The sequence below is a fragment of the Halictus rubicundus genome, chromosome 3 (genome assembly GCF_050948215.1).
Source record: "Halictus rubicundus isolate RS-2024b chromosome 3, iyHalRubi1_principal, whole genome shotgun sequence".
Classification (NCBI taxonomy): domain Eukaryota; kingdom Metazoa; phylum Arthropoda; class Insecta; order Hymenoptera; family Halictidae; genus Halictus; species Halictus rubicundus.
Window position 1 is genome coordinate 11,280,776 of NC_135151.1, and position 576,716 is coordinate 11,857,491.

The window sequence follows — 576,716 nt, forward strand, 5'->3', positions numbered from 1 at the left end:
AGAACAACGCCGAATCGCATTCAGTCTCGGTAGTAACACGAAGAAATTGTAGGAAAAAAATGGATGAAATATCGAGCATTAATTAATATATATATATATATATATATATATATATATATATATATATATATATATATATATATGTATATGTACGTTGCTATGTATAGAGGCTTTCGGACCCACAGAACGTGTGTCCCTTCTATTATTATATTATCATTACTATGATTAATTGAGATTCAATCGCCACTCGCAGAAGTTTGAATCAAACGAGACGGTATGGGGGTGTTGTCTAGTTACGAGAAACCGACCAGTACACTTCATCCACGCGACACTGTATTTTCCCACACGGCGCGAGCAGGAAAACCAATTTTTTTACTAACCAGATTTTTCTACTGACTCTCACGACTACTGCTGCTGGTATCGCATGTTCGGGGAACGAACATGAACGATAGGACGTTGCTCTGCTCTCTCTCTCTCGTGTGCACGTTACGACCACGGAAAACAGGGAATAAAAAGACAGGGGGAAACAAAAACTTGTTGATGTGAGGGTACGTGAGAGCAACCGGCGATATTCCGTTTCCGTAAAGTCGCTGCGACTCTCACGAGCAGATACGCGACGAAGTCGAGAGCGAGCCCGAAAGGTTGCGGATTCGAAAACGCGAGACGATCGCGCGAGTTTCCCTTAACCGGGGACGAGAGATCGACGAGCTATCTGTCCCTCTCGATCACCAACAATGTTCGCATGCGGGTCTTCCTCGCCCCTCGGGGACCGGTAAATATTTTTCTAGAATTATGTGACGAAGAATCCTTCAATTCAATCATCAAATCGCTCTCCTCGTCGAGCACTTTCTTTCCTGGTTGATACGTAAAGGGGAAATTCGTGGCGCTCGCTCGTTTTACAGACTTTCGGTCGCGCGGTCCGCCGCGCGACACTTAGCTGTAACAGTGGCTAGGCGCCCATATCACGTACTGTATATGTAATTAGATTATCGATATAGTTTTAATGTTACAATGATACATTGTGCATCTACGAGATGAACAAGAAATGATGAAAATAGAAAATATTAGATATTCTACTGCAAGACATAAAGAAAAAAAATTATATATAAATATATATATATATACATATAGCTAGTATAAAGTGTATAAATCACAGAGAGGGAAGAATTCCGTGTGAGTGCGATCGGGTGAGTGAGAATACGTCATGATCATTGCGTCAGTAACTGACGTTATATGTTTTGTCATGAAATACACTGGTTTTTGAATAAATATCTATTTGAATTACGAACATCGATACTTAATGGTGTGCGTGCGGCTTATGAATGTACTTTTTTTTTCATACACGAACTTTTGTCCTATTACATTTTTGTCTGAATGTTTTTGCACGCCCGATAGATCTTTACTTTTTCTTTCATTATATATATATATATATATTAATTTTTAGACACCCACTGTACCTTAAACTGTGTAAAAACTGAATATTGTTTTTTAACATTCATGGGGTTATTCGTTATTTTAATAAAAGCTAGATATATTGATAAACTGTGAGACGCTAAGTCACCTACTAACAATGTAGACATCAAAATTACTATATTTTATATACTATTAAGCATACATTAATATAAAGATTATTATCATACTCGCCGTACTTGTTCTATATCCCTTGGAAACAAATTACAATATAAATATAGTACGTACTTTTTTACATGAAAAGACTGTATAGTCAAGGCTGCACCGCTTGTACCCCATAATGTAATTGAAAAAACATTGAGAATGTGGACATCTTATGCTCCCTATTCTTATTGCAAAACGCTCTTCATTAAGTACAAATAATCCGCATAAAAAACCCTACAATCATAATCATCTTTTTTCTAAGAGATGAAACTCTAGACATGTTCAAACTTATACCTTTCTTTAGCAATCTTAATAAATTAGGTAAATCATTTTCGTTCTAAATGCATCAAGTCTGCAGTCCATTAACAACAGATGTCCACAGTAATCGTGTAACCTGTATTCTGTATGGGCAGCTACCACGACAGTCGACAAACATCGGATCCCTGGCAAGAAGAGCTTTTTCTCAAAAGAAGAAACTCTAGACGCGCGTAAAAGTTTCTTTTTCTCTACAATAATCTTTCGAACACATTCGATATAAATTTTTTCAATTTTTCTCCTGCTTGAAATCATACCAAAACATTTTTACAGTCAATGTAGAAAGTGTGTGGTCCGGTCATAAAAGATATCCAACGTAATCGTATAATACATATGTCCCACGTGGACAGTTATTATGACCGTGAAGGAGTCTGGGATCTCCATGGGAAACGGGTTGCAGAGATTCTCGTCGGTGCAAAAAATCGATCATTCGGTTTCGGTGGAAAAAAGCGACGACATGCTCGATATATCGTTTACCGCGATGCAAAGCACGTGCCGCGTTCGCTCGGTTCATAGGCGCCGCGAATAGACCGAATGATATTGCATGATTACAGAGGAAGCCGGCTGGTGTGCGCACGCGTCCCCTCGGGTTGCTCGTGTGCTGTGCCGTGTGCGTGAAAGTACGGTGTCGGTGGTGGGGATCGAGGGCGGGTGAGGGAGCAGGGGTGGGGGCAGAGGGGTGGAGCAGCCGCCGTCTGATGACACCTGTAGCTCGACCCCCACGATCAGTTCAGCCGCGACCGTCCACGCGCCGTCTTGTTACGACGTTTTTGCACGGCTACCACTCTAACCGATACGTGTACACGTTCACGCACATCCACACATACAGACGGACAAACACTCGGCGATAGCCACACTCACTCGCACCTCCTTCTACACATGCACATACGACACACCGACCAAAGTGTACCGTCGACGGTTCTAGTTCACGTGTATGTGAACGAAACAGCAGCCAGCGCACACGTGCAGAAGGCTGATTTTTACCCTTTGCCCGCGTGACAAGAACCCGTCGTGCGCATCTGCCATTATTGTGAGCGGAACTGTCATCGTGCCCCCGGTAGTGTTCGACCACTAGGAGGGGAAGAGGAACGGAAGGGACGACGGTTCACGCGAGTATGTACCACGGACACGACACCGTGCTTCACTAGACAGATCGACATTTCGCGAGTATTCTTTCTCCCCATATCGACCAGCCTTCCGTTCACGTACGCCGTTGACAACTACCGCCAGCTCCCTCTACCCGTCTCGGCCAAAGCTTTTACGCTTACGTTTGATTCCCCGGAGCTGATAGATGCTCGATACTATAATATATGTAGATCTCCTAAGAACAAGGTCGCCGATGTGGAGCGATACTTTCTAAGACAATGAGCCTGGCTCGTCCGTGACACTCCGGTTCGAAAACGAACATACTCGTGATCGGTGAGTTAAGAAAAAACGTATCGGCTGTCGCGCACCGTTCACAGTACCCGAAGCCGATTCCTGTGCGAACGGTCTCGGGTAGAATAATACATTATCCGCGACATCTGAGCAATTATTGACATTGATAACGCGGGCCGCGTTGCCGCGAAAGTCCCCCCCACCCCCCCCCCCCCCAACCGCCCCTTCCCGCGGAGAGATACGATCGAAGTGAACGCTCGCAAATAACGGTGGTCGGTTTTCTTGGGTAGTGTTTCTTGGCACGATCTTGCGTACGACCTTATTCCTAGGGAATGATCGGTGGTGTTGCGACTGTGCGCAAGAAAACAGAACGTGGCCCGTATGCCCGGCAATGCGAGACGAACGCCGCCGCCGCCGCCGCCGCGGAGGGGCATGTGTCTCGCGCGTGTTCACCGAGTCTCTCTCTCTCTCTCTCTCGGCTCTCTCTCTCCCGTTCTCTCTCTCTCTCTCTAGCAGCACACGGAAGCGCGAGAGATTCCAGAAATTGTGCTGGTGCTCCGTGTGTATTCCCGTCGTGCGCGCGACAGTGAAGTGTGCACGGCAACTACGTAATCGCGTAGCGTTTCCATGCGAGACTTGCTGCGCGTTCGGAAATATCGGCAGGAATTTAATTGGCGAGCCTCTCCGTAAGTATCGAAAGTTACCGCCGCGCCGATGACTTTTGTTTATGCTAGCAGTGTCGTCGCGGTTTCGTCAACAGAAATATTCGACGTTTCGCAACAACCATCGCCGCCACGCTTATGGCTAATACAAATATTTAGTTTCCTGCGCGCGACCACGCGCGTCAATGTTAAGGCCGGTTCCCATTTTCACGTATGTATTTCGAAGTACGGGTCCATTACAAAATTTCGAATTCACCGGCGGGAGAGACCGAGGGAGTTTAATCCCTTGCAGTACTATTCATTTTATGGTTATAGTGATTAGAAATTCTTCACCGTTTAGAATTTCATAGAAGAAAAGAAAGGGATTTATCGTATGCCTATGTTTTCTCTAAAGGCTATACATCGACTGCAACAGCATAGATTTTTATTTCAGTTTAAAGGAAATTAATGACGTACATATTTATTAGACTCTGTTCAGAATCTTCATCACGATTCTGAGTCGATATTGTAGGGCATAGGTTCAGAATTCGAAATGGTTTACCATGTTGATTGCAGGTAGTGTTCGATCATATCATTTGACCTTCGCAAAGTGGTTTTTGACGATTTTACGTCAGTCGTGGTTAGATCTATTCGAATTCTTACGTATTCAACTTTCTTTACATATTTTTTTCGGGTCAACATGGATCCTAAAATGATTTGTACTGGCTGCTAGAAAACTAGAATTTAGATGGAATGCTTGTATCCGTGGGTCCAAGTGGACCCAAGACCCAGTATAATGCCACGAAAAATCAAAGGCAGTATTGACCATAAAAGTTCCCATCCCTTACCAGGCAACACCATGGCGGGTCTGCGCAGACGTTCAAAAAACGAGCGGAAAATTAGATAGGACAATCGGTTGCGTCTAAATACACATTTTCCCGTCAATTGCCGAAGCCAAATCTCGCTCAATACATACCGAGCCTGAAAAATAGCTCGTGTCGTTCACGGCGCTATATCTTCATTACTCTTTCTGTTTTGGCCTCTCCGTCTCCCTCGGTCTCTTTCTCTGGTCGCTCGGTAAATAAGACGCGTGCTGTATCTACGCGTATCAAGTGTACATGTGTAGGATAAATAAGCGAAATCGTGTTGCACGTACCACGGCCTTTGCCGAGTATTGGTGATCACACATCTTAGACGGGGATCCGACAAATATAGATACTCGGGATGGCAGTGTGCGCGGGACCACTCGCACACCAGGTAGAATAGCGTAGAAAAGGAGGTGAAGGGGACAGAGCGACGGCGGAGGAAATAGCGTGGACAGATACAATTTGTGCTGAACGGAATCGCCGGATTTTAAGTAGACGCTGCGCCACAGACCGAAAATTAATTCTGAAATCTAATTTTAAAAAGCCGAAATTTAATAATAAATGGCACCATGAATCAGCAGAAATCTGCCATAAATTTATCTAGAAATAGAAAGTGGTTTGCTACTGTGATTTTTCTTTTACATCTACAACTATTAGAATTTTATAACAGTTTGGAGTATTCGTTGTAAGCTTGAGTCGGTATTATAGGTCAAGTGTTTCGTCAGCCCCTCGGTCCTTCTCTCGCGAGGTTGCATGAGAAATTTTTTTTCTCGCCGTTAACAAAATGAAAATACATCTAGTTGTTCGTTGTCGCCGATTCGGCTGCGTTGTGTGTGCAGCCGAATGAATAATAAGGATCCGAGACGCTGGCGGACGACGCGTCATGTATACGGTTACACGATGAAGCAAATGATGGCATATTTGTCGGCTGTGTCGTTGGGTGATGCGCCTGTATCGGTGTAATCGTGTTTGCATCGTTCGCCGGCTGGTAGGGATGGATAAGTAGAGTTAGGAGGATCAGACCGGTGGGGGAAACAGTGTGGACAGGTTGCGTTCGTGCTAAGCCGAGTCTCGTCGCCTCTCGCATTCCGAGACGCGGATTCCGGAGCGGTTTTCTTTTAAGAAAGACAGAGGCTGTCGGAGGAGGAGGGATCGTGCGTCAGAGCGAGACGGAGAAAGAGAACGAAAGAGAAGTGGAACGCTTACGGTACCGATTTTCCAGCGAGCGTTCGAGTCTACGCGTTCCTCTTTTTTCTCTCTCCCCTCTTCCTTCGTCCACTTCTTCTTCTTCTTCTTCTTCTTCTTTCCTTGTTTCGTTACAGACCGGATAGTCTGGTCGGCCAGGGCGCCTTTTTCCACTTCGAACAGCGCCGTGAACAAATACACAAGCCATAAGGGTAGAACGATCGTTGCACCTACAGCTGCTTATCGACTGCGTCACGATCCCACTTAGCGTACGTCCTTGAATCACGTAACGCTTTTACTCCTCGACTTTTCGCCTCGTTACCCATCCCTCGAAAGCGTCTTCGTTCGCAGATACCGAACCAGGATCATTTTCCCCTTCCGATCGTTCGATCTTCACTCAAATTCACGGTCTGCTCCCAAGATGGGAATAAATTTAACTTCGTATGAAAGTGAAGAACAATATTGTTAAAATATTGTACGGCCACATATTAATCCGGACAGTGCCGGATTAAGACCTTTAGAGGCCCTAAGCACTTAAAAGTTTTTGAAGTCTCATTTCAATTGTATCAAAATGTGCAGTATTTTCTCGATATATGTCCCCAACACGGGTCTACCCAGGGATATTTATCGGCTAGAAGATACTATTCTTTGATACCCACTTTGATATAATCCACGGCATTGGGGATAGTTCTAGGACTTTTATCGGCTAGATATTTGGGACATATATCAATCAATGTGGCCAACGGTATTCAGGACGTCAGCACCTGATAATAATCGGCGTACAATGTATTTGTTTTTTTTTTTTAAATGTTGAATGTTCAAAGTCGAATGGAATTTTCTTCGAACATTTTGGCGGTTGTGACGCTGGGATGTCGGAGGAGCAGCGAGGTCGATTTGTTCGTCGACGGACCGCTGAAAAATGTTAGCGACTCGGCGAGTAGGTCATTTGCCCTTGTTATGCCGGATACTTTCGACTTGGGCTGCCGGCGAGAACGGTACATCGGTTCGTAAAAGGATCGCTGGCTGTTTGCATGTTCCTACCGAGCCGAGTACGCTATTATTACGATTTAACGTTCGACGTGTGGCAACACTAATTCCACACGGTGCTGGAGATTTTCGTGAAATTTCAGGGGTCATGAGCGTTATTTGATTGACATACGGCAGAACCTCACGTACGCCAACTAAGTGGGACGCTGACATTGATTTTTCGATAGAAAATAACAGTAACGAAACAGTCGTAAAATAAACGGTCGAAGAAATTTTTGTCCATTTTTTTTATTACACCAGAATCGCCGAACATCGAACGTGACTAATTGCGTTATAATAATTATAACTTTATTGTAATATGTACTCGAATAAAGAAATTTGTTTAAAAATTTCTATAATTCTAAAAGAATTAATTGCTCTGATCCGTTCGGTGAGTCTAGCGTTAAACGTACATTGCATTATAGATTACAATACCGGTTAAAATAAGTAAATCGAATGCTTCCATTATTTTTACGCGCGTTCGGCTAACAGTCCCAGAAGCCTCGGTGAAAGTGCACAGATGAGATAGAGCCTACGAGAGAAAGGAGTAATTATAGCTTATGACACACTACTACAACGGCTAATTTTTTTCCTCGGAGAACACATTCATTTACGTCTCTTTCTTTCCTTTAATCGTGGATTATTTCGAACAATCTTCCACGAAACTTCATCGTTTACAATTTCCACCGCGTTGCTTCTTGGCACGGTTTACAACGCCGCGTCACTCGCTTGGAATTTTGAAAATCAAGAGCTTCTCGCGTTACAATAACCTCCTGGGAATACGAAATTTCACTCTCTGCTTTCTTTCTACTATCACTAGTTATTTGAATTATTAATTCAATCTATTTCTTTTTAAATATCTCATTTAAGCATTACAGCAATCGTGGATAGGGATCGTCTACCCACGGTTGCCATAACCTTCTGAGAATACAAAATTTTTTTCTCCTTTTTTTTCTACGTAGCTATTGCAATCATTGTCTAAATCAGAGGCGTCTGCCCGTATGAGCAATGATTTTCTTGCCCTGGGCATACACAGAACGGCGGGCACGAAGCCACGCCCCTGCGGGCAAGGCAGCATGTATTTGCAAATGTGTATTTGCATAACGTGGCAAGTTACAGCTGTGCTACGGCCTACCCCCACTCCGCTATGTCACTTGCCCGTAGCTTTGCCCGCGGGCATCGGCGGGCGTGTTGAGCAGCTCTGGTCCGAATTATTGTTCAATCTATTTCTCTTTAAACATTTAATTCAATAAATGGCAACAATCGTTGACAGATCGATGAGCATCGACCCATTAACGATAAATGTTTTTCGTGCTCGTTCACCCGCGGCTGCCAAAAAAGCAGCGCTCGCGTCACGGATTTACATTGACAGGTCAATGGTCGCGCCATCTTGGAATCGGCGGACCAATCGCGCGATCGGATGGGTAACACGTGGATCCTCGAAGTACGCGACTTGTGTAGTTTGCAAACGGTAAACCGAACGCGCGGTGCACTCCGTTGTTCCTGCGTTCTCACCCGGGTTCCCTTAGTTTATAAATAAACAACGCGCTCGATCGACTCACCTGGCACGTTCCGCTTTCAACCGTGACACTTATCTCAACGTGTTTCTGCGCCTGGAAGACGGGTCTCGGGCCCCGTTCGATCCCAGCTGATCCCCACCGATGATTCCATCCCATTTCGGTCTATGATGGACAACTATCACATATCGACACTACGTTTATTCTCATCGAGTATAACCCCTTGGCTACCGGCGAGGCTAAACGCGTAGAGAACAAAAATGAAATCTGTGCTAGGTGCTTTTCACTGTACGCTTCATTCTACTTAGGGTAAGGTACCCAATTACTGTGCCTATATTAATTGTACTTATTTTTAAAGCATAATGAATATTGAAAAGGAGATATTGAATTTTTTTCATTAAAATCAGTTAATTGAAGTTATTATATGGTTATTATATTTAAAATGTATAAATCTGTAGAAAGGATTCTTTACAATTGCAATGTACAACATGTATCGCATTCTATCGCTATCGATGACTATTGCAACCGTAACAGCATCGTCCGGTGGTCAGGAAAATTCATGAGAATAGACTGCAACGTTTTCCGAGGACTTTCACTCGAGCTGGATTTTGGCGCCAATCGCATTCACTGTTGTCGACCGTCCACAGAGAATGTGAAAGGCCGACGAAGAAGCACTTTCCCAGAAGAATCCGTTCCTATAACGTAAATCGTATTCGAACACCGACCACCGACCACTTAATTCCCCGTAGTGACATTTGCAGCAGAAAGTCTTTTCTGCCGGTATGCACCGCCAGATGGCGATCGACATTACGCTTGAGCGTACACCGTAGGCTCTCGAGTGGATCATTTTAATTCCCAAGAGCCAGTCTGAAAAGTAATAATGTATAATATTTATGTAGTGCGTGAGGAAAAGTGTGATGGATCCACGGGAATAATGAGTGTTGCGCAAAGGAATAATTATAATCGAGTGCGAGGCGGCTATGGAAAGTTTGGCGGGCAATTTTTCGAGAGAACGGCACCGCGCATGCGCGCAGGGGTTGGCGGGACGGGTTGTTGATAGTCGTCCATGGTTGGCATTAGTGTTCGCACGTGTCGGGGGAGCTCCGCGTCGGCAGACAACGAGTCGGATTAAATTCCTGATTGAACGTGAACTGTGTATTCATAATTAATCGTCACTTGCATATTGCATCGGTCGTAGAGATCCATCAATTTTTGTGAAGTTTCCTTCGTGAGTGTGAATTGTGAACCGCAATATGGCTTAGAATCTGGTTTTACCATTTACACCTGCCTCCACAGTTAGGCCAAATGTGCCTATTCAGTAGTCAGTCTTCCTGAAAATGAATTGGCTTGAAAACAAGAGACATCCGAACTATAAAATTGCATGGCTATGCAATGTATGGCTTCGTGTCTCCATATAAACAATTTAAAAAATATATGAAGAATGAATAACCAGTGGCGACTCTGAGGTGTCACTAAAAATTACTACATCATTGTAAAAAATATTTTTTACATTATTAAATTTGTTCGTATTGTATGAACTACATATTGTATGAAATAAATTGCAGAGTAAATTTTTTAATTTGTACATTTTTCAGAGAATTAAGCCATTTAACTTGTTTGCTCGAATATCAATCGAGAGGCGTACATTTCGCGAAAAAGTGAAATTCAGTTCACACAGTGGGGTGATTGTAGGGGGCAGGAAGGTCTGGATATGGTGTGGATTAAAAAATTCGTTAATATCAAATATATGATTGCGATGGTATACGATTGACCGGTAGGTCGAACAACAATCCAGGTCGAATAAAAAGTAAGGCGGAATAACAGTTCAGGGGCGTGTATCTTGACAAAAAGCGAAGTTCAACGCACTGCGGGGACATTGTAGGGGGAGTAAGGCTGACACGGTGTGGGTAAAACGAGAATTTCTGCCTTCAGGTGTCGAGGGGTGCAGGATCACGGATGACGCCTGATGATCGTTGCCGCCGCGGCTGAGCTAGTTGCCGGAGGAAAATGAGAAACAAACCCGCCGTCTAGATAATTGCCGGGAGTCGGCCGTGTAAGACGTATTAGCGACTTGTTGACAGTGCTTGGTTGGCCGTTATCTGCGCGCGGATGGTTCCTCTTCGGCGAGATGCTCTCGTCATGACTGACGGTACGACCGTGTCGAGGATCTAACGCGGACCTGTAGTTTCGGGTTTCGCGAGTGTCGGGGGCCATTTTCTAACCGATTCGAAAAGCCGAGTTCTCTTCTTGTTCCGTCAGGGAAACGATGAGTCGCGCACAGCAACCTAGCAAAACCGTGTAGCCATATACCGCGGGTACGGTGAATGGAAAGTTAACAGATCACGCGACAGTGATGCAGTGCCGTAGTGTCAGTGCCCAGTGCCACGTGCCTATTGCTTGGATTACTTGAAGATGCCGTCGTCCGGTGGATACTATGACGACAGGAATCCTCTGCTCAAGGGCACCTTATCAAGGTGAGTCCTCCATGCTTTCTACGTTTACGCAATCTAGGAACCCACCGAGTTCCCAGAGATCTCTGGCGTGGATCTCTTGAACTTAACATTTTTTCATTTTTTCGATTATTGATATTGTGGACTTTGGTCATCTTTTGTAGATCACGACTGAGGTTTTTGTTTGACATTTTTGCAGGCCACCTTGAACAACTAATCTTCTAAGAATTAAACTGCAGATTCTACATCGATTGTGTGGAGCAGAAATTAACAATAGAACTGCCTAGTGCATTTATGGTTTTGAACATTTTCTAAAAATGCTAGAATATAAAATTTGACAGAACATTGGACGATTTTTATTTATTTCAGATCTACACTGGCTACTGCCACTCGGGTTAACATTTTCTTTGATTCTACTTTCGTATTTGACTACAAATATTGAAGATTGCATGAACATCAGCAGCGCAAAAATTCGTGCCCGAGTCCTTGTTGTGTTTCAATACGAAATCTAGCAGGAACTTTTGCAATTACTTAGTATGTTGTTTGACTGCATACAGGGTGTTTCGTTTAACTGGAAACGCTGGAATATCTTACGAGGGATTGATGTTATCAACAACATGTTCTTACAAAAGTTACTTGACATAAATGGGGACTTCACGTGGAATGAATAAGTTTTCTGTAAATGCAGTGGCGGGGGAGATATTAAAATAAAGTTGATATTTTTTAATGGAACCCTGCTTTTTTTATTCATCACTTGATGGCGATTGTTGAGACGAATCCAATGATGTGCAACATCATTTCATTTTGTACAGTACATTGTAATAAAAGTTGATCCGAAGGAGTTAGCAAACACGGAACGCTATGAATAAGTATACTTTTAAACCGCCTTTTCGTTTTTCTGAAGGCACCTTTTACGAACTCGATGTTTGTTTATACTGTACACTGAGGTCATTTGGTACTGTCGATGGATACAGCGACGCAGGGTTTAGCTAGCGATTTGCGTGAAACTAACACTTTCGGATCTAATTTTATTTCAATTACTGTTTTTATTTGTACTGTACGAAACGATATGATGTTGCACATTCGTCTCAATAATCGCCACCATGTGACGAATAAAAAGACACAGTTTTCCACTTAAAAATCCATTTACAGAAAATTTATTCATTCCACATGATGTCCCCCTTTATCTCAAATAACTTTTCTGAGAACATTTTTTTATGACATCCAGTGAACGTTTCCAGTTGAACGGAACACCCTGCATCATTTCACTCACACATTTCTGTCGTATATACATAAAATCCGCAGTCTACTAACGATCTTTGATTTACTGTGGGAAAATTGTTTCGTTGTTCGTTTATCTACTTAAACATGTTCCATCTAATTGGTCTCAAATATCCAGCTTATCGTTGGCGATAGGAAAGAATGTCGGAAGGAAATGTGATTAGGTTTAAAGGGCCAAATGTTATGGTAGGGAGAGGATTTTTCTCAAGGTCATCAATGTTATTAATGGGACCTGTACATTTGTATTGCTTGCTTTTAATAGCGAGGATCAAGATTAATTCATCGACCTATAGTGCTGTGACCTCCATATGACCTTGTGATTAATTCTTTGTTTACTATAGTGTTTGCTTGTCACTTATGGCGCTCGAGATAAGTGGGACGCTTCCTAGAAAAATCGCTATCATTATCTAACTGTAATAGCATCCCATTATATTCAATGTTCGAACTTACAATTAGTGATTGATAAGCAAGGGTTCAGGTGTTGAATAAGTCCTTTTCTGCTTCGACAACCGACGCGTAGGTTGGACACATTGCAATATGTCGAGGGTTCCGATATTTAGGAAACTGCCTGGGTTATGGAGACAAATTTTGGAATTGGTCGCCAAACTATCGTTTCTGGTGGGACTGGTAAAACGCCCGAGAATATACGATTCCCGTTGCGATTCCCCGAAAAAGTAACGACCGGCGAAGGATCGTTGATAACGAGCGAAGGAAAGTGTGACACCAGAGATTCATTTTAGCCGATTACCCGACCAGTCGGTTGATCTCCTTGGTGCCTAACCGGTCTTCGGGTTCGCTTCTGTTTTTAAATACGTCGGCCTCCGCTCCTCGAGAGAGCACCACACGCTCTCTCTCTCTCTCTCTCTCTCTCTCTCTCGAGCGGGAGAGCGAGCGAGAGAGAGAGAGAGAGAACCGTGGAGCCTCTGTCGCTCGAATCGAATCGAATAATTCGTCGATTATCTCTCGAACGAAGTAACTCGTTCCACCACTATTCTCGCAAACGTTAATGGACCCCGTCGGGTCTACGGGCTTAAACCGGGTGATACGTTCGTGTTTGCAAATAGACTTTCTTTTCTACTTTCTTGGCGAACCGCTTTGCCACTTTCTTGTCGGTAATTAGCACCATGTCTACCGGGCGTTAAAACTGACTGTTTTTCATTACAAAAAATAAATTCTAAAAATAATTCTAAATTCTAAATAAATTCTAAATTATGCGTTGTACAAAAAAGTTATTTCTACAGATGTTACATAGTATCAAGAAGGACACGATGTGGTGTACATACTTGATTTCTTTACAAGTGGAGACGTTCAGGAGATTTATACATCAATTTCGATTTTTTAAATGGAACCGTATATTTGTGCAGACTTTGTTACTAGCCTAGGGGTGTAAAGGCTTTTTATACGAATTCCTGGTTTGGTGGGTTGTTTAAAAAAAATTGCGTCTCGTTGGCCAGAAATTTTCAATATGTTGAGAGGTTGTTATAAAAGTAGAGTCCACAGAATAAACAAACGCGATAAAATCATGGTTGAACGCTGTGTGCAGATCGAACTTTCTGGCTCGCGCAGAACGCATTGCGCGAAATGCACCGTCAGCGTTTCCCTCGCTTCGGATATTGGTTAGGGTAATACGATTACAGGTTCATTGTTTAGTCAATCGATACACCTTAACGAAGAAATGAGAACCTTTATCCATTACGAGATTGGAGGGGAAACATCCGACACGTGGGGTACTCGTGGCATTGAACGATGCACTTGCAATAATTTCGCGGTAGCGTTGCTGAAACAAAGGAATCATTTAGCGAAAGCCGACGAAAAACCAACGAGGGCTTAACAATCACATTATTTTATATACACGATGTACACAAAACGAGCGAAAGATGTACATTTTTGCGGAAGTTGTACATCCTTTTGCTACATTCTTGTGCAACATCTTTGCAATTTGATATCACACACATTTACGTCATAAGTGCGTGAAATCCACAGTTCAATAACTAGTCTGCAGATCTTTGCGCAAAATACAGAATTTCTGCATCGATTGCAAGAAAAAGGAGCCGCATAGCCATTTATCTTTCTTTTCTTCACAATTTTAATAAGTAGCCTGCGGATGTTTGAGCGAGATAAAAGTTTTAATGTTTCAATTGCAAGATACGGGAGCCAGATACACATTTAATTTTGTCTTTAATAATTTTCGTTTTCAATTATCAATTTTAAAGTGCACCAACCCATTCTCGTTATGAATGCATAAAATCCATTAGTAAGGTAATATATAATCGCATTCTCAAAATTGCCTGACATCTTCACTTTTCTATTTCACCTACCTTGCATTTTTCTTGTAAATGCGCAAAATCCGCTAATAACCTCTGACTCCCCTTTCCCAAAAAATTTACTTTCACTGCAAATAATTTCTCCAAGAAGCTTCTATAAAAATTAACCCGATCAATTGATCAAAGGGTGTAAGGACTTGTCTAGAATTTCGTGTTACAAGAATGTCAGCGACATTCTTCTCGTTTCTCCGACGAACAAAGAAAGAGGAAGACCGAACACCCCATCGGTTTCTTTCTCGACGAGCGACGGCATTCTCGTTCCAAAAGTGTGTCCTAACGGTACATACAAGCCGAATCGCGTCGCGTCATCCTGATTCCCGGTAAATCGTCGAGGAATCGGCGTGTACGTACAAAATCTTGGTACGTAAAATCGCCGATTTTCCTGAACTCGAGCCAGCAACTTTCCACCTCGCTCGATCGGCGAGCAAATGTAAATTATCTGGGTATTGTCTCGCGCGAACGCTGATAACTCGCATCGTTAACCGCCATAATGCTCGGGCTTCAACGCGGATCGCGTTTTTGTTATTTTGTTTCGGCACCGGTGGTTTTTAACCGGTGGACAATCGTAGAGCGCGACATAAAAGAATTTATCTCGATTAGTTTCGGAAAAAAACGCGAGTAATCGACTTCGGGACAATCGACACTCTTTCAGCGAAACTCTTTCTCACAGCAGACTTGCATCATTGCCATTGTTTCGCTTTTTTTATTAGCGATTTTATGTCGCGTTTACTGTGGGGTAATCGGCGTCTGATTGCTTCGTTCATTTCTCGATCGTTCATGATCGAGACGGCGACATGGATTTGCGTGGGCACTTTTTATTTTTACAAAACAATTTTGACAATTTTTATATATGACATATATGGCAATTTTCGTAGCACGTGTTTGAGTAAAGAAAATTGGATGATCACCCATGGAAGTAACTTTATAATTTCAATGATTGTGAAACGAAAAATATGAAACCGGTCAGATGACCGGCAGCGGTGGGTTTAGTGTTGGTACGCACGTTTCTGACCTTTCGACGAAGAGATCCTCTCTATCGCGCGCACTATCCGAGCCACAAAATCAACTGAAAGAAGGCCGGCCGAGTTAAAACGTAAACGGTTTTGTTGGTTTTTGGGAAGCAAGGTATTTACTTATTTAGAAAGAATAAAAAAAAACACAGATATGATCATGAACGATATTTGATCGATGTTTCCTCTACTAAGGCTAGGCTTTTACTGAACGACTTCGGCAGCTCGTCGATACGTTGGAGAAAAATAAAACATCTGAATGGGACACGTCGGCGGACCAAAAAGAAGCGCGGCTCTGTCTTTGATTCGATACCTAAAGACACCGCGAGATACAATGTAACGAGATACATATACAACAGTTAATGGAACCGTATTATAGATATAATTTCTGTACAAATATCTATAGGTTTCCGCCAGTTTGCAAACATCGAGTCTCTGGAGCACCTAGCAACGCTAGTAAAGCGTGCATCGCTCAGCTATTAAACTCTGCGCGTCGAGGCAAGATAGTTAATGGACGAACGCAGTTCAGCGAACCGTGTCACGAGCCAGGTACCCAGAATATCGTAATTGGTCGACGCGTAGCTAGCCTAAACGAACGACGCGTGCACAGGCCCGCTCCAATTATTCCGTGCCGGTGTTCCGCGCAGTTCGTTCAGTCGAAAACGGCAGGAATCATTTGTTCGACTCTGACAACGTTTAAATTCAGTGGTCCCCGTAAAGGGATCCCGTGGAACTTACCTCGTATTCTTATTTTCGATGCTGCGTTCGAGCGAATCTTTAGGATTTTTTCCCGGAATAACTATCGAACCTTTTGCATCGGGAATTTTCGGACATATATTTACTGGCGTTTCAAGTACACGTGTGATTTTTTCAAGTGAAAATAATAAAAATCACACGAGCCATGTATTTTTTGCATGTTTTGAAAAATATGGGCTTCCTAGTGATCGGAAACAAACAAGTTGTAGTTATGGGACGAACTAGAGCAAATCAAAAATTTTTAAATCAAATGACCGATTTTTAAAAATATTTTCCGGCCTTTAGCACGATCAAACAAATAAGAAAAAAATTGATGGATTTTAAATATTTTAATTTGCGCGATAACAGGGTTTTTGCCGAAGATTCTCTTAAAATTGCAAGTCGATCGGTCAACCGTTTAAAAAAAAAAGTGGTTTCGAGAATAACGCGTTTGGAAATTCATTGTTCGGACGCCTATCACTGTGCTGATTTTACGAATACAGACAAATCCTTTTGCACACGTATTTTACAACACTTGTGATTTTTCGAAGACGAAAAACCAAAGTGACGCACCCAGACGGCCGGTTAGGTGGAAGCGTGACGGGCGCATCAGCTGACAATGACCTAAAAACCGATAGGTATCGGTAGGAGCCGGTGTTTCCGCATCGGCAGCCAATCAGGCCGATTAGGCGAGCAAAACTCGCGGCAGAGTCGATAGCTGCTGACGCAGAGATGCTCTCTTTTTTCCCCGGAACGACCCAGAAATCGGTCGAGCACCACCGATCTACCGGTTTCCTTGGTTCTATGGTAAAGGAGGATGATTCCGAGCAGATAGGAGACGCCACGGAATTCTTGCTCCGTCGATGAAAGTCAAACGAGCACGCAACAAGTTGAGATTAGGTCGGCGTCCTTGGCCTCGCGCCGTGCAACGCTGAAATTCGTGGATCGAGGCAACGAGTATAGAGTTTTGATCGAGATGAGTGTCGTAATTGGGAATGTGGGACAGGGTCGCCCGTACAAAAATTCTCCGTGTCTCTTTCGTGTCGTGGCAATTCCCCTTTCCGTTTCGCGATTCGTGAAATCCCCGTGGAAAATCGATTTCGCCCGAATCGCGTCGTAGGCGCTCGATCCATGGAAAAATTGAATGACCCCGATACTTTGAATCTAGAGGGCTGTGAACCAAGCTTCGGTTCTCTAACCGCTTGCCCTGCAATATCTAGTCATACTCGTGGCGAAGATTCTGAACAGACATAAATTTTCTCCTTTTTTAAAGAAATTACGAATTGCAAAAAAGTTCTGGTCAATGAAACCGTAAAATAAATCGTGGTGCAAGGGGTTAACTCTTGGACGCCTTTGACCATTTTGTGGCAGTTGTAGCAGGACTCTTAAAATTATTATACATAAATTTTTTTGTGTATTAGATCAGTGCAAAAGTTCGTGTCCGATTTCGTATTAAAATACAACAACGACACGAGCTTTTGCACTGATCAAATATTTTTTGTACTAACTTCTTCGAGATAAGGTTTATTCTTTTGTTAGACTTGGCAGCGAGTCGTTTAAACTTGCTGCTAACAAATTTACCATTCTATTGAACATTCATCTATTTTATATTCCTACATACTTGAAAATGCTTTTGGTTCTTCTCTCATCGTTTACAATCTAATTTGATGCACTTTCTAAAATATGAAACTACAACATATCTCTTCCTCAAGCAAGGCAATTAGAAATCCATAAATGTATCCGTATACGGGTACCGAATAACCTAGGCATCACTTCTCTGCATCATTCTGACACTTAAATGGTGATTAAATATATTTAAACGGCAGCGCACACTGAAAACACTGTGCTGATTACTTGTTCTTGATTGGCGTCAGCTTTAAGCACATTCCTATCGAATATTTCATCTATTTTCCGTTCCCAATTACTTCAGAATGTATGATTTTTCTCCTCGGCATTAAATCTGAACGATAAATTCGTCTCTGTCTCAAGATCTTCGTTCATAAAATATAAGATGAAAGAAATACACACTAACTACGGTTTCGCTAATGTTTTTCTCGTATGCTGTGCTCGTTCAGTTGAACAACACTAGTCAGAGTAATTAAAACACAATCAAGATAAAATGATTGGGGGTGAAAAATTCAGTATTGGAACCAGGATCAAGAATTTTGGATTAAGATCAGGAGAAAAAATTCTGGATTGAAACCAGGATAAAGAATTTAGGATTGAAATCAGGAGAAAAAATTCTGGATTGAAACCAGGATAAAGAATTTAGGATTGAAATCCGGAGAAAAAATTCTGGATTCTAACCAGGATTAAAATCGGGACAAGAGATTCAAGATTAAAATCAGGACAAGAAATTCGGGATTAAAACTAGGACGGAAAAATCAAGATAAAATCATGATAAAATTCAGGATAAAATTCAGGATAAAATTTCAAATCATGTTTTTTGGTGAAAAAACGAACTCTCCGTGTAATCGAACACTTCATCGGGTTTCCTAAAACGCGGGGCTCCGAATAAAACGCAACATGCCAAATGGAATGAACGAACCATCATCCACCGATCATGGGATAACCATGTTTGGCAAGCTTGCTAGAATCGACTCGGTTTCGCTTCTTTGCCCGGGATATCTGTTCGGTAGTTTTATCTCGTTGCTCTCGGTGTTTTCGAGGCGATACGGTGTTCGGATTCGAGTGGTACATCATCGGTCTCTTCGTTCCGTTGCAATCATCTGAGTCCCCTCCTCCGATGGTGCCTCCCCCCCCTCTCTGTTTGTTCTTGTTTCCATGCGGTAGCCATTTTTTCGCGTTCCACTGACGTAACTCATTCCATTCAACTTTCTACAAACAACGCGCTCTCGATACACCTCGTATTCGCGATTTCGCTGACTAGTTTGTAAACACTGCGCCACTGTCGACCTCGCGCGAGTATCGTTTTTTGAACGACGAGAATACAATTTCGCGATAAGGACGTCGTGTGCGCGCAGGAATATCGTTGCCAGAGTGTCGCCGAGAACACGACACAGAGAAACAGAGACGACGACAACTCGGTGTTTAGAAACGAGAAGCATAGAGAGGCTCCGGTTGTTTGAGTGCCCGGTCCCTTACGCGCGAGTCTTCGTCAACGCTGGTCAACACGGAGCTGAGTGAAATTTAAGAGGGTAAACCGAGCTGGAGCACCTGGACACGCTAAATGATTGTCTCGTCTCCGCTGTTCCGTTCTGTTCTGCTTCAGTATTATTTATTTCTTGCTCTGTTACATTCTTACATCCTCTGACATTTTGTTTGATTTTTATTTCGCTTCTGTTCCAGTTCATTTTGATATTTTTACGGTATTCTATTTCGTTTCTATATTGACCTGTTCACAGGGAAATAATAGCGCGATGCAAATGTTTTTATTTACCTTTAAGCTGTGTCCACACTGAAGCAACGGGAAGGACCGAAGCATCTAAAATTGAAAATAAACTGTGACGACACGTGCGTGACGCCGGAAAGCAAACTTAATTCCCCTTTGATTCTCAGGGGCGAAAACATCCCCTAAAGCGGTCCTGCACGCTTCGTCACTGTTCCACGCTCCTCAGAACCACTGATAGTTACGAACACTCGTAAGCATGACGATCTAAGTAAGTTTGACGAGCCATTAGAATTACAATTGACCTCTCGAAAAACTCTAATGGCTTTAAAGTCCCCCAAGGTCTTAAAATTCTCATTTCCCATGCGAGACACGTAGCAAAGACAACGAATAGATCCGGCCACAGTCGTCCGAAGCTCCGTTAGCCCGAAACGAAGATTTAGGCAGAAACACACAGCGGTCAGATTTTTATCGGGCGAAAACCCTAACTCGATGGTAGATTTCTCGGCGCAGGAACACGGCCGAGAAGCAAATCGTGACGCGAAGTGAAAGTTGCTCTAAGCACCGGCAACAATGCCCAATGACAGTAATCGTTCTGCGACGATCTCGAAACCGTCTCCTCCTGGATTTCCGTATACAATTTTTCTTTTTTCTTTTTCTTTCTTCTTTGTACAGCGAGAAACAGAACGAAGAAGAACTGTTTCGGCGAAGTTCAAATTCGACGTTGCCCGCCGAGTCCGCCGAGCTAGAGCTGGTCGGCCGATTGCTCGGTTTACCGTGCGTATTTTTAACGAGCGACACAGTGATGCAACATTTTCCTCGCGAAATGGTGTGTCCCACTGGCTCGTTCAATCGCTTCATAGCCGCCGATTCATTCAGGTTCCGCGTCCTCCTCTTTCGCGTTTCTAGGATCCGTTTAAGTAGAAAGCTGACCGACGAGTTTCGTCGGGGCTTATACCAGTTTATCAACCGGACAATGTTACAACTACGGTGCGTTTAATTAACCCTTAGCACTCGCGTGGCGACTATAAGGCGTCGCTAAAAATTGCTGCATCATTATTCGAAATATTTTTTACACTATTTTAATTTGTTTGTATCCAATAGACCACTAAACATTTCGGTATTGCACGAGTAAATTGCACCATTTTCGTATGTGTAACATAAACAAATATATACAGGGTGTTCAGTTGAAAATCCAGCCGAATATCTCGAAACGTATGAAAGATATTAGAAAAGTGTAAAACACTTGTCCAAGGATTTTGAAGGGGAAAGAGGAGGGCGGTTTCAGTTTTTGATTTGGGTGGCGTTTTCAGGGTCATTTGAAGGCCAACTTTGTTTTTTCAAATGGAAACCTATATTTTTGTTATGGGATCTCATTGTACGTAAAAAGACCAGCAATTTTCGCTGGATACTTCTTTTTCTCCGCGCACTAGTTTTGGAGATATTTAAAGAGAAGTAGAGCGAGCCATATTATTGTGTAAAATTGTACACAGTTGTACTAGCATGTAACGTTCGAAAATAAAATTGTCCTCTATTGATCTCTTGTTTATGTTGTCTGTCTTTCAATATAAGATTGTACTATTTAGTGTATTCTTTAGAAGAATTAGTTGGACACGTGTTTTACACTTTTTAAGTATCTTTCATACTTTTCGAGGTATTCGGCCGGAAAGTTTTCAAATGAACACCCTGTATATAAGGGAAATATTCTAAGTCGGAAGAAATGTTTCGTTTTGGAGTTAACACTAACCTACCACGGCCAAACTGACCGGTTTCCTATGTCACAATTGTCGGAATTATAAAAACGTTTCCATAGGAAATTACTAAATTGACTTCTTTGTTTAAGCACATATTATAATAAAAATCGTACAAAACTTAAATAAATTGAATCTTCTCCCTTCTATACGACGTTTCACTTTTACATTTTTTGTGCTTGGTAGGTTTAGTGTTAAAATAGCTTCGAGTGCAAAGGGTTAAGAATTGGAGACTGTTCCACCTTACGCGTTTGCTCAACAAATTTCATTTATTTAAATCTGACCCGCCCAACTCGAGCCTCGACAACACTTGACGAAAATATATAATTTCACGAATTGCGAGAGGAAAAAGTCTGAAATCCGCCATTTTGGCTCGCTGGTTCTGTTAATAATCGCGCCAGTCATCGTGTTCACCATTTGACTGGGAATATCGGCAGTATGTCAATATTTTCCCACCGATCCAAACAGTCTGCTCTCTTTTTCGCATAAACTGCGCGCGTTTATAAACCGAGTGCATTCTGCTCTCACGGCAGAATGAACGGCCTCGGCGACTATCTGCAAAAATCGAGCGGAAGTCCAAGCCACTGAAAATCAGAGCGGAGCAAAGCGGAGTCAAGCGTGGTCGAGCGGAATCGCGAGAGCTCGTTAATTCCGGCGGGTGGCATTACCGGGCCGCCTCGGGCCGCGGGTATCGGCGATAATGCGCTCGCGTGCGCAACACACGGGAATCTATAGGCGTCGCGGCGCGGAGACGCGCGTAAATGAAGCGAGGCGCGAACAAGGGTGTCCACGCGGACCGAACAATCAAACAAACGGGACCGTGTGCCCGGCTTTTGATGCCCCCAGCAAGCTGTTAACTCTCCTCCCAGACTATCGCGCCTCTTCCCTTTTGAAACGACGCGTGTTTTCGCGGAACGAGTGCCCCCATTGTTCCCGGTAATTTCAATACGTTTCCGCCGCACTCGTTTCGCACGCTCTTGCGAGTCCGGGAGAACAAGATCCGAACATATCGAAGACGAATAATTTGTTTTTTTACCATTTAATCTGCCGTCACTGATCAATACGCATTTACAGCAAAAATAGGCGAGTGCAATTTCGAACAGTGGTAAGATTAAAGGAATTTGAGAATATTTGAGAATTTGTAATAAAATGATTTTCCTTGTTTATTATTTTTAACGTTGCTTTTGTTGAACAGTTTTTTGTTACGTAATTTCTCGGATGAAAAGTAGCTTGGAACCAGTGGCGAGTAAGCTCGAAATACTTCCGGACCGTTGAGGGTTAATAAAACTGAAGAGAGAAATAAATTCAGATTTGGTTCGCACGTCTTGCAATTAACCCTAAATCTACCAGCACTGATCAAAATGACCGGCTCCAGATTTTTTATTTTACAATTATTGAAGTTATGAAGACGTTTTCGTGGGAAATGATTTAACAAATTGGTTCAAACGACCTGACCTTTTTTGAGCACTTAGAGGAATTGGTTTTCCAAATGATGTGCAAAACAGATTTTGAAAAAGTTGCAATTGGTAAGAATTACATGGGAAAATAAAAATGGCACTTTTTACAACTTCTTTATTTGAGCCTGTAATGCAAATTTCAAATATGCGTTTTGTAGATCTGTGTTAATTAAACAGATACTGAAAATTTCATCGAAATCGATTAATACACACGCGAGCTACAAATAATTAAAAGTGGTGAAAATCGTTTTCACGACTTTTGGTCAGTTTCTGCTTAAAATCCACAGATTCTAATATCAAATTTTCATTACAGTCTGACATAAACAATTTTTGGAAAGTGCCTTTTTCATTTACTCTTATAACTCCTAGCAATTGCAAATTTAAATGCTTCTTAGTGAACGCATAGTTCAGTAATTGTATTTTTCTAATCGGTGGAAGTTTCGATGCTCACCAAATTTTTCCCGCGTTTAATAGATACGTGGAAACGAGAGTACTTCTAAATTCAGTCAATAATTTGTTGTCGAAATGCCAACAATGTTGTCTCACTGTTTCGCCAACGGTGCAGCCAGCTCTACAAGGGTGTCGATACGGGATCGGGTTTCATTGGAATTACCGACTCGGTTTTGACCGTTTAATTTGCGTCGGCGTTTACCGCGGACAACGTTAATTGACAACAGAGCCCTCTTCCCGTGGTTGCACTTTTGTCATCGAAAAGGTCGTAGTATTTATGTACATTACGCAATTATCGTTACACGTTGCTCGTGATGCACACGATTGCGGCGTTGAACGTCTGTCCATCCTGCAAATAAATATTTTCCGAAACTGCAAATACTGTGGAAGCTGCAATTTTCGTTATCTCTAAACGTTAAATGGTCGTCATATGTGTAATTGACACGGATCTACAAAGAATCCTTTTTAATTTTTCAATATAAGCCTACATCAACAAGGTGTCAAATACATCCTTTAGTGTTTCCTCTGCAATTCCGAGTTGCAATTTTTTCAAAACTTTTTTCCGCGTTATGTGATACGCCAATTGTTCTAGCTTCCCCAAAAAAAAAAAAATCCAAGTGTCTGGTCCAATATTAAAAAAGTCCTGGTCTTTTTAAGAGTGTCCGAATATGAACGGGGGTCAAAATGCGTTGAAATTCCATTAAAAATCACCCAAAAAAATTACAAATGATCTGAAACTCAATACAGCGAATTCTCGATGTGTGTCAACACCATATAACAGAGTCATACCCGAGCCGTGTTATGTTTACCCTCACAGTGGCCCTTCACGGGGTATACCCCCGGGGTAGTGGGGATAATTTCGTGACGTTTATCATCCAGGCCTTGGCGACATATATAGAGAAATCACTGTATCACTGTCTTCGTCGCGAGCTATCCAAAGAGAAGGGTTCAGTTTCGTTCGCGATTGGTTCCCACGCAGAAATTATACTCTCGAACCTCTAAAACGGTTGCGGACCGCTTTGCGACGTGTTCGATCGTTCGTCCCACGCGTCCAGCGTCCTCTGCTCTCCGCTCACAGCTTCCCTCGGCTTCGTAGGGCTCGGTTTAGCGCGAGAATTCCTCTCTGATAGCCGGCTCTGCCGGGTATCGAACGGTGTGGGACGTGGAATACGAGCGAGATAATGAGAAACCACGGGGGAGAAAGCATGGGCGAAGGCCGAAGGGCGAAGGGTGGCACGCGTGGCGGTGGTAGGGTGAAAAGGTCGGGTCGCGAAGGGTGGAGAAGATAGCGGTGCACTTTTATTTTGATTATCGCGCAGCCGTAGGGCGTCGTCGCACCGAGGAAGAGAGTCGGAACCCGTGTGTGGGCTTTGCTCTCTTTCTCTCTCCGACGCAAACCGAATCGAAGTAATTGCTTTAATAGGTGTAATTAATTAGTCCGCCGATAACTCGTACACCTTGACCCCGGGGGAGGAGCGATTCGTCGCGCGAAAGCGACAGGAAACATTGAATTCTTTCTCTTCTTCCGACTCTTTCTCTTCGCAGGCATTTTTACATAAACATGCGCAAATGAGACCCGACATGGCAACTGGGAGTTAGGCGAATGGTGGAAGGGGCAAGCCTGTCCTCTCACTTGATTCGATTCCGCGAGCTACGTATCTACCCGGTTGAGTATTGCCATGATTCTTGCAATTTAGGCTTCTTTCAGCAGCAGCTTCTGCGGAGATACTGATTGCGTACGGTTGCGACGTGATCTGCTTAGCAGTGTAGTGTCAACGATGGTATTGTAATTAGTAGGCTGTGGATCTTTATGCAGAATAAAAATTGCCTGTATTAATTGCAAGACGCAGGAGCTAAATATAAGTTGAAAGTAATGTATCGATGTTATGGAGTTATATTAATCCTTCATCTGTTTTAAATTACACCAAATTTGATCGTGAATGCATAAAATCCGCAGTCTAGTTTAATCAAGTCATTTTTGTGTTAGTATCAGGCTTTTGGATTTTTAGAGAGCCAAAAGACAGAGTTTTGTTAAACAGAAGTTTCTTAGATGAGAGATACAAATGTTCTATTGTGTTTTCCCGAAGCTAGTGAGGGCAACAAGTGCTCTTTGCCGTCAGAGCGCAATTGCCCCAGGAGTCAAGCTTCGAAGCGAATAACATCAAAGGAAGGAAATAATCACTCAATTCTGCGAGATTATCTATCCTGCTTTGCACAGAGCGCTTCAATGGGCGTGGTTTTGTCCCTCTCCCCCACTAAAATGCTCTGAGTAGGCGTGGTCTCGTTTCTCTCTCAGTATACGGCGCTGCGGGAGGTGGAGGGGCGTGGCTTCTTGGCTCCCAACTTCTACAGAGCTCCGACAACAAGTAAGCTTGAGTAGCCTAATTTTAATGCGTACGTTGAACCACCATCTACCATCTTGAGAAAGAAAAATACTCACTGGCAATCCTGTTAATCGATTATGAGTGGACTGCGGATTTTATGGACTTACGAGGTTATGGGTAAACAAAGCACAAGTACCGCGGACAAAGAGTGATTGATATGTGTTGCCTCATAAAAATTATCAGACTGAATTTATTATATGTACCCTATTAATACGTTCGTCGCCGCGTCACCCATATGTGGGTGACGGAATTATTTGTGCAGGTTTGAAAACGAATTTTTACGTTGATATATTCATTGTACTAAACTTGATGTTCCGTCCGATACGGAACACCGTACTTGGGGGTTCCCCGTGAGGGTGCATGGGGCACCGTACGGAGGTTACTGCTTCCGCATGTCCGAGGGGTACCGCAATAAACCGCCGCTACGGGCCGAATTGGGGTTATTTTAAGTTATAGTTAAGGCCTGCAAAATCATATTTCGAACCGTCCCTAGAACTCTCCGAAGGCCAACATGTGCAAACCATATTTCCTTTACCTGCTGACTACCCCTATACACCCCGCTTCTCCTTTCCAACCATATATATTTGCCTCCACTTCCTTAAAGACGAGAGAAACACACTAACCGCGACGCTGAAAACAACGAAACTGTATCTCGCTGCTTCTGTAAAAATACAACACAATTCAAACCTCCATCGACTCGTTCCACTCAAGTTCTTACAGTCCACTTAACATACAATTCGATAGGATTTCTACCGCAGAAATTCCTCCGCGTCGTTCGATCGTCGCTAAATTAATTGTCGACGCCGCGACGTACATACACTTGATTAGGATCTGTAACATGCAAAAAAGTTGGAGGATTACTCAGTATCATACATTTAATTTTTTGCAATTTTTATTTCATTAAATAACTTACTTTGATTTTATGACACTTTTGGGTTTCTAGTTGGGCGTTCAAAGTGTTAAAGATGTTTATTCAATAATTTTCCACCGATGCAACGTTACAATTTCGATAATAGCAAAATTAGAATTGTAACACCGGTAACTTGAGTTAATGTTGATGGAGTCTAATCGTTGATATTATATCAATTGTCGGTGAATGGACGGGTGCAGATGCTAGTGCTAGTTTTGTAGTTTTCACCCCGTATTTCTGCAAACGATTGCGTGTCGATTCGCACTCGTAGTCAATCGAGTATCGCTGGTACACGGTCGATAGCCACTCGATCGTGGCTCGCGCGAGAGTTCTCGAGTATCAATTTCCACGCGGAATCGGGGAAAGCTGGTGGTGCCGATTGTCTTCGGGGCGGGACGTTGATATATTAGTAATTTGCGGCTGGTTGCACGCACACGTGTCGTCGCGATAGGCGTCGAGAAGGCGTCGGAACACAGCGTCGGAGCAGCGTCGGCGTGAAGCCGAGGATCGAAACGGGGGTCGAGGGACGAGAGAAGAAGACGGCCAGTGGCGCCGTGCTTCTTTTCTCATTATCTTAACCACAGGGTTCCAGCGACGCGCACGGCTCTCTCTCTCTTGGTACAGTAACCTGTTTCTTCCAGGTGCTTTGTCTCCCCTATTAATGAATTCTCGTTACCGGTCGGGGTAACGCGACCGACGGCCCACCGTCTACGACTCTATTCGATCGGGAACCTCCTCAAGGTCCCCATGCTTCGTCCAGCGTTTTTAATTCTCACACTGAAGATTCAACCATTTTCTGTATTTAGATACAGTACAATGATTTATCTTTGTGATCACTGTTAAGTGGAAACCTTTTGATGGACGAGGATTTTTCAAAATAACATCACAATGAATTGCCGATTTTTCGGCGCGATGTCGAATTTTTATTTAAATGGTCCTATCACAAAGTGTGATCTTCTAGCTTCAATTTGAGCCTTTAAAAGTTTAAAAATTCCTGTGGGAAAATATATTAAAATTGACCTAAACTTATCCTTTCAGTTGCAATAATTTTCCGCCAAGTTGGCGGTCGGGATTTTTAATTTTTACAACGGGGTATCGAATTTTCTTTTGAACCGAAATGGACCTGTCGTAAAGTACGTTCTTTTACCTTTAATATGGCCCTTCAAAAGTTTAAAAATTCCTAAGGGAACACATATTAAAATTGACCTAAACTTATCCTTTCAGTTGCAATAATTTTCCTCCAAGTTGGCGGTCGGGATTTTTAATTTTTACAACGGGGTATCGAATTTTCTTTTGAACCGAAATGGACCTGTCGTAAAGTACGTTCTTTTACCTTTAATATGGCCCTTCAAAAGTTTAAAAATTCCTGCGGGAACACATATTAAAATTGACCTAAACTTATCCTTTCAGTTGCAATAATTTTCCTCTAAGTCGGCGGTCGGGATTTTTAATTTTTACAACGGGGTATCGAATTTTCTTTTGAACCGAAATGGACCTGTCGTAAAGTACGTTCTTTTACCTTTAATATGGCCCTTCAAAAGTTTAAAAATTCCTGTGGGAACATATTTTAAAATTGACCTAAACTTACCCCTTCAATTGCAGTCATTTCCCTCTAAGTTGGTGGTCGGGATTTTTAATTTTTACAACGGGGTATCGAATTTTGTTTGGAAACAAAAGGACCTATCATAAAGTACGTTCTTCCGCCGTTAATTTGAGCCCTCGCCAGTTCAAAAACCTCCTACTGGAAGTTATTTGAATACATCCTTAACGTACTGGAATTAAAACTGACTTACGGTACATTGGTCATCCATATTGCCCTGAAAAAATTGTTGTTTACTATAATCATCTCTCTTCTTCCGAGGTCTTCATATTGTCGTTTCACACTAGTTAGAAAATGGCTTCCTAGCTGTTTATGCTTATAGCACTCGTTATCATTGACTGCAAGAAACTAATGGCCATTTTATGTAAAATCATCTTTACCGGTATGCAGGTCATGGGGCTGAGAACTTGTTGGAATTTTTTCAGCTGGTTGACGATGTCCTTTCTACCCTAAAGTCGACTGTTGCTTCATGTTACCATATTTAAGACCTTAAAGGGAATCATAAATATAAGGTATAAGATTCTCACAATTGTCCAATTTTATTCCATCAGCACGAGAACTAATTCACCCCCCTTCAACTTTTATGAACCCTTATTTAAAAATCTGCGAACTTTATCAATCCTAGACACTCTCATACTTTGAAGAAAAAAGAAGATTCTACTAACTTGAACAACGAAGTAATTCAGTTTGAACTTCAGACCGGTTGAAGTCGTCTAACTCCGCCGTTCCTCGGGATTTAAATCGTCATCTACTTTCAGGCTAATAAACAAGTCGGTCCAAAAATGAAATAAAATAGATTCTGCACATAAAACGATTAAATACATTCGAACAAAGTGTTATAAACAATCTAATTGGCTATTGTGAGAGATCTAGTCTGTCGAGCTACTAGATTGATACGAGGATTTTTACGTTCTAGAGGAAACACTGTAGATTGATCTCGGTTAGGCAGATTCACTGAACAACTGAGTCGACAGGCCGCAATCTTATCTGAAGAGTCACACTGTCAAGGCGAAAGGTTAACCGATCGAATGCACATCAGTTTCCACTGTTACAACGGATTCTCGATTTTCTCCACGAATCGACCCGGTTCTCTCTCTCTCTCTCTCTCTCTCTCTCTCTCTCTCTCTCTCTCTCTTCTTCTCTCAAGGATCGAGAAGCGGTAATTTTTGCGAGTTTATCTGCGAGGAATCGAGGGAATCGTGGCGGCTCGATGCGCTCACGGACACCGTTGATAATTTCGTCGAAGAGAAAGGCCGCGGAGGCGCTTTCGCCAGCTGTTCGCTCGCAGTTCGCTCCGCTGTAACGGGTCGTGGAATGTAGCGAAGAATGTAGCGATACTCTCTTTAAAAATAGAGAGCCTCCGCTGTATCCTCTCCGCTGCTCGCCGATCGTTCGACTTTGGACGTGCGATAACGCTCGATAATGAACGCGCGAGCGATAGCTACTTTGTGATAAATCACGGGGAGGGCTGCTGCGACATGGTGACAATGGGGATAATGCTTTCGGATCTCTTTCGGACGCTGTCTACACCAAGTTATTAGCTTCTCCTGTCCATTACAAATTTATTTCATCAGTTTCTGACCAGAGATTCCTCGCGATTCACTAATTGTAGCAGGAGAAAATTTAAATCGCTTGCTTTCATTTATTTAAGAAAAATTATGTTCTGGGCTGTAATACTTCGGCGACCTTTTGACGTAATTAGCTCATTTTTCCATATCAAAATCTATTTCATTATGCGCTGACAAGAGAATCTTCGCATTTTCACTAATTGTAGCAGCAGAAAATTTAAATCACTTGCTTTCATTTATTTTAAAAAAATTATATTCTCGGCTGTAATATTTCATGCAACTTTTTGACGTTATCAGCTCATTTTTCAATATAAAAATTTATTTATTTTCTAGCAGAAGGATTCTCGCATTTCTGTAATTCTAGTAAATCTAGTTAAGGAAATTGAAAATAGTTGGTTTTCACCAATTTCTCGGAACTCGTATCAACAACATGAAACGACATACCCTAATGTGGTTTTACAATGTAACGACGGGCGGTCGGTGATATTTAATTCATCTGCATTGTTCGACAGCCCCGCTGCAACTTTCTAGATTAAATTAGGTCAAAGTTGCAACGGCGATCAAAAAATGCATCTACTCGGAACTAGATCGAAGCACACACAACACACTAAACCGCAAATCCTCGTGACAATGCACACGATTAACAATGTAGAACAGATTCAACGAGTAGACCTTAATCGTTCGAATTTAATGTAATTTTCATAGCGGATGAAACCGCAGATAAACACAGTGGAGAACAGTGTCAAGAAATGCACTAATTGAAATGCAGTAACTTTCGAATGAGCTATCGATTTGGATTTCTCGATTTGTCAACGTGAGTTCGAATTTTCTTTCGAATTGAAATTGATCTGTCATAAAGTGCAATCTCTTGCGCTTCAATTTTATATCAGAAAGTTTGAAAATTCCTGTGGGAATATAATTAAAAAATTCATTTGAAATGACCGCTCAGAATACAGTAATTTGGACCATGCATTTCTTCTTCTCCATACCGAAAAAGGATTTCGAATTTTCCTTCAAATCATAATGAACCCACCAGAAAGTGCAATTCTTCAGCTTTAATTTGAGCCCATAAAAGTTTGAAAATTCCATCTGGAAGACATTCTAAAATTCATTTAAAGTGACTACTCAAAATACAGTAACTTCGATCGTGTTATAGATGAGGATATTCCTCTCACTTTTTCTCAATTTTGAAAAATGGGGAAAAATTTGAAAAATCAGGATCTTTTAGTTTTAATTTGAGCTCTCGGAAGTTCGAAAATTTTATTCGGAAATCATTTTAAAATTCATTTGAGGTCACCGCTTAAAATGTCGTAATTTTTGTAGTGATTTCTCAATTTAGAAAAAAGATTTCGAATTTTTCCCGAACGCAAAATGCACCTATCACAAACTGCGGTTTTCGAGCATCGATTTGAGCTCTCAAAAGTTTGAAAATTCCTACGGGAACAAATTTTAAAATCGTCTTGAATGTACCCCTTAAAATCCAGTAATTTCGTCCGTGCTATAGACAGGGATTTCTCAACTTTTCAAAATGATTTCGAATTTTCCTTAAGACCAAATTGAACCCATCAGAAAGTGCGTTCTTCCACCTTCAATTCGAGCGTTCAAAATTTCCAAAATTCCATATGCAAGTCGAAAATTCATTCGAAGTCGCCGCTTCGGCGATCAGACCTTGATCGCCCGAATTTCGCCACAATGTTCATAGCGGATGAATTCTAAAATAAACGAATTACATAGCGAACAACGTCGACAGTACAGAAATTCGTTATCTAAATTCTGACGGATAGTTCGTTAATGACGCGGGGTTATTTGAGTAGTTCGTTTTTTCCAGAGAGAAAGGGAGAGAGGAAATCGTTCTCAAACAAAGAGGCGTTAACTTTCCGCGAAGTTGTCGGAGTACGTGCGGCCGCAGTTCCATCGAACGGAATAATATTTCTGTACACAAAGTTAATACAAAGTGATCCAGCGAGATTTTACCCGGCTGCATTCTGTTTGCTTCGAAAACCATGGCCAAGAGAGAGAGAGAGAGAGAGGGAGAGAGAGATAGAGATCGATAGGCGCAGCATACTTTGCAAAGCTAATAGCTTTGTGTAATCAATGGAAACAGTTATATATACCTTTGATACAAGCAGTTAATACCGCGTACCACGGGCCGCGTAATTGAATTTTAAACGCGTGACGCGCGAGCACGTGAGACCCGCGGAAAAATAATATATCAGAGGATTTCGACGAGCGAGAAAGGCTTCGGTTTCTACGTGTTGCGTTCGTGGAAACTTCTCGGAGGAATTCGAAGGCTCGCCACGATCGGAGATTATTCGAAACGAATCGTCGTACAATGAGATTTCGTAAGAAAACTAACCCGAGACTATCGACGAACGAGTATTTTAATTTCCCGTCGCGTCGGTAAATTAATAACCGCGCTCGCAATCGCACGTGTGTGACGCGCACGCTCCCGTCATTGAAACTATCGTTATCCGACCGCGAACGTTTCTGCAAATTTACATTTTCCTACATTTATTCACAGAAACTTGAATAAACCGGCGCGCTCCATTCTTTTTACTGGAAGATTAAAAAATGATTTCGAGGAGCCCCTAGTGTCCGTGGAAACGTACATTTTCGAATAAATACGTTGACGTGTGTTGCTTCGGTTGAAAAATTATTTCGAAGCGAGAATTTGCATTTTTATGGGCACTGGAAAATTTTCTTGCGACGGAGACCGTCTTTGGTTTAACACTCTACTTACCGGCGGCCTAATAAAATGTTTCTTAAATTATAAAATCGTGGCAACAATCGACGCATGCTTATCAAAACATACTCTATAAAAAAATATATATAATTCGTGTAATTTTGATTATTTTTGCATAAAAAAAAGTAACTCGGATAATTCGAATGTGTATAAATATGTGTGCAAAATTGTAGTGGCAAAAGCTTAACACAGTTCTTCTGTAAAAGATTGCTAAAAATTGGTGAGACGTCGATAGTACAATTTTGGACTAGAGTCAGTGGGTACAATTCTATGGCGATTTTTGGTCTTTGATTTTAGAAAGACTATTAGAAAATTGCTGGTAAGTAAATGTTCAAAACTGTTCGAGAAGGGTTCGCAGAGATAAAATTGGCGCCCGGTTAAAGTTCGCCTAGAAAGTGGAGTTGGAGCAGCGGAGTAGTTTGAGAACCCAAGACAGATTTCCTCTAATCGGAGCAGCAGCTCGGTTGGCGGAGTCAAAGTCGCGAGCAAACCCATTAAGAGGGAATTTCAGATTGTTTCGAGAAGCAGGAGTCGGTCGTTGCGCCAACGCCCACGTAACCATGTCGTTCTGTCTGCGAATCGTCCCCACCGATCCATTCTCGACGCTTTCCTTGACGCGTTAGCGGACAGCCTTGTGCTCCGAGCCGTCTAACTGCAGCTACAGTTCGATTATATTCGAAAGCAATTCGCACGAATTTCCGTCGAATCCGACACCTTCGACCTGCAGACCATCAATCTCCTTTGTCCAATTTTGGTTCAATTTCTACGTCTCGCATATTTATTTTAATCGCGAATCGTCCGACTAACTGGCATCCTAAAGTTTATGCACGTTCACGCACGTTCCCATTTTCGGAAGCTTAGAGATTTAACGTGACCAGTAAATTCTTAGCCTTTTTTTAGACCCCAAATTTTTAGAAATTCCGTCTGGAAAACATTTTAAAATCCATTCGAATGTACTCCTTTAAATTCAGGAATTTCGTCCTCGCTGTGGGCATGGATTTCTCAATTTTGGAAAAGGATTTCAAATTTTCTTCCACATCAAAATGCACCTATCACAGAGTGCGGCCTTCAAGCTTTAATTTGAGCCCTCAAACGTAGGAAAATTCCAACGGGAACACATTTCGAAATTGACTTGTATGTACCCCTTCAAATGCAGTAATTTCGTCCGTGCTGTAGATATGGATTTTTTAATTTTGGAAAAGGATTTCGAATTCTTTTCCACATCAAAGTGCACCTGTCACAGAGTGCGGTCTTCGAGCTTTAATTTGAGCTCTCGAAAGTCCGAAAAGTCCTACGGGAACAGATTCAAAAATTGACTTGAATGCACCCTTTAAACTCCAGTCATTTCGTCCGTGCTATAGATAGGGATTTCTCAATTTTGAAAAAAGATTTCGAATTTTGCCCGAATTGAAAATGCACCTATTACAAAGTGCGGTCTTCCAGCTTTAACGTGAGCCCTGAAACTTTGGAAAATTCCTACGGGAACACATTTTAAAATCGATCTGAAGTTACCCCCTCAAGTACACTCATTTTCCTCTAGCAGTTGGAATTTCTGATTTCATCGACATGATATCGATGTATTCTTCAAACAAAGATTATCACAGAGTATGATGTTCTACCTTTAATTAAAGTCCTCAGAAGTTTAAAAATTCCATAGGTAACACCCACGATTCGAGTTAACCCAGACCCGCACACCATTGGCCATCAATTTCTTCGATGACGAATCACACCGAGCGAGCGATCTCGAACAAAGTTGTCGAACTCTGGTGATAAATCGCGAACGCGTGGGTCTCGAAGCCCGTCATTATTTCCCCGGTTGATTCTTCTCGTCTCGTTACGAGCAAACGATAGCGATCAAATTGTCGCGCGACAGAGAGAGAGTACACATATACGTATCGCGTGGCCTCTCTCGCCCTCTTCTTCTTGTTCCCGTTTCGTTCTTCCCGAGTTGTAACGAGGAGAACACGAACTCAAAGTCCCTCGGTTACGATCCCTAACTCGATGAATATGAACTTGACTGTCGGAGCAGCAGGATCTCTGAATACGAACTTCTCTCTCGATGAAGAACAACTGTAGCGACTTCCCGGGCCCGAGTGAACTGGCAAACGATACCCTCGTTAGGCACAGTCGAGTGCATTAAGGCTCTCCAGATTCGAACACGGGCTCCATTATCTTCGCAATCATCCAGGTGTCTCGCCTGAACCTTTCCCTAATCTGTGATCGCTAGACTAGGCGCGTTTATAGATTAATTTCGGGAAACTGGCGCTCACCGAAATATCGGTTCCCTGTGCCGACAGACTCACCGAGTCACTACAGTGAATTCTCATTACGAGTCAGTGCCAACCTTACAATTTGGAGTCAGTGGAACTACCCACACCACCGCGGTGAGGGACCGAAGTTCGAGAGCCGACTCTCGAGCTACGTGCAACATTCTATCGGAGAAAGACATTTTCTCAGTCTTCTTGTCACTATCGTTTAGTAGTCATAGGCTTTCATGACTTGTAGACGGATATGACTCTTAGGTTTCCAGCGTGCCCTGTGTATTTCAAATGCGACTCTCGGCGACAACCTCAGATTTCGTTCAAGAGTCAGTCACTAGAACGGCGCAACTGACTCTTAACGAGAATTCACTGTACAGATTAAATCTTGCGATCTGTTACTGAAAGAGTAAAATCAACGTAATTCCAAATTATTTTGTATGAATTTCTGGAGCCCTATATTTCAATATTAAATGATTAAATCACCAGTCTGCAATCTGTTGCTCAAACACTGAAATTAACGATACCCTAAATGCCTCGATTCAAGTTTCTAATGCTCTTCTAGATTTAATGAAAAGTTGGGACGCATTTCCGGAGATTGAGTGTTGAGTTTGGAATCAGTTTCTGTAAATTCAGTAAGAACGTTGAGCTTTTAAATTCTTGATCCACAAAGCTTTGAACGTTCTGATCCAAGCGTAAAGCGTTAGAAAAGACGAATATAGAATACTCGAAATTCGAAAAATTAATAATCAAAACACTGGAAGGTTATAATTAGACCGCGAATTTTTAGGCTGCACGGAATTTTGCGTGTTGCTCGAGGTTCTTGCGAGCTGCAGCACGAAGATGCACAGCCGACCAGTGTAAAGATTTAGTCTTCCTCAGGAATGGTGAAGACATATGGGACACGAGAGGCTCAAGGAAGCACGCGGTGGTAAAACAGTAAATCTCGAGCTTCGATCTGGAGACATCGTCGTGCTAGATCGTATAAATCGCCAGAACTCGTCCGTTGCCAGCAGTGTCTTAATCCGGGGACCCGAGTTAGGCACCGAATCAATAGTAGCTTCTAGACGCATCGTTTGCCATATCATCGGACCTCCCCTAATCGAATTCGAACCTGGACATACTGAACTGTTTAACACGTTCGCGGACGTAAATGCTATAGCATTCATTTTCATAGTTATGCAAAATGACGTGAATGCTATAGCATTCAAATTTTAAAGCCAATTTTTATTCATTTAATTTTATACAACCTTAAGTTTTTGTAATTAATATACATTTAAAATTGAAATTTGTTTTTGTAATTAATATACATTTCATTTGTCATTACTAACGACAGTTAACTTATTATTATTGTTTATTTCTAATCAGATTTCGGATAGTACAACTAGTTTCAAGAAAAATTGCCTGTCTATTTTTGCAGCTCACTGAAAGTTTTACTGTCCGTGAACACATATTTTGCTTTTGGTATTTAGTTTTTATTTAACTCCTGTTCGTTGCGAAGATCCGCAGTCTAGACATACAATTAATCTGTTTAAAAAAGGAAACGTAACCGAGCAACTTAAAATTAATAAGGAAAATAGCTAAAAATAAGGGGAAAAAATAGGAAAACTAGTTCAAAATTGCTCGGAAATTCCCAGAGAACAGGGAATTCCTAGAAAAAAGAGAACACAATGAGCTGATCAAAATTAGTAGAGAAAATAGGAACAATAAGCAAAAATAGGAAAAATAGAAAAACCAGCACAAAATTGCGAGGAAATTTCTAGAGAACAGGGGAGTTCCTAGAAAAAAGAAAGCACAATGATCTAGTCAAAATTAATAAACAAATTAGCCAAAAATAGGAACAATAAGCAAAAACAGGAAAAATAGGAAAACTAGCCGAAAATTGCTAGGAAATTCCACTAAAAAGAGAACCTAACGAACTAGTGGAAATTACTAAGGAAAGTAGCCAACAGTAGGAATACGAGGAAAAATAGCGAAAAATGGGGAAACCAGCTTAGAATTGCTAAGAAAATCCACTAAAGGTCTTAATCGCACTATACAAGCACAATGCTTCCTGGGACGTAGCAGGTTTGCAGAGAGCAATAATGGCGACTCCCGTTTCATTCACAGGCAGCTACTAACCAGTAGCGAGACACGTCTGCAGGACGTCTCTATTATATGATTAGACGATTATGAGGTCGTCTAAGCGTGCTCATAACCGGAGAAATCTGTACCACATTCTTCCGCAGAAAGTATCCACGGTAGAGACGTTGCCGGTCGCATCAGCCTGGCTTCGAGAGGCCTCGTGCTCGAGGTATCGAATCTCGAACGAAGCTGTCCCGCAGTGCGGTGGTGAACGTCTTGTTTCGACTCGTTCTCGATTCTTCCGCCGTGTTTATTCGCGTTCCATCTAGCGGACCAGGCGGGAGGCGCTCTGTCCACTGTGCTTACGGGCTACTTGAAAAAATCATTTGCATCTTCGATCGTCCTCCAATTCCCCAAGAAGAATTCTGGTAATCCCTACGGGCCCTTTAATCCCCTTAACCGGCGACTCTAGTTGATCTAGTTGGCTCGTCGTTGATTTAAGCTTCGGTGAAAAAGATTGAGAAGTAAATGGAAAATGGTGGAAGGAGCAGGATAGTCGGGAAAACTGCTGGGACAAGGCGCATAAGCCTGGAAATAGGTTAGTGGCTCACGCTGCATAGGCTGGAGATCGGTGCTGGGCCAAGATTTGTGTCAGTAGTCCTTGCAGGGGGCTGCAACTGCTTGTCGATTATGTGTTCCAGGGTGTACAAGTTCAATCTTAGGATTACGATCATTTTGGAGAATGTGCAGGTCTCTAGACGATCTGTGGAAGGTGATGGAGCAGGTTTTATTAGAATTAGGGTTGGATTATTGATTAGATGCTGCGAGAAATTGGCGTAGGGAGCTTAATTTTGGTGTATTAAAATTATAGAGCCTGTAGAGAGTCCTAGAAGCAGGCAAGATTACAGATTTTATTAGAGACACGGTATCTAATCAGTTAGACCTCTCATAGTCTTCCTACAAACTTAGAATTGATCTGATTAGTGAAATTGTTTGGGCATGGTAAGCACAATTTTGAGTGGACAATTTGTGGAGAGTCTATGCCAATATTTGAGATCTATGACAATCTTTCTAGTGCGGTCTTACGCACCGAGACAATCTTATTGACTCTGAGAAATATCTCAAAATTACAAAACGTCAGATTACTGGATACGATATGTTTTTATGCATTATTGTTCGCTTCAAAAAATTTGAAGACAGCTAAGGAATCTATCAAAAAGTTTCAATCATTTAGAAATTATTGTAATGCCTATGGCAATTCTAGGGTTCGCAGAATGCTGCAAAAGTCGATAAGACAATTTTTACTGGAGTCAGCGGACACAATTTAGAGTACATAACAATTTTAGGCTTGAAATCTTGCTCAGCCAATTGAACGCCTAATTGGTCGTAAAATGAATGTTTTTTTTCCCCGGTTCTGAACTACATATATCTCGGACACATCGGTTCAAGCTCTCGTTATCTGGCAACGTTTATAACCGGCGCGAGCCATTTTACAGACGCAGACTAGGCCCCAACACTTTCACCGGCGGATTTCTAACGCGCCGCTCGATCTTTCGCATCGTTCACACGCACGCACGCACGCGCGCACGCACGCACGCACGCACACGTACTCACACAACGGCAACCTCGAAAACGTATGCGCGAGCTTGCGAAAGTTTATTTGGCGATGGCTCGACCGAGAAAGACGAAATCCGAAATGGTCTCGATTAGACCGGTTTCGATCGCACGACTAATCGGCCGCCGACCGATTGTTCGATCGGCATTCGCCGGGACCGTTGATGGGGTTATGGTTAACCCATTGCGGTCGCGTTCATGTTAATTGGATAATAGAGTCGGCTAATAGGGGACTCGGCCTCTCGAATATTCTTGGAATATTCGGATAACAATCTCGCGACTCATTCCAACATTCAATTTTTTAATTGCTTGACACGTGAACGAGTTCTTCTAGCGGTTCAAAATTGCTTCCCTAGGAAAAATTGATCCTTCGTACTAATCAATTAAGCTTCCATTAGACGAAACTTTGTGGAATTGATGCGATAAACATTTTTCTGTTGGATCATATTTATTTTTCTGTTCACCAATTCTGCAAATTAACCCCTCGCCCTACAATATCGAGACTCGTGATGAAGATTCTGAGCAGAGTCTAATAAATATGTATGTTATTAATTTCGTTTAAATAAAATTCTATGTTGTTGTAGTCGATACATATTTTTTGGAGAAAACATAGGCATACGATAAATATAAACTGTCTTTGTTTTTTCTATGAAATTCTGAACGATGAAGAATTTCTAATCATTATAATAAAAAAATAAATAGAAGTGCAACGAGTCAAAGACCGCGAATCAACACTAAACCTATCATTACCGATCAGGAGACCGTTTCCAAATTTTCTATTTTATAATCATCGAATTTATAGAGATGCTGCGATCCACGCTTCATTATGAAGCGTATTGTAATGAACATCGTAGAAAATCGAACTAAATTTTGTCATTTTCATGAGACCAATGCGAGCCATTTTTAGCGCTCGGTAAGTACAGCGTTAAAAATAGGTATTGTGGATTTTTTTCCCATTGTAAAAGACGAGTTATTTTTGCGCAACACAGAAGAGGCGAATGTGGTTTCGCGTGACGGCGAGAAGAAAGGAGATACCGATCGTATCATTTACCTTTTAAAATCGCAGACTTTTTCGTACCGCCGAAAATAACGCGGATATTTCTGTCGACGTTGGCTGACTCACCCGGCGATGGCCCACGGCTTTAGAAACATTTGTGACGCTTAAATATTAAACCAACTGTACACCTCCGCCAAGGTGAACGCCGGACAATGAGACTGTTTTCCCTGTAATCCATTTGACTCTCCAATTAGCAGATCCGCCTAGTCATTTGATTAACTAATCAATCCTGTGAGCTAACCGCTGAATCTAATACCCTGTCTTCGAGATCCTGAAACGACGGCGAGGGCTACCGTTCTGCAAAATCAAAATTGTCAGAGACGAGGGCCAAATAAAAAATTTAATTCTCTCTTTCATCATTTCCATCAGGATCAAGGTATCGATACTCTCAAGTTCCTTTTTATATGTAGAAATGCAAAAGAGATCCAGTCTCACGATTATGGAGCGGATTTTATGCATTTATGGCAAAAATGGGTAGCTGTAATGCGAAAGCGTACAAAGGTTAAACGCACTGAACAGTATCGATGCTTTGTTTTCAGTTGTTTGGAGTTATGAAGAAAGAAAAGAAAATTCCTGCTTGGTTCCTTGCTGCAATTGGTCTAGACAATTTTTATTTTGCACAAAGATCCGCAGCCGAACGATTACTTGTTTCGTCTCTTAAGGGCCCGGGATAGTCACGTGACTTTTTCATTAATAATTTCCATTCACAGCCTTCACAGGTCTTAATCTGACCTCTTTAAAATATTCTTATACATATAAGGACGAAAACTTGAGACGCGTAAAACCATTTTTGGACGGTAATGTAGTCGCTCTACCTTATCGCGAATCTACGAAGACCGGGCCCCTAAGAATTATAACTCGGTTGGAAATGACAAAAACGGGGCTCCTAAGTTTTTCTATTACCGTTACCGTTTTGCATGTCGCTCTACTCGTGTTTTCCACGAATGCATAAAGATCCTAATGATCGATGACTAGCTGCAACAGAAGGGCAAAGGTTGTGAAGAGTATGAAGGGTTAAAGAGATCGGCGATTTCGGAGCGATTCGCCTCGAGTACGGATTACACGAACAGCGAAATTTCATCGTTCCGACGAGCACACCGAGTCAGTTGGCTCGGTTTCGTTCGCGGTGAAAGTTTGAGTGTCGAGGTGCATGGCCTCGTTCCCCGGTCTGTTATCGACGCGATGTGAACGCCCCCTAATGCAAGACAGTAGCGTTGCGCTTCGGCCACGAGTGGAGCAGCGTTTCGTGTCCAGGAGGAGGAGGAGGTGGAGAAACAGGAGGCGGCGATACGACCAACAGGAGGACCGTAGAGGGGGAAAAACGACGACCAGCTATACCTCGATAGAGACACGCGTCCACCGCCTAAGCCTCCTTGAACCCGATCGGCGGCCGCTTTTGTCCTTCCATCGCTCGATTTCCGCTTCGCTCTCGGAAAAACCAGAAAACGACCCTCGAAATGCAGCCTGCAAGCCTCTTAATCATTCGTGAGGAAACACAAAGTACACTGTACGAGTTTCAAAATGGCGCCGGAGAAGGTCCGACATCCGACGCTAAAACGTTAATATTGTACGACTGCATGATCACTGGACTGCGGATTTGATGCATGTATGACAAAAATCGTGTAGATTCAATTTAAATCAGCAAAAACTTTAAGAGAACTTAAAAATACTATGGTATTATTTTGAACCTATTAAACATATTAACCCGTTGCACTACTATTTATTTTGTGATTGTAATGATTAGAAATTCTTGGTCGTTCAGGATTTCATAGAAAAAACAAGGACGTTTATATTTATTGTATGCCTATGTTTCCTCCAAAGGACTCTGTTCAGAATCTTCATCACGAGTCTGACTTGATATCGTAGGACAAGGGGTTAAGAAAGAAAATCAATTTTTATGTCACTCCGGTTTCTTACGAATCAGGTAGAAAATGTTTATTTTGCATAAAAATCCGCTGCCTAATGATCACTGTCGGTCGAGTCTGTATTTACTATCGTCGAGCGGGGAAAAAGGTAATAAAATCCTGCGTATCTTCACTGTTTGTTCCGCACCATCAAATCGGCTTCCCTTCGTGGCTACCCTAAACTTAGGGGATAGGGAGTTTCCGTAGCAGTTTCGCCACGTTTAACCCTCGGAAGACAACCGTTTCTGACGATCTCATTCTTGTTCGAGTAAATCCGGACATTTATTTCTCAATTTCTGTACGCACATCTTCGAGTGTAACCACTATTCTCAGATGCATCGACCATTTATTACGTGCATTAAAAATAGTTTATAACTTGACTCACACCCTAGACGTTTGACATAAAATTTAATCGCTCTCTGCTTCGTCGGAGACATGCTGACAGAGAATAACAAGCTTTTTTTAAATTGAAAAATTCACTGTAAACAAACGGCTCCACAAAAGTTAACAAAATCAACGTGGAGTGTAGCTAAGACTTCATATTAATTAATCCTAGCGCTGGTCAAACGAAGATCATGCTACTAGCCTAGCTTCAGGTTAAACATTCTGATAGTGTTTCAAATCGCTGGCTGTGTTAACGATCAAAAACTTTCTGAATTGAAAAATTCTCTGTAAACAAACGACTCGATAAAAGTTAACAAAATTAACATGCAGGGTAGCTAAGACTTCGTACTAATTAATCCTAGTGTTGGTTAGCCGAAGATCATGCTACCAGCCTCCCCGCACCTCAGACATTCAGACAGTGTCTCAACCTTCCGACTCTGACTCTGATCGAAAACCTTCCAGATTGAAAAATTCACAATAATCAAACGACTGCACAGAAGTCCGCAAAATTAATACAGAAGGTAATTAATACTCCATACTAATTAATCCCACTATCCAAACAAAGTTTCCTCTTCTATCGCATCGAGAAAAAAATTTATTCTGCGTACCTACATGATGCTATTGTACCTACATGAGAATTGCGTTCGTCGTCGTGGATCCTGCGAGCTGCAAGGAAAGGCCTCGGAAGAGGAAAGGAAAGGAAAGGAGCGGAGAGAGGAGAGGAGAGGAGAGGGAGGATAAACAGCGTCGCGGAGGACGGCTAAGCCAGAAGAGAGAAAGTCGATTCCTCCGTTTAGCATTCCCTTTCGCGCGGCGCGAGACGAAGTCACGGCAGTCCAATAAATTCTTCAGGAAAGTTTGAAAAATAGAGGACGCTCGCTGAATGGACTGTCGGCGAGAGGCTAGTTATTCAGCAGTCTCGTCGGTGGGAGAGAGGATCCTCTCTGTCTAGCTGTTCTCATCCGTCTGTTTCTGCCGGCGCGTGAGAAAATCTTCGCCCCCGAGTCCTGCTGCTGCTGCTTCTTCTTCTTCCTCTTCTTCTTCCTCTGCCTTTTCTTCTTTTCCTTAACGCTGGAAATATCACGGATCAGATCGTCCTGCGAGAGATCAATCCACCTACGCCACTGCAAAAAAATGCGTCTGAAAAGGTTAGCAGGGTATACTCCTTTCTGATCTACTCCTTGTACCGATCTCTGGATCCAGGGATTTAGCAACGGCTTGCCCGAGGAATCAGCTTCGCTGACGAACATATCGTACGTGACGAATGTACTACGTACTCACGTAAATGCATAAAATCGTCTGGTGATCAATTTTCAATGTATGAAAACTGATTTTATCAGATATCCGCCTGACTGAGAAATAGCAAAAATTTAATGTGACTAGACATTGGCACAAAAACTGATTCTTTCGATGCAAAGTCTTCAGTGCGTACGAGTGGCTCTAATAATCCGATCGGCCCAGAGAACTGTCTCAATTTTTTTCCGCTTTTCAACTCGCACAAAGCCCCATCCGCACCCGCGACTGTTCGGAAACAAAGGGAAAGCTCTAGAAGATATCTCCGAAAATAAAGGTGCAAGATCGCGGAGGGCGCGCTGTGGCGTTTCTAAACATAGCGACGTCGCGAGAAATTAGATTTCCTCGGCGTATTGGTCCCGTCGGCAGCCCGTATTTCAGGCAGCTAATAAAGCCGGCTAACCACACGGAAATCGTTCGGGGATCGTTGGGAGCGCAGTTGTTAGCGACAATCGGGCATCGATCCGACAACGGTGGCAGATAGGGGCAGATGGCTCGACGCCCCGACGCTCGGCGACGCTTCGACGACGCTTCGACGAACGTCTGTCTCGGGGATGGGGCCTCTCCCTCCTTCTCTTTCTCTGCGGAAGTTGCAGGAAGGGACAGAAAAACGGGGAACGAGAAACACGCCCAACAACCGAACGAAACCTCGTTCGAGACGTGGAGAAAGGACAGGAAGAGCGCGGACGCACTCTCCTGCAGAGAGTTCTAAAAATTGCCCGTGGCCGACGCGTGCACGCGTTACCCTCGCCAAACTCGGCTGGAATTCCTCTAAAAACGACGACCATCCTCCAGCCACGGCAAAAGGCTCGCAATTGATCCGAACCGAAGAATTTTTGCTCGTCCCGCCGCAATTTTCTGAAACATTCTCAAGGCGAATTATTAGAGCTAGTTCAAGAAACTGTTTGAAGACCACAATTTGAGAATATTGACGCATCAAAGATTTTTTACGTGGTCCCTGTTTCTTGCAATTGATATAGAGAATGTCTATTTTGCATAAGGATCCACAGTCTAGTCGTAATAAAAATAATCAAGTATAACTTATCGAAGAGTTAACCCTTAGCACTCGAATGGCGACTATAAGGCGCCACTAAAAATTGCTGTATCATTATTCAAAATATTTTTTACATTATTAAATTTGTATGTATTTAATAAATTACTAAACACTTCATTATTGTACGAGTAAATTGCACCATTTTCGCATGTATAGCATGAAAAAATATATATAGAAGGGAAATATTCTAGGTCGGAAGAAATGTTTCGTTTTGGAGTTAAAATGGCTTCGAGTGCAAAGGGTTAAGAGACTGCAATTGAAATTTGAAATTTGAACGTTCCGCGCAACAAGTGAAAATATCAATTATCTTTGGGGGCCGGTGACGATTTCTTGCGCGCATTTCGAGTCCCGCTACCAATCGGTTAATCTTATCAGGGATCGAGGAGAGCGGGGTAAAAGCTTCGGAGAAAACCGTCGCGTCGCCAGCCGCGAACCAGTGAACCCACGGAAACCGTAAAAAATCAGATTCAAGGTCTTTCGAAGGGAGCGGAAGACCCGTTATTGTCTTACCATTTTATGTCCGTCCGCTTCCTGATATCGATCGGTCGAAATTACGACGTCATCGAATCTCTCATTCCACTTTGCCCGAGTCTTCAGCAGTCGACGATCGAACACAGAGAACTTCTCCGGTCGACTTGCTTTTAACTGCTCTGGGAAAGTCGTATCTGGATTTTATGCATTTACGAGCGGAATAGGCCATATCATTTCCAGTAGTACGTAACATTAAAAGTGTAGATCCATTGCTCATGCATTATTCAAATTAAAACTACCTGACAAACGAAGTCCGCAGTCTACTGATCACTCATGATAAACAGCTTCTCGCTCGAACACAGTTAAATCCATCACACAAAATTCCTGCTCGAACATCGAAAAAGCAGTTGCTCGCAACAATCAAAACCAGGGAACTAAAATCAAGCATGAATCGCAGAGTATCCGGATTCCGAGCGAATTATACTTTTGCTTAACACATTGTTTGCGAAACATTTCGCGCGCGGCCTTGAGCCATTTTTAGAAATCGCTGTAACTGTAAGATAACGCTATAAATAACAAAAGTAGTATGTCAATATAACAAGTATGTGTGCTGTGGAACTGTCACAGAGACGATGGTAACACAATCAACTGTTATAACCAAAAAGAAAAAAAGTCATGGAATAGCAAGTATTTCGTCAACTAAAATCGTATTGGTTACAAATAAGGACTATAAGTAACCGAAAATTTGTTCTCCTGTTGGTAAATGTTATCGTTGAGGGAAATTCATTTCGATCACTTATAACAGTTGTCAGTGATCGAAATGAACTTCTCTCATCGATAACAGTTATCGAGGAGGATTCAATTTTTTGGACACTAATAACCGTTATTTGCAACCAAAAAGTATAAAAATCGATATTTTTTAATCATTTTGTTCTCCGAATTTTTTACTTTATATTTTGTGTAGATTAATCAACTTTTTATTAACGATTTTTATCGTAGAAAATTTTAGAACAACTGTTATTTTTAGTCCCTGAACATAATCCGTCGTTAATAAACCCGACTTCAACCAGCAGACAATGAAAAATGGATTTTTATGTGTCCCGACAACAATGTGTTAATTAGGCCAGAATCCAATTTTCACGATCCGTGCGCTTCCGTTTCTAAACGAGCGAAACGTCCGTAGGATTCAATCTCTAATAATCGGCCGGCTCCGTAAGTGAATCCTCGACATGTCGAATTAGCATAAACATCCGCTGGTAATCGTACAATCAAAAGAAACAAAACAAAACAAAAAAAAAAGAACGAGAACGAGTCGAAAAGAACGGAAGATCAAAATTGCAGGGAGAGTGATCGGTCTGGATTTTTTACAATTGAATTAGCCGGGGATCGATCTTCGAGAAGGTCTAATATCGCGAGACCACGCGTCGGTTCGCGTGTCGCGGCTCAATCGAGCATGTCCGACCTCTCTGTTGGATCCGTTGGATCTCTTGGATCGTTTGTCGAGAACATGAAATCGATGCTCGAGGTGAACCGAGAGTCGATCGTCGTCGGCCAGGATCCCGTGGATCTCGAGGATCGGGAGGACGCAACCTCGCATTAGCGATGATTTCGGCCGGGACGATCATTAAAGGCGCGGTTCGTGCTGGTTCGCGGTTATGCTATTCGATCGCATGCGACACGTACCGGTTTTAGGACTCGTCCCGGCGCGTTTTAAATGCATTTAAATCGACGCGCCGATCGAAACGAACAGGTTACCCACGGTTTTGCCTGAAAAATCCCGAAGTTATAGTTTGCGAGAGAGAATTTCCGCTGGCATGGTCTTTACGACATTATGCTAGACCCGGCTGCACCGCGCCGCCGCGATCGTTCGGCGTTATTATAGTTTCTTGCTCAACGGCCGTTTGCGATTACGCCATTATAATCGCGGCTCGCCGACGACCGCCTTTTTCGACGTGCAATTAGCGGACTCCGAAACTCCCGAGCTAGCTCGCAATCCGCATGAAATGCCGCGCGTAATTTCACGATTCGCCGATGGAACGAGGAAGAGAGACCTGTGGCGGCTCGAAAGATGGCGTACTGTGTCGGAGTTGTCCTAGGGATTAGGTCATTCCGTCAATCGCGCCATTTCTTGTCGCCTTTTATATGCGCAAACGGTCTTTGTTTGTTTGCGACACATTTTTATTGAAACTTTTCCTCGTGCCTTTTAATGCATCGTTTTTCGACGATGATATTGTCACTTTGAAAGTCTGGCGTCCATGGCCGAGAACCATGCCTGAGGACTTTTTAATGGATCCTTTATTAACCCCTTGCACTACTATTTATTTTGTGATTATAAGGATTAGACATTCTTGATCGTTCAATATTTCATAGAAAAAAAAAAAGATAGTTTACATTTATCGTATGCCTATGATTTCTCCAAAGGATGTATATCAACTACAACAAAATAGAATTTTATTTAAAGGAAATTAATAACATACGTATTTATTAGACTCTGTTCAGAATCTTCATTACGAGTCTGACTCGATATTGTAGGATAAGGGGTTAATTGCATCAGCAACTTCAGTCCTAAAACGCGTTACACTCAGTCCCGTGATCTAATCATTTTTTTTATTCTATTGCGTACAATTTTCGAGCCTCCGAACACTTAAAAATATACTGCGGATTTTATTTTTAAAGTTCAACGGTACCCACACATTTTTCCCAATTTATTAACACTTTATCTACTAGGAATGTTCTAATAGTCTCTCTGAAACCAAAGATCAACACTTGAGAATTTCTCAACAAATATTTAGAATCGATGTAACGTACCAACTTCTTTTGAGATTATTATTTAAAAGAAGAATTATTCAGTTTCTTTTACATATATCTCAGTCGTTAATTAACAGGCTTCCGGTATTATCTTGAAATGTTCCAAGAAATAAACGCTCTTCAATTTTTATTTTAAAGGTTCACAGCCTAGTTACATGTAAAGCTACAATTAATTACCGACTATAAATTCTTCGGTAGGAGTTTCACAGGTTTGTGGAGGTATTCAGGTGTCTTCGTAGGTGAAAACGAGAAGCACCTCGGCTGGATCGCGGATTTAGTGACGTCAGGGCTAGAAGAGTTCCGTTAGATCTCTCCGAGCGGGGAATTGTGGGAATCGTCCGGTTGCTGAGACACGAGCCTATCTTCGAGATGAGGATAGTCTGTTTATTCGCTCCTCGATGGTCTGCCTATGCCCACCTTTCGTCTATTTGGTCCATGTTGTTGATCCTGTTGCGTACTCTGAGCCTGACTATGGTAGAACGTCTACATGTGTAACCTTGACGCACGTGTAACAGACCACCATGATTGTCCACTTGCCTCTCTATAGCCTGCCTACGCTCATCTGCCTGTCCACGTGGTCGTTGCAGGGGATTTTCGTCCTGGATGAGGTAGAATGGAAGATAGAACCTCCATCTTTACAACTTTGAAACATGTTAACCCCTTGCCCTACAATATCGGAACAGAGTCTAGTAAATATGTATGTTATTAATTTCCTTTAAATAAAATTCTGCTTTGTTGTAGTTGATATACATCCTTTGTAGAAAACATCTTTTCTTTCGATGAAATTCTGAACGATGAAGAACTTCCAATCATTATAATCACAAAATAAATAGTAGTGTGAGGGGTTAAGATGTGAAGACTATCATTATAGTCTCTTGTTATTCTGAGGCCTACCTACGTTCCGTTTCCGTCTGTTTTCTCCAGCTGGTGATTTTATTGATTATTCTTATCTTGGACGGTATAGAACTTTTATTTAAAATTGTTTGCAATCTTGACAGTTGCTACAGCGTCAAGACTGTCATTATATATAGTCTTCTCTCTTGTTTTATCCCAGGCCTACCTACGCTCAGTTTCCATTTGCTTAATCTATCCCGTCGATTTTATTGATTACTCTCGTCCTGGGTCCACCGAAGCACCTATTGCTATCTTGTTACCTTAGAGATATCCATCGACAAGATAATCCGCTCTCACCTGTCCCTCAATTGCCTGCCCACGCTCGGCTTTCGTCGATTTGGTCCCCGCTGTTCATTCTCGTCGCAGTAGACAGACGTTGCAGATCCTTCGAAGATAAAAGTTGCAACCTTGTTGCATGTCGGCACCTCATTTCCCAGCGATTTTTCTCCCGGTCTTACACATTGTCTCTGAATTGTTCTTAACTCTCAACGTTGTTACGGCTCTACCCGATGTGGGAACCTTTCAATTCTCTACCCTGTGTGTCTGTCGGGTCTAATGCTAACGCAGAACTGTTCCAACGATCATTTTCACCGAACAAGATGCTCTTGATCTCACGGCGTGTTTTCAACGAGCGTTCCTATTAAATCACTTTGTCGTATCACTTTGGGTCATATTCAACAGGTTGTTTCATCGGCTCTGCGATCAGTTAGTCGCTCTTTAAATAAATCATCGATATCAAGAACGTTCGAAGCGTATCCTGGTCAACAGCGTTAATCTTACAGTGTTAACAGCGACGCGTGGGATACGTCTAAACCGCGTGAAAGGCCCCGCCCATAGAAAACACTTATCTGCACAAGGAACACCAGCGCGAACTGATTCCTGGTTTCACCTTCTCACGCTGTTGCAACAAAATCTATATTTGACACAGCTAGATCGGTCTACGATAATCAGCCCAACCCAACAGACCCAGCACTCGCGCGGACCCCACACAATGTGGCACGTTGTGTCTTCCGTATCTACTTTGTCCTGCAATCTCGATACCGATAGAACCACCTTTTCCATGGATTCCATGTCTCACGGACTCATCTTATCTATTAGACGCCTAGGTCAAGCTTGCGAAACAGTGCTCCTTCCCCTGAAAACGCTTTGGAATTCCTGTAGGGGCGGAGCTACGAGCCAAATGTCCCCGGAAGCATAAGAAATAAAGTCTGTTCGGTATAGGTGACAATAGACGTCCTGTGCATAGTGCTTTCTCTTCGTAGAATACCTTAAGTTGCGGCTCATTCGGTGAGGTACTGTATATAAGCAAGCTAGAGTGGTTGAGGAGGCGTGGCCTCGTCGCTACGCCCTCATAAAATCCCCTAAACGACAGTAACTTCATCGTGGTGCTTTCAACAAGCATGGCTTCAATGATCTGTTTGTTGAATGTACTCGACGGTGCCTCATCTTCGCGGAGTAGTTTAAGTGGACGTAGATTCATCGTGATGCTCTAAATGAGCATGTTTTCAATGATCCGTTTGTTCAAAATACTTGAGAAGGCGTGGTCTTGTTGCTCCATCCTTACAGAGTGCTCCGAGGGGCGTGTCTTTATCGCTCTGTCTACGCAAAGTGCTTTGAGAGGCGTGGCTTCGTTTCTAATGCCTTGCAAAGTGCTTTAAGGAGGCGTGGCTTCGCATGTAATGCCTTAAAAAGTACTTTAAGGAGGCGTGGCTTCGCATATAACGCCTTTCAAAGTGCTTTAAGGAGGCGTGGCTTCGCATCTAATGCCTTACAAAGTACTTTGCGGAGGCGTGGCTTCGCATCTAATGCCTTAGAAAGTACTTTGAGGAGGCGTAGCTTCGTTTCTAATGCCCTGCAAAGTACTTTAAGGAGGCGTAGATTCGTTTCTAATGCCTTGAAAAGTGTTTAAGGAGGCGTGGCTTCGCATCTAATGCCTTACAAAGTACTTTGAGGAGGCGTGGATTCGCATCTAATGCCTTACAAAGTACTTTAAGAAGGCGTGGTTTCGTTTCTATTGCCTTGCAAAGTACTTTAAGGAGGCGTGGCTTGGAGTCGCTCTTTGTGCAGAGTATTCCAAGGGGGCATGGCTCCGACGCTCCGTCTGTATAGAGTGAGAGAGGTGTTATTGTTGTTTTATGCATTCAGAGCGCTTTGAGAGGCGTGGCTTCGTCGCTCCTGCTGGAAAGAGAGTCTAGCCAAGTTCAGAGTGTCAACCCAAGTTCAGAATGAACTAGAGGAGAGTCTACCGAAGTGCAAAGCGAAGCAGACGCGAGTCCACCCAACTTCAACCGGAAGTGGATAGCCATACATCTAAATCCGATATACAGATCCCAGGGTTCTCGCGTGGTTGGTCGATCCAGGTCAAGTGCGCGAAAACGTTTGAGTTTCGTTGCTCCTATCGATACGTTTCGCATGTTCGGTTGCGTAACAAGCTTAAGAAACGGACAATCGACGTCGTCGCGTGTCCATTGTCCGTTGTCCGTTTCGGCAAGCCGACGAAGAAGGAAGCACGTTGCCGACACGCGGACCAGATAGCCGCCGACACGTTTTCGTTTATCCGGGGCTTATCTCCGGCGGCGCTCGGACAAGTGTCTTATCGTCTGAGCGTTATTTCCATAGACAAGACCTCGGTGCCTTCTCTGATCGGTCTATCCTGGTTGGGGAACTGGTCTCTCGGCTACCCGGCACGACGATAATCAGCGATACATAGCTGAGAGAGAGAGAGGTGGGAGGGAGAGGGAGAGAGAGAGAGACTGTACTTCTCTGGTGGGATATTTTCGTCACGTAACGCGGACGCGAGAGAAATTGTAGATCGGGCCTGTCGCGATGTTTCGGGGGATAATTCGCTTCCCAGCCGCAGGTGTTGCATCATCGGGGATCGAGGATCCACAGGGGACTCCTCGATCCGTGATGAAACGCCTCGATTACAGGCGAATCAACCAGGCGGACGCCATTGCTCCCGTTTCAGGTCCTTCATTGACTAGATTAATTGGGAAAATTGCGAGGTGTTCTGAAAATAATCAGGATAAGATTGTGTGTATTTTATACGGCATTGTACGGGGTATAACGTTGTTTAATTGTGACCAACGTCTTCTTAAACGAGACGAGTGATATCAGAAATATTTTGCTTAATGGGTGGGCTCAAATTATTGTAAGTTTGGGAATTTATTATAGACAATGCTTTGGAGCAATCGTTTTGAGATTGTAGGGACATTTTACTACTCTATTGAGGTGACTTACCAAATTTTTGTTTCTTAAAAATTGTTATAAATAATGTCCCTGTAGCAGTTTATATCCACTAGATCATTCAAGAACGAGGAAGCTTGATGCAAACAGCTGAGAATTAATGAATTTATTGAAAACAATCTACTGAACCGATCTATTTCAAATTGTAGGGCCATTTTTTCAGTCCAGAATTGCTATAAACAATGCCGTTGCAGTGGCTCATCTTCTGCCCATCCTTTAGAAAACTTAATTCACAAATGAATGGCTCTCCTTTTTGTAATACAATGGGAATCAATGTGGAATTGTATCGAATGTAGACATGAGCTGCTTATCTCGATAATTTTGGAGTAGCGTTACAGTTTGGTCGACTACGAATCTAGGAGCATCCTCCCCGGTTATCATCGAGAATGGCTGGTGCGTGTCGCTCGGAGCTGGTTTAGGGGATGCTGGAGGACACTCGAGAGAATCAATTTCATTTCGGCCGATGCGAGGGCGTCTTGTAACCGTGGGCGTGCGAGTGAATGGCCCGCGATAACGCGGTTCTGGTAATCTTGTTTCCTATTTCATTCACGGGGCGGTTTCGATTGCTTGATACCTCCGGTGTCGATACGCCGAATCGAGGACCCACGATCGAACTGGCTACGGCGAACCATCGACACGCGCCGACCCCCCTTACCATTGTATCCCGGAGTCTGAGAAACTACCCCTAAATAATTCAACATCACCAAGCTGAGTCTCGTTCCTAATACAGAGAATCAAATTCCATAAGAAACTACTGTCTATCATAATTATATTGCAACTAGACGAACACATAGTATTCACCAACCCTCGTCTATAGACTGCGAATTTTATGCATGTATAATCAAAATAGATAGGACAATTTAGAACTGCTCCTGTATTGTTTTCAATCTATTAAATCTATTAAGAGGAGTAATGAAGTTTTATTTTGCTTGCTGCTATCGAGACAGAGAATTTTTATTTTGCATGACGATCCGCAGTCTACTCGTCTTCAATCAGATTCCGAAACTCTTCAATGAAACGATAATTGGCTTCGAATAAATCGAACTATTTCAAGCACTCGATCCCGGACAGCAACCATAAAAAGCTCACCATGGAAGATTGTCTCTATCAGGATCCGCCCACACGAGGAACACGTTATTTCCATTACCAATTTTTCCGTTCTCTATCGCGGCGTTATAGTCCCATTAGCACCAACAAGGATAAATACAGCGCTTGATACGAGGATCGGGATAAACGAGTCGGCCGGAGTTAGAGCACTATACGTTCGACCAGGAAACAAGCACGAATAGACATAGGGAGATCTTGACGTTAGGCGATCACCCCCGATGAATATTTGCTCCATTCATCGGAGCATTTAATCCGACCCTAAATATGCATGTACCGTCGGTGGATGAACGTCGAGAGAATATTTTTCTCTCTTTCTCTTTAGAGAGAGAGGGTAGTAAAATGTGGAGGCGGCGTTGGCGGTGGCGGCGACGAAACAATTGGTAAAAGAGGAGAGGAGAGCGTCGTCTGGAGAGGGAGACAGAAGGCGAAGGACGTGATTTGATAACACAGCATCGATCCAGGTTCTCAGGATGCTTCCACCCTTCTCTCTGCCCCTCTCCTCCTCGTTCTCATCCACCCCCCGCAGTCTTCCTGTTTTCTACCCCTCCACGGTTTCTACGATTCTGGTTGCTGCAACCAGAACTGTATATACCAGTTCTATGGGGAATAACTCCTGCCAGTACCCATAGCTGCTGGCTTCACGGGATTTTTCCTCGAAATTCACCGTTTTGCAGATCATGTTCACCTTTTGCGAACCAAATTCACCCCTTCGCTGACCAAATTCGCTCACTTGCAAATCAAAGAATTCTTGAGATTATAATACTTCTTCCTTGGAGTTATCATATTTGGAGGGAGACTGATAACTTGGAAGTTATCATATTTGGAGGGAGACATAAGTCTGTGTTGGTGAAGGTTATCTCAAGGTCATATTTTTCGAGATCTCACGAACGCTAATGTTTTTTAAATAGAATTATATGATGTTCTGTTTACATTTTGATCGAGTATTTGTAAACAAATACAATGAGCTATTACGAGGGTCGTTCAAGGTCACTTAAGGGCAACTGCAATGGGAAATAGGATGGGTCGTTAAAACAGCTCCGAGTGTAAAGGTCTATGAACGTGTCATCTAAATTCTAGTTTTCCAGCATATTCGTATCATCAACTACTTAATTTAGGCCCAACCAGATCACCGTTGATTTTCAAGAAGAACATTGAAAATATGTGAAATAGAATTACTGATGGAAAATTTGGGTTTTGGAGAAATTGTTAACAGCAGTCCAGCAAGGATTAAGCGTCGCTAACTATGGCACTGATATTCCCAATCCTCTCTAAACTGAGGGGTTGAAGCCTGTGACCTGATCTGCCAAAAATACCCTAAGCTGTTTAGCTCCCGTTACCACCCACGACCCTTTTCTTCGGTCCCTCGACCTGCAACGTGTCGAGAGGTTCTTCACTGCGGAACACCGGAAGATTGCGCTAATATTGTAGAAACGGTGGAAGAGGAGGGGAGGGGGTTATTCTGGAACGGTCGGGGGTGGTTGCTAGATTGTGGGCGGAATAGTTCTGCGGCACCCCTTACCGAGAACTACCCCTAACGCGTTCCTCTCGCTACCGGCGCGGAGCGCGTCTCGTTGCGAAACCGTTTGTCGCGCTTCGTGTCTGGGCTGCTGATAGCCTGCGAGGAACAATATCCCCTTACCGGTACAAGATGTCAGAAGGAGCCACCTAACGGCTTTGATCATTTCACTGGGCCGTGTGCTTCGGAATAATAGCCTGACGAGCGTTTGTCTCGCGTTTAACCGGCCTGGAAAAATGTTTGCAATAGTACAATGATCTAGCACGGAAAAATTGCACTTCGGATATATTCTTGCGACGTTCCATCTCGAGTAGACTGCAGAAGAGTTTAATAAATAGACTGCGGACTTTTATGTAAGTTTATGGATCTTTATGTTCATCACTGAACTGCGGATTTTATGCATTCGCGAGAAAGATGAGTTGGCGCAATTATTTATGCATATTTTTTATTCAGTTTCGGATGTTCTTGCGACGTTCTATGTCGAGTAGACTGCAGACGAGTTTAATAAATAGACTGCGGACTTTTATGTAAGTTTATGGATCTTTATGTTCATCACTGAACTGCGGATTTTATGCATTCGCGAGAAAGATGAGTTGGCGCAATTATTTATGCATATTTTTTGATTTAGTTTCGGATGTTCTTGCGACGTTCTATCTCGGGTAGACTGCAGAAGAGTTTAATAAATAGACTGCGGACTTTTATGTATTTTTGTGGATCTTTATGTTGATCACTGAACGGCAGATGTTATGCATTCGCGAGAAAGATGAGTTGGCGCAATTATTTATGCATATTATTTATTTAGTTCGCAAGACATTTGTGTGCTATTTTCATCTTGTTGAAATGATTAAAGAAACTATGACAATTTCATTTGGCTTCCGTTTCTTACAATGGATGCACGCAATTCTTATTTTGCTAAATTGCACTTTGCTAAATGTTTTAATGTAATAAAAATCGAGTGAGAATAGTTGAGTAAATAATTATAGTAAGTTATTAAGAAATATAATTTAGTAAATAAATGTACAGATAAAATATGCTGACACTTCGAATCCTGCGTCTCCGATAATTGGCACAATGGAATTGTTTGTCCAATGCAGTTCGCGGCCATAACCGGTGGCTTAGCGCAGTGTATCGCTCGCGCAGGTTGCTGCGCTTTGTTTACGCGCCGCACAATGGTCCGAGAGCTCGCTTTTTGTGGCCAAAACTATTGTAACGTTATTTCAAGATTTAATGTTATATTATTATAGGTCGTTGGATTCGTTTCGATGCCAGTTAGAATATTACGAAGTAAAAAATATATGTTAACGTTTAAAAAAATGAGTAACGTTTATGAAAAGAAATTTTTCTTTAATTTTTTTATATTGAAATTTATAGGAAAGTAAATACTGATCAACTTTCGTTGGAAACATTTTTTTGTCAGATCATCGGAAATATTTTTAAAAAATCGTGAAAAAGTATAAAAATTTACATGTGTACATGTTGAAGGTCTGAACTTTCTTAGGCATTTTTTTCTAAAACTCTACTTAAAGTTTACATTGTACGTAACTTTATATTCTTCGTATATGGATTAAAACATGCATATATTACCATTAAATAAATGAAATATACATTTTCACGCATATGAAATTATAGCACAAATTTGCATTTTAGCATTGCGTAAGGAATAATTCAACTGTTTAATTGCAACTCCAATTTCATAGTTTTGCAGTTGATCTGCTCGGAAAGATGTCTGAAAGATCTAACTTTTTGAATTTCGAGGTTTTAAAGGGTTCTTATTTGGGAGAAAAAAAATGTTATAGAAATTTGAGAGTCGAAAAATTGAATTTTGGACACAATCGCCGGTTAGGCGAGTGAAAGTTCCAGACGCGACTCGACGCGTCGGTCCCGCTCGCAAAAGCGATTTCGCGCGAGTAAATTGCACGTGCTCTCGAGAGCTCCCGCGAGTACACGCGAACAAAAACGTGTTTGAAAGTTTCCAACAAGCGACGGACTCATTTGTGTACGCTAACGTCGGCTGAATCGCTTTCGGCCGTAGGTATAACGAACCATTGATAGGACCGAGCGACCTTGAAGTTACTTTAAAAAGTAATTAGAACAGGTTTTATTCCAGAGAAAGAAAAAGGAAACTCTCCGTCCGGAGATTCTGAACGGGAACAATTAATGGAACGAAGAAGCAGTATATAATTAGATCGTCAACTCATTAGGGTGATTAGCAACCACTTAATTTGCATACAGAAAACAATGCGAGTTTCCTGAATTACAGAAGTACATAAATTAATTTCTAGATCTTCATGAAAAATGAATGCTTTAAGGCAAATAAACGGTTATGACGAATAAAAATTTCGATCAATCAATACACTTATGTCCTTAACACTTTTTACGTGTCTACTGCTTTAAATTGTACGCGCGCATTTTTCTCATAAATACATAAAATCTATTAGTTTCGCCTCGACTAGAGTTGCGAAAGTTTGAACAAATCTAGTGGCTCTATCGAGACATTAAATCAACGTCAAAACGATAATTAATGAATAATGCGGAGCTAAACGTTTTCCGCGTTGTTCGCACCATTCGCTCGCGCGTGTTGGAAATAAATCGGAACAATGGGAACGCACGATAAAGCTCGAATCACACCGTCGCGCAACTTCGTACAAAATGCTCGATGCTCGGAGATACCGCGTCGGGCGTTCGCAAAAAGAAACATTTATACCCGCGGCAACTTTCGATGTCACGAAAGAAATTTTCCCAGTCATAAATTACATTGTTATCGCGATAAATTTCTTCGTGTAAGTCGCGCGGCATTTCCATAGATATATTGGAGCACGCGAATTCGCTGGACGCGTTCGACCAACAGCGTTTCACCGACTCTTAACCTCTTTGAGGACGAGTTAACTCAACGGTGGTGCTGCTTGCCTTTCACTGATTTCTTCTGCCTGTTTCGCTACCGATTGCTGCTATACCGTTGCCTAACAAAACAAATACAACCTGTTTCAATAGACCAACAATCGTACGCTCTACGGCCATAAATCACCGGACACTTGAATATTTGCTAAAAATTGCCAATACTGAAACTGTGACATCTTCGTGAAAGAAAATCGCACGACAGTCCACCTGGGCTCATTTTAAAGCGTGAAACTTCTGCTTTCAGAATCTCGCCTTGATTCCTTTTTTCATGGCACTTGTGCATCAGGAAGTAAAGGATAGAAGGAACATAGATTGTGTTGTACGATTTTGAAGACCAGAGTCTAATAAATATGTATGTTATTAATTTCCTTTAAACCGAAATAAAATTCTATTTTGTTGTTGTATATATCCTTTGGAGAAATCATAGGCATACGATCAACATAAACTATTTTTTTTTTCTATGAAATTCTGAACGACGAAGAATTTCTAATCATTATATTCACAAAATGAATAGTTAGTGCAAGGGGTTAAAACAATTGATTGATCGTTTCTCTAAAAAAAAATATTATTGCACCAGGATTTTGTCCAAATCGACTCCGAAGAATTTAGTCACTTAAAAATTACAGTCGAACGAACTTCTTTGCCAAAAAATGCAAGTTTTGCAACGAAGGATCTGCGAACCGGCGTTTCAGCTCGGGTAATTTGTTTCCGAAGTAACTCCGACCTTCGGCTGTTTATAAATCCACCATAAACCTTCACCCTCCCCGGCTACTTATGTTTCACGTCTTCCAGCTCTTCTTTCTCTCTGGTTCCATAGCGGCGCGTGCTCGCCGCGAGCTGGTCCCGAGTTGCAAAACAATTCGCAATGCCCGGAGCTCGTTCTTTTTATACTTCATCGCCGGAGAATCTCCGTACTCTCTTCTCTCGTTACTCTTCGCTCGCAAGCCTGTGACGCGAACGCGTTGTACGTACGTGTGTATATTCTGCGAGCGCGATTTGAATAATCGATAAAACATACAATTTTTATGCGCCCTTTCGGCCCCGCGAACCGAGTGCATCGCGAATGCATCTCGCAGGTTCCTGCCGCGGCCGTGACGCGCTTATGCGAGGTCAGTTACCAGCTGTCGGTAAACACTTGGTAAACAAACGCGAGAGACCGTCGAACGCTAAAGACGCTGAGCTCTCGAGAGCTGTACGGTCGGTTCTTTGGCTTTGGGAGATGAGAAGTCCGAAACCAAAAACTTTTTTTGTGGTCTTCAGACATTCGCGAGGGTACCCTGAAAATTTCAAATGTTTATGTTTGTTGGTTTTTCTTTAAAAAATTGTCAAAGTCATACGATTTTCCGAGCGTTAATTCTGTCTGGACTTTTTTTTTTAATTTATGAGCAGGTTGAAACAGTGACCTAGAGGTCTGAAAAATTTTGTCGATGTTCCTCGAAGATTGATAAAAGTATCCACAAAGTTTAAAATTTGTGCGTTCAATGGTTCTGTTTGAAAAAATTGTCAATGCCATGACTATTTTCTGACCGTTAATTCTGTCTCGATTTTTTCTTTAACTTATGACCAGACTACAAAAATTGACCTAGAGGTCTGAAAAATTTTGTCGATGTTCCTCGATGGTTGACAAATACACCCGCGAAGTTTCTAATTAATTGCTGCGCTAGTTTCTTCGTAAAAATTCTCGAATCATCGTATTCCTCATCAGCATCCAATTCGTTTTAATCCTTTCGCATTCATAAACGTAGGAAGCAATAAAAATAATGAACCAGTCGTCACCTAAATGAAATATCGAGTATGTCAATACGCTGTACCTCGGATAGCCATTCGAAAAAGGCAATACCTAACAGCAAAAGCTACAATCGAGTTTTTAAACACTTTTTACTGAAACCTGTAACCTGCTCAAAGCGAATTTGAAGCGATTTGTTTTTTGCGCAAATGCCTATCGTAGATCGTAATGAAATAATGATTGATCGCGTCGCAGCATCTGCGTCAGGTTTTGATGAAGTCTTTTATCGAGCGAGATACGGGAGATCGCATTAATTCCAGTTTTCCTCGTGTCGCTAATAATCGATAAATTATTCGATTGACGCGTCCGCCTTGGTGACCGCGTCAGTTGAAATTTTTCGCGCTTAGAGGACACTGATTCTCGATCGGTTTCGCATGCAAATCGATTGCGGAACGTCCCCTTCCTAAGCAGGTGTCAGGCTTTAATCTCTTTCTTCTCCCGTTCGACGACCGCGACCTTCTCGTCCTATTTCATTCTCCTCGTTCTCGTTTTTTCTCCATTAACTTCCCAATCAACGTTGACGCCGCGTGCGGCTCGTAATCCTACGAAAGAAGCAAGCTTGCGAGAGAGAGAGAGAGAGAGAGAGAGAGAACGAGAGAGACAGACTGAGAGGGTGAGAGGGAGAGAATGTCCAGGTCGTTACCAAGTCCGCGGCGAAACGTTCTTATTACTAAACTCCCATAACTGCGACCGGATAACTACGTGCATTCGAAGAAGTTAAAGACGGGTCCGAGTAGATTGTTGCCTCGCGTTGTGTTAACCTGTTAACCTGGCCGGGCCGAGTTATCTCGTTAATTGTATTCCGTCCGTATTCCATTTACACTTTTTCTTCGTTCGATTTATCTGCCGGCAAATTTTGCGGCATAATTTAGACTTTGTGTTATGGGCTGGATCGCTTCGAATGACTTTTATTTACTCGACGCCGGAGAGTGGCTCGCCGGTTTATGCCGCAGAAAAGAAAAATACAATAATGCGACGGGCCGTTGCCGTGCTGCTGGTTCTCAACTTCGTTCTGTGGAAGTTCAGTCGTTCTCTTCAACTTCGTCGGCATACACGCCGAAATGTTTTCTACATTTTCCATTTCCATTTTCCAGTGCCTGTACACTCTTCGTTAAGTCTCAAAGGGTAAACAATTGAATGAAGAATGTTAATGAGGTGTATCAACGTGAACCACTTATTTTCTATTTCCTACATCTCAATATTTTATCTCGCACAGTGTGCTCGTGTCTTCATTAAATCTCAAAGGGTGAACAATCGAGGGAAGAATGTTGATGAGGGTGTTCTGTCACATACGTTTGAAAGATACACAGACCGCAGTCGATTACCGGACACAAAATACCGGCGACCACGCATATGTGACGCGGTGGCAAACGCATCAACCTAGAACCACCATACGACGGGTCCACGGACGGTCGCAGTAATTGTCCACCCCTCTGCAATCATTCCGGGCTCATAACATTTGCGCGGTCACACTGGAGCGGGCAAGTATTCCGAGCATCGGTGTCCTCGTAGTCATTCGACCCCAGAAGAAGAAGCTAGCCGCCCCGCGTAGTAGAATTAGACCGAACCCGTTATGCAGCTAGCCAAAAGTCCTCCTCTTCACTCGGAAGCTGTTGCAGTAACAACTGTGGGCGGGGGTTGTGAAATTCTCGAGTCTCCGAGAGGATTGTTTCGACTTCTCAGACGTGGGGACGAACAAAAATTGCCTTGTGGAGCTGTGCAGTGGAAATGTAGAAATCAAGAGCCGCGAAACCACGCCCATTAAAGCAGCATACGTAAAAGGAAAGATTAACTTGGGGTTTTGGGGTATTCCGAAAAGAGGGAGCAAAGAAACCACGCCCTCGGGTCAATTGATATAGTGGGAGCGACGAGACCACGCCTTTAGGACGCTTTATATAGTGAGGGCAATTAAACCACGCCTCTCAGGGCACTCTACAAAGAGGAATCAGGGAAATTGCGATTTTTGGAGCACTCTACGTTGAGAGAGCAAGATAACCACGCCCTCAAGGCAATGGATACAGTGGGAGCGACGAGACCACGCCTTTAGGACGCTTTATATAGTGAGGGCAATTAAACCACGCCTCTCAGGGCACTCTACAAAGAGGAATCAGGGAAATTGCGATTTTTGGAGCACTCTACGTTGAGAGAGCAAGATAACCACGCCCTGAAGGCAATGGATACAGTGGGAGCGACGAGACCACGCCTTTGGGAGGCTTTATATAGTGAGGGCAATTAAACCACGCCTCTCAGGGTACTCTACAAAGAGGAATCAGGGAAATTGCGATTTTTGGAGCACTCTACGTTGAGAGAGCAAGATAACCACGCCCTGAAGGCAATGGATACAGTGGGAGCGACGAGACCACGCCTTTAGGACGCTTTATATAGTGAGGGCAATTAAACCACGCCTCTCAGGGCACTCTACAAAGAGGAATCAGGGAAATTGCGATTTTTGGAGCACTCTACGTTGAGAGAGCAAGATAACCACGCCCTGAAGGCAATGGATACAGTGGGAGCGACGAGACCACGCCTTTAGGACGCTTTATATAGTGAGGGCAATTAAACCACGCCTCTCAGGGCACTCTACAAAGAGGAATCAGGGAAATTGCGATTTTTGGAGCACTCTACGTTGAGAGAGCAAGATAACCACGCCCTGAAGGCAATGAATATAGTGGGAGCTACGAGACCACGCCTTTAGGACGCTTTATATAGTGAGGGCAATTAAACCACGCCTCTCAGGGCACTCTACAAAGAGGAATCAGGGAAATTGCGATTTTTGGAGCACTCTACGTTGAGAGAGCAAGATAACCACGCCCTGAAGGCAATGAATATAGTGGGAGCTACGAGACCACGCCTTTAGGACGCTTTATATAGTGAGGGCAATTAAACCACGCCTCTCAGGGCACTCTACAAAGAGGAATCAGGGAAATTGCGATTTTTGGAGCACTCTACGTTGAGAGAGCAAGATAACCACGCCCTCAAGGCAATGAATATAGTGGGAGCGACGAGACCACGCCTTTAGAACGCTTTATATAGTAAGGGCAATTAAACCACGCCTCTCAGGGCATTCTACAAAGAGGAATCAGGGAAATTGCGATTTTTGGAGCACTCTACGTTGAGAGAGCAAGATAACCACGCCCTCAAGGCAATGGATACAGTGGGAGCGACGAGACCACGTCTTTAGGACGCTTTATATAGTGAGGGCAATTAAACCACGCCTCTCAGGGCACTCTACAAAGAGGAATCAGGGAAATTGCGATTTTTGGAGCACTCTACATTGAGAGAGCACACACAGTTATTTATAATTTCACGCCCCTCGGGTCACTCTAGACGAAAAGGGAGCAATGCAATCTTCGAATCTCGAAGATCCGAGGGTCCCTTCTTGCCACAACGTGGCAAAAGCGTGGCCCTCGGGGGCACTACACTATCCTCCCAGGGCAAAGATCGCTCCCTATCCCATCTCCATCGTTGTCATCCCGCTATTTTTCTATTTTTAATGTGTTTATCGAGCTCCGAGGAGGAACACACAGCCGAATCTGTTCGGCACGAGGAACGGAACAAGATGTAACACATTTAGAAGGGAAATGGGCCGGAATCGGAAGGGAGGGTCTTTCTTATAAGTGGCGCACGTAGAGGCGAGATTTTCGGATGGCACGTAAATAACGCGCATACCGGCACCGGGAGCAAAGGTCCCGGCCACGACAGATTGACGAATCGATTTCTCTGCGGCAGAGTCGTTCCACAAGCCTCGACGATGCTCGTCGTCCCTTCCTCGTTCCCTTCTTTCTTCGGGTTCGCCGTCTCGCTTTCTTGAAAGCCGACAACCGTGTAACAGAAAGAGACGCTCGAAATCTTTTCCGTTAACCTCTAAAGGAAGGTTTCAGAGGTGGGTGCGTCGAACAGAGAGAACCTGGGCTTGTCCACCAGCTTGTACAAAAGCCGTTTACGATTTATAGTTGGAGCTTATAGCCCGGCTAGTTGGACGACTTGGTTTGAACGATAATCTAACGCGCGCCAGATTATCGTACGACGTGTTGTGCCGAAATATGGCTCTCGTAAAATTCGCACGATTCACGGTGCACGATGCAGGATGTCGGTGTCGCGACACCTTGCCACCGCTTTTCTCTGCAACTTCAGCTTTGGGAAAAGAGGAATTAGGCTCGTGCCTCTTCATTTGAACTTGTTTTCACTCTGGGATGTAGAAGCTCGTCTTCTGTCATGCTAAATTTTCTTTTGTATAATCAATTCTGTAAGAGCTTCTTCTTTCGGTACATTCCAGCACAGTTGCCATTAAATATTCTTGTTGAATACAAATTCTTGTTAAATTATTCTATTTATTCTCGTAACGCAGAGACCTCATGTTCAATCTAACAATTCAGCAAGTAATATTGCAGTTATGAACAACGGTCCGTTTCTGACGATTAAGATTAAAAAGATCGCAACACAGGATCGCGAAACGATCGTTCGGCAAATTCATCGGACAGGATCGTTCTATACTTGACTGCACCCAACAGATGGTTACTCAGCGTCGACCGAACAGTTTCGATGGTTCGCAACAGCCGTTCATGGAATAATAAAATGGTCACGCCTGTATGGGCCCCGTTTAGGCTACCCAGATCGTTTCGATAGTGAAGTGGGAGAGAGAGAGAGAGAAAGAGAGTCTGTGCTGTGTATGCACCGATATATATTTAGCTTGTGCGGCATTTCTCGACCCACATACTCATCGGGAGGCAGAATGTCTCGTATGCGTGGGGTCATCACGCCGTTCGCCGCGACAAAGACTCGTCCTCTCGCTCTCTCTCTCCTCTCCTCTCTTCGTGCTCTTTTTCTTTCTCGCCCCGTTCCTCGCCCATCTTCCTCGTCTTCGGCGTCGACGACTCCCGTGAAAGGGCCGCGGCGTGTAACCTCGATTTTTAAGAGCTTCCATTTGCCTGATTCCTTCTTCTTCTTCGGTCTTCTTTCTTTTTCCGCACCGCCCTTTTTTTCCTGGCTCCCTACGTTCTCGTTGGGCCTCTTTCTCTCTCTCTCTCTCTCTCTCTCTCTCTCTCTCTTCCCCTCCGGTTCGTTTTCTTTTTCGACGCACCCGGGACCTCTGGCCGGTAACTGAAACGTTTATGTCAGTTGTAAGTGAATTATGCGCCGGTCCGCGCCTGGCTCTCCGCCGTTATGGTTACTCGGATTTTCGGCTCGTGAGTAATAGTCCCGCTGGATGCGCCCGCGAGGTTACATATGCTCGCCGTGTCGATGGTGCATTGTACTCTAATAGTTTCGCGCGGGTAGTCGAAAAACGCGAATTTGTTGGAAAAGTTCGCGTTCAACACAATTTTATGGTTCCCCACTATTTTTCTGAATATCGTTTTTCAAGGTCGCTTGTACAGCGAGGATCACGCACAGGGCCTACCGAAGAATTTTCTTTTACAGAGCCTCTCGAATTTAGAAATCGAGCTGCACGAGTTAAAATAATCGATGCAATTTTACATTTAACCAAGTACCATCTTTAGAAAATTTTGATGTCCCGAGTGATCTTAAAAGATATCGGAGTTTTACAAGAAAAGTATTTTTAATGAAAAGAAAGCGACGTAAACGGACAAACTTTCAACGAAGGCGAACTTCCGTGGTGTTTATTTGTTAGACACGCAAGGGACAAGTTTCTTTTCTTCGGCGGAACTTTAATGTTCCTCAAGATCGTTCGGAAACAAGTCCAACAACCCACTAAGCAGTCATATTCTCAAAACGAGAAATACAGCAATATCGTCGCACTTGGGAAAATAAAGCAGAATCGGGAGGGTTTCTTTTTGTGTTGTTGAGCAAGCAAAGTGTCACCAATCCCTATTGCCTGACTTCTTATAAAGTTCTCTGCTTTCATAAGAAATCCGAGAAAATCCTCGAGGCGGGCTGAAAACGTCGTTGGGGTACGGAACTCCATTTCCCATGGTATTGGTCAGCCGTAAAAGCAAAATGGCGCAAAATCGACTAGAAAACGAATTATACTTATTCTTGTTTATTTAAGGATACTTCTTAGTTATTTTGTTCGTGCGAGTAAGCAAGGAGAATTGGGTATACACATGTGAAATATTTGCTAATAGATTTCTCGTATGTTAGAATTGGATGCACGATGAAGTGGTCAATTCCTTAACCTGAAGTAGCTAGGGAATTGAAAGTAAAAACATTTATCTAGTTGAAATCTAGTTACATTTACAGTGAAAGAATCTGACAAAATCTGGAAAACGCGATGAAAAGACACATTACGCTTCTACTTGAGGAACGTACCAAAATGATCGTATATTACTCATGAAAAAGCACTCAATGCCGAACTATACTCCTCAATGGTAATTAAATGTTCGAATAAATTTCAGTGGCGAGAATTTATAGCGATTCGTTTTCTTGCAACATTCCCTTGAGCTTTCAGTCTGGGATCGAAAATGTTAACAGGTTTTAAAATAACCTGTGTGTTACTGTTACGCAATATTGTGTGCGGTATGTGTCGCTAATGTTCGATTGTTGCGAAACAGGGGCAGCAACGTCATGGTAATGACTGGACTGCGGATTTTATGCATTTATAACAAAATTGTGTACAAGCACAAAATAGCAAAATCGTGAAAAGAATTTAGGAATATTGTTATCTCATTTTCAACCTATTTAAGCTGCTAAGAAATAAAATAAATGTCTATAATATTCCATTCTGTTGGACAATTGAGGTGGACAATTTTTATTTTGCATCAAGATCCACAGTCTAGTCATTGCTAGACTATTTTATGCGTTTATGGTAAAAATGGAGAAGCGCGACATAACACTGCAAAGACATTAGACGAATTTAAGAACGTTGCTGTATTATTTTATGTACAATACATTACTGAAAGAACAAGTATATTTTGATCTTCCACTGCATACAGTCGAATAAAATTTTCATTTTGCATAAGAATCTGCAGTCTGGGAATGGCGAATCAAGAAACGCACTTGTTGAAAAGAGTGCAACTTCAACCCCTTTACTAAAAATTGCATGAAGAATAGCAATTTCTCTGATTTTCTTTTTCTCATATCAATGTCCTTTTTGAAAAGATTGCAACTTCAACCCCTTTACTAAAAGTTACAGGAAGAATAGCAATTTCTCTGATTTTCTTTTTTTTTCATATTAATGTCCTTTTTGAAAAGAGTGCAACTTCAACCCCTTTACTAAAAGTTATAGGAAGAATAGCAATTTCTCTAATTTTCTTTTTTTTCATATTAATGTCCTTTTTGAAAAGAATGCAACTTCAACCCCTTTACTAAAAATTGCAGGCAGAATAGCAATTTCTCTGATTTTCTTCTTTCACATCAATGTCCTCTTTCAAAAGAGTGCAACTTCAACCCTTTTACTAAAAGTTGCAGGAAGAATAGCAATTTTTCTGATTCTCTTTTTTCACATCAATGTACTTTCCGCAAAGAGTGCAATTTTAACCTCTTCACTAAACGTGGCAGGGAAAACAGCAATCTCTCTCACTTTCAATTTAACTCTTAAAAGAAAAAAAAGAACGAAAAATTAGACTGCAATTGGAAGCTCTGATGCTTTCGGACAAAAGCTTGATATAAGTGGCTTCGAAGTAAATGCTGATGGTCGAGGCGACTCTGCACGCGGAAGTAAGGAAGTGTCGGCTGACGTATCGGTTTGTTTCGGTTTTATTAATCTTGTTACTTTGCCGGTCGGCTGGGTACGAAAGCACTGTGTCGTGCGTCTTTGCATAGAATCCGTACAGCGGCGCGAAACTTTCAACGATCTCATCGATTTCCGAGCCGGGCACAGTGCACACGGTCACGCACAGATGCACAAAACGAATCAAGGGGGTCACAGGAACGATAATGCGCCGATACTGCGCATTGATTTAGCCGGCCGAGTTCCCCCAGCCCGTCGACAATGACTCATGGTTACACTCTTTTCTCGAGTGCGAATCCTCGTGAACGCATCCGCGCGAAGAAACGCGGCGAATTTATACGACCGGCTCTCCCGACCACACGTTCCCTTAAAATGCAGTCCCAAGTGAACAAAAATGAACTACAGTGAATTCTCGATATATGTCAACAACACGGGTCTTGCCAGCGACATATATCGTACAGGAGACATATCCCGAGCCGTGTTATGTTTACACTCCTCGGTGTCCGAGGCCTCTCGAGCTTCGGGCCCCGCACGGGGTATACTCCGCGGTAGTGGGGATAGTTTCGCGACGCTTATCATCCAGGCCTTCGCGACATATATAGAGAAATTACTGTAGTTAGTTGCCATTCATATTTAATTCCTCATGATTTCTTTTGTGACTACAATCACTATTAGACTGTGGATCATTAGTGTGCCACATCTTTGTTTTTTTTTTTATTTTGATTTGTTACATCTTGATCGAGTCTTAACAATTTTCATCGAGTCTATACAAGTCGAGCCTATTTCACTGATCAATTTTCTACAAACATTTTGACCTCTTACCCGGAAATCAAATGTGACCTCGCAACCAACGAAGGAAATTATTCCATTTCATGTGCCCGCGATAGTTATTGTGGAATCGGGTTTTCCTGGACAAAGATAGAGACGTGAATACATTATACAGTGTCCCATGATCGTTAGTAATGGATCTATGGTCGGTCGCCGCAGAAAGTCGCCGTCGAAATGTTCAGGTCTGTACGAGCCTTTATGTTTACACTCCTCGGCCTCCGAGACCTTTCACGGGGTACACCTCGCGGTACTGGGGATAATTCCGCGACGTTTATCATCGAGGCCTGGGCGACATATATAGAGAAATCATTCTATTCGTCAAGTATATTCACTAGCTTCTAAAAATGAGATACCGTTTTATGTATTACTCGTTTCTGACTTTGCCTGTTACCAAAATGAAAGGGAACCATCGAGACACAGTACACAAATATTTTGTATCCCAAAAAATTGCAAGACCATTCACAGAATTATTAATTGATTCCCGTGCAGCGGACATAAAAATGGAAGAATTCTATTAGAGAATATTGCAAATATATTCTGTATTCCAAAAAATTGGAAGATCGATCACGGAATTATTAATTGACCAATTTTTAAATGGAAGAAATCTGTTAAAAAATATTGCAAAAATATTTTATGGGTTCCTATGGGTTCCGCATTCCAAAATTTCCTCTCGGGTTAATAAGAAATTCGATCCTAATACTCTATTTGCATAAAATAGTGTTTAATAAAATAACATTCATACACAGGCTCGAATAAAACTGTACAGTATACGTGTCAGTAATTAGAACGATTTTTTAACATTCCTTTCGAACGCAAAGAAGTCCTGAAGAACCGCTCGCATACACCAAATTTACAATTTAATTGCTGCACGGTATACTGAACAGCAATTTCGCAGGTTTCTCGATGGGGGTTCCAAGTCGAATCGCGAATAGCAACGCGAAACTGAAAGAAAAAGATCAATTGTGGGTTAAAGCCCGTAACGAGCATGCTCGCGGTACTTTTTCCGGCGTCTGGGGGCGCTCATTACATTGTGGTATCGCTAATTGCGGGCATGTATCATTCGATCTCTCGAACGGTGTCCATCGTCGATGGAAAAAAAGCCAGGGAAGCGTCAGGACCTGAAACGAGCGTGCAAACCGCGAGAGAAAAAGAAAGAGAGAGAGAGAGAGAGAGAAAAGGGGGAGAGGGGGGAAGAGAAGAAGCATGCTTCATAAATTCATGGCCACGGACCCGGCGCGTTCTGTCGGAGGAAAAGGTGGCTCTCTCTCGGTGCTTGGCTCCTTTAATTGGTTTCCTACGCATCTGGGCTTGTAGTCGGCGGCAATAAACCGGTATCAAAGATTTATCGGCGGATCGGGCCGAGTCGAAGCGTTAAAGCCCGAGAAGCCGCGCGCACGCTCCTCGCGGGGATTAAATTGATTCCGGCGACGACGCGGCCAACGAAACCGCACCAACCGCGCATCGTTCGATTATCGACAGAGTGAACGACACTGTTCGATTTCTCGTTCGATCCTTCCTCGACTGGATCGCGACCAAATATCGCTTCGTTACGAAAACTTTTGGAGAACGAGCCTAATTAGGACCTGCGCGCAGCTGCCCCTGGGTCAAACCATGAGAATCCTTTCATTTTGCCGATCTTCTGCTTCTGTTTCTTCTTCGAAATTATTATCGCATTTTTTATTAACTCTTTGCACTCGAAACTATTTTAACGCCAAAACGAAACGTTTCTTCCGACCTAGAATATTTCCCTTCTATATATATATATATTTTTTTTTTATGTTATACATACGAAAATGGTGGAATTTACTCGTACAATACTGAAGTGTTTAGTAATTTATTAAATGCAAAAAAATTGAATAATGTAACAAATATTTTGAATAATGCCATAGCAATTTTTAGTGACGCCTTATAATCGCCATTCGAATGCCAAGGGTTAATTGTTTTGTCTTCTATAATTTTCTCAAAGAGTTTGCTTATTTATGAATGAACCTGCGTACTCGTTTTGTAAATGTAACGTCGTTCGAAGGTGTGAACGAAGAATATTTGAAGCGGTGGAAGTATTTTCTTCGCCGTTTTGGCCAACGAAGAGCTAAATTTTGGTTCTAGGTGACTGAGTGCCCGTGTGGGTTTTTCAGCCAGCCCTCTAGTCGCGTAATTCGCGGTTAGGGCTATAAATCGTGTTAAATGGAGCGATCGCCTAATGCTCGCAACTCTACACGCGCGGGCCTCGCGTGCGCTGGATTGTTTCGTTTCATCGAATCGATAGTAGCGAGCGCAGCCTATTAATTCTAAATTGAATATTTGCTAAGTCCACGGGAAAAAAGACAACGTCAATTTTCTCAGATTTTGAGTTTAAACTACTCTTTGCGCTCTCTAATGGTACGCTGCGTTTGCGAATGTAAGTCTTGAGAAAAATGTGTGCAGTAGCTGTTGGAGATTCTCCGGTGAACAACGGTGTGAAATTACATATTGGGAAATCAGTTTTCCTCTCACCGGGAATGTTAAATCTTTACGTTCCTCCTTTTTTCCCATGAACCCTTCATTTGTAATCCTCCAGGAATCTCTCTGTTCACTTTTCTCGGCGCTTTCGCGCGTAATCGGCCGCCATTGTGCGGTTAATTGATTCTTCGTGTTGCGCCGCTGCCACCGATAACGGCATTAATGATGTTAATGATATCTTTATCGCGCGTGGCGAAAAAAATTCCGGAACGGAGTATGCCACTATTTATATTCGTTGATACGAACTCTAGTATACTCGAATTTATCGCGTCGGTTTTAATTCATTTCTAAACGTGGACAAATAATTGCGTGACGGCTATTATCGAAGCACTGGAACGACTGTTAAACTTGCCTACTAATTATGAAAAGTCGTGAACTAGCCGATGTCTGTATCATCACCGGGTGTCACGGGATGGGTAACCGGATTCCTCTATATATGTCGCCAAGGCCTGGATGATAAACGTCGCGAAATTATCCCCACTACCGCGGGTTCCGAGAAGGGAGTAAGAGAGTCGCGAAGGCAAAGTCTCCGTACGTAACGTAATTAACGTTAATCTAGTTAATTCCTTTGGAAAATTACAATTACCATATCGGTAACAGAGTACATACAAAGCAGTAAATAATTTGATTCGGCAACAGCATACCAACGTTATACTACGATTAGATTGTAGTAAGCTATATGTTTAATAGACTGAAAGTTTTATGCATTTGTGACAAAAACAAGTTGGTGCAGTTTGAAACAGTAGGATTAAAAAAATTCGAAGATATCCGTGTACTATTTTCAAAGAGAGAAGCTTTTCGATTTACCGTAGATAATTTGTATTCTGCTTAAAGGTCCGCAGTGTAATTAAAAATTAGATATGCCAATACTTCTCTGTCCTTAAGAATACAATATTATCGTAGAGAAAACAATGAACGCACAAGAGATTGCGAAAGAGGAACAAAACGACGCTGGAACGGAGAAGAAAAAATGAACGATATTGAAAGTACAATAATGGCAGCGTTTAAAAGATAAAGAAGTATTCTCCTGTGGTGTTCTTCCGTTCCGCTACTCAAAACAGCTTTCAACGGTGCTCGAGAGTCAATGATCATTTTATGTAGCGTTAACTAAGTATTATTTCGGCTTACCAGTGATAAACTATAGTTCCGGACTAAACCCTCACCCGAGATGCACGTAATTCCCGGTGCATCTGTTGCATCAAACATTCATCTTTATTTACCGAATAAATGCAGTCTACACTCGCTCCCGAGACCGCCTCGCTTATCGCAAATTATACGCCAAACAGAAATTACAGTTCTGTATTCGCGGAATGATTGCTTCGCGTCTACCTTTCTTGTTTCCTTCTTTTTTTTTTCTTTCTCGATTATCTGGAATTATTTTGTCAGGCGGAGGATAATTTATTATTTCGCGGGCCCGTGTGTACCTGTCGTTGTAGATTAGATTAAATTGATAATAAACAACAGCATATTTTGTACAATCAAATTCTGCTCTCCTTCTTTTTCCACAAATTTGTCTGTAAAATGTCTATTTCCTACGCACGTGTACAATCCAATTTTAATTTGTACCAATTTATAGGCTAAAACTAAATAAAATGAACAAATTCTTTAAAAAGCACATTCTGTTCTCTCTTGTTTCTTAAAAATTGCTATCACAAAGATTTCTATTTCCTACTCATGTCTATAGCCTACTTTCAATTTGCATCAATTTGTAGATTTAAATCAAGCTACACTCCCCTATTGCGAAAAGAAAGCCAACAAATCCTCAACAAGATAAATCGAACTCTGCTCACCTCCTCTACAAATTGATACTTGAAGCCACGATTTTCCGCAGACGTCTGCAATCTAGTATCAATTTGTGCTCAGGGAATGCATAAAATTGCAGTCAATGCAACACTATCCTGCTTGTTTCGCAGCCTCGAGGCAAGGGGCTAATAGGCGGCGATCCTCCGATAAATAAACAAACGGAAAGGTCTTTCTATCGTCTCTCGATAGGCGTTATAAAGACTCCGGGTTTCACGAGGCAAAGGAAATAAAAAGCCACGGTGTCCGGTTTAGCGATGCGCGGGTTGCAACGCGCTGGCATGATCGCGCCAGAAGAGGGAGAGAGAGAGAGACTCCATCAAGGCCACGGTAATCCTTTCCCGTGATAAATACAATTGCCTTCCCGGAATCGCGATAGAGCGAGCGAAGCGAGCGGAGTTCGCTCGCGACAAACTTAATTCGTTCGTAGGATAACGAGAGCGGATCGTAATAACGGAGGTAACCGCGAGCTAATCACGGTAATCTTCTGATAAGTCGTGTTGCAGCGATCGACTGTGTTGTGGACGGTCCATTAATATCGGCGATATCTGGCCCGGCGGAAAGTGTCGGTAGATATACAACGGAAAATAGACTCGTGTGAGTTATGGCACGGGATCGTGTAGAAGGGATGGGAGAAGTAAAAAAATTTATGAGGTGGAGAGAAAAGAGGAACAGGATTGTGCTCACAATTCTGTTGCGTGACCTACGAAGTACCCACATTCGGCTTTACAGTGTAATTGCACCGTTTAGTGTGGGCGGAGCCAAAGATTGCCCTCTGGAGCATTGTCCTGGGCACCGTTGAGATCGAGGGCATCGAAGTCACGCCCCCTCGTAGCGCTCCGAGCACAAATATTAATTAAACTGTGCTGTCTTAGTGAATTGTAGGGAAAGGGCCATTTGATCACGCCCCGTGAGGCTCTCTACTTTGAGGAAGCTGGAAAACCGCGCATCTTCAAGGCACTACAGAGAAAAACACCAATGAAACGACGCGTCGCGACGCCTCTTGAGCTGCTTTGTGTAGAAGAAGAAACGAAGTTATGCACCTTTAGAGCATTTTAAATAGCAAAGACAATGGAATCGTGGCCGTTGAGGCACTCTACATAGAGGGGGTAATGAAACCACGCCCATCGGATCATTTTCGATCGGAGGGGAACTGAAACCACGCCCTTTGATGGCACTCTACAAAGAGGATCAAAGAAACTACGTCTCTCGAGATACTTTATGCAGGAAGAACGGTAGAACTAGTCTACTTGAGACATACTTCTCACAAGTAGTAATTGAACCACGCCCCTCGAGACATGCTGCGTGGAGGGAGCAACGAAGCCACGCCCTCCTAGTGCACTTTACAAAGACAACGAAACTACGTTTGTCAGAATACTTTATACAGAAAGAACAATGACGCTACGTTCCCCAGGACATTCTACACAGAAAGAGCGACGAAACCACGCCCCCCTGAAACTGCTCTCCACACCAACAGTCACAAAACCACGCCCTCATGGTCCACTATAAAGAGAAATAGCAAGATAGACAGTCTTTTATTATTATTCATTCAGGTTAACCTCTCAACTTCGAGAGCTTGTTTGTTTCGTAATGCAATTTGCTCCAAAGTATTGCTCCCAGGGGCAACCTAAAATGCCCGGAAAAATGCACTTCAAACGCAATTCTTGGCGCCATTCTCCAGCGATTTTCATCGATTTCACCGCGAAAGAATCACTGAAAGCGCACACTCGTTTGGAAAAACGCGCGCCCAAGCCAAGGGGGAACACCGCAAACGAATGTTTGCAATTACTCGAGCGATAAATACCGATTTACGAGCGCCGGAGAGCCTCGGAGAGCTGTGATTGAAGTGACTCATAGATTACACTAAAGTTTAAGTGCCGGCACTCTTGGTCTTCATACAAATCCCAACGATAATACGCGACGCGTATCCAGTAGTAGGTAGCAGCGAGGTGCAAGTAAAACGTAACATTGATGCGCCATTAACGAGTCCGACGAGGAATAACCGTGTAATCACCTCCGGCCAGCGTGATTCGTTGCAAATCGCGCATGCAAATCATGGTCGAACCTGCTGCACGGTTTTTTTCGAGGCTTCGAGAGACCCCGGCGTGTCCGGTGGAGTTAACAGGTTGGCGTCGGATTTCTTTCTCGACCCGTCCAATTTCGTTCCGTTGCCAATCAGTAATTAAGCTAGCAGTTCTCTTCTAATAATTTTAATAAGTCGTATGTAATGTAAAAGTGTTATTAAATACATTCGTTTCTGTCATGAATGCATGAAATCCGCCGTCGTCTACTCGTGAAACCTGCAAGCCTCCCGTCGCAGCTACCATTTGAAAACCGTTCTGGTGATAATAAAATTAGAGTAAAAATGTCCGCAATAGCCCCTACTGTCTCCAATAGCCCCAGAAGACGATCCCATGAAAACCGGTTCACGGAGAATGGCGCACCGTCCACCTCTAAACAGAGCTCAGGGATGTGTAAGAGCATCTTCGTGAAAGATGCCGATAATCCCGGGGTAAAAACCGGTGTCACGGAGTTCGCATCCCCTAAATCGGTTGGAATCGGCTCGCGCCAAGCCGGCCCCAACCCCTCGGACGAGGCCGCTCCATTAATTTGTCCGTTACGCGAAACGGAGTAATATCGATAGTATCTGGAGGGTTGGCGAACGGGGTGGTAGCGGAGGAGGGTTAGCGGTTAGGGTGGTCGAGGGCAGAGGCGAGGGGTGGAAACAGCGCGGATTCATGGGTTACGCTAGCTCTCGGGGTTCTGACGTCACGTCGCTTGTACGCAAGTTTACTACCACCACCGTTGCCACCACCACCCCCGCTGGCAGCGTCGGCGTGTTACTACTTCCACTAGTACTACCACTAGGGATGGGATCAAGTTCACCTGTGTTTACGGATCCGAGACAATTTTAGAGTCAATTTTAATCAGCAAGTTTCGCTCCGTCGATTCCGAACCTGTTCGAAAGCTGCACGGCTTCGATCAGCCTAAGCGATATATGTAACTCGATATTTAGTACACGTTAATATCGAGCCTGGCTCGGTATACGTAAGATCGAAAAGGGTCGATGTGAAAATGCTTGTTATTCTACTTCGCGTTATTCTCTTTGCGATTTTGGTCAAGACTGTGCATCTAATTCCTGAAGAACCAAATAAATCATTGAAACATGTGTTATCTAATACACCAACGGATAGGTATTCTCGTTGCTGTGAAGAAGGCAGTTGGGACGACACGGGGGTAAAAGGAGACCCCACCTGTTCATCATTTTATACGCTGACATTGTCACTCCGATCGATAGCAAAATTACGCGTACCTACTGACTAGACCGCGGGTCTTTGTGCAAAATAAAAATTTTCTTCAGCAACTACAAGGTACTGGAACCAAATTAAAATTGGTTTGTTCCTTTAATATTTTTAACAGACTAATGTGTCCGTACCCTTTTCATGTCTCTACTGTTCAAAATTGCAGTAACCTATTTGTATAACCAATCAGACTCGCATTCCTCCTAGCTGCCTTCTTTATAGCAACAAACATCGCCATCACCACCCGTTTCTCATGTCTCCCAGAATTCAAAAGACTCCCTCCGGTACACAATCTAATTGTCTCAAGAAAACGTTTCGGATATTTGAAAAAATCCTCGTCCGCAAAGTTCTCAACGAACGACTCCACAAAAGAACCACAGACTTCGCCTAAACGAATCAAGCAAATGCTTGCAAGGTGCTCAACGCCATCGCTGCCGCCACCGCTACAATGGCCGCCGGTGGATCCGCGGGTCGGCGCGACATCATGCTAGAGGGTGTGCGGGGGTGTGTTTGCTGCACCAACACCGTCGACGGTTGCACCCCTCCTTGCTCCAGGTTCCTCTCTCTCTCTTTCTCTCTCTCTCTCTCTCTCTCTCTCTCTCTCTCTTGGTGTCGGTATCGCGAGAAAGCGTGTGCCTATCGCTGTCGCTACCATTACGATTGCCAGTGTTTGCGTCACTCGCACCATTCTATTACCACCACTGGCGTGACTGCGCCTAGTCTCCTCGTAACCTCCTCCGCCAGCGAAGACATCGGCTACGACGACGACGACGACGACTACCAACAACGACCGAAGACTATGACGGTCTCCTATACGCGCTACCGCGTTGCATTACTGACGGAGGCACACCACCACCACGGAGGTCCTCGACAGATGGCTGGAAACGTGTGCAGGGCTGTGAATAAGACAGAGAAAAATCAGTTGCGCGGGCTGTTCGAGGGGTACGAGGATGTTGAAGGGGTGGGTAGACAGAGAGACGGAGAAACTGTTGAAGATGGACTGAGAAACTATAGAAGATAGAAAGAGAAAGAGGGGGGGGGTTGCAGCAGAGTCGAACGTCTCCGGTAGTCTCCTCCTTTTTCGGCCAGATAGTCTCCTTCTTTCCTTCTTTTCTTTCTGCGGGCGCGATCAGCCGTCTACCCTCTTCTATCTTCTTTCATCCTCTTCCGCGATGACTGTTGTCCTCGTTGCACTGGCAGGTGCTCGCCGAATTACCGCAGAAGCCTCCCCCAAGAGGGAAAAAGACGAAAAGCGAGCAGGGGCCGAGCGAGAAAGCGGCAACGAGAGAGCCGATACCTAATCCTCCCTTCGTTGGCCCACCCTCGGCAGGAAATCAATAGAGAGGGACTCTAGCCCTCCCTCTGTACCCTCTCCTGCTCGCTGCACCCCTTCGGCCCGTTTCTCTCTTTCTTCTTCGTCCCCGTTCACGTCGAGGCCTCTCCGTTCCGTTTCGTTCGTTCCTTCCTTCCTTCCTTCCTTCCTTCTTTTTTCCATGGGAAGCGTCGTCCTTTTTCCGACCGGCACGACGAACTTTCGAAACCGGACTGCCTCTTGTTTGCACCCTCTACTCTCTGACCCCCCCCCCCGTTCCGTCTCACTCTCCCGTCCCTCCGTTTCGTCTCGCTTCTCCTATAGCGACGATACCACGCGCCGATCGCGTCCTCTAATCTCCCGCGAGGAACCTGCTAATTGCCGTGATTCGTCGCTTCTTCTGATACCCATTCGCGGGCCACTACGAAATTATTGCACGGGGAGGGGGATGATCGGCGGTGAATTTGCGATCATTCTGTGCGCGATGATTTGGGGCTGTTGGTGAGCTGAGGATCTTCGGGGGAAATGTTGTTGAGATTGATTGGAGGAAGGTTGAAATTTATTTGCTTTTCTTGTTTGTTGGTTTGAAGCGGTTCGAGTGTTTGAGACGGTTTTAGTGAAAGGTGATCGCGATTTTTTATATTCGTTCCTGTGCAAATTTTGGAATGTTTGAAGGCTTGAATTGAAAGTGGAAGGTGGTTCTTCCATAAAATTTATGTAACCTGTTGGTTAGCTCAGTTAGAATTGATTCGATTTTAAGGGGATTCTTCGAGTCAAGTCTAGAATGTATTCCCCTTGGAATTTTTAGACGTCTGATGGATTAAATGAAAGGCGAAAGATGCCACTTGATAAGAGCACTCATATCTTGAAAAAAGTACGAGACCGTATCGGAAAATCGGTACGGCCAAAATTGATTCGATTTTAGCCGGTTTCCTCGAGTCAATTTTGAGAATATGTTCCAGTATGCATTTTTAAACTTCTGAGGGCTTAAATTAAAGATAAAAGATCGCTCTTTATGGTAGGATGGTTTTCCATTTAAAAAGAAGTTCGGTATCATGTCTCAAAATTGGAATGGACAAGACTTTGAGGAGTGATTTTAAGCCAATTCCCGTAGGAATTTTTGAACTTTTGTGGGCTGGAAGTAAAGGTGGCGCTTTGTGATAAGGGTAGATACGCAAAATAAAAATTTTCTGTTTTGACAATCTGGAATAAACTTGCGCTAAACAGTTGCGTGTTGCATCAAGTGAATTTAAATAGCATGTTGTGGTTTAAAGAACCGGATTTAAATTCTAAGGCGAGGATTTTAAAAACTGCGCCATCCCCTAACATCAACCGGTTCTCTACCTCTGTCTCTGGACCCTGAAAAGTTGTTTGTGGGTCTGAACGGACCCAAGCATTGTACGACGAGGGTTAAACAGAAACAACCGCGTGCCGCGGACGACAATGGATCGATGTCCGAGGCTGTTTCACTCGCTGAACGCGACCCTTGAAATAAAATTGAAGACTTTGGGACAAAAATGCATGCAAATAGCCTTATTTTAGTAAAATTGCGCTCGTTGAAGTCTTGCGTATTTTTATAAATCGCTGATTATTCGGTACAAGGATCAAACGATCTTCGAAATCCAAAAGTCTGAGAAGCTCTCTAGGTTGTCTGAACCTTGCAGCAAGGTGTTCTAACTGTTAATGACCGAAATTGTGCTGGAAAATTTGCAAATTTAACTGTTTCTTCTTAAAAAATAAATCTCGACCACGAACTCGGTATTTATTCGATGCTTTGCCATTGAAAGACTTGTCCTAAAGGAATTTTATTTTTCTTGGGAGTATGTTCAACTTTTCTCGAGGCTGCTTTGTATATTTTTGTTCCATCCTGTATTCATCTCTTTAGCCATCCTACACACTGGCATTTTCCACGTTCGTTCGTTGTCCGGATGACTTCTTTATAGTCGAGAGAAATATGGAAAATTAATACACCAGCGTTAAAAAATATTTGATCGCCTGCTACAGCATTCACGGTTTACGGGAGAGAAAACAAAAGGCAATGCGGTCCATTGTCTTACGATTGTTGTTTCGCCATTTCTCTGCGATTGCATGCATTACTCTCGAATATGTAAAAGCCGAAGCTTCTCTCTCTCTCTCTCTCTCTCTCTCTCTCTCTCTCTCTATTCTTTACTGCAAAAGCTCCATTATTCCAGAAACGAGTGTTTAAACATTTTTCATTGGTAATTCTCTTGTAGCTCACCATTAAATGTATTATAACATTGTTTTAATAATTAAAAACCTATTACAAGCAAACCGTCTACAAACAATTAAACTTATGTCTTGCAATTTAGAATCGTTAAAGATGACTTGAAAATTCAGCCACCGAAGCAGTCAAACAGGCTCTTCAAACATTTTTCTACATCGGTAGACAATTCATTAAAAAAGGATTGCAGGTTTCTTACAATTAACGCAGTTTATTTTAATGGATCTCTCCACTTCTTTTGATACAGAGAATGAATTTCCGAGTAAGTCTACTTCCTCTGAATGTCTAAATAAATCCAAAACAAGAATGAAAAAAATAGTCAGAGACTCCACTATAAAATGTAACTTCATACAATTCTCTGGAACGGTGCCAATTCATCGTCGCAACGTTAAATCCAGAAGCAGAAAAATACAAATGGAAAAGGAGAATTTGACAAGCATATTTGAATCGATCATGTACCGATAAAAATGAATTTTCAACCTCGCGCAAAGTTTAGTGTCATCCACACGTGACTGACGTGGCAGTTAACATGTTAAATACAATAAAAAAATAATTGACGATAGGGTCATCATCTCTCATACTTCCTCGCGATGCAAATGGGTTAAAGCAGAAGCACGAGGCGTTATTAACAGCTGGACTCGCCTGGCGATCGCAGCGCTAATTGCGAAACGTTCTTGAGAAGCGTCGAGAGTAGAATGCAGGTGCCGGCAAGTATGAAACGAGGAAGTATGGTGGAATTTTCAGGCGTGGGCGTTGGAAATCGGGATTCCGTTAACGGTGTAGCCCGGTGTATCGAGTCGAGGACACGGGGACTGATAGGGGAGAACACGAGGGATTGGAGGCGGGTCCGAGTGACGTAGCGGAAGTCGTGCGTCACCGGTGACGTAGAGGCGACGTCCGAAGCGAGAGGAGGATACGTCCGAAAGAGGCCATTGACGAGGGAGGACTTGTTGCACGTCCTTTTCTACGTGTGTTACGGTGTATCTCTTGATCCTGACGCTCCGGACCAACACGACGGACGTCAATCGAGCGCCGACAGAATCGAAGAGAGCTTGTGTCATGTTCACACGATCAGTTTCACAAACGGCCGAAAACCCGCCGAAAATCTTTACAATTGCTGCTCTCTCCTAGCGCAAGGCGCTTTGGCGCTACGGACTTGTTGCTCGCCTGTTCCACTATTCTTCTCTTTCTCTTTCACTCTTTGAAAGTCTACCTACCTCTCTCTCTCTTTCTTTCTATTTAGCTACCGACCTTGTTGCCGCACCAGAAGAGCGCAGTTACATTTATAGGAAAGCTGATTTCACTCTAGGGAATTTGTTCCCTTTTATTATAAAATATTACGGACCTCTAACTGAAAGCAGACAGGTTCTCTGGACGTAGGGTTCGATGACCGTGGTCATTTTGGGGCTCGCATGAATTTTCAGAACAATCTAAAAAAGTTCTCCTTGCTACCCACTTAAATAGTACAACGTTAAACTCGTGCAAGTCAACTGTTCATGCAAGTCTAGCTTGTGTAAAGAGTCGTTTTGCCATTCCTACGCCAGGTGTATTGATACAAGCGCTTATCTTTCGACGAACCAGCTCTGCCACGTCGATTCCCATGCATCTTCTTGCTACAGGCGGACTCTGCTTCGTGCATGTTCTGGGACAAACCTCTCCAAACTTGTTCAAGCTTCACCTATACTTCTCCAATACATATTCAAGCTTCTCCAAGCTTCATCAAGCTTCCTATATTTCTTCAAGACTTGTTCAACCTGTCACAAACTTGTCAAACTTCTTAAAGCTTCTCCAAACTTATTCAAGCTTGTCCAATTTTCTCCAAACTTGTTGAAGCTTCTTCGTGCATCTCCAAACCCGCCCAGTTTATCCATGCTTCTTCAAGTTTTTCCAAGCTTGTTCAAACTTCTACAAGCTTCTCCAATTTTCTCCAAACTCGTTGAAGCACCATCGTGTTTTTCCAAGTTCGTCCAGTTTGTCCATGCGTCTTCAAGTTTTTCCAAACTTGTTCAAACTTCTTCAAGCTTCTCCAATTTTCTCCAAACTTATTGAAGCTTCGTCGTGCTTCTCCAAGCCCGTCCAGTTTGTCCATGGGTCTTCAAGTTTTCCAAACTTGGTCAAACTTCAAGCTTCTCCAATTTTCTCCAAACATATTGAAGCTTCGTCGTGCTTCTCCAAGCCCGTCCAGTTTGTCCATGCGTCTTCAAGTATCTCCTAACTTGTTCAAGCTGCTACAGGCTTTTCCATGCTTCTTGGTGCCTCTTCAAGCTTCTCCTTTCACCATCTTCATGACTAAAACTGTCCCACCCCCGACTCTCGACCTAACCCGATCTCGCACATCGAACATTGCGTACTTGTTGCACGCTCGCTTCCACCTACGCGTCGATGTGCCAGGACCACCCCAGTCAGCTCCGATAATTGGTGCTCCTGGCAACGAGGTGTTCTTACGCGTTCACTGCTGAAAAAGACCCAGCTAGCTGCGCGTAAGATGGGGCGGAAGTAGCGTGGACTTGTTGCGCGGCTACTCGCGCATGTGTGCCTCTGCTCTGTCACGATAAGCTCACGAAAGGAGATCTAGTTGGTTCATATTTGAACACTTATGCTCGTCCAGTTGTTTTAATCATTACGATCACCAGACCGAACATCATAATCTTATATTGCATTGTAAGCACAAAATTTTCTACGTTAATTGCAAGGAATACAACCTAAATGACATTTCTTCTTTTAATAACGTTAGTAATTCGAGAATAGTATAACAGCATTCTTGAAATCTTGTAATTTCTACATAGTTTTGTATTGTACACCCTCATAAATGTATAAAATCCGCAGTCTACAAACGACCAAAATAAATTTAAAAAAAAAACAAATTCAAAAATAAAGGCTTTGAATCTCTCAGCAACATGTTCTAACAATTTCTTTTGCGATTGTTATTTAAAAGGTGATAACTTGAAAATGTTCGAAGCACTCCTATTCAGCTGCCTCAATCACTAATCATCAAATACGAAGACTATAAATTCAAGGATTGTCTGCGAGCTCTTAATTAAAAAATTCAAGACCCACCCTAAATTTCCCTAATCCTCCGATCATCTCCAAGGACAGTGTTCCACCACGACACGGTAGATCGAGTCGAAACCAAGAACTGTTTCCTGTCCAGTTGGCTTTTTATCCGTTCGATCGATAACTCGCAAGATTATTCGTATCAGATCGTCGCTATCACATCGTTTCCATCCCCTCCCCCTTCCTTTATTCGCGCTGGCATTCGTACGCAATTATTCGTCGACACCAAGGAACGAGGAGGAACATAACCGACCCGTCTCTCCGCTTAGGCAGATCTCGCGATAGTCTACTGTGCCGATCCCCTTTTCCGTCGACGTCGCTGAACAAAAGGGGGCGAAGGAGAGCACGGTGGCGGATTATGCAAATGAAATCGACGGGTCATCGACGCCGTGTTCCGAGCAAATTACTAATTTACAGGCCGAAAGGAATTGACTTAATTGAGATATCCGGGCGAGCAGGGTGGACGCCGTGAAGCAGCTGTTCTGGGGTCGATCTTTTAAATTTTGCAACTCCGGAGTAGTTAGGGGATGGAGGGCGATGCAAATGTCTGTGGGGTGACCTGGTGATTCGATTTTCAAAATTGTTTCGGCTTTGAGGGGATTCTTCGAAGCCTTAGCCATGATTCTGCAAACACTTTAAGTTTCTTCAAGCTTCTCCAAGTTTATTCAAGTTTATTCAAGCTTTTCCAAACTTATGCAAGCTCCTCCAAGCTTCTCCAAACTTCTGAAAGCTCATCAAAGCTTCCCCAAGTTTGTTCAAGCTCTACCAAACTTATGCAAGCTCCCCTAAGCTTCTCAAAGCTTCTTCAAGCTTCTCCAAAAATTCTGCAAGCTCCTCCAAGCTCCTACAAGCTCCTACAAGCTTCTCAAAGCTTCTTCAAGCTTCCCCAAACTTGTGCAAGCTTCTCCAACTTTGTTCAAGCTCCTACAAGCTTCTCAAAGCTTCTTCAAGCTTCTCCAAACTTGTGCAAGCTTCTCCAAGTTTGTTCAAGCTCCTACAAGCTTCTCAAAGCTTCTTCAAGCTTCTCCAAACTTGTGCAAGCTTCTCCAAACTTCTCTAAGTTTGTTCAAGCTCCTCCAAGCTCCTCCAAGCTTTTCAAAGTTTTCTTCAAGCCTCTAAAGACTTTTGCAAGCTTCTCCAAGCTTCTTCAAATTAGTTCAAGCTTCTCCAAACTTATGCAAGCACCTCCAAGCTTCTCAAAGCTTCTTCAAGCTTCTCCAAACTTATGCAAGCACCTCCAAGCTTCTCAAAGCTTCTTCAAGCTTCTCCAAACTTATTCAAACTTCTCGGAGCTTGTCGGATCGTTTTGGATGAAACGAAAAACGATATTCTCACCTTTCATTGCAAACGAAGAGATGCACACCAAATGCGAAAAGTCTGAATTCGCCTTTAGTAGATCGAATGCAAAACCGAAGGCGAGGACTAGCGAACGAGCAACAATGTAGTCAGAATTGCAAGACTAGAGTGTTATCTAGCAAAAACTGGTGGCGTTAGTTTTTGCTCTCGGTATCCTAATCGACAGGCTCGTGTTCGATTGTGAGTGGACGGTGAAATTCCTCGCCGCAAAGCGTAATGATTTTCGACACTCGAGTCTAGGATGATATCCATCTGCTTTCCGCCGCAAAACAGAACTAGACCGCAGTGTTGGTGTTTCCTGTTTTTCAGCTGTTATGCGGTCGCGAAGTATTTCCTGTGTGGCCAAGAGTAATCAGAAATTTCGATGCTCGGCAGCCGAGCTCGTTACGCTTGCTGTTAGTTAATAAAGAGAAAGAAAGAGACAGGGAGAGGGAGAGAGAGAGAGTGAGAGAGAGAGAGAGACCTCGTGGATTCGCGAGGATTTAACGAACGCTAATCTTACTCTTTAGAAAAAGACATGCTCCGGCGCACGCGCTCAAACATCGCATGAGTTAGCGCGGTGGTGCATCGGGTTTTCCTGAATTGGCTTCACCTTCAGCCGACGCCGACGTGGGCGAGGAATGTTTAACATTCCGCGATAAATAATGCTCAGCTGTCAGGAGCGGTTCTTTTCCGCGTGCGTTGAAATTCGTCGAGGATTTTTGCTCGGGCAGACTGTGTTCAAATTAATAAGCTGTTCACAGGGCATAGCAATTATTACTAGATTCACAGAGTAATAAAAGTACTGACTGTTGCGTGTTGCCTTGTAAAAATGACAAGATTGCATTTATTTAGCGCTTGTATAGTGAAATTTACTCAATTGTTTCGCATGGAAATGTCTTGATAATTTCAACAATTATAAAGTAGGAAACAAATCATTTGACTGTGGAAAATTGAGGGCTAGGTGACTTTACAATTTTGTTACCATTTAACACTAATTGTAACGAGCACTACAAGCAACTAGTATTATAATAATAGAATTTATTTAGAATTTTAACCAACGTTTCACGTACGTTTAGTATTAATTCTTAGCGAGAACAATGCTGGATTATCGATTAATTCTGTACGATCGACGTTGCAAAATTTTTCATAGCTTTCTCTAAATTCTAGTCAGTACTGCATGAAAGCGTATCAGCGCTAATAGAATATAATATATAAATGACATAATAAGTAAATAAGATGGTTTGGCTTTGTGTAATCAATGTTAAAATATTCCTTGGAGTTAGTATAGCGTACAGAGCAAGTTCGTGGAAGGTTAAAATAAATTTCTGGTGGTTAGATTCGTCGACGTTTCCCAGGCACGCAGGCACATGGGTCGTACGTTCGACTATCCGGATAATTAAGTAACAGCTCGGTACGATAACGATTAATATTCATTATTCGGTGCAGCTAACATTATCTGGCGCAGCCTCACACTCGTCACGTAAAGTCGCGCGGCTGTGCATTCGAATTACGTGCCTGGGGACACTTTATATTCAATGAATTGCCGTTTCTTCTTTCCCGGGTAATACTTTGGGAAAACAGACGTTTCGAAGGGTAGAGGATTCCGTAGGCTTCTCCAATGCAGCTGTATTGAAACAGTGACTTTGAAAATAACAATACAATTGGTCTGTGCGCAATTTTAATTTCTCGAAACATGTCGTCGAACAGAATTAATGCGTTAGTTCATTTATGAATGAATGTTCATAGACATTTCATCGATTTCTTCTGTGATAAACTACGGATATTGTTGCATTAATTTTTTAGCAAGCTAACCTTTCAAACTTTCAAATAATAAAATTGTTTGTAAATTAATATCCAGTTGATGACCATAATAAGCAAATTTATCGCTGTTTATTGTTATTTACTTTTATTGTCAGAGCGAACATAGAAAAATTGATTTGACGTTAACATAAACCTGAACGTATGCAGAACTAGTGTTCACATTATGGAGGTAGTTTTTTTTATACATGTTCTAAAAATTTCAATGAAATATCAATTTCATATTTGACAAACGTTTTCTCTAAAAACATCAATATCACTTGCTAGGATTGCATTAAAATTATTTGTAAATATTATAATCCGTTTATTCAACCATCAGACTCATCGTTATAGAAAATCCATTAGCTTTTTGAATTAAACGTACCACTCCAATTGTCCCGAACAGTTGATACATTCAGCAAAAGTCACAGATAGAGGAGAGAACGCTATATCGTTTTCAATACTTCGCACAGTACCAAAAATCTCCATTTTCAAATTTTGTATATCATCGTACCCATTGATCGAAACACTTTTCTCGACTCGCTCGGTAAAGCGGTGCGTCGAGCCGGTTTCAAACTCCCGCCGGCAGATGTCGGGGCGTTCCCAGGTGCGCTCGACCAATGAGCACGCGTCTGTTCCCCCCCGTCCGCCGGGACGATTGGCGCTCCGTCGGTGTCACGAACGGCGATCGCAATATGGCTTCCGCCACCGCCAGCAAGTGAGAGTACCTCTGTGACGGTGACATCGAAACATGGTGGCGTATTTACTGGTGCGCGGGTGTTCGCGCGCGTGATCTCGCCGCCGTACGCGTCCCCTTTGTTCTTTCTGTTGGTCGGTGTACTATTCGCTCGAAGAAAAACAGTGCGTGCTCGGAGCGCAGCAAAACAATCTCGCCTGAGAGATAGAGAAAGAGAGAAAGACAGCGAGCGAGAGGGGGTACGTGTATGCGTGTACGGTGTGTTCTCTGTGATCGAAGCGAGACGGACTGCACGCACGAGTCACACGTTCGACAAGGACACGAGATCGGAGAACAGCGCAGAGCTACAGCAGCTATTCGGTACTGTGCGGAATCGTGACACGAAACTGCATCGTTCACCGGGGATCCTCCGTGATTTGTTCTGTTCGGATAGCGTGTAACGATCGGTCATCGACGAACAAGAAGTCATAGTTAGGGAAAAATCGGTGGGACAGTTCGGCGCGTTGCGCGCGGCTCGGTACACACGCCGAGAGCGTGGCTCTGTCGGTGTGCGTTACGTTCCCCGTGCACGCCGTGTTTCTCTCTGTGGCCGTGTACGTGCGTCGTCTCGTTACCGTAGTAGACGTCGCCTGTGTGTATATATATATATATGTATGCGTGCGTATATGTATATACGCGTGCATCGTGTCTCTCCCACTCTATCGCTCCGTTTCCGCGTGTGCGGTATCTGTGTGTGTCCCGCGGGTTGCGGGATACTCTTGCGGAGTATTGAAGGAGGATGGACAGACGGTGAGCCAGGCGGGCAAGAATGAGAAAAAGAGTACAGAGGCGCACGGTGCTGTGTGGATCGACGAGCACGACGACGTAACGGCGAGAACAGCAGGCGAGACAGAGAGTGAGTGAGCCAGGCGACGTTGCCAGAGTTAGTTTTCCTTCTCGTATTCAGCCGCGCACCGTCGTCGCACAGCACGTACCTCTTCGCGGTGTACATGTACACTGTTGTGTTCGAGAACGGGTGTGCAACGTGCGAGTGAGAGATGGATATAGACATGTGTGTGCATTAGCGTCGATCAGAGATAGGGAACGGTAAAACGGAGTTGATCGCGCGAAATACAATCTGGGGGAATTCTTTTCTACATCGATTGTTGGGATCGTTCGATTTCGGATCTCGAGATAGGCGCGTGTTGTGCCCTTTGAACGGCGATTCGTCGATGCCATGAGACGAACCCCGATGACGTACGACAGGGACACGTGACACGTCGAGTTTGGCCGATCGACTAGCCATGAAGAAGCCACGGTGAGTTGTTTTAGATTTTTCTTTCTTTTCGAAATAAAATCGACATCTATTTCCGCCCACGTTGCGTCCCGCGGGACCATCTTAGCGTTTGATCGCTGATTTGACTCGGTGCGACCAATGGCGGACGGGCTGGGCTGTTTGAACGCGCGCGGGATTGTTTGAATACTCGGGCCCTTTCCCTTTGGCTTTTAAATTTGGCACGTGCTCTTGTTGACAAGTAGTAGGGTTCTTGTGGATTTCTGTTCAGTTGTGTACATTTGTGTCATTGATTTATTTCGGTGGTATTAAAAATACGCACCGATGCTGTCAGATTTGGGGATTATAATTTTAGCGAACGTGTCAACAATTTTATTGTTGCAGAATCGTTGATGTAGGAGTTAAATTATTTTATCTGAATGGTGCAGATTAGGAAACTGTTTTCCCCTAAAACTGAGTGTGCTAACTGGGAAAACAACTATAGCTAGACTGCGGATCCTTATGCAGAATACAAATTTTCTGCATTAATTGCAAGAAGTAGAAAACAAATATGATGCTCTTTTGGTCTGTAATAGTTCGAATAGGTTGAAAGCATTTCTATATTCTTTCAATCTTCCTATCGGTTTAAATTTCATCTATTCAATTTTGTCATAAATGCATAAAATCCGCAGTTTAATAATAGCGCATAGGGTTAATTGGGACGTTACCAAAAATAAATAGTTAACACAATGTTGTGCAAAAATTCTGATTAAAATAATTATATAGAATAGTTAAATATCAATTACGACAGAATAGAATTTTATTTCTGAAAGAAAGGGATAATGTACACGTGGGTTTAATTGAAATGAGATTAATTGGAACAATTCTCTGTAACCATTTCAGGAGCTGGAATCGATAGGAGTTTTTAAGGCCTAGTTTGAATATTGAAAGATGAAGGGAGAGGGATTAATATTTCTCGATAATGTCCGGCAGGAAATATTTTGTTTTCTCGCCCCGACAATCATGCCCCATAGAGGGTGAAGGCTGTATGGGGTTTGTTGGTCGGGAATATAGGGGTTGGTGGCAGTGCCAATAAATCGGGTGTCAGCGAACTGTTCAGCCCAGGGGGATTTTGACTCGGGGCTACGCCACTGAATGCAGAAACGGGTACACGACGTGGTGGTGAAATGACGCGATTATGGGGGGATGAGTCAGAAGATTGACGCCTTGTTTATCGATCTTGACGCTTGCTCAACGCTCGTCACCGCATCAATATTGTGACGATTGTTATTTGGTCGAAAAGTCGATCATAATAATTTTTGGTAATTTGCGAGGTCGCTAAAGTTTTGTAACTTGAGAGCTGAGCGAATCTGGTGACAAATCCCTAGGAAACAGCTGTTTACAAAATATATATCCGTTCATCTATTGATTAGTATCACTCTATTGATGTTGTAATCATTTTTGTTCAGTCGGAGGGTTGTTGATTTTTGTAATTTCAGAGTCCTGCAGGGTCCCTAGGGTTTTAGCGATTCGAGAGCTAGAGAATTCTAGGGACAAATCTCTATCGCAACTGTATATCAAATTTGTAATGCTTTGTCTACTGGGCATTATCACTGTATCAATATTTTAATGGTTTTTGTTCAGTCGGAGGGTTGTTTAATTTTGTAATTTTGGAGACCTGCAGGGTCCCTAGGGTTTTAGTGATTTGAGAGCTGGGGAATCTAAGGACGTACCCGTAGGAAGCAGCTGTTCAGTATAAATGTTGGGATGTATAGAATTCCATCTATCTGAAACGATTAGCGCGATAGAAAACATAGAGCTCAGATAATGCTGCAATCTCTAGTTCTCGGAGATTCCTCGGTCTTACAATGTTGCGAACCGCGATAAGACGAAAGAATTCGTTGAATCGTTTACGTAATCGGCGTCTGTTGTTTATCGGTATCAGCACACACGTTGATAAATTCACACCGAGCGATTCCTTCTCTCTGCAACCTACGGGATGTCTATTTTTAGCGGTGCATCTACAAGTCCTACTTAATTATCTGTTCGTTATTGCCGCAAATCATGCGAGACTGAACGATGCGCATTCTGTTCTCTGTCATTGTCTATCGCTCGCTACTCTTGTATACTTGATAGCAACACATTTAACCGTTGGATCCAGAAATTAATGTGATCGTTACCTGCAGTCGGTCAATATAAATCATTGCACTAACTAGAAGTGGTTGAGGACTCGTTGAAAGCCCACTGAGGCTTCAGAGATCTGCTAGGAGTCCTGAGGAGACCTTAGAGTCCCTTGAAAAAACAAATTTAGGACCACAGCGGATCTAGGGATTTTCTAGTTAGAGGATCCCTTCAGGGAAATCATAGTCTTTTGGGGAAACTGCCTTGAAGAACGTTCAGCAAAGACTCAAGAGAGCACCATTTAGGACCTTTCCGCAAAGGACTTTGAACAGAGTCCTCCGTAGGATCCCAAAGGAGTTCAAAATAACTTCTCAAAGGCTCCTCAAGGATTCAAGAGATCTTCCGAAGGATTTTCCAAGGATCCTAATATTGAGAACCCCATTTAGGACCTTTCTTCACAGTATTCTCTAACCTTAATAACTTCCAACAGAGTCCTTCGTAGGGTCCCAATGGATTTGCATCAGAGAATTCTTTTAACAATTTCAATAACTTCCAAGAGTGTCCGTTATAGGTCCTCAAATGACTTCAGAATAATTTTTCAGGATCTTAGAGGTCCTCAAAAGGATTTCCCAAGGATCCCAAGACCGAGAATCCCATTTAGGACCTTTCCTTACCGAAGATGTCCAAGGATCTCAAAAGTTATTGAAGGAGAAAAACTCCTCAAGGATCCTACAGATCCTAGGAATGATTTCCTAAAGACCCCAAGGGTCCAGTCTCCCGGAACTATATTTTTTCCGCAAACTATTTCAGAATCGCCTAACGATTCCATCGAATTTTTCGCAAAATTTCGTCGTTTAATAAATTAAAAATAATATATCGATTAAATTCTTTTCCACCAACTCGTTTTTATCATAAATGCGTAAAGACCCGCAGTTAGTCACCGGCGACGACAAAGCGTGCTTTATGGATCCCGTTGGATTCGAAAGTCGTGAAAGAATTATTGATTGCGCCTGTGATCGCGAATTCTTCGAGTTCGCCCAAGAGGGCAACTCGGCCGATCGAAATCGCGGAAAGTTGCGATGCTCGCGATGGAATCGCAATTATTCTTATAGTTGCCCGGAGGCAATTTAAACCGCTACGATCCATACACAGAGCGTTATCGTGCGCGTGGAATTGGCTGGTCGGGGTTTCCGGTTTCCCTGGAGCGTGGTTCGGCCGGGCCCGTTAACGAGGCATCTCTCTAATTAGGATCTTAAACAGCGAAACTATTTGTCCCGGCCGTCGCTCGCTTGACACCGTGATCACGTAGAAGCTCGTGATACCGCACTGTCGACCGATTCGAAATCAATTATTACTTGTTAGCTGCGAGAGCCAGAACAGTACGTGCCAGACCGGACGACGACGACGACGACGACGACGAGTTCTTCTCGCGGTCCCACGTTTTCCTGGACACACTCGCGAGAGCTATTCTACCGGGAAGACGGGCACGGTCAGAAATTTCAATTGTCCCTGCACAGACAGCAACACTACCCTCGAGGATTCTTCCCTCTGTCTCGGACTGCGAGCAGCGACTTTATCTTTATTAGCGCTTTTACTGCCGGGACTCTTTGCTCCTATCGCCACGGTCGCTGACAAGTCTTTCGTATTTGTAATCGACCGTGTTTAACGCGACTTGGCGACCATAAAAATGTAAATCAAACGTAGGGAGCGATTTGTTTGATACAACAGAAACTGATAAGTACACTGCGGATCTTTATGTAAAATTGTATGTGGCAGGTGTCGAATGCACATCGTCCATTCCCAACGTTATTGTTAAACGAAATCTCAAGGTCATCCGAATTTTTTAAAATGGTTTATTATGTGTTTTTATTATTATTAACGGTATAACCATACCGTTTCAATGATTCAGTCTCGAGACAGTCGTTTCTGAAAGTGTCAAAATCTTATCTTCCAGACACAAACATCTCGAGATCAAAATAATTGTAACAATATGGTCGTTATATTCGTGGAAGTCGTCTTTTCACGCTCTACAAGAATGTCAATGTAAAACATACGATCGCATTAATAAAGATACCGGCGACCTTGAAATCGGACAGAAAGGGAAAGTTGTGTAACAAAAATTCAAGTATCTCGATAAACTATTTTCGACACGTTAGAATCATTAGCGAGGAAAATGAATGTTTACCTAGCTTCTGTAGCCTGCGATCGATGCTCAACAATTTTCTTTCACGCAGAGATCCGCAGTCTATTAATCACGGCAGAAATAGACCCCGGTTATTGAAATCGCCTGAGCGAGTTTAAACATCATCGTCAGCGGTCCCCGTGGCAGATCCGTCTTTAAAAGGCTGCAATCTCGAAGTTGAACCTAGTAGGTCGCCGGAATGATCAGCAGCCGGAGCACCGTCGTAAATTACGCCGTGCTAACGATCCCCTAACCGTCCCTTAAATTCTGCATCATCTCCGGGCTCTCTTTATCCGTGATTTAGTCGCAAGCGAAGGAGGCGCGAACGGCCGGCCATGAAATTAAACTAGAGATACGAAACACCATACAATAGAGAAGAAACGAAAGAGAAAGAGAGCGGGGGTGGGAGAGAAATGATATTGCGGGACGGTAAGGAGGGAAAGAGTAACAGTGTCGCCTTCGGGGATCCTCGGGGATTGAATTAGATCGCGGCCTCGATAGAACGGAATTTGCGATAATGGGACGTGGGATTTTATAGACACCAGAGAAAGAGAGAGAGAAACTGTGTGGTCGCCGATAGCAGAAGCCGGATCGACTCTAAACACGTACGAGGAACCGGGCCCACTCCTCTCCTCTCCTCTCCTCTCCTCTCACGCAGCTCGCGGGGTGAATAAGCAATAAAATCAAGCGCGGAACGGTGCTCGTTTTCTGCATACTTTATGTCCCCTGCGCCGGCCCGCTAGGCATTTGCCGCATACTTCAACTGTTCCGGTGGTATTGCATGAGTTTTAGATCGCTGTCCGGACACGATGCGCTGTAGGTACTCGCGTTTCATCGTTCCAGCCACCCCCCGGTGCATCGGTTTTTTAAATCGGCGCGGGAAATTCGAATTTTCGCGCCCGGGAGCGCGGACCTATTGCTTCGGACTCTACGCCGCACTGTATTAGACGCCGGCAGCTTTAAAAATGTTGGTAGCTTTTGCGCACTGGTTTTTCCGTTTGTGTACTGTTGCAATATTATCACGTCGGATTATGCAAAATTTATTAATTATTATTATTAAATATGATTATTATTTATTTATTTGTTTGTTTGTCTTTTTTCTTTGCTGATGACAAATTTACGGCAGTTATTTATTTTATTTATTTTACATAATGTAATAGATTAAATGTATTTTATTTTATTTTATTATATTGTATTTATGGCGAGCGGTATGGCGAGCGTTATAGTTGATTTGTTATATTTTATTTTATTTTGATATATTGTTATTATTTTATATTTTTAGGTGCGTTTTTTTTTTAGGTTATTATGCGTATGATATTGAAAAGCGACAGTAGCTCTCTCTCTCTCTCTCTATCGGTGTAACTAGGGGTATGCGATGTTGCGAGTGGAAGGAGATGAGATGTAATAGGATTGTAACCCTGAGGGGAACAATAAATGAATATATATATTATTAAATATGATTGTCACAATACCAGTAACACTGAATATATCGATTTATTCGTTCTTGTCGAGCATATGATAGGAATGGTGTTTGTCCTATCATAAAGCACAGCGTTAGTGAATAAGGAACTTTCTTTAATATAAAAACTTGATATATATAACAGATATGTCCTGCTTAAACCGACTCTTGCGTCGAACTTATTACACGTACCAGGTATGTACGATTCTTTTATCGAACTGAACTTTGGGTGGACGCGCAGCTAACGTCTTCCCCACTCTCGTCTCGTGTCGATCGTAATTTTTCCTCCGATCGTCATTTCGACGTATGACGCACACTCCATTAGGCTTTTCATAAGTTGTTACATTGTAACAGCCAAAGCGACGCCGCGTCTACGCCCCGACATTCCCGGATTTTACTCACAATGTGACTACATTATTTCAACAGTTCTGAAATGAACTAAAGTATAGAGTAAGGTGCAAACATTGTTAACAAGTAAAAATAACAAGTCTAATAATAATAGTTAATAACGCTGGCCGTTTTCACGAATGAAATAAGCAAGATTTGTAAGAAACCCTGAAACCCCTCGCGGTAGCCAAGAAAATCGTGCGATTGCAAACGGATGGGAACAGGGCCCGGATCGAATGGCAACGCTGTTATGCGTGCCCCCCGAGAGCCAGCAAACTCACCCTTCGTCCCCCATCTCTTTCTCGCTGCGATCGTTTCCTCTATTCGCCTCGTCACCTGCCTTTTCTAAACGCTACGCCACGACCGTTCTCGTTCTCCGTCTCTCTCTCTCTCTCTCTCTCTCTCTCTCTCTCTCTCTCTCTCTCTCTCTCTCTCTCTCTCTCTCCCCCTCTCTATGTTTCGCGCTCGTGTCCGTGTCCGTCTTCGTCCCACGGAATTCCCTCTCCTGCGCCCCCTCCCTTCCCCCACCGCGCCGGCGACAATGCCATGCCACGATAATTGTTTTCGCTCGGCGTGCCCGTCTACCGTTAACGGGGAATCATGGCATCCACGGGCACGCAGCCATAGAACGGTTTCGGACCCCGGGAATTTCTGCTACAGGATCGAAATCGAGTGACCACCATCCAACGAACTATGCGCTTTGTCGCGGTCAGCTTGATCCACTCAAAATATGAAGCAGCCATTTCTTTTTCTTACTCATTGTTACGTGGGCGTCAGAACCACCAATTAACACTGGATTGATTTATCTAGTATCAATTATTACCAAATTGATCGACGGATATTGTGACGTTAGCAATAGAATGTGATAGGGGGATTACTATACCACAGATGTCCCGATGCGAAACATAAAAATCTAATTTCGATAAAGAAGACGAAATATCTCAGTCAGTCTGGTTGAAAAGGTGAAGTAGCAAGCTGTAATAAACATGTTCGAAATGATACTGTTAACGAGGCTTATAGCACGAATTTCTATTGTAATTCTATGAAAGCGGTTACATGTTGTTCGCTTATGTCCACAGAGATAGAGATCCATAATACACAACGATTGCGTCATGGGCGAATTCGTCTCTAACGAATGGTCTCCCTTTTGTCTTGTATGTTAGCAGCTTCTACGATTTCGTTACTGGACGGCGCATTGTATGTGGATGATGATCGCGGATTTTTATGCGAGATAAAAGTTATAGACAATTTAAAATTTAAGAAACTATAAATTAAAATTTAAGAAAGTATAAATTTTAAGAAACAGGAACCATGTAGAAATCTCCTTCCTTCTCTAATGATTTCAATAAACTATATATTCTTCAATTCTTTCAATCTTTCTATTCAACAAGAAAAACATTTAACCCTACAACGAAACAGGAAATTAAAATAGTTTTATTTGGCATTGAATTTACTAATTGAAACCGACTGGTATCACAAGATTCGCCATTTTCATTAAAAATTAGTTCTTCAAGGTTAAAATCCACCTTGAAGACCCAATAAATTTCTGGACAATCAAAATATTGTGCTAGAGGTCAGTACATCGGATCAGCACGAACAGTATTAACTTTTCAAAGTTGACACGGAGAAGCTGAAACGTTCGAATTTCTAGCACAGCTGGTTTTCAACTGTAATTTCTCCACTGAAGTTCCGCACAGCGAACCGGGAACGGAAGGTTCAGTTTTGTTAAGAGGGACGTTTATTGCGCGACCCAGTCCAAGCGGTACAAAGTATGTATTACTATAGAGAGCAAACTGTCCGGCCCAAGACCGTTGCCCCAACAGGTAGTCAGAGCCCTTACTTTGAAGATTTTCAATTAGCTAGCACGAGAGTCAGCGAAATTCAGCTTCCTTTTCCGTTTTCCCGGCCAATGGAGACTGCACTCTTGGATTGCATACTGCACACGGATTTCGAATTTGAACGAGACGTTGGCGTTTGCCGCTGGATACCGACCAAACATTGCGACGGGGATGAGAGAGGTCCAACAGTGGCCATGGGGGACCACTCGATTCAGCTCGGGCTCCATCCCCGACATAATGGAATAGTCAATGATCTGGAATCTCTCGTCGCATTAACCCTTTCGGTGCTCGAGGTGTCTATAGTTGCCGGAGCGACGAGACCTGACTATATCCTCGAGCTTCTTGCTCCGGGACGGTCTGCGTAATTGCTAGTCAAATTTTCATTCTGTTAGATGTTCACATTCATTCCCCTTCTTCTGTATCTGTGGATCTGCTAGCATTTGAAATTCATCGGTAGGGGATTCGTCTTTCTCAAAAATTGGAAATTTCTTCGAGAAAGCGGTTTACGATGAGAAGGAGTAGGTGCAATTTCAGACGGTAAACATTTTAGGGGAATTTAGGAGCATCGATAAATTATTTCTAAGTTGCTAAATGAACAAGACATTTAAAGCAACTAGTAAAACACAGGAATTCATTGCGGAATTCCAAGATAATTTGAAGAAAATCAAAACAGTACAAATTCAGTTATACCTCACAGACCTAATCACTAGGCTGCGGATCTCCGTACGAAATAAAAAAATTCCCAGTCAATTGTGTGAAGCATAAATTAAAACTGTATTTGTCTTTTAATAATTTTAATAAGTCGAAAATAATGCAATCGTATTCTTAAATTTCACCAGTATTGTCACAGTTGTGTATTATCCTAAGTTTATATAAATATAACCAAATACAATTACACTGTTTACCCTATATATGTCGACAAGTCCTCGATGATAAACGCAGCGGAACTATCCCCACTCCCGCGGGGTATACCCCGTAAGCGTAAGGTCGCGTGGATCAAGGAGTAGTATCTCCTGGCCGATATATGTCGCTGGTTAGACCCGTGTTTTGGACATATATGGAGTAAACACTTCATTGGATTTAAATGCATAAAATCCGCAGTCTACTAATCAGCAAGAAAGATTGAAGAGCAATGGCGAATTGTGGAAATGACGAGTGAATTTCCCCATAACTTTTTGCAATTTTGACCCATTTATGGACTCGGTCCGAAACATTCGCGTCAAGAGAATGCATCTTGTGCGGGCACATAGAGGATCCGAGGATCTCCTCGATCATCGGTGCCGCGAACGCGGAAGCGGGTTCGCGCGGCAAGATTTAAAACGTCATCGCGATCGAGGGAACGTTGTCGCGAACTGCCGCGTAATTGACCGCCACGACGTCTTATCGATTTCTTGAGGGATAAGCAACAACGCCTACGACTTTATTGTCGGAGCCCCGCGCGTCGTAAATACCTCGCGAACGATCGTGAAATTGCCGTCGAGCGATTACGTTCCTCCCTGGTTCTTCGGGCTGGTTGGATCTCGATAGGAGATCGTCGATGAGAAAGAGGGATCGAGAAAGAAGGATCAAGGGGGAGAGGTGGGAAGGGGTGCGAGCATTGAAAGTCCAGTTGTAGGTGGATTGATGTTTATCGCGGCGATTCTCAGCTACTTGATAGGCTAATCGTGCCCGGGTAATTAATACGTTCGTTAATAGAGCTGTCCGACGGTGAACGATATTGATAATATACCTGTTGCCCGGAAAAATTATGGCTCCCGTAACGATGATTAGGCCCGCGAGCCTTCTGTGCAGCACGCCGCTGACTACCGAGGCAGATTTACGAGGTAGAACCCGGTTTCCAGTCTCTTCGTAGCTCGCGTCTCCATGCCGCGATGCTCGAGTTCTTAATCCTTTTGCTATAGTGTGTGCATAATTCCTGCGGGGGCCGATTCTCGTTCCGGAGGAACGTATAAACACGTAAATCGCTACTAGGATGGTGAGCTGGCGTGGGTGGGACTCGCGGCGTTATGGGATTTTCAAGTGTGTCGGTCTGTGGACTGAGATTTGACTTGTGAGTTTCGAGCTGGGTCGAGGAATCACGCTGAGCTAGTTTGCGAAATGAGCTGGCTGTTTGAAAAGTGACTCCCAATTGAGTTTGATGTGTTTGAGCTGATTGAAATGAGCACAAGGATCGACAGTCTATCTCAAACGTTGCGTCTTCAAACATTGAGTTGGTTTAGGTATACGAACAGAATTATGTTTTCAAATCGAGTTGTGTCTTCAAACATAGGAGAGGGCTTGAAACTAACTCAAGTCTTGCAGTTGGTTTAGGTGTACGACCAGAATTATGTCTTGAAATCGAGTTGTGTCTTCAAACGTTGGAGAGGGCTTGAAACTAACTCAAGTCTTGCAGTTGGTTTAGGTGTACGACCAGAACCGAGTTGCTTCTTGAAGCATTGAGTTAGAGGTATCAAACCAATTGAAATCTCCAAGTTGATTCAGGCACACGAACGAAATAATGTCTTTCGATTGGATCAGAAAATTGGGTTAGATCTACAAAGTCGGTAGCATCACGAAGTTGGATTGAGTCATCAAACGAAGTTATATGTTCAAACAGTGCCTTCAAACTACACAGAATCTTCGCGCCGACAAGGTTCTCTAAACAGAGAGCTACACGTTCCGAACTAGATCTTAGAACTAATTTAGAGTCTCCAAACTGGGTTGAGTACACAAATCGTATCTCTGAACCGTGATTCTCAACTATCCCTTTGCAGCATCTATACCGATATTCACAACATACTCGAAAAAGATTGTAATATCTACAGCTACTCCCATCTCGGAGATACTAAACGGTTCTCCTAAATCGTGAACGGCCTCTAAAGGTGCGAATACGCTAACTTAATTTTTCGCGAGAGCAACTTGCAGAAGCGTGTACACTTGTTTGCAAATATAAATAGGCCGAGGATTTCATTTATTTGCGACAAAAGTACGCGAAACACGAAACGTTAGGAAAATAAATGGGATTTAAGAGTATCGGTACATTGTCGTAAACTTATCAAAATGATTAAGGACACAATTTTTGATTTGCCTCCAGTACCTCGAGAATGACGTAGAAAATTTTCTAATATTTTCTAGTAAGTCTAATTATAAATGTATTGTTTCGCTCTCTGGGAGCACACGAGTTCAACTGGTCGCCGAAGGCGTTTTTGCACAAAATTTTGCAAGTTGCTTGCCACCAGTGTGATCGCACCTTTAACGATCTCGACGAAGTCGGAAGAGGAATGGATCGCAGCCAACTTTGTAGTACACTCGGCGGATAAATGAACGTGTCCGTTTCTTGACAATGACCATCCAAGGTTAGCCGAGCTCCGTTTATAGTTCCCTTTGTCCCGAAACAAGTGACCAGGTGGTTTCCGAGTGACGAGATTTCAATTTCCCGAAGGGAAATTCGTTCCTTTGCACGAGTGTTCTCTACGATGGTCCACGTGACATCCGCAAGACACTGTCTCGCATTCGACGGCTGTCACAGTCATTAATAAACGCAGCGGGGAACAGGTGATAATCGGATCGTTTGCAGGCACGTGTCCCCGTCGGATCTACGATCCTTTGTGCCGTTCTCCGAGACATTGATTCACCGGGAGAAAATCCCGCTCGGCGCCGTTTACTTATCCGTGTCTGTTTCGACAGACTCGCGACAGCTCTCTCTCTCTCTCACTCTCTCTCTCCCCATTCCTGTTTCTCGATTTTCCTCCGGTTTTCTCTGCACAGCCTCCGAGACCCCCGATCACTCGACGATAAAGGCTGTAGCTGACAAGCCGTTTTGATAAAGCCAGTCCAGGACTATCCAGGCGTTGTTGTCCTCCGTCGTTTGCAATCTCAGAAGCTCAAAGCTACCATTACCTTGCCCACCGCCTTCCCATGCCGTCTGCCGCTATACTTTGCCGCATCATGCTCTTCACCCGGATACGTGGCCATCCAGACGATGCTATGGCGATGGTTTCTATCGGATGTTCACCGGAAATCTTCAGATTTACCTACCCCGCGTCAGGGTAGAATGCCGGCACATACGTGTACATTTAATTTTAGTTTAACGTTCAATCCTCAACGCGAACAGACAGAATCGCGCGAGAAATTGTTGAAAGCGCGAACAGGCAATCGGTAACGCGATTTCGGAGCGGAGAGAGACGACGAGCGTTGAGAAGATACGAGTTTTCCCAACCTGCATGCTGTTTCCGCGCGAACGGAGCAATTCCGTTGAAATACCGGGACGAGGACTATGCGGGGGTGTGTGCACGATGGTCGTGCTTGTGAACCGTGAATCTATAATGGAATCGTGGCGGCCTGGCCGGACTATTTCTCTCCCCTTTTCCGGCCAGCCAACGAAAGACAGGGGTAGAACGCCGAAGAACGGGGACCGAGGGGCGCAGACACGGAAGATGAAAGGTTGAAGACGCGTCGTAGCTTCTGTCTTGTATCGATTCCGCGGTGCATTACGCCGCGACGACGATTACGATGTTTTATTTATCCGAACCAGCCGCTGAACGGCTATACCCTCTGTAGGCGGATGGAGAGAGCTTCGTACTGCTTCACATTTTTTCGTTCGCTATTGTGCAAATGTGTTTCCGTAAGGATTACTATATAGTCGCTCGGATTTTAAGGAATTGGGTCGAGCATGAGGTGCGTCGACTGCATTTTAAATCCTGAGAATGAGTCTCTAGTTTGGTGCATTCGTGGAGTTTGAATTTCGTTGGGGTTGTGAATGCTAGGGGTTGACAGAGGGCGAGGATGTCTAGGTTGATGAATTTGAGTAGTTTCGTTGAGATTTGTAAAATGATAGAGCTTGGAGAACGAGAACGAGTGTCTAAGTTGATGTACTTGAGGAGCTTGAATTTTGTTGGGGTTGAAAAGGGTTCCTTAGTTTCAGCATCGATCGTGAGGGATTTGTTTTTGGATGCTTTCGCAGAATATTGTAACTCTCCTACTTTGAGAACCCAACGCAATTGCAACTGACCTTTGACTTTCGGAACAGTCCAGTTCTTAACTCGCGAAGTGTCTGCTCGCTCTTGAATCGATCAGAATATTGCACAGGGGTTAAAGACACTAAAGAGACATTCGACATAAATGTTTAAAGTATAGGTACGCGTGTAGTCGTCCCATCGTTCTATTATCTAAAATCTAAATTCGGCGTCGCAGACTTAATACGACGATTATTTATGTCAGACTCTAACGCGCACTGATCGTATCGCGCAACGCTTCTTCTCCATTCGTATCGTCTCATCATCCAGATTGCCGGCGATCGTAGCTCCGAAAGCTTAACAGATCCGCAGGAAGACACCGTTCATTGACCTCTCTCCTATCGGAATCCGATAGCCTCGAGGGTATTATAATGAGCCGAATAACGACGCTTCCAAAAACCAGCCACTGCTCGTCGACGATTTACGACCGCCTCGATCGTCGCAGGTTGCCAGCTTCCTTCTCTTTTCTTTTTCTTCCTTCTCTTTTTCGTTCGTTCGTTTTTTTTTTTTTGGTTCGATGAGCGAGGAAAAGCTGAGAATCCCTTTCACGCGAATTAGGAAATCAAACGGTTCCAATCGACTACACGCTGCTCTAAAAGAGACGCGAAAGTCGTAAAAGCCGGTCCTTTCTTTTGGTTGCTCGATAACTCTTCTTTTTGGGGCTCTAGAGTGAGAAACTGGCACTCTTTGTCCTGAGCGCGCTTTGAATTGACTTGGAAAGGATTGGTTCAAGGCAAATGAAGTCAAAAAGTGAGATAGCAGACTGTCAACTCTCTCTCTCACTCTCTCTCTACGGAGTATGCTCTAAAAGGGCGTGGCTTCGTTGTTACTATGTAATGCGGTTTGGAGGCGTGGTTTCATTGCTTGGTCTATAGTGTGTTTTAGGGGCGCGGTTTCGTTACTGCCTCAATTCACACTATTAATAAACATAGTATCATAAGTTCTCTCCGCTGAGAGAGCTATTTGAGCAGAGATCTTTCCATAGAGTGCTGTAAGTAGGCGTGGTTTTATTACCCGCGTCGTTTAGAGCGCTCTGGAGGCGTGGCCTAGTTGCTTCCGCAATCTAGAGTGTTGGAAAACATAGTATCATTGTATCCTCTGCAAAGAAAGTCTTCGAGGGTCTTGAATTCCGTGATCTTTGTATATAGAGCGCTCTAAATAGGCGTGGATTCTTTCATGGAGGCGTGGCCTAGTAGCTCTCACAACCTAAATTGTCGATAAACGCAATATCCACATTCCCTCTGCTCAGAGGGTCTCCGATGTCCTGAATTACTTGATCTCGGTCAACATACAGGTCCCAGGAAGCTTCTCTCGAGTTAGACGGAGCCACCACAGGGCCCCAAATGGCAACTCTAGCTCCCGACAGCCCCAGAAGCAGTGATCTGCTCGCGCAGTTATCGAGCGACAACTGCAGTTGCCATTCTGGTCCCCAGGGATCGAAAAAGAGCCGCGTGGTAGGGTAAACGCGTAGGTAGACAGTTCGTTAGGCGTGGGTGGGTTGGCCGGGAGAGCAGGTTCCGGTGGTGGGCTCAGGTTGAAGGTCAATACGCCGAGAACCCGTAACCTTTGAGTTCGAGTTCGGGGTGAAAGGTCGGCCGCAACCCGCGGGGTTGGTGTGCACCACGTGGTTTATCCTTCGTCGGCCGTTTTCCACCGACGAATTGTACCGTGCCGGTTCTCCACCCACCCACGCCCCCCTCCTTGGGATCGATATCACTCGATCTGATCGGCACCCCTTTATCTCTGCCAACCGCTTGTCTCAGATTTTGGGAGGAATCGTGGCAGCGATCGTAATCATCTTGTCATTGTCGGCGCTGATAAACACGGTTCCAAGTCGCAGACAGCTCACTATAATACGGAGCAATGATTATGATTAGACTGCAAAGTTTATGCATTTTTAACAGAAATGAGTTGGTGCAATTTTAGAGACTCTAAAATTTCAATTTTCTAAGATTATTCAAGAAAGAAAACTCTGTCTTGCGGCTCATGCACGCAATTTTTATTTCGCACCAAGATCCACAGTATAATGATTAGACTGTGAAGTTTATGAGTTTATAATAAAAGTAGATAGGGGAAATGTGAAACTGTAAATACATTGGAAGAATCGAATGATGTTACATGGTTTAAAAGGATTAGAAGGGGGAATGCATTTTTATTTAACCTCTGTTTATGACGATCGACTTGGACAATTTTTATTTTGTGCAAAGATTTGCTGACACATTTTCGTTACTTTCATAAAGTAATGTAATGTAGTCGTTCTTAATGGTCCGTAAACTTAGTGTTCAGAGAATTTAAAAATATATAGTATAGGTCCTTGAAATCGACACGACTATATGTTTGCATACGTAATGAAAGTTTGCACCGGACAAATGTCGCGAGTCATCGGCGAGCCACGTGGCACGGAACGTGTCCTCCACTCGGCGATCTATAGATCCTGGCTGTGCGAGGGGCGCGTGTTTTTACGGGCAGGCCGCGCGAGGATCGTTGGAATACATCCACCGTTTAATGACGCTCCAACCCTCCTCCTGGATAGCCGCGTTTTTGACGACTTCATAAACCGCGATATCTAAGACCCTTACAGGTCTTTACTTTTAAATAGGAGCTTTATGCGAGTTGACGTTCTTGTAAATCATCCTACTAAATCCTGAATTATGGCTGAATTTACGTCGCTGATATAGACATTCCTCACGGAGGAAATACGGACAAACATTTTACATCGAACGTTTGCAAAATGCAAAGAGTCAGAAAGACGAAGAGAACAAGAGATCAAATAGGACACGTTTGAAACTCTCCGTTATTTATTAGAACAATGAAAAGCGTCACTAGAAATTGCGCTACTAAATTCGCTAATATTATATTTAACAAACTGCTCATTGTGGTTGTTTTGAATAGTGTATTTTCTCAGGATGTATTAGATGGAGAAGTAAATACATGAAATAAAGTGTCATATACCAATAAGTGGGGCACTCATTGTGGTTGTTTTGATTATTATATATTTAACAAACTGTTAGAAATGCAAGTGAACAGTAAAGCAAGAAAAACAGTAGAAACATATAAAGAACTTAATACCATTGCGGTACTTTTTAAAAGTGTATACAATTAAGTAAAAAAAGAAACAAATGTAGCTACTCTGTCTAACAATTTATTTTTATTTATTATCTTATTTAAAAATCCGCAGTCTCGAAACGAAATAGAAAACGATCATACAGAAATACTCGGAAGGAACGTCGTTGTTAAAACACCTTCGGTAGCAGAGGGTCAAAGGGTCAGTCCGGGGAAAGGGTTAATAATCGCAGACTATGGCCGCAGTCGATTTTCACTGTCAGTTTGTCACTCTCGGCGTGCGAATTTCACAAAGGAGAGTCTCGCCGAGGAAAAAGGAAAATAGCGCGGGCGATCCCCGCCCGTGCTAATAGAAAAACCGGATTTTCCGTAGCTCGGTATCGGAAAATTGGCCGCTTCCGGGGTGAAATAAAAGCAGGCCGGGCCCTTTGCTTTAATAAACAACCGATCCAGAACGGGGCGAGCGACAGACGGGGACGCGCTCGGTTAATCGACGAGGAGAGAGATTGCTTGGAAAATATTTCGAGCGTGCACCGGCTGCTGAAGCCTGCCCTCTCTTCTCTCTCTCTCTCTCTTTCTCTCTCTCTCTCTCTCTCTCTCTCTCTCTTCGCTCCTCTCTTCCGTCCTCTCGTTGTCCGGGGATAGAGAGGGTGGCTAGACACTCGGGTTCTCGAGGTGTCCTCCGCGATTTCACGATTATAGAGAATCCGCCCCCTTCTCCGTGTCGGGCAACGGTACTCCTGGCAACCGGAGGTAAACGAACTGGGATAAGGTGTCTCCGTGAAACCTTAGAAAACGCGGAAGACCCCCACCGGCGTAACCTTGTCTAACGATCGACGATCAAGGATGTAGATCGTCCTCCACGCCGACCGACTGCGAACACAATCGCGGCTGAACCGTGCGAGGTCTTATAAGATAATAAAAATTGTCTATTTCAATCGCGAGATACAGAGCAGCACTGTACACATTTATTTCATGTGTTTTCTTCTTGATCATATCGATCAGTAAAAATAGCACGGCAGCGTTGGTTCAAGATCTTTGATTGGTTTTACATTTAGTCGTAGTTATTCATTATTAGATTGCGAACTTTCCTGCAAAATAAAAGCTACATGGATTCTTTGAATGTCTTTATTGTTGTGCATTTGATCGATTCATTTTTGTTACGAATTCAACAAATCCGCAGTGTATTTGTTAGACATCATTTAACAGAGCCTATCGTGCTTGGAAATAGAGATACTAAATAACAATGGAAATATAATTTCTATCTTTCTTCGAACTTCACAGTTCCCATTAGAACAAAGAGTGACGTCGAATGTAAACACATCGAATCGAACAATTTTTATCAGAACATTCCACAGACTTTGATTGCTGTCCCCAGTGTTGCTAAGTAGACAGTATCGGTGTTCATCCACCCCAGATTGCGAGTCGAACCAGCTGATTATTTAGAATCGGCGATTCCTTTGAGGATGTCGCTATGATAAAGCCGACTCCGACGGGATTTTCCTCTGCGATTTTCCCCAGTTGCGGGGGTGAGTCCCACCCCGGTACCCCCCGCGTGACAAGTCTCGTTATCCTTTTGTGCACAGTAGGCGGCTGTCTCGTGCAACGCGATGCATAATGTTTTAATTGGAGCCGGCGCGGCTGTTTAATTCGAGGCGCAATTGATACTCGCGGAACGGTTCGGTTGCGACGCGCATCCCGTTCCGTCAATATTACGTTCTGGGGAAAAGAGACTGCAAGGAAGCCCTTCCTCTCCCTTCCGATTCTTTTTTCGTTCATCAGCGCCTAAACTTCAGCTATTCGTTTACTAGAAAGTCAATTTTTTCTTCATTTTCATATTCGTTCAATTTATATTTCTGAGTGTCCTCTGCACATCAGCAGCCATTCGTTTGTCAAGACAATTTTCTCCTCCATTTTGTCTTCCACACCTAAAATCTGTTTATCCATTTTCTGAAAATACAATTTTTCTTCATTTCAAGATTTCTTGAATTCGTATTTCCAAATGTTCCCAGAACATAACATTTAACTATTCACGATCTTGAGTAACATAATGTGAGAATAAAAATTGCACTTTTAATAAAGTATAAGCTCATCGAACGTCATCGATTCTTCCCAGTCATAATTCTCGACGCTTGAAGAAATTGAAATTGAAATTACAAGTATGAAAGCCCGTAATTCATTTAATTTCATTCAGAGTTGTGCTAATGCAATTACACAATTGAACTAGATTGTATTTCAATTATATAGTAATTCACTACGTCGTGACTGAATTACATAGTTCGAACCTTTCAATTAATTCAGTTACTAATTATTTTAATCAGATGTGTAATTGAAATACAATATAATTAAAATATAAATTTTTATAAATATAGCTATAAATTATAGCCCAGAACTTTGAAGAAGTGCAATATCTTTTTGTTTTAATAATTGTATATAATAATTGTTTATAAGTATTTTATAATTGTACTCGAATTGCAGTTATGAATTGCATTGTAATTTAATTGAAGAAAGATCTGAATTATAAATGACAATACGACTGAATTACAATGTAATCCAATTACTTTGTAATTATAATTCCCGGAGTAATTCAATTGTAATTCTGCACAACTCTGATTTCATTTTACTCTCTCCGCACCCTCCAAAAGTATTTCGAAGAACCCGAAGATTAGCTAATCCGCTAGCAGCCATCGAGAATGTGAATCCGCTGGCTCCAGCGACGTCGATACAACAATTATATTTAATTGTGGGATCCCGGCATTCGCCTAAGCGCGTCTAGGGAATTCCACGAATGCCACCGGCGGTAATTGGAAACTGTTCCAGCGTTCTTCAGTGATCCGCGAACGTCTTCGGGCCAGATTTCATATCGTCGGATCGATTTTTCCATCCCGGAAGCCTCGGTTTCTTTCCTCGAACCGTCGAACTTTCCCGTAGAATGTTTGATCCGTTCCTAATTGAAAATTAACCGAGAGAGAGTGAGAGAGAGAGAGAGAGAGGGGGAGAGGGAATCCCTCGGGGAAACTTCTAATTCGCGTTGTCACGCGATCACCTTCTCTATTTTCGCGGCTGAAAGTTCAAGGTCGTATTTCGATTCTCGAGAGATTGATAAATCGCGCGATACCGTGCCTAATTACGATAATATTTATAAGCCGAGGCTCCGGTAATTAACCAATGATCGTGGCGCGCGTAGCGTGCGTAGAAGTATCGCGTGTAATTGAATTTATCAATTGTTTCGTTCAATCGGGTTTCCATTAGCGAATCCTGAAACCGTTTCCATAATTGATAGAACGATTCCGTTTAATTACCGCGTTTAAATATCCAGAGCCAGGGCCAGAGCTTTAAGTAATTTTTTATCGATCGCGACGGTACAGAGCCCCGGGGATATCCTTCGCGGGTTTGCGAAATTAATGACGCATTCTGCGGATTATCGTCCCCGCGAATTACCGCGTAACCAGACCGCCGCCGTGGACTTTAAGCGACCATAAAGCGTGCCGAACGATTCTACTATATCCAGTACCCCCTTTGCGTCGCGCTGCGAGATGCTCTATTCTGTATAGGTTGATAGCTTCACCGTTGTCGTTGGCTCCGTTTTGTAGTCGCGAAAAATCGCTGCGAGACTGCAACGAGAGAAAAATATAAAACTAGTGCAACAAATATTGTAGACGATAATAATTTACAATTCTAAAATACTGAGAAGGAAAATTACATTTTTTTTTTTTTGGAATATCAGTGTATTAAATTTATCTTGAATTATCGGAGACAAAACGACAATTTTATTTGATGCCTGTTTCTTATCATTGATGCAGACAATTTTTATTTTTCTTAAAGATTCGCAGTCTATGAGCTTTGTCGAACAATTCTCTCCCATTTCTCGTAGTGTTAAATTGTGTAAAAATTTCAGCTTCGACCAGTTGTTTCCTCGCCCAAGAATCAGGAGAACCCTAAGGGTATTGTAGTTAACCACTTGAGCCTCGGAACTCGATATCACATATCATTATCTTCGCATAACACTCCAGATCGTACCGCATCTTCAGCAGGAAGACAGTATGAATTTTCGGGGGAAGGGGAGGGGGGGTAGCATGCTCGCAGAGGGCGCGTTAGGTAGGCTCTAAGGGTCGGCTCTAATAGGAATAAGGGTGGCAAAGGGACCTTTCCTTTTCGAAATAAAGAGAGGGGATTTTCTCCGGAAACGGGGGCCGCAGGCGCAACAGTTTGGCCATATAGAGTAACTTCTATCTTGTTGCCGGTGGTTCCTCTCTCTTTTCGGATACCCTCGATCGACTCCCCGGACGCGAGAGGATACGGGCAAGAGGATATGGCAAAAACGAGCAATAAAAAGCGGTTTAGGGCCCGTGTAGCAGGCCGAGCAAAAATACACGTTGTCTCGCGCGCATATACGAGCGCGCGATCGCCCGTGTCCGAACCTGTTTGCCTCGCTCGAATTAACGATACTTTCAACGAGACACTCAATCCGCACGGTTAATAGCCGCCGCCTTAATTGCGGCAGCGCGAGCAATTAGATAACTCCGAATCTCCGTTTAATACACTCGCGCGAAAAATCCTGTGCTCCACAAAATGTTTCCTTACATTATAATCCAAGTATTCGTACATCACGATGACCGATTTTGATAAAATTTTCAGAACGTATATAGGGTGTCTCACCTAAACTCGAGCATCTGAAATATCTCTAAGATCACATGAAGGTCATAATATTACAGGTCGTTGAATTCGTCTTGACCTCAGCTATCATATAGCGATAATAAGAATGTATCATTTTATTTAAAAAAACTCCGATGACCTTGAAATCTCAAAAAATATAACCTTCAATACAAGTCCGGACGAAATGGTAGCGAAAAGCAATCTTTAAAATTTTCTCCACGATTCTGACCAATTGCGATTGTTTCAAAAAAATTATTTTACGTCAGCTAGGAAACTAATCGTAACATCTCGAAAAATTTGCAGTCGTTTGGTCCGATCTTGAGAATGCTCTCGTCTTTTTAAAAGTGCCCGAAGATCACTGCGACCGACTGTACGTTTTAGAAGAATTTGAAAGACAGACACAGCTCGGCGAAAAGTCCATCGAGCACAACGATTATTGTTTCACGTTCCGATCGCAAGTCGGGTAAACGTCAAAGCGCAAGGATCAAAGCACTGTTACCCCTGTAACAGTTATGAGTGAAACGTGCCGCGGAACACGCACAATTGCTCGAGACAGAGCTGTCCTGTTTTGCGAGCAAATCCCACCGAAACCCGGAAGGCATTTGCGAGGCATTAATCACCACCGTAAACGAACGAAAGCCGTGACTAAGGCCGAGAGTAATCGAGACTAACTTGCCGGGGCATGGGAGGGTGGCGCGGCTAACAACGTTGTTTCCGATCAACGCGAGAATTTGACTTTACGAGTAAGGTTTCCGGGTAATTCCGTTTTCCGAGCATAAACCTCCTACGGAAAAATGGGGACCCAAGTGTCATAGGGTTTCGAAGAGTACGAGGGGGTTGCTCGGTCGAGGGTTCGGATCGTATAGCACTTTCGTTCAACGAACGAAGCTGCAAATCGTCCCTTTGCGAAGGGGGAAACCGACAGTAACATCAACTACCAAAATTTGGAAAAGAGAGACAAAGGGAAGACTGGAGATTCTTCGAAAATCGAAAATTTTCATTGAAAATCAAACGAATTTACTGAATGAAACCAAATATGGAAAGAGAAAATTTATCATGCTGGTTACTCCTTCGACCCTTCTACAATAAAAATATTTCAGAACATTGATGCATCGGTTACAGCTTGTTCACATTATTAAATAAGAAAAGAACCTGGCTCCTCTTACTGGTAATTGCGGCAAATAATTTTTATTTTGCACAAAAATCCGCAGAAGAATCGAATTCCGTGTCGACGTAAAAGAGATTGAAAATTGGGTGAAAATGCATTGTTCCTGGGCAAAAGGCTTTTGTGATGAAAGAAACGTTGATCAAACTGAAAAATATCTCCATCATCGGACTAGAAACAAGTTTCGTGTAACTTGAAATGATTTTGAAAAATATTCTAGCAGCAAGAGGAAGCGTACATTTTCAGACCACGTTCTCAGGGTTAATTCCTGCATTGTTAATTGTCCCCGGTCAAAAGACTCTCCCAATCGGGAACAATGATCGGTCGACCGTCGAGAGAATTGTTTACATATTACCTGAGAAAAGCGGACAATACCTGTGTGGTCTCTACCTGGTCGCTCGGATCAGCCCTCGATTTCCGGTTTCAGGTAACAAGGGAACACGACGACACCTTCGTAGCGAAGTTAGGCGAAACAAGTCCTCGGGAATCGCGCCGGATATTTGTCTCTCGGAATCGATACACGCGATTCTCTCCCTCTATTCGCATAATCGGAAGGATATAATAACAGGGTTGGGTGAGAGAGAGAGAGAGAGAGAGAGAGAGAGAGAGAGAGAAAAGGAGGACTCGTTTCCCTCGCGTATTCGCTATAATGGCGTCGTTTCCTTCCGACGCGATGTTGGAATCTGCTTTGACTCTCCCTTGCCCTCGATGCCTTCTTACTCATTGTTGTTACGTTTCCGAGGTATCTCCCCTAATCGAGGCTACCTATGTTACTGGCTGAAGAAATTTCGGGCATTGTTGCTCTCCGACAATGTCTTCCTATTTTTTACTTGTCCCGAATTTATTGTGTTCGTCGGTCGCAGTCTATGTTCCATTTACATCGTACCCAATCTCTGAAATTATTTACGATGCCGAGAACTGTTCCAAACAAAATTTGAACGGTACCGAGACGGGCATAATTTGATGTTAATAATTTTTTGTAGGTGGAGGCGTAGAGGACATGTGAAGGTCAACTTAATTTTTTTGTTTAAATGGAACCTTATAGTTCTTAATGCATTGATCGATGCGGCTCGTCATTCCCTGTAAACAATTATTAACCTATTTATACCGATGAATCGTTAGTTTTGTAGATATTTTAACTTTTATTACAAGGGAACAGTCAATTCCAATGTGGCATCTATTTTAAGGAGGTAAACATTATGAAACCATTGTGAAATTATTGTAAAATATTTAAAAATTGTTAACTGTGGTAATCTATGGTTGTTGTCAAGGCATCAAGGTATGTTGAAACATACATGCGAGGAATACCTCGCGCATTGTGAAACCGGCAACACTTACAGTAATTCTTAATAAATTATATTCTGTAAAACCCTCCGCTTATCCAAAGTCCAAGTAAATTGAATCAATTCTATTTTTACCACACAACGCACACTAGCCAATTTTAATGCTCGGTATAGATTCACCGTTGAAAATGCGAACGGAAGAGAATATCCGATTTTCGAAAAATCGAGCGTCGAGTTGTAATTTCGTGGGCGAGGTTCGTGCTCACCGTACGATCCCATGAAACAGCATCTCGAGCGAGTTTGGAGCGATGGCCGCGTTTAAGATCCCGGGGTTGTCACGTGACTTTTTAATTAATAATTTCCATTCACAGCCTTCAGACACACACTCAAGATCCGTCTTGGTCTTGATCCGACGGGTCTTAAGTCTGTGACTAAATTTGTCACATTTTTTGGTCTGTATTATCGATATTATGAATTCTGACGCCAGAAACGTGCTCCAAGTTTTTGGCTTTATTTCGCAACAGAATCAAGACAAAATATAGCTCAATTTGTAGCTGGAGATATTTTCTAGTGCGCGCTGGTCTCGAATTCAAAACTCATCCAATGGCATAAAAATGCTTCGATTCCACGGCATGCACATCGTCAATTTTTGGCCTACTTCTAACGCTTATATTACCAAATATCTGCATAATCTCAACAGCTCCCGACCAGCGCGCACTAGATTGAACCTTTCTCTTTCGAATGAGCCCTTCACCAGCGACAAAATATTCTTATTTAAGGACGAAAAGTTGAAGCACGTAAAACCATTTTTTGACGGTAATGTAGTTACCCTACCTTATCGCGAATCTAGGAAGACCGGACCCTTGATCCGACGAGGAATCGCGACGATCGTTTTCGCGACACGAGAGACGAAGGAAGCAGGAATCGAGGAGCGAGCAGGAAGCTTGGTAGAGGGGGAAGCGGTAGTGGAAAAAGAAGGGGAAGAATATCGCGGTACACGACGTTTACATGATTTCGCATCGGCGGAGCTTGGAGAGCGGCGAAACGCGGTTTTATGAACTCGTTCCGCTTGCACTTGGCGATATTACGTTACAAGACGAGACCGTACAGAGAGAAAGAGGGGGGAGAGCGAGAGAGAGAGAGAGAGATAGAGAGAAGTAAGAAGCAGCGACGGAATGGGAGAGGGTTAACGTCCGGCCGGCCGGCTCGTTCATTCAAAGCGGCGAGAGATCGTATCGCCTCGAAATTTTTCGGAAGGGCTGCAGCTCCGACGTTTTACGCTTCGGTGGACGATGATGCTCGTTTTCGGTTTCCGTCGATGATTCACGGTGCATCAGGTATAGTCTCCTTGTGAACGATGGCTTTTATTGTCGGCCCACGTTCCCTCGAGATTGGGTGGTCCCTGCTCGAGCGAGCATCTTAATTCCGGTGTAGGGACATCGAAGCACAAAATTAACACTAAACCTACAGGGCCATATCGGTAACCGAGATACAGGCAGTCTCATAAATGATGGCAACACACATTAATTAAATCAGGATTACTCTAGACTAATTTATTCATAGAATTATGCCAATAGATTTATCCAGAATCGATCGTCTTTGAAACGAACAACAAATTGCAGTTCGCAACCCCATCATCGAGACCCATCTTTCATCTCCTGTTTGTGCACGATAACAGGGACCATAACTGTTATAAACAAGAAGAAAGAAGTCATGGAATAACAAGTATTTCATCGACTAAAGTCGTATTGGTTGCAAACAAGGATTATAAGTAACTGAAAATTTGATCTCTTGTTGGTAAATGTTATCGTTGAGAGAAATTCATTTCGACTACTTATAAAAGTTATTAATGAGAGAAATTCATTTCGATCGCTCGTATCAGTTATTGATGAAGAAAATTTGTAATAGTTATTATTGAATAGTACAACTTTGAAATGGTAGAATGCTACAATCTAAATTTAATGTGACAAACAAGAGCTTTTCCAAATTTTCACCTGACAAATTACACCGCAAATCATCTTACGTTAATTTTAGAGCAGAAAGAGTTCATTTAACCTGGGTTGCGGGCACAGGGTGAATTATGCACGTTACGAAAGACAATTCTATAGTCATTCACATCAGCGTTTTTTCAAGAGAACAGATTGGGTAACACTTGAACGCCGTTTGAAATGATTTCGGCCAATACGAAATGAATTGAACATTTAATTCGAGGATTGTACCTCCTTTCGTTTCTCACACGATTCCGAACTGCCATAAAGCACGATTCCAAAGGAAAGCACAGAAAATAGAGCAAAACGTTTCAGCTGCTCTTCTGTAGCAGGGCTTTTCACCTGTATAACGGTGTTACCTCAGACATTTACATCCAGTGTAACAAGAGCCGAGTCCCGAAGCAAAGAGCGCATTATTTCGCGGCACAATAAGGCCAACAACCATACTCTAACATTACGCCTGAAAACGGAAACGCCACAAATTAAATCGCGAATCTACCACATTTCTACGTACACTATATCTAACTCTCATCCGTACGCTTCGATACAAAGTTTCCCCTCTTTAGGTATAATGGTTAATGCGCACCTTCGACGACCGTGTCTTTTTCTCTAATTTTGCAAAGTGGATGAATATTGCACGGATCATTAAATTACCGTGAGCAACGCGAAGACATTGAGATCGCGATTAGAGCGACTTACGCGCACGTTATCATCACGCGGTGATCTTTTTATTGATTCAACGACATGATTATACCGGGAAGATTCCAGGATATCGTCGATCGAATAGGGTGAAGACGTAACGATACATCAAACGGGCGCGGTTCGCCGTTTATCTCTTTCTGCAAGAAAAAACAGACCCACGGGTTAATGGAACGGTTACGGAATCGTTGACTATACTCTCTGTAATCATGTTAGGGGGACAATTACAGGGGCGGGACTGTGCATCGACAATTATCCTTTCGTCATCGTCGGGGGCCGGGGAGAGAACACCTGATTTCGTTTCGAGCGCGATCTTTTGTCGCGATTTCGACTTTCTAAAACGAACGTGGTTCGTGCATTCTACAGGGTGTCACAGAAACGTTATACTTGTTTGTAATGAGTGATTCCGAAGGTTATTTGAAGTAACTTTTTCCGTTGCGGAAATGTTCTCAGCGACTTCATTAACGAGCTATTAATGAAAAACACTCGGCAGCAGGTCACGCTGAGCGTGGCGTTGGCATTGGCCGAGCCGGAATCCGTCCGGTGCAGCCGCGCTGTGATTGGTCTGCGTTGTTTGTTAATAACAAAGCCGAGGACAATATTTTAGCAAAGGAACAAGTTACTTCAAATAACCTTACGATTCGCCCCATTCAAGGAAATACATTTTTGGGACACCCCGTATAATGCGGACTCTATATTACAGTGAATTCGCGATATATGTCAACAACACGCGTCTTGCCAACGTCGTTTATCGTCGAGGAGACATACTCGAGCTTCGCGGCCTCTTGCGGGGTATACCCCGCGGTAGTGTGTATAATTCCGCGACGTTTATCGTCCAGGCCTTGGCGACATATATAGAGGAATCACTGTACTTACTTAGTATAGATTTTATATTCGCCTCGAATCTCTGGAGACTTGGGATCTTACGATTCTGCTGTTTCGTAGTCAGAAATTGTTAGAGTTAGACTTTTGGTCTTTCTACTGTTTCAAATTGTATTTATGGATTTATGACAAAAATGCTGGTTAAAATACTGGTCGTGTTGTTTTCAACTCAAGGAATTTTATGGTCGACACAAATAATATTTATGTAGCATAAAAATCCGCAGTCGCGAATTCGTAAAATTCGCAATCCAGCAATGTGGATCAGTCGCGTTCAACAGCTCTGGTGTTAAATAATTCCACGACACGTGAGATTTCTCACTTAGCGCACTTAACCATAAAACGAGAGGCTCGTGCCGCGAAAATGATATCCATTCGATAACGCGTGAGCTGTGCGTGAGCCGATCTAGCGATAGCCACCGACGACGCTTATAAATAACCGTGCAGAAAGAAAAGCTTAGGGGCTGGTAACGATGGATCGAGCACGCTTCCAACTTGGGGTGCGTGAATTCCGCGAATTTCACCCTCTGGCGTCGTTATAGCCTCGTATACCATACCGAAATTTGTTGAGTCTCGGTAATGGAACGTAAGCGATAGCTTCTTGAACATTTTACTCGATCACGAACGGGGAAAGATATTTACTTGCCCTTCGCATTGGGAATACCAACTTGAACTATTATAACAAACAATAACCGTAAATTCAATTTCGCAAATTTTCTCCATAAATGTGGGAAATCGGAAGGTCTGAAAAATATCTTGTCTTCGTTATTCCTCACCCCTCCACCCCTGAAATTCTCCATTAACATTTCGAATGCCAACCTAGCTCAACAACACCATTGAATGTACTGAATGAAATAAAAATTGAAATGTTGTGATTTGTGATGCTGAGAGTGCTCTTCCAACAGTCTTGCATTTAGCAAAAATTAATTTATAGTGTCGTGAATTCGCGATACATGTCGCCGATGTCTCGATGATAAGTGTCGCGGAATTATCCCCACTATCGCGGGGTATTCCCCGTGAGGGGTCACGAAGCTTGAGAGTCCTCGGTCGCCGAGGACTGCAACATAATACAAAGAATAGTAGGATCTCGTCGACAGCCATTGTCGCTGTGACTAATAAAATATAGGACGAACGTATTTACACTTCTCGGCGGCGAGCATCGCTGTCCTTTTCTACGTTCGGCGCGGATGAAAGAGTAGTGACCCCTGTCGAATTAACGACATCAAGACCCGAGTTGCTGACATATATCGCGAATTCACTGTACTTCTATCCGAAGAAAATATAAATAACAGTATAAAAGGAATTGATTCTAGTCGATTCTTAGCTCGTCCAGCGTCCTGGCTTTTCGTTAACCAATTTGTGGAACGATAGGGGATGCAGAGGATAGCGGGGGCTCGGCTTCGGTAACCAACTACAGCAATTAGAACTATGTCCTCTCAGAGTACCGGCATCATGGTTACATATGTACAGCCGGTGCTGTCCCCAGGGTAATCAGAGACGCCGGGAGTTCGACCGGTGCTGCCTTCGAGCTGATCCTGTCTCTACTTGTGTTATGATCCGCTATGATCTACAATCTACGATATTATCGTTAAGAAAATGTACTTGCAGTTGATAGCTGTTGTGTAATATCTCTCTGACTCTCGTGTCGGCGACTACAAGCGAGAGATAGTTTATCGTTAATGCGGGGCTGTTCGATGTTGCCGTAAACGTGCTGATACAATTGACGCAATAAACTCCGTTGGAGAGACAAAGCGTTTCATTTTACACTTGCCAAATGATTGTTTGACAATCGCGAAACGGTCTATTTGCCCTAATCGGGATTCATCTCGACTGATTTGCGCTAGCGAGCAGACAAATTCTTCCGCGTTTCGAAATTTCAATCTAACTTTTCGAGACTCCTCGAAACCGGTCGAGCACGTTCGAGAGACTTTCGACACGCTCGATCACTGTCGAGGCTCTCGAAGAGTTTCTGTCGAGCGAATCGCCGATTCATCCAAGCCGATAAACGATCGCTTACCGGTTAGGTTACGCGGTTTTCGCCCGGTGACAAACGCGTGCTTCCTCTGCCCGGTGGTTGATACAGGGGCCCCCTTCTCGTCTTGCAGTTTTCCTCTCTCCTTCTCGCGTTCTCCGACCACCTACTCTCTTCTTTTTCCTCTTTCGCCGAGCTGCCATCGCTCGTTCCGCGCCGTTTCGTGCCATGCTACTTTAGCTTCGCCAGGCCCAGAAGATACAGAAGTCGACGCCGACGAGGATGACAAAGCGTGTCAGCGAAATTCCGGCCGCTTATCGCGTTCAGGCGAACTCCGCGACGTAATCGGAGCAGCTGCGGAAAGGAACCGTATCTGACTAACCGTGCGCGAGGTTTACAGCCTTTAAACACGAAAAGCGCAGAAAATACACCTGCTTAGTCTCTTATGGCCTCTATGCAGGTGCTATCCGAACAGTCGAATAATGAAATTTCTGATAGGTTTGATCGGCAACCCCTTGCAATTGTTTAATCCGACGATCGTCTAGCCGCAAGCAATTTCCAGTACGAAATTTTTGAAACGTTCCTTGCAAAATTTACGAACTCGTTAGCTCGCGTATCTATTCCCGTGGCCAATTTGCATCTACTTTTGTAACTAATTTTCCACTATCATTTCGCTATCTTTACAATAAGTACCTCGTAAATACAGGGTATCTGACCGAACTCGAGCATCTAAAATATCTCGCTTGTTTTTTATGATAGAAAATTTGTAGAGGAAAAAAAAATTGTATGTGTTTTTGAATTTTTCGTACTCAAGGTCGCGTGAAGGTTATAATATTACAGGTCGTTGGATTCGTCTTGACCTCGGCTATCATATCGCGATGATAAAAATATATCATTACATTTAAAAAAACTCCGATGACCTTGATATCTCAAAAAATATAACCTTGAAAAAATTTTTTTTTGCCTTAATATTTGCCACTCTGAACCAACTGTTTTCCCCTGAAATTGTCTTCTATCATAAATAACAAGCGAGATACTTTAGTTGGTCGAGTTAGGTGAGACACCCTGTATACCTTGTAAATAGCAACTTATCGGTTAACTTTCAGCTACCTGGTAGTTATTTTTTAAACTACCACTTGACTATCTTTTGGCTTTTTGTAGCTATGTTTTAGCTAGTCTTTAGCTACCTTCTGGTTAAACTAACTCTTTAACTATTTTTATTTTATATCCCTTACTTATTCTCTTGGCCACCTTGTAGCTACCTGTTGGCTACCAGCCAACTATTTTCTAGCTATTTTTTTAGCTGCCTTTAGACTATGTTTTGGTTATTGTGGAATTCTGTTTTGATTATCGCTTGGATATTTTCTAGTTGTTTTCACTATCTCTCGGCTATTTTATAGCTGTTTTCACTTTCTTTTGGCTATTATTATATTATTTACTATCTCATAGCTATTTTGCGACTATTCTTCGACTATCTTTAGACTATAGATTCTCTACCTTGTAGTGGCTCGTTGGCCATCTTCCAGCTACCCTTTAGATACAATTTATTTTCTTTTTGGTTTACTTTCGGCTACCTTGTAGCTATTTTTTGACTGTGCTTCCAGTTATCCTTTAGCTATTTGTTAGTCACCTTTCGACTATCTCTTGGCTATTTTTTATTACAACTAAATTTCAGCATCCTTTTAGCTATCATTCAACTATCTTTCGGCTTTCTTTTGGATAGATCGTAGCTATTTTTGTGACCATACTGCAGCATGGATCGTATCAATGGACCATATTCCAGCTATCATTTAGCTACTTTCTGTCTACCTCGAATCTACATTTTTTTACTATTCTTCCATCTTCCACGATTATGCTATTCATCAAGTACGTCGATAGTACAGTAAAGTACCCTAACAAATTCAAGAGGTTTGCTCCTCCAACACATTGTCCAAAATAAATTCCCTAAAATAATCTTGCGACGTTCGCATCGGACTCAGCCGCCTAACACTAAACCGACCACACTCAAACGACCGGTTTTCTGTTCCACAATTATTAGTATTATAAAAACGGTTTCATAGGAAATGCTTCATAAGAATTGACATCTTTCCTTAATCAAACGTTACAATGAAAAACCGTGCAAAGTTCAAGCAAACTCACTCTTCTCACTTCTATAATGCGTTTTCGTGTTTTATATGTTTTGTGCTTGGTAGGTTCAGTGTTGAAAGGATTGGTCAGATTCTTGGTGAATTTAAAAAAATTAATTCTCAACCAATCAAGCTGTAGATCCAGCTCGCCCCTCGAGGAGATCTCACCCCTTTTGCAGCCGGTCGCACAAAGCAAGAACGTCTTTGAACGTGGCGGAAAAGCTTCGGTCGGTCCGGTCTGAAGGAACTCTTGTGCCGCGGCGTTGAAAACGAAAGACGTGGCAGGGCGAGGCAAAGCGAGGCGTTGCGAGGCAAGATCGAGACCGAAACGCGGCTTCTTTCGCGCCTGTTGGCGACTAGCGAAAGATCTCTCGCGGTTTGCAAAATACTCGGCTCGGCTCGGCTCGGCTCGGCTCGGCAAGGGTTAGTATCCTGAGAAGTGACTTGCGACGATATCACGAGACCGTTCAAAGCGGTCCGGCTACGCTTTGATGAAATTCAGGGAACGGTGTGTGTTCACGGTTCAAAGGGAAACCGTGGGCCCTCGGATAATAACGAACCTGAATGAAGATGGCCCGTGAGAACCGGCCACGGAGGTGGCATACGGCAAAGGGAACGAACCAACCACCACCATCGGCATCGGCATCATAGCCGCCGTTGCCTTTTTTCTCGCGTCAGCCCATTTCCTGTCTGTTGCCATCCTTCCTCTCGAACGGAGGATATGGAATCTCTCTCGATGACCTACTCCATGGTCGTTTCTCTCCCTCCCTCCCTTCCCTCTTCCACTTTATCTCCATTCTTCGTCCGCGAGAAGAAACTTATACACGTCAGTGTGTATCGCCCTTCGCTTATCGATCGAAGACGCACATGTGATGGGGAACATTTTGGGCATTCGCTTAAAAAATATCTCGGCAACTATTTTCACCCCAAAGTTGCACTCTTTCATTCAGGATTCAATTCCCCTCAACCACGAGATTAAAATTCACATTTTACGATAAAGAAACTAGAAATGACCTTATGTCATTGAAATGACCTTATCTCTTGAAACTATTCTTGAAACAGTACAACTTTCGTCTCAACCATTCTTTCATATACCAAACAGTTCACATGTAATTTAGGTGGCACGCTTTGCTGAATCGCCCTGTACCACAGTGTCGCATTAAGACCTTTAGAGGCCCTAAGCACTCAAGAGATGTTGAGGCCCCCTTACACAGGATCACTTCAACGCGTATGTGACTGGATATGTGACGTCACATTACTACGGAGAGGGGAATACGCTGCTTTGTACGCTTCCCTCTCCACCATCCGATTCCCCTCTCGCTACTCTCTGCACGTGGCACATATCAGTGGCACAAGGGGATGCGTGACGTCACATTATTCCCACTACGAGGAGAATCGAGCCACGTTTACTGGTAGAGGGGGAAGCATTTCGAGGGGAGTACTCACCAGTGACCAGTGACCAAACTGGGAAAATTGAGGGGTGTACAGTTACCCTCTCTCTGCCAGTACCGGATTAATCATGTGATGTAATGACACATGCGCGAAACGCGTCACGATGCTCGCCGCTGGAAAATGAGGGAACAGCGTCGGAAGGGGGAGGGTACACTGCTGGTAACGCTGTCCAACACCGATCATTCCCGCGATGCTTCGAGGGTGGGGCCGCGAATCTTTGTGCCTTCTCCTCCCGATCGAAGAATTCCTCTTAAGCTGAAACCTATGTGGAAGAGCAGCGGCCGGAAGTGTTCCCATTCGCGTGCGAAGCTGATATCGTGGCGGGTAGGGGGACGTCGATGGAATCTCGTGGCCGCGGAACAAAACACGAGTTACCGGATGAACCAGCCGGGCAACGGTTGTTCCAGGATGAGTCCCGTTGCGACGGACGGCACGGCAAACAGAAAAGACGACACCGCAAAACTCGGGAGCCGAGATGAGTCGAGTCGTTCGGGGCGCGAACTGGAAAAGTGAAAATTGCTCGACCTGGACAGCGGACCTCTCTGGATTAGCTTCTTTCGCGAGATTGGAATTCGGGGGTGGAGAATGGGGGCGGCAATTCGGAAGCTGGGTGATCGAGCTGGACAAAGAGGGGCGTGGAAGAGAGTTAAGGGTTGGCTGGAAGCTGGCCAGAAGGTAGCTAAAGGGTACGGGGCAGAATGTAGCCACGGTAGTAGGAGATTGTGGAAGAATAGTGAAAAAATAGACTCAAGGTATACGCTAAAAAGTAAATAGAAAATGGCCGAGGAATAGGCAAAATGTAGCTAAAGACAGAGAAAGCTAAAAGAAAGCTGAAATGTAGTTACATATGTTCCTAGAGCGGCTTTATGTTCGTCCACAAGATCATTTTGAGGGAGGAGGACTAACCTAGTCGGCTGAGAATTAATGAATTTTTTGGGAATTTAGTCTATACAATGCATTGAACCAATCTTTTTGAAACGATAGGCATATACTACTACAGTATAAGGGTAACTAACAAAATTTTCTCGCTCAGAAAGAACTATGAATAATGTCCCTGTAGCCGCTTATGTTCAGTCGCATCAACAAAATCTTTTTAAGAGGGAACTAATTTAGACGGCTGAGAATTAATGAATTTTGGGGAATTTAGTCTGTACAATGCATTGAACCAATCTTTTTGAAACGATAGGCATATACTACTACAGTATAAAGGTAACTAACAAAATTTTCTCGCTCGGAAAGAGCTATGAATAATGTCCCTGTAGCCACTTATGTTCAGTCGCACCAACAAAATCTTTTTAAGAGGGAACTAATTTAGACGGCTGAGAATTAATGAATTTTTGGGAATTTAGTCTAAACAACGTGTTGAACCAATCTTTTTGAAATCATAGGTATGCTTCGCTATACTATTGGGGTGCCTAAACAAATTTTTTTCTCGCTCGGAAAGAGCTATGAATAATGTCCCTGTAGCCACTTATGTTCAGTCGCACCAACAAAATCTTTTTAAGAGGGAACTAATTTAGACGGCTGAGAATTAATGAATTTTTGGGAATTTAGTCTAAACAACGTGTTGAACCAATCTTTTTGAAATCATAGGTATGCTTCGCTATACTATTGGGGTGCCTAAACAAATTTTTTTCCCGGTCGGGAAGGGCTATAAATAATGTTCGTAGGCCAGCCTGTGTTCGGGCACATCAAGAAAATCTTTTGAAGGGTGGGGGACTGAAACAGAAACGCAACTCCCTTCCTCTTTCTCTGTCTTATCTGGGCCAATGGAACGCAACCCCGAAGCCGAAGCCACGGAAATGTCCTCAGACAGATATCTCGCGCGAACTAATTGGTAAACTTCCCGTAATTGCACGCCGGCCTTTCTTATCTTCTGTTTTTGACCGGCGCCGTTCCCGCGGATTCGTCGCGTACTTTTCGCAAAGTCTCCGGGGAAAGAAAGATCTGCTTGTGAAACGCTGTCGCCATTTGTAGCTAAGGCTTTAGCAGTATTTATGGCAAGAGAGATCAACGAGATAAATCGAAAACTTTTTGAGTTTAGCCTTGCTCGATAAATTACCCCGAGTTTCAGCAATATTTGCTGTTACTGTATCGTAAATGTGTTAATTAGAAACTGGTGTAAAAGATAGTAAACGGAAGACAGTATCGAGTAGACAAGGTTTTACAATTCCCAAAAATTATACTCTAGTAGGAACATTCGTTAAACTGTGAATTATCTTAGCAGCTGGAAAATCAAATAAAACCTTCGCGAAACAAAGATAAATGAAAGTAATATTTGTGCATTTATGACAAAAATTAACAAGTTAAATACGAAACTTTAAAAGATGTTAAAAGAGTTTAACAAGTGGGTACATAATTTCGGTTTCTTATAATCGCCTCAGACAATTTTTGTGTCGCATAAAAAAATCCGCAGCCGTATTCAACTAAACTTTTCATCGCAGTATTTTTTGAAAATCTTTTCATTTAATGCGTAACATTCTCTCAACGAATACATTTCGAGTATGTCGGTTCTTTTTCAAACAAAGCTTTACAAACTCTGTTGCATTGCCTCGACGAACATAATAACTCGAGGAAGGAAGCAATCGCGAGAACAAGTTGATTAGTATATTGACTGAACCGCACACTCTGTTAACACGATTAACACGTCGGAATTGCGAGACGTACGATTTCAGTTTGTACAATGGAAAATTTTCCCGTCCCGTGCGTGTACTTATGTTAATTCGTCAAAGTAATGACAGACAATCTGTTTGCCCGTTCATCTGTACGACAAGAAGGATGGAACCATGCGTTTTCCTTCCATAATGTATTCTCCCCTGATAAACATAGTACATCGTCATCGATCAGCTCGGCTAATTTTAATGTTCATTTATTTTATCATTCTAATTATAAGTGACTGATCTAACTGACCAGATACTATTATACAGTTTCTGGTCCAGCTCGTCTAAATTCAAGGTCGCTAGCCGAAGAAATCTTGGTCGGAAGGAAACGTGGAGCGACCGTCGGCGTCGAGCCGGCAGCTTAAAAATAGTCCTCTGACTAACATCTAGGTTTCGACGACTATTATTATCCCGAAACTCTCCCCCGAGATCGACGACGGATCACAGGAAAGAAGTCTCCGTTCGAGAGATCAGCGAAAAACGTGTTTTACGGGCATGGTTCCCGGGGTGAAAGTGGCTTCGAGAGGGAAAGTGATTTCTTGCTTGAATTTTTTCCTCCTTTTTTCGAGGATGCTGCACCCGGCCCGCTGGCTTTCGTCTGTTCTTGCTCGTTATCCGGGATCGTTTCCCGTCGAACGTCCTGTTGTCCCGATGGGACACCGTTGTTTCGCGTTCGATTCACCTCGAGCAGCAGACTAGATACGCCCCTGAGCAGACCGGGCCCCGATTTCGCTGATGTCAGCGCCGGTCCACACACGCCTTTGCTCGAATTTCGCGTTCTTCAGCTGTAGACCATGGACAATGCTGCGCGAAAACGGTAACCATTATTGTTTTCCCCGGGTTCTGTAGATTTGTACGTTTTCGGACGATCACAGGTTCGTTTACGCTCGAGGCATAAAAATATGCGTCGAAGTGGAACATCGTTGAATATCGTGAGATATATTGGGCCGCTTAAAATTCATTTTATCATCCCGATAAAAATCAGAGCCAATCGAGAGCCGAGCAATCAAGCCATCAACAGTCGGCATCCATCAACCTGGCAAACGACCGTGTCGCCTAAGTCCCTCAGCGATTCGACTACAGCCAATCGAACGAACCGGTTAATCCTCTGGTCGGTCTTCGATCCCGACCTAGGACGTCAGGGACCGCGTTGTTCTTCGTCCAGGCGACTCGAATCTGAACAAGAAAAAGAACACAGCGAAAGGAACAACCGATGTGTACCGTTTGTTTGTGTCTTTTCCCAATCCCCGTCCGCCATCGGTGTACTCTCCTTTCCCCGGATTCGAGTTCCGACGATTTATTTACCCTCGAGCGACGGCTACCAAGTTATTCGACCGGGGTCTCCATTTTCTATCGATCAACCAGCCGCTTATTTGTATTATCGGCGGCTTATGGCTGTTCGAGAACGCCACGGCCGACTTCTCCGAGCTACTGAACCTTGCTCCTTCGCTTATCGAAACCGATACCGCGGCTGTGTGTTGATCGTCCTGTCATTAACCAGATAGCAGACGCGTGGAACATAAAGAGAAGTGTAAATAGGAAACGTAGAAAAGTCGTCGATCCTGTTTCTCGCGCCGTTTATGGCTGTCGTCGGTTACTATTCGAGAGCTGATGGCCCGATGAAATCCGTTTCGCTAATCTTATGGGAACCCGTGGGCGCTTTATGGGTCACTGGTTATTCTCTGCACGGTGATTTCGAGTTGATAGGATTTTTGTAATTGTGCTGGGCTCTTCTTTTAATGTTACCGTGCTTGAGATTCTGTGCAAACGTGTTAATAAATGGAATCGCTAATTTCATTATTCTCAGATTAACTTTTTCGTAAAGATTATGAAACGGAGCTTTTTCTTTATTATGAAATGGAGCGACACATGGAAATTGAGTTCTTCATGTTCAAATTTTATGAATTCAAGCGATCCTGTAGGGGTTAAACAATTTTTTCCCCCTTTTTCTTATGAAAAAGCGAGGGACTCTTTTATTATTTATTTATCACAAACTGAATAGAACCTTTGAAGAAATATAGACTGATGTACAATCTCTGCGAACTTGCGTTCAGATTTTAAAGTTTGGAAACGAAACTTGATAGTCCAAGGTTGTATAATTTAAAGAAGTTAAAGTAAAAATAATAATATACAGTGAAAATTCTTTTGACCCTACGGATTTGTATTGCAAAATAAAAATTGTATTAATTTCGAAATGTATTTCTTGTCTTAATAATTTTCTAGGGTTCAAAACAGTGAAAGCGTATTCTTAAATTCTGTAAATGTTTTTACTTCACATGTTTGCGGTCAATTTATTCATTTTGTCATAAATGCATAAAATCGATTTACGCACAATACTTACACTGATAATTACACTTACATTCTTATAAGGGGCTGCTTCAAAATCAAAGTTACTCACGTCCACCAAAAAATCTCAAAAGTCGCAATCTTTCTACTTCAACACCTCCCGAATCCAAAGAAAAAAAAAATTAAAAAAAAAACCAGCGATTTTCAGTTTACCCGATCACCAGAAAAATTCGCGAGAAAAACTCGTTGGCGCGTACAGCGCAGAAAAACGGATGTTAAAAGTTACCCGCACTTTCCGCGTCAAATCGCACTGTGGCCGAAGCGGAAAGCGTTTCCCCGGGGGGTAATAAACGTTACCGCAAATAATGACGTTACGTTAAAATAATACACGTGTTATTATCTACCGATTGCGCGGCACAACAAGCCCCCGGTGCGTCCATTGAAAACGCACCCGACACCCGTTTTTTGTGACCATAATTAAATTTCTCAAGTTTCATGTTTTGAACAAATTTTTATACACAATTGATAGCTCTTCAATATCCAAAATATCAACTGTTTCCGATCATTTTGTGTGCGGGGACGCGTCACTTCGAATAAAAAATTCAGAAAGTGCGAGAAAAGTTTTCAACAAATACGTAGAAGTGTTAGGGACTTGTTCCGTGCGAAAGACAATTACGAAAAGCAACGCAGAAATCTCAAGCGCAACTACCTGCAACATTTGTCCAATTTTTCATACCAGAAGTACTACAGCTACATTTTTACAATTTTCAGTTATTATTTGGTTTCGAATCATTTTGATTCTATCTATGTTAGTTACATTAATGGTATTTTTATTGAAAGTCACTTTCCAGTCCACTAGGCACAGTTAGCACAATGTTCTCAACATTCTCAAACGATCCGGCAAAGAAATGTTTCCCAGCAAAAGTTGATCGGTATTCTCTTTTCTACAAATGCCAATAAAAAAAATTTTCAAAAAATTTTGTTTCCCATAAGAAATGGAGGTTACCACGATTTTTGTCAAATGTTAATATACACTTTTGACTTGATAATATTCCAGCCAGTATCGAGTCGAATTGAGCAACCTACTACACTGTAACCTTAAACCTTCAAATACCGCTAAAATAATTTTGGCGACAAAAAACGTGTTTCCAGTCCACTGTGGCGTGGCCCGAGCGGCTTCCTTTTTTGCGTGGCGGAACACGGGAGGCCGCGAGAGACCGTTTCCCGTAAACGGGCAAATAAACAAACAAATAAACGATTTAAAGCTACGTGTTCCCGATCGAGCCACAGGCGACGGAAGAGCTAGAATAGAATTGTGCAAAACGAAAGAGAGAGAGAGAAAGAGAGAGTGATAGCCCGCATATTGCGTTTAAATCGCTTTGACGGTCGGAAATGCGCGCGCTCTGCCGCGTTTAACTAATTTTCCAGACAAAGGCCGGTTACATCGGTTTCGGGGGTGGGGGTGGGGGGTGCCAAGCCGGTTTTCGGCAGAAAATTGGCATATTAATTTCCGATACGTTTCACGGCACAAAAGCCACGCGCTCCGTGCGCACGCGCGCACGAGCGGAAGAGAGAGGGAGAGAGAGGGTATGCCTTTATGGGGATTTTTGCCGATGCAAGCCCCCTCACCCTCGCGCGTTCTAAAACGTTTTGTCCATACCCTCTAGCGAATGTGTACACTTCCACCACACCCGGCCTGCTCGACGCGAGGACACGCGCCGCGGGCATACCGCTTTAAAATAATATTCCGGAACCCGGGGATTACCAGTTTAATTTAATCCGACGCGATGACCGCTTTCTCACTTCCCTCCCGCCGCCGTGTAAACGGGCCAATAATGGCCGGGTAATTAACGAAAGAAGCTGCGCCGGGATCTGCGATATCGGGAAACCCATCGCACCTCCATGGCCACCATGGACTACCCCGTAATCTACTCACCGCGTTCTTCCAACCCCTTGCACTACGACTTATTTTACGGTTATCGTGACATCGGTGCAGCTTTGTCGTTCATAATGTATGTTCACTGTACGCCTATTTCTTAGGGCTGTACACCGACAGTAATTAAATAGAATTTTATTTCGGTTTGAAAGAAATTAATAACATATTTAATGGGTAGATAATTAACACTGAGTTTGTCCGAGCACTAAAAGTGAATATTTTCCATTACTTTATAAAAATAACGAGAATTTGTCTATACAAATGTTTAGCCATTTTTTAAAATAATATATATATACACCGAAAGAAAGAAATTTGTTGAATAATTCCTGATGGATGCATATTTACAATCTTAATAATCGTGAATTCAAAATATTAGAGTCCGCCATTTCGACGAGTCCTGCGAGTCTAGTGTTAACAGGGAAATGATCTATTTGTATTTTTTATTTTTTACTGTTTATCCTTGCCAGAAATTGTTGTGAGGTTTGGATTATAGTATTTTCGAAAAATGTTGTTGGGATCAGTGGAAATGGTTTAGAATGTTTGAACTTGACCTGGTCGATAGTGGAAGTCCTCGATGAATCCTGTGAAAGCGCTGCCATTTTGTGTATTTGTGGGAAGCACTCGTTTTAACTAAATTATGAGGTTTATTCGTTTCAAAATTGTATTGTAGATTTTCTATTTATTTCTGTGCTTTCCCAAAAATAATTAAAAGGGGGAATATTGATGGTTTTATCGGATTTTGTTTAGCTCTAGATTCGTTAGGGGGTTGATTCATTTGTGACACAATGATACTATGAAATTAACATTTAATTGTTTAATCTAGCAATGGAGGGGTGGTTTAGCAAAATTTGTCATCTATGGCTTTCCCAAATTTGTTTACTTAACCCTCCGAGTACTGTGCCGGAGTCATTTTTTATCCGCGGTAGTGGGGATAAGTCCGCGACGTTTATCATACAGGCCTTGGCGACGTATATAGAGAAATCACTGTATTTCCTTATGTATATCTACATCGGAAACGAAAACGCTACACGGAATATGCATATAATGAAAATTCAAACATCAATGTGTTCGTGTAATGCTTTCGATGACCTCTAGTCCCGAGGGAATGTCAACATGGTATATACCTGTTTATCAGGTATATACCTGAGCGAACCTCGAGGAACCGTGACTGCGTCCGGATTAGTGAAATTTCGGTGTGAGTCAGAAATGACCCTGGCACAGTACTCCATGTCCCACTACTCGGAGGGTTAAACCGTCCCTATCAAACAGCGCAAAGACAGCCATATAAATCCCAAACCCTCCAATACACATTAAATAAAGATACGTTTCACACAACGCTTTCACGCGACAATGCATGCACAATGCTTTCTCATAAAATATGAAAAAAAAAACAGTACGTCGGGAAAGAGTATAAACAACGTAATGATACACATTGAAACCACAAACCACTCCAATACATTTCAAATAGAGCCATAAAGGGGTAGTTCTGCGAAATTGTAGTCATGCTAAACTTTCAAAGTCATAGTTACCTCACAAACAGTTTAACAAACAACTGGACAACTTAAAAGCAATGCAAAAGGTGGTAGTTTATCAAAACCGCTGTCACGAAAACACCTCTCCAAAAATTATTGTCGACTTGAAAACATATATTGGAACCTCAGACCCTGTAATACACGTCGCATAACGACACGAGGGGGTAGTTTAGCAAAATTGCTGTCATGCAAGACTTTCGCAGGGTTGTTTACCTAAAAGACACGCCTTACAAACACTTCGCCAAAAATACTAGCAACTTAAAAACACAGATTGAAACCTCAAACAGTACAATATGCATCGAATAACGACACAGCGGTGGTAGTTTGTCAACATCGCTGTCATACAAAGCTTTCCCAGGGTTGTTTACCCAAAAGATAGCTCACCAGCTCCTCAAAAATACCAACGATTTAAAAACACATATCGAAATTACGAGTCCTCCAAATCAGGTCGAATAACGACAAAAGGGGGTAGTTTATCAAATTCCGTAGTCATCATTGTTATAGACACATCAACTCAAAGACGTTTCTCTAGTACATCACCAACCAACAAACCAAAAAGAGACTGCAATCTCTACGATTCCTCTCGCTGAAATCAAACCACCCCAATCTCAGAAAAATGCAACAGACCCAAAACAGGGTGCAACGTTTGCAATTCTTCTTCCTCAAACTCGATCGTTGCGATCTCAGCAACCTAACAGCTCCAAAAGGAGGTGCGCAATGCGCAGTCCTCTCATGTTCGATGTGACAGTATCGTGGAAGGGCTAATTTATTACACCGTAGTGCCCACGCTAATTTTAGGTACGTCCTACAGCAGTGAAAGGTCAAGTAATCGTCAAAACGTTTCAAAGTCTGCGTTTTCTTACTATTATTTTAAACAATTCGTTTTGAGTGGAGGCTGAAACAAGGCACATTGATCCTATTAGGAGCGGGCTAATTAATGACAACCGTCCACGTCGCCAGACTCTGCAACAACGACAGGCCAAGAAACAACCATCGTCGAAACGTTTCAAAGCCATTAACGTTTCCTACATTATTTTCAAGTAATCTGTTTCGAGGAAGGCTGACTATTGGGCCGAAACGAGACGTTTAGGCTCAGTCAGTGGCCTCCCGCGTGACGGTAGTCAGTCGACAAGAGCGATTATGATGCCGGTTGGCGCGGTGGCAATGCGCCTGGCGGTTTCCGCGCGAGGCGGCGTGTCGGTCGACCGAAGAGGAGGAATAGTATCGTAGGAATAGGCGGCGGAGAGGAGTAGGAGGTGGAGAGTAGGTTGCGCGCGCGGCCATTTTGATAATCTCCCACTCCTCTGTCTTTCTCTCTCTCTCTCTCTTCCTCTCTTTCTGTCAACCCTTCCCCATCGCACTCTCCCTTCCTCGAGCCGACCTCTCCTTCTCTCTCTCTTAAACGCGCTCACGGAATTACCTACACAAGCTCGGGCAGCACGCTTCTCTCATACATCAAGAGAGAGAGAGAGAGAAAGAGAGAGGGGAGAGAGAGCGCGCGAGAGAAAAATAGTAAAGAGAGAGAAAGAGAGAGAATCGAAGGGGTGGAAGATGGGGGATGGTTCGCGGAGGATCGGGTGCGTGCTTCTTTTTTCCGCAGCTTTTGCGGGAAAAGAGCGTGTGCGGTCGCTAGTGTCGCGATTTCCTCTCTCTCTCTCTCTCTCTCTCTTCCTCCGTCTCTCTCACTTCCTCGTTCTCTCTCCTCTCTCACATACACGGGACCAATACTCACCCGTGTCCTACTAGACACGCACACCAGTTTCCCAGCTCGCTCGCTCCTTCGACGTAGCGTCGCGGTTGCATGTGTGCTGTATCTCCGCTCGCGCCTGGTCTGTCTCTCTCGATCGGCTCTCCCTCTCCTCGTCTCGACCGGAAGGTGCCAGTTTCTCGTCGACGATCGTCTCGTGCACACTCCGTCTCGTCGTCGTCGTTGTCGTCGTCGTCGTCGTCGTCGCCGCTTTCTCGCGTAGACGCGTCTCCGTCTCTCTTGTCACGTCTAACCCGTTGTTCGTCGACGTTCATAAAAATTCGTACAGAAATTCGCGAGTGCCTCGACGAGACCCGTCATCTTCGATCTGTGTCAAGCCAGTGTCAATCGAATCAGTGTGTGTGTACCTGTGCGTGCGCCACCTTCCCGATCGGGTAAACAAAGAATGCTGCCGCGAGACTCGCCGCCTCGTAACGATTCTCCACGACTCCGTTCCCATTGTCCCTGCCGATCAACCAGGGACCCTAGATCGCTGGGGTCTCCTCTCCAACCCCTAAATCCTTCCCCTTCCCCAACCCTCGAACCCCCCACTGGCCGCTAGAGTCCCCTAACCGGTCGTCCGGCTCGTTTACCTAAGGTCTATCGCCTAACTTCGATCGGCATTTACTCGTGAACGCGACTCGCGAATCGGCCGGCAAGTGGATAGGTGTTTCGACGGCTCCGAGAAGTGTGTATTATTTACCGGCGCTGTGTTTCCTAGCGTCCCGCGTCTGTTTTTTCTTTGTTTTCGATAGTGAGTCACCGTTGACAAACACGAGCGGAGCGCGCGCTTCTGGATTAGCCGCTCCCCTCGTGCGCGATCGCCTACCCCCGAAAGAATGAGAGTGGTTTTGCGCGCGAACTACGCGTCGCCATCGGCGAATCCACCGATTCTGATTGTTCTCAGTGTCACCGGCGAGCAAAGTTCTAGTGAGCACCTTCGACGAAAATTATTCTCGGATACGCGTTGTCAACGGCCGCTGCCAGCCCGCTCTTGAACGATCGGTGAGTTTCGAGTGTTTGTCAGCTCGATTGCTTTATAGACGAGCGTGCTCCAATTCGTTTTTCCGACCGAGCACGTGGGAACCTTTCTTGTGGGAAGTGATCGCGATGGGGGCTGACGGAGACTCGTGACAATGATTTTCTCGGCATTGTTGCGGTTTTGTGGGAGCTTATGCCGATTTTTCGCGGGGCTTCTTGCGCAGCATGCGTTTCGACAGACACGTTGATGGGTAGATGCGAAGCCTGTGGGTTTTCGCAGAGCTAGGTTTGTTGTGGGACTTGGAAATTGTGAAATACAGTGTTTGCCTCGAGGGGGTGTTGTCCTTGGTCAGAGATTAAAATTATCTTGTGTGTTGCAGCTGATTTTCAACCCCTGACAATAGTTTCTGGAGAGATTAGGATTTTGTCTGTGGGGGGTGATTTTGGAAAGAGATTTTGAGCCTAAGATGATTCATGAATGCACCTTTTGAGGTTTAGAAGTTTCTTCGGATTTAAAACTTGCACCAAGTATCCTCTTCTGAAGTGAATTTCCGTTATCGTTTAGGAAGAAAAATCAATAAATTGGAGGTGTGTGTTAAGTGTTTTTCGAAAGCTGATGCTTATTTTGTATATAGGATTTGTTGTTGTGGGGGGTGGTTTTACTTGTACTCTTCTTGAAATGTGCAGAATTTTCCGTCCTATTTGCAACAAAGAAAATGTACAACACGTGTTGTTTTCTTCCCTGGACAGTTGTATTCGTAGATAAAAATAGTCGTGTAGATCAGAGCTGTCAGCCATTTTTAAATCCTTAACAAGCTTGTTTTTCCTTGGAACCGAAAGCTTAAGCAAATTTGTTTTGCTCGACGCGGATAAATATTCATTGATTTAAGGAATTCAATGGAGTCATCGATTCCTCGTGTCGGCGGTAGACGGTTCAGGAAACAAATCCTTCGCGAGTTTGTTTAAACGTGGAAGCGGGAGCATTGAACAATACGGTGGTCGTGTATTTTAATTTTCTCCTCGTCGGTGAATGGTTCGTGTGATTAATGGCTTCTTATAGCTTGTAACCCCATCTTCGCGGTCTGTTTACAATCCCTTGGATATAATATTGTGATTAGGATGAATGACACGTGTTGAATATTGTTTTGACTTGCACATTAGTTAACGCTAGTGGAAGGATTCAATTGTAAATCGTTCTTGTCGAGTCAGGAAGCTTTACAACTTACAAGCAATTGCTTCAATTTATCGAATGTAAGTTCTGCATCTTAAGGAAATTTCAATAGTTAGTTTATTATTATTATCCCATATAATTGCACTGGAAATTGATAATAGTTTCAAAAATATGCCCAAAATTTATTTACTTTTGACCCCAAGGGAACCTATTACATTCGACAGAATTTACACTTCAAGAAGTGACTCACGCGTTGACCGACACGTCAGTGATACCTAAATGACGTAATTACTTGTCAAGCTTTGATAAACTTATATTTTTCAAGATTAATTTATTAATCCTATGAAATAAAAGATCAACGATTTGTCACATGAGACCGTACGGTGACACAATTTTTTTATCAAATTTCAAAATCAATTTTTGACACACAATAAATCTTGCCTACTCTATAGTATTAAATAAATTGTTCCGTGTGACTTTTATGAACACTGACAGTGAACCTGTTAAACCAGTAATGGCTGTGGTAAATCTAGTCTTCACTTTTGCTTCCCATTAAAACAACTTGCTGTATGTTTATGATTTGATGAACTATGGATTTTATGGCCATTTTATGTACTGTAACGACGAGTGGGTAAAATTTAAATCGGTAGAAAAATTTACGAAATCATTGCATTATCGATGAGGTTCAAACAACTTTGCATCTGTTAAAGTATCAACGAAAGGGGACAAATAAATGTTGGAATTCCCATTAAAACAAATTCCAAGAAGTTTTGCTAATGTTTCAACTTTCTCCTTGCTTCCGAAGATAAAATTAAACAATCACGCGACCAAATGTCAAAATTATTCAGGAATATAATATTTAAGCATCCGGAGAAACCGCACACGTAACAGCGCACAATGTAAAGATGAAAAGTCCCAATCACGGTTTGATCTCTCAATTACCCAAAATCACAGGACACAAGGGTTGAACGGGGAATGTGGTTGGCAGCCCTACAGGGGTTTTATTTCATCCACTCGGCGGTGCTCGAAATTAGATTGCACAGGGTTCGAATACCTCGGACAGGAATCTGGCTAGAGAGATAGTCGATCGCTGTCCGCGGTCGGCTAGGGAATTCTCGGCTGGTAACACTGGAGGCGGTCACGGTGTTTACACGGGTTCTCGGAGACCGTCGACTCTAAAACTAGATTCCTCTCGGTATAAATACCGGAGCCAACATCGTAAACGCTTGGAACAAGCTTCCACGCTGTTCGAATACTCCTTTACAATTCAGCCGGAATTATCAACGGTCCTTCGCGAATAAAAATCGGCGAAAGATGTCGCCGATCTGGTCGCCATGTTTTGCTTCCGGGTCGAAAAGTCGTGTTCGGCCTATGTGTATATCTTGCTTGTTTACGCGACACGTGATTTTTCCGTGTGTTTCTCTCCGTCTTTCTCTCTCGAGAGAGACAGAGAAGACGAAACTGTTGACGATGAGATTCCTCGGCCGCAATAGTAACTTTCGGGACGCAGCACTCTGCCAAACGCTGATTCACGTGCTTACTCATAAGACCTGACGAATAACATGTTGTTATTGCTATTTTTATTTTCGTAAATGGGTAACGAACCCTCTAGCACAGTTCACCCAAAAGACTCTGCGACTTGTATCGAATTATGTTACGGCTTTTATACATTTATGTAAAACATGGGTTTGCACGATTTGAAACATGCGTTCAAATTATTAACACAAATGTGTGTGATGATCACGGTCCTCGTAGTTTACTAAACATAGTGAATAATTATTATTATTTTGGTAAATGGGTAACGTACCCTCCAGCACAAAATGAAAACACTCTGCAATTAAACTTGTAGAAGCCGTGGCAAACTATTCGCAATTAATTGTCCTCTAGAATTTCCGTTTCTTGATCGATGCAGGCTTGTCTACATTATTAACGTTTAATCTTTAACGGCGTTGTAACAGGAGGGCTATTAATAAATTTTCCGATAACACTGCGGTCTCTGCGAGAAGCTCGATAATTTTCGTTGATGTAATAATCTGTTAGGTTGTACTATGTTACTCAACAGAGAGTCTGTCAGATTGTGAAAGAAATTCCTGTCACTGAATTGTTAAGATTCATTAACAAGTTCTTAGTTGTTCCGCGATTTTTCGAGGACCGTTGCGCAACTGTTGGTTAGCAGAATGTTAGGCGCAAGAAGTTATGCAGGTTCGAACCATTAATTGTTCGATAGTCGGTTGATGCAACTCTTCGAAGATTTATGTATGTAGCTAATCGATGATTAATCGCACTGCGCCTCGAACGCTACAAAATTGATCTTGATTCACTAATTCCGCGAATGTTCGATATTGAATAAACGAATTAACTTGTTGCAGTTGTGGAGGTCCACTTAATCCGTGTACGAAATTAAATTTCCCGAATAAAGTTTTATGAATAGCTCCCCGCGAATTTACAAACAAACGCTTTGCCGTTATGAATTTTAACCAGGAACATTCATAAAGTAATAACTTAACAACGTCAGCCGATGTTCATTTCGAAAGAGCACAGTGTAAACAAACAGACACGAGGTCGTCAAGGATTCTCTTTCCCTTTTAATATTCTCAAACAAAGTGACTTTTTAATTGCGAGTGCTCTTGAAGATGTAACGCAGGAAACAATGATTGTCGAAACAACAATTGTGTCGCAACAGATGTAAATATTACGTGAGCTATACTAGCAGGAGTACTATGACACAATGTGATGGAAGAACTTCGTTGCTTTTATACTAGAACTATACTAAGCTGACAAAATGGCAAATTCCAAATGGTTTACACAATTATTGAAATTATAAATTAATTCACTTCTTCGAACGTGCACATTATAATAAAAATTGCTAAAAATTTGCATAAACGTGTTCTTGCCATCTTCATAGAGTAATGCATAATTTTAATGCTAAATAGCCATGGGCGACGGGATTGTTTATGACTTAAAAGTAGATTTATTTTAGTACCCTGACATTCTCAATTTGAATACGACCATTAAACAATTTGCTTTGACCTGGTGCAATTTTTTAGGAAACTGGCAGTCAAAGCGTTAATGAGTCGAAAGCAATCCTCGGCAGTTTTTATTTTTTATTTTCCAAATGTTTATACCGTTTTGACCTATTCTTGTCCATCATAAAATCTTAAAATCCGCAGTTAGGTAATAAAATCCATTGATTCCGTCAATAGAACAGCCAGGTATCGGTTCCGTGCTATTCTGCTAATTGCAAGGGTGAGCTGCAGGTTAGAGTCATTAAGAAAAGGGTCGCCGGTTTTCTCGGTGACTCGATGATTGTTCACGGTGGCCAGTTTCGGCCTCGAGGATACGGGTCATTTACTATGTCCTTCGAGACGACGAACTCGTCGATCGATCTATGTACGCTCTGCTACCAACTTGAACACGATCGGGAAAAACCGCTCTTACCGAGAAACACGGAAACAATACAATGCTCGGCTTGGAAACAATATACGTCATCGAGGCACGGAGTGCGCCTCGTGGTCGTCTCAGATAATTTTTATCAAGAACGTGCACGCGCGCTCGGCAACCAGAGTCTCTTTCTGAATATTTATCGCGCTCTTGAATATTTATCGCTGTGCTGGACATCGATTCGATATTTCACGCTGCCTTGACAAATATAAAAACAATTCTCCAAACACTGCATCAGAGTTTTATGAAAAATGTATTCAATTGTACTTGTCCTTTAAATGGCTTTTCTTCCCGTTTTGTTGCAGTAAGAATTTTAAGGAACTATGCTCGATTGTTGTTATTATAATCCGTGTCAAGATGTTATTATACTTAGGCTAATTAATTCGAAAACGTAATGTGACCACGTGTAAGCATTTTTTAACTTTTATTCCTGAAGGGTTAAACATTGATTGACAATCTCAAAGAAACAATGCTGTCGAATACTTCCTCGCAAGCTTACGACCTCGATTCTTAAAAAATAGTAAATATTTGCAAATAGATTTTTATTGCTACCAGGGGGGCTCTATTCAAATTTATGCTACACGCGCTTTAGCAAAACCGAGTATCGAGTACACTAATCGATCGATTATGTTCTCAAAGTCCCTGTGTACAAGGTTAAAGGTGAAAGAAAAAAAAGTTATCGGAACCTTAATGACCGTGCGTCTCGTGCAATTAACGCGGAGGAAAATACATCTAATTGATGAGATATAAACGACCGAGCACACAGAGAGACCATATTTCACCCCCGGTGTTGTAATCTCGCGGAGCGTACGTGCGCATTGATGAAAATTGATTTTATCAAGTGCAGTCTTTGTTACAAAACCATCGACTATAATAGGGATAGTTAGTAACCGTAAACGGAGAATTTATTTCCCGTGTCTAATCTGACGCAATACTGTTCCACCGGTGTGTACTGTATACATATTCAATTTTCACTGTACACACGGGATGAACGCGTAATTAATTTCCCTTCTGGCAAATTATTAATTGCGGAGTAACGCCGAGGCGTGCGCAACTATGGAAAAGAAATCGGATTGAAATCTCTCTGTTTTGGTGCGAAGCACGCGAGAATCCACAATGTTGAAACCGGTAAGAAACGAGTGAGAAACGATTTCCTCTTTCTTTTCTAGAAATGTCGCGTGACAATTAGAGAAACAAGTCCCTCGACACTTTGATTATTTTCACATGGAAAGAATCACCCTCCAAATACCGTTAAACGTGTCTGCAAAATCCCAATGCGGAAGGTTGAATAGTTTTTCCGGAAAAAATTCCGAAAAATTAACTTTGCAGCTCTTAACTAGACCGGTTAAAATAAGTATAATTCTTGTGGAATTGTTGGGGACGATGGTTGCTCGACGGTCAACGTGTTAAGGAAGTGTGTTATACTAATCGGTTTGCGCGCCTGTTGAGGGATTTCCTTTTCGGTGTCGTTCGCGACGTTCCAATTTTCGCCAGGTAAATTTTGGCCAGGGGCGAGTCAGAAGGTGAGAGAGAGGGGAGGAGACAAAAATTTTACGGTCGTCACAATTCGTCATCCGGTCTCTCTGACGCGAAAACGGTCTCTCTCTCTCTTTCTCTCTTTCTCTCTCTCTCCCTCTCTCCCTCTCTCTCTCGCGCGTTTCTCGCTTCGTTCCGGCGAGCGTTCCGTTCCACTCTCGCGCTCTCTTCGCTCCTCTCCTCTCCGCTTTACTTGCCGTCGCCGTCGAGCCGAGCGCTAACTTCGGATTACGTAAGTGACAGAGAGCGCTGCTACCAAAGAGCCTTGGTTTCCTTTTAAAAATGGCCGTCCACTGGCCCGAGAAACATCATCTCGTGTCGAAAACATCGGCCGTTCTGCGTCGCAGAACAAGCGACACGATGCGATGCCGCGTTTCGCTCGCGTACACGCGCCGCACGATCTGACCTAACAGCTTCGTAGCTTCTGCTCCCTGGGTCTGTATACTACGACGATCACACCGAACTTTGGAAATTTTCAGTAGTTTACTTGGCAATTTTGAAAAAATTGCAGATTCGACAGTGTCTGTCGGAGGATTTATATATGAACGCTGGGGCAACAATGATTTTATTATTTACGGTTCGATAGGCGCATTGTTGGGCTTTTATATAAGTAGAGGAGGATCTGCAGACACGTTCTCTTATTTTTGTAAATTATTTTTGGAACATCGGGACGATAGACACATTTGCTTCAACGATTAGATGACTCTTTACGGCGAGGATGAAGTAGAAACGTCTCTGAAGCGAGAAAATTACTGTTTCAGGTGTCTAATAGTTCGCGTGGTCGAATAAGGATTTTCGTACATGTTTCTGTTTTTGTAAATTATTTTGTGAACATCAGAACGAGACATTTTTATTTGGTCGATTAGAAGAATTCATTATGGTCAATTTGTAATGCCCCTTACGATGAACATAAAGTAGACATTAATGCTTGTCCATAAAAATGTATTTTAATGTTTCACAAGCTCTATCAGATATTTTAGAAATTCGGTGATTTCGTGAATATGTAAAAATTCATTTCAGCTCGGTGTGAAAGTGGTTATCAAAGCGGTGTTTTTGTGTATCCGAGCACGGGCGTGCACACCGGCGTAGGTCAACCACGTAGACAGTTGTGTAAACCGTGTCAAAATACCCAAGCAGAGTACTGTTATTAGTAGCCATTAGGTCAATGCATTGTTGGCAGCGGAAGTCTTTCCTGGTTGTGTAACGCGAAACGCAGGAAAGAATATTCTTGGAGGCGACCGAAACCAGGAAACTTTTCTAACGCGTCGTTGTATTGAAACACCACCGGGATCTTTCTCATCTGAATATGAATCATCCGAAACGGTAACTGTCATCGACAGTCATCGCCAACCTACGTCACTACTCTCGAAACTGAGACTGGAAAAGAAACAAACATCAATTCTTTCGGAGCAGCTTCGATAATTTCTATACAAATTACGCGGTAATTAACCGATTAAATAGCGATGTATCGATGATGCGTTTCGATTTGCATTGTAACGACCGCAACAGTCCACTGTAATGATTTATGCGTTAATGATGAATCAAAGTAGGCGTAATTCCAGACAATAGTAGCATAATTAAAAGAATGTAAGAATCACGGTAAACTGTATTCGATTTGTTAAAGTGATTGCAGAAGGAAATTTCGGCTTCAGCGTTCGAGGCAGAAAATGGTTATTTTGCATAACGATGCACAATCTGTTGATCCGATGGACGTTGCGCAACGTTACAGAAATTGCATTTTGCCAATCAGCCGACAATTAGACTGGAAATCTTCATGCAAGGACAAAATTACCCGGAGTCATTTATCTGCAGTCTATTTATTAGATAAATATAATTTCAATAATTTTATAAATTTATTAGATTCTGTTCAGAATCTTCATCGCATGTATGACTCGATACTGTAGGGCAAGGGGTTAAGAGGTTAATAATTTCGCGAAGGAAAAAGTTGCTTAAAATGATCTCATTTTCGCGACACCCTGTGGATACTCTTCAATTCTTTTAATGCCTCTACCATTTGAAATTATACCCACCCATTTCAGCCATAAACGCACGAAATCTGTAGTCTAGTAATTGCCGAAGCATCATTTCGAGTTCATCGTTGAAATCGGTGGTTGCAGATTGTTCTAGAAAAATTCCATCGCGAGTATTATTCAAGAACCGAGCGATTCCTCTTCCGGTTCTGTTCCGACAAGCACAGAGAAATGCTCAAAGGAACGGAGCATCGAGTTTATGGTAAAATTCCGAGCGAAAGTAATAAAGAGGAAGCTCTTGGATTCGTCTTTATGGTTCTCTTCGGGTTCATAGTATCGTCGAGAAGCTTCGTCGTGTCCGAGTGTAACAACATCGTATTTTGTACCGAGATTAGAGCCGCGATAGCCGCCGATAATAGGCTTAATCGGTGATAACGAGCGGTCGAGCCTCGATAAAATTCGCCTCGGAGCGTCGCCGTTCACCGATGCTGATAACAACAATAATAACTCGTTATTATTTCACGCGTTCACTGCGCCAAGTTTCAATTTCCTTTCGGAAAAACGACAGCCTTTTTTTAACGATCCATCTCGAAAAATTTATCGGAAGCGCGTCAATGGCTCTGCGAAAGAGTAATTAAACAGCAGCTTGGAGAAATCGTCTTTCAAGACATAATGTCTAGAAAAGTTATCTTGCGTTATTGAGTCTGATTTTTATCAATAGACTGTAGATCTTCATGCGAAATAAAATATTCTACATCGATTGTGAGAAGCAAGACTAGAGTAAAAATTTAATTCAAATAGTTATAACTACTGTTTTATACTTCACATAATTTCTTCACAAACGCATAGAAATCCATGATTATTAAATTGTAAATTCGAAACCTTTTTTTTTATCTAGTTTCCCACAAATGACACGAACAATTTTTATTTTGCACCAAGATTCGCAGTGTGCCCATCCGGAACGCTGCAGAAAAGTCATAAATGCGTAGAAAATCTGCAATCTATTTATTAATCCATGGTTGCTAAATTGTAGATGCAAAACATTTTTGTCCAATTTCTCGCAATTGACACGAACAATTTTTATTTTGCACTAAGATTCGCAGTGTGCCCATCCAGAACGTTGCAAAAAGGTGCAAAGAGTACAAAGAACGTTCTACCTAATGAATTGTCCCCTGCTGAACATCAATTCGTAGACTGTGAATCTGAAACTTTTCTGCGCTGTTTATCACAATCGCTAGCAGTGTTCATTTTGCACAAACACATCCGCGGTCTATTAATAACGCGTCGGAATTAATGAGGTTCGAGCATCGGCAACAGCGATGCGCAGAGCGAAAACGTCAAAACAAAAATTGTAGCAAGTAGATCTGGAACGTAGTCGCAAATATATTAGGTCGTCCCATAAGTTGGTGACGTTTACTCTTGTACCATTTAAATTCTGAAAATAAAATATGTAATTACCCATTCATTCCACAATCTCTTCCGAACTTTTTGGCAAAGATATCATACGGTCACTATAAAATTTCTGCGGTTTTTCATTAACACGTTAACTGCCACGTCAGTCATATATGACTGACAATGATTTTCGACTGGGTTTAGAAATTCATTTTTATTATGAGATATCCAGATGAACCGAATTTTATTGCAGTCTTTCGAATTCAAAAGGGTTAAGGCAGCTTCCCCTATGATACATTTTAAATTTCTAGTTGTGGTTTCGTTAAATAAACTACTCTGATTTTGTAAGAATCTCGGGGGTTGATATTTGGCACTTAACGTGCTAAAATACTTTTCAATGGTGAGTAATATAAACATATCCACGGCACGAACTTATGGAACGACCTGATAGTTTCGTGTTCTCGAGAAAATCGACTTCGGAGGCGCTCGCGTTACGCGGACGTTCGTGTTCGCAGTAAGTAGAAAGGGCGAGTGATGAACAGACACGTTTGCCGAGACCTGTTCCACATCACGCATGGTCCGCTGACGTTCTTGTTCGGTCTTCTGGATAAACGGAGCTTATGCCAACAAATCCCTCCCCCATTCCTTTTTAAGTAAATTTTGCCTGAGGAACACGAATGAAATGAATAAAATGAATCATAAATGAAAATTGTCTGTTACACATTCTGAAAAAGAGGGTTAAACCGTTGCAGTACTATTTATTTTGTGATTATAATGATTAGAAATTCTTCATCGTTCAGAATTTCATGGAAAACAGAGATAGTTTATATTTATTGTATGCCTAAAGGATATATTTTATTTCGTTTTAAAGAAAATTAATAACACACATATTTATTAGTATTTTTGCAGACTTTTCAAGAAACAGAATGAAATAAAATCCTACTTTTCATGGGACAGCCTCCGTTCTATCGAATTTTATGTTACAACATTTTTTACAAATTTTCATAAGCCGTAAATGCATAAAGATCCGCAGTCTATTTACTAGATTCTGTTCAGAATCTTCATCACGAGGCTGACTCGATATTGCAGGGCAAGGAGTTAATAATTGAGCAAGTGTTTGCAACGTTCAGCAAGATAGGAGACGTCGAAGATGCGTGTAAATCGTAGAACGTACGTGTTGACGTAAATGAGAACGCGTATAAACAACGCAACGGGATGGAAAAAAGCACCAGGCTCTTTTCGCGTGCGAATTTGTCGCGTGTTCGCCATGACCGCGGTGCCTAAACGAGCGTAAAGCAGCTTCGATAAACGATCGACGACGACGGGCACCGATCGACGAAATCGTACGCGAGACCGTGGCGAAGCGGGGAAACCAGACACGCGAACGATCGGGCGAAAACCGTGACGCAAATTTCCCCACTTCTCGCCTGCTTCCTCCGCAACGTTTACGCGATTCCACTAACCGTACACAAGGGAATGACGGACAAGGGGACGGACGTTCGAATGAAACGATCATTGAGAAATCTTCGATCACGCGAAACGTCATTCTCGAGTCTGAATTCGTCAGTGACGCGTCACTGGGTCCCGTGACACCTGCGAATCTACATGCGACGTAACAGTTTTCTACGTCACCGAAACACAGGGATCGAAGTGAAATATTCTTCTAATCGTTCTAATAAATTTATAATAATGTAACTGGTATTATGAAACTTATCTGATTTTTACCGATCCATCTTCTGCCAATTTATTATTAAATTCGTCTAGCATTTTATTCGTCAAGTAGATATTTCTTTCTCTCTCGAACAATTTTGATCAGTCGAACATACTATAATTTGATTATTTTTACAGTTTTTGTTCGTCTAGTACCTCGCAATCTTTCTAAACGAATGGAAACATGGTACATTGATTATAAATCAAGCTTAGTGGCTTTACTCGACGGTACTAGTAAATGTCAAAGTATTATTATCTCAAGAAATATATTAAGATGCATTATAAATTGCTCGACCGATTAATACTAACAGATCTTCTCCCCGTTAAACGTTCAATTTCAAAAGATTCATTCAAGTACAATTAATTTGAAAAACATTTTCGAACAAATTGTAGCTCTTTACTACGCCTTAGTTTATCGAGAATGGTTTCCTTAAACCAATATTATTATTACTCACAGTTCAATCGCTTGAAACGGTCCAATAGTCGTCTCAAACATTAAATTTTAACGAACACAGTCCAATACTATCTACTGGAAGACTATTTAAAAAAAAAGTTAACGTTAATAAACGGCGCAACACACAAAAATGCTGCGCGCACACCAACTTCTAAATTCACTGGAAACATTTTTTCGAATTGAATCACTTTACCAAAAATCGCGTTGGTTTATCAACTTCCCCGAATTCCCAAACGGAAATTACTATTACGAGCAGCTGTTAAATACCGGATGTTAAACTCGCAGGACGGCCGATCGAACGGTCTTTAACGTTTCCTGGAACGATTATTATCTTCTGCTGGAGGTTGTCAAATATTCTAGGAAGATTCCGGAGAGCCTCTCGTTTTCTTTTTACGTTCAACGTTGCGTAATCGTTATCGACAGTGGATAAGAAAGGCGCATCTCTCTCTCTCTCTCTCTCTCTCTCTCTCTCTCTCTCTCTGATGAACTCGAATTTCCGAGTAGAGAAGCCTAGACGACAAGAAAAATCGCGCTCGAAGACTGGCGGCCGTTCGTTCTTGAACTTTGACCGAGTTACGACAGTCTGACGGGGTCGGATCGACTAATTCGAAAAGTTTTTTCTGTCCACTAGTTCCTTCTTTTTTTTTTCGTTTGTTTTGTTTCTCCACTTCGTCGATGTGTCTCTCCTCCTCTTTGAGTCCTGGATAAACAAAGCCGGAGAACGGCCGGCGCACGGAATTACTTTGAACAAGCTAAACGGAATCTGTTTTCTATCGGACGGGACTCGAACATGATCCATAGTAAACCGGTCTCAAAGAGACCGCCGCTCATTTTCGCGCCCGGTTCGTGCGAGCGCATGCTTCTAAACGAACGAGGTGAAAGTTTTGAACGAGAACCTCTTTGACGACAAGCACTGTTCTCAAGTGGCTCCTTTTTCGAGTATGTACTATCGAAGATTGCTCGCACCGATTGATCACTTTGGCCATTTAGCGTCGCGTACCGCCGCGGAGTTTGAGAGAGACGTAATAATTAGACCGCGCGTTTTTACGCACAATGAAAATTGTGTTGATCGCGAGAATTCCCCGTGCACATTTATTCCTTTTTATTAACACTTTGAACGCCGAACTGGAAACCCCAAAAATTCCATAAAATCAAAGTAAGTTATTTAATGAAATAAAAATTGAAAAAAATTAAATGTATCATACTGAGTAGTCCTCCAACTTTCTTGTATGTTACAGATCCTAATAAAATTTTAAAACCTGCGTAAAATTCATTTTAAAACCGGCACAAATAATTCCGTCACCCACATATGGGAGGCACTCAAGGTGTTAATCATTTTATTGTGTTCGCGGTAGGGTTGTGCGAGAATTCGAAATATCGGGAACACAACATTTTTTCGGGATCGGGACGGGTATCTGAAAAATGTCGGGATCCTTGAAGGAGTCGGGATTCCCGAAAATTCTGAGAATCCACTAGCCATTTATATTGGTTTTAATGAATACATTCATGGTTTCGGAGAGTCATATAAACAAACGTGTGATTGTGCATTTACATATTTTGTACGCTACGACGCAGCACTGCGGAGTAGTTCGAGGAACGGTGGCCAGGTTCTCGAAATTTTCGGGAACCCGACCCGTCCCGACTCATCCCGTTGTTGTCGGGTTCTCGCACACCCCTAGTTGACAGCAGTATTCTGAAATTCCTTGAATGCTTTTACTGTTTCAACTTTGATAAAAAATACGCGAAATCCATAGTCTAATAATGACGTAAACAGCACAAAAATATTTGCTCAATCGTTTCCTGTAAAAGCGTTTTCGTAATCTGAACAATTCTGAATATTGTTCCGCCATTTACTACTTTTGAAAATGATTACAAGAGGAAATACATTTTCAATGGATTCCCAATAATTGATGTCGGAAATTTTTCTTTTGCATAGGGAAATGGAAAATTTTATAGCAGAACAATATAAAGAACGTGAGTTTAGCGTTTGCTTGTTCTGCTTCCCCAACCAGACGTTTGCGCAGAAAAATCCGCCTTTGAACTGTTGCGGCAGAAAAATCAGCAATCTTACCATAGCAAGTGGGTAGCAGAAACATTAATTAATGAATTTGTCCCGCGAAATCCGTAATATCCGCAGCGGTATAACGAGGGTCTAGATTAAACTGTCCACCGTGTTCTGATTTATCCGCGATGCCATTCTTTCGCGGAGAACGCTGTTCGAAACAGGCAGTATAACGAATTCGCGGGCATGGTTCGCAATGGGCTAAGGGAAAAGCAAGAAGTTTCGTTCTCGCGAAGAGGAGGGGCCGGGCGAGAGGAAAAGAGGGATTCGCAATTAATTGTGTCTATTCTCGGGGATATACGATCCGCTAGATAATTCCCGTCAGTTCCAAGAGTTTAGCGTCCCTTAATCACTGTTTTCATATTTACTTGGAGCCGCGCCATTAATTTAGGTCAGCCCCGGAATATTCGCCGAATTCTGGCAATTTCTCTGTAAAACCGCCTCCGCGATATCGACCGGACGTGCTACGACGTTCCGGGTAGTAAAATTCGCGGATGCTCCGAGAATGATGGAAAGAGAAGTATTTCGCCGAAGCAACCGGAGAGAGCGACGTTTCTTTACGACGACCGATCGATTTCCGTTATATTTATCGAATTAATAATGCACACCGGGAATTTTCGCAGTCGTCGCTACACTTTAGGAAACGTTCGCCCCGTTCCGAAGGCCGTAAAGCCAATATTATACTCTTTAATATTTAACGTGCTACCGAGCTATACCCATAATATTTGAATATCGCGCCGGGAAACGACAACCTACTTAAATCTTGCACGATGGGGACCACGTCTCCCGCTTGTCTGCGCAGTTGATACCTTTTTTTAAATGGCTGCTACCTGGCTGCGCTCAAGGTCGTCCAAGGTCAATCGAGATATCACGCGTAAAATTGCACAAAGTTAACCAATACTTTTCGTTGGGGAAAAATTCAGCAAAATATTCAGCAAACACAATACGCACAATACTAAATTCTTTACAGAGACTTTTTAAACAATTTTGTTGGTCGCGTTGTTCTGGAGTCTGTTGCGGTGTCCTTCTCTGCTGGTCTAATTAGATAAAATAATTCCGAGATTATTAATCACTAGACTGCGGATTTTATGCATTCATGGCAAAAATGAGTCGATCAAAATGTAAACTAAACTGTAAAGATTATTTTCAATTTACTAAAATTCTTAAGAGAACAAGCGAATTTCTGTGTAACACTTGTTTCTCGCAGTTTCATTCAAGCAGCGTTTTCATTCACGGCGCGGAGCCTGGGTCCGTTTTGACCCGGAGTAGAAAAATCGTCATTTAATTGCTAGAGTCCAGACGATTTTATTTTGGACCAACGTCGTTCGGTATTTCCTGTAACAGCGAACTCTCGAGATTCGGAAAATTCGCCATTTCGTTCGAACGAACGGAATTTCCGTAGAGTTTGTCGAACGTTTACAGCGAACACGGGGCAGAGAAATGGTGGAAGCATAATGCATCTGTTGAAGCGACGATTCCGTCTGCCGAGTTAGCAGTCGGTGGCAGCAGCCTCTGTCAATCCGTTCAAGGAGATTAGCGTTGCACGAGCGTCGAACGAAACGCGGCTTTCGAAGGTTGTGTCGTACAGCGAAACGATGTCAGTGTGTCAGTGTCAATGGAACCGAGTCATTGGGTTTGTCGATTGTGATTCAACGGGAAGATGGTATCGCGGTTTAGCTTGCGCGCCGTCGCCGTTCTCGTCTTTCGCGAATCTTGCTCTCCTTAGCACATTCTGCCTCGACCATTCCATTCGACGATCCTCGGATGAAATTTTAGTTCGTGTCGCATAGCAACCGCTCAAAAGTTCTCTTATAACGCAATCTCTGTGACGCGAAGGTCGTGATCGATACACTGCGAATTTCATTCTGACCATTTTCGGTAAACAGAATTTAAAATAGCATAGAAACATTTCACATTAACTCGTATTTTCTATTATCGAAATTGTAGCGTCTTTGTTGCAGAAAATCGAAATAAATATATCGAGAATATAAACACATTCATATCGTGTATTTATTGAAGAACAGAAATTTATTCTCGTGCACGATTTTCTTGAAATCGGCGCAGAACATTTTTATTCTGCAGTGAGATCCGTAGTGGAGTGATCAAGAATGATTAATTTAGGGACATTTCGCTCTAGTAGAATCCATTTATTGACTCGAGGTGTTTAATGAACAACTTGTCCATTAACTCGCGTTCTCTGCAGTAATGGTGTTTGCATCGTGTTAAAAATATTAGCTCTCCTAGAGACACGAATTCACATATTTGCCGAGTAAACTGATCTTTCTGCAAACTTGCACTTTCACAACACATTTCGTACAAAGTAAGCTAGTAGAAAAATGTCTCACGTCGAACATTCCTCGATGGTGGAAAATTATGAAATTACTGTCACTGTATAAATGCCCAAGGATGTAGTGTTTAGTTGATTACGGAGCTGGATAGCGTCCCGGCAACGTTAAGCCAGTTTAGGGTTGCAGACTGGAGCACTTTAGCATTTACACCGTATTTCCATTGAAAATAAATAGGGCGCAAACCACCAGCAGGGATGGACAAGCCGGACAGATCGCACACAGTTTCCTGACAGAATCTGTCGACTCGGCTAAAGCAATCAACCCTTAACTAGCAAACTTCTTATCTACCCGTTGGTATACAGAGTGGTTCGTAAATGGTGAGCAAAACTTTCGGAATAGATTCCTAATGCTTAGAGAGGAAAAGAAAGTTATATCCACATAAGACCGGAAAAGATTAATTTCCGAGTTATTACAGTTTTTGTGCCACAATTCTCGTCACATCGTCTTAAAGGTCCGTTTACGAACTAATCATTTCCCGACCTATGTTGATATATCATTTACGAAACAGCCTGTATACAAAAATTGGATACACTGTCATCGTTGTTCCAGGTGCGATTATTTTATTCAATTTGTTCGAGTAAGATGATATTGACATGTTAGGGTTGCGAATGAGCTCCCTCTCTCAGCTCGATGGGGAATTTTCCCGGTAATCGATCGAGTCTATCTCCCGGCGGGTTATAAGCTAATGAAATCGGTAATTAACGAGCGATGGGTGTCGGGCAACAGGCAAAGAGAAAATGAGGATAGCGAGAGTGATTACGGTACGTCGCCGAGCGAGAGGAGAGGAAACAGAGACGGCCAGGAGAGAGGAAAGAGAGAGAGGAGAAAAGGCCGTCGAATCGCCGGGAATTTGCGACCGCGCAATCCGGCATTTAGCCTTCGCCGTCTCAAAATAAACGCGACAACTCACACCGGGCTCCCCTCCTCAGCCCCTGGCATCGCCTCGCTTGTGTCTCATGGTGATCCATCTCTCTTTCCTCGATCCTCTCGCGTCTCCCGTCGATCTCCTCCTCGCTTCTCTCTCTTCCCCCAATCCTCTTACCGTCTTCGTTGCTCTCGGTGGCCAACTATGCGCGAATCCAATTCGCTACGCGTACGACCACGTGCGTGCCTCTGTTCTGCGTGTACCGGATGAACCATCTGACACGATCACCTGAAACCGTCCTGTTGTATTGTTATTTACTGCGCCGCGTCGATTGATTCTCCTTGTTTCGCGGTTCCAAGCTTCTGGGAGGTCCCCTCGGTGAAGTTGATTCGGTCCATTTAGGATGATATTCGGGGTTGTATTCCGATTCGCCGAGAATGAGCTCGTATGGTTTTTGTTACCAGTTGCGGTTATTTTCCAGAGTAGGGTTGCTCAGTTGCTTCGGCAGGAGAGGGTAGGGAACGTGATTTTTGGGAATTTTCTCCTCGGAAACCACAAGAACTTAGTACAACAATTGTTTCGCTATTTGAAGGGGCATACTTGAAAGAGTAGCTCATAATTGTTTCGCTTGAAAATATCTACCAATCGGAAAGTTATGGTTGATCTCCAAGAGGGTGGTGCCCTAGTTGTTCATAGTCAGGAGAGGGTAGGGAACGTGATTTTTGGGAATTTTTTCCTCGGAAACCACAAGAACTTAGTACAACAATTGTTTCGCTATTTGAAGGGGCATACTTGAAAGAGTAGCTCATAATTGTTTCGCTTGAAAATATCTATCAATCGCAAAATTATGGTTGATCTCCAAAAGGGTGGTGCCCGAGATGTTCATAGTCAGGAGAGGGTAGGGAACGTGATTTTTGGGAATTTTCTCCTCGGAAACCACAAGAACTTAGTACAACAATTGTTTCGCTATTTGAAGGGGCATACTTGAAAGAGTAGCTCATAATTGTTTCGCTTGAAAATATCTACCAATCGCAAAGTTATGGTTGATCTCCAAGAGGGTGGTGCCCTAGTTGTTCATAGTCAGGAGAGGGTAGGGAACGTGATTTTTGGGAATTTTTTCCTCGGAAACCACAAGAACTTAGTACAACAATTGTTTCGCTATTTGAAGGGGCATACTTGAAAGAGTAGCTCATAATTGTTTCGCTTGAAAATATCTACCAATCGCAAAGTTATGGTTGGTCTCCTAAAGGGTGGTGCCCGAGTTGTTCACAGTCACGAGAGCGCAAGGAAACGTGATCTTTGAGAATTTTTTTCTGAAAAATCACAGGACCTATTTAAAAAATTGTTATACCATTTGAGAGGGTATATTTTCGAGAGCGCCTCACAATATTTATATTCGAAAATGTTTCTCAATTCCAGAATCGTGGTTGATCTCCCAAACGATGGTTTCTCAGTTGTCTACGATGTTTAAAAGGTATTTTGAAAATATTGAATTCTCTAAAGATTATGTTATTGTCTAAGGCATCCTGGTAATGATGAAAAGTTCTCCATTGGCAGAGAAACTACCATTATTGTCGTCGAATGAATGCCTCCATTGACACAGCTATCAAGAATCCACAGAAAGGGAGTGGCAGCTATAAGAACATGAACTGTGTACGTGTTTACTATGTTTACCGTGTACATATCGACACCTGTGATGGTGAAGATCGGAAAGATACACGGGAGTTCCATGGAATTTTGTTTACATTTAATAATAGCGTACAACCGTCGGCCGAACGTGTGTACGCTTACAATGATAAGATCGTGAATAACACGCGCGACAGAAGTTGTAAAAGCGGATCATAAAAGACGAAGCGCGGTCATATGACCGGCGTTAAACCGGACTTTCAAGCAGAAATTAGTTGTGCTTACAAGGGGGAAAGAAGCTGGAGAGATAACAACAAAAAGTAAAACGAACCTGCACATGTACCTGCACGTACGTGTACTATAGTGTACTCTGTACAAGCAAACATGGTTGTCGAAAGTTCAGCAAGATGGCTGACGATACCGGTTGCTTGTTTCAAGCGGCTAGATAAAGCACGTATTTCGAAGACTGCTCCGGTAGATATCTCGCGTTGACGAATCGAGCTTTCGTTACGTTTTCGGAATTTTGCCAATGCAAAAATACGGCGAGACTTCGCGAAACTCGGTCTTTGCGACGTTAGCAGCTTTCTGGAGTAACGGTGTGTCCTGCTTCGACGGTTGTTTCAACATGTTAAATCCAACTTGAAGCTGCTACAAATAACTGGAACTTATTTTTATCGAGTAATATTTTTTCTAGCTTTTAAAAATCTAAACCATTCTGGAATACGTATTGAAGTCTCTATTTTAATACACGTGTCCCAAAAACGTCGTACAGTGATTTCTCTATATATGTCGGCAAGACCTGGATGATAAACGTCGCGGAATTATCTCTCCACCACCGCGGAGTATTCCCCGCGAGGGGAGTCAAATGTTGAAAGTATTAATGGGACTAAATTAATATCGAAGAGAAAGAAATTCAAGAATTTTCGGATGGTTAAGAGGAACGATTCTTCTTCTGGAAGCAAGTGTGCATGATCGAAGCTCATCGTTGCAGCAACTCGCAGCCGCCTCCCGATCCCAAATTCCAAACCGTACAAAAGATCAGGCTAGCACAGGCCATCAAACATTTATCCCAAGCCCAAAGAGACGGTTTCTACCTCCGCACTCGATGCTTTAGTAATCACCTCTTCGCAGAGTCCACCCAGGTTCACCGACGAGAAGGTCCAGGTAAGGTGGCTCGTGGGTGTGCTCCACGTGTCACCAATGAATTCGCAATGACTCGCAACGGATCGTGCTCCCACTTGGTCCTGGACACGCGATTTTCATGGATTCTTAACGGAAAGACGGTCTTTAACACGCTGTTAAAGGTCACGATTAGAGAACCGAATGAAAGTGATTTTTGGGAATTTATTCCTGAAAAAGTGCACGATCTTATTAACCCTTTGCACTCGAAGCCATTTCAACTTCAAAATGAAACATTTCTTCCGACCTAGAATATTTCCCTTCTATATATATTTTTTTGATGCTATACATACGAAAATGCTGCAATTTACTCGTACAATACTGAAATGTTTAGTAATTTATTAACTACAAAGGAATTAAATAATGTAAAAAATATTTTGAATAATGATACAGCAATTTTTAGTGGCGCCTTACAGTCGCCATTCGAGCGCTAAGGGTTAACATTCTTTTTCCGTGTCTGATGGAATATATTTTACAGAATACCTCGTAACTTTTTTGTTTACCACCAAACCTACCAAGCATCAACAGTATCTGGTAAATATTGCCTTATAAAAATGGCATCCCTAAATGCTGGGACAAGGAAATTAATTCCAGTATTTTCCATACATGAATTTTTATAGTTTCAATAATTGCAAAGTGTAAACTCGGGTAATTTTGACCGTGGTAGGTTTAGTGTTAAAAATGTTTATTGACTGCGAAGTTGTGGTTAACCTCCCGGAGAGTGATTTCTATTCCTAAAGTTTCGCCCACCATTTACGAAACACCCTGTAGAAACCGAAATACCGGTATGACATGAAAAATGGAAATTTTCCCACTTTTAAGCATTTATAACTCGCAAACGAATTAATCAATGTCGGTGAAATTTTCAGCATGGATATAATATATTCGAGTGAATCAAACATTCAAAGGTTATTTAAATTTTCAATACAGGAACAGATAAAAAAGCTGAAAAAAGAACTTTTATTATTTCAGTTGTCATTTCGACTAATTTAAATATTTTTAAAAAATGTTGTGCACCTCGTTTAATAAATTAATCCGTCTAACTTCTTAAAAACATTCAAGTCATTCGGTCTAATGTTTAAAAAATTAAGCTGTTTCAAATAGTGTTCGTTTTGCTCCTTACTGTATGCATGTGTAGGCGTCGTACGAACGGCATCGTATCGCGAGATATAAAAAGGGAGAAACCGAAAAATATCGGTATTTTATATCGATTTTCGGTAGTATCGGGTACCGGTAGAACTTTGTTGGTCCAATACCGGTATCAAGACTATACCGGTATTAGAGTCATAGGCGTAATACCGGTATCCAGAATATACCGGTATTAAGTCGCAGGCGTAATACCGGTATGAAAATTTTACCGATATTAAGTCCCTGGTTAGAAGTGCGTAAGGAAAACTGATTTTTGGACATTTTTTCCTGAAAAAGCGGACAACCTTATACAAAACCTGTTATCGTATTCGATATAGTCTGTTTTAACAAGTGTGTCATAATTTTGTTTTATTTAAAACTGTTTGTCAATTGCAAAGTTGTGGTTCATTCTCCGGAGTTCCAGGCTCCTCAGTCGAGTTACCAGTGCGTAAGCAAAAGTGATTTTTGGAAATTTTTTCCTCAAAAAGGGGACGATGTTACACAAAACTTATTATCGTATCCGATACAGTTTGTTTTAGAGAGTATCCCACAATTCATTTATCTAACAATGTTTATCATTTGCGAAGTTATAGCTGATCTCCCGGGGGATGGTGCTGTTGTACATTTGGGGGCAAAGACGGAAAAGCGATTTTTCAGAATTTTTTCCTCAAAAACTGTACGCCTCTATTCAAACCCTGTTTCCGTGGCTGATACAGTATATTTTGAAGCGTACCTCGTAATATTTTTGTTCAAAAATATCTATCAATTTCAACGTTGCGACTGACTTTCCAGAGGGTGGTTGCTCGGTTGCTTAATCAGATAATCGAGAGAAAAGTCATCTTTCGGAATTTTTCTTTCAGAAACTACAAGAGCTCGATCTAAAATTCTTTCACCATTTGAAAAGGCCTGTTTCACCGAGTACCTCAGAATTTTCTTATTGAAACGCGTGCACCACTTGCGGGGTTATAGCCGATCATACTACCTACTCAAAAAAGCAGAAAACAATCGTCCACCGAAATTTCGAAGCGTATGCGGAAACGCGTGGGGGTGTTCGGTGTTCCCCGTGAATAATTCGTAAGTGTTTCCCCGGGTGGATCTCGGGTATCATCGAAAATGGGACACGGCAGAGTCCCCGTTAACTGATTCCTCCTCGTCGAGGGTCGGGGGGGGGCAGCCGGAATCCGTCAGCGTCCTCGTACCGTGAACTATCGACCCGTATAAAAAGGGCGAACACGCTCGACGGTCCGTCGTAAAACATGGTCGCGATGTTTTATTGACCGACAGAGAAGTGAAAGAGAGACACGCGAAGACAGAGAGAGAGAGAGAGAGAGAGAGAGAGGGGGGGGGGGGTGACGAGTCTGAAAGAGAGGGGTCATAAAAAGAGAGAGATAGATCCGTTCACCGTCGCGCTCGCCCCGATAACGTAATAATCCTTTATCGCGCGATCGAAGAGGACACAGGCCAGGTGGAAAGCTGGGAGTACCCTTTGAAACTGGCTTGTTCTTCCCAGAACGGTGACGTTTTTACGAACCGACCACGCGAATCGATTCGACTCGCCGCGGTTCACCGAACAGCTCGAACAATATTTTCTCTCTCGTCTTTGTTCGACGCTGACAAGCGGCGTCCGTGTGCTCCATGTCCGTGTGTCAATAACTTTGTTTCAGAGCCCCGGGGGACAGAGTGACGCGGGCACCAGGGGTGCCAGGTGATATCGGTGCGCACGGTCGTTTCGAAAATAGAATCGAACAACGGTGCAACGTGGCTCGCACGCCGATTTAATAAACGATTAATCGAACAAGACTCGCCTACCGATGAAAGAATTACGATAAACGAGTGACACCCCGGTCCGGGTATCTTTTTCCACTGCGATCACTACCGAACGCGACCACGCACGCGATTCTAACGAACGCCAACGGATTCTTCGCGCAAAACTGCAGCGAAAATGTGCAATTGAGCTTTTCAATTGGAGCCACGATTTTCGAGAAAATCCCGTTTGAAAATGACTCGGACGGTGTGCTCGAGATCTGCGCGGAAGCACCGAGGAGCACTGAACTTTCAAATTCGATTTTCTCGAAATCTAGGCGTCCGGCGAGAAAATTGTACTGGGCCGCTTTTTTCGGTTTTTTTCGTGAAGATTTTGCTCGTGTAACCTTGCGTGTCACTTTCAATCCCGTTCGCTATAAAATAATTAAATTACAGATTCAATATTTTTTTTTTTAACTAAACGAAGACGAATTTCTTTCGGGAAAGTTTGGTGATAGAATTTAGAACACGAAAGACTTGCACAAAGCGATTCCGCAATAAAATCAGGACTCTCGATCCAGCGCGTAAATCGGTTGGAGACACCGACGTGCATCATTACTGGCTAGTTAACGCCGGTTAATTATTTCCGGCGGCGATACTGTTGCACACACCTGTCCTCAGGGGATCACGGAGATCGGTCCCGGCCGGCTAAATGATTCGTTGGAAAAACTCTCGTTCGCCAGGGTGTCTACACAGTCGGCAACGACGCCCGTGTCTGGTTTTAAAAGGTATCGGCTAATCTCCTCTCTCTCGCTCGATGCAACTGTTGCTCCAGTTTCCGAGGACTCGTTGAATCGACGCGCGACCCTTTATACGCGAACGAGTTTTTTTCTCTCCTTTTTCCTTTTCTCTTCTTTTTTTCTCTAAACCGTCGCTGCGATATTTGGAACGGAAGTAGGCTCTGCAATTTCTCGTCGACGGTCTACCGCCCGGGTTTATAAATAGCCGCTATTAGCTGAGAATGTTTAGGAGAGAAAGAGTTTCCGATGTTCCCAGCGGTTTTCGCGGAGCTTCTCGAATCTCTCGCAGTTTCGTCTTGTTTCTTATGGACCGCGGATTCGCGTGCAAATATTTTTTGAACGGCTCCGGGGACGAGGTAGAATTTGTATACCGTGCTCTCAAGCGCTCGACTCCCGAGCGAACTGAACGGGCTTTTCGAATCGAAGCTCTGGATGTTGCGTTGGAGAATTTATTCCGAAGTCGAACAGGTGTGCAACTATTTATATTATCTGAATTATTTAGTCGTCCTGCCCGATGAACATCCGTGATGTCGTCTTTGGTAAAGTTTGACATTCGAGGGTCTTGCGCAAGGGTTGCAGACTGTGCAACAGTTAATGAGTTTGCAAATGAGTTAATGAGTTTGTTAATTCGAACTCACAGTTTGTATATAATTATTAGACAGCGTATGCATTTATGACAAAAATGAGTAGGTGTAATTGAAAACAGTAAAAACATTAGAAGAATTTAAAAATATGTGATTTTCAACCTATTAAACCTATTAAGAAAAAAAGTTTTCATTTCACTCCAGTTTGTTGCAATTCAGACAGAAAATTTTTATTTTGCACAAAGATCCAATATTTATTAATCGAGCAGAATTTTTGGTAAATTTTGTTTTGTAAATTTTATTTATTTGGAAATCTTATTTACCGTATCTTTCACAGCTGCAACGCTTTGGCAACTAGAGAAAGAAAATTTGTGCTTACTGTCATACAAATTTATTTATTTTAATACGAAGGGAATGAATAACGTTTGCGTATAGTTTCTGGCGGAAGTACAGCGCGTATTTATTTCTAGAAAAATCTTCATTGTACACAGCAATTTTCTAAAGGCATCAGAGGTCCGCGATAGTTAACAGAGAAACTTCCTGTGCACAATCTGCGAATGCATTCGAACGCCAAGGCAGCTGCAATTGACCAAGAGTCGCTATCTCGTTACCGATAGGATCATTAATCTTGCGGGAGCATATCGTCGATATTTATAGGAACGACGGGAACAAAGACGGAACTGTGTATACTGTTCCTATACTATCCAAAGCCTGGCGTTCGCGATAAGGATAATAAGGATGTCTGAACACGGAGAAGGGGAATACTGGTATCGATTGTTCCACTACCGACTCTAGCATTTATGACAAAAATCACCAGGAGAAATTCGCAGCAGCGTTTTACTCCTCAACTTGTGCACCTTCGTTCAAATATTTTCCATCGTTTAATTTTTCTAAACTGTTTAGAACAGTTAGGAACTGTGACAGATCTTGGCCAGCAGAAAATGATTCGCCTACACAAAGACGTGCAATGAAAATCGCAACAGGGCTGTGCAAAAGAGTTGCATAAAAATTCCGATAGATTCTGATCGCGAAAAAATTATTGTTCTACACAAGGATGTGCAATAAAAATCGCCACAGGGCCGTGCAGAAGAATCGCTCAAAAATCTAGCACATTCTGATGGGAAGAAAATTGTTGCTCTATATAAAGGCGTGAGATAAAAATCGGAACAGGGGCGTGCAAAAGAGTTGCATAAAAATTCCGACAGATTTTGATCGCGAAAAAATTATTGTTCTACACAAGGATGTGCAATAAAAATCGCCACAGCGGCGAGCAGAAGAATCGCACAAAAATCTAGCACATTCTGATGGGAAGAAAATTGTTGCTCTATATAAAGACGGGAGATAAAAATCGGAACAGGGGCGTGCAAAAGAGTTGCATAAAAATTCCGACAGATTTTGATCGCGAAAAAAGTTATTGTTCTACACAAGGATGTGCAATAAAAATCGCCACAGGGCCGTGCAGAAGAGTGGCACAAAAATCTAGCACATTTTGATAGGAAGAAAATTGTTGCTCTATATAAAGACGTGAGATAAAAATCGAAACAGGGCCGTGCAAAAGAGTTGCATAAAAATTCCGACAGATTTTGATCGCGAAAAAATTATTGTTCTACACGAGGATGTGCAATAAAAATCGCCACAGGGCCGTGCAGAAGAATCGGACAAAAATCTAGCACATTTTTATGGGAATAAAATTATTGCTCTATATAAAGACGCGAAATAAAAATCGCAACAGGGGCGTGCAGAAGGGTCGCGAAAATTCCGACACATCGTCGGCCAGCGAAAACAAATTTTTGCTCGAGTGGGCCGCGCGCTATGCCACGGGGAAAAACGTGGGTGGTCCTCGTGTCGACGATCAATTGCGCCCGTCTGCCGACGAGAACGATTCGCCGGGACACTCGATGACATCGATAGACGCGTCGTCGACCGGTGAATTGTCGGTCGCGAAAGGGCCTAGCCGATTAAGATGGTCAAAACTGCCCTTAGAGGTTTTTCAATGATTAATGAACCATTCGAAAGCTGACCCAGAAAAACCCCTCTGAGCAAAATTTCAACCCCCTATCTTGCCCGTGAGGGTAGTTACAGGGTAAATTAGATTTCGCGCTTTTCCGCGCATTTCCCACACTCTGATGCTTCCTAAAATTCTGAAAAAAATGTGGCATATTTTGGATCCTAAGACAGATTTTTGAGAATTTTTTCAGATTTTTTTCTTGCAAACTGTGGTCGCAAAAAATGAAAAACCTCAAAAAAATCGGAAAAATGTACATTTCTCAAAAATATGAAAACATGCTATTTTGCTGTTTAGTGCCCCGATAAAGTACCATAACAGGCAGTGTCCTCAATTTTTTTTAGATTTTTTCTTGTGGGCACTTTTTGTCCAGACATGAAAAACCGAATTTTTTCGCCGTTTCTGCTATTAGGAGGAAAGTTACACTTGTTGGTTTTATCGCAGGTATATATTAAGTCATTTTAAACATTATTACATCGAAACAAGTAAGTGTTTGACCTAAGAAATGTTTTAAGAGAAATAATGGATTGTATTTTGTGCGATATATACCAGAATGTTCGGAACGTTTACAACATCGCCGGTTGGCACAGCGGTTAGGGCGTCGGACTACGGAGCGGATACGCTGGTGTTCGAATCCCGTCGGTGGGAAAGTTTTTTTTCCATACGTCATCTTTATTTTTTCAATTTCTTATATGGTTTGTTCATGTGATTTTAACAATATTTTTTTAATGTTTTAAAAATATTGAGGTAACATTTTTAATTAACTTTTATTTATATCACTCCGATTTTACTTCGAATTTAATGATATTATTTTCTTGGATTAGGCAATAAATTAATATTTATATTATTGTGTTCGTCCATGATTTCTGCCTGATATGAAATTGCTTGTGAAAATTGGTAAGATTCCGTGAAAAGAATTTTTAAATCTACTTCTGTCATTTCCGGAAAATCAAGAGTATCTACCGAGGATACTGTTTGAAATGGAGTCTTTTTGCAGTTCCAATTGTTCCCAATTTTTGGAAAGGTTTTGTTGTCTACTTGTTTGTGTAGAAGCTGGTACTTTTGACCTAGTATACTATGAATTGCCTCTGCATCCCACCGAAAATAATGAACTTCCTGATCCGTATCATAAATGTCCACAGAACAAGTCTTTCATTCAAGTAACTATAAACGGGAATTACTTCCTCATGTACCTTACAATAAAGAGGAATGGCTTAGGCTTATTTGTACCTGATACCTCACTTTCAAAATAGTGGTAGTATGTAGCCCTTTTCTCTCAATTTGACAAAAACCAATACTTTGCTGCGTGTTATTTATTCAGAGTTCTTCTTATTTCCTCCCTAATTTCTGAAGACGCAAGGCTTAGAAACTAGATTAATGAATTTTAATATTAACAATGTTAAACAGGACCGCAATGATGAACATATACAATTAGAGAATCGAGGAAATAATAGATACTGCAAAACTATTTTTGTATGTATTTTAGTTAAAAATGTTACCTCAATATTTTTAAAACATTAAAAAAATATTGTTAAAATCACATGAATAAACCATATAAGAAATTGAAAAAATAAAGATGACGTATGGAAAAAAAACTTTCCCACCAACGGGATTCGAACACCCGCGTATCCGCTCTGTAGCCCGACGCCCTAACCGCTGTGCCAACCGGCGATGTTGTAAACGTTCCGAACATTCTGGTATATATCGCACAAAATACAATCCATTTTTTCTCTTAAAACATTTCTTAGGTCAAACACTTACTTGTTTCGATGTAATAATGTTTAAAATGACTTAATATATACCTGCGATAAAACCAACAAGTGTAACTTTCCTCCTAATAGCAGAAACGGCGAAAAAATTCGGTTTTTCATGTCTGGACAAAAAGTGCCCAAAAGAAAAAATCTAAAAAAAATTGAGGACACTGCCTGTTATGGTACTTTATCGGGGCACTAAACAGCAAAATAGCATGTTTTCATATTTTTGAGAAATGTACATTTTTCCGATTTTTTTGAGGTTTTTCATTTTTTGCGACCACAGTTTGCAAGAAAAAAATCTGAAAAAATTCTCAAAAATCTGTCTTAGGATCCAAAATATGCCACATTTTTTTCAGAATTTTAGGAAGCATCAGAGTGTGGGAAATGCGCGGAAAAGCACGAAATCTAATTTACCCTGTAACTACCCTCACGGGCAAGATAGGGGGTTGAAATTTTGCTCAGAGGGGTTTTTCTGGGTCAGCTTTCGAATGGTTCATTAATCATTAAAAAACCTCTAAGGGCAGTTTTGACCATCTTAATCGGCTAGGCCCTTTGGAAAATTGCTCGTCGGCCGGGCCACACGCGCCTGGCGGTGGTCCCGCGTCCATTTATCGAGGCGCTAATCACGAAAACGCGCAGGCTTCGTTAGTGCGATGAACTTTGCCGGCTTTTGTGACCCCGTCGCCCCGATATTCGATGAAGCTCTCTCTCTCTCTCTCTCGCGTCGCTCTCTTCATTGTAATCTCGAAATCTGCTGGTTAGAACCTCTTGACGATTCGGATTGTTCGATCGGGACCAAACGTTTCCTCTGCAGAGTGGATGTTCCTAATTCGAGCGTTTGTCAGGCTGTTCGTGGAATTATTCGTTGTAAGCGTCGGGGGGATGTAGGCGTGAAAACGATGCATCCGAGGAAATCCTTTCGTCATCGATTATCAATGATAAACTTCGGGGGAAGAGCAGCTTTGTAGTCCGTGTAGGCGATCTTCGTTGCGATTGAGCGGAGCATTTGTGTGATATCGAGTCCGCTGTTCGATAAGGTCTAAAAGAAATTTTATCATCGGGAGTTCGTAACGAACTTCATCGAAGATAGTTCGTTTGGTTCTGTGTCAGAGTCTCACTGTGGTTGATCGAAGCAGTTATACGTCACCGGGTTCACCAAGTAGGATTGAATACAATTTTATTTTTCGGTGAACGGGGAGTGACTTCATGGAGGTGAAACATTTTTATATAGTCGGATAAAAATTGGTTTTCGATGCGTGGAGTGAATCGGCGAGCAGAGAGGCCTTATAAAAATTTAGTTCTCCGTGAATCGACTGACCAGTTGAAAGATCTTTTTGGAAGCGATGAAAAATCTGGTTCGATAAAACAGTGAGTAAACCAGTTAAGATACCTTCGAGCGTATAATTTTTATACGGTTGAATATACATTTATTTTCAATTAAGAGAGTGCCCGGATGGGCACAGCAATCTTCAGTGAGTTAAGACATTTTGATGGAGTCGAAGATAAATTTGGTTCCAAACAACAGAGCCAGTACACGTTTAAAGAGGTGTCTTCGAGTAGTCAAATAATGTTTAATGTCGACAGAACGAGATTGTCTCGCAGAAAACGATGGTCAAATTGGTTACGAGCCAGGCAATTAAGCTAGAATAACACCGTGCTATCGACGTCAGAATTCCAGGAGTCACTCTCGCTTTCAGACGGCCGATCCATAATTCATAAACTGTTCATTTTCATCAGGCTGCCTTAGTCTCGTTTCCAATCCGTTCGGCGGGGTGCACGGCACGCGAAATTCTATTACGATATCGTCGCCGAATGGAGCAGCAACGTTATCCCGAATTTCCACCGCAGTTTTCGATATTCGCACAGCCGCCGCGCCGCATACTAGTCCAGACCGTAGAATAAGCTGTTCATTTGATGAAAAAGAAACTTACTCGTATGGATTTTTATCGAATGCATATTGCTTCCTAAATGTTCGTGACATTCGAAAACGGCGAAATTAACGGGATTTATTCGAGATTGTGATTAGAACAAGCATTTAAAAATCAACACTTTATGGAACCTATTTTTTACTGAAACAATTAACTTATTTTTTATTGATATTCTGGAGAATCTATTTAATATTAGGTGTCCATTTTTGTTTCAAATGAATAGTCCGAATAGTTTGAAATGAATAGTTTGTCTATATTGAGAGTATATCCTGTATACCACGATTTAATATTTATAATTTATTGGAATAACAATGCTCAGTAAACTAAAGAGAATCTTCAAAGTTTTCTATAATTGTTGAGAGTATATCCTGTATACCAAGATTCAATATTTATAATTTATTGAAATAACAATGCTCAGTAAACTAAAGGGAATCTTCAAAGTTTTCTATCAGTGGTAATGGATATCTTTTGAGTTCCATATAGTTACGCATTGTATCAAAGTTTTCTCTATGAAATCATGCAAGATTCACATCTCATTCGATCCCTCTTCTCTAAAGTTCAATATAAAAAATTAAATAAAATTTTATTTTTAAATAAAAAATTAATGTCGCCTTGGGTTTTCAATTGTCACTGTATATTTTTTACTTATTCACGTTATAGCTGACGTCAAGGCGAATACAATGAACTGCTTTACTATTTCTTATAATGACTTGAAACAATGCTAAAATCTTTGTGAACAACTAATTCCTCGATTTGGACCATTGTGGCGCCGTGGGGTGTTTCGGTGTGTGTTATCGATACGCTTCGATTCGAATCCTGTCGCAATCCGTGCGATATTTGTATTGGACTAGCTGGATTGGAAATACAGCTTTGTCTCTATACCGTCGCCTCGGAACAACCTCTCTAACGTCGCGGCTCTACGTCCATCTTGTGACACTGAACGTTAGGAGCCAAGGAGAACGAAGATGAACTTGTGTCTACTGCTTCCGAGCATATCCTCGCGATTTTTAAAAATTGTATGACGTTATGGAGGATACATTACACAGAGCATACAATCTATGTATGCTTTTCCTCTATCTATCCATCCTTGGTACATAACTACAACTACTCATCTATATAGTCATCTGTGTAGCTATACATCCGTTCATCTATATAGATGTTCATCTATCTACGATGTTGCTATTGATCTATCTATTCATCTATCTATCCATTTATCTGACCATCTATCCATACATCTGTATATACAATACATCAATTCATACACTAATCTGTACATCTATCGGTCCATCTATCCATACATCTATCTGCCCATCTGTCCATACATCTATATATAAAATACATCTATCCATACATCTGTATATACAATACATCTATTCATACACTAATCTGTACATCTATCGGTCCATCTATCCATACATCTATCTGCCCATCTGTCCATACATCTATATATAAAATACACCTATCCATACATCTATTCGTACATCTATCGGTCCATCTATGCATACATCTATCTGCCCATCAATCCATACATGTATCTACCCATCTATCCATACATCTCTCTGCCATCTATCCATACATCCATATATATATATAAAGTACATCTATGCATACATCTATCCGTACATCTATCGGTCCATCTATGCATACATCTATTGGTCCATCTATGCATACACCTATCTGCTCATCAATCCATACATGTATCTACCCACCTATCCATACATCTGTCTGGCCATCTACCCATTCATCTATCTATCTGTCCAGCCATTCGACCATCTTCCCAACTGTCTCCCTAATTATCGATCTATCAATTCATCTAGCCATCCGTCTGCTGCTACGTCCCTCTATTAAACTGCGTGTCCGAATCTCTTCATCCATGCATCAATCTATCCACGCACCTGCTCCACCATTCCAAAAAAAAACGCGTCGAGAATGATCTCCAATCGCCAACACATCTTTATCGTCGCCCAAAAGGAAATCCCAGAAACGAGGAATTCCATTACGTGCAGGATACCTAGCCGAGAATAACTGGCACGTTTTGGGAAACGCCAAAGCAACGACTAACGTCTTTGGGACGCAAATATATAGAGAGAAAATAGAGAGGGAGAGGAGAGGCCAACGACGAGGCGCGGAAAGAGCAGCTGCAGCTGGCGCAAACACCTGTTTAGCCGCGTTTCCGGCGGCTCCGCATCTTGTGCCGGATCGACGAACAGCTCGTTCTGCGTTACACAGACCGGATCCCGTCGCGCGTTTCTTCTCTACGATTTACCTAAAAACATCCCTCCGCTTCTTCAACCCTGTCGCTCCGAGAGACGAACAATCTCTCGCACTGTATGGATGTGTGACCGAGCAATCTGTTAATCCTCTCTCGGGTAACAGGAATTTTTTTCAAATTTACAATATAATTGCGAAAATCGATTTTTGATCTGACAATCGTTGGCGGACACCGCTGTATCTCGATTCGATTCCGATTCACTGGCTCCCTCGAATACATCAGCTCCGGTGAATGCATATCCGCGAGTCGAGATTAAACCCGAAAAGAATCGATAATTTCCGTGTGGCGCTCCGATCGATCCTCACATTCATTACCAAAGGGGGCGGTTGAAAACCGCGCGCGACGGTGTGTGTGTGTGTGTGGGAGGGGGGGGTGTATTCCGCGTTGTTTCGTCCATTTTTTCTCGTCTCTCTCTCTCTCTCTCTCGTCTCCCTCCACGGTTTCGCCGGAAATATCGACACGGGGGAGGAATCGTGACGCGGGGGAAGATTGGACGGCTCGATAACGGGGACGAGCGAGAGATCGTGGAAAATTCACGGGTTTTCGAGAGGGTGAAGAGAGAGGAGAGAGGAGAGAATCCGCGACGCGGGCCAGAATTCGTGAGCTCTCTCGTTCGATGGAGTCCGGGGCCATTGGCCGACGAGCCGGCGACAGGACGGATATTACCGGCGGCGAACCATCGCGCCTCGTTCCTCCGGACCGCGTCTCTTCCCATTTACGAGTTTAGATGCGAATGATTTCCTGGTTCCCGGAGATCATGCTCTCGTGCCGTCCTGGTGGCATCTAGAGACACACGATATTCCAATGAGACTAGAAGGTTTGATGGAGAGAGACTGTTTCGGGTGTTTCCCCCCTTTACGTCGCGCCGGGAGACGAAATCGTTTTGTTGGCTTGTCGTGTTGGCGTCCTCTACCGATTTAGTTCTGTTTTAGAATTATTGCGAGGAGATTGTGCGAGCAGGAAAGTTGTGGCCGTTTCCCTCCTTAACGTCACACAACGGGGACGGAAACGTACTTTATCTTTGAACGCGTCGGGTGATGCATTGTTGTTTCTGACTTGCTTTTTGATTCGTGTTTCTTGTGAGACGATCGTGAGAGGTACAACGTGCACGACACTTTCCTCCATAACGTCGCGCGATGGGAGACAAATTCATTTTGTATTTGACCTCGTTCAGTATTACCTCATTACCGCCGACTTGCATCCGTCTTTCACAATTATTGTCATCAGACTGCGAGAGGGGGTGTATCCAATGAATGTTTCCCTCTGTAGCGTCGCACTAAAATGAAAAGAACTTTATCCTGTCTTTAACTTCGTTGGCTTGCACGGCTTCACTTCTATTTTGCAATTATGTATTGTAACAGAGTCGTCGGAGTCAAAATGCGACGCTAGGGGGTTGCCACGGCATGAAGCGATTGATCAAAATTTCATCATTAGACCGCGGGTATTCTGCATTTATGGCAAAAACGAGTTGGTGCAACTTAAAACAATAGAAACGTTACGAGAATTTATGACTGCCACTATACTGTCTTCAACTGATTAAGGTTATTAAAGAAGAAATGAGTATGGTTACTGCTTCTTGCAATTGATGTTAAGAACTTTTATTTTGCATGAAGTCTATTCATCATAAATACATGAAATCCTCAGTTTACCGATCAACATTTAACCTCTTAAGGGCCCGGTCTTCGCAGATTCGCGATAAGGTAGAGTGACTACATTACCGTCAAAAAATGGTTTCACGTGTCTCAACTTTTCGTCCTTCAAAAAGGACAAGGTCTTCCTTTTCTAATTTCGAATTATTAATTAAAGAATCACGTGACTATCCAGAGATAGAGTTGCGGACGAGCCGCTTAAGAGGTTAAAGAATAATAATTTCATCAATTTTCGTCTTCTTATAACGTAATATTTCCTCCCGATTAATCTTGAAGGGATTCCCCGTCACGAAAATTGAAAGATATGGATGATGATCGCTCGGAGTTAATTGTTTGTGTAGCCGGGCAGCTCGTTGATCACATTTTCTAGGTCGTTATGTTCACGGAACGGTCGGAAGTTCCTAAGTTTTCAGGAACCGCTTGCTTCAGGCTGCGGCTCCCGAGAAACGTATATCGCGAATAGCAAGCGATGAAATCATCGTAGTAGGTGTATTCCGAGAAACGTAATAATTTTCAACCTACCGTAGTTGCACAAAAGTCGACGGCAATAATGGCGACACGTGTGTTACGCCGATCGGAAATCGGGGAGAACATGCTATCCGCCTTTCATGGAGTCAACGGTGGAGGCGCGCCGGTAGAATTATGGTTGTTTACCTGCGCTCTTACCTATGTATTCTACATATCTGTAGGTATACAGTCGCGGCTTCAACAGCAGGACTGTATCTTTGAATAGACAAACGATAGGATTGTATTGGCGACAAGATCATCAGACTTTCACCAATGAATTACTTACTGGTTACTTATAGGTCACTGTGTTTGTAAATGTTAATATCTTTGAATGAAACGTTGGGGATATTCAGTTGAAGATGTGTACTACAACGTGGTCACAGAGATATGTTACTGAAAAATTAATAACATATAAAAAAATATTCTAAAGACAAAGGTCGTTTCATTAACTATTCTTTAGAAACGTTTTTTAATGAAATTTTGGGGAAACGTACTTTAGTACACTGTAACGTGGTTGTACAGATGTTTTATAAAAGAATCCATAACAATTAAAAATAAATGTCCCAAGGACGACGGTACTTTTCAAAAGTACTTTTCAGAAATGGTTTCGGATGGACCCAGGGTTTTATAGATTGAATGATAACTATGAAGTCGTGGAGATGATTAGTCGGAGGAACTAATCAGCCTAATTTTGTCTGTTTCAGCGTGGAGCGGGACCGGCTTCGGCAGCGGGATCGACAGGCCCGCGCGGCGATGTCGGTCCAGGCCGAACAGGCGGCTGCAGGAGGTGGTCCTGACACCAGACACCATCACCATGGCCACCATAACCACGCTCACCATCACTCTAATCCACACGCACTCGCCGCGCCGCTGTTCCGCGCTCCCGTTAGGGTAAGTCTATATTACAGTTTTTTATTGAACATGCTAACCTTTCGCGGACGAATGCCTCCAGTAAAGTCGTCGAAAAATGAACGTTCCAAAATATAATCGAACAAACTTTGATCAAACACAATACGTTCTCTATTTAACCCTTATATTGATCTACTATGATCTGGCTATCATGATCTCTCCATAATTTTGATTGTTTTACTTGTACATAGAAAAATGTGCTGGAGAATCTGCTCGTTCGCAAAAGGTTAGAACAATCTTACAAATATTACACACACTTACAGAACGAAACAACGAAAGAACAGAAGATGGTATTTATTAAAAAAAATACGCTGTAATACACAAAAGTAAACTGTTACAAATGTGGTATACATTCTGCACATGACAGTTGAGAAAGTTAGAACACAACGACGAGCTCTGATGTTAGGGCAATTAACAATGCAATTTTTCGAGGTAGTGGCTGAAGGTTTATCTCAGGAAAGTTGTGTGCTAGTTTGGCTCTTCGAACACTATAAACCTGTCATAAAACGCCATAAGAAATAGCTGAGGGTTTCATTTATTGTTCGCATAAGAAAGTCAGTGTCCCTTCCCGGTTTCTGATCTTATTTTTCTATGGTTTGCACTCTTACTCTTTCGCCAGCTGCTACCAAAAAGCTCGCCGGTCTGTTCCGCCCGGGAAACAGGATTAACGGATCCCCCGGGACCGCTCGCGAGCATCCACTAATTCCGTGGCACGCGAATGAGGGTGGTTTTTGTCCCGCGACGCTTTCCCAAAATGTATTCCGAGAGGTATTCATTGGATTCGGCTTTTCGTTGCTGCGAATTAGGGTGAGGGTGATCGGGATACAAATGCGAAGGGAAACACGTTTTGTATTTAAATGGGCGAACGGGTTTCAAGACTCGAATGGTCCTTTTTTGAGACATGCTCTGGTTGTCCGACTACTAATATTTATGGAAATCCAAAATTTCGGGTAAGGATGCAATATTTGCATGAAATGCAAAAAAAGGCAAGGTTTTTTTTTGCTGAAATTCTCCTCCCGTGTTTAATATATATTCGAAAGTGTATGAAATCCGTGTTCAATTTATCGTTGATGAAATTTGCAAATTGAGGAAGTATTGGAAAAATGGTTTCAGACGAATACATGTTTTACAATTGTTTTAACGCAGAAAAATTCCAATGGAAATGTTCACATAATACCACAACACACTGGTAAAACCCACGAGTAAATATTGCGCACGCGATAATTTAATAATATACTCAAATACAGGAGTAGTTATGTAAAATGATTCAATAATAAAACAAATCAACAACAGCTTGAAAAACACTGTGGAAACAAGCCTGTCTTCGTTATTCGAGATCAAAGATCAAGAACAAAACTACGAAACAAAAAAAAAAAAAATAAACGTGCGTACATTGCATAAACTGCAATAAAGATCCCAACGAAATAAACGCAACAAAACATAAAGATTAATTTTCCGCCAACGCAGCAGCGTAGTAAAATTAACAGAGTATCGTTCTAGCACTCGATTTCCACAGTCCACACACACATACTCATACTCATTAATGGAAAGTAAAACAGTGCAATCGGTCGAATATGTTCCCCGGCCAGGGTGCTCGTGTTACATAATATTTTATCGTTCCACGCGCGGAATTATATAAACCGCAATTAACGGCTGATCCTTGGATCGTCGATATTTGACGCACGAGGTATGAACTTGCCGGAGAGAATATGGCTGTGTTTGCTCGGTGTTTTAATACTAAACCTAGCGGGCACTAAAATTGAGAAGTCTCATAAAAATCGGAAGACTGAACCTCATTTATTTATTCGATTTTCCACGCATTTTTATTGCAATGCGTGCGCCTCGATAACGCAGAATTGATAATGAAGATGTTATTGTGAAATGGACCGAGTTTCTCTTTTTGCATGCAAAATAAAAATTGTGTGAATTACAAGACACAAGAGCTTCACAGACATTGAATTCTTCTTTTAATCAAATTTTTTAAATGTTTATACCGTTTTGCATCTGATCTATTCATGTTTGTAAAATCCGCAGTCTAGTAATAAGAAAAATATTTTACCTTGAAAGTGTATTACAAATAATAATATTGCAAGGTTCTATTCAATTACGGTATTGAATATATTAATGGAGGCATTTAAATCAAGCATTGCAATCGTCACTAATGCGAAAGGGTAGCGTCACAACAAGGTTAATCAATTCCAATGCAAGCTTCTGTATAATACCGAATACATTGAATTCTCGATTATGTCAATAACGCGGGTCTTGCAAGCGACGTGTATCGTTCAAGGCGTGTTATGTTTACACTCCTCGGCGCCTCCTGGCCCTTCACGGGGTATACCCCGCGGTAGTGGGGATAATTCCGCGACATTTATCGTCCAGGTCTCGGTGACATATATAGAGAAATCACTGTAATTGTAGAAAAGTTAAACCAGCAAAGGTGTTTAATTTAGTCTCAATTTTCGAAATAAAAGTTGTTCGTACTAATAGCAAGGAATAAAAAGATACTTCGCCTCCGAATAATCATCGTACCCCGCTAATGTCAGACTATATTTAAATTCTTTTGTTGTTCCCACTAATTTATTGCCATAAAATTGCAGAAAATCCGCAAGCCTCGATGATCGCGATTCGCGTGACAGATGGCGGATCAGTTTTCCGCTCGTTTGAATCTGTCTCCATTCCGTTCGTCAAGCGACTGTACACACACAATCTGATGGATCGCACTTATGGTTCCAAAGGCTGTGTACGCGAATCTGTCACGAACAACCGCCGCCACTTTGTTAATATTAAACGAGGCTGTTTGAATCGTCCGCGATGCATCCACGTTGCAATTCACCGGTCAAAGGTTGCACAGCTATATTTCTAACGAAAACACTCGCGGATAAAACGACACCTAATTTCGAGTTCGGAGGACGTTTAACATGATCGCGCGTCGACAGGTGGACTCTCGCGGGGTTTGCAAATATTATACTTTCATCGACTGCCGTCTCGGGGAAACACGCTTTGTCATCGTTACGCGGATCTCTGCGCGTGCGACAAACTTCGACAGGTTGTTGACTGAATTATGCGAATCACTGCTGTGCAGACGCGGTGGTTCTGTGCGAAATCTTCGGCGAACTTCTATCCCTGTTTGTAATCGCGGACGGAGAGTGCGATTGCAAGAAAAATGACCACTTGTTCTACGATTTTATGCAAATCCAAATAACAGTTGCAAAGTTCAGTTTGCTTGGAATCAATGTTTCATGAGATGCAACGAGAAAATGTTCAAGCATTTGATTAGTATATTCAGTCGATTCTTTGATGAAGAGGAAGCGTTGAAGCAGTTGGCAAACATGTTTCTTAAATTCTTTTGTTATTTCGTTATTACAGGAACTGAAAAAGAAGAACGGGCAACGTTGAAGCAGTGAATTAATATATTTATTTTATTTATTCAATTCTCTTTGACCCTTTCGTTATTCAAGGATGAAATAACAATTATTTTATATTCTTTTTTAAAAGTAAAAGTAAAATATATTCCTTCGAAAATTCATTTTCTGTTTCATTATTGGCTTCTAATGTTTTCATCCCCTAAAATTGAATGCAAGAATTACCACAACAATTTCAAAAGACTAGACACCCCTTCAATATACAAAATTGTAAAAATGCCAAACATCTCGTTATTATTACCATAAATCTCTATTTAAATTTATCAAAAATATGCCCTATCTCTATTTTCACAATAAAACTTGATTAAGCGAACTTGTCCAGAATTTTGAATGGAATCATGCAACGAATTAAATTTTTCTCGGCACACCGAACTCTCTGGGAGGACATTGAACAGTTTTATGCGGTTCTTGACAGAAAAACCGAGGATATTTGAGACGAAGGTTTGCCCAGAAGCCATAACGCGAAGGTGTTTCGTTGTTCCCAAGTTTCCTCGACTTTTCGGAGCGCTTATATTCCGGTGTCGTCGCTCGTCAGGGTATTAGTTCGTCGTCGCCTCGTTTAGACGCCATATGGCGTCGCCGGGAGCCTCGCCCCCCGTCGATGGAACATTTGGCCGGTCGTTGGACGTCTTCCGATTACATACAGTCTCCTCGAACGTGTAAGACGAATTCCTGAACGATGCCAGCTGCCTATAGGGTTCACGGAGAGAAATCCCATACCTTGATCCTCTCCCATGGCTCGTAAACATCGTCCTATTCTGTCCCCCCCCCCTTGCAAGCCCTATTTTATGGCTTTTTGAACGGATTTGGTTCCGACCTTTGACAACCGATCTCGCGGAGTTAACCCTTATGGCAGTATCTAAAATGTTTCACGAAGTTCAACGACATTGTACCACTGTTGCATCATTGTTACCGCGAGTCTTATTAAAAATTCTTTGACGCGTGTTTCCTTCATATTTTCTACATCGAAGTTTGTTATAATTGAATGAAATATTTTGTTACTGATTTGTATGAATTGTTTCGGGTGCTCGATGCGTTTTAATCCCTCAACATCTACGGTATTCAATAATAATGGAATCGTGCAATAACATAAAAATGTACCTTAATTTTGCCATTTGTCGATGAAAATATTGAAGAAGTTGAAATTAAGTTTGATATTGAAATTCTTTACAAATCATTTCATCTAGTTGTATAAAAATGATTATACATGAATTCTTCACTATCACCTGGTCTCAATGGTCCAGGATTTTCTGAAAATCAAGTAAATCTGTAGCAAATTGACAGATAGGAACAATTTTTAGAAATAAATTGGAATACGTACAGACATTGACATAACGGTTAAGTCGCAGAAAGTGACAGTATCTTTTCACAGTGCTCGATATTTTCAGATTGAGAATCGTAGTTCTACAGCGATTCGTAATCATATAGATGCAATTACCATGCATGATCTGCGAATGACCTTTCGAACCTAGCTGGCCGTTCTCTTCCTGTAACTCAACAGGTGTTCCGCGACTTCGCAACTTTCCTAATAACCGTTTTGCGAGCACCTTGGCCGAGCACCTGCCGCCTTGCCGAAAAATTTCATTGCCCTCGCCTGTGATGTTCTTCTGAACTCTTGTTGGTACCTCGAGATGAATATGCTCGACCACCTTCTGGCTGTAGTTACCTGGTTCTTTAGTCCTTCGAGTTCTCCGACCATTTTCTCTTCTCTTCAATTTGAATTTTAATATGCACTTCTTCGCGGAGTCATTCCTAGTGACAATGCGGGGGAAAAAAATCGTAACGCTAAGGAATTTTTCTGCAGAAAGTAATAAACATTTTTCAATCGCAACTACCTGGTTTAAGAGTACATATATTGTTCAATTTGTGGCAATTTGTTCCCCAAGGAAATCTCAAAGATTGTCCAAGTAACAGAAAGTTATCTTCTAAAAACGCTGCATGACCTCTCGGAGCTAGATCATTATTGATAGAAAATTGACGTAGACCCTGGTAATATATTGTTTTGTCCAGTAGTTGACCGCAGGAATTTTGGAAAAATTCAATGGTTTCCTCCAGAAATTTGAATTCCATCGTCTTCGTTAAACTGCGAATATTTTTATTAAATTGTGTTAATAGACGATTGAAGTTTATTGAGTAGATTGCTTTCGTACTTGTCAACTACAGCCGTGAATGTAGTCACGATCGTAAAAATGCATTGCAGCTCTTGATCCTGTCTTACTCATCCTTTTTATCTGTCGGACGTATTGATAAATTATTGGAATCAAAGACAGAGTGTTTGTCGAAGCATGATTCACTGGCGAATCCGTTCAGAGCTCGCGCTCGGCCGTGTTAACGGATGACTTTAAACAAATCCACACCTCTTTTGTTTCAATAAATTACATTGACTTTTTTATATTACATTCTTTTTCTTAAAGCATTTACTGAACAAAAACCGATATCCCCTAAGCGAAATCTTTAGTCGCACAATCAGTATGCTGTTAAACTGTATGTGTTAAACTAGTTTCTAATTTTACACGACTCCGTTCACAGACCTAATCCAGGTAATTTATATTGTCCCACCAAAAATCCTATGTTTATTATCGTGAAAGAACCGTTCTAGTAGCTAAATAAAGGTGCTTCGCAGAAACCTGTGGATCAAAATTAATTCCTAAAAGTGGTCCCTTAAATTCCTACAAAAAAAAAAGAACAGTCGATGGAACGATCCTCGAATATTGACTGACTGTGTTGATCCGTATCCAAAGCCATAAAAGCGTCGTCTTCGAACCTGAGAACTATTAAAAATGAGAGCTATTAAAATCCGAGGAATGGTCAATATTAGAATGGGGAAAAGGATAGAGCTGGGAAACGACAGGAAAAGGAGGCGAGGCGTCCGCTTTTGAGTCGGCTGTAAATAAATTTCCCAGTGACATCGCTCGTAAAACACGGACCCCCGTGTTACGTTTATTACGGTGTGTATGTGTGTGCTCGGCTCGTTATTGGCCAGGAGAGCAACAAGTATATACCGTATTGCACGTACTATAACGCCGGGGCCATACAAAAAAGTATATGAACGGCCGGGTTTTATCGCGGCCCGGGATAATGATGATTGCACGCGCGGCCGAGGGGATTAGCGGCTTTTACAACTTCTAATGCGACTCGCATGAGCGGACCGTGAAAGCCGACGCCTGGGTCACTTGCGACTTCGTACCGGCGCGGCCGTGGGGGAAACGAACGCAAAAAGAGAAAGAAATAATTTACGGTTTTCGAGGCGTATCATTTTCTGTAAACCGAGAGCGGAATTTTTGCTTGATCGATGCTGCCTCGTAAAAATGAATTCTTTCCGCGTCGAATGAATGGCTCGTGTTTTTGTAATTGTAAACGCTCCGTGACGTAACCGGACCTCTCCGCGGCCGATTTAATGTTAACACACGGGCTTGAACGTTTATTAATAGGACCTTTAACGAGCCCGCTGTCGTGGGAAGCTGCTCGGCCATTTTCTTTTCGTTGATAACCTCGAGGAAAGCTGCGAAATATACGCCCGGCAACTGTTCGCATTAAATCGAGATTGTTCTTGAATTGAATGAACTGTTGCTTGGTGGAGAATATTAACCAAATATGTATGCAATTTTTCCATAAATCCAGACAAAATTCTATTTCGCTGTTGTTGAAATACTAGCCTTAAACTTCCTCTCACAAAGAAGTTCAAATCACTGCAAAATTAATCGTAGTGCAACGGATTGAAAACGTTAGAAGCCGCCATTTTGACGGGTCCCGTGAACCCAGCGTTAAAGGATTTTCAGGCAAACGGAGAGCAGCGTTAACTATTAAAAATCGCAGGCCGGCAACAACCTTTGCAGCAGTGCTGGTTTCTGGTTGGTTGTTGTCGCAGCGCATTACGTTTGGCCGGTATCGCGGAAAAAGCTGTCCACCCTGCGTGCCATTTTCATCCCCCGCGCCGTGCTCGCTCTAAATCACAAGTTTTCGCGGTGCGAGCCGCCGCTACATGGAAATGCAAATGCGCGCCGTTAATCTCGGTAATAAAATACGCTCTCGGCCCGGGGCGTGCGCTCGAGAGAGCTCGCGGCTTTTCCTCTGCGCTCTTATTCTGTCCGGCGTCTTTATACCGCGATCGTTCTCTCTGTCGATCTTTCGCTACAAAAAAAAAAACCCGTGCATGCAATCGGCCGATAAAGGTCGCGGTCGCGCGATTTTACGAGCCCCCAGTCGAACCCGCGCCGATTTATAGGCATTGTCCGTTCGGCCGCTCGCGTACACGCTCGCTTTCCGCCTCGGATTCTCGCCATTCTTGTATGTTTGCTCCGGTGCTTGATCATTGACGACCAGACCGCGGATTTTTATGGGAAATCAAAATTGTTCACGACGATCGTGAGGAACTCGTTAAAACGTTATTTCGGGGTTCTTCACAGGTTTGCGTGAAGACAAGATTATGCCATGAATAAATTGCGAATTTTGTGCGTTTATAGTAAAAATTAGTAGTTCGAATCTAAAGCAGAAAAAAAATTTGATGAATTGAAAAATGCTGTTGTGTTCTTTTCGTCTGGTTATGATTGCAAGGGAAAGAAATAAATGTCTACTGCAACCTCTGTGTCCTGACAATTTTTGTGTCGCACAAAAATCTGCAGTCTACTCTCATAAAAGCAAGAGACTAAATTCGAATACAGTGTTTACTCGATTTCTGTCCACAACACGGGTCTAGCCAGGGACATGTATCGGCCAGGAGATACTATTCTTTGATACGTTTCCGAACGTAGAAAAGGACAGCGAAGGATTTGAATGATATTTATTGGTTCGTATTTTTGCTAGCATTGCTAAAGAACAATGGAGGTGTAGTGAACGTGCAAAAATCGGCGAAGCACAAAATGGAGTCTCTAAATGGAGTCCTCGATTGCGGAGCAGTTCGCAAACTCCCGAGACGCTGTCCAGCAGAAGGTTCCGCCTCGCGATCGACTGGAGAAATTAATGGGCCGCTTCCGCGATCCTGGACTCCATTAGCGGATCGCTTCGGGTTGCTTTTGCTGGTCGCATGGCTTATTCAGAAGTTGCTGCTGTGAGAGATTTAGCTGTGTATGTATCGCGGAACACTGTGATGGACGATAAAGAATCTCTTGATCTTCAAATTGATTGCCCGCCTGTTATAAATTCGATTACATTTCGCCGGACGATCGGAAAATCGAAACTGTATCATGTACGGCATCGATCAGAAAAGCTTATCGATTCAACTCCCATGAAAGTCCCGTTAAAATTTCGATAATCGTGAAATTCGGCAGTGGATCCGGTAGAGGATCATCGCAAAAGCGAAACGGGTCGCCGTTAATTGCGTGTCGCGAGTCCTTTTGTCCGTTGCATAACGAGCGGAATGAAACGCAATCGTCGGCGTCTTCTGTCGCGGTTGCGATTCTATTAATACCGACAGAGAACGCGTTGTTCATTGCCACCGCTCGGAAGAAGCCTCGTGCGAGCCGATCAACAACAAGCCCGAATATCGCCGTTGTTCCAAGTGTCCTTATCTTTCCCCCTCTCTCGAAACTGGTGTGGCGTATGGATCGTGGCCTGACCTATTTCCGGCGGCAAATTAATGAACGAAAAAACCAGCGCTACCGAGCCAGATACAAACGGTTCGACGATTATTCCGTTGCCGGGGCAAAATAAAACGAGCACCGCACGATGGCCGCCGAAGTAGAAGACGATTTCCGGTGGTATCGATGCGAATTTTCGCTTGCGACCGTGTAACCGGCACCCGGGGGCCTAACGAGTACGTGACGCCGGCTAATTAGGTTAATTGAAGGCGCGAGACACGTCGACGTTGACGTTCTATCCGTGTCCTACTCCTAAACGATTGCGGGCCGCCCGCTGCGACCCGGTTCTTCACGATTCCGATCCTCAGGATCCTTTGTCCTTTCTCCGAATGTTGGGAGTAAGCTGTGCCAGACTCCGGCGATTAGGATCTTAACAATTCTGTCGTTTCTTTCAGATGAAATTGTCGAGAATTATTGTTTTCGACTTTTTCAGCCTTCGGGATTGATGGAGAAATTATTGATTAATGCAAGTACACCGTCCCGAATTAATGTTCGGACACATTTCGACGAAAATTGTACTTACTCGAAAGGGCTGATTTCTCGGGCTATTTGAAACAACTTTTTCCTTTGCGAAAATGTTCTACGCCGCTTCGTTCAGGAGTTATTAACGAAAGTCGCGGACCAATCAGAGCGCCGCTACAGCGGACGACTTGCGGCTCGGCCAATGCCAACGCCCGACGGTCGCTATAGCGGCGCTCTGATTGGCCCGCGTTTTTCGTTAATAACTCCTGAACGAAGCCACGGAGAACATTTTCGCAAAGGAAAAAGATACTTCTAATCACCTCCGGAGTCAAGTAAATACGAAATTTTAGGGACATCCTGTATACTGCGGTTTTTTATACATTTACGACAAATATGTGGATGCTAGATGTCAGGTGACTCGGAGCTCCTCCACAGTCGTATTAGGTTCCGTATGCCGTAGCGCCGCCATGTTGGATCGAAAAAGTACAAACAGAAATCTTTCAGGTACCTTAAGATAGATTTAAATTAGTTTTTTATACTGGAAAATTATACTGGTTTATACTGGTCCAATTTGTTGATCTGAGAAATCGATATTTTTATACCGGAAAAAATGGTTTAATTTATTGACGTTTTTAGGCCCGCTACTGTGGCCACACTCGTTAGCGTAATCCCTTTTGGAGGGCGCCGCGCCCTCAGCAATTTGTCCCCGGGCCAGTCTTTTTGCGAACCCGAGATAACCTGTGGGAGAACGCAAACCGTGTTTCGCTTAATCGCGAATTCTTCTTTTCCCGGTTTCGTACTACTTTAGCCTCGGATGATACTGTCTCCCGCAGTCCTTAGGGATTCTTCTCGCGAAGGTGCATGCATAATATCTCCCGTTTTTCGAGCTATGGAACAGAATCGTCCCTCTCTCTCTCTCTCTCTGCTGTTCAAGTATCTTCGTTTCCGGATCGGATTCTTGTTAATTTCGAGCATGTTTTGTTTCGGCCGTCGCTTCGAGAACCAATCTGTGTTTTTAACCGTGCGGGCCGAGATCGATTGCATTTAATATCTGTTTCTTTATCTCTGGAGCATGATAACGCAGTCATTTGCTTTGAATTGATTTATTTCTGTACAGGAAATTAATCTTGTTGCTCGATGTCGGTGACGGTGTTTTGAAAGATTCGAGCGGATTCGATCAACGATGCGATCGTTCGAGAATTGAAAACGGGAGTTTAGATGGGAGATGATGATGAACGAGAGTTAATGAAAAGATTAAAAATATTCTGTGTTTCAATTGGGTCTGATCGATTCGTACGAAGCTAATCTGAATCAGCTGTTTCGCATAATTGCTGAAGACACGTGACCGTAGTAAATACGACTTTTTAATTTACTTTTTGTTAGTATCTTTCGACGAATTAAATTCTTCTTCTTGCAATTTTTTAATTCCGTTTAGCGTGCATAGTAGTTTACTTTTCAATTTGCTTCTTGTTAGTATCTTTGGATTAGCTGAATTCTTTTTCGAGCCTCCTATAACTTTGAACCATATTTGTTTATTTTTTAAAATTTCCTTTGAATCTCAATATGCAATTGATCATTGCTCACGTCGTATTTTAGTCTATAGTATGGTCTATAGGATATAATCTGCAGGCATAATGTTTGTTTCTTACGTTGCTGGTTTAAGATTCTGAATTGTAGACTCATCAAGAAGACAATTGGACAGAAGATAGGTAAAAGTATAATATAAATAAATAGTACTATAACTTCATCCGAATCTCAAGGTTGGACTATACATAGATAAAGTATGGTATGCAGGGGGTAGAGCTATAACATCTTCGTTTCAACTTTTATTGTATTAGTTTAGGATTCTGAAGTTCAAGCTAACTAACGACGCAAGAGAAAAGGGGAAAAGGGAAGCAAAGTGTAGATCAAACTTTAAATATTATAAATATTTTAACTGCTTAACTCTTTAGTGACGACAACTAGTTTAGGATTAAATCTAGTTTCTGTATCAATAAACTCGTGTATCTATTTTCTTGTTGCTGAATATTATGCACTGAAGAGCTAAGTACAATAGTTTAAAATTAAGTCTAGTTTATTTATCAATAGGTCTGGTGTATCTATTTTTCCTGTTGCTGAATATTACGCACTGAAGAGCTAATTATAAGAATTAAATAATCCAAAATACACTGCATTTAATGAAAAATTCATGTTGGTTGTCTCAATTAAAAAATTTATTTTTATTGTGATTTATTCGAACGAACTAAATTCGATTAGGATATTTAAAAGGAATAAAGTAGCATCCACAATGGTAACTTTGAACCGTCCAGTTCCCATTAAAGAACTTTGAATTTGTAAAAATTTTTGGAGTTGAGGCACCGAACGCGTCGACACCTCGTAGATCGTTCCATTGTTCGCAAATTCTGTATTTCCGACAGTAGAAACTTTATTCAAGGAATTACCAGTGGGAAACGTGACGAACAAAGTTCTGCAATCCCCGGCTCCATAAAATAGCTCACCGTGGAAATCGTCGACGACGACGAAAACGGCAACGGCGACTGTCCCCGAAACGGCTACCGGGATCGTACAAAACACTGTGCGACACAGGTTCACGGGTGAAATATGATTCTACCGAACAAAGAAACATTGTGCTTCCATTGGTGCACAATGTAAACAACGAGCACTTGTAGAACAATGATCAAATTGCCGTATTGTAGACAGGTACACGCGCGCGGCTCGACAAACGAGTCTTTCGCTCGAAGAAAATCGTCCGGACACTTAAACGTTCGTAATTCGAACGTTTCTTTTATTTTCTGTTGGACACTTCTTTCCGAAATGCACCGCTACATTCGTTGCGCCGAACGCGCGTCCAAAATAATTGTGCATTTCTGTGCAACAGAGACAAATTGATTCTCTGTGCCCGCAGAACAATTAAATTAACACTAGAATAGTAAACTTATTCAAATCTTCTGCGATTTCCACTATAAAAGGAAATCTTCAAATCTTAACGCCAGGTTTGCGGGACGTGTTCTAATATTTTTATTCAGGAATCGTTCCAAATTAATTCTTTAGATATATAATATATTATATAAAAAAAAAATGGCCAAAAATTTGTATACATAGACGCATACTCGGTACTTTTACAAAGTATTGTAAAATAGTCTCTAGACATGAATACGAAGCTTAAAGAATTATTTCTCTCAAGTGGAATATTAATTGCTAATTGTTTCTAAGAAAAGAAAACTAAGATGTTAGATGGCATAGGTAATTTCACGGATAAAAATCGGTAAAAATCGTTCACAGGAGATAACGATGATGGTTACGCAACCGCGATTTCAACGCGCGAGTTGATCGAGAGCTTCGCATTCTGCGGAATTCGCGTAAAGGGCAGAAGGTGTCCGTTTTGCATCGAGGGCGGCAGATTTTCTTCCGCGTGTCGCGCCAAAGAAAGTTGCACGGACGGGATTTCTATGCGAACCTGTTTACAAACGTGCTATACACGCGTGCACGTAACAAGCGTAACTGTTCGATAACTGCGATTTGCTCTTCTGGAAAACCTGGACAGAGAACGCGCGACAGGCACGTGATCTGCTGGATCTGAGCCGGAAAAACCAGAGTAATTTATTTAACAAAAGATGAAAAGTTGAGACGTGTGATACTAAATTTAGCACTCTCCAAATTTTTGGCACTCTCTAAATTGCTGAGAATTTTGCTCGTTCCAACTAGATTCACTACCGTGAATTCAGTGATTTCTCTATATATGTCGCCTAGGCCTGGATGATATACGTCGCGGAATTATTCCCACTACCGCGAGGTAACCCTGTGTGGGGTCACTGTACAACAGCGTTAAATTTCGTTTATCACTTCATTCAAAGTGTCGGCTGAGAGACTTTGCGATTATCAGTGCGCAGGAAGACGTAACAAAAAGCGAGTAAAATTGTACCATAATCGTCGCAAATACAATGAAATTTAATTAAACGCATGTAGTTTGTGACCACATGGGTATTACGACAGAATCGAGTGAAAGTCAGAGTCGGAATTAAATTAAGCGAGAGTTGTTTATTGAATTAAGGAAACAAATATGGATACTATCAGGATTTTCGAAAGGTGACAAGAAACTCCAAAGATCTTAACGAATTAACTGCAATGACTTCTACCGTGGAGGATTTCGAAGTGCACCTTTGCGGACATCGCTTAGCTTCTTCGTTGTCTAATTATAAAATGAAATCTCGTTTTGTGTCCCATATCGCGTGCAGCAAACGCATAAACGTCCCCGGTCGCCGTTCCTACGACTCCATCCGACGAAACTTTGAAACAAAAGGAAGTCGCCAGGGATTCCTTCGATACAAGCTCGCCCGCAGACCTGGAAATTTATAGTCCACCGTGTAGTTACAGTTGCACCGTGCAGTTTCAAACTGGCGCAGTCCGTTGGTATCGAAGAGCCACGAATTCATCAACCCTTCCGGGTTGTTGCATCAACTTTGCATCGGCCAACCAACTTTCGACCGCTTGCGTCTAGCTTGCAACCAGCTTGCATTGCTCGATATCGAAACGGGAAAACCAGGAGAGAAAGAGAGAGAGAGAGAGAGAGAGAGAGAGAGAGAGAGTGTGTGTGTGTGTGTGTGTGTGTGTGTCATACGCTCGAGGAATGCAAGGGTGGGGAAAGAGACAGGAAGAATTTCTTTCGAGTTCTCGCAACTTGACACCTGTGCGAGGGAGTTGCACTCCCTATCTCTCGGCTGCAGCTTTCAAGGTGGCAGAGTGCATTTCCACCTGCCTGCGTCGGTAAACACCCACGTGGACCGGGAACGAGACGTGTGGAACGACTCTTATCCGGAAATAAAACGCGACTTTGCCGGAAATGCGCGGCTTTTCCCACCAAACGACGCGGCTGTTCTCGAAAAATGGTTTTCCCGAGGGATTTGCCATCTTTGGCCTCTTGATTACGGGATGACGGGTCTCGGGTCCGTTTCGACCCCGCGTTAACAAAGTCCCATAAAAATTCCCATCGTCCAGCAGCAAGTGTAAACCACAGTGAATTCTCGATATATGTCAACAACACAGGTCTTGCCAGCGACATATATCCTCCAGGAGACATATCCCGAGCCGTGTTATGTTTACACTCCTCGGGGTCCTAGGCCTCTCGAGCTTCGTGGCACCTCACAGGGTATACTCCGCGGTAGTGGGGATAGTCTCGCGACGTTTATCATCCAGGCCTTGGCGACATATATAGAGAAATTACTGTAGTTAGTTGCCATTCATATTTAATTCCTCATGATTTCTTTTGTGACTACAATCACTATTAGACCGTGGATCATTAGTATGCCACAGCTTTGTTTTTTTTTTTTATTTTGATTTGTTACATCTTGATCGAGTCTTAACAATTTTCATCGAGTCTACACAAGTCGAGCCTATTTCACCGATCAATTTTCTATAAACATTTTGACCTCTTACCCGGAAATCAAATGTGACCTCGCAACCAACGAAGGAAATTATTCCATTTCATGTCCCCGCGATAGTTATTATAGAATCGGGTTTTCCTGGACAAAGATAGAGACGTGAATACATTATACAGTGTCCCATGATCGTTAGTAATGGATCTATGGTCGGTCGCCGCAGAAAGTATAGTACTGTACAGGCCGGCGACGTGAACTCTAACAAATCGCTGGAATACTTACGGGGAACTTGCTCGACGGATGATTAACGACTTTGCGCGAAGTATTTCACGAACTATTCTATCCGCTCCGGGAAAGTTGGACCTTGAAAAACTATGGATTACCAGGCACAGCCTGCTGCCTGGTTAGATCGTCAGACCCGTTTATGAGGCAGATTACGAATTGAAGTAGGTAGCCGCGTTCCGTTTCAGCTGCCCGGGCTATTTTGCTATTAGATCGTTGCCAATGAAATGTCCGATTTGTGTCAGTAACGTTGAACAAACTTTTTCCATTAAAAAAGCTGCTAATCGAAATAAGCACCGTTGTACAAATTCTGTCAACGAACGAGTTTCTTGATTGCAATACGGTGGAAATAAAACAGTCCGTTTACAAGACTGTCCAGTTTTCAGTTCTTTCTGCCATCGGTGAGAATAGTGTATTCATCTACCACCGCATTTTCACTAAACATCGCGCGATGCTATCGTCAATTTATTTATATTTATATATAGACATCTACACCAGATAGACACCTAAGACATACACCTTTGCGACAGTTACGGAGATAAGGTTAAGACTTGTCTCCCCACTCTACCTCCCCCTTCTACGACGCTATTCCCCCACGACCCGGTCACGTGACGCGTTTCGTCTCTCTGGTTCATTTGTCTCAGTGTCACGTGACTAATCCGGTAGAGAGTGGGGGTAACTGTTTCCCCTCGATTCGAGTCAATTCCCCTGATCTGGCGAATCTGGTACTGACCACGATCCGAAATTTCATGTATACATTGAATTCTCGATATATGTCAACAACAAGGGTCTTGACAGCGTCTTATATCGTGCAGGAGACATACCGGAGTCGTGTTATGTTTACGTCCGAGGCCTCTCGAGCTTCGCGGCCCCTCACGGGGTATACCCGACGGTAGTGGGGACAATTCCGCGACATTTATCATCCAGGTGTTGGCGACATATATAGAGAAATCACTGTATTTCCGACGAGTGAGCTCGTGTTTGCGACGTCGGGCTGTTTATAAAGACGGGTCCGTTCGGACCCTGTATCCGCCCGGCGAGGGTTAATAGCAAAGGCAGGAACATAGAAACCGGCGAGGGCAAACAGCAAACGGATCCTCGCCGTTGCAATTGATAGCGATTCGAGGCTCGCGAGACAGTCGTCATCGAACGGAAAATCGGTCCGGAGGGTTTCGGTGCTCGATTCTCGTGGGGATACCGATGGCTCGTCGCTTCTTCGTTCCGGTTCTATCGATCGTGAGAGAGAAAGCGAGAGAGAGAGAGAGAGAGAGGGAGAGTTCGATTGGCTTTCGCGTGGCAGCCCGTAATGAATTTCCAGCTGCCAAAACGCGCGACGAGCACACGATCGCTATTTGTCGTTGGTCCGTGGGGGTCGTGTCGCGTCGGTCGATATATCGGACGGGGGGCCCCCTTTTCGTTCTGTACGATGGACATCGTCATCGGCCGGTGTGCAGAGTCATTAAACCACGCTCTCTCCCTATCGGCAAATTATGTAATCCACCAATCGATACATTCCGCGCGAGTTTATTGTCGATAGCCGTCGCCGCCGCCGCCGCCACGGTGCATCGACCAAAACCGATATTCCGTTGTCGACGCTCGAACAGGGAAACTGACAGGCTTCCGGCTCCGGAAATATTATTGGTAGGCCAAGGCTCTCTCCGCCAAAGCTTGCGAAAGCTTACGAAAGCTGTTCTTACTGTCAGAAATTGTTCGGGAGGGACTGATGCATTTTAAAACGGGCCTTCGAGGTGTCGATCGACCCGTCGATCTTCCAGATTGAGAGATTCGCCGGGATTTCCTTTTTATCGGGACCAGATGCTGCGGTAAAGAAGTTTGTAGATCAATCAGTGGACATGCGTTTGAAATGAGAGGGTAATTCCGGGAGAGATGCACCACATTCTGTTTATAAAAATTTTATTCGAAATAATTGAAAGTACAGGCAGGCATAGTTGAATTATTTATTTGAATCTCTCGAATAATGTATGAAGATAAACGAGTTAAAGTTTTATTTTTATATATTAGTATGCTGTTTAAAAAAGGCCGAAAAAGTGCGACTCTCCGTAGGGCCTGATCTCTCCTTAAATTGAAGGAGAGACTCACCTATACAAAAACAAGAACCAGTGGAAAAAATTTTGTCAAAACACGATGAAAAATCGTAAAAGAGAAACCATTGTCACGATTTATGTCGATACAGATAGTTAAAACCATACCATAAGAAGGTAATAACTGGACTGCGGATCTTTATGAAAAATAACAAATATTTGCAGTGATTGCAAGACACAGGAGCAAAATAAAAATTTCTTTATTCTTTCAATTATTTTGTTAAGCTGAAACCAATACGCTGATGGCTTTAAATCTTTCTCATATGTCCGCTCCTTTAAATTGTGCTTACCCATTTTTGTCATAAATGCATAAAATCCGCAGAGTCTAGTTATAACATTTGTACTGACCACTTACAAAAATATCTCAGCAGAAGTTCGGAGCACTAACAAGTTTTTATACTTGTGTTACACGTAAATAATATGATACGCGTGTTATTCGCCTTGGGATTATTTGCAAATGTTAAAATGTTATAAATGATAACCGAAAAACAGTTGAGAGTCTACCAGTATTGCCACAATAAATTCTGGTGCGTCTCTGCCGGAATTACCCTAACAGACCTTTCGTTTCAGAACGATGGCTCGATCGTTATTTTTGGGAGCCTTCGCTCTTTTCCGTGAAAAAATTCGTTCGGTCTAACCTCTCGACGTTCTCGAAAGGGAAGATCGAGGCATCATCGATCATCTGCGGAATGTCAGTATGGTGGCTCGGCCGAGTCTCCAGGCCAACAACCCACGATTCTCGCGATTAGTATCGCGAATTCGCGGCTGCGCGAGTGGGGCGAGAGCAAGAATCCCGAAGGCGGAGAGTAGCAAGAGCAAAGCGGAGACCTTGAGAGCCACGCTTAGTCGGGAAGACGGAAAGCTGGGGCGGTAAGAGAACTAGAGAGAAATAGAGAGAGGAGAGAGAGAGAGAGAGAGAGAGAGAGAGAGAAGAGAGAGAGAGAGAGAGGTGAGGAACACGGAGACTACAATCGTCGTGAAACTAGCCCAACCTATAATCTGGCGCACGACTAGATCGCATGTATATACGCGATCACGTACACAGAATAACAGACGGTATTGTGCCCTAGTGTTCGCGAGCACGGGATGAGAGGGGAGGGGGAATTAGAGAGAGAGAGAGAGAGAGAGACAGAGAGAGAGAGAGGCACGCGCAAATATACACCCACACGAGAACGAACGCCGGGATTACGTAAACCACCAGGCGGGTATAATGCGATCAAACGACCTACAAATCACGGGCTTCGCTTTCCGCTTAACGCGAGAGCACGACTTAATCCTATAGACGACGATCGGTAGACGATCGGATGATCGCGAAAGACGGATCTACCCGCCACCCGACGAAGAATTAACCAGCGAAAGAGGAACGCCCACGCGAACTCTGATCGATAAGAACGAGCAGCGATCGAGAGCCCTGACGAGCAGACCGCGGATCTTTCTGCGTAATAAGAATCGTTGCAATTAATCGGGAGGACACGGACCTAATCCTTTGCACTCGGAGTTTTTTCATATTTTTACTTCAACGCTAAACCTACCGAGCACAAAACACATAAAAGTAAAACGTTTTGTAGAAGGGAGGAGGTAGATGCTTACATAAAGAAGACAATTCAGTCATCTCTTATGAAAACGTTTTCATAATTTCAATAATTGTGAAATAGAAAACCGGTCATTTTGACCGTGGTAGGTTTAGTGTTAACTCAAAAGTCAAACACTTTCTCCGACGTAGAATATTTCTATCTGATTTTGTTCATTTCAGGCGTACAAAGCTGATACGGTACATTGTAAAATATGTAAATGTTGAGTAATTTATTAGATACAAACAATATTGTGAGTAGACTGCGGATCTTCATGCAAAATAAAAGTTGTTTGCATTAATTATAGGGCGCAGGAGCCAAATATGAGTTTAGTTCTTTCTTTTGTGGTTTTAATAAGTTGTACAAAATGTGTTGACATTGTCCAATGCTTTTAATCTTTCTGCTGTTTCAAATTACATCCATCCATTTTTGTCATATGTGCATAAAATCCGCAGTCTAATTACGAGTAACGGTATAGCAATTTTTAGTGGCATCTCAGAGTCGCCGTGCTGAGTGTTAAGGGCCCGGGGTAGTCACGTGACTTTTTAATTAATAATTTCCTTTCACAGCCTACCGACACAGACTCAAGATCCGTCTTGGTCTTGATCCGACGGGTCTTAAGTCTGTGACTAAACTTGTCACATTTTTTGCTCTGTATTATCGATATTATGAATTCTGACGCAAGAAACGTGCTTCAAGTTTTCGCCTTTCTTTCGCAACAGAATCAAGACATTATATTATATACTATAGCATACAAATTATAGCTCAATTTGTAGCTGGAGATATTTTCTATTGCGCGCTGGTCTCGACATCATCCAGAAAACTCATTCAATGGCACAAAAATGCTTGGATTCCACGGCATGCACATCGTCAATTTTTGGCCTACTTCTAACGCTTATATTACCAAATATCTGCATAATCTCGACAGCTCCTGACCAGCGCGCTCTAGATTGAACCTTCCTCTTTCGAACGAGCCCTTTACCAGCGACAAAATATTCTTATTTAAGGACGAAAAGTTGAAGCACGTAAAACCATTTTTCGACGGTAATGTAGTCACTCTACCTTATCGCGAATCTACGTAGACCGGCCCCTTAGTTTTCCTTCAAGGTGTTGCAAATAATGGTGTCTCGGTTCTGTTCGATCGTCGAGCACAAAGTCGCAAAAGCGTCCGATCCGCATTTCCTTGGTCTCCGTACGTGTCGATGCGTGTCGTACGTGCGTGCATGCAGTGTGCACACACGGTGCATGCCGCAGTGGCCGTCTTCGCCTCTCGTTCTCGTCTCTGACCTCGTTTTCACCGTAGCTGTCGGGCCGACTAATCGGATGGCAGACGTCGGAACTCGCCGAGTTAAATTCCTCGCGGTTACGTCCGACCGAGAGAGAGAGAGAGAGAGAGAGCGAGAGAGAGAGAGAGAGAGAGAGAGAGAGGAGGAGGGTTTTCAGCTTGAACCCGCTCGAAACCCGGGTTCGCACTCTTCTCTCTCACCGGTTCGCGTGTCTTCCTCCCAGGCAGAAAAAATTCGGATAATCCGCGTTTCGTCGCCGCGGATACGATCGTTTGACGACGCTAACGAGCACACGTCCGCGCGCGGAATTCGAGAACCAGAATTGATTTTTTCTCTTCCTTCGCCGTCTGCCACGCTTTCTAGCTTCCGTGCTGTGCGCCTGCATATTCGGCCTTTTACCTGCATTGTTTCACTAATGCCGCTGTTCCAACGCGGTTTTTCCTCGTTAAATGTTTCAGGTGTGCGTATCAACTCCTTGCCCTACAATATCGAGACAGACTCGTGATGAGGATTCTGAGCAGAGTCTAATAAATACGTGTGCTATTAATTTGCTTTAAACCGAAATAAAATTCTATTTTATTGTAGTGGATATTATATCCTTTAGACCTGTCTTGATTGAGGAAGATGCTCAAGCGCTTCGCGACGATGTGGTAAACGTAAACACCGTTTCGACATTGTTGTTATAACAGAGAGACAGTTTTCGAAAATATCTGGAGAACTGATCATTTTTTTGCCATAGCACCCTAATCATTTTTTACGTAGAATGAACAGAGGAATATATTAGTGCAACAAAAAATACGCATTTCTGTTTAAAGAAATGATGCAATTGTTAATTGTACATGCACAGTTGCACCTAAAAAAAAAAAATCTAAGGGTCTACGAATTTAGCGCTCTTCGAACCATTTATCTTTCTCTTTTGATATTTTTTCGTAAATGCATTGATAACGGAGTTATGGCCTGAAACGATTGCGTGTATTATAGTAAATTTTGCATATATTTGATTTATTTATGTTTTCTCTTAAACAAATGCCAAGAAGCTTCACCATCCCTTACTTCCTGTCCTACAATGCAACCTCCTTGTCCCGCAACAACGTACAAACTCTGCCGAACATTCTCAGTTCTAACACCGCCACCAATCGTCAAAGCTTCGCAAGACTATGTCGGACGATTCGCCAGCAGCCTCGCTACTAGTTCATCCCCGGTCCCCTCCGCTCGATGACCGCTGAAAGCGTCGAAAAATCGGCAGAAAGTAAAACGCGCGCAAAACAAACGTTGCATCGATCTCGGTTCTCGGCTCGCTCCCGTTTTCCTCTTGATCTTCTAATTTTAGCGCTCGGGGCACGTTCATTAATAACGCCTGGTCGAGCCGGAGGCAGCACCGGCGGTTTCGTAACCGCGAGAAATAAATCGATCGCCACGTTTTTTCCGCGATCGACGCACGCGGTATTCCCTCCGCGCGAAACCGAGACGGCTCTCCGAAACACGCAACAGGAATTACCTCTACGGTGTGCAAGCGTGCGCTCTCGTGTCCGACTTGGAATTCCAACCGGTCGCACGGAAAATGACAAACGACCGGCAACACCGAGCGAGGAATAACCACGGAGAGAGAGAGAAAGAGAGAGAGAGAGAGAGAGACAGGGAGAGGGAGATCGGCCGATAGTAGCGTGAGACGGTGCGCTCGTTCCGCTCGCGAGCGAACTACTCGCTCGTGGGAATGCCCAGATCAAATTGAAGAGGAAAACGAGCGATCATTTCGCCACGATGGACGGGATCCTCCGAGTCTGAGTCTGAGTATTGTCTTTTGGAAAGGTGACGATAAGGTGCCTTCCACCACTGCTGTAATTGATGTTCAATATCGCCCAACCATCGATAACACAGTTTAAATTGAGCGATGGACACAATCGATCCTCTCTTCCTCTACCAGGTTGCCTCCCCTAATTGTGATGTCCATTTCAACACATTTTTATTAACTCACTTTCTTGTCTGCCTGTTTGTCTGTTCGGTACAAATTTTGCAATTGATTTCAAACTAACTTCCCGATGAGCCAGAGACTTGAAACTTTAAACATAGCTCAGAACTGCATGACAACACACACACACAACACTAAAAAGCAGAAAATGATTATTTAGATAAAAAGACATTTTTAATATACCACGTTTTTAAGACGGACTAAAAAGTAGAAAATAATTTTTCCTAGCCGCATACAGATTCCTAACTCGCATACATACAGTCCTGAAAATTTGTGATTGTGAATTTAGAATAGCTATGAAAACACTTGTAAGAGTTAAAACGAAAAACGTAGGGCGCAAGATAATAGTAAGGAGTGTAGGGAGTAGCTACCGTTGAGAAAACTCGCACAACAGTTCATGTCATTTGCAGTGCAATAAAATTGTTAGTGACTTAGGTGAACTATTCGAGCATCAATTATCTATTGCATGCGGCCCATGTTTTTCGTCTTAAATCTTACAAGTATCTTCACAGCTATTCAAAATTTTCAGCACTATCTGTGTAGGCTTAGGAATCTGTATGGACCAAGGAAAAAATTATGTCTAATTCGTCTCAAAAACGTGGTACTTTAAAAATTCTTTTTTCATTTAAATAATTTAAAAATGATTTCCGCCTTTCGTGTCGCAGCGAGAGCCGTTTAGTCCGAGGTTTACGCGAGGCAAACAACAGAATCCCCGAGCAAGCATCGTGCCGTCCGAAGAAGCATTTCCTTGGCCGAATATTTCAAATCTGCGAGGCCGCTCGCCAAACATTGTCGCGCATACGTAATCGGAAACTCGCCGCGTTTCCGAGTTAAATCGAGCATCGTCGGGAGCAACTACTATACCATTCGATAGACCTCTCTGTCGTCGGCATCTCTCTTAATAACTCGAATTCGTTTCGAGTGCAGGGGATGGTTTATACAGGCTCGTCTCGGCGCATCCCGGAAACGGTCTCTCGCTCCTTTCCGACGTTTTCCCTTACGCGGCTTTTAAGTTTTGGATTTCCAAGATTGCAGACGCGGCTGCCGGCAGCCGACCCCCCTCCCCATCCCCCTGCCTTTCGCCTACTACATTATTCAAATCTGTCGCAAGAAGAATCTCGGGGTGAATTTTAAAGGGATGAAGAAGTCGAAGAGTGGCAAACATTCCCTCTTGCCTTGCTACCCTTCGCCTTTTCGTTCGGTTCTTCATCGTTTTCTGGAGCCCTTTCGCGACTTCCGACCCCTCCGCCGGTTTCGCGAATTTCGCTTTCTTTCTGCGAATTTCTGTCGGCGCACCGTATTTTTCGACAGTGTTTGGACTATCGTCGATGTGGGAATTTTATTCATTCGCGATAAGAATGAATAGGTGGAAATTGAAGGATGGGGAAAAAATTGTAGAAAGAGAAAAGTCACGTCTTCTTTCTTACAACAGATGTAGACAAGTTTTCTTATGCTTCTCCTTCATTTTATCTGTCTGTCTGTTTAATCTCGAAGCTTCAACGTAAGCTTTATCGTATACTAAATCATTTTGTTATTTCTCCGTGTTTCCATTCATTTATTTTTCTGCACTGTACAATTTAATGTTTCTACTAAATATTACAGTTTTCAAATTACGTCAATCAAAATCGTCTAATTTATGAAGCATTGACAACGGGGCAGCTTGCTGTATCTACGAATTGTACACTTTCAGTAGAAACGTTCGAACTACATCAAATTATTTAATTCACGCTCGACAGTAGCACGTGCTGCACATAACAGATTTTCAGTATAAACGCGCAAAACAATCCTCCTTTGATGAATCGTTTTGGTCGTGTTCGACACTAATGACGCGTCACAGGAAGGGTTGGAAACACCAGTTTGTCCATACAGCAGAGGCCATAAGCGTTCGACCATGGTTCAGGCGCAACCCGTAATCCGTTTCGAATGCCATTGTCGAGTCCTTTGCGTTCCCGTCAGCCTTGGAACGAGCGGACATTTGCGCATAACGCGTTCGCGCTCCCCCACTCTCCCGTCGTCGGTCCGCTAATTAAATTACTAATTAAACGCGAGCAGAAGTAATTAAACCGCGGCGATCCGTGATCCCAGACGGGCCGCACGGGTCCGCTGGCGCCACTCGGCTTTCCTTCACGCTTTATTATTTCTACTCTCGGCACCCCTGTCTCTCTCGCCGATGACGTTGTTTCTACCTATGAACAGGTTCCAAACTGACGAACAGGTTCCGAACCGGTGAACGTTTCACTGCTGATGTTCAACGCGCTCGAGCGACTGCGTACACGGTTCTCTAGAAACCGTAAACCTCGGGATATAATGGGATCTCCTGTCGGTGTATTTTACTTTTAATTGAGAGAACGTTTCCTCCGATTTCTCCGAACCGGAAAAATGTGAAGGAATTGTGCGTTTCTATGAAGAATTTTCTGCCGGAGTCTATAAGGGGTTGATTCCGCGGGAAAAACTACGTCGAAAGTGTGGAATAACATTTTTTCTTTTCTTTTCTTGTGCGACGGTTTAATTTCGAGGAAATTCAGGTCGGAGATGCGTAGAGTTGTTGCGCTTTCTCGGGGCTCGTTTTTTAAAGAAAGCCGAACCTTGTGAGCACAAATTTTATTCCACACTTCTGACGCAGGATTTCGCGTAGAATCTACCTACCAGCCATGGTTGGTGGAACATCTTGAGTCTTGACTTGAAGGGTAGAGAAAATCGGATGATCTGGCTCTCAGGACCATTTTTCCGATCCAATTTGGAATGAAATTCGGAGAAGCGATTTTTCTGCTGAACATGGAGGGTTTGCATGAAAGATTAATCAGGTTTAACTGAAACTTAATGCGCACGTAACGCGGACCATTCTTTTCTGAGTGGGTTGGAATCAAATTCGAGAAAGAAATTCTTCCTGTGTCGAACACAGGGGGTTTACATCGAAGATTCGAGCAAGTATCCCTCGCTCATCCACTGTTGGCTATAACGATTTCACTCCGCCCCCCCCTCCCGTTAATCCTCCAAAACAACCGGATCGAAACAAATGCTGGCTGGTCGCCGGCAATCCACGCCGCTTAATGGAATACCGTTGAATTACACAATGTTATCAGTGCTGTAATCGAATCGGCTCGCGACCAACGCGTGTCCCGCGGAAATTAAAATGTACAGTGCGTGCGATACCGCTCGCGATTCTTGAAATAATAATTCGCGTTTCATCCCCGTTGCGAAACCACAATTTTCCCGTCGAATTTCGACCACTTAACGCTTACACGAATTGATATCCAAACACCTGACGATTAGAAAGTTAGAAAAAGAAACAGTGCAAAGTAGCTGCGACAACATACGCATCTCCACGCGACTAGGAGCCCGTGCGAGGAGGATCCCGCATTTTTCCCCTGTTCCCTCGTTAATTAGCCAATCAGTTCCAGCCGGGCCTGGACCACTCGGTTGTCGCTCGGACTCGCCGTCATCGCAACGTGGACGCGTGACCGCGATACACGCGCGGTCGTTATCGTCGCATAAACCAAGCCGGCCGGCCGGCCGACTGGTATTTAGCGTAATTTATTAAACCGCCTCCGTCGGGCTCTCCTCTGGCTCGCTTTGAGCCTGCTTCGGCTCTGCCTGTGCTCCGAACGTGGGCGGAGAGTGAGCGAGAAAACATGCCGAAACAGAAACCAGCGAGGCTGAAGCGAGAGGACGCGATGAAGCGAGCCGGAAACCGGGTGCGAGAGAAGACTAGAAAAGAGCATAAGAGCGAGAGGAGGTGCGGGATAAAGCGAAACAGAGGCCTGCGAGACCGAGAGGGAAAACTAGATAAACTGAAACAGAGGCGAGGAGAGAAACAGAAAGCTAGATAAAGCGAAACAGAAACGGAGAGAGAAACAGAAAGCTGGATAAAGCGAAACTGAAACAGAGACGAGGAGAGAAACAGAAAGCTAGATAAAGCGAAACAGAAACGGAGAGAGAAACAGAAAGCTGGATAAAGCGAAACAGAAACAGAGCGAGAGAGAGAGAGAGAGAGAGAGAGAGAGAGAGAGAGAGACAAGGCGAGAAAAAGACCGTTTGAGAAAGCTATATTATAAAGCGAAACAGAAACCAACCCTGACCGAGAGAGAGAGAAAAAGCTAGATTAAGCGAAACGGAGACCTGCGAGACCGAGAGAGAGAGAGAGGGAGGAAGCTACAGATAAAGCGAAACAGAAGCAGAGAGAGAGAAAGAAGGCGAGGAAAAGGCAGAGCGAGAAAGCTACAAGATAAAGCGAAACAGCAACCTGCGAGAGAGAGAGAGGGAGAGAGAGAGAAATCTACAGATAAAGTGTAACAGAAACAGAGAGGAAGGAAGATAGAGAGCTGGCGAAAGAGAAAGATAGCACGACGGTCGGACATATATACCTACACAGAGAGGTAGACGGAGGCAACGGGACCGTGTGTGTCGGTCGCCGGCACACAAAGAGAGCAACCCTGGCTTTCACGGCGGGGGTGGTATGACGGAATCAATACCGGTGTGTGAGAGGGTGGGATAATGCGGTGGCTTGACGAGAGTTGTAGCTACTAAGGGGCAAGGGGGTGTCTCTGGGAGCGAAGAGTGCACGTAGAGAGGGCTATAGAGAGAGAGAGAGAGATGTTGAAGAGAAAAATGAGAGAGAGAGATGACAGTTGATGAAGGAAGAAACGACGCGAAGCCCGCGAACACAGGCCTCGAGGACTACCGGAGGAAGTAAACAATGGGCGCTGGCAACCCGCGTTCGGTGGGTACACGCCGCTGGAAAATTACCCGCGATACCGGATAATGGAGAGATGCCGGTAACCACCTTCTTCCGCGATCGGCGCGGCGGCCATTCTTCTCGGCTTTTACTTTTTTCTTTTTCACGTTTCGAATCTTTCTCTCTCTATCTCTCCCTTTTGCTTCCTTCGTCGTCGGTTTCCAACCCCTCTCTTCGGGAGGGGTTTCTCCTTTTTATTGGCAAGTAATAATCGCGACCATTATGCTCGTCCATTTTCGCGTTTCGCGGACGATCGTTGAGAACACTGTTACGGTGAGACGATTCAGATTGTTCGCTGTTATGCGTAATTCGTGCGACGAGCTGCCGCTGGCTGTTCGACGACGCATTAATTTTGCAACCAGGGGGAAATTGCGAGGGAGATTGCGAGATTATGCTGATAGTGTCTAGTTGCGGGATTTTAATTTTTTGGGAGGGCGGCACGGCGGTGGGCTGGGGGAATTTTTCCCCGACCGAGAACACAGTTGAAATGCCACGAGAAAATTGAATTTTTGCTGCCGCTCGAATCACCGGTTTCATTGTGTCATTATTATTAACCCTTAGCGCTCGAATGGCGACTGTAAGGCGCCGCTGAAAATTGCTGTATCATTATTCAAAATATTCTTTACATTGTTCAATTTGTTTGCACTTAATAAATTACTAGACATTTCAGTGTTGCACGAGTAAATTTCATCATTTTCGTACGTATAACACGAACAAAAATATATAGAAGGGAAACATTCTAGGTCGGAAGAAATGTTTCGTTCTGGAGTTAAAATAGCTTCGACTGCAAAGGGTTAAATCTGCATCCATGCCACTGGTACCCAATGTTACAGTAGGTGGCCAAATTATGAGTGCATCGGTATGAAAAGCATTTTCTAATCATATTTGTGGAATAATACTGTCTAGAATATATTGTAAGAAAATGTACCGTGTTGCTAATGACCTTTGATGTTGAAGCAACATTAAATAATTAAATATAATACTGTCTAGAATGCCGCTAAATGCGCATTACACACTCCATACAAAAATGAGAAGAATGACTAGATTTTCATATAGGAAACTTCATTTGAAAAATTGCTTAGTGTGCAATCGTCAACTTATACGAATGATTCTAACAGTTTGTTCGTCCACTATACAGTGTCCGAATAGATGCAATCCTGTCGTTCCTATAAAGCACACATATCAGGGATGAGTTTTACTGTTCGCCAAACCATCACGAAACGAATCCCCCGAAGTCATTCATCGAAATCCACCCATTCCAACCCCACCCACATCACACAAACACACATACACGCACACGAAACCCGTTCGACGACGCATTAACTCTTGAGGGGTAACAAGTCTGGGTAGGAAATTACGCGTGAGACCGCTGCGATCACGCGGCGAGAACGTATAGGTCCCGAAATCGGCGCGAACGATCTTTTCATAATTCTCCGATTCGTTTTTCTCTCCCCGGGTTCTCGGGTGCCGGTATTTTTCTTCCGTGCGGCGATAATAATCGCATTACGGTCGCGGTTCGTTTCGCCGTGCAGCCGCCACGCCGCGTCGGTTTAAGGGTGCCCGCCACCGGTTTTCTAAATACGTTAATTTCGCGGCGGAATTATTCGGCTCGTGGGCTATTCTACCAAGAGAGAGAGAGAGAGAGGGGGGTAGAGAAGAGATTGCAGAGTAGGGAATATAAATGTTACGGGGAGGGGAGAAGTATAATTGCGCCGACGATACCATTGTACTAATGCACACTTGTGTGTATACCGGGCGCGCAAATAATTCCCTGTCCCGCGGGGTAAAACTCTTTTCCGCGGTTTTCCATCTGGCCGTAACCGGCGGCGGTTCATCGGCGTGCAATCTCGTTTCTTTCAAGGCCCACCCCCTCCCTCCGGGTTTTCCAGGGGTTCGTTATAAAGCTCCCGTAATCCGACGATATCTTAGCTCCTTCCCTCGGACTCTTCCTTGTTTTCTTCCTTTCTACTATGGTGCACCGCGAGACTGCGTCCTTGCCGCGTTCTCTCCTGTCTCTTTCCTTCTCCGAACGTTTCCCTCCCCCTCCGAGTTCCCTCCTCCTGACGGGTTTGTTCTTCCGGTTCGGAGGATCGATTCGCGCTGCATTTGCCTCGTCTTCGACCCAAATAGTTCGGTACACCGGTGGCCGTCGCTCGGAGCCCTTTCCTCGGTATGCACGTCCGATGGGGGAATCCCAGCCGCCGCCGCCACCCCCTCCACCCCTCTCGAGAGCTAGATGTTCGGGGGTTAATTAATTGCACCCTTGGCAGGAGTCCACCGTTCGAATTTGGCCGTAGCACCCGCTTAACCTCGGTAATGTCTGTCGTGAATTTAGGTAATTTCCCTTTACACGCAGCCGGCCCGTCCTTCCGACCAGCTAACTCTGCCATAGTCAGTTCCACACGCTTCGGCCCTTGTTGATCTCTCTTTCCCCCGTGCCGAACCGAAAACCGTTTCGCAGAAATCGCTCTTTTCTTTAACCGTTCGACGGTTCCGGCCCGGTGTATTCAAACTTGCATTCGACTAACCAATTTCCTACCATTAACCACTTGTACTGTAACATCCAGTCAGAATCCCGATGAAACGTGTTGGTAATTCCTCTTGAATTGAAATGAGATTCTATTTCATCGTAGTCGGTGTTTATGCTCTCTCTTCCTTTAGCGAATTATGACGTCAAAGAAGCTCTAGTCATTCTAATCGTAAAATAAATCACAGTACAAGAGAACACATTGAATGAATAGAACGTCGCGTTAGGAACAACAGGAAGACTAATGGGCGTGCGAGAAACAACGCAAAACATCTATTAGGTTGTTCGGAAAGTAATTTCGTTTTTTTTTTTAGTGAAAATGAAAGACGACTTTCTTGTAGGGTATAAATATGGTCTTCCAGAACGTGGTGCATGTTCAACATCAAAATTGCCGGAACGAAATTTTGCAAACTAGTTTTAATACATCTTCTCCATGCACATCGAATAATTTTGTTTCTTGCTCAAACATCATTGTTACCTTAGTAAAAAAGTAAAATATGCCGAAAATGCTGCTTCCGACTTTCCATATTTGATAGGGCACCAAACAAAAACTATTGCGCAGAATCGAGCAAACTTTTTGCACAAACAAGCCTTGCTATACCAGCTGTCAAAATATATAATGACAGTGCGACTTAAGTATGAAGTTGGATGCGAAAAGATACAATTACGTTCTCCGTTGGGAAAACACGAAATTACTTTCCGAACAATCCAATAATTAGACAGATCATTGTGTAAATGTGAATAAAGTAAACATATACGAGAGATTGAAAGCGTGTACAATCGTTGAGTTTGCCACTTTGAAGACCGGATTGCACAGCCGAGTCTTCATTTTTCTCGGTTAGTCTGCAGGAACGTGTAACGTTAAACAATTTCCGAGTCGGTGCATTTTGCTAAGCGGCTTCGGCCAAGTGTTGGTTGCATCTGGCCGATGCACGTCGGAGTCAACGGGCTCGAGTGAATGCACTTGCAGCTCGAGACGGAGATCGCGTTAGAAAGCAGCTCTCGAGGTACACAGCGTGCGCTTAGAGTAGGAGACTGCGCTTACAGAGGACAGCGATAGGCAGCGGAGTGAATGGAGGACCTGCCGTCAGTATAGTCGGAACAATCGACAGCCTGAAACAGACAGTAGTCGGGTAATCACGTCGGCCAAGATCGCGACCTCTGCGACAATGACCGACAATTTTTGGTACTCGATGTTGCGTTTAGAATTCGAGTTTTTCTTATATTTCTCTGTTCTCTTTGCCGATTCAATGTCAAATAGTTCGGGGGGCCGGATATTCAAATTCAATGGCTGTTAACTAGGCGTCAGTGTAGCGTGCGCCAGTGAGAATACTAAATCGACTCGCTATCTTCCTCTCTTTCTGTTTGTCCCCCCCCCCCATCTGTGTGTGTATGTGCGTGTGCCCGAATCGGTCAATTCTGATCACTGCGTTCCGCAGCAGCGTGCAACCGTGGTATTCACCGAATAGTCGGTGCATAATAATTTCCATCGCATCGGTTGGCTGTGGCTGCGGCGCGGCGGCCGTCGAAAACGCGAAAGTATGTCAAGTTTGCCCGCGTCCTCGGGCATCGATCGCGACCTACTGACACGATCATCGGGAGGAAAAAAACAGTCTCGCGGCTGGAGGAGAGGGTTGGGGAAGATCCTTCAGACGACCGGAGGTCTGACGACAATAGAACACCGGGACTCGTCCTGGGGAAAATTGCTATGCACGTCGTTCGTTGTTGGATGTAGTGTGTATGTGTGTGTGTGTGTGTGTGTGTCTGTGGGTCGACTAGAGAATATTACCTTCTGGGAAGCTGCATGGCGGTCGGACTGAATGCGTCAGGCGGAACAATTTCTCAGATGATTTTGTCCGACGGTCCCGTCGGCAGTGGTATCAAAACGACGGGGTCTTCGAATAATGAACGTGGTTAGGGGATGGGTTAGGGAACTGGGAAATTAGGGGGGGGGGGGGGGTACTCGGGAACTGAGAAATTAGGAGGAAGGACTAGGGAACTGGGAAATTAGGTAGGGGAACTAGAAAACTGGGAAAAGGACTAGGAGAACTAGAGAAGTGATTGGGGAACTATGGATCTGGGGCATTAGGAGGGATAACTAGGACACTGGTAAATTAGATAGGGGAACTAGGGTACTGGGAAATTAGGAGGGGGCCTAGGGAACTCAGGATCTGGGGAATTAGGCGGGGGAACTAGGAAACTGGGAAATTAGGAAGGGGAGCTATGGAAGGGATTCGGGGAGCTAGGGAACCAGGGAATTAGGAGGGAAACTAGACAACTTGGAAATTAGATAGGGGAATTAGGGAACTGGGAAAAGAACTAGGAGAACTCGAGAAGTGATTAGGGAAATATGGATCTGAAAAATTAGGAGGGGTGGTTAGGAAACTGGGAAATTAAGAGGGGGAACTAGGGAACTGAGAAATTAGGAGGAAGGATTAGGGAACTGGGAAATTCGATAGGGGAACTGGGGAGCCTAGAGAACTAGGGATCTGTGGAATTAGGAGGGGGAACTAGGAAATTGCGAAATTAAGGAGGGAATCTATGGAAGGGATTCGGGGAGCTAGGGAACTGGGAAATTAAGAGGGAAACTAGACAACTTGGAAATTAGATAGGGGAACCAGGGAACTGGGAAATTAAGTAGGGGAACTAGTAAACTCGGAAGGGACTAAGAGAACTAGAGAAGGAATTAGGGAACTAAGGATCTAGGGAATTAAGAGGGGGAACTAGGAAACTGGGAAATTAGGAAGGGGAGCTATGGAAGGGATTTAGGGAACTAGGGGACTGAAGAATTAGGAAGGGAAACAAGGAAAGGGAACAGTAGAAAGGAACAGGAAAAGTGATGGGATGGAAGAGGTAGGGAAGGATCAAAGGTCCTAAGTTTACAAAGATCAACGGAACCATCAATTTTTAACGTCAGAATGAAACAATTAAGACACGGCGTCGGGACGCCGCGCCGCGCTAAGACGACGCGACGCGACGCGACGCCTCGGCTTCTTCTCTCCGCGGAAGCGCACTTCAGCCCATTAGTTCCGGCGACTGATTCCTGTTACTTAACGTTCTCGTTAGGGGCAGGGCTTCCTTCGTTAGCATCGGGTGGCTCGGGTTAGGTAACTGGTTTCGCGCTTGGCCGTCGATCATCCTCGCAGAACGCCGCTTATCCGCAACATCCGACAGATAGACAGGAAATTGTCCGTGCACTCGTCGAAATGGTTGTATAGCGATGATGCGGGCGGCGTACCAAGGTAGAGGTGTACAGCATAGTATAATGTAGGTGTGTGTATCCTCGGTGGAGCGTAAAGGGGAACATCGACGGGAATAAAATACGCTAGTGCGCGCGGGCGCACCGGGGACTCGATCCTCCTCGTACTTTTCCTTCCCATATTGCGGTAACGCGATTCCACGGCGAATCCATCCAGCTGTGAATTGAAATACTGCCGGGCTCTTTGAGCAGCGTCGGGGATTGCGAATCTGCTCGCAAGAGCCTGTGCACGGTGCTTCTTCTGCGGCTGATTCTCTCTCTCTCTCTCTCTCTCTCTCTCTCTCTCTCTCTCTCTCTCTCTCTCTCTCTCTCTCTCTCTCTCTCTCGAGTGCGCGCGCGCACAGTCTGTGTCTTACTTTTTCCCGCGAATAATCCCAAGCACTTTTAAGTCGAACACAAGATTATCGAGCACGGACACCAAGAACGCAGGATTGCGCGTTGTAGTTCGAAATAAACGGTGATCATTGGATTTGTTTGGGCTTAATGCTTTGCCCCCTGGGACATGGCTGAAACCCTTCGCGTGACACTCTTGGGCTGTTAGCGTGCTTTTGTCGTACCGTTGGCTTGTTAACATCATTCTACCAGGGTCCATAGACACCTTTTAGAATTTTAAAGAAAAATTCATTGGCACTGCAAAGATAAAGGGATATTATTCGATATGTCAATTTCTTGAAATGAAAATATTTTATCTCATCAGCGTGATCGCACACCGAAATAATGATAACGTGTGTCACGATAGTTTAATAAACAACGATGATGTAATATTGTATTAGAAAATGGAATGGATTACATTTGGTTGCTTCATGTGTTGAACACATGTTTTTGTTTTACGAAGAATAAATCAAAATAGGCGCACAAAATCGTGGTAGAAATAGTGTTAAGAGTCAGCTTCCTCTCAAGACTGTGGTTTCATTTGTGGTCGATCTAGTTCTCAAAAATGATAATTTAAGAAATGATAAATGGTCATTCGGTTCGATTTTATTTCGACTCGTGGGTTGACACAAAATGATCAACCTATAAAAATAAAACTTTGCATGAAACCCCACAGTCTAGTTATAAAATAACATTACCATCAAAGATTTGGAAATTCTTAACTCGACTAGCTATTTTACCTTCCCAAGAGGTCTTCGACCAAGAAATCTAATAAATCCCCCTCTGTTCCAATATTTAAAAATAGGAAACTTGCATAAAGATCCTGCAGAAAGCCAAGTGATAAAATAAGATCCTACCGCAGACCCTTCATCGGCACGGAAGCTTCGGGGAAATTTTCCCATTGTGTACCCAAGGGTGCCCGCCAACAGCGGAAGATGTCCTCGAGAAGTTCTCGGGTGAGAGTCCTCTCGAGTGGCTTACGATTCGACAAATTAATTGGGGATGGTCAATCGAGCTGTCAGGGTGTACAATCGGAGGGTGTATCCTGGGAACGCCTTGGCGTCGAGCAAACTCGCGTAAAGTGTGCCGAAAAGGGGATGGATCACAGAACCATTGCGAATTGTGAAATACGTGATTGCTAGACTACGGATTTTATGCGTTCAAGACAAAAATGGGTGGATGTCGTTTCAAACGGTAGGAAGATTAAAAGAATTTAAGCATTTTAACACATCTCTTGCAGCTTAGTAAAACCAGTAAAGAGTAAAGTAAATTCCTATTTGTATAAAAACGGCACTCTAGCACAGAGTGATTTCCCTATATATGTCGCCAAGGCCTACAGGATAAACGTCGCGGTATACCCCGTGAGGAGCCCCGGACACCGAGGAGTCTAAACATAACTCGGGTATGTCTCCTGGACGTGTTGCCGACATATATCGAGAATTCACTGTAACTACTAGAAACGAACACTAAGCTACAATAAATCAATCTATTCAAATCATTATTTCTCAAAACAACTCGACTGGATTTCGCCTCGGTACATTTCAGGAGATTCTCCCGACAACAGCCATCAACACGAAACAGCGAACGCATCGTACCTCACAATTCCCATTAACCTAACACGGTCGCCATAAGAATCTCGAACTCCTCGGCGCTAAAAGATTAAACGGCGCGGGCCGTGCTCACGCTTTAGTTCCCGAAAAAATTAGGAGCGACAGCCTGTCGGCAAGTAGCGGAGTTACTAATCACGGTAATGTCGGGGTGAAAAGTACCCCGTCCATCGGCGCTTCGCTCATCCACGATTATTTTTCACCCCCGGTTCCGCGCCAGTCTCGTCAACGACACCCGCCCCTGCGCCGCCGCTCGCAGCATTATACTATAGTTCGTGCCTCGAACCAGCAGCCGTTCGCTCGTCGGTCCATGACCGGCGACGTCCTTCGTCCTTTTTTCCCCACCCCCGCCCATTCCTCCCCGCTTAACTCGTTCCAGCGTCGCCAGCCCCTTCGCCACTTTCCACCATCCCTTCTCGCGCGCAGACACGACTCCCCCTCCTCCCGCCTCGACGCTCATCCCCTATAGACATACTCGTCGTTTTTCCCTCCGTCCGTCGGCTCTCCTCCTCCAACCTCCGCACTCCCCGCTTTTCCGTCGCGAGTCGATTCCAACCCTCGATTCCACCCTTAACCTCCGGGGCCACCGTTTTCACCCCCTCGAAATCTTCCGTGTCCTTGCGCAACCCCAAGACGACGGATAGAGACGCTGCTATCGATTATCGGACGGGCATCAATGATTTAGAGGTGTTTCACGATATGTGACCACTCATTTCGCTGAATTTATGTATATTTAGGTTTAAATGTTCTTTGAATTGATCCTAACACGTTACCGTCACATATGTGCGACGATAGCTATTTTTCACACGACGAAAATCGAATGAATATTCTGCATGTCGTTATTCACTGTCAAGAGTATAACAGGAAGAAAGAAATTTTTATTCGGTTCTGCTACCGTGTAATTGACGAAGAAAATTATTATTTTGCACGAAGATCCGTAGATCTACCTTTCAAACCTTTTGATACGTCACCTTAAACAGATTTTCCATAGTTTTCAAGAATATGGAATTTACAGTTAATCCCTTGCCCTACAATATCGAGTCAGACTCGTGATGAAGATTCTCAAAAGAGTCTAATACATATGTTATTGATTTCCTTTAAACCGAAATAAAATTCTATTTTGTTGTGATTGATACATATCCTTTGGAGATAACATAGGCATACAATAAATATAAACTATCCTTTCTTTATTCTATGAAATTCTGAACGATGAAGAATTTCTAATCATTATAATCACAAAATAAATAGTAGTGCAAGGGGTTACTAGTGAACTAACAATTTACGGTCAGCGTCGTCCAGTAATTTCTTTTGTGATGCAGTCATGTTATTTGGGAGATTTTTAGAAGCTGTCAACGATTTGTCCGTATGCAATTCTGCGAAGCTGTCGCTGCCAACCCCATTATCTCAGTCCAATTACAATTACACATTGATCCAGGGACAAGTAATTGCCAGCGCGGCGATTCGAAAAAAATCCTCCTAGGTAGCTCGACATCTCCCGCGCTGTTCCCGCTAATTAATTCCCGGACCCAAATGAGCTCGCGTTGACTTCGCGCCAGTTGGCTATCTCGGCTGCGCCCCCCCTCCCGTTCATTGGATCCTGGCGTTTAACAGTCTGAGAGATAGTCACGGGCTGTAGTCAGTGATCACGTGCTTCGTTCCGGTCGAGCGTTTCCCGTGGGAGACCTCTGAAATGCTTTCTAACGATTCCCTTAACGAAAAATTCATTTCTGAGGTTTCGGCCCCAGTTTAACATTTCAGGACCACACTGCCATTTTGACAGCGAGCACACGGTATCATTCCGACAACCATCCTTCCCCTCCCCCCCATTTTCATCTGACCATGATTTCACGAGCTCGAGATCCCCCTCGATCCATGCGATTCCCGTTCATCTTCCTCTCAGCCAACTTTCGTACCCCCGATTCTACCGCGCCATTACAATCGAGAGTTTCCAGCGGAGCTAGAGTCGACGAGAAAAAAGTCGATACCCCGAACAATAGCGTCGCGTCAGGTTTGCCGGTCGGTTCGTTTAATTAGCCCGTGCCGATGATTCCCTCGGGAGACACCGGGCAAGACGGGAGAGAGGTTGCTCGTGAAAGTTAATCAAAACGGGGGAGGGGGGAAAAGAGGCGGAGGAAAGAACGCACACTGTTTTACACGAGCGAGAAAGGCATAAGGGGGAAAAACTTGGGTACGTTTCTCTATATATGTCGCGGAGGCCTAGGCGATAAACGTCGCGGAATTATCCCCAGTACCGCAGAGTTTATCACGAAGCTCGAGAGGCCTCGGACGTAAACATAACCGGCTCGGGTATGTCTCCTGCACGATATAAGACGCTGGCAAGACCCGCGTTGTTGACATGTATCGAGAATTCACTGCACCAATACATAGAAAATGAAAAAAATTACATTGACACATGGTATAGCTCTTATTTGATGACCCTTTAGAAGATTTGGCGAAACAAGTGGTACAACCGATTTTATTTGTCTAGATTGAAAAATGAATTTTTATACTAATGTGTTCATTGCACGAAATTTGGTTAAGATCTAGAAAATGCAAGAAGATATATGCTACCTTTTAAATTTTTATTTTGATGAGTACATTACTGGGATTTCCCTATATGTGTCGCCAAGGTCTGGATGATAAACGTCGCGGAATTATCCCCAGTACCGCAGAGTTTATCACGAAGCTCGAGAGGCCTCGGACGTAAACATAACCGGCTCCGGTATGTCTCCTGCACGATATAAGACGCTGGCAAGACCCGCGTTGTTGACATGTATCGAGAATTCACTGCGCCAATACATAGAAAATGAAAAAAATTACATTGACACATGGTATAGCTCTTATTTGATGACCCTTTAGAAGATTTGGCGAAACGAGTGGTACAACCGATTTTATTTGTCTAGATTGAAAAATGAATTTTTACACTAATGTGTTCATTGCACGAAATTTGGTTAAGATCTAGAAAATGCAAGAAGATATATGCTACCTTTTAAATTTTTATTTTGATGAGTACATTACTGGGATTTCCCTATATGTGTCGCCAAGGTCTGGATGATAAACGTCGCGGAATTATCCCCACTACTCCTGGACAATACACGACGCTGGACAATACAAGACCCGCGTTGTTGACATATATCGAGAATTCACTGTATTTAGCAGACACCCGGTGTGCGTCGAAGAATTAATTTGATCAGCTGACTCGTTGTCGTTGTTGGCGCCACGCTCGATTTTTTCAATGACGCTCTCTCGGATGCGTAGGTGGCTGTCGGCGTAGGTGTGCATAGTAACAGGTGGTACCAGCACTCCCACGGAGAACCGTAATGCGCGTTTCACGACGGTCATTCAGCTCTGTCTCCTTAGCACCGGGAGAGAACCTCTTTCTCTCTCTTCCACCCTCTCACCTTGTTCTCTTTCTCTCTGTCCTTCTGTCTCTAGCTTCCTATTCTCCTCTTTCTCCGGCTAGAGCCCAGTCTCGCGCAAGTGTTTCAGAAGCATGTCCCACGTATCGAGACGTCTCGAAGTGCTATCGCGCCGAGGGTCATCGCCAGGAGATCCTCCGCGGAGATCATCCCAAGGCAAACACTGGATCGCGGGACCAATCCTCGACGGCGCCCCAACAGTTACCCCGACGGTGTAACGAACGTTTAGTGTCTTTCGGAACACGTCGAGTGCCTGGGGATTTCGTTTATACCCTCGACGGGAAATGGACAGACTTAGGAGTCCTGATCAGATTGAAGGAACGGGGGAAATTGCGCTCTTGTGCCGCAATCAATGCGTTTCTATCAAGTCTGCTCAATTCTTTACCGAGTCTGCTCGATGCTTTAGAAAATTATTCTCTAGTCTCTCTAGTTTTCGCCGGTGATTATTTCATCATTTTTGAGACTGATCGATCAATCCTTCCACAGCAACAGTAATGCGAGGCTCCAGCAATCTAATCTAATAATTTCGTTGGGCATTACAAAAGAAATTGCCAATGACCTCTTCTAATCATTTTTCCACAAATTTTCAGTTGCAACTTTTCTGCTAAACAGTCGCCAGTAAAAAATCGTCATTATAAGAAATTAATTCGTGGCTCTCATAGTTAATCGATTATAACTTCGTATTCGAATCATTCGACCATTTTAACAATTGTAGATGGAGTAAATGCATGGACAGTGGTGGAGATTGCTTCAGGGAGTAGAGCGTTTTTGTTTGAAACAATCAGTAAATAACTCTTAATGCATGCATGTACGGAAAAATCGCAAGGGGTGCAGAAATCCGGCTAAAAATCTTCCCTGACCCGAGAAGGAGCTATAAGAACGAACGTTAACGAAGCTCCTAGTTATCAATCAAGTATAGATCGCCTCTCGGGGACTCGAACACGATCCATCACGGTTGAAATATTTATTATTCGAGCGTCGCGGGCTTCGGCGGGTTGCGTCGGTGGAAAAAGGGCCTCGGATTCGGCGACGCGCCGGAATTATACGGAGAGATACGAGCCGCGGGAATTTATTTCGTCGGAGAGAAAGAGAAGGGGAGAGAGGGAGAGAGAGAGACAGCATTTCACGTCGGATTTTTCAACGGGACGCGATCGGCCCGCGAACAGTTCATTTCAGAGGAACAAATGGAAACGTCTGCGCGATGCTGGCCGCTATCGGGACCAGGGTGTCGACGGCCCGTCACCGGACCGTCGCTTTTTCTTCTGTGATCGTGTGCTTTTTCACCATCCAACCCCCTCGCGCCGGTCGAATTTGATTGTTTCTCGATGCGGCGAGATAGGCAACACTCACGCGGAACGTTGCGGAACAAACGCCACGGCGGAACGCTGCGGGCCATTTTCCTTCGCGTTTCAATTCTCCGGCTCGAAATTTTTCCGAACGCCCTGTCCGCGCTCGCGATTTATCGCCCACACCCGCCAGTCGCGGCTAAATGAATTGCCGAGGGCCTCGCGATGTTGTAAAATGACGCATTTTTGACCGCTTGATTCGCGACACTACTTTGAATTATTGTTCAATGAATGAATTATTTTTCATATTTCGTTTGCTATCTAACTTCCCGTACAAGTGTCCTGTATTTTCCTTGTAATCTTTAGTTGTCACTCTTTTGCAATAGGGGATCCATTTTATAGAATCACGTGTTTAACATTTGTTCTTAGTGGACATTTATATTTACATTCGCATCGGTATCACCAAACAGTCGGACAAGAACAGAACAAGTTATTTCATGATACAGTGTCTGCTCGACATATGTCCAAAACACGGGTCTAGCCAGCGACATATATCGCCAAGGAGATACTATTCTTTGATCCACTGCGAACGTAGAAAAGGACAATAGCGAAAATAATAAGGAAGTTTTGTTATTGGATTAGTAGCGGTCTCCTGGTCTCGCACGGATATGTGTATACACCTCACAAAGCAAGATTTATCATAGCAATTTCTTTGGTAGCTCTCATTCCATTAAGCGGATTCTAACAAGCTTTGATGTGCTTGAAAGATTGCGATCTTCAAGTTTAATGCATGTTCAACTTGGCATTTAAAGCGCGAAAGTGTAGATCAATGTTCTTTTGCGAGGATTGTACTTTTCGGAGTGGTCTTGTTTGGCAATGGTTAAATTATTTGTCAAGACGACTGTAGCGACAGCTTGACAATTAATTAGGCTTCCCCTGCTCGGGCAGACTGTCGGGTATTTAAATTTTCAGAAGCCTCGCTCGCGTTCCCGAGAATTCTGGTTCAAGGCGCAGTTCTAAGAAGCTCCGGCCGGAGTAATTGGTAATTAATTCCAGTAGCTAGTATCCACCGAAGCGGACGTTCACTGCATTTTAATGGCCGGCGATGACTTCTGCAATGACGTTCCCGTACTTAAGCACAATTTTCGAATCAACGGGGCTCATATTATATATCTTGATACCAACGACTCGCGCACCTATAATGAGTTCGGAGACTGTACTCTTCGTGTCCTCCATTGGGATTTGCACTCCTAGAAAATCCATCACACAATTGTTTGTCCCATTTCTTCCATTTCTCCTTCTTCTCCTTTCTTTCGTTGCAATGAAACCATTATACTGCTTCCAAAATGATAGCGGAAGATCAAAAATTGCTGTATCATTATTCAAAATATTATTTACATTCTTCAATTTGTATATATTTAATAAATTACTAAACATTTTAGTATTGTACGAGTAAGTTGCACCATTTTCTTATGTACAACATGAAAAAAGTATTTTAGGTCGGAAGAAATGTTTCGTTTTGGATTTAACATAGCTTCGAGTGCAAAAGTTTAAATACTAGATTTACAAGGCCCAACAAAATGAACATTCACAGCTTCTGCTCTTCATATTCCATCGTATCTCTGTTGCAACAAATGAATAACAAGATCAACGTCTAAAAATTCAGAAAATTGCTGCTGCATGCGTTGATCCCAGAGAATTAGAACACCTTATCATTACTGCAGAGGCCAGCAATTAGAGACGGTTCATGACACGGACGCGGATTTACCTTTTGGGTCTGTCGAACCGGTCGATAATTGTTTCACGGGTTTTCATTCGGTTATTTTCGACGTGTCACGAATCGTAGCCTCGACGAGCGATTTCCTGAAAGGAGGTAACGGTTTACGGCCAACGACGGACCTTTGACCCGAGGTCATTCGACACGGTTGCCAAATTTTCCATCCACCTCGTGCGGAGAAGAGGACTTTTCCTCACGGATGCGGAGACGGCAGTACAGTGTTTACTCCATATATGTCCCAAATGCCTGGCCGATAAAAGTCCCCGAACTATCCCCACTACCGCGGGGCATACCCCGTGAGGGGCCAGGAAACTCGAGAAACCTCGTTCGCCGAGTAGTGTAACATAATACGGGCCGGGTGTATCGGTGTGTGTACAGGAGACCACTACTAATCCAACAACAAAACTTTCTTATTATTTCCTATTTTCATAATTTTTCTTTTCTACGTTCGGCGTGGATCAAGAATAGTATCTCTTGGCCGATATGTGTCACCGAAGTGTTCACGACTGCTGCTTTTATCCATTTATGACAACGTTGACTAGGAGATACGCAAAATAGTGAATATATTCGACGAATTTTTAAATATTCTCATTTCAATATTTTCAACCTGGTGAGCCCATTAAGACAGGACGTAAATGTCAATTTTAGTAAGCAATTTTCATTTCGCATGAAGATCCACTGATTGCAAATAATTGAATAGAATATATGGAACCAAACATAAAATATTCTCTACATGTTCGTTCATGATACAATAAATGACATGATACTTTAAATGTCGTTCTCGTCGAACAGCAGAGAAAAATGGCAATCTCCACCAATTTCGACCGCGTCAAAGTCGCTCTTTTCGATGCCAATGTCTTTACCGCTGATTCGCACTGATCCTCAGTCCCCCGAAACACCCCAAACAACCTAACAGGGGGATGCTACCCTGACCATCCCTCGGAGAGGACACTTTCGGTGTGGTCCGCACGCGAAAATTTCGCGACTCCTCGGGACAAGCCGCCGCGAATTGAATTGGCCCCGGGGGTTGGGGTTAGAAAAAATATTTGCGGTAGACGCGCAATTAACTCGACGAGCCTGGGAACAAAGGGGAGGGGGTTGAAAGACGAGAAGCGAGTAGAAAAGGCGCGCGCGCTTACTCGCTCGCTCGCGTAGGAGGCGGTCGTCGGTCGCTTAATGCGAATTTCACATGCATAGAAGAAAAGAGAAGCCGGGGAACCGCAGGAAGCGATGCCAGGCACGTAGCATTTTAAAATGGAAAGGAGACGAAAGAGGAGTGGAGAGAGGAGAGAGAAACGTTGCGCGGACGACAGCGTTTCGTCCTTCGCGCGGCCAAAGCTCCGACTTTTTGCCTTTTACCTTCTCCTTTCTCTCTTTCTCTCTCTCTGCCCCCTCTCTCGCTTCTTTCTCTTTCTCTGTCCGTGCTACCAGTTTCTCTGTATTCTCTCTCTCTCTCTCTCTCTCTCTTTCTCTCCCTCGCGCGGTTCTCTGTCGGCCTCCTTTTGCTCGTTTTACCACCCCCTCTGGACGCTGGACGTTTTTACCCTTTCGATTGCAGCGCGCGTTCCGCCCGTTCTTCCGGGATCGCAAAGAGAAGAGCAAACAGAACGGTGCCCGGCTCGTACTCCGTTTTAATATCGCGTACGAGCGCGACCGAGCTTTATAAGCTTCGAGATGAATTCGCGCGTTTTTGAATTTGCCCGGCGGATGAAGCCAGCCACCGCTTCGGAAAATCGGCACAGGATCTAAATTGGCAGGACCATCGGAGGACTCTCTTCGGACGATGGGTCGGCCCGGAACCAAATTTATGACACTTCGTTGATGCGAATGCTTGTATCGCATTTTTCTCTTGGTCAGTTCTCCGAATTTTCTACGCGAAACAAAGTCGTGCTGGAAAAGCGTTAGAAAGCGAATGTACGAAGTAGAGGAAATCGATGGAATTGTGTACGTTAGTTTTTAAAAGTTCTTCCAATGTCATTTAAGACAATACATCGCCGAACTTGTTGTGAAATGTACTTCATTTTATTCTGTCTTGTTTGTAACATTTTTGGATCGAACAGGATTTCAATGAAATTTGTGAGGAGATAACCCGATGATTCCGCGACGTTTATCATGTAGGCTTTGGCGACATATATAGAGATATCACTGTATTCTAGTACCCAGGTACTAACCCTAGCACTCCCAAGCCTCGAGCTGTCACGCGGTGTCCCGAGGGGGGGGGGGGGCGTCCTAGAATCCATAGTCTTTTTTACTAGTTTCTCCTAAAAAAGATTGTCTTTTAAAAATAGTTTTGTAATATTTAAGCGTGTGATATTTTATGAACATTATACGTTGCGTTTAGATGTATATATATTTTTAAAAAAATGAGATTTATAGTATTAGAAGAGTATAAAAATGTAGCCATGTTATTTTCAAACAATTAGAATTATTAGGAAAAGAAGACCCTTTCCTGGTAAAAGATGCAAATCTGATTTTGCATCAAGATCCGCAGTAACGGTGAACTTGTAGAAACAAGGGACAGATGGGAGTTCATAAAAATTTGCTGGAACACGGGACAATTATGATCCCCACGAGTTCTCATCAATTTTATCGTGTCACCTCACAGGTGACTCGACAGTGTCATTTTCCGAGGCACTCCCGCACCGTGGTCGCTTTTCGATCGCGCAACCCTTCCATTCGCGGACAAACAGTTCCTTGACGTTTTCGGGACGAGAGGGGTTTAGACACGAAGGAACGAGGGTTGTCGGTGGCAGTAAATTTCCTCGCGCGTGTATATCGCTCGCGACGCCTCCTCCGCCCCGGCATGTCGGTCAACGTATAAATTTCCTCGCCTAATCCCGCAAAAACCGAGAAGTAGCGCGGCGTCGACCGTGCGCGTGTACAAACAAAAAGCTGACCTTTAAAGGGTTAAAAGGCAGTCGGGAGAGCCTTGTTCTCTCTCTCTCTCTCTCTCTCTCTCTCTCTCTCTCTCTCTCTCTCTTTCTTTTAGCCGGCCGTGGCGATTATTTTCTTTTTCTTTTTATTCTTCGTTTCTTTGCCGTGTGCGCGACTCCGATTCCCGGCCACTAATAAAACGCTAATTAACGCTTCGAACGCGCGCCACGAATCGAACGGTCCGTCGCGCCTCCTCGAGACCTTGACTCTCTCTTTCTCTCTCTCTCTTTTTCACTCTTTTTCTATGGCTGGTGATTAATTACCGGTAGCTCGCTCTGCTACTTCGACCACGAATTCCATCGGCCATCGAGATCCACACGGCTGCGAACCATTCTCCACGGAAAAATCGAACTGGTTTGAAGAAGCAGACCCGTTAACGGGGCTGTACCGTGGTTCTGATGCTTCGTAATCGTCCCTTGTTCACGTGCGAGCCACTCCGAGGCTAACGAACGCTTTTTATCGAACTCTGTTATGGCCGCGATTAGGAAACCATTCAGAGCGACGCTCGCGAATGCACTGTCCGTGCTTCCGCGAGTTTATTTGGTCTGGGTTAGGCCTGGAAATTTATTTGATCTGAATTAGGCCCGTAATTTATTTCGGTGCGATTTAGGTCTGCAAACTTACTTGGGGCTGAATTAGGCCTGCGAATTTAGTTCGCGGGGGTTAGGTCTGCAAATTCATTTGGTGTGAGGTTAGGGTCGCAAATTTATTGGGTATTTTTCAGATTGATTCATGGATGATGTTGTGGGAACTGTCAAACATAAGTTAAGTAATAGCAATTTCATTTAGTAACAGTTCCAAAACGTCAAGCATTTAATTCCAGAAGTTCTGAACACATTATTTGATTATTTAAATAGCACGGTGTGCACACTTTCATTTCTTTTCACACTGATTATGATTTCGATAAACAATCTGGTTTTCTGAGGAGAATGTTGACACAATGTATACCTGCGATTTTTGAGTATTTTAACGGGGATGGAGTGATTGGATCGTCGATTTTCATTGCGATTTTTAAGAATGTTTGAACTAAGAGGATTGAAGATTGAAATAATTGATGCCACGTATTCCGGAAACTTGATATAAAGAAATGGCTGACAGGTCCATAGATCGCCGGCAACAAAGAATCCTCTGGCAAACCGTTCGCCACCGTGATTCCGTTTCCAGTCGGCTGCCTCCGTCTGACAGCTGTTCCGCGGCCTGAAAGCTCCATTTCGCCGCGGAATAATACACGCGGCTGAGAAACGCGCAGCGCAAATTGCGCGCTCGCGCCGCGTCTTCGCCTTCGGGGCCGGATGTAATCGAAAGCGAAGATTGCGTCATCGTTTTCGGGCCGACAACACTCTTCGCCTTCCGATCGATCGGGATCGAGATAGATCGAGACTTGACGCTTTTGCTTCCCGAACTCCCCGCGCGATACAGTGAACTCTCGATATATGTCAACAACACTTGTGTTAATTGCGTTAATGTAACAACAAAACAGTGTTATCTTTACACTCCTCGGCGTTAGGGGCTTCTCGGGCTTCGCGGCCCTTCACGGAGTACACCCCACGGTAGTGGGGACACTTCCGCGACGTTTATTATGCAAGCCTTGGCGACATATATAGTATAACCACCATTGCCGCAAGTCATAGTCACATCATGCTAAATAGAAATGTTCTGTTCGGTGAAGCGCATCTGTCGAACGGGATTCATCTGGAAAAGTTTAAAAATTAGGGGCTAAGAAAAATTCATCAGTGTCAATCGTGAAGAATACAAACACCATTGAAGAACTTCTTCTTTATTTTTTTACATACGAGGGGAAACGTGTGCGTTTATAATATTCTGTAGCCAGCGAGCTCCCAAGATGGAATAAAAGATGATGAAAATCGTGTTCGGCCAACCTAATACAGATATACGTTTTATACAATATTCCTCTTTCACGATGTTTGATAAAGCGTTCCTCTTCGTTTCCCCAGCGAAGCTGGATCTTCGGAGCACTGTCTGCGCGCCGTTCATGCTCCTTCTGTTTAGTCTGTCATAATTGAAGACGCGAAGAGGGAAAGGGAGAGAGGCCTGTAGGTTTGCCGGACCCTGATTCGAACGGGGATCCTTCGTTTGTCGGACCAGACTGCTCTAATTGAGTTAACCAGACCGTCGACAGGCTCCTCCCGAGTCTAGCACTCTGAATTCCGCCGCCCACGCGGACTAGATAATATTTGACGGTATTTTGTCACGAGCAAGATTCATTAGCTCTCTCTCTCTCTCTCTCTCTCTCTCTCTGTCTCTCTCTCTCTTCCGTCTCTCGTTCTATTTATACTGTGAACATCATACCGGATTTGGGAGTACCGGCGAATTCAATTCGGCACACCGTGAATCAGCTGAACTAACCGAGAGCATCAAAGCGTTACTCTTTCAATTTTGCTATTCAAATTCTGAAGCATGCAATGTTGGGAGCAATTTTTATTTTCATATTTTTCAACTTAATCTTTTCAGATGGATAGTCGTCACGGATCTAGTGCGAATAGCTAATGATACGAATTGGTTACTAGAAAATTAAAATTTGGATAGAACGTCCCACCTTTTGGTCAAAATGGCTCCCTTCAATGATCAACACTGAACTTACGTCAGACAACTGACAATTATTGACATTGTACAGATACTTTCCGTAAGTGTACATTCAAGTATAGTTAACAAGTGTTTTTTTTTTTTTTTGCACATTACAACAAACGAACACTGAATTTCCATATCGCATTCCCACATCTTTCGCGTCCAATTCGTCGTATAGCTTAAACATAGTTTTACCAAAGCGCACATCTACTCCGACCACCAAAATGCACCACCCACTCACCAATTAGGAATCATTTAGTCACCGCATACAGTTTTAAAGACAACTAATAGGAAAAAGATCCGAGCTGACATAATACACGACACCGAAAATCAAATCTCGAAAATCACTCGCACCGAACACACAACTAACTCAGTTTTATTGCTTGGTAAGTTCAGGAGTGTGCGATACCTGCACCGCCGCGAATTACAATTTTATTTCGCCAGTATCAAACGGTTCTTGTCCCACTTAATTATATAGGCACGACATCAAAGTCGACCGACGCGACAGAGGGTTAATTGCAAGGCTCGTGGCCCACTTGTCCACGCACTTCTGCCAATTTATCTCCAGATTCGCCGTCTCAATTATTCCGCTTCCTCCCTCGGATCCTCGGGCTACAGGTTCTTGCATCAATCTTCGTTTTCTGCGGAATAATCATTAATCCACCGACTTGAAAAAGTGCCGCGGTTAATTCGAAACTCCCCCCCTACAATGATTCTCACGATGATACCATAAATAATTATTTCAACTGTATCATACTCTTCAATTTACTGCAGGTTAGAGGGGAGAATTTTACCGTAATACAGTGAATTCTCGATATATGTCAGCAACACGGGTCTTGCCAGCGTCGTTTATCGTCCGGGACACATACCCGAGCCGTGTTAATGTGTACGTTCGAGGCCTCTCGTGGTATGTCTTAAGGTGCTGGGAATAATTCCGCGACGTTTATCATCCAGGCCTTGGTGACATATATAGAGAAATCACTGCATTGTCACCCACATACCTATGCAAGGTGAAATGACGAGACTGCTGATGTTTATACACAGTAAAAATGTTGTGTATCACTTGCAAGGTGCAGGAGCTGAATAAAAGTTCATTCTTCTCGTTAATAATTTTAACATGCTCAGAATAATGTATTTAAAAATTCAAAATTCGATTTTCATCCCCAAGGCAGCTCCATTCGACGCCCCGTACGGTAGTAATAAAATCAAATCGGTGATTCCGCAGAAATAGATCACTGTAATAAATCGAAGCAAGTCCGAATACTCTGTAAAAATTCCGAGTTTGATTTTCGCGCCCAAAACCGCCTCATTCGACGCGCTATGCGCAATAATAACAAAATCAAATCGATAATTCTGCAGAAATAAGTAGCTTTGACAAAGAACAAGCAGGTCGGAATAATCTGGAGAAATTTCCGAATTTGACTTCCATGCCGAAAGCCGCCCCATTCGATGCACTATTCAGCCTGTACGTGTTTCCGGGTCGGTGTTCGTTGGGAGTACGGTGTCGTTCGCTCGTTAATATCCTTCAGCGCGCGTTTCAGCCGCGGCATGAAGTTCCCGGAGCCGGTAAAAACCGCAGAAAATGACATTTTACTCGTTACGCTCTCTCCGCCTCTCTCTCTCTCTCTCTCTCTTCCTCTTTCTCTCTCCGTCTTCATCCCCCGTATGCTGCCCATTACGCTCGCGTGTAACGTGCGCTGAAAGCACGAGAGAAATAGAGAGAGAGGGAGAGAGAGAGAGAGAAAGAGAGGAGATCAGTGAGTATAACGATAGCAAGGCGGGTCGTTTAAATCCCTCCTCATCCCCTCCGGCGGCGTATCGCAACTCCGACGATATTTCATCCCTTGCGGTGGTGCTCGCCCGCTCCGCATAATATCAAAGGGAAGCTCGAAAGAACAGAACAACTCCGGCCGAAAATCCTTCCGAGCAAGAAACTCTTGCGAGGCTGCTGGCTTTTCTCTGAAATGTTTCGGTACAACCAACTCCTTCTTCTTTTTCCCACCCTCCCTTAACCGTGTACCTTCGCCTTTCTTCTTCTTCTTCTTCTTTCTCTTCTTCCTTCAAGGCATTCTTCCCGCAACGATAGTCCCCGCGGCTCACTGTTTGGACGCTACTTCGCGCGAGATAATTGCGACAGCTGTTCCCCTGACTACTCTGCCACTCGTGTTTGTACTACTGACTTTGAACCTTCCGTGAAACGGGATCTCGTTATCGGGAACCTAACTCTTTTCCTTTGTGGTGGGTTTCAGGGGTGGCGTGAAGCTTATCTTAAATTTTACACGTTTTGCGCACCCCCTTTCGGACGTGTCTTGTAGACAATCAGCATCGATGGTGTTGGGGATGAAAACGGAATCAAAGTACAGTGATTTCTCGATATATGTCGCCGAGGCTTGGATGATAAGCGTCGCGGAATTATCCCCTCTATATCGAGAATTCGCTGTATTCAGAACAGAGTGTCTAAAAATGAACTTCTTTGAAGAATAGTTAAATTAGTAGAAAGTGATATTTATGCAAAATAAGACGTGTCTGTATTGATTGCCAGATGCAGGAGCTACATAGACGTCAATTTCTTTTTTCTCAATAATTGCACAGCGTTAAAAACGAACAGTATTTTTACATCCTTTAAATGTGTCCACTGATTTGCATCTGATCTACATATATCTTGCATCGATCCCCTCATCTTGGTCGCGTTAAATCCATAAAATCCGCAGTCTATTAATCACACACTGCCTAGACCATCAAAAGTGTCCTCAAGACGTTCCCGCCAGTAAAATAATTACAAACAAGAAGCAAGAAAAATAATTACAAACGGCGGTAGGGATCCTTGGGACGGCAACAATAAATAGTAATTAACCAGGAGCTAGTAGCATGTTCCTCGCGAAGGCAACCGGCCAAGCTGTCTCTCTCTTTTTCTTTCTTTCTCTCTCTCTCTCTCTCTCTCTCTCTCCCGCTTGAATTTCTTTCGGTCCACGAAGTTTCAACTTGGCAGCCAGGGTTTTTCCTATGTCTCGCCATAGAGAAAGAGAGGGGAATAGCGTATTTGCTCTGATCCTTTGTGCCGGCGCGGAATTCTTTGTGCGACGAGCAGAGAGCGGCCTTTGCAGGAAAGGAGCAGCACGCGTTCCACGCTCTTCGGCATCCAGTATACGAATCCCCGGCACCATGAAGCCATCGGCTCTCTCTCTCTCTCTCTCTCTCTCTCTCTCTCTCTCTCTCTCTGGCAGCGTATCAACGACTTCCAACGGTTATCAGTCGCGAGCATCCCTGAACCCCGATGAAAATTCCACGGGAAAGCCTCCTGTGTAACGCGAACGCAGCATCGGCCGAGAGGATCCAGAATTTCATGGATCCAAGGGGAATCAGAATTTCATGGATCCCGAGCCTGCCTGTAGATTCTTCAGCCCCCGAGCCGGAAGATCGAGGAGGATTGATCGTCGAGGAATTAATGAGCTCGTTTTCACGGTTCCTCGAGGAAATTGTTGTCTGCGATGTTATTTGACTGGGCTTGGAAAGCGTCAGAGCTTTCCGGGTTCTGGATTAAGTTTGGATCCATGGGGAAACAGAAATTTGCATGGTGCGAGCGTGCTGTTGGTGCCACAGGTCTGCGGGAGTGCAATTTAAATCAGGGAAAAGAGAGTTCGGGGATTTATTGGAACCTTTTAATAATCGTGGAAGACAGGAAGAAATTTTGATTTGGCTTCTATCTTTATTTTGATAGGTTTTTCCTAATTGGACACATAGATCGATTGACCGATCGAGAGACAGATCAATGGTAGGTACATGTGCAAATGTACACATAGATTGACGAATAGACAGACGACTAATCCATTAATAGATGAATAAATACACAGGTGAATACACAGATCGATCGATGCGCCATTGCTCTTTGAGTCCAAGAACTAAATTTTGTCCAGAATCCGCTAGAATCATATCGAACAACGCTCCGATTATAAATTCTAATGAGAATCTGAAGCTATAAATATCCTGATTTCCCGGACAGAATGAAAGTAGACTAACATTGTACGGTTAATAATTTGATAAAATCCTTTGCGGACGGTGTGATCCAGTGAACGGGGCGGAGAGAAATTTCGAAAATAAACTGACGCGCGTTCCAGAAGAACGGTTTCGAGTGACGCTGTGCAGACGCCGCGACGCGCCGCGCCGACCCGGCTGGCGCAATATAGATGCCTGCCGGGGTAATGTCTGTCGTGTTGAACCCTGGCCACGGCTCACCAAAGGGAAGATTGATAACCCCCGTGGTAGATTCACGAGCGTGGTCCAAGCCTTACGTGGCAAGAAACCGTACTTGGACGACGCAGCGGCGTGGTTTCTTCTATCGGCGTTGGCGGTGTGTGGCGTTTTGGCGCGGTCGATCGTCTCCGTTCCGCTGGAAATCCAGACTTCTTTATTCTGTCTGGCTCGATCGGTTTCGATCGTTCCGGGAAAAAAAGATGGGGCGCAGGGAGAGGGATAGACGGATAGATGGTTACGGTGCGAGGCGATTCTGTCCAGTGGTAGTACAGGTACTTTCTTTTTCTTCTTATTAAAAGGAATGATTACACGAGGGCAGGTTAATAGATAGATTAATAGATAGATGAATACATGAATGAATGTATCTATAGATCGGTAGATAGACTGGCCCATAGGTCGATTAACGGACAGGGAAATACGTAAATGAATAGATAGATAGGTTGGCGAATAAGCAGGTGAATAGATAGATTAACAGATAGATATATACAAAAATGTATACATAGATATGTAGATTAATAGATAGATTAATACATAAATCGACATGTAGATATACTCATAAATAGACAGGCTAAATGGATAGATTAACATATAGACACACCCATACATGAATGAATATATGGATAGATTAACAGATAGATATATACATAAATGTATACATAGATAGATTAATGCATAAATCGGCATATAGATGTACTCACCAAAAGACAGGCTAATAATAAATTGGATAGATTAATGGCTAGGATAGATTAAGGATAGATTAATAAATTGGATAGATTAATGGTTAGGTGAATACATAAATAAATATATAGATAGGCTGATAAATAGACAGAGTAATAGATAGATTAAGAGATATATAAATACACAATTGATTACATAGATAGAATCGTAAAAAGACAGATTAATAGACAGATCAATCGGAAGATACATACGCGAATGAACGTACATATAGATTGATAAGTATACAAGCTAATGGAGACATAAACACGCAAATGAATGCATAAATGTTTTAATAAACAGATAGATTAGGAGATAGATGAATCGATAGAGAAATTGACAGACCTCTAGACAAACAGGCGTGTCCAATGGGACAAATAAGTTGATGCACAAATAGATAGCTAAATGAGCGACAACAAACAAAAGGTATAAATCTACCTCGCAATCTATCTCACGGCCACACGAGCCTCCCTCTTAAATCTTTCACAGACGCCTCCAGAAGATGATTCCGGGCTCAAAGGGAGCGTAAAAAATCCAGTTTCAGACGACAGACTAGCATATTTGGGAGCATCCAGCAGCTCTTTCCCCGGCGGCGTTCTGCTTTATTAATGTCGGAAAACGGCGGAAAGCCGGACGTTAACCGGCGAAGAAATTTGACAAGCGAGAAATCACAGCTCGTTACCGCGAAACCATTTTCTCTCCTACGCTTTCATCCGCGGTCGTTCGATGAAAAGGTAGCGAGACGCTGACACTGTAGGTACTGTACTACCTCTAGCGAACCAGGCGAGAAGTCACTGCTAATTTCGGATCAGCGCGCGTGCGAGAGCTCTTCAACTACCAAACGAAATTTTCATGTGACGCATTGCTGAAGCGAGCTGTGAAATCTTCGGCGATGCTTCACGCGCGAACAAGCGTCGCCGCGATCTTTTCGCCGCTTGCCAACTGCCGAGATTCTCTCTCTCTCTCTCTCTCTCTCTCTCTCTCTCTCTCTCTCTCTCTCTCTCTCTCGCTTTCTGTTCACTTTGCTCCTATTTCCCTGCCGTTAAATAAAGTTTCACCCTCGCTGCCATCCCCCTCCCCCTCTCTTTCTCTTCGTCTCTCAGCCGTCTCTCTGCTCCTCTTCCACGTTCTCTCGTATTTTTTATCCTCTCGCTCCCTGAAGAAATCTGCGCCGCGTTTTTTTGATTAAAACTCATCGGCCTTCTTGTTGATTCACGCGGATCGCGTTGCTGCGAAAATTGAGTCAGTCGACGGGAATTTGTTCAACGCAGAACCAGTTTTCCTTTCGAACTTGGAGAACCGTCCGGAGAATTGTTTCGAACGATTGTTTCTAGCTGTCGGCTCCGAGTTAAATTCATCAGCGATTATTGAACGTTTGCGATAATTCTTATGGGGGTTTTAATTGGAAAAAGAGGATCATTTTTTGCAGGATGTTGGCCCTTGGGTGTCCTGTTACCCGAACTCCTGTCTTGTCTGTCAAAAAAGATGAAATATCGAGTGTACCGAGAAGAACATTTATTTTCATCGCAAACGAGCCATGTTGTTTCTGATATTTTATACACTAATACGACCGATAAGTTGCATCGTTAATTTATCCGAATTCAAACATTTCGCAACTGTTTCGCGAATCAGCCAATTCAGTAATAGATGTCACAAATTCGCAAAATTTAGCAACTTTGATGCCAATTCGAAAATTCCACGAGAGACGTCTCTACCGGCCTCAAAGCACGCGCGAAGGGTTTACAAACAAACCTAAATCGCTCGGCATCCGAAAGAGGGTGCGAATCCCCGGCGAGCTATCCAAACAAAAACGTCCCTTTTTATTCGCAATTTGCTGCGAAGCAAAGTTCGCCGCAGCGCGTCCTCTTCCTCTCTGTCTCTCTTGAAAATGGACATGGGGGTCCATGGAGCCGAGTGGATCGCTTTTATCCATTCACGGACGGAATTCGCACGAATTCGTACGAACCGGTAACCGTGCGTGGGCGTGTGCCGGTGCGTGGCCCGTTCCCATGCGTGTTCCTCCACCTCCTGACAGATTCACACGAACCAGGTGATCGTGTCCCGTCGTCGGCTGTTTAGCTACATTAGCCGGACACGGTAGATTACGAAAGGAGAACGCCCCTTGGCCCCTACGCCACTGGAACATCACGTGAGCCTGCCTGAACCAAGTCAGAATATCTCCCCGAAACTTTTGTATTTCTAAGAATGATCTCCTGTTGCATCTTTTGTTTGTACCTTCTGTTTCTCTTGTCTCAAACATCTGAAGAATTCAGAGCTATCGTTACTAGACTGAGAATCTTTGAAATGAAAATTGCCCAAGTGAATCGTAAGAAATACAAGGTAAATAAAAGTCTATTTTTCCCCCTAATAAACGAACGTATTTATTTCTTATGAAATTTATTCTTCGAATAAACAATTCTTCTAATATCTTCAGAATTTTGTATTTAACCATTTCTGTCATAATTAAATAAAATATTTCTAATAATTTTAGTAAGTCGGGAGTGGTATCCCAACATCATTCAATTCTTCTAATGTCTCGACAGCTTTGTATACGACCGGTGTAGTTTCATTTAGCTGCTATGTTTTGATCTGAACAATTTTTATGTTGCGTAAAAATCTATTAACATGAGTCACCGTGAACCGATTCCCGGTTCGATCTAGCAAAGATCGATCGACTCGTTGTCCTCGACGATGAAGGGTCTCAGCGGGGGTCTCGGACAGTGGAGAACAGACAGAGCAAAACCAGATTTCGCCAGAATTAACGCGTTCGAACGTAAACGGCATAATTGGCCACGTTTTACGTCACCGGGAACGCCACGGTGCCTGTAATCAGTGGCGTTCTTTGCGATAGCGCGGATTTACGATCGCGTTTCAACGTTAATCGGCCGGGAACAAGGTACCCGGGCTGTAAAGCCGAGGCTCGATCGGCTTCGGACAGCTCCGCGCGAGTCCTCGGAGCGGGTCGGAGAGGATTCGAGCGGGCTGAAGCGGACACGGCCGAGATCCAAGTGGAATTTGCGTCACGTCGTTCGATGTTAACGACGCGACTCGCAACGTTATACGAGCACACGCGCTATATTCCGCGGGTTTACGACGCTTTCCGCGATCGTTTTACGGTGATTCGCGGACGCACGCGCGTCATCGCATGATGCACCGCCGACGGAAACGGTGCAGTCGATGAAAACCCTTCGGGATTTTCGCTCGGGGCCGATTATGCGGAACGCTTCTCAACCTGAAAATTCAGAAAAGTATAACTTTTATTTTACGTAAAATAAAAGTTGTTCGCAATAATTGCAAGAAACCGGAGCCAAATAAAAACGTCTCGTTTTATCAGCTTTCATAAGCTGTTCTTGCATTTTCTAATCTGTACACTGTTTCAACTTGCGCCCACTCATTTTTTAACTAAATGAATAAAACCTTATAACTTCCAATTGTTTGAACGATTTGTAATTCTCTTACGATGTAGTAAAGCCGAAACGAGCAATTTTTGTTTCGAAACAATTTTTCGAACAATTTGTTGAAACGATCTATTTTTTAACTAACCAACAAAGCGTCAATTTGAATAATTTTTCGAGTAAATCTTATATCGTCAATCGATAATGCTAAAATAAAATACGTCGAACATAAGAACTGCAATCTAAATTAAAAATTGTCCTGTTTAACGAGGGTAGTGTAGTGTCCTCGCAGAATATCGATCGTGTCTCGAATTCGCGGCACAGGAAGGAAAAATAAAAGAAAAAGTCACGAGTGGTTAAAACGCAGCCCGGCTGGTTCGAATTAATGATTTTCTCCGAAAGTGCAGGATGCATCTCGATGCATCTGGATGCATCTCGACGCTCGTTAAAGAACGGGCCGGTTGGTCGGTGGCAGTGGGCGCAGCAGGCGGAAAAAGGGTTGTTCTCGGTGCCCGCGTGATTTATAGCGCGCTCATTAATCACGTTACGTTCCCTGGGCGTTCCCCCGCCTCCTTATTAAACCACGATTTGATCTCATTGTCCTTGAAGACAAAGCCGGCGCGCGGAGGATCATAAACGCGCACGGGCGCGCATGCGAGTAGAGCGGAGCAGAGCCGAGCCGTCTGTCTTGTCCGACTGTCTGTTATTGTAGGCTTGTTGCAACAACGTCGCTATAATGGTAGGAGAGAATCTCTCCTCGCAACAGCCTCGTAAACTTTGCCAGCTACTGTTTCGCCGCATTAATTGTTATTGCCCGCGTGCGCGCGCGCGCCCGAGCCCAAGCAAGAGTGCAAGGCTACCAACTTGCTTTCGCACGGTACTCCCCCGTGAATTATGGCTGCTAAACCAGGCAACTTGGCTAAGCTAGTTTCCACTGTAAAACCTACGGGAATCCCCCCTCTCACACTCTCTGTCTCTCTCTCCCTCTTTCTCGCTTTAGATCACTGGATCCTTAACCTGATGTTTCACGCCACGGACAATGACGACTCCGCTTAATCGAATTGTATCGTTCAATTGTGAACGCTTCGAACAGAATTTTCGAGTTGACATTGTTAATTCCAATACACTGTATAGACATTAATTTCTTTTTCAAATAATTTTATTAGCTTGGAAATAATGCAACAGTAGCTTTAGCTTGTTTTATATTTTACTATACATTGTTATCACAAATGCACACTATACATGCACATTATTCTATGTAAATTCTATTCGGTGTAAATGACTGAAGGCGATCTGTACGCAACACTATTTATCGTATAAGTTAATAAAAATTAAATCTAATAACTGTACTGCGGATATTTCTACTTTACTCGAGACTGATTTTACTGGTGTACTCTATAAAATGTCTAATGGTTTAACAATCGGTTCAAGGATAATTGCCTGTGGCTCGTTGAATCGAATTGTAGGAAGTCAGTGGAAATTTTATTTTGTACGAGCGAGGATTCGAAGGAATCGATGTTTCCGAACATCCAATCTTGGGGGTGTACTCGCACACACACACACACTCTCTCTCTCTCTCTCTCTCTCTCTCTCTCTCTCTCTCTCTCTCTGTTTCTTTCTTGGTACTCTACTATGTTTTTCTCTCGACTGCCAGCCGTCTTCTCAAAGGGTCCCGGAGAACTCGTGGAGGGGTTGTGTGTCTGGCTAATTACGCGTTAGAGAGGGAGCCAAGCCCCGAGATGACATAAACGCGACGCCTCGAGAAGCTCCGAGAGAAACTTACCGGAGTAGAGAGAGAATAGAGAACGCTTAGGTGACCAGGTCAGGGACTTTCCTTCCACGCGGACCGCACTCAATCGGGTCTCCTTCTTTTTCTGTCCTGCTGGCTCACTATCGTCCTCTCTCGTCCTCTCCCTTCCCCTCTCTTTCCCTCTCTTGCTCTTTCTGTTTCTCCATGCACGATCTTTCCTAGCTATACTATACTTTAGGAGAGACTTTCTGGGACACTTCGAGAAAAATTTATGTCTATTCTAGTAGTTTCTTTTCCGTATTCTAGAAATATGCTGTACTACAACTACAATTCGATTGTGCTGGTGTACGCCATTTTACTAGAATATACTCGTATACTAGAACCTCGAATACCATCAACATTCTATCTGATATGATTCTATCTATTATAAAATTGTTCTATTTCTCTCTTACAATTTAAAGAGTTAGTCAATTGGTTCTACGTTTATGCTTCTGTCGAATTCAATGGTGTATCGACACGCTCCAGTGATGTAATTTCTTTTATTTCGTCGATTGATCAATGCATTCTAATACGAGATAAACGAAATATAGTAAAACCTTGATTATCCGAATCTCAGGTATCTGATAGTTCTTTGTTGTCCGACTATATTCTGCATGCAAATAGTTCGGTCTAAAACGATCCGCATGCAGCACTATCTGTTGCACAAATCGGTCAGGATCTAGTCTAACATTGCAACTGAATGACTATTCTTTACGAATATCAAACAAGCTCGTACAAAAAGAAAGCCAACTAGTAACTCGATCTTAAATGTCTGAAACATCAGACACTTTACAAGACATTGTCCACCTCAAACAAGCATGGCACACAAAAATGAAGCCAACTATCAGCAGCCAAGCTTGCTATCTCAGTCTCAAACGCCTTGAACATCAAGCATTCTCCAGCACTCTCAAACTGAACCACCAAACAACCTCAAACGAAACCAAACCCACCCAACAGCTCACTGTCAGTGTCTTCGTTCACACAACAATGAAGCCATTTAGTACCTCAATCTGAAATTCCTGAAACATGGGACCAACACTCTCAAACTGAACCACCAAACAACCTCAAACGAAACCAAACCCACCCAACAGCTCACTGTCAGTGTCTTCGTTCACACAAAAATGAAGCCATTTAGTACCTCAATCTGAAATTCCCTAAACAACGGACCAAGCTCTCAAACTGAACCACCAAACAACCTCAAACGAAACCAAACCCACCCAACAGCTCACTGTCAGTGTCTTCGTTCACACAACAATGAAGCCATTTAGTACCTCAATCTGAAATTCCTGAAACATGGGGACCAACACTCTCAAACTGAACCACCAAACAACCTCAAACGAAACCAAACCCACCCAACAGCTCACTGTCAGTGTCTTCGTTCACACAACAATGAAGCCATTTAGTACCTCAATCTGAAATTCCTGAAACATGGGACCAACACTCTCAAACTGAACCACCAAACAACCTCAAACGAAACCAAACCCACCCAATAGCTCACTGTGAATTTCTTTGTTCCAGGTGAACCCAGACGCGCAGGACAGCACGACGCAGCAGATCCAGTCGAAGCTGGGCAACTATTCCCTGGTGAAGCATCTGCTGGACGAGCCTAAGCGTCTGATCGGTATCGAGGGTGTTCCAGCGAGTCCGGCGCCGTCGTCGGCGACCTCGTCGCTGCGAACGAGTTCGAGTTCGGTGGGCTCGAATTCCCGGAGTTCCCCGTCCGGCCAAGAATTCAAGAAACCCGGCGGACCGAGGACAGGGAGCTCTTCGTCCTCTTCGTCGAGCCATCAGCGGGGCGGTTTCGTGAAACCGGCGGACGGGAAGCCGCCTTATGGGGGCAGGGGTGGCTACCCTGGCCAACCGGTGAAGCACGGGGGCAACAGCAACGATCATCGAAGCCACGGTTTATTACCGGCCAAAGGACCGCCCCCGAACTCGCCCGGGAACGGCACGCTCGGCGGCAATTCGAGTATCGGGAATTCCGGCGGCAGCAGGCTTCACTCCGCCGCCAGCAGACTGTCCAGGTTACCTCTCGATAACGTGAGTATCGATTTCCATTGTTTCGTGGCCACCCGCCATCGCCGTCTCCTGCAACCCCCTACCATTATTCCACGTGTGTATGCGTGTATGCGTGTCGGGACTATGCTATACTGATTAAGCTGTGGCCCGTTCCCCCGCTCCGTAAAATAACTGGAATTAACCCTTTGGAGGCTCGGCGATGTATTGGCGACATCATAGTGGTCAAAGTGGACATTCTAAGTGGATGATACTTAATCCCCCAACGCCGGAATCTCGGGTCTACTTTGACACCGAATGTTAATACCTTCACGTAGCTAATCAATTTCTGACCATTAAATTGAATGCATGAAATATTACATTGGACAGAAAGGGTTATGGGTCTGTGAGAAATATCTTCAAGATTTTATTACAATTATTTATTACATACCCACGACCCATGTTTTATATATTATTTTATTATTGATTCCATAACATTAATATGCTAACCCAGACCTAATCCAGAGTCGCAAAAATAGAGAAATTGTCCTAGGAACTAAATGCTACAAGAATCAGGTTCTACGGTCCCTAAAACTGTTCCGCTTTGCAACGAACAGTGTATGACAGGAATACGAATATTGACCAGCTTTTTGCTGACAGCCCACCCGCTATCACTAACAGCACCTCGTTCATTCTTCCAGTCATTCGTTGCTGTTTGCACGACGAGTAAAATGTCGCCTGTCTCGCGTGTATTTTCTGCTAGCAACGTTGGTCCGTCGTCTATCTCTTGACTCGCAGGCGCGATGCCAACTCCACGCGCGTGTCCACCTTACCGCGAGCTGCTTTGTTTAACCGCCCTTTATTTACTCGGTCTCTCGGGTTGCTGTCGTTAAACGGGACGGCTACGGTGAAATTAGAGAGGCAGGTGTCAGCGGAGAGCCTGTTGCGATCGGCGCTCATTGAACTTGATTAACGCGGCGAGTGAACCGCCACCGTAGAAAAATTCCATAAATTCGAAGCAGCCTACGAAGTCGCTTACATCCTGCACAAACGCTATTCATTGGTGAACAACAAATTGGTACCGATGTCGAAACGCTTTTATTTTTAATTATTTTTTGATGAAAATTTTGATCGACACTTTCGCGACATTCTCCCGAGTAAAACGATACCAAATACGATACAGTTCGGATCGTTTTTGCTCGTTTAAATCACGGTTAAGCGGAACCTCTAGTATCCGAACTCCTACCTACCTCGATTATCTGGAAAATAATTGTGCGGATAATAAAATAATTATCCAGCTACAGTGGTAGATTAAATCATCGCTAATTTGTACAATTATTATTACAATTGTATAGCATCGGTTCGGATAATCGAGGTTCCACTATATCGTGGATCAGACAAGCAATTCCCCTCCGAATCGTGCCATGTTTGGGCTCGTTTTAATCAGAAAAATGTCACGGATATATCGGTGAAAGCTACACACATTAACACACTTGTCGATAAAATGGTAGACAATCAAATTTCGTGTACAACCTTTTTTCTACGACAATACGTGACTCAATAAAGTTCATGCAACACTTTCTCACGGAAATGTCTTTATAATTTCAACAATTGCGAGGGTGAAGGTCAGACACGAGTATAAAAAGAACAGCAGCAAAAATCGAAAACGAGCACCAAATAAATGAAGATGATTGACTAACGTTTGTGAAAGAGAAAAATTGATTAGCGAATTCTGAGGGAAAAATCGGACAGCGTGCGGGCGTTAGGGGGTGTTACCGAGTTGCCCAGATCGAGGGATCGATTTCTGAGGGAGGGATCGAGCGGGTGGCCAGTATTAATCGGCGTCGGAGTGACAATAAAGAGGTTATTACCGCCTCTTGCGCTTCAGGCCGCGGAGGAAGCGTCTTCCGGGGTCGGCGCTCGATGAAAGCGTCGCGGGGACAGGTTCGTTGACAGGAAACGAATTGCTTTTCAATGGAAATCCCGGCTGGAGGAGTACACGGTGTAGGAAGAAGGAGGTGGCCGGGGGCCGAGGGCTCGAGTTTGGTTGAGCCCTATTACGCGTGACTCCTCGAGGTGCAAATTTCATTGAGATTGACTATCGATCGAGCCTTCTCCCCGATTCGGTCTCCTCTCCTGACTATTGCGCGTGTTCTCTCCACGAGAGACAGAGAGCGAGACATTCACAAGATGCGAGAGAGAGAGAGAGAGACAGCCGCTATTCTCCTGCCGTTGTACTTATGCAATTAGGCTTGCCCCCGAGAAACGTCGACATCCTCTTGGCTCCTGCACGCCGGGGAAAATTGATTCTCCTGCCTTCTCTCAGCTCCAGATTTTTATTTTTCTCTGATTGTCGTTTACAGCAGCTTGGAGGGGTTTTTCTGGAATACCGTATTTTTTATTTTTGGAAAGGAAGGAAGGGTAGAAGAATTCTGTGAAAAATTGTTTGCCCTGCCTCTACCTTCCTCGAGATCCGCATGTTTCAATTATTGTTCGCTGTCGTTGATTTTGCCATGGAAGGGTTTCTCCGGAATGCTGTATTTTTGATTTTCGAGAAGTTGTACCGATGTTTTGTGTAAAAATTGACGGTCAGAATGGAAGATTGTTGAAAGCATAAAGCATCGTGTCCTATTGTACGGGGAAGCGCGTGTTTGTGCTGAACGCGGCTCGTGAAAAGTTCAGTGCCGGTTAAAAGTGTGTAAACACTTTGCGACATGGGCCTGTGCAAACTGTAGCAACACAAGAGAATTGAAACGATCCTTTGCACCGTGTTCTATTGCGCTTATTATCTTTCTTAATTTCCTGCGGAGACCCTGCGAACTTTTCGCGTTCCAGATCCATTATCTTATCTCTGACATCGTGCCGTCCGGGACATTTTCTATTCAACGCTGGATCAAGTATTCATGGGAATCTGTCTTGACAGTGTTGAACTTGAAAAACGTACTGCGGAGAGACGTTTGTAGAATGTATAAATGACGTTTTCAGAACGGATTTCGCCGGGAATTTCTCAACATTTCACGAATCAAATTGAAGCTGGAAAAATGTGCTCTGTGACAGGTTCGTTTAGGTTCAAAAGGAAATTCGAAAACACATTAGAAGATTGAGAAATCGAGATAGGCAGCTCGGAAGAAAGTAATTGGATTTTAGGGGTTGCTCCCACTCAATTTTAGAGTGTGTTCCCGATCGAATTTCCGATCGTTCGAGGTCTCAAAGTAAATCTAAAGGACCACACTATATGATAGGCCTATTTCAATTAAATTCAAAATCATGGCGAAAAAATTGAAAAATCTTGCAAAATCAATTTTCCACTCTCCAAATGTTATATTCCACAAGTTTCCAATGTTCAAGCTCAACATCAACGTCAAAAATCGTCTACAACATTTCACAAATCCAAAATCTTCATTTCACACTTCCCCGCCGCAAATCCCAAATTAAAATCGCCCAATGTCTTCCGAAATCAACTTCCCTCTCAAGATAGACTGAAACCTCCCACCGTGGGTTCCGATGCGAGTGGTTTATCGTTGCAAGAATTAGCGAAGCTTGCAATCGTCCGGTGATAAAACCCGAGTGGCATAAAGCCCATGGAATCTCCATAAAAACGGACCCGCAGGTTCACCCTCCGATAAGGGATGAAACGCGTATTACCTTCGCGCGGTTTCTTCCGATCCTCCGTTATTCTCGCCCCCTTTGCGGGCGGCGCGGGGTTTTGCGGTGAGAATTAATCGACGGTAATCGTGTCGGACTCGGGAACGTTCTCATTTACGCGGTTGTTAATTAAAAAACGATCCGGCAGTCCGCGGACAAATCCGACGAGGCAGCCCGTGGAAAACTGTCGCGATTTATCACGGGAGAGCCGCTCCTGGGCGATCATTAATCAACACACCCGCCCCCGTAGCTGCCTGGGGGGTGGCGGGGGCGTTGAAAAGAGCGACGAGGCTGCCGGGAACGACGAGATATTACGAGTTACTGTCGAGTAGTCGTTCCTGAGAGGCAAACGCGGAGACAATGGGGGGAAAATGCGTGGACCGCGTGACGCCAGACTAAAACCCCACTTGGGGGGGGGGGGGGGTGCGAAGGTATGCGCGGGGGTTTGCCAGGATTTGCCGGGGGTATGGGGGTGTGCTTTAGCCCCGGGACACCGCGCCGGGGAAACTAAGGAGTCGGGATAATCGCGGGAAACGCGGGGAGAAACGGGAAAAATTGCGGAAGCGGAAAAGCTAGTTGATAAGTCGAGTGAAAGGGACCACCGAGGAACGGAATCGTCAGAGTGCAGTAAGCTCGAATTGAATGGGGTTTACGAGCGAGTGCGTGCGCCATTCGAGGGTGCAGTGCGTGGGCGGCGAGTGCATTGTCTTCGCTTGCTTTGAGCCTCGCGAAAGACGCACCCAAATTTTCCTGTGGCCTGGAACGTAGCGAAATGTTAATTATTTTTACCTCAAACCGTGATAGATCAATCTTTACGTACGTGAAAACCTCTAGAATATTATTCAGACTATAAGTAGACTGTGGATTTTCATGCAATGTAAAAATGGTCTCTATTAATTTCAACCTGCAGAAGCTACATGGACATGCATCTCTTCTTTTTAGTAATTTTATAGAGGTAACTATGCAATAGCATTTTGGAATTCTTTCAATCTTTTCACTGTTTGTATCGGACCTACTCGTTTTCATCGTGCGTAGAATTCGCAGTCTAATTACAACAACGCCCCTTACCCCCTACTTATTGAGTCAGACCCGCGATGAAGATTTTGAACAGAGTCTAATAAATATGTGCGTCATTAATTTCCTTTAGACCGAATTAAAATTCTATTTTGTTGTAGTTGATATATATCCTTTGGAGAAAAACATAGGCATACAAGAAATATAAACTGTCTTTTTTTTTCTATAAAATTCTGAACGATGAAGAATTTCTAATCATTACAATCACAAAATAAATAATAGTGGAAGGGGTGAAGATGGCCGACTACTGGAACAATTTTCTCCTGAAACTCTTTACAATTTTTACATCAATCCCTCATAAACGAATCATGGTTAGACCGTAGGTTTTTACGCAAGATAAAAATTATTTGCACCGAAACTTGTTACTATATGCTCCTCTTGCCTAGCGTAACACAGATTGAATTGTATGATTTCAGGGAACAAGTTCGAGGCCGGTGCCCGCCGAGAACTCCGCGGACCTGGAGATCATAATGAAGGTAAGCGCTCATTTTCGTCGCCATTTGCTCCGGTTTTCAATTTTCCCGGGTATCGGACAGCCAACACTGTTTCGGTAGGCGATCGCCAGCGATACGTTCGACCAGTAAACGTCGAAACTTTGCCTTTAACTTGACCGTGCTGTCGTTGGAAGTCGGGCTTTCGGTCGATAAGTCAATTTTCTCTGGCGATACAACACTCTCCCTCTCTCTCTCTCTCTCTCTCTCTCTCTCTCTCTGTCCCGCGGTCATATCGCGGCTGTCGTTCAACCGAATCGACTCGTTTCGGGCAGCCGTGTGTATCGGCTTTCGTCGTCGAGGCTGCCCAAGAGAGAGAGAGAGAGAGAGAGAGAGAGAGAGAAAGAAAGAGAAAGAGAGAACACAATTTCGCTCCCTACACCGACGACGGAAACTTTGTCGCCACGTTAATGGAACGTATCCAACGACGTACACACCGTTTCTTCCTTCTCCATTTCCCCCGTGTTCCGGTGGCGCCCGGAAAAACCGAATGGAACGTCCTCTTACAAACTGGCTCTCTGTGTTACACCCACACCCACGCCTTTCGGCTCCTTGAACCGTTTCACTTACGGGCGAGGACGACGGACACGCGCCGATTTTCGTGTTACCGGACACAATCGGCCTTTGTGCGCCTAATATCTTGCTCCGGCTCCTTGCTACTACCAGCTTTCGATACATTCAGTAGCTCTATACAGTCGGCGAAAAACTACCGATGGAACCTTTTCGGGAGACCAAAATACATTAAAAGGTTCGGAGGTTTGCCCAAACGTTTTGTAATCGCAAGGTACAGGGTGTATAAAAGTTATATGTCGCGACGATAGCGTGATTCTACACCTCTCGATCTGTGGAGGTCTGTTAAAAAAGTGCATCGCAAAATTGACCTCGACCTTGAAAGTCAAGGTCAAAGTGTCGAAAATCATTTTTTTATTGCATCGTACAGTACTCTTCACTCAAATTTTTCGACACTTTGACTTTAATTTTCAGGGTCAAGGTCAATTTTGCGGTGCACTTTTTTAACAGATCTCCACCGATCCAAAAGGGTAGAATCACGCTATGGTGGTCGTGACATATAATTTTTATACACCCTGTACAACTTGACAATTGCACAAGGAATTAAGAAAAATCGCCAATGGGACCTCGACAGCTCGAAAGATATCGAACAACAAAGGTTTGATCTCGCAAACGCTCTAACCGGTCATTCGCGGTCTCTCTTCCTCGAACAGCTTCGATTCGGATCGGCGAAGGTATCATCGTCTCCGCGAGATCGTGTGGAATTGCTTGGCTGCGCGGTGTTGATTTAAAAGGAAACGCGATTACACGCAGACGAAGATTGCCGGTAATCACGGCTGCACGTGACCAGCCTAGGATGCGAAAGGACGTGATCCCAGAAGGAGGAGAACGATCCTCTCGGTCACTTCGCGATAACTTTCCGCGTTCTGTTTCGATCGCCGAGACGTTTGACCGTGTTTGAGAGCTCGTTAACCGGAAAATCGTAGAACTGTGGCGTTCATTTCTGTTCGGTGGTGTTACTCGACTCGGAACGATCGAGTACAGTGATCTCGCGATATATGTCGCCGCGGTCTGGATGATAAATGTCGCGGAACTATCCCCACTACCGCAAGGAGCTGGAGAAACCTCGGTCGCCGATACAAAGAATAGTTAGGATCACGTCGACAGCATTTGCCGCTGTGACTTTGACTGATAAAGTATAGGACGAATGTATTTACAATCCTCGGCGGTGAGCATCGCTGTCCTTCTCTACGTTCGACGCGGATCAGCTGACTCATCTCCAGGATTATTCTCCAATAAACGACACGAAGACCCGTGTTGCTGACATATATCGCGAATTCACGGTGTCGCTTTTCAAGGGTTCGAGCGAACAGAGGCGAACGACTTTTGCGCGGCTACCGGGCACTCTCGACCGATCCGCGGGTCAAACTTTCGATTAGTTTCACGGCCGTGTCTGTGGATTTGCCGGCTCGAAATAGCACGAATCGAACCGGCACGCTTCAAGGATGTCCGTATAAATAGACGGGGGACGTTTCGACACCGTCCGAACCGTTCGACAGGCTATTTCTTTCCCACGGAATCCGGCTCCAGCCGTCTAGTCTTACGCAGTCTGCACTGCGAAGACGAGAAGACGCCCGGAGAAACTTCGTTCGTGCTGCACGCTGTTTGGCAACTTGGGAAAACGATGGAGACCCTGTGCCTCGTCGTGCAGCACCGTAAACGACGAGAGGACACGAATGTCCCATGGGAATACCGAGGAAGACGGTCGATAGATAATGCGAGGTTTATTTTTGTGGAATTTTGTTGGACTAGGTTTGCGATCAGTGTAGGCTAATGGCGGATTCGAAGCAGGAGACCTCAGAAGAATTTCTAATACTATGAAGTCGTTAACACTAGGTTTACGGAGCACTAAAAGTGACTATTTTACATTAATTTATAAAAAATACTGAGAATGTGTCTATCTAAATTTTTAGCCATTTTAAAACTAACATATACCCAAAGAAATAAATTTGTTGAATAATTCCTCATGAATGCATCTTTATAATCTCAATAATCGTAAATTAAAGATATTAGAACGTGTCATTTTGACGCGTCCCGTAAGCCTAGTGTTAAAGTCGACAAAGGAAGAAGCAGCATTCTATTCGGTTTTTATATCTAGTAATAGATGTGCGCAATTTTTATTCTACCAGTTACTGTGAATACTAGATTGTGGATGCTCCTGCAAAAACAAAATTGTCTGATTAAGTGTAGGCGTTTGCGCAAACCTTTTAGCACTTCTCAAACATCGCTTGATTCTTCAGGAATGTTTGTCAAGGAATATTTTTCAATTCACGTACACTAATCAAGCTACATATTGCCCTGACTGTGAGTTTAGACGTTCTGAAATGTTTGTACAAACCTACACACATGCGCGCGACATCGCGAAACTGTCCAGCAACGTTTGACAAGCAATATGTTTGAATTCTTGCACGCTTGTCAAGCTGCACCAATTAGATATTTCTTGACCTCGATAGCAGAACTTCAATCATTTCGGCGACATCCTCACACCGTAATTTTCTCGCGCCGTATAATCAGATCCAAAAGTTCATCTGGCACATTAATATTTATCAACGCTTCCGGAAGCAAGTGGCGGTCATTATCTCCCGAGCGGTTTTTCATCGAGACAATTTGTCTCCGTTGACGACTCGGACTCGGTGGTGTCGCAGGTACTTCGCAGTCGGTTTGATAAACTGTTGCCTGACCCAGTTCTATTCGTGAATAGAGAATAATGACGCCTTGGGAACAGCCTGGAGGGGCGTGGGAGCCTTTGAGCAGCCGATCTTCCGGCCACGAAAAACCCGCGGACGGAAAACAGTCTCTTTTCTTGTTCCTCCGTGAACAATTATGACGCAACCGAGCCAAACCGAACCAAACCTAACCGAGCATCGCGCGTGCATCGATCTCTAATGCACTGGTTCCAGGGATCGGTTAAAAGCTGTCAGGTGTTGCCAGGCGTGGCGGCCGGTAATTTATGGACACGGCTTAACGGCGATTATCAGCGAATTGATATCATTATGGCGCGGCGATATTGTGACACACGTTCGAGCTCGAGCATCGAGATACCCGGGGGCCGCAATTAATGTCCTTACAGTAGGTGGATCTGTTATCGGCCGATGGGACGCGGCGATTAATGCCGTGTCGATGGCCCAGGTGTGTAGGCGGATCCGACATTTTCGAGTGTCGCTTTCACGGAAGGAGGAATTTGCCGACAGCTTGCGCTGCTTAATTATCGGCTTTCCGCTCGGATTCGGGCCTTTGTACCACGGACCCCGATCAGCTTTTACTTTACGCTGCGGAACGCCCGAATTACCTCGCGGATATTCCCTACGTGTTCCCCGGGAAATTATTGTGTTTGGATATCGGGTTGCCGATCATTGCACAACGTAGCTCTGCAGATTGTCGGTCTGCAGGGCCGTAGGTCTACATTCTCAAACATGGTTGGCTCTCTTGTTTTTGGTACCGCAAGTGTTGGCTGGAACTGCGTCGGTCCAACAGCTACAAGGTCGTTTTTAAAAGCCCTAGGCCCTAGACCATGATCAAAATTAATATCCGAAACGCAATCTTAAACACAGCCCCCCAAAAAACACCCTCGAATATAATCAAACACTCTCAGACACCGTCAAACTTCAATCTTCACTACAATCATCAGATGGCGTATTGGTACGGCAAGTTTGTTTACTAGCCAACAGCACCTCGGTTGCGGATGCGTTAAATAATAAACAACAATGCTGTATCAGTATTTCATGACGTCATAGAGTGACACTTCTTGAAGATAGCGTTGGTACGTTGATTAAAATTGAACTGAAAATGGAAAATTAACACATTCGCACTCGATGGCGTATTGGTACGGCAAGTTTGTTTACTAGCCAACGCCGCCTCGGTTGCGGATGGGTTAGATAATAAACAAGAATGCTGTATCAGTATTTCATGACGTCATAGAGTGACACTTCTTGAAGATAGCGTTGGTACGTTGATTAAAATTGAACTGAAAATGGAAAATTAACACATTCGCACCCGATGGCGTATTGGTACGGCAAGTTTGTTTACTAGCAACGCCACCTCGGTTGCGGATGGGTTAGATAATAAACAAGAATGCTGTATCAGTATTTCATGACGTCATAGAGTGACACTACTTGAAGATAGCGTTGGTAGGATGATTAAAATTGAACTGAAAATGGAAAATTAACACATTCGCACCCGATGGCGTATTGGTACGGCAAGTCTGTTTACTAACCAACAGCACTCTCGGTTGCGGATGCGTTAAATAATAAACAAGAATGCTGTATCAGTATTTCATGACGTCATAGAGTGACACTACTTGAAGATAGCGTTGGTAGGATGATTAAAATTGAACTGAAAATGGAAAATTAACACATTCGCACCCGATGGCGTATTGGTACGACAAGTTTGTTTACTAGCCAACGCCACCTCGGTTGCGGATGGGTTAGATAATAAACAAGAATGCTGTATCAGTATTTCATGACGTCATAGAGTGACACTTCTTGAAGATAGCGTTGGTAGGATGATTAAAACTGAACTGAAAATTTAAAATTAACACATTCGCACCCGATGGCGTATTGGTACGGCAAGTCTGTTTACTAACCAACAGCACTCTCGGTTGCGGATGCGTTAAATAATAAACAACAATGCTGTATCAGTATTTCATGACGTCATAGAGTGACACTTCTCGAAGATAGCGTTGGTACGATGATTAAAACTGAACTGAAAATTTAAAATTAACCCATTCGCACCCGATGGCGTATTGGTACGGCAAGTTTCTATACTAGCCAACGCCTTGCGTTAACTCCAAGGACCTAGTCCCTAGCATCTCTATCCTTCTAGAAGCAATCAAATTGTCAAAACCATCAACACTATCACCAAAGCAGATGATCAAGTTCAACGATCATAAAGACCTTCCAGGATCCTCTGTTAGCCTCAATCGACCCGTGAAGGTTTCCTGTTTGGTTGCCTCGCTCGGTAATGTCTTGATACAAGTTCGCGGAGCATGTAGTCACTCGTTTAGCCGAGAGAGATCGTTCTTATCAAGGATCGCTGGTCCCCGTATAGAAGGCCAACAGTTTGTTGGAGTGTGACCGGTCGCAGCAGAGCAGGCTTGGCTCTGGAATCACCGCGAAATGGACCATCCGTTCGCGCAGTTTCCGTCGAGGGTAGTCGACGGTTGCCGTTCTCCAGGCTTTTCCACTTGGAGCGCGAATTTATGACGATACTACCGCCTGGCCGGTCTCTCTCTCTCTCTCTCTCTCTCTCTCTCTCTCTCTTTCTCTGTCAGCTAGACAGCCGCTGTACAGTTCCAACTCCACTCTCCGTCTCTCTCGCTCTCTCTCCCGAGGTCCCTTCTCCCCGTCAGCCGCATCCTCGTCCCATCGTGCTCCGGCCGTTTGGTATAGAAGCACCGTCGAGGCCCATGAATTATTCTCACGGCTCTGCCCGTGGGAAAATACGAGAGTTGCGCCAGTAGGCATCGTAAATGCGGCTGCTAATTGCGCTCGGCGACGACCACCAGCCCGGCGCGAGCCCAACAAGAGCAGCCCGGATAGTCCGGCTCCTGAATATCGCTGTCTTTTTTCCTTCCGACAGGGACACGCACCGCCGTCCCGAATCGGCAGATTCGGGTGGCCCGAATCGATGGAAGTCACTCTAACCAAAGTTTCAACCATCTCCGCCGAAGTGGTAGAGTCGAGAGTTCCATTGAATAATCCCATTCGTTCGTTTCCTACGCCTTTCTCTTTTTGGCTTTCGTTGTTTCGTCACAGCACGCTGTACGGTGAAAATTACCTGGAGCGTCTCTGAATAGTCCAGCTTCCGAATATAACCGACCTTTTTTCCGTGCGACACACTACGATCCTGAACCAGGATTTACAAATCTTTTCTCGCTTTACGATCAACGACGTAGCGTCAATTTGGTTTCTATATCTGTATCTTATCTTTCGGATTTACAGAATTCCGATCACTCGGATCGGCATTTAAAATATTTTTCGAAACATTTTCTCGAGCACTGCTCGCATCCGGTCACCCTCTTTCTCATCCCTCTGCACCACTTTGCATCCCTTTGCACCCCTAGCTTGCCAACCCCGTTCACCGATTAATTGAGAGATTTTCAGGCTTCCATTACGGCTCGACTGTCCGCTCGGGGATAGTATTCGGACTCGCGTAACCTTCCTCCCCGGACGATCGTCGTTGCCGCAGGATTTCGCGTTCCAACACCGCACCTTTTTTTTTTTGCTCTCTCCTCCTCCCCCACTGAAATTCGATTCCCGTGTAGCCCCTATAAATCGCAGATAATCTAGTTTTCCTGCGCCAACGGCGCCGGGCCGCGGCTCTCTTCGATCGGCGACGGACTTTTTGCGGACCCGCGATCTCGTATCTTTCACTTCTCCCGATTGCACGCCGTTCGATCGCGCTATTACCATTTTTCCCCGAGCTTCGGGCTGGCTATTGTTTCTCCTCGTAACGTTGTTCGTCAATTATTTTAGCGATTTTATTATAGGTAGCCTTACTCTTCTTCTCCGAAACGCTGTTCGTTTTGAATTTTTAGTTTTAGCCATTTTAACCGTACCGGCCCGAATAGACCGGCTTCAAATTTTCCCTTTTACGATTATCGAAATGATCGCATAAATTCCCTTACCGAAGCTTATGTAAAAATTGTACGCGAATCTGAAAATTTCGAAATGCGTATTAATTGAGCGTCGATCATTTTTCTCCGGAATTTTATTAATATCAAAATAAACCTGCACTATAAGCGACCGACAGGATATGTTGCGTTATAAGAAAAACACTTCTCAATTTTTATTATGGTATATGATTGGATTAAAAATTTCACTCAATCATTTCCAGTTGAAAGAAGATTGATAATTCGAACAGTTTTGAAATGTAAAATCTGGCGACATTTATAATATTTCTTCAGCCGCTTCTTTACAGCTACAACAACTTCGAAACTAAAAATCTGTGGCAGGTCGTTCGAGCAACATTTACAATTCACCTCTTAACAAAATCTTTTAAAGACCAGGTTTCGTTAGAACGCACAGAAATATTTCTTCAGCCGCTTCTTTACAGCTACAACAATTTCGAAATTAAAAATCTGTGGCAGGTCGTTCGAGGTTACAATCAACTTTTGCACAACGAAGCGTTTCGAAAACCAGGTTTCTTTCAAGATTCTAGATCGGAATACTTCTTTGTCACAATCTCAGACAGTTCCGACAATTAAGACCGAGTTGATAAGGTCGAGTGGCAGTCGATTATGTTAACTCCAGTCCGAACTGGCTCCGGTTCCCGGTTTTCGACGGTTTCGAGGAAGTTTCGTCGTTTTCACGGCCGGTCGATGGAAATGTTAGTGTTCGCCGGCCGCCGGCGTGCTCGAGGGGGATGCAAGGGGACGTGCGGAGGGTGGAGTGCAGCGACATTCGTTGCATCGGTCTCTCGAGTGCGGCCGACGAAGGGAAAGAGCAAGTGCAACGCGCAAGTGCAATCCCACGAGTCCTCTCGAAGAGATGTGTTCCGCGGAACATTGTTACGCTCGCGTTGCGTCGCGATATACAAATACCATTGCGGCGGTGCATCCACCCTTATTCAACCCCCCTCCCCCAATACCATCCATCCACCCTTATTCTACTGTTCCGGAAAAGCCGAATCTCCGCGGGCGTTTATGGTACCGAGAATATTATTGTATTCGCAACAACGTTTGTTCTTCGAGTTCAAGTTGTGCGAGATTGAAATTTTTATCGATTGTACTACATTTTTTTCGGGCTGGCTGTTCTTGATCCTGCGAGCCTAATCGATCGATTTTCGATAGAGATAGGATTTTTATTTTTCTTTGGTGGCTGATCCTGGAAAAGTTGAACTGATGTTTTTATTTTATGTTAGTCGCTCGATCAATGGTCTGTTTCACGGTTGTCACTGTTTTATAGTTAGGACTTTTTGGGTTTGGTCGTAGAAGCTGCATCGTTCTTTTAATATTCAATTTCCATATTTTCTTACCAATTCCATTTATGTATTTGATTCATGCTTTTTACTGTTTTTTTTTAATTATTTTATACCGTGTAAATAGTGTAAAAGGTATAACACTATTCTTGAAAAAGAAAGAAAACTGCTTTACAGAATTAATTATTTACATATTTCAGAAAAAGTCATACAAAATTTTATGAACCAAAGTGTACTGAAAATGAGTAATGGTTATAAGTAGACAGCGGATCTTTATGCAAAATAAAACTTTTCTATCTGAATAGCAGCAAACTGGAGTAAAATAGAAATTTATTTTCTTTCTCAATACGTTTAACAGGTCGAAAATAATTTAACAGTATCTTTAAGTTCCTCTAATATTTTTAATATTTTGTTTTTAATGCTTGGTCGTTCCAGTGTTGAAAAGTTATCGTCTTTTTAAAAATGTCCCGATATCACTGTGACAGACTGTATTGTATGTTTCACTTCGTCACATACATATTTGACGACGTTCTTCTTTTTAATATTTGAACATCAACCGGGCTATCTCGTTTTTACGACTTTGATGAAATACGATTTTAAGCACCACTTTGGTTCCTAATTAAACGCAGCCGCAATCGCGGGCGAACAAACGCGCGGAAAACACAATGGCGACTAGAGGCCGCACGCACGCAGTTCGGACTCAATTAAATTCTCATCAGTATATTTCAAACCGGCGGATAAATTCTTGATGGATAATTCACGCCTGTTGGTATCGACTAGCTCTGAATTAGCACGTCCCGGTGATTTAATATCAACTTTAACATTTCCCCTATGGAAACGGGCTCTCGTTCGATAATCGCCTCGAGGCAAATAAGAATCGATTCGGATTGGACCGTACACCGCCGCTAATTGATTAACAGTCGCTCGAGTTTTCCAGAAGACCGGGTTTTCAAACGCGCGTTAGAATACAACGTGTGTTTCTCCCCTTGTTCTCGACGCGATTTGAATAGCGTATTACCAGACCTTTCCTTTTCCGTGTTTAATATTCATGTTCCGTGCGTCTCCCCCCTCCCCCCCACTGATACATATGAGCATATTGACTGACCCGAACCGTTGTTACCAATTGCCAATAAAACAAGCTTGCTCGGACAAACTCGCAAGATCTACCCTCGAAGAAACTTTTCCGACAATCGGCGTCCTATCAATCCAAACTCCTCCGGGAATTCGATGGGATTGCTGTACTTGTGTGTGTATACTGTATGTATGACTGTGTGTGTGCGTGTACACCAAGTAAATTTCATTTAGCCTGACAAACTTATTTACACACTGGCTCAGCTTTAATTACTGCGCTTATTCGACGACCCCCTCTTCCGCGCGCTCGCGCGCACCATTTAATCCAGGACTTAATTACTTCATTTATTTACCAATTAATTCGCACTCCACTCCCTCGCAGTATCATACATTTGCGTAAGATCGGCTAAACGCGAAACGGTTCGAACAGTACCTCGGTGTATCGCGTACATTAATTTTGTGATTACACCCAACTCGTTTTTATAATGATTCACAATAGCAAAAATTTTCTAGCGATGGAACACTAAAGCAAAAATAAGCTGAAAATCGTGGAAAAATGTAATTTTCACCACATTTTCAATCGTTCATAACTGCTGAACCAATTGACCCAATTTAATGCGTGGGAATCTACAAAACATATATTTTGAAGTTTGGTTACAAGCCCGAATGAAAAAGTTGTGAACAGCAACTTTTACTTTTTTGTTTTTGTTACTTAAACACAATTTTTCCACAATTTTCATTACACGTCATTTAGAAAACTAGTTTTTCTGCCAAGCTAGAAAGATTAAAGTCGTTTGGTCGATTTTTGAAAAATTTGTACTGATTTAACCTCTTAAGCACTGCCACGCGACTATAGTGGATTCCGTGGAACGCACCAGTTTGAACGGTAACGCCACTATAGCGGCTTTTGTGCCATTGGCGGCCAGTCGTGCCGTCCCTGGGAGACAGAGTTGCGGACGAGCGCTCCGTGTTTAAGAGGTTAAAGCGTGTGCTATCAATTATGTGACTGTATCCATGCAATCACGAGGAAACGGAACCGCAAACTCAGAAGTGATATAGAAATGGTTAGAAAATTGTGAAACGTACGTTTGTCAATCTGAAAAGTTTCAATTCAAAATCGCACTATCAACACTTCGGAGTCCGTATCGCATTTTCTGTAATCGTTATCGTATCGATTCCACAGTCCCCTCTTCAAAGCATCGTGGAACAATATGAAAATGGCTGGAACGGGTTTCAGAAAGCGTTCGATGCATCGGTTCCACTGTCCAATTAAGTGTCAACGAGACGAAAAAGTTTCCAGACAAATAAAGGAACGTGGTCCGCGACGGCGTTAATTAATTTAAATCGCGAACACTGTCGCCGGTCGCGCGAACATGTTCCGCCGGTGGAAACAACCGGGCGAGAGCGGGGAATTTTCGTTTCGGAAAAATGTGGAGCGGAAAAATATCGAAACGCTGACTCGTAACAATGTTCCGCCGTACGTTTCCGCTCGAAGGATAACGCTGCCATTCCCGTTCACCGTTATATCCGCGACGCGCCGCGTTACATTATGCATGATCGTGGAACGATCCGGCGCTCTCGCATTATTCTTTTTCGCGGACAATATATAATATCTTGCGCGCACCGTGTTTTACCTCTCAGACCGGGCGCGGCGGATTTTCCGCGTTCGCGATCGCTAATCGAGCGAAATCCGCCGATAAACCACGCGCGAACCATTCCGAACAGAAAATTGCAAAATCTGCGAAATTATCTCTCTGCAGCTAATATACTGAGCTTCATGTATTCAAAAAAAAAACTTCCGCAATTTTTATGGACTGACGAGCACACATGACGCACTGTGTACGCGTGCAAGAAGCTTCACTTTTTGGAAAAATGCACTTCCATGGACTGGAATTAATTTTAACACGTTCGCTGCCGAGCGACATTTTCAAAAACGGTTCCACCACGCCAACAAATTTTAATTAATCAATTGTAAAATAAAAATACAAAACATGTATTTATTGGGAAAAAATTCTTGGGCTTTTTTCCCCCAAAGCCAGATACCTTCAAAGAACATGAAAATACAAACTTCGACCTACGAGATAACTCGTAACTTCGAACGTGTTAAATGGCTATGCTCAGTCAATTATGCGTCTTTTGAACTGTAGAAAAGCGATTGAAAAATGCATTTTTCCAAATTGTTCCTGTCGATCGTTTTTTGTGCCCGCGAAGGCCGAACGAATTTGCACGCGCGTTTCGCGAGCGTTCTGCGTGGACTTTTGCAGACTGCCACGATCGTAGCTGGCTCTGGTGCGCTTCTGGGTAAGGAAAATTACCGTTTTACACGCATTCCATCCGGCAGCGAGCGTTCCCGCGCGAGGTCCCTTGTCCTGGCGACAATGCGATCCCCTTTCCCACAGTGGACACCGGCTGCGAAGACATTCCGTCCACGTTTCTAGCTCGCGTTTCTCCACGCACGTGCGTTATCTTTGCAGCGTGAACGTTTAAACGCCTAAGATGGTCGTCGATCAGGGAACGAGTCACCGCGGTTGCCCGGTCAACGATTTACCAGGTGCGCGATCGAATTCGTGGCCCTCGAGATGCATTTCGCACGTCGAGCATTTCGATTTGCAACCTCGTTTTACGATCGAGCATTCGAAATCAGAAACAAACATCGTGCAAAATGATTCTGGCGAGATAAGAACGCGAGACGCTGTTCGGCATGGTGTACGATAAGAAATATCCGAGGTTGTACTATTTTTGTATTATCATTGAAGAAATGATTTATTTTAAAAACCAGAAGCTTCGTTCTAACAAATTTCATTAGATAGAAATGTTATTCGGTGCTGTACCCTTTTCGTATTACGATTGAGGAAACGTTCTTGAGGTTGAAGAAATGATTTGTTTTGAAAACCAGAAGCTTCGTTCTAACAAATTTCATTAGATAGAAATGTTATTCGGTGCTGTACCCTTTTCGTATTACGATTGAGGAAACGTTCTCGAGGTTGAAGAAATGATTTACTTAAAAAAACCAGAAGCTTCGTTATATCAAATGTACCAGAACATTTGGAGAATCGAAGAACCTGTTGCAGAATAATGAATAATAAATAAATTGTGGACTTTATGCATTCATGAAAACAGCGAGAATTAAATTAATTCGAGAATATCAGTATACTGCTTTCGACTCGTTACAATCATTCGAAGCAAGAGAGAATAGTGTAGTTGGTTCTTGCTTTTCGTGAATAATGCAGAAAATTGTTGCAGGAAAATTCGCTGAGTAATAATAAATTGAAATTGAACGAATTAATTAGTAGAGGGAACGTTTTGGGCGATTTTTGGATTCCAGGCTCTGATCGGAGGATTCGCGGTGGAATTCGCGAAGGTAGGGGTCACGAATTTTTCGCTTAGGGTCTGTTTGATCGACTGTGGACGCGTGGGCGGTCGGGACCAGTCGAATTTTCCCGGCTGTATAATTCGACGCGGTCCCGGCTGGTAAACAAGCGGTCTGTCGGTGATCGTAGGAAGAATATAAGCACTCCGACGAGAGTCTTTTGTCTCGGCGCTCTTTGTTCCCGTCGACGGATGTCTCGACGGGTCAATGAATCGGTCTCGACGATTCACCAGTGGAAATGCGTTTCGTTTGGTACGCCATGCCGATGCACCAGACTGCATTGTTCGCATGTTTGCGACTTCCATCGTGTCCTGTCCGCTCGTACGTGTGCGCCTGTCTGCGTTTATGCAAGAGAGCACCGCATTGCATCGACGTTAACCCTAGAGCCACCGAGGGAGGGTCCTCTCGAACCCCCTCAAATCGAAAATGTAAAAAAAATATATTTCCCTTGGCTACGAGAGATTTCAGAAAATTATTCACTGCCGTCTTCTGTCAAGAATTGATAAGAACAATTTTGCTACAAGATCAGGGCTGTTTGTTTTTAACCGAACGATTTTCTGGGATATTGCAATTTCATTAATTTTTCAAGACACTAGAAGAAATTGTGGAAAATAATTTTTGGGACTGTTTCCTTGTTGAGAATAATTTTGTTCACAAAGTTAGCAACAGCAAGTTTAATAATGTCTGAAAGAACAAAGTAGCTTTAAAACTGCAAGTTCCCATCTGATAAAAGTCAAATGGAAGATTGCAAATTGATAGCAAAAATTCGCAAGCTTGCAGGGGATCATCCCTTGCATTCATCAGGCAAACCTTGACCCGAGAGATCCGTCCACCCATCGTTGCAATTAGGCTCGCAGAAGGGTAGCATGGTCCCGATCGAGTGTATCAGGGATTATGCAAGAGCGACGTGTTCGAAAGCAGTACTTTTGCGTAAGACTATCGCATCTGGGCCACGATTACGTCAATGGCCGAGAGGGCGACGAATTCCGCGTACTGTCACCCACACGTACAGATCGAGGTTGCACGAGGAAAACATAGCTGTTAACCCTAGAATCCTACGTATAAACCGCACGTTCGCAGAACGTTTTATAATCTATGCCAAATCAAATTATTTAGATCGTGATACGACACTCTTGACAGCAGACATCTTTTCTCTAAAATATTCTTCCATATCACTCACATTCTTCGAAACATTCTATGTTCGAGGTAAACTGGGCACATTTGTTTATTTTGTAAGCAGGTAGTTTTAGTCTCTGGAGAAATTGTTCCTGCAGAAAAAAATAACCCTGGATTCAGAAAAAAATTGTTCTTGCATACAGAAATAAGCCTAGTCTCTGAATACAATTATTGCTACACAAAAAGATAGTTCTCGTCTCTGAAAAATTCTTCCTGCACGAACAGATAATCCCAGTCTCTGAAAAAAATTGTTTTCACGCGAAGAAATAATTTTGGTCTCCTAGAAATTCGGTTTGGACAAAGAGAAACAGCTCTGGCCGTTGGAAAAATGGTTTGTACCAGGAAAAAGGATACGTCCCGTTTTTAAAAACATTTATTTTGAACGAAATAAATCTCTCAAAAATATTCTTTTGTCCAGGGGAAACATTTCGAACGTTAAAATCCACGTTCTTACGGGTCGGAGAACCCACCCCTGTGCCATAAGTTCAAAGGTTAATTAAATGATCAACGTATAAAGCGATCGCAGCGAGTTTCGAGTTAACCCCAACAAAGTTGTCGCAGTTCCGCAGCAACGGGGTATCGGATTAACCCGATGAATTCAAAGAAATTAGCACCGCTATCACGTTATGAACGACAAAAGGCGGCAGTATTAGCAGGGGCGAACGCAATTACCCCTAATCCGTGTCTTCCTCGAATCGATCGTGTCCTGAATGAAGAATTATTAATATACTGGGGATTGTATGCGTTCCTGACAAAAGTGGATGAAATTTCATACAATATAGAAACGTTAAAAGAGATGCGTTACTTATATCTTATTAAAACTAAAATCTATTAAATATACGTATAGGTTATTTATTTCTGTTAAACTGAAACCAAAATTCACGTTTCTGTCTTCGATATTTAATCTTTAAATAAAATATATGAACATCGATTTTCTTCTATGAAATTAATCACATTCTAAAGACTCTAATGATTATTTCCAATTCATCAAAACGATTGATAAAGAACAGTTTTTTATTTAGCTCCTATTTCCTACAATCCAAGCCGACAATTTTTATTTTACATAAATGTCTGCTGTCTATTAATCATTGTAGGTGGAAATGTTACAATCTTGTTAGTGCAAGGGGTTGAAAGGGAGAAATAAATTTCCATTCGGCTCCAAAGAGCTTCCATTTTGCAGGAAGTGTAACAGTCCGATTATTATGATTCCAGTTACGATTCCAACGTGTTTCGAGCGCGCTATTGAATTATCCGATCGGGTATAAATGTTAATCGACCGCCTCTGTTTCAGGAAATGACCGTGCCGCCCACGCCACTGACGGCCATCGCCCAGACACCGAGGAAGGAGCTCGAGACGAAGTTCACGTTCAATCCATTGCTGGCGAAGGTGAGAGAAACAATCCGCGTTGTTTATTATTCACGGAGAAATTCAAAGATCGGCTCTACCCGGCGAATAACTTCGCTGGGACGATCCGCCATTTCGCCGCACCCGTTTCGAGTTCTGCAAGATTGAACGCCCTCCATCACATTCTAAAGAAAAACCAAATATTATTCGAATAGAGTGTTCAAAGTACCATTATTCGACCTCCGAATTCATAAAATTTTACGTCGTTTTTATGACATTGCTTCCGTACAATCTAAAAGAATCTTGAGTCACGATTTAAAAACAATATTTAAATATTATTATTAGAGGTGCTTCTTCACCAGTCAAACCGTTCATTCTTCATACCACACGATAAAAGACCCCCATATAATACGCACTATGGCAAGTTTTAAGTTAGTAACCGTACCTCAAGGGTAGTTACGGGATCAGCTTTGTTTAATGAATTATGCTCTATTTCTTCCGTTCTGCTTAACAAAAAATTACGAAAAAATTCATGAATATTCAACCCGGTGACGCACACGGTCTTGAATTTTTTCCAAAGTTTTGGCTGGGAAATCGATTTTTGAAAAATTGCTGAAATCTAATTTCCCTCAAGTATGCTCTATTTCTCCTGTTCCGCTTAACGAAAAATTGCGAAAAAATTCATGAACATTCAACCCGGTGACGCACACGGTCTTGAATTTTTTCCGAATTTTTGGCTGGGAAATCGATTTTTGAAAGATTGCTGGAGTTTAATTTCCCTTGAGGGTCCTATCGAACGAAGAAAGATTAATTATTGAGCGACTCCCTTATTCTGCTATTTTCTTTAAAATTTGTACCGAGAGACTGTATGTTGTAGAGCGAGGGGTTTATTAATTTTGTTGTTGTTCGAATTGCGTTTTTAATCCGTACGGAATTAATCGACTCCGGTCGTTTTTCCTTTTGTCCGGCGCGGTTCGCCTACTTCTTCGGCAGTTTCTTTGCGAGCCGCGGCTTTCGAGACCACGAAACACTTGACACGATGCCAAGTAGCACGAAACCCGGCCCTCTCGGTCCTTCGCAAGCCGAAAACGCCTTCCGGCGTCGATCGATCGGACACGCGTCGCTCGAGCGGTATTTAGCGGCCGCGTGCACAACCGGCTAACCGAAATCCCTCGTCCCACCCCCGGTTTTACATAATGGTTAGGCATCCGTCGAAATCCCGCTTTTTATCGATACGCGATTCCGCGATCGATATCCGACCTCTGATTCGATTCGTCAGCTTCGCACATTGGCACTTATTATATTCCCAATTGGCTATATCGGTCTGCAAATTAAATATTTCTCTCCGATGCTATTTTTACGTGTTCCTGCGGGTCGTTATGCGAAATAAAAATTTCCCGAGTCAGCAGCATGAAATCGAAGTTAAATGAGAATTTATTAATTCAGTTTTAGTCATCTTAAAAAATAAAACCCACACTCTATTCGTTAATTGTAAAAAGAAGTGAACACACAGAAAGTGATAGAAAGTATTCTAGCGTTCTGGTTATTTGCAAATAATCACGAAGAAGGTCTACGATTTAATTTGCACACCTACCCGACTGTTCTTTCTCTTCTACAAAATTAAATTCTACAGAATACCGTGGATCTAATGAAAACGATAAAGGAAGGAAAATTAAACACCGAGACTGTAACCGTGAACATTTGGACACTTCGAGTTTGGTTGAACTGTTTAAAAAAAAATCCTTAAATTGGTTCTAAGCTGCTAAATCTTGACTTTGGTGCAAGTGCTTCGTCCAGTTGCGGTTTTCAGTTCGCAATTCGCCGGAATTTTTTCGCAACGAGAAATTTGTCTTTGGCGAACCGTGAAATGTAATATCGGCGAATATTTACCGGCCGTTTGACAATTACGTCCGGCAGGAATTTTTATGGACGGACATGGTACAGCGAGGAGCATTTGTTGTAACACGACCAAGAATTTCTGCATTTAAAAAAGTAATTGTATTTAACCGGCAGAAAAAGTTTCTGCTTTATAACGTCGCGGTCTTGCTGTTAAGCTCTCTCCGCGGTTCGTTAAAATGCGAATAAACGCGCCGGGGAGCGAGCCGGAGTTGATCGGTTTTAGCACTTTCGTTGGCATCGAACTTCGTCTCTAAAAGTCATTTATAATTAGACTGCGGGTGTCCATAGCATATCTCGATCAACGAGCCGCTGCTGGTACAATGTATTGTGTAGCGGCTTCGAAAACTAAATGATCGCTGCGATTCCGAAATTGTCGACGTTTAGATCGTTATAGTTCCATAAAGGTGAATAGTACGGCGGTAAATCTCGTCACATTTTAAAGCTTGGAACCGCTACTTTTACGACGCATCGTTTATTTTCTGCTGAGACGGTTTGGGATGCTGTAGTGGGTGGGAAACTGGAGACATGATTTTTCTCGAGAATGCTGAATTGAAACGTCTGTAGAAACGTTGCGAAATTTCTCCGGCGAACGAATCTTACGTGGATTTGAAAATTGAAGCTTCCTCTTTGCAACGAGATATGTAAATTTCTCGTACGATTTTTTTTTTTTTTATGAATGACAAATACACCGTGAATTTCCCAGTAACACACTTGCTTCAGTCGATCGAACTTGATCTTCATTGTTATTTTATAAAACGGCGTGAAAAAATCGTACATCAAGTTTTGAAGGATTGATACAAAGAGGAGGCTTCATTCTTTAAATTCACGGTGGATTCGGTCGTGAACAATTTTTTGTAATGTGTTTATAGATCTTTGAATTTGCAGCATTTTCGAGGGAAAACGTGTCTTCGGTTTTTCACCCTCCGCGTCGCCAGAAAATATTTTAAACAAAAACGAACGATGGTACGTAAAAGTAGAGGCTTCAAGCTTTAAAATAAGCCCATTGTTGTTACGATTTTTTTTTCTAGAGATGGATAAGAATAATTGTGAAGCTCTGGAAAGAGCAGGGACTGCACGAGAGACCGAAGCTCTCCGAGTAATAAAAAAATGGCTAAATTAACTGAAATTAGACTAGTTTATACATTTCGGTCGGCCAGGCAAGGGTTAAAAAGTGGCAGAGCGATTTATGTGGCCAGGACACTCTTGATAATGGCCTGCACAGTTTTTATATCCCCATAAGGGCGCAGTCTAAAGGCTGAAGTACTGCACGGGTCGCTATCCAACTCGAAAGGATGATAAATTAACCTCCCGAGGACGGCGAACGTGTAATCAAAGGGCAACCGTTTCCCTTCACGCATAAGTTGATATAGTCGTAGAGGCATATGTATGTAGTTGCAGCGTTTATTCGATTAAAATCAACGGAAAATGCAAATAAGCTGCGCCGCGAGACTTTATTGCCACGGAAACGGTGCAACCGAAACTCTCTGCCACACGAAAAACGCCGGGTCACGTTTAGCACTCTGACCGCCATCGTGAAAGCAGAAATCCAATTAATACCTCGAGGATCTCCGCAGAAACAATGACTGATTACACATATAGAATATTCGTGTAGTTTTCAAAAGAAGTTTCGTAAATATTTAAACACTCGAGTTTTCGAAAATTATTGTTACTTCGTTAAAAAAACAATAGTACGACAATACCCTTGCACTCATTTTAAAGCTTAAAGCCTCTACTTTTACATGCCTGTGTTCATCTTCTGTTAAAAAATTTTTTCTCACGTAGTGGGTGGGAAAGTGAACACACGTTTTCTCGCGAAAATCCTTCAAATTGAAAAACATTAAAAGATTTTGTTCAGGATCGAAACTACCTTGGATTTAAAGACTGAAGCTCCCTCTTTCCAACAAGCTTTCCAAAATTCACGTACGATTTCTGTAGACCGTTTTATGAAGTAAAAATGGAGACCAAGTTCGGTGGCACGAAGCACCGATGGCTACTGGCAAATTGATATAGTTTGATAAAATGACTAAAAAAAAACAAATCGTAGATCAAATTTCAAGGTCTCGTTGTAAGAGTAAAAGGAAGAGGAAGCTTCAGTCTTCAAGTCTATGCAAGAGTCAGCGGCGAAACAAATTTTGCGACGTTTCTACGAACAAGTTTGATGACAAAACTTGGAAGAATGTAAGAAAATGATCGAAGAAAACGAGTATCTGAGCGTGCAATAGGTTAATTTCGATTGACCCACGTTGCCGGCAGTAATGTTTGCCCTTGAGCGGCTCGTGTATGGATAATGAGAAACCGGTGATTGGGACTGGCTTATTGGTAATGCCGTCGTGGGGGGTTAATGCGCGGCGGTTCAGACCGCTCGACCTGTCGGTTTTTCGAAGTTGGTTCTGACGAATTCCTCGTTTCTGTTTGCAGTTGACCGAAGTGCCGCCGCCGGAGCCAACGAAGCCTCGTAAGTAAACTTTTCCACGCTTGCATGCTGTCTTTCTGTCACCGGTAATACCCTGTCGAGTGGAAATGCTCGATGGCGCGATCAAAGTCGCGGAATCCCGTTACCCGCTTCAACCCGAACGTAATTCTCTCTCTCTCTCTCTCTCTCTCTCTCTCTCTCTCTCTCTCTCTCTCTCTCTATCTCGCCTCTGGGACGCGTCAGGAACCTATCCCATTATGGACTGACGGTAACGTGCTTGTTAATATTACCAACTTTCTTGTTACGTCTTTAACGAACTACGCACCGCGCGAAAATCCGTCCTGTGATACGTCAGATCGATAGCTTCCAGCTTTCGACTGCTTTGTCCGCTGAGAATCGTCGCTTCTAACGTCGCTTCTAACGTAATATGATAGTCATAAACAGGGACCATAACTGTTACAACCAAAAAGGAAAAAGTCATGGAATAACAAGTATTTCATCGACTAAAATCGTATTGATTAGAAATGAGGATTGTAAGTAACCGAAAATTGTTTCTCTTATTGGTAAATGTTATCGTTTAGAGAAATTCATTTCGATCACTTATAATAGTTATCAATGAGAGAAATTTATTTCGATCGCTCATAACAGTTATCAATGAGAGAAGTTCATTTCGATCGCTCATAACGGTTATTGATGAAGGAAATTTGTAATAGTTGTTATTAAATAGTACAACTTTCAAATGGTAAACAATCAATTATTTGATAAATTTTTTATTCATAAAGTTAATTGCTACAATCATAATTTAATCTGACAAACATGAGTTTTCCGCAAATTTTTTCCTGACAAATTACACCGAAAATAATGTAACTTTCTTCGAATATTCAACTTTTTATTAATGATTTTTATCATAGAAAATTTTAGAAGAACTGTTATTTTTGGTCCCTGGTCATAAATTGTGACTCAAGAAGTCTAATTTAATCCTAGCTGAACGGGAACAGTCTTAACACATCGACTATAATTTAAAACAAATTTCGTTCGTTTGAAATGTTGGCGTACAAATTAATTCATTATTTTCCCTGTCTAACGAATTACATTGTTTAGACAGGAACAGAGAGACTGACATTAATCACAGTAATAAATGAATGCCTCTCTACCAAACCCAACAAAATACTTCGTTCCTCCAAAAATGAATTTTAACTGTTTACTATATCGATAAACAAAAACCACAAAAGAACAAAATACACACAAAACTAAAGAATAGCCTGAAATACAAATCGAACCAAAATAATTAATTAACCGAACGTCAATTCCCGCATTATTCGGATAAACATGCAGAATGCAACAAACCTCGGCATTATTAAGTATCCACCATACTAATCGACCATTGTTGGCCGCAACCAATTCCACTAGAACGGATTAATCCTCATTATCCTAGCAGTAGTAGCAATCGGCAACATTTACTCTATTCCCCCAAGCAGAAAATTCCGAACAATTTCCTCTACGATTACTTCAATTTCAAAAACAATGCACATTCCCTGCCGCCGCTCTCCGACAAACAAAAGGCGAGATTTGAAAAATTGCCCGGTCTCTGGGAACTTGTCTCGACACCTGGAAATAATTCCCTGGAATGGTTACCCACGTGTAAACCCCCTTGGGTATATCCCTGTAACAGAAAATGGCAGTGTACGGCGGTTATCTATTTCCAAGAAAGTTGCAGCGCGTGTTTAACGGGACAAAAGTGCACTCGGCGCAACCGTGGGGGCCTAGTTAACATTTATAGTCCATTACACGGTTAACCTGCGCGCCGATTTTATTGCCTCGGTTATTATTCGCGGGGCGATATTTAGCTGCGCGAGGTAAATGGATTTTTCGGGCCCGCGTCTACGCTCCGTTTTTATCCACTTCGTTTTTACCCGTTTTGTTTGTATTCGGTTCGTTTCCATACACCTTTGCATATGCTACCTTTGTATTTCCTCCCTTTATTTTTTTTATTTGCTTGCTCATACCTTGCACTTTTGTGGAGGAAAAACAGCATACAAAACATATTTTCCTGTGTTGTTCTGAATAAATTCTAGAATTTATTTATTAGTGGTTATAGTTTTAGAAGCAGGTGCGAAGTTTTCCGGGCACCCGCAATTTCCTTTGGAACTTTGATACTTTTGTTGACAAATAGTAAAAATTTGTAGATTTTTTTGTTCCTGGACGATTCCCTTTACATAAAATGTGATATCACTGAATCGATCGTAAAATTCTCCCTTCTCTTCTTTCTTTATCGACTTAAAATTGTTTTTGGCTGAACTTCACCTACGGGATCCAGAAATTTTTCACTTTTTTTCATTTTATCCTGCAGATTTTGACGAGAAAATGCCAAAAATCCGTGTTTCAACGTTAGGAATTCACTGGTTCAAAAGGTATGCGTGTTTAAAGTTCTCGTCAAGATCTACAGGATCTTATTATATGATCCCGAGAAAATTGAAATATTTCTGGGTTCCGCAAGTGAAGTTTAACCTTGCTTTTATATGCCAGTGTGTAAAGTAAAAAAGAATTACGTGTGTTATATTATGCAGTAAAAGATCCCCGAATGCTCTCGACACCTGCAAAAAGCATCCCAAAATCTGTGCAGGTACATCAAATTGTCTCTACGCGAGTATTATCTATCTGAAATGGTTATTGGTCCTGCTCTGCGTTAATAGTTTGCGATCTCCGGGACGGGTCGGTCTCCCAGCGGAATGTTTTCATGAAATTGCGGCGCAGGGATGATTTTGCGCCGGGAACGGGCGTCGCGAAAAACGCGGGGACCCGTTGCGAGCCGCAAAAACCGTGAACGTCGATTCCCGGTCGCGTTTTACAGTCGCTGACCTTTACCATTAAACTCCGCATCCCGGTGTAAATTGTATTTCGCTCGTTGTTCGACTGCCTGCGCGAGCGAGCGAGAAGAAAAAAGAGTTACAGCTGGCGGCGGCGCTTCGTTCAGCGTAAAAATTTTTCATTCTACCGGGTGAGTCGTTGATTCTGTCGTCGGGAAACTCTGTGGCCATTAGTCTTTACTGAAATGTGCTGCATCGATAACAGGAAGAGCAACACTTTTAAAAAATTCGGAAAACTGATTTATACATTTTTGAACCTCGTATGTTCTTTAGAAATTAGTTAATTCTCCCTTGATCTAGAATACCGTGATTTCTCTATATATGTCACCAACACTGACATATATCGAGAGGTCTCGACAGCGTTGCGTATCGTCCAGGAGACATACTCGAGCCGTGTTATGTTTACTCCCTCGAGCTTCGCGGCCCCACACGGGGTATACCCCGCGGTAGTGGGGATAATTCCGCGACGTTTATCATCTAGACCTTGGCGACATATATAGAGAAATCACTGTATTTTCTTTTCATCGAAGAATCCGCCACGTTTCGTTATTACAGTTTCCACTATTCTTGGCACCCGTGTGATCAATTTTTTCATAATTTCTGTTGTTATTATTATTTCATTCTCGTTTCAAAATATTCCATAAATGTGTTTTCGAAGTAGGGCAAAAGTTCCGTATCAAATTTGGCGACTGAAGTGGCTATTTCATAATTTTTAATGAATTATTACGTTGAAGTCGTAATTATTATTCGACATATGAGGATATTTATATTACGTAGTTAGTACAGTTAAAAGTTCATAATCTATACAAAATACCAGAGTTTTACTAAAAATCAGAGGTGTCCTAAGACTTATGAGCGGGAGTGTACGTGGAATTACTCAACAAACTTATTTTTTTAGGTGTATATTATTTAAAAAATGGCTAAAAACTTGGATAGACACATTCTCTAAAGTAATGTTTTCTAAAGTAATGTAAAATACTCACTTGTAGTGCTCCATAAACCTAGTGTTAAAACAGAAGATTGCCATATATACTCGGCGAAATAAACTATGCAAACAGTTATATGAGACAGTGACAGTGAGGATCGCTTCTTAACCGTACCTTAGTGGCTGATATTTTATGCGAAAGGGGTCGAGACTCTTCCAAAATGCAATCCCAAATTGCACTCGCCCGTAATCATCGTAAACGTCTCGTTCCCCGTGAGTAGAAAACGTTGTTAATAATTTGTGGATCAATGTTGCTCGAGCGATGTTTGCCCAAAGAGAGACAGTTTAAATCAGTCGCGAGATTCCTCCCCGAAGATCCCGGCGAGAGTGCAAGCGTAGCATTATCTTGATTTACACTCGCCATTCATTCGTATTATAGTCTTCGCGCAAGTGCGTGAAGTAAACTTGGGAACAACGTGTCACGAAATTATCGAATCTCTTGAATAATTATCGTCTACGCCGCTACGGAACGAGAGACGATAAAAATCCGGAGATTTTTCGAGCGTGTTTTTATTTAGACGGATCGCGCGTTCTGATATTTATGAACGACACCGTGCCGGGGGTCCTTTGATTGATTTATCGTCCTGGAATTAGCGGAATCCTCCGTGTTCGCTGGACAAACGAGTCGGGGTGATCTGTTAATTCCACTCGGTTAACATTGCTATTTTAGTTTTGCGATTTTGTACGCGAGAATTTTGGAAAATAATCATTTCGGAAAGTTTATTATTTACGAAACAGTTTATTACAGTAGAAAATACAGGAGAATATGATTTATAAACATTTATTTGGTTTCTATTCTCGGGTACAGAAAAGTTTGTTACAACTATTTATTATTCGAACATGTTCCAGATGTCAATAAATGAGCCTAATTTTTCAAAATTCTTTAAAAATTATAAAATCACACTGTATATAATAAATAATAGATTCTAGTTTCTCCATTTATCGAATTACGCCACAAAATTTCTCGATGATAACAAAAATCCGCACAATTTGATAAATACACAGAAACTGCATATCCTCGCCGTGGAAACAATGGTAAAATAATTTCTCAGCACTCTCTGGTCATCGAGGACAACTATGACGTGTATGGAACGGTTTTAGTCACTTTTCGACACGTCCAAAAATCCGTGTAACATTTAACAATCCCATCGCTTCGGCCGCAAATCCGTATGAAGCCGCGACAGATATATCAGTTTCCGCGCGTCGCATATTTTTGTTTCTCTCTTTTTTTTTTATACTGAAAAATACAAATATTTGTTCAGCTTCCGGTCGACTCTTCGCGTTTTTGTTTGACGTGGCGGCTATCCACGGCTCTGCCCTCGACTCGCGACTCTCAAATATCTGGGGAAAAACCTGTGGATTCATTGATATTCGAGCGGTCCTAAACGGTCGAGGACGAAGGGATACTGTTTCATGAATTAACCATTCCATGGTCCTCTTTTCCCCTCAACCTATCCGAATACAGATCACTTTGCGATGGCCATTATGGCGCTGCGAGTCGGGAATTCGAATTTCCCGAGAGCAAATTCAAACTTCCCGTTGCGAATTTGAATCTCCCGCGCGCGCCAATTCGAATTTATACGCTCGATCGCGATTTAACACTGATACTGGGTCATTTGTGGGCCTTGGGAATGAATATTCGTTATTAACGTTAAATATACCACCACCAAAATAGCTGGTCAGACGGTGGTGGTCCTCGGCTTTATATATTTTATTTTAGAATTGCAGAAATGGTAGAGTTACTTCCTACAAGAAATTATTCATTCAATATTTTTATTCTAGCACACTCTTCGTACTGTATAAAATCATACGAAATCTGCAAAGTTAGTTAAAATATATAAATTCAACCCCTACCATTTTTGTAAGGCTTAGTTTTAATTTTTTAGCGTGGCGTTTTCTATTTTACGTATAATACTGTTAAACACTTTAAACAAAATCCATTAAGTAGGTATGTGTCTGCGTCAATTGATTAATCGACCAAGACAGGAGTCAAATAGGCGTTGTTTTATCTTTTCTTCAATAATTTGAAAAAGGTGTATGTCAATGTTCTCGAATTACTGGTCAATCTAAGACAGGAGAAAAATCACAATAATTGAAGTTGTACGTCGGTGTTCTTCGATCACTTTAACGTTTCTCCTGTTTCAAATGGTACCGATTCAATTAATTTCCTAAACGTATAAAATGCACAGTCGATTGTTCACTCTCAGTAGCCTAAACGCGTTAAGGGGTTAGAACAGGGTGTTTTCACCCTCGGATCTCGCGTTGATTGACAAAGCGTAAGTAATCCGACAATTAGGGGATCGCGAGGGCCACGGAGACGGAGTTTTACGCGACCGAGGATCTAATCTCCGAATCTCGGAGGTTCCGACCCCCTAATTTAGCTCGCATAGGCCACGGTTGCTCTCCTGGGCCGTTTCCTGCCGAGCCGGAAACACCGGAACGCCCATCCTCGTCCTCTTTATCAGCCCGAAAACGGACTCGAGGAGTCCTCGAGCCGATTAACAGCCCGGGACAGGCCGAGGGAGCACGTTAACCGCTTTGGAATTGCAACGCGCGTGCCCGCCAAACAGGAATGCATCCACCTGTGCCCTCCGCACAGGGAGAGCACGCGTGTAGGCGTTAACGAGCGAGGGCGTGATCGCGTGACCGGCGACCTTTAAGCCGGGACCGGCGACCTCGACGGACCTCGGGGGCGAGGGCGACCGATTTCGCGGCAATTTTATACCGTGACATACTCCAAATGCCTTCAACAACCTCGATTTCACGCCGGGTGCCCCTTCGTCCCTTTTTGAGTCGGGCGATCTTTGGGAATTTCTTTTCGGAAAGTTACGCGATCATGTTTTTCGAATTTTTTGGGTATGTTCCGGCACTGTGGGGGTATCCGATAGAATTTTTGTTGGCGAGATTAGTGCATTCGTTGGGAAGAGCACAATAATTGTTTTGCGGTAGTAGTGCGTGTAAGAGTTGGATGATCTTTGAGAGTTTTTCGGAGGAAAATTACAAGACCGATTCTTTTGAAATTTTTTGAGTAGTACTGTGGAGATAATTGATAAGATTTTTGTTATCGAGAATAGTGCTTTTATTGTGGAGAGAAAAATAGTTAGTTCTTCGGTAGTGGTGTTGTGTGTGTCAATTTTTGAGTTTGCCGAGCTTTGAGAATTTTTTGGGGGAAAACTATAAGATCGATTCTTTCGGAAATTTTTGGATACGTTGTAGCGCTATCGAGATAGTTGATAAGATTTTTGTTGGCGAGAATAGTGCTTTCATTGTGGAGGGAAAAATAGTTAGTTCTTCGGTAGTGGTGTTTCGTCAGTCGATTTTTGAGGCGGGTGATCTTTCGGAATTTTTTGGGGGAAAATTGTTTGACCGATTTTTAATTTCCGCCTAAATAGGAGCTCTGAATTTACGGAAGATTAGAGCGCATAGGGTAGACCGTTGAAACGAGTGGGTTTACAGTTTGATATTAATGTGCCAGTCGTCGACGAGCCCAATAAAACCGGGTCCGATTCGCCTGGTTTTCTCGAACACCTGCCCACAGGCTCGGTGGCACATGGGGGCTAAGGCGAGAGCACATAAGAGCGTAACAAATAACCTTCCACCTTGGTTGCGACGCTTTTCCACCCGCGCACTCGTCTGTCTTTCTCCCCATTCGGTGTCTCTCCTCGCCTCTTCCTCCTTCTGTGTCTCCTCCCTTCGGTTCTCCTTTTTTCTCCCGTGCTCCACCGTCCTCCTCTTTTCGCAATACGCCTGCGAGGACCGGCACCGATCAGACGAGAAGGCAGTTTCCATGGAGACCAAACCAGACTGTGTCTGCATCTCGGTTCGAGCTCCCATCGCCACCCAGAACGCGATACCGATCGCCAGAACGTCGCCCAGGGACCGTGCCTTTGGCTAGCATGAGATACAGCGAGTAGACTGCCTCCGGGATCAATTGTAATTGGTACTTTCGACGACCACCCATGTCCTCCTAGGCCAACCACTATGCGACTGATTCTATCATAAATCTATATCCTAGTAAAGACTAGGTGATAATGGAGAATGCTCGATCCAATATTGCCTATGCTCATTCCTCGAACCTTTCTGAATCTAATGTGCTATGAGTCGTTCCTTCTTTCATTCAGAATTTCAGTATAGAAATTGATTTTTCTCACTTATGCCCGCAGCAATTTCTCAACCGCGATAGTTTCCCAATTTTTTGGTAATTGTTTAATAAATTGGAGAGTGCGGGAGCTGAAATTGTCATGGCTTATTCCTCGCGCCTTCCAGAATCTAATGTGCAATGAACTGTTCCTTGTGTCATTCAGTATTTCGGTATAAAAATGTATTGTTATCGTACATGCGCGGGGTGGGTCGTTGGAGCTGGTTCTTCGGGTTCACTCGAGGGCAAACGGTTATTGATGCGGCAAACTGAAGTGGAAACTTAAGTGACAGTGTGAATAGTAATCTTCGCGGAAGCGACGCGCCGATTGGAGGCAAGTTTCTTCGGGAAACATTCAGCCGGGCTGTGTGTTAAGACGCTCTTTTGGTGTAAACGTCCCTCTTCATGCGCTTTAACCGACGAAGTCAATTGACCGCTCAAGGCTACTGGCCCCACCACTCTGTTTGACTTCTCCCACTATGGTTGCCTCTTATCTTTTCGCGCCACCTGCTCATATAGTTCCTGTTAGGCGGCGTGAATGTCCCCGTTTTGCTTACGATATTTCGAACAACTGCAAATATGTCCTTGGGCTCATGCAATTACGAACAATACCAAACAGTTTCCCCAAAAAATCATTTAAGAAATAACCCGACTCCCTTTCATGCACATGCGTAATATTTCACCAGTGAACATAAGAAAGGAAGCAATCTCTCACGGTAGAAAATCAGCATGTAACAATTACTGCAATTTAAATTAGGAATTAATGCGAAATTAACATTGAGTGAATTATGCTCTCACACAATGGGAACTTGGAAAATAGTCCAAGTTACTCTATCATTGAAAAATCTGTATGAGCGATAGCTCCCTACTAAATATAAGGAGAGCAATAAATGTCACAGTAGAAAATTTAGAACGCAACGATTACTGCAATTTGAATTAAGAATTAATTATCGAGTGAATTATTTCCTCAAACAATGGAGACTTGAAAAGCAATTCGAGTTACACCTTCGTTGAAAGATCCTTGTGAACGATAATTCACAACCAAACGCGTGTAATGAAATAAATCTCACAGAAGAGAATTAGAATGCAGCGATTACCGCAATTTAAATTAAGAATTGATGTGAAATTCAGATTGAATATGAGTGAATTATTTACCCAGACAATGCAGTCGCTGAGAGACGTTCGCACTTTCACGTTGATAAGCAATGGTAATGTTCGCATTTGCATGCAGAAAATGTTGTAAACGTTCCACACAACAGTAAAGACGATTTATGCAGGCTTTCGAACAATTAAAAACGTCAAAACACTGTTGCATTATAATGCACACAACTCTCCAGATTCGTAGATCAAGGACTTCTATCCACGTCCGCAAGGACGTTTCTTCCAACAATGCTTTCGATAATGTAAATGCGAAGCGATAAACTTGTTAATGGATGTAAATAAATTCTTACAAAATCAACACTTATCGTTACAATCATGTTGTCTGTGCCTATGGTAGGCTGCCATTTGTTCACATTCAGGACTGATAGTACAGGCGATGCTGTTGGGAACACAGAGGCAAGAAAAATTTTATTGGAAGTGTACCTCCAATTAATTTAAACTATTATTCCAGTCGCTATTCTCGCAATCAAAAAAAGTATGCTCATACTCTCCGAAGATTAACAAACACATCCACAAAGTTTCAAATGACAATGCTTACGAGTTTAATTTTAAAAAATGCCCAATGTCGCCGTTTGATTGCCAAGACCAGGACCACAAAAATTCGTTTCCAGGCGGAACTTCCACTAATTTAAATAATTATTTTCGTCACTGTTTTTGCAGTGAAAAAAATATGCTCATTCTCTTCGAAGAGTGACAAACATACCCACAGAATTTCAAATGGCTACGCTTACTGGTTCCGTTTCAAAAAATTGTCAGCTGCGACTCAGCTCTCAATGTCGCCGTTTGATTGCCAAGACCAGGACCACAAAAATTCGTTTCCAGGCGGAACTTCCACTAATTTAAATAATTATTTTCGTCACTGTTTTTGCAGTGAAAAAAATATGCTCATTCTCTTCGAAGAGTGACAAACATACCCACAGAATTTCAAATGGCTACGCTTACTGGTTCCGTTTCAAAAAATTGTCAGCTGCGACTCAGCTCTCAATGTCGCCGTTTGATTGCGAAGATCAGGACCACAAAAATTCGTTTCCAGGCGGAACTTCCACTAATTTAAATAATTATTTTCGTCACTGTTTTTGCAGTGAAAAAAATATGCTCATTCTCTTCGAAAAGTGACAAACATACCCACAGAATTTCAAATGGCTACACTTACTGGTTCCGTTTCAAAAAATTGTCAGCTGCGACAATCGTTGCAAGTTTCTAATCGGGGATCAATACATCCTCGAAGGTATCGAGGTGCAAGCAGGAGCAGCGAGCCGAAAGAGAAAGGCAGACAGAATCGTAAAGAGAAAGAGAGAGAGAGAGAGAGAGAGAGAGAGAGAGAGAGAGAGAGAGAGAGAGAAAGAAAGAGAGAGGCGCCTCGACGAACAAGAACAGAAGTCCTCGATCAACGATATTAATTTATCGGCCTCGTTTGTTCTCGTCGCGAGCCAGGAGCGACAAGACGGGCTGAGCGATTGAATATTAAGTGGCGGGACTCTCTGTCTGCTCCTCGGCGAAGTTCGCCCAGGGGACTTCCTGCGAACTAGAAAACGAGGCTGAGAGCTGCGAGATAGTACTAGAAGAGGACGAAACATCTGCCAGACCGGGACGAAGGAGATGTACGAAGCTGGAAAACCGGGGTGTAAAGGGGAAAGCAAACCGTGAGAAACAGAGACGAAGATAGAGGAAGAGGAAGGACGAAGAGAGGGGAACCAGAGAGTTCGAGATAGTAGGAGGAACGACGCTGAAGAGGGGCGAGTGCGGGCGGCTGCCGGCGGCGATTTCAATAATTAATGTCACGGGAATTGCTGCGCACCGGCGATGGTAAAGGCGGAGAGCTACTACCGCAAACTTGAAATTCCCTGTCGCGGTATTCAAGGCAGATCGGTCCATGGATAATTACTGCGATTATCCGGCGGACAAGCCGGCGAAGTCCCCGCGAGTTTATCGGGCCAATCCGAATGAAAACTTCGCGGAGGAGTTGAACCTCTACTTCTTCTTCTTCTTCTTCTTCTTCTTCTTCTTCTTCTTCGGGCGCTCAAGCTGGTCCCGATGAATTTCTTCCGCGGGAAACTTACCGTCCGTCTCGGGTTTCCTGCCGGAAATGTTGCAGGTTTGATCTGTTTGCACCTTTCGAATCAGTGTGTCTTCGATTACGAGTGCTGTTTTTGAAATAATATTGTTATTGATAAGCTCAAGCTCGAGGGAGCTACATACATATTTTTGAACGGTTGAGAAATGAAAGATTTTCAACCAGTCTTTTGGTACATGAAATTGTGATTCCTTGGAAAATGTATGTGTACATCTTGTAACGTGATGTTTGAGTAGTGTTTGCTGAAAATTTGAGCTAGATGTCTGAAACTAGAAGAACGTGGCAGTGATTTCTGCAGGACACTTTCATGGAGGACCTTATCGCTTGATTGCGTTAATTTCTATATTTATATTATATTCTTTCTAGGCTGATTAATTTACCTATAAATGTTCAAATTCGTACGTTTATTAATTTCGTTTTAAAAAATTCTTAAATATCGTGCCTCTTCACGATCGGAAAAATCGAGTACAGAAGACTTCATTGTCAAGTGTAACTTCTACTAATTTAAGCAATAATTTCCATCATTATTCCCGCAATGAAACAGATTTGTTTATATCCTTTAAAAATTGACAGACAGACCCACAAAGTTTCGAATTAATATGTTCGCTAGTTACGTCTTAAAAACTCCTCGAACCCGATGTCTCTTAACTGCGAACATCAGAAACATAAAAATTCATTTCCAAGTGGAACTTCAGCTAATTTAAATAGTAATTGCCGCAACAATTTCCATATGAGAAAAATATTCTCATCCACTCCGAGGTCTGCCGAATCGAACCACAAAGTTTCAAATTAATACATCCACCGGCGGCATTGAAAAAAATTCTGAAACGCATCGCTGTCATCGCACGGTGTCCCTTAATTACGGTGAAAGGGTTTATCGGATTGCAAAGACGCTGCGGGGCTGTCGTGACGCGTTTCAATTTGTAGAAGCTGCTCGGGACCCGGCATAATCGTCCAGTTTTCATGCCGGTAAAGCTGGTTTCAGCGTTCGCGATATTAAGCAGCCTTCACATGGTTAGATTAGGATCGGGAGAGAGCCGCGCCGCGGGCGGTGTTCTCCGCGATCGCCGTGGAACACGCGACCGGACGCGGAATAAAATAATTAGCCGCACTCCGCGTAACTAAGGGCGCTCTCGGAATTAATGCGCCGACAAGGGATTAAATGGGAACGCGCGCCGCCTAATCTCCGGCGTGGATCGCAATAGTAATCGTCGCGCCCGCGCCCGCTCTCGCGCGCAGGAGAACTTCTTCCGGGGGTGAATTTCGCGGCGGGGGTGGCTCTCGCGAGAAGACGTAAATCTTCGTGCGTACAAGCCCGAGCAAAGGTCAGACCTGGAAACGACGAAACTTTTGCCCTTTCGATTACTATGGCACGCCTGACTCCTGCTCAGAGTCCTTCGTGACCTGCGAGGAAACTTCTGCGAGGCATAAAATTACTTTCTGCGAGGGCGGTTTCGCTATACAAAATGTAGGATTCAGGTTTGTGTGGGCATATCAATTCTTGTCTATTATGATTCAATAATTTATTTTATTCGTTATGGACAACGCGAACCAGCCTATTTTAGAGCCGAGTGGCTTCTCGAGTAATCTTTTCATTTTTGAATAAGGATCTGTCGAATTTTATTATTCGTCCTTGTCTGGATTAATTTGGATAAAATTTTGCAGGGACATTCTTGAGACTATTGTCTAGTCCTCGACGAAGTGGATTTTTGATCAATAAATTTTTCTTTGTTTTACGACAGCAAAAAGCTGAACAGGAGCCGAGATCTAGTAGCCTAAAGATTTTTATTTCGTGTATAAAGATCCGCTGTCTGCTTATCGCAAATCCTGACATCTCAGTTTTGTATTGCACTGATTAAATCGGTATGGTTGCACGGAATTTTTATGGCAGCAGACCGACCTGCCACTCGACGCGATAAAGTCTGTATTCTCGTTTCGCAAGACCTGAACAGAATTGAAACGGAAGCAGCGGTGAAAAAAAAACGAAGGTGGAAGGAAGTCTGCGAAGTATCAACCTCCGACGCGACTTTATCTTGAAGCTCCGAGCACGCGATTACGATCCATCCCGCAATTAAAACGCGATGGGTAAAAGGAAGCATTATCGCGCGTCGTCGCGGCGAGAGCGAGGGACGAGAGGATTACCGCGAACCAGCGTTTAACTTTGCGTATTCAGAGGATCATAATTCCGGCTGCGAAAAGTCTCGCTTAAATATCGGATTAATTGGACACGGTCAGAAGGTCGAGGCCTCGCTGATATCCGCTTGTCTTCTCTGTCTTTATGTGGATTTGATGGATGCATAAAATTAAATACCATTAGACTGCTGTTGGAATTAACAAGGGTTATTAAACCATTCAACCTTGAAGAATTTGATGAAGCTCGTAGATCTTTATGCAGAATAAAACTTTTGTACGTCCCCTGCAACAAGCATGGATAAAAATGAAACTTGAGGTGGATTTGTTAGAAATATAAGATTAAACACCATTAGACTGCTGTTGAAATTAACAAGGGTTATTAAACCATTCAACCTTGAAGAATTTGATGAAGCTCGTAGATCTTTATGCAGAATAAAACTTTTGTACGTCCCCTGCAACAAGCATGGATAAAAATGAAACTTGAGGTGGATTTGTTAGAAATATAAGATTAAATACCGTTAGATTGCCGTTGGAATTAACAAGGGTTATTAAACCATTCAACCTTGAAGAATTTGATGAAGCTTGTAGATCTTTATGCAGAATAAAAATTGTATGCATCCATTGCAACATGTAGGATTACAATAGAGTTTCTTTGTGTGGATTTAATGATTTTTAATGGTTGGAAACGCTGTATTGTCTTGAATTCTTTTAATCGGTCTACCGTTGTACTATTCATGAAATTATGTGCGAACAATTTCGAACTCGATCAAATATTCGACACACATTTTATTCAGCGATTATCGTTTATATTCATGAAGTAGAAATAAGCCTCAAACGCGTGCAACTCTGTGTCATACATTTTGAAAGGTGTTTTTATAATATATAAATCTTTTAATGGACTGTTAGATAAGAGTGATTTCAGCGTTGAAAAAATTAATAAAAATACCTTTTATACTTTGCACTTCTTCTCTACGATCAATGGTTTCATCGATGAACTACCAAATATGATTTACAACTTCAATCTGAAGATCTATTTTCACCTCTTCCGATCGTCAATAATTATTTTTAAAACGGAAATAAATGTGTTTCTTTAAATTGTATTTAATATTATATTTCAATTTTATCCAAATGGAGGAGAATAATTGTGTACTGTGTATTCGCTGTTCTAAAGATCCACGATTGCTCAGATAAAATAGTCTTCATTTAGAAAAATCGTCAACATTTTTCCCAGAAAATCGTGCTAAATCATTTTCTGTGCGCGCCAAAAAATCATGCTAAAAGTTTCCTGTACAAACTACCTCTTAATTCGTACATTTTAGAGCTCGCATAAATTGCACGGACGCCACACTTTTCACGGGTCGACACACTTGTTGCCAGTCGATTCTTGGGATCGGGACAAAAAGCATTGCGGATTCGCGGTTTTATCTAATCGATAATCACGGGAATTATGATCGCCGGTAACGGCCGCGGTAAAAATTCCGCTCTCGTCGAGAAATCGCGTTTAGATAGACATTTTACGAGTCCCTCCGCTGCAGAAGTCTCTCTCTCTCTCACTCTCTCTCGCGCGCGCGTTTACGATCGCATACGATCTCGAAGAGACCGGTGTTGCAACAAGCCGCGATAAAAAGCTGCGTGCAGGTTCGAGCCATTGCTAATGCAGATGGACACCTAACGGCTGGCCTTTCGAACGACTGCAGTTTCTGCCTGGGGAGCTATTCCGCGATCGGAGACGCGTTAACGATCACCTGTTCCTTCGATTTTATTAACCCTGAGTAACTAAGCTGTCCGTCAGGTACGTTTTTGTCTGGGAGATCGGCATGATGCTGCGCCAAATTGTGATCTGCACTTTAACGCACATCTGGGAAGCGCTGGACTGATTATTCATGAAAATATGGGGGAAAATTGACTCAGTCAATTTTTTGAAAATTTTTATCGCAGTAGATATATACATATCCCAAACACTAGATTTGTTGAATATTCTCCATAAACGTATCTTTACAATCTGAATAATTGTGACTGAATATTAAACTTACTAAATTACCAATTTCTTATTTTGGCAATTACTGAAATATATTTTCCTCCGTTAAAGCATCTCTGAAATTGAGAAGTTTCACTCGCCCTGTTAAAAATGACAATATTGAATGTATTTAGATTTTCCGTGAATGCGTTTTCATGATTTCAGTAATTGTCAAATTAAAAATCGGTCACGGTAACTGTAATATTAATTTACGATTAGTGAAATTGTAAAAGTGCATTTACGGAGAATTTAATTTGGTTTGTAAGCGAAGTATTTGATTAGAAAGAGCTAAGTAAGGTTGGCAAATATTAATTTATGATTATTGAAATTGTAAAAGTGCGTGTATGGAGAATTTAATTTAACTCTAACTGAGATTAAAAGGTTCTATAATATATTTGGATTTATCAATTGAAACATTTGATTCGAAAGGACGAAGAGAATTGTTTCTGCTCTTAGGTATAATTGTGCGTGGATATTCTCTTGTCGGCAAACAATCGGCTTTATCGATCGTATCGATCGTGTTCGAGTGGAAACAGAGGTGCATTATGATTCTACCGCTGCCAGACGGAAATCATGTTTCCGATGAATTCTGCTGCAGCATGCTTATTGGATTTTGCGTCTTCTTGAAGTCGACAGTTTCTCCGTTGACTGGAGGTGAAGTGGATTGTGTGTAGGTAAAATATGATTGATCAAAATTGTCACCGTGTGCAAAGAATTTTTTTCATCCGTTCCCAGGAAGATGAAGGATTTTTTGATTGAATTATATCGACGACGTATACAGAAAGTATGCACTTATTTATTCGTTATAGGCGTAGGTGTTTACTGATTACTGGAGAATGAACATTCTCAAAAATTGTATAAATATTCAAACACTTTCGCTGCATCGCATACAAAGTGTGCAATTATGCATCCTTATGCAAATATCCCATCCCATAAATTGGATCCCACGAATTAGAAGAAGAAACATTTGTTTCGTCGACAAAGTGATTTGCTAAATTAATGTTAACACGAGGGGATCCTCATTAGTCCTTGTTGAACCAATTATTTCATTATACTTTTCTCGCCTGTGTCTCACATAAATGCATACGGAATAATGAGAGGGAGAGGTAGGCCGGGATCATTGTCGAATAGGCTGTGGATCTTTTTGAAAAATTAAGATCGTTTGCATTGATTGCAAAATACGGGAGCCAAATCAAAATTAGCAGCATCTATTGCGAGAAACAGGAACCGAATAAAAATGGTTTGCAACAGTTTGCAAGAAATGAGAACCAAATACAAATCAGCTGCACCAATTGCAAGACACCGGAGCCAAATAAACATTTATTTCTGTAGGTACTTAAAAATTTTAATAAGTGCGCAATATGTATATCGATGTTCTTAACACTAAATCTATCATCGCCGGTCAATATGACCGGTTCCAAAGTTTTTAATTTACAATTACTAAGATTACAAAGATGCTTTCGTGGGAAATGATTAAATAAATATATTTAGTAGATCATATACTATAATACGAACCGCACAAAATCCAAATAAATTCAATCTCGTAATTTTTACAAGACAAGGATTTTTTTCCATCCACGTACCTACAGTCGTAAATGCGTAAAGTTTGCAGTTTATTGATCAAGAGCTGAGCTTAGAGCTCATTCCGAGTGATGTACAATTCCGATGAGCACATCAAGGAATTTTAGACTAACATTTAACACAACGTAAAATATTACAACATTCGGCAGATTCTGTTTGCAATTTTCATCACGCGATTTCTGTGATTCTACATCGAACGCAAAGCCAGCTCTGGCGAACCCGAAAGTCTATAGATCACGGTTCGACTCGAAAAGTAAATTCATTGGCGGAAAATACAGTCTGGGGTCGAGTGTGCACTTTGACATTTGCCCGAATCGATACCTGTTGAGCTGCGTTCGGCAGTGGAGGACACGCGTGCAGCTGCTATTATTGCGAGGCTCCTGGTGTCTACACGTGTTTCTTGTGCGCGTGCGCGTGCGCGTGCGTGTGTGCACGTTGCATCGAGAACCAGTGTACAGGTGTGTCGATGTGCGTGTATCATTATGTCAGACCATGAACGTACAGGGTGTCAAGGAAATGGGTGTTCATACTTTAATTGAGGAATACTCTGTGCGTCGAGATAGGATCCATCAATTTTTTTTTAAATAGAACTGGTGAAAATATGAATATGAAACTTTCAGACTAGATTTGCCAATCATCAAGAAATACAAACATATTTTTTCTCTTTTCAAAATAGTGCCGGAAATAATTGTTTAAATTAGTGATAGTTACAGTTGGATGCGAACTGTTACGTTCCTGGTGTTTTCTTTGTTCCTGGCAACAGCTTAGTGTTGGAGAATTTTTTAAAACAAAACGAGCAAACATACGAATTTGAAACTTTCTCGGTATATTCACCGGTCTTCGAAGAATGTGAACATATTTTTTTCGATACAAAAATCATAATAATTATTTAAATTAGTCAAAGGTACACCTCGAACCAAATTTATGTTTCTTTATGCTCGTAGTGAGCAACAGCATGAACTTGGACAATTTTTTAAAACGAAGCTAGTAAACCTATTGATTTGACACTTTGTGGCTAACTTCTTCAATCTTCGAAGAATACAAACACATTTTTGTCGGTACAAAAGTCACGACGCAAACAATTATTTAAATTAGTTAAAGCCACACTTCATACCGAACACTTGTTACCTCGATGTTAAAAGTTAGGCTCCCTGACACTTGGTACACACGCGACATTCCCGTCAGAACGACGATCGATATAGAGGTTTTTGCCGATCGCGGCCACGCTAATCCGAATAGCAATTACGCCTGAGGGACGTCGACGAGCCGAGCGGAGCCGGGCAGAGCCGGGCAGAGCCGAGCAGAGCCGAGCAGAGCCGACGCAGTCTCTGAATATGCTCTCTGAAATATGCTGGCATAATTAAGCGAATTATCGGATCGACGCGACGATTGTCGCGCGGACGACACGCGCGAGTCGCGTTTCGATTTCAATTAATTCGGGGATCAGTTTTATTGCCGGGTCCGCGATCTCTCTCTCTCTCTCTCTCTCTCTCCCTCTCTCGAGGCACCGCAACGCCCCTCCCCACCTGATTTATTTGCCACGCCGGCTCGATAAAACAATCGCAATTATCCAGTTAATCGCGATTTTGATGCTTCTTATTTGCTCGGGGGTTGCCTGCACCCTCTCGCCGCGAGGGAGGGCTCTAATGGACCAAGCATGAGTGGTGGTTAATCATCTTCTCTTTTGCCTGAAGATTCGTTATACGTAATAGGATTTTGCATGTGTGGTTGGATCCGTTAGTAAAATCTCAGTTGTATAGATTCATAACTGTGGTGCTCTCGTAATTTTTACAGTATTTTTCACATTGCCACCGTTAAGTTTCTCGTACCAGAAATGACCAGCTTTCCAATTAAAATGAAACAGCAACATAGAAATAAATTTCTCCGAAAAAGCTGCAAATTATACGAGCCCACTGTGGCAAATTAAAGAAGCAGACTTTCACGAAATTCTGCAATTTTCCGCCGATAGTACAGCCTCAATTTTTCCCCGCGATCTGCAAAGGCGTGCGGAACCGTCTGTTTCAGAACGATCGTTTCGGAATCGCTGTCGAGCAAGCCCTAAGCGTCGCGAGCATTGTCGGAGGCCGTAGCCGACGCGTTCACACGTCGCAGGGGTCGTACACGTGCTGAGCCAAATTAAATATTGAATATCGAGACCCCTCCCACGACGAGTCGCCTCTCCCGTGTACCCTATCGAGCGGAGTTGACCTACTTGTCCAATTATACTACACAGGGCTACCCCCGCGAAGTCGTTGAATCACGACTTTAGATGGAACCGGTGGATAGAGGATGCACACGCGCGCGTGCAACACACCACCCTCCCGCCCCCGGACCTTGGTTTATCCCCGATCCCGATCGCACCGACGCCGAATCCTGCTTAATTCCGGGCGTGGCCCCTTCGTTAACCCCTTTGCAATTTAATGAGCCGGGATTACCTGCTCGGCAGGTGTCCGTACGCCGCGAATCTGGGTTAGAACGATTCCTAACGTGCCGTCGACCGGCAAACGATTTTCCGGCGAGTCCGGAGACCGGCATCGACTTTTCATCGTTTTCGTGGTGCTTACTTTGTTGGACATTTTTTTTTAGCATTTCCTTGCGCTGCTGGTTTGATGCGTTTAATCACGACGAAATTAACCCTTTGCACTCGAAGCTATCTTAACTCCAAAACGAAACATTTCTTCCGACCAGGAATATTTCCCCTCCATATATATATTTTTCATGTTATAATGTAAAAAATATTTTGAATAGTGATACAGCAATTTTTAGTGACGCCATACAGTCGTCATTCGAGTGCTAACGGTTAAATCGACAAAACTTTGTAATAGAACACGTTTTGTTTTTAGGAAGAGAAAATTAGGAAGACGGATACAAGTTTCTAAAATTATTCAGCGAATCTCGTGTTGCATATTTTGCTAGACAATTTTTTCGCGAATTTATTTCGAAACGTTTCATGAAAGGAGAACACGACGAAACTTACAGTGGAACATTGCAGTGTCAAAATACTCTTGGACGTGTTTTAGCAATTTCAGAAAATGTCTTTCGAAAATGTGAAATTGCAAAAAGATCTACAAAGACTGTGACAAAGTAAGGTTAATGGATCGACAGCGTTTTTGCGGAGAAGCGGTCAGAAATTGGAATGCATCCTTGCGGCGCGCTCCGAGCATGTTTTAAAGCTTGAATCGAGCCTAACGAGTGCACAGCGGAGAATTTATGGTTAGAATGGACAACGGTGGATCGGTTCGTGCCGGACATTTTTATCGGGCACGCGTTTCCCGCGCGTGGCAAGCCGCCAGATTTATCGGATCGATCCGACGAGCCCAGCGCGCTAATGGCTATCGCTACGCTCGTAATCGATTTGATAAGCATCGAATATCAAGTAATGGCTATTATGTACTCGACGATGCGCTAAAATGGACGAATTTAACTGATCCACTCCGCGAGGGTGGCTAAAGGGACAGAGAAAAAGAGAGGGAGAGAGGGAGACGGTAATCTCGACGCGAAGGGTAGTGCATATTCAATATTTGCGGTTCGATTCTGAAGTGGTCGGGGTAAATACTTCGCGCGGCCCTCAAGCAATTCCCTGCGAGCCCTTTGTCCGACCATATTTCTGTCAACCCCGTCGTTCCGACGCCCGTAACACGATTACCTTATCCTACGACCGATTTTACGATACTTGCCGCCTAGACGACAGTCTCAACCCTAAATTCGACGTATTTCGCGCCTCGATTTTTCAAACGGCTGTCTGAGCTCGCCCTTTCGCGCTGAGCATCCTGAAAGTTGTTGCGAAAAATTCTACAATTTTTCTACGTGTTCTATTTCTGTAATTTTGCGTTAAAGATAGCAAAGATTCGCACGTGGATTGTTAGCAAAAGGAAATTGGAATCGATCAAATGGCAATTTCGTAGTATAGTTTTCAAAGTACAGAAAGCCAGAAACTCCGGAATGCGCCCACTATACTGTGTAAAGGAGTTTTAATTTTTTTTACCCCTGCGGTAGAAAATGGAATATTTTGAAAAAGAAAAGTGCTAAAGTCATTCTCATTTTAATGTGTGAAAATTGAGAAATTAGTTGAGTAGCTGTTGACAGAATATCTAATTTTTAACTATCTCAATGGAACGACAGTTTCTCGACAAAAAGATGAGAAAATTAAAAATTTGCAAAGTATTGTAGAAATATTTTAAGAGAACTCCTACGTCTTATGTGTGACGTATCGGGTGGAGTGGTCTCATATCGATTTCGCTATAGTCCTTTATAATCTTTCGACAACTCGATACTAAATATTTTATTAACGCTCTCTACTGACTGACACAGCATCCCTCGTATTCGTCCCTTTTGTATATAAGGCCCTCTTTCATTCTCTCATTCTTTCATTCTTTCACACTCTCATTCTCTCTCTATCAGTTTCACATTCATTCGGAAAACCCAATCGGTCACGTACGCTCTACGCTTGGCGCCCCTAAACACTTTGCCCCTGTCACCGAGACCCAAACACTTTTCTTTCACACCTCGGCCCAAACAGACTCCCTTTCACGCCGGACCCAAACACGTTGGCGTCACGATGTCGCGTCCACAGTCACTCTAAACAATCACTCTAAACAGTGTCTCATTCATAACTCTACAGTATACAAAGCTAGAAATTGCTGAATACAATACTCTAAATGCTCAGCCGATAAAAGTCCCAGAACTATCCCCACTACCGCGGGGAAGAAAACGCATATTTTAAATTTTCATTACAGACTCAAATGAAAAAGTTTTGGAAAGCGCCTTTATTATTCATTTATTTTATAGTTCCTAGGAATTGCAGTTTTTTCAAAATCTTCTTTGCCCGTCATCCGGTAAACCAATTCTTCTAATTGCTCAAAAAAAGTCAGATCGTTTGGTCCAATTTCAAAAAAGCTATACTGTTTCAAAGGTCGTTCGAATACTTTCGTGAGCCAGTGTATATCGAGTAAACACTGTACCACCACTGTACCATGTATGGGAGCTTCAATTTTTGACTCGTGCGGGTAAAGTGAACGTTCCGAAGAAGAATAGCGATGAGGCATTTTTATCGCGAAGTGTATTTACGGGCCGTGGGTTGAAAAGAGAAGAGGTGTGCGAGGACAGTATTTATTTAATAGCGACAGGATTGCGCGCGTGTCATTCTCCCGCGTAATCCGCTTCAACTTCTCTGCACTTTGTTCATCCCTTAATGGGTTTCTGAATTCCCTTCGGCAAGCAGCTTTCGGTCCCGAGGCGCTCTTGCGAGTCGCATCTTGCACTTCTTTGAGCGGAACACAGTGGAATTCTCCCCGGCAACCTTTGAGGCGATCAATCTACGACTTAAATAACTCTCGCTGTATAACCTGAAGTCTCTGCAGTCCTTGCATCTCTCTCTCTCTCTCTCTCTCTCTCTCTCTCTCTCTCTCTCTCTCTAACTCACTTTGAGTTTTAAAGACCGATCGACGAGACGCGCCGCGACGGCTCGCGTTTCTCCGTTGACGCAATCTGATAATGGCACACGCGTTTCGACGCCCGTAATAATCAAAAGAGAGGTGAGCTAATCGTGACACTATCGCTCGGAATAGTCAACGAGAATGTATGTGTACCCTGACGGGCTATAATTACCTACAATGTTATCAGCGCTACCATGCCTTTCTCTCTCTCTCTCTCTCTCTCTCTCTCTCTCTCTCTCTCGATCAGTGGGATCGAAAATTTTCACCGTCTATCGTGACACATGCTGTCGGTGGAAAATGGTTAATCGTGTCGTTCGCTATTCATGGGAAAAGATACATCGTTCCCTTATGATTACTGCTCTATCATTTATCCTTCATGTTTTCACAGTTTTCATTCATGCTCGTGCACTACGAGCTCAGCGTCGCGAAAATGAAATTCTACTGGAAATATTGTTTTCAATTATAATGGAATTTATATTTGTTTTATTTGTTCTTCTGTCAACTGAAATTTCGATTTTTCGACTCGGTAAAAAATCTCATCGATCGTTGGATAAATAGATTTTCCTTGTCTGTTACTTTTCGGGATTATGTGAAATTGAAACACAATAAGGGATCTATATGAAATAAAATCGTGCATTACCTCGAACAAATCGAACGTTAAAACTAAAAATCATTTGATTAGCATTCTCTATTAATGCATCAACTGACAATATCCCCAAAACATTTAGTCCCGTTCACTTTCCGATAAAATTCAGTCGAGTCACTTTCCGAACTTGGATGTTCTGAGATCTTCTAGGATCTATATTCTTCTTGATCTCTGCGGCAATCCCTGACGCAACATGCTAGATTCCAACGATCGAGTTCTGTTCAAACAGCGCTCGATCACCGGCTGCAAAAAAATCGTCCAAGAGCACAATCGATCGACGCACTCTCTTCCACGATCGATCTGCAGAACAGCGCCTCCGCGTGAGATCAGGCCGATCGGATCGCAGCCTCGGGGCGTCAGTTATGTCATCCGCATGTCGGCATACCTCTGTCACGCTTACGCCGTGTTTCTGTCATCCCGATGCCCGCGTGGTGTCCGCCAATTTGTACCGTTTGATCGTGTAACTGCGAGATGACGCGCCCCCAGCGATATATATACATACTATACTATACCGTACTATACTTTTGCGCGCGTGTGTCCCGCCGCGTCGTCGGGATCATCGGCAAATGATGTCGCGTTTCCTTCCACAGGACGCATTATCAGCACGCGAGCCTGTAATCTTCCCTCCTCGACAAGACCCCCGCCTCTCTGATCGATCATTCGGTTAATTTATTCCGTGGAATTCTTAACGAGTCTGTCGCCTCGCTCGTTCGAGCGTTTATGTCTTTTCGGAACAGCATCATGCGAATCTCGGCGAGCTGGACTCGCTGAACCTTCCGCGAACTTGCTCGGGTTCAAGGAGACGGTGGTAGTCGTTTGATTTTATGCATTCATAGGAAAAATTAATAAATCACATGCAAAACGGTGAAAATATTCGGAGCGTTCTCCGAATAGAAATATTAACCCCACTGCGATATACAGGGTCATCCGTTTTTAAACGGCCAAACGTCAACCAGCTATAGAGAACCCCAAATGGAACAACTTTCACCCCTAACACTTTTTTTGATTCGGTCTTGATTTTTAGATAATTGCAAAAACCCGTCATTTTTTGCGTTCACTTAAGATTAAATATATTAGGATTGCAATTATGTATCTTGATGATATTTCCTTTGTTTGGTTTAAAATAAATAGGGGCATCTTTTTTATTCAGTCAACTTTTTTGTATGACCTTTGGATCTTGGTTTTTTTTTGACATGGGGCACGCCGTGGAGACTGAATGAAATAACTTCGAATCAAAAAAAGTGTTAGGGGTGAAAGTTGTTCCATTTGGGGTCCTCTATAGCTGGTTAACGTTTGGCCGTTTAAAAACGGATGACCCTGTATAGTAATTTCTCTATATATGTCGCCAAGGCCTGGATGATAAACGTCGCGGAACTATCCCCACTACCGCCCACCAAGTTCGAGAAGCCTCGGTAGCCGAGGAGTGTAGATCCTTGTTGTTGACATATATCGAGAATTTACTGTATTTTACGACCGCAATGATTAGAACTTGTTTGACAAATTTACTAGGAAAAAAGGGAAATGATCGCGTGTGATCGTCCAGCGCAGGATTCGCCAAAATAATCCTCGAAAAGCTGCAATTTCGCGTAAAGATCCGCAGATCGTAAACCCCGCGAGAACAAGGAAAATTTCATCTGTGGCTCTTGCGTAACAATGGCGACCAGACCCTGTAACAGAAACCACGTTCGCGTATAGTAAAACTTCATGGGATTCCCAGCGATTTAGATTACAGTACCTGGTCCGAAACCTGTATAAACTGCGAGCACCACTTTGGATAAGTAGTTTGGATAAACGGAGTTCCGACTATAGTATGTGGGCATATGTATACTCGACTGTGTATCCTCATTAAATTCTATACTAAGTTGCCTCCCACGGGCAAAAAAATGGGGAGTGAGTCGCGTGGGCGTAGTTTGACCAGTGTGAACAACCCTGAAGTCTGCTCGTTCAACCACCCACGCGCTTTTCTCTGTCGGGAGGCTCATCGCGATTCCATCCCCCGAGTAACTGTTTCCACGCGTAATTCTTGCAGAACCGGCCATTACGCAAGCTTTTCCCTGCCAATCCAAGAGAACGTAGCAGACTTCTAAAAAAATTGGTACATTACGCGTTTTACAATCTACTTTACAAATTTTAAAATAGACTTTTGTTGCTTGAAGAAATAGAATGTCAGGTTTATTATTAGACTGATCTTTATGAGAAATAGAAATGTTCTACCCAAATTTTCTACCCAGTTTTCCCATACACTAATAAAATCCGCTGTCTAGGAAACTGTGCACAACGTAGAAGTGTTCTAATCACTGTTGCTATGAAATAAATTGTGAATGATGGGGGTTCGAGTATCAGACAGGATAGGTTAGAAGGGGGAAGCTAGATTTCGGCACAGATTGATTTTTTGTTTAGAAAACGGGGGCGACAGGAGAAGTTAGGTTCGGTAATCGGTGTTCGAAGATGATTTTGCGCATCGACCCGAGATTCCATCAATCCGCCGGTATCAAAAGGCTGCAGAGAAGGTCGGAGAAGAGGCGGCTACGTGTACTCGCATCGGTACGATCGAGCGGAAAAGACGCTGCCTGCGCTTCCAAGAAGCAAATTGCCGGCGGCGAGTTGGCCTCGGCGCGTTGAGAACTTGGACGCCTCTGTACTCGTTCGGCCGAGGAGAAAGAGATGCAGTTTATTGTCGTGCAAAGGAGGCAGAAGCGAGGCGGGGCCAGGAGAGACCGGGTCCATTTTCCTAATAACGTCGAGTTCGGCCGAGGCCAGGAAAGACTATACCCCTCTCGAGTCGTTCCTCTTCTCTCTCCCGCGCTTTCTTTTCTTTTCGTTCATCTTCCGACAATGTCTTGAGAGGTTATTCTCGTTACAAAAAAAAAAAAAAAAAAAATATTTCTCCCGCGCGTTTCCATAGAGTTCCTGATCTTGGGAATGCGTCTGCCGAGTATTGTTGGGAGATTTGGAAAATTGAACGAGTCGCGGAGGCTCAAAGGTCCATGACATAGCTTTGACAATTTTTTATGAAAATGCCTGCGAAAATTCGGAGCACTACTTCAATCATACCACAATATCCTCGCAAAACCTCTCACACCTGAACCTGACAGATCCCCCGGAAATAAATTCTCAAATATCGCGTTCAGGAATCAGCGCCCTTCGCGGAGGCTCACATTCGCTGCTAGAATTTTGGAAATTTTTGATAAAAAAGCTTGCAAAAATTCAGAGGACTACCTCAATCATACCACAATATCCTATCAAAACCTCTCACAGTTGAACCTGACAGTTTCCCAGAAATAAATTCTCAAATATCGCGTTCAGAAATCAGCGCCCTTCGCGGAGGCTCACATTCGCTGCTAGAATTTTGGAAATTTTTGATAAAAAAGCTCGCAAAAATTCAGAGGACTACCTCAATCATACCACAATATCCTCGCAAAACCTCTCACACCTGAACCTGACAGATCCCCCAGAAATAAATTCTCAAATACCGCGTTCAGAAACCAGCGCCTTTCGCGGAGGCTCACATCCGCTGCTAGAACTTTGGAAATTTTTGATAAAAATGCTTGCAAAAATGTAGAGCACTACCTCAATCATCCCACAACAAGCTCACAAAACCTCTCATACCTGAACCGAACAGTTCCCCAGAAATAAATTCTCGCAGATCGCGTGGAAGATGAGCGTCGAGAAGCCACCCCCTCCGTGTTTCGTCTGAATCGCGCCCTTAGGGTTCTCGATCCCCACGCGTCTTTTCATCCCTTCGAACTCGCTCTTCTTATGGTGAACAGAGAGAGAGAGAGAGAGAGAGAGAGAGAGAGAGAGAGAGAGAGAGAGAGAGAGAGAGAGAGAGAGAGAGAGAGAGAGAGAGAGAGAGAGAGAGCCGGGGGCGTCCTTTACCCGATAAATAATCGGACAAACGTCTGGGCGACGACGGAGGAGAAAGCGGCATCGTAAGATAATGCGGCCGGGTAAAAACCGAGACAGAGGCGCGTTTATGGTATCGACCGCGGCTTGGTTGAGCGTCGGAGGATGTCTCTTTGAGCCTGTCGTGCCGGGGACTGTTCATTCGTGGCGGGGAAGAAAGGATCGTTAGCGATCGGGTCGACTAGAGTGGTCCGGGAGCAGAAAGAGTTTCGAGAGGGGGTGGAACTCATATGCGAAATCCGCGCGGAATTTTATTCGGGCCTCCCCCTCTCTCCCTCTTACGCATACTCGTTTTCTCTCTGTCTCTCACTCCGGCGTCGCGGTTTAACAAAGAAAAAGGGACCGTCGTCCTCTGCGGAAGAATGGAAGAAAAGGGCGCGATCCACGAGACCAGAGGGTGCTGGCCAACTCGAAGGGACTCGAGCAGGCGAAGCGAAAGGGGTCGATAACATGCATCCTCGCGACCCTCTCTCTCTCTCTCTCTCTCTCTCTCTCTCTCTCTCTCTCTGTCTCCCTCTATACAGTTCTCCCTGTGTCTCTCTCTAACGCCCCGTTTCGCCGCCTATCTATTCCGCCCTCGAACACCCTCGAATCAGCCCACGCTAGCAGCTCGGAGTTACTTAACGTGATTAAATCCTCCCTTCCGCCCGTGACGGCCGCTTCGTCTCGCCTCGATCCGTCTCCTACAGCCTTTTCTCCACCCTTTATCCTCGAACGATCTCTTCCTCCGGCTCGATCGAGCAGCCAGGCCGTTAACTCGTTTGCGTTTTGTCGGCGAAGCGGCTGCAATCGTTAAAAGGCGCAGCGAAGCCATATTTTTGGTGGTTGTACAGCGTTACTGCAAAAGCAAAAATTTTGCGTTCGTGGGAACTGTGTTCGTGGCATTATTTATCCGATGGAATAAGAAGGTACCCTTCCAGAGTGTTGAAGATTGAAACGCAGCTAGTTCGTTTGGAAGGCGCAGCAAAACTAATTCCAAACAGAAAAATTTTGCAGTCGTAGAAACTGCTGGCGGCATTATTTATTAAGAAAAGAAATAAACGTATACCCAGCTCGTGGAGCTTGAGAATTAGACAATTTTTATCTTGCGTAGCAATCCGCAGTTGACACGTTCAGTGCCACATATCATTCCCAGAGATTTTTACAAAATCAGAGTAATTTAATTTAAGCGAAGCTAGAGATTTTAAATGTATTATAGGGGATGCTGTTTGAACCCTTTTGAATTCTAAAGATCTTAATAAAATTCGGTTTATCTGGATATGTCATAATAAAAACGAATGTCTAAACCTAGTCAAAAATCACTGTCAATCATGTGTGACTGACATGGCAGTTAACGTGTTAACTTATATCGTACAGTATTCGAGCTTCACCCTTCTCTAATTTTCCAAAGTGTTCGTAGAAAAATAATTAGTTGAAGTCTAACACCTGTTCATTGAGAAATTGAAATGCAATAGTTTGCTTTATTCTGAAATGATGAAGTAAAGATAGAGATCAATACCGTCTTTCGAAGAACCAGGGAAAAGCGTGTGAAATTGGCACGAACGGTGAGCGAAGGTTAATTTTCCGGCAAACTCTATCCGAGTGGATTAACAATGGCCTAGGAAGGAATAAAAATCCGCATGGGCTCGTTACACGTCCCGCCTCGAGGAAGCGTCTATATTGCCACTCAAATTAAACGAGGGTGTAAAGTTGTCAGGAAGCACGCCTTAGAAAAATGTAACTGCTGAATATTTTACAAAATTGTGAGGAGAGAAAGCCGCAGGAAATACGTTGGTACTTTCTCTCGTAGGTGGTAAAGCCTTGGGGGTTGTAAATCGTCTGACCTACTACCCTCTCGAAAGTCAAGAACAGTGTAAGAGCGAACGTCTGGGAGTACAGATCGAATCTCCGTCGACGAGAATAGAAAACTGAATTACGTTCTGAATGTATTCAATTTAAAGGAAGATTTTCGTTGCTTATAAATTTTTACAATCTTTTCGTCGCAAATACACGTGCGCGTTGCGTTGATGTCTATGGGTACAATAATAATAATAATGCATTCTTTAGACTTTAGATTTTGTGCAACGACAAAACTGGGTGGCAAATATAAATAAAATAGTAAAAATACAAATCAAAATAATGGTGGACCATCGATATACCGATTGTAGCTTGTTAAAATCATTTAAGACAGAATTAATACAGAAAATTCTACTACAGAAAATAATCTTACTTGTTTCAATTGATTATTCAAAACAGTGTCAGCGACATGATCTACAAGTCGAGAACGCGTGCGATGGGTTAATCACACTGGATTAACTACAACGATTTTATTACAGAGCCACACTCAATTAGATTGATAGTAACAGTCTTATAGGGTAGTTTAAGCAACCCTCACAGATATCATTGGCACCCTCGAATCACTATCCTGCGATCACAGCAATAGGGACCATCCTCCCTAGAACCTAAGACCTAAATCAACTTCTGCACGTTACAGTGATTCTCTATATACGTCGCTAAGATCTGCATGATAAATGTCGCGGAATTATCCCCGCTACCGCGGAGAATAACCCGTGTTGTTGACACTGTTTTCCTCAAAAACTCTACAAGCCTCCCACGTTGGGAAATCGTCAGAAACATCGTCAAACATCATCAAACATTATCAAACATATTCAAACATTAACACAATTCATCAAACTAGGATAGACAGCGTTTCTATCGAACGGAAGGCCCATCTATGTATAGCGCATCGGTGAGTCAGAGATTTTTCGCTGGAAAAGCTCGGCCATGCTCGTCAAATCCTCTTTGTGACGCAACCCTCGTGGAAATAGATTTCGAGTGATATTCCGGAGTGCATCCGTGTATTTATACCCGCTCGGTTTCGTTTATTTACATCGCTTAGACGGCTCTCGTCGCTGGCCATCGAGCAGATTTTAATCAGCCTCTGCTACGCTCTCCCCCACTCTCCGTCTCTCTCCCGGTTGCTCTCTGGTTCCCCTCTGGTTCCCATGTGGTTGGGGCTTTCTGGAAACGAGGGGGCGAGAGAGAGAGAGAGAGAGAAGATGGAAAAGGGAAACGGGGAGGGGCCACTTCCGGAAGGAAGAGGTTACCAGGCCGATCCGCTTGGCCGAAGCGTCTCGACGCATGGTGCACGTTGCGTCACGAAAGTCGATGACCCACCTCCTCCTCTTCTTCCTTTTCTTTTTCTTCTTCCTCCTCTAGGAAACCCTCTCTCTCTCTCTCCCCTCTCTTCCTCTCTTCTTTCACTGCAGCCGCACCGATGCATCGGAGACTGCACGGAACACATGCACTCGCGGAAACGGACGGCGCAACTTTCTCGCGCGCCGTAATCGCCGGCAAGTCAATTAGAATGACGCCCGAATGTATACTGAGCAACCTCTGATGCACTGAGCACGCTACTGGGGGTATCGCTGATGGTTTGATCGAGCTCGTTTCAGCTGGCTCGAGGAATTGCAAAAATTATTTGAAAAATGCCTTCTTTTTAACGCTGGAGCAGTAAGACGACTGACGTGCATATTGCTTTGTAGTAATTAGATCTTTGTGACGACGTAAAGCAAGATGCAGGTACCAAGTAGAATTTCCCTCTTTCTAATGACTAGACTGCGGACCTTTATGCAAAACAAAAAATTGTCTGCGTCGATTGCAAGAAACGGAAATTAAGTAGAATGTTATTTCTTCTCTTGCTAATTTTAATAGACGAGAAATAGTACATATATAGTTTAAATTTTTTTAATTTTCCTACAATTTCACATTTTATCCACTCAATGTTGTTGTAAATGCATAAAGATCCGCCGTCTACGATGACACATCAACAATCTAGAAACAATACGTCCATATTTTTAGACTCCTTTAATCTCCTAAGTGAACCGTGTAGATGGTGCACTGAAAATGTTACAGTGTTTCAAAGTTAATTGATTCGTACGATGAGTGTAGCATATGGGATCGCTTTTTGAATTATTTACATGCGAAGCGTGTTCGAGTAACAGAGACTATTGTTTTGGAGAGATCGAAGAATATGTGCGCGGTACAAGCGACGCCTCGGGCCCGAAGTTTTCGCACATATCGAGGCATTACTGTACAACAGTGGACTAAACAAAGAGACTGCCACGAGCCACGGTCAATCTGGCTGTCTCTCTCTCTCTCTCTCTCTCTCTCTCTCTCTCTCTCTCTCTCTCTCACTCTGTCCCGTCTGTTTCTGCTCGATGTTTGCCGGTCGCTGCCACAGAGGAGAGGTAAGATAGCGGTCGTTCCGGCTCATCGTTGACTTCCGCTCGATTTGCATTCGAGAGACGGCTCGATATCGGCCTTATGAATAACCCGGACCGTTCGGGACAGATCGCCGAAGCGAGGGTTCAACATCCTCTTCTCTCTCTCTCTCTCTCTCTCTCTCTCTCTCTCTCTCTCTCTCGTCTTTCATATAAGATTTCCCGAGGAAAATCCTTTCGGCAGACGGCGGCACCGTTGCTCGGCATACCAGCCCAGGTAGAATCTCAATGGATCCTCCCTATTCACCTAAAACTGGGGGGATATAAAATAAATTTCGCGGGCTTAGGCGATGGCGGCCGGTTCCGCCGGCAAACCCACCGACTGAATGCCAAGGACCAAGCCGACCAACCCAACGAAAATACAGAAAACTCTCCCGCGTCGATATAAGGTACACACCGAGAATACGCGGGGCTGGGGGTTGGGCTTGGGGGTTGGGGTGAAATGGGGTTCGCGAGGATGTTCCTGAAAGGTTCGTTTATATCTTTCGTAACGGCGAATTATTAAGAGAAAAGAATTCCCTTCGCGTTCTAATTGCTAAAAGAGTCCTCCAATTAAGACGAGAGAAAAGATGGGCCGGCCCACCATGACAGCCTGCCGCGGGAATTCTTAATTAACCCCTCGACGCACGACAATTCCACGATGGAGCCCGAAAGAGGACCGGCAACAGGAAAAAAAAAAAAGAATCGACTTCTCCGATAAACTGAAGACGCCTCAATTAAACCCCGGGGAAACAATCGGATACCTCGTTCGCTGACCCACTATCCTCCGCTGACAATTGCGAGCGGTCAAACCCCTCTTTTCTGCGACACACGTGATTATTTTTGCATTTCTTTTTTCTTTCCAGGAAACTCGTTGTTTCCAACTGCTTTTTATTTTGTTCAACCCTTGCGATGCTCGACATTTTTTGTTCGTACAAAAAACCTCGTGGTTTGAGAGGTTCGTTGAAGTCGTTCAAAGTTGATTTTATAGAAAGAAGGGTTTATAGATTGTTTTTTATAAATTTCTTACCTCTCGTTATTCAGATTTTTCTGTGTTGTGTGTAATATCGTCGAGGGGTAGATTACACTGGACCAACGAGGAACAGATGATTTGTATTTTGTCTTATTTTGGTACCTTATCAGGTAACAAATTCAATTATCTTTTTAATACCGCGATACAGCGAATTCTCGATATATGCGAACAACACGGGTCTTGTTATTTTACATGTGTTATGTTTACACTCCTCGGCGTCCCCGCGGTAGTGGGGATAATTCTGCGACGTTTATCATCCAGGCCTTGGCGACATATATAGAGAAATTACTGTACTAGGATGTATTGGTTCAAGGGTTGAAAATTGTCTAATTTTCATACCCAAACGTTCAATATAAAAATGAAAATGAGACTTGCACGAACATAGTTTTTCTAAAGATTGGATTTGCTCGGTTCCCGAACGAAGAACTTCGATTGTTCTAATGTGTTCCTGTTACGATTGTAAGAGAATGAATTTAATTTGCGGAGTCCGGCGGCCCACACAGAGCCGAATCATTTATTACAGGTTGATTACAGTCGACAAGAGTCCCGTGATTCACAGGAGGTTTAGAGTTTAAGTGGACATCCCAGGCTCTAGACTAATCACAGTGTTTATATCCCCGGAATCAATTATTTCTTCTTTTATGATAATTGGCACAGTTTGCTGGTAAACTGACGAACATTTTCTGGCGTATAGCAATTACGGGATAACTACCCCTCGAGCACACAATGCGCCAAGAGACCCGTAATCAGGCGACAGACAGCGAGTGAGAGATCAAAGAAGTTAGATTATTGAAATCGTTCTGTAATTCGGAGCGCGGATGGGGATAAACCCTAAGACAAACAATTTCGAAAAAACAGAAATACATGACACGTGCTTCTTTTGAATTTCTCAATTCGGTGTTCACAACTCTTCCATATCGTTTCCCTGCGCCGACATTCGTTTTCTACCGGCAGCTTTGAATAAATTTCAATGTTGAGTGGACAGTTCCCGGAACCAGATTACGGCAGGCTATTCCAATACACCTAATCCTAAAAATACCTTAAGCAAAGCGTGGCGGAAGATGAACACATTTTTCCACGAACGAGGGACGGATGATCCGAATTAAACAAATCTCCGAATGGATTTTAATATTCGATAGTTCCTCGAAACACGCTTCGTCGTGTGTCGCCGCTAAATAATTACCAGAAAGATATTTTGAATAATACCAGATAATTTTTGCCCGGAACTGGTTCGATCTTAACCCTCTGCACTCGAAGCTATTTTATCTCCAAAATGAAACATTTCTTTCGACCAAGAATATTTCCTTTCTATATATTTTGTTTTCATGTTATACATACGAAAATGGTGCAATTTACTCGTACAATAATGAAGTGTTTGGTAATTTATTATGTAAGAAATATTTTGAATAATGATACAGCAATTTTTAGTGGCGCTTTAGATTCGCCATTCGAGTGCTAAGGGTTGATGTCTCGATCGACTCTCGGAATTCGCACGGATAGAGAGTCTAAACAAGGGCTGAGCTCGCCTCGAAAATCCATTATCCGCATCAATCAGTCGGCTCGGCGGCTCCGGGGATGAATTCGCGGCGGTTTACATACCGGTAACCGGAACATAATCCCGCTTTCATGCCCAAATTGAGTATAATGGGACAATCTGTCGCGATTACTTAATCTGCCGCGGAGCGTAAGGTAGGCAAGGACCCGGTTCCTCCTCGGGTTATCGACTACCCGACGCGACCCGTTCCCGAGGACACGCGATCAGGATCGCGTGAGACCCTTCGAAATGCTCGCTGGTGTGGGTGGACGGAATCGAACAGGCGAACCGAAGGCGGAGACGACACCGGAGCGGTACGACCTTCGCAAAGACTATCGATTAATCGCGGGCTAAGCTCAATGCCAAGCCGAAAGCAATCCGCTAATCCGGCCGCGGTTTCGCGAATCGGATGGCGAAACCGCATCCCAAATTATGCTCGAACTCCCAAGTTTCGCGGAAACTTCTTTCTTCCATCATACTTGTCAGCGTCATTTTATTCTATTGAGGAGATTTGGCCCAGTCGGGACACTGTCAATACATTTCTGTATTCCTGATCAAAGAATAGTATCACCTATCCGATATATGTCACCCGCCAGAATCGTGCTGTGGACATTTTTTTCGAGTAACCACTGTACAGTGTTTTCTCGATATATGTCAACAACACGGGTCTTGTCGGCGACATATATCGTCCAGGAGATACTATTATTCTTCCATCCACGTGAACGTCGTACCCGACCCGTATTATGTTTACGCGGTAGCTGGGATGGTACTGTGACTTTTATCAGCCAAGTATTTGCGACATATATCGAGTAACCACTGTATTTCGTGCCCTTTTGGCGATAACCAACATCTTCTGCGATATTCGATGATACAACGCATATTTTTATGCCTCAAATTGAAAATTATTCTGTGATCACTAGGCAGCCGATTTTATGCATTTATAACAAAAATGGGAACGATTTAAAGCAGTGGAGATATTAAAAGGATTAGGTTCACCTTAGTAAGATAATTAAGTGAAGAATGAAATTTTTATTTGACTCCGGTGTATTGCAATGGATGGAAACATTTCTTATTTTTCTAAAATTATCTCTATTAATATTTAGATACAGGCAGAGTTGTGCTAATTCAATTACACTGTAATTCAATCACACAATTGAATTACATTGTATTTGAATTATATAGTAACTCAACTACGTCGTAACTGAACTACATAATTCAAACCTTTCAATTAATTCCATTATCAATTATTTTAATCAGTTGTGTAATTGAAATACAATATAATTAAAATACAGCTCTTCAAATTATAGCCCAGAACTTTGAAGAAGTGCGATATATTTTTATGTTTTTCTTTCATATACTTGTGTGCTGTCTATGCGGCGTATTTTCTATTACTCGTCTTCGTTCATAATGCATAACGGTATTTAGTGTAATTCAATTACAAAGTATTTTATAATTGTACACCAATTTCAATTACGAATTACATTGTAATTTAATTGAATGAAGATCTGAATTGTGAATTACAATATTACTGAGTTACAATGTAATTCAATTACTTTGCAATTATAATTCCTGGAGTAATTCATTATAAATTACAATATGACCTAATTACAATGTAAATTAATTGCTTTGTAATTATAATTCCTGGAATAATTCAATTGTAATTCTGCACAACTCTGGATACAGGAACTACTACGTAGACGTTTATTTATTTTCTTAGTAATTTCAATAAGTAAGAAATAACGCAACAGTATCTTTAAATTCTTTACATGTTTGTATAATTTTTGCATCTGATCTAATCACTTTTGTCATACATGTAAAATATCCAGACAACTTATGTAGCAGAACAGTAAGATTGCAGACTATTAATCAATTTTTTTCGAAGATACTTTCGTAGATTTTGTGCGACATCACTGTTATTTAATTCATTGAATTCATTTAATTCAGTCTCCAGTTTGAATCGAGTGATCAAATGACTTGATTTGGTGCTTTGAGGGGACAGACTGCGAGTTCTTACTCGCCTCGATAAATCTTCTTAGGTGTATCGAAGGTCCTGGGGCGAAACGGGAGTGAGATCGTCGGAATTATGGCTGTTTAGGGGCATCAGTTGATACACAAGAGCCTCGCGGCCACGCATCAGCGTATTTATTAAGAAGATTGTTGCCTGCGGCAACTCGCAGCATCTCCGAGGACGGAAGCGCTGCTTTCAGTCGAGACCGGAAGTTCTGCGAACTCGGTGAACTTCGCGACGCGGAAACCCGCTCTTGCAGCCGACTTTCGAGTTTCGAGACGGAGCGCCCTGCATTGCGAATCAAGAGCAAACATTTAACTACTGATACGGCGAAATAAAGACACCCCTAATTAGCTGCTCCGGGGCCCGTGGCTGCGTCGCAACTGAATTTGCAAATTTTATGATTTTATGCACTTCGTGCGTTCGAACACGTTTCCGTCGGGTAGCAAAATATTTTTATTTCGACCGGCAATCCGATAACATAATAAATATTATCTCTGAAGTATATAAATTAACCCTTTTCGACCGTCAGTCTAATCAGCGGATTTTTATGAAAAATAAACATCGTTTACCTTAATCGCAAGAAACGTGATCCCGAAATTGAAATTGCTTTTTCTCTTCTAACGATTTTAATTACATAAAATTAATACATTGATATTCTTACGTTCTTTCCCTCGTTGTCATAATTTGAGTTGCCCCTTTCGAGAGGAAATAAAAAATTCCTAGCAATTATGGCACTCGCAAGAACTACAATTTTCGTTTCATTAAATCTCTCTAGAGAAAATTTTATACAAAATCCTATTTAATCCCTCGTATCTTTTTTTTTTTCCTTCTTTTGAAGTCTACAATTATTAGAACTTCTTTATCGGTGCAACGTTTAGGTTGAACGTTTCGGAAAAATTATAACAGCGCAATCGCCAAGTTTTCCGGAAGCTTGGTGTACCGTTTGAACGTTGTTCCTTCGTATTACCAGCTACTTTGTGCTTCGCGGTACGGCATAGTCGATAAAAGTTTTAAAATGTCGATACCACGAGGAACAGCACTCGAGAATATATTTAATGGAAAGTCTTGGCGACTATGGAACGGTTTCAAACAGGAAGAACTTTTGTGGCGGGAGAGAAGGGGGTGGGGGGTAGAGGTCTGCCATGTTTCTTCGCAGTTTTTAAAGCCGCTTGATGAATATTGAATGAACCGCTATTTATAAAATCCGCCGCGAATCTGTGTGTACGGAAGTTGTTCTTAAATTGCTTTCGAAAGTGGAGACGATCGAGAAAACAGAATTGGAACAGTGATACTTCGGCGAGTTCCAATCTGTATTTTATTAAACAAAATCTTTGTTGCAAGATACCTCACACTCACAGATTAGTCCATAAGAATTCATTTTTACGTACAAAACACATAAGAATGCATCTATAACTTGTTAGCTAATAAGAGGATTGGCAAGCTTCGACGACTTTTCTATTGGATTTTATAGAATAAAATCTTTAGTGGAGGACACACGAGTGACTGTGAGCGCTATTTGACGAGATCATGCTACCTCTTCCACAAATAAGTTCGCAACAACTTGATGTGACAGTAGGTCCCTCAAGACCGAAATGATCGCAGACTAAGGAAACGATTCAGCAGGAAGTTCCATTCGCTCGTCAAAAGACAGTGTCAAAAATCGACCCGCCACCTGTTCCCCGAACAATTCATCGTACGCATGCAACGTCGATGTCTCCGTTTCCCTGGTGTTCACTATTTATCCTCGTTTCCCAGCAAACCATTAACCGACGGCGCTCTTTCAGCGACCGCCACGCTCCGCCACTTCGAGACTCGATATCTCGGAACTGGGTCAGCCGAATGATGTATCATCGAATACCCCGTTCCATCGGCCCGTGTGTTCCTCCAGCAATCGCGTAAAAACTAATCGCATCAAGACCCAGTATTGCTATCGGTACCGAAGGACGATCTCGCGAATAGTCTTTGCCCTGCGATCGGAATTCGGTTGTAGATTAATTCGGGGATCTAATGAGATCGATCCAGTGGCATGTCTTCTGACGCTCGCAAGTCTTGAAGAGAGTACCCAAAACGCGTGCAATTTGATCGTTAATTTTCGAAGAATCTGCACCAGAAAGCTTGCAATTTAATCCTCGATACACTTTTAATCTTCAAAAAATGGTTCACAGTGTATACCTAACCTCAGATATTGATATTTTTAATACGTCTAATGTTGTGTATTTCATTCACTGTTTTTTTCTTACAAATGCATAAAATTTGTTTTGTTGGTAATATTCATATATTCCATAATATTGCCTCCGATTTCTTACTGTTCCGAGTCACAGAATGATGTGAACAATTTCCGAGCTACTTAATACAGTGATTTATTTATATATGTCGCCGAAGCCTGGATGATAAAAGTCGCGGAATTATAACATGGCTCGGGTATGCTAACCAAATGTTCAGCCAATTTTGCAAGACAAATACAAACTCGCGACGGAAAGTCGGAAGGAAATGGAAAAATTTATCTTTAAAGCCGTGAATGGTCGCAAGAATTGGAAATTAAATAATCATAAACAAAGGGGCCACTTTTTCGATAGAAATATTGTTTCAATCGCGTTCTCAGTAATTTTTCAATCGAGTCTCCGTCCGAAAAAAGGAGAAGGATTCCATTCTTTCAGCAAGCTGTTCGCCGAAAGCCGAAGAGAGGCTCTCCAGTCCTCCGAACGACAACTCGTTCGGATAAGCTGGAGACAACTGGCGTTGCCATACTCGCGAGAGACTATTCCACGTTAGGACACCCAGGAGAGAGCGTGCTCGATCGTCGTTGCCGCTGGCAGGTGTCTTTTCTCGTGTCTATTCTCTTCGGCATGATCGCATCCCCTAATACGGGGAATGACGCGCGTCTTCCCCCAAAAATCTGCCTCCTTTCGTTTGCCATTTCCTCGGAACCGAATAGAGTTCCCTGAAATTCGTTTTCCCATTTCGACGGAGTAGTACACATTCTTGTCTTCGGTCTGGAGACGCCATCTTCCAGCTGTGGTCCTGTTTGTTCCTCGGTTCTTCAACGAACGGACCATCTTGGGCGGAACCCGCGGCTCTCTTCAGCATTTCTGGGACCTGCAAATTTGTAATATGCAGGGAATCGTTAATGTCAAGCTTTTCTTTGATAGTCACAACTTTTCCATAACGTTCAGTTTCAATGAAACAGCAAAAATCATGAAAGAATTAAAAACGAAAATAAATTTCTATTTCACCCCAGGTTGTTGCAATTCAAGTGTTTTACAAAAATTATTTTACATAAAGATCCGCTGCCTAGGGATAACATCAGCTCTAATTGTAATTTGTGAAAAGGTAGCTGTGAATTTAGAAAACCACAGCTTTGCTAATTTTCTTGCGCATAGAAATATGCTTTAAAAATTTATCATCACATTGTTTTTATTTAAATGCATACAGCTGGCAATTTCATTAAATCTGTGATTATATGTAAACAGAGAATATCGTTCTGAATGCTTCGAACGAACATTTTACATTGACAAGAGTACTCATTTGAACTGATCAGAAGCATAATTATTACCTGCAGTATAATTTTATGTACATTTACTATCAATCAGTCAACGTGTAATATACGTATCATGGTTCGAAAATAATTGCACACACAGGTGCAGAATGGAAATTAAATAAAATATCGGATTAAATGAAAGTCGAAGGACTAGAGCGTCGGCCAGCGGAGAATTATATCCGTTTTGCGGTGCAGAACAATCGGCCATTGTTGCGCAAGCGTTTTGTAAATACAATCGAACTCTCATTAGACGCTCCTGGCTGAATAATCGATGCTATTAACGAGGCCCGCGTTTTGAATCGCACTGTCTTTCTCTTCTTCTCTCTCTCTCTCTCTCTCTCTCTCTCTCTCTCTCATTCACATACACACACACACTCTTCTCGTTCTTGACTGCCAGTAAGTGTCGCAATTTTTATTATCCTCGGACTGTTTCGAGACTCCGTGTCGCTATTATAAGAAACTATGCGATCGTCGATCAGCCGTCACCGCGATTTAAATAACAGTTTTCTATTTATGGTAGCGCCGGTAAAAATACCTCCAGCATGCACTTATGCTTTTAGTGAGAAACACTCGGCCTCCTCGCGCAGAGGAATCGCTTACACCGGCGAATGTAAATTTTATCGGCTATCGCGAAACTCTGTGCACACCCAACTTGCTCCAATATTTAGGTAAAAATCCACAGAAGACCCGCAAAACCCTTTACAAAGCGATACGACTTAAATGGCGAATAATCTACTCGCCATTGACTCAACGTTTTTAATCCCTTCATTTTCGAGACCCGCGAAACCCTTTACGAAGCAATACAAATTAAACGGCGAATAATTTGTTCGCTATTGACTCGACGCCATTAATTCCTCCCCGTTCGAAGCCCGTTAAAAAGCCCCGCAAATTGAATAGCAGTTAATTCGCGAACTTCCCGACAAAAAAGGTTACTCGATTCTTATATCGGGAGCACGGTTGGCCCGGGACTTTCGGCGAAATTCGTCGGGAACAAGGTTGCGGGTCCCGGGAGAAGGATAGCGAACGCAGGATGCCTCGAGAACGAGCAGGATGGATGAAAATCGAAGGGTGTGAGGCGGCCCGACCAGATACCTTCCGCCGAAAAACAGGTGCAACAGTGTCTGCTACTCGGCGAGGCGTGTGCCGGTTAACTGCACACCTTAATAACACAGCGAGAGATCCTTTACCGGGCAGCCAGCACGCACACATTTCCATAAACACAGCCCCGATGGCCGCCATTAAGCCAGCCGGTCCGAACGTCCGTCGAACGGCCACGAATCTCGGACAATGATTCCTTGATAGAGCCGACCCGAGATCGGCCGAGTTAATTGGCAGATCGTTGTCTATCAGTGACGCAATCCTGCTTTTAAAGAAAGTATGAAAAATGGCGAAGAAACATGACATTGACGAGGATTACTTGGATGAGGAGAGGTGTTTTTGTTGAGTTGCGGTTAACGATGATTAATAGTGATTAAGATGATAAGTAGACCGTGGTTCTGTGTCCAAAATTAAAGTAGTCTGCGTCAACTGCAAGAGAGTCAGACGTTTCGTTCTCGCTTTAATCATTTTCACAAGCTGGAAATAATAGATTGACATTCTCAGGACGTTTTAACCTTTCTACTGTTTTAAATTATCCACACATTTTTACTAGGAATACCGTGAAGTCTATTGATTGGCCGTGGACGATAAGAAAACCGTCTTCCATTAGACATCAACGTTTTACTTGGGAGAGAAGTGGGGGAATTTGTGTCTTATCGAACCTGGTTTGCAATGTTTAAAAAATACTGCAACACCGTCGCGTTACTCAAGGTGTTCTTTTTATAATATTGTATTAATACTGTTACACCCTTTCGACGTTACTACGCGCTGTTCAGCCAGAAGTAATCAAGGGACGTTTCAACCCCGACGAACTAACATTGCAGAATCATCAGAACAGATTTACCCGACACGTGCCTAACGAAACAAAGTTTTAGAAAAGATCGTACGGTCATGGAAATTGCGTTAGCAATGTCAAACTGTGTCATACTTGCGAATCGGGCCTCGTAAACCAACCCGACGCGTATCAAATTCCCAAAATCATTGTCGAACCGATTCCCTAGCAAGCTGCGCTAGGGGCCCCAAAATTCGTCCTTACATAATTCGAACGTTGTCAAATCGGGACAGAAAGGCTCGAGAAACGGAGGAGGGGATAAAGAACAGTACACGTAGAAGGAAACGGTTCGAGGATAGAGAACCTTGCTAAGGTTCGCGAGAACGGTGGCGAGCAACGGAGGAGAGGGGCCAGAAGAAGAGGAGGAGAGAGAACACGAGGGAAAGAGGGGGGAGAAGAGAGAGAGAGAGAGAAAGAGGACAAAGAGAGAGAGAGATGCATGGTTGCGTTCAACAAAGCCATCGGACGCAGGTGAAGCGACCGTCTGCTTAGCAAGCTGCGCCGGGCCTGCCGGGGCCCGGTTGGCGCGTGTTCGGCTACCATCGGCCAGAAGAGCAGCAGCAGAAGCAGAAGCAGCAAGGCAGCAGCAGTAACAACCCGAGCCCGCGATGGGCCGGGCCCGGCTCGGACCCGGCAGCCTCAGTCAACCGATGCGCGTCACTGCGAGTGTACGCCGGCCGAGCAACCGCTTCCGTTACGCCGATATATTTCTGCCATTCAGACACGCGGTTCGTTCGTTCTCCAAAACTTTCGAAAAATATTTGACAGTGGACGAGCTCGTTCCCCACCGTTACCGGCTGTCCTCGAACACTATATCTCCATTTTTAAGAATTTTATTCGTCCATTGTTCTTGTCGCAGGAGTATCGGTACACTTTATTTCGACTGTATTTCTGCTTGTATCTCGGTCGATTCACTATCGATTTTTAATACAGTCTGACAGCGAATGCTTTCCGTTCGCACCGTTCCAGCAGGCTCAGTTCTGCTGTATTTCGATCCTCAAAAATTTCATTGTGTCATTATTCGAATAATATTGTCCGAGAACGAATCCTTCCGTTTAGAACGGTTTTGAAGAGTTCTGTCAATTTATTATTGTGGCAATGTACGTTGACAGCGAATGCCTCCGTTTTAGATAGTTACACCGTTACGTTTTAGCGCATCACATTTCGGGGTTTCCAAACAGATTCATTGATTTATTGTATCGTATCCACGGTGTTATGGCTGTTTGGTAGGTCGGGGAAAATTGAGTTCGGACATCGTTGAGACTGCGTTTCGTTGTTGAGCATGTGCTCAGAGTACTGTTTGTATGACAGAGGGAACGTTCGGTTCGTTTATTGGAAGTGCGTTGTGTAATTATGGAGACGTGCAGAGTGCCGTGTATACGAGGGTATCATTGTTATTATAAATTGTATATATATTTATATCGTAAGTGGATAAGTGGCTGTTGATTTTTCGTGTGACGAAGAAATTTCTAAAGTGACAATGGTAATCGCCTGACAGTATCCGTGTCTAACGGAGAGGATATCGACTGACAACCTCCCTGAAGTGAGCCTAAGCGCACTGCTGTGGGTCAGTTTGTTGTTCGCGAGCCCGAGTGATATGCAATTTATCTACGTTCTTGGTTTTGAACTTGGAGTATCGATTGTCGGTTTAACGGAGAAAGGTGGAACGTCCTCTGAAGAAGTTTGGACAGTGCGAAGAGAGAAATGTGACAGGGAATAGTTACGCGATCCAGTTGCTCGATCGCCGTGTCATCGATAGATCTCTAGAGCGACCGGTTCCACGGATCAGAACCGTATATCTGGTCACGTCGCGTTCTCCGAGGCGTGCATGGTCGTGCCGGTTGTGCGGCACGCATCGACCTTGGAACACTGCACCAGTATCGTAGAGAAGAGACGCGCCATTTGCGTGCTCGCCGATCGATGCTATACTCTGGTTCAGCTCGAATTCGCGACGCGGCTTCTCCTTCTTCTTCTTCTTCTTCTTCTTCTTCCTCGGGCAAGCAGAAACCGAAGAACAGAAGTCCGTGGAAAGGGAAGATTGATCGCGAGCACGTGCACCAGCGAGAACCGAGTAACATGAACCATCGGCTGCTGCTGCCCGCGCGATAAGTCATGTTCAGCAGGTTCGAGCTGCTGCAGGGAGCTGTCAGCTACCTTCTGCGATCAGGTATGCCGATCGAACCCTCGAACAACCCCTTATCGATCTATTCAACCCGTTAAAGCGCCCCGACGAACGGAATCGTTTTTCCGGAATTATTATAGAATATAACGATCGGTTCACCAAAATCGATTTTTGCGATTGCTGACACGATGGCCTAACGAGGTTTGTGTAGCAGTCACAAAAGAAGATCTTTAGGAATTTTTGTCCTGAAAACTATTGATGTTGTGGGAATAAACTTTTTTGGGATGTGTAGATACAACCTTAAACTACACGAAAACATTTTTTTAATTAACGTAGAATTCAGTCAGTTTAACGTAGAGTTTTTAGACTGTTGGCTTGACAGTCACAGTCTTGAAGATTCTTGTGTAACAGCTAGAAAGGAAAGTGATCTTTGGGAATTTGTTTCGGGAGAACTATCGATGATACGCGAATAAACTTTCATGGAATGTGTAGATATATCCTTAGGCTGTAAGCTAACATTTTCTTGCATTCACAAAAGCATGTATTCATTTGAAAAAATGGATCCTAAACCAGGGAAATGGCTAAAAATGAAGGTTTTTACGCCTCGTTCGAACAGCCTGGCAAACTGCCTGCTTTTATTAATGTCCGTCATTAATTTTTGCCCCGTGGGAGAGCATCTTTGCTCAACAAGTAATATTCTCAGTTTACAAACTCCGCGTGGGAGTTAACGAGGAAATCCGCTGGGACTAAGCGTGCCGAGAGCGGAAAGAAAAGTTCTTTTGATTCTCCGACAGGTTGGTGACGCCGATTATGCGTTTCGTCCCTATGATACTTGCCCCCGTATTAATTGCTCCGCCGGTATCGACCGCGATTGCTTGTGTCATTGATTGATCGCCACTTATCCGTTCGAACGGATTCGCGGGGGTCTACACCGAACAGTGATAATTAGCCGCTGGAACACCGCCAGGGGGAATTTCGTAGCTTTTGTTCAAACGGGAGTTACGAGGACCGGTGTAACGCGGTCGTCGAACGATCCACGCCGATAAATCATCCCCCTAATTGGACATCGCGACGCCTCCGACTCGGTATAATCGTATATTAATCGCGCTACATATGGAATTCATTAACGCCGGCCGACGAGCCACGCGAGACGAAAAATCGCTCCGATCGATCCCCGGTTTATCGACTTGCAAACGCAGGCTTACACAAAAATCAATTTTTCGGTTCCAGGATTTTCTACGAGTCTACGAATTTTTACACAGTTGTACACGATTAAAGCATACCTGGTTCTCTTCTTACCTTTTTTTTTTTTAATCTATGAAACGCAGTGAAAAGACTGCATAAGAAGGAAAAGAGTGTGGACTTGAAAACTCATCTGAAAGCAAATAAGACGTTTTAGAAGTTTATGTAAAAGTGCTGTGAAAGAGGAGAACAGTGATTTCTCTATATATGTCGCCTGGGCCTGGATGATACAAGACGCTGGCAAGACCCGTGTTGATGACAAATATCGAGAATTCACTGTAGTAGCTAACCAAAAATATTGAGATATTCTTAACTGATTTTGAAATTTCTCAATTTATTTTATGCAATACGAAGGCGTACATGAAACTATTTCGAACTTCCGTTAGGTTTATATGTTCTTCATAAATGCACGAAGCGCACAGTGTATTTAGGTATGAAGATTAATTTAATCACAGCGTGCTGCTACGTTCCGGATCAATTTGAGACCGAAACGTTAGGCGCCTTTGGCTAAAGAATTAATTAATTTTGGTGCTGGAAACCGGTTTTATATTTTACGTGTTCGTCGAAATGAACCGGTTTAAACGCAGTTTTGAAAAATATTATTACCTCCGTTACTTGCGAAATATTGTTTAACGCTGAAAATCATGCGGGCACGGTACGATTTTTGTGTGCTTCGGCTGATTCTTTACCTGTACGAGAAATTAAACGAATCGATACGGGAATATGTGTTGATTTAATTTCCATAGGGGTTGTTAAATGATCGAAGGATGCAGGTATTTTTAGAGTAGGTTAATCATTTTTGTTATCGGAGAGATTATTGAAAGACTCATTTCAGGATCAACACGATTGAAACTGAAATATGTTTTAATGTGAATACGAGGCAGACGTAGTTGGACTTTTGCTCAATTTGGAAAATTAAACAAAATACACGTGCGAAGCTAACATTGAAATGTTCTGTATAGCCGGCTAATAATTTTTCTGCAATAAAAATGGAACACACAAATCCATCCAGGAACACTACCTCGTATTAAATTATTAACGTGAAATATTGCTCGATATTGAAATAAACAGTCGTGATAGGAATTTCCTGTGTGGTTTCACAGTGGATCAATAATTCCGTGTATAAGTAAGGTTAATCGAATAAATTGAGGCAGGAATACGTACATAGCACGTTCCGCAGGAGCCACGAGAAGATTGGCATAAAATACCATTTAATATTAATTTTCAAGCCATTACATTCCAACCGGAGCACTGAAATATACATGCCACTAATAAAAAAGTCAATGTGAAAACTACCACTACCGCAAGAATTTATAGTCGGAATTCCAGGAAGCTCACAGTTAAATTACAAAAATTGCGATATAAATTGCATCGGAACTGGTACCTACGTACGTACATATTCGTGTGTATCAAGCACTACGATCATTCTGGCTTTTGCGTGTAATTGCGCGTACTTCGGCAAACGAAATATACGTTCGTTTAACTTTGGTTTCTCGCAATTGACATGGACAATTATTATTTTGCATAAATATCCGCAGTCTATAGTGAGAAATGGTTGGAACATTTCTATGAGAACGCGAGCAAAACGAGGAAAACTGCACTCACCCCCCAGCAGAAGAGGGTAGCAGAAGGCTGTTAGGATAGACGCTCTATTTGATGTTTCGAGGCTGATTTCAGAGCAGAATTTTATTTCTCGTCGCGATCGACATCGAACCCGGTCAAACAGCCGTTGGAAAGTCACAACCCTCTCTGCCGAGGCCGAGCTCCCCCTTGTTCCGCCATCTTCCTCCATCTTTCTGCATCTTTCTCTCTCTCCTTTGACCCAGTCCCAAGCCTTGTCCTCTTCTGTCGCAGCCCCTTTCCCATGGCTTGCGTGCGTGCGTGCGTGCGTGCACGTTGTTTTCCATTGTTTACTCGAAGCCTCCACTCTCTCCCCCCCCCCTCTCTCTCTCCGCTTCCTCCTTTCTCTCTCGCTTCCTCCCAGAAAGAGAGCTGGGTCATCGAGTTTCCAAGGGGGTAGCTCCGGAAGTTACGTCGTCGATCCAAGTCGATGGAAGTCGATCCACAAAGATCTCTCGCCTCTTTAGAATTCGACAATGATTCCTACTCGGTGACCCGAGAGCACTCTCCGACTCGGGGGACTCTTATTTTAATACATCCTGTTCCCCAAGACCCTCGGACTTACACGAAGAGAAAGTTCCGCGATGGGGTGAAGGCTGATTGGGTTGCTCCTTTTTATAGCTTGCTGGCTTCTGTGGGGCAAATTCACACACTTTTGCGCCCCCTCCCCCTCCCTTCTTCAACGGGAAATATATTCCTGACGGAACAGGAACAATTTTCTTGTTTTTCAAAGGAACCGATCAGCTCGTTCTATTTTTATGCTGTTTTAATTTCCTCCCGTTGAGACAATCGTCGAAGATTTTTTAGCTGTCCCTTTACCGAAAGAACGATTTAACACCTTGCCCTATAATGTGTCAGACTCGTGATGAAGATTCTGAACAGAGCCTAATAAATATGTGCGTTATTCATTTCCTTTAAACCGAAATAAAATTCTATTTTGTTGTAGTTGATATATACATCCAATTATAGTTTTATTATTTTTGTGCTGCACAGCGAATGAATTGTTTTCGGTGCGGGTAAGTTACAGCTGAAGAAATGTATACTATTGTTTTATCGAAGAAACTAATATGAACACCAAATGATGTTCAAGGATGTTTTTTAATGACGTTCTTCAATGATGTTATACTTTGCACAATAGTTTTAAGGCATATGTGTATGCCTCAAATGTAAACAAAAATGTATGAACATGAAGTAGAAATCTACAGTAATTTGGCTATGTGCCGCCAACAATATTAAGAAAGTATTAAAAACAAAATTGAAAGCATAGGTACCCGAAAATTAATATAAAACTGTCCCCAATTAATCAAAATCAGGAGAATCGCTAATCGATCTCTGAACAGTCGAATCCCCCGCTTGACTAAATCCTTCCTCGGGGGTGGGGATCGTCGTCCTTGGGCGCCGATAAGCGTACGCTAATTAACTTTGCAGCTGCTAATTGTCGTCCATTTTTTTTCTGTTTCAGAGCGCGAACGGCACAGCGCCAACAGGCTATCCGCGTAAGTATCCAATCAATCGAACGATTTTCTCAAGAAACTGTGGCCATTTGTCGGCCACCAGAAGATTACGATTCCGAAACGAACTAATTATCGGCCAAGTCGAAAACAGCCGAGAGCCAAGCTTTCCGAACTCTCGTGCATTACAGAGCCACGCGCTCGATTTGTTGAAGGATCGATATCCGTTCGATCGATTATAAACAGCATGAGGATTGCTCTCTCCATCGTTCGTTGCGCGTCAATTAAATTCTTCCTCCGATTGGAGCCCGTTCTGCCGACCCTGTGTCTCCATTTTGAAGCGAAAATACTTGTTTACTCGCGAGTAGTATACGGGGGATAAATGGCTTTTCACGGGACACGTCTCATGGGAGCGAATGAACGAAACTGTTGGGTGGGGGAAACGATCGAGTTTTCATTTATCCCCCGGAATAAAAATTTTATCGACACTCCTAATGACTGGAACGCATTGCGGTGTAAAAGCGTTTAAACAGATTTTCCGAGATTTTTCAATAATTTGGCAGAAAAGCCTTTTTATTGCTTCAATAATTCTGTTTCCTTCTTAAAAGCGATTTAGTTGCCTTTTATCATAAAGATCAAAATTTTATTGGCTACACTCGTAATGACCGAGATGCACTCGTAAAAGCAAAAGCGTTTAGAGAGATTTTCTGCGATTTTTAGTGTTGCTAGAATGTGATGGAGTTCGCGAACCTGTTCAGTAATTTGGCAGAAAAGCCTTTCTATAGCTTCACCAATTCTATTTCTTGCTTGGAAGTATTTTTATTGTAAAGATCTATCGATCTTTCAAAGAAGAATTAATTATCCCCTGATCGGCCTAGTAAACTTTGGACTAAAAACTTTGTCGAGATGTTTTAATAATTTTCGAGTTTCGAGAGTAAATTGGTAGTTGGCCTTGAAAAATGGACAGTGCGCTTTCTAGCGGGGTTAATATTGCACACTGCAACGAGAAAAACAACGCGATGTCCACAGGTATGCACGTTAGGGGAACACCGTGGACGAAGACGTTCATGCGCTTCCCACGCATCGGCAGGAAGCTGCGTCGCTGCTCTGTATATTTGTAAACTTCCGGTCCGTGTTGCGTGTCTTTTCAACTCGAACTCGATTGCACTCCGACGGCGGAGCCTCGAGTGTGCGCTTTTCATAGTGAAAGTGGGGTAAACAGTTGTCGGTGTAAATATTTCCTTGGACCTTTTTTCCACGGTGTTGGAAAACTTTTCAGCATTACTGAAAAGTAATGCGAACAAGAAAGTAAGAGAGCTGGCGAAACAAAAATTACTTTCCGAGCAGATATTGCGTTCGAAGTTGTCACGACTCGACCAGTAAATTATGTGCGTACGAGAATAGATTTTCCTACTGTAGAACATTCGTGGAGAATCGGATGATTTCGATTGAGAAAACGCTGACGATCCTCGTGCGAATCGGCGGAAATTCTTTTCATAAACTGACCGTTGAGAAACAGAATTTAATCATGGAAATGTACTGATAAGAAATTGCTAATGAAACGTTGCATTAACGCAACTGGGTCAACCGTATGGAACGTGTGCTTAGCGCGCTCAATTCTTGGTCATCTAAACAAGAAAAACTTGGAGATAGCGAATTTTTTCTGAGGTGCGTTACATAGTTTCCCGTCGGTCACAACATTGATTAATTACTCGTGTAGAAGTTGTCCTTTCTCCTCGCATCATTCTCTACTTATTTTGTTAAAAATCGTTGCACGTTGCATCGCAGACATTTATAGAAACACAAACTCTTATAGATCAATCTGTAAAAATCTGACTGAACAAATTCGAAATAATTTACGGTTTGTGAACAAAGCAGCCTAGTTGCACTCTCTGAAATTTGCATCATTAATTTATTTGATATATAATATAGAAAAATTGAAACAATTATCCCAATAAGGCCGGACACTATTCGAGTGATTATTTATTCCCACAAACATCAAGAGACGCGAACAATAATTGAGAGGTAAATAGTTCTACATAGTTGAAGTCATCGTAAACAATTTTTTAAACTATTCCTCAAAGCGTCATTGAAATTGTGTTGACATCAATTCAAAGAATTGTATAATATTGTCTCCATATTTACTGTTTGCATTTCTCATATGAGAATGAACCTCAAGAAATTCTCCAAATAGAATATTTTCTCCATATTCACTGTTTACGTTTCTCACGTAAGAATGAACATCGGTCGAAATCCTCAACGATTAGCAGACCAATCTCCGAGCTATAAGAACGGTAATTCAGTCAAGGTCATCCTAAGGTCACCGAACACGCCGGCCTGTAATACGCAGATCAATTTAGCATAATAGCACCTGCTTACAACGCAGAGTTTACACTGATCGTCGGCGCACGTGAGTATAAATATTTCACGCGTATATCGACAGTAAGGAAAAGCACTTTCCACGGCGGCTACCAATTCGTCCGCGAGTTTGTCACGTGTAAAGCATCTTGTTTTGCCCGTCCAGTTATTTCGAATCGATGTAAATAATATGTACTTACGATTAGCTATTCACGGGTTTGCTGTAAACACCAGCGATAAATCCGAATGCAAACATTGTAGGTCGTGCCAACTGTTACCACACATCGAAAGAGAGAGAGAGAGAGAGAGAGAGATGAAAACGATGACTACCCAGCCAGAGCAATCGTTTATCGCGGATGATTGATCGCGGCACGTTTCGCTCGTTTAAATTCGGACACGGGTAGAACCGGATCGAATTTCTTCGGGAACGATCGCCGGGATCCACTGTGTATCCGATCTTCAGTCGAAAACCACCAAATTTTTGCAATTTACATCTTTCGATTGCGTCTCTTACTTGTAGCACATTCTTAGAATTCATCGGTCTACTAAACATTTTCTGTATTTCGTTTTCTGGGCTTGAAAGTGACTGGTATGCGTTGTTACACTAGATTTAATGTATTTAGACTTTGCGCGATTTTATAGCTATTAATCCAAGCATTTTATAGATATGAAACTTTATCATTTCAATTATAGTGAAATAAAAGATTTTAGACTGATCGTACGATTGGCAGTGGTAGGTTTAGAGTTCGAGAGCTGGAATATAAGTGGCGTATAAGTTAAATTCACTGCTAGAAAGTTGAAATTTAACCCTACGCGGGCAATAACTTTTACTGTCCTAGGCTTTGAACAAATCTGAAGTAATTCTGGAATACAAATCGAAGTCCCCATTTTCATATATGATCGTTGGAACCGTCAAAGGTTTTAAGGTATTGGCGCAGGAATGGTAAATATTAGGAAGAAAGAAATTCAAGGAGGATTAAATTATGTGTAACTCCGGGTCAGAACGGACCCAACCGCATTCATGCGCAAGCCGAGACACCCCGTACAAATCGTCGGACAATTTCATGGAATCATTCACCCCCGGCGATCGAGAGCACAGGGCAGGGAGAATTAACGAAGCTGGAAACGGTAAGCGGAACACGCTTCCTCTCCGCATTTTCAACCCTCTCCAAGAGAGGGTCGCGAGGGGGTTGTTGCGCGAGGGTTTTCGGCCTCGGCCACCGTAACTGCCCCTAATAACCCTGCCACCGTCGACCAGCCGATGGGAAAACTGGGTCGAATCGCTTATCGACGTGACTCTTTTCGCGAACGGCCCGATCGGGTCCTCGGTAAACACGCTTCTCGCTGTGTCTCTTTCGGGTGGGGGTTGGAACGTGTAGGTGGAAAAGGAGGGTTAGAAAAGACAATAGGAGGGAGTCGGTTATGGTTGCTTGTTCCTATTGAACAGGTGTTCTTGAAGAATTTGTTGTTTCAACTCGTTGAGCGACGTGACATTTTTGGATCTTCTTCTTGAATCTCTGAACTCTCGAGGTCATTCTTTTAGGAGATTTCAAGGTCACCAGTATGTTTTTGGATGGTATACTATATTTTTTTAGACGGTCTTGTAGCGCGTGAAAAGACGAGTCCAACGAGTATAATGAACGTACCATTCTGATCATTCAATTTCGAAATATTCGTGTATGAAAGAATCAATTATGTTAGCTTTCAGACACAGGTATATCGAGATTGACTGATCGCAATGGTACGGTTATTATAGTCGTTGGATTCGTCTTCTCGTGCTCTACAAGCACACCCAAGCGAAAATATGATTTTCAATGATCTCCGATCTAGTCACGAAAGCTCTATTAATTTCAATACACCAAAAATCGTCTAACACAATTCTGCAAGAAATAATGTTCTGACCGCATCAACGGGGAAGTAATTGCTCACATAACCGTCAGGCGAACTCTCCTCGATCTCTATCCGCAAAGTAAACTTCCGTAGATCTACAACAGCGAACGTATCGTAGAAAGCTGGAAACCGCGTAACGCCGAGCAGTGGGGTAACGAACGCGCAAAATTCCTGTAATTAAGAGTTCGCGTGAGGAAGGTAGTATGAAACGTCGCCGGCAGATGCGATCGAAAATTCGGGACGATATTCATTTTTTTTTCCTTTTCACGGCGATATGCAACGACACGAGGGACCCGTGCGTTATCAGGCAACCGTCTCGCGGCCTTGTCCAATTCCGATAACGAGCGACTCGCGAGCTGTGCGGAACGATAAGGGATTTCGTTGCCCGTTCCCCGTTCCGCGATAAAACCGTCCGTTTTTGCCTTTTCTCTCTCTCTCTCTCTCCATCGACTTTGTCTTTCTTTCGCTAATCCCTCTTAATTTTCTAGCCGAGCGCTGTTATCGTGGCCGGCCGACTCGCATTATTCCCTCGCGACGATAAACGTAATTCGCGTTCCTTGCGACACCGATATACTCCGCGATCGTTTCGCAGAAACGTAGATTGACGTCGGCGAGTTCGCGCGAATATTACGATCGAGACAGTCGAGACACGGCGGTTTATTGTTGTCGTTGTTGTTGCGTGCTGCTCGCCGTGTCAGATTTGAAATACACGTGCCAAATTACAATTCGTTCGCAAACAGAGTGAATATTTATGAACGAAATCGAGAACTGCGAGCGTAAATTCAACGAATTTATTTCATTTCATTTTTGCTGTGTCTCTGAAACACTGTTGGCAAGGTTTAGGAATCGGATAGACAGGATTTTGCATTTGATTGTATTTTGGTAGCAACGCTGTCTCAGAATATAGATAAGATAAGATAAGATAAACAGCGACACGATTCTGCAATTTTTTATTCTACTTCGTCGTTATTGTAGCAGCCGCACGGCTGTAGAATTTAATCTTCGGAACGAGATTGATTGTGGCACGATTCTGCAATTACTTGTTTATCGCGTTTTATTGCATTTTAGTAGCAACACTGTCGCGGAATATAGTCTGCCCGATAAGATGATCGGTGACAGAGTTTTGCAATTTTTTATGCGGACATTGATAAATCAATGTTGTATTGCAGCGACGCTGTCTTAGAATTTTGCCTGGAAAATGAGATAAACATTGGACACAATTCGGCAATTATTTATTGCTCTTTAACAATATTGTATAGCAGCAATACTGTCTTAGTATTTCAATCAGTTACACAATTTTGCATATTTTAGATTATACTTTTTTTTATTATTGTAGCAGTAACGTTACTTTAAAATTTCGCCTGGAGAATGAGATAAACGTTGGGCACAATTCTGAAATTATTTATTATACTTTGTTATACTTCGGCATCGACAATCCCTCACAATCTGATCATCAGAAGAAGACGATGCATTGACAATGTTCACTAATTGCATTTTTGTGTAACGATCTAGTGAAATTTGTAGCAAACAAAATTTTAGCGCAACTTGCAGTTCCTGATGGCATTGCTTGGCCACTCTGTGTAAAGGTATCGAAATTTCGTTATCTAACAAGGAAAATTCAGCCAAAAAAACGTTTTATCATCTGAAAGGTTGCGACACGAATTAACGTCGACGATTAATTGCAATTGTCGAAACGTCGTCGTTCTCCATTCTATTGAATTGATTGAGAGCACATGGCTCTTTGAACGCGCCAAGGTTATTTAGATTCCTGCTACAGTTTCGCAATGTGTACAATTCCTTCATTGTTCTCGCTGATAAAGAGTACACGAGACATTTCGATCTACAGTAGACGTAAAAGCTCGTGTCAATTGTTATCTCGGTAGACTGCTCGAGAGGAACTCTTAATCACAGAGGAATTTATACCGTCGAATGCGAAAAATTATTAATCTACTTATCAAATTGAAATTCTTAACTGAATATGTTCGATTTACAACTTTGCAAACGTGATTGGACATCTGTGTGTTTGAATATCTTCTTACGTTTCATCAATTAAGAAACGATATATTTATATACTACTAGATATACGACTACTACTACTACTACTTTATATTATTTTTTTATATTTATATTTGTTTCAAATATTTATTATTAGCCAATATTCATTTATTACTAGACTGCGAATTTTATGCATTAATGGCAAAAGTGGGTAGGTACAATTTAAGCCAGTAAACAAAATTGAAAGAATTTAAGAACATTAGACCAGCCCCTAGGTTGGACCTAATTTATAAACCATAGTTAATTCGCACCACTGGTAATACTGTGAATATTTCTCTTGTTGAGGACAAGTATACTACATTATAACTCAATCAGATTCCTAGCATAATTTCTAATCAATTAATACCGCAATTTCTAATTCAATTACTCTGGAAATATTTTTCATTCTCTAAATACTATTCGACCAAGGTGTTGGTCCAAATTAGGCTACTCTCCCGTGTTAGTCTCAGCTTACGAAAATGATTAAAAGAAGAAAGAAATTTCTATACGGCAATTTTTAATTAGCACGAAGATCCGCGGTCATCAAAGTATAAAATTTGCAGCTCAAATAAAGCACAAAATCACAATATCTTCGAAAAATATCACAAAAATCGTCAACACAGGTAAAATTTCAGGACACTGTCACATTATACTCGATTCTCTACGATGATCAAATACATTTTCAACGAACCTCGGTTTTTCAGAATTGACTTGGCCATTTCTTATTCCGCATAAAAATTCACAGTACAACGCCTAAATCGATCACGTGGATGGTTCCCCATCGTCCTAACTACTAAATAATTCGCCGAGAGAAATAGCGCGTACACTTCCGTGATCAGTATGCGGTCGATCCCATGGATGTTTAAACAAGCACCGTGCATGTTCGAGTATCAAGGGAGGCAGGGTCCGCGGGAAATACTCTAATGACGTTCGCGGCGCATTTCCATGAAACCGTAACAAATGAGGCTCTATATCCGGAAAGGAGATGTTGGCTGGCAGGGTGAGGTAAGCATGAGCCTCTCGATCTGGAATTCGAAGCAGGAAGGCCCGGAGAGCCTTCGATTCTTGCAGGGGAGCAGAAGGAACGAGAACGTGCAATCAGAATCTAGCAAGCCGTTTCCTCCGCAGCTGACTCTGTCCTGAAAGAGTAACGAGCTCCCCCGAAATCTTATACAGTCGTTCGCTTTCATAGGAATTACCGTTGCTACCGGTGGGATTGGATCTCTCGGATCCAGAGAGAGAGAGAGAGAGGGAGAGAGAGAACGCGAGTTTCTAATCTCGAAGATTTACGTGTTCGCTCTCGGATTCATATTATCAGGCTCTGGAACGCTACCGGAGCGTTAGTCATTTATCGGTCATTTATCAGTCTTCCCTGAAAATTCATGGTCGTCTCGTTCTTTTACTTACTATTTTACGATCGCTATTTAATCTGGATTTTCATGATGCAATGTATATCGGAGAGAATCTCGAAAGAGAGAGAGAGAGAGAGAGATGAGTTATGAGAGTGGGGGGATTGGATGCTGCGGAAGGGGATGATATCGGGTGAAAATTATGCGTCGGTTAACTTGTTGATTGAAGCTCTTTGCGACCTCTGCCAATAATTGTTTGTATAATTGGGGAATATTCCATGTAACATCGTTTCGTGTGATCGTAATTGGGACTTAATTTATAACGCTGCGGTTGTTGTCTCTTCGCCAGCTCGTTTTTGTCCATTTTGTTGTTGTCGATCGGTAGCAACGTTATTCCGGGGTGAATTTTTTCATTTTTGCAGCTCTTTTTATTGTATTTTATTGCATTTCGCCTGTGCAACACTGTTGGAATCAAATTTTCAGGATAGGACAACGCGATACAAATTTTTAAATGTCCATTACGCTTTATTCGGATTTAATTGCAGTTCCCTTTTATTGCACTTTATTGGATTTTAGCAGCATCCTGCACGTGGAATGCAATTTTTGAAACGGGATGAACAGTGACAATATTTTGAGATTGTCTATTGTGCTGTGTTTTTGTTTTGGTAGTAACAGTGTCTTGGAATTTAGGTTTCAGGTTGAAATCGATAGTGGCGCGTTTCTGCGATCGTTTACTGTAGCTTATTATATTGTAATAGCAACAGGGTCTCATAATCTAGAGCACAGAAAAAAATAAGCGTCAACAATGTTCTCCATAGGTTAATTTTCTGCTGTTTCTCATTTACGGCACGAATTCAACACAATTGAGTGTTATTCTTTAATTGTGTATCGATACATTTTATAGGAGTTCATTAAATCGCAATCCATTTAAAGATGAATCGAATATTTTCAAGTATTTGAAAACGAGGAATCAGTAAATTTGCACCAGAAGAGCGTGCAAGGGTTAAAAGCTTCGATTAAACAAATCAAAATATTGTAGAGAAAAGCAATCGAGCGCACAGAATTAATTAACTCGTTTCATCTGATGCATAGTTGTTAACATATTGATTTTGTCATGAGTTTTGATATCCTCTCTCCTTTCGGTACCATTTCATTCAGTCACGGTATTAAAAATACCTCCAACGTTTTACAAAATTATCTTCACAATTCCAATACTCGCTTACATTATGTTATGTTGGAATGCATAAATTTTGGCTTTTAAGTTCGTTTACAAAAGTTCGATGATTATATGAGAAAACACTCCAAGAATTGGTATTTGCTACCGGTTAGTGAGGATAGTTCTGGGACTTTTATCGGTTAGATATTTGGGACATATATCGAGAAAAGACTGTGTTGATAAGTTTGTTCGAACTCTACTAGCATTATTATCCCTTTTGCACTCGGCGCTATTTTTATTCTAAAACTAAATTTTTCTTCCGTCTTGGAATATTTTAATTTTATTTATACGAAACTGATCCGATTTCCACATATATTATTTAAATGTTTAGTGATCTATTAAATACAAATTTTGAAATGTAACAAATATTTTGTAATATTTGTTGCAATTTCTTTGAAATAATGCCACAATAATTTCTAGTGGTGCTTCAGAGTCACCATTCGAGTGCAGAGGGTTATTAGACAAATGGTCTATTTTTGGGCACTCCTCTAAATTTGTTTATTAATGTGTAAATGTAGGTAATTCTTCACAGAAAATGTGATTTAACAATGCAACTAATAAATTTAATAAGAAATTAAAAGAAGAAGTTAGAACAATTGGATCGCTACGTAAAGTGACGAAATTTTTTACAAAAATTGCAATTGGTCGAAATTGCAGAGAAAATACTAAAAGTTGTATTTTGCAACTTTTTTATGTGCACTTACATTGAAAATTTAGAAAGTACGATTTGTAGATCTGTATGAATTATACATATTCTGAGAATTTCATCAAAATCGATCAACGGTGCAATGAGCTGCAGATGTTCCAAAATGATCACACAAGGGCGAAATTCCCTAAGAAGGCCAAAATTCTGCGACTTCCGCCCTTTGTAACTATTTTGCAACTTTTTTATGCGGGCTTATATTAAAAATTTAAAAAGTACGTTTTGTGCATCTGTATCAATTATACATATTCTGAATATTTCATCTAAATCGGTCAACATTGCACTGAGCTACAAACGTTTAAACAGGGTTTTAACTAAGCCCGCATAAGAAAGTTGCAAAATACAACTTTTAGTACTTCCTCTGTAATTTCGACCAATTACAATTTTAATCAAACATTTTTCTCGCGTTACGTAGCGATCCAATTGTTCTAACGTCTCACAAAAATTCAAGTAGTATAGTCCAATATTGACAAAGTTATGCGATTTTTAAGGGCGTACGAATATTAGTTGGAGTCACTGTATATCGTGATGTACACGTGTAGGGAGACACGGCCCGCTAGTCCGCAGTGTGCGACGCAGCAGTATCTATGATGCTATGAAGAGGGTCCAGAAGGCAATGAGAGTCGCCGCGCAAGTGCATCGCAAAGTCACGTAGCTGATCGTAGTCGCGCATTTCACAGAATCGCGCCTCGTCGCCAATTGATCGTCGGACAGCTGCATCCGTCTCCGGGCGAGAACTCGTAGCCCAGCGAACAGGAAGAAGCTTTTACCTCCGATCAGTCAGGATGTGCCGCGGCTTTCCACGGTGTTAACTAAGTCGCGGATTAAGTCGGATCAGGGGATCGTTGATCGAGGAGACCACCACCTCTGGAGTCTGCTGTCCCAGGCATCCTTCGTTTGCTCGTTCTTAACTGGTTTCCCGACTCCGTTCGAAACGACCCCGAGGAGAGATGGAGGAATCTCGTTATCCTCACCGCGACTCTCCCTCTCGAGCCGGCTCTCCTGTATAGATTCGGCAGTTCTTTCGATCTTGACAGGATCAGGATCAGGAAGGTGTGAGTCGACAAAGGAGCCATAGATCCGAGAGTACAGACCCCGCGGCTATACTCTTCGCCGTTAAATCGACGAGATCGGCCGGGCAATTTCACTCGGACAACCGTGTCGTTATTCAATTGATCTCGAGCCGTTCCCATCGAATCGAGACGACGATACGGCCCGCGATTAGGCCGACTCGCGTGAAACAAGAGACGAAGCGGAATCGGCGAGATCTTTTCGCTGCTGTGAGAGCAGCCACCGGGTCTTTTGGAGTTCAGTGGCGATGCGCGTTTATGATAAAAATGGATTGATCAGAAAACTGTGAAGACATTAGAGAAGAATGATATTGGTATATTATTCTGAATTTATTCAGGCGAGTTGCACTCGAAGCTATTTTAACTCCAAAACGAAACATTACTTCCTACCTAGAATATTTCCCATCCACATATATTTGTTTTCGTGTTAGGAATACGAAAATGGTGGAATTTGCTCGTACAATGAAAAGTTAAATATTTTGAATAATGATATAGCAATTTTTAGTGACGCCTTATAGTCGCCATTCTAACGGTTAAAATAGGACATGCATTTAATGCGTTTTAGTCTCATTGTGCGGCGGGTCGAACCGGGCCCATCCACAAAAACGGCCGATCAGAAGAACCGCTTTGAACCCGAAACCGATAAGATACAGCGGGCAAATTTTCCACTGAGCATCGTCAAGAATTACAGATTGATAAGGCCACTATAAATGATAAACAAGGTTAATCCGTGCTGCGATATTGCGATTAACGAACCGAGTTTCCAGCAAGATGCTGAAGATCAGAGAGATCGCGGGAGAGACATTACCATCGAAGATGTATGATCTGGTTCTTGGTTGAACCGCAAATCGTTTTTAAAAAAATCCAAATGACGCAACGAGAGGGAAGAGGAGAAGAAGTAAGCAACCCCTCGAGTAAACTAACGAAATAAATCACATTGCCGGTCGACAGTCTTCTGTTCCCGGGGTTTAGTTGTGGCTTTGAAGTTTTCGAATGCTTTGACGGCAAATTGAGCCCCGTGCTCCCCCAAAGGAAACGAATAATTGAGTATTATTAGACCGAGAACCGGCCGCAACAGATTCAGAACGTCGTCGTGTGCCAGTAAAATGCGAAACGGCCGCCACGAGAGGAGCCTGGACAACTTGTACATGCAAATGCGTACACCGTATACATATATTAGGGCACCGTGGAGGGCGTAGAAGGGCGACACCGACGCGACACCAGCGGAACCAACCACACCGACTCGTTTCGGCTTAAAGGAGACATCAAACTTACCAAACCGCCCCCTTCGCTAACATTTCAACGCGTTAGAGGGTGTTTTACCTGGCCGAAGAGACCCGCCCACCGTCACTCTCATTCGAACACGTCGAGGGCCGTGGCTTCTATCGTTTTAACGATGCTTAAGCCCGTCCGCCAGATGTATCCTAATTTAGCACCCTGCCATACCCGCTAGAAGACCGCGAGGCGCTTGCCGATTTACGAGCTGACGTAAACGCTAACGATTTATCCGCGGTATTCGCTCTTCGTGGCATAATCATCGGAACAACTATTCCGCGAAGCATGTTTCGCAACGATTATCAATTAGCCGTTACTGTGGCATTTCGAAAGTTGTCTAAAGTTTGTACAATGTTTATCCAAGATTTCCGCTTTCTCAATACAAAATAGTGCTATTATAAAGTGTGCTCTTCAAGCTTCAATTTGAGTCCACAGACGTTCGAAAATTCCCACAGGAATACAGTGAATGCTCGACATATATGTCAACAATACTTGCCAGCGTCGTTTATCGTCCAGGAGACATAACCGAGCCGTGTTATGTTACACTCCTCGGCGCCCTAGGCCCTTCACAGGGTATACCCCGCGGTAGTGGACACAATTCCGCGACGTTTATCATGAAGGCCTTGGCGACATATATAGAGGATTCACTGTACATTCTAAAATTGACTCAATGAAGACCATTAATATCGAGTGAATTACGGTCGGAATTTATCGATTTTCCGACATGTTTTCAAATTTTCTTTTGAATCAAAGCGGACCTGTCATAAAGTGCGGTCTTCCAGCTTTAATTTGAGCCCACAAACGTTTCAAAATTCACACGAGAACGCATTTTAAATCGGTCGAGAAGTGACCTCTCGGAATCCAATAATTTGTCTCTGTGTCGATTATTAGGATCTCTTAATTCGTAGACACCATTCCCAACAAGAGTACCCCGACGCAGAAGATAAAGTCACAAGTGTCTTCAATAATAAACGGGGTTGAAAATCCGATAAGAAGAATCACGAATATTGATCTCCACGGTATTATTCACCGTAGCCGAGCGCAGAAAGAAGCGGCCTCGCACAGACGAGGACACCCCAAAGCTGTGGGCACGAGTTAGGGGATGAAGGAGACAGTCGAATCGCGAGGAAGGGCGTGCGGTAGTAATAAGGGGTTAAAACGTGGCTCGCCAGGGGTTGAAACAGGAGAGAAGGGAAGAGAGAAAGAGAGAGAAACAGGGACAGAGACAGGGTGACGGAACGCGCATCCGAGGGTGGCGTCTGCGGGGGTTAAAAACTGACAGAGACACCGAACTGTAGCAAAATGGTGGAGGTTCGCGGGGCATAGCGGAGAGAGGAGAGACGAAATGAGACAGTCGGGAGAGGAGAGGAAATAGGGAGGAAGGAGGGCGAGAGAGAAACACGCCGGTATACACGCTGGAACTTCCGAAGTTATTCGCAACAGGCAGCTCCGCTCGTCTGCCTCGTGGAATTCTACGTTCCGCTCTCCCGCCCAGTCTTCTATCTCTCTTTCTCTCTCTCTCTCTCTCTCTCTCTCTCTCTCTCTCTTTCACAGGCCCCCTCGGTCTTCATCATTCGCCGCCTCCGACGATTCCACCGCTTGCGCTTGCACTGCTTGCATCGCTTGCACTTCCTCTCGCTCCGCTGCACCGACCGCGCTCTATGCACCTTCTACACTTCCTCCGACCGATCGTCCCTGTTTTAATGGCCACCAGAACTCGCTATTGCGCTCTACAAGCGCTCAGGAATCTCATGGAGTCCCCGAGACTGTCAGCACTTTGGCAAGAGACGTTGAACTTCGACGGTATCCGACTTGTTGGCAGATTGTTTTCCGAGCCGACGGTTTTTTCGGACTCTCGTGCTCGTCCGAATCTCTTAACACTAAACCTACCGACCAGGGACCATAATCAAAACGAAAAAAGCCATGGAATAACAAGTATTTCATCGACTAAAATCGTATTGGTTACAAATAAGGATTATATGTAACCGAGCATTTTTTCTCTTGTTGGCGAATCTTATCGTCGAGAGAAATTCATTTCGATCACTTATAACGGTTATCAATGAGAGAAATTTATTTCGATCGCTAATAACAGTCATCGATGGGAGAAGTTCATTTCGATCGCTCATGAGAGTTATTGATGAAGGAAATTTGTAATAGTTATTATTAAATAGTACAACTTTCAAGTGGTAGACGATCATTTATTTGATCAATTTTTAATGTGACAAACATGAGCGTTTCCAAATTTTCTCCTGACAAATTACACCGCAAATCATATAAAAAACCAGTAAATAAGCCAATAAAATACTAAATAAATAAAAATAACCAATAAAAAAGAATTAAATGAAGGACAAGAATTTCCAGCTCCCTCGCAGTTTCTCGCAATCCTTAAGAATTTCTCTTTTCTAGAAAATCTGTCGAATCATCATTGTCAGATCAGTTCTTTGCCGGCGCAAATCTCTTAGCATCCGTTTCCTGGACAAGCTAATCGATCATTGTCAGCGACAACGGTAGTCGCAGTAGACCGGTAGCTCGATAATTTTTGCGAAAGGTCACCGTCCCGTCTGTCGAGTGATAAATGCAAGGGTTGGCTGTCCGAGCGGACCACCCGGTACCCGTTCTCGCTTAGGTTAGCTCGGCTCCGTTTAATTATTATGCAACTTGACAACGTTGAAGGTTCGCCTCGCGTCGCCGCAATCACGGCCGTCTTCCAGCTGGAAATTGCTTCGACTGCGACAACCGTGGATCGCTGAAGCGATCATAGGTCTCTCTCTCTCTCTCTCTCTCTCTCTCTCTCTCTTCACTTTGCTAATTCTCCTTTCGTCTCTCTGCTGTCTGGGCCCGTGAGCAGTTGGCCCGTGATTACCCGGTACCCTTTGTAGCCCCGTGTTCCACGTCGCTCGAAGATTCTCCTCGAAGTGGCTTTGAGCGTCGAGAACACCGTTTTGCGTGGAATAGACTGCGAATCAATTTGTCGATTATTAAGTCGCGCTAATTCCGCTAAGAACGCCGACTGCGATCCATCACCTATCACCGGATATCGCGATCCTTCACAGAAAACCGCCCCGTTCGTTTTCGATCCTGCGAGATTCAACACTACAGCTACCGAGCCCTAAACAAGACTGATGTACATTTCTTTGTAATGATAACACCAGGATCGAATTTATTCAAATTTCAGAGGATTTTTATAGTAACTTGGATAAAGAAGTCAAAGTGTTTCGTGTTTAGTGTTTCTACAACTTCACGAATTGCAAATGGAAAAATCTGAAATCCGCCATTTTGACGGCCTGGGCGGTTCTAGTGTCGATCTCGATCGATCTGGTACATTCATTTCGAAGGAAACGGTGCAAGTCGATTTTCCCTCAGCCTTGAGACGTTCTAACGTTTGTGTTCTGACAGACTGCGGGTCGATATGCAAAATAAAAATGGTTTGCATCAATTTCTTTTTATTTTATTATTTTTATAATTTTATTTCTTATTTATTATTATTACTTATTACTTCTCTACTGAATAATTTTAGTCAGTGGGAAACAATACAACGGTGTCTTTCGATTCTCTAAACGTGGCCACTGTTTCTGCATTTAATCTACTCAGTTTCATCGTAAGCGCATAAATCGTCGATAGGTCTCCTTCGATTGTTCGCGTTTGTATATTGTAAACAGTCCGCGGATCTTTACGCAAAATAAAAATTTTCAAGTGACCGAAATAGAGTTTTTCTCGTAAGTGCATAAAATCATAATTACGAAGGATCCGTAGGGAAAAGGAGGCAGAATCGCCGATACTTAGCATTTTCGAAATGGACGCTCCAGTTAGGTGATGATAGATCGATCGATACTCTATCGCCGGGGAAATCCCAAGGAACAATTAGCCAGAGATAATCGACGACGCGGCGACGACATCGGGGTTCGAGTGTTTTTCTCGACGATTCCCTCGCTCCCCGGTTTCCTTCGGTTGCCCGTAATTAGGTAAACCGAGCTCTAAGTGGTTCGTTTGCTTACGTGCTTCTCGAAGTTTGCCCGGTTTAATTAATTCCCGCGATGGTGGCACTTTTCGCTGCGGATCTCGGCCGAATGACCGAGATTCTCGCGGATGAACCGGGTCGTCGAGGCGGATTCGCAGGATAGAGCAGCACGTGCCAGAAGAGTAGCTAAACGAGCCTGATGGCTAATGGAACGATTGTCCCTTCGAGCTGAATGAGACTGCAACCGTTAAGCTCGTTGGGATTTCGAATTGCTTTGGAAAACGTTTGTCTGCTTTGATTTTACGTGGACTACCGATGGAACGTGGGCCCGAGGGGATTCAAACGTTGCTCTTCTATTAGGGGATCGAATTTGGGTTATTTATAGTCAGAGACGATCTAGGGAAAAGGTGATAAAATGTGAGCCAATATTAGGCGTACAAACGAGTTAATAGCTCTTCCTCCATTTTCTTGTTTCTTTATGAACGATTAAAATACATTCAAGTTGTACAAATGATGGTCGATATTTTCTATGCATCCACTGCATCTTATAGGAAACTGATGGATTAAATAACTAGTTTTTATTTCAAACAAAGTTAGAATTGGTTCGTTGTTGAGGCTACGAATTAATTTTGTGTAACTAATAAAAAGGATTGAATGTGGCACTGAGGGGATTCAAAAGTTGCTTTCCTACTTTGGAGGGTTGACTTTAGCTTCTTCATAGTTCGATGATCTAGAGCAAATGTGAGAAAATGGGGAGAAAAAAGATTTGGGGGATGCATGAACGAAATTGAAGGTGCTTTGTGTGATACATCAGTAGACAGTGGTTCTTTATGCGTACATAGTACAATATACTGTAGAAAATCTTACAGAAATATTTTCAAGATCAACATTTTACCCCTCAGTGCAGCATCACCTCCACAAAGTGTACATTCACGAAATGAACCTTCGATGTCTTCTACTAAAGAAAACCACCCCTTACAAGGGTAGTTGTTTCTCCTCTGAGCAAATAAATATCACAGTGATCCTCCACGTTCCCTAAAGTGTGCTTTTACAAGATAACGTCTCGAGTATCTCGACAAATTTCAATGTTTTCCAATAAAAACCCACCCCCTGCTAGCGTACCTTCTCACCCCACCAAACGAATATCAAAATCACCTCCCACAACCCTTAAAACAATTCCATTTCCAACTAATAACATACAATCAACAAACCCACGAGCTACGTTCAACGTTTTACAAATTACGGCCGAAAACGCAACATAAACGCGACGTGAAGGGGTGGTTAGGGGTGCAGGGGTGGTGCGTGTCGACATTCGCGACAAGAAAGACCGCGCATCCGGCTCCGCTGGGAACGAACGCGAAATGTTTCCGGGGTAAAAAGGAAGGAGCGGTAGGCAGGAAGAGTTGGAAAAGAGAGGAAGGGTGCAGCGGGGGTGGAAAAAGGGAGGCAACCGGCCCGCGAGCCGGCTGCCCTTTCATCGAATTAAACGCTTTGACGACACGCCCGTGTAATTGCCAACGCAAAAGAGAGGAGGCTGAAAAATTGTGCGCGAGACGACGCTGCGTTCCCTCTGTCTCTGTGCGCGCGCGTGTGTGTGTGTGTGTGTGCTGGCGCGGCGTCCGATGGAATATTTTATTCAAAGGTCGCCGACGAGCGCGGATTTCGCTGCGATCCACGGGGCCAAAGACACACCCCCATCTACTTTCATCAAGCGATCCTTCGCGCATTTCGATCGGACGTTGAAAAGGATCTAGGAACGCCGGACAATGGCCGTTTAATTAACGCGCAGAGAAATAATAACAGGGGCTGGTTCTTGCGTGGCGATCTTTCAACCCCCTCGCAAAAGTGTGCAGGGTGACTAGGTAATTTGGGAATTTTGTTGATGTAGAAATGCTTGCTGCGAGAGTGAATTCTGCTGAACGGTGCACGCATAATATTTCCCCCTGCTTCAACCCTTTGAAATCGGGAATCGAGATGATTTTGTTAATGTAGCATTTCTTTCTGCGAGAATTAATTCTGCTCGGTGATGCACACATAATTTTTTTCCTTGCTTCAACCCCTTGAAATCGGGAATCGTGTTGTTCTTGTTAACGTGGGATTTCTGCTATGAGCGTTAATTATGCTCAGTGATGCACACATAATTTTTTTCCTCGCTTCAACCCTTTGAAATCGGGAATCGAGTTGTTTTTGTTAACGTAGAAATTCTTGCTGTGAGAGTTAATTCCGCTGAATGGTGCAGAATTTTTTCCTCTTTCTTCAACCCCATGGAATTCTATTTTTCTGATATGTTAATATTTAATCATAAGCTACTGGAGCGTGCACGTGTCTTTTTAACGATTGACTGTTGTCGATGTGATTTCGACGGACAGCTTCTAGAGGGCAGAACAATTTGCGACGAAATTGATGGTTGCGTTTCAATCATCGTTGTAATCAGATTACATTCTGCCTAGGCATATCGCTGCCCATGGCCATCGGGAACAGGATTAACAAAATATTTTACAGTAATTGGGTAGAGCTGAGGGAGAGAAAGAGGTAGAGAGAAAGAGAGAGAGAGAGAGAGAGAGAGAGAGAGAGAAAGTCGAATTCAAGAGTGCTTATGGCTTGGGGGAGACTTAATCCGACCATGTGTTCAACCCCTTCACGGTGTAATTAAATGATGGGGAGCAACGAGACTCCAATTTAGACGAAGTATAATCAACGGTACAATTTGTTATTCTGTTGCAGTCCCCGGGGGTGGGGGGGGGGGGGATTACTTTTGATACACGATTTCCATACAGTCTTTGGCAATGTTTGGATATAAATGAAATCCTTCGTTTGTAACAAACCTTCAGTTCTTTCCATCCCAGCATAAAATATTATACGTACGTTAAACTGTATAAATTGGCAAAAATATTGTAGCAACTAAATTTAAAAAAGGCATTAATGCACTTTGGTTCTGTTCCAAATGAAAAGTCAGCATTTGTGTTCGTATTGGGGGGTGAGAGTTCATTCATTTCGATTTGTCGGGATTATAGTACAGTTTACGAACAGAATTTTAAATACATATTTCTGTGTAGGAGATAAACTTAATTTTTTTTAGAGACCGATACTAATTTTTGGTATTCGTTATTCCGCGCTCAGACAAATGGCACGAAGCTCTGGAAAATAGGGGTGCGCTACGAACCGAGGATTGAGATCGTTGTTCTTGTCGGAAGTAAAAATGAACAAATTAAACAGGAAACAAATAAGAAAACAATCGCAAGAGATTATCCTGTATTATTCGAAAACCTCTGTATTCCACCTCTCGTGAATCACAAAATTTCAACTATTTCAAGAACGTACGTTCCATAAGAATTTCACCCACGTCTCGATCAATATTCGACGAACTGGCTAACCGATCTGCACCCACCGTAGCCAGATCATGAAAACAAAGTGCGAATAAAGAGTGTCTTGAAGGATCAGTCGAATTATATTTTTCTCGAGTACTAAAAACCTCGCGGTTTACGATCACGGAGTCCTAGAATATTACAACTGGGGAACGCCTGAGCTGCGAAACGACGCGACGGTCTCGGGGCGAGAAAAGCAAAAGAAAGTCGGCCATATTTCCCGTGATAATAGAATGATCGGCTTATTGGACGAGCTCCTCGGAGCGAAGGATCATCGATATCGTTCGATCCCGACCGTCCGGAGCATTAATCCTCGCGGAAAACGGTACAGGGTAATCGCGAATGGAATCTATTTCCATCTGTCACCGCGTTAATGCGGCTCGTTCCGGCGATCGCGCGGAAAAAGGAGCAGAAACCTGTTTGCCGAGGTTTCTTCAACCTCGTCTCGACGAGATCCTCCATGTATGCTCGGGCCAGCGTACAACGGAACATGCGCGCGGCCCCTCTGTGTTCCAATGAGCGAGCCGATTGCACAGGTAAACGCTGCATCGTCGTCCATTAGTCACCGGACATTCGCCAGTTTCGAGGAAATTGAAAATTTTCGTGGCCCATCGGACGAGGCTCCATCGAACGATACATTTTGTTATACGGTTTCACCGGTTCGATCCCTGGAAACGGTTTATTTCGTCGGGCTAATTATTATTGTATACGATCATTTGTGTTTGAAGAACAGTCTGCGTCGACTGCGAGCTAGTTCACAGTTATGGAAAGTGTAAAAACGCTTTCATAGGAACTGAACTGATTTCTTTATTTGTATTGTAATTGAAAGCGGAACGAAGTTTCAGTAAATTCAGCCTTTCCAATGTTATAAGGCTTTTCGATTTTCTATGCTTTCTGGTTGGTAGAAACATAAACAATTTGCTGAAGTAAAATCCAGCTAGAAATTTCCAACGATTAAGGGAAGCAAATACACCTACGTTAACCCGGTGCACTCGAAGCTATTCTAACTCCAAAACGAAACATTTCTTTCGACCTAGAATATTCACGTTCTATATTTTGTTTTCATGTTACAGATACAAACAAATTTAATAATGGAAAAGATATAATATTTTGAACAATGATACAGCCATTTTTAGGGACGCCTTACAGTCGCTATTCGAGTGCAAAGGGTTCAAATGAGATCAGAATGCCACGCGTTATTAACTCGCAATACCCTAACACCGCAAAGTAGAGTACTTGAACAAGTGTTGAGCAGTGGAAAGATAATAGGAACGTCGGCCGAACAAGCGAAATCAGATTGCGGGTAGATTACTATAATACCATCGACAATATTTCCCAACAGTAGGACTCTCCCTCTCTCTGTTCTCTCTCTCTCTCTCTCTCTCTCTCTCTCTCTCTCTCTCTTCGCCTAATCCCCGAGACCGAATAAAATCCGAGCCATAAACCAGAAGCTACCTAGGGGGATCATCATCGAAAGTATCAGACCTCTAAACCCGCAGCAGCCGCGCCGGTGCAATTTGCACCTACCGGGGATCTATGCATCTCGTATACTTCCTCCGTCGAGTATTTTACCAATTTCCCGGCGGCCATATCGAGTCCAAGCGAGTTCCGAAGTCAATCAAAACTTCTAACGCGATCTCGTTTAATAAATCAATAAAATCGGCACGGTACGCTGTTCGCAGCGCATTTTGGACACAGTCTGCATTCCACGTTGGACCGAACCCAAAATTTATGTTGCAAGAAATAAGTGCTCCAATCTAACTTTCCTCGCTCTATTGTCCTTAGAGCTTTAAAGAATTTCAGAACGTAAGCGTCTCGTGGTATTAGGCAGAGAACTTTCGGTCTGTTTCAATCGTTCAGGCGTAATGGTTTATAATTATTGCGGATATTTGTGTGGAGTAAACATTTTCTAACCCCTACTGCGAGACGCAGAAATTAGACGAAAGTGAATTTCCTTCAATTTATGACTAAATTTCAGATTTAGCTGCTTCTTTTAGCTTTTCGAAGCTCGCACAACCCCTAAATGGTTTCGCTCGCCACCCCGAATTTTCCTCGAGCTTCTCAAGGGCTTTCAGGCTGTCTGTGTCGTGTAGAAGCATGCTTGGTGGATCGAAATTCACGAAATACGCGAAAGAGGAAGCGAATAGGCGACCTTAGGCACAGCAGACGGTTTCTCGTATCCACGAGCATCGACGAGGACGCAGGACAGCGTGTTTAGGGTCGTCGACCCTCGGCACATCCGCGTTCGGCTCTTCACGTGCTTTCCCGCTTTATCTTCCAGCTCTCCTCTCTTTCCTCTCCTTCACCCCGTTGCTTTTCTCTTCTCTCTCCCTCTCTCTCTCTCTCCCCCTCTCTCTCTCTCTCTCTCTGATTCCCCTCTGCGCTTCGCGCAATTTATCCACCACGTAGGGGACCGAATACCCTAAACCAACGAAAATTCTGTACAGTTAGTTCAATATCTAAACTATAATGTGATATTTTTGTTTTTGAAATTCATTCATTTTTAACGCCGATACATCATTTTAAATATATGAAGCATGAGATGAGCTGGAATAGAATTCCATAATTCTTTAATTCTTTTTTTTTGTCGATTAAAGCACGCTTTAGGGGAGTATACTCAACATACGTAAGTGGTAATTATTTTGTAATCTTTGACAATCTATGATGGCCAGGAATTTTTTAATGGCGATTTGACGAATGAACAATTATACACGGTGCCCCAAAAATGTTCTACTTCAGTGAAAGGGGAGGTTACTGGTGTCATTTGAAGTAACATTTTCCTTTGCCAAAATGTTCTCCGCGGCTTGGTTTAGGAGTTATTAATGGACCAATCAGAACGCGGCTACAGCGGAGGGATTCCACTGAGCGCGACGTTGGCATTGGCCGAGCCGGAATCCGTGCGCTATAGCCGCGCTGTGATTGGTCCGTGTTTTTTGTTAATAACTCCTTAAGAAAACCGCGGAGAACATTTTCGCAAAGGAAAAAGTTAGTTCAAATGACCCCAGGAACATCTCCTTTCAAGGAAGTACATTTTTGGGACACTCTGTATAAAAGAGCGAAGTTCTCTGATGAGAATGGAGTTTAATGCATCATTCTATGCTGAGTTGAATACAGTGTTTACTCGATATATGTCCAAAAACACAGGTACATATATCGGCCAGGAGATACTATTCTTTGATCCACGATTCATGGTCCCTCACGAAGTATACTCCACGGCAGTGGAGATAGTTCTGGGACTTTTATCGGCTAGGCACGTGGGACATATATAGAGTAAACACTGTTATCACGTGAAATGAAAAGAATAGGAATAAATGTCACATCTCAAGTCTAAGCTGTTTCTCCGGGCCAATTTGCTTCGGATAACATGTTTTCGTGGATTTAGGCTCGCGAACCTCGACCGAGGGTGAAAGGACCTCCCTCGTCTTCGCTCCACCTTTCTCCTCCCTCTCTATTCGCCTCTGTTTTTCTCTGTTCCTCGCTATCGTCTTCTTTTTCGACCCTCGGGAGCCGCGCGCGCGATTACGCCGGTCAACAACTCGAACGCGGATTGAGAGACACAGGATGGTCTTGGCCGGACAGGATGTCGATATTTCGGTGACTCCTAAGCGATGATAAATCCAGTGATGGCCCCGTGAATGGGACGCTATTTTCGCCACCGTGAATTATTCACCGCAACTCGATTACCCCACCCGGCATTATTTTCGCGTTGCCGCGGGAGTATTAGCCGGTGGAATGGAGTTTTCTAATTTTAGCCTGTATTCGTAGTGGTTCGATTATTTATCACGTGTTCACCGGGCCGGAGATTCCCCTTCTCAAGTCCTAATCGTGCCAAAGATTATGAAAACGGTGTGAAAATTCCAGACAAATTGATCTTGTTGTTTACTACGAGGATCTTTGCGCGAAAATTGCAGGACACAAATAGGAGATCATTCCACTGATTTGTAGTATTATTAAGTTACGAACGACGCGTCGACGTTTCTTGTCATAAATGCATGAAATCCGCAGTTGCTAGACAAGTTATTACATCGAGGATGATACTTTTGTTCCGCAGATTACAGTGAATCCTCGATAAATGTCAACAACGCGGGTCTTGCCAGCGTCGTTTGTTGTCGAGGAGACATAACCGAGCCGTGTTATGTTTACACTCCTCGGCGTCCGGGGCCCCTCACGGGGTATACCTCGCGGTAGTGGGGATAATTCCGCGACGTATATCATCCAGGCCTTGGCGACATATATAGGGGAATCACTGTATTTTCGCATGAAAATAATGTTCTTCCTTGAGTTAGAAGAAAAAAGGACACTGCAATTTATTGGTGTCTGGTCATTTGGAAATGATTTCCGAAACACTGTACACCATGTTTTCTTTCAGACAAGGGTAAAATGTTTGAAATTATATGAACGATCAGACAGTTTCGGCGAACGAACAAAAGTATTTGAATCCTCGATCCCGGTTCCCGGTTGCTTCGTCTTCGATTGCCGATCACGCAGAAAGTGAGAGCGTCAGCTGGGAATGCTAGGAACAGGAACGAGGCTCGGTGACAAAGAAACCGACGGAGGAGGCGAGGCGTGCGTGAAACAGCAGTTTCAGAGATCAATGAACGATTGTTCCTGCCTCGGCTCGCGTCGTTCGTGTTCTACAGGTTGCCGCGGCACGCGTTCCCCCGCCGTGCACCTTCTTCTTCTTGTTTGATTCTAATCGAGAGTGCTCTGGCTCTTCTTAACCACCGCCCTCCCCCCCCTTCCTCTCCACCGTGTTTTTATCCGCGATTTTATACGCGGATAAGCCGTTTTTCTTTCGCAAACCGACTTCAACTCTTATCCAACCATCTTGTATCTTCACGAAGACAATTCTACGTCTTCGTTTTCCAAAAATTAACTAGGCTCGTAATACAGTAGCTTGAATCGATCTCCATCAGGTTTACAACGAAGTAGCAAATTTTGCAATATCTAAAACAGAAAATAATTAGTTTGAGCATACGCAAGGGTTGGAAAGAAGATTGTAAGTTCGGGAAGCTTGGAAAAACCGTGGGAAACAAATACAGTAACATATAAGACAGTTAATCCGACCGTTATAAGAATTTCAAGAATTATGCAATGAGCTGGGAAATTTTTGAAAAGTGCCATTTTCGTGACATCTATGAATAATAGTCTGAGTAATATATTGTAATAGATTATCCTCGGCAAAAAAGAATTTGATAAAAATTATATTTAACGAGTTGGGAAAATTTGGGAAATTCTGGAAAAGTGTCACGGCGATAACAAAAGTACATTCGGAAAGCTTGGATATCCATAAAAATGATTGCAATAATATACAATCCAGTTTGTTCGTCTGGAAAGGTTTTTATAAAAATTCTGTAATTACTTGGAAAAATTTGCAAAATTCTGGAAAAGTGTAACTAACAAAATGCATCTTCTTTTTGTTGCAGAGATTTGGTGGAGGGGGACCTGAGGTTGTCCGAGGACAGCGAGGATGAAACGAGCAAGGTAATCGAGTCTCTAAATTAATTAACTAGGTTCAAACTTCAGCGTATGGGCGTTTGCCACTCTGACGGCTTGGTATATCGAGCGTTTCGTAGTGCAAAGTCTCATGTACGTTAATATTATGAACTCTGTCTCTCTTTCTCTCTTTCCCCGAACAAATATGCTTTTGTTCGTAATTAATACTTGACTTTGTACTATTATTGTCTGCTGTATCAACTGTCGACAAAGGTATGACGAAAGCAACTGTATCGGGGTAATTCGTAATCGTTATGATTTTCTTTTCGCAGGGCACGTCACGGACGACGAGGGGCAACAGAAGCCCTGATCTCACCGTCGAGTAAGTATCCGTGCTCCCCATGAAATTATTTATTCATTTGCACCGTGAAATCCAACCCTGAAATAACTCTTATAAGAAATGTGTCCAATTGCTCTTCTGCTGCTCTATGAGTCTCATAAATTCTATCTTAAAAGAAGTCGTATACTGTACTTTGGTACATGATCATTGTCATTGTTTAAAAACTTCCAAACCAAATTGTCAAGCATGTATCTTGAATCAGGAGTACAATTTTATTTTACATAAAGGTACTCGATCTACTACACCATCATTAAAAATTGTTACATGCCAATATAAAATTCGACATAAGAAGAATGTTAACCCTGTGCCTAGAAATTTAATAGAATAACTTTTCATCTCCTAATCAATTCAAATTTTATTTACACTAGTCGAATATTACACATTTCTAGCATTACCACTTAGAATTAGAGCTACTTATAGGTAGAGCATACTTTACCTTAATAGAAGCCAGACCCAGAAAGCCCAACAAGAAGAACAACTAAAAGAGCAACCAGAGCAACATCCCATCCCCTAATCAATTAAAATCCTATCCGCACCAGTCTAGTATGATACACTTCCAACGTTACCGCTTTGGATTCTTCGCAAAATCGTGAATTAACCAAACAATGATTTTCCCCACAGCCTGTCAGCACCCTTGATAGCGATGACACCGGCGCCCCCACCTCTGGCGCCCATGTCACCCATGGGTCTATCACCGGTAGGTCCTTTATCGCCTCCAAGGCCGCTGAGTCCGCCCAGACCTTCGTCACCGCCGAAGCAGATGACACCTCAGCAGGTGTTATCACCACCTCCGGTGAGCCCTTTGCAATCGAATGGTTCGCCGAGTCCTACGATCCATCAGAGGCCACCTAGCCCACCTCAGGCGCCCCCGAGTTCCGGAAGCGCGAGTTCCAGTTCCGATTCCGGTTCCGAATCTGGCTCGGAGAGCAGCGATGACTCCGATGACGAGATCGGTCCCCAGCCCACCAAAGGTCCTTCGACCCCGCCCTCGATATCACCAAAGAAGGACAACCTGATCGAGGAGCCACCCCCTGTGATCGAGGAGTCGAAGCCAAGGTGGAACCTCAGCGCCTACTTGAACAAGACGGCCGTGCCCCACGAGCAGAATCCTGAGACCAAGCAGCCGCAGGTAAGTCATCAGATTCATCGCTATTGCCTCTTTATCTTCATAGCTGATCAAAGATTGCACTCGACGATAGGCTCCAGAAGGCCGCGTTGTAAAATCAACCATCTTAATTCGTGTTACCAGGATTGCTCCAGGCGCGAGGGCTCCCCAGCAATGGTCCCGGATACGAGGACTCTCCGGGAGAAAGCAAGCCACGACTGGAAGCTAGACGAGGCTTTCAAAAGGACCCACACGGACTCGCTTAACACTATAATGAGCGACAGCGACCACCATTCGGACCAAGAGAAGACCCATCCAGCAGAAGAGAGTCGCGCGCCAGAGAAACCAAAGGTGGCAGACGCCAGAAAGCGTGGACGTCCTAGAAAACCCACGAAGAGCCCGAAAGGTGGACACCGGACGGAAGAGGCTCTCAAGAATGGGAAACCTCGAAGCCGGACGAGGCCGGTGGGCAGTCCTATAAAGAAGAAGCAGCCGATCTCGAAGGCCACGATCGCGACCAGCGACGATGGTAGCGATGACAGGTCTCAGGGTGCTTCCAGCGATTCTGACAGTGATCGTCCTGCCAGGGTATCGCCTGCGGTCACCACCGTCAACGAAAAGAGGCGGCCGAGACTCAGCGGTTCTTCTAGCGAGGACGAGAGTCCGGCGAATGGGAAGACGAATAGCGTCTCCGACGAGGATAGTTCAAGATGGAGGATGCCTCTCAAGAGGACCAAGCTGGCCGACTCCCCGAAGAAGCAGGAGAAGAAGAAGAGCCCCAACAAACCGAAATCGAGGAGGTCCAGCTCGAGAGTCAACGCTGCTGGCTCGGACTCTGACAGCGAGTCTGAAGTTTCTGTGAGGAACAGCCGCAAACAGATTGCTCGGTAAGGATTTAGGTTCTCTTAAAATATAATAGACGAGGCATTGAGAATTTAGTGCTAGACTCTGAATTATGTAATAAAGCAAATCCTGAAAGTTCTCTAATTTTTAACGTTCACAGGGTCCCTCCAAGGCCGAGGGCTCCACCGACAAGGACAACGTCCCCGGAGAACTCGGACAGCGACAACAGTCCAGGTCCGAAGCTTCAGGAAGAGGACGCAGGGAACGTTCAGGACAAGAAGAAGAGCGACACGCTGCGCAGGGTGTTCTCCACCTCTGTAGGGGGTGGGAAGGGTGGTGGTAAAGGTGGAAAGGGAGGGAAAGGTGGGGGAAAGTGCGGCATTTACGTGGAGGAGTATACAACATCAGCGAACACTCCGACAGGTGGCGAGAGTCCTTACAAGAGACCGTCGTCGCAGGCTTCCAGCGTAATTCAGACCTTCCCTCCGTTGACGTATGTAGACGGGGTGCCTAGTTTGTTCTGCAGGATCGATCTGAGCAGGATACCGCAGCACATATCGCAGCTGTCCAGGGGCCAGGAGTTCAGGGAGCGAACGGAATTGCCGGACACCAGGCCGTCCTTGAAGCAACCGGTGACCTTGACCGGTCAGGCACCAAGGCCACCGACTCCTGAAGAAGGTGAGATCGTTGATACGCCGCCTCCTCAGCAATTGCCTCCAGATACGAGGATCCACGGCGACGTGATCGCCGACAGCGATCATAAGAATCGTGCTGTGATCAAGGGCGAACCGATCGCGGACTCGAAGACCGGCATCGGCGGTGTTGTTGTCGGTGCTAGTGGTGGTGCTAGTGCGAGTGGTAGTGGTGCTAGTGGGGCGGGTAGCGCGCCCAAGAGGAAACGTAACCCGAGTTGTAGTTCTGTGTCCAGTTTGAGTACTGTGTGTGCCGCGGAGTCGAAGGCCAAGGGCTCGGCCGAGCACAAGGAGAAGAAGAAGAGGAAGAGGAAACACGCTGACATCGAGCCCGCCGCTTGCAGGCCGTCTAGTCAGGTGAGCTAAGCTCCTTTGATCATCGTACTAACGGCAATCACTCGGGACTGTGGATTATCACTCGTTTGCAGAATATTTTTACTAATGGTAACCTGGTGGTAACCCTGTAGACCCTGTAGGACGTTTGATACTAGGCAATTTATTTTCTTTAGGTTCCTTGGGGCTTGAGAAATTCTAGACAATTCTTTGATACTCCCCTATGTTTCTAGAATGTTATCCAATTATTTTTATTGTTTCATATTGTCTCAATTTTTACGGGGAAATTTAGAAAAGACTATGAAAGGAATGAGAAATTACAAATGTAGGTAAACGATTAGTTTAGGAATACAGTTGCGATTGAACTTGACCCGTGTTGTCAAGGACAGTCTCGAGGACAGTCAAATAGACATCGATTTTGCTCTATAAAGTTAATATTTATCGTAACGAGCTTCGTTTAATCCAGAACCTAATTTATTTTCGAAATGGATCAAACTATCTTTTATTATTGTAAAAAAGGGTTAATTGATTTTTTAGTAGGTAAAAGGTTAAGGAGACGTTCAAGGTACAATGAATAAATGATACACAGAGATGAAATGGAGGATAGCAGTACAGGAGCCTTCGTATCTGCACGAAATACCGTTTCCCTCCTTAACGTCACGCTCGGCGGTCTCCATAAGGGTGTGTCCCGATCCCCACCATCCTCACAATCCCATGATCCCATCCAGTATTATGCAGGAAATTATGATGAAAGGAAAAAGTGACGAATAAAGGAAGCATAACGAGACGTTAGAGAGCAGTGGAAGCTATTTTCTCTTCGCCCTCATTGGCTGAAGACTCAGTATTCTCTTGGAGGCGGAGCTAAGCTAGTTACTAGCCAATGAGATCAGAATTCAAATAGTTCTCACTATTCTCCAACGTCCCATTGGGTTTCCGTTCAATTGCATTAACCCATTTGAAGCATTACGATCGATCAAAAATAATAATCACCAATTTTCTGCTGTTGCATTTAAGCAGAAAAATAATTGTCATCAATTTCCTGTTGTTGTATTTAACCAGAAAAATTTCAAAAGAGAAGATGTTTCATATTTTACTGGTTTGTATGTTATGGTACATATCATTACCGAGAAAATTGCGAGCGTGTACAGATTAATGATGCAAATGGGTTATTCAAATTTGAATGTACATTTGATACCGCTGACCATAACAGAACTAACGTAACCGTTCCTTACACAGCAGAGTGGTATACAACCAACGAACCACGAGCGGGAAGAGAAACCTGACACTAGTCTCTTGCCGCCACCACCTCCGCCTCAACGCGTCTATTATTCCTACTTCAACCTTCAAAATGAAGTCATGGAGGATCAGGATAGGTGGTGAGTCTTGTCTTCTTCTGTCCAAACCGTGGTTCGCCATCCCCATTCGGCTGTCAACCCCTATTCCGCACTTTCTCTATCATACCGAGTTTATACAAGAACATCGTCCACCATTTTCATTCAACAATCACTAGACTGCGAATCCTTACACAGAATAAAAAGTGTTTGCATTGATTGCGACGCAGGAGCTAAATAACATTTCTTTTACTTATTTTAACTATTTTATTGTGCTGAAACTATACCACGATATCCTTAAATCTTTTGTAATGATACAAGTTAATAATACATTTTTGTGCTGAATGCATAGAATATCCGCAGTCGAGTGGTCATTTTCGAATCTCAGGAAGTTAGGGGCCCGGACCACGGCAAACCTTCGACGCTGAAGAGGTGTAGATAATTATTAGTGAATGTTAATGTTCAATAGGGACCAGAACCAGTACCTGATGGAAGCGAAACGGCTGAAGCACAGCGCCGACAAGGAGTGCGAGCTCACGGCGCAGGGGATGCTCTACCTGGAAGCAGTTCTCTGTTTCCTGCTGACTGGGAATGCGATGGAGTCGGATCCCCTTACCGAGAGGGCGTCGTTCACCATGTACAAGGATACTCTGAGCCTCATCAAGTGAGTAGATCTCTAATTAACCGGGAGACCAAGCTCCCCAAAAGTTCTTTCTAATTAAACCGATCTCTGATTTCCCTACGTGTCCTCTCTCCGTCCAGGTACATCTCGTCGAAGTTCAAGAGCCAGCAGAACAACTCGCCCGAGAGCAGTATACACAATAAGCTGGCCATTCTAAGGTGAGTGCTATAGCCCCACTCTCTGTCTAACGATTTACGCTCCTTCTAACTTTAGACGTGTTCTTACAGCCTCTTTTGCCAGTCCCTCATCTACTTGAAACTGTTCCATATGCATAAACCGGAAGTCAAACAGACACAGAAGCTTCTGACAGAGTACCATCAGAAGGTAAGATCCTTCGTCACCAGGGTAAGGCTCTTCAGCATCGGAAGGGACAATGTCCTTTCTATGGTTCTTTTGGGTCGATTGTACTTGACATAGGGGACTTATTGTGTGGTTTTGCTTTGTGCTTTTCAGCAAGCAGCTCAGGCGACACCCGTGCAACCAGAGGGCCAAGGGACACCGTCTCTGTCACCGACGCCTTCGCCAGCTGGCTCTGTAGGATCTGTTGGCAGCCAAAGTTCTGGGTACAGCAGTGGCGAATTGGCGAACCGAGGAGCAGCCCCGTACGTAAGCGTCCCCTTCGGTGTCTACAACGCCATGGCGAAGCAAAACTATCAGTTCAACTTGATGTTGAATGGCCATGAACTGTGGGACCAGGCGCATGCTCTGGTGACGGATAAGCATAGAGGTGAGTTGATTTTTGAATTATGTTCGACCTCCTTTCCGCCTTAAGCCTTGAGCTCTGGTAGTTAGGTTTATATTCATGCAGGGGGTTGAAAATCAGAAGTAGTAATTCAGAGAAATTTTAGAATGTTTTCCTGTGAAGTTTTTCTATGCTCGAGGGCCTAGAATTAAGCTGGGAGATCATGATTTACAACGAGTTCATGTTGGTTCAAAGGAAAATTCTAATTCATTTTAAAAAATTGAGAAACCCCCACCAATCGATTACAAGCTAGAAGACCTCACAAACCTAACCTTCTATTTCTCTTGGATTTTCCCAGACTTCTTCATCGAGCTGGACGAGAAGCTAGGACCCCTGACCCTGAAGAGTTCTCTGCGGGACCTGGTGCGCTACGTCCAGGCCGGCATAAAGAAGCTTCGTGATCTCTGACCACAGTGGCACAGCCCCCGACCACCCACCCCCAACTACATAACTTCTCTGCCGCAGAACATGGCCACGTATCCAACGATGTTCACGTAAAACCGATCGCAAAAAAAAAAAAAAACAGAACAGTGTTATCGCGGGGCTTAAGACGCTGCGCGAGTTACCAGAGATTGGTGTGCTAGAGAAGAAAATTCCTCCAGTCGAGAGAGAAGAACAAGAAGAACCATAAAAAAAAATCAGAAGAGGTAGAAGAAGAAAAAGTCGAGCTTCATCGTCCTCGGCAGACAAGGGCTGTTGGGGTGAGGACAGGGGATTCGGTGGTCACGGGGTAGAGTATTCGGTCGCGAAGAGGATCGTTGAGAGTCCCTCTCTCTATCTACCAACTCTACTGAACACAACAGAGCTCATCGTCGTGCTCTTCGAGTAGTATTCAACCGACCGAACAACTCCCAGAAAGTTCTTCAGAGAACTTGAAGAACTTGAAGAAATTCTTCCTGTGTCGCGTTATTTTTCAAGAAGAGGAGACGACCCGGAAGACGACCTTGAAGAGCAACGAACGCGAAGACACGAAGAGGATGAATAACAAAGTGTGTTCGACCGGGGAAGAAATTGTTTTCTCATGTTTCTCCATTTGCAAATTACCAACGGATCGAAGAAGAGCAATGTCGACGATGTGAGTATATCACGGAGAGTGGATGAAAGAAGAGGAAGTGGAAAAAGAAGAAGAAGAAGTGCCACAGAAGCGCCCGTGTGTTCTCGCTTCACGGTGCGCCGCAGCCGACGTTACCTGAAGCATGAGTCTCGTCTCGGCGATTCGAGTGCGACGAATACAAAAGGGATATATAAATATATACATAATATGCATATAGTTTATTACCTATATAAATATATAAATAATTATAAATATATAAATATATATATATATTTAATAACGAAGAGAGAACCAACGTGTGAACGCGTTCAACCGCGTTTTTCGTTTTTAGCTAAAAACAAACATATTGAGGATTAAGTGCGTGAGCAAGAAAAAAATAGAAAGAACGGGGTGGGGGGAGAAGAGAGAAAAAAAGGGGGAGAGAAAATTGAGAGAAGTGGAGAGACGCGCTAGGCGCGCGAGCAACAAGATCAACCGTCGATCACGATCGACGACACTATTAACAAAATATTATATAAATATATATATATATATATAAATATATAAATATATTCACCGAGTGTCCAAGAAGGATGCTAGGCTCTTTTGTAGATAGGTTACGGAATAAAAAGGGGGGAGGGGGGCCGGAAGGAGGAGAAGGGGGCAAAAAAAACGGTGACGTTTTTTTTAGATTAGACAGACTACGCAACAAGGATGAGCAGATATGATGAAGAGCACGAGGAATGGTGTAGACAGAGGGGAGAAATACACCCAATACATATTATTTACATTACTTAGCGTTTAAACAAGGGGAAATAAAGTAGAGGTTATAGCGACGAGATGCACGAAATAAGAAAATAAAAAAGAATATTCAGAAAATTATAACGTATAGCGCATTACCACACACACACACACACACAATACAGACGAAAACGACACACGAGTATACATACACAGACACACGCGTACAAACACGAGTTTAATACGTATCGCGATTAAAGTAAGAGGAGAGGGATGAATGGCAAGCAAGAGGCAAAGAGAGAAAGCGACGACAGACATACTAACCCTGGCAGATATTGTTTCATCAAATAAATTAAATGTTTACGTAATTATTTATATTTCCAATGTGAGTAATATTCCGTTAACACTAAACGTATCACAGGCGAATGGCCGGTTTTTTCATTTGACAATTACTGAAACTATAAAAATCCATGCACAGAAAGTTGGGAAATGAATTTCCCTATTAAAACATCTGTTATAATAAAAAATACCGAAAATCTGATTAATTTCAATGTTGTTATTTTTATAAGGCAACATTTATCAGTTAGTTTTAGGGGTTGGTTCGTTTAGTGTTAACGGTACAGCCAAATGCGAAGCAATGAGTTCGGTGTATGCTACTCCATAAAATTAAAGGAACACAAGAATTATTACCGTATAAAACAAAATGTTAAAATATGCTTGCCTGTATTATTTTAAAGAGTGGACTCTCTTAGCTTTTTCCAAATAAAAATTTTTCTATTCTGTTATAAACAAGATTCAAAAGCTAAAGTTGCCTTCCTTTCAAAATTGTACAAATTCGAACGACTCTATTTTTGATTTAAAACGCAATAAAATGGTGTGAAAAAATCGCAGATCATCTTTTAAGCGGTTATTATAAAGGAGAGACTTCCTTTATAAAGTCATATTGAAAAGAATGCGATGAAAAGCGCCGCAGAATTCTTTGAATTTGTGTAAATTTTGAATGAAGGAAAATCAACTTGAAAGGGTGAAAAAGTGAAGGATTATATTTAACCCTTTGCACTCAATTGGCGTCGTTTTGGTGACAGAATCAGCCACCTAATGGTAACAGCAGCAATACTATTTTTATTTGCAATAGAACAAAGCAAACCGAGAAAAGAAATCAAAGTAAATCAATTGACAAACTCTTCCAATGTTTTCAGAATAAAATTCCTTTATCATAAAATGTTTGGTTCTCGTTGTCTATTGGGATCACTGATGGCATCACAACATGTTAGGAGTGCTAAGGGTTAAATATACGTTCAAATCAATTATTAAATTAATTGTTAATCACATTTGTGATTTTTAAACAGCAGATTTTCTGTAATTATGAACGAAATACGGAGGTGAAACATAAAATGAATTTAAAAGCATTGATATATCATTATCAACGTACAAAAGTTATTAAACGATGAAACAAATTTTGATTTGGCTACGGTACAGAGCGATTAATGCAGAATATGTTTAGTTTGCGTAAAGATCCGCAATCTAAACTGATTTTGATTGAATATTTTCTGCCAGGGGTGGTATACGACACACAAGAAGGAGAAGCAAGACGATAAAGGGATGCAAATAACAATTAAATACCTAAAGGACCGTGCGCCCTCCTTGTTGAGGTTCGCGATCGCTAAATCGACGAAAACAAAGATAGAAGCGTAAACGGATAAGCGAGTTGCTCATGTGTATATTTTTGTAAATAGGTATTTGCGAGTGCCGCCGCCTTGAGGGCGGCCCGACGTCGCGACGCCGCGCGTCTGGCCGACCCGCCCCAATTTTTGCTACCACAAATCTTATCGAGAATCAGGAAATTTCTGGTAAAAAAGCGTAAGAAGAATAAAAAAAGAATATTTAAGTAATAAAGAGATGAAGAAGAAAAAAAAACTAACACGGTACAGTTTAACGACGTTTAACACACCAAGAGACACTTTTACCGTCTTGTATAATGGTTCTTTTTACTTTCGACGATGCGCGCGTAGAACGAAAATCAACAACAAAAAAGAGAAAACAAAAAATGAGAAAATAGAAAAGAAGAACACAGAAGGAAAAAGGTTCAGTTTGCGTTCTTTCTCTCTTTTTCCGTATACGTATATCGTTACGTTCTTTGACTTTCGTTTACGACTTTCTCTTGATATTCTTTTCGTTTGCTCGTCTATATTCTTCAGCTTCCTTTTTGCGTTGCATGCTTTTCCGTTCTCGCGGCCTTTCTCGTTACTTTCGCCGACGAATGGTGAAACGAGAGAGAATGATTATGTGGGCTCGGCTGATCGAGAACGCTTATGAGGTTCTCGGGGCGGTCGGGGGAGTGATGAGATTAACGTATACGATCATTTTCCGACAGTGGAGTTGGTGAGAACGGGAGAGAGAGAGAGAGAGAGAGAGAGAGAGAGAGAAAGATTGAAAGAAAAAAAGAGAGAAAGAGAGGGTGGGGAGAGTGTTGGAAAAGCGGCTCGAAATTGTTGAAACGTGGTTGGGATATTGTTCTTGTTGTAATGCGAACATTGAAATTTGTTAGAGCGGAGTTTTCGGAAGAAGGAACCTAAGTTGCAACGCAATATTCAACGCTAGATTTACCGGACCTAAAGTTTTTAATTTACGATTATTGGGATTGTAAAGATGCATTTATAGGAAATTTAATCAACACACTTATTTCTTGGAACGTATATTATGATGCAAGCCGCTAAAAATCTGACTAAATATATTCTTGTTATTTTTATAAAATAATGCGAAACAGGCACTTTTAGTGTTCCGTAAACCTAGTGTTAATAAAATGGCTGCTTGAACACGTTAATGTCTCTAGAAAATAATTGTGTGAGTATTTACAGTGATTATGATCGACTGTTTGTAGTTTTAGGTTCCTTCTTTTGAAATGCAAAGGTTCTCAACATTTTATCTGTGGATTCAAAAGTATATTTGTATATTAAAATTCCTTGTAGCCTGTTTTTTTTTTCTTGTTAGAAGAGGATACTTAAAATACACTGATAGTTACAATCGTTCTTCCCAAACCTAAATCATCAATTGTATCAAATCATTTTGGTACGGTGAACAGCAAGAATGACCAATTGTGCGTTGAATTATGTTCTCTCTTTTACAAAACAGGATACAGTGACAGGATGCGGATCTCTATGCAGATATAGATTTTTCTGGACTAATTTGTAGAGAGTAATCGAAAGGAAAATTTATTTGCTTTATCGAAGGTTACATTACACTTCAAAGAATATAAAGAACTTGTTTTCGCGATTTTATAAATATTTTATTATAGTGAGTTATCACTAATCCCTTTCATTAAGGAGTTGGATTACGGAGAATCTATGTTTTGTTACAAATCCAGAATACATGGCATCAATATTATGTTTTTTTTTTTTAATGATTAAATTGTTTTAAATTAATGCATGATAAACAGCGACCAAATTCACGTCGTCAAATTTTTATTATAATTAACAACCACGATCAGAGTTGTTTATAAAAGCATGAATCTAGGACCATAGTCTATACTGAAAGACACTTTCCGTCAGCGAAAATGTGCATTGACCACAATCGGAGCCGATTTCCACACTTTCCCCGCGATCGCCAAGAGAATGGTTAGTATCGCTGAGAAAATCGTTTACTATCACCGGGCCGGTTGGACGAGACCCCGTGGGCCCATAGAGTTACTCTAATCGCGGTCCAATGGTTCACGGGATACAATTTTCTACCTCGTGTGCGAACGAACACACACGCAGACACACGCTCAGACACACACACACACACACACACACACATACGCACGCGTGCTCAAAAGTGGCTGAACGAGGATTTCAAGTGAGAGAGAGAAAGAGAAAATAAGAATAAAAAAAGAATACTATAAAAGCTCGAAAGGAAGAAGAAGAAGAAGAAGAAACAGAAAAAAGTCTATTAAGAAAAGAAAGTTTTGATATTTTCGAGACACATATTTATAGAGGATACGTATAAATATCAGGCCCCGGGTCTCGTCCGCCGTGGTCCCGGCGATTATGGTTGTCGATCGCGTGTCCCCCACGATCCCGTAACGAGAAACCAACACATGTCGGAATGTTTTGTGCGTGTGATGAGCTGTTACCGATTCGACAAACGTGTGTATGTTTCAATTAATTTTGGCATTTTGGTCTCTGCTTTTTCTGTTCGTCTCTCCTTCGTTTAGTCGTTGCAGACTAATTTTTCGCGAGCGAGTTCCTAGCTTGACCTCCAAAGATGATAATGGGTGCTGCGGTTACTATTGCCACGTAAGGGACAGAAGCGATTCGGATCTCTTAATGATTCAATTAGATCCATGATTATTCCCCCCTTTGTATCCTCTCCTGGATCGGTTTTGAAATTTTCTCTCCTTTACCGTGCTCTCTCTTCCCCCCTCCCCTATTTCGTTTTCTTTTAAGAAATTTTATTGTCACGCGTATTATTCAATTATATTGTCACTATTATCGCTATCTTTATAATTAATTTTATTATTACCATTCTTATTATTATTACTATTATTATTATTATTATTATTATCATACTATTATTATTGAGTTATTGGTACTATGATCGTTACTAGTTTTCTTCTTTCCGGTATATTTATATGCGAGTGAATGGAGGTTTGTAAGAGACACGAGAGAATGGAGTACCGTGTGTCTTTTTATGGGACGGGGGTGAGAGTGAGAAAGAGAGAGAGCGAGAAGAAATTATGGTTTTACGAAGCAATGCACGTCGCAACGACAAAAATTGTATATTGTACCTAAACGCAGCAGCAGCAGCAGCAGAAAACGATATGTTCTTTTTTTGTTTCCTTTTACGTTTTATCTCGAGTTCCGAGTTTCGTTCTATGGTTCCGTCGACGGCTTCTGTCGAGCGTATATATATATTATATATTATATACATATACATATTGTATTATAATAATCCTCGAAGGTTCGTTTCTTCATCGTTCTTCTGTTCCCCCATCTTTTTTTTCGCACACACGTACACAAAAGACAAAAATGTGTTTTCCTACACTTTTTGTTTTTCTTTTCTTCTCTTCGTCTTCGTTTTTTTTTCTTTTCTTTTTTTTTTTGCCCGCTAACGCCGACGTAATTTGTAATATATTTCTTATACATATATACATACAAAGGACGAATAGAAAAGAATAACACACCACGGACAACACTTACGAGTATATATATATATATGTATACATAGGACATGCAATCATAATTATATTATTATATTAATAGTATTACATAATAATTATTTTACTATACTCTCGTATACGGACACAACTGCGTGCCACCCGATTTTTCCGGTCTGTCGCGTTGCCGTGATTCAAGGAGAACTTTGTGGCCCCTCTGGAGAGACGTGCCAACTGTTATTGTTTCGACGTTGCTGGGTAGGACACGCTGTCGCAAATCTGCGGAATTACCTCAAAATTGCCCGTGAACGCAAAAGTACACAGCTAAGGGACACAGAGGGCTCCTTTCGAGCCGGCGATTTGCACTCGGCGCGCTAATTCTTGCGGTTTCCGCGGCTTTCGACTGTGGCGGTGTGCCCAAAATTAATTATCCATCTTTATTTTGCTGTACATAGTACACTGTTCGTTCTATTGAGTTGATTTCGTTGATCCGCCATATTCGTTAGATTGCAAACGTGGGGGAAAACGTAAACGTTCGATTTCATTGAATTTATTCGAATCGGAACATAAAAGTACGAATATTGGTAACAACGTTCGAGCATTTTTATCATTGCAAAGTGCACAGTTTGCTCTATTCATTTGTGCAAATCGTGTCTGCTTTTGTTACACATTTAAAGGTACGCGAGAATTACCTGTGTTCAAAATGAAGCACAAAAATCAGTGTAATTGGTCATACAACGTAAATTCGAGTATTTCGAAACGTCCGTATTAAAGTAGCCTTTCACCGAGAAATATATAAAAATCTTTTCGAAGTGATTCAAACAATTTATTCGACAGCTACAAAATTCGATTCTACCAGAACAAATATATATTTATTCGCGCTGTAGAAACCGATTATATTGAATATCACGTATCGTTTTACAGTGGTTCGGTTCAATAACAATCAACGTAATTACACGAAACATCAGTTTTTACAATTTCTCGCTACCAGATTGCGGATTTTATTCATAACAACAATGCCAACCACCAGCAATGAAAACATCACGAGCACGTAAAAATTACACTTTCCCCCGTTCGTTGAAATGATTGAAATTACAATCAATCGATTCAGACCATTTTCATTTCGCACAACAACATCAACAACGTTATACAAATGCTAACGGGTCTCGTTCGAATTCAGACGTACAAAATTAGGCGCGCGAAGTATGCAGAAGTACAATGCGCGCTTCAAAGCCGACGATCGAGTATCCAAGACCGCAATGATTAGCGTGCTGACAATTAGCGACGCAACGAGCAATTTAATTAGTTACTGCGTGGGCGCCGATCGGCGCGCGAGGGGGTGGACTCTGTGCACGATTCGAAGGGTAGCTTCAGCTCGCGAAGATCGACCGAAGATAAGTGAAAACAAGTGAAGACAACAAGCGAAAAAAAAAGAAACAAAGGGTTCTCTCGGTCTCCCTTTTTTTTTTCTTTTTCTAAAGGCCCTACCCTCCACTCGTCAGGGTCCCGAATTTTTTTTTCGTCGCGAAATTGCGCGCCGATCCGCCACACGCCTGACACAGAGATCATCTCAAAGAGACGGCCAGACAGACGAGCAAACGAAACGAGCAAACAGATTCGCAGGATTGAAAGGGTGGATGCGAGTGAGAAAGAGAGAGAGAGCGAGAGAGAGAGAGAGAGAGAGAGGAGAGAGAGAGAGCGCGTGACTGTGTTTAATACGCTCACGACGGCGTCTTGATCCATGGATTTTTGCGATTTTGTTGCTGGCTTGGTGGAAAGTCTATTTATTACGAAAGAAAATCGTTGATGCGTGTTTCGAGGTTTGTAATTGGACTGCGATATTTTGTAAAGTCATGTAAAATTGGTTTGTGAGTTTGTTGATGCAACACTTGCTCTGTTTGTATACGAAATATAATCGTTGTTTTAGACTTAATTGATCGAGTGGTTTAGCCTGCTTTTTTTTTTATATCGTCGATATTTGTTTCCAAAGGACACGTTTCTTCGGAACAACGAAAATCGTGTCTATAATGAATATAGATAACATTATCGTTCGTTCAACATTCATATGTGTTTCTCAGGGCGAAAATTTCCACCCATATTGGGTATTGCGAAATATTGAATTTCTTCTCGATCCCGTGGAATCATAATATTTACGTGAATATATATATATATATATATATATATATATATATATATATATATATATACTAAAATTTGTTTCATAATAAATGCAAGCACTCCATTCGACCATTCAAGCATTAAGATGGAATTTTACGAATTGAAGGGTAGCAATCTGCAAACGTTACGACAGTCTGACGTGTAGACTTTTCTATATTTTATACACAAAGTGGACAGACTTTCGGAATCCATCTTGGAACGACATATTTTTATATTTTTTCAATTGCCTGTATTTCTGTTTTATCCAAAATATAACAAAGCTCGGATTACAGAAAGATTTCTTTACATTATATGTTAGTATTACCACATTCTTCATCGTCTAGAAACGACAACACCAAACCACAAGTTGTTTTCCACGAGTTGAAAATGTCGAAAACATTCGAATAGTATGTTTGAAGGAATGATCGATTGAGAATCAGCCGACGTGAGCGTACAACGAGAGAATGGCCGAGAGAAACAATCGAGTGGAGGCAAAGAGCAATAAAGAGCGCGTAGAATGGCAACCGCACCAAGGAGAGACCAAACTCGCTTAACGAAAGATAATTACTTACCTGCTTTTTATTTATTTTAATTATTAACGTTAATGATTAATTATTGTATTTATTGGCGCGGAACGCTGGGTAGAGACTCGCTGGCGGCTGATATTTCGAACAACCCTCGCCCGAACGCTTGGAAACCGTTGAAACGAGAAAAAAGAGAATTCGAGTCTTTTCATTGTTGCTTAGATCGACTTTCCGGCTCGAATAGACGACCATGGAAACGTTGCAATCAATCGTGATGGCAAGTTGCAATCGATCATCGAAAAAACAGTGTCCGAAATGCTCGACGCTCGCTCGCAGTTTTCCCCTTTTCCAATCGGAAATTGCTATCTCGTACCTAGAATTTTAGGTAGGCATCCAAAGAAACTGTTTCGCGAACACAGAGAGAGAGAGAGAGAGAGAGAGAGAGAGAGAGAGAGAGAGAGAGAGAGAGAGAGAGAGAGAGAGAGAGAGAGAGAGAGAGAGAGACACGGATACCATTGTGTTTCAGAATTTGACGAATTCGAGTGGTGAAGTACTGCTTGTAGTTGTGCGAGGAGATCAAATTAATTAAACAATTAATTGGCTTGAAACCTAGAGATGCTACCAAGACATTACATCAACTTCAAAAGCAACTTAAAAATGTAATTTTTATTCTGGACTCTGTTGTAGCAGTTTTTGTTCCAATTCTGCAACTTAATATCTGTAGTTGCTGTTTTACAGTGAAAAATATGGGGCTTTGATTTGATCAACTTTGAAGTGTTCAATTTCTCTATCCTGGTTCAGGCGTCAAAATTAGGGAAAGAGCCCTTGAATAGAAATTTTTGAAAAACACTCAGGAAATTTTTCAAGTCCACGTTGTGCCTCGTTCTAGACAATGGTCAATGTATAATCGAGTGATCTCCGGTTGCGTGATTCTTCTTTGTATAGTCTTCGATGATTCATGCGTTTCCAAAATGGCGGCGTTGGTGTTCCGTTCAGTCGTTCCTGATGGTCTCTGCCCTGTGCTTTTTTTAAACGTATTTTATAGTAATCTCAGCTTAAGAACGAGAGTGAGTGAGAGACGATCCCTTCGATGGTAGTGAAACGAGAGAAAGAAAAGGAGAGAGAGAGAGAGAGAGAGAGAGAGAGAGAGAGAGAGAGAGAGGAGAGAATCGCGGTGCAGAGAAAGGAGAGAGATAGAGAGCGAGAGATTTTTGCGCAGCTGACGAACGGTTTGTAAATTGCGTAGACGAAAAAAAAATAGTTAAATACTGTCGGCTGAAAAAAATGTGGAGGCGGTTTCACTATGTCGTATACCCTACGTCTTTTGTTTGTTTTGCGCCTTAGGCTTGCATTATTATTAATCTGATTATTATTATTATTAATTATCACCATCATCGTCATTATCATTATATTCTTATTAATTTTATTATTAATTTTATTATTATTATTATTATTATTATTATTATTACTATTATTGTGTATATGGTATAAATTGTAAAAAGGAACGTATTTACTATAACATATTCAGTTTTACGGGGATTCTCACAAAGATCCTTCGAATGAACAAATTGTTTAAACTAAAGTGAAGGAATAAATAAAATATTGACCAATTACAAGACAGTCTTCAATCACCCCCCGCGAATCCCATTCACGCATATACACACGGCTGCTATTCTTTTATGTAAATCGTGTATTTTTAAATAAAAACGATCAGAGATCCTCTACTGTACATAAAGTAGCTCCAAGTGAAATAAAAAGGATATTAATCAATCTTCTCGAGTTGTTTGCTGTCATTCCACCGAATCACCCAGTTACCCAGCATTCACAACAATTAAATAAGATCAAAACAATTCTTCTAATAATTAGTAGACTGTGAATTTTTACGTAGAACACCTCAATGTCCTATTTATAATACAATACAATTCCATAATACAATTTTTCAGGTCATAATTGTACTGTTCCAAGTGGTATTTTTTCTCGGATCTTCTTATAGAACGTGAAAAGACGAGTCCAACGACTATAATGACCATACGCTTCTAATCATTCAATCTCGGGATACTTGTGTCTGAAAGCTAACATAATTGATTCTTTCAGACACGAATATTTGGAAATTGAATGATCAGAAGTACGTTCATTATACTCGTTGGACCCGTCTTTTCACGCTCTACAAGACCGTCCAAAAAAGAATATAGTATACCATTCAAAAATGTTCCGATGACCTTGAAATCCCCTAAAATAATGACCTCGAGAGTCCAGAGATTCGAAAAGAAGATCCAAAAATGTCACGTCGCTGAACGAGTTAAAACAACAAATCTCTTCAAGAACACCTGTTCAATACAAACAAGCAACCATAACCGACTACCTCCTATTGTCTTCTCTAACCCTCCTTTTCCACCTCCACGTACCAATCTCCACCAGAAACGCCAACACACCACTCCCAAGGCCCAAAACGAGAATATAAAACGCAAAGTCGAGACCCTTCAGCTTCATCACTTGATACCTCCTTTTCCTATCGTCCACCTTCTTCATCCACTTCCTCAGGTAAGTATCCACCGACTTCTCCCACCAGAAGGTGATCAATCCTCCATCCGACAGGTGCATCAACAAATCGCTAACCCTATCTTTCATCAGCCAATCTGGCCTAACAACGAAGGCGGTGAACAAGGTCTGTATCCTGTGCTTCGACAGGTACAGGTTCTTTTCGAAAGCAATCCTGAGCAACTCTGTTCTATCAGCAACGCATGCTGCGTTCACGTGAACCTTCACTTCCTCGCTGCAATCCCAATGGTTCACGGTCGTCGTTCTCGAGAACAGTGTATCGTCGAAAATCGCATTTTTGTACATGTGATAAGTATAGAGGGAGAACTCGGACTCTATCAATTCTTCCGTGGAGTCTACAGTCAATCTAGGACTGGGCGACGTTAGCAACGAGGACAGGTTGCTCTGGAAGCTCGAGGAAGTTAGCATGAACAGCAGGAACACTGTGACCAGATAGATCCTGAAGGCGCTTCTCTCAGGGAACCTCATCATCGAGATAGTCAGCGTCATTCTCACCACTTCTAAGCTTGCGTCTACGATCCCTCGATGAAGGAAGACTCCCAGGAACACCACAGTGCCTAAGCATACTATGGCGATTGCTAGAACGAACATAGGGTTCATGAACTTGAGGATCTTATTGTAGGTTGTCTCGTCTTCAGGGTATCTGGTCAGGATGCTTATCCCTGAGTTCTGGACGGGGTAAGTGGTCGTCGTGTTAGGCTTGTTGAAGATGTACTGGCTGTTCAAGAGTAGATCGTAGACCCCTGTTGACACGAGCGGCAGGAACTCGTAGTAGTGAGTGGTGTTTAGGATCACGGTTAGGTGTACAGTCGCGTTTAGCTTCTGCCAGATTATTCTGGCTAGCCAGCCGTCTAGGCCGCTTAGTTTCGCGAGACCTTTTATTTCAGGATCGATCCGTAAGCTTGGGGGACTGTCCAGGGCTATTGCTCTGATCGTGTGACCACCTAGTGTCCTTGTTTTGGGAAAACTCAGGCTGTCGCAGTTCAATCGACCTGTGGATGTTGGAATTATTTCATAGTCATTGAGAATATTACTCGAAGAGTGTTAATTAAATATTGAATTGACTCCTGTGCCTGCAATCTGTGCAGTTTTGTGGAAGCTAGAGAATAAGTTTCTTATTCAATTCTTAGATGATAAACGGTGCTTGTGAAATGCGTTATACAGTGAATTCTTGATATATGTCAGCAACGCGGGTCTTGCAAGCGTCGTATATTGTCTAGGAGACATACCCGAGCTGTGTTATGTTTAAAACACTACTCGGCGTCCGAGGCCGCCGCCATAACTCCGCGACATATATCATCGAGGTCTTCGTGACACATATAGAGAAATCACTGTATTTCTTTGGAAAATCAGGAAAATGATAGTGCAGTTAAGTTTAATAGTTCATAATTGTATAATTGTATGAGTGTATTGTTACGAACCTGGGTCCAATTTCTGCGACAACAGAGTCCAACGATTCTCATGATGATTCTCAGGATTGTCATTTTCAGTTACTAGTTGCCACGATTTCGGCGCCCAAGAAGTGAAAGGGTTGAAGGTATACATTCTATAATTATTACTTTGATTATCAATGCACGCGAACGTCGATGACAGTAGTTCTTCCTCCCACATGATTTTCAGAAATTGATAAGCATTTTTGCAGCTAGCTTGTGTCGTCCGATCGTCCATGATTATGTACAGAGCAGAAGGGTTCCATAAACTTGTACCTCTTAATGTTGTAATGATGTTCTTTAAATGATATGTGGAGGGTACGGTGATTAAAAACGTGTGTAGATTTTGATCCAAGTTTGTTCTATAGGGAAATTGTTTTATGTCGTTGATGTTGATTATGGAGACTGATTTCAGGAACTCTTTCGGCCATTTTATGACAGTGTTCGTACTCGTTAAGACACTGACAGTGTTTTGGTGTGATGCGTTGCAATTGCTCAACACTGTTGTCTGTGAATAGAAGGTACAGTCAGTGAAAGTATCTGTGCAATAATTTTTTCAGAAAACTGAATAGACTTTACCAACACTTCTGTGAGAGCTCCAAATTGATCCAACTCAATTTTTAGCCTCGATTGAGCCAATAGAGTATGAGCATATATTATCAATGCTAGAAGGTTATTCTTACTGTTCATTGTTGGACAAATTCCATGATGTTTCCGTATACAGTTTTTAAAGAAGACTGACAGAAGACTGGCAAGAGACTGACAGAGCTTCGCTACTATAGTACAATTTATTTGTATTAGCTTACTTCAACATTTACCAAGCAATTTTCTATGTCTAATCATGGACATCTTCCTTTCTTGATTATAGACTTCTAAATCCCACAGGGCTTTCTGCGTACTATGCGGTAACAAAATCCAAATTATTTCGTAGAATATGATGAATGAATGCAAATAGCTCAAGATCATAATCTTTAACACTAGGAACTTTTTACTTTATTTTCTATCGATTTTATAAAATATTGATAACACAGATTGAACTGGATAAATTCAATAAACAATCTAGGGAAGGAAAAGGATCGGGAAAAAGCAACATACATTTTATAAGCAAAGAAACCATTATTTAAACAATTAAGCTTGAGAGCCCCCTCTTTCAATGTCATATTCTCCTAAAAGAAAATTCGATTTTCTAAAAATTTCGGAAAATTTTGACGTTCTGACTTATCATTGACTTATACTACTGAATTTCGTGCCACCAATTTCAATATCATATTCTCCTAATAGAAAATTCGATTTTCGAAAATTTTTGGAAAGTGTTGACGGTCTGATTTGTCGTTGACTTATACTACTGAATTTCGTGCCACCTCCTTCGATATCATATTCTCCTAATACAAAGTTTGATTTTTCGGAATTTTCGAAAATTTGTCGAATTTCTACTAGGAGAACATTATAGAAAAAGAGATGGCACCAAATTTTCGTGCCATCTCTTTTACTACCATATTCTCCTAAACTTAATCCTCGCCTAATTCACCCGTAATTCTCCTCACTTTCTGAAATTTTCTGAAATTTTCGAAGACGTTAATTACATTCTAATAACGAATATTCCTGTCCAGGGTGGAGAAAGAAGAACACATTGACCGCTGTAATTAATATTCTTTATTTCTGACCAAGTAAATTACAATGTTACACGTGTACATATACAAAATAGAACAAAATAGAACAAAAATGTAGTTCTAGTGGTAGAGTACAGGTGATTGTAGCTGGTACCATGTGTAGTGTTGACGAGTATTTCTTCTCTTTCTGAGGATCGATCTTGATATGATCTACCTGAAGACTGCCGGTAGTCTTCTTCCCTGGCCTGAGAGCTACTGACCGCGAAAGATGCTTGCAGGAACTTAAAAAGTAAGCCGCGTAAAGTAGAGCTTGAATTGTTGCTCTAATAATTTCCCTGGCTACACAACTCGCGAACCGTAACACGAAAACAGTGAAAAAATCCAACTGACAACTATCTGTGAATATTAGTATTAGCAAGCACTGAATATTTCATATACTTCATTTCTACTAAGATGTGTAATATGATTTGGAGTCTGTACACATTTGATCAGATTTGATCGCGTTTTGTTTTGTGTGAGACACGAAACCCAAGCTCATCCGAAAAATGAATCCGAGTGGAAACTACAGGATGATCATTTCCGGAACGATTTTTCCAAAGTATGCGAGGGTCGAGTCTCTCGCTTGAGCCTTGCAAAATGTCTCCTTTCTTCTTTCCAGCTCCGATATCGTGCGACGATAATCTCGCCGACGAAAACCGCAGCGGCGCAAGAGTGTCCGATCGCGAGTATGCAAAAGCTGAACGTGATGTGCTTGACTTTCAGCGTCCTGAACTGCCTCTTATCGTTCAACCGCTTCCGTTTCCACTTGAGGACTATCTTCCGCAGGTTTCGTTTCCTCCACATCTTGACCAGGCCGGCCTCGACGGCGCCTCGTATCAGATCCGACACGCGGTTGAACAACGGCCAATTTTCCCGGGTCGCGTACACCTGCACACTTTGCTGTACCCTGTTTGATCGGTGCAGGCCCTCCTCGTTGCATCCCACGTACAGGTGAAGACAATCGTCGAAACAAGCGGAGTGCCGTGACCGAAGAACCTTCTGCTTGCACTCGTAATAATAATCGACACCGTGGAAACGAGATCGGAGCTCTGGATCGTATATGTACTCCGCGAAGAACCTGGATCCGTATATCTTGTAGTTTGAAGCCTGTGCGAAATTAAAACGAGCCTCTAAAATTTTACAATCAATTTCTCCAGAAACAATTCAGCGGTCAATGGTTGACGATCTGAAGAAATCTGATCTTTAAGAATTTTTCCGGGAAATTGAATAGATGCTATGTTTTCACCGTTGGCTTGTTTGATAGTGCAGATATTAAGCTACTTTTAGGCATTTTTCTGTTGCAAAATATTAACAAACATCTGAATGACCGCTTTCTCCTGGTTAGATCTGTTAGAGCTTTCCGGGTTAGAGATCTAGAAGAACGTGATCTTTAGGAATTTTTTCGGAGAATATTAGCGGGTGCCTTTTTTTAAACAATTAGCAGAATTAAAAGTGCATTCATTGTACTACTTGCAGGAACTTTTCTGTTGCAAAATCTTAAAAATTTCCCGTAGAAACTTTAACTCGTGTGGAGCTAGTTAACTAGTGAAGCGTTAACTAAATACGATCGTTTGATAACTACTGAAAGGATTTTGCTACCTTGAGGTCCTCCGCGGTTCTGATATTATGTCGAGAGACAGGTACAGTCAGCAACGAAGCCCAATGGCTTTGCAGCAAAGCGTTTATGATTAGAAACAGCAGGAACACGTTGCTGAAGAAAATCCTGTAGGCGGAGCACTGCGGCATTCGACGCATAGACACGCAAGTCAGCAAGCGAATTAGGTCTAAACTCGCTGATTGAACACCTTCGTGTTTAGCGAGTACTAGTAGTGCGATCAGGAAGACTATGACGTTCCCTGTGATCACTTCCGGCGACATGAAAGACAGAATCTTCATGTACTCGGAAATTTCGCCTGATCGCTGCGTGATCACGCAAAGACCGTCTTGTCCGTGAGGGTAGGTATGCCTAAACACACGTGCACGTAGATTCTCAATTTTTTGAACGATTCTATAATAGACAAGACAAGTAAAGAATTCCTTTTGTCACCTACAAAAGCACGCCGATAATTTTCATGAATTGACACGTATCTCCTAATTTTTTCTGAATAAATTAATGGACTCAACTTTTAAACGTGTACCTTATCCGAAAGTAAACACTCTGTACAACTTGTACAAATTTGTTTATTGCAATATCATAGCTCAATCAATTTTTTCAGAATGTTTCGAAAAAAATCTAAAATCGTACTTCGTTGCCTGAGAGAAGCAGTCAAGGAGAACATCAGCTTTACAAATTTTTTCAGAAAAAACGAGAGTACCTTTTTCCTAAACGATCGCCATGTCTAAAAGTGCACACTTCGGGCAACTTACACTAATTTTTTCATTGCAAAATCTTAGTTCATTAAATATCTACAGAATTTTTTAAAAAACCCTAACATGACACTTTGTGGAAACAGAGTACCATTTCAAAGTTATCGTAGAATCTCGGTCACTTAATTTTGTCTATGGTGTGAAAGGGGAGAAAGGGACCTTTCAATGGAACAGAGGAAGCAAATTATCATTGTTCAAATCAAAGGGAACTCGCACCAGATTTTCCACATCGCGTGCAAGCTTCTCACGTTCATGCCCATGTCCACTTCACCATTGGCCACGTCGGCCAGCATTCCCACTACGTTCCCGTGAGACCCGACACCGCCGAGCTCGTAAGCGGTGCCATTATGCACGTCCACGTTCAAGGTCACGTTGAGCTTGTCGAACACGATTTTCACGATCTCACTGTTGTCGCCGGTGAATCTGTCCAAGCCTGGCTTATCGGGATCTATGCTTAGGTGGGGCTTAAACTCGATCGCGTTCAGTCTGACCTCGTACCCATTTAGATCCGTCGTTTTGTCGAACCACAGACCCTCGCACATCCTTGGACCTGGAATCAAGGCTAACTTTATGACAGTATAATTCATCGATCTTACAGAATGATCTCCTGACTGTTAGTGTAAACGCAGACGTTTGACCAACTTCGATGATCCATTTTATTTCGGAATTTTTCTTAGCTGCTGCACCGACAATTTTAAAAAATATTGTAAATAAAAGGACGATGTTGCAAATTTTTCTACACGTAACCAAATGTTCAATCTGTCTTAGAAAAAAATTTCGAACAGACTCGAAGACTATAAGGGTCCAGAAAAAAATTGTCAAAGTCCTATTTGATCGTATCAATAATTGATAAGAGGTTGTACACAGCTCAAAGAATCGTCAACTTGGGCAATTTTTAAAAACATTAAAAACGAAGGAACGATGCCGAACATTTTTGTACATGTAACTCAATGTTAAATCTGTCCTATAAAAAAATTTCGAACAGATTGAAAGACTATAAGGGTCCCGAAAAAAAAATGATCAAAGTCTCATGTGAATTAAAACACCACTACTCAATCAAAAGGTACTTCCACTCAAAAAACCAAATAATAAATTAATTACCATCACGGTAGTTTCTCTTGAAAAGCACCCAAGGATGTCCAGCCTGTCCCCTAAATTGTCCCGCCTTGACCCACCCATCAGGAGCTTTACTAGAATAAGGATTATAAGTATAGATCATCAACCCATCAGCAGGATCGATGCACAAGAAGATTGTAGAGGCAAGATCGTATTCCCAGGCAGCCCAAAGAAATTGGTAAGCATTCGCACATCCATGGACCTCTGTCTTCTTGTCTATCAGAATATGGTAGCCATTAGAATTGGACCAGGTAGAGTCCTTTATCCTTTGCAGGAGCAGTCTCAGCAATGGCTGCGTGGAGGCAACCACTAGAAACTGGTTTAGTTTCCATAGTAGGTGCAGGAAATGGAACTGCTTGAACACTGCGAACGAGTATCTGCTTAGAGTGAATAGATCGAATACTGAGAACTCTGATTCTGCGATTAGGGCAATCGGTAAGTCCTTCAAGGTCGGCTTTTCGAGAAACTCTTCATATTCTCCTGCTAGCAGAAGAGCATCGTCTTTATCGAACACTGTGCAGTCTCGGAAAATCTTCATCTAAAAATGAAGATAGAATCATCTTTGTTGCGCAACTCGTGAAAATTGTTATCTAAACATGATGGGAAAATTGTTTTTACATTAACACTAAGTTTACGGAGCACTAGAAGTGACTGCAGTGCATTTCTCTATATATGTCGCCAAGGCTTGGATGATAAACGTCGCGGAATTATCCCCACCACCGCAGGGTATACCCCGTGAGGGGCCAAGAAGCTCGAGAGACCTCGAACGCCGAGGAGTGTAAACATAACGCAGCTCGGGGTATGTCATATATCGAGAACTCACTGTATTTTACATTACTTTATAAAAATAACAAAAATGTGCTGCCCAAATTTTTAGCCAATTTTTTTTTTAAACAACATATATGCAAAGAAATAAATTTGTTGAACAGTTCCTCATGGATGTGTCTTTAGAATCTTAATAATTATAAATTAAAAATATTAAAAACATTTTGACGGGTCCCGTGAACACAGTGTTCACAAGGAATTGGATTGGTGACTATAGAGGCAGTAGTTATGGTTTAAATAAATGTTTTCATCACTCTCGCTTGCAGTTGACAAAGTAGAAACGACAAGTTTCTCAATGGCATCTTGAATCACGCTAATCTGCTAACACAATTATCAGCTAGAATATAGCTCACACTACAAACAAGGAACATACTTTCACATTGCATATTCAAACTCAAAGATTTACTATGATTAGCATACCGTTTTCTCTATCAAGTCATCATAAGTGATCTTGCAGTCAGTCGTCGCATTAATCATCAACGTGACTATCGTCGAAAAAGTGCTCCAATCGTCACCAGACATGTTTTCCCAGTTTTCCTTGACTACGTACACGTCTCTCGAAAACTGGTTATGTTAATTCGCAGAATTAACGCAACCTGTCTCGAATGCAAAGTGCCCAGCTAATTTCGCAGTACTAACGTCTTGAACTTGATCGAGCAAATTGAGTTGTCGTTGCCCTGGGCTGCACTGTGTCAAGTGACGACAATGAGACTCAATTCCCATAACTAACTGAACTATGACTTTAGAAGCTTTCGCTTATTTTGCAGTACCTTTGCACTTGTTATTATCGACTTGCAATCATTAAACGCACGCAAAAGTTCTGCTGGAACTTCTCACATCGTTAATCATGGTTAAGGAACAAGGTGGACACTGGCACCTGTGCTCAAAGTTCCTCCTTTTTATACAAGGTGACAGTCATTTTCATACATAGTGGCCAGCCCTTTCGTCAAATGGTGTCCGATCCCTTTTACAGAAGGTGTCCATTAACTCGGATAGCAATCTAAATCGACTCATTTCCATTTTGATTCCTGCAGGTAGATAATACTCGCCATTTTCACGCTGTTCAACAGTGTCAATCATGACAATACCAAGAATTTTCTATGACGTTCAGTAATACATCGTTGTCGTTAGTCTTCATAGTTTTACCCCATATTTTTATGCCGTTAATTAATTGAATGTGATACGTTTATCATGATTAGGCAGCGGATTTTATGCATTTATGACAAAAAAGAGTGAGCGTAATTTCAAACAGTAACAAAATTAGATGTCTTTATTAGATAAATAATTATAACTAACTAAGATAATTAGATAACTGTCTACTTCGTTCCAGTGTGTAGCAGTTTAGGTAGAAAATTTTTATTTTGCATAAAGATCCACAGTCTAATCGTGATACCTTGATCTATTAAAATTTAAACAAACATTTCACTCTCCCATTCGCGAGTCCTTCTTCAGGTTCAATAAATCTGTAACGTCTGAATAAAATAGAGACTGAAAGTCTATGAAACTAACAGATTGTTTTCAACATACTTGCATCTTGTAGACCTTAATAAAATTTAAAAATGAATTTTAAATGTCCGAACAGATAATTCCCTCTCCTATGTCTGGAGAGTTTCGACACTCGAGGTGTCAATGATTTTTAATGATCTCTGCAGGGTTGAAAGCCATCCAGAATGTCGTGCCAGCGACAATATGGCGTCGCGAGTTCCATCCTTATACCATATACAGTTGGGGACGATACAAAACACATTTCTTAAATTATCGTTGAAGGCTCAGATAAATAAGTTGAAAAATCGTCATTTTTTCATTTTCTGTTATCATTTCAACCAATTGCAATTTAAAGAAATTTTTGTTTACTCATTGCCTAGCAAACTAGTCGGACTAACATCTAAAGAAGAATGCAAGTAATTTGGACCAATTTTAAAAAAGCTATGCGACTTTTAAGAGTGTTCACTTAATATCGTCCCCGACTGTATACTTATAGATCAGATAATTTCCCTTGAAGAAAAGATAAAGGAACACGTGACGTCACAGGTACCAAAGATGTATAAGCTATGCTCGTCAATCCACGAACCGTAAGGACAGTGCCAACGCTTGGCTAATAAAATTTGGCATTTTATCATGAAATAATCAATATATAAAGTATACTTGAGGTACAAATGTTTGTTCTATATGTTTTAGTAAGGTATTACAATGAAGGTCTGCCGTGTCAACCATCTTGGAATTATCTTTTCTTCACTGGATTCCCGGCTTTCCTATACACGTACTATGGCTACAGTTCTATCGGCGTCCACGGCAGGTTCTCGACCTTGTTGCCGCTAATTAGATTCAAATTTCACGGCGTCAACGACCGAACTCTTCGCTATCTTGTCCACGAAGCGTAGACGGACCGTCAAACAAGCAACACAGCGAACAGAGTCGCCCCCACCATAAAAGAAGACGAGACCATAACAGTTGAGCACCGGCCGCTGGCCCCAGTGCTCGTCTCTCGAGCCGATTTCGTTGACCAGCGAAATGGACCTTCGCGTTTATACAAACTTCGAATGAAATAATCACCTGAAAACAGTCTGGAAATCTTCAATCGATTATTAGCAAGAAGTTCAGCGATCGCGAAAGAAATTCGAGATAGTGATCGTGAGAAACGACGCGGTTCGAGCGTTAACCGAACGAGAACAATAGTCGCAAGAGGAAAGTGGTTCGAAGGAGATTGTCCTGAGGTTGCGGATCCTTCAGGATGATTGAAGTACGGGAAGTAGTTCAGTGGTTGTCGCTGATCGTTTTGATAACCAGCCGGTGTGCGAGAGCCGATGATCAACCGCATGTTGTTTTCATTTTGGCGGACGATTTGGTGAGACGCTGTCCCACAAGCCGATATTATTTATTTACAAGTGTGTCCGGATTCTTTGTTTTTCTGTTCGATGGTTTCGGGGGGACTTCATCGAACGTTTATCCTGATATTTGTTTATCAATTTTTCTAGACGTTGTTTTTAATATTTTCTTCGAAAAAGCGTCGATTTTCTAATCGGATCTAAATAAGTGAAAATTGAAGTTGATCAAGAATGGAAATTCTTATGAAAGCAATTTTATTTTCAAAGAATAACAATTGAAGAGCTCAGGGCAACAAACGGTCGTGTCATGAGTTGTTTATGACTGTTGCCCCGAACGAGATGAAATTCTCCCAAAAATTTATTGTTGTTCTTCGTTTAGACGAAATTTCATTGCGAATCTTATCGGTTTCTTCTGGTCGCTCACGTTTAGCATTTTCATCATTATTAAAAAATAGCACGTACCTTGCATTTTAGAATATTAAAAAATGATTCTTGTGAAAACATAGTTGTCATTATACTTTCTGGATATTTGTCGTTTGAATGAGACCTAAAATGTACGCATCTTGTGCGACTTTATCCTCGAAGGCATGAAAATCTTTAAATATCTTCAGTCTCTTCATTTGTAAATTTACTAAAACATTATTATTTGCATTCACAAGGATCGCCGATTTGCCATGCTGGGTTTTCTTTATTACGCACAGTAATATAGCTTTGTCATTCTAAATTTGCTTTCTTTCTCCTACTTCATAACCAATTCTCTGGATTTCGTTTTCTTTTTCTTACTTTGGCACTGTTGTCAACACGTTCACTGTCGTGAAATGAATATGCACTCGTACTCGTACGACTATAGGTGACCGTTTGCTGCCCCGAATGTTTACAGTCGCTCTGACTGTTTCTTGCTCCGAACGATTGGAAAATCTAAGTGGGCAATCATGTCTAAATCGAGCTGTCCGTTTGTTACCCTGAGCTTTTCAATTTGCATCATATTCTTTGGTACCAGATTAGTTGTCAAAGACTGGAAATTGTCATGTAGCCATTTATGTTTACAAAGAATAAATATTCGAATGGAACCAATTCTGTCTTTAAAGAATACACATTCTCATAAAGCCAATCCTGTTTTTACAGAACTGAAATTATGAAAGGTCATCCAAGTATAAAAATTCTTATACAACCAATTATGTTTTGCCACGAAAATTGTTCTTTAACAATCAATTTTATTGCCAAGGAATAGCAACTTTTATGGAGCCAAATAAAAGTATTATACAGTGATTTCTTTATACAGCGTGTCCCAGTTTTTTCCGGCCGATCCTTGCCAGTGTGTTCTACACGCAAAAGCAAGAAAAAAATGTTATATGAACATATGCTCTTAAATGTTTTATTAAGGAGTTAACTAATAATACAAAATGATAATGAATTGGCATTTCCTCGACACAGCATACGAACGTATAATGAATACTATTTGCGTTTACATAAACTCCTATGTTTACTTGCTGAAGAAGTTGATATCGACATGGATTTCTACGAGCTAATAATGTTTTGTACGCTTTACGACTTCATATCGAGATGCTACGAGAATTTTCCAATCATAAATACGCTGACATGCATTTTTATGATATGCATTTCATGACCTCCAAGATCACCAGATCTCACGCCATTGGATTTTTACGTCTGGGGAGTTGTGAAAGTAAAACTTCAGCAAGTAAACATAAGAGTTTATGTAAACACAAATAGGGATATTCATTATACGTTCGTATGCTGTGTCGATAAAATGCCAGTTCATTATAATTTTGTATTATTAGTTATAACTGCTTAATGAAACATTTAAGAGCATATGTTCATATAACATTTTTTTCTTACTTTTGCGTGTAGAACACGCTGGCAAAATTTGGCCGGAAAAAACTGGGACACCCTGTATATGTCGCCAAGGCCTGGATGATAAACGTCGCGGAATTATCCCCACTACCGCGGGGTATACCGCGTGTGGGGCCACTGTGAGGGTAAACTTAATACGGCTCGGGTATGTCTCCTGGACGATACATGACGCTGGCAAGACCCGTGTTGTTGACATATATCGAGAATTCACTCCAGTCAGTAAAGCATCGATTAGCCTCGTTTAAAAATAATCTCGTTTAGTAATAGTATTTTCATATTTGTATAAATGTGTAAGCAAGTCGAATGTAGGTTTTCAAATTGAAGAAATTCGCAGGGATGGAACGATGTCGGGTTTCACGGATCCGGGCAGATTCCAACGCCAAACATCGACGCACTCGCATACTCTGGACTTATCCTGGACCGGTATTATGTCAGCCCGATCTGCACACCGTCGCGGAGTGCTATAATGACTGGCAAGCATGCCATTCGTACTGGAATGCAACACGGGGTAGGTGGATGGTGTTGACACCTGGTGAAACAGATGTTGTCTACGCTAATAGTCGCAATAGTTTTCAACGACCTCATAAATGGAAACATTGACATTGGTTTAGAGGCCTCTAATCTAATCTAATCTGGAACATCGAAAGATTTTATGCGTTTATGATAAAAATAGGTGAAATACAAAACTGAGAAGACATTAGAAGAATTTAAGAATATTGTTACATCATTGTCGGCTTATTAAAATGATTAAGCAAAGAAGTATAATACATTAGAGAATTTTAAGATTTTATGCATTTATGGCAAAAATCGATGAAATACAAAACTGAGAAGACATTAGAAGAATTTAAGAATATTGTTACATCATTGTCGGCTTATTAAAATGATTAAGCAAAGAAGTATACTACATTATCGCCTGCCTTCTGTTTTTTACAATCGAGTTCAAAAGTGTTTATTTTGTTCGTTATTTCATTTTTATACTGTTCTCCGATACAACAAATGATCTTATCGCACGTTTTCTCAATGGTTATACTGTTCAGATTTGCAAAGAAATGTGAATTTTCTTAGGGAAACAAGGGGGGAGTCCACGTCGACGATATTTTAGTATATTTCTTCAATTTTTATACTGTTAATACCGTCGGTTTACTTATATTTTATAGGAATAGAAGTCTCTTTTGAAATTTTTGAAATCTTGCCTCTTTGAGACTCGAGTTTTAATGTGTTTAGGTTTGTTTGTTTCAGATCAAATTTTAAAGGTTGCTCTAGAAATTGTTGTTAAATCAGATTGGTTCTGTAACAGCACTGTCAGAGAATATTATTCTTTTGTTGTCGTCTTTTGTGAGCGTTGTGCATTTCATGGGGCGATTAAACAGTTCTGGTAGCTCGTAGTCTTTGTTGGAGCATTTACTATACAAACGTTTAATCGGTCCGCCGTTTTACACTGTTAAGCCTTATTAACTGTTAACCCATTTACACTGCTGCCTGGTGTGCGCAAATTATTGCAAACCGATCAATATGTTGTACCGTACAATTTATCACATTGACAGATGCAACGCAAAGTTTCCAAAGTTCTTAAAATTGATTATTCTTCAATTCTTCCATCTTATTCAACGTAATGTAACACGTTCTACATTTGCAATTAATTAAACTGACACAATGCAAAAATAAAACGAGATAGATTGTATTTTTCTACGCATTTGCCATAACTTTCGGCGCGCAGTATTTCCTCTTCCCGGCGACGCGGTGCGGCGTAAGAATGGAGAAAGGCGACCTTTGGCTTTCTCACCTTACGCAACGCGAATCATTCGGTAGATTAAAATTTGCGGTATTTTTCCATTTGCTGATTTCATAAATAATTTTACAATGTTTACTATAATAGGTGCTGAAGTGTGCCGAGCCAAGAGGACTTCCCCTCCATGAGAAACTTCTTCCTGAATACCTTAGCGAGCTCGGTTACAGTACTCACATCGTTGGAAAATGGCACCTGGGATTTTACACGAAAGAGTACACACCGACTTACAGAGGATTCGATTCTCATCTCGGCTTCTGGAGCGGCCATCATGATTATTTCGACCACTCCGCCGTTGAATCCGTGAGTCATTGAATTAACGAAAACTGTAAAAGAATTCATGACTTTAATGAGAAACATTGTTTTCTGAATTTTAACACAGCCTTACTGGGGCCTGGACATGAGAAGAGGCCTGGACCCAGCATGGGACCTTCATGGTCAATATTCCACAGACATTTTCACCAAGGAGGCTGAGAAACTGATCGACGCTCACAATACCAGTCGCCCCATGTTTCTCTACCTTGCTCACGCTGCAGTGCACTCTGGGAATCCCTACAACCCTTTGCCAGCCCCTGATCACAAGGTCGCAAAGTTCAACGACATCTCCGATTACAATCGCAGACGCTTCGCTGGTAAACGAACGATGTTCTAAGAATTAGAATAAACGACAATTATTCTTTGTCTTATTCCTGCGAATTATTCAAGATATTCTAGCCACCGTAATACTTTTTTAATACTCTTTGTACATGTTCCCTACTCTTTTGTGCTCTCGGAATTTGCTGCTTGTTACCATTCGTTGATTAATATCTATCTCTAATAATAATAATAATTAGATTGCGGATTTTATGCTTTTACGACGGAAACAAGTTGGTGCGAAAAGATTGGAAACATTCAAAGAATTTTGGGAACGTATGGTTTTCAAAAGAAGAAAAGTCTATACGGTTACTGTTTCTTGCAATTAATGCCAACAATTTTTATTTCGCATAATGATCCGCAGTCCCAATAGTACAGTATCATAGAAAATAATGGGTATGAGAATTTCAGGTATGCTAACGGTGTTAGACGAATCAATCGGCCGCGTGGTGGACGCGTTGCGCAAAAAGGGGATGCTGCAAAACAGCATAATCATATTCTCCACGGATAACGGCGGTGCTCCATCGGGTTTCAACCAAAACGCTGCCTCCAATTGGCCGCTTAAGGGCGGAAAGAATACTCTTTGGGAAGGTAAGTAATCTTGTGTCTGCTGCTACCAAAATTAAAACGTACGACGACCTTATTGCAGCAACAGTATAATTATTTTTATTTTACAAGTAGACTGCGGATTTTATGAATTTATCACAAAAATGAGTAGCTGCAGTTTGTAACGGGAGAAAGATTAAAAGAATTGGAGAGTTACCAATACACTGCGGATCTTTATAGAAAATAAAAAGTGTTTAGCATCGATTGCAAGACGCACGAGCGAAATAAAAATTTATTTCTCCTTTTAATTATTTTATTCAGTTGAAACCGATACGCTGATATCCTTAAATCATTTCAATATGTTCACTACTTTAAATTGTGGTTACCCATTTTTGTCATAAATGCATAAAATCCGCAGTCTGGTTATCAATGTATTAATTTCGGTTTACTGAAATTATTTAAAAATGATAGACACTCCTAAGTGACCCCTGTGCACTGCGATTTATTTTACGATTACAATGATTAGAACACCTACGATGTTTGTACTCTTCTAGGGAAAAATATTGATTGTATATCCACGTGTTCTCCAATGGCTAAATATTGATAAAGTAGAATTTCTTTTCGATTTAAAGGGAATTAACAAGAAATATTTAGCAAATTCTTTTGGCAGTCTTCGCAGCCTGTGAATTGGGAAAGCACGCGTAACATTTTGAGTAATAAATAACGTGTCTTTGATAGGCGGTGTTAGGGGAGCTGGTCTGATATGGTCAGCCAAGCGGTTGAAGCACCACGGGGCGGTTAGCAAGACATACTTCCACGTCACTGATTGGCTACCGACCCTGATGTCTGCTGTCGGAGGCAATCAATCGAATTTGCACGATATCGATGGCTTCGACATGTGGCAGGCTCTTCGAGACAACACCCAGGGACCCCGGAACACTGTCTTGCATAATATTGATGACATCTTTGGCGTGTCTGCCATCACCGTTGGCGAGTGGAAGCTGATGCAAGGTAGGGAGTTGCATCTTCGAATTTACCTTGATGACAATGAAGCTTCGTCGATGTGCTTCGATCTTTCTTTGGTATTAGTAAATTCTGTTAGATTGTTACATATGCAGTGTCCGATTTTGAAATGCAAATGTTACGAACAGAGTTCTGCAGAATTACAATTGAATTACTCCAGGAATTATAATTACAAAGTAATTGAACTGCATTGTAATTCAGTCGTATTGTAATTTATAATTCAATATCTTCATTCAATTAAATTACAATGCAACTCGTAATTGCAATCGGTGTACAATTATAAAATACTTTGTAATGAAATTACATAAAATAGCGTTACGTATTATGAACGAGGACGAGGAATGGAAAATACGCCGCATAGACAGCAAACGAGTATTTGAAAGAGAAACATAAAAATATATTGCACTTCTTCAAAGTTCTGGGCTATAATTTGGAGAGCTGTATTTTAATTATACTGTATTTCAATTACACGTCTGATTAAAATAATCAGTAATTGAATGAATTGAAAGGTTTCAATTATGTGATTCAGTTACGACGAAGTTGAATTACTATCTAGTTGAAATACAAAGTAATTCAAGTGTGTAATTGAATTAGCAGAACTGTGGTTACGAAGCGTTTCGATCAAGAAATATCATTACAGCCTGAAGATTTATTAATTCCCCATTTCAACCAATTTACCGTTTGATCAATAGGATTTATTTTGGAAAAAGTTACGTTTAAGGTGACTGTTACAGAATGGACATTTCATATGCACCAACTTAACAGATTTTGTGCATTTATTACGGACTGGTAAAATGGAGACTGTTGACAGGAACTACTTATGCTGGCCAGTGGGACGGCTGGTTTGGGCCATCAGGAAGAGACACGATTTATGATGTTGGAGGAGTGACAGGTAGCGCAGCAGGAAGAGCAGCTGTTAGCGTTGGTTTGCAGCTGAAAGCTGACGACATTCGGAGATTACGATCGGAGGTGACGATCGAATGTTCACCTAAAAATGAGACTGTGCCACGTTGCAAGCCCCTGGAGGCCCCGTGTCTTTTCAACGTAATTAACGATCCTTGCGAGACCGTCAACCTTGCCACCAAGTAAGTGAATAGGCACTAATCTGATTTAGGGACTGAACGTTTTCAAAAACTTTTTTAACGCTTGCAGAATCCTCAGAAATTAATTACACAAAAAATTCTCCGATTTTCAATCGCTGATTTACCAAATTAAAGGAAAGAACTTGAAGGCATTGGTGGATCTCCTTTTTCTTGATGTTCCAGATTGCCAACCATTGTCAGCCGCTTGCAGGCAGAGCTGCAGAAGCTAAATGCAACAGCGATTCCACCTGGGAACCTCCCTTGGGACGACAGAGCGAATCCGGCGCTCTGGGACCACGTCTGGCTCAATTTCGGCGATTATTTAAACAATGTTGAAACCGCTTCGGTGGGAGCTATGTGAGGATGTTGAGATCTCATTTCTGTGGAGGACTGCCGTGATAGATCGTCATAGAATTGTTGGATGTACTGATAAATTTCTGATGTACATACGTAACAGCGCAGCGTAAGTTTATTTAACCACTCCCGTCTGCAAGCAATCGGGTAACAATGAAATAAGATGCGAGTGGACCGTTATTTAAATTTTATGTGGTAAATGATAGAATAAACTGCAAGCTGATTATATTTCATTCGACAAGTAGACACAATTTATTTAAAAATTCTGAAGCGTCTGTTAATATAATTCTTTTATTGCTAGTAGACTTTACTCAGTGTTTAATTTTTTAAACTTTCGAGAAAGTGGAGTCGAACGGAATGCTATTTTCAAAGACATTTCACCTTTGCGATTGAAAAATAAATCAAAATCGTGTTCATATTTATTTGTAAATTTGCATAAGCCTTAAATCATTAGAATTGTGTTGCAAATCAGGGACCATAACTGTTGTAACCAAAAAGAAAAAAAGTCATGGAATAACAAGTATTTCATCGACTAAAATCGAGTTTGTTAAAAACTGTTATGAGCGATCGAAATGAACTTTTCTCGTCGATAACTGCTTCGAACAATCGAGACAGTTTTTCTTCGTCGATAACAGTTATCGAGGAGGATCCAATTTTTTGGACGCTAATAACTGTTATTAAAAAACTATAACAATCGATATTTTCTAATCATTTTGTTTTCTTTATATTTTGTGTAGATTATCTTAAATTTCGATAATATTCAACTTTTTAATAATGGTTTTTATCGTAGAAAATTTTAGAATAACTGTTATTTTTTGTCCCTGTTGCAAATTATTTTACAAAGTCTCAAGAAGATCGTACGACGGTGAATAATTTCAAAAGAAGTCCCGTTGACAATTCATGTTTCCTCGCGGTAGATCGTGGCAATGACTCGATTCTGATCCACCTACATCACCTTGGCACACCTGGAACGCAAAGAGGACGTTTTGAAACGTGTTCGCACGATGCCACGTGACCTTGAACCTACCTGCACAGGGATGGAATCCATTCTAACCCGGTCGAGCACTCTTCCTTCGGCTTACCGCAGCTGCATTCGCAATTCTGCCGATTCCAGACCATGTTCTTTTCAAGACTGCACGCGACCTCTCTCAAAGGGTCCATGCACTCGCATTCGCATTTGTCCTCGTTGTACGATTGATGTTCGTTGCAGTGTTCTTTCATCACGCTGCACCTGCATCTGATGTCAGCAGATATAATTAGGGGAATTATGGGGAAAAGAATGGTCCAAGGCTGAAATTAGGCTAATCGATTGCATTTGTTTTTATGCACACTCGGCTCTGTTCTATAAATCTCGTTGGATAAATTTACGAATTTTCTTTTAAACGAAACAGTCGATGGGTTCGTTATAAAAAAAAAAATACTAGAATGTTCTTCAATCTTTATTTAGATAGGGGTGAATATCTTTTGTATAATGGATTGAGGAATTAGGTAGTGAGTAAAAATTTGTTGTCTCACCTGCATCGTACGTGTTCTTTGACGTAAACTCGATGGCACTTCTGCTCTCTGAACAAAACGTTGCGAGTACTTCTAACTAGAAACTCCCGGAGTCTGGTTTCCGTAGCCATGCAGGATAAATGATCACCACAAAAACCTCCGCATCTGTTCACCGACACCACATTAGGAATGTAGAAGGATCCTAATTTTGGCGTTAACGTCACGAGACTTTTCCTTGGCACGCACTTTGCTTCCTTCATTGAGGCGCTGAACTGCATTGCCGTTCCTCTGCATTCTATCGAGAAATTCGTTCGAACATTCCCTTCAAATCACCTTTACTTGCATATCAATTCTACAATTGTTGATATTTATTTTGTTTCTAACTGTTTCACAAAAAAGACAATTCCAAAGAGAAACTTCGACATCATTTAATCCTAACAAATTTCCTCCTTTTGCTGACAAAAAAGGAAAGATAAACGATAAAGAGCATGTGTAAAACTTCGTTAAAAGAGGAGGAAGAATTGTTTCCCTCGTACAGTATTTCTATAAATAAACATTAAATACAATACGAGCACTATAAGGTATTGTCCAGAAAATTCTCGCAAATTATTTACAAAATGATAGTAGGGAACCGATACAAACTTTTTTGCTGGGCCTAGCATTCAACAAATCATTTCACTTGCGTTACACTGAAAGTTTTCCAGCTCATAATGATGTTTTTGGACCCAAATAATTCTAAATTTTTGGTACCTGTCACATCGTCTGCAAACATATCGTCATCCTTCGGTACCGCGCAGTCAACGTTCCATAATACTAAATTAACAATTAACAAAGACACAGTGATCACTTTCATTTTTGGTATCCAACGAGGACTGTACCGCTGTGGGGTCTGCACGACAGAAAACGCTTTTTTCAATGTGGTCATAAGTTTCCTGTCTCGTCTCTTTATAACCGGACATTGTGGCTTGACGAGTATTACACATCGTTACAGGAAGCTTAGACTTTGTCCAGACAAGGCGATTCGAAATAAGAACGTTATTGTTGCGTCCGGAAGTCGCGCAATAATCACAAGGAGAGGGTGTGAAAGTGGCTGAATCCTACATCGCAAAATCGCACGAACAACGCCTCTTCTGGATTCAACGAAAAAAAAAATGGCGCGTTTCAAGCTCTACGGCTTTGCACTCGAAGCTATTTTAACTTCAAAACGAAACATTTTTTCCGACCTAGAATACTTCCCTTCTATATATATTTTTTCATGTTACACATACGAAAATGGTGCAATTTACTCGTACTATGCTGAAACGTTTAGTAATTTATTAAATACAAACAAATTTAATTATATAAAAAATATTTTGCAATTCGAGTGCTAAGGGATAATTTGATACACGAAATATAATAAATTGGACGGCAACGGATTGTAAATAGTATCTTGTTTATTTCTTCTTCTATACATATCGTCGATTTCATTGGACCATTGTTTTTTGTCCAACCGCGTACAAAGTGGGAAATCATATGGCAAATGGGGAACTCCTTTGAAATGAAAACAGAGCTGCCTCACGTTGGCTAGAAAGTCAGGATGGGGCCTTCTCGATGGTCAAGAATATCTGCAAGCAAACAATAATCTTTTTGCACCATTGAACAATTTCTTTTGAACACGAAACAAACTATTATTAGAATTAGAACCATTGAATAAACAAGCCATCGTTGGAGTTAGAATGACAGGTCATTTTAAAAATCATTTCAAACGCTTACAGTAGTCAGAAAACAAAGTAGCTTTTTCGTATTACAATGCTGGAATCTTAGTAGCCTTTTTCATGGATTTATTTGATTATGAGATTCAATTTTGTCGGGATATAGGGTAAGGGACCCAATTACTGTGGGGGTACCAATCACTGTGCCTATATGAATCATACTTATTTTTACAGCATAATGAATATCAAAAAAGAGATATTAAATTTTTTCATTAAAAGCAGTTAATATATATGTTATATATCCCTTTTTAAAAGTTAATTATACTTTAAAAGTAAGTACAATTAATATAGGCACAGTAATTGGTAACCCGCAGTAATTGGGTCCCTTACTTTAGTCAGGCTAATTTTGATTTTTCCTGCCTCTATGCAGAAGTGATCCAAGATCAGCTGGACAGAGCTAATTAATTTTCCCCGGAATCATTCTTGACCCTTAAGTGGTATAGAGCTCACATTACGAAGTATCGTACTAGGTCCTTTCTAAAATTCTGTACAAATTTTCTCGGACTCCTTTGAGTATGCACTTTAAAGCTAGATACAGTGAATTCTTCATATATGTCAACAACACGGGTTTTGCCAGCGACATATATCGTCCAGTAGACATACGTGTTATGTTTACACTCCTCGGCGTCCTAGGTCTCTCGAGCTTCGTGGCCTCTCACGGGGTATACCCCGCGGTAGTGGGGATAATTCCGCGACGTTTATCGTCTAGGTCTTCGCGACATATATATAGAGAAATAACTGTAATCCAAATGTTCTAAAGAAGTTAATAAAACAAAAGTTATTGTTCCGAAATTTTATTGGGGTCACGAGAGACCCGAATATACCACTTAAGGGTTAAACATAGTTGGACAGTTCTAGCATGCCCGAAATCGTTTACCTTTGGCAATGCTCCACCATGGTAGCGTGATGTAGGTGAGAAATGCGTTTAGTGGAACGGATTGGGCTCGTCTGGTCTCTTTCCAGAAGTGAAATGTCTGAGTGAATCCTCTCATGGTCCAGAGCGGGTTGTAAGCGCCGTCGTCCAGCTCTGTCAACAAAGAAACACACGCACACCGATCATCATCGACAGTCCCCGATCCTCAAGGACACGTCTGTGTACAGCTATGATCCTGGAAATGACTCGTAGGAAAGTGAATCTCACCGGACATCGAGGTGCAACGGATCGGATCGAGTATCTCGATCGATGATCCACGCCGATTCTCGGCGAGGTACGAAACACGGACAGACGTTCAAACGTGATACAACAATACACATCTCAGCTACAGGTGCGCAGAACAGAGGAGCACAGAGAGGGGTGCACTAAGCCTCGCTTGTTTCTCCGAACGCTATGATCGACTTTATGAAAAATCGTGCGGAGAGATCGAATGCTACATGGGAGGGGGGGGGGGTGGATGAATCGTTACCGTTTACCGACGCGAACCGACCCTGACACCGTAACTCCGGAGCAGGCATGAGCAGAAATTGCCCCATGGGGCATTGTAGTGGCCCCCGTTTCGATGGAGCCACAAGCCACGTCCAATTGAAGAATTATATTAAGAAAATTGAGATGGTATGTTGATATTCATAGTGTCGTCAATCCAGGGTCAATTTCTCTGGGTTGCCCCCGGGGGCAGTTCAAATGGCTCCGAGGGTAATGGAATTGTCTATGCCTGCTCTTAGATGAGTTGTTACCGTATTTTTCAAAACGAGTTGACACTGAAATGTAGATCGATAGCAGGCAGAGCAGAAATTGCCCCATGGGGCAGTGTGGTTGACTCTTCGAAGCCATATTCGTTTGAGGAATTTTATACAGAGAAATCAAGATAGATCGTCTTCGGTCGATGTTTAAAAAGATGAAAATCGAGGGTCAATTTGTCTGGGTTGCCCCCGGGGGCAGTTCAAATGGCTCCGAGGGTAATGGAATTGTCTATGCCTGCTCTTAGATGAGTTGTTACTCCATTTTTCAAAACGAGTTAACTCTGAAATGTGGCTCGATAGCAGGCATGGGCAGAAGTTGCCTCGCGGACTAGTGTATCGACTGTTTTGAGAGCGATGACGCCACGCCCATTCGAAAAATTCCTCCAAGAACGAAAAGGTACACACTCTGTAATAAATACGTTTTTCGTTACTATTTTTTGTCATAATTAGACCGATACTCAGTAACGCAACTCGAAAGGAAGCATGGGTATAATTTGCGTCATTGAGTACTGTGCCATTTCCATCAGAGCGTACAAAGCCACGCCCACTTGTGGAGTTTCATATAGGAAAATCAAGAGAGATAATCATCGATAAATACTTTTTTGCTCATGCTTGGTCACTATGTTTTGATACGATTTGCTTGAATAACAAACATGTGAGCAGGAATTGCCCCGAAGGGCATTGTGTTGGCACCTTTAAGAGTAAAAATGAATACAGACAGTCTTCCATCGATGTAGAATATTTAGTATCACTTTCTTTAATTTGCCCTCAGGGGCAATTCAATGAGCTCCCAGGGCAAAAAGCTGCCCATGCCTGCTTCCTGACGAATCCTGACTACCTTTTCGACACGGAACGATCGAAATCTTAATGTGCAAGCATGGGCAAAAACTGCCCCGTGGGGCACTTTAAAAACAAAAATTAATACAAATTCTCTTCCAGTGAAGATTAATTTCCAGTTTTTCTGATTTGCCCCCGGGGGCAATGACGAAGGCGCTCCGAGGGCCAAGAGCTGCCCATGCCTGCTCTACGAGCACCCACCGATCCGTATATAGCCCGTCGCATCTCGCTGTTGATGACTATGTTTATACCGGAGGTGAAACTCGTATAGTTGATTTTTGACCGATCACAGTGCCGATTTTTGCCCGATCGCAGCGCCGATTTTTGCCCGATCACAGTGTCGATTTTTGCCCGATCGCAGCGTCGATTAGCTCCCGTTACGAACCACCACCAGCACGAGACACCGTCACAACAATAATTAAAAACACAACGCGACCAACGAACCGATACCGATATGAATCGCAACGGCGCGGCGGAATCGTACACCCGTCGCCATTGTAATTTCACCATCCTCATAAACACAGTCATTGGGTCGAGCGTGGTCGTACAAAACCGAGGCACAAACTGTTAAAAGGCTCTCTAACGATTATTTACCACGGACCGAATACAATGGACAGAATGACTGCTGGCGGTCTGGTGTATTCTGCAGGCTGCTCGATAAACGATCGCTTTGCTCCCCGTGCTCTTCGAGATTGACTTCTTTTCAGAGCCTGTACAGGGTGTGGAATACTTATGCACACGCATTGTTCTTTAGCTTGCATTGTCAGTCTTAATTTAGGGTGCAGCTCGAACCCTGTTTCTACGTTGTAGTCGTGTCGTACATGTTGGATTATGCTAGTTTATGTTGGTTTATGTTGATTCCTGGTAGTTTATGGTGCAGTTGGTGGTTTGCCTTAACGCCGTAGCTGTTTCTAGAGTTTACAGTGTGTACAACTCTAAAGTACACAGTGTGTCTGTATCGTTTAATTTTCTATTGATACTCTGGGAAAATTCTACCAATGTTTATAACGTCACTAATACAATTGTACGAATATATAAATGAAAGAAAAGTTCATTGTACTCAGAGATGGCTACAATTTCTTCTATTCGATAAGATTTGGCATGTATACCGAACGGTGACGATTTGTCTTTCTTCATTTCGTGAAGCTAATCTGTTGGAGCCCATCTCTGATTGCCTCCTTCGAACAGACGTTCTACTTGTTACGGTCATGATCCAGAATCATGTCAAAGAATCATGCATCTAATTTACGCTAAGTTTGTTCAAGATTACTAGAAACAGGGTCGAATACATAGGATTGTCTTTCTCATTTAATTGTTACTGGTTTCACTGATCTAGATTTTGGTATCATACGTCTATATTCAAAGAAAGAGCATAAGGCGCTACGACTATGATTATAATATGCCCTCCATCCTTTACAATAGATGTCCATTCTCCAAGTTTCATTACGTACCGACCAGAGTTGACAATTGTCGAAAAAAGTCCCTCCACTGCACTCAACTTACATACAACTTGCAACTTTCTCCTCTTTAAACATTTGACTCGTTACTCGTAACAATTTCTGATTGATTCGGTGATCTATTCTTTCTGCAAATGGAACTACAGTGAATTCTCGATATATGTCAACAACACGGGTTTTGCCAGCGTCGTGTATCGTCCAGGAGACATACCCGAGCCGTGTAATGTTTACACTCCTCGGAGTCTAAGAGTATACCCCGCGGTAGTAGGTATAACTTCGCGACGTTTATCATCGAGGCCTTGGCGACATATATAGTGAAATCACTGTATATGCTTTCATTTAGCGAAACTCGCAGCTCACTCCGTGGTGAATCCGTCGACCTAAATATGTTGGTGTTTCAAGGTCGGCCAAGGTCACCGTGACGGACTACAAATCCGCCGAAATGAAAGCATAGATTTCTGTCAGCAAAATACAAGATCACCTTGGGATCTCGAAAGGGACTTCGCCCGAGCAAGCCAGGTGGCTCATCGCAAGGACACCCCCTTTGAAACAGAGAAAGTCGAACAATTTCTGGTCTAGAAGACGATTTCATGGTTCGATTAAATCGGAGCACCCTGTGAACATCCTTCCACTCTGTATACCCTGTACAGAGGAAGTCCTGAACCCTGAAGAGCAACGAGAGGCGGACGATCGTCGAGGGAGCAGCCCGCGGCTGAAGTCGGTGAAGAAGGCGCGTGATATCGGTTATGGGGGTTTGTGGGGTTGGTGTGTCGAGCAGGGTGGAAGAAGAATTTACCCTGTGAGCCGGGGCGGCGCGGGAGCTCGCACCAATAGTAGATGGCTGTTCCATCTGGCGTGACTCTGTGCGGTGGTAGAGGGTTGCCAGCGAAGCTACCGGACAGTGCTCTTCGTCGTCTCCTCCTTGGCAAAGTAGCGCTCTGCCTGTGCGTGGTCAGGTTTCCTCGAGTGATACGGGCGTTCGCGTTTTTGTCTTTCAACGGCTCCTCATTTTTGTTCCTGTTCCTCGTCGTGTAGTACTCTTCGTGGTCGGACCCGGCGGATCGTAGACGCCGACGTCCATCTGGTCGACGAGCCCTGAACACCTCGTCGTCGCTGAGACGACGTTGCTCCTCGTCGTTCTCCAGATTGTTGATCCTGTCGTGATTGATCTGGCCCGTGCTGTAAGGTCGCCGCTTACGGTTATTGTCCTGCTCCTCATCGTAACCCAACGGCAGTTCCTCCTTGCCGTGGACCATTATGGCGCCGGCGTCCAGCTTCTGTCTCACGTTGTCGTCCGTCAGGCAAGCCGCAGACGGCACCAGTATCTCGCTACCGACCTCGATATGGTTGTGCTGGTGGTTCTGGAGGCCTGCCACCAAACAACTCGATCGAGTCCTGCCCCTTAGCCATCGCTCTCTCGTCTCTTTGTCTCTTTCTCTGTCACTTTTTTTTTTCATAACGAGCACAGAGTTCGCGAGTCGTTTAGGATACGTGGTAGAGTTTAGGCAATTCTTCAGGGATCGTTGGGCCTGGTTGGGCTGTTTGCATTTAGGGAGCTAATTCTATAGAGTATTGGACTAGACGTTTTGGTCTAGGTGGGCTATTTTAATTATTAGACTGCGGATTTCTATGCAAAATTAGAATTGTCTGAGTCAGTTTCAAGATACAGGAGATGTGCAGATATTGATTCCTTGTCTTAACAATATTAATCAATTGAACATAATACAATTTTCTAAATGCTTGTACTTGACCAAGTCAGTTTTATAAACGCATAAAACCAGCAGGCTGGTTATTTGTGGATCCCCGTGATGTATAGATAACGTTTGAATTCAGAAAGATTGCAACAGAAATGATCAAACTTCGGATTCCACGTGAGAACCTTTTAGAAATATGAGCGAACAACTTGATCTACAAAAGACACTTAAATTTTCTAGTCGAATAAAATGAGTGATCCGCGATGACACATTCAGATCAAAATAATCTTTCCAAGGTCACATTCTCCCACCGTACGACTGAAAGGAAACTACAAACCAAAGCAGCTTGTATGAAAAATGATGAAACTTCAGATTTCCCGTAAGAACACTTTAGGAGTATGCGCAAACAACTTAATTTAAAAAAGGCACACAAATTCTCTAGTTAACTGAAATGAATGATCGACGATGTACATATACATCAAAATAATCTTCCCAAGGTCACATCCTCCACCATACGACAAATTATAAATCAAAATAAACAGCATAACAAATCTATTTAGAAGAAGCGTATGAATCTTCCAGATGAATTGGAGGTCATACAGGACGTCTGTACAAACAATCTTCTCGAGGTCACGTCCCCGAACATGTGATTTAGAAGAAGTTGTATAGCAAAATGAACAATACAAAATTGTAAACCGAAAAGTACACGAATCCTCTAACCGAATTAAAAATCATCAAGGACGTGTTTTCGGATTGGAACGGTTGTTCCACTGAAGAGGGACCAATGAATTTGACTGAGGAATCGCCTAACTTTGGATCAGTATCACGCACCCAGGCGCAGTATCGTTTGTTTGCTAAGTTCAAGAGACAAAGAACGATCATCTCGACGACACACAGGTGCACGCTCACCGTGTGTTTCGTGATAGGCCTCCTTGCGGCTCGGCGAGTTCTCGTTGTTGCCGGCGCGTTGTTCCCTCGAGTTACGTTGTTTTTGCTTGGGACGATGTTGTTGTTGTTGTTGTTTGCCGGGCAGATGAGGGGATCTTCGTCGTCTGGCGCGAGGACTCCTGCGATTTCCTGGTGAGCCCCCGCCGCCCCAGCTGCAATCCTGTGGCTCGGCTACAAAGGAAAGAGCCGACATGGCACGTGCCACTGATTAGAGACAAATGCATATTTCTTTTCTTCTCGTATTCTCTTTTCTTTCTTTTTCTCTTTCTCTTTCTCTCGCGAACACTCCCGATCTCTCTCTCCCTCTCACTCTCTCTCTCTCTCTCTCCCTCTCTCTCTCTCTCTCTCTCTCTCGCTCTCAAATCCACGTGGTTCTTTCGATGACGAATGTAATAGAACGCGTGTGGTGGTGTTGGTGGTGGCATAAAACAGTCTTTTTCTTTTGTTTCTCCCCATCTCGACATGTTGAACCGAAAACGAGGATTTATTCGATCAGTATATATGTATGTTGCTTTTCTATTTTTGATTTCCGTATCCACTCGGCGAAACCGGTCCGAAGGATCTCGCATGATCTCGCGACGAGCATCGATCTTCACGAGAGGCTGAATCGATCTCGACGAATTATTATTGTCATGTCTCTCGAATGCGAATGTTTCTGGACTGAAAGTAGATGCACGATGCGAATCCGGGGACGGATTGCAGCGGAGAAGAAATGTCTAGATTATATATGCGTGTTAGTCTCGGAAGCATGCAAATATTATGCGGAGCTCTTGTTTTGTGGATCAGAGTCGCCGAGCTCTCGAGGACTCGCGAGAACGATCGTCGTCTGTGGGCACGTCTGAGGAATAAATATTAGTTCGGCATTATATCAGATTGTTTTCTCCGGACTATACTGTACAGCGGTACGCGGCTACGATCTATCGAAGAGAAAGAAATATGTGCAGTAGACACAAATATACGTAACACAACCGCATGCACGATCGATCCTGAAAGGCGCAGGCAGAGATCATTGTGGGACGGGACGAGTGAATGTACCCTGCGAGTCGGTAGCAACTACTAATTAACTTTTTCTGGATGTAACATAAAAATCGTGGACAGCCAAAGTTAGCTTAGCATTCACACCCACGGAGAAAGAAACGAATTTTCTTTGTAATCGTATTTGTTGCTAGAAGATTTTGATTGTTAGACTGTCTGCATCAAGCTCGGACGTAAGAAACACGAAAAACAATGGCAATTCAATATTGCACAACTTTTTTCTACAGATGATATAATTTTTTAGATTTCTTAGAATTTTACTGCAGTCAAAATAATCGTGCAAATCGTTTAGAAAAATTGATGAGGTGTCAGAGACATGTTCAGGGTCGATTATAATGAATAGACTGCCGATTTTATGGGTTTATGCCAAAAATCGATGAGTGAGAAACGTAACTGTTAAAATCACTTGTTTGAACTTGTCGAAATTATCGAAAATCTGACTTGTTAAAATTATTGAAAGAAGAAATACATTGTTATGTACCTTCCATTTCTTACAATCGACATAGATCATTTTTATTTTGCGTAAAAATCCGCAGTCTAAGAACGAATTTCTGCTTGGATCCAATGTTTATTATCATAAGAAAATTTTATTTGAGGGTGTTCACCCCTGGATTGTTTAAACGTGTTCATTCCTAGACTGTTCAAATATGTTCATCCCCAGATTGTTCAAAAGTGTTCATCCCTAGATTGTTTAAACGTGTTCGACCCTAGATTGTTTAAAGGTGCTGATCCCCAGATTCTTCGAAGCTGTTCATCCCCAGATTTTTCAAAAGTGTTCATCCCCAGATTGTTCAAAATTGTTCATCCCTAGATTGTTCAAATACGTTCATCCTTAGATTGTTCGTCCCTAAATTGTTTCAAGGTATTGATCCCTAGATTGCTCGCGATTTTAAACAGTTGCTACCGACTCAGTGCTCCACAGTGTAGAGTGTCGCAGACTCCGGTGTCCAGTTTCTCGACTGATCGAGGATCTTCCCCGTCGGACAGGTGTACAGGTGCTCTAGTTACCGTCTCGAACATCCCCAGCCTCGATCTCGCTCAATCCGTTGGCCATCGAGTCCAGCCCTTCGTTCTCGGACCTGGCTTTCGTCGCAGCGGTGTCCGGTTTCGTTCTCCAACCACCGCGAACGAAATTGTTTAGGTTCGCGCTCGGATCGGACAGTCTTCGTTGGTGCCGATACATGAAGAGTTCCTCGGCGTCGTCCCATTCCGCGTCCCAGAGCGAGTCTGTGGCGCAGTAGCCTGGTTCTGAGGTGGGAGTCTCAGCGCCGGAGCCTTTCGGCTTTGTCACAGCCATCTCCGCGTGTCCTTTGCCTAAAAAATTCACGATCATCTTGATAGACGCATGATTGTATATGCCGACAGGATTAAATGGGTCTCCGAATACCGAGAAATTCCAGAAAGTGATTTTCTGATGAATAATCAGGGACAATTAGAGTATCGAGGAAATATAGAGTAGTTCTTAGATGATTCAATAAAAAACAATTAGAATATTGAGGAAATATGGATTACCTTCCGGAAGTTTAAATTGAAACAGCACTAGAATATGAAGAGCATAACTCCTAGACGATTAAATAAAGACATACTAGAATATTGAGAAAATATACAGTAGCTCCTAGATGTTTAAATAAATGCTAGAATATTAGGAAAATATAGAATAGCTCTCGACTGTATAAGCAGAGACACTTAGATTCTTAAGGAAATATAGAGTGCAGCTCTCAGCTGCTTAAACAGCGATCATTAGATTAAGAAAGTATAGAGAGCAGCTCTCAGCTGATTAAATAGAGACAATTAGATTATTGAGAATGTATAGAGAGCAGCACTCTCTAGGAACTATAGAGAGTCACTAACGGATGATTAAATAAGAAAAATTAGCTAGTTCTACGAATGCTAGAGAAATTTAGAATAAATCAATCAAGATAATAAAATAGGTATTGGACAGTAGACATCACTGAATCAACGGCCTGTAACTTCGCAAGAATTTAATTACGATTTTAGTTCTATCGGAACGACAGAGTGACCAGTACCAATAAAAGTGTAAATACGATAATGCTACTTGTAACTATAATATTAACCTATTTACATCACTTCCAATTGCACGACCTATCACCCATAACATCACCCAGTAACGAAACAAACATAAGTGAACTCGTGGAATATTCCGCTTGACGATGCAAATAGATTAGAAATCTTACAAGTGTGTACCAAGTAGACCAAGTGTTCACAACCGGGTGTATATTGTAAATAAAATCGTGAGTCAAAGAGTCGATACAGTGGAGCAGAATTTTGTACGCCGAGAAGCAGTAAGCCCAGAAGCAGGTGCACAGATTATTCGATGATTATTCACAGGCTCGATCGAATCGATTTTTAAGCAGGGAAGAGATCGAGGTGGAGAGGATCGAAAGATCGAAATAAAGAAATCGGAAATCGTACCACGAGGTCCTTTCATCCGAACAAACTCTATTCTCTGCGAAGCCGCGCCGGAAAACAGGCCGAAGGTCATGCGCTGCGCCATCTTGGTACTCAAGCTGGACTGCAAAACGAAGCGTACAGCATTACGTTATTTACCAAAAGGGCGTTGTTTAAGCGAACGACGCAAATGAAGATGTAGACGGTTGAACGATTCGACGGACGTACCCTCGCGTCGTAGACTTTCTTCAGCGCGTCGTATCTGATAGAACCGAGGAAAATCACACCCTGAATTGCGCCCTCCCTGTCGGACGCGACCAGCTCCACGCACACCATCTCACCGTCCCTGACTAGAATATCACAGAAAACTTCGTCGAAATTGTCCACCATGAAGCAGATGTGCGGGTAGGTCATCTCTTCGAGGTCCCCCTTCGCGTCCATGCGACGACGACTCGGGCTGGCGTACACCTTCTGAGAATGTCTTCGCAAAACCTGCGAAAAACGAGCATTTCTTAACACATCTCGGACATTATCTCATTATCTCAATCATTGTCTCATCATTTTTGGAAGCTAAGAACTTTTTCAGCAGCAATTTCAATTGTGAACCAACAATTTAGTAACGTCATCCAAGAATTTCGTATCATACTATAATGTAAACTTAGCTTATAATCTTATATCTCATTATCTTAATCATTATCTAATAATTTTTAAAAGCCAATGGCTAAAGACTTTTTCAACGGCAATTTCAATTGTGAACCAACAATTTACCCGCAGTAACGTCATCCAAGAATTTCGTATCATACTATAATATAAAAGAAAATTTCTTAGCTTCCTTTCGGTACAGTACAAGTACAGAAAATCTTATAAATAGGATTCCAGTAGGCAAAGCGTTAACAATGTCGAACTTCAAACACTGCCCAGAGGACGTTTAAAAATAGTAAAAAGATCTCCACTTGTTTAGCGGATAGGCACTATTGTCTATTCAATCGTCTGCTACAGCTAGTTCAATTTTCTCAGCTGAGATTCTTCGTCTATAATAATAATTGCTCGGATCATTGTATTCCTTTCTTAATTGTTGTATTTCGAAGGCTAAAATATTCTCCATTTATTTAGACGATAGATTCTACTGTCTGTTTAATCTTCCACTATAGTTCAATCTTTTTGATCCACACAGTCTACAACAATAGCCTACAGCATTATTTTCTGTGCAATTATTTTTTACATTCATTGCGAATGTTCCGAGTATTATCAAGATTAAGCGGTGATATAAGCAACAATATTTCCTGTATGGATTTGGTAATTTTCATGTTTGTCATTGCAAGTTACAATAATTAAGGTATACTTCATTTATTGCCAACATTCTAGGTGGTTGGTTCAATAATTTTCAAAAATCTGTGATCCACAGCTAAACGAGTCCACGAAGAAGATTTTTTAACAGGATTGAAATCGTTAAGCAGCAATTTGAAGCAACCTTTCAGTAGAACAGTGATTCAGAAGCCTATTAATAGATCTTCATTAGGCAGAGTGTTAAAATGCATGTGCTCGATGTATCCTCATTCATACATACATCAATCATCATTAAAAGAGAAATTCAACTAATAATCAAACAAGAATGTACATAATTATATTCTGTGCATTATTCAAGTCGTGGCTCCTCAAATCCTCAGTCTAATGACCATTTACTGTTTAAAATAAATTACATATGTCCACAAAAAATCAAATTCTGCACGAACAAAAGGGAAACTTGATCAATCGATTCATCGAACATTGGCCAACTAAAGATCCAATAAAAATGTAATTTATGATATCCGGTGTAAACTATTAATTATTCTGAAGATTATAAACCTGGCTTCTAAAATCCTCATCCCATATACTACTACCTAAACTAAACCACATTTGTCCAATAAAAATCAAGGTCAGCCCGAAGAATTGAGAGTGCAATCAATCAATTTATCGAGTACTGATCTCTGATCTCCGACCGATCCCGGTGGAGTAGAATCGATGGAGTTGATTTGATTGGTAGATTTCATTTCGAGGAAGAAATCAGCAGGGGCAAGTTGACAGTGTGTTCTTACTTGCAATTCCTTGGGGCTCGTTCTTGTGCAGATCGCCAGCGTGAGCGTGTAGTCGAACTGATGTACGACCAGGTTCAGGTACACGGTTTCCTCCCAATCGATGTCGGGATCGCCGATCGGCAGTTTCTTGCTGTCCTTGCGGAACACGTCCACCTCGGTCTCGAACTTCGGCAAGTATCTCGACGAGGTCTTCACGTGTTTCTTTCGCACGAAGAAGAGCAGATCATCTCCGTCGATCGTGTGCTCCGCTTGGAAAAGGAAGTGCCGCACGAACAGGTCCGTCCAGTAGGTTGTACCTTGCAACACCACGAACCCGGAGTCTGAAACAACATCCGCAAACCATCAACAACGTGTCCCCACGATCTCATATCATTCACATATCAGCTGCTCGTTTGCCAAACCAATCATAAAACAACCAGTAGGGAATATCGGGGAAATAGATCCAAACGATTCAATGAAATTGTTTTCTTTGTGTGATTAAATAAAATTGCTTCTTCTCCAAATGATTGAATGAAACCGTTTTCTTTAAGTGATTAAATAAAATTGCTTCGTCTCCAAACAATTGAATGAAACTGTTTTCTTTGAGTGATTAAATAAAATTGCTTCGTCTCCAAACCATTGAATGAAAATGTTTTCTTTAAGTGATTAAATAAAATTGCCTATTCTCCAAATGATTGAATGAAACCGTTTTCTTTAAGTGATTAAATAAAATTGCTTCTTCTCCAAATGATTGAATGAAATTGTTTTCTTTATGTGATTAAATGAAATTGCCTCTTCTCCAAACAATTGAACGAAATTGTTTTCTTTAAGTGATTAAATAAAATTGCTTCTCCTCCAAACAATTGAATGAATTTGTTTTCTTTAAGTGATTAAATCAGACTGTTTTCTTCAAATGAACCAATACAATTGCTCTTCTTCCAAATGATTAAATAAAATCACTCCTACAAAGAATTAAGTAGAATACTTTCTTCAAACGATTAAACAGAATTGTTATCTTTAAACGATTAAATAAAATCGCTTTCTCCTTCACTTTCAGAAAAGAATGTCTCTTCTATTTCCAGAACAGTGACATTAGACGTCCCTAAGGGAATCCGCTGATATCATTAGATCAGCGAGGCAATTAACCCTTAAATAAAATACCTGTTTGCCCTTTCCTCTTATAAAAGGTCATCAACCCGAGACAAACTAAATATAAAATTGTATAAACCGTCTCCATCAAAGGCAACATCGAAATGCGTCGAAAGTTTCCAAACACGGTGCAACATCGTTTGCAGACAAGCAACCGGCTATTTCTTTTTTTTATTAAAAGCGAACGAGAAAAATAGAGGATCGCGTCACATATCCGAAGGTCGCCGATAAAAATACGAATTCCCTGTTCGTCTCTGAATTTCCGAGGATCGTGTAGATATTATCCCGTGTTCGAAGGAAACAGGATGCTTAAGAGAAGGGGGGGGGGGAGAGAGAGAGAGAGAGAGAGAGAGAGAGAGAGAGAGAGAGAGAGAGAGAGAGAGAATCTTCTCAGGGTGGGGCTGAGATAATCGATAGCAATATTCGGTGACGACGTTCCTCTGCGACTTAATTGCTCTGTCTCTGCTAACGACCAGCTGTGGAGCTTTATTAAAAAAGAAACTTTCCGGCCTATCGATCCTTTTTGCGGGAGAACAATAGACACCGGGAGATTAATTATTAGTCCTTGACGGCTGGCGACACTAAATTGGGTGGAAATAATCATGACAAGTCGAATAAAATTCAAAGAATTTCATTTTTTTAGAGTTAGAGAATTAGAGTTCGTTCGTTCTTAAACATTTCCTAGGAAGAACAGAGACACTTTATATTTATCGTATATGTATATTCAGTGTAATGTAACCAAACATTGATTAACGAGGAACTCGATTTTATTTCGATTTGAAAGGATTGGATAATGTTTATGTTTTAGACGAGTCTTAGAACAGTAGAAGGTATAAAATAAATTAAACATATTGATGTATGTATTTTGAAAATAATGTTTGTATATATTTCTCTGTTTTTGTATTAATTTGTATTATTTTGTTTTGTTTCGCAAATTGCAGAGATAAAGCCCAGCACAGTAACTCCAACTTTTTTCAGATCCCAGAAATTCTACTAAAATTCGATGTACATAAACAAATTGGCAAACATGTATTTGTAAAAATAGATAGAAAATTGTATACATTGGAACGAGTTATGTTTTAGTCAAACGTTTTGTCCGAGTGGTAAAGAATTAATCTTTTTGAGGAAAGCAAGGGGAGCAGCCATGTTCGAACGAGCATAACGTGTGAGAACGTAGTCATTCGAACATATTAGTCATCGGTAGGGAAACCTTGCTGCGTATTAGTGTGGAAGACAATTGTGGACGCACGCGATGCGACACACGCTACCGGTATATCGAAACGTGGCTCGCCTAATTGTGCAGCGACACGAGGTTACGTCACGTTGCGTTTATAGAACGAGCGTGTTTACAGTGATTCTCGTCGTCGTATTTATCAACGCTTTTCGTTTGCATAGGCGCAATCACAGTTGCTCTGCAAAGCGGTAGATAACGAGACCGTACGATATACGGTTTAATAATAAACAGAGATCTGCGGCTGAGAGCATAAACAACAAGAGTCGCGTGCTTCCGAGTCCAATTACAAGACGCTGGGGTTCCAACTTTTATTTCGCAGATCAACTGCAAAATAGGAACAACATTTATAGAATTTCAAGATACTGCTGTATTATTGCCAACTTATTAAAATTATTAAGAAAAGGAACAGCTCCTACTTCCCGTGATTAATGCAGGCAATTTTGATTTTGCATAAAAATCCGTACCATGCTGTCAGCAATTTAGCCGATGCATAGAAATTTAATTATCAGAAATCGTATAGATCTGAAAGTGAAAATTTTTTAAAATTACAGTGTTTGATGGCTGATTTTCTGGTAATACAATAAGTAAATGAAATATAATTAAGTGACAGCTGCCAAAGAAATATTAGAAATAAATTTGAAAGCTAAACATTGCATTTAAAGACAGAATCATTTCTGAAATCGCAACGCGGCTTGTATCAGCTTGCAGCCACAGAAAGTACTTTCGATTTCGAGATAGAGAAAGAGCAAGACCGGAAATTTCATGCTCGACGGAGTAGCAGGCATCCGCGATCCGTGATGCTCGAAGGAGAAGTGTCGACCTGGAAAATCACTGCAAACAGAAAACAAAAGGATTAACTAATTGAAAGGAGCACAAGGCATCGCCTCGATGTGTTCGGCGGATCATAGTCGTTAAGACGATTCGAATGTGTATTCGAACTCGCGACGCGGCTAATTAAATACGCAAATCGATGGAAATGTATTCCCGCTAATCACCGCGGGCACGGTCGAGGAGCCGTCTCTTTCTGTGTTGGTAAACACAGTTTTGAACCAGCTGATATGTCAGGGGTGCGTCACGGTACTTGTGGCCCGAGGCACTCTTGTCATCATCCCATCCACCAGCCCTTGTTCCTTTGTTTTTTGTTCTCTGTCACGATTCATGTATACGTATTCTGAGGATGTCGCTCAGTAATTCACTTTCTAATTATCGTACAGAAGTTATACTTGTTTAGGTTATTTTTCTAATGTGGCTCTGGATATCTTCATCCCCCATCTCTCCTACGATTTACAGTCAGTATTTTTAACTCGTAAATGAATTAACCAATTTCGATGAAATTTTCAGTATGCATATAATTTGTATGAATCTACGAGACATTTTTTTAAATTTTTGTCGCTGTCCCAAATAAAAATGTAAAAGCTACTTTCACTATTGTCTTTCGTAATTCCGAGGGAACGCAATTTTTGTGATGCAAACATTTTTGAAATTTCGAACATTTGACTTGTTCGATTGCGGTGTTAAATAAAAAGGAAAATTGACACTTAAATTGCACACTTCTGTTAACACATTTGTTTGACCAATTTTTTTTTTTTTAGTTGAACACAAATTTTACGATCATTGTAGAGGGTGTAGTAGATTATCATGGCGTGAAGGATAGTGGAGATGTATTTTGTGTAGGTTTCGAGGAAAGTGAAAAGGAACGCACACGTGTAAAAACGACGTGTGCACAAACCAATCGTCGCTCATTTCACCCTCGACTCATCGATCGCGAAATCTCCCTCGCAACTCACCCTCGCGTCTCCCAAACAAAAGGCCCAGAGCCCCAGGAACACTCCCTCTCGCACTCGCAGTTCACCCTCGAGTCACCCCCCGAAAGCGGGAAGCGAACTTAACCGCGCTTAAATCCTTCTGCGCGAAGCACGTACCATTTTCGAGCTAAGTAGTCTTAAGCGGGTTTTTTTTCCGAGCATCCTCACCCCCAAAATTCACAACAAATTTGCCGTTAACCCATTAAATACCAAATTTCTATTTTAAAATTTTTCCCCTACATGGTTCGTATTTATTAGGATTTATGCCAAACGTTAAATTAAATTTTAAAAAATTGACTATTGTTGTGATCAATTGAAGAAATATACCCACTTGGTGATGGCTGCGCTTGGGACGTATTTAGTTATTTTTATTTTATTTTAGTTTTTTTTTAGTTCTTTTATGCTTTTTATGAAATTTTTTTATTTGGTAACAAAAATTATTTATCTGGTGGGGGATCAGGATATTTGAAAGGTATGGCAGGTATATACAATTTGTTTCAACAAAAATTGGTTTAGTTGCAAATACAAATGTGTTCTAATTGAAACGATTTAGCTGTGATTAAGTAAGAGTCGTTTTTATTTCACGATTTTATAATTGATAGACTACAATTCTCCACTTGGTTAATAAATGGAGACATTAAAGATCATTTTTCATTGCATCATTTTTTTCTCGGTGACGTATTAGATATTTTGCTATGCGTGGGTAATTAATGATTAATTAATGGGTATGTAAATGAAACATGCCCGTGTAGATTAGAGGAAAGTTCGTCGTCCGAGTCTGGACTGGATGATTGATATTAAACGGATTATGCAGATCATCTATGAGAACGTAACACTTAATCCTGTTCTTGATGGAATTTTTAATTGTTGCATAGACTTATCAAGCGCACATTATTTTTAATAAAAATATATGGCGACTTGAAAGTCCATCGGAGAGCTAATATTAATTTTGATATTACTGAGACAGGAATAAATGATATACACTATCAGTATGGGAATCAGTATCAGTACTATTAGGATGGGAAAGTATTAAAAAGTGAAAATTCATCTAATTCAATTTCAATCAGTGTAGCTTTAATCCTTCCTGTGTGCGAGCAATCAAGTTTATAGTCGATCAATGTTCCACCCCAGGCTTCTCGCCTATATTCCTTCCACCCCCATTCGGAAATGAGAAGAATGCAAACCAATATCGAGGATGCCGATCAGTATAGATCGCGCCATCATCTTTTAATCGAATCTTGCGGTGAAAGCATTCGACGACGACCTCGCTCTAGACTTTCGATCTGTGCAATAAAAAAAAACCTATTAGGGGGACCTGTACCCTTAAACTCATACCTTTCTAGGGTTACAAAACCACTAATCTCCACTGAGCTTTCCCTGGATGAAAGTCTCATTAAAAATTAAGAGAGATTCGCATACGCTTAATTCTCTACTCTCACTACACACCCCAATTTTGTGGATGTGCTACCACTATGTAGCTTCGTAAAATAAATTTTTCCTAGGGCTACAACCCTCGAGGACTAAGTATTACAAGCTTTCCACCCAGGTGAAATGAAACCCATAAAACTGTGGAGATTCACGTACCCTTAAAGCTATTTCTTAACCCTGTACCCTAACTTTATTGGTGTGCCATAGCCCTGTAGCTTTGTAAAACATATTTTTCCTAGGGTTGAAAGTTAAAGCCCCCTACCATATTAAACGTACACCCTTTCCAAGCTGCCCTTTAGCTGGATAAAACGAAGTTCATTAAGAAAGTAAGACCAATACAGAATTAGCATACTCCATAGTATACTACTACTATCTCAACCCTATTGGTAGAAACCACCCTGTGAACTCTTCCAAAATTAAAAGCTCTCAGCAGTAAATACTGAAGCTGTCTTCTAGGATAAAATCGAACTCATGAGAAAATGGAGAGTTATGAAAGATTCACACACCCTAAACTTTCTATCCCAACCGTAGCGGTATACAACTAAACTCTATACCCCAACACAAGCACCCCGCTCATTCCTCCAGGACTAATTCCTAAGATAAGATCAAGCTCATGAAAATTAGAGATTCTACGAGAGATTCGCACACCCTTAACTCTATACTCTAATCCTATTAATAAACAACCACGCTGTGTCTTTCCAAGACAAATTCCCCCAGAATTAAAACCATCCAGCATTAAATACCTATGGTATCCTCCAGGATTAAATCCAAATTCATAAAAAATGGCAGACGTAAAAATTCGCATCCCCTAAACTATAGCTCCCAAGCATGTCGATACAAACCCAGCCTACTTATTCCTCCAGGATCAAACGTCTTATTAAATATTGACACCATCTAGGATTAAAACTAAGCTATCAAGACCTAACGATTCTCATCCCCTAAACTCTACCCCCTATCAACAGAAACCTCGACCCTACACCCTCCCAAACCAAGATCCTCTAAGAATCAAACCTCCCAACACTAAATATCGATACTATCCACCCAATGAATCAAAATTCACCAAACATGAAGACCTAAGGGGTCTCATCCCCTAAACCCTACACCCTTATCAACATACATTCACCCCACTCCAGGATCAAACCTCTTAGGATTAAATAACCACATTACCCTTCAAGATGAAAACTAAACTCTCAAACAAAGATGAAGACCTAACAATTCTCATCCCCTAAACTCCACACCCTATCTTCATAAACCACCGATCTGCAATCTTCTAAATCAAAGTTCTCCAAGATTCAAAAAACCCTCCATCAAATTTCAAGAGTAGACAACGGATTTTTATGCAAAATAGTAAATTTAACAGTAATCTGCTATTATTCCTATAACCTCCCGCATCCTTCAGTCCTAATAAAAATTCATTTTCTCCAATCTATTCTAGTAGAAATTAATTTCTACAATCGACGAAAAAAAAAACAGCGCCACTCCTATATGGCCGGCGTGGTAGTAATCGTGTTAATAATCTGAAGAGGTTGAAAATTGAAACCTCGGAAAATTCAGCAAAATCAGAGTAACTTAGCATTGTAGTAATCAAAGTGATTTGCTATTATTCCTATAACCTCCCGCATCCTTCAGTCGTAATAAAAATGAATTTTCCCCAATACATTACGGTAAACATTAATTTCTAAACCCGACAAAAAAACAGTCCTACGTGTCTTCGATGAATTGTAGAAGTTTATAATTACATATCGATATCCTGTAATTCCTTTAACCTCGTTGTTCGAAATCTCTTCTGCTGATTTCCCTCATAAATATCAATATGGAGATTCCTCATAAAACTATGCGAATTCTAGACACCCGGAAGGGGAGTCCTGGATGTACAACAATACTCACCATCATGGAGCATCTGCCGGAGCTCCTTGGTCCTCTGGAAGTTGATCTCTTCGAGGAGCTGTTCGAGCATGGTCGGTGGCCTGACGAGGCCCGAGGTCGAGCTACCCGCGAGCGTAGCCATGCCCAGTAGGCTGGCCCAGGATGATGACGACGATATCGTTGTTTCTCTTCGAGGCAGCGATCCTGAATGGGCCGCGGACCCACCTGCCGCCGCACAACGACGCACCTGATCGCGAGCGTCGTCGCGTCTGTCAGAATCACGCTCGACCGACGAAGATGACGAATGAGCCGACGATGACGACGATGAAGCCGAGGTGACCTGGGGTCATCGCGGACCGTCCGCCGGCATTCTTCTTCTCTTGAATGATTCCTCTGACCAGATGGCACCGTTGATGGCGAGCTGTTTTATCGGAGCGGTACCGGGGCGGCCATATCGACGCGGTCACACTCACTACCTTCACTGGCCAGTCAACGTTTCCACGACGAACAAAGTCTCGCCGGAGAGCCGATGCGATCACTCGACTCGACTCAGCGACTGCCTCGCTCATGCTACGCCGCTCGATAAAGCCGCGCATGCGGGCTTCACCTTCGCGTCTGCTCGCGCCACACGCGCAGTTTTCGAATAGGCTTGTCACAACAATGGAGAGGACGGAAGGACTCTGTCGGTTCCGGGAACGAGATTGACGGGGCTGTTTTTGCGAGAATGTTTAATTTGAGGAAGCTAGGCTGTGGTCTCTGGAAGCTTGTTTCAGTTGGAGATGTTGGATCCTGGTCTACGGTCAAGTCCTTTCGTGAACATGTCCAGTGACGTTTAGGATAAACGCGTTCGTTTTCATCTTTGACACTGTCGAATTTGTGTGGTGGGGGGATGATGGGAGTTGATGATGAAGCCATTTTGTGCAACGTCTTGTAGGGTTTATCATTAACACATTTATTTTTAGCTTACATCCTTTCGTAAAACAGCCACCTTAATGCATGCTTATTGTTTACTATACGTATAGAAACAATCCTCTATCAAACCTTTTCAGGATTTTCTAGATTTTTATCTAAGCGTGCTGGGATTTCGCGGTTGGAGTCCACGATGGAATCATCAAAGATATCCTTGTAAGCCATCCACTGAGATTTATGATCAACCCATTTCCTTCCATCTTAAACCCTGTTTAATTTATGGACTTCGAGGCAGAACTGTAGGAACGTATTTGAGGAAATTAGGGTGTCTAAGTCCTTAAAGATGTTATATATCCTTAGAGATAAATTATATCCTTAATCTTAATCTTAAACCCTGTCTAATTCATGGACTTCGAGGCAGAACTCTAGGAAAGCGTTTCAGGAAATTAGGGTGTTTAAGTCCTTAAAGATGCTATACAGGATGTCCCCAAAATTTTGTGTTCCCTTGAAAAGGGTGATTCCTGAGGTCATTTGAAATAACTTTTTACTTTACGAAAATGTTCCCCGCGGCTTCGTTAAGGAGTTATTAACGGAAAACGCGGACCAACCAGAGCGCGGCTACAACAGACGGATCCCGGCTCGGCCAATGCAAACGCCACGCTCAGCGGGACCTGTCGTCGAACCGGAACCCGCTCGCTATAGCTGTGCTCTGATTGGTCCGTGTTTTTCGTGAATAACTCCTGAACAAAGCAGCGTAGAACATTTTCGTAAAGGAAAAAGTTATTTCATATGACCTTAGGAATCACCCTTTTCAAGGAAATACAACATTTTTGAGGCACGCTGTACATGCTTACAGATAAATTATATCCTTAATCTTAATCTTAAACCCTGTCTAAATTATGGATTTCGTTGTAGAACTTTAGGAACGTGTTTTAGGAAATTAGGGTGTTCAAGTCTTTAAAGAATATACATTTTTTCCATAAAAATATGCTATATCATATGCAATATGATGGCGTATGTCAAGGTCACCTTTCTTTCTTGAAAAATGTTAAAAATACAAAAAATTGAGATACGCTATCATATTGCTAGTAAAATATACTACAACTACCTCCTCTTCGGTTTTTTTTCTGTTTACCGTTTATGAAAAAAAAAAACGCTGGTACAAATTATCGCGAACACCCTGTATAGCAACATCGTTGCTCCATTCTGAGCACGCTGAACAATTCCCTTTTCCCATCCAGTTGCTCCTAATGCCTTTAAAAGGACCTCGGGATGAAATGCACAGTACAATCAGCACAGAACCTCCATTCTCAACGAATATTTCACTCTCCAACTCAGTAATAGCAAAGTTAAAATCGTCCTAACCCATATCCGAGTCGCCATGAATGAATGCAGGCTGCGTTTTTGAAGTTGAAATTGTATTTAATCGCCTCTGCGAAATGAGATCGCCATTGGTGAACGGGGACGTGGGTGTTTATCGCGTCCGCGTTATCTTGGAAGACAGAGCGCTGCTTCCAGGGAGATAGGATGACCCGAAACTGACCTCGTGACACTAGATAATCACTCCGGAGTGCGGCTGGCCGACTTGACAGCGAACTGCATGCGCGGCTGTCCGCTGCCAAATAAAATTCCACTGCCTTGCTTTTCGAACTCCGAAAATCTTTTAATTAAACTCCACGTTGAACTTGCAACTCCCCAATCGATCCAATTCCACCCGATCCTATCTTTTACTGCGATTCCTCTCTTCTATTCTTTGTCTTACAAGAACATAAAACGGTAGATTAGACATACACGTCTTTGAAAAGAAATCGATTAATATATGTTATCATAATTTCCTTCTCAAGGAGGTTAAATAACTTACAGTCTACTTACGACGTGCCAAGATTTAGGAAAATACTAGTAACGATACTATTAGAATATTTTTCCAATTTTACAATGTGTGATTTTGGAATTTCCTTTTGAAGAAAGGAACTCTATATTTTGCATTTTTATTGTCGAAGGTCTCTGGGCCATGAAAAATGAATAAAAGAGCATAGAAGAAGTGCACACATATTGTTGAAGAATATAGAAGGTGGGAACGATCTGCACGCTATTGCAAATGATTTGAAATAGAGCAAAACGAGTGCAGAGAATTTTCGAGAAAATCTCTCAGCTCATCATTTGGACCAACTCACACGAAATGCGACATTACAACATTTCTATGTATCCAAGCTTAAAATAATTATAATGGAGCATGGCTAATAATTAACAGCGCAAGATAGATTCGCTCAGGACGAGTGATATACACTTCCCGGAAGAATGCTACGCGGGAAAGTCTCTCTGTCACTAACTTTTGAACCGCCTCGGCAGCCAGTGCCGATAGTCCGGTTCGTCATCTCGTTTAGTCGCGGACGATCGTTCTCTCGTCTTGCTCAACATCCCAGTTGGTCTAGCTCGCTGCCGTTCCGTTGGCAGTGTTCGCGAAGAAAATCGGCGCGCGATCGTGTGTCTCGGTAAAGTAAGTGCCAGTGCAGTTTCCAATCCGACCGACTAATCAAGAAATCGCCAGCCGACTACCGAACAGCCGATTGAATCGTCCACCCGGACGGGTTTACCAGTTTCGAACAGGTTTCGCACGATTTTTCAACAGAGTTTCAAAGACTCGCGTTCGCTTCACTCTAATATCGTGTATATGTATGATAATGTATGCGTGCGTATGAGTAATATGGTTAACCGATTTCCACGATTTCCGTCACCGTCGCCGGCCGAGGGTGAGAGAGTCTCGAGAGCGAGATTGCGAAAGTTTACGATTTCTAAGACGATTTTTACCACGGTCGCCGCCGCCGCTGTTAAGTAATCGGCCCGCAAATGTAAACCGCTTCGAATTTGGCCGGGAGCGATATACACCCCGAAGCGGTCGAATCGGGAGCTCGTGAAAGGGCGATCATTCTCATAAAAGAAGCCGCGTGCAACGATGCATCGGCAGTACGCGAGAATTTATGCACCGCGGTCGCAGCCCTCTCAATCGTAAGCCAGACGCTCGGTTGTCGAATCGATTAGCTAAAGTGAATAGTGGGAAAAATCGCATCTTAACAGTTCAGAGAAATTGTAATTTTACCCTCTCGAATCCTGAAGATTTAAAACATATTTCATTCCCTTCAGTCCGTAGAAATTTAAAGAATCTTTAATTCGAGTCCTTTCGATCCTGAAAGACCAAAAGAATTTCAATTCGAATTCTTCCAATCATGAAAATTTCAAGAAATTGTAATTGCAATGCTTAGAATCCTAGAAATCTAAAAAAATTCAATGTCAATCCTTCCAATCTTGAATATTTAACGAAATCGTAACTGTAATGCTTTGAATTCTAAAAATCTAAAAAAACTTTCAATTTGAATCCTTTGAATCCTGAAAATCTAAAGAAGTTTCAATTCGAGTCCTTTCAGTCCAAAAATTTCAAGAAATTGTAATTCTGATGCTTGAAATTTCAAAGATCTAAAACAATTTCAATTCCAATCATTTCAATCCTACAAATTTCAAGAAATTTTGATCCGAATCCTAAAAATTTGAGAAATTGTAATCTCAACACTTTAAATTCTAAAAATTGTAAGAACTTTTCATTTCAATCCTTCGGAACCTAAATAGTCGAAGAAACGTTTAAAGTGGTTATTAGATAATCTGCAAAAGCTCTTGCAATTTACGTCATTCGTTGGTGCCTTCGTCATCGTGTCTGATTATTAAGGGAATTTGTTCCAAATGTAGAAAGTGAAGCATCGTTCATCAATCAAATGTTTTTCCAGTAGATTACCAAGAGACTAGAAAGGTGGTTGATCGGTTCGGCCCGTGAATGGTTCATTTGTGGGATAGAGAAGTGGGAACAGTGTGTGCAAATAAAGGAAAGTGCAATTGTTAGGACCATTTGTGAGAAGTCTTTGGGAAGCTGAATCGTTCTCCGACGCTCGGGAAGACGGTAATTGAGACCGTTCGTCGCGGTTGTTGGACTATGGTTGTTGGGCTTTTGGCAAATTGGACGAATCTTTGGATGTGTGAAGCTTGTTATGTTCGGGTGTGTGCTTTCCATTCTTAGGATCGATTGTGTTCCATTTTTCTGCTTCAGAGTTGCTGATGTTTGTTATCTTGTGTTCTGAATATCTAGGGCTGTAAATCATATTTTATGGGTCATTCTCAAGAGAAAATTGATTTATGGTTATATTTGTGCTTGAACGATATTTCTTTGAATTTTGCAGGGGAGAATCAATATATCGCATTTTTAATTATTGCGGTTGAACGTGCTATGTGGCTGGTTTATTTAAAAAATTCCGTCCAAGGTTGAGTTGGTGTTCAATGCTATTATTTCTCATTGATTTGCGCAATATTTCGTATTTTTCAGTATTTGTGACTGTAGATTATATTTAGTTGAATATTGCGAAATTGATTATTCCATCGATCCTTGAACGTTACAACTTATACTTTTAGAAGGATTGTTTTCTTTAGGTCAACAGCAAAAGATATCTAGAACTTTTGACCGTGATCTCTCGAAATAAAAATATATGGCTTGCTTCACAATCACACATCTACTGTGTTACCAGTATTTCAAAATATATCGCACCTTCTGAGCACACGATATTCCTCAGATTTGACTTAATTAAAAACAATTTCTCATCAGGAAGATCTGCTTTCGCATCACAATTTCACTCGCACTGAATATTCAATGAAGAACCCAAGACCCATATCTTCTTAATTCGAGAGAAAAATCAATCGCGGAAAAAGAAACCTGCAGCCTTGTCCCATTTTAATTAACAACTAAATTAGCCAATGCCATTGACTCCGTGATCGTTCGCAGAATAGTTTCCCCGTTCCTTATAGCAAACTCTCCGTTGATGCGACAAAAGTCGTTCAAACTTTGTTTCATGAATATTCCTCGGCAAGTCAGTCATTACTTTTAATTGCTTGCAATCAGCGAGCGTTGTGAGTCACGAGGAAACAGTCGGGGGCGTGAAACCGTGATGGTGGACGCGCGCTTAAATTCCAGACTAGGTCTAGGTTAGGCTTAAAAGGCTAGAATCGATTTATTATCACGTATCGTGCAAGTGTCTCATCGATCTCTGCTAGATTTCTAATCATTCCCTTTCTAATTACTAACGGTGCGAACGGGCGACTTTAGAAATTAATACTGACGCACAGGATTAAGGATCGGAAGCGAAACGGGGTTAATTTTATAGTTGGTGACGAGCTTTGTCTAGGTATGTGTCAAATACTTTGATCCTCGATCTGGAATTTAGATTATATCTATTCGGATAAACATACTATTTTTAGTCGCAACGCAACAGTCAATATCTTGTCGTACAATATAATATTTAATTTGAATCTTCCATCAGAAATTCAGAATGTGTACGATCATATAAATATTCTATTATTTAATTCTAAACACGAATGTTGTTCATTTCTTTCAAATCAACTTGATGAATGAATGAAGTTCATGATTAGAATAAATGTAGCCTTACGCTAAATACAAATTTTCTTTTTCTTCTAGGAAATTATTAAAGACTAAGACGCTTCAATTATTTGATGCAATTTCTGACAAAGAAGTTTCAGTCATCCAATACGATCCATGATGTCTTCAAAACGATTTCGTAACACATTTTTCTACTGTATAAGAAGAGACTCGACTTCAATTCTTCTATTTCATCCATTTCTGTTGCTGTTAGTAGTTCTACAATTAACTTAGCGAATTAAATATTGTCCAATAAAAGTTTAACTTTTCACTTCGGTTGAATCCAAAGGAACTTTAATATTTACGAATATTCAGCATGCAATCGCCGCATCGTGCATTCAATAGCTTTTGTGAAAATCGTTGTTTGAAATTCTGGATTTCGCCTTTTGAGACGCGCCCGATGGAACTTCTCGGTGGTCACGGCTCCGGGACCAAAGGTGCGCGAAAATTGAATCGAATCCGTGCAATTTCCGGTCCCCGATGTATATATGTCTCCCGTTGCGGTGTTCTTCGTGTCCCTGATTCTGACGATCTCCGCCGAGACACCGGGCGTTCTAGAAACCTACACCTACATGCCGAGAGCGGCGATTCTCGAGAGCCGGTTCATGCTCCCGACCCACTTGCTGGATAGTTGGATACGCGTATAATCCGATGCATCTCCAGTTATCCTCGATTATTAACCACTTGGCCACGTTTATTATTCCGCGATCTCGCGAAGAGATGCGAGATCAATTTCTTTTGTTGATTCGAGTCTGCTGATGGGAGAGTGGATTCTTCGTTTGGCCACTTCGTTCCTCGTTTGATCTTCATTCCAAAATCCCCATTTTATTTGCTCCGTTTCGTTCGGTTCGATCTCTATTATATTTACTTGAATTTGTTCGTTTTAATCAGGGATCATAACTGTTATAACCAAAAAGAAAAAAAGTCATAGAATAATAAGTATTTCATTGACTAAAATCGTATTGGTTACAAATCAGGATTATAAGTAACCTAAAATATAACAGTTATCGGTGAGAGAAATTTATTTCGATCGCTCATAACAATTATCAATGAGAGAAGTTCATTTCGATCGCTCATAACAGTTATTGATGAAGGAAATTTGTAATAGTTACTATTAAATAGTACAATTTTCAAATGGTAGACGATCAATTACTTAATAAATTTTTTATGCATAAAATTAATTGCTACATTCAAAATTCAATGTGACAAATATGAGTTTTTCCAAATTTTCTGAACAAGTGAAAAGAAATTCGATCATTCACTAATCATTATACCAATGTGTATGCACCATTCACTAGTGAACATAATGTTATTGGATAGCTTTCTTAATGAGAATCGATCCAATCAGCAGGTTAATATATGTACGTACACAGATTACAACATCCTGTACAATTATGAAAATGCTCTATTGAATAGCAACAACCTCCTTTCAAGTTCGATTAATACTTTCAACCTTGTTCGTCACAAAGCTATCTTGTATCTTTAATGGAAAATAATGATTCAAGAGCTGTAACATAATCCAATCTTCAAGCAAATTACCTTCGCGATATTATCAGTGAGTATGAAACGTCCCGATTCAACCTGTATCCAGGACTCTTGACCAATGGGAAACCTTGAATTCTTAATCAGTGGTATGAAAAGGTTGTTTAGACACACTGTTCAACGAAACATAATACAACCAGGCAGCAACAATAATAAAAAATTCCCCTGTCCTTCCCATTTCACTTTCTACTTAAAAAAATACGCCTGCGCATAAGCAAAAGACTTGCCTACTTCATTTCTGTTCAATTTGTGTCAATGCTCTTTTAAGACCATAAAAAATTTTTTAATATCCTACGAATTACAAATATTATATATTATTTTATAGATACCGTCGGACCCCAGGGACTGACATAGCGTTCAACGTGTTACACAAGTAACAAACACTCAAATATTTACTCAAGTTTTGAACTGACGTTGGGACACCAACAACGTCAAAAATACTATCAATGCTAGAAACACAACCATGTACACTACAGTGAATTCTCGATATATGTCAACAACACGGGTCTTGCCAACGTCATGTATCGTCCAGGAGATGACCGGAGCCGTGTTACGTATACCCCGCGGTAGTGGGGATAATTCCGCGACATTTATCATCCAGGACTTAGCGACATATATAAAGAAATCACTGTATCTCCAAATCGTCAACTACAATTCCCCGGTAATCAAAGCTCGATCCCAAACGAAGATCAACGATCGTAGACACCGATTACGGAACGCACGATCGAAACACCATTCCCATCGTCACCGAGTAATCGGATTAGAGTCTGCCAGCTGGTCAGAGAGTTTGTCGACAAGTCTCTTCTGGCCAATAAATCGGGATCAGAGGAGAGCCGGGGCCATTTATCAATGGCCACGCTTACGCGCAAGGCGAGCGTTGAAGTTTCTCAGCGCTCTCGTCACGGCCAGTTACATCGCCTCGTAACTTCGTCTCTGTTACATCACGTTCCGTGGTGAGACGATGCTCGTGTCGCAACGAGAGGCTCTCCTTTGATCGATGGAGACCATCATAGAAATTTCCATCGGCCGCGAACGCCTCAGGATCGTTTTCGAAACTGGACCAACGCGTCGGAAGCTCTCGATCGGGACGCTGGATCCTGATCCTCTCGCTCGTTTCCCCCATTAATCAACCCGGCGATCGACGAATCGCACGATCCTGACTGCCTCTGAGATTCTTTCTAACTTGTCTGCAGACCGTGTTGCAATTGACTGTGATTTTGCAGCGGGAAACTAATTTGGAAAAGGATATAGGACCAAATTGATAGATAGGGCTAGATAAGGCATCGAGAAAAAACATGTATAAAACTTTAACCCTATATCTCGGCCGGAAGGGTAGTTATGGGGTAGAATGGAGAAATTGGTTTTTGGCCTATTTTCCCTATTTAGTCACGTACGAAAATTCTGGAAAAAACTCGAGATATGTATAATACCCAGATACATGTACCGTAATTAACTCGGATTTTTCAGTTGAAAATCCTGGTTGTGAAAAATCAAAAACCTCGGAAAAGTACAGATTTCGCATTGAAGTTTGAGAGCGACATCATTTATGTTTTTACAGTATCAGTGTATAGGCGCAAGTATTGTTCATGAATTTTTTCTGATCTTTTTGGTGCGTTGCGCCGTGGTACAACAAAAATAAGGACTGCTTTTTTCCTGTAAAACTGTAAAGTTTTTATAGAATTTTGGATGTACTAGTTGCTTCTTTATGGGAAATAGTTTTAACTCTCTGGAAACAATTGTTTCTGACTAGAAAACAGAAAAGGAAAAATGAATTAGTGAAGGGAATTTTTCGAAAGGATGAATGGACTATCGATTGCGGCACGGGCCGTTAACACGAATTTTTTGCCAGCAAATGACGCGTGAACCCAAGGACCCTCCGCGATCATGGCATTCCGGCGGTTCCATTGAGTGTTCTTCGCTTTATGTATCGCGTTTGAGTCGAGAAAAGCGCGGAAACTTGTTTCTGGCACTCCCTTTTCGGAGCGCAACGCCGGGCAAACTTATCCTGGAAGTTGCAACGCTACTTTTCAGCCATTCCTTGGCTCCAGGAAGTCTTTCAATGTATAAAACTTGCGAATGTTGGCTTTCCGTCTTGGTGCGTAATTTGTTGAGCTCGGAAGAGTCTTTTCACAGTGGAAACTCGAAGTGGTTATGTTCAAAAGAATCGCTCTATATTGAAAAATAAACCATTAGTGTACAGGGCGTCTCACTTAACTCGACCATCTAAAATATCTCGCTTGTTATTTACGATAGAAGACAATTTCAGGGGAACACATTAGTTGGTTCAGAGGGGCAAATATTGTAATAGGCAAAAAAATTTGTTCAAGGTTATATTTTTTGAGATTTCAAGGTCATCGAAGTTTTTTTAAAATGGAATGATATATTTTTATTATCGCTATATGATAGTCGAGATCAAGACGAATCCAACGACCTGTAATATTATGACTTTCACGTGACCTTGAATACGAAGAAGTGATAAAAGTAGGACACTTGATGTAAATAGTGAAATAACAATGATATGATCCTCTTAGGGTTTCAAGAAATGTTCTTGAATGTATATTACAGAGAATTTTGTGCAGTTAAATTGAAATTGAATTTCAAAAACGAAAATTTCCGCTTTAAACCTCCGCTTTATCAGAAGACTAACTCTCTAGTCTTATTGAATCCTTTGGAATCGTAATACAATAGAAGTATACGTAGTGTCAGATAAGTTCATTATTCTTTTTATCTAATCTATTACTGAAGGAAACTTTTCAAGTCTCATTCACTTTGGCAACTTGTTAGAGTATGCCGGGAGTTATCGACTTTAATACACTTCAACTAATTTTGGAAGGGCAGTCAGCAGCAGTTGCCATAGTTAGAACTTGGGACAATTTCGTTAATTAGTTCAGACTGATAAGACTTTTGGAGTATGGAGAGAGACGAGTAAAATGCTGGGAAATTTCTGATTGCAGTTTCAAAATGATTCTTGGATGTGTTCTTTGATCAGGAGATCTGCCAACGTCGTACATGATTTTGACCATTACAAATGGTTTCATATTTTTCACATAAATTTCGTCGTAATTGTAGCAAGAATTTTACTGCAATTGGCAGATGATATATGTCATCCAACGTTTCACAATGTTCATCTTCGTGATTGCTTTTCACAAGCAAAACGAAGACTGCGAATATTTACGCAAAATAAAAATTGTCCTTTATGAATGAAAATGTGTTTTCTCTTTTAATCATCTTAAAAAGTCGAAAATAATGTAAAAAAGATCCTTATATTCTTGTAATGTCTTTTCACTTTTTGTCATAAATGCATACAAGACTTGGCCTACTCCTGATGTAGGCAATATCTCTCATTAATACAATTTTCACATCCATTAAAATTCCTCATAATTCACTAAACAAGCCAAATGAACCAGTGATCCTCAACGATAGACCAATTGATCAATCGATCATTTCAGGCAACAGAATGTTGTTCCTGACCGTGGCAGCATGTTTATGCATCACGGTGCAGGCCGGATGTCCCATGAGGCCCACCTCGGAACAAACTACAGCCTCTAGGACCACTGGCGACGGCGGCTACAGGATTCTCATTAGCGGAGACGGGGACAAGTACATACCCAACGCAATCTACACAATCAGTTTGCAGGGTAACCTCCTATATGTCCTGTTTACACCAATACAATTACTCCCTTCGCAAACGATCCCTTTCGTGGATCACTCGGATAACTCGGGGAAAACGTTTGCAACTGCACCGTCGTGCGTCGCGTCGTGCAGGACTCACTAATTAATTCCTCTGATTTCAGGCTCGAGAACGCACGAAAGGCTGCAACAATTTACGCGATTCACGCTGTCCGTTCACTCCCAGCATGCACCGAGCAATCCCGCTGCGCGGGTCGGCTATTTTCAATTGTTCCCGGACTCGTTGACCACCTTCAACGAGGACTGCGTCAACACCATCTCCGAGGCTTCGGACTTCCCGAAAACCGAGGTAGACAATTACGAAACTAGCGAATTTTATGGGGAATATGTTCGCTCATGTTGCGCGTGTCTGTCTGAATTTTTTGGAATTTTTCTGCTGCTTCTACGAGTGTGGAACAACGTTTAAAATTAGTGGTGAAGTTGTAAAATTTGATTCTACTGTTTAAGTGCATTGAGAATTTTTTAAAAGTCATTTATAGCAAGTACAGTTATGGCAATTTTTGGGGTTTATTTTTACGGTGGTGATGCAAGTATCGATTTTTATTAAAAACGTTTCAATGAAATTGTTTACCTTAAGTTATTCTTTTATTTTGGAACTTGTTTCACCAATGCTTTCGACATAGTTCACAAAAATCTGCAATCTCATTTATGTTTTTATTTTACCATAAATTAAAATATATGGAGTGACATATATATGGAAAAGTGAACTAGTATTGAAGACAGAAGAAGAATTATGAAAGAATCGTGCAAGAACTTATTGTAACTGCAGCAGCCGGGTAAGTAGAAGCAGACTGCAACGACCAGACACCGACAATATACAGAACACGTACCTGCACAGTGTTTTCTTATACGAGAAACTTGTACTATATATTTTTTAATAGTTCTTTTTATGACATACCATTCTTCGTAGTTGTGCAATTTTTTTCCGAATCAATCTTTGTTGTAAATAAAAATTGCACTTGCGTAAATGCGGCCTGGAAGATGCTGAACACAAAAAACTCTTCGTAAAACAGGACTTCCAAATTTTCTTTGTACAATTTTTACACTTTTCATGAGACAGTCCCTTCTTGATTATGCCATTTTTGTTTAAACACTATAGAATACATGAAAATGGTTTCCCCGCAAATGGAATAGTTTCATCCCGAAATAACAGATCTTGCTACTTAAATAAAATAAGATAAGCTAAACATACTGAATCAAGGTTTCTAAATTTTCTCGTACAAAAGAATCCTTTAAATTTTCACATGATTCTTAATTGTATCACATTTCCTGAATTATTTTAGACATCGAATAAAAATCTTGTTTCCACAAAAACGATCTGAGACAAGTAAAAGTTTTAGGAGTTCTAAAGATCGTTAAAACAGAATCACGAAGAAGACAGTGCGAAATAAAAGAGAGTACCAAGGAGAAGTATAAAATAGAAGCGCAAAGTATCAAAGAAGAACAATTTCGAAGATCGTAACTCGCTCAATTTCTCGCAGTTTGTCTTCTCCTCGGACCTCCGATGCACCGGACGCGACGCGAACAATAAAAGTCGACAGAATCCTGATCACGGGATAGATCCCCTGATTCTGGCCAAGGTCCAAGCGTCGATGGTGTTTGATGCCTCGGCATTATCGTGGCCAGGACTCGCGGGTTTCCGACAAAACGAGACACTAAAACTTGTTTCTTACCGTTGGCGTAGGTCCAAGCGATGTGGAGGGCACCACCGGCCGGATCAGGATGCGTTATCTTCACGGCCATGGTTCTGGAGAATAACGTGCGATGGTATGCTGAAGACGGTGCTTTGACCAAAACCTTCTGCGAGGTTGGCCCTAAGGAGGTCGAGGTACTCGAGGTTGACAGGTGCTGTGCCTGCGATGAGGCTAAATATTCGGTAAGTTCCTGCATCTTAAAAAATTCGGTAGCCGCTGGATTTTCTTAACAAAATCACTTGGACACACTGGGACATATTTTAAAAAAATTTTAAAGGACGATTCTGATTCACGTGTGTCATTTCTGAGGCTTGTTTCCTTGATCCCTGAGGATTTTAGTTCTTGGTGGTATTGTTTTCTGGATTTTAAATAAATTGTGAATATTATGCATTTGTGAAATAAATTAGTAGGTAGAATTTCAAACGGTAGACAGGATAAAAGAATTTTAGAAGACGTTCCTGAAAATCAATTTTAACCATTTTTGTAGCTTGGTTTCTTGATCTTAAGGAGCACAGTGTTCATGGTTGACATATTGTGCTGCATTCGTTAAAATTGTTATCAAGCCATGTAGTACGACTTTTTAATGAACATTTACATTCTGAAACAATTCAGCCAAGTAAAATTGTGATGGATCCTTTTATGAAATTTATTTAGATTTATCAAAGTAAATGCAAAAACAAAATTGTTACCGATCAAAGTTTCGTTTGTTTTCTTTTTTGATACAAGTTTATAGATTTTACAAGTTTATAGAATCGTTCTCGAAAATAGAATGCGGTGCAGCGCAGTCACAAAGTCTGCACTATTCTGAATGCACTTCCTTCCAAATGTATTGTTATTCAAGCATCGCGGCCGATTTAATCTAATACGCAAAGTTACCAGTATTCGAATGATTCGAACGCCCGACTGTCGCAGCTAACTATGGAGGGAATCTGGTCGAACGTGACCCACCCGAAGGACTTCCCGTTCTCGGCGTGGTTGACCCACTTCAGCGACGTGATCGGCGCGTCCCACGTTCCCGACTTCTCCTTCTGGGGCAAAGACCACATTGCAACCGATGGCTTCCGTCAACTGGCTGAATGGGGTTCGGCATCGGGGGTCGAAGCCGAGCTGAGAGCTAATTCGAATAAGCTGAGGACTCTGATTAAGTCCGCCGGCCTGTGGTACCCTAACGTAAACAGTAACACCACTACCAGCTTCAGGTAATTATTTCACCGCCGTCATTTATTTTAGAGTCATTCTACTGGCCTGATCAGATCAAGAAATACATTACAGATCGAGAAAGTCGTAGAACGTTCTTGAAGACACAATATCTTTTTCAAGGAACGTCTTCTCATATTTTCTGTGAACACAGCTTCGTTTTTAAAACGTTCTTACATTTTTTTTTTCGATCACAGTTTCTTCTTTAAATAATGTTTCACTGTCCTGCTGAGATGGAGGTCAAGAATACAGAACGTAGGACAGAGAAAATTTTTCTGAAACAAACACAGTGCTTCGTCATCCTTGGAATTGATTGTTCTGAATGTTTCTGAAACAAACAAGTGCTTCTTCATACTGAAATCGATTCCTTTTAATATTTCTGGAACATCGAAGTGTGTCTTCATACCAATTCGTATCAATTCTTCTTCAGAGTAGACAGAAACCACCCCCTGCTCTCGGTGTCCTCGATGCTAGGTCCATCGCCAGACTGGGTGGTTGGAGTCAGCAAGTTGAACCTCTGCAGAAAAGACTGCACCTGGACAAAAAGCGAGATAATCGATCTCTACCCCTGGGATGCGGGTACCGACAACGGGATCTCCTACATGTCGCCTAACTCTGAAACGAAACCGCGAGAGAAGATGAAGCCGATAACTACTCTGTACCCCGAAGATCCTAGATCGCCTTTCTACGATCCGACTGGCAGGCCCATGTTGCCTTTAGCTAGGTTATACTTGAACAGAGAGAAGCTGGTTCCTAGGAGCTGCAACGAGGAGATTCTTCAGCAGCAGGTGGCTCAGTTGGAGGTTGCTGAGAATACTGAGGACACTTCTAGGCGTAAGAATAATTAGCATTTTTAATACAGTAACGAATTTCTAGTGTAGCAAAAGAGCAAGGTTTCCTTATTATTTTTTTTAATGCAGCTGAATGTCAGACCACGGAGTACTCAGCCTGGTCAACCTGCTCGGTGACTTGCGGTAAAGGATTGAGAATGCGAACCAGGTCCTATTTGATGCCCGAGAAGGCAGCCATGCTCCAGTGCAATAGACAGCTGGTCTCGAAGGAGATGTGCGTCGCATCGGTCCCAGAATGCTCGTGAGTGAACCGAAAGCAATTTATTTAAAACTACGAATCTAGACAGTGTTCCATCAATTTTTGAAAGTATCTTTAATGGTTCTCCCCAGTGGTTCATTTAAATATCATTCCGATTGAAGTTGAGACAAGATTAATGGTCACAGCTTGTGCAAGTTTTCAGGGTTGCACAGATGATAATGTGTAGGTTCGTTCAGGTACATATCCTAGGACCACCCTAGGTTCATTGATCTTCTGTTTGCACTGAATTAAACAATTTGTAACGCCGAGCTGACGTGAGACAGTGGATTAGCGACAGTTTTGCACAAAATCACTGATTTCGAAAACTCTGCTCAGAGGGGAGGAGGAAACGGAAGATGATGGTCTGCCGGTGCTGAACAATCCATTCTGCGAGACGACCGATTGGGGAGAATGGTCCGAGTGTTCCTCGTCCTGCGGAATCGGTATGAAATTGCGAACGAGGAGGTTCAAGGACCGCATGGGCCGCAAACGATGTCCTCACGTCTCCCTCGTTGAGAAAGTCAAATGCATGGAGCCTCCCTGTCAGGGCGGTGTCGAGGAACAAATTGATCCCACGTGCAAGGTATCTTCCACTCTTCTGACACATCCTTCAGCTGCCAGCTAGATTTGATAGTCACAAAAATGTTCTGTCTTTTTCTAAGGTGACCGAGTGGTCCGATTGGTCGCCTTGCAGCGCGTCCTGCGGAAAGGGGGTGAAGCTGAGGACCAGGTTGCTGATGGTCGAACCTTCTGAACAACACAAATGCTCCTCCAAGATAGAGCTGCTTCAGCAACGACCTTGTTTGGAGCAGGCTGACTGCACCTTCGACATGGCTACTGCGAAAGGTAATCTTCTAGGATTGCTCGTCAGGTTCTGCTTGTTCAAAGTCCTTCTTCTTCAAGTTCCTTCTTTTCCGAAGTTCTTCTTTTAAAGTCGTCCTTTTCCAAGGTCCTTCTTCTTCAAGGTTCTTCTTCGAGGTCTCGAAGAAACCTTCTTTGAACACTTGTTTGAATATGCTTTTATTTTTCCAGTGGTCTGCATGGAAGAGGCAGACTCCGGACCTTGCAGAGGCTACTTCCAAAGATGGTCCTTCGTTCCCCAGAAGCTGATGTGCGTGCCATTCGGTTATGGCGGCTGTCGCGGCAACAGGAACAACTTCTTGACTGCCGAGGAGTGCACCAACACCTGTGGCATCGTTAGTACCCCTTTCAACCTGTGTCCTAATTGATTATCTCGCAGCGATAAGATCATGTCGCCATTCGGAAGTTTCCTCATGGCAACTTGTCAATTTGCATGGGGGCATAAAATATGCTTTATCTATTGTTGCGTTCAACAATTAGCAACGATTTTTCCTTTCAATTAAGACGTAGGGCGCTAGGACGCGTCGCAGTAATTACTAGACTGTGGATTTTATGCATTTATGTAAAAAAAGAAAAGAGTAGGTGCAACTTGAAGAAGTATTTTGATTTTGCATAAAGATCCGAAGTATAGCTATCGGCCACGAGGCAGGGTTTAACGAGGAAATTGTCGTCAGGTGAGAGCGATCCTCAGTGGCCAGCCAGTGAATGCTACCAGTCCCCAGCAGTCGCCTCAGTATGCCGCTCCAGTTGACTGTGTTGTCTCCGCCTGGTCACCTTGGACCTCTTGCAGCGTCTCTTGTGGCACTGGCCGTGTCACCAGCTTCAGGACCATTAAGGTAAGAACACCGATCAACCTCTTCAGGGTAGTTTTTGGAGCCAGGAAATGGATTTCTGTAGCCCTTCAGGACCCTCCGCAGGGCAGGACTTCTGTCTCTAATTACTTTTCACGAATCTAAAATACACAAGACATTTCACAATACAAGGAGCGAAATTCCTCTCCAACTATATCGCAAAATACGCGAGCATGTTCGTAGATACCGACGGTCGACCCGTCGTCGGCTCATTAATAAGTCGCAGCACCAGCTAACGATTCTCGCTGCAATATGCATCAAAGTCTGCGAATTTTCAGCAAGAGCCGCAGAACGGCGGCCATCCTTGTCCCAAGAAGCTGCAACGTCGCTCAAGATGCCAGCTCGCGCCGTGCGAGTAACGCTTCAAAGTAAACTCGTTCCGAGACCGGCGGGGCTAAAACAGCAAGCAGAGGAGACAGGGAATACGTGTACGTTTGTAGGTGGGTGTCGTGCGATCAACTCTTTGCGGCTCGGAAACCTTTCTCGAATCACCCAAATACCGGCAACTTTGTCGCATTTACTCATTTCGTACTTACGGGAACAGTTGCTCAATTGAAAGCCGAACCTACTCTACACTAACAATAAATGAGAAGATTGAATTTATTTAGACTCTGCACGGTTTTCACAGTACATAATATGTGTATTAATAATAAAATATAAAGGAGCATTTTTCATGGAATTGTCTTGATACTTGTGTAATGTTAAATAATAATTGTGAAATATTAGCTGGGCCCCCAAAAGTTGATTTAATCTTCTGGTCTTTCAAGCTAGTAAATGCCGCACGATAGTCCTGCAAGTTAGCATATATTATGGTCAAATAGATAAAAGGTTAGAGAATAATAAAACACAAATTACAAAAAGAATTTTTAAGAAACAATCCAACGAAGAAGCTAAACATTCATTTTACAGAGTCAGGTTTAGAATTAAATAGAATTTGACTTGTCTTGTTGATACATATTTTGTGAAACGGAAGTGTTGGATCTTGTGAGCGCCATAATTTCCAGTAGTATTGCCGCGTTCACTTTGAAGGGATATAAAAGTTGCTGACTAGGTTTCGAGTGCAAAGCTTCGACCGCAAGCTCTCCGCCGAGACTCTCTTCCTTGCAAGGAGAATCTGCAAGCTTTTCTACAAGATAAAAAAATATGATGGGTACGAAATAAACCGATGTATCAGAATAAATGGTATTTTATTAATGGTCAATCGTGATCTTCCTACTCCCGGTCGAATGATCGAAAACACGTGGCAAACGAACATAACCGAGCTGTTCTGCCTTATTGCGTTCGAATCTCGCGCCGTAACATAGTTCGCCAAGCAAGTGGCCGTGAACCCAGGGAATTATGCTGCCATGCAGATAAGTACGTATAAGGTAAATCGTTAGTTACACAATCGATGTAGCTGATAATGTTACCCTGATCACTGGTACGAAAATCGTCGAATTTTCTGTTTGCTAATTGCGATCATTATCAGTTCAACACTGGAAGTATCCGAGACTTCAATATTCTGCATTTTAGATTTTTAATTTCACTATTTACAAATTTTTGGCAAATACTTTTATCTTGGATTTTTTCCAAATTTTCTTTATTTTCTGTTTATTTACATTTCGAATTCTAAACTTTCTGCGATTTTATTACATTCTAAATTTATAACTTCACAATTTTTATTTGTTCTCCCAGGTTCTCTTAATTCTAATATTCAATTTTATCATTTTTGGAGTACTTCTTCATTTTGTTTCATATCAATTTCTTAATTTACCATTTTTGATCATTTTCTTATATTTCCCTTCATTTCCCATCTTAAATTTTCTATCATTTCAATTGTTTTATTGTGCGCACAGTTATTGGAATTGCAGGATATTCTTTTGGCAGGAACATTGTCAAATAAATTTGTTTATTCTAGTGCATATTATAACTTGATTTCAGTTTCACAGGTCATTTTATAAATATCACAATGAAGAGAAAAATATATGACTAGAAAATTCCTCCATTAAAAAATTTTGCAAATACCAAGCCAGCAAATTCACAGATCAATCAAAATCGATTGATTTCTCCAATTTTTCAACGTAATTTTTGCGCCGGACACTTCCAGTGCCGAACGATGTACAAAACCGATTCCAACGGAGTAAAGCTTCAACAGAACACAGTTCACTATGATCTCAACAATAATAATCTCCTTCGACACAACCGGATCCTGTCCCAGACAGACGTGATCCTTTTCCGCAAAACGTCGGTGCTTCGGTGAAATATGCAGTCAGAAACGATATTAAATTTTCGAGTTCTCGTGAAAAAATTCCGCTACGTTCGTACAACTATAATTCACCTTTCGAACGGTAGGTATACGATTCTATAATTAATTATGTTCGCCGGCTTATTTTGTTAATAAAACAGTTGGTTCCGTGGTTTTGTATTCTTGTTCCGTTATTTCTTTTTCTTTCTTCTTTCGTTTTTTTTTTCTTGTTTTTGGTATCATTGTATCATCGTTGATCCTTCCACTGTCGTCCCTCACATCGTCCACAATATTTCCTTATTTTTTTACAATTAATGACCGCTCACGATGTAACATTCACTACGACGTTTGCCAAGTGGACAGCTAACTTTACATTTACAATAATAATCTCATAAATAATACACGTAGGCGGTACGCTGTGACTATTACGATCTGCCAAACTCGCGATCGACGATCAGAAGAACCGTGAAACAGAATTAAAACGAAGAGGACTTGAATTCCAATATTTTAAAAATTAGGGTCGAAGAGAAAGACTCTCAATATTCGCGAGATTCAATTTTTGTGTTTGTTAATCTGATCGTTTCGCGAGCTCGGCGATGTATTAACATTAATGGTACTTGTTATTATCATACGTACACGTAATATCTAGGAAGTAGTACGGATCTTTGTCTCTTTTAGGCCTCTACTCTAAGCTACTCGGCTCGTTCTTTTGGTCGTGACACCTGCGCCTCTTTTTCCCTTCGGAGAACAATCTCGGAAATCCAACCAAACAGAACCAAAGAAACCTGGAAGTCTTCGTTGAACCTCCTCGAAAATTAAGGGGGATCCACCTCGATCCTTTGTCTCCCTCCTCAGTCAGCAAATTCGAGCCGACAATTTTCCACGACGATCGAAGAATGCGCCGCCCTGATTCCCAACCATGAGAACCACCTTTATGCTTCTTTCAGTCCACGAGTGCACCTCGAACTAATTGGGAAGTGAATTTTAATTATACGCTACTCGTTACAAGACAGTCTTAGGAAACTCCTGATCCTTAGAGTTTGAATCTTGCTGTTGTATTCTTCTGAGGATAAAAGGACTACCCGTATTGAGATTGTCTCAATGTAGAAGAAAGGAACTTTGCCAATTAAGTCAGACTGCAATTGTTAAACATTCTCGATGTTTGCCAGTTGAGTTCGACTCGAACTGTTGAACACTCCAACCATCAAATTATAATTGTAATCAAATTATGTCTTTATGCGTTTATAACAAAAATATGTAGCTCAAATACAAATTAGTGAAGGTATTCGTAGAATTAATAAATGCTGTTGCATTGTTTTGGGCTTGTTAAAAAGATGAAGGAAATAAATGTAGACGATTTTTATTTTCTTCGTCCATTTTTTGACGTCTGGATATTCTGAAGAACAACTTCTGATTTTTAAAACATTTTTACAACTAATCCAGATAGCTTGATGATACTTTATGTAAAATTTTCGAAGGATTTTTTCAAGGAAAATATCAAATTTTTTCAAAGATAAGCTGTAAGATGATCTCTAAATTTGGGAGAGCATTGTTAAAGGATAATAATTAAAGGGCAAATGCATCATTTTATTGGGTAGGGGTCCCTGATCGATCGAGGTACAGTGGTAGGCTGAAAGAGGAGATCCGCCGGAAAGAAATAGAGTCGATTAGAGTGATCTGACTAGACTTCGTTCAACGGGCAAATAAAAAAGTATGAAACGCCTCGTCGAGCCTGGTTGGCGATAGAAAAGCTCCGATCTTCAGTAGAACCAGCTTCCTGAAGCGGCTAGGATAAATTCGACGTGTACGCGACTCCGCTAAAACGACGATAACAATTCTTTCTTTTGTTATTTATAGTAGTCACCGACTCTTACGAGTTAACGCGGGGAAAATGTTACGGTCGGATTGAACTTGGGGCAAATCATTGAAATCATCCGAAGAAGGATCTAAACGGTCTAAAAGTGTTTTCACTGTGGGACGAGTTTGTACAGTGATTTCTCTATATATGTCGTCAAGACCTGGATGATAAATGTCGCGGAATTATCCCGACTACCGCGGGGGGAGGCCTCGGACGCCTAGGTGTGTAAACATAACACGGCTTGGGTATGTCTCCTGCACGATACATGACGCTGGCAAGACCCATGTTGTTGACATATATCGAGAATTCGCTGTATTGTATTTTCATTTTCGCTTGTTTCAGACTATTAGATTCATAAGTCGTGAATAAACCGTGGATTTGTTTGTGCGTTTATGTCGCCTGTCGATTTGTAAAATATTATAGAACATTAAATCTGACAAACATTAATGATATTTCTCCTGAGGTTTATATGTTCTGTTATAGAATTTATCTAGTAGCGTCTGAGATGACGAATAACTTCTTTTAACTTTGTATTTTATCGTCTTCAAGATATTAGCATATTCCACGAGAGCATAAAATCCATACCCTACGAGATAAAATAGATCCCGGAGAGAATGGCCTGAAAATGGGGAGCTTGATAACCTGCCCCGTCATTCTGATTTATTCCTAACTCGCATGAGTACTAATTTATGTATATTTCTACAAAATATTCTCCAAATTGCGGTAAACACGAAACGAATAGACTCCCATCCCTTAAGTGTCTCATTACCGTAAAAATATTTTGCGAATGTACGAAAGATAAACCGAAATATATCAGTTTAATAAATATTCCCAGTAATAAAAAAAAACCGAGGAATAACAAAATCTGTGCTATCTTTTAAAATTATGTTACTAGCTAAATAAATATTAAAAATACGCAACAAACGTGTCAATTCTGTAATATAAAAGTTTAAGCAACTGTCGATGTTTCGTTTCAAATCCAAGTTCTTTCTTGGTCGGTAGTGAATATATCTGAATAAAACCGAATGAATGGATCATCGACGGGATACAGGATTATTCGTTTCCCTCTAATCTCAGAAAGCTATCTGCAAAGCCAGCCAAGTCCAAACCAACCACAACCATTCCCGTTTTCATTGGTACGAGAACGTCCGACTAGTGCTGACTAGGCTAGGCGATTGTCGACCCACTCGCCCCTTCCGTTCTGGCAGTAGTAGCAGTAGTAGATCGTAGGATGTCACGGAATAGATAAAAATCGTTTCTAACCACGATCGTCGTCCCTCGATCACCTGGCCGAGTCACCGGAAACGTTTCGACCCTGTTTCGATTCTTAACGCGACTCCCCCTTCAAAGATGAATACACTCAACAACCAAGTATAACCCTTGTGTCAATACCAACAATTTTCTACGACGTTGAACAACATTGCAGTCGAACTTTTACAACACGAATATTTTATCTCTTCTATTGAGATTCGACTGTATTCTTATGTCTCAAATGTATTTCTAATTATCGAAGAAAGTAGGAGTCTATGGAAATTGTGATATTTATCGTGAAGAACATGCAGCAAATTTTGAAGACTAATTGAAAGCAGATTATGAGGGATGATTTATATATATTTGAAATTTGGCACTTGCCAACGAGAAAATATATAAAATTTTGGAGATGAATTGAAATCCGAATTGCCGAGGTTCGACTATATTCTTATGCCTCAAATTTATTTTTAATTATCTAAGACAGTAGGAGTTTATGGCAATTGTGACATTTGTCGTGAAGAACATGCATCAAATTTGGAAGACAAATTGGAAGCAGATTCTGGGGGATGATTTATTTATTTGCAATTTTGTTATTTGTCAACGTGAAAATATATCAAATTTTTGGGATGAATTGAAAGTAGATATCTAGATAGTATCGACAAGAGGGTTAGCAGGAGATCCCGAGAGAGAGCAGCGACCTGTCGACAAAGGAAATCGGTGATCCTGCCTGAAGTTCGGTCGTCACAGGATCTCGACACGCTTTTCTCGAAACTCACCCTCTCTCTCTCTCTCTCTCTCTCTCTCTCTCTCTCTTTCGCTAAAAAGAAGAAGAAAAAGAATCCATGTCGTAAAGCGCCGTGAAGAAACTCCCTGGTCGTTACGTGGAAACGCCTCCGAGAACGGAAGTTGATCTCCGCTGAAGAGAGGTAGAGGAGTTTGCGTGTGATCGAAGAACGTCGATCGTGTCAAAGTCGCGAGGGTTTCATGACAGTCATTCACAAAAAGGCGTGGAAAAATCAAATGATTGAATAAAGGAATACTTATCTTCTATTTCTCATAGTCGTCACAGAAAATATTTCTTCTGCGTGAAGATACTCAATCTGTCGATTAAAAATCGTCCTGTAAAAATGAGTTAGGATCGCTGTAGATCCACTTTATACGTTCCAAATGCCTAGTCGATAAAGGAGCTTCGCTGTTCTTTTCCACGTTCGGCGTGGATCAAAGAATAGTATCTCTTGGCCGATATAAGTCACTGGATATATATCGAGTAAACACTCTACTGATCAAAAATTGTCCAATAAAAATGAGTTAGAACCACTGTAAATTCTCAACCTATTCAATAAAAATCGACTCACAAAAATATTATATATTAGTGCAACTGAAGATCCCCCAATATACATTTGAAAAATCGTACAATAAAAATGAGTGAAAACCACAAACTACAAACTAAAAGGGGGATTAAAAGCAGCCCAATAAAACTATTAAAAATCACTAAACCACCGTATCGGTGTCAAGTCTAAGTGACACAATGACAACCATCATGAAACCATCGCGAGTCCCCGGTATGAAAGGAAGAAGGCCCGTTAACGTGAGTCGACTCGCGAGTTCGTGGTTCGACGGTCGCATTTTACGTACAGTATAATATATATTTATATATATATATATATATATATAACTATATATAATATAATATAGTTTCTTTCTGCGTTTAGTCTCGGCTTAGAAAGGCATCGTTGTGCGTGTGCCGACGACGACGACGACTCCACGATCGTCGGCGATCGATCGATCATGATCACCGTATCCACCGATTGATGTCGTCGTCCCCAATTCTTCGGAGGCTGTTACTTCGTGGTCTACCGAGCAAAACTCGTCGACGTTGTTCACTCCCAAGTTTGCCCAGGTCTGTTCGCTAACTGAGACGTCGCCTAACTGCGACTAGGGGATCGTCTCAGAGCCAGCCACCGGTAACATCGTGACCGGATATTGGTTCGATTCCTGGAAGCCGTTGGAGCTGCGTCGCAGAGCCGTTCCTCTTCAAGGTCACCGACAGGGAACCACTGGCTACCACGCTCTCCTCGGTGGTAGACGGTGTCAGCGGGATTGCCGTGACCACTGCTAACAAAAACCAAGCGCAAATCTATCTTCAGTCGTCCCCCCGTCATCCTTTCACTGGGGATGTTCCGCCATTCTGGATGTTCATAGGAGCATTAGCCTAGCACTAACGTAGACAGACACGAAAGACATCGCTTCGAAATTCTAAGCGAACGCGATTGACCTAAGCGAGGTAACTCACCAGGTTGCTCGCTGACGCTGGCGCCATCTGGGTTGTCTAAACTAGGCTGTTGACTCTGCGTGCCATCGTGTTTTCTCGGCGTGATGACTTGCTGATTCAATTCCGGGCCCCTGGTGGGCACGCTGCTGGCTCTGCATAGTTGTTGCCTCTTCACGACCTTGGACGCGAACGACGAAGCTATTATACGCACTGGTTTCTTCCTGAGCGTGGCCAGGGCGCTTAAACCGTGTGAATGGGACTGAACCTCTGGTACACCAGTCTCCAAGGATGATTTTGAGTCTGTCGATCCTTCTGACCTAGAACCACCGTCTTCGGCGCCTAGGGAGTACACCGAATCCTCCGAACGAGATCTGCCTAGAGAAATTAGGCTTGTTAGCTGAAGTAGCCAGCAAAAATTGCTCGTTGTTGCTTTATTCAGGTGGTTATAGTAGAGTTTGTTAGATTAGGATCATTTGAGTCGTTAAATAGAGACATTGACAGTGGTAATAAATTTTGTGTTGGAGAAAGACAGGCGAGCTTTTTCTTTGTTGGTTGATAAATTTTTAATTACGTTACAATGTAAATAATTCTCCAGAAATCATCTGGTTCGTAACTTACTCATCAGTCTGGACATAGTGCTGCTCCTTGCAGACTCGATGATGTTGCCCCATCCCTTTTTCTTGGAGCCATTCCTCATCCTAGCCTGCTGACAGGATAATCCAGGTACACTGTTGGTGCTGGTGCTGTGGTGACTCTTTTTGGGAGTGGTACCAGCTCCGAACAGTCCGCTCAAGGTCGACCCAAAGTCCTGGGAGTTCTGGTGCTGCACCTGCTGCTGTAACGTAACGAACTCGTCCACCGGTGGCAAACTTCCGCTTCCACCTGGCTGAGGACCGATGTTGAAGCCCTTCATCAACCGACGCTCCTTCTGACGGTTCTTCTTGCCACCCGCACCTATGGACAGCTCTTTAAGGCTACCGTCTGCGTGGGACAGACAGAAAAACCAAGGACTATGCTCAAGCTACTACAAAACAAAAAAGGAAAAAAAAAAAGAATTGCTTGGGAATTAGACACTTTATCTACCGGAAGCTAGGATTTTCGATTGTGCTTTATCAAATGGTAGCCTAACCGTTTGCGCTCGGAGCTATTTTAACTGAGAAACCAAACATTTTTTCTCGCATAGAATAGCTTTTTCCATTTTACACGATTTTGTTCACTTATGTAGTGCTTATATGTACAGTGCCTCGTACCATTAGCCATTTATTCAATACAAACGAATTTAACAATGTAAACGATATTTTGAATACTGCTTAAAAGTCTTTTTTCGCGCAATAATAGCAAACGAAATGATCGAATTACGTTACTGAGACTGACTTGTTGCTTCACACTGATTTGTCCAAAAATCCTGAGCCATGGACTTATTGTCTTTCAAACACTGTAAAATAATCTCCGGTAGATAATGTGTTAACGAGCTGAAGCATGTGGAGAGTAGCATATACAGGGTGTCTCATCTAAATGTGACTATCTGAACATCTTTTTTAATTGAGGAGACGCGAAAAATGTTTCATAAATAATATGCGTGGTGTCGAGTGGTCAGCACCCTGCAAGATATTTTCATTGTTTTTTGTCATTCAAGAAAATGTTTGACTCAAAGGGTCAATTATTGTGATAGAAGAGATTCTTTTTAAGGTCACATTTTTCAAAATTTTGAACATTCTCGTCTTCATTAAATAGTGTCACGTAGTTTGCAACATGCATGAGCTACATAGGCACTTATTTCTTGTTCCAATCATTTTAATGATTACATAGATACTTGTTTCTTGTTCCAATAATTTTAATGATTACTAAGATACTTATTTCTTGTTCCAATAATTTTAATGATTACATAGACACTTGTTTCTTGTTCCAACAATTTTATTGAACTGAAAGTGACAAGATTTGTGGACTCTTTAAATGTTGTCATAATTTTGTGTTTCGTCTAGCCATTTTTTCCCATAAATGTATAAAACCATGTATTATCTGACAACGAATGCGATAGTATGGTATCTCATGTTGCTGACAATGATAGAGATGTTTTAGGCGAAGATCTCAGATGACTGCCAGGCAGGTTCGTTATAAAGAATACATTTATAATTTTACTACGATGCTGTACCGTGATAAGTGTTGCTAATTGCGTCAGGCCTAACCAACAGGTGAAATTAGACCACCCTCTGTAAACCGATCACGCGAGGGTGGTTGGCTTTCGGGGGCGAGAACTTGCGCGGACTTCTTAATTCCAAATTGAACCCGTTAACGACTACGTAATATCCAGGGCAGACGATCCCTAATTGCATTAATTAGCCCCCCGTAGTTCGCTGGATGATTAATAGCGCAGCCGGGGTACGGAACTTCGGAACTTTCATTTACGGGGATCGAGCCCGCATAGATCCACCACCGAAGATTTCGTATTCGTGTCGGGTGGACGATATAATACAGGATCCATTCGATAGTATAGCATTCGCTCAATCATGTTTCTGCCAAAGATTTCTGCTTCATTTAATGCCAGTGTTGAATTAGATAGACAATGTTTAAGGTGCAGTGAAAAGTTAAAAAAATGTTTACGTTATTGTCTTCATTACAATTTTATATGGGCTTTGCATTTTCAATTTTTCACATATGGTAAAAATTATTTCATACTAAATGGTCTATTTTTTAATATAACAACGTAAGAAAGATATTAAGTACGATTTACTTTTAACTTTGAAAAGTAACAGTATAGACTATTAAAAAATTCTTTCTATTAACAAATAAATTGTAGGCTGATTTAGGGTTAGAATGGACCCTGCATTTGCCAGGGAAGGGCGACAGGTCGATAGCACAACTTTTGCATATTTAAGAAGCGTATCTTACGAAGAACACTACGCAGAAACTAAAAATAATTGTGCTGTAATAATATAAGTAATCGTTTGTGGACAATCAGGCTCACCAGTCCCCGCTCCGCTTGCTGTAGACGTGTTCATCCCCGAGTTCTTCAGGATCTCGATCAGCTCGTAACGAAACGCACTAATGTCCTGTTTGATCTCGTTCACGTCATCTTCTGTTACTCCTTCGCTTTCTGCTTTTCTTTGCTCGACGGTGACGTACCTTCTCACCAGGTTCCTCATGATGCTTTGGTAACGATAGTCCCTCTCCGACGCCTGTTTCGCCTTCCTCTGCAAGCAGGGATCATAAAGGCGTGTCTGTTGTTATTCTCGGGGTCGGATGTTAGCATAGATCCCCAACTACAGGAGTCTGACTTGTCAACTTTGCTTTTGCGTATTCTTTCAGTCGATTCTGGGACGGTGAAGCTGAATTATTGTCATTCACTAAAAAAAAAAAAAAAAACAAAACAGCAGCAAGTTGAAGTAGCTTGCTGTGTTTGTCAACCGTTTCATAAAATTTATATTTGAGAATGCAAGATGTTATGAAGTCATGTGATTCTTCGAAGAGTAGTTTCAAAAAGTTATAGTTCCTATAAAGTTAACTAAACGAAGAAGAAGAAGATTTAATAGATGGTAGAAGCGTAACGAGAACAAGAATTCCTAGAAGGTTAGCTAAAGATTTATAAAAGAATAATTACAAAGAACATTTTTGACAACTTTAAACATTTATTTAAATTTTAAAAGAGGGTGTAGAATTCTGAAAAAAATCTATTTTCTAAGAGATTAGCTAGAAAAATAATATCTAGTTCCTGTGAAGGGTAGCTACAGTTTTCTGCACCCACTAAGGACAGTGAGAATTCCTTGTTCCTAGAAAAAGAAGACAGAAGAGTTTCTGGTTTTTATAAGGCTAGCTATAATGAGAATCATTTCAAGCTTCTAGAAGGGTAGCTAGGAGGACAATTTCCAGTTCTCAAATTAGGGGTGGCTAGACCAACTAATTCCTAGAAAGTTAATTAGAACAAATACTTCTAAACCACAGGAAAATATCTAGAAAAAGGGTGTCCATTTTCTACGATAAATTTTCGGTAGCTGAAAGGATACTCTCGAGCCCTAACTTAAGGGTAGTTAAATAGCCTAGTATCTAAAAGGCTGACTGCAGAGTCTAGTACTTAATAGGCCAGCTGTACGAAAAGTTCCTAGTCCCTAGACGGGCAGCTAAGCTTGGAGCGTCCAATTTCTAAAACGTTACCTAAAAAAACAGCTTTAATCATTAGGGTAGCAAGAAGGATAGCCAGAAAGCCATTTCTATACTCTACAAGGGACGTCTAAAATTTTTAGATCCTATTATTAGCTAGCTAAGACGTTCTAATTCCTATGATCAAAAGCAAAGAAACTGTCTAATCTCTAAGGGGGTTAGCTAGAGGAGTGTCTAATGGGGTAATCTAGAAGATAGTTAGCTAATACCTACCGAGTTCTTAATAATCTTCTGGTATTCGAGAAAGGAGAAAGAGATCTATTCAAGAGAATTCAATAACTTCGCGCGGAGACGGAGTAGACGTTCAATTAGAAGTAATCTCACCCTGATGGTCCGCATGTGCTCTTTCTTGGCAGCGCGGCTATGGCCGCAAAGCTTCCGGTACATCCATTGGCCCATGTACCAGACGCTCTTCGGCGTCGGGATTATGTTGAACGGCGGCGGCACCGTACCACCTTCCTCGAAATAGCTGATCCACAATTTGCTTCTGGCGAACTTCCATTCGACGTCCGCGCGTTCCTGATGCGGATCAGAAAGTGATCGTTACAGGACAACCCTAATCCCGGTTAGCTCCCTCCACGATTTTCACGGAGAAGGACCTAATTCAGGCCGACAATCATCACTCACGGAGATCAATTGATAGGAGTGGTTCATCATGGCGATTAACAGGTTCAGCAACACCACGATGTTGATCACAGAGTACGTCCCGAACATCAGCATGCCCCAGAACCTGGTGAACGGCTTGATCCCGTCCAGCTCGAAGCTCTCAAGGTCAACTAGGCCGAACACTGCCCAGAAAAGCGTCTGCGCCGTCTCGAACAGGCTGGAGCGCGAAATTAGGGATGTCTTGATAGATCAGGGGACTGGGATTCCATTCTTTTATGAGCTCACTATCGGGTTATTTAACATTCCGAATGCCAATTCGTCAACCTCGAAAATTCCACAAAATAATTTATTTAATGCAGGGACCATAACTGTTGTAAACAAAAAAAAATTGCATGGAGTAACAAGTATTTCATCGACTAAAATCGTATTGGTAACAAATAAGCATTATAAGTAACCGAACATTTTTTCTCCTGTTGGCAAATGTTATCGTTGAGAGAAATTCATTTCGATCACTTATAACAGTTATCAATGAGACAAGTTTATTTTGGTCGCTCAAAACAGTTATCAATGAGAGAAGTGCATTTCGACCGCTCGTAACAGTTATTGATGAAGGAAATTTGCAATAGTTATTATTAAATAGTACAACTTATTAGACAATCAATTATTTAATAAATTCTTTATTCATAAAATTCATTGCTAGAATCAAAATTTAATGTGACAAACATGAGTTTTTCTTCATCAATAATTATTATTGACAAGTGAAAAAAATTCGATCATCGATAACTGTTATGGGCGATCGAAATAAATTTCTCTCATTGATAACTGTTATGAGTGATCGAAATGAGCTTCTCTCATTGATAACTGTTATGAGTGATCGAAATGAACTTGTCTCATCGATAACTGCTTCGAGCAATCGAAACAGTTTTTCTTCATCGATAACAGTTATCGAGGAGGATCCAATTTTTTGGACACTAATAACTGTTATGTGTAACCAAAAGGTATAAAAATCTATATTTTCGTTCTTCGAATTTTTTCCTTCATATTTTGTGTAGATTATCTTAAATTTTAAGAATAATCAATTTTTTATCAATGACTTTTATCGTAGAAAATGTTAGAATAACTGTTATTTCTGGTCCCTGATTTAATGAGACATGGATGAATAGGTGACGACGTATCACTCGCCAAGTACTTTCTTAACGTTCCGAACATCCTAACCAAATTTAGTACAGCAGGTATGTTAGTTTGCAAATTTATTTTCAGAAAATAATTCTGTCTCCCATTCGTAGGAGACGCAGCACTCAAAGTGTTAATATTTTCTCTATCAAGCAAGATCCGAGATCCCAAATATGAAAATTAAATTAACCCCATTTGGAAATATTTACTCCAAGAGGAACATCATCTATAAGAAGGCAATGTTAATTAAGCAAATGAGTTAAATGAATCGGGGCATGTTCAGTAAAAATTGAACCTAAGAAGAAGAGAAATCCTGCTATGTTCAATGAAAATTTAATCTGAGGAGGCGTTGCTAACGAAGCAAATTTGATTAAAGTAAGCACGTGACACGTTCAATGAAAATTTGTGTGGCACAATTCGAGAGCAAGCACGTTCCTTCGGCGACAGAGGAAACTCGCCCGCAAAGGATTAAGTGTCTCCGCATAGTAATTGTCACCTACTTGGCAAAACGTCGCCAGACGATGCAGGCATTAGAGTCGGCTGCTACGCTACTAGCATTAGGAGCATGAGGCGTGACAGACGGGCACCGTTTCTTCTCCATGTCAGCGTAATACCAGAGCAGTTGATTCAGACCTGTCAAGAAAACATCGTGCAAGTCCTCACCAAATTGAGTTTCCTCCTTCCGAAATTATTCCACGCGCAAGTAGAGTAGTATTCTAATCATTTTACCGCAGGAGAATGCGAACAGCACCAACACGTAGAGGAAGAAGAATTTCATAATGTCCATAACCATCCTGGATAGAGAGACTTGAAGAGGCCCGAGGTGTGGATTCACCGAGAAAATGTAGACGAGTTTCAATGAGCTGCAAAAGTAAAAGAGACTTTATAGTGTGTCCTTGTTCAATTACGCTTAAACAGCGTTTGTGCTTGTCTACGTGTGCGAGGTACGCGCGGTGGTCTGTGCTTTTAAGCACGCCGAAATTAACGCTGAAAGGAAAACCCCTAATTATCCGCGAGCGGAGTTCACACGGCGCGTAACTGAAATTCGTAATTACTCGTCTAATTAAAACCGAAACGAGCGCTGCTCGAACGGAAAACATGCAGGAATGTGTCTTTGACCGAGAACATTTGCAAAATACAATTTGTTCTTTGGCGTTAAATTCGAACTGTGCTGTGATTTCTCCATATATATGTCGCCAAGGCCTGGACGATAAACGTCGCAGAAATATCCCCACTACCGCGGGATATACCCCGTGAGTATGTCTCCTAAACGATACACGACGCTGACAAGACCCGTGTTGTTGACATATATATGACAATTGTTGACATGTATATCGTTGAGGGAACTAATTTTATCTTCAATTTTTCAATTTCTCAACTTTTAGACTGGGAAGTCAAAATTTGCTTCATTTTGTAAATTTTTCAATATGGAAGTCAATTTTTTCCCTCAACTTCTCAATTTGTCACTGTCACAACTTCTTAACTTCTCAATTTCTGAATTTCTCAATTGAGGAGTCAATAGTTTTCCAATTTCTCAAACCCTTCCGCGAGGGGCTATTAAACGAAAGTTTTCAAGAGGCATACAGCAGCAATTAGAAAATTAATCCACTGCACGACAGAGTAAAATTACACATTAAAAAATGAACTTTCCTCTGCGGAGAAATGCTAAAAGTTAGCAATCCTCTTTCCCGGTAATTCGTCGCTAAAATTGCTAATTTTCTAAAGAACAATTGAGAGGAAGTGTAAGAAGAACAACCTGAAAATATTGGCAGCAGAGAATAGTCCCTCAGAGATCAGCATAGGATCCCACGTGTCCCATTGCTCCCTCTGCAACTCAGCTTCCTGTCCTTCGATCTCCTTCTGCACCCTATAGTAAGCCACGACCCTAAGCGCGACGGTCGCGACGTACAACGAGTTCGTGACGAAGTCGATCACGTTCCACATGTCGTTCACGTACTCTTCAAGTCCCACGTCCCACAACTGCTTCACCTCGGACCAAATCAAGCCGGACACCCAGGCCAGGATGAACCTGCGATACAGAAAGAGAGAGAGAGAGGAAACGAAAGAGAACACACTCTGGACGCTGTCCTCATCGTCGTCTGTTTGGTTGGTTTGATCCGACTCGACGTCGTTCCCATCACCGTGAAATCGCGTCCCTCGACGTCGAGGTCCTCGAGAAATGCAATTTCGAACCGAGAACGTTCCCTAGCCGTCTTCGATTCGAGTGGAAGAGATCTCGAGCGTATCACGAGGAATGGAAACATCGCGGAATTGGATGGAGTTTTCACTCTTCAGAAGACGGATCACTTCTATTTGACTCGTACCGGGCTTCGCAGATCGTACCCCCGGGGTGCTTCGGGTCTCTTAGGCGATGATGATGACCTACGCTGCTTACTTTCGATTATAATCATTCCAGAACACTGTCAAAGTGTCTTCGGCACTGTATGCATTTCTTGGAGCCTGCGGTTGCACGTTTACACCGTGGATGTTTGAGCAAATTATTTGTGAACCAATTCATCGCAATTCGCATTAAATTAACTCTTCCCGGATTCTTTTAAAGTGTTAAAAATATTTTTCTCGAAATACCAGAACGTAAAATTTTCAATAGTGGACAAGAAGAAAAATATGTTTTAATTTTGTGGTATGAATCATTTAATTGTTTCATCCTCGAAGGGTTGAACAGAAGTTAGTTCAATCGATTAAACGTTCCATCAAATTCTATACCAGGTAACCAAAAATAATTCTACATTTGAAGGAGGCATAAAAATGCTACTTGCGCGTACAATCGTTAAAAGTGTCCGTCTTCTGAGACTCGATCAACCGGAAATCAATGTTTAAAAAGATTCGATTATTAAAAAGTTATTTTATAAAATCGTTCGATGATGGGAACAATTTTCGACTCGTCACGCTGGAATCGTCATTGTCACTCGACAGTAAGTCCTTTCAGCGTTCACTCAAATCTACAGTTGGAAAGTTAGGGACCCTCGAACCGACAGTAAACGAACCTCCCCAACAAATCAAACGAAACAATCTCAACCAACAAAACAATACAGCCACTAAAAATTCCCAAGTGCGAAGTACCAACAGAATTGTTCTAAATAGAAATATTAATGGTTCTTCACAAGACTATACGAGTGGTTCTTCGTGGGCCAATTCACGCGAGCAGAAATTTATACAGCCCATTAAAAGTTCTATCAGCCGCGAAACAAGATAAACTCTTTATTATAAACTACATCGTCGAACATCTCTGCACAATGTAAACGGGAAAAATCGCGGACGTCAAAATTGTTCCACGCGCGCGCGCGCGCATGGACGCCATACGGTTCGTGTTTATTTTTATTTATCGCCGGGAGAAACTCTCTTTTTACTGTGGGCACAATAGGATCGAGAGATTTATATCGACTTGGAGGGAGTTTCGGGGACAGACTACTTTTCAATCGTCTTCCGCCGTTTCTCGGCAAAACATGTTTACTGCGGTTCTATCAGCCTTTTGGGATCGTTGAATGAAGCGATTCCGTGACGCTGTTTTTGCGGGGGTCTTGGCAAAAATTTGGGAGACAGTATAGACTATAGTCGTTCCAAATGAATTGCTGTTATTTACTTGGTACATTTACGTAGATATGGTTCAAGGATCCTTCGTGTTTCTCTTATCAATTCATTTTTAACCTCTTAAGCACTTTACGCCACTATAGTGGTTTCCGTGGCAAGCATCAGTTTGAACGGTAACGCCACTATAGCGGCTTTTCGCCATCCGCGGCCAGACGCGCCGTCCCTGGGAGACAGAGTTGCGGACGAGCGCGCCGTACCTGAGAGATGGAGTTGCGGACGAGCGCGACTTTTTAATTAATAATTTCCATTCACAGCTTTCCGAAAAAGACTCAAGATTCGTCCTGGTTTTGACCCGACGGGTCTTAAGTCTGTGACTAAACTTGTCACATATTTTGCTCTGTATTATCGATATTATGAATTTTGATGCCCGAAACTTGAGGCACATGAAACCATTTTTTGACGGTAATGTAGTCACTCTACCTTATCGTGAATCTACGAAGACCGGGCCCTTAAGAGGTTAGTAAACGTTCTAAAATTTATCTTCGTGGCGAGCTTTCAATACACGGATTATAAAATATATCTGTTCTGTCAGAGGATGTTTTCAAGAAACGTACGTAATGAAAGGCTGAGATCTCTGTGATCTCCTTCAGGTTTTTCTCCCGAGGGGCAGGGAAGGGGTTGAAAATATTGTCTTACCACTCGACGATCGTGGGCGCTGCACCCCTTTTCGTCGGCGCCGGCTCGTGCTCCACAACATCATGTCCCATCCAGTTGCCAATCACGCTCTCTATCCTTTGACTAGCTAGAATCAACATGACTGTGGACAGAACGCGTCACCGTTAGCCCTCGTCGACAGCCACTGCTATATCTTGCTCATTACCGAGCTGTCTTAATAGCTATTAATATTTACTCTTTTCAAGTTCGTTTCTGAACTGATTAACCCCCCCTCTCGACGACAAATCCTCGTAAACGGGTGATTAGGCTCGTTAGTAAACTACCCACTACTTAAGCAAACAGAATTTTTCACTTGTTTAAAATACTTCTACGCTAATTTAATTCGAACTCAAAATTTAGTTCTAGTCTCCGTGGTTCTAATAAGTTGAAAACAATACGATATTCTTAAATTTATTTAATTCATTTCCACTGAACCTACTAGTTTTTGTCATGTATCTATAAAATCTGCACTCTGGAGTCATTTGTGCCTGTATTCAATTGATTTAGGGCACAGTGTTGCTCCCATAGTACTCCGAAAAATTCCACAAAATTAATAGATGAAGCAGGTCCATGTTAAACAATTAGACTGTAGATTTTATGCATTTGTGCAAAAAATATGTAGATCAAATGCAAAACAGTAAAAACATTTATAGAATTGAAGAATGCTGTTGTATTGTTTTCAACGCTCTAATTCAATTTTTATTTTACATAAAGGTCCGTATTCTAATTTTTATATATATGCAAGAATATTTCATTAGTTCAAAGCTAAGGTTTTAAATATTTTAAGAATAGAAACGGCGTTCTATAGTATTTGTTAACGTTACTACATCCTTTAACCGACGCCAGGTTAACGTAATATTCTTCTCGTTATTAAAGCAAGATGGCGTCCAATTTGAGAAGGGTCTCGACAAACGAAAAGCCAATGGAGTGACAGCGGACCGAAATGAAGAAGGACGAAACTTTTCAAGTTGACACAAAGTGTCCATATTTAAGTTCACCAAAGCGCATCAGGAAGAATGCGTTCCGAGCTGCATGTTGATACACGCTGGCTCGTTTCAGTGACCTCGAAGGGTGGTTTTCCCAGATGCACCAGAGTGTACAATGTCCCGGGAGACACGGGTCTTTTGTGGAACTTCGTTATTATTTTTCTCGCGTGAAATTCAGCATCTGTCGCCACCGCTCGCTTTGAAAGTACCAATGGAATACTAATAAATCTAATTAAGCTTTGCTATGGCCCGTGGCTGTCAAAATGTTGCGGCGACTTCCAAAGCTTCTGCCTCTGGAGACAATAAGTCTCCGTAGCATTATTTTCTTCTCTTTCTTCCTCAATTCACACACAGTGTTCAAACGCTATGGTCAAGTTCTGTATTTTTGACAAATGTATCTTCAACTCTTAAATTATTCATTTACACTTTTATCATTGTTCATGGTGCGCGGTGCATAGTGGTTCAGAATCATAAAATAGGTGGACAAAATCCAAATCTGATATTATTTTTTTGCTGATATAAAAAAACTACCCTTCTAAAGCTACCCTTATGAGGACTATTTAATCCGATAAAATCGAAAATTCTCTAATTGTTTTAAAACATAATTTTAGAGAAATAATGTTATACAAACATACCCACGAAACTGTATAACTAAAGAGTTATTGTTATTGAAATCAATGAAAGTTTATATTTCAGAATTCTAGGTGAAAGTATAAAGAATGGAGCTCTAAAAATTCATCACATCAAATATTGTTTAATTAGATGTTTTTGTACACATTTATATAGTTTATTAACAATTATTTAATTATTGAATGAAACAGCTTCCGATTACGAGCTTTATAGTATGTAAAAATGCATGTTTTTAAAAAAATGTCTCACGCTTACAGACGCAGACGGACGCAGCTAAATTTTAGTTTAATTATGACAATAGTGTTTACAGAAATCAATATTCAAAGAAATTTGATGCATCTATTTACACTAAAAAAGTTACAGCAGTTTTAACATAACCTTCATTGAAGAGATATCTAATATTTTTACGTGGAACTGTAGTAGCAAATTACTACTTTAGCAAGAGTTAAAATTTCTTAGAAATTAACAAAAAAAGCAGATAAATACCAGTGTTAGAAGAATTCATTATTCATTTGAAATAAATCTTGCGTAGAAAACATACACGGTATTCTCAATCGTCGCCACCTTTTGAATTGGATTCAGACGAGTATTAATTTATCGGTACACCAAATATTAAATCATTCCATGTCATCAAATTTTTCGAATTTTCCCCACCTACTTTACGATTCCAAATTACTGTGCGGCGCGTCCGCCGAATGGTTAAAAAATGTCTACTGAAATGCCTATATAAAAATATTTTCCTTTCAATCACTACTTTTCCAGCTCAATTCTTGTAGAGTAATTTGTTAATCTTATTTTACTGAATTCTAAAATTGCCTTAGACTAAAAACGGCTTTGAATACGAGTTTCTTATCGGGTAAACCCACCTATACGGTAAAATACGTCTTCCTATATATTTTCTCAATGAAAACACACCTACAATATTTTTCATTACACATGTAGATTTTCTCAGAAACTCTTCTCAAACATGTTTTTAATCCCGTTTTATCGTTCGAACATGTTCTGAAAAATGATCGGAGCCCGAAAATAAAAAATCGGAAATGTCGACAGTGCAATTCTGGTCTGCCCCAACGGATGAATGATACGAAAGGAAAAGCCGCGTTTACATTCCACCCGCATTTCGCCGGCAAGTTTATCGAATTCGTCCGGCCTCGTTTCCTGCGACGTATTTTACCTTTCGGCACGTCGGTGAGTCAAACATTGCCGGGTCTCGTGCTCTAAACAGTTTACAAATACCTCTCACTGTGGTGGCGGGGTTTACGAATACCTTTCTCCCGCTACCAATAATAGCCGGGGCCCGCGGTAACGCTTTAAATTTGAGTCATCAGCCACCATTACCGGCGGGACGGTAAACATGTCAAACGCGGCTGCGAGTAGAAACGTCCTCGAACAACCGGGTCTCTTTCATCGGATCCGTCGATGGAGTCCTATGAACGGAATTCCCCGGCTTCCCGGATGCGTCCCGCGTTTTCTATTACGAGCTATCGTTGCAGTTTTGCAGTTTTTATCGCGGTTCGATTGGTCGATTTTACGGGAACGTCCCCGGGGGAGCGACTACGCGAGTCTGGAGAATTGTTCTCGGGTGGAAAGTTTGACAAATTTTTGGAAAGCGACTTCTTTATCAAGTATAAGGTCCTGGTAATGTATCCTGAAAGTTTAAAGCTGATTCAGCTATCATTTGCAAGGCTAGAATAACTCCAAAGTGTGGTTGAGCGACTTTTTTAAAACTTCTTTCTATCGACGGAAGTTACACGTTTGTTTTTGGTAAAAACGTTGATTTTTTAGTGATCGTCATCTAGAGGTAATTCGATGTTTCATAAAGTGTTTCGTTGAACCACTAGACAATTTAATATGAAAATTAAATGTTAACCAGTCTCTGAACTCAAATAATCCATTTATGTTCTAAAAAGCACCCTCGGGAATAACAATGTATCTTGGACAATTATCGATATTTTTCAATTAAAAAGTTATGAGTATTACTTAAAAGTATGCTCGTTCCGACGCAACAAGATTTATCGTGAAAGCTTTTCCAGTTTTTTTAATAAACAATTCCAAAGATGACATACATTCTACTTTCTAATTGACAATGTATACAGTTCTTTAATTCGACATCTCTAAAAAGGACCTCCTGAGAAGTCAATGTATCTCCGGCAATTGTTAATATTTTCCAATGAAAAAAATGTGAGGGTTACTTGAGAATCTACTCTTTTCAACCCAAAAATTCCCAAAGACCTTCGACCTTGAAATGAATTTTACTTTCCGACCAACAATGAGCATCTTAAAGAAAACCTATCGCGTACACATCTGCGATTGAAAAGAAGCCACTATACTGTATAAACAAATAGAGGCATACAGAGATATTATGACATAAATAGAAGCATCTACAAAATTCTGCGGAGAGGACAAACATTCGCCTAGTTCAACAGACCCCGTGAAGATAATCCACTGAAACGGCCCAAGTACACGGACTGTAGCTTAAAATCTCAATTTCTGGATCGCGTGACGCGCCGCACGGTTAGACTACTTAATAATTAATGGCTAGACGGAATCCCCGAGCAAAGAAGAACGAATGCGCGAGCAGGTCCAGGCTCGCTTTCTGAAAATCTCGAAATCCTTCGAAACGGATTCCGGGTTTCCCGGTCCGACGGAATGGTTGCGGGCAATTTCCAGGCAGATTAGCGGCGTCAAATCAAGGCAACGTCGACGATCGCTGGCGTAAAACGTGGTTCCCGACGTCTACACGAGCACGGCCGCGTTTCAGAGCCTTCGGGATTAACCGGGCTTGTTCCCGAATAATCTCCTGAAATTCTGCGCGTCCTCGAGGAGCGGCATTACCTCCGCGAGCCGCGTAACTCGCTGCCTCAAAATATCGTTAGTCTAACTTCCGGGTCAATTACGCTTTTCGAGGATGTCGTGAGCCGCGGGGGGTTCGCTAGCAACTCCTTTCAGTGACGTTCACGAGGCCGTTCGCGAGGGAAGTCGATCGCAAGGCCGAGTTTCCAGCCAGCGCGGCGCGGCGGCGGGATAAAGATGTGTTGTCGGTCGAGGAGCACGGTGAATATCATTTTTGTGAATTTTTATCTCGAAAACTGGCGGAGCTTTCGGGAAAAATCTTGTTGCGTCTTAGAGATCGTATTCTTAAGTAGTACTCGTAATTTTGTCATTGAAAAATCTTTACAGCTATCGAAGATGTAGCAATTTATCTGGAGGTCCTTTCTAGGACCTAGAGCTCATTGTTGGTCGGTAAGTGGAACGAACGTCATCTTTGAGAATTTATCATTCGAACATTAGCAAATTCTTCAGGACAAACCTTCTCGGGTCTGAAAGTGTAGATTTCAAAGTAATAGTCGAATTTCTTTCATTGGAAAATATTACCAATTGTCTGAGGTACATTGATTTTCCAGAAGGTCCTTTTTGAACGGGAAGAAAGGGATGTCTACGCTGTACATCGGAAAGGCTGCCATCTTTAGGAATTTTTCATTCGAACATTAGCAAATTTTTCGGGATAAATCTTTCTGGGTCTGAAAACCTACTGTATCCGACAGGTCTCATAATTTTTTCATTGAAAAATATTATTCGTTGTCAAAGCTACGTTGTTTTTCCCGTGGGTCCTTTTTGTTAGAGGTGCGTCGTTCATAAATAGATTGTTTGAGTGCAGAGATTTGAAAGAATTTAATTTTCATGTTAAATCTTTTAATCTTCGAACGGAGCTCTTCATGGACCTTCTAATTACGTTAACGTTCGTTAACCTTTGAAATGGACGACGTGTCATGCAAGCAGAGAAGAGATCAGAGTAAAGGGATTAAATAAACTAGTAGAAAAATCGATTGCGTGGGCAGATTCGATACTCACAGAGAAAAGTGAAGTAGGATGCCGAGTGACAGATGAACTTGATGAACGGTTTCCTCATGGTCTGCCCGATGACGCTGTGAGGCGCGATTATGTACGCCGCGCTGAAGAACGGGAAGAGGACACCGATCCTGACGATATCCACCGCCTGCAGGACCATGTTTTTCCGACGGAAACCCGGCAAGCCCTCGTACCAAATCGATGCGAGGAGCTGCTGCACGTTAGGATGCGCCACGAACTGGAAAATCCAAAGATAATCTAATATCGGTCGACAGTTTCCGGTCATGTCACCGGCAAATTCAACTTATTACGGTTTAATCCGGGAGTTACCGCCGGTCGCGAGACTACCCAACTCCTTCAAGATTTACGCTAACGCGATCAAGCCAATACTCTATGTATGTCTTCGACCACCGAGCTATTTGATTCCCCAAGGAACGATTCGATTGAACTTTCGAATTCGAGATTCCTTCCGACCACCAGGAAATCAAATATTTAACGGTTGCTGGGAACGGAAACGAACAGTATACACGAAGATTGACAGCCATCGTTCGAAGACGTTCCGACAGGTTTTCGACGAGTTTGAAACGTGTTTGTGACGTGTTTGGAAGACGTAGATATAGGTGTTGTTGATGCTCTTCGTGAGGCAGGACGATCGTCTTTCTTGAGCATTTTCTGGCTGATTATTTTCGGAAGTATTTCGTGTCTGTGGCTTTTCTGGAGATTGTTGTTTTTGAACTGTTCTGTGTTTTTTAATTGGCGATTTTTGTTGGCGGTCTTCTGAGGTATGAATTTTTCAAAATAGATAGAGGTACATTAAATTTGGTTGGACGCTTTGTGTTCTTTGGTTAGCGATTTTTCTAGGGATGGATTTATTAGGAATAGTTAGAGATGAATTCCATAGTTTTGGATTATTTTGTGGTCTTTGATTGGGCGATTTTTGTTGGTGATATTTTGAGAAACGACAAGCACTGAAACAACTTCTAGAAATAAATCAAACGCATCGAAAGATTGTGTAAAAAATAGGGAAAAATTGGGCGAGGGTAAGTGAAACGTGATTAAAAATCATGCACAAATGAATGAAGCACGTTGAAAGATCGTGCAACCATAAATCGTACGTCACTGGAAAATCCTATAAAAAGAAATGAAAGGTGTAAAAAAATCTCGTGACAGTATTTTGAATGTGTTAAAAAATCTTGTAGAAATAAATCGAACGCGGCGAAAGTTCGTGCAACGATAAATCGAATGTCACCGGAAAATCGTATAAAAATAAATGGAAGGTGTAAAAAAAAATCTTGTGACAGTATTTTCAATGTGTTAAAAAGTCTTGTAAAAATAAGTCGTAAGCATCGAAAAATTGTGTCGAAATGAATCAAACGTGTCGAAAGATCGTGTGAAAATAAATAGTTGTTAAATAATCGTGCGGTGGTAACTTGAACGCGTTAGAAAATCGTCTGAAACCAGTCTAACATGTCGAAAAATGTATAATTTTCACTGACCTTCTTTTGTCTGAATTTGATAGCGAGCTTGAGACGGTTCAGGTGCATCCTCTCCCCGTGTTCGAACGCGGGTCCCGTAGGATCATGATTCAGGAGGATCTCCAGCTCTTTGGAGCTCCTGGTATGATCCAGCAAGGCAGTGGCAAAGTCCTGGCACTGTCTCCTAAGCTCCTGCAAGCGCAATGTCATCGTGCCATCGAATTAGACGCTGGTGAATAACGTCTGGTCATTCTACAACAACGCGAAGTCACGGGAAACTATCGTTGTTTAAAATACCGCGATTGAAACTTTCACCGGTAGCGGTTCTCTTCTCGAAGGCAGGTGTAACGACGTGAGTTGGAGGTGTCGTTCCCCGGGGATCGATCCGAGTTTTTACTCGAAAACTTCTTTTCTTTTCGATCCTGGAGAACCGCGTTTATTTCTCGGACGGCTTTCGGAAAGTTTCTTGATCGATCGGGCATAAACGACGAAACAAAACAGAAAAAAATGTGATCCGCGAGAAAATTTGATCTTGGATGCAAAGCGCTTGGAAGATTGCACTATTATTTATTCCCCTCCGATACTCGCCGATCACCTGGAAGCTTTACGATCCTGGCAATTTGCTGCGCCTCGGGATTTATTGCCTTCGAAGGGAATTGAAGGGCTCCGAGGGTCGACCCGTTCGACCCTCTGCAATCTACTGACCTTGTGTTCTATACCTATCTTTTTAAAATTGTAGAATTTTTAGGGAAATGTTTACTAAAATAAATAAATTGTCAGAAAATGACTGTACAGCAAACTGGAGCATGCTATTGTTCACCCTATTTTTCACTTTGGGAATTTCTTGCGCTGTAATTGGAAAAGGTGTGCAAATATTTTTTACATGGTAGGATTCTGTAGACTCTGACGAATACAATGGTATATATTTTTTTAGAATTGTGGGCGTACAAACGTGTTTAAAAATTGTTTAAAGAGAGGGCTGTTGAGATTGCATTTTTCTCAAGACTTTGTCTTCGACTTTGGGATTTTTTGTGCTGGAACTACGAAAGATATGCAAATATTTTTACGTGGAACGATTCTGTAGATTCTCCTGAATGCAACGGTACAGTTCTTTGTAGGATTGTGGACGTACAAACGTGTTTAAATCACGTTTCAAGCGAGCACTGTAGAGATTGCATTTCCCTCGGCTGTTGGTCCGTTTATCTTGAAAAATTGTGTTTCGAGGCCGAATATAATTAAACTACGGGTCCAGTAATGCTTAAATAAAAACCTACAGAGCGTATCAATAAAGTTTTGAATTTTTTTTAATTCACTAGGATCCTGACAGGGTGTATTCGCAGAAGCAAAGCGGTTTCACAGCGAATTGATGGAGAAAAGTATTAAAAAAGGTTATAGTATTATGAAGAACTTGTGTTCGAGGGACAGCCGGTTCCATAAAGATGCCAAGATGCTGAAATGGATCATCATTCTGTAAAAACAGGACCACAGTGACGCGAGGGTTGCTTTTTTTCTCCGTTAAAGGTAGAAGACGGACGGACGCTCGGCCTGCCGTAATCTATTCTCGTTAATCGTTTACCGATCCCTCGACATGCTTAATCAATTTGCTATCAGGGATGATTTATTTTTCCGACATCGCGTTTAACCGGTTTGATCTTCGACGTGAAAGTCTCCCCTGATGGACGATGGAATCTTTAAAGCTCTCTATCTCCGGTCTTGTTGATCAACTCGTGTACAGAACGGAGGATAAAGTGGGACGATTTATCTGGAAGAGTCGCTTTGAATGAGAAATCCAGGGGTCGAGGATCATCCTTGCCTGTCTTCGGGGGTTTGCGATGACGAGCGGAATTTTAAAGGTCCTCGATTGCTCTCTTTTAATTTCTGTACAGAACGATCGACCATTTTCTGCTCGGAGAACTACTCTGAAAGGATTATCCACGGTCCAGAGACCGAGGAATCGGCCGAATCTTTGCCTATTGTTTATCTGCAAGGGTTGTGGAGCCGGGTAATCGACTGCACAATTTATTTGCGATTTTCTGGGAGAATTCGTTGGAAGAAAGCGGCGGGGAGATGCTTTATGGACTAAGTGGTTTTCTTTGTACAAGAAGCGATAAATTGAGAGACTTCAGAGGTAAATTTCAGATACAGTAAATCATGGTATAATGTGATTAGAACAATGTCGAAAAAGACTGCGTATGAGTATTTCATGCAACGGTTTTCCAACCCCTCACCCTGGCATTCCCTTTTACACCATTGCGGCTACTATATTCACAAATATTAATTTTTCTCAATTTAAGAAAATTTATTTCCGTATATACATTACAATGTAGGCACAAAGATATTTTACAAGTTCAATACTATTTTCAAAAAATTGTCCGTAGACGATGCTCCTTTTTGTCACCTTGGACTAAACCCGTTACTTCAGCAGTTACTGTGTTCACAAATATTATTTTTTAATTAAACTTTTAGGAAACTTACTCCAATACATACTAAATAAGTTTAATAATATTTTTAAAAAATTGCCTGAAGATAATAATCTCTGTTAATCAGTCACCCTGATTTTCACCCTTCGCTTCATTAAATGCTGTGTCTACAAACCTCAACATTTCTCTATGAAACTTCAAGGTCACTCACTCTATGATATATGTAGGTACTATAACTAAACAATGGATTTTATGCAATCATAACAAAAATGAATGGGTGAAACTTAAATCATTAAAAAAATGTAAAAATATGGCAGGTTATTTTCAAGCAGTTAAAATTATTTACATAAGAAATCAATTTTTATTTACTAGCATTTTCTTGCAAGCTATGTCCAAACAGTTTATTTTGCATAAAAACTATAAGTTAACTCAAGAATCATCCCAGGTAAGGTCGAACAAAAATTTACTAGAGATTGAAACGTCATAATGCATAGAACCCCGAATAAGAAGAAGCATCGCATAGCGAACGATTCCGCTGGGCTGTCGATTTCACCCGTGGCTCAATTTGTTTCTCGCGGTCGACTTTGTTGATCTAAGGCGTCGGGCGAACGCGCTCTTTGTTAATCCCGCGTAAACAAAAGGCGCACACGTGGATCCCGCTCGAAAAACGTTTCTCGAAATACGACGATTGTCTTACGCTGCGGTTGCGGGGTCCGTCGAACGTGTCACAGAGAGACACTGTCCGACGTCTTCGCGGTAATACGGCGATATTTAACGTCTCGTTAAGCTTCTGTGGTTGCGAGAAGTACGCGGCCACTCCGTGATATTAGCAAAACATCCCTGTGGCCGTACCGTGTATCGCTTTGATGTAAATATTTGATTTGGCAACGAGCCGTGGCCTCGTTCCGATGTTTCACACGACCGTTTCTTCCCTGTCTCACCTGGAGATCGGCCCATTTATCCAGAACTGGAAGAGATATGCGAAAGAATGGGTCTGGCAAACAATATTTAATGTATCCGATTTTTTGGACGTCGCCGGTGACCGCAATTGAAAAATTCGAAAAGAAAATCCTCGGTTCTTGTTGTATGTACTATCGTATTTTAAAAGGTTTTAACTTTTACGGGAAATTGTGCTGCAGTTTCTTGAGGTACGATATTTGTAACAAGGTTCAAGTAAAATTGTCTTGTAAAAATTCATTTCGTCAGAAATAGGAGATTTTGTAGAATTTCAGAAATGTGGGTGAAAGTAGTCGAGGCACACGGATCGATCGCGCGAAATCATAAATCCAGATAGTCGAACGCAGAAGCCCGAGTCGATGGTGCTTTAAATAACGAATAAAAGGAGCTCCCGATTTTCAAAGCTCAGCGAGTTTTCTGCAGGATGTCTGGAACGTATCCGGATGGCAAGACTACATCTTTCTCCGGCAGAAGCGCAGAATAAATGACCAGTATATTTGGAAAGACGGAAGAAAGGCCTATGGCGTTTCAGTCGGTCGCTTTTACCAGGGGATTCTCAAAGACACGAATGTCTCTCTTTCATTCCTTTTTAATACCTTTGGGGGAAACCGTTGCGTCTCGGGAAATGCTCTTTTTCCAGTGAATCGACGCGATTCGTTTTCAATGCGGTCCAGAGACAACTGAATTCTTTTCGCAGCGAAGCGGAAACAATGTCTCTAATTTTTCGTAACACAAAAATGAATTCCTGTACCCACAGACAGAAAACGTATATATAATACAGTACCTCTATAATCATTTATAAAAATCAAACACTGTTACGAAACACGTGCGAAGTTGAGAATAGTGAAATAATACTTACGCGTACACCATTAATTATTTTTCGCAATAGAATTATCCAAAGCCATAAGGAAATGAAGAATCCAAAGCAATAAGATAATGAAGAATCTAAAAAATCCTACATAAACCTAAACATTTATTTTTGGTGTTTAGTTGATCCCTAAAAAGTGCGAATCAGTGTGTACATAGTTATAACAATGCATTCTTCTTCATTGAAGTGAAGCAGAATTATTTATCAAAGGGTGTAACCTGATAAGGAGGTCAAAAGTGCCCCCAAACCGAATTGAATTTGCAATATGCCATTCGATAGTTTATCCAAAGAAAATACTTTGTGCCAATTTTCAACCGCATACGTCGACAGGGGGGGGGGGGGGGGTAGTGATGAGGTGACAGAGACAATCAGGTTTTTCCGTAATTTCTCTTATCCCCTAAAACTAATACTAAGTTCATATTTTTACAGTTTTAGCATCTCGATATGGTTGTCAACATATAATTTTTTTAGATTTTTCAACGTGGAGGAATTTTAGCGAACGAAGTAGAACGGAAATCACTCTCAAGGGGGATGAATAAATGAAAATATCGTTACCACAGCCCTTCCGAACGTCCCGGGTCTTTACTCGAAATTCTCCGCCATGTTCGTTTCGTTTCGAGGATCTACAGCTGGATCTAGGATCCAGAAGGAAGCACTCGGACCGAGAAAGAGAGAAAAGTAGGACGAGCACCGAGACTTCGAAGTTCAGGGGTTGTTTTATATTTTCCTCCGATGGGTTAGCAGACACTTTTTCGAACCGGGATCACGTTCCTCCGAGCAAATTGAATTTCGCGGTATGTTTTCCGGCGTCACCGGGATTACTTCCGGCGGAGTTATCGTTACCAACCACGAAACGTGTGCTGGATAGACTGAAATCCTACGAAGTCCCCTAATTGACCAAAGATGTTCTCCCAAAAGAGGTCAGACCACCTTGAGAACTCTAAGAACTTTTGTTGGTTACTCGACTATGTTTTGGTGATCATCTTGCTATTTGTTGGTGCCATAATTTCTAAATCTTGAAGTAATATGTCCTCCCATACCTTTCTTTATACTTTGCTCAACTAAAGCAGGGCAAAGTATGGCAGTAAAAAAAATTATATAATATTCTAGAAACATGTAGGAGTATTCAAGAGTTTTCTGGAATTTCTTAAATCACAGGAACCCAAGGGAAAAAATTTCAAAGCCTCAGACGATTGAGGACGTAGAAGACGTCAATGAAAATAGAGTTGCAGACAGAGGGTTGATTTAAACGTTTCTAAGGGATGACGACAAAAGAGAAGCATAGCTCTCTGTCATTATTTGAATTGTACATTCAAATCGTATATAAAATATATTTAATTGATTAAGCTATGTTTATTTGAATCCTCCTGTACAGATACCATACATTGATATATTAGCGAGCATGTTGTTCGCATGCAAACAACGATCACGGAGGGTAAATCAATAATTTTTTTGGATTTTTGCCAGACAATGGAACCCGAGAAGGCTCTTAAAAAGAGGCATCAGAAAGGAGCAGCGGCCAGCGTGTCGCGAATAGGCCGTCCGATGATTTATTCTTGTATAAATCAGAAGTTACTGCAGCCCACCAGGTGAAAGGTTAGAAGGCTCCGGTAGTCTGAGGGTGGAACTTAATATTCGAGGCGGTTTCTTGGTCTTCGACCCCTCCCCGTTGCCAACAAAATGAACTTTTCAACTGGAATAACAGAAGAGTTGTGTCTCTCGAAATATTTATGGAGCCACCACTGCGGCCGAGAAGTTTTCTCGTGTTTAAATAGTATTAAACAGAAGCACCTCGTTTAATTGAACCTGTGGATCAATTGTGGAATCACATTGCGGAGTTTATAACTTATTGTAAAAGGAAAAATCTGAAATCCGTCATTTTAACAGGCTCGATCAGTTTTTTCGTTAACAACCGAGTTTTTATTCGAGCTCTCACCTGGTACTCGCATTTGAACTCGTGCTCGAGGAACGAAAGCCTTCGAAGTTCCCAGGAAAGTTCGAACGCGGTCAGAATCGGGTCCTTCGAGGATAAAGCGATCAAGGACGGCGAAGCCAGCGCCCTGTAGGCGTTGATTCGGCTTCTGGAATGCTTCAGGGAATCGTCCTTTCTGGACGTCACGCATTCGTCGCACCTGCCAATGACAGAAACAAAAATAAACTTCGGTACACTCGCCACTTCCCCACCGATAACTGCACGTCACGTCAGTTATCGAACCTATCTCCTCTCCACCGGCAGCTCAATTTTAACTCTCCTACCTCCGTGCTATTCCATATTTCATATTTTATGTTTTACATTTTATTTCGTGTTTCATAACTTCACGTTTTACTTGCTGATTTTATTTTATATCTTATATCTCACATTTTTCTTGGCAATTTTGTGCTTCGTACTTCATACATCACATATCACACATCGCACGTCATACTTTATATATTTTCCATTGAATTCCGTCACTTTTACTTTCTATTATAGATTTTATACTGTAGATTTTATTTCATAATTTACACTTTATTTTAGACATTATTTTATATTTTCTACTTTATACTGTAGACTTTGTTTTATCTTTCCCGATTTGTATTTTATACTTTATTTAATATTCTATAATCGATACTTCATTTTAGACATTATCCTATATGTTATTTTAGATTTTTTTATTTTATGCTGTAGACTTCATTTTCTAATTTACACTTTATTTTAGACATTATTTTATATTTTCTACTTTATAATGTTGACTTCGATTTATCTTTCCTATTTTATACTTCATGAAATATTTCATAATCGATACGTCATTTTAAACATTATTCTATATGTTATTTTAGATTTTTTTATTTTATACTGTAAACTTAATTTTATTTTTCCTTTTGTATACTTTAGACTTTAATAGTTTCTACTTTACATTGTATTGTCTATTATATATTTTGTTCTTCAAATTTTATAATTTATTGTGGCTCTATTACTGCATTTTTATACAGACATGTTCATGTCATTAGATACCTAATTACTAGAATGTTGAGCATTTTATAAATTCCAATAGCCGTCGATCATTTTATAGACATTAAAATAGGGGGAACATTTGTATGTAGACAAAAGAATTCCTAGTGACAAGATAAAATAGAGTTGCTATTAATGTTTGTTAATGCAATTTTTTCTTGTATTTTGCAAGTTTATAAATGCTACTAACCATTTGTTCCACATGCCAGAATCATTTAAGTACATTTTCTTATACACCACAATTTAGATAAATTTTAATACAGTTTTTCAATAAGTCTTTAATGAAGGTGTTTTTCAAAAAGTGTTTAATAAAAACGTTCTCTAAAAAGTCTTTACTGAAGACTCTCCTCAAAAAGGTTTTAGTAAAGATTCTCTATAAAATGTCTTTACTAAAGATTTCATTTGAGAGTCTTTCATAAAGACTTTCATGAAGACTCATTAATGAAAACTCTCCTAGTTTCCACATGATGCGTTTAATTAATTTTTGCTGGTTTAAGTGAAGACCGCGACTGATTATAATAATAATGAGCAATCTCGTTGAGGGTATAGGTTTATCGTATGCGACAAATCCTATAATTTAATTCGCGGGGTGAAATTTCAGCGTGATAGGGTAGCTCTCTCTCTCGCAGTGCATCTACCCTAACTTAATTAGTTTACGCGGGGGCTGCTCCGAAGATTGCAAGGGCAAGGTGCTAAACCAGGTCGGGGGAATTAATCGGACTGAAATGGTATATCTAACGAGCGATTGTAGCCCTCCACGCCTACGCTTCCCTTGCTTTATTTATGGGTATAATTCCACCGTTCGTAAAATACGTAGTTAAAGTACAAAATTTATCTGCCCGTCCGTGTGGCGGCGTTGAAAAACAATGGGAGACATTTTCCAACAATACAACACCGTTTTTAATTAACCTTCTGCAATTTAAAGGGCTCTTCTTTCTTGAGCCCTTTAAATTTTATCCTTCCTTCAATATTATACTTTTATAGCACTTTTTCATTTTTGTTGAGAATTTAATCAGAATAGCTCCAACTGAAGTGTTCAGACTTTTGTATTTTGATTTTTAATGCTGTTTCTTGCAATTTCCTTCTACCTTGAGCCCTTGCAATTTTATCTTTCGTTCAAGCTTTTAAGAAGATTTTTGTGGGTTAAGTTACCAATTTTATTATGATTTTTTATGCGGCGGATTATTATTTCTTTGATTTTGACGTTTGAATGAACGACGCATAATTCATTTTTAGATTTAACATATTGATTGTCAAACGAAAACTTACAAAAGTTCTGTGTAATCAAAATAATTTATTCCAGGTAATAAGAATGAAGAAGTCTATCATAGTCTGCGAAGCATTGACTGGCAAAATCGAATCTGTTCATTCGTTTAATAATACGTACTTGGATAAAAGAATTTATTCAATCATTTTCCATTTTCTCTATAATTTCTTTTAAATATACTTTTTAATATATGATGAATAAACTTTTAAATATATGAAACCGGTTAGCAAACCGGTGGTGGTAGGTTTAGAATTAATCGGTGTGTCCGGATAATTAATTTAGAGATAACAAAAAAAGAATATTGTGAACTAAAACAGGCGAGGCGCAATAAATTTCAGTAGATAAAGATCGCTCACCCACAACGGACATCGTGAGGCATAGGTAGAGTCGATCCGCGATCCAGGAGGATCTTAATAATCTCGTAATTGTCCCTATGAGCGGACAAAATTAGGGGTGTGATGTCAGGCGTGAAGGTGGCTGTGTCTGGCGGCACGGCTTCCCAACTCTGAAAGGGCCAAGCATAATTTCCTTTTACGTACACTGCGAGCGATATTGCCAGCCGTTCACAGGTCAAAGCCATTAACCAGCTCCATAGTTTGTTGATATTTTACTTCTAGATCCCTAGATCAATCCCTAACTTTAACCATTTCACACAAAGAGCCATTACCCGGTCAAGCCGGACTCGTGACGAAATTCCAAACACAAGTAAGTACGAATATTATTTCTTTCCCGTAAGTCAATAACAATATTTAAGGCCAACAAAAATTCTGTACTCCTGTTAGCGATATTTAAGCATTGAAGCAAATATAGACACATGTTAGATATAAATTTTAATCTTTTCTCCTAAAATATTATTGGTGACAAAGAAAACATGTTAATCATTGCAACAGTAAACAAAACTTATGCAACAAGCTTTTTAAGAGTTAGAGCTCAACACCACTGAACGATAAGAATTGAAAGAACTTTTCTGAATGGATTTGAAACATAAAGTAGTGACAGAACTGGAATGAAAAATTGAAAATTTCAGCCAAACGATTAAGTAAACGGAATCAATAATACTGAATGAATATTCGATTGGATGAGTGAATAAATGAACGATGGTGCAAGGTACCACCAGCAATAATTATGAAACAGAATTTCACACCCAGAAGGTTGCAACCATCTGTCCATAAATGAAGGTGTGTAGTTTCATCAATGCTCGACGCTTTTTATATTGTGCAGTTAATCGATTTGGCAAATGAGCGGCTCGCATTGCCTCAAACAAATTTTTTCTCGCTTTGAGACGGACGAATAATTGTGAGACAACGAATTAAAAAAAAAACAGCACGGTCCCGTTTTCGGTGCCAATTGAATTGGCATGCGAAGCGGAACGCGCTACCATTCGGGGTCAGCCGGTTTGGCGCTCCGAGCACAAAGGATTAAAATTTATCCGTTGCGAACACACGACGCGACGCGTCGGCTCTCGATAATTATTTTGAATCGAAATACCATCGGCTGAGCTGCTAACACGATGGCCATTAAGTCTGCAAAAAAACGAATCCTGCGTTTATCTTGACAAATTGTTTGCTTTCAGTCTATTGTATATTTAGTCTTTCCCATCTAGAAATTGTACCTGACAGGATTCCGGCAAGCAAACTGTTTATGTTTCCTGAAAACTACAATTTTGAAAATGAAGTCACGTGGTAAGGAATTTATTATTAATATCCAAACGTGTCGAAATATTCTTCTGGATCTGGTAACTGGTTTTAGAGCAATTTTAAAAACAAAACCGCGAACATGTCTACAATTTTTCCAATCTGATCGCTCATATATTTCCTTTGTTGAATGGTAAATGATTTGTTCCTATAATACGTATATAGAAATTGGAACCTAAGAGAATGTTGATAACCAAATTGCAGATTCATATGCGATTGTAGAATATTAAAAATAAATTCGAACATTTCTAAGAATCCTGATATTAAATAGAAATATTAAATTAAATATTATCTGTGAGCGTATAAATATTCACAGTCCGGTAATAAATCTAAAAATTCTTCGTAATGTTAACATCAAAGTAGGGCACAGCATCCGCTTAAAACGAATAACGGAAAAAATTGTCGGACCAAGTATAGACGAATGAAATGTTCAAGACAACTCGAAAACCGGGAACGTCGTTAACGAGAAGCTTTATATTTCGCGAGGCCAATGCAACAAACATCTCGTCGGGCCGGAGGTCGGTTCCAACAATTATTCCCGAAGTTCCGCGTAAGCTGATTCCCAGCGAAAGCCGATTAAATTAAACCCATCGAATCCCGAGTCGCTTTACGCCTTGGTTCTTTATTTTTTTTTTTTTTTTTCTTCAATTCCCCACGTCCACTCTGAATGCCAACTCTCGGACACGTTTCCAAGCTTTGCCGAAGATGAGACCGGCTCGCTATTCCACCGGGTTTGGTCCACGTTTCTCGAAACCTCCAACTTTTTCCCCGATTAAGAAGTTACCAATTAAAACGACCGGACAGGGACCTTAACTTCTGCAATTTTTTATTTAGAAACCCGTGAACCTACATGGAAAATTCTTTTCGCGTTCGGAAGAGTGTACTTTCAAGAAGTTTTTGTTTACAAATATTTAGAATTGGTGGAGATAAGACAATTTTATTGGAGGTCCCTGTTGGCAAAGTTACTCTCGAGTTGAAAAGACCTAAATTCTACAATTTTTTGTTTGAAAACCCGTGAACCTACAAGGAAAATTCTTATTGCGTTCGAAAGAATGCACCTTCAAGAATTTCTCAAAAAATTATTGTGTAGGAATATTGAGAATTGTGTAATATGCAATATACGCTACACCTCCCAAAAGTTGCATAATTTTCTGGCTATCCACATCATAGTCAAGCAGGAATTCCGATAAGCAAAAAGAGATTGGGACGAACGCAATCGCGTCGTAATTACGAGTCCTGTCCGCCGCTGAACTGGCTGAATCGGTGCCCGAATAAAGGGAAACAGATGCTGAAGAGATAACGTGGACAAGGGTAATCGCTTAACATCTGTGCAATTTGCGAAGGCGACTAACGTGACGCTCCCCGTTCCTGTGAAGGGTCTCTTCGTGTTCCAAAAGGACCTCCACCGCCTCGACGAACTGCTCGGAGATGGCATGAAGAAGCGCGTCCTTGGTGTCGACCTTGTGCTCCAGCAACAGCTCCAGCATCTCCAGGTTTTCGTTATCGATCGCCATCAGAAGGGCCGACCGTCCCAGAGGATCCACGCAATTGATGTTCATTTCGGTCTCCTGCGCGCCCTGCAGCATCCTGAAACAATCAGTTTATGATCATTGGCAATCATCGTTTCGTTAGCACCTGATAATCTAACCTCAGAGGCCTCTGGACACTGTGAACCATCTGATGAACCGCTAATCTATTCACGAGAGAGGAATGATTTATCCTTCGTAGACGAAGAATGTTTATATTCTGCAATTTTTCATTTGAAAACGAATGAACCTACAAGGATAATTCCTTTCATGATCGAAAGAGTGTGCTTTCAAGATAATTTCATAAAATTTTTGTTTAGGAATATTTAGAATTGACGGAGGTATAACCATTTTATTGGAGATCCTTTTTGGTGCAGTTACACCCAAGGTAAAAAGAGCAAAAATGCCGTAAATTCTGCAATTTTTCATTTAGAAACTAGTAAACCTGCAAGAATAATTCCTTTCATGATCGAAAGAGTGTACTTTCAAGATAATTTCATAAAAATTTTGTTTAGGAATATTTAGAATTGACGGAGGTATAAACATTTTATTGGAGGTCCTTTTTAGTGAAGTTACTCGGAGGTCTCTGGACACTATGAACAATCTGTTGCACCGATAATTATTAGTAGACGAAGAATGTTTCTATTGCGAAAAATATTCTATTTTGCTTTTGAATTTTTGTATCAAACGATTGCATCACTTCATTTATTATAGTATTTTGTGTACACTTTATTCGTAGAAGGAACTATAATGAAACAGAATCAAAAACTTGATTAGATATTGAACGTTTATGCAACTACACGTTGACGCGGGCTTATCGAAATTGTAATCGAGAAAAAATTTCTTCACCCTATTACCGAAGGTCCTATCACGTTGCAAAGAAGATAAAAACCTCATTAAACTTTGTAAATCCTGACATTGTGCCGCGTTTTGCATCAAGAGAGTGTCATAAATGCGCAAAATCCTCAGTCTGTGAATAACTCACGAGACATACTCTCTAAGTAATTAGCGACTATAATTTCAGTAATCACCTCAGTGATTAAATTTTACTGGTTTCTGTATACACGGTTTTCAGGATTACGAGGAACATGCAACATTGTAAAAAATAAGCATATGAAGTTGTATGGACTGTTCAGTAATTAGTAGCACAACCAGGGGAGATACGATTCCACGAACAAAACCAAGTGGAAATGTGGGACACTGTTTTACTGGCTAGTTAATGTGTGAAGCCAATACCTACTACTTATGCTTGCTGATTCTGTTGTCCATGTAGCAGTGCAGTGATACCTTCAAATTATGAATTCGCTAAACGTTGAAAAGAATTGTATCCTGTTCGAGAAAGTCGAAGTGTCCAAGCATAGTCAGACATAAAAACAAAGTTCTCGAAGACAAGGCATCGAAGAATAATTCAAGATAGAATTAATTGAAAAACGATTTATTCATTTATTTCTGGTTGAATGTAAGTTAGTGATCAATTGATCAGTAAAAAATCAATGAAAGTCACTTTTAATAATTGAAAATGTGTAACATTTCCCACACTAAATCTATCATTACAAAAATTGCAGGCTGTTCTCGGGAATCTAACGAAACTTTCTATCGGGCTAAAATTGAAAAGAGACTATCGGAATGAACATCCAGCAGTGAAATTTATTTTGGCAAGCAAAACTCGAGCTCGATGTTCGGGGCGAAGTGTTCAGGGGCTTCCTAATCTCAAAGAATATGGCACACGGCTGCAAATCTGGTAGCTTATTGCATCGGGGATCGGTCCGCGCGGATTTTGTCAGGGGGCGACGCTAGTTCCAGTATTATTCCCCGGTACGAGGCCGACAAATCGGCTTGGCAAACGTATTTCGGCCCGCGAGAGACCCGAGCCAAATGAGAATTCCACGGCCGTTGAAAGTTTCCCGTGAATCGCAATCGGTATTAATTGCGTCAGGAGCACCTAGCCGGTAAGAATTCCTGGAAGTTTCGGAACCGCTCGGATCGCTCGTTGGATAATTAGATCCTTTGTCGACGCGCTACTGGGACATCCGCCGCGCCTTTGACCTTCTCCCGCGGGATTTCTCGTCCTCTTTAACTCATGCCAGATATACACCGCCGTTCAAAAGTTGCCAGCTAGCTCCAATTACTCGCCAATACATCGGATAAATTAATATTATCGGACGATAACCATCATCCCCTCCTCTAACAAATACACATCTACCTTAGAAACATTACATTTAGTAAAACTGTCGAATAAATCTCAAAATCGCGAGCCACAACCACATTACAATTTTTCTTTATGATTGCCAAAGATAGAAGGTCTGTTCTATCATATGGTGCTATTTTTTATTATTTTCGAAATAAATTTAAAAAAGATCGAAAAGGTTGGTTCCAGTGGTTATGTTATGAAAAAAATATCGTTATATTCAAACTAGTTTGCAGAATCGTCCAAAACAAGAATCATTCACTTAGCTCTCACTGTTTGACCAGAAAAAATACTTAACATTGAAATACATAGACTGTCGATTTTCATGCGGAATAAAAATTGTTTGCAACAATTGCAAGATGCAAGAGCTTTATATACATTTAGTTCATTTCTCAGTCATTTGAAAGATATGGGAATACTACAACAGTGTTTTTAAATACTTTAAATATTTTTACTGTTTCACATTTGGTCTACTCATTTTTTCTCATACATGCATAAACTTCGCAGTCTAATTATTAGTGAGAAATGAAACATTCACAGTGGACGAAGTGTATTTTATCAGTATAGTGGTAAACGTACAGAATACAATTTTTAAGGAAATAGTGGCAAGTGTTACGAATAAAATATTCATCGAAATTCGCCAGTGATTTTGTAATTATTTTTCGAGAGTCGTAATTAAGAAAGTGTGCGCATATTTTCAAACAGCAGTGCACATGCATCAAGTTGATGCATCCAGCGTGCTCGTTTGCATAGAAACAACGATACCGCGTGCTCTCTCGCCTGCTCTTTGTCTCCGGGCTCGATCAATGCGCTTGAAAGCAATGAAAACGGTACTCTAATTTTCGGTACTTTTCGCCGGATGGAAATTTACACTCTACGGGACCCGCGGTACAGTAAAAGCCCATTTACAAGGCCCCGTAACACGAACGACCTCGGATAAGCGACATACTTCGGCGACGTTTTATCATTTCGCCAACTTTCGTTGCTTCCTACGCGGCGCGACTATAAATCGTACGAAATTTAACGCGGCCCCAGTCTTGATGCACAAGTTCGAGTTCATACGGAAACTGGGCAATCGCTGAATCTCTCTTGTAAACAATTTTCAGGAATTTAATGTAGTTTCTCTTGAATCTACAAATTAATTCGTGGCCTGTTAAAAATTAATTTTAATCGATTCAATTTGTGCGAGTTCTTAAAATTTTTCCCTGAGTTTGCAAGTTACCTGCGAGACAATATGAATGTATAGAAAACGATAAGGATTCATTACTCTCTTAAATGTACAAATTTAATTCGTGGCCCTGAAAAAATAATTAATTGTAGTGGATTCGATTTGCCTAGGTTCTTAAATTGTTTCGCTGGATTTATAAGTTAGCTGTGTTCGTGAATTAAATGGTATTCTACATTTATTATGCACTTTGCTTCGATCTAGAGATGAAAGGATTTGTTAATAATAGTCGGCCGAAATAAAATAATGAAAAATTTGTCACGTAACAAGGCTTGGCTCTCGAGAAAGCGCGTGCTTAGAAGAACCAGAAGGGTTGGGTTGAAAGCTTTCAGCTGTACCGGCAAGATAAAGAAAATTTTCTGTTGATATCCTTTTTTAAGAGGCTATTTTATGTGACATGACAAGTTTGCTATATTCGGCGGACACGTGCTCGTCCACAAATGGCGGTAACGAGGGAAACAGACGGCGGATGGACGCACGTGCGTCTCGTTCGCGAATGATTAAACGCAAGCCCGATCTTATCTGTCTGCGAGCATAGCATAACGAGCAATCAGGGGTGTTTCTTCTGCGAAGAAACTTTAGTGACATGATACACGTGTAGAAATACGGTCGTCCTCTTATAGCAAACTGTTTCGTTGAGTAGGTGGTAATATAAATTATTGCTCGAAGCTCAGCATTAAAATTAATGCAAATAGCCTTTGTTAAGTTGCTTTTTGTAACTGGCTATCTTTTAGGCTGTCTATCTTTGTATTTACTTTTATAATTGACATAGAGATTAGTGGGTGAACGATGTTCACAGTAGTATTTACCTGCTTTTATCCAGACAATCAAATCTATACTTAATTTTGTAAATACTTCATACATTGTTTAGCGCGCGAAATATATCCACAGTAGTATGTACTTGCATTTAGCCGAACAATGAACTTTATACTTAATTTTATAAATACTTAATACATTGGTTCGTGCGTGAAATATATGAACAGTAGTATTTACCTGCATGTTGCCAGACAATGAACTCTATACTTAATTTTATAAATATTTACTACATTGGTTCGTGCGTGAAATATATGCACAGTAGTATTTACCTGCATTTACCCAGACAATGACCTCTACCTTCCATTTTTATAATTACTTGTACATCTAAGATTAATTGGACAATGTAGATGGAGATGATACTTATTACTGGAGTTCACTTCTTACTTTTTTTTTTTTGAGAGTCTCCAACAATTTATTTTTATTTGTTGTTGAAATGTTAAAACTGGAAGGCTTACCGTCTGACAGAGGCCACATCACCGCGTTCCACCGCAAGAAGATACTTCTTCTCATGGCAGGACAGGCTGGCCATCTCCTGGTGTGGCCTCACAACGTTCTCCTCCTCGTTCATCCCATGGATACTGTGCCTCTGAAATCACAGTAATTGCTCGTCACGTGTTGGTTCAATCGTTACTGTCCCGAGAAAGGACGCTCTCGTGCTTTCACATCGATCGGTGTTATTCTAATTTCCTGAACGCATTCAGAATAATTTATGCCAGCACTAAATCAAACTAGTAGGTTTGTAAAAATTTTGAACAGAATCTCAGGATTCCTTGGATTTCCAGATAAATGTAAATCTATTCACTGAACTCTGCTGACCTCCAAGGCCAACCCAACTTCTCCAAGTGACTTTCCGCTATCTCTATAGGTATTTTCAAACATCCTAACCCCATTGATCTGGATTCAGCCGCTCAAAAGGTACAACCCTCGAACCCCAAGGCCATCTTAGATCACCTCTGCACCTTCTTTGACTTATCACCGCACTTCTAGCCTCCTTGCCATCTACACACCCTCCTTGAATCCCTCAAATCTTTTTCATGGGCTCGAAGATCACCAGAAAGAACCAAGAACCATTCAAAAGCCGAAGAATACCCTAGATCGTTCCCGACGGTCCCCAAAACAAAATAACAGCGAATCATTACTGTAGAAACAATTTAAGCAATACTGAAAGAAAATAAATGGCTTGATAATGATTTAGATGAATTTTAGAGACTCCTCGAAGCTAGGAATTCGACCGTATCATTAATTGTTCATTTATCAAAGAAGAATTGAAATAATACTAAAAAATAGTGAGTAGTCTTCAGGATTATTTAGAAGGTTTTTAGAGCCTCCTGAAAGCAAGAGAGGCGATCTTATGATTTATAGACTGACCGAATTAAAAACAATTTAAGTTATACTGAAAGTTGTGATAAATGCTTTAAGATGAATTGGATCGATTCCAGAGACTCCTGAACGCAAGCAAGTCAACCGTATGATATACTGGCCGAATTCTTAATTTAAAAAGGATTTAAATAATACTGAAAGACAGCGAAGAGGCTCATAGGATCATTCAGATGGATTTCAGAGCCTCCTGAAAGCAAGGGAGTCGATCGTCCGCTAGTAGAAGAGTATACCTAATCCCCAATTGTCAATTGGAGGCACGGAGAGTCAAAAGATGGCTCTAGAACGGTTTCGACAGCTTTTGAAGATCGCTGAAACGAAGAAAGGGGAGCAGCCAAGTTTGTAAAGGGTCCAGGACGGCGTCTAAAGCAGCAAAGGGTCACAAAATAGGTTTGTAATGACTTGGGTAGTACTTGGAATTCCCTCGAAGGAAATAAAGGGGAATAATTGACTTCGGGGGATCCCGGGCTAGCCCCTAGAGACTGTTCAAAGGGTCCGATCGACAATGGACAGTTATAGAACGCTGTACGCCGTCGATAGTGGCTATTGAATATGTCCCGGTGGTCTCCGAAGGACACATTGTCGCTATCGAGCGCCGACAACTGAATTAATACGAGGACATTGTTGCGAGAGGTTTCGTAACGTTTCGCAAGTGGATCTTCGATTTTTCAAAAACAACCCTTTGCCGGGGAAGGTTCTATCGATCCGGAGGTGAAACTTCGGTGAAAGATGGCTGAAATTAGGATGATGAATGTGCCACAGAGAGACCACTTCAGCCGCTTAAGCACACGGCTTTCAGCGTGTCTGGCGAAAGCTCTCGCAAGATGGTTGAAAAAGAGGTTGTCAGGGGACCGCCGCGTCGCGTCGAGGCTCGACGTCGCCTGTGATGTCGAAATTCTGGATGTTGCTTCGATGCTGATGATGGGGAGATGTTGTATGTATCATGTTCGCAATTTTTAAGGAATTTTTGTGTATTTCATGGAAATTGTGTAAAGTGTTTTAATTGTGACGTTGGTACTCTGTGAAATAGAGTAATAAGTTGTGAATTTATAGAAAGTACACCTTAGTGCAAAAAAACAAATTCTAACAATGTTGAAGAGGACAGAATGTTTTTGTCATATTATTCAAGAATGTCTGCAATTTTTATGGAATTTTTATGGGCTTCGTAACAATGGTGTAAATTGTTTGAACAATGTCATTGGTACTCTGTGAAATAGTAATAAGTTTATTTATGACTAGATCCCTATAAGTTTATAAAAATGTATAGAAGGTGCACCTAAATAAGGTGCAAAGACCAATTTTATCAACGTTGGGGGGGCAGTTTATTTTTGGCATAATTTTCAAGAATGTCTATAATTTTTTACCAATTTCGACCACCTGTTTATAAAAATTATATAATATGCCTAAGAAACAATTTTGTATATCATACAAATGGATATGCAACATGTTAATTGTAGACTGGATTTTTATGAATTCATAAAAATTCTACCAAATAAATAAATCTAACGAAATGAAGTACAAATGATAAACAAGGAAAGAGAACGAAAAGAGAATAAGGTAGAAATAATTAGAAGAGAAAAATATTTGCTAATCGATCTAGTACGAATGATGACGATGATCATAGATTAGGAAGACGAAGAAAACAAAATTAATTTTTTGTATGACATTACTTTAAAATCTGTGACATGCCTTTGATGAAATTTAGTCATTTTCTGAATGGGATAGGTCTCACAGAATTAAATAATGAACAATAAAGTTTGCAGTTGAAAATTACAGCTGAATGATTAAGCTTGTGAATGAAGTTTGTAATGAAGATTGCAACTGAAGGATTAAGTTTGCAAATAAAGTTTGTAATGAAGATTTCAACTGATTTAAGCTTATGAATGAAGCTTGTAACTTAATCTTGTAATCAATATTAAACCTGTAGATTAAACCTTGCAATGCAAATTACAACTGACGATTGAAAATTACAATGAAGATTGAACTGAAAATTGTAGCTTGTGACTGAAACTTGCAACTGAAAAACTGAAGAATAAAGCTTGCAACTGAAAAATGAAGCTTACAACTAAAAAATGAAAATTTCAACTTAATAACGAAACTTAACTGAATAATGATACTTGCAGCTTGCAGCTGGAAAATGAAGCTTGGGCCAGCAATTTGTAACGAAAGTTGCAACTGAAGGTTTAATCTTCTAAATGAGGTGTATAATGAAGATTGCAACTGAAGGATTAAGCCTACACCTACGGTTTCTAGTGAAGATTGTAACTGAAGGTTCAATCTTGTAAATGAAATTTGTAACGAATATTGCAACTAAAGATTGAACTTGCGACTGAAGCTTGATGCTTGAAAATTTCAACTAAAAAATTGAAGCATCAAGTTTGCAAGTGAACAAGTGAAGAATGAAGCTTGCAACTGAAAAATGAAATTTGCTGCTGAATATTGAAACTTGCAACTAAGGAACTGAAGCTTGCAGCTTGCAACTGAAGATGGAAGTTTGTAACTGAAAAACTGAAGCATGAAGCTTGCCAATAAAAAATAAAACTTCCAACTGAATAATGAAACTTGCAACTGAAGAATTGAAGCTTGCAGCTTGCAACTAGAGAATAAAGCTTGCGCCTGCAATTTGTAACGAATATTGCAACTGAATATTGAAGTAAGCTTGCAATGAAGCTTGCAACTGAAGTTTGATGCTTGCGTCTGAAAATTTCAACTAAAAAATTGAAGCATCAAGTTTGCAAGCGAACAAGGGAAGAATGAAGCTTGCATCTGAAGAACTAAAGTACGAATGTTACAACTGAGGGTCTGAAGAACTAAAGCACGAAGCTTGCAGTGGAAGAAGCGATGAATTAAACTTGCAACTGGAGCTTGATGCTTGCGTCTGAAAATTTCAACTAAAAAATTGGAGCATGAAGTTTGCAACTGAACAAGTGAAGAATGGAGCTTGCACCTGAAGAACTGAAGAACGAATGTTGTAACCGAAGGACTGAAGGACTGAAGAAGGAATGTTGCAACTGAAGAAATGAAGAACTGAAGCACGAAGCTTGTAATTGAAGAATCGAAGAATTAAACTTGCAACTGAACATTAAAACTTACAACTAAAGCAGCTTGCAACTGAAGCGTGTACCTCGTAATTGACGATACTGTACCAGTATTAGCAGAGACATGTTTATGCTGAAATTGAAAGGAGCATACTTTTTGCATCCAGAGACCAGAAAACTATAGAGACAGCGGTAGCTATATCCACAGTTCGCCAATGATTACAATTTCGCCAGATAATCCGCATTCCACAGTGCTCCCTTTAAGAGAAAACGAAGAACGAAGAAACGATCGAGGCGGTCCGTGAAGTTCGATCGATCACGCACGGTCCCTTTCAGCGGCCAGAACGAGGAGCCAATAACAAGCTTTAACGGCCCCGTTCTCAGAATCGCCTATCGTTCTCGCCCCCATCGGCGTTATTCAAATAACTTTAAGGCAATTACGCCCGGCCGATAAACAACGCCGGCTATTTCGACGCGGGAAATTCGAGCAACACCGGGCTTCGATCGGTTTTAGACGCTGCCGGATCAACCGCCGAGTTCTCGATCACTTTCCGACGTCTAACGAAATCGATCAACGATCAAAAGAGACCCGTTACCTTGCCCCAATTGCGAGCGCAGGCTTCATTAGGCCAAATTCTACTTAATCGTATTCCACACGCGCGAAGTTCAAAAACTAGCTCGAACTGGTCCCTTCAAATGGGAAATCGATAATGAAGTATAACTCATCGTTCGAACTACCATAAAACGGCGATAAAAAAATCGTACGTCGAATTATTTGATGACATCGTAAAAAGGAGACTCAAATCTTCAAGCTCGCGTTGATCTGTTGCCCAAAAAAATTTGTTAAGCTCTGCAGGAGTATTCGAATCTGCAAGTAATCTCTTCTCTCGAAAACGAACGATCCTCGAATTTTTCTAAACGAAGATGTTCAGAAAAATTAAGCAATTCAATAGTGTGAAAATAGAGCCGTTACCGTGTGAAATGAGCCTAATTAGACCATCGTCCGATTTTTTCTCGCGAAGCAACAATTAATGCAAGCACCAGCACTTTCCCCATTGACAATTTATCGACGAAGCAGTTACCAATTAAAGCAAGAGGAGACATCGTAAAAGCATCGATCAGCACAAAACGTAACGAAGTACTCCAAGGTCTTCACTCCTAACAGCTCCTCATTTTACAATGCAACAATCCGCCAAACAAAAGAATCCTCGAGCCCCTCGTCTCTCGGAAAGTTTCGCCGGCACGTTTCAGCCAATCGCGTGGCACCATCGCGAAAAAGGACAGGATTTCTTTGGAGAGGCGTGGGCGGTCGGATCGAAAGCTGAAATTGGGACGATCGGGGGATGGAACGAGGCGAGCAATTAACGATTCGGATAGTCGGCCCATTGTTCGCCCGTGGAAAGCACTCGTTGCGAAAAGTTCTCGTTACGCTTGCTATTACGGCCAGGAAGAAAAAGAATCAGCCTCGCGAGCGCAACACGTAAAGATCAAGCTCGAACGGAGGAACAATGAACGGTAGATCCAAAGGTATTGCTAGCCAGCATTAACCTTTATGTGCTCGCATACTTTTCTCCGCTAACAGGATATACCTCCGTACCATTCCTCGAACAAGAGATAACGTTGCATGCACCCCGTCGTCGTCGTCGTCGTCGTCTGTTCAATTATCCTGTTCGAGTCGCGGGACCACGACCGAACGATTCGCTAGGTAATTTGCCGTTTGACTTGGTGCCGACTCTGGTTGCCAATGCAAACACGATATACTTACTTTGGCACAGAATCCCGGAAGGTTGCTTTCAGAACGCGTTCAGTTGTTGGCCCTGCGAATTAAACCTCTCGCGACGATATCGCACGAGACACGATGTTATCGCTCGGATATTGGCTACCGCAGGCAGACTCCGAGCCTGAGGGAACTGATTCGAGGCTTGTGCACCTTGTGTGTAAAGGAACTTCGAGGTATTTCCGAATTAGACGCACGAACAATCGGATTTTGCAGCTGGAGGCAGAATTCTACATTCTTGAGGACGGTCGGTGGGCTCGGAGAGACCCGGAGGACCTTTAGATTGGATCTTAGGAGGCTGGGGAGCTATTTTGAGAATGCGCGATGAGGATCTTGGAGCAATTTCTAGGTGGCATGCCTAAATAATTAGACCTTGAAGACAAAGACAATATTCTACGTTTCTGGCGACGTCTAATAAGCTTGGAGAGGCCGTAGCTCTTCGGATCCTGGGAGGCTGTGAAACTGGTTTGAGAATGCTTGCCGTCTTGGAGTACTTTCTAGATCCCATAAAATATCGCTGCTCAGACAACATTATGGGACCAGTAAACTCACGGCCCATTCAAGAACAATGTCAAGACGAATAGGTACCCTCATCCGTAATACGTCGAAAGCCGCCCCGGGGCATCGTCTTATATCGGAAGAAAACTGTAGACATCGTAGGACTACGAAGGGTATGAGCCTATAAATGCAACAGCGGAGATCGCGGAAGAAAACTGAAATCCCCGAAGACTCTGAAAATAATAAGAGCAGGCGGGGGTTTAGAAGGGTGTAGAAGTGTTTGGGGCTAGGTCTGTGGTCGAAGTGTCGTCGACGACGGTGCTCAAGAGCTCGAGGAACACTCGCGAGCCCGTGGAATACGTGCGAGCTCGCGATTAGCCCTCTCGGCGTTCAAGAAGATGACATACTGTGCCAAGGGCCGGCACTGACAGCGAACGAGTGTTTGCCTGGGCGCACCCTAATTGTCGAGCCGCCACACCCTCCGCAAACACTGTCCATCATCCACCGCCCGCTTATACATACCTCTATTCTCTATCTTTCTCTCTCTCTCTCTCTCTTTCTTTCTGTTAATCTCTCCCTTCCCCGCAGTTTCTATTGGACCCGCGAACCTCCCTTTTCCACCGGGACCAGATATATGTACATACGCGACGTCCTTACGCCGAAAGGACACGAACAATTCTATGATTAGAGTCGGAGGGTCGCTTAATTGCTGAGGACAGAGCTCGCGGTGTCCATCGGCTCACCTTCCCGCGAAAATTTCGTTTCTGGATCAATTCTGTTTATGGATCGCTGCTGTAACAAGAGAGGTCTGATCCGAAGAGCTAAAAAACACTTATTCAAGGTACACTCCCGCTCACAAGTCTTAGGACAGTGATCGTATCTAAATTTTTCCTTATTTAAAGGTTCACATGTCAGGAAAAGGATGCTTCACTTATATATCAAAAATCGTTTCTTTATTGCAGTTTCCACTATTTTTGGCATCCGCGTGATCAATTTTTCCATACTTCCTGTTGTTATACCATTCCATTCTCGTTCCAAAATATTCCATAAATGTGTTCTTGAAGTAGGGCAAAAGTTACGTACCTGTCTGTCCAGTTAATCAGTTCAAATCTGGTAATTGGGGTGGCTATTTCGCAATTTTCAATGAATTATTTCATTGAAGTCGTAATTATTACTGAACATATGAGTTCGGATATGTTGTAATCTTTGGTGATATATGAACGTATCTCTAAGGATTTTTCGAAATCTTAAAAATTGTTGGTTTTACAGACGTGTAAAATAAAGAGTCAACATTTTCTTTTCACTAAATTACAATGACTGAACTAACAAACCGATGACAATGAGTTTTACAGAAACTACCGTTACAAAGCAATTTACACTACGGTTATTATTAAGGACAGAACCATTTTTGTGTTTTTAATTATCATTGTCAAAGACTATTCTATTAGAAGAATTCATCATTTTGCACGCAAATGTTACATTTTTATGCAGAAATATTGAAACTAGAAATATTTTTGTTTCTTCAATAATCATTTTTGCTTTATCAACAATCGTTGCAAAAGACTATTCTTTTAGAAGAATCCTTCAGTTTGCACGCAAATGTTTTTTTATGCAGAAATATTGAAACTATAGAAATACTTTTATTTCTTCAATAATCATTGCCAACAAGCTTCAAAACAAAATCCACTTGTTCTTTACTTAATCGAAAAAATTCCCTGAATGTTTTTTCATCATTCAGTAAATGGTTTTGTATTAATATGTTGCAATAACCCTCTTCGATTCGTCTCTTGTATATATTTTCCATTTGTTTTCGTTTTTTCATCAAATATCTTAAAAGAATCCCTTCATCTTCTTCTTATGCTTCTTCAAGTAGGGGCGTAAGTAGTAATTTACGATTCATTTTTCGTCAGTACAAACTGATTCTGATTTATCTACGTGCAACCTTTTCGTTTGACAGCAAACAAAAATGTTCATACCTCAGAAACGGTTGACCTTTTGACCTGTGTTTATTAAAGCTTTTTTACTCAGCACAGTGTGTTTTATATCCCACATAAATATTGAATGGTCTCTTTTTAACACCCTGTATATGGTCTAAAGATTACAGAACGAAAGATCCACGCATCCGGCCAATTACATTAGAGGACGCTAGATGGCATTGAACAACCGCGCGAATCACTTTCGTTCAAAAACAGCTCATGTTCAAAGTGTCGTAACTTCGTGAAAAAATGTCGTAGAATATTCGTTCTGGTCTCCTTTTAAAGATTGAATCTTCTACTTTCGGGAATCCATTGGCCGTTTTTCTCAACAAGGTTTTTTACACTATGTAACGGGTGATAAAGTGAACATACCTTTTTGTAAATTCGATAATTTTGCGAATTCAACGATTGTACGGACGTTAAAAACGTTTTTTTATTTCGGATTCTTGCAGGAGCTTGTAGTCGGGAAGACTTTGAATCTGAAGACGATATTTGAAATTTTTGAGGATGTTCCAGAGGCTTAGAAGAATTCTACCGGCTGAAGGTTTGGAGATTGGAATGTGCCCTTAAGCTCGATTCATATCGACGCGTTCAAGACGCAGCGCAGGCACGACGCAACAACACCCGTATATAGGTTGGCACGCTCAACTGGTGATGAGATTGCATTCCGGTTTCGTCGTGACGTGATCAACGACCCGCGCGCGCGCGTGATTGATTCATCGATCATTGGGAGAAAGTTATGACAGGAATATGATCGCGATAAACACCCCCAGCCGGTTAATGCACATTGGATCGCGCGCGAAAATTGGCTAACCGCTTTTCGGGAATGTTAAAGCCAACCTTGAAAAGGTACTTTAAATTGAAAATTGAAAATTTTCAAAGATTTACTAACAATCATTGCCTACGTAAGAATAATTCTTGTGGTTGACTGGCGACAATTCTATTAAATTGTTGTCACTTTCTATGAACATGGTAAATGAGTATGAAATTGGTATAACAAGCCAGCTATTAAATTAGGAAGGTGTAAAAAAAAATGAAAAAAATCGTCATTCACTGCAATCAATTTTCAAGAATTCTTTTTGTGTGTTCCTGTTATATCAATATGTCAAGAAGAGTAAATTTCGAGTGTAATTTCTATTTCAGCAAGTGAGCCTCTCGTTAAGAATTGAAGAAGACAATGACTTTCATACTCGAATGACAAAAAGACACAAGATAGGTTGAACCATCTGCAAAATGAACGGCTGAAAGCTTAAAAGTATACTCCTGACCTGTGTCCGTATCTGTATCCCTGTTTCAACAGAAAAAGATCTAAGTTGCACATTATTCTCTTTGAAATACAAAATCTTGCAATCCTAGAACGAGGCAAGGATTGAATTACTTGAAAAATTTCACTGAATTTTATTCTTACATTTTTATCTCAGGAAAGGAAAGACTAAAATCTAAAATCTAAAATCATAAACATCATCAACAAGCATAAACAATTTCAGGAAACAAGTACTGAGACTACATCTAAACCGTTTAAAAAAAATGCATTTAACACAAAAATGCATTTAACACAAAAGATTGATATGCGAAGACATATGCGCATACGTCTTAACATACTCCGCAGACCTGGCACAAACTAAAGAACTGAATTGTCCAAACGATTTGACTTATCGCTGGATGAACGTTCGAAAAACCCAAACGATGGTGCAAAACCGTGAGATTAAGCTGCATCGGCGGTTTCGCATTCATTGGGACGGGGCCGTGTATGCATCCATAGGCGGCCAGGAGATTTTGATGCGTCCCGTGAATCAAACTGTCCCGCGAAACAAAAGGAAACGCGCGGGACGCAGACGCGCGCGATGCAGGCAGAAAGATTGAATCGGACTGAATGAAACCGCGGTGTCGCGGCTGCAGTTGACAGACGGATGTGCAGCGCCGTTTCGTCGAGGACGTTTACGAGGCAATAAAGGGGGCGGGGCCCGGCAGCTTTTCATCCGCCAGCGAATTAAACGCTGATTTTCGCGCGCGCGGATCCGCGATAGGGGATCGGGTCAACCTGTGATCAGACAGAACGCTTCCTTAAACTTTTATGGTTCAACGCATCCCCTCTCCCTTTTACTCCGGAGCTTGACACTGCAGCATTTAACGCTTCATTTCACAGTTTCATTCATTGCTAATGTCATTAAAAGATTCATTATGAAATCAGGGACCATAACTGTTATAACCAAAAAGAAAAAAAGTCATGGAATAACAAGTATTTCATCGACTAAAATCGTATTGGTTACAAATAAGGATTATACGTAACCGAACATTTTTTCTCTTGTTGGTAAATGTTATCGTTGAGAGAAATTCATTTCGATCGCTTGGAACAGTTGTCAACGGGAGAAATTTATTTCGATCGCTAATAAGTTATCGATGGGAGAAATACGATTTTGATTTATTCTTCAATCGCAGAGGTGAAATGCCTTTGAAAATACCATTCCATTCGACTCCACTTTCTTCAAAGTTTAAAAAATTAAACACTGAGTAAAGTCTACTAGCAATAAAAGAATTATAGTAACAGACGCTTCAGAAATAAACTTCTCCCTTCGATAACTGTTATGAGCGATCGAAATAAATTTCTCTCATCGATAACTGCGTTGAGCAATCGAAACAGTTTTTCTTCATCGATAACAGTTATCGAGGAGGATCCAATTTTGTGGACACTAATAACGGTTATTTGTAACCAAGAAGTATAAAAATCGTATTTTTTAATCATTTTGTTCTTCGAATTTTTTCTTTATATTTTGTGTAGATTATCTTAAATTGCAATAATAATCAACTTCTTATTTATGATTTTTATCCTAGAAAATTTTAGAATAACTGTTATTTTTGTCCCTGTATGAAATCTTTAGCTCTGCATCGTAGATTTTTTTGAATGTGTTATGTACATTATCACTAGACTGCGGAGATTTTATGCATTTATGACAAAAATGAGTAAGTGTAATTTAAAGAAGTGGGCAAATTAAAAGAACTTAAAAATATCAATGTGTCAGTTTCAGCTGATTAAAGTCTTTAAAGACAGAATTAAATTTTTATTTGGCTCCTTTTTTTTGTACACAGACAATTCTTATTTTGAAATTGTGGAATTATGAAGAAAACCGTGTCTACCGATTTGAAATGTGAAGCAAGCTTGAATGGAGTCTGGAACTAGTATCTTTTAGGTGCGATATTAATGCACAAGATTTGGCAATTGTTTGTAAGAGAAGAAAAATTGTGGCCAAGGAATCTTCGGCTTCGGTTCGCCTAACCGAGACAGTTCTGTCGTTCCACGTACCGAAAGATCGATCCAGCTGGCTTTTATGGTGCACTAAAAATGGAAGCTTCACTGGGAGCTCGTAAAAAAGCGTTCTCTTCACCTTGATACCACGGTCTACCATAACCGACTAGCGAATCGAAGAAAACAATTTCCTATGCTTATCTGCAGAAACAGTTATCTCGAACAGTGTACGATTCTCGATACAGACATTCATCCAAACAGATCAACAATGTGACGCAAAGCATGATCTTTGGTCATTTTTCCTGGAAAAATGTTTGGACCTTCTTCTTACACGATCATCCTACATAAAAATACATAAATTGGACTGCTTATAGCAATTTTCTTTTCATAACAATATCTTACAAAATGCCTGAGTAACAGCCTTTCTCCCAGAAGCTCGTAAAGAAATGTTCTAAGGGCGTCGCACGATCAGTATATCTGCAATTTCTCAGGGCTGGGTCATCTCAGATAAAAAACTCATGAATATTCTATTGATGTATGCTTTTATCTAGTAAATAAATAGAGGATTTTACATTTTGAAGAAAACTTTCTTCTTCATTCGAGAAGAACGAGAAGGCGCTGATAGATCGTTAGGAAATTTAATTCTGCGTTAAACCACTGTCATTTTGTTAATAATCATTTTTTTGCAAATCCCTGCGGTCAGGTCTTAGATAAAATCATGTACTAACAGAATCTTCATAAGTTTTTCATTTCACATAATCCGTCTCCAAGAAATTAGTAAAGACACTCCAAGAAAACAGCGCAGCGTCACTAAAAAAAAAAACAGCTCCTGGGAGTCAGATTGTAACTCAGTCAATTTTGATTATATTGGATTAAAAAAATTACTGTGAGTAGATCAATATATGCAATTTTAAAGGAGATGCTCGTTTAGAAAGAAGCCGTGCTAATTTCTCCGGGAAAAAATTCTTAAAGATCACGTTCCGCTGTAGTTCCTTCGATGTTCGTTCTCTTAAATCAGTGATCGACTGGTCGAATCAGATTACCGCAATTATCGAAATATCATTAAGCCATTCCCTCGGGACGGGCATCGTCTACGGACAGTTTGCTTCATCTTCCAGGACCCCCTGGATCGCAGGGTAATCGTCGATGAAGAGAGAGAGAGAGAGAGAGAGAGAGAGAGAGAGAGAGAAGTTTCAAGAAAGCAATAAAAGGGACGAACGCTGAGGAAAAAGTTCTAGCTATGGCAACTTCCGCAAATTGGATCGACGTCGTAACGCGGCTATCGTTCGGCCACCTCTTTCCCATTCTTCTCGAAAAATTTTCCACGTATCGTGGCTTATTACAGGACGGATTCGATTCGCGAATCGCTAGTAATGAGCCCTCGAAAATCTTACGGAAGTTCGAAGTCCTTGGGATTCAAGGTACTTATAGTTCCGCGAAGTTAATCTCCAAAACTAATGTTAGGGATGATATTGGATTTGCATGGGAGATGCTGCACGCGAATACTCTCGAGGTCTGCTCCTTATTATCGCGTTTCCCTTTGTTGACCATCGACAGGAACCTCCCTCTATAATGGCATGCTTAGTTGACTTCGATGCGCGCCCTTATCTCCGAGTGTGCGTCGTTTGCGGAGACTGGGTCCTTCGAAGTTCTGTATAGAGTTCAGGAGAATGCAGATGCAGAGGAACACTCTCAAGATACACGGTATACTTGCAAAATACTCTATTTACCATTCTGTCAATAACCAAAATTTTCGACAAATTTTAACCAGAATTTTAACAAAATTTTCGATGATAGCTTCAACGAATATTTGTATGTCTCAAATGTAAATTATTTATAGCAGAAAATCATTTATAGAATATAAAATGCAAGAAAGCATGTGTATCATATTATTTTATTTCTACCACAAGGAATCTTTCAGTCCATGAGAGAAATATTTCCCTTCATTTGATTTCCTACACAATGAACTGTGAAAATAGTAATAAAGATCCCCAGTCTAGTGATCGTCTAAGAACACAAAAATCTACAATAATTTTGCTATTTTCCAATAAAAATGTTCAACACTCTAATAATATATTCGACGAAGTGTCGTACAGAATCTTTTCACTTCAGAGACATCGTAGTACATGTTTAATGAAAAATTATTTCAGTAAAGCATTCTATAAGGAGTTCAATAATAAATTACTTTAATAATGCTTGAAATAAAATTTCGTATAGATTCAGTTTAATTTAAAGACATTATAATACATATCGGATAGAATCGTGCTCATTTAGACACATTATAATAAACGTATAGTAATATATACTTTTAGCAACACATTAAATGAATTGACACACCATAATGTACATCCAACAATAAGTTCTTTTAGTAACACATTGAATAAAGCGTTGAAGGGAGATTCCTTTTAACAATAGGTTTACGGGACCCATCAAAATGACGAGTGCTGGTATTCTTAATTCACAATTATCGAAATTGTAAAGATGCACGAATGAGAAATTATTTATAACTTTATTTCTTTGGATATATATTGTAAAAGAAATTGCTAAAAATTTGGATAGATACATTTTCGTTATTTTTATAAAGTAATGTATAGACTGCATATCCTTCTGCAAAATAAAAATTTCATACCTGAACTGAAGTGAAATAGAAATTTATTTTCTTTCTTATTATGTTTAGCAGATTGGAGCTAATGTAGTAGTATGTTTAAATTTTCCTAATATTTTTGCTACTTGAAATTACACCTACTAATTTTTGTCACAAACGCATAAAAAAAGCAGTTATGGTTGTGGTACAGGAGGGTAGGACCTTACCTTGACCTTGTAGTCCTCTTTGGGCTTCTCGAGAAGGTTCATGGTTTGCTGGTGGGCCGTGTCGGGCGGCGGCGGCGGTGCCTCGGGGTCGAACGTGACCCGGTGTTCGGCACCGCGCAGAAAGCCGGCGCGGAGCCTCGAGTTCCAGGCCCTCGTCGCGTTGGTGCCCATGCTCACGGTGTACAAGTGCGAGTTTTTGTAACCCGGCCCGTGAGCATCAGCAATTTCGTAGTTGGCTCCGGCTGTTTCACCGGGGGATCTCGCGCCCCTGGCGACTTGCTCCTCATCTTCGTACGCGCTTTCTGAAACAGCCCGACCGGAAAGTTTAATTAGGATTCGACGCACTTTCAGACCAACAAAGAGATAGAGACAGAATGAGAGAGAGAGAATCTTAACTCGCGAGAGTAAATACCGTCGAGTTTCATACCAAATCAATGAGAAACTTGTATGGAGACCTACTCTCCCGACGTTTCCTGTTCGACGATTCCGGTTAACCCCTTACCATGCAATATCGTGTCATACTCGTGATGAATTCTGAACAGAGTCTAATGAATATGTATGTTATTAATTTCCTTTAAACCGAAATAAAATTCTATTTTGGCGTTATTAATGTATAGCTATCGAAGAACATATAGGCATACGATAGACACAAATTTTCCAAAAATTGCGAATTATAAAAAAGTTCTAACCACTGAAACCGTAGAATAATTGCGGACTGTGTACAGAATACGCTTCTCTTATTAGAACTTCATTTTACCTTTCTTTCAGTTCAGGCTTATGGCTGTACTATTTGTTTTCACGAAAGTATAACATTATAAATATCGATGATTTTTGCTATATCATTCTGTCCCGAGGTTTTCACTCTTCAAGAAGGAATTTACAAAGTTAGTACCTCTCAATCACACTGTCCTTTTACCACCATGTTAATGAGGCACTTAACCGAAAAGAGAAAAAAATTCGGTTTTTGTAGAGCTGTTTTACTTTTCAGCCAACCTGGTATTATGGATTTTCGTAAACTAGCAATTGAAGCCGAGATATTGATAGTTGAATGATTTTTGCATCGAACTGTTGCCAATAAAAATATGTGAAAGTTCAGTACGGTTTCACTAGAGAGCAGACTTGTCGAACTTTTTTACAAAGATTAGAAATGAACGTAGCAGAAAAATCCATTTTTTTCCTGTAGATCGTCGAGGTATTTTGTATTAAGCACGGTAAAATGTTATCGTCTAAGAGTATTTTCATTGAACTCTGTTTTATTGAACGTGTTGAAGTTTCCAAGGAAATGCGACCGTTTTATTCATTTTTCGACTCGTCTTGGTTCATTTGCTTCGAGCAAGTGGAACGACGAAGATCGTAGATCGAAACTGGATACACCCCGTCGCTAGTCGAAGAGGATGATGGATCGCGGGATACACTCTCCCTTATTGATAATGCGCAAACATAACCGCGGAAGAAAGTTTCAGCGACGTCTTACGACGTAATTTTTGGAGTTTCCCTTGCTCGTTGCTCGAGAGCGTCGAATACTTCGTAATAAACCTTTCTCGAAGCAAAGTTGTGTCATAAATTCAATTTAAAAAATGTTCTCGATTTACAAGTTGATAGAAAACTGTAACTTTCTCGCGCAATTATTTGCGAAACGAACTAGTACACATGAAAACGCCCTATACATTTACTATACAGTGTACATTAAAACATATCGCGATTGATCTGATCTCTGAAGTTCTCTGATTCCTTGAATGGGAATTTCAGGGTGAAAATTATAATTGCGTATAATCTATATATTTTTGAAATATTCGTCTGTAACGCTTTATAATTTCCACCCTGTATAATGTATAACAAAAGAGCAATAACGTTTACTTTCCAAGACCGCCCGATACTCGAGCGTCCGCACCTTTCAACGAAACGTAGACAGTCTTGTGGAAGAATTTCCATAGTGCGCCCGCCGAACTAAGCGTTATAAACCGTGCGACGATTTATTTTATTCAGCGCCGGCATTAACGTCTCCCCGTTCTCCTTCCGCGACTACGTTATTCGCGGGAATTACGTTGTTTTGTGCCGCGGCGCAAATCGATCGTCCCGGGCCACGGGAATATACATTCTGCTTTTACTACCTCCGCCCAACGATCGTTAACAACCGATCCTCCAATTCTTCCGATCCATCTGCCGTCGGAGAGAGCACCACGGTTCGAGGCTCGATTGTCCGCTTTTAAAAAGCGGAAGCAGATAATCTTTCTTTCGTCTCGCTCGCCCTCTCTCTCTCTCTCTCTCTCTCTCTCTCTCCCCCCTTTCCGATACTTCAATGGGTTTCCATTCGAAGAAAGTTGAAATCGTTATTGGAGAAAAAGAAACGGGGCGCCAATCGAACCCCCAACCTTTCGATTCCGGGATGACTGCGCCGGCCATTAACCTTCCGAAACCGTCCAACAAATTCTTTTTACTGTTTCGTGGAATCCCGCCGCCATTTTCGCCTCGGTGTTTCATAATTCCATCGACGGAATTCGAGCTCGATATTCGAGCCAATGTTTGTGTACGCTCTATGCATTGTACTTGAACCCTAATTTTCCGACTGTTTTCTTTTTTAATGTACAGTTTTATGTCGCATCAACTTCCCGATTATTAGCGACAATATTGTTGTGAGAATGAATAATTCCGGAGAGTTGGTACGAACGAGTGGGGATGTTTGGTTGGTACAAGCGAATGTCAGGTTGGTATGAGCGAACGGATTAGGTTGGTATGAAAGAGCGGTTTGAAAGTGTTGAAAGTTGCGGCGTGGGTTGAGCAGATGCGTTGAAACTCGAGAGAAGCGTGCGCGTGTAAGACTGTCTAAGAGTAACAGAGTTCCTATGTATATCTCTGACTTATATTCAAAACCATACAGTCATTTGCAATAGTTTATACATTAAAGTTTTATATTCAGTTTACATATAAATCATCAGTGAGAGAGTTGTATTTGAACGTAACCTCAAAATAAACAAGTCAAACAAATGTAAAATAAGTAAGGATATATCACATTATTTGTTTGATCATTTTTATCCGAAAGAAGAGTGCCAAAATTTGGCAATTTTTAACACGTGGCACTTAGCCAACCGCATTGGTGCTTCATCTCGTTTCTAATGGGCCAAAACCAGCAGTGTTTAACAGAAGAAACTTTCTCGTGCCTCAAAACTGCAGCCCCGTGTTGCATTCCACAAAGGTTCAATCTGCATTCTTTCCTTTCTTACTTTGTCCTTACTTCCCGCTGTTCTTCCATTTTGCATTCAACTGTTCCCACTTCCCTCCGCTTCTCCAGTGTTCGTACCTTTTTACCGTGTCTCGCTGCTCTTATTTCCTTCCTTAGCATTCTTATTTTCCTCGTTACCTTATTGAACCGACTTTCTTTTGTACCAAGTCGAACCTGTAGTTCTCTTTCGGCGACGTTTCGTACGATCGATTTTTCAACGAGGAAAAAAATGCGTTCCTCCGCCCAGTCGAGCCGAGGAGATCAAACTGGGGGTTTTTTTCAGAGGCCATTAATCTCAAGGGTAAGTGTGTACATATCACGAGAGCGGCAACGTTCCATCATTAGTTTATCGAGCGTCGCGCCATTGTGGCGGGGTTACGTAACGTGATCGTTAGGCCACGATGATTTACATTAGGTGTTGTGTACCATGCGTACCATATTTCACGCGGATCAGATCCGCAGCCGGAGATGGAAGTTTTCTTTGAATGGAAGATGATCATGAGTATTCGCGATCCTGGGATTGATGCACAGTGGCCCGGCGACTTTAGCAGTTCATTTGCTAAAAAATTACTTGTCTCGCATCGGTATTTAATGCATCTACATTTCTTTCTAAATGTTCAGCAATGCCGAAAATGCCGACATTAACACTGCGTTTACGGAGCACTAAAAGTGACGATTTTACATTATTTTTAATAATAATTATATTAAGAATAATTCCTCAGTAGAATCTTCCTTGATAGTAGAAGTTTCCTTTTATGTTTTTTTTTTTTGAGGCATCGTTGTAAAGAGGAAGCTTCAATCTTCAAATCTATGGCAGTTTCATTTACGAGAAAAATTGTTGAAAGTTTCTGGAGACGTTTGAATTTGCTGCATTTTTTAGGAAAAATGGGTCTTTGGTTTCCCACTTGTTACAATACATGATGTAAAAATATTTTGAAGGAACATGAACAATGCTTTGCGAAAGTAGAGGTTTCAGGCTGCACAATGAGTTCTGGCTGTACTGTTTGTATAAATTAATCTGGCCCGGAAAAATTATCGCAACGTCTGTTCAGAAGCTGTCATCTTTGTTCCTGGAGGAGTACACTTCCTGGACACCGGGTTGCACAAAAATTGCATCGCAAGGTTTCGATGGCATTTAGAAATTTCTTGCTGGCGAGGAGAAGTTGCCCTGGTCCGCAGCCGACTGGTACAAGCACCTCGAGTGCACAGTTGGCTGGCCTGCACTTTGTTCGAGGGCATTAAGACCTAACCCCGGAGAACTTTTTCTAGATACTTAAGGAGTCTGTCTTCTCTCGCAAAAAATACACAGACCAACAGACGACTTCCGGCGAACGGCAACCGAGTATTAAGTGCTTCCCATGTTTTCCGCATGGTACTGGCAAAACGGAATTTTTTTGTAAAAATTCTGAACACTACTTCAATCATACTGCAACATCCTCAAAAAACCTCCTATACCTGAACCTAACAGTTCCCCGGAAATAAATTCTCAAAGATCACGTTCATGATTCATCCCTCTTCAAGGAGGTCCATATTCGCTGCTACAACTTTGACAATTTTTTATGGAAACGTTTGTAAAAATTCTGAACACTACTTCAATCATACTGCAACATCCTCAAAAAACCTCCTATACCTGAACCTAACAGTTCCCCGGAAATAAATTCTTAAAGATCACGTTCATGATTCATCCCTCTTCGAGGAGGTCCATATTCGCTGCTACAACTTTGAAAATTTTTGATGGAAACGTTTGTAAAAATTCTGAACACTACTTCAATCATACCGCAACATCCTCAAAAAACTTCCTATACCTGAACCTAACAGTTCCCCGGAAATAAATTCTCAAAGATCACGTTTAAAATCCATCCTTCTTCGAGGAGGTCCATATTCGTTGCTACAACTTTGAACATTTTTTATGGAAACGTTTGTAAAAATTCTGGGCACTACTTTAATCATAACGCAATATTTTAAAGTAATTAAAATATTAAAGTTAAGCTGCTTCGGAATGGTAGCTTTCTAATGAATCCCCAGAAAGGTTTATAAAGGCAAAATGTATGAAAAAGGACGTTGACGTCGTTTGACGGTGTACAACTGTTTTGTTTGTTAATTTTTTTCATGTCAGACGATTTTATAATTTGTAATTTTCTGTACCTTTCTACGAATAAAAAGTATAAGGATTTTCTCGTGCAGTGTACCGATGATACTTTACACAATCCTACGTAATTTTATTATTAGAAATTAATAAACGTCAGACTGAAGCGAGTAAGATAGCACACCGTCGTCCGGATTAAATTGTACCGAAGCTAAAGTGCAATTAAAGGAAATATATTTAATTACGAGAAGATAGCGATACATTAAGTGCATTAAGAGAATTCGTAGCGAAAGAGAGAAAAAGAAAACAGAGGACAATTCTGCCTGGGGATAAAATAATTTTATATTCTCCTGATAAAATCCTCCGTGAAGAACGTTACCATTCATTTTGTTGGGATTTCGTATTCATTGCATACACAGTTTCACGAAAGTATTCAAACGTCCTTTAGAACGGCATAACTTTTCTTCAATTGGTTCGAACGACCTGACTTTCTTGGAGCAGTTAGAAGAATTGGTTTTCCAAATGATGTGTTAAAAAGATTTTGCAGAAATTGCAATTGGTAAGAATTACATGAGAAAATAAAAATGGCACTTTTTACAACTTTTTTATTTAAGCCTGTAATGAAAATTTAAAATATGCGTTTTGTAGATCTAGGGTTAGTTACACACATGCTGAAAATTTCATGGAAATCGATTAATATACACACGAGCTACAAATAGTTAAAAGTGGCGAAAATCGTAGTTTTTCACGACACAGATTCTAACATCCATCGATGCGTGCAGTTTTTATCTGCGTCGACCGATTTCGATGAAATTTTCAGTACGTGTATAATTAACATAGATCTACAGAACGCACATGTTAAATTTTCATTACAGCCTCAAATAAAAAAGTTTTGGAAAGTGCCTTTTTTATTTGCTCTTATAATTCCTAGCAATTGCAATTCTTTCAAAAACTTTTTTGCACGTCATTCGCTAAACCAATTCTGGTCTAGTCCAATTAAAAAGAAGTTATACTTTTGCGATGACCCAATAAAATAGCCCGTTTCGTTGCTCCGTAAATCTAGTGTTAATTCGATCGCAACGCATCGGGGGAAGATCGCTGGGGACAATAGGGCGTGCGAAACGTTTGCGAAAATGTTGAAGAGCCCTATTCGGTGGACGCTTATCTTCGTGGTTCCCTGGGCATCGGAACTTCGACCCGGCATGCCACGGGTCGTTGAGCTTGCCGCGAATCGCGTGTTTCGAGCCGGAGCTTAGATGGATAAAGGCGTGTGTGAATGAGCACACACCGACGCACCAAATAGACGAGTTTCGTGAACCCGGCAGCGTGCATCGGGGTCTACCGGTGCAAAAATAATCGCGGATGGTCTTTATTGCTTCGCGCGCCTGTCTCGTCGACAACCCCTCCCCCTCACCCCCGGATAATAAGAATCTCTCGCTAGGAATTCGAGTTCGGCTTCCGGGATCGATATTACAACGATCCGTTTCTGTTCTCTGAAATCCCCGAATCCCCCCCCCCCCCCTTTGCCACCATATTTGGAAACATCGTTTAATTCGTATAATGATATACAATAAATTTCGAAATTGTATATGTGCATGTATTAAAGGAACAAGAATTGTCTGTAATGAATTGCCTGCTATGCAAAAATCGTTAATTCTAAATAAAGATTACTACGCCCCAACTTCCAGATCAGAAATTTCTGGAAAATTTTTCTTGAGTTTGAATTCATTCCGGCGATAAATTGTCGTGAAATATGCGTGTACATTTAACAGAGAAAAGCGATATCTTTCCGTCACGGTGGACACGGTAATATTAGAAACGGGTACATCGACTGTAAAATTCCCGTCGAGGGGCGGAAATCCCATAAGTCTTTCAATTTCGTGGTTACGTAAGGGCTGGGGCGACTATAATCTTCGGGAATGGGGTGCGGTATCAGCGAACGATCTCCTCCGATAATGCACTGGGAATAACTTACGAAATTCTCGTTCGGGTTACTACGAATAAACAGAGAACTCGTTTCAATATTATGGTTATCGTCGTTAACGTTACATCGTTATTGTACACGATGATTAAAAGCTCCGGTTGCCCGTAGAAATCGCTTCGCTTTAAAATACGAACGTTTTCGATTTAATTATCGCGTGTGCGCGCCGTGTAATTGCGATACCGATGCAGCGAATTGTGTAAATTCAGAGAAAAATTGCTCTGAAATAATTTAAACACTGCCGACGATGTTTGTAATGCGTATGAATATTCAGTACTTTTTGTTTGTAAAGAGGCGCAGTTTTATTGGACGTTGATATGCATGGAATAATTTATAAAATTAAATGTTTCTGCCCCTTTCTAGTTCGTTTTACAGTTTTAGCGACTGCGTGTGCAACGAGGATATAATTTTGTGGTTGTTATTAAATGTCGAAGTATTCGAGACGTGAAGAAAGACAAATTTAATTAAAAGCACGTACACAGACATTTACAGGACGTTACAAATTGATAAAAATCCGATATAATAATTTCTTCACCGACTGTTCATCTAGTATCATTATTAATTGATCGATCATCGTTCGTTCGCCTAAACCATAGTTTCTCAACTTTCTCTGGTCCATTGCACCTTTTAAAAGTATTATTGCTACTCACCATCCCCCAACACGTTGTCATCACAATTTCCAAGAATAATTGCACCCGTGTAATTTTTAAATCTTAAATATGCAACAAATTTCATAAATAGAAATTTTAATGCCTCCTAAATGTCTCTAACGCGTACACATGTGAATTATTATCAAAATAAAAATTGTTGCGTCAATTGCAAAACACAGGGACCAAATATGAATTTATATTTCTTCAGTGGTTTCATTAAGTTGTAACAAATGTATTTCTTAATGTACTCATAAATTCTTGTAATCTTTTTTGTGAAATTATATACTCCCATGTTCGTCGTAAATGCATAAAACCCGCAATCTAATTACCTAAACAAGGTCTCTTTTAACCTAGTGTACAGAAATCGTCATTTAATTACTCAGTTTCTGGCAATTAATCGAATGAACAACTGTTACGTTCGAAACAAAAGAATCTGTTAAAACAAAATTGGCAAATAAAACATTAAATAATCTCAAATCAATTATGTGTAATTATAAGAATAGTCTGCCGTCCAAGGGCTGAATATAAAGATAAAAAGAGTACACAATGTGTGAAGAGGGTGAAACAAAATTCGACAGCAGAGGGAACATTAAACCGTCAATATTATGTTCTAAGCATCGCTCTCGATCAAGCAGCACGATACCTAATGGTTTCCTCAAAGCTAACAAACTGAAAACTACAATAACAATTACGAAGTATATGGATATCACGATTACAAAGCTGTCGATCGTTTCGAATAGCATAACAATCGCCGCGGAAACGCCGCTGTAGGTCATTTTAATAACCTCCTTTACGCCTCCATTAAATCTCGGTTACGATCCTGCTGGCAAGTGGAAGACGTTACTGCCAGCAATTTCACCGGGATCGATCGATAGATCGACCGATTTCGAGTTTTCGAGTGGGTAATGGAGCCGCGGGACCAACGAAATCTGTCGGCTATTCGGCAGATCGGGAGCGAGCCAGGACGGAACTGCAGGTCGGCTTATGCGGTAGTCGAGCCTACGTTGCACCTGTTGCATCTGTTGTACCGCCGCCGTGGTTGTACCTGTGCGGCGAATCGTTTCCCAGAAGCTTGCCTATGCACCTGTAACGTGCCTCCCTCACTGTGAGAAACAGGCTTTCATTTTACGTCCTCTGCTGGCCCTTTCATGCTAAACGATCGAATTTTTCTATTTCACAGTTATTGCAATTATAATAATTCATTTATGGAAAAAATCGGAATAAATTCCCTCGGCCAAGCATCTATTATATCGAAAATTAAGGGAAATCTCACTCAATTTTTGTATAATCAAGGTATACAACGACAACAAAAAATTAAAATTTTATGAAGAAGAAAATGAATAACGTACATGTTTGCATGATAACGCAAGTTAATTTTAAGTATAATCATAGTTAACTTGGGGATAGTCTCAAATGCTTGCACATGTTCTTTTGCACCTATCGTCTATGGCATCTGATAAGTTTGAGTGTAAGTGAATCTTTACGTAAATTTGCTATAAACTAAAACGATTTGGAATGCAACTAACGGAAGAATCGGTGTCGCGTCGGTTCGCGTAATCAAATCGTCGAAAAAAACGGTCGGAATGATCGCAATTAAGCCGGTGTGCGGTCGTGGGCGCATCGCGATTACGCTAGTTTCGTGCCTGGCATTATGGCATTGGTTCGCGTGCCCGCGGCGGCCCTCATTTTCCGCATGTGGCCGCGGCCGGCTCGCTCACGCACACGATCGCATAATTACAGGCGAATTCAGTCCGGGGGAATCGCGCACGAACGAATATGCTCGCCGTGCCAATTTTCTCGCATGCAATACTGGAAACCCGTTGTACGTGTCCGCGAATTTCCAGCCCCGTGAAGAAGATGGAGAGCGAATCGACCGCCCTTTTCCTCTTCCCCCTCCTCTTCCTCTTCCTCTTCCTCTCCCTCTTCCTTTCTTTCACGCGTCCCGTGTTCTCGGGACCGTTCCCGAGGACGATTCAATCAAAACTATTATGTACAATCAAACTATTCGTCGATCAAAGATTCCGCGGAGAACTTTATTGTGGACGCTGCAGACGACGTGACGGGACGCAACGCGCAGGCTCATTTGCACGTTCGCAACTCGAGCCTGTGTTCGCGGAATAATAATTTCCCCTTCGACGAAACGCGGACACAGAAGTTTCCCTGACACGAGTACGGACGAATAAATTATGGCATTTCGAGGGAGTCAACCCCACACCCTCTGTGTACCGAGTAGTTCCGTCGCATGGTTGAAATTAAATAAGAGTAGTGCGATTGTGCGAATTGTAGTGCGATTGGTTCACGTTTTAGTCTCCTTTGGTCGTTCTTAATTTGCGAATGTTTTGTGCATACCCGGGGAACATTTGCTACAGAAATTGTTAAAAGGTCAAACACAATGAACGTGCACTATCGTGCATGAACATTGTAATACGAGGCAGAAAAGTGGGTGAAACAGAAGAATTCTTAAATGTTTGATGAATACGATGCGAAAATATTTAAAGTGACGACTAATGCAGCTTCTCTAGAATGATTTCGAAAAGTTTGTGCAAACTAGTGATTACTTACAAGCCAAAAAATTGTGTTGGACAGAAGAATTCTTAGATGTTTGGTGAACATCGCGCGAAAATATTTAAAATCATGACTAATGCAGCTTCTCTAGAATGATTTCCAAAAGTTTGTGCAAACTAGTACTTACTTATAAGTCAGAAAATTGTGTTGGACAGAAGAATTCTTAGATGTTTGGTGAACATGACGCGAAAATATTTAAAATCATGACTAATGCAGCTTCTCTAGAATGATTTCGAAAAGTTTGTGCAAACTAGTGATTACTTACAAGCCAAAAGATTTTGTCGGACAGAAGAATTCTTAGATGTTTGGTGAACATGACGCGAAAATATTTAAAATCATGACTAATGCAGCTTCTCTAGAATGATTTCGAAAAGTTTGTGCAATCTAGTGATCACTTAGAAGGCAGAAAAATTAAGTCGAGTAAAGGCATTCTGGAACCTTTCATGAACACGACGCGAACATTTGAAGTGGAGACGAATACGACAAAAGAGGAGCCTTTTCCCTGGCATATGAATATATCCAACAATACGTACAGCAAAATAGACGACGCTCTCGTTGAATTCCAGGCGAGCCACTCTCTAGGAGCTTGATTTTGGTATTTCAAGGATCCGAGGAGTACAGAGTCGTCGGTGGTCCACAGCCGAACAAAGGAATCGTGCTCTTTTTATTTCGGCCTCGGGAAATTTTGACCTCGTTTGCTCGTAAACGTCTAGCACCACGAAGAGCAGTTCCCACTACTATGAAGCATACGAACGAACGAACGAACGAACAACGAAACAATTTGATTTCCAAAGGCAGCGCGAAAGGAGCAGACTGTGGCGCAGTTAACCGCGTTGGTTTCGTTTTATGGGCCCCTTGAAAACGGAACTCGTACCGCGAACGACTTCAATAAACCAAAGATATTCGCGTAAATCAACGCACGCTTGTCATACGAGCTGCGGCCCGAAAGTCATACTCTAACTTGGACAGACTTGGTTGTTCTGCTTTTGAACCTTGTGTGCTACGAGAAAGCTCACGATAAATAAATTTGAACAAAAGCTGACAAAACCTGGACGAGATTCGTTTCTCTGTATTTTGTTATTTCTGGTCACGTATTAAGAAATTTGTTTATTTGAATATCTTAAAATTAAAATATTTGAAACCTTGAAAATTTGAATATTTGAAAGCGTGAGAATTTAAATATTTGAAAATTTGACAATTTATGTAAGTACTTGAAAGCTTGAGAATTTAAGAACTTGGAAATTTGGATATATGGATATTTGGAAACTTGAAAATTTGAATATTTGAGTATTCGAAAGCTCGAGTATTTGAATATTTGAAATCTTGAGAATTCGAATAATTGAATATTTGAAAATTTATATATTTGTAAGCTTGAGAATTTGAATATTCGGGTATTTGAAAACTTGAATATTTAAGTATTTGAAAACATGAAAATTTGAATATTTGAGTATTTGAAAGCTTCAGAACTCGAATATTTGAATATTTTAAAATTTATATATTTGGAAGCTTGAGAATTTGAATAATTGAAAATTTGAAAGATTGAGAATTTGAATATTTGAATATTTAAAAATTTATATATTTGGAAGCTTGAGAATTTGAATATTTGAATATTTGAAAATTTATATATTTCGAAGCTTGAGAATTTGAATATTTGAATATTTGAATATTTGGAAGCTTAAGAATGTGAATACTTGAATATAAGAAAGATTGAAAACTTGAATGTTTGAGTGTTTGAATGCTTGTGAATTTGAATGTTTGAACATTTAAAATCTTAAGAAGTTAAAATATTTGAAAATTCGAAGCTCCCGGCCACTGTACCGTAAAAATTCGCATCCTTCATCACCGAAAGTCCGAAACTTTAAACCTTCAGAACCTCGAGGAAGCCCTCAGAAGCCTGGAAAGTTCGCGAGGCCAGAGTTTAAGTCGTAAAACTCGAACCTCCATGTAAAATTTGAAAAATGTAAAACCTGGAAACTCGTAGATTTGAAAGTTCGAAGCGGCGAACATAAAAAATGTCGACACAGGTGATCGGAATAAACGCAGAAGCACCCCTTGAAGCTCTCGCACAGAATTCGCCGGTGAGGCTCGTTGGTTGGAGAGCAGCGTCGCGACGCTCCCAAAAGAAGTTGACCCGAAGTAGTCCTCACTTGTTGGCCACTCGTCAGTACGACGATCCCCGCAGAGTAATTTCGTTTAGCGTACTAGCGCGAGGATGCCTCTGCTTCTTCTCCATCCGCAGACCGTTCCACTTTTTTGCTCTGCTCGGTTCGCCCGACGTTTAAGCAGAACAGGCCGCGGAAACTTTTTCGGTAAACAGAAAGAACCTGAACCCGATAAATCTCCCCGTTTCCGCTTCTTCTTCTGACAGATCTGTTAACGTCGTGGTATTTTTGGCAAAGTCAAAGGAAAATGAATCAGGATTTATTCCTTTCAATTCATTGTTCGACTCGAAAACGGAGAGGAGGAGGAATCTTCTCGAAACTCCAATTTCGAAACCACGGGGTGATTCTGCGTGCAGAAACTAGTAAAAGAAGAAGAGGAATCACATTTTTTCGTTTGACTTCTCTTTATCGGGTAAATCGAGTTTCAAGATTCACTAATTTATTTCTTTCAATTCGCAAAGGAATAATAACAAGTGTCGGGCTTTTATTAATAATAAATAAACTTTATTATGATATGGAACACTATCAAACGTGCAAGACGAAATTCATAAGATGTAGGTATAATCGATAATAACTAGACTGCGGATCTTTATGCATTTATGACTTCTGAAATTTTTCAAAAAATTCTAGAATATAACAACAGAATTTAGCACAATTTTGATATATTGCAGATCTACAAAGGCAACTTCCGCGGAAAATAATATTTTATTTGGTTCCACCTCCTCAAAAATCTAGAAAAATTGCATAAACTTCCACAGTCTAGTAACAATAAGTTTATTATTCTAACATCAACAAAAATTCTTCAATTAATTCGAAAAGTAGGACGAATCTTTTAAAAGGAAGGATGTATAAACCACATTCTATTTTCCGAAACAGATTTCCGTGGTGCCGCAAAAAAAGAAGGAAAAACGAAATTAACCTAAAAGCGTTAGGTAAGAGGATTCGTTCTTGGGGATTTTCGAAAAGGACTCTGGAGCAAGGAAATTAGGTGGCGCGAGGCAAATGGCATCGGGAAACGGGGACACCGAAAAAAGAGGAATATCCCTCCCCGTTCCCGGAGGTTAGTGACTGGCGGAATTTCAATCCCGAGAGGACATTTATTGACTACTGACCATCGGACGCAGTCGACACGCGAATCCTCGTGATGATCGTGTGCTCGCAGTGCTCGCGACAACGAACACTGTCACCGTATCTAAAGTGAAACGTATCGAGCGATCCACTCTATCGGCGTGTTCATTGTCTAAACGACTTAGCCGTCCATTTGTTAGCTCTCTCGGCCATAAAACAGACGGATCAACGTTGGAATCACGTTTGGCTTAAGCTGCGCCCTAATCAGTTTTACGACTCGGTTTACTTAGCCGCGCCGGGGATGATTGGGAATTTGCATTTTTCAAAAGGCTGCCCGCATAGAATCTCTGATCCTGCGAGCAGAAGCCCAAGGAGACTCGGTAATCACTTTTGACTTATTAAATGATTAATATTTCAGACGATCCTGCTACGAATGCACCGGCGAGCGATGAATACTTAATACTTTCTCTACCGGGGATCAAACGCTTAGCGTACCTGCCGGAGCCGAGCCCTTCTTTTAAGGAAATGAACTTTTCTGGTCCTGTGGTTGTTGCAGGTCACGTTTCATTGTATTCTCTTTGTTGGACCGACTCTAATGCTTTTTTTGGAAATGTTAGTCTCTTGCAGCGAATCAAAGATTTAGTCGTGTGTAACATTGTGGTTGATGTGGAACAAAAAACTCAATTTTGATTTTTCCTTTATCGAAAAGTTTGCACATCACACTGGAGCATTAACAAAAAAGCAAAGTGAGCCTAAATTTCCTAACAATCATGTCAACACTTGTTGCCTTGTCAGCCTTGCAATCAAATTGTAATAACAAACTCAATGTTGATTTTCCCTTTGTCAAAAAAATGGTACGTCACACTGAAACATTAACAAAAAAGCTCGTGGCGGACCTATACAAAAATATTTCGTAGGCTCCTAATAAAAAAATCACATAGCCAGATTTCCTAAAAATGTTCTCAACCCTCCAAGTGCCTCAGGGCAAAGCCTACGATATCCCAGAGGTTTAAAGATTCAACCAGCATAAATTTCGATTTTCCAGTTCTTGCATTACGAAAAGAGCACTCTTTCGTTGTCGCAGAAATTTTTCGTCCGTATCTAAGGCAACGCCGAAACGTTCGCATTTCTCAAGACTTCCTCACATCACAAGGCAGAAATCTATCATAAGAGCACAATGGAGCTAAAAAAGGAGGGAAAAAAGCTACGATAAAAAGTGAACAAACACGTCCCGATCTTTTTGATGGCCTGGCATCGAAAGGGGATAAGAATAAGCCGCGAAGGGAACCGGAGATTCGAATCGTTTGGTAAGGGACGATTCTTTTGTTCGGCGTTCACGTGTAATTTCCGTCGTCCGATCTTCTAGATTCCACGGCGATATTTCATCCTAAGAAACGACGGAAATTACATTCCGTGGACACACGAGAATCCGTCAACGGTGATTCGCATTCTAATATTTTATCTAATATTTTAATATTTTAACCCGGTCAAAAGATCGCTTTATTTTCCAAGGGTGGAAACATATTCAAAGCATTCGAACGGTTGGGCGGCTTTCGGCTTCTGTGAAATTTCATTTGCATGCAGATTCGAGCCGTATTAAGTATTCCACTTTACCGTGGCAATGAAGCGCGAGCACTGTCTGCGAGGGGCTTACCCTGTTTCTGACTGTTACGAGAGTTATGTGTGTTCTTACAGCATGGTTTAGCTGCTGCGATCATCGAGTGAGCTACCGGATGTTAAATCTTGCCACCGAGGATTCTGAGTTCGACGCCGCTGACTTTGTGTTGACGAATATATCCTGTTAGTTATGCGAAAGTAGCTGAATTTGGAATAGTGATTAGATTGGATTTATTCTGAAACTTCTAATCGAATGAGACCAGTGATAACACTGAGAATATTCTTGCACAATGGTGCATAGCTGAATTGCACCTGGAGCATACATTATAATCGATTAATACTATTTAATAATGCTAGTATTTTACTTTCTGTACATTCATTTTCATTAATATTGTACAAATAATATTTCTAAGAAATAATTATTTAGGAAATGTCTGTTTTAAATTTAGCGCAGTTCTTAAAAAATAAATACTTTAAAAGTGGCTTCCTTGAAACTTGAAGGAGCTTTCAAGAAACGTAGATATAATTTCACTCTCTATCTCACTCCTTTATTTTTTATTTAAAATTATAGGAATAATATTTCTAAGAAACAAAAGAATATTTAGGGAGTAGTCCTTTAAAGATGTTGACTGCTGCCTTGGGCGCTCAAAAAATAAATATTTCAAAAATTGTTTCCTCGACTACTTCCTTGGGAGTAATCCTTGTAGAATGAATACTTAAAAAATGGTTTCCTCGAAATTCAAAGAAGTTTTTAAAAAACGAGGACAACATTTAGTCCATGTTACTAAAGAATGCTATAATTGAAAAAAAGGATTGACATCTCTAACATTTCCAACAGAATGTATCTCTCCTACCTCCAGTAGCAATTTATCCAACCACTGAATATTATGTACTGTATTATGAACATGGCTGCGCCATCATAACAAAGATTGCACCAACAAAACTGCATCGCAGAGTTTACAGCAGCGTTTTTGATTGCACCCAGCCCAGCGAAAAGCGCTATAAAACCCGAGACATCGGCCTTCCCGGGTTAAAAGCTCTAGGCACGAGGAAACCATAAAGTTTCAGTTTCCATGGGGGTCGATAACAATTTATCGAGCCGGTGACTTTATGGGCCCTCCAGCCCCCCCGAAGCGTTTTTTAACGTGCTCCATATAATATATATGTATCCGAGGTAGTAAAATCCACGAATCAGATTCATTCCGGTCAATTATTGGCAGACATTCGTCAGAGTTAATGAGCCCACTTTATCGGCAACGATGGATTTAATGGGGGACAGTTCTGTCCCGTGACGAGCGGTATGATTCCCCCATTGGTTGACGAGGAACACGAATATTATTGGGCTTGTAAGATAAAATGACGGGAAACAAAAACGGGAAACAGATTCCGGCGACGCGACGGGGGACGTGGCTCATTTGCCTCGCAAACGAACCACCGATATCTCGCAGATGAATCATATTTAACAGCGGCAAAATGTCGCTGGACGAGCGATTTCATTCCGCGGGAATAAAAACACGGAATTACGCTCTTGGTGTGTCTGCTTTCGCTGATGCTGCGGGGAAAAAAATGAGATGCAACGTCCGTAGAATGTTTCGGTTTTTAAGCGAAAGCTGTACGAGAAATGTGCAGTAATTTTGCAGCCATTTCTGTCACTGAAAGCAACTCGCGGTTATGGCGGATTGCTTGTACAACATGTTCGTGTTATCGTACTGTCTTCGTGATTGCGTTTTGCTAAATGCAGTTGGTTGTGATCGAGAATGGTGTAATGAAACACAGAGAATTACATGCGTCATCGATTTAAAATGTTTTTGTACTAGGAACTTCATTTTGCGTTTATACTGTTTTTGTAGCGGGATGCTTATTTTCAATTTATATTATTTTTGTGGTAGTCTGATTTTTTGTGATTATTTGTTGCATTAACCTGTACTTTCAGCTGTTGCATTAACCTGTATCATTAAAACAGACAAATTAGAACTCTAGATAGAACGAGTGTCGGAATCAATGATCACAGCCAGAGGCAAGAGAATATATTTGATACAAAGCATAGAAAAAAAGGCTCCCAGAAAGTCAGATCCAGAAATTTATCGGATCGTACGCGATGACAAAGCCGCACGCACTTGACCGAAAAATTGAAGCATCATTCCCTCAACAAAATCTGAAACAAAACCATAGCGAGCTGTGAATAAAAATCTTTGTTCCAGATTTCGACCATTTAATTTTAGAGTTAGGCTTCAACTTAGAATTTTGGACAAATTCGCGAAAACAAATACTTTAACGAATATTTTATTTGTTTTTGTCTTCTGGAAGAAGAACGCGTGTTCCTTCGTATGGTACAGTTGGATGTTGCCGGAGTCATTTAATTTTTCAAGTACAAATTCAAAATTTCTGAATCCAAATGTTGATTAAGTCCGAGATAAGTCGGTTAAAGGTATCTTACTCACTTAAAATATTGTTTCTATATGTTTAAGTGTTTGTAATGTTGTGAAACAAAAATGCTGTTACATTTTAGAGAGTTTACAAATCTATTCTGCGTGAGAATTATTCAGGTAGCTCTTATCGTTAAATCAGAAAAAATTCTTAAATTTAAAAGTTTGCTTCTCGATTCTGACTCGGCGCTGCAACGTTCATAAAAATTTTTTTACCATACTACAACGTACATAATGTTATTAAAGAAGTATATATTATATTCTGGAGAGTCCACAGAATTACTCTACATAAGAATCATTAAATTACAAAAAATTCTTAAAGTTGATCATTTTCCTCCTTTTCAGATTCTCACCGAGGACACTGCTCCACAAAAATCTCCTGGTAATTATGTGAAGGCGAGCAAAAATTTGAGCTGTCTGGTCAATGACGCTTACTATAGCACTCAGAAATGTTCGAAGAAATTCAAAGTTCGCCCCCCTCGGATTCTTCCAGCTGCAATTTAGAGCAAGCACCGAAGTTCTCCGGGGAAGTTCCATCCCTCACGTTCCACGTTGCGCGTCAATCAACCGGAAGGGGTCGTTACGGCGCCCCATCGACGAGCATTTATCTTACGTGCCGTCGATCCAGCCCCCTTCAGATCGCAGCCCAAAGAATGTTCCATCGTCGCGGAAAATCACCGCGTCGAAATATCCGCGTTGGAAGTCACGCGAGCGTGAAAGTTCGAGAGGCGTTCGTTAACCGGAATGTCCTCGGTCCATTGTGTGCGGACCTTATCGCGGGATAGAGGTATCCGAAAAATTCTGGGAACGACCAGACAGGCCCCGTGATTCATGTCTCTTTTATCTTAAACAACTTTTTCGCGCGCCCCTCGAATACCGCAAACCGCCGAGAACCCTCGAAAAAGATAAACTCGCTTCTTTCGAGGCCGCAAAAACCCGCGGGATTGCGTGAATTTATTCCGCAACCATTCTGCAATATTTTTCCACCATTTCTGCACTCTTTCACGGTATTTATCTTTCCACTAACCCACGATGCAAAATATTATAGGTGAACGGTGGACATGTCTATTCAATTGTTCCATGAAGTGTCTCGTCTCTTTTTGCATATTGTTTCAGTTTGTGCATAACAAGTTTTTTCGTTTTAACGGAACTTCACCGTATGATTTTAAAAATCTTCTCGTCAACATAAAATATATGTGTTGAAAAAATTCTAAACATGTTGTATTTAAAATTGTCAAAGAATGAGAGTTAGAAGAATTTGATTAGACATTTTAACTCTAAATGATGCACAACTTGCTTGAAAGCAACGTTTAATACATCAAGAAACTCCAATTCGTATGGTTTGATCTGATACATCGCTAAAAATTCTGTTACTATTTCGTTGAGACAATTGATTCAGCAGAATCCGATAACGGCACTGATTGACGTCCACTATGTGACTGAAGATTGATTAGATCGTATCATTTAGGCGACGTCCCATTCTCCAGGTGGAATCGTAAATGCAATCCTCTCTTTGAATTTAGCCCTCCGTAATTCGATTTCCCTTCGAGTACAATCAAAAGGTATACGGGCCACGATGGGTGGGGGAAACTTATACGGGTGGATTCGGTATGAAAAAATACGGTGAAAATGTAAAATAACGATTTTTCATTTGAGCCTCCGTTTCCGAGATAATTTAATTCGAAAACGCTTGATGCGCGCGTGCCAATGTACGCGCGAAGTAGAAACAGTCAGCCATGGTCAGACGCGATAGATTAACTTCAATCTTAATTATCTCGAAAAAGAAGCGTCGGATGAAAAATTGTTATTCCACGGTTTCGATCCAGTTTTGTGCGAGGAATCCGCCCGTATTATACTGCACTACCTGCCACGTACTATAGCAGCTGAGAAATGGTTGAAAAGTCTAACGCGATGAAGTAGAAAAATCTAGTTACGTTAAATAGGATAGACAAGTTCATTGGTTAAGGATGGCACGAGCACGCAGTTCTTAATTAAAAATTTCAGTTTCTATAAAACGCTAAACCTGACTAGCAGACGACTGCGAAACGAGCAGATTTAAGGACGATTTAAGGGAGGAGATTTAAGTACGTCGGTGCATATTTCTTTTTGCAAACATTTTTTATTCTGCGTAAAGATCTAGGGATAGTATAATTGGAAAATTGAAATTGAAAGCTTGCAAACGAGGGTCGTCGTAGTCACCGGGCGGTTCTTACGCTCGGCGAAGCATTCGCGAATGCAGTCGGGGAACTGCACGCAACAGGATGCGACGCGATGCAACCGGATTTCCAGTGGCCGGACACCGTTTTAATCCGATCGGCCGGCGATCGGCAATTGAAAACCATTTCTGTATTTTTATTACGGGCCGCGGTTCGCGCAACCATGGACGGAGTTAATTCGATTTCGCTGGTTTTTCGCGATCCCGTGGAAATGGGTCAACGGGAAACAGGGGTCGATCGAGCGAAACGAAGAACGAGCAGGCCTAGCTTCACATCGGATAGAGAATCATAGCACGCGAAGCCGATCATGCGTCGAAACGTCATCGCCACGTTCCCCTAATTTTTTACGGGTACGCGGTGATCCACTCGTTATAGTTTCGTTCTATTCGTGAATTTATCCTCTGACATCCTTGTGCATACTGTTCCCTGATCTAGAATTAGACTGGTGGATTTTTGGAACACTGTATTTTGACACGTTGTGTGTCCTGCCAGTTGCACGCGAGTGATATATTTCTTTGTTCAGACTTAACATTTGACTTCTATGATGATTTAGAACACGTAGATTTTTCAGAGTATTGTTGTTGAAACTTTTCGAAGAAGATTCTTCTTGTTGATGCAAATCATTTTTATGTCGCTTAATACTAAACCTACCATGGTCAAATGACCGGGTTTATATTTTCCAATTATTGAAATCGTAAGAATTAAAAATGATGGAATAAATTCCAAAATCTTCTTTCAAAAAAGGTGGCATTTTTCTGATACTTTCAACGCTTAGTGTTAAACATTGACAACCTAATGGTAGACTGCGGGTGTTTATGCAAGTAAAATATGTCAGAATATGGAACAAATATGCAGGATATGCGGGAAATATGCAGCACATAAACGAAACGTAGTATCATTTATATTGTCATTTTTAATTATTGTAATTTGAATTACAATAAATTACCATGGTTTTTGCAAGGTTATCAACTGTAAATTGATGACGTTTATCAATTTTTATTCCTTTTGTGGACAACTGTATTTGTAAAGAAGTGATTTGTAAAGAAATGATTATCAATTATGATTTGCCTTAGAATAAACGTCTTCTCTACTATTAACAAAGTTGTAATCAGCTATCATGGCGATCCAATTATTCAATATTGTATGCCCTGAAGATTTTGCTGTGTATTCACTTTTACAATTTCCACTATAAACTTTATTATGAGAACATCACTGATTTCTACCGGTTCTATTCTCGCTATGTTGTCACTTCAATGGTTTCGAATCATACCGTGTATGATGTATGTACGTGATCTAGATGTTAGATCACTGATATTTGTCAATAATACGTTATTACGATGTCGATCATAAATGAAACGCATTTTTCACGATCTGCATTTATTACATATGCACGGAATATGAATTACATTTGTGCATATGTCGTTAAAATAAAATATGCAAAACATACAATATGCAAAATACGCAAAATAAAAAATATATTTTTAAAATCTCTTAATGACAAAACATATTTCTGTCCAGGTTTCACAACTTTACCTATTTCCTGTAAAAAATATGCATTCACTTAAACATCCGCAGTCTACTAATTAAATATGTAGACATTTAGAAATTCTTGAGAAGAAGTTCATCTTCTCCAAAATAGGTTCCTTCAATTTTGAATAGATTAAATGAAATAAATAGGAGAATTTTACGAGGAAAATGAGAACGTAGAAAATGAAATTCGTGGCAATGTGAAATGGAATTTTCACCTTGCCAAAATTGAAGGAACGAAAGATTGAAGTGTCTATCTAGCTTCTACCTCTGACGATTGATGCAGTCAATTTTTATTTCGCACAAAAATCAGCCATCCGAGCATACAGTTTAAAAATTCTTGAAGGCTTTGATCTCCTCGGAAGCATCCCGCATCGATCTTAAATAAATTGAATGTGATAAACAGCTCTCGTTTAACTGAACTTTTACGATCTCCGGATCAGCTGCTCGGATTAAAGGACCCGTAGGAGCGCAACACGCTGCTATCCGCCGTCATGTTTACTTTGCCCAGGGAATTTTTCTCTCGCATTATGATTAAAGTGTCAGGGGCAAAGCGATCTCGCATGAAACTCTCTCCATCGCGGATAAAAATTCCGTGTGATGTCTCCCTACCAGAGTTACCGGGGTTCTCTTCTTCATGTTTTTCCCTTTTCCCGTGTCAGGTCGCTAATCTTTCAAACCGCGCACGTGCTTGCGAATCTATTACGCAACGAGAGCAAGCATTATTTCCACGGCGGACTTTGATTTATGGCCGAAGAACCTGGTCGAGGGCTGTCGTGTATTTCCTTGCCGAAGCGAATTCTCGATTCCACATCGAGAGCTGGCTCGCTTCGACGTCCACGGCACACCATGGAAAAACAAATAATGCTGAATGTCGAGCCGAGGGAAAATGCCAGCGCTCGATCCGCTCCGATGGACAGTTTCGTTTGCTTGTTTGTTTGTTTGTTTGGTCCACGAGGATCTGCACTGGATAGCTCGCACCTACCTCGTGGACCTTACCCCCACGGATTCGAGAAGTACCCTCTTATTTTGCCGATATTCTTTAACCTTTCTGATACATTTTCAATTTTCCAAGCAGTCAACTTGCTGTATTAATCTTAATTTCGGTGAGAGTTCCTTCAGAGCGATTTGCACGCGTTCGAACATCATTTTCGTTTGCTTGTTTTGATTCGCGAGGAACTGTGCTGAACCGTTTTTACTCGTTGGTCGATCACATCTCTGCTGATTCAGGAATATCGCATTTATCCAACGTCGATCTTTAACCTTTCTAACATATTTTCAATTTTCCAAGCAGTCAACTTGCTGTATTAATTTTAATTTTAGTAAGAGTTCCTTCAGAACAATTTGCACGCGTTCAAACATCATTTTCGTTTGCTTGTTTTGATTCGCGAGGAACTGTGCCGAATCATTTTCACTCGTTGGCAGATCACATCTCTGTGGATTCAGGAATATCGCATTTATCCAACGTCGATCTTTAACCTTTCTAACATATTTTCAATTTTCCAATCAGTCAACTTCCTGTATTAATTTTAATTTCGGTGAAACTCGATCAGAAAAATTTGTATGCTTTTGCACACTGTTTTAGAAAGTTTGTTTTCATTCGTGAGGAACTGCGCTGAATCGTTTTCACTCGTTAGTCGATCATATCCCCATGGATTGAGGAAATACGTATTTATTTGCGTCAATCTTCAATATTTGTAATCCATTTTAACCTGGCAAGCAATTAATTTCGTGCACTGACTCTATTTTTGGTGAAAACAGTATCACAATAATTTGCACACGTCCAAACACCATTTTCACTCGCTTCTGTCACAGTACTGGACTATTCTCGCCTAATCGACCTTATCCTCACAATTAAAAATATGTAAATAGTCCGTAGTGTATCATGAAAGTTGCAGGCATCTACCAAAATTGTGCTGGATTTATAATTTCATACGTGCACAGCTGAGTGAATTTATTCAATTATTTTCGAAACATACTGTTTCACCAACTATGCAAAAGGAGAACTTTGGAATGAAGGGTTCCAGAGCAAAGTTTGCAGAGTTTGAATCAGAAAAATCGGAACTCGTTGGGACGGACGGTCTCGTTGCGAACGTAAATCCACGTTGTAACAAATTTCGGTGTATTCAGCGAATGCGACAACGTGTGCATCTTCACTCCGTAAATGCAAATGCGTGTGCACGTGCAACTTTCCGCGGCAACTTGTTCCGGTAACTTGCTATACTACATGTCGTTACCGTAACTCGTCGCTGCAAACTGCAACTTACAATTTTGTGGACCTGGTGCGAGCACAATTCTGACAATTATGCGCGGGACAGACGAGTCCCGTGACAGCGACATGATGTATCGCTAAATCACATACTCGAAGACAGAAGAACATGCTGCGTATGCATCATTATTGATTTTTGAACCTCCATGGCGATTCTCATCGTTATAAATTAATTTATAGATGTCGGAATAGGAGACAAATTTATTTTGTCGATTATTGTCGATTATTTTGACAAAAATGAATAGATGAAATTCAAACAACAGTGAAAATATATATATAAAAAAAAACAGAAATATAAAAATAAATTCAGCTTATTGAAATTATTAAGTGTCTATATAAGTTCTGCACCTTGCAATTAATATAAGAAAATGTTATTTTGATTTAAACTCCACAGACTAGTGTTGAGACCCGCTCCAACAAAAATAAAAACAACTATTAATTTACAAACCAACACATGCCATAAGAAATCTGAAAATGGACGGAATTTTTTAATGAATTTTTCCGGATCTAGGAAATGATTTTGAAAAGATTAATTTAACGAAACCACGAAACTGCTCGCAAACGTTGTTCCCAGCCATAATCTGTTCCTCGACGAAACGTAAAAAAGAATTCTAAACGGAGAGAAGATAATACGAGTAGTCCTCGCATAATAATCTTTCCTCGGCCAGTTTAATACCACCGGGTCTTTGGGAAAGGCACTCGAAAGCATTTCCGCGAGGTGCGTCCCGATGGCTGCACACTGTACGCGCTCCGCGAAACTGCATTTCCGTAATGCACCTATACGTGTTCCCGTCGCTGGGCTCTCCTTTGCGAACTAGCCGACAGCCGCGGCGAGCCCATTAGATCTCATTTGCATGAAAATTTGTCCCGATTGCTGCGGAAATTTTAATATCCCTCTGTTCGACGCTTGGGCAGATTTAAACGCGATTCCAACGCCACACGAAGTCTCAAGTCAAATACAATTTTCTCTAATCCTTTGAACATAACTGCGGTTACATTGATACTATCGCATTCGTATATCCAGTCCCTAAAGTCGCAAATCAATTTATGGTAATCGAGTCAAACTAGCATTCCAGGTAGACAATCCCTAAAAAGGGTACAGCCGGGTAAGAAGGTCAAAGGTGCCCCTGAACCAAATCGAATTTGCATTCGATACTTTATCCAAAGGATATACTTTCTGCCAATTTTCAACTCTATATGTCCACTATGGGGAGTAGTAATGAGGTGTCAAAGAAAATCAGGTTTTTCCGTAATTTCTCATATCCTCTTCAATTGATCATTCTAAAATAAAACCGGGCATGTTTTAGCTATTAGAATGCACATCTATGAATTTTTTCAGAATTTTGAGCTTCGAAATCGAATTTTACAAAATAAATCAAAATTTGGAAATGCCGATATCTTGTAGAAGTTACGAAATACTAAGTTTATATTTTTACAGTTTCAGCATCTTGTTATGGTTGTTAACACATGATTTTATCCGATTTTTCAAAGTGGGGGCACATGGTTCAAAAAAACTCTGGCAGAAAGAGTTTCGGTCCGGTTGCAGTTTTTGCAACGTAACGAAACTAATGATAAGTTAAGATGGCCTGTTGCAAATTCAATTTGGTTTAGGGGAACTTTTCACCTCCTTATCCGGCTATACCCTTTCTATACAGAAAGAAACTAAAGCGGGCCGCTGAAAAACCTGAACTCGCGTACGCTTTTCCAATTTTCTTACCGCCATCGCTGATCGAAAGAGAGATTCTGATTCACCGAAAAAAATTCCATAGCTAATCACGCAGCTAGATAATAGAATAAAGGACGACCGTACCGAGTTTAATTGGAACTCGCTCACCGGTGTTTGACCGAGAACGAAACGTTCTTGGAATAGAATAGCAGCGAAATTTTCACGACAGTGAAAAGCCAGCAGGGATAAAATGTACGGTTCAGGGATCGATTTCCTTTATCTATGCAGGTGAAGTTAGGCTTGCGAGAACGTCCTCGAAATAAAGGAGGCTGGGTACGATGTGTGCGGTAAGCCGTGGCAATGAGAATTTAATGTCTCGAGTTTCGTGAAAGAAAGGGCGGGTGGAGTAGCACAGGCTGTCTTGTAAAAAGAAGAGCAGATATACGGCACCGGAGGCTTAATCTCGGTCGTTAAGGGCTGTCTCGTGGTTTCGTGGGTCTGTTGGACCTTGTGTCATCCATCTTCCGTGGCTCCCGGACGTTTCGAGATCATCCTAATGCCGATAGACACCCTTTCCCTTTCGGAAAGCTTTCGCCGAATGGCTGAGCCGGTCCGGAAGCGGATCAATCATCGTCGTCGCCGAACACTATACTCGTAACACGACCGCCATTAATCATGGAATAGCTGCTGTACTTCCATGACGTTCAGCACAATTCCACGTTAATTAGGCATTCCTTTGAGACGTTCACAGCCGTGTTATTCTATGCGCACGCGGGGCTGATCCCCGCTACGCTTTGAGGACAGTGCCCTTTGTGCTGGTTGCACTGCGAAATGCTAGCGATGCACCCCACGGAATTCGAAGTCGATTTTTTTTTTTATAAAGAAAATACGTCGCGGTAATTATCCCCGTGTCGAATTCTTGTTGCGGATATGGAAATATTTTTACGAGACGTCTGCATTTGGTGCAAGTGAGAAATTGATGCTTAAGACGCACAACTTTAATTAATTATCAATTCTTCAAAACATATTGTTGAAGATATTTCTTAGACCCAATTCCATCGGTCGAATTTGAGTAATTAAATATCGATTTTAATATTCTGGGTGAAAGGGCTGACACATTACCTGTAGACGATTACAGCGGTCTTTAAAAATCCTGCGATTTGATCTTTGAGGTCTGATGCTGCTTTCGTGTGTTTCGGTTTCATTAATCAATTTTTTGGTTCATTCTCGTTAGGATTAAGAAAGATTGCGCTACCGGGGCAGTTTCGGTAACAAATGAAGGGACAGAAACGGGAGAAGAAGGGAAAGGGAGCGTTACGTTCCGAGCTCGCTACAGGACTCATCACCAAGGCGAATAAAAGTCTCGGCTTTTGGGGGATCGTCCGGATTTTTTCCCGCATCTATCACCCCGTCGTTCACTAATCGCCGAAACGTTTAGCCCCCGTGATTCACCGTGGTTCCTGCAGTATTTCCAGGTGAAAATGATCGATCGTTTTTCGCCGGGAGCTGCTTGTTAACTCGGCTAATAAACGGAAGAGCGGAGCGCGTCCGAAAGTGGATTCGAATGCGATTGGATAGTTTCGACAAGTTTGCGAACGCTTTGACAGAGAAATGCAATGGGTTGACGGGCACTAGAGTTTGATGTGGGTTCGAACCGATCGGAACTGTTCTGAGAACTGGTTGAAAACTGTTCTGCACCAGTCGTTGGTTTCGACTGTGTGCGAGGCAATTGAAATGCAACGAGTCCAATAAGAAAATGTGATGAGAGGGAAGTTTGGTTAAAGTTTCTTGAATGAAAATCGCGTCTGTGTCTTGTTGGCTGTATCTACTTACAGAGTATGAACGTCGTGTTTAGACGGTGGATATTTATGCAAAATAAAAATTGTCGGCATTCATTCCTAGTCGTAGGAACCATGGAATTTATTTCTCTCTTCGGTGATTTCATTAAATCGTAACAGATGTATTGATATTTTTAATTGCATTTTAATTTTTCCACTGTATGAAACTACACTCATCCGCTTTTACTTTAAACGCACATAATCCGCAGTTTATTTGTGAATCGCCAGTTAAAGCCATCATAGGGAAATCGAATAAATTAATTCAATTAATTTTTGCGCCTCAGATTGTTCGTGCTGAAGAAGAATAAGAAGACAATTTGTAGCAATAATGCCACTCGATGAACGTTAAAAAATCGCTGAAACATTTTCTTCGGCTAACAAATAGTCGATCGTTCCCGCAAACGATCTCCACCAGACAGATGACTCTCGTTCTCGAAAATCGGCATCATTTTGAATGAATCCCCTCAGATAGTAACACTCGAGCCTAAGTGCACCCTAAACCACGCAAACCAGTCAGAACTCGTTGTAATTTGCCAGTGGCATATTCGATCCAGCATCCGAGTAGTTAGTGCACGCATGCGATCGGTAACAATTCATGACCCCGGTGGAATGAAGATGCATCGCGAGTCGCTCGTTTATCGTTCCGAAAGATCGGCAGAGAATTCACCTAGCTACCGTGTCGCGTTGAACCTTCGAGTGGAACTATAAATTCATCTTTACGACTGCATTGTGCTGTCTCACGGTCTCCAGGTTTAGCTACAACCGTGGAACCGGTAACAATTCATGGGACACGACAATGAAGATAGAGGGACTAGGGGTTCTTGGAAAGACGTGTTTTGCGGAGATACCTTGGAAACGAGATCATCTCTCTCTCTCACACACACTCTCTCTCACACACATACTCTCTCTCTCTCTCTCTCTCTCTCTCTCTCTATCTCTATCTATCTCTCTCACTCTCCCGTCATCGATCATTTATCAGCCACGATGTCGGAAAGCCCATTATCGCCGGACGCACCATGGCGCAGAAATCCGAGCGTATTATAGTGAGCCGGAATCGCAAAAAGATGCACAAGAAAACAAATTTTAGACCTTCTTCGATGAAACTTTGGTTACCAGCTCTTAGACATTTGATGTTTCTCGGAAATAGTTGCGCAAGAATTAATACTTCGCCTAGATAATTATAGTTTGACATTTTGAAACAAGCTGTGATTTATTTATAATTTTTAGACTGCGGATTTTATGCATTTATGGCACAAAGGGGGGTCCGGAGAGGGGGTTTACTTTCAAACAATAAAAGGATTACAAGAATTTAAGAGTGCCGACACATTTCTTGCAACTTAATAAAACCACTAAAGAGAGAGATAAATTCCTATTTGGTTTCCAAGTCTTGCAATTAATGCAAATGATTTTTATTTTTACCCGTAGTCTAATAGTTTCACAATTGAAGGGAGCTCGTCTTACAACGTGCAAGAAGTTATGACTCACAAATACATTTTACAAAGAAAAAGGAAACGGACAAGTGGAATAGGTATTGCCTATGGTCAGACAAGTAGGACAAAAATTGTCTATGGTGAAACAAGTGGAATAGGTGTTATCTACGGTCAGACAAGATGGGTAAAAATGACCTACGCTTTAACAAGTGGAATAAGAATGATCTATGCTGAAACTTAGTGAAACAGTCGTTACATATGGTCAGACAAGATGGGTAAAACTGATGTACGCTATGACAAGTAGAACAGGTATTCTTATGATCAGACAAATGGAAATAGTCTGTAGTCAAAGAGATTTTGTTCTCAGCTAAATTGTGATTGTAAAACGCAGTTTCTCAACCTATCAAATAAATAATACCACCGTGAGATTGTACGTTGATATAAAATTGTTGTGTTTGTAATTAATAGTGTATAATAGACTGGGATGCAAATTTAGGACTTTTGCGATTCTGGCTCACTGTGCAGCGTCTCGGTGGCTGCTCCGCACCGATGGCATCGATCGGACCACGGAACATTGCGTTTCATTGTGATCGCCTCGACGAGGCCTCGTTATTACTTCAAGGACCATTTCGTTTCGCCTCTCCAAACAACGGGAGAGCTCCTCCTCCTCTCTCTCTCTCTCTCTCTCTCTCTCTCTCTTCTCTCTTGTCCTCGAAAACCATTCGACGGGAACGGCCGTCCGCAATGGGCCGGGGATTTTTCGAATCGCGTGAATGCATCTGTCGCGACGCGATCCCGTTAATTAATTAAGGGCATCCTGTCTGCGGACAACGCCACCACCGCGTAATTCTAGTTAGAACAATTGTTATTTGCTATTGCCAAACAGGCTTTGGCGGACTCGTTGACATGATGGTCACCGGTGACCGGCGGGGAGCTGATCGTTCACACCACTGCGAAACCAAAGAAAATTCGGTAAAGTCTCAAATCTGTAAGTTGAAATCTAAGAGAATTTATAATCGAAATAAAGAGACGTGAATCTGTGAACTAAGTCAGAAAAATCTATGATTTGAACGAAAAATTATTTAGTGTACAATAAAGCAGAAGTTAATAGTTTACATCGACGTATCGATAACCTAGGTTGAGAAGATTTAGATGTAAAAGAGGAAAATTTCATAACCCAAATGGAAAACCGTGAAAGAAAAAACAGTCGCACTCTTAATTACCAGACAATCCACATGCATTCATATACACGATGCCGGCGAAACAAAAACAAAAAATAGTGACTGCACGCGAAAAGCTGAATTGCAAATGGAAATAGGAACGTGTGCATCAGATACTGTTTCATCCTCGTGTTTCTTCCAAATGGAGGTTTCTGTAAAAAAAAATGTTACCCTAGATTTTTGTGTCTGCTTCTTTAATGTAGATTTACGATCCTACAGGTTGCGCCGGCAGAGTTCACAGACATTTTTGTGTGACTTTTGTTCGTTTCTATTAAGAAATTGTTTGTCTTCAGACAGTCCTATCTTTGAAGGATACTAAGATTGTTTGCGATTGTTTAATCTTGTAGCTGGAGCAGCAGAGGGATTTACGTTGTCGAACGTAATCTTGAGATAATAATAAGGTAGGAGGACATCCGATCAGATAAGTAGAATGGGAGTAGTTAGTCAGACGAATGGAGTGGGGATCACCCGTGGTCAGAGAGAATCAGACCGAGTATGGTTAGATAAATAGAATAGGGTTGTGGCCTGTGGTGCAATATGTAGAATAAGATTGGCCTGTAGCCAGATAAATAGAATAAGGCAGGTATGTACCTAGATAAACGAAATGGGAGACAAACTGTGGCCAGACGAGAGAAATGGGAGCGTTAGATAAGCAGAATAGGGGTGGCCGGTGGTCAGAGAAATAGGCCGGGGGTGATCTCTATCCTAACAAGTGGAAAGGGAAATAATTCGTGATCAGACAAGTGAAATTCTATGATTATAATGATCAGACAAATAGAATTGGGGGTGGTATACAATTGGGTAAACAGAATTTGGATTAACGACATTCTAATGTCAGACAAGTGAAATAGGAACGATCTATGATCAGATAAGTAGAAACAGAAACGATTATGAAATCAGACAAGTGGAAGAGGAGTAGAATGTGAAGCGTCAAGTAAAACAAGGTCGACGTGACATTGAATAACTCGAACAGAGGAGACCTAAAATCAGATAAATAGAAATAGGAACGTTCTGTAATCAGACAAGTGAAGTAGGTGTGGCTTGTAGACTGGCCTGTATTCTAATTAGAATAGGGGCAATTTATAGTGATTATTTACATTTACAAGTGATATAGGTGCTGCCTGTAGTCAGACGAGTGGAGTAAAAATGATCTGTGATCAAACAAATGGAATATGAATTACATATAGTCAGACCAGTGGATATCTACGGTCAGACAAATAGAATCTACTACTCCTATGGCCAGAGCCAAGTGGAATAGGTATTGCCGATCAGACCAATGAGGTAGAAGTTATCTATTGTCAAGAGCAAATGGAACATCAGTGATATATATATACTCAAGCAAGTGGAGCAGAGGATGTTTACAGTCAGAAATGTAAAATTATGTTTACAGTCAGAAATGTAAAATGTACTACTTCTATGGCCAGGGGCAAGTGGAATAGGAATTATGGTCAGACGAGCGTGGTAGAAATTATCTATGGTCAAAGGCAAGTGAATGCACAATCACATATAGTTCGACAAGCGAAGCAGAGGATATCTACGATTACACGCGTGGAATGCATTAATCCTATGATGAAGTCAAGTGGAATAAGAACTACCTGTGGTCAGACGAGCGAGGCGGTGATCGTCTGTGGTCAAAGGAAAGTGGAACAACAATGATATACAGTCAGGCAAGTGAAGCAGGGGATATCTGCAATCACAGATGCGGAATGCAATAAATTGGAATAAAAATAATTTCAGGTCGGACTACTGAAGTGAGGAAAACCTACAACCGTATAAATAAAATGCAACTTTACGATCATAAGCCAGGTATAATAAAACTCCCAAAAATGAAAAAACGGGGACCATCGTGGGAACGATGAAGGTCAGAAACAACGCATTTCCTCGCCCTAATCGCCGTGAATACCTCGCTGTCGGGTTACAAAGGGCGTTTTCACGTCGTTGGATTGTCGCCAGCACGCGATTCCGCTTTCCTGCACACGGACCGGTCACGCGGACGTTGCCAAGAAGTCGAAGACGCGTGAATACGTGTACACAGACATACGCGCAGATAACGTGAACACACGTTCGCGTAGGAAGGACGTCTCCAGCCTCCCCGTTCAGGAACTCTGTGGTCCTGCGGCTCGGTGAATCCGCATAACAGGACAGTCGGAAGGAAGGGAGTTTGCGGTGTCTGACAGGATGCGAGCGACTAATCGATGGCGAAGACACATTTCCTGCCAGGCCATAACGCGCCGATCAACGGCTCCCTTGAGAGAGAACGGTACAGGTGTGTGTATTCTCGCTTCAATCCTCTCGATGATAAGCGGCTGAGGAATTCCCCGCGACCATTCACACCTAATGCCCGGCACAGTGATTGCTCCTCCGATCGGTTGGCAGAATCGCTTCGAGACGGATCGCCTTGCACCGAGAATACAGAGACGCCGCAGAATCGTATGGATCTTGGATGCATTGTTCATGTAGCTGCATAGAAGTCATTTTTGTGACCATCGTGAATCTTGCAATTCTTTTGACAGCTACACGATTATTGGAGAACATCTATGAATTCATTTCACGCAGTCTCGTGATCATGGTCACCGACCGAACTTGATCGTTCTGGTAGAGGTTACGTAGTTTGCGCATCATAAGGAACGTGTATTTTATGTCAGGCACTTTTTACTGAACCCTAAAAGAGTAGAACTTGCAATTTTGTTTGAAAGCTACTGAAGAAGATCTGGAATTGTTGGAGAACATCTATGAATTCATTTCATGAAGTCTTGTGATTATGGTCACTGACCAAACTTGATCTTTCTGGTGGATGTTACATAGCTTCAATTACATTTTTTTGACTGAAAATTAATACTAAACCTACCACAGTAAACATTACCGGTTTCCTATATTATAATTATTGAAAAATATTTTATAAAATTTCATTAATGGAAAATAGTGGAATAAATTTCCTCGTTCAAGCATTTAATATATTGAACCTTACGGACAATCTTAATAAATTTATTTATTTTTTTATTTTTATAAGGCAATATTTACCAGATACTGTTAATATTTGGTAGGTTTAGTGTTAAAAGGTTAGTTTTTTAAAAGCTACTGAAAAAGATCTGGAATTGTTGGAGAACATCTATGAATTCATTTCATGCAGCCTCATGATCTTGCTGGTTGAAGAGTATTAATAAATTCATTTACATAAATATAAATTTCAAACGCAGTAAAATGAAAGTATGGATATATTAAATGAATTAAATGTAGAAAAACCTTTTCGTATCTTACCTTCCTAGATCAGCGATTGATATCGCCTCTGAAATATCTTCCGAACTAATCTAATCGTAATCTTTTCTCCTAAGTCGTAAGATTCGATCTTATTTCCCGTGCATTTCCTGCTGCGCCTTGCTGCATTCAGAATGCATTTGAAATTTTAAGTGGTCGCCGCCGGCGCAACGCGCACCGGTTTTTCTGTTTATTTGTTCTCTTCTTGCTCTCCCCTGGTTGCATATGCATTTGCGCCATAGGTATAAAAGTGAAATAAAAGCCGCGGTGCCATTAATCGTGTAAAAACGTATTCGCCGGGTCGCGGATATAAGAACGCCTGCTCCGCAAAAAACTCTGACGCGTGATATATTATACGTTTTGCGGCATTTTTACAAGCGCCTAACGAAAGATTTAGTGACCGAGAAATATGGGTTAGGATATGGGAAAGAGTATTTAATTTTAACCCCTGCTGGGAAACCGGAATTTCATACATCCTTGCGTTAATAAGAATTAATTATTATTAGAATAGTTATCTGGTTGAATCTCCGACGCAGAACGTGTGTAATTGGTATATTTACTTTAACTAGAATTATTTACCTTGGCAGATAGTTATTCGCGCAATGCGCCAGAAAAGCGATTCGAAGCCAAGTAATAGTTAGACTGCGGATGTGTATGCGGACCCGCAGTTTTAGCTAATTTACACCGGCGAGAATTATGCTAAACTCTTCATAGCTGAGAGGTAAAACATTATGCTCGTGATCGTCGCATAGAGAGTAGGGATCTTTATGTGAAATGAAGCCCAAAGTAAGAACTATTATCTGGCAATTTTAAGCACTAAAGAGAAAAAGTGTGATCTGACTTTTTTAAAGAATTCAATTGAAATTACTTGTGGGGATGATGAGTCATCATAGTACTCGCAAGGCAACAGAATAGGGCCTGTTGCAAAAATTAGGGAAGGAACGACAGATGGAGACGGGGCTTGAGGGTCAGTTTCGCCTGTTGGACAGGATCGAGGTGCACGCGACGGGGTTCAACGGGTTCGGTTGAACCGTGCCGGATTCATTTTGTAAATTACTAGGCTCCCGTATGCGCTGCTCAAAGGGATGCTGTCTTCCGCGTTTCCCTTTCACGCGCACATCCCTTCCCCCTCCAGAATTTCCTGTTGCAAGACGCGAGACTCCGGGAAACCGCTTATCACGTCGGCTGACGTGGCTCTGCCAGCACGTGCCCCAAGGCTCGCCGGGACGATAAAAGATGGAGATTGCGGCCTATGCTAATTGGGGTGAGAGAGCCGGTTGCATTTTTTATGCGGACCAACCGTGGACGAAACGGACGGACTCGAGAAACTAAACGTCCTGAGCACACTCGCCGTCGAGAAGATCGCTTAAGTAGTCACCTAACTTTCTTTCTTCTCCTTGGAGCAGCCTGTTTGCACTTTCCATTTGTATACATCGTCATTTGCATCTTACCACTAGACTGCGGACCTTTATGCATAGTAAAAATCGTTCGAATCCATTGCAAGACATGGGAACCAAATAGGAACTCCTCTCCTTAATGGTTTTATTGCACCCGCCCAGTTTTGCCATAAATGCGTAAAATCCAAAGTCGAACAACTTTCGTTTGAGACATCTTTGCGTAGAGCCAGCAGTCTATTAATTACAGCACAAGCAATAAGTACAATTAACACGTTACCTACCGGTGCTTGAAGACTTTCTAGTAGATTTTTCACCAGCAATGATAATTTCAATTCTGAAGCAACAAGTCACCACCGGTGACGCCATCTAAGAATTTCGTTTCAGATTGCAATGTAAAAGAAAATTTCTGAGCTTGCTTTTGGTACGAAAATTCTAGGCTTTCTATTAAGTAGTGTTAAATATCTCAGTTTGTTGCTTTTATTAACTAGTGAAACTGACGTTCTAAACCAGAAGTTATTTGTGACTTGACTGGATAACGCGTGCTCGAGTAAAGACGTTAACGAGAAGATTTTCCTGATTTCGATAATTGTGGGAGGAGGAATGAAAGACAAGTCGTTTGGAGGGTTCGGGTGGTTCTCTTGTTAATGACTACGTGTGACTGATGTCTGCTGGTCTCGCCGAAAGGATTGACGGACCGTCACGTTCGCCAAACAACCAGCAGACCGAGGAACGAAGGCTTTAGACCTCTCCGAGGAGGCCGGGTATGGTAATGGCTCGGTGAATCTGGGTCAATCAGTTGATCGTCTTTAGTTAAGGGGATACGAAGTAGTGCAATTAGGCTTACCTCCTCTGCAATTAGGCTTACGTCACGCGGGTGTCAGATCACGTTGTCCAACATGATCTTCCGTGATCCTTCCGCCCGACTACGGCCAACAAAAATTGCTTCGTTACGAGCGTCGTCGTCGTCGTCGTCGTCGCCGCCGTAAAATTCTATATCACCCTGAATCGAAATTCGAGTTGAAAGCTAAGGGTAAACAAATACGGGGGACACGGGACGGTGGAACAATACAATTGTCTGCTTTGCGATTCTGCTAAAAAAATCAACCAAAACAAGCGTCGTGAAACTCAGAGAGAGAGAGAGAGAGAGAAATAAGATACGACTTCTGTTGCGATTCTCTTGTGTTTGACATTTTTCTGGCAAAATGCAGAGAGATAAACAGACTGTAGCTGGATGAGAACAGGAAGATAGGACGAGGAATTTTATTATAATTTTCGGAATTTCACCGTGAAAGTACAGGAACAGAAAGAAAAAAGGACACGGCGAGGGATTCTGTTGAGACTGTCTGCTTGAAATTCTTCTGACAAAATAAACAAAGCCAAACAAATCGAAGGAATTCTACCATAATTTCCCCACTCGAAACTAGACTGTAGAACTACTGGAACCGAAACAAAAATAAACTAAAAGAGAGCGTGTACGAGGTAGTACGAGGAATTTTATGATAACCGTTCGCTCGAAATTCGACACAAGAAGAAGCTGGAACACAAAGGAAGGACAAATGTCTTCTGGAAATTCGACTCGAAAGCCGAGGAAACCAAAAATAGAAAGAAATAAAACGGAAAGAGCGTAAATGACAGCAGCAGGGTAAGACAGAAAATCCGACTGAAAGGCTAAAACGACCACAATGAAAATAAACTTAGAGTCAGGAGGAAGGTGGGACGAGGGATTCTTTTGCGAAAGTCAAATTCCAAATTCAAGTCGGAAGCTAAAGCACAGCAAAAATATAAACAAAACGGAAAGAACCCAAGAGAGAACATCAAAGCTGAACAGAAAATTCTAAGAAAAACTGGGAGACAAAGGGAAGCTGCAAGGAGGAATTCTTTTGCAATCGTCACCTCGAAATGTGAGCCGAAAGCTAGAGGTGAGCAAAAATACAAACGAAATGAAAAGAACCCAAAAGAAAACATGAAAGGTAAACAGAAAGCCTAATAAAACCTGCGAGACAAAAGGAAGGTCTAAGAGAGCATTCTGCAACAATCGTTGCGTAACCGAGCGCGAGTTAATTCAGTTACACGCGGTTTAAGATAGTCGTTAGCTTGTAAACGCCTGTCGGCGTCGGGAAGACAGCTCTGGGAGAGAGTGGAAAGTGTAGAAAAGGTTCGCAGCTTGTTTTTCCCAGGTTCTTCCGCCGCTAGAGAGCTTCGATGTCGCGGGAAATCGGCCGGCGAACGCCTCGGAAACGAGAAATTTCTGGCCCATGGGATTTTTACCGTTCCCAAAGCGTTCGAGAGAGGTCCACAGGAAACGCGACGCGTTGTAGGGGCTATTTCCATTTTGGAAAGAAAGGTGAACACGGTTTTTCCGACCTTGGGGCTCGAGATACAAATTCGAACCGCGCCGAACCGGCCATGAAATTTATAGCTCCGGACGTGAATCATCATTGGCGCGCGAAACGTGCCGCGGAACGTTTACATCGCTTCTCACATACCTCTGATACGTTGGATTCTCATGCGAGGTGGTCATAGTATAGTCCTGAGCTATAGTGATGGGACCCCGATGCTTTGAATCGCTTCGGACCTATACCGCGAGACAAACGTTGGTCTCCTGTGCGAAATTCCTGGCTGTGCCAAATATTATGCAATTACTTTTGGTTCCATTTATGCAATTTTCAAATGTCCGAAAATATGGTGATTATTGCGGATTTTTATGCAAAATATACATTTTTGGTCGTTCATGTTCTTTATTTATTTTTTTTTTATCGTCAATATGTTATTTTTCCACTCGTTTAAAAACAATACTCGACAATTTCATATTGAAATAAATTTTATTGGAAAGTAAAATTAGGTGTCCCAATAAAAAATGACAGTAAGACCTTAAAGATCAGCTTTGTACCTGAAAATAATGTATGAACCTGTAGATTCTAGTACCATTTTTTTTATCAAAACGCTTCATAACAATTGCATTCTAAAATCAGACCTTTCATGTGCAATAACCTAATACAATAGTATTTTAGATTCTCTAAATGTATTCACTGTTCTGCATTTGATCTACTCACTTTTAGCGTAAAAAGTCCACAGTCTAGTGTTATGATATATCGTTAAATTTGTTTTTTTTTTCTCTTTAGTGATACATGCATAGCACAAACAATTGTTAATAGAAAAAACATCAATATATTCACTTCCTTATATACTACAACAAAATTCAATTAGTCCCGGAGGGATTGCTGAGATGTTTCGCTATATTAAAAAAACTTTAAAAATCCTTTGACAAATTCTGTTTTGTGACGTCAGGATACTGTTTTCGACATTCCATCACATTTTGTAGTATGAACTGTTAATCCTCTTCGTTTCTTCATAATACTCTGTATATTCTTCCATAAGTTTAACGACCCGTTGAGCGGTGTCATTGACAACCTTAAATCCTTGAACGATGATCAGCCCAATTTTGAAATGAGGGTCATCATTCCTTGTACAAGGGTCTTTTTCCAAAAATATCGTTGGTATTAAAAAATTTTCGAAAAGATCGTGCGGAATCTGGAGAAATAAAATCTTCCATTTTTTGTCCATATAATGTTGCACATCCTGTGGAAGGATTTTATATTCTTCATTTCGATAATTTTTTCCAGATCATTTTCTCAACAAGTGTCATAATTCTGAGTGATGAGACTAAAAAATTTTTGGTAAAAAAATGAGGTTCGCCCTACTGTACATAGTTCAGTGTTCATCAACACTATCAAATCTCTTTCAAAACTATACGATCCTCGAGAATTTTCGGCTGCGAATAATTGCCAAAATAATTTGAAACTCGAGCATGATCGAATTTCTCCTGAAACTCACGGTATAGGGTATCGAGTACCCGTCACTGAGCCACCGGAAGCTCGGTTTATCTCGCTGTGATTGGTAATTCAAGTAATCGCAGACTACCGAACATCATCAAAATTTGTCATATTATCCCCATTTTCTCTGGTGAATATCTTTTGAAATCAAATGCACAAATTCCAAAGAAAATGTCCGGCTAACCGCGAGCCGCAGCGGAAAACTCTTTACACTCAGATTTCGCATTAAGTCTCAGGGGAACATTCGTGCTAATTTCGCGGCGGAGTTGCGGGTGCACTAAATTTATTGCTTGGATAAGAACGGAATGGCTTGCGGGACCTACCTCCTGGCAACTTCGTTTCGATGGCTGAAAGAACTCGCGCTGAAAACCGTGGACGAGGAAAGCGATAAAACTGGAAAATGGAAAATTGTATAGTTGACCATGTGGCCCCAAGGCTTCTCGATAATTCTTGTATACTTCATTTTGGATCAGCTTTCACTAGAGATTTTAGGGTGTCATTATCAAATTCAACTGGTCGTCCACTTCGAGGCCTGTCAGAGAGATCATAATCACCAGCAGCAAACCTTCTGAACCAACGTTGACACTTGTTGACCTTCAATACATCTCCATAAACATCGCAAATTTTCTTTGTTGTTACCGTTGCATTAAATCCCACATGAGGACGCCGCCATTTTATTACAGGGTTGTAAAAAAATTATACTTTTTAGAATATTTTGAACACAGGCTGCTTCACCGAAAACTGTAAAAGAATACGTGTTTCCTCTTCAACGATCGGTACAGAACTAAAGGTAAAACAAATTCTCTGCAAATAATTGATTACTTATGGGTATCCCTAATATAAAACTTGACCATTTAAATGGTGCTAGCGAACGTGTGTTAAGATCTGGCGACATCGCTTCGAGATCGTCCCCCGTGACAAAAATGGCGCGTTCGCAACGGCTTCGACCGTCGAAAAAATCTCTGGAGGATCACGATAAATGCGGGAGTACTGCCTTGCAAATCAATCCCGAAGTCCCGGTAGAGGACAACGCATTAAAGCACCGTGTCCTCGGAGAATAAAGGCACGCGAGACTCGTCGGAGATAATGGAGCCGGCTGTCTTCGCTCGTAACTCAACGGGGGAATTATCGGAGCAGTCGTCTGAAAATTTCGCTGGGAAATAATGAATTCCATCGCGGGGAGGTCGAGCGGGCGTAGAACGAAAGAGAAAATGGAATGGAGTAAACAAGGAACGGCGTCCGAGGTCGGGGCGAGCTTCCGCCATAAAGCCCGGTCGCGCGATCGGGCCAATAAAATTTAACGGCCGGTGTCCTTAGCGCCCCCTCCTCCTTGACGATCCTTGCTGACCCTTTCCTGGAACGGAATTCTACGCCATTTCATCCGGTCGTTTCTTTTCGCGGTGGTCATGCTGCCCCGGGGACATTTCGATCGCCACCCAATCGAGTTTGAACACCCCGATGCTCGGACACTTTCGAATCATACGTTTATTATTTGCATTCTTCGAGGTCGATTCCGATCTTCCGCTAATATTTCGGGGAATATTTTTTGTTGGATGCTTTCGTAACACGTAGAATTCTCTTAACGCTACAGTGAGCGAAATTCGTTTAAACGCACGTAAGAAAATAAGGATTTTGGGGCTAAAGGTTCAACATTTTTTTCTTTTACATCAAATAGAAATACTGGACAGCAATACCTCTACGATCACTCTTTAAATAAAACACCCTTATAATCTCTCTCAATATCTGAGCAAGAGGAGCATTGCGTTTAAACGAATTTCGCACGAAAAATATGGTTTTGTTTGTAAAAAATGTTGCATAAATGTTTAGGTAAATATATATTTACAAATCTTATAGTATATCAATATATTTCTAATCTTCAGTTATTATTATATGCTAATTGTTGAAATTGCGAACCTTTGGCCTCAAAATCCTTATTTTCTTACGTGCGTTTAGACGAATTTCGCTCACTATATCTGGAAGTTTTTTTGGCTATTCTGTTCGTTTTGTATCATTCAGTAAGGGTCCAACTGCCATAATACAGTGTTTACTCGATATATGTCCAAAACATGGCTCCAGCCAGGGACATATATCGGCCAGGAGATACTATTCTTTTATCTGGCAATTCTATTCCTTCAGTTTGCGTTAAATTTGATTGTTTCTACCAGTTTTCCTAATTTGAGAATTTTTTTATTGTGATTTTGTAATTTCTTGAGCCTGTTATCCTCATTTTGTAACATTCAGGAAGGGTCTAATTGCCATAACAGTTGCATTTTTCAAGTCAGATTCTGTTCTTCGAATCTGAATATTTTATTGTCCCTGTGCATTTTCTTAACTGAGCGGAACTTTTATTGTGATTTTAGAGCTTTCTCAGCTTGTCATCTTCATTTTCTGACATTCTCAGAAGGTTCCAATCTCCATAACATTTGCATTTTTCAAGTTTGATTACGTTCTTCGAAGTTCACGTCACATTTCGTTCTTCCACCATATTTTCCTAACTGAAGGAATCCTGTTTTACAATTTTCCTGTTCCTTCAACCTGCCATCTTCATTTTATACCTTTCAGAAAGATTTTTATCACTGTAACATTTGCATTTCTTCAAGTTCGATGATTGCATTCTTCTGCTAGAATTTGAGGGAATATTTCTATTCTTTCAATACATCTTCTTAATCGAAGAATTTTTTATTGCAATATTACAACGCTTCTACCTCTAGAAAAAGTTCCAATTATCCTGACTAGATTGCATAATTTTATGCAAAATGTTCTGCACGAAGACTGCAAGAAATAAGAGCGAAACAAAAATATTATTCTAATAAGTTTGATAAAAGATGAATAGACTTTGTGCAAAAGTACAAATTGTCCAAGTCAATTGTAAGAGACAGTGAAAGTATCAAAAAATATTTCAGGATATCGTTGCTTTATTTTCGATTGATTAAAGCTAGTAGAAGACATTTTTAGACATTTTTAATTAACTCGAAATTGATGCAGGACATTTTTATAAAAATCCGCAGCCTACGAACAATACAGCAGAATATTGACGTTTATTTCTCTAAATCTTCATGAAATAAATTCTGAACAAACATCCTTTGTTTCTCTCCTCATGAACCATTAAAAGTCTATGTTGTTCGCTGGTCCCACAGTTAATTCCGGCAATCGCCAGTGGATTCAGACGATCAGAGCCAGACGGTGAAATGTCCGAAGCTCGTCGCAGCAGCATTCGTTATCCGAGCATCGAATGCTCTGGAATGAAATAAGAGCTTGTCGAACGAGCCTCCTGAGCAGAATATATTCCGTGTTTCCCACAGAACATTTCCCGGAACATTTTTCATTGGACACCTGTACGGGTTACAAACTCCCCGAGCCCGCCGACTATACACACTATGGGGCTGCGATGCCGAAAAATGTGTGTTCGGGTGTTAAACGCGCAATTTGTCCGGGCGCTAACGAAGTCCTTCCATTCATTTGCACGCGGCCGAATGACAGCGAGGCTGCCGACGCGTGCCGTTTAACGAGACACCACCGTGTCGTTGAAAGATTTAATCAGTCCGAAAATTAATTACACCGAGGCCCTCGCGGGTAACGCGATTCTATCGCGGAAGCACACTGCCATGCTACGGTTATAATTATTATAGCGGCATAAGCCGCGATGCAGCGACCGGTTGAAGAGAACGCCGCGATTAGGTGAGCCGATACGATCACCGGAATCCTCGCGTCTGCGGCCGTAAACACCACTAGTGGCGGTTGTGTTCACTGACACGTCATTTTCGGATTCTATCAAACATGAAGTTGAAAATTACAGTGGTAAATGTTAGAAAGTAAGTAGGCTAATTTCGGGAGAGATGCACCACATTTCGTTTTCTGTTTATCAAAATTTTATTGGAAGTAATCGAAAGTATAGGCAGGCATAGTTTCATTATTTATGTAAATCTCTTTAATAATATATAACGTTAAATGAGTAAAACTTTTGTTTTTTTCTCTCTTACATATTACACAAAGGAGAATACATAATACATGTTTTATAGAGCCATTTGAGGCATTCTAAACAAGAAATCCAATCTACTGTAGATGTGGTTGAATAATAATCTTCTAAAAATTCAATGTAAGAATTATTAAAATCTACCTGGCAGTCGTTTTTATCAAAAATGAAGCATCTCATTTTTAATTACCTAATTACAGAGCAATAAATATAAAACAATTAATTTTTATTAATCAAAGTGTAAGACGTTAACAAACAGTGTGGCAAAGAGCAAGTCTCAGTTTGAATTTATCGCTTTTTAATTAATTAGAACAGTTGAGAATCGTCCAGTATTGCCACAATAGAAACTGGTGCATCTCACCTTATGGTGCATCTCTTCCGAAATTATACTTTTTGTGAGTAGACTGTGTTATGTGCTTCGCGTTCGTTTAATAGAAATTTTTAATCCCTTGTTAGTTGGAAGAAATTTTTGAGAGTTATTTTTGTGCCATTCTGTATTATTATTAAAACATTGTTTTTCATGATTTCTTATGACGCTGCTACCAACATATTTGTGAGATTCTTCTCCTTAAAATATGACTAAACACGATACGATTTGTTTAAATCGTACGATATTCTTCGTTTAAACTCGTATCGTAACAGTTCAATCTAATGCTAACAAAATATACCGTACAAATCAACAAAACATTTTTATGAACATTCTACAACTCTTCTAATATGTATTGTTCCCCTTTTAAATCGCATCAATTCGGTTCTATCATAAACGCATAAAATTCGCCGTTACCGGGCTAGTTGGCCAGCGCTATAGCAGTAATTCGACAGTGTTTCAGATAATAATTTCACGTCGACGTTAAACATCCTTCGGGTTCGCAGTTTCGTTGTTTCATCGCGGGAATTCCGCTGCGCCGTTTCACAGCTCGCCGAAATACCCCGTCGTTTCGCGCAGAATGGAAATTGTAAAGTTGCGCAGAATTGGGTAATAATATTAAACCGGAGATGGAAGCGCTCGCTGTAAATCCTACACGGGAAAATCTGTCGAAATAAATACAATTTTTGATAATTGTATTCGCTTAGTTCGTCTGATGTGCGTTACTATTTACAGCAAGTGGAAACGGTGCGTCGCCGGTCAGACCTGGGTGCTCGCGTTCATTTAGCCGCGCGGCCGACGTAATTTCAAATTCGGTTAGCACGGTTACGAAGCATTGCACGAAAAAATTTATATCCGAGTTTTCGGTACAATTTTTCACGTAGATTTTCCTATTTTTTTTTTTTTTGTTTGCTGTACTCCTGCGTTGCCTGCGCGTTGAGTAATACGCTTTTGTAGAGCTCGTACGTACGTACGTTTTTACGATGTCAATTATACGACGCGATTAACAGGATAAATATTAATAAGGAATTTAAAAGCGTGTACAAAATTCACTAGTTAATTGACAATTACATGCTGAACGATACATATAAAAAACGATAAACGATCTCCATAATATGAGAATGATGGATTCATTTTTTAGCATATTACATTCCCTGTCGAGATTAAAAATTATTTTTGTATAAGACACAACAGAGATGACAGAGTGTTCGCTATGATAAACGTGAATTCCGATTTCGCCAATAGTATCGAACGATCACAGCGACTGCGTTTGATTTTATTATATAAATTGCGGAAGTGCGTTCATTGAAATTCCAATTGACTTTTGATATAGTAGGTATGCGAATGAGTGAATTTATTAAATACGAGCATATAGAAGGACCTTTGTGTTTTTAATAATTGTAAAACCAGGAACCTTGAGTGTGCCGTATTGATTTCTCTTGTAGTTCTAGTGATAAATAAGCTACTTCTCAATTTTTTTAAATGCTGAATCTTTAAAGTTTCGCATCGGTTCCACTTTCTTAAAATTATTAAAGGAACCACGAAAAAAATTAGAAGATGCAATGTGAAACAGTAGGAAGCCAAAATAAATTTCAGAATATCGATTGTACATATTAGTTTCAGTTTATCAAAATTATTCGACCAAGAAATTTCCGTTCCTGTATCTCAAAATCAGCGCAGGGAATTTCACTTTTTTCCAAAGATGCCCAGTCTAGCCACCTGTATAATTACCAAAGGCTGAATGTTTACAACTTTTCCGTATTTCAACAAAGGAAAGAACGCAGCGCACTCGACGCAAAATTTAATGAAACATCGATGCGCGAAACAAGCAAGGAACAGTGTTGCAAAATCAGGTTGAGCTCGCCGTTAAAAGGTGTCGGGAAATTCTGTCGAACTTTTCTAATTAAATGCGCGAGCACGGCCCGGCCCAATAAGCCGGCCAATTATCAACGTGTTCCGCCGGATTCGCCTCATTTTGCATTTAATTTAAGGCTCGCCTCTATCACGCAGCCCATCGATTGTCCTTCGGGAACGTATCCCAGCGACGTGAAACACTTTCATTCTACGCGTTCTCACATATTTGATATCCTGTATCCTTTTATTTTTTCCTGAACCAGGTAGACGACCGAACGAATCCATCGTCGTGCAGTTTTACGACTCGTCCATTTGTTTACACGTCGTAACGCCGCGACGCGCCGCGAGAGCAAAATATAACTACGATACGTTCGACATTCAAAACTCACGAGCCCGATTTATGGAATATCGTTCCGCGGGGTCACGAGGGAAATGCGAACCCGTAAATCAATCTAAAGAAATCAGAAATCGAGCTTGGCCGTAAAGGGATGATCTATTTAAAAATCTTTCCTCTTGGTCGTCTTTACTCTTCCTGAATGTATCAGCTCTCTTTTCAAGGAATTTTATGAACTTCCTTCGAAGTTTGAACAAGCTTTCTGTGTGCATGACCGTAAAAATAACAATCCTTGTGTACGTGGATCGTCGTATTAGATTAGACATTTTTATAGAGAAACTTAAGGCATCAAACAATGCAGTAAAATTTTATTAAGCGAAACTGGAATAAATTTCAATAAACTGCGCATTATAGAAGTTTTTACAAGATTTTTATGTAGAAAAGCGATAAAGAATATCCGCGCTTTGTGTGCAATCTTTCTCCTATATAATTTCCCTTTTCATCTTTTTGTCTCCTTGTCCTCGTCTTCTTATGTGCGAATATTTTAATTGTAAAATAAATAATGAAATTAAAAAAATAAAATAAAGTAATATATATTTTTAATTATAGTTCTTTTTATCCTCTATTTTCTACTTGTCAGTGCACGCATCGAATCAATTCGTCATTTATGATATAACAGCAAAGAAACTGAATAGATATTAGAAGCATTTCAAAATAGTACTATATCATTTTCAGCTTATTAAAATTATTCAACGAAAAAGCACACTCTCATCTGTCTGCTGTATTTTTTTTTTTTTAATTGACCCAGAAGAATTTTATTTTGTATAAAGATCCGCAGTCTAGTGAGGATATTTTATATTAATTTATATTAATATTTTATTTTAATTTACATTAAGATAATATTTAATATTTATATTTGGTAAGTTCGAGAAGTATTATTTTCAAGAACGAGTCACAGAACCGACTCCATATCTCGTTTGATATTTCGGTAAGAATTGTTTCAGTGTCCACAAGAATTTGACGAAAAGGACACAGTCCCTTTGTAACATTGGATAGCTGGATATTTTCCTAGGACTTATTTACATAGCTCCAGTGCAACGTTCGCAAGCAGAGCATTAAGCGAGACGCAAACAGAAGGCAGAGCTTGCAATACTGGTTGTTCATCGAGCGAAAGAAACGCGGGATAAAAGCGTGGAAGTCGATTCCGACGGCAGTCCTTTAAACGCTCTCTGTCCTGTGGAAATCGACGCGAAATTCGATCCTGCCTAGACGCCAGCGTGAACCAAGGAAGGAAACGTGTTTCACAGGACTAAGATCCTTTTTTAACAACGGACTAAAAGCGACTAATTTGCATAACGGGTCCGATAATCCCAGTGTTAAAACAAATTAAATTCAAGTGCTAAGACAATCTAGGATACCGACTAACAATTACCCAGAACTGTTGGATCGATTACTAAAATTGGAAAAATTACGAGAATATGTATTTAAAAAAAGATGTTAGATGCCCTCGCGGTTGTCTCAAAATAATTTCTTGCGTGCTAGAAACGGCAAACCTCCTTTTTTAATTTAAAACAAAAACTTTATTCGGAACACTGTGTAATAAAATCTGATGGTCGAATTCAACAGTGCTGAAACTGTAAGGATAACCATTTTTATGAAAATCGTGCGCAACTGCGAATTTCGGGGAGCGTTTCGCGAAACAACGACGATATCTCGCGGTGAGAACTGTGATTGCAGATGTTCCTGAAGCATAATTCCCAGGAGCCGACAGTATTTCCGAGATCGTCCGAGCCAGAGCCGGGTCTCGGGCTTGTTCCGGACTGCTCTAGCTAATCATTGTTATTTCCTGCTCGGCGAGCGCGCGGACTAGCCTCTGTCGCGCGTTTATTAGCTCGCGAATTCATTGCAGCGCATAATGTCGTCCGAAATTGCGCGCGTTGCTTCAGATTTGCAAATCCCTGCGACGCAGTCTTGTAAATTTTCCAGTGGGGAGCAACTGTGGTCGGTTTTCAGCACAACTGTGCCCCGGTTTTGACCGGGGGTTTGGAGGGAGTGACACACAAGAGGACTGTCGCCTCTGAAACCGATGGCGGTGAGGAAAAACGAGAAAGCGAGGGGATGCTAGGTAGGCTGGACGATGAAAATACTTTGAAACCCGAGCTCCGAATCGCTGGGCTAATGGGAAAGTCGCGTAGTTTGCCGAAGACACCGATGGGCGGCGATCATCTCGCGAAATGATGCGGTTTGAGTGCAGAAAGAGGTACGGTCTCGTTCATCCTCGTGGGCTGGGGATCGTGTGGCATTTTTGTGGACGTTGTGGATTTTTCAGAGCTTCTTTTGTCGTACTGAAATCGAGCTTTTGTGGTGGGGAATCAAACCCGCAAATGGATCGAGAATAATTACGATTATTAACCCTCCGTGGACAACCTGGAATTTCTTTCTTTCCAATATTGATTTTGTCCCCATTCACGTTTCAAACATTGGACAATCCAACCATTAGACGTTAAAATAGGGACTTCAATACGTATTGCGGAATTTTTTTAGATTTTTTGAAATCGTAGAATGGTAACAAAAATTGATCGTGAACATAAACGACCTATGTTGTACACAGAACGTGCAAAGAACATGCTTGGCCATGCAAGATTAATCGATAGTTCTTTATGTTCTTTGTGACGCCGAGAATTTTAAAGATCTTTAGAATTGTTGTCTTCTTATGTCGTCATAGAAATTTGAGAATTGTTGCCTTCTCCATTTACACACAGGATACCCTTGTAATTGTTGCGCAGTTTACATTCTCAAAGGGCCTTGAAAATTGGTTGCATTCCGAAGCTCTTCAGAACTGCTGCCCTTTAAATGATCAAATACCTTGGATATTGTTCACCATTCTATTCCACGGATCTTTAGAATTATTGCGCCCTTTAAACCTTTAGCGCTCCTCTTGTTTTCTCTACCATTGAAATGGTTGCTCTCTTGCATTTCAAACATCTTTGGTATTGCTTTGATGTTGCCCTGTATATAGGGTTGAAGGATCTTACAGGAATTATTGTTCTTTACATTTCTAGAATCCCTAAGAAATTCTTGCCCTTCACATTCTTGAGGGCCTAAGGGAAGTTACAGTCCCTTGCAATCCTAATGATCCGTAGAATCCTTTTGGAGGTACATGTTTTTGTCCTAATTATTATTTATTGAGAACCCTGTAAGGAATTATCAGACCCTTTTTATCTTTTTCAATGTCCTTGGAATAATGACCTTATTATAAATAACGTTGAAGACGTTGGGGGGGAATGAACCTTAAATAAAATCCCTTTTAAACGTTCAACGATCCACTGACCAGTGGGGGGAGTTATGTAGGAAAGTCCGAAAACGTTCCTCCTGGTCACCCATCTTAACTCGTCCCACGACGTCCGTCGCTTAACCAAATTATCATATGACGAACCACGCCGCCTGGCTGCCACAATTATAACTCTTCTATATTCTAAAATTGAAATTGTTATGTTTAATATTTTCATGTTTGGTATTTTGCGTTTCTCAACTTCAATCTTCGGTTCACCCGTCTGCAGCTTCTCCCTCAATTTATCGAGAAAATGGACGAGCGTCTGAAGAAAATGAAGATGAAACGTTAGGTCTAGACGAGTAAACTAATAGACAAAATGAAAGAATGCTACCCCTTTTTTTCATTGATATTCGCACTCATCTTTCACAATTTTCTCACCACATTAAAATTTTTTCTATTACAATTCGTGAAGCTATAGAAATATTTCCTTGAGAAAGTTTTTGGTGTACTTCTTGATTCAAGTACGTGTTACTATAAAAATCCTACGAAATCTACCGTTCCCTATAAAATACAAGAGCATCCATTCCAACACCTTTCAACAAACGCCAAAAAGAAACTCTAATCTCCTTGGTGAACGATCTAATACAATACCCATTCCCTTTCGCCCGGATACAGCAATCCACTTTGCACTTTTCAATCCACTTACAAGGCTAAACTTCTTCTTCCACTCTAAAAAACAAAAAAGCAAAGTTAGCTACATCCATCGGGAAAGGGCGTGGCGTAGAAAGCAAAGAGAATACCTAACCTCCTTCAGCGGAGAGTTCAAATGAAAATATTCGATAAACCACCGAAAGCAACGTTACCACCTGGACACATTTCAGAGAAGCGACGTCTTTAAGGATTTCTTGCTCCGGGAGGTATTAATTAGTTTCGCGCGTGCCTGTCTCGTTATCGCCTTCGACGGAGCAACATCCGGTTCGCAGTGGTATTTTCGCGTGGCTGTCGATTCAATCGGGCGGGCAACTCATTAACAATTGGCGCGGTTCGGTGTCGATGGCACGCGAACCTCGCAGTTCCGGCCAGGGTGGACGAAAGTTTAATTACTGAGACGTGTCCTGGTGACTGGCGACCGAATTTTGGCGGTGGGGGAGGGGGTGATCACTATGGTGATCAGATATCAAAGCAATCAAAAATCGAGACACCGGCAGACTTAAAAGAAATTTAAGTGCGCTGCTGGCTGTACAATTTTATGCAACGTAATCACGGGTAAGATATCAAACAAACCAAATGAAAAATAATGCAAAATTTATTCAGTAAATGTTCAGCAGAATTTTCTACCTACGAGAAGAAAGATGTTCTTCGTATACACTTTCTTTAAAATGGTCTGAACATGTGATATTTATTATAAATAGACTGCGGATTTCAATGGAAAATAAAAATTGTCTGGATTTATTACAAGATACAGGGGCCACCTTTGCATTTATTCCTGTACTAAATTATTTTAATAAGTCGGAAGTAATGCAACAGTATTTTTAAATTCGTTAAATATTTTCACTGTTTTGAATTTGATCTATGTTTGTCATAAATGAATAAAATCCGCAGTTATAAATGTAGACGTAATACTAACTTTCATTGAAACTTGAAAGACTTCGTGTCTGAAATTATTCTTGTAAATGTCTCCAAGATTTTCTGCAGTATATTCGAAGAGTTACGCTCGGTGAAATGGCAAAGGAACGAGAAGTTAATTAGGCAGTCGAGAAAAGTGCTGGAAAAACAGGTTGGAGCTCTTGTAATTAAAATCCCCGAAATATATCAAGGAAATCGTAGGAATAGGTGTCCAACGCAAGCTGTTACCCTTTAAGCAGGATTAATCGAGCGCGAACGTCATTACGCGGCGAAGCTCGCTAGGCGATAATCACTTGGCAATTAACTAATAAGCCTGTGGGGCAGGTTCGCAGCTGTCGTGCGACTTACGATTGCTCAGCTTAGCCGCACGCTATAGCGAATTATTCGGCATCCATTATTAATGGAACGACACCGTGCTCGTAGACATCTTTTCTTTTACTGTCGTCTAGCTCTTGGCTGGGTCGATTTCGACCCTGACCACCAAAATTCTCACTTAACTCAGACCTAATCTGCGTCATCAAAGTTAAATATTTGTTCTTTACATTGCTTGAGGTCTGTTTTATTTGAATTTCCTATTTCATTTCAATTTCAATTTCTTCATAAAACCCCGATTATTTAACCGTGGTAAGTTCAGTGTTAATCGTCCCGTTTTTTCCAAGGGAATATCATAAATAAACTGCGGATTTTTATGCATTTATGAGAAGGAATTTGAAACATTGAAAAAGATAGAAGAATTAGAGGATATGTGTAATTTTCAACTTCTTAAAATTATTAAACAGGAAGAAAATGTCGAGCGGACACCTATGTCTCGCGATGTCTGAAAATTTTTATTTTACATAAAGGTCCGCAGTGTAATCATAAATGTAGTCAAGTGGCAATTATGACATAAGATCTGAGAATTCTGTTGTATAAAATATGTGTTAACAAAATGTACTACATGTCAATTAAACAGAATCTCAATTATCTTCGAATTCAAAGAATTAACTTCTGCCACCCTCTTCGATCCCGAATTTTCCCGATATTCTCAAGCTAACAGAAGCTTGGGAGGAAGCGAATCGAAGACACAAGGGAGCCGAAGAAAATCAAAAGAATCGGGCTGGATCGTTATGGGATGTCTGAAAGCCGCGACGGGTAAATATTTAGGGGTGTTGGTAAATCGGGGCGGGATAGAGACAAGGAAGTGGCGTCCGTCAGCAAAACTTTCAGCGCTTATTTAATTTGCCCGCCGGCCGAGAACGGCGGAAACCGAAACGCGGGGGTGAGAAAGAAGGGAGGGTGGAGTTGGTGGTGGAACGGCATAATCTAGTTGGTTCCCCGGGAATTTCGTTCGTCTCTTAGTGTCCAATATCGAGGCACTTTCTTGCGGACTTCGATCCAGAGGTTGGTTAACCCCAGAAACATTTCAGATTCGAAATTATGTACAACGACGCCTAAAATTGTTTTCACTGAAATGTATTTATGAATTTTCCAATTTTACACTGCATAATAAGTGTCGATGATGTACATGGTTTGGTAACGATGACCAGATTGCATTTATTCAATTTATTCGACAATATCGAATTTGGTACGGGTCAAGAAATATTGAAGACAACCAAATAAAAATTTATACGATTTAAACACGCACTCGGTACACTAAATTCCACGAAAATTGATTTCAACTCACAAAACAGCAAATGAATGAGGGGTAGAATAATTTGGCTGGGAAATGAAGGGTAGAATAATTTTTTGGTGCGCTCGGGGTGGTTCATGGACGGGGATCAAGGGTGTAGACGTTGTCGTACTTGATAAACTATACGAGAATCGAAAGACATAGTAGCTGAGGCTCTCACAATAAGGATGAAGAAGAATTCTAGGATCCTCTTCTGACCGGGGAAATGCATTTTCATTGAAACAGATTGTGCGAGTCTGTATCGAGCAGGTGCTTGTTTTCGAGGGAGAAAATTTCTCTCTCTCTCTCTCTCTCTCTCTCTCTCTCCACTTCTCTCTTTTCGCCAGTATACGCTGGCAGGCTTCCGAACAACCCCTCTTCGTCATTTAATCAGACGTCCTTGTTGATTACGCGCAGGACGATCGAGGAAACGAATTTAGAAATTTATTGGATCCATTTGTTGCCCAGGGGGATGGAGCTCTCTGCTTCCAGGCGGATTTCTGTTCGGACTAATTTTTATAAATTAATTTAGTGCTCGGATCGAACTAATTTTTGGAGATCACGCGGTTTGTGCGAGTATGTTCCTGTTGGTCATTGTTGGAATATTTTGGGGAATATGTAGACAAGTTTCAATGCTAAAATTGTTTGCATTGTTTAACTGGAGTCACTGTGTCAATGATATCCTTTTTATATATTGATAAAATGTATGCAGCGACTAAAATCGAAGCTAGAAAATCAGAAGCAAACGAAATACATGCTAGCATACATTTTTTGGGTATATTGTGAAACATATTTATCAAGATGTATCGGTATAAATAAATACAGAAATTTATTGGATACATTTGTTGTCCAAAACGCGAGGCACGTTCTGGTTACATTTTTGTACAGACTGTTTGCATATATTAATTTATAGTGAGCTATATTTAAAACATTGTAGGTGGACCGCGATTTATATCTTTTACCCTGTATTTCATTACCATGTTACTATTATCCTCTTTCCCCTTTTTATTATTCTAAATCTGTACTGGAAAATTTAAAGTGATTTTCGTCAGGAATTTCAGCAAATATGCAAATGAAAATAGACTATAGACTCGTAGAGCAATTTATTTAATAAAATAAGAACAATTCGATAAACGTCGATATGAGCAAGTTGCTTTTTTATCAAATGAACATCTAATTCTTCGATCTGGACCACAGTGCGACGGCAGTTCAACGAAATCGATAACGTTCGTTACCTCTGAATGATTAGGTCGCACGACAGCCAGAGTCGTGTTCCTAGCGATACGCATCTGTATGCATGTATGTATGTATGCATGTGCTGTGTATGAGCGTGTATCGCGGAACAGTGATTTACTAAATGAACCACCGAGTGTACAAACTGACGGTCTACGCAAGATTGGATAAACAGACTCCGGCATCCATTCGTGCGTTATCTTTCGGTTTGTTGATCCAAAATCTGAGCACTGTTCCCGGGGCCAGATTGAAACGCAGCCTTTGGGAACCCAGTGCACATAGATCGCGACGGGATCTCCGTGCTTCGCGTCGAAATTGATGCGGGACTGCGCGCTGGTTTACGATTCGCAACGCGTTATGACTCGGATACATCTTCGCGAAAAGAACAAGGCCAACATAGTATCGCCCCATCGCGAAACACTATTCGACATACGGCCGAGAATTAACCTCTTCCGGTTAATATTTCAAGGTGTAACTCAGGGACGAATCTCTTAATGTGGAAGGAAAATGATTCAATTTTTTGGTTGATTAGAACATTATCTCTCACCTCTCAATTCACCTATTACACATCGATTCTTTTCAAACGAAAATTATTGTCACATCTTCTCAACTTATTTCAGTTCATTGAATTGTCTTCATTTAATTGGAATGTTATCTCTCAGCTCTCAATTGTCTTCTTACACGTATGTTATTTAAAAAGAAAAGAAAATTAATTCTTCTCATAAAAATTTTATTAAGATTCCATAAGAACGTACCCATTATTATTATTAAAAGATCGTCCCAGAAGATTCAATTGTATAGAGCTCCTGTACACGTTCGTCATTATGTGAAACTTCTATTGAAACCATTTTGAAAAGGATTCAGTATATTGCAAGAAAATATGTGTACATGTTTGTCATTAAGCTCCTATTCATGCGATTCTTAAAAGAATCCAGTATATTGCAAGAAAGTATGAGTTTCTATACGCATTGAGTACAGGTTTTACTGAAAGAATTTTCAATAGAATCTAGTATATTGCAAAAATATGTTTCTAATTGTGTCAGTCGTTAAGCAAAGTTGCCATTAAAACAAATCCTACAGCGTTAGTACATTGTAAGAGAACAAGACACAACTTAACAAACAGCATGTACCACCACAAGTACGTCTAGATACCTAACAAATCCCTCAACAAATTCTCCGATGTCCAATTCCTCTAAAAAAACATTCTCCAAACCACCTCCAACATCACCATGAAAACATTTCCTCACCAACGCACAGTATCGAAACAATTTTTTCCGAGCCCCTGACAGTACGCAGGTGCGTGTAAACTTCCCCAACAAAAAGTAAACATAAAATTGAAACGAGGCTCGCCATTTATCGACGAATATTTTTCACACAAGTTCCAGAGTACCGTTCCATCGAGTTGTATAAGGTTTTGGTTCGTCGTATCGTTAAGGATTTTTTCAATAATAGAAAATCCAGCAAACAGTTCGTTTGCGAATGTTCGTTCGATTGTTTTCGTAAACGGAGCTGTCGGAGGTCGGAAAATCCTGAAATATTTCTGAGCCGTGGATTCTTCGCTGACCTTGTCGTAAATATTATCCGCAAGGCGGTCGTTTCCCTTCGGGAAACCGATATCGTTCATTGTGATCAACGGCGTGTGCGAAACGCGTCTATATCTGTGCTATAATAGTTGTATAGTCGACGACGATGTTACGTGCCTCCTTGAAAACGCGCTTTTATCGATCGCGCCCCTTCTCGAATCGAATATGCAACGTTTTTCGCCGCTGGAAATTCATACGGCGACGCGCGGCGAGCGAATTTCTCGCGAAACCTTTCAAATATTCATGCGGCTCGTCACCTTCCTTCCGACGAAACTTTTTCGACCAGCCGATACGAAATCGGAGGCTCAACCATGCCCGTGTTAGACCCTGCACTGCAGTTTTAATGCATCCTGCACTCGCTTCAGCAGTGCACCCTACCTTTCAACTGAGCGATTTTTTAAATTATGAACGGTTACGAAATCGTAACGAAGCTCAAGTTAAATTGAAATCACGAGAATTGTGCCATGGTCGATGTAAGTATGTACAATATAGTTTATAACCAGGGACCACAACTGTTATAACCAAAAAGAAAAAAAGTCTTGGGGTAACAAGTATTTCATCGACTAAAATCGTATTGGTTACAAATAAGGATTATAAGTAACCGAAAATTTTTTCATTTTTCATCGAAATGAACTTCTCTCATTGATAAATGTTATGAGTGATCGAAACAGTTTTTCTTTATCGGTAACAGTTATCGTGGAGGACCCAATTTTTTGGACACTAATCACTGTTATTTGTAACCAAAAAGTATAAAAATCGATATTTTTTAATCATTTTGTTCTTCGAATTTTTGTCTTTACAATTTGTGTAGATTATCTTAAATTTCAATAATAATCAACTTTTCATTAATGATTTTTATCCTAGAATATTTTGGAATAACTGTTATGTTTGGTCCCTGTTTATAATTGGACTGCGAATTTTATGCGTTTATGACAAAAATGGATGGGACCAACAAGAAACAGTTAGAAGAATTTAAAATTATGTCATATTATTTTCAACTTATTACACCTATTTAGGATAGCAATCAATTTTCATTTTGCTCCAATTTGTTGCAATTGAGGGACTTTTTATAACAGTGTAGAGGTATGTATACAAGGTGTTTCAAACGCGTTATACTTCCTCAAAATGAGTAACTCTTGAAGTCATTGGAAGTAACTTTTTCCATTGCGAAAATATTCTCCGCGGCTATGTTAAGGAGTTATTAACGAAAAATGCGGACCAATCAGAGCGTGGCTACAGCCAATACCACCACATGTCCGCTGCAGCCACGCTCTAATTGGTCCGTGTTTTTTGCTAATAACTCCTTAACAAAGTCGCGCAGAATATTTTCGTACAGAAAAAAGTTACTTCAAATGACCTCAGGAATCACCCCTTTCAAGGAAGTACGTTTTTGGGACATCCTGTAGAACTATGGACTTTATTGATTAAATAAAGAAGAAAATGAAAAATTTTAGAAACGTTATTGGGAACTTCAATGATGAAATAACTCATGCCAACTCCAGTAACTCGATTTAATGAATTTATGATGTTAACTCTCCTCAAAGTTTGATGCAAAATTGTATTAATACTAATAGATAGCATAATAATAAACGCACGAGAATTAAGGAAGCAGCAAATTCTGTTATTAGATACAACAAATACGAGGACAGAAATAATTTACTTGAAGTTCCAGATTCCGTAGTCGCCTTAAAATCATATTTCTTAAAAAGTTGAATCTCTTTGGGGTATTGCACATAAAATTTTCTTACCAACTTTGCCTGCATAATGTTCTGCCGTAGCTGCAGTTATTATTAGATGCACTACAGACAATTTCGCTGAAGTTTAAAGTGGTTTTCACGTTACTCTTGGATTACCGGAAGTAATAAAAAAAGAAATATCTGTTCGACTACAATTTTTATAAATTAGACCGTGAAACATGATGTTCTCAAAAAAACCGTGTAGTTCGATTGTTACTATGATTAACAACACTCTGATGGAACTGGAAAAGAATCTATTTCCTCGACTAACAAGAGCCCCTTTACAATGAACATTGAAGCAGAAACGTCTTTAATCTTAATCAATGTAACGATAAAGTGTGGCAATGCATCAATATTTTTTTATATTCTGCAAATCTACAGATGCGCAAATTCGTACTATCGTTAACCTACAAATCAATAGAAAGAAAAATTAATTTCCTCGACTGAAAGCCTCTTTAAACATAAAAATAATAGAAATGTCGTTAATCTTGATCAATGTAACGATAAAGTATGGCAATGCGTCAATATTTGTTTGTATTTCGTAAAGCTGCAGGTCCAATAAAAATCGCAAAAATCCCATGATCAAAAATCAATCCAAAAAACAATGAATTTCCTGAAAATCTTGGTGGCAACGAAACCAAATCAGAAATTCCCGGAATCTGCAGTCGCCATAATTCGAGCAAAGGTCCGCAGTAATTACCCATCGCCTCGGCGAGTCTCCGTGAAAACGTACGCGCCTCCATTCGTTTAAAACTTCCGTAAAAAACCGTCGGTATCTCTTGCGACGTCTTTTTTAAGTCCTGCCCGGTGTTCGCTAATTAAAAGGCCAGGATCGAGCAGCAATGAGAAGATAAAAGTTTCTTGGAACGCGCAAACATGGCGCCGTGCCATCCGGACTAATCGGGATCGCTGCAGCAACAGCAGCACACAAGAAACAAGAAATACGCGAGAGAGAGAGAGAGAGAAGCGGAGAGAGAGAGAGAGAGAGAGAGAGAGAGAGAGAGCAAGATCGTTTGACTCTCGCGGAAAGCCTGAAAATATTTCGGAACGTTATCCAGCGACCGGTTCGTGTCAGCGAATAATTTGCGAGGAGGTCTTAACCAGAGCCGTGTGCGAATTTCCATCGATGATTTTTGCGGGCGGGCCACGCGAATTGACACCCCTGAAAATATAAGGGCAGACTGCACTCGGCAGGAATTTTGTCGCTGTACACATCGATTCTTGTTTCCTGATGCTACATGCGAATTTGCAAATCGTTTTTTAATAGATTTCTGAGGAATTTAATTTGGAAGATGTTTCTGATTTTTGATACCTATTTTTTCTACCCTCAAGAATTTTTGTCGAGTTAATCGAAAAAGATATGCGAATGATTTTTGCGTTGAATAATTCTATAGACTCTAGAATACGATAGTATTTCTTCATAATTTTATATGACGTTTAAATATGTTTAAACAATATTCAAAGAGAGCGCGTTGCCTTTGACGTAACGATTTCCTTGCCAATTTTGTTTTTGCACCAATAGTTCAATTCATTTTCACAATTTATATAAAAATATAGAATCCGAGGCAAAGAATGTTGGTTGCAAAACGGTACGAATTTTCTACTCAATCCAGTGCAAGAGAATTTTGTTGACTATTGTGTACAGACAGCGGAAGTGAATTGACATATTCAAAATTAGTAAAAGGCGTAATCTAAAGAATAATACATTGCTTGCAGCTTATTGAAACTTTACTGCAATTGTCAAGAACAATTTTTATTTTTCATAAAAGTCTGCTGTCTAATTATGATTGCACCAAAATTAATGTAATTATTTTACTTTATTATGCGCCAAGTAAGACAACCAATATTCGATCACACCAACTGTACAGCAGTAATTCGTGGTTCAAGAGACTTTCAAGCAGAGTGATTTTCGGTCAACAATATAATGAATTGATGGTACACAAGTACCGGAAGTTCCAGAGAGGATGAAATACTTGTTAAACGTTCACGGGATTATCAAATGCAATCATCTTAATTGATACACCGTTTCATTCCGAGACTTTGACGGTACCAGTATTCTTGAATTTATCTGCTGTATATCCACATAAATTATTGCAATAGTGACGTTACATGCAATATCTGCGTTGTATTTATTACGCTGGTTTGTAAATCATTAATAATAATATTATCATTATTTATTAACGAGTAATATTCTCTGCTAATTGCGGAATTGATGAGTCGATTTGGCGCATTAGTTTTCGAACAAATTATGATGCACGTTGCAATGTATGTACACTGTATGGTTTTTTCAGTTCTAAAAATCACACAATTCTGTAGATTCGTTTATAAAAATTGCAGGGCTGTAATAATTCAAATTTTGTGCGATTTTAATCGCAAATGTTGAACAAAAGAAATTCATCGAATAATTCTCTGTAAATAGAACGTTACAGTGAATTTCCATCTTCTATAATTTTTAATGCTCTCATCAAATAATTAGAACATTATTGATTGTGTGTGTACTGGAGCCTCTCACGAGTATGTATTTTAAAGGCAACAGAACAAGATGGAGAAAGTCTTAAGAAGACCGGCTTTTCGCGAGTACTCTAGGCTCGCGTGCCGTTCGCATAGATTTTTTCCTCGGCCATAGACCTCTGGCGATTCTAATAAATTTGCACGATGCACTGGGAACGCCCACTCACGAAGTCGTCGGACGCTTTATCGCCGAAGGAGCCTTTCGGAATATTACTTGGTTGTTCGTGTCATTCAATCTCCATAAATTTGGCCGCGGCTAAGGCCGAGCCTCTGGCGAAAATTTCACGCCTCCGTGACTATCACTATCTACACAGGTCGTAATATAAAAATTAGAATCCTTCTCTTTCTCACCTAAACGTAAACCTTTCTTCTTCGCCACCCTAATTTTTGGGAAATTTAATTTTGATCGAAAGAGCCACATTTTCAGCTTCAGGAATTATTCTTCCTGCTTCAATTGGAAAAGCTAAACAATCCTTACAACGATTCTGTAAGAACTTCCAAGTGTATTCTTTCGTAGGATCATAAATATTTAAACATATTTAAACAATGTTTAAAGAGGGTGAGACAACTTTAGCAGTTGGCCATAATCTTAACCTAGACTGGAAAGACAAAAATTCCACTCGACTATCTCACAATAAAAATTAATTTATTAGACTTTGTCAAAGAGTAGTGTCACCCGTATTTGACGAGTGGCGTAATTTTTTATGAATTATTAATCAATTGCTTGGCTCTTGTTTAATCTATGTGGTTGCTGAATTAGTCAATACGTTAACATGAAAATTTTCTCAGACATTGTTCAATTTCAGTTCAGCAATTTGTTACGTCCAGAGACTTATTTTCTCAGTGGAGAAGCGAAATGGATTTTTTCTTTTTGCTAGTATACAATGATCATTTTTATATTCTTCACGGCATACATCTCGAACAGTTATTTATAGCGAAAGATTCCGCGAACAAATTTCCCGTCGTTCCCCAAACGGTCTCCTGAAAGCGTCCAAATAAACACGTCGTGCACAGAAACGTTCCCGATCGGTGCAGCGTTAACTGGGTCGTGAGAAAAATGAAAAGCGTTCGTGTCTCTACCTGTACTCACCGATCTTCGGTATGTTCCTGTCATGATTTCCCTCGGTGGAAAACTGAAACATAAAAAGAAGCATAATCACCTTAACGATCGCAAGTATCATCTTCAATCGCTTTCGCTTTCTCAAATTCGCCTACTAGCCTCCGGAGTAGCATGATTTGCGCAAAGGATGTAGCCGGTTAAAGAGGTCAAAAGTGCCCCCAAACCAAATTGAATTTGCAATAGGCCATTCGATGACTTATCCAAAGAAAATACTTTGTGCCAGTTTTCAACCCTATATGTCGACATGGGTAGTAATAGGGTGACAAAGAAAATCGGCTTTTTCCGTAATTTCTCTTATCTTCTTCAATTGAAAATTATGAAAAAAATCAGGCATATTTTAGCTATCAGAACGCACATCTATGAATTTTTTCAGAATTTTTAGATTCGAAACCGAATTTTAAAAAATAAAAAACTTTTTAAATGCCGATCTCTTGTAGAACTTATGAGATACTAAGTTTATATTTTTACAGTTTTAGCATCTCGTTATGGTTGTTAACATATAATTTTTTCGAATTCTTCAAAGTGGGGGCACATAGTTAAAAAAATCAAAAACCGCTGTTTTTTACTTTTTCTATGCCCGTACAAGTACCATGTTTCATATGACTCATATAATTAATTTCTTAGATGGATATTATATCAAATTCTAAATAATGTGCATGTATTTCCATGGCAGAGTTCTTACCCCTCTGCTGGACTCTGTCATCAGTCTTCGTCGCTGTCATTATTGACTAGAGGCTATATTTCTTCAGTAGAACAAATTTTGGAGAGAATTTCTACCGGCCTTACAATTTATGGAAGATATCGAGCATGCGATAAGTAATAAATTATCGCAGCTATATGGTAGCAACACCCAATGGCGCAATTACCATTTGCCCAGTCACAGTAATAACGTTTGATTCCAGCACAACCTATTTTTAATGTTAATGAACAACGTTCATTTTTGGCCAAAAGCTTTTTATATGATATGGCAGGTGGAAAACTGAAGACGTGTTTTTGTGTATACTCTGAATTCAGTATATTGTGAATAATCTCTGAAAACGTTAAAACATTTTTTGGCGATCTGAATCTATCATGGATTTGAAGATTGAAGCTTCCTCTTTATAACGAGTCTAAAAAAAACTGATGGATGATCTTTCTTAGTCGTTTTATGGAATGAAAATGTGGAGCAAGTTTCAAGCATAGTGTGTACTTTGAATAACTGCATAGTTTGCGGTACGCATTCCAGTAAAAGTTGGATAAGTCGGTCAAACAAAATCGTACATCAACTTTTAAAGAGTCGTTGGCAAGGAGATGCTTCAATCTCCAAATCTGCGGAAGAATCACTCACGAAAGAAATTTTTGAACGCTTTTACAAACGTTTAAATTCGTAGGTTTGTCTAGCTACTTTCCTTGTTCGAGGAGAAATTCAGTATTCCACCCGGTACATCATGAGGAAATTGTTTAGGCGAAAATGAACGATGGGTGACAAAAGTAGAGGCTTCAAGCTTTAAAATGAATCTGCATTTCTGATTGTACGATTTGTTTATCGACGAAATTATCATAATTTTAATATTCACAATTTTTCGACAATCAGAAATTTAATATTCAAACAACTTTTGGGCTTCTCCACTGTATAAATATATTTTTCCTCTGTTAATGGCCAGCAGCATTCGATGTACTGTATCGCGAAGGAGCCAAATGGATTGGGCCGAAAGCTTTTAGCATGGGATAGGATTCTGCCGGGTAGGAGAATTTATCGGTTCCTCGAAGGCGAGAGTGATTCCCCGTAATAAAGTATCGTCGTCGTGGTGTTTCGCGCGAACCAACAAACCCTTGCACAACGATTCAACACTGCACGGGTAGTTTCTAACTCGTCACGACAGCAACTCTCCGATTTTTGGCCGGAGAGTACTCGATCTTCGCTTTATCCAACAAATTGTTCCGTGGAATTTTTATTCGCGCCAGCCTGTCGATTGTCGGGTTAACTGATGCATCCTAAAACCCACTAATTAAAAAGTTGCGAAAACCTGATAAGTGCATTGTTTGTTAAAATTCTACTCATTTAACGAGCATGAACAAAACTTCATCCAGAAATCTTCACCTATCTGGTTTTCCCATGAAAGTCAATTACTTAATCTATTTGTGTAGACTGTACTAAACACGTTTGCTAAATCTATTTTAAATAACGATGAACATGAAACGTTAGATAAAATTTGATAGGACACAGTTACAAGTAAAAAATAACAATTACAATAAATAACATTAATTACATTTTATTATACTATATATTACGTCGATACATTAAATTTATTCCCATTAAACTTATTCTTTTTGGACGATTTTCTGTACATTCGCCGAAAACACATCTTGATAATTTCAATAGCAATAGATTAAAAAATTCGTAACGATTCAAGTGCTAATCGCCCCAGTTCGCAAACTCGCGGAAACGTCTCGGCTCCTCTAACGAAATGCTTCGTTATGCACGGGAATCATTATTTCTCTTTATACCTCGTTAACACGGCACCATCCACGGGAAACATCTCCTCGAGATCTTTCTGGGATCCTTTCTCGGACCATTCCGGGGCAGCTAACGTTTCCCTGAAAGGATCTCTCCGTTTTCCGAAAGTAAACCAAGTTTATTCGGGCGACTTCGCCCGGGAAATAGCAAACAGTAAAAAAAGAGAGAGAGAAGAGAAAAAGAATTCAACAGTCGTTCCTCTTGGCACGAAACTCCCCGTAACGAGTGCTCTGTCTCGAAGAAGCAAGAAGGATCGATGGATCCTCGGGAAGCCTGTCGTTCGATCGACGAATTCTGATTAAATCGCACGTGTAACCTGTTTCGGAAGTCTTCGGACTTGTTCGAGTTTATGGTTCTTTCCCGGGATGTAGTAAAGTCGCATCCTTTAGCTAATGATATTTGTGGGGTAGTGTGGGTGCACTGAGTAAATGGGAAAACTTGTTACGTTAAACAGGCCACGAGGCCAGAATGTGGTGAAGAAGATGTTGTGGACAGTGATTTTTGGATAATTTTTTAAATCGGAAGTGAGGAACACAAGACCATGAAACTTTGTGGACGCGGTTAAACAATCTTTAGAGAGTATGACAAAATTTGGTGCGTGCAGAAATATTAATTTTTACCGAAGTTATGGTTGTTCGAAGCTTGACATCAAGTCGGTTCTATTTTAATCGTCTAACAGAAATAAAATTGAAAAGATTTTTGTGGGTGTAGTTTTATACAAACTAAACGAGAAATCATACTACATAACAAAAATACCAGCAGCTGGAAGGATCAATTGTCTACTAAAGACAAGTTCGTTCACGTAATTATAAGTCATTATTACACTGCGGATCTTTATGCAAAATACAAATTTTCTACCTGAATTGCAACAGACTGGAGTGAAATAGACATTTATTTTCTTTCTTGATATGTTTAATAGGTTGAAAATAATGTAACAGTATTTTAAAATGATTTTACCGTTTTGAAATACGCCTGCCCATTTTTGTCATACATGCACAAAATCCGCAATCTAGTCATTATGCATGAACGATTGGAAAAGACAGATCAGAAGCTCTAGTAGGAATTTGTTTAGCAAAATTCGCAGTGACAAAGGGCGACGACAGGTGTTCAATTCGATCGCGAAGTCCAGCAATCACAATTCCGATTCTCGCGGCGAATATTTTCGCACTGGCGCGCGCGAGCGAATACAATTTTCGCGCTGTGCAAAACGTCTATCGTGGAGTGCATTTTCACATAGGTTCGACGAGCAGTGTCCTGAATTTTCCCCGCTCCGACTCAAGTTCCTTCACGCCGAGAACGTGTCTCGAGAACGTGCCGAACTGTCTCTCCCTCTGCTCCTCCCCACCGCCCTCTCACGCTCCCTTTTCAGATCGTGAAATTTGCGAGAGAGTTTCCCGCGAAAACGATACATCAGAGCTAGTCGCGAGGGTTTGATAAGATATCGAGTACGTGGAAAAAATCCCGGATGCGGTGTAGGTATAGTTAGGCGTCCGGTCGTTTCGATGCAAAATAAATGACCCGTGTAAATAGCGAGGCTTGCCCCGTTACTTGCATCGACGTAGGAAGAATGTTTAAGTATGATGAAGCTTGAGGAAGTTGGTATCTATTTAACGGAATGAAAAGTTTTCGATGAAAGTGCCGCATCGTGGTTTGTGGGAGTCGATGCTGGCGGTGTGGAAAGACGTTTATTTATTGCGATTGCAATTTATGGTAATGAAGTTGGTGCAGTTGTTAGCGGCTTGGATGGGAGGTCAAACTGACTATCTATCGTTCGCCGCGACAGATGTTCAAAATCGATACTGGCAACTTTGACAGATGCGTGTTGAATTATCTTGTGAAAGAAATGGGTTGCAGATAGCTTGTAGGAGACAGATTAATTGTGCAAGCTACTCTTTATAGACTTCAATAGAGAATCTTAAGAAGCGTTTTGTGTTCGAGAACAGAGACGCTTAATTATTAGAAAGTTCAGCTGATTTCTTTTTTGTTGAGAACAGTGGACTGACTACGAAAGACAATTAGGTGAATATCGACACGAAACTTCAGGTCCATTTACAATCTTAGACTCTCAGAAGTAATGACTAGACGTTTATGACAACAACGAGCTGGTACAATTTAAAACAGCAGGAAAGTTGGGAGTACAGTGATTTCTCTATATATGTCGCCAAGGCCTGGATGATAACACGGGTATGTCTCCTGGACGACACACGACGTTGGCAAGGCCCGTGTTGTTGACATATATCGAGAATTCACTGTATTCAACGATGTCACTATTCTTAGCTTCAGACGCTGAAGGAACTTCAGTATGTCTACTGTTTTGTGGAATTAATAATGATATTAGATATTGTCCTGGTCCCTCCTCCTGATCCTTTCCCTTTTCTGCCTCGCTTCTCTAGAACCTCTCTCCTGCCACCTTTCCCTAGATCCTCCTCGCCCTTCTTTAGCCCCCTCCTCTCCGAGCCTTCCATAGATCCTCCACTACCTTCCCTGGATCCCCTCCTTCCTTTCCTATATTCTTCCCTCTTTAGACCTTCCCCTCTTCTTGCAAGGACCCCATCTTCCCCTGAATACTCCCTCCTCCTCCCTCCTCTCTAGACCCCTTTAATTCACTTACTAATCATTTTAATCAAATGTGTAATTGAAATACAATATAATTAAAATACAGCTCTCCAAATTATAGCTCAGAACTTATGTTTTTCTTTCATACACTTGTTTGCTGTCTATACGGCGTATTTTCTATTCCTCGTCCTCGTTCATAATACGTATTGCTATTTTACGTAATTTAATTAAAAAGTATTTTATAAATGTACTCCAACTGCAATTACGAATTATATTGTTCTTTAATTGAATGAAGATCTGAATGATAAATTACAATATGACCGAGTTTCAGTGTAATTCAGTTACTTTCTAATTATAATTACTGTGAGTCTGCGCAACTCTGCCTAAGCCCATTCCTTCAATTAAATTCTCACTCTTCTTCCCTAGATCCCTCAACTCCTACATCTCTTTCCAGTCTTCCCCTACGTTCTTACCCTTCCCCAGATCCTTTTCCTTCCTAGGTTCTCCTCTAGTCTCTTCCCCAGAATTTTCCCTAGATCCTTCCATGGGCCGTTCTTCAGTCACTCAGCCTGGTAACTTTTCTACAAGTCCCACTATCAATTCCGATAAAAATCTTAATACCAAGTCGATTCTAGAATTCCCATAATAAAATCCTCGCGATCCAGAATCCTAGTAACTCCGCTGTCGGGGATTCCCGAGTGTTCCAGTTTACAAGGACATTACGTGGAAGCGATTCCATGTGATTTTTCCTACTGCATGCCGAGCTCTCTCTCTCTCTCTCTCTCTCTCTCTCTCTCTCTCTCTCTATCACTTTCTCTCCCTCGGCAGAAAGGGGAATCGTTTTCTATGCCCGTTAACCGGAGCGTCTCGTCGCGTCGCTTCCGCAGGATTAGGGACCGATCCCTTTACGCCGCGCCCTCGTTCTCCCCCGAAGACCTTCGAGAGGAAACGACAAGAGCGAGAAGCCAATTCAGCAAGGACGCTTCGAATTCCGCGCTGTTTACCGGCTCATTGTATTTGTCCGGGGTCCACAGTCGCGGGAAATACGTCCTCGAAGACGAGACTCCGTTTGTATGTACCATTTCCCTGTCTCTCTGTCCCTTTTTCCTGATCCGGACCAACCCGGAAAGAGACTGAGCGATGCTGGAATCCAAAATTCACAATTATCCAGTCTGCTTAAACGTTTCACGAAACACGGCAGCGGTTTGTGTACATCGTCAATGTCGTGCGGAATCGTCAAGCCATGCTTGCAGATACAAGCTTCACGAAAGCTTTTCTAGCTACAGTGAATTCACGATATAAGTCAACAACACGGGTCTTGACATACCCGAGCCGTATTATGTTTACACTCCTCGTGGTTTACAATCTTCGTCGCCCCTCACGGGGTATACCCCGCTGTAGTGGGGGTAATTCCGCGACGTGTATCGTCCAGGCATTGGCGACATATATAGAGAAATCACTGTATATTGTTCAACCTGACGGCTTCATTTATAAACATTCAAACTTTATCTGAACATCTGGAGAAGCAGGTATTAGTTTATGTAAAAGTTTACCACAGCTTTTTCAGATATATTGTTGAACTTGTACCTCGTACACTGTTCAGAAAATTGAGGCATTTGTATCTTGAAAATTAGATTCAATCAGAGTTGACATTCAATTCTGAGAAACATCTTAACTCGTGTGCAATCTATGGAAAATATGTACGATGTGCAACTGTCCACATTTCTGCAAGGAAAATTATAATGAAAAGCATAGCTCTGATATAAATCGAAATGTTCGGAAGAAGTTGCAAAATCTTCATATTTGCGAGACAGTGGTAAATACACAAGGTGTCCCAAAAATGTTGTATCTGCTTGAGGAGGGTGATTCCTAAGATGATTTGAAATAACTTTTTCCTTTACGAATATGTGTTTCCGTGGCTTTGTTTAGGAATTAGTGACGCAAAACACGGACCAATCAGAGCGCGGCTATAGCGGTTGTGTTCCGGTTCGGCGACAGGTCCCGTTCACATTGGCCGAGCCGGAATCCGTCTGTTGTAGCCGCGCTCTGATTGGTCCGTGTTTTTCGTTAATAACTCCTCAATGAAGCCACGGAGAACATTTTCGTAAAGGGAAAAGTTATTTCAAACGACCTTATGAATCAGCCTTTTCAAGGAAATACATTTTTGGGAAACCCTGTATGTACACAGAGAATTTTGTTGGAATATTAACAAATCTGCAAAGATTTCTTTAATATTTTTGTGATAAGTCGTTAATAGTCAAACTGAGTACCACATCATCGTGTAAAATTCGGAAATTTTTCGACGAACAGCCCGCAGAGTATTCAATGCTCCCCGCATAATCGGTTTTCATTAGGTTCCAGCGAGTTTATTATTTCTCCCCTCGTTAGTGGGTTCGATAAGCGTGAAAAATGGCCAGGCTGATAGGGAAACACCGGGAAACTATTAAACGGGGATATAAACCGAGCAACCGATTAAGGACTCATCGTTGTTTTAATTGAGGATGGTTTGCAGCACGGGTGCACGGATTCCCGACCGGGGCTGGGCGTTCCCTTTCCCACCGGTGCGGTGGTATTATCGCGTCGATGATTAATTAAATACGCGTTTAATAAAGCCTCGGCGACTCGGCCCATCGACATGCGAAATTGTACAAGCGTGTGTGCCGGAAGCCGGTTCAACGCTCGATTATCCTTGATTGCGAAAAGGAAGCGAGTACAATTGCGAATTGTAATGGAACACCGCAAACGTCGGAGACTGATAATGGCTCACTCGTTTTCCCTGTGTCACGATTCACGGGGGGGGGGGGGAACTAGACGACGATCTCTTTCCTAGTCCGATGGACACGTCCGTCGACAAAAAGAGGATTCTCGGCCTTTCCGGAGAGTTATCGGAACGAACCGATAAGAGGATTTTAACTTTGTGGCTGAACCAGTGTCTGATTCGCTTATCGATTTTGTGGACGATTTTTGGAATTGCCAAGTTTCTTGGAGAACACAGCATTTCCATGTAAAATAAAGATTTTGATTAATCCTGTAATTGAATTGTCGCTGCAAACAGAGTCTCAAGAGATTTGTATAAATATTGCTAGCACCTGACGTTTTATTTATGTTTGGCTCTGTTGTCTCTACTTTTTAAAATTTGCAGTATGTCTTTGTCCTGGTTTTATGCGCTTTTAAGAGAACGTAAACTTTGAAATTCATTTTACATGCCATTCGTAGAGACATGTTACACATTTCTGTGAACGAATGTATGTGAGTCGCTTTATATATTTTATGGATATGATAAACAGTAGATAAAAGAGGATGACTATTTTTCTTGTTTATGGATTCACGTCCAGAGTTATAAACTCGCATAAACACCCATGTACTTACGCGTATGACAAACAGTACATACAGGAGGACAATTATTTTTCTTCTTTATGAATTAACACAATTTATTTAGTGTAATTTCAAATTGTGCATCTTTTTCTAAATAATAAATAAATTGTAATAACACTTGAATAGTATGTCCTGGGTCCAATTTGACTCGCTACTGCAAATATATCGTCCAGTTACTCATTTCCTGGTGATTAATTTAAATTAAAGCTTCTTTAACCTGATCCGATAAAAATGTCAATTAATCTACAATTAAATAGTTCTAAAACACGTTTTAAAAAATGTATAAACAACTGTCTATGTGGAGCTAAAAATTTCCACCTGGGCATTTATTGAAATCGTCCAGCTGTGGTGTTAAAACTTACTGAATTATGAACTTCATACATTGTGAATTTATTATCTATTGTACTTCAGTTCTACCGGAGAATTTTTTATCACCGAGATAAATCTGTCTCCCGTTCCGATTTTCGCAGAAAAATCTTCGAATCTGCATACGGATTTACAATTCTACCGATAAGGACATCGCGAGGACGACAAAGGAAGGAAACGGACGGCACCGGGATCGTTCTAAAGAATTTATAGCGTTCAATCGTCCCCCAGCTTGTAACTCGAAGTGTCGAGCTATCGAGATTTGTGCGCGACTCTTCCCTTTAGGAACGAATAAATTACATTCTCGACGACACCTAGTTCGAATGTTAACATTCTCCAATGGGGAAACTCTTTTAGTTTGTCGCGTTAGCGGTAAAAGAAACGTTCTCGAATTCTCTCGTGTGTATAAAGGGTGTCCCACCCTGGGACTCGAGCATCTAAAATATCTCGCTTGTTTTTTATGATGGAAACAATTTTCAGAGAAAACATTAGTTGGTTCAGTGGAGCAAATATTATGATGGGCAAAAAAAATTTGTTCAAAGTTATATTTTTTGAGATTTCAAGGTCATCGAAGTTTTTTTGAATGGAATAATATATTTTTATTATCGCTATACGATAGCCAAGGTCGAGACGAATCCAACGACCTGTAATATTATGACCTTCACGTGACCTTGAGTTTGTTATCACAAACGATTCCACACCATACATTTACACTCCATGAACCCGGGTGTACAACTTGTCGAAGCCATTTCGGGTTTTCAGTGCACGAAAATCTTCTACGAAAATCCCAAGCTGATCAAAATTTTCACTCGATCAAACAAATAAACTCTGCCGGATTAGAGCAAACAAATCGAGACGCACGATCGATTCGCGGGAAAAGTCCGCAGAGGAGAAATAATGGCGGACATGCAGTCGCGCTCCATATACTTTGAAAAATACGGGGGTAAATTCGCTAGTCGACCCGTTCCCGCGACATCGCTCCACTTATTTGTCCGTCTCACGTCTCGGTTTTTGTTCGCTGTCCAACGACTCATAACTTTTTCACCGTTAATTGGAACACGGAGCGTATCGGCGAAACAACGGCCGCGAGAAAGGATATCGTTGTCCTTCGGTCCGCTCGTCTCATTGTTTCTTCGTTCCCGGTTCCGTTGTTATCGGACAGGTTTTCATAAAAGCGAACGGTGTCGATAGATCGAAAGATATCGGACGGAACACGCGAAAACGCGGGCGCCAGAACGTACTTTACGCGTTGCTGGACCTGTGTACCATTTTTGATGGCCGTTTCGCGTTTGCTGAAATGTACTGGTGCACAGGATAAATATTTCCGTTGGTCGGTGGAATAAAAAAATTGACTGTATCTTTATTACTGTTTCTGGTTTCACGATCTGGCGATTTTTCAACGGATATCGATACCGATAAAATTATTTTATCGACTGAAGGCGTTGGTATAGCGGATGACGTTATGGTAGGCATTCTGTGTTGACAATTAATGGTATAATAATAAAATAGTACTCTCGTTGCAGAAAAAATAAAAAAGTGCTACCAATTACTTAGAGCGAAAGGTGAATTGACGCACACTGGCAGCTAATTAACAAGCATAGTTTCCGATTTCACAGAATAAAATCCAGACGATTAAGACCATCGATTTTCTATCGCCCCAAACTGTTACCTCCTGTATATCTTTCGACAAACCGAGCAAACGCAATTACGCACGATAATTAGCAATCATAGTGACGATGTCGACAACGACGACGACGACGTTGACGCCAACGTAATTATTAGTTCCAATGAATGCGAGCTCGGACGTATTTCAATGTTCGTTTCGCTGAGGCTTCGGTTTCAACTCCAGTAAACGTCCGTTCCAGTGGCTGTTGAAAACTATAGTATCACCACGGAGAAAGGATTGTTTCCCGCGGACTAGAGTAATGATTGCGCCTCGTTTGCGAACTTTGTACGAGCAATTGTGAAATATCAGCTTGGCGAATATGCTCGATCGACTGTGCTAACGTAGCCATTAGACCATCGAGATATATGAGTGGTGGTTTGTGGTGTGTTACCACTTTGGAGAATACAAGAGAATATTTCACAATAAAACCACCGAGCTCGTCAAACTTAAGGTTTTCCGATTTTGTCTTTTAAAATTCGTGGTTACAGAAATATTTTCTTGAGACATTTTTCAGTATACTTCTTTGTTTAAGTTACCATAAAAATCCTATAAAATCTAGACATTCCATCATGTAATAATTATAAAGAAATGTATACGCCAGTAGACTGCGGATTATACGCATTTGTGAAAAAATGAGTAAATGAAACACAAAATACAGAAAATATCATTATTTTACGATTTTTAAAAGTCTATGGGCTCTGGTTGAACACTTTTTAATGGATCCTTCAACGGCAACAACAATTTCAATTGCGAACCAACAAGTCAGCCCCGATAATAATAATTTCTAAGCTATGTAATCATTTTTAAGCTTCCTTTTGGTATAGTTAAATTATTGAAAATCCTATTAATAGGCTTCCGGTAAACGTTAAGAATTCGGTCATATTATTTGCAACTCACTAAAATTCTTAAGAGTCCCTATCTCTTGCAATCTATGCATAAACTTTTTACTTTGTGATTCCGTAATTTTCCAATTCCAGTCGCATTGCATAATTTTTCTAATTATTTCCACGTTGCATACATTTTCTCCAGACTTGTAAAAAATTGTTTTAGAGAGAGAGCAAATTTTCCGGGGAGCCATGAAAGTTCAAGAAAACCAATTTCCCAGGAAACACTTCCCTCCTCGGTGACATCAAACAGATTGCGGGGGCGTTATTACTTCCCGCGAGATTCAAAAGTATGATAATTCGGAACGGTGTCTACATTTTCCGGACAGCTGATTCCGTGCAGTTAACAAAATGGTATTTTCCTTTTCGTTCCGCGTTGACACATGAAATACGCTTCACCTCTGGGAAATACGGGCCGAAAATGGACACGGGACGGAAACATTCCCGTGGAAACATTTCGCAGGAACCAGCAGCGTTGTTTCTGGTTTCGCGGCCGTTACCGTTGAACGAACTACAGAAACAGGTGATAATCGTAATGTTAAAAACCGCGGGTTTTACTTTACGATAGCGAGCGAGGTCATGCTCTCTTATGGTCTGGTTGTGCGACCGTTCTCGGACACCAAAGCGAATATATCGCGGATAATAAAATTTTCGCTATCAATCTTTTCACACCGTTCGTGAATTACATGTCTTCGGGATGATGGGAGAGTTCTTGTTGACTATATTATATTATTTAGAGCTTTTTGAAGTTATTCAAGGAAAGAAATTTTCTACTTCGAATAAACTTTCACAACAAACTAGCAAATCTTCATTAAACGTTTCGAAGATGGAACCCAGACAAACTGACGACTTGTTATCTGCAGCTGAATATTATACCATATCGTTCGAAGAAGCAGCATCCGACAGAAAAACGGTTGCACTACTGGTACCGCGGATTAGACTCGAGATTGAGGATCGCCTGAACGAGATGCACCTAACTCCACCGTGGCCAGCTTATTTGGCCAAGGCATCGTAAACCCTATCCTAAACATTCAGCGTTCTCGGCGGAATTTACTTCGACGACGGGCAAAATGTTTATCGCTCTACGGTAGAACCAACTGCAACGTCGCTGCAACCAGGACGGGATGGATGCACCCCGTTGCATCCGAAGAACGGCGCATCTTCTTGTCGAATTTATACGTCCGTTTGCGACCTTTCCAAACGCGACTTGCGAGCTATCGATCACAAGAATGGACAAGTGTTGGTGCACTGTCTCGACAAAGAATTGGTTTGATGCACCTGCTCCCAAACAAAGTTCAAGAAAGTCGTTGCACTTTGTACGTCTACTTTAATTTTGCGAATCTGTATGTGAGATAACATTTTTTACATGTCGTTTGTTAAGTGCTTCTATAAAGACATACTCGAAAGTGCCTTTCCTACAATTGTGTTTCATAGTATTTGTTTTAATGTACTTCTCACAATTGTGTTTCACCTTGCATTTCTCTACCATTCGTCTTTCACATTGTATTATATCACATTCATGTCTGATATTGTATTTCATGTTGTAGTTCTTCACGTTTATGTTTCACATTGCATTTCTTCACACTCACGTTTGACATGGTACTTCATGCTGTATTTCTTCACATTCATTTTTCACATTGCATTTCATATTGTATTTGACTTTGCACTTCATATTGCATTTCCTCACATTCATGTTTGACATTGTACTTCATGCTGTATTTCTTCACATTCATGTTTGACATTGTACTTCACGTTGTATTTCTTCACATTTCTGTTTTACATTGTATTTGTCACATTTATGTTTGACTTTGTACTTCATGCTGTATTTCTTCACATTCATGTTTGACCGTGTACTTCATATTGCATTTCTTCACATTAATGTTTGACATTGTATTTCTCACATTCATGTTTGATATTGTACTTTATATTGTACTTCTCATATTCATGCTCGACATTGCACTTTATGTTGCATTTCACATTGCATTTGTTACATTCATGTTCAGCATTATATTGCGCATTGCATTTTGTACACCCATATTTGTATTTGGTATGATCCAAACAATTAATATAATTGAATGCATGCTTAGGTACGCTAACCGGTGCTAGCACACGAGCAGTAGAATTCGAGATGCGAGGAGAACCCTCTTAGGTAGAACGTATAAACGACGCGGAATCGAATCGCGAAAATTAATAACACTGGCGAGAGTTCCGAGTGCGCCTTTCAAACGCATTTAAATGCATTTCGGGCGGGAGAGCAGCGAGCGGTCGGAACCGTGGTCCAGCCGACCTCGTTCTGAATATTAATTTGACAGAGACCGTTTTGGATGTCGGTGTGGCGTGGTGTGCTTCCAGAGACCGTCGTCGTCGTGACCCTCAGGAAAAATCGCGACAAACGGTTGGAATCCGGAAGCAGTCGTAAACTTTGATTTACCATTCTGGTTGGGGATCAAATATATAATCGTTCGTGGTTTGGCTTTCAAACTAGAGGAGGTATTAATACCAAGAATAATTGAATGGCTCTAGAACATGGAAATTCAGATTTCTGGGCATTACACACCGACGCGAAGTCGTAGATAAAATTCCCTGTGATGATTAAATGGACAATACTCTTTTGAGCACAATGCTTCTTTAATCAAGGAGCTTTCAAATTTGATTAAACCTAACACTACGGTTAGTGAACAATTGAAATGATTTTTTAAGGAAACGTCCGTGTCCTGATCCTGTGAGAATTTTGTAGTACACTGAAGTGACTGTAAATACTTTTATTCAACCTTAAAATGACTTCAAACTCCATCAAACCTAATTCAAAGCCAAAAATTATCGAATAAAATCCACACTGCAATCTCAGGAGACAATCATATGTACAATCGATGGAATCTGTGAAGCCACTGTCAGGAAAGGACGCCTAGAGATTCCCACGCAACACAATTACTGTGCATAGTTCGACTATGCATTTCACTTGAAATATCGCACCTTATCCTCGGGTTTCACGGATCTCAAGCCTCATAATGTTAACCACGATGGAGCTGAAGGTGGCTGACGCATTCCTATCTTATTGCCAGACAAGGAACCTAATTCGATGCAGGAGCCTGAGCTCGCGGGACACATGGAATACACTAGTGAAACGTCGTAAAGTATGAAACCGGGTCTTTTTCCGAAAGGGCGGATAGTATAGCGCGCCACGAGTTAGCTATAATTAAACATACTGCGGCGCGGTTGCGGGTGGCATGTGCATGTAATTCGGATTAAACCGTTTCGACGGAGGAAAAAGTGAGCTTCGGCAACGGGCCAGCAATTTTTCGTCGATTTCGCTGTTGTTTCTTCGCGAGGCTGTCGTATAAACCTGCCTGGGCCACGCCGGGACACTGAGAAACAGAAACTGATCTTTCTCATTGTAATGTTTTTATCGGTTCTTATTTTCTATTCAGTTACTTTGTCTTCTCATTTCCTGGAGGAATTATTTTTGAATTGTGAAACAGTTCAAATTCAATATAGTGAAAATATTGCAAGAATCTAAAAAGTACTTGTACCTTTTGAACATATTAAAATTATTTTGAGAAGAAATAAATGTATATGCGGCTCCTGTAGATTGTACTGAAGGCGGGCAATTTTTATTTTGCATACAAACCGCAGCCTATTTATTAAACACATATTTTTCTTGTGGAGACCAATTCCACCATGGTACAGTTACGTTTGTCCACGCTTGAAGCCTTCTGGATACTAAACGAAATGTTCAAATTCATTCCAGTTTAAATACGTATTAAAAGAACGCTTTAGAAGTTCTCGGGCAGCTTCAAAATACAAAAACATTGTCTCCCAAAAAACAGATCGATCAATTCACCAGCAACACAATCACGTTTGGCAAAGTTTGAAGCTCCTCGCGTTTTATTTCGAGAAAGGCTCGGAATCATTACACACTGTGTTGAATGATGAAAAGGATAGTGATCCTTCCAGCCATAGAGCATCGCAGCTGTTCACACAAAAGCATCCATCTCCCTCTAAAAAGGATTACAAGATCGTAAAGCGTCGCAATTTCGTGTCTCCCTCGATTAAAATCTACTGCACCACCTACAAGAGTTACTTTAAAGAATAATTTACGACCGACAGAAGAACACACAGACCTATTTTCCCCCAGAGAGCATCCCGTGGAACCACAATGGGACCGATATCTGCGATCTTCCCGATATTTTTGCAGGGATCGACGCTTTTCCTTGTTCCCCGGTGCTCGTTTGTCCACGCAGAGCACGTAAAGATAACATTTTTGCGCAGAAAACAAGTTTACTGCGTCGGGGGTTGGTTTTAAGGGCATGGAATTTACGGTGGAGGATCTTCTCGTGGGATCCCTACGCGTTTTCTCCTCTACAAGAATCTTTCCCGACGCCGGGGAAGAAAGAAAACCGGCGGCTCCAACTCTTTGCGGCGCACCTCCAACGAATTTAAGGGGCCCTTACCGTCTGCACGCGTTCTCGAGTGCAGCTGCACTCGTTTATCATCGTCCCGCATCCCTGTGCAACCCTCCCAGGGACTCTTCAGCATGGTTAGTAGTTTTTGAATTGTTTCATTTTAGTCGACGAGTGGTTATATGTAATGAAGCATAAAACGCGAGGCAGCGGCGGTGCTCTTGGAGAGTATTGAATAGCCATTTTGATATACATATGTACTTCATTTTATTCATTCTCCATCAAGTTTGGTATATTTACTTCATTTTATAAGTTTCTCCATAAAGTTTGATGTATTTATTTTATTTTATTCGTTTCTCCGTCAATTTTGATGTATTTATTTCATTTTATTCATTTCTCCATCAATTTTGGTACATTTATTTAATGTATTCGTTTCTCCGTCAATTATGATTTATTTATTTCATTTTAGTCATTTGAGCTTTGAGAATGGAGGAAAATGCATCTTGAAGAAAAATTGCACTTTTCCTGGAACTGGTCTGTGTATTTTTTAGTGTATTCTAATATGAGTAAGAGTTAACCTAAATTCAATGGGAATGCCCAACAAAAATCTGAATAGAGGAAAATTCTAAAAGACTGTTCATCATGTACTCACAAAAGAGTAGTTTTGCTACTTCCAGCTGAAGAAATGTGAGCGATATAACCTTTTCAATTTTGTTCTTTACTTTAAAAAATTCTGTTCAATATTTTCCCTCTAATTGCAGCCGAAAATCACGCAGCAATTAAGCAAACTAGTTCCGCCAGTTTGTCAAACTATTTTCCATTACCGTGTGACAGTGGAATTGAATCGAACGAACCGTGAAATTTTCGATTCGCGTGATTGCGAACGATAATTCGCGAACGGAGAGATAGTTCCGTGCCGACGATAGGAATTTCGACTGGAAATCCTCGGTCGTCGGGTGACGCAAAATCCGACGTTGCGTAACAACGAGGACGTCCCGAAGGAACGTCCTGCAGGATGTGTTACGGTTGCATCCTGCGATCCGATTGTCTTGTCGCCGCATCTGCCTGATAGTTGAACGTCTTGTATCGGATCGATAGTTACGTTTGCGGATGACAGTTCCGGCGATAATTTCCAAAGTAGGCGTACCCGGGGCCGGATTAATTACAGGACGCCGATTTGCGGCGGGTCGCATCAATCGCGCGATCGAATGCAGTCTGCTGCGGATGGATTCGGTCTGGCTCTGAAATAGCTGTCGTCGACCGAAATGCAATGCACACTGTTGCGAAAAACAGCTCCGGCGCTGTTCCGCGTCGTTCCACTTGGTAATCGACACGATGAGTATTTTTTTTTTAACCACTCTCTCAGTGCTCCGTGAAATTTCGCTTTACACATTTTAGCAATTAATTTCTCTGGTCTCGCCGCAATCAAATTTCCTAGACTTTGACAACTCTACCAATGTCTCCGATAAATATTTTCATTAACAAATCTTTCGAATCTTTTACAATTTAATTTCGAGACCTCGGTCTTTTCAAGAACAGAATTGAGCAGTAATCGATTATTTTCTGACTGCTTTTGCAAATAATTAGTAAGGGTAGAAATAGAGTTGTATTTGCCTCTTACTACCTAAAATTAACCTACACATCTCCCTCAGAATAAGAGTCCACTCATTTTCATTTGTTAGGCAGCGCAACACGTTCATGCGTGTGTCCCAAAAGACCCGTGTGTAAGACCTGTCTTACAGAAATGTAACAGAACCGAAAATAATCGAACGATACACTACAAAGAACAAATCAATCTCAATTATAAGCTTCAGAATGAAACGATGCTATTAGGTGTGCTTACTACAAAATCCTTAAATAAAAGATCTAAACTAATTCAACAGTCCTCTTGACAGAAATGATTGCAAATACAGTGATTTTTCTATATATGTCGCCAAGGCCTGGATTATAAACGTCGCGGAATTATCCCCACTACTACGGGATACACCCCGCGAGGGATCACGAAGCTTGAGAGGCATCGGACGTCGAGGAAACTTAACACGGCTCGGGTATGTCTCCTGGATGACACATGACGCTGGCAAGATTATTGTTGACATATATTGAGCACCCACTGTACCTGCAAATGTCGCAAGTTTCCAAACCGCTTCCCAGAATCCTCCAGCCTGTGACTGCCATTCCCACGGATCGACAGTATACTCGCGAAAAGTTCGCGAGACATATGTTCGCGACATGGCGGCCAACCCAGAAGGCAAAAAGAACTAAGCCAATAACAGTTTCTGTTTCCGTCGATACGCTTGACGAGAAGTCGCGCGAAGAATTCGAAATGAAATTGCTCGTTCCCGTGTTGAGCCAACAACCGCGAGGCAAAAGGTTGATGGCGGCCAGAGAAGCGTAAAGGGGGGTTAGGCAGGTGGTGAAAATCGCGGAAAATCTTTCGCGAAAGTTGTGCAGCTGCACCCGCGACGCGGCGGCGACGCGTCGCGGCGCGGCAGCGGCTGGCGGACGCGTGTGCAAGTTTTGCGGCCGTCCCGTACAACTTTCCGCAGCGGAGAATTCGCGACGAAGAGACCCGGAAAGTTAACATCGCGGAAATCTCCGGGGCTGGTGGTTTAATAAATCGCGCGCCCACACCCCCTCGAATTTGGCCGCGATACTTTGCCAAACCAACCCCGGCGATACTATAACCGCTTTATTTTGCAGCACTCCGGGAACCGCTGCACCGAGAAAATGCGAAGCCGTTTTCGCAGAGGATTAATGCGATCGCAACATCTGTTAACGCGGAATGGAATTTCCTTATCAGGCGATTGATAACCGAATCCCGGTTTTATCTTGTTCGACTAACCTAAATCTGGGACACTTGTGGCCCCGTGATTACACTTTCGCGATTATGCTCCACGTTGCTCTGCGAAGTCTGCTGAAATACAGTATTCTGGGAATATATTGGATACGTTCATTCGTCGACGTTAATCATCGAAAATAATTTGCATCAATTTTAATATATTTATTTTATTTCAGTCATTACGCCATTCATTTTGGTTTTCATTTTATTCGTTTCTCCGAATATTTTTAGATACAGTGTTTACTCGATATTTGTCCAAAACACGGGTCTAGCCAGAGTCATATATCGGCCAGGAGATACTACTCGATACTACGCGAAGTTCTAGGGACGACTCACGGAATATACCCCGCCGCAGTGGGGATAGTTCTGGGACTTTTATCGGCTAGGCATTTGGGACATATATAAAGTAAACACTGTATTTATTTCATTTTATTCATTTCTTCGACAATTTTGATATATTTGTTTCACTTCGATAATTTCTTTATCAGTTTTTATATATTTATTTAAGTTTATTCATTTCTTCGAGCAACATTTTCACAATTAATTTCCCTGAGTGGAATTTCTTTTCCCCAGCAAGTTATCACGTGGGAAAGTTCTCAGAAGACAGAAGACAGACAGTTTGCGTACTTAAAGTTTCAAAGCCCCCGGTTCGCGGAGAAAAAAAAATTGTTGATAACATTCTAATCCCCCAAGGGGGTGTCATCGAGCAAATTTCCCCTGTACGTCGCATATTGGTCCCTTTCTAGCCGAGCGAGGATCTTTTATGAGTCGACGAAGACCCATCAGCAGCTTTTCTAAAGCCTTCGCAGAGGAAGAGGTTAATGAAGAAGTCCGGCGCAGTCAAAGATGTCTGCGGGATGACTCTGGTCGAAGCCAGGCTGCGAGATTGCTGTCACGAAAGGCGTCTAAAAGAGAAAGAGCCCGGGCTACTAAAAAAAAGAATAGATTACTTTATAATAAAAAGGGAGAAACACCAAGAGGCAACGTGGAAGCACCGCGAACGCTCGTTAGACTTTATCTAGGGAACTTTTTCGCATGATCGGCGCACTTTGAACTCTCAAATATTGCTAAGAATCTCCATAGAGAAACACAAGCTCGTCGTTAGAACGCTGATTCGTGAGTTTCTTCACAAAAGTTGCAGTTTCGGTCAGCATTGGAGAATCTATCTATACAGGGTGTCTCACCTAACTCGACCATCTAAAATATCTCTCTTCTTTTTTATGATAAAAGAAAATTTCACACGAAAACATTAGTTGGTTCAGAGGGGCAAATATTACGATAGGCAAACAAATTTATTCAAGGTTATATTTTTTGAGGTCACCGAATGTTTTTTTAAATGGAATGATATATTTTTATTATCGCTATATGATATCCAAGATCAAGACGAATCCAACGACCTGTGATATTATGACCTTCACGTGACCTTAAGTTCTGTAGAATTTTGTATCGTACAGCTTCAAAGGTTGCTAAACATTTTCTTTAAGAAATTAACTTATACTTAAAGAACATTCTAGCATGATTGTCAAGAAGTTCAACAAAATTTAGGAATTTTTTAATCAACGTTAATAGTACAACGATACCTCTTTCTTCCTTGTTACCAACAGAAGAAGAGGAATGTAAGGTGAGTACACTTAGTACTCTATTTATTCAAGAACAGTCCAATAAATGATTAAAATAAACCCAGAAATAATTCGAATTTTTCTACAAAAATAGACCAATACATTCTCCGATATATGTATCCACTTCTAGAAAATCAAAAAAATTCGGATTTCTCGGTACTTCTCAGAACTCGTTAGCGGAATACAAATGATTCCTGGTACTCCGTCGACCGATTTCGGCCGATTTCGATTGTCTCTGTTGGATTCCGTCACCGTTGTCCTCGTTTCCCCACGTCAAAGTGACGAAGAGTAGGAGGAGCCCGAAGTTCATTCGTCAAGCGATTGCGACAGCCGATTCTCGGGGAAAATCGAAGTCGATTTTCGGATAAACAAGGCCGGGACCTGGTCCCCGGGCTGATTGCAGGCATTGTGCATCCCTGAATTGCGTCCTTCCGTCTTGTTGAGCTCTATTTAAGCGAAAACCAACCCGTGGTGTTCCCCGGGAAATCGAATCGGAAACTGGCGGCCGCGGCCGGGAGGATGTTTGCCTTCGCCGCGGAAAAACTGACGAGGTGTACTTCAATTTCAAATTTGCTGCTATGGTTGCTGTGCATCTCTAATAAACGTTTCCTAGCCTCCGAAAAATATCTGAACATTTTCCCGATTTTCGAGAAATATTCAATTTATTATGATTTCCTAACTAAAAATCGTACGGCAATGACCTGCGCTCATTTTAAACCTTGATGCCTCTACTTTCGCACACCATCATTCATTTTTATTCAAAATATTTTTCCATGATATGGCAGGTGGAAAACTGGGGACACGATTTTTGCCGAATACGCTGCACGTTGGACAATCTCTATAAATATTTTAAAATTTTTATTGTGAACGTATATGTTACGGATTTAAAGAATGAATCTTCCTCTTCATATCGACTCCTTAAAAACTGATGCATTTTTTTGCCATTTTATACAACTTGATATAAAGCATTTCGTGTTCGAAACTTGTTCCTCCATTTTTGTTCCATAAAACGGCTGAAAAAATCGTACAGCAAATTTTGAGCTCCCGTTGTAAAGGCTCCCGTTGTAAAGGCTCCCGCTTCAGTCTTCAAATCCCTGGTAGATTCAGTTCAATATTTCAATGTGCAGCATTTTCGAGAGTAAACGTAGCTTCAGTTTCCGAACTGATATACCGTGCAATAACATTTGAAACAAAAATGCGCGATAGTGTCCGAAAGTAGAGGCTTCAAGCTTCGAAACGCGGCCAGATTTATCCTTGTACAATTCTTTTTTACGAAACTGTAACAATTTGAATACCGCCGATTTTTCGAACGATCTCTCGAAAAAATATCGAAAGTCCCCGGAACATTTCGCCAGCTCACAGACCTTTTAAAATATTAAACGTCGTGCACCGAGTGGTTGCGCGTTACAAGGGCGATAAATTTTTCAAACGTTACATCACGCTTAGCCGGCGCATTAATCATTTCGGCCGCTTGATATGAAAATTCTCTCGTGATCTATTTTGAACGCGTCGAAGCCTGGCTGACCCGCGATAGAGAGAGAGAGAGAGAGAGAGAGAGAGAGAGAGAGAGAGAGGCCATTTTTACGGCCGCTGTTGAAGTAGATTAAAAGGAACAATCATTCCGAATCCGCTTAACACGGGATCACGCGGAGAAATCGAACAACCCCGATGATGGAGCGAAACCGCTCCGCCGAAAATTACAGCGCTGTAAAACCGCGGAAAATTATTTAACGCCCAGATCCTTGTTTCATCGTGGCTGCTACCTTTTTAACGCTTTCGAATTTTTGGTAACCCGCGGGTCAGAGTGGATTTTTTATTTAAACGCTGTTTTTACTTTTATTGGCCTGCTGGGTTGAATATATTTTAATTGTGTCCTCCGTTTTCTCATTTATTTATTATTGTTTCTCTCTGTCTTTGTTGGGGGAGTAGGAATGAATTGTCAATTTGGTAATACAGCTTCTGTAGTGCAATAAACGTCTGTGCAATAAATTCTTAGTATATGTCACGAAGAAGTTTATAAAATGATTCAATAATCCTACTGCATGTTCATCGATATTGCGATTTTATTTTATTAAGTGAATCATTTCAGTTCTATTAAATTTTTGGCAGTGCCATTTTGCAAACTAAATTGATGAACGAATTAGTAGGATAATTGAAGGGCAGATTTGATACGACATCGTTTGTTTCACTCGATCAGCTGATTGAATCTCGTCCCGAGAGCGGGAACAGCGTTCTGGAAATTATTCCCGGAAGTTTGTCGTAAATTAACGTTCCCCACGCCATTAAAAATTCTAAAAGCGAACAAATGAACGGACGCCACCTTGTAACTGTCAGAAATGGTCCCTGCTCGGCACAGTCTCTGTGAAAACAATTTATGACACTCCCCACCGTCCGTCCTTTTCTTTTCAACGTCCCGCTGTGACGAAAGCTTTTGCCATCAGGGAACTTTTCGACAAATGACCAAAGTTTCTGTGCCATCAGTTTTCGAATTTCGGTATCCACCGACATGAATCACGTAGAAAACAGGGATCAAGAGAACCGCGAGAAAACGAGGTTTAATTAAATAAAATAAAATATTCTTGAAGAGCGATAAACATAATCGTCACAACCTGAAACAAGCTGATCAAAAAACAAACGCGCTCGAGGAACTATATGAACTGGATGTTTCAATAAAAGTATAGAATATTGAAAAATCCCCATGGGTAAGGTTCAATTAAATAAAATACAGCTCGTCTTTACATATTCTTAATTAACAATGAAAATAATCGTCACAACTTCAAACAAACCCGTGAATAGACCGCAAATTTTAAGAAGAGGGATGCGATTGAAAACAGAGAAAAGTTTAAAAGAATTTAGAGACATCGATGTATTATTTGCAACTCACCCAAATTATTAAAGAAAGGAAGAAAATTTTTACTTTACCTAAAGATTTGCAGTCGACTCATCGAAAACCGAACGTACTCGAGAAACAATTTCACAATCTCCACAGCTCAAAGCAAATGACCATGAAAAAATCAAAAATGGTACTTCGCACTATAGAATCCCGCATCATTCAACATAAATCTTTCAAGAGTAGCTTCCCAATCTGTAAGATCGCTCGTTACGAGTGGCCCGGCGCGTTCGATCAGGTAGTGCGCATTCAGAGCCAATTAGGTTCGCATTCATCGTCGTTGCCGATCGCGTTTGCCGGAAGTCCTCTTCGGAATAGCTCGAAAAGGGTAGCGACACTCAACTTTGTCTATCGGCGCGTGGCAAAAGGCTTCAGCAGAAGAATAAGAAGAAGAAGAAGCGCTTTGAGCTGGTCGACTTCGAGATAAGCCACGCTGGTTGCTCTCTGTTCCTTTCTAGCATTTTCCTTTTCTAGCATTCGCTGGAAACCTTTCTGCCATTCGCTGGACCCTCAGCGGAAGCCGTCAACGCTTTTTTTGTTCATCTTTTCTTCGATGAAGAAGTGCTCCAGGAAGAAAAACATCGCGAGCCGTGGCGTAAAGAGCCTCTTTCTTCGTGCCCCTTTAATTTTCCGACAGAATCGGAGAGGTGCAGAATGGGGGTTGGGGGATTGGAAACGGTCGAGATGCGACACGCTGCTCTTCGCTCTCTACTCTCGCTCTGTGCTCCCGCGAATGTAAATGCCGTCGCGATAGAGAAATGACTGTTGACGGTTCTTCTATCGTTGATAGAAGAAAGCTTTTCGCTCTCTCTAATTCCACGTGGATGCCCGGGGCGACATGCTTGCTTTCATACCGAGTTCAAGAGGAATGGTGGTCGTTCTTCACGTATCCGAGTCAATGTGATTTTTCCTCCATGATTCGACCAGAAATTGATAGCGGGTTTGTAAAGGAGAATTTAAAAATACGTTATATTATTTTCTACTCATTAAGCATATTAGGTCGCAGTACATACATATCGTCAATTAAACCACTAAATACAGTTCAAACGATATCGTTAGACTGCGGATCTCTATGCAAAATAAAGCTTTTCTACATCAGCTGCACGAGACAAGAGCAAAATAGAAATATATTTCTTCTCTTAATCATCTTGAAAAGTTGGAAATAATATATGGATGTTCTTAAATTCTTTTAATCTTTTTACTATTTCAAATAGCACGCACTCGTGTTTAGTGTCATTTTAATCAGAAAAATGCCACAAATAGGTAGGCGAAAGTCCCACTAAAAAATAATGAAAAATAAAGAAGTTTTGTAATTGGATTAGTAGTGGTTCACACCGATATACCCGACCCGGATGTAGGATTAAACGGCATGTTTACACTACTCGGCGACCGAGGCAACTCGAGCTTCTCGACCCCTCGCGTAGTATACCCCCCAGTGGAGGGGATAAGCACTAAGATCGTGTAGCTTCGTTCGGCTTAGACCAAGACTTTACTGTAATACGTGCACGACCAGCGTCACTTGACGATCACGATTCTTTGTCGTATGATGAAAAATAATGTAATTTTGTGCATATCGTTATTCATAATTTTAACGCGTAGCATGATATTCGGAGAACTCATAACTTTTCTGTGACAATATCATTCGTCATATTTTATATGCGAATACAGTGCTTTTAACGGAATAATGTACATAACTGTGAAGCCTTGTAGCTTGTAGCCGTGTTGCTGACATAAATGGTGGTCGCGAATGTGCCAAAAATGAAAATAAATTCGTTTCGATTAAGATAGAAAATTTTTCATTTGCTTGACGATCTGCTGTCCAGTTCCATTATGCTTCGAATCTCGCAGTGGTTATGTTTTTTTCTAAAGGCCTTCCCAAGCCATAGACAATAAAAAAAGATTGGCATTCTATAAAATCGTCAACCTCGTCAATTTCTAAAGAGCGTCCCAAAGCCACAAATACATGAAAGATTGCGAACCAGACAGTAAAATACAAACATATCAATATTCTACAAAAGCCAGCATCTCATAATTTTCAGAGCATCGTTCCACAAAAGTATGAATTAAAAATACTTGCAAAGAAGCTTGAAAACGAGCAGAATATTTCTGCGACGATGCCAGCAGTCGTTTGAAAGAAGTATCGCAGCCAATCGGTCATTCCCAAGGAAAAAGTCGATCGGGTGTCGCGAATTAGGTTTGCCGGTGCGCACCTTCTCCGGTATTTCGCGAAGCTTTTTCCGCGGTGATTTAGTATCGAGTTCTCGGGCTTCTTGCCCGGTCTGCAGCAGCTCGATAAAGGCGACAGAACGTTTTTGTTACAGTCTATTTGTTTTCCTCGCGAGGAAATTGGATTAACGGAACGGTGGATTCAACGCGATCAAAGTGGACAAGCGGAAATGCGTCACACCTCGCTGAATTTTCTATATTCTATAACAATCGGGGATCAGAGAAAGTCGAAAGAATCGACCCTCTTCGAGATCGATCAGAAATATAATCGGAAAGGCCATCGCGAGATACATTCGAATCGAATTTGATTACCTACTTTAGCGGCGGATATCCTATTCCGGTGTTCTTCTAACTTTTGTTTCCCTGTCAACTGCAGTTGTATCTGATTCATAAATAGGCCCTGGGATTTAATGCATTTATAGTGCACCGTCCAGGAGCCAGCTGGACGGTGCACCGGGCAAAATATTCTCGAAACTATTTTATTCACCGGGAATTCGACGGCGTTCTTGATAAACAGAATTTCTGCACGGCTGCTGATTCTATGAATTATCCCGGCAGAATTTATATTTCTGTGGCTGCCGGAGCTAGTATTAATTATGTCTGTTGTTCTAGATTATTTATGCAGGGCTCCCATTGTTGTTTAACTGCAGACCTTTCCGCAAATGACGATTTTTTCCATTATGAACCAAAGCGTCTGAATCTGTTGGTGATTCATACTACTTGTGGAATATTCCGCCTGGTCAGAAATGACATTAAAAATTGTTCAACATTGTTAAAATTGTTGTAGACTCCCTGACCAGACTGTGAATTTTTATGCACAATTTTCAGCATTGATTGCAATAAACAGGAACCGCATAGAATTTTATTTCTTCTCTTGATCTTTAAATAGATCATTGAGCATTACGAAGCATTTTTAAACTAATAATTATATAATCTATGTACATACAATCGTTTAGAAAGTTGGATGATCTTTTATTGTTTCTCAGTGGTATTGTTGCATTAAAATGCAACAACTCATGCAAGTGTACTTTAAAAAGTACACTTTGACAGTCTGTTTAAAAGTAAATGATTTTTTTGTATTTTTTTCTGTTACTGTTTACCTATCCATCTTGAAATGTTTCATAACCTAATATTTAAGAAGCTATTATAATAAATAAGAAACTGATTTTCATTTAAGAAATTTTCCCCTACGCTCAATGATTTAATATTTCACTGTTGATGGCCAAGAGTCAATAATTTCTTGAATCATCTCTTGATTCTTCGAACGCGTCTAAATTCTCCTAAGAATATTATTTAGAGGGAAATGACTGTGACCCTTCCAAGAATATTGCTTGAAAGGAAATCAGTGTGTTTCTTTCTGATACGTCAATCATCGTAGCGAACGCTATTAATAGGCTTCCGGTAGAGTGTTAGGAAATCTAGGATGTGTCACACAGAGTGTTCCCTCTGGAAAGACGTATTTTCCTCGAGCCCAGGTAAGAGTTATTTATGACTCGACCTAACACCTACGAGAAAAATCCTAGCTCACGCTTGTAGTTCATTCAAAGTCAGCCTGCCAAGACACGTTACCAAATTGATCCAGATCAATGAGATCATCGGTTTCCGGGCGATCAAGAATCTCTGAATCTTTCAGAGGAATCTTATTAAAGATCCTTCTAAGATCGCTTTAACTCAATGGCGCTTCGAACCGGCAACGTAATTGTCAAGATTCGAGGAAATCGATTCTGTCGAAGCTTGTTCTGTTCTAAATTTCGATATAAATATACCACATTTTTAAGACGGACTCAGAAGTATAAAATAAATTTTCCTAGCCCCATACAGATAGACCTGAAAATTTGTGATTGTGAATTTTTAACAGCTATAAAAATACTTGTAAGATTTAAAACGAAAAACGTGGGGCGCATGCAATAGATAATTGAAATATAAATAGTTCACCTAAGCCACTAACAATTTTATTGCACTGCAAATGACATGAACTGTTGTGTGAGTTTTCATCAATCTCTTTATAAAACTTTTCCACTGTTCTTCTTGACCAATAGCAAGATGTTTATGTTTTCGAGTGACCACAGATCGATTTGATTTAAAAAAAGAAATATTCATCGAAATTATGAAGTGCAACATAATCGAATGCGAGAGTAGGAGTGTAAAATAAAAAATAGATGCATCCACAAATATTATCCAAGAAATTTTTGACTAATTATTTTCAAGGACTGTACGAAGATCGTAATCCTCTGAAAGAATTAGACCAGCAATAAATTAATTTTTCCCAACCTCCCCCAAACGATCAGACGGTAAAATTCTCGCATCTGAGGATTCGCATGATCGTCGAACGGTAGCCCGAGCTAACCGTCCGCGAATCGATTATCAAGAGTGGTTGGAATCGAATAGTCGGACTGGGTTTCGTTAACCGGCCTTTCGAAATTATTTCTAGACAATACCTGTGCCAGAGCTGAGCCCCATTCATCGGATCAGCCCTCACGTCCGCGCCTCGCCTAGAACAGAGAACGGCGTTTCTGTTAATTAGTACACCGTCCGCGCGAGTAATTAAGGGAATGCAGTCGAGGCGATAGAAAGCGGCGCGGGGGAGAGCGTCGTGTGCGTTCCAGCATATCCAATTTCAAAGTCGACATTATCTGCGGCGCTTTTTATCCGCAGGGCTCACCCCCGTATCCGAACGAATTAAAGTAACCGAGCACAGTACGGACTGCGGGATTCACACGCCGCTCTTCCTAACACCGCGGTGGAAGCTATGGGAACTAATATCGGGTAACTCGACCCCCAATGGACCGGTAACTAGGTAATTAAAAGCTCTAATCACCGGCCGGTTTCTTACCGTGATAATAATTTAATGGATCAATAGAGAGAATCTAATTTCATTTTTGAATGTTCGAAGAACCAAACGAAGAACCATCGTTTTGAAATATTGTTTGGAGTGTGAATAGTGGGATTTTTTTCATTTTGGCGAAAAATAAAATTTGTCGTTGATCGGTCATAATTAGAGTGCCATTAGAAACCAGGAGCCAAATAAACTTATCTTTCTTTCTTGAGTAATTTCAACAGGATGAAAATAATACACGATACATTCTTCAATTCTTTCGATCCTTTTAGCGTTTTAAATTTCATCTACTGATTTTTGTCATAAATGCATAAAATCTGTAGTCTAGTCACAATGCAGAAACTATAGTATCGACTGCTGGAACTAATAGATGGGTTAAACTGAATTATTCAAACATTAGTTATAAAACGCTCGTATAATCTTTGTGAGATACTGTAGACCAGTTGTGTTAAGTGTCGTGCTGAAAGAATGAACTCGTCTTGCCTCGATTAAAAGATTGAAAATTACATTGGCAACAATCAGAATTTCCAAATAATATTCTTCAAGGAATTACCGTTAATAAAATTCACTGGATAAAAATAATGATTACGACCAAGGAAATCGTTAATGTCCAAATCCTGACAGTAGTTGCTAGCTACCAACAAAAAGAAAGAGCGGAAATATGCACCCATCACCAGATGGACCACGCCAAAAATAAACTCACTATTGAACATCCACTTAAACACGTCAAACGTTCTAACGAAGGTCTCGTCAAGATTTCACAACAAATTAAACATTCCTAAAAAAAGCATTCCATCGAAAACATTAATACTAACATATTATAATAGTACCGAAACCTGTACTCAATTATAATCGTAACTTTTAAGCTCGAGAAGAAGACGCAGAAACCAAGTAAACATTGATTCTTATTTAACCATTTTAATAAGTTGGAAATATTACATGAACACTCTCAAATTTCTTTAAACTTCGTAAATCGTGTTTGGGACGTTTTCCAAGGAACAAACCAGGGACCAAAAATAACAGTTATTTTAAAATTTTCTACGATAAAAATCATTAATAAAAAGTTGATTATTATTAAAATTTAAGATTATCTACGGAAAATACAGAGAAAAAATTCGAAGAACAAAATGATTAAAAAATATCGATTCTTATACTTTTTGTTTACAAATAACAGTTATTAGTATCCAAAAAATTGTATCCTCCTTGATAACTTGTTATCGATGAACAAAAACTGTTTCGATTGCTCATAACAGTTATCAATGAGAGAAGTTCATTTCGATCGCTCATAACAGTTACCAATGAGAGAAGTACATTTCGATCACTCATAACAGTTATCAATGAGAGAAGTTCATTTCGATCGCTCATAACAGTTATCGATGAGATAAATTTATTTAATAATAACTATTACAAATTTCCTTCATCTATAACTGTTATGAGCGATCGAAATGAACTTCTCTCATTGATAACTGTTATAAGTGATCGAAATGAATTTCTCTCAACGATAACATTTACCAACAAGAGACAAATTTTTCGGTTACTTATAATCCTTATTTGTAACCAATACAATTTTAGTCGATGAAATATTTGTTATACCATGACTTTTTTTCTTTTTGGTTATAACAGTTATGGTCCTTGGAAAATCGATGAAATATTTGTTATACCATGACTTTTCTTTTTGGTTATAACAGTTATGGTCCCTGGAATAAACAAACTTCGCCAGCGAAACTTCAGTGTCTCCAGCCCTTTTTATAGAAACGCAGGTTGGCCTAGAAGAAACCTTTTTCTATTTATGCGCCGGGCAGAGTGTACTCTAAAAATGCTCCTAAGGGCAGAGAGACGGCTCCAACGTTGGACCTCCGCGACGCAAAGCAAAACAGAAGAAGAAACGTGTGTTCACCTAAAATTTTCCAAACAAACGGTTTTTTTCACTGCTTGTTTCTTTAAGTTCATTCGCGAATGATGAACGCGATTCGATCGCGGTCGTAATTCTCGAAGGGTGGATGTGCATGTAAACTCGCGCGTTGCGCAGCTGTCTCCGATACCCCTCTGTCGGGCGTGTCCTAATCGCGAGTATACCTATGTATATGCGTGTATTGTACAGTAGATGACACTTCGCTGCTAGTCCCTTGCCTCGAATGTTTTCGAGTTCAGGGGCAATGAGGGAACTTCGGGGAGAAGTTGCGATCTAGCAAACTGGAGGGATCTGCCTTTGAAACTGTGTCGACCTGTGCCAGCACTGATAATTTTGACTAGCCTGAGTCCGATTAGGTTCCGACCACTGAGCCCAGGTCATTCGTTCCCTCGCTAATTCATTCAACGGTGGACAATATGCACTGATCTACAGCTTTAGGAATCAGATGTATTCATCCGAGTCGTTTATGTTCGCAACTAATTTTCCTAGGCTTCCAAAACTTCTGGTACACAATACAGTGAATTCTCGATATATGTCAACAGCACGGGTCTTGTCGCCGTCGTATGTCATCCAGGAGACATACCCGAGCCGTGTTATGTTTACACTCGGCAGTGGGGATAATTCCGCGACGTTTATCATCTAGACCTTGGCGACATATATAGAGAAATCACTCTATATACTGTATCTTGGTTCCACTGCGTTCTATACATATCTTATACCGATGCCGGGTCTGTAAGTACATGTGGTCTAAGGATTAAAGGGTTGTAAGAGAAAATAGTCTGGCCACACGGCGACAGGAAGTTTCTGTAGTGCGGCCACTGAAACACCGTTTTCCCGGTGATGATTCCGAGTTGAACGATTCGAGGCAGGCCCCGGAGCGGCCGTACTACACGTTCTTGGATGGTCCGCAGCTGTTGTCGGACACACGTGAAGCCACGTGAAAGCTCTGTATTGCATTCAACGATTCCGAGCCGAGCGGTTACCGTCTACCGAAATTAGCGGCCTAGTTTCACGCAACGCGTTTTCAAGTTCGCCAAATTGTGTCAATGCCACGCCCCGGTTGAATTGCCACTTGTACGACCGAAGGAAATTCCGAATTTTAGGGTCACTTTATCCTGGAGACCGACTTTCTGCTCTGAGTACCATTTCCTGATTCAAACACACACTTAACCACCTCATTGTTCATATTGGATTAATCGCGCTGGAGCCGCGATGTCGAAATTAGTCGTAGAAATTTTTATTTGAATTGCCTAGTTTCTGAATGAGACTCTCCGAATTTTTGAGATACAAATGTGTTAATTTTTTGGAGATCCGTCTAATGATATTTGCTTTGCAAATCACAACCGCAATATATTTTGTATTTAATTTATCTTTTGTATTTTGATTTGAATCATGTCTCAAGAAGAGAAGAAATTTTATACACATCGTGCACGTATAATGCGGAGAACAGTGAGATTGATCGGGCCCAATTTAACCCTGACGCAATCGACGCGGGAGATCGAGCGAGCTGCAGTGATCGATTGTGTCCGAACAAGCCGATGCATTTCGTCGCGTTACGCAATCCGAATCAATTAGCCGAATTCTCGACGATAAATCGTCGAACCGGAATGCAACCAGAATTCGCGCGGCTCCGGTTGCAACAATTTCGTTACAAAAGCGGGTTTGTTTCTGCGGCAAATTGAAATTATGAAGTTAGATTCAACGACTGCGCGGCTGCTGCTGAAACTCTGCGCTCGTTCCATCAACAGAGTATGTTTCCCTCGTTGTTTCGTACGTTAGCGTCAGATTACGCAACTAAATTAATTGATACATTATCACCAAAAATGTTAAAAAATTGTGTTCTAGGTCTTCTCGATGTTCTACAATTCCTCTGCTCATTTTAAAGCATAAAGTTTTTGCAAAGTATGTGAGCAATTAAATTAATGGGTTAATAAATTATTACCAAAAATGTTCAAAAGTTGTGTTCTATACTCTCTCCATGTTCTACAATTGCTCTGCACATTTTAAAGCATAAGGTTTTTGTGGAGAACGAACCGGAGCACCATTTTTTCACTCGAAATTTTACATATGCAAACGACCCTACGGAACGTGAAAAATGTTCTTCCATATTTGTTCCAACGTGATCTTATACAGGAAAGCCTCCCCTTTACAATTACAGTTTTTACTCAATATATGTCCCGAATATCTAGCCGATAAAAGTCCCAGAACTATCCCCACTGCCACAAGATATATCCCGCGAGGGGTTATCCCTTTCATCGTTCATTACACATGTAAATACCATCGGAATTATATCATATTTGGTATCATTTTCATTAGAAAAAATTCCACGAATATGTTGGTGAAAGTCCCATAAAAAAATATTGAAAAATAAAGAAATTTTGTTATTGGATTAGCAGTGGTCTCCAGGTCGCTGTGCTTTTCTACGTTCCGCAGTGTATCAAAGAATAGTATCTTCTAGCCGATATATGTCCCTGGGTAGACCCGTGCTGTGGACATATATCGAAAAAACAGCGTACCTCTTAAAAGTTGATCTGCGATTTTTGTTTACCATTTGGTTGTACTTTAGACGAAAAGAGTGAGCGATCCTTCAATTTTGATGTATAGTCTATTACAAGATAATAAAATTATCATATTAAAAGCGACAACAAAAAGATTATCTTCGCGTATCGAATCCATTGATTTTTCGTATTGTAGTTTCCAGCTAACTTCGAAACATTCCCTTGTGCTTTTATTTTTTGATAGAGCAACAACAATGAATTCTATTTCGCGTGTATTAAGTTGCGCACATATGTAGCCGGATTTTCTAGCTTTGTTGGATGGCGAAAAATGTGCGGAAAGATTTTCGGTTCGTTTTTCCGCGTACGCTTCATCAATGTGGGGGGTTGGTACATCCATTTAATCATTGCCTAGCTCCTTCTCTTCAAAGAACCAACGAAACGCAAAATATAATTCAATGCAGTACCGGATTACAGTCAATTCAATAAAGGCGTATTAAACCTGATCATTCGACTGTGAGAGCTCTCCATAAAGGCAGCAGTTTGCCGAAACATTTAAACATGGCCTAGTACTAATAAGACATTATTGAAGATTCTCTTTTAGAATTCCGTAATTTTAGTATTAAAAGTTCGTGTCCTCTAGAATGTTTGCGTCCTGTAGCAAATATTAAGAACCAGAATCCACTGATTTGATTAACTTCCCAACTCTCGCATCAAGCGCCAGCTAAAGTCAACTAGAAAGCCTGATTCGGATTCAAAGATCGACAAACGAAGTCAAGGAAATTCTATTACCGAATCGGAAATATTTCCGCAATGTCTGGTGCCACGGTGTTTCTGTATTTAAAATACTTTTACCGATTCTTTCCTCCACGGTCGGCGAACAAACGTTTAACAACGAAACGCGCGACCAGAGCCCGCCGCGCTCGGATGAGTTAATTAAACGGCGTTGTGCAATTGCACAATTATCGGCAGCGTTTGAATCGGCCGGCGCAAATGAATCGACAGCGTTGAAGGGCTGCGGATGGAATTTACTTTGAACCTTGACGCGATTAGCCCAATCAAATCGCAGGTAGCATATCTGCCTCACGCATGAAACTTTAACTCTTCATCGTTACCAGTATCATACCAGGACGTTTCTAAAATTCTGTATTTTTCACATTTACGTATAATTCAAGACTGGATCCAAAGAAGTTAAAGAAACTGCAACTGATATTTGCAAGTATTTAAATTTTCTTGGGATCAGGACCGACCCCCGGTTAAGGGTTAAATCATTTTCTGAATGAAAAGAACTTTGACTTCCTGAATTGTCCAAATTTATTCTCGAACTATTGAATTTTCTGCGAGATTCTACGCGCATGAAGGGTTGCATAAGCTTAAATAAATTGCATTTCTGGATGACAGCGTTCAAAAAATTAACCAAGGACCAGAGCAATGTCTGAAGCATTGGGTAACGTAACGGGAGATGGACTATTCTAATTCCCGGAGAATTTTAGTTTTAATTTCTGCGTGCTGAGATGCGTGGAAAATATTTGTCTGGGTTTTTTTCAAGGGCAAGAAGTCATCGAACGCGAGTTTTTTTCGATTGTCACCTCTGACCCCGCCAAGTCAGGGGAATTAGGACGTCTAGCTCGGTTTTATCACGTCCCTCGGGACACTTGGCAAACAGTAATACACGCTCGTCCGTCTGTTTCCATGTGCAAGGTACTCGTAAAAGGTGAACGGACTCGTTTCGAACACGTGTCGCACGCAGTCACGTCGACTTCGAGTATTTAGCGCCGGGCCTGCAATCCACCCTTGTGGAGCTGTACGATTCGAGTCCAACTGCTTCAAAATTCTCCCTCGCATACTTTTGATCCTCTTCTGTAACGTCTGGTTATACTTGAGTCCTATTCACCTATGCTTCCAGTGGAGTAAAATCTTGATCATTTTTTGGCACCTAGTATGCGTTCTGTGCCATTTTACATTCTATTAACCCCTTGGCAATGTTGTTCGCGTTGTTTGTCTATGTTTACAGATAAATGCCATTTAAAAAACAGTAGGGGCAATGTATTTCTCACCTGCGTGGAAGACATTCTCAGTTTTCGGCTAAAGTTCTGAAAATCGATCGAGTCGGATTGAGCTCAAATTGTGCACGTACCCTCATTTTGCAGTAAAAACATGTTTCCCAAAAGGATTTGCGGCGACTAGCAAAAAAATTTTATTATCATTTCATTGTCGTTTTCTATCTTACCGACATGGCATTATAATAACATACAAAAATTTTCAGGTCGCCGAAAATCCTTTTGGGAAACATGTTTTTACTGCAAAAATGAGGGTATGTGCACAATTTGAGCTCAATCCGACTTTACCGATTTTCGGAACTTCAACTGAAATCAACTGAAAATGGCGGGGTATCTCGTCCGTGGCGTTGCACGAACAACATTGAATCGCGAGATATCTCGTCGACGGTAGTCAAGGGGTTAAATACAAACTTCTTGGCCCTTCTAAGAAATTGTGAACGACAAAGAAATTCGAATCGCTGTAACCGTAAAGTAAATCGTAGCGCGAGGGGTTAACGAGGGAAGAACTTTGGATTTTCTGTACAGTCAAGTCGATGCACGGAATTCGAAGAGTTCGACGCGTAAACTGGGTTCGGTAAACAGCTAGTACATAATGCAGAAAATTCCCGAAGACCGTGAAATGGGCGATCTAGATTTTCCGGATGCAAGGGGAAAGATTTTTAGTAGTTGGACGGTTCCATCGGCAAACTTGTTTTACAGACAACATATCGATGATTCCCCGAAAGTAAATTGGCCGGCTGCGTACGAAAGGAGGTTCTCGGTTCGGCAAACATCTCCGCTCGGCAATAAAGCTTGTTGGAGCCGCGAGTGTTATTGGATGAGTGTAAACCCCGTTGCTGCCTTGTACAGCGAGCCTCGACATCTTCGTCCACCTCTCGCTCTTTATTTACTCCACTTTACGACTCGAGAATAAAATAAATGGCAAGCGAAATCGAGCCGGCAACGACGCTTTGCACGAGATACGCCTTCTTTTTTTTTTTTATTTTTTATTCGATCCTGCGAGTCGTTGATCACCGGCTCGAAACGATCGAGTGCGCTCGGTGATTAAAGAGGAAGAGAAAAACAACGCTTAACTGCTCGCGGAGATAGACTGTTTGCGCTTTTGCGAAATTGTTTAACGATCTTCGAGGGAATATTCACGACGAAATCTGCGCGCTCACATCTCTATCGAGCTGCCATAATCGTACCGATCGAAGAGTTTGTTTAATTGTGTTTAAAGAAATAAATAAATCGTACTTTTCATTAACACTGAACCAGAGCCGGTTGAATGACCAGTCTGAAATATTTTATTTTAGAATCCTTGAAATTGTAAACACGATTCCATTGAGAAGCCATTTATTGGCAAATTCTAAATAAATTCAATCATTCCTTTTTACAAGGTAACTTAGACTTTCAGTGCTCGGTAGATTTAGTATTAATAGACTGGACTATGAATTTTATGCGCTCATGGACAGAAATAAGTAGCTGCGACTTAAACGATAGAAGGGTTAACAGAATGTATTCAAGTTTAACCGAAATGTCACTGAATTCCTCGATCCAGAGCATCGCGACGCGGTGAAATTGATTCTTTGAAGTGGTTCGTGCTATCGGGGAGCAGGATCCTTGCAACAACGGGTCCCGGCTAGATCCTGGCGAATCGTTTTCATCTATAAGTCTTATCCCTCCATTCCACGGGGAATGCAGCCGTGATCTGTGAAACGATACGGCCGATCGAACCGTTTAAATTGTCGATAGTATGTGCCCGAATGTCAGGACCGAATCAATTACTGCTACCTAATTTCGCTTAACCAGAGTAATCGTAATTTCCATCGGAAACGCTGTCGTCTGGCCGACAGGATTCCATGCGTTGCGCTCGCTAATCCGAAGGTAGGTTAACGCCGACCGTGAGATAAAGTCTGCCGCCCTTCCTGGTAACAGAATTAATTAATAGACTGGCGGCCCTCGAGTGTTCCTACAATCATCGGTATTCAATTGACGCAAAATTGCACTAGGAGAAATCGTTGAACATTCTACTACCATTTCTAGGAAAACAGGACTTCAGACGCATTTTTTAATGCACTGAAAAATGCATACGGACCCCAATTTTTTTTTAAATCAACCCCCAAAAATTCAACTCTCGAACGCTTCATAATTCCAATAGTTTCAATGGGGTGTTCTGGTTGCGAGCCTGTCGCGTTATAATACATTCATATTTTTGTCCACAATCCTGACCAGAACAATTCCCATTTACATTGTAAAAATATTGGAGTTATCCGAGTGTCATTTTAATTCACGATGGGTGGAAGAAAATTTTGGGGCAGCTGAGTAGTAGAAATCCCCTCGCATGAACCCCCACCGTTAACGAAGAAGTAGAGGCTTGTCGTGCAAATCCAGAAAGTAATTAGTTATCCTAGGGGGAGGATCGAGCAGGGGGGTGGAACGAGGCGCGAACTCGAGCCCAGAAACAGTTTGCCCATTCTTCTTCAGCCGGTCGCTTTGCTTCGACGAGCTTAAATTACGAACGCCACGACGAGACACTGTTTTGCCCGGCGAGCACTTTTTCAAGTTCTCTACAGTTCTCAGAGACCTAACAACGCGTCTTAGGGGCGCGGAACGACGACTGTTGTTCTTCGAGGACTCCTACCAACCTCGATTGCCCCCCGGCTATATTCTCTAAACGAACATCCCCAGCCGTCTCTTCGTCCTCTCGAATGATCCTTCTCTCGTGTGATCCTGCGATGATAATTGGATACGTGCGCAAACTGCCGCCCTTATAGGGAACTCTCAAAGTCGAATGATCGGGATCAATTCGCGGTTATTGAATCGACTGTAATCTGGCATTGCATTGAATTGTTTTGCGTTTCGATGGTTCTTTGAAACGTCGACTAATTTTTTAAAAAATCCAATTCAAGAGCTCAGGACAACAAACGGTCAGCTCGATTTAGACATGAACACCCACTTAGATTTCTTAATCGATCGGAGCAACAAACAGTCAGAGCGACTGTAAAAATTCGGGCCTACAAACGGTCACCTTATAGGTGAAAAATGGAAAATGACAGTGAATGTAATATAAAAAATTTGATGATGTAAGAAAGTTAGTGTCAAAATACATAGCATCAGAACGTCAAAAACTTTTAAATATGATTTTTTATGTCGACCAAAGAATTACAGTTTTTATCATTATGGGAATTTTATATTGACCTAAAGAGATGAAAATCTGAGGGTGTAATGTCTGGTTACTAGGGTGAATGGGGTAGCACATCCCAACCAAGCTCCAACAGCACAGTAATGTATGCACGAATAAATCAATTTAGCTAATCATTTCCCAGAAAATCACCCCCGCGACTCCGCCACTTAATCATAAAGCAAGATAAGGTAAATTAAGCATTTTCGGTCACGTGACACCAATAGTCTCTACAGAATATTGGAGTAATGAAGACTACAATATAGTAATGCATTCACGAATAAATCAATTTAGCAAACAATTTTCTACAAAATCATTCCTACGATTTTGGCACTCAATTCCGAAGTACGATATCGTTAATTGATCATTTTTACACATCCAACGCTTATAATTGAATATCATAATTACATTGTGGATTTTATGCATTTCTGACGGAAATCAGTAAGTGCAATTGAATGCAGTGGGCTGATTAAGAGGATTTGAAAATATGCTAGTTTGAGTTGACGAAAATCGTCGAAGATCCCCATTCTAATTCTTAATAACGAGGACTATACAGTAACGTATGCACGATCAAGTCGATTTAGCAAACAATTTCCCACAAAATCAGCCGCCCGACACCCTCGCTTGCAGAGCAGGAAATCGTAAATTAATCATGCTTACACACGCGCACGCAACTTCCAGCGTTACTCTGCAACTATGACGACCGTTACCGAGATAAATAGCGATAGTCCGATCGGTGTATCAGCTGAGGTAACGAAGAAACATTTTTTTCTTGGCGGAATGAAAGCCGCGACGGGGGTCATTCGTCCGGCATCATTCGACGATCCTCGCCGCCGGGGTCTCTCATTCTGACTCCGAGAAATTAGGTTCCCCCCCTCGGTGGATATTAAATGAGCAATTACAGTACCGTAGACAAGAAAATAGCCGACAGGGGGTCCCCCAGAAGGATTATTACCGAGTACGTTTCATACCGCGTCCGTATTTACACCGATATTGAATTCTGTTGCCACGAAGCGGCGAGAGATTCGACGATGGACGGCTTCTCGATTAAGCTGCAGCTTTTCCGTCGAGGATCTAGAGGAGACAGGCTTTCTTCCGGTCAACGAAATCCTTGGTGCTCAAGATTTCCGGTTAATTAATGGCCGAGATTAAAACGATTGACAACGAGTCGGAAAAAAATGACGCGGGGAATGTGTGCTTTGAGAAAACGCGGAAAACTAACAGAAAAGAACGCGAGAATCGTCGGTGAACTTCGACCAACGTTTCTGAGGCTCGTCTTGCTGCTGTTAAAAATATACAAAACATTGAATTCGTTCTTACAAACCTTAAAAATTGAATTCATCGTTCATTTTGTATTAAAAAAAAAACTTTCAAACGTCTGTGAGAACGTTAAAAAATTTGTTTCGTGAATGAATCGAAGATTGAAGCTTCCCCTATACAACGAGACCTCAAAAATCAACACACAATTTTTTTTGGTCGATCTATTCAATTTTGAACGAAACTTTGACCGAAACCATTTTGACCAAACTTGTTCCCCGTTTTCGTCCCATAAAACAGAGAGAAAAAATCGCACATCAAATTTTGAGGTCTCGTTGTAAAGGCGAAGCTTGAATCTTCGAATCCGTGGTAGACTCATTCACGAGAACAATATTTCAACGTTTTGACAAATGTTTGAACTTGCATCATTTTCGGGAACAAACGCGTCCTCAGTTTTTCGCCTGCTGTAGCACGCGAAATTGTTCTAGGAAAAAATTGACGATGGGTTGAGAAAGTAGGGTTAAAGCTTTGAAATGAATCCAAGATTACTGTCGTACTATTTTTTTCAACGGAATTATTGTTGTTGAAACGTCCACAATTTTGCCGAGAATGGGAAATGTTCAAATGCGTTTTGGATCCACAGTACATCAACGTAATTTCAATTTATGACGCGAAAAATTGGGCTCGAAAATTTTCGGAAACATACTGAAAGATTATTCGTTCTAATTTGCCTCGGCGTAATCTCAAGAGAAATGGATCCACTTTCAGCGGATCGAGGAGCCGAAGGATCCCAAAGCTCAGAGGGTTGTTTATAAAATTCGTTCTACGCGGAGCCTCTTTTATCGTATATACATACATATACATACATGTACGTACATATACACGCATATACCGTCCATATAAATTGTCTTTTCGAAGCTCCTCAGCGTCGTCGGGGAAGTAATACGGGAATATTGCGACAGGCTTCCGTCGTAGCATAACTCGTAAAACGGGGCGCGGTGATAAATGTGTATCCAAGGGACGCGTGAACGATGGACCAGTTTACTATCATCGATCGAAGAGAACGAACGGTTTCGACGTTCACACTTCTCGCTTCCCGACATTCCTTTTCCGAACGCCGCATCCCGAACCGTTTGCACGAGTTTGTCGAGTTCTCTTCTTGCTCTGCGCCGTCGATGTCGATTAAAACGGTGCGGTTCTGCATTCATTAAACTTTAATCCCGGCCTTTTCATTATCCGACTAAAGACCGACGACGAAAAGCCCTGACTCGCGACGAATTTTCGCGGAGTATCAATTTTTTCAACGTTTCACTGCGACCGCGGACTCGGAGGCATTCACTAGATTCGGCATTGTGTCTCGCAAACAGGCTAGTGGTTTAGGGTTGTTTTTCTTTTTTGTTTGGGATAGCGGAATTCCTTCCTTTTATGTTGGTGTTTCATCAGGACGAACGTAGTTAGACAATTGGAATGCCTTCCTCTTTTTTCCTGGTTTAATTATGACTGGACACCGGATCTTCATGGAAAATAAAAATTTTCTGCATTATTTACAAACTAGTGGAACCAAATAAAAATTTGTTTCTTCTTTGAATAATTTTAATCGATGGTAATATATCGATACCAATTCCGTTTATTTTCCTACTGTTTCACGTTTCGTCTTCTCATTTTTGTCATAAGTAAAATTATGACAATTACAATTTTTCAAAAATTATGACAATTACAAAGACGACTCGATTTTCTTTCTTTTTCTTTCGTGTTCGATTATGACGACTATAGTCTGATTTTTGTTTAGGACAATTGGAATTTCTTACTTTTTATTATGTTGTTGGCTTACGACGACTGCAATCTCCTTCTTTGGACAATTCCTTTCTCTTGCTTCTCCTTTGTTGTTTAATTACGACCAGTGTAGTTTGTAGTCTGTGGATCATGATTGTAACTTGCAACTGGGTCACGCGGCAAGTTAAAAGTTAATTTGTTGCTTGATATTTCTGACGATGCGAGCTCACCGCATCCTGGGACCTCAAGTACAGACTCGTAATTAAATTGAACAAGTTGCGAGATCGTATTTTTGTGACTGACTGTTGGAAATTGGTGGAAAATGTTGGCTAACATTAGAATGATTTCTTGTTACGACGAAAATTGTCTGTGTCGATTAATTTTAAGCTTTGGCAATTTTTGAATGATTTTAAATATTGTAAACGCACTTCGGTTGTGCAGACTGCTGAAAATGTTAATGGAAATGATAAAAATTCAATAGAGTTGAGTATTTTGTATGACATACAAAAAAATTAATTCAGACTGCACAGTGAACAATATTATAACAGAATTAAGATTGTGCAAGCCTCTTCAGTATCGAGAATTAATCTTTCTATTAGGTCGATGCATATGAAATGACTGATTTCAGAATGCAAATTTTATGAAGTGTTGTAATCAAGAAATACTATTATAATTATAATCTACATGTTCAAAAGCTCAAAAATATAGATGATAATCTGATAAACGAGGAATTTTTGACAGAGTATGACGATTACAATGATGCTTACTTTAATCAGTAAGTTTTATTTAGAGAAAATTATGTTTGTTTAACGACGTAGTGTATAAAATGTAACAGCTTGTTCTCTAGGATGACAATTTTATTCGGCCCAATTTTATTCAATCTCTTCGTGATTAGCCATCGTGGAAAGATTTGGTGTACCCCAGAAAATTCGCAGAAAGCTATAACACAGAAAAAGAAGAAAAAGTCGGAGAAACACAACACGCCTCCGATTTTCATTTCCCAGCGACTGACAGGATCTCTCAAGGATATAAGAAAACTTCGATGAAGACGGGTCGGAGGGATTCCCCCGTGAGTATTGTTTTTCCACGAGAAGAAGGAGAGACCTGATCGTACCACAACAAATAAGACTCTTCCGAAGTTTTCGTGTTAGCCGCAGGAACATGGTACGCGTCGTTCAGAAACGTTTGGCATCTGGAGCTTCGAAACTGTCTCTGCTTTGTTCTTTGGGGACCTGGCGGTAGCCATGTTTGCCCAGGTGTGCGCACATCGAACTTAAACAGTCGAGATTTTTATTGAATTTATTTTATTGCTATCTTCCACGTATTCATTCTAAGCTTTGCATTACAATCGCGATTTACTGTATCGCCATGTAACTTATTGACTTGAATGTGCTGAAAATGCATAAATGTAAATAAAACTTTTCTAAAGAGAAAAAAATATTTTGTTTACTATCCAAGTCGCTAAAATCTCTTTCTATATTAAGATACATGTTTTTTTGTGAAGCGGTCATTTGACCGCTCATGGTAGGATTAGGTACACATGAAATGTCGGTAGGTTTAGTGTTAATAGGGATTCAATCAAGGATTTCATCACGATATTTATTCGATGTGCAATTCGGTCAGAATACGATCTCGAAAAATACTGCTACTGTATTTTCAGAGCAAACAGTCGTTATAAACTGTTCTAAATAAACAATTCGATGCTCGTAGCGTATTGTTCATTCCAGAATGTTTGGACACTCTGGCTATCGTATTATGAATAATATTCTGTTTTCCCTGGGAAACGTATCAGCGAAAAAAAGTTTTCAAATATTTCGAAAGTGACGGATTTATGTATCATGTTGATGGAAAGGACTGGAAATTTCCAGGAGACCCTCGACCCCGTGTAATCCGTACCTTCATTTATTTTTCAACCCTCTGCGACACGGTGTCGTTTGTCAAAAATCATTCGTAGCGCGGCCATTTTAATTTTCAGATCTGAACAAGCATTCCAGTTCGCAATTCCATAAGATTTTTAAATACATATTTCTGACTGATGTTTGAGAAAAGATGATAGAGAAGATTTCCTAAAATTTCGTTGTACTCCGTATTGATTTTATTAGCAATAATAGACGGAAAATAATTTCTACAAAATTTTCAAATAGGTACATACTGTGCGTGCCGCACAAGAAGTCTCGTGACACGAATGCGGGGCTGATTGGTCAGAGTAGAAGGGCCACGCCTCTAGCTGCTCTATTGGCTAAAGCGGTTGCACATACTATGTATCGTGTGACGTCAAAGCCTAAGCATTAGCCTACTGGACCGTCAACGGTGGGGATTAGGTGGAACAAGCGAGAGCCCCTTTTGCCCTTGTGACGTCCCGCGAGACTCACTCTTAGGAAATTGCACTATAGAGAATTTCCAAAAATATCTTTGTACTCTATGTTAATTTTGCTGGCAATAAATTCCGAAAATAAAATTTTATCTCGATCCCTATCTCGCTGAAAATTTCAATCGACATACGTTAGTCTTTAAAATCGTATTCGCAGAATGATCGTGCCACGGTAATGTCCCGCGATTCATCTTCCGATCGAGGTCGGTTTATAGGTTTCGTATCGAAGGCGCAGCTGATCGATGGTAATCGGAGCATTTGCAACGGGTTCGCGAGCAAACACCGAAAAATGCTCTAATCTCGCGGGAAATATCATATTTCACGTGGGAGTCCGACGTTGTCCCGCGGCACCAATTTCCCCGGGAATTTTCAATACCCATCCGCGTGTCGGATTAAACGTACAAAGTTCCAAATCGCTTTGGATTTGCCGGGTTCCTCCCAAAATTACGGTGAACTATGGTGCTGACGGAACAAACAAACTGCGAACTGTGGTATAATTTTCCTGGGAATTAACTATCTGATTCGGGCGTACTAAAGTGGACGTATTAAAAATATATAAGGACAGCAGTGTATCAATTTCCGCTCAATAAGATAATTCAGAGAAGAAAGAAATTTCTATATTGGCTCCTGTGTCTTGTAATCAATGCAATGAATATAATTTTGGTTCAATTGATTCTGTACAAACTGTTTAATCGATAGTATAAGCAAATTGATTAAACGTAGGAAATAGTTTTTGATTTTTTTAACCATGTGCCTCCACTTTGAAACATCTGAAAAAATTATGTGTTAACAGCCATAACAAGGTGCTAAAACTGTAAAAAATATAAACTCAGTATCCCATGAATCCTACAAGAAATCGGCATTTCAAAAGTATTTTTATTTTTCAAAATTCGGTTCCGAAACAAAAAATTCATAGATGTGTAGTCTAATAGCTAAAATATGCCCGATTTTTTTCAGAATTTTCAATTGAAGACGAAAAACCTGATGATGGAAAAAACTGATTTTCTTTGTCACGCCATTACTACCCCGCACGTCGACATATAGCGAAAATTGGCACAAATTATTTTCTTTGGATAAACTATCGAATAGCCTATTGCAAAATCAATTTGGTTTGAGGGCGCTTTTGACCTCCTTATCCGGCTACACCCTTTGGTTATAATAAATTTAAATTGTTTGAGATTGTGATATGCGGTGTCGTTCTTGAAGGATGCAGATTTATTGTTCGTCCGGAGAAGTTGAAGATGGTACGAACATATTGGTGATTCGTTTGATGCGTTTAGATTCGCATGATCACACGATGCGTGTACCGATACTTGTAGAATCGATATCGCAGTGAATGCCCCCGGACGGCCATTTATCTCCGATTATTAGATGAGCTTGATAGACGTCGCTCGCCATTTGCAACCTGTTACGATTAAACTCCATTCGAACCGAATTGCGTTTAATCCGACCATTATGCGCGCGTTTTTCGACGCTGCAGGTTTCGAAACAGACACTATTACACGAACCCAATGTATTAGATTAGAATATGAATTTCAGTGCGATCGGATGTCGATTATCCGCGACAATGACATTGACGGTTCAATTTGACCAAATATGCGACCCAAAATTCATATCTTTTCTGGTTGCGTATTGTTCGTTATAAATCGACCAGGCTTCGGGTTTCATGATCTATGGAGGCTGATTCTGGTGCTGCTTTATAGCTAAGATAGAAAACTAGCCTACTAAACTAGATTTATAGTAGGTATTTCGGCTCGAATGAACGAAACCTTGCTTCGAAACGCGTTCTTCTTCCCACAATAATTTACATATAATTTTCTACGCATTGACTTTAGCTCACGAAGCAAGCAATAAATAGACAGCGGATTTTACGAATTTATTTTATTTATTTCATTCTGTACATTACTTTGATTTTATGGAATTTTTTAGGCTGCTGGGTGGGCACTCGCAGTGGTAAAATTAGCAAATACTGTTTCTAACTTTTTCTATTTTAGATTAAAACAAGGCAAAATCCGAAGACTGCAACGAAGCAGTTCAATTTTTCGAAAACGGCGCCGTTGAAACCGAAATGGCGGTCGCGCACCTCCATTTCCGGTAATGCGACTGTGCTTTCTTTGACCCTGCGCCGGGAAAATTAAGTGGCACGAATAATCTGCGAGCCACGTAGACTTTATCTCACCGTTGTATCCGTGATATCGCGCGCGTGCCACGTAATGCGGAATAATTGGAACAACCGTACCGCCACCATTACGCGGGAACAACGGTAACAGTAGCCAACGAGATGAGAGCTGCACCAGAAACTGCACCGGGAAACTGCATCCGACGAAATCCGAGTGCACGATAACAGGGAACAATCGAAGAACAAGCCTCGAATTACTTTTGCGACGGTTGCCCAGCGGAGCGAGGAGAAAAGAGCGTAATTACGGGATTTATGGCTTAATTAGGGTACCCGCGAGAAGAATCGAAGAACGCGGGTGTCGGGAGACAATGACGGTGCACTTGCTTCTTTAATTCTTAACGGAAAGGATTGAAATATACACATTAATCTCTCTCTTTCTCCGTTTTAAAAAAATTCTGCTGGAAATTGTGTCTGTTTTTTGAAATTATATAAATTAGTAGTCGCTAACAGCTAGACTGTGAATTTTTCTGCAAAATACGAATCGTCTGCGTTAATAGCAAGTCGCAAACGCTACATAGACTTCTTTTTTTAATAATTGTGATCAGGGAAAAATAATACAACATTTTTGGATTCTTTAAATGTCTTTTCTACTTTGTATTTGACCTGCTCGTTGTTATCTTAAAAGCATGAAATCCGGTCTACTAATGACCAATCTGTCGATGCGACGTCCACGAAGAAGAAGAAAGATCCTAATCAAACTATTTACTTTTAAGAACATTTTTAATCTACTCTCATTGGAAATTTGTAATATGAGAAAATTTTTAAAAAGTTTCTGCGGTTCGTATTTTAATAGAACCTGTTAAAAAGTTTCATGACTCTTTAAAGGAATGGATTAACAATTAACAAGGTAAAGCTCGTTCCACCGGTCAGGATTAAGGTCCGACCGACAGGAAATACTTTGCTAGCTTGGACCGAGACATTTTTCGCATAACTTCCCGGTTACGGTCCTTCCCTCGGCAATGCAAATTATTTCGGGTCGAATAGCTGCGGCGGGAACGGCCCCGGATAAAATTCGCAGCACCAGGCCTACGTCCCTGGCCGCGAAATTTCACGACGCCGCAAATGTGCACGGCTCGTTTCGACCATTCCAGCTACCATTCGAGAATTTCGAATATTTTCATGGCTTGCGTGTGACGCAATTAGTTCTGTTCCTCCGAGAACCTCGTCTTAGAACCTCAAACTAAATCCTGAAACAAGTTACTAATCTTCACAAACCATTCTTATACTTTATCTATTTTTCTCATTTGTGTGATTCATTAAAGATTTCAATGTACCACGAATATATGTACAAAAATTCGCAATCTTTAATTTTTAGAACGAACGAAAGCTGAGTCGCAATATTTTTCGAGAAAATAGCTTGCAAATTTTTACATTATTTACTCTGTAGATATTGTTGTATCTACCAACCACTAAAAGTGATTGACGTGTATAGCTTTGTAAAAATGACAAGATTATATTTATTTAGATTTTGTACAACTTTTATCGTAATGTCAGCTCCAGTAAGGGAATTTGTGATCATTTCCTACGAATGTATCTTTATAATTTCAACAATCGTGAAAAGAAAAATTTGAAACCGGTCATTTTGACCTGAGAGTGGTTTAGTGTTAAACAAACTGAATCTCAAGGGAGACTCGCCTCAGTCAATTATAATTATAAGGTTTTTAAACTCTCAACAAATGTTTGAATTACCAAAAAATTTAAAGCAAACAATTCCATCTTCTATTTCTCAGTGGAAAAAATTTTTCGATGAAAAACAATTTCTTCCAGCAAAAGTTGAGGCTTCACCCTTAAAAACGAGCAATTCTAGATTATCAAATAGTTCTTTATTCCAAAGTTACAACAACCCAAACGTCAACAACCAGTGACTCGTGTCGTAGCTCAAATCGAGTCACCTTAATATTGGAATGCTAATCGCGATTTTAATTTAAGAATCCCCTCTCTCACAGAACTCACCCCCTCCCCCTGCGTTTATTATTCATCGCCGAGAAATTCGGAAAGCCCTCGCGGCAAGATGGCATCGTCGATGAAAATTTTCTCGTTGGTATTTCGCCTGGACATGGCTACGCGTGACTGGAATTAAAACGATGAAACTATGCGGCGTAGAATGATTCTCCCTTGTATGCGGGGTTGGAGAGAGATGAACTAACCGGGGGTGGAAACACGCAACTATCGTTTTTAAATATATTCGGTTCTAGCTCATGGATCATTCATCTATGGAATTTTTATAGAAAATGTGTTACTCCTAGAAAGATTTTTCAAATGTGTCCGCAAAAGCTCATGGATTCCGAAAGAATCTATTTTCTAATTCGTATAGAATTAACACTTTATTAGTTTATTAACTTATCGGATGCTCATTAACCCTTAGCACTCGAATGGCAACTGTAAGGCGTCACTAAAAATTGCTATATCATTGTTCAAAATATTTGTTACATTATTAAATTTGGTTGTACTTAAGAAATTACTAAACCAGTAAATTCCACCATTTTCCTATGTGTAACATGAAAAAAAGATATGTGGTATCGGGAATATGCGGGCACCCGGTACATAGTTTTAGGATATAGACTTTAGGTGTAGACTTTAGAGACACTTTAGAACAGGCATGCAGCGAAGGCCGGAAAAAGGCCATAAAAAGGGAAAGCGACAGTGACCAGCGTTAGATTGCGAGCGACGATGGGCCTTCGGCCCATTGACGATGTTCATGCCCATATTTGGGCATGGTGAAAACTCCGGAAGGGGCGAGCGTGGGGATGAACCGAGTCTTGCGAGATGAGGGATGAGTGAGTCGTGGCAGTAGTCGTTGTCTGAGAGTCGTGTCCGAAAGTTGTAGAGTAAGTTGTAGGAAGTTGAGGGTTTTAGTTGTATAGTTGCCATCGCGTAGTTTAGATTAACAGTTAGTAGCTAAGCGCGCATCTATTGTATACTTAAGTTTATTTCTTTCGGTTCCTTAAATAAATAATTAATTATACGTGATACCACACACATAATTTGGGGGCTCGCCCGGGATTGATTGAGAAAGACTCGGTGGAAAATAGCTGTTGCGCGGTTGTGTTGTGAAAGTCGCATTAAACCTCAAAATGAACACTGGAGAACCAGGTCCAGACGACACCATAGTCGAAGCTAACAATCTTGCCGGCAATATAAAGTTGATGCGCATTGACGCAATGAAGTTGGCGGAGCTAAGGCAGGAATTGAAGCAACGGAAGCTGAAGAGTAGCGGGAATAAGGCGGAGTTGCAAGAACGATTGAGAGCCGCTATAAGGTTCGAAATACAACACGGAGAGGACGATGCGGAAGAAGAAGAAGAGGAAAGCGAAGCGGAAAGTGTTGTCCAGCCTCGTAGTAGAGCTGGGAATAACCGTACGCATCTCTTAACGTTTAGAGATGTTGAGGAGGCTCTGAGCACGTTTAGCGGTGACGACCAGGTGGACGTTCGCCAGTGGATCCAAGAGTTCGAAGACATGGCCAAATTGTGCGATTGGGCCGATGTGCAACGAATAATTTATGCGAAACGACTGCTGCGTGGTTCGGCGAAACTGTTCATAAACTATGAGAAATGTAGCAGTAGTTGGTATTCAATGAGGAGAGCCTTGATTGAAGAGTTTGGAAGAATGGTGGACGCGTATAAGATCCACAAGGAGTTGTCTCGTCGAAGCAAAAGGGCAACCGAAACGTATCAGGAGTACGTTTACAAAATGTTCGATATTGCCAAGCAAGCTGCTATAGAAGACGTGGCCGTGATAAAATACATCATCGACGGTGTTCAAGATGAGGAGGTGAATAAGACGATTCTGTACGGCGCTAGGAATGTTCGGGAGTTGAAAGAAAAGTTTCAACTGTACGAAACGATGAAGGAGAACGCAAAGGTGAAAAGCAGACGAAGCGATGAAAGGCAGCAGAAGACCAGCGGGCGGAGCAACACGACACAAGAAGCTGTGCGGCGGTGTTTTCTGTGCGGTGACAAGAATCATTTAAGTGCAGGGTGTCCTGGAAAAAACAAAGGATTCAAATGTTTCAAGTGCGGACAGTACGGACACATCGCTCCACGCTGCAGTGGAACAGCCGAGTCGCCGAAGAGTGCGTATAGTACGTCGCGAGATTTACAACCAAAGCGCTGCAAGGAGGTGGAAATTTCCAATTGTAAGTTGGCTGCTTTGATAGATACCGGTAGTGATTTAACTTTAATGCGAGCGGATCAGTACGTTATGGTCGGTGCACCTAAATTAGGAGATAGAGTTGTTAAATTCCGTGGTGTTGGAGTAGACTGCAATTACACTCTTGGAGAATTCGTAGCAAACGTAAAAATAGACCATGAACTTTATTCCATGACAATACATGTAGTCTCTGACACACTAACTCAGCATCCACTGATTATCGGCACAGATTTCTTGAACAGCGTTGAAGTTTGCATGAGAGAGGGGGACATTTCTATCCATAAAGTTGAAAGTAGTCGGCATGACGAAGCTTCAGAAGTTTTAAAGATTGACATAGAAATGGAATGCAATAGAGTAGATTTATCTTATATCACGGGTGCCGATCATAGACAAAAAATAGAGAATTTAATAAATAATTATGAACCGCATAAAACGCGCGAAGTTAATGTTAAGATGAATTTAATTCTCCAGGACAGTGTTCCAGTCTATCAAAGACCGAGGAGACTATCACCCCAGGACAAAGTAGAAGTAGATAAACAAATTGCGGAATGGATGAAGAACGGTATTGTAAGAGCGTCTGAGTCAGATTATGCGAGTCCGATTGTGTTAGTTAGGAAAAAGAACGGTGCCACTAGAATTTGCGTAGATTATAGGCAATTGAATAGAAAAGTCGTAAAAGATCGGTACCCGCTGCCGCTCATCGAGGACCAGTTGGATTTGTTGCAGGACGCAAAAATATTTAGTACGTTGGACCTTCGAAACGGATTTTTCCATGTCCCAATAGAAGAAAGTAGCATAAAGTATACAGCGTTTATCGTTCCAACCGGGCATTACGAATTTTTAAAAGTTCCTTTTGGTTTATGCAATTCCCCAGCCGTATTTCAAAAGTTTATAAATGCAGTGTTCAAAGACCTAATAGCTGAGAAAGTCGTATTAACATATATGGATGATTTGATTGTGCCATCCATTGATTTCTCACAAGGGATCAAAAGGATCGAATTAGTTTTACAGATTGCCGCCGCATATGGGTTGTTGATAAACTGGGAGAAATGTCGTTTCTTGCAAACTAGAATAGAATATTTAGGTCATATTGTCGAAGGTGGAAGTATACAGCCGTCAGAATACAAATCCAAAGCGGTCACGAAATTCTCGGAACCACGGTCGGTAAAGGATGTTCAAAGTTTTCTAGGCCTAACGGGATATTTTAGGAAGTTTATATATAATTATTCGATAATTGCGAGACCTTTAACGAATTTGTTGCGAAAAGATGTCGGTTTCAAGTTTGAGTCCAGCGAACGTGAAGCGTTTCAAAAGTTGAAAGTAGCGTTAAGTAATAAACCAGTGTTGCGATTATATAATGTAGGAGCAGAGACACAATTACATACGGACGCATGTAGTATGGGGTATGGCGCTATTTTATTGCAGCGCGATAGTGTGGACGGAGCGTTTCATCCAATATATTTCGCGAGCGGGAAAACTTCGGTGGCGGAAGAAAAGTATGCGAGCTACGAGCTCGAAGTGTTAGCAATAATTAAGGCGTTGAAAAAATTTCGAGTTTATTTATTAGGGGTAGCGTTTAAAATCATAACGGACTGTCAAGCATTTGCGCTCACAATGAGGAAGAAGGACCTTTGTGTACGGGTGGCGAGGTGGGCCCTTCTTTTAGAAGAGTTTGATTACCAAGTCGAACATAGGTCAGGTAGTAGCATGCGGCACGTCGATGCCCTGAGCCGACATCCGTTACCTGCGGTAATGGCGATAGAAGAGGACGCAAGAGGCATTATTGCAAGGCTGAAACGCGCGCAGGTACAAGACGATGAATTACGACAACTCCGAGACGACATTGGGCGCCACGAAGCAGAGGGATACAGATTAAGAAATGAGCTGTTATACAAAGAAGCCGGTGATATACTACTAGTAGTTGTACCAAGATCGATGCGTATTCAAATCGTTCGACAAGCGCACGAGCGCGGTCACTTTGGCGTAACAAAAACAGAAGCTCTCGTAAGAAGGGACTATTGGTTTAAAGGAATGCGCCATATAGTAGAAAAAGTAGTGCGTAATTGCGTCAACTGTATTCTCGCGGAGAGAAAACATGGGAAACCAGAAGGCATGTTGCACACCATCGACAAAGGGGAGGTCCCTTTCGACACCTACCATGTCGATCATCTCGGACCGCTAGCTTCGACGAAGAAAAGCTACAAACATATTTTTGCAGTTGTTGACGCGTTCTCCAAATTTGTTTGGTTGTATGCTACAAAGTCCACAAGCTCGGCAGAAGTAGTCACCCGTCTCAAAAACCAATCCGTTAACTTCGGAAATCCGAGGAGAATTATTTCCGACCGGGGAACAGCTTTCACCTCCGCAGTGTTTGAAGGCTACTGTCAAGACGAGAACATACAGCATGTATTAATAACAACGGGAATCCCGCGGGCTAATGGTCAAATTGAGAGGGTGAACCGTTCGCTAATACCTCTGCTAACAAAATTATCTGCACCAAACCCCGAGCAATGGTATAGACACCTTAACGTAGCACAAAAATATTTGAATGCTACACCGAGTAGAAGTACGAAGGCTACGCCGTTTCAGTTGTTGTTTGGAACACATATGAAAATGCGTGAGAATCCACAAATCCGCCAGATGATCGAAGAAGAATGGATCATGATGTTTGAAGAGGAACGGAATCAGTTGCGAGCAGTAGCGAGGGAGAATATTTCTCGAACGCAGGCGCAAAATAGGAAGGATTTTAACAAGAAACGCAAGAAAGCAACAACGTACAGCGAGGAAGACCTAGTGGCAATCAGAAGGACTCAAGGCGGACCAGGACTAAAGTTCTGCCCAAAATTCTTGGGACCGTACCGTGTAACTGCTGTTTTACGTGGCGATCGGTACATGGTCGAGAAAGTTGGAGAACATGAAGGACCACTAGCAACATCTACAGCGGCCGATCACATGAAGTTGTGGACCAGCGGCGAAGAAACTGATAGTGTCAGTGAGAGTAGTGACAACAGTGATCGCGAGAACATCTGAGGTCAGATGTGATGTCAGGACGGCCGAGTGTGGTATCGGGAATATGCGGGCACCCGGTACATAGTTTTAGGATATAGACTTTAGGTGTAGACTTTAGAGACACTTTAGAACAGGCATGCAGCGAAGGCCGGAAAAAGGCCATAAAAAGGGAAAGCGACAGTGACCAGCGTTAGATTGCGAGCGACGATGGGCCTTCGGCCCATTGACGATGTTCATGCCCATATTTGGGCATGGTGAAAACTCCGGAAGGGGCGAGCGTGGGGATGAACCGAGTCTTGCGAGATGAGGGATGAGTGAGTCGTGGCAGTAGTCGTTGTCTGAGAGTCGTGTCCGAAAGTTGTAGAGTAAGTTGTAGGAAGTTGAGGGTTTTAGTTGTATAGTTGCCATCGCGTAGTTTAGATTAACAGTTAGTAGCTAAGCGCGCATCTATTGTATACTTAAGTTTATTTCTTTCGGTTCCTTAAATAAATAATTAATTATACGTGATACCACAGATATGTAGAATGGAAATATTCTAGGTCGGAAGAAATGTTTCGTTTTGGAGTTAAAATAGCTTCGAGTGCAAGGGGTTAATACAGTTAGCAAGAATTGTGCTACGTTAAAAAGTAACTTATGTCTTTTTATACAAAATAGAGCTGAAGAAACATGAACAAGGGAACGTGAAAATTTGAACGCTCACCAGAATTCACGATTAGTTTCGAAAAAAAATTTGGCGGTTTTAAGCATAGTCTATCAAAAAGTTCCCTAACACTTGCTCGTCTCAGGAATTAGCAGAAAATGGTGTCGCTAATAGCTTTCCCAGTTTTCGTGAAATATCCCAGAACGCGCTAATTATAATAGTTGTCCCCGATACTTGAAATTCTCGCGTAATCGGGAAATTACGGTACCGATGGTTTCTCGCCCCGAGCTCTATAAGCTTCTTTCGACCCATACCGATCACGAAATTGTTGTCGAAGTTGCCGAACAGTTTACTGCGTCGAACAACGTTATGCTGCACCGCGTAATCCTAGAAAGCAAACTGTTCACAGTACCGGGTCTTCTGACTTTCAAAGACGTTCACAAGGATACGAATTAGGGACGCTTGCATGCAATCGGAACTTGGAGATTTGTTATAATTGACACAGAGATCCAATAAGTATTGGTAACGTTCTTGCATCGTTTCATTCGGCTTTGAAGAAAATTTACAAGATTTATCATACTACACGTGATGTGTACGATTTCATATTAGCTGTCGATATTCTTCTAAACCCAGTGCTTGATAAATTATTTATGAAACAATTTTATACATATTCTTTTCCTTCTAAATTTAATTTAGTTTTCTCCGTATAAAAAAAGATACAGCATATTCTACAAATGCTAATATGATGAGTGATATCCCAGGATTGTTACTAATATGTTTTTTATCTTTGACCTGTCGATTTTTGTGTGATAAAAAATGTAAAACAAATTTTCCGACCACCTTTCCTGTCTTCCAGCATATTCGAGCCAAAATAAAAATCGTACAATAATTTATTACAGCAATTAGTTTTACTGGGTGACGTACATTGAAGCGTGCTTAAATACATATAAAATTGTTTGTTTTTCGTTCACCTGCTCCTTTTGTTTCAGTTAAACGCAGATCGTGCGGAAACGATGTACAAAAGTTTGCTCATTCAATTGCGAGCATTTCGCGAAGCTTCTCAGGTTCCGTATCAACAAAGCCGATCGAACACACTTCTCCGTGATCTAGTGAAGGCAAACAACGCGGATTATGACCGGGATAAATACTTTTTCGATTAGGACTCGGCATTTAGCCCGGAAGAGTTAATCCCGGCCCCCTGCGCGTTTACTCGAAGCGATACGAAGCCAGGAGGCGCGGGATATCATGAAAATTGGGAAAGTTCCGTCGGAATCCGGAAAACTTTCTACACCCTCGTGTTCCATTCGAAACGCGTTACAACTTTCGGTGCGGGATTCCCGCGTCTGTCGATGCGGAAAGTCGCTGGGGACAGGGACAGTTAAGGAGAAATCCCAGATTCTCGACTCGTTCGAGTGGATATTTAGATATTTTTTTCTAATAAACCGAATTGCCCATTCTTGCGAAACTTTGCATACTTATTAATGCATGCCTGAAGTATATTCACGAATTTTTTTGGGTTGCTTGTATGTGAGACGTAAGAGTTTCAGGGGGATGCTCCTGATCTCAGATTTTTCAAAGAAATTATATCTGGCTCGTTCAAAGGGATGTTCTCGGAATTTTTTTCTGAAAAACTGAAGTATATATTTTTATGAAACTTTGTATACTTGTTCAAACATGTCTGGAGTATATTCATGAATTTTTTTGGGTTGCTTGTATGTGAGACGTAAGAGTTTCAGGGGGATGCTCCTGATCTCAGATTTTTCAAAGAAATTATATCTGGCTCGTTCAAAGGGATGTTCTCGGAATTTTTTCTGAAAAACTGAAGGATATATTTTTATGAAACTTTGTATACTTGTTCAAACATGTCTGGAGCATATTCATGAATTTTTTGGGGTTGCTTGTATGCGAGTCGTAAGAGTTTCAGGGGGATGCTCCTGATCTCAGATTTTTCAAAGAAATTATATCTGGCTCGTTCGAAGGGATGTTCTCGGAATTTTTTTCTGAAAAACTGAAGGATATATTTTTATGAAACTTTGTATACTTGTTCAAACATGTCTGGAGTATATTCATGAATTTTTTTGGGTTGCTTGTATGTAAGACGTAAGAGTTTCAGGGGGATGCTCCTGATCTCAGATTTTTCAAAGAAATTATATCTGGCTCGTTCGAAGGGGTGTTTTCGGAATTTTTTTCTGAAAAACTGCGGGGCATATTTTTGTGAAACTTTGCATACTTGTTCATACATGTCTGAAGTATGTTCATGAATTTTTGTAGGGCATACGTGTGCACTGTAACGATTTGAGGAACGTGTTTCTGACCGTAGACTTTTTGAAGAGATCATTCCTGCCTCGTTTTGAGGGTACACTTCAGCAACTATGTTTTGTTAAACTGAACGAAATTTAAAAAATCGCCGTTTCAATAAGAGGAATGTACATCACACTGAAGCAAACTGTTTTCTCGCTCGTCCACAGAAATTTCGATGAACCCATTCGCGAAACTCCGCGAAATTCTAGGCCCGCCATTTCCGCGAACAAAGTCGGACTCTGCGCATACAATCGTTTCGACTGAAAACGAGCTGCCAAACATGTTACGGAAGTTCATCGGCTTGATCCCCTCGAGCACTGTGCACGTTTAGGGCTGTAACTCCGAGCGGAAACTCGGTTCTTAAACGCTTTATATTTCAGACATTTGTGCCCGAGGAAAAACACGGTTCGCTGCAAGTTCGAGCTCGACGTTCCCCCGTAAACTTCGCGGACTCTTCGGAAGCTTTTTTGCTGGGAACGACATCGTAAAGTCTGTGACCGGGCACAGAAGAGTAGAACGATCGAGTAGGGGTAGAATCGCGAAGAATTTCCCTTGTGATCTGAAAACGGCTTAGTTGCCCGCGAAAGAAATCGCGGGCTCCGCAATGCTGCGATGCAATTCGATTATTGTGCATCCGTTCGATAGAATTACACAGTGTAAAGATTCACGGGCGTAGCTTCAATGTGTATAAACAAGTGTGCAAAGTTTCGTAAACATGTGCCTATCGGGTTATTAGAAAAGAATTTTGCTGGACCATCAACACTCAGATATCGGGAACGCTCTTGTAAAATGCTAACAGCACGCACAAACAGTCCACAAAAATTCATGAACATTCTTCAGACGTGCGTAAATAACTATACAAAGTTTCATTAAATTATACAATTCGGTTCGTTAGGAAAAAATTGCTGAAGTGTACTCTTGAAATGATTTCTTAACAAAATCGGAAATGCGATCTTGAAATTTTTACAGTGCACTCATACAGCCTACCAAAAATTCATGCGCATGCTTCACATGTGTGTAGATATATGCGCAAAGTTTCGTTGAAATTTGTCGTTTAGCATTTCAGAAAGAAAATTGGCGAAGTGTACCCTTCGTTCAATCGATGCAGAATAGTTTCACGATTAGTTGCAGCACCGGAGTCGCCTGTTAATCGAGTTAACATCTGTCCGAGAGCCAGAACCGAGACCGAGTGGCTCGATCGAGGTAATCAAGCCGAGTTTTGTTTACTTTCTCTCGTTTGTCCATTGTTTGAAGAGCCGCACCGAATCTCGCGAGTAGCCGGGCGTCGCGACGCGTATACACGCGAGCGTCGACGCCCCAGACCGACGCCAGTCTCATTGATTCCGCTGCGAACGTTCAAAGCCCTTTTCTACTCGTGCTCGAGTGTCGTTTCAAGTTTGTGCACTTCGAAAAATCGATTTTTCCATTCATCTATAAAATCTTAAAAATGTTCTAGTAAAAAATCTTAACCAAACTCAAAGTTTTAACGACCAGGCATCTCCTGTTGGCTTGAAGATTCATTCAAGAATCGCTTACTATTATATATAAAATAACTTATGGAGTGTCTCTAACCATAGCTATCATAAAACAAACAAAAGCATCATCCCTGCAAAATTTAATAAACTTTAACTTTACCTATATACAGTGAATTCTCAATATACAGGGTGGTCCACGCAACTTGCACACCTATATAACTTCCAAAGGATGCGTTGCACGAAAAAGTTTTGTGAAGTGTTTCGGAGATTTGAAGGTCGACATATAGAGAGAAATCACTGTATTCTAATATATACAATAAAGCGTTCAATAATACAAAATAAAATCGTTCCTGCTTTCTCGTTGGAATGACTGCGTAAATTCGTGAACTGGCATACACACTGTGGGTTTAAAGGAAAGTTATGATTGCAAACGAAGTTGGGGAAGCTTGATTCGGGAAAGGGGATAGAATTGATGTCCTGGGAAGCGCAGGACAAATCGGATTCGGGGGGAAGCAACCGCGGGATAAATCACGGAAAAGTGTTAGTTTTTGATGAGATGGAGGGAGATACATTGATAGATGATAGAGGAAGGGAAGCATTCGAAGAATTGTGTGTTTAGTAACGACAACGTCGGTCCCTTTAAATGGGGATTACGGGAAACGAGTTCATGTGGGTCGAATACAAGTGCAACAGCGCTAATAGAATCAGCTCGGCGCGGTCACTGTTGCTTTTAGGGGCGCAGCGCGCAAACGTAATTGCATCTTCCGCTCGACGCTGCTTAATAGATTCCACGGAAAGTTTTCGAAGCGCAGATCCAAGGGTAAAGGCCTCAGGATCAGTGATTTTCGCGATCGGATCGTGATCGTCCGAAACCTACTTTTTGCTTATATTCATCACAGTGGTCCACGTGAATTTTGTCAAACGGAACATCTGAATCGATCCTTATGCACTTGCAGAAACTAAGTACTGCTGATTTGTTGATATTTGCAAATAGATAATTTGCAAATTGCTAATTTAGAAATATAAATCCTAATAACTACGAATCGTAGATTTTTAGGAAAGCATTGAGTAATCTCTGGCATGTTAATATTTTTCCAGCCTTAGCCATGAATGCTACATGAACGATTTTTACATGAAAAAAATTCTGCAGACTCTCCCAAACACCGCAGTATATTTTTTAATAACATTATGAACAGTTACACGAGTTTAAAAATTTTTTAACGAGACACCAACAAATTTTCTCTCTTTTTAATGATCTCTACCAAGTGACGCGTTAATATTTTTTCCTGCCTTAACCGTGACAGCTACATGAATGATTTTTACATGAAAAAAATTCTGCAGACTCTCCCAAACACCGCAGTATATTTTTTAATAAAACTATGAATAATTAAACGTGTTTAAAACATGTTTGACGAGCAACAAATTTTGTCTTCTTCATCACTGTCGAAGTGCAGTTCATTTTGAAAGTGAAGAGTCTAATGGAGGATATAAATCTGTCGACTATGATTTATGTATAACTTTTCAAGCTCCATGACTCGGTTTGTGCACACCGGCCCGGTGAAACGAAATTTATTTGATAAACCGTTTCCAGTCGATCGCGAGAAATCAACGAAATTAATTCGTGTTCTGGGGTTCGTACGCCGTCACGGGATTCTTTATCGTTCAACGTTCTCGTCGATTACCATATGCTAGTTGCGGTCCCGCTACATTTTGCGGTTGATCGGCCGTTGTTGCCGTTCGCATACGCGTCGCAATTAATTATATATTAAACTTATGGCCGCTTGCGTCTATCTGCAGTTTCTGTTCTATCAATTTGAATAATATTGTTGTTCGAACGGCCGACCGAGGGAATTTCGGCGAATTTTGTATTTCGACGAAGGAGCTGACACTGCACATAATTGCGTTCAATTTGCAAACTGGGTCTCTTGGAAATTGAATATAAAGTATACCACAATATTAACCCTCGGCTTCTAGCTCTCTTTTTCACAACTGTACAATTCTCGTTGCTTCGGACCATTGACACCTTTATTTAGCAATTTTTTAAACACATTTTAAACGTACAAACTTCTAGAGTCGCTAATTCCTAGGTCAATCTTTTGATTAGGTTTTCTTAGGTCAATTGTGAGAAATTCAGTAAAAGTGTATTTTCGCTTTCAATCGTTTGAATAAATCGGTAAATAAGTTTTACCTCCCAGTTTTGTATTACACCAATTAATTTCCTATAAATACTACAGTCTTATAATTTTATTAAATATTCTTTTGTGTTATAAATGTGTGGGGATCAACAGTATAATTGTCAATAGCGTGTAGCATCCATTAACGAAGGCCGTATGCTCTCAGAATATTACGGAATTGATTATTATCAAACAGTGAAGTGAACTCAGCTGCAAATTCAACTACTACGCAAACAGTAATTAATACGATTACTTAAATGAAGGAAGACAGTTTGAGATGTTATTTACGAATACAAATTTATCTTTTTCATTGTTGCATTGTCTCGTATGAGACTGTATGTAAGAAAAGATGATTTCTGAGCATGCAGCTACGTAATTAGCCAGCACAGCTGAGTAATCACGAATATCAACGCAGCATCGACTGATTGACGGCCGAGCACCTCGTACGAAAGCCTTTGCATCCCGCAAATTACCCTAAGCTCCCTTTAGGAGCCATCGCGTGGTGAACCTTGATAAACGCTTTCGATCGAAGGCGAAAGAAGTCGTGGGAAAAAATAATTCAGTGCTGCGATGCACCTTGCACAAAATGAAACTGACGCTATGTGTTTAAAAATATACTGCTTTGAGAAAGTACATTTTTAGAGAGCATATTAATATATTAATATAACAGTGTTACTCATTTTACGTTATATTTTCTTAAAGAGATTAAAATAAACAATTGAACTATGCCTGCCTATTTTTTGAATTATTTTCAGTAAAATTGTGATGAAACAAACAAAATGTGGTGCGTCTCTCCCGGAATTACCCTAAGTGTTTTCACCGTGTTCTAGGATTAACTAGAATTCTCCCAGCACCCGGGAGAATGATTTTTATCCGTTTTCAAACCACTATGACAGCCGACGACGGAACGACCGGAAGTAGACGGTCGCGGGGAGGTTTACATAGTATTTCTCGTGGCGCAAGCCGCGCGCGCCGATCTGCATACTCGCCAGCCCGTGCATACAAATTGCACGCATGCAAATTGCGCCGCGATATGCGCACGTGCGAGACGACGGTGTGACATTGAACACGCGCGTTGCTATACAACGCCGCCCAAAATTATGCGAACAATAGTCATTTTTCATAAGCCTGCTGTACTCACCAAACTAAACAATATTTATTAATGCATTCGCTTATAAATATATGTACACAGGGCGAGTCAGTAAAACTAATCGCTCGAAATAACTGGTTGTCTATTGATTTTATTAAAAAATATTCGAAATGAAATTTGTTGTGTTCAAGAAGCCATTACACTGCCGATTTTCATGCGTTTATGATGAAAATAATTGAAAGAATTTAAGAGCTCCAATCTATAAGTCGCAGCTTGTTAAAGTTATTAAAGGAGCACTGAAATTTCTACTTGGCTCCTGTTTATTGTAATCGAAGCAAACAATGTTTATTTTGCGTAAAAATCCGCGGTCTACTAATCATACGAATACAATTTGATTTTTTAATACCTTGTATTTTTCGAGATATCGTGTTCCAGAATTTTTTAAATGGAACCGTATATTTTATTTATTGCTACGTTATATACGCAGAAAATACAAATTCGGCGAGTTGAATTATATAATATTATAATAATCTTTATTTAATTTAATGATAGGTAAATTGTCTGTTCTAACAGACTGAAAAATTAATAACAACGCATACAGTTTGTACTGAAATTCAGTAATCATTTCGTAAATATGTCCAGGTAATTGCGATGAAATGATTTCATACTTTTGAGCGTCAGTGTACACACAGCGTGTCAACAACCGTGCTCCGATGGTACACGGATCACGGGTGCAACGAGCAAGCCCAGCGGCGCGTCGTCTGTTGCAGTCGCAGTTGCATTCACCCTCCTTGTTGTCATAATCGGCGTTCACGGATCCTAGATTGCCGCGACGCCGCTAATTTCGCGGAAATTCTGCGAATTCGCGGAGCCGTCGCGACGACTCGGAACACGCGATATTTAATTTCCGGGACGGGCTTCCGGCTCTGCGACCGACTACTCCCCTTTCACCTGGATTTGAAGGATTGTTTAAACGGAGCCCGATCGAACGCTCCCGAGTCCCTTAAATTTCATTTTGCTCGGAAAGACGCTGATAAGACCTCCTAAGGAATATCGATACGATTCAAGCCTGGGCGTGTCTGCGATCTACAGTCGGTCGAAAAAGTCGGAGAGTTCCTTCTGTTGGCTTATTTGCCTTTTGCGGCGACTTTTTAATCCTCTGACTTTTAGACTAGACTAGTCCCTCGACTTTCAGACTAGACTACTCTGCAGTTAACACAATTTTATTGAAATATTAGGTCGTTGCATATGAAACGTCCGATTCATAACGGTAACTTTAAACAAACATAATTTTCTCTGAATAAAACTTATTGCTTAAAGTAAGCAGCGTTGGTTCATGTTTTTGTGTAGGTGCGTCTCTCCCTCAATTTAGTTTTACTAGACAGTCGTTTTTATAAAACATGATATATCCTTTTTTTAATTAATTAGATAGCGATAAATTTATATTGATTGCTCTGTAATTAAGTAATTTAAAAGGGGATGCTTCATTTTTGACAAAAACGACTAGCTAATGCATTCTAATAATTATTGTATTGAATGTTTGGAAGATTATTATTCAACAATTTGAATTCAATTCAATTTCTATAATATGTGGTAGAGCAAAAAGAATAGGTATTGAATTATTTGTTTGTTCACCATTCTCGTTTATTATATTATCATGCATATTTTTGAGCGTTTCCTTTCAGTGACTACTAGTTTGTTTATTTGCTACCACATTTTAATCAAGTATTGCATAACGTTCTCATCAATATGTTTATTTTTTAAAGTTGGATATACGGATAGAAACTGAAGGTAGGACTTGAAAGATTAGGTTTGTACCTTTAAATGGTATACATACATACATGTGACCTTGTATACCTTTAAATGTATACATTATGTGACCTTTATGTGAACTTTATATGACCCAATATTATTTAGATTGATTATTCCAGTGTTTCTATATTTATTTTGTAATCCTTTAAAACCGAATAAAATTCCACCAGCAATATTCGACTAATTTGGTTTGCAACCAATTGCATCCGAATGCATTTTTATTGGTGATCACGTCAAAATTAAATTCCCCAAAAAGTCCAATATTAATCGCCGAAGTAAATCGTGACAAAACTGCAGTACCTCACGTTGGAATTTACATTTTTTTAGAAAAACTTGAAATCTCCACGATCAAACAGGATGTTATTTCCCGCATGAGTGGCTGCGGTAAATTGAAAACTGGACGACACCGTATAAATTTTTGATGACTATTATACCTTGTAATTCCTACTCGAAGTTTAGTAGTTTAATAGAAATAAATTCGGAGACTGTATTATCATCGCGTGCACGTATGAATATTTATATATTCTGTATTACGATGCGGAATATTCAAATATTAATATGAATATTAACAATTTAACCGCCGGAAGCCTGTTAATAGCATTCTCGGCGGCTGTGCTACATACAGAAAGAGTGTAAAACGCTTCTTTCAAAAAACAATCCGGAGATAAATTGTTAAATTACATTCCTGAGGGTAGCTGACGGTTCAGGATTAGAGTGACCGTTGTTAAAGAAAAATTTGTTGAAAAATCCTTTGCTCTGTATTCTAGACCTTTAAATTATTACACTAAAATAATTTCTCAGTGCAATTAATTTTTTCTAAGATGTTTTTTGTATAATGTAGCCGATGACAATTTGAAGACTCATTTTTCTCCAAAACATACTGCAAGTTCAAACGTCTCTAGAAACGTCATAGAATTTTTTTCACGACTAAATTTTACGTAGATTTGAAGATTGATGCTTTCTCTTTACAAAGAGACCTTAAAAGTTGACATACGATTATTTTTAATTGTTTTATTAAACTTTGAATGAAAACTGTACTGCCAACTTTGCATCGTGCTTGGAACTTCTTCCCGATTTCTATCTCATAAAACACCCTAAAAAAATCGAACATCATTTTTTAAGAGGTTGCTTGGGAAGAGAAAGCTTCAATCATTAAATCCATACTAGATTCAGCCAAAATTTTTCTAATGTTTTTACAAAGACGTTTACAGAGACCTATCAATTTTCAGCATTTTTGACAAGAAAAAACATGTCTTCGGTTTTCCATCATCTACATCATACAAAAATATTATAAATAAAAATGAAAAATGGATTGCGAAAGTAGAAGCTCCAAGCTTTAAAATGTGCCCAAGTTCGTCGCTGTAAGAATCCCCGTTGCAAAATTATAACAATTTAAACATCACGAATTTTTTAACAATCAGAAATTCGGTGCTCACACATTTTTTGATTCCGCCGTATTCGAAGGAAAAACATAAATAATAATTTGCAAAGGTGTGCAGAAAGTGTCGCGATAATTAACAAGGTCTCGGAAGCCGACGATTTCTTCATCTCTCCATAGAGTCTGTTCCATGGGGAATAGAAGGACGGCCGTGAAATTATATCCCGCAGGTTTTAACCGGCCGGTAATAAACGGCACGGTGTTCCGTGCTCGAACTTTGTGCTTGGTAAAATACAGTTATTTCCTGCGGCTAATCAATTACCGGGTTTCAAGCTCTCGTGATAGTATCCGAGCGGCCACTGTGATCATTCCGTCACAGGGTTGTACAGCCTGGAATTTTCCGGCAGTTTCAGAACGCTGTTGTTCCACGAGGCAGCGCGTATTTCATTTGGGAAGAGGAACACCGGGACGTTATCGGCCATGTTCGAGAATGTCTTCCTGCACAACCGGATTTTTATTCGATGTCTGCACACACTGGCACGACAAATTGCTATTGTTGATACTCCGTTACCATTTTGTTTTATAGCAGGAAGCACCGAAATCCTGGAAACAGTCAACACATATTTCTCAAAACATACTGTAAAAAAAATATATACCTCGCAGAATTTTTATTATATTTACCTAAAAAAAAACATTGTTTAATTTAAATACCAAAAAAGATACGTGCAAAATTCTAATACAAAAAGTTTACTGGGTCAAAAGAAAATTCCTAAAAATTGAGAAAATGGCTTCGAAGACCAGAATACAGTGTTTTCTCGATATCCGTCAACAACACGGGTCTTGCCAGCGACATATATCGTCCAGGAGATACTATTATTCTTTCATCCACGTAAACGTCGTAGTCGACCCGACTCTCGATCTTCGAGGCCCCTTCACGGAGTATACCCCGCGGTAGTGGGCATAGTTCTGCGACTTTTATCAGCCAAGTATTTGCGACAAATATCGAGAAATGACTGTAACCCCTTAACACTACTCCTACCAAGCAATAAAAGTGATTAGCATGTGTTGCCTCATAAAGATGACAAGATTGTATTTATTTCGGTTGATTCAGTGTTAATAATTTTCTTAAGAACAATCAAAACTTGAGATGTATTTTTCGAGCAGGATTGCATGATTGCCAATGAAAAAGTTGTCAGGGAATTTCGCGAAGACTGGCAAACGACC

General features: G+C 41.7%; 7 protein-coding genes across 17 annotated transcripts; 3 read left to right on the forward strand and 4 right to left on the reverse strand.

Moving 5' to 3' along the window:
- The first annotated feature begins 2,563 nt into the window (after positions 1–2,563).
- Positions 2,564–338,408, forward strand: Lilli (AF4/FMR2 family member lilliputian). Of its 4 annotated transcripts, XM_076785359.1 has the most exons (21): positions 2,564–3,042; positions 10,474–11,015; positions 164,890–165,076; positions 223,309–223,830; positions 228,921–228,980; positions 244,391–244,486; positions 248,762–248,798; positions 296,433–296,466; positions 321,066–321,123; positions 321,408–321,457; positions 322,097–322,604; positions 322,725–323,467; positions 323,584–324,472; positions 325,685–325,824; positions 326,249–326,443; positions 326,542–326,619; positions 326,689–326,806; positions 326,915–327,188; positions 327,502–332,115; positions 332,148–337,196; positions 337,278–338,408. In XM_076785359.1, exons 2-19 carry the CDS (start codon positions 10,954–10,956, stop codon positions 327,609–327,611), a joined length of 4,161 nt encoding a protein of 1,386 aa, XP_076641474.1. In that variant the 5' UTR covers positions 2,564–3,042; positions 10,474–10,953; the 3' UTR covers positions 327,612–332,115; positions 332,148–337,196; positions 337,278–338,408. The 4 variants fall into 4 exon arrangements, with proteins under 4 accessions (XP_076641474.1, XP_076641475.1, XP_076641476.1 ...); XM_076785360.1 differs by lacking the exons at positions 2,564–3,042; positions 10,474–11,015 and adding exons at positions 86,473–86,700; positions 148,430–148,484 and having other exon boundaries at positions 327,502–337,196; XM_076785361.1 differs by lacking the exons at positions 2,564–3,042; positions 10,474–11,015 and adding an exon at positions 86,473–86,700 and having other exon boundaries at positions 327,502–337,196.
- Positions 338,409–339,102: 694 nt separating this feature from the next.
- LOC143352215 (uncharacterized) lies at positions 339,103–347,587 on the reverse strand. The gene is made up of 14 exons (XM_076784544.1): positions 347,509–347,587; positions 347,159–347,425; positions 345,899–346,451; positions 345,014–345,347; positions 344,030–344,396; positions 342,978–343,537; positions 342,474–342,783; positions 342,326–342,338; positions 342,216–342,283; positions 341,877–341,947; positions 341,600–341,772; positions 341,361–341,557; positions 340,773–341,289; positions 339,103–340,343 (listed from the first exon to the last, which is right to left on the reverse strand). Exons 2-14 carry the CDS (start codon positions 347,258–347,260, stop codon positions 339,151–339,153), a joined length of 4,458 nt encoding a protein of 1,485 aa, XP_076640659.1. The 5' UTR covers positions 347,261–347,425; positions 347,509–347,587; the 3' UTR covers positions 339,103–339,150.
- A 1,572-nt stretch (positions 347,588–349,159) lies between these two features.
- Positions 349,160–357,092, forward strand: LOC143352686 (arylsulfatase B). Its single transcript, XM_076785380.1, has 8 exons — positions 349,160–349,583; positions 351,770–351,943; positions 353,312–353,524; positions 353,604–353,853; positions 354,266–354,445; positions 355,139–355,411; positions 356,235–356,508; positions 356,689–357,092. Exons 1-8 carry the CDS (start codon positions 349,470–349,472, stop codon positions 356,864–356,866), a joined length of 1,656 nt encoding a protein of 551 aa, XP_076641495.1. The 5' UTR covers positions 349,160–349,469; the 3' UTR covers positions 356,867–357,092.
- Positions 356,949–359,291, reverse strand: LOC143352691 (uncharacterized). The gene is made up of 4 exons (XM_076785385.1): positions 359,104–359,291; positions 358,375–358,648; positions 357,887–358,096; positions 356,949–357,824 (listed from the first exon to the last, which is right to left on the reverse strand). The coding sequence occupies exons 1-4, from the start codon at positions 359,276–359,278 to the stop codon at positions 357,806–357,808; spliced, it is 678 nt and encodes a 225-aa protein (XP_076641500.1). The 5' UTR covers positions 359,279–359,291; the 3' UTR covers positions 356,949–357,805.
- Positions 359,292–359,770: 479 nt separating this feature from the next.
- Positions 359,771–380,256, reverse strand: LOC143352685 (uncharacterized protein KIAA0930 homolog). 4 transcript variants are annotated; one of them, XM_076785375.1, is made up of 9 exons: positions 379,719–380,256; positions 372,237–372,556; positions 370,390–370,653; positions 370,186–370,285; positions 368,761–369,066; positions 366,679–366,888; positions 364,872–365,444; positions 360,982–361,131; positions 359,771–359,957 (listed from the first exon to the last, which is right to left on the reverse strand). In XM_076785375.1, the coding sequence occupies exons 1-9, from the start codon at positions 379,837–379,839 to the stop codon at positions 359,917–359,919; spliced, it is 2,085 nt and encodes a 694-aa protein (XP_076641490.1). In that variant the 5' UTR covers positions 379,840–380,256; the 3' UTR covers positions 359,771–359,916. The 4 variants fall into 4 exon arrangements, with proteins under 4 accessions (XP_076641490.1, XP_076641491.1, XP_076641493.1 ...); XM_076785376.1 differs by lacking the exon at positions 364,872–365,444 and having other exon boundaries at positions 379,719–380,255; XM_076785378.1 differs by lacking the exons at positions 364,872–365,444; positions 366,679–366,888 and having other exon boundaries at positions 379,719–380,253.
- A 2,699-nt stretch (positions 380,257–382,955) lies between these two features.
- On the forward strand, positions 382,956–398,201 carry Fat-spondin (extracellular matrix protein f-spondin). Of its 5 annotated transcripts, none has more exons than XM_076785371.1 (12): positions 382,956–383,213; positions 391,068–391,256; positions 391,413–391,597; positions 392,993–393,184; positions 393,915–394,201; positions 394,630–395,033; positions 395,120–395,291; positions 395,625–395,871; positions 395,951–396,134; positions 396,321–396,484; positions 396,824–396,985; positions 397,279–398,201. In XM_076785371.1, the coding sequence occupies exons 2-12, from the start codon at positions 391,076–391,078 to the stop codon at positions 397,357–397,359; spliced, it is 2,259 nt and encodes a 752-aa protein (XP_076641486.1). In that variant the 5' UTR covers positions 382,956–383,213; positions 391,068–391,075; the 3' UTR covers positions 397,360–398,201. The 5 variants fall into 5 exon arrangements, with proteins under 5 accessions (XP_076641486.1, XP_076641488.1, XP_076641489.1 ...); XM_076785373.1 differs by having other exon boundaries at positions 382,980–383,103; XM_076785370.1 differs by lacking the exon at positions 382,956–383,213 and adding an exon at positions 383,555–383,693.
- A 5,636-nt stretch (positions 398,202–403,837) lies between these two features.
- On the reverse strand, positions 403,838–452,705 carry Trpgamma (Transient receptor potential cation channel gamma). Its single transcript, XM_076785389.1, has 17 exons — positions 452,414–452,705; positions 438,148–438,278; positions 433,290–433,524; positions 430,600–430,748; positions 427,924–428,119; positions 421,764–421,934; positions 420,271–420,505; positions 414,785–414,905; positions 412,296–412,568; positions 411,269–411,402; positions 411,040–411,172; positions 409,388–409,583; positions 409,085–409,279; positions 407,571–407,796; positions 405,224–405,559; positions 404,627–404,980; positions 403,838–404,448 (listed from the first exon to the last, which is right to left on the reverse strand). The coding sequence occupies exons 1-17, from the start codon at positions 452,582–452,584 to the stop codon at positions 404,282–404,284; spliced, it is 3,423 nt and encodes a 1,140-aa protein (XP_076641504.1). The 5' UTR covers positions 452,585–452,705; the 3' UTR covers positions 403,838–404,281.
- Positions 452,706–576,716: the final 124,011 nt, after the last annotated feature.

What these genes read in the sequence shown, in the direction of transcription:
- Lilli (XM_076785359.1), top strand. Translation starts at nt 10,954, where the DNA reads ATGCCGTCGTCCGGTGGATACTATGACGACAGGAATCCTCTGCTCAAG. An exon ending in CTCAAGGGCACCTTATCAAG is followed by an intron (nt 11,016 to 164,889) that starts GTGAGTCCTCCA and finishes TGTCTGTTTCAG; the next exon opens with CGTGGAGCGGGACCGGCTTC. An exon ending in AGCGCCAACAGGCTATCCGC is followed by an intron (nt 296,467 to 321,065) that starts GTAAGTATCCAA and finishes TTTTTGTTGCAG; the next exon opens with AGATTTGGTGGAGGGGGACC.
- LOC143352215 (XM_076784544.1), bottom strand. Translation starts at nt 347,260, where the DNA reads ATGTCTGGTGACGATTGGAGCACTTTTTCGACGATAGTCACGTTGATG. An exon ending in TCGCATACTTTGGAAAAATC is followed by an intron (nt 342,784 to 342,977) that starts GTTCCGGAAATG and finishes ATTCACAGATAG; the next exon opens with TTGTCAGTTGGATTTTTTCA. An exon ending in GTCGCAGAAATTGGACCCAG is followed by an intron (nt 340,344 to 340,772) that starts GTTCGTAACAAT and finishes CAACATCCACAG; the next exon opens with GTCGATTGAACTGCGACAGC.
- LOC143352686 (XM_076785380.1), top strand. Translation starts at nt 349,470, where the DNA reads ATGATTGAAGTACGGGAAGTAGTTCAGTGGTTGTCGCTGATCGTTTTG. An exon ending in ACCACTCCGCCGTTGAATCC is followed by an intron (nt 353,525 to 353,603) that starts GTGAGTCATTGA and finishes ATTTTAACACAG; the next exon opens with CCTTACTGGGGCCTGGACAT. An exon ending in AAAGAATACTCTTTGGGAAG is followed by an intron (nt 354,446 to 355,138) that starts GTAAGTAATCTT and finishes TGTCTTTGATAG; the next exon opens with GCGGTGTTAGGGGAGCTGGT.
- LOC143352691 (XM_076785385.1), bottom strand. Translation starts at nt 359,278, where the DNA reads ATGACCACATTGAAAAAAGCGTTTTCTGTCGTGCAGACCCCACAGCGG. An exon ending in GTTTGCAGACGATGTGACAG is followed by an intron (nt 358,649 to 359,103) that starts GTACCAAAAATT and finishes ATTTCTCGATAG; the next exon opens with AATGCAGAGGAACGGCAATG. An exon ending in AAAGAACACGTACGATGCAG is followed by an intron (nt 358,097 to 358,374) that starts GTGAGACAACAA and finishes TGCTGACATCAG; the next exon opens with ATGCAGGTGCAGCGTGATGA.
- LOC143352685 (XM_076785375.1), bottom strand. Translation starts at nt 379,839, where the DNA reads ATGGCTACGCTCGCGGGTAGCTCGACCTCGGGCCTCGTCAGGCCACCG. An exon ending in AGAAAGTCTACGACGCGAGG is followed by an intron (nt 370,286 to 370,389) that starts GTACGTCCGTCG and finishes TTCGTTTTGCAG; the next exon opens with TCCAGCTTGAGTACCAAGAT. An exon ending in ATGGTGGAGCATTGCCAAAG is followed by an intron (nt 359,958 to 360,981) that starts GTAAACGATTTC and finishes GTTTGCTTGCAG; the next exon opens with ATATTCTTGACCATCGAGAA.
- Fat-spondin (XM_076785370.1), top strand. Translation starts at nt 383,585, where the DNA reads ATGCACCGCGGTCGCAGCCCTCTCAATCGTAAGCCAGACGCTCGGTTG. An exon ending in GCGATGAGGCTAAATATTCG is followed by an intron (nt 393,185 to 393,914) that starts GTAAGTTCCTGC and finishes CGACTGTCGCAG; the next exon opens with CTAACTATGGAGGGAATCTG. An exon ending in GCACCAACACCTGTGGCATC is followed by an intron (nt 396,485 to 396,823) that starts GTTAGTACCCCT and finishes AATTGTCGTCAG; the next exon opens with GTGAGAGCGATCCTCAGTGG.
- Trpgamma (XM_076785389.1), bottom strand. Translation starts at nt 452,584, where the DNA reads ATGGGCACCAACGCGACGAGGGCCTGGAACTCGAGGCTCCGCGCCGGC. An exon ending in ACAGGAACGGGGAGCGTCAC is followed by an intron (nt 430,749 to 433,289) that starts GTTAGTCGCCTT and finishes TGGCCCTTTCAG; the next exon opens with AGTTGGGAAGCCGTGCCGCC. An exon ending in GTCTGGCGACGTTTTGCCAA is followed by an intron (nt 409,584 to 411,039) that starts GTAGGTGACAAT and finishes TTCGCGCTCCAG; the next exon opens with CCTGTTCGAGACGGCGCAGA.